The following is a 469169-nucleotide window of genomic DNA, read 5'->3' as shown; positions in this document are numbered from 1 at the left end:
GTAGTGTGTCCTGTGGGGTGTTGGCTGCGTATTTGCACTTGCGTTCCAAGGACTGAGGCAGAGACAACTGAACGCTGCGCTGGTACAAGGATGTGGATGGTGACGGTGATGGTTGCAAGTGTGCAATGACATGTGCAGTACGGGAGGCATATTCTTCTGCGCCATGAGCAGGGGATTGGCGTGCACTCACAAGAGTGGAACAGGCAGTGGTGTCACCCGCAGACACTGTTTCTGGACCCTGGCATTCGGCCCACCCAGTTGGGTGCTTTGCTGTCATGTGCCTAAGCATGCTGGTGGTGGTCAGGCTGGCAGTTTTGCTGCCCCTGCTGATGCTGGCCTGGCAGATGTTGCAAATGGACTTTTTGGGGTTATCTGGACAGTCTTTAAAAAACAACCAGCCTTGGGAAGACCTAACAGTTGTACTGGCAATTTCCGTCGTGTTGGTGTTAGGGGGAACTGTTGCCGCCGTGTGTCTGCGGCCACCACACTGCTTGCTCCTGCCTGTTGTGGTGTTACACCTCCCTCCCCCTGTGTGTTGTTGTCCTCACTCTACATGTCACCTTGCCAGGTTGGGTCAGTGACTTCATCGTCCACCACCTCGTCTTCCACGTACGCACCCTGGGCCTCCTCACTTGGTGGCAATTGTGTCTCATCATCATCATCCACCTCTTGCGACAGTTTCCCACCGGCGTGGGACATGTGATCTCCTCTTGCCCCGCTTGAAGCTGGCTGGGCGAGAGGTCCAAATCTATCAATGGAAAAGTGAACAGCTCTTTGGAGTGTCCAAGTGTGGGATCAGTTGTCTCCGGGCACTCGGCAAGGTGGGAGAAAGGAGGATCAGGGTGAGGAATATGCAGTCCAGACTCACGGCTACTAAGACTTGACCATGTGGAAGATGGGGTGGTGGTGGTGGTTGCAAAGTGACTGGAAGCATTATCTGCTATCCAACCAACAACCTTTTCACACTGCTCTGGCTTCAAGAGTGGAGTTCCGCGGTCCCCTAGCAAGTGGGACAGGAAGGTAGGTCGACATGATGTGGATGCTTGTTGTGCTCCCTCAGCAGGCAGTTTCATCTTGCCCCCGGCCTCGGCCTTTGCGTCACATCCACTTCCTCGTCCCTTGCCGTGTTCCTTTGCCATTTTAAATGGAGTGTAATATTTGGCCGGCTCCACAAAATGTCTGTATTATTGCACAGTAATATGCGATCACATGTGACGACCACGGTTTTAGGCTGTGGCCTTGTAGTAAAGTATTGGTCAGCAGCCAAGTGTGAATAGGTTCAACAAAACACGGATATCTGACTTTAAATGGAGTGGAATATTTGGCATGCTCCACAAAATGTCTGTATTATTACGCAGTAATATGCGATCACATGTGACGACCACAGTTTTAGGCTGTGGCCTTGTAGTATAGTATTGGTCAGCAGCCAAGTATGAATAGGTTCAAAAAAACACAGATGGCTGACTTTAAATGGAGAGGAATATTTGGCACGCTCCAAAAATGTCACGATTATTACCGTAGTAACATGAGATCACGTGTGATGATGGAAACGTTTCTCTGCTTACACAATACAGCAATGTGAATAAAATAAAAAAAAATCTGCCTGTATTCTGCTATCAAGCAAATGGAGCAGTAAGATGAAGTACTGTATTGCTTTTTAAGCAAATAATCAGGATTAAGAGCTAAAAAAAGTAGCCCTGATATGTAGGGCTATGGATATCTGTAACAGTAGTGTAGCACCCTGAGGATTCGGCTGCTACAGGGGTATTGCACCTCAACCCAGAGGTGTGATATTCCACTCCCGGGTAAGGATGGAGTGTGGAACTGAGCTCGGTAGGCTGCATGCACTACATACATCCCATTTCCGAGGAACAGGCCGACGGTACTCCCACTTAGAAATGTGCAGGTACGACCGAGTCTGTTCCTGGCTGGAGTGGGAGGGGGGTGGTACATCCCAAGTAGTGTAGGGGCAGATAGGGGGAGCAGCCTGGGTAAAGATAGGAGCTCATTGGGTGCTGGTCACCTGAGCTCACACATAGAGGGTGTATATAAGGTGGGCACCAACTAAGAACAGGGTCAGTCAGTCAGTCTGTGAGAGAGAAGTCAGCGAGTCAGCCTTTTGCAGAGCAGTGGAGCAGAGCAGAAGAGCAGAGCAGACCTGAGCCCCAGAGAGTGAGAGAGGAGAAGAAAGAGAGACCCAGAGGGGGAAACAGAAGAGAGGACTCTGAGACCCCAAATCCAATCCACGGGTGAAGAGTCGGCATCAGGGTACCGGAACCCAAGCTGGTGGGGGCAAAAACACACCCCAGCCAGAGACCGGAGGCCGTGGGCAGCGTCTGCCACGGCCACCCACCACATCCACCCCGAAGGCATACCACGTGGAGGGTCAGGGAACCCAAGGCCAAGGGTCTCCCAACAGAAGGCCCGAGGGAGCTGGACCTGGGTGGATCACTAGTGGGGACGGCCAGAGAAAGGACAGAAGGGGAGCTCAGGGTCACGCTCCGGACTCGCTTGGGGGTTGGCTGGATCCAGGACCTGGTGGATGCAGCACGGCTCGGGAGGTCACTTGAAGCTGGAGTGACCGGAACATCAGCAGTGAGTAAATACCCTTAACTGCATAACCCGACTCTGTCTTCCTTTAACATCTATGCTGCACCACCACAACCCCCATTCTCTGCACCTGACCCCCTGAGGCTATACCCCACCCGTTGGGGGTTATACCATCAAAAGCTGCACCTACACCATCAGCCTCAGCGGACCCTGCTGCAGCAGCGGCCATAGTGACCGCAATACAACGGGTGGCGTAGTCGACATTAAGAACTTATTAACATCTGTAGGACTGCCACATACAACTGAGTTTGACACCCTGGGCACGGACCGGGTCACAGCCACTCGGAAGACTACAACCCCCATCTGATCCGGCTCCGGATATTCCCCCTAAAGAATATGGCCCAGGGGGCGCGTCAACTTTGGCGTAGTCGGCAGGATTACGTGCCCGCAACACCCGGGTACTGCGTGCCTGAAGAAAAGTGCAAGTTTACCTCAAAAAGAAGTCTCCTGCCGGTTCCGGAGGGTCCCCGCCATCGGACCCCATCACCAGTCGATTCCCGCCGGTTGTCCGCCATAAACAGCTTTTTCCCGCCATCTGCAGAGTTTCCCGCCACTGGGAAGCGGTTCCCGCCATTTCCAAGGATTTCCCGCCTTGCCAGAGCGGACGCCATTATGAGCGTGCCAGAGGATGGCGAGAGGCCGCCTCCCATCGTGGGCCAGGACCGAAAATGGCGCCAAAAGTGGAAACCGCCCCCACCAACAGAGACTGTGATGCTAGAAGTGTCTGTCAGCGTGAAAGAACTCCCCCTGGAGCTGACAGTCACCAAGTGGCCTCGGGACCGCCCTCGAAGGGGGAGGAGACGAAAGGGGAGAACAAAGATGGGTGTCGCTTGGAGCAGTCTAGAGCGAGCGCACCCGGAGGCAAGAAGCCTGGAGAAGAGTATCGGAGGAGCTTACCCGGAGATGGCGAGAAAGCAGAGCAGCACCGGCCCGCTGGCCAGGAGCCTGCTGGAGACGACTGTAGGAGAGCAGAGCAGCACCGACCCGTTGGTCAGGAGCCTGCTGGAAACAACGACCCCACTAGGCCTAGTGGAGGTCCTAGCACAGCTCCCCCGAGACCGGGAGTGTGCACAGACCGCTCTGGAGGGCCTCGCAAGGAGGATGGCCCGGGTGCAGTGAGAGACGTTGGCGGAGTGGAGCCGTGAGATGGCCCAGCAGACCGAGACCTGTGAGCGGAGCACGCCACCCGAGACGAGGAGACAGACCGCCTCTGAGGATGGCGCGGGAGGACTGAAGGCCGGAGACGGCGCCGAGAAGGGAGCCGAACGAGTGGAGGCAGGTAAAGGGGACGTCTATACCCCAGACCGGGAAACCGCGTACCTGCCCCAGCTCCCCGTCGCAGAGCCCGAAGTCTATCCTGCCGTGCCCATCGCTGCAACGTCACCGCCGCAGACTAGGCCTCAAACGGGAGCCGCGACCCCTGTGACGTCACACGCCTCGACCCGAGCGTGACCAAGCAGGAAGTACCACCAGCCTGGTCGCAAGGCCTAGTACCCCCGGGCGCCGCAATACCAACAGCGCCCCCTACCTCCGCGGAGCCCCCGGCCTGGTCGCAGGGCCAAGTAGCCCAGGGCGCCGCCGTCCTTACGGTGCCCTTTACCTTCCAGATACCCCAGGCCTGGCCGCAAGGCCCGGGCAACCCGGGCGCTAACACCACCGCGCCCATAAGACCAAGAGTGCCGCATCTGGGAGAGGACCTGTACGCCCAGCATACGTGCCCGGATGGGCAGCCATTTATATGGCCACCGGAGTTCCACCATCCCCGACTCCGGAGAGAGAGACCCCTGGATGAACCCCTGATCCCGGCTCCAAAGCCCGTAAAGAGGATCTCGCCCCCGCTAGCGGAAGCACAGTTTGAGTGGGACCCCACCGGAGAAGATCTTATGGGGTTCACTCAAGAGACTTGGGCAGCTGCAGCAGAGCGTGCTGAGTGCTGCCGCCAACAGCTCGAGGACTTCGAGAGGGAGCGGAGAGAGAGGCGGGTCCGGGAACAGCTAGCTCAAGTAAAGAGCGCGGAGCAGAAGAGCCGGGCCAGGAGAGACCCCCGTGCAGCGCATAGTCCCCGCACCACCGGGACTGTGATAAAGTTTAACCTGCAGCATGGGTGGGGCTTCATCCGAGACCACCACACCCTAGGCGACGTCTTCGTAACCAGGAGAGACGTTGAGTCCCACCTACCGGAGGGACACAGAGGTCGTGACCTTTACATCGGGGACGAGGTCACCTTCACCCGGCACAAGTGTGCCAAAGGTCCCTACGCCCTCCATGTGCATCGCCTGACGGAGGAAGAGCTGCGGTGTGAGGAGGAAGAGCAAGAGGACCCGGACGGGTCTGAAGCCAAAGGTAACCATAAAGCAAGAGCAGGAGGACGCCGTCGCTAAGGACAGCGAAGCAGAAGCTGTATATAGTTGCCCGTCGGGGCACCGTGAACTGAAACCGTGAACTGAAACTGAAACCGTGAACTGGAACTGAAACTGAAACTGAAACTGTTGCTGTTGCTAATATAGTCCCCGTTGGGACCAGCATGTGTGAACTGTTACCCGTATTTCCCTTAATCCCACTGACCGAGGACTGAGAGCGGTCATTCCTCCCTAATACCTGGCCGAGGACTGAGAGCGGCCATATCCCTGTATATAGTTGCGCGTCCTAAAGCGCCCCCTACCGGTTTTATAGGAAAACCATTTTTCCAGCGAGACTGTCGCACTTTGCCCGGTCACACGTTGCACAGTGACCGGAGGAGGAGCCAGAGGCGTTTTATCTGAAAAGTTTTATGCTAATATATGTTGTTTTATATGTTTTATATGTTTATGCAAAAATTTGTATGTTTTGGTGTTTTGTCTTACAGCCCGAGGACGTGCTGTGATTTACCAGGGGGGAATGTAGCACCCTGAGGATTCGGCTGCTACAGGGGTATTGCACCTCAACCCAGAGGTGTGATATTCCACTCCCGGGTAAGGATGGAGTGTGGAACTGAGCTCGGTAGGCTGCATGCACTACATACATCCCATTTCCGAGGAACAGGCCGACGGTACTCTCACTTAGAAATGTGCAGGTACGACCGAGTCTGTTCCTGGCTGGAGTGGGAGGGGGGTGGTACATCCCAAGTAGTGTAGGGGCAGATAGGGGGAGCAGCCTGGGTAAAGATAGGAGCTCATTGGGTGCTGGTCACCTGAGCTCACACATAGAGGGTGTATATAAGGTGGGCACCAACTAAGAACAGGGTCAGTCAGTCAGTCTGTGAGAGAGAAGTCAGCGAGTCAGCCTTTTGCAGAGCAGTGGAGCAGAGCAGAAGAGCAGAGCAGACCTGAGCCCCAGAGAGTGAGAGAGGAGAAGAAAGAGAGACCCAGAGGGGGAAACAGAAGAGAGGACTCTGAGACCCCAAATCCAATCCACGGGTGAAGAGTCGGCATCAGGGTACCGGAACCCAAGCTGGTGGGGGCAAAAACACACCCCAGCCAGAGACCGGAGGCCGTGGGCAGCGTCTGCCACGGCCACCCACCACATCCACCCCGAAGGCATACCACGTGGAGGGTCAGGGAACCCAAGGCCAAGGGTCTCCCAACAGAAGGCCCGAGGGAGCTGGACCTGGGTGGATCACTAGTGGGGACGGCCAGAGAAAGGACAGAAGGGGAGCTCAGGGTCACGCTCCGGACTCGCTTGGGGGTTGGCTGGATCCAGGACCTGGTGGATGCAGCACGGCTCGGGAGGTCACTTGAAGCTGGAGTGACCGGAACATCAGCAGTGAGTAAATACCCTTAACTGCATAACCCGACTCTGTCTTCCTTTAACATCTATGCTGCACCACCACAACCCCCATTCTCTGCACCTGACCCCCTGAGGCTATACCCCACCCGTTGGGGGTTATACCATCAAAAGCTGCACCTACACCATCAGCCTCAGCGGACCCTGCTGCAGCGGCGGCCATAGTGACCGCAATACAACGGGTGGCGTAGTCGACATTAAGAACTTATTAACATCTGTAGGACTGCCACATACAACTGAGTTTGACACCCTGGGCACGGACCGGGTCACAGCCACTCGGAAGACTACAACCCCCATCTGATCCGGCTCCGGATATTCCCCCTAAAGAATATGGCCCAGGGGGCGCGTCAGTAGCAGCAGACAGAACGTGCACAGAATGTGCAATGGACCCTATTGTGCTGTATACATAGCCCACCAACCCTGCCTAACTCCTGCTATCACCAGTAATACAGTACAGACCATAAGTTTGGACACACCTTCTCATTTAAAGATTTTTCTGTATTTTCATGACTATGAAAATGGTACATTCACACTGGAGGCATCAAAACCATGAATTAACACATGTGGAATTATATACTTAACAAAAAAGTGTGAAACAACTGAAAATATGTCTTATATTCTAGGTTCTTCAAAGTAGCCACATTTTGCTTTGATGACAGCTTTGCACACTCTTGGCATTCTCTTGATGTGCTTCAAGAGGTAGTCACCGGAAATGGTCTTCCAACAATCTTGAAGGAGTTCCCAGAGATGCTTAGCACTTGTTGGCCCTTTTGCCTTCACTCTGCGGTCCAGCTCACCCCAAACCATCTCAATTGGGTTCAGGTCTGGTGACTGTGGAGGCCAGGTCATCTGGCGTAGCACCCCATCACTCTCCTTCTTGGTCAAATAGCCCTTACACAGCCTGGAGGTGTGTTTGGGGTCATTGTCCTGTTGAAAAATAAATGATGGTCCAACTAAACGCAAACCGGATGGAATAGCATGCCGCTGCAAGATGCTGTGGCAGCCATGCTTGTCCAGTATGCCTTCAATTTTGAATAAATCCCCAACAGTGTCACCAGCAAAGCACCACCACACCATCACACCTCCTCCTCCATGCTTTACGGTGGGAACCAGGCATGTAGAGTCCATCCGTTCACCTTTTCTGCGTCGCACAAAGACACGGTGGTTGGAACAAAGATCTCAAATTTGGACTCATCAGACCAAAGCACAGATTTCCACTGGTCTAATGTCCATTACTTGTGTTCTTTAGCCCAAACAAGTCTCTTCTGCTTGTTGCCTGTCATGAGCAGTGGTTTCCTAGCAGCTATTTTGGCATGAAGGCCTGCTGCACAAAGTCTCCTCTTAACAGTTGTTGTAGAGATGTGTCTGCTGCTAGAACTCTGTGTGGCATTGACCTGGTCTCTAATCTGAGCTGCTGTTAACCTGTGATTTCTGAGGCTGGTGACTCGGATAAACTTATCCTCAGAAGCGGAGGTGACTCTTGGTCTTCCTTTTCTGGGGCGGTCCTCATGTGAGCAAGTTCCTTTGTAGCGCTTGATTGTTTTTGCAACTGTACTTGGGGACACTTTCAAAGTTTTCCCAATTTTTCTGACTGACTGACCTTCATTTCTTAAAGTATGGATGGCCACTCGTTTTTCTTTACTTAGCTGCTTTTTTCTTGCCATAATACAAATTCTAACAGTCTATTCAGTAGGACTATCAGCTGTGTATCCACCAGACTTCTGCACAACACAACTGATGGTCCCAACCCCATTTAAAAGGCAAGAAATCCCACTTATTAAACCTGACGGGGCACACCTGTGAAGTGAAAACCATTTCCGGTGACTACCTCTTGACGCTCATCAAGAGAATGCCAAGAGTGTGCAAATCAGTCATCAAAGCAAAAGGTGGCTACTTTGAAGAACCTAGAATATAAGACATATGTTCAGTTGTTTCACACTTTTTTGCTAAACATATAATTCCACATGTGTTAATTCATAGTTTTGATAACTTCAGTGTGAATGTACAATTTTCATAGTCATGAAAATACAGAAAAATCTTTAAATGAGAAGGTGTGTCCAAACTTTTGGTCTGTACTGTATATGCAGTTGGATTAGACCTCAGAAGGACTGTTAGTTTAGATGTATATATTGCTGTGGAATACCTGTCACGGGTGTGTCAGGTGTGACAGACAGTCACTCTGGAGCCAGCTGCAGAAGATTACTGCACTTGGCATTGCAGACGTCTTCTTGATCCTTTCATCTCTTTAGTATTATTATCTCCTTCTTCCTTTAGGAGACAGCAGCTACCTCCACCTTCTGGTGCTGATTGACACACCCTTGCTTGGTAGTTAAAAACTCGCAGTTTCTCCAGAGAGGCACCGGTGATAGTTCTATGTACCTCTGTGTTGGCTTGGAACACTAGCAGTAGGCTAGTTTCTTCTCTGGTGACCTTAGAGGACAGTTGGCGTTATCTCTCTGGTGTCTGCTCAAGCTAAGTGTATCCCCTTTGTTTGTCTACCTTGTTGTCTTTAGTTTCTAGTGAGGCTTGACTAGTGCTCACCCTGCCCCCTCTCTATCTAGGGCCAAGCTCTAGGGACATTCAGGGCTTAGATTCCTGCTCGGCGATAAGTGTGGAACATATATAGGGACGATAGGGTAGGCAGGGTGATATTAGATCTGCCTAGGGGTCTCCACTCCCCCTTTCTCTAGTGTTTGGGCTTCCTTTCCCTCTTCCATTCGTGTTGCACTTAGTCTTTCCCTCAGCTTGCATGACAATACCTCACTAAAACAACCACCAATTGTATCCCTCACTCAGCAGCACCTCTCCCTACTCTGCCTGTTTCAGGGGTAGATTGTGACAAGCATAGTGTCACCAGGTCTTATATAGACCTGATAACGCTATGCGGCCAGCCAATAGTGATCACAAAATAATACGTTTTCATGTAACCTTTAATAAGATGTGTAGTAGAGGGGTTACAAGGACACTAAACTTCAGGAAGGCAAATTTCCAACGGTTAAGAGATGATCTTAGTGCAATAAACTGGGACGATATCCTGAGACATAAAACTACACAAAGCAAATGGGAGACATTTATTAACATCCTGAATAGGACCTGTGTACAATATATACCCTATGGGAATAAACATGCTAGAAATAGGAGGAAACCACTATGGCTAAATAGAGCTGTAAGGGGCGCAATAAGTGACAAAAAGAAAGCATTTAGAGAACTAAAGCAAGTAGGTAGTGATGAGGAATTAAATAAATATAGAAAATTAAATAAATTATGTAAAAACCAAATCAAGGCAGCAAAGATTGAGGCAGAGAGAATCATTGGCAGAGAAAGTAAAAATAACCCCAAAATATTCTTTAACTACATAAATAGTAAAAAACTAAAGAATGATAGTGTTGGCCCCCTTAAAAATAGTCTGGGTGAAATGGTGGATGAGGATGAGGAAAAAGCCAATATGCTAAATGATTTTTTTTCAACCGTATTTACACAAGAAAATCGCATGACAGAAAACATGATTAGTGATAACAAAAATTCTCCAGTAAATGTCACTTGCTTAACCCAGCAGGAAGTACGGCGGCGTCTAAAAATCACTAAAGTTGACAAATCCCCGGGCCCGGATGGGATCCACCCGCGAGTACTGCAGGAATTAAGTAACGTCATAGATAGACCATTATTTTTAATCTTTAAAGATTCCATAATAACAGGGTCTGTACCACAGGACTGGCGTATAGCAAATGTGGTGCCAATATTCAAAAAGGGGACAAAAACTGAACTTGGAAATTATAGGCCGGTAAGCTTAACCTCTACTGTGGGTAAAATCCTGGAGGGTTTCCTAAGAGATGCTATACTAGAGTATCTGAAGAAGAATAACCTCATAACCCAATATCAACATGGGTTTACGAGGGACCGTTCCTGTCAAACTAATCTGATCAGTTTTTATGAGGAGGCAAGTTCTGGACTGGACCAAGGAAATGCAGTGAATGTTGTGTATATGGACTTTTCAAAAGCTTTTGATACGGTTCCACACAAAAGGTTGATACATAAAATGAGAACAATGGGGATAGGGGAAAATATATGTATGTGGGTTAAGAATTGGCTCAGTGATAGGAAACAAAGGGTGGTTATTAATGGAAAACACTCAGACTGGGTCTCAGTTAACAGTGGGGTACCACAGGGGTCAGTATTGGGCCCCCTTCTTTTTAACATATTTATTAATGACCTTGTAGGGGGCATACAGAGTAATATTTCAATATTTGCAGATGACACTAAACTCTGCAGGGTAATCAATACAGAGGAGGACAATTTTATATTACAGGAGGATCTATGTAAACTAGAAGTTTGGGCTGATAAATGGCAAATGAGCTTTAATGGGGATAAATGTAAGGTAATGCACTTGGGCAGAGGAAATAAAATGTATAATTATATGCTTAATTGTAAAACACTGGGCAAAACTGTAACTGAAAAAGACCTGGGTGTATTGGCGGACGACAAGCTCACGTTTAGTGGCCAGTGTCAGGCTGCTGCTGCAAAGGCAAATAAAATAATGGGATGCATTAAAAGAGGCATAGATGCTCATGAGGAGAACATAATTTTACCTCTATACAAGTCATTAGCACGACCACACTTAGAATACTGTGTACAGTTCTGGTCTCCGGTGTATAAGAAAGACATAGCTGAACTAGAGAGGGTGCAGAGAAGAGCGACCAAGGTTATTAGAGGATTGGGGGGTCTGCAATACCAAGACAGGTTATTACACTTGGGGTTATTTACTGTGGAAAAAAGAAGGCTTAGGGGTTTTCTTATTACTATGTACAAGCATATGAGGGGACAGTACAAAGACCTTTCTACTGATCTTTTTACTCTGAGGCCTGAGACGGGGACAAGGGGGCATCTTCTACGCCTGGAGGAAAGAAGGTTTAAATATAATCACAGACGGGGATTCTTTACTGTAAGAGCAGTGAGACTATGGAACTCTCTGCCGCATGATGTTGTAATGAGTGATTCACTGTTAAAATTTAAGAAGGGCATGGATGCCTTTCTTGAAAAGTATAATATTACAGGTTATAAATACTAGATCCCTTGATAGGGCATTGATCCAGGGAACTAGTCTGATTGTCGTATGGAGTCGGGAAGGAATTTTTTTCCCCAGTGTGGAGCTTAGTGTTTGCCACATGGTTTTTTTTTGCCTTCCTCTGGATCAACAAGTTAGGCTATGGGTTGAACTAGATGGACTTAGTCTTCCTTCAACCTTAAAAACTATGTTACTATGTTACAATAAATCACTGTAATGCCACAAGCAACATGGCTACAGAATTATAATGAGTGACAGGCAATCCATGCATGTTAATTGGCTCTCTAAAGAGTGCTAAACATGAGTGGAGAGGACCCGAGTTCTAGCTCGAGCATCCCGGAAACACTCGAGGAGTGCCGAGCATCTCGAGCAGTGAGATGCTTGGGCGAGTACTGAGCAGTGACGAGCACGCTCGCTCATCACTAACTGCTACCATTCCAATTAATTACCCTTATTCCTCTCTTGTTATGTATATCACTGTCCCTTATTACAGTGTCCTCTCTTGTTATGTATAGCTTTGTTCCTTACTACATAATATCCTCTCCTGTAATGTATAATAATTTTAGCTGCCACTGTGCCCTTTAATAAAAAAGACAAAAAAAAAATCAAAACTTCACCTTACCTCCCATTAGAAGTTCCCTCATGGCACTATCTTTGATCCACTTTTCTGTGAATGATGCCAGTGACATTACATCTTTGTCCTGGGGGAGTCGCAGAAAAGGCACTGAGTGACTAAGTAGGAAGCATTTATGGCTTCCTGCACAACTGCAATTTTACTTAATTACATTCATGTCTTAAGGAGCCATGATCAGCTCACGTTTTGTCTTGAAAAAAACGACTGACATCTGATGAGTTGATGGGTTGTTAGTGAATGGGCAGTTAGCTGGCAGTGTCACAAGGGAGTTGCGCTCAATGTACATGCTGGCTGCATATAGTGGGATGCTGCTCAAGGGTGCCTACATTGGATAAGGTGTGCCATGTAGTTTTTAAGAAGAACTCAAACTTCACTGCCAGGTGAACAGGTATTTGTCCCATTGCTAAACTGGGTTTGCTCCTTCTACAGCAGTTTGGAGACAGAACTTTCCCAGTTCTTACAAGCGAAGAAAGGGAGGCTTTATGTCAATTATTTCACTGGCTGATATGAAACTTTTCCTTTGTGCCCATCTGCTACAGAATCCTTTAATTATACACATTAACTACCGCAGACCCAAGTTTATGAAGCGAAAGACATTTTTATAAAAATTAGTTTAGAAATTATAAAAAGGAACATAACATAAATATGTGTAATATACTTTTGATACAATTTTGTATACTTTAGATATAATTCATATGTATATGTCATGGGTGTGTCAGGTGTGACAGACAGTCGTCCTGGAACCAGCTGTAGAATGTCATTGCGCTTGGCTCTGCAGGCACTTTCTTGATATTCTCTTCTTTGTAGTGTAGTAGTAATATTCTTCTCCCTCTAGGACCTAGCAGTGACCTCCACCTTCAGCTGCTAATTGACACACCCTTGCTGGATTTTTAAATCCCTTCAGTTTCTCCAGAGAGTTGCCGGTGATAGCTCTATTTTCCTCTGTCAAGGCTTGAAGTACTAGTAGTCGGCTAGTGTCTTGTTGGAGCTCCCTTGGAGGATAGTTAGCTTGAGAAGACACCAGAGAGATCACGCTAAGTGTTTTCCCTTTTCTGTTTACCTGTTTGACTTTATTTGCAGTGGGGGCTGACTAGTGCTCATCCTGTTCCCTCTCTATCTAGGGCCTATCGCTAGGGGCAGTCAGGGATTAGGTTTCCTGCTTGGCGATAGGTGCGGAATCTCTTTAGGGACATTAGGGGAGTCAGGATGTTGTCAGTTCTGCCTAGGGGTCTCCACTCCCCCTTTCCTTAGTGTTTGGGCTTCCTCTCCCTCTTTCCGTTGTTGTTCACTTAGTCTTTCCCTCACCTTACGTGACAGTATAAGGACTAATGACTGGTAATAAATTTAAAAGATATAATCATTAAAATATTAATTTATTTTATCTCTATTATAAAATACATAACGTGGTAGTGACACATTATTCAATATATTGTATAAGAGCGCCTTAATTATTGGGGTCTTTGCTTTATATCCCATTTTAATAAAATCTTAACATTAGTTGTCTTAAAAATTTCTCCTTGATATTTCCATTCTTAATTCAATCAGAATTTTAAGTTTAAGAATAGTTTGCACTATTTTCCTTCTTGACCATCTTGAGCCCAAATTAATTTCCATCTATACCAATGAGATTTTGGCTCTCAGTAGGTAGTTGGCTACTGTACATCTTTATGAATATTATATACGATATTATTTGATGTCTTTCTGCAGTGTATATAGGGGAACCCCTTGCTTTACTTATTTGCACTTTAGAGCTTTGGAAATAAAGAGTATATTGCTGATCATCCAGTCTAGTAAGATATATGCAACCAACAATTACAGTAATTAGAAGAAAATTCTGCTAAACTATATTGAATCCCAGTTATTCACTTCTAATAAGCAATACTGAAAATATCAGGTACAATGTAATCGGCATGAGTTCCATCAATCAAGCCTTCTCCATTGAAATGCACAAACCAGCAAGGAACTTTATTGCCATTCTTGTGGTCTTTTCGGTAGTCTCTTTGTGCACCCCTAAAAAATAATACACAACAACAAAATTAATAATCACTATATGAGTCAGAACACTTATCTGATTTTATTAGTCACATTGTCCATGCCAAAGGACAGTAATGGGAATCTCACACTTTGTATGGTTGAACATCTTTGATGTTTCATCCAGTTAATTTTTTATTTTAATTAAGGATATTTAGTGTAAAAAGCACCTTGGATATTTGCATTGAAAAATTCATGGCCTGGTATGTTCTAACATTCTATTTGTTTCCATTTTTAATAATTATTAAAAACGGAAACAAATAGAATGTTAGAACATAAGGATGAGTTTTTATTTTGTTGCCAAGAATTAGAAACAAAAAGGTTGCCTTGCTTTCTAGAAACAGCAGCATTCTCCCCAAGGGCGATGGCAAGTTTTGCAGCTACATCTTGCTCAATTGAATAGAGCTGTACCAATTTCAGATAGATGCTAAAGTTAGATGAACAGTTACTCTATTAAATATTGTACATTATGCAAATAATTTAATTTCAACGTATAACAAGTCACACAATCTTATTTTTTACCTTGTCACTGTCAGCAACTTGTTCTTCACTTTCATTGTTGCATCGGGTTTGTCAGGATCATCAGTATTATGAATATTGGAAATTTCATAATTGATTCCATGAAAAAATTGGCCTTGAAAGTAACACAGATAAATATTTTATTCTTGAATGGGAAAACACATAACAATTAGAGATGAATTGATCACGCAAAATTCGATTTCACCTGTTCAGGAAATTCGATTTGCGGACAAGTTATTTTCCTCAAATTTGATATCTCTCTTATTATGATGTTGGATATCTCCAGACCCAATAGCATAATAAACATAATATGGAAAAAATATAAGAAATTCTTATGCTCCTACTTTTTTTGTATGAGTTCAGCCCCCTCATCACCCACATACCTAGGATAATGCCTTTTACAACTCTTCTGCGCCATTTGTTAACAGGCTCTGAGTGGACTCCTCTGTGCCCACAATCACCTCCACTCCTTCCTTGATTGACATGGATGATATTTTCTATCATCCACACAGCCTGTTCAACTCTTGTGCCTGCACAGTAGGGATCAAGATCTGTGCAGGCACAATACTCTGTGTGTATGATATAAAAGACATCATCCATGTCAATCAATATATATAAAGAAATATCAAATTTTATTTAATCCGTTATCACCAGGACTAAGAACGCTGTAGGGTTCGGAACTCATTGGTTTTTATAGCGGGTATTCACTTTAACCTTTTGCAAAATATGTACATTTTTTTGATGGATTACCGTAAATTAAATTTGGTATTTTTATATACCGTACACTGGAAGCTGGACCCTTTACCTTTCTTGGACATATCTACCCAATACATCATGCAGTGGGGGTGCTTTCCGGCCTTCCCCATCAATTGGATTCATTTTGGAAAGGGTGAGCTGGATCATTTCATTTATTTGCATGTCAATCAATGCAGGAGAAGCAATGATTGTGGGCATACAGAAGAAACAGAGCACAGTCCGGAGACTCTTATTCGACCGCTCGACACTGATTAGCATACTGTGTGATGCAATTCTAAAAGGAATTTTCCTAGGTACAGTACAGACCAAAAGTTTGGACACACCTTCTCATTTAAAGATTTTTCTGTATTTTCTTGACTATGAAAATTGTACATTCACACTGAAGGAATCAAAACTATGAATTAACACATGTGGAATTATATACTTAACAAAAAAGAGTGAAACAACTGAAAATATGTCTTATATTCTAGGTTCTTCAAAGTAGCCACCTTTTGCTTTGATGACTGCTTTGCACACTCTTGGCATTCTCTTGATGAGCTTCAAGAGGTAGTCACCGGAAATGGTCTTCCAACAATCTTGAAGGAGTTCCCAGAGATGCTTAGCACCTGTTGGCCCTTTTGCCTTCACTCTGCGGTCCAGCTCACCCCAAACCATCTCGATTGGGTTCAGGTCTGGTGACTGTGGAGGCCAGGTCATCTGGTGTAGCACCCCATCACTCTCCTTCTTGGTCAAATAGCCCTTACACAGCCTGGAGGTGTGTTTGGGGTCATTGTCCTGTTGAAAAATAAATGATGGTCCAACTAAATGCAAACCGGATGGAATAGCATGACGCTGCAAGGTGCTGTGGTAGCGACGCTGGTTCAGTATGCCTTCAATTTTGAATAAATCCCCAACAGTGTCACCAGCAAAGCACCCCCACACCATCACACCTCCTCCTCCATGCTTCACGGTGGGAACCAGCCATATAGAGTCCATCCGTTCACCTTTTCTGCGTCGCACAAAGACACAGTGGTTGGAACCAAACATCTCAAATTTGGACTCATCAGACCAAAGCACAGATTTCCACTGGTCTAATGTTCATTCCTTGTGTTCTTTAGCCCAAACAAGTCTCTTCTGCTTGTTGCCTGTCCTTAGCCGTGGTTTCCTAGCAGCTATTTTACCATGAAGGCCTGCTGCACAAAGTCTCCTCTTAACAGTTGTTGAAGAAATGTGTCTGCTGCTAGAACTCTGTGTGGCATTGACCTGGTCTCTAATCTGAGTGCTTCTGTTAACCTGCGATTTCTGAGGCTGGTGACTCGGATAAACTTATCCTCAGAAGCAGAGGTGACCCTTGGTCTTCCTTTCCTGGGGCGGTCTTCATGTGAGCCACTTTCTTTGAAGCACTTGATGGTTTTTGCAACTGCACTTGGGGACATTTTCAAAGTTTTCCCAATTTTTCGCACTGACTGACCTTCATTTCTTAAAGTAATGATGGCCACTCGTTTTTCTTTACTTAGCTGCTTTTTTCGTGCCATTATACAAATTCTAACAGTCTATTCAGTAGGACTATCAGCTGTGTATCCACCAGACTTCTGCACAACACAACTGATGGTCCCAACCCCATTTATAAGGCAAGAAATCCCACTTATTAAACCTGACAGGGCACACCTGTGAAGTGAAAACCATTTCCGGTGACTACCTCTTGAAGCTCATCAAGAGAATGCCAAAAGTGTGCAAAGCAGTCATCAAAGCAAAAGGTGGCTACTTTGAAGAACCTAGAATATAAGACATATTTTCAGTTGTTTCACACTTTTTTGTTAAGTATATAATTCCACATGTGTTAATTCATAGTTTTGATGCCTTCAGTGCGAATGTACAATTTTCATAGTCATGAAAATACAGAAAAATCTTTAAATGAGAAGGTGTGTCCAAACTTTTGGTCTGTACTGTATGTTGGACAGCTGGACTCATGTGAAAGGGTTGCGTAAGTGCTATTTAGGGCTCTTGCAGATGACTGTATTTTCGAGTGCGATCTGACAAAACATTGGATCGCACTCGGGCCAATGTGATTCTATTGAGCTGTGCACATTTCTGATTCTTTCCACGGACAAGAAAAAAATTGCAACATGCTCGATTTTCATCCACTATTTAGATGGCACTTGGCCATACAAGTCAATGAGTCTATGCAAAAAATCGGATTGCACTCCAATAACATCCGAGTGCTGTCCGATTTCCACAAACTGAGAGAATGGAGAAGATGGAGAATTTTGTTTCTATTTATTCCTCATCCAAGAAAATCAGGTCACACTGTTATCAAACTCTGATCAGAATGTGATCGGCATAATCAGCCCGATTCCTTTGGATGGGAGGAAATACAGTGGTGTGACCCTAGCCTAAAGACAATTAAAAGGTGGTGTATACAGTTTACGTAGGGAAAGCCAAGTGACAGATTCATGGACAGCATGAATCAGAGCTTGGCTACACAATTGAAGCCAGGTATGTTTTTCTCAAAAATTCCCTGGCATTTCAGAAAAATTATAGTTAGAAGATCTGCTACTGCAGGTGATTGGCAGGTCGGTCCCTGTGTACACATGAGGGACAGGCCTCTCAATCATCGGCAGCAGCTCTGGGAAGAGCTGGTCAAGGGTGGTGCCGAACTAGTCTGGTGTCTGGCTATTTTCCCTAGATCTTCTAACTATATTTTCTCTAAAATGTTGGAGTGCTTCATTGAAAAATATACCTGGTTGCAATCGTGGCTTGGCCAGTATCAATCAGGTGACAGGTTCCCTTTAACAGAGTAAATAAAAACACAAATGTAAGTGTAGCACCCTGAGGATTCGGCTGCTACAGGGGTATTGCACCTCAACCCAGAGGTGTGATATTCCACTCCCGGGTAAGGATGGAGTGTGGATCTGAGCTCGGTAGGCTGCATGCACTACACACATCCCATTTCCGAGGAGCAGACCGACGGTACTCCCACTTAGAAATGTGCAGGTACGACCGAGTCTGTTCCTGGCTGGAGTGGGAGGGGGGTGGTACATCCCAAGTAGTGTAGGGGCAGATAGGGGGAGCAGCCTGGGTAAAGATAGGAGCTCATTGGGTGCTGGTCACCTGAGCTCACACATAGAGGGTGTATATAAGGTGGGCACCAACTAAGAACAGGGTCAGATGCAGAGAACAAGTCAGCGAGCAGAGGAGAAGAAAGACCCAGAGTGAGAGAGGAGAAGAGAAAGAGAGACCCAGAGGGGGAAACAGCAGAAAAGGACTCCAAGATCCCAACTAAAATCCCCGGGTGAAGAGTCGGCACAGGGTACCGGAACCCAAGCTGGTGGGGGCAAAACACACCCCAGCCAGAGACCGGAGACCGTGGGCAGCGTTTGTCACGGTCACCCATCACATCCACCCCGAAGGCACACCACATGAAGGGTCAGGGAACCCAAGGCCAAGGGTGTCCCAACAGAAGGCCCGAGGGAGCTGGACCTAGGTGGATCACTGGTGGGGACGGCCAGAGAACGGGACAGAAGGAGAGCTCAGGGCCACGCTCCGGACTTGTTTGGGGGTTGGCTGGATCCAGGACCTGGTGGACGCAGCACGGCTCGGGTGGTCACTCGAAGCTGGAGTGACCAGTACAACATCTGCAGTAAGTAAACACCCTTAACTGCACAACCCGACTCTGTCTTCATTGCCGTCTGCACTGCACCACCACAACCCCCATCCTCTGCACCTGTCCCCCCTGGGGCTATACCCCTCCCGTTGGGGGTTATCTCACCAAGCTGCGCACCCACCATCAGCCTCAGCGGACCCTGCTGCAGCGGCGGCCACAGTGACCGCATCACAACGGGTGGCGTAGTCGACACAAAAGAACTCTTAATAACATCTGTAGGACTGCCACATAACACTGAGTTTGACGCCCTGGGCACGGGCCGGGTCACAGCCACTCGGAAGACTACAACTCCCATCTGATCCGGCTCCGGATATTCCCCCTAAAGAATATGGCCCAGGGGGCGCGTCAACTTTGGCGTAGTCGGCAGGATTTCGTGCCCACAACACCCGGGTACTGCGTGCCTGAAGAAAAGTGCAAGTTTACCTCAGAAAGAAGTCTCCCGCCGGTTCCGGAGGGTCCACGCCATCGGACCCCATCACAGGTCGTTTCCCGCCGATTGTCCGCCATTTCCAGCTTGTTCCCGCCATCTGCAGAGTTTCCCGCCTTGGAAGAGCAGCGGACGCCATTATGGGCGTGCCAAAGGAGGGCAAGAGGCCGCCTCCCATCGTGGGCCAGGACAGAAAATGGCGCCAAAAGTGGAAACCGCCCCCACCAACAGAGACTGTGATGCTGGAGGTGTCTGTCAGCGTGAAAGAACTGCCCCTGGAGCTGACAGTCACTGAGTTGCCCCGGGACCGCCCTCGAAGTGGGAGGAGACGAAAGAAAAGAACGAAGATGGGTGCCGCCTGGAGCAGTCTAGAGCGAGCGCACCCGGAGGCAAGAAGTCTAACGAGGAGTAGCGGAGGAGCTTACCCGGAGATGGAGAGAAAGCAGAACAGCACCGGCCCGCTGGCCAGGAGTCTGCTAGAGACCGAGGAAGGAGAGCAGAGCAGCACCGGCCCGCTGGCCAGGAGCCTGCTGGAAGAAGAGCAGAGCAGCACCGACCCGTTGGTCAGGAGCCTGCTAGAAACCACGACCCCACTAGGCCTAGTGGAGGTCCTTGCACAGCTCCCCCGAGACCGGGAGTGTGCACAGACTGCCCTGGAGGGCCTCGCACGGAGGATGGCCCGGGTGCAGCGAGAGACATTGGCGGAATGGAGCCGGGAGATGGCCCAGCAAGCTGAGACCAGTCAACGGAGCACGCTACCCTGGAAGAGGAAACAGACCGCCTCTGAGGATGGCGCGGGAGGACCCAAGGCCGGAGACGGCGCCGAGAAGGGAGCCGAACGCATGGAGGCAGGTAAAGGGGACGCCTATACCCCAAGCCGGGAAACCGCCCACCTGCCCCCGCTCCCCGTCGCAGAGCCCGAGAGTCCCCCTGCTGTGCCCGTAGCCGCCATGTCACCGCTATGGACTAGGCCCCGACTGGAAGCCGCCACAGCGACCCCTGTGACGTCACGCGCCTCGACCCGGAGCGTGACAAAGCAGGAAATACCACCAGCCTGGTCGCAAGGCCTAGTACCCCCGGGCGCCGCATCACCAACAGCGCCCCCTACCTCCGCGGAGCCTCCGGCCTGGCCGCAAGGCCAGGTAGCCCAGGGCGCCGCCGTCCTAACGGTGCCCTTCACCTTCCAGGTGCCCCAGGCCTGGCCGCAAGGCCTGGGCAACCCGGGCGCCACCACCACCGCGCCCGTAAAACCAAGGGTGCCACACCTGGGGGAGGACTTGTTCAGCCAGCTCACATGGCCGGACGGGCGGCCCTTCATCTGGCCCGAAGAATTCCATGAGCTGGAACGGCAGCAGAGACTAGGGCCCTTGTGTGAGCCCCTGATTCCGGCTCCGACGCCCGTGGCACGGATCTAGCCCCCGCCTGAAGAGGCCCAATTTGAGTGGGACCCCACCGGAGAAGACCCAATGGGGTTCACTCAGGAAACCAGGGCAGCTGCAGTGGAGCGTGCTGAGTGTTGCCGACAGCAGCTCGAAGAGTTTGCGAGGGAGCGGAGAGAGAGGCGGGTCCGGGAACAGCAGGCCCAAGTACGGAGTGCCGAGCAGAAGAGCCGGACCAGGAGGGACCCCCGTGCAGCGCATTGTCCCCGCACCATCGGGACAGTGATCAAGTTCAATCAGCAGCATGGGTGGGGCTTCATCCGAGACAACAACACCCCCGGCGACGTCTTTGTCACGCGCAGAGACGTGGAGTCCCATCTGCCGGAGGGGCACAGAGGTCGTGACCTCTACATCGGAGACGAGGTCACCTTCACCCGGCACAAGTGTGCCAAAGGACCTTACGCCCTCCACGTACACCGCCTGACGGAGGAGGAGGAGCAAGAGGACCCGGACGGGTCTGAAGTTACAACCAGCTACAAGCAAAGAGCAGGAGGAAGACGCCGTTGAGTGCGGCAGAGCAGTAGATGTAAATAGTTACCCGACCGGGTACTAAAGAAACTGTTGCTACATATATATAGTCCCCGTTGGGACCAGCATGAGTGAACTTTTTACCCGTTATTCCGTAATCCATACCAGGCTGAGGACTGTGAGCAGCCATTCCCTTCCCTTTACCTGGCCGAGGACTGAGAGCGGCCAACTTCCCCTGTATATAGTTGCGCTTCCTAAAGCGCCCCCTACCGGTTTTATAGGAAAACCAGTTTTCTAGAGAGACTGTCGCACTTTACCCGGTCACACGTTGCACAGTGACCGGAGGAGGAGCCAGAGGCGACGAGAATGTTTTATTTGCTAATATATGTTGTTTTATATGTTTATGAAAAAAAAAAAAATGTATGTTTGGTGTTTTATGTCTTACAGCCCGAGGACGTGCTGTGATTTACCAGGGGGGAATGTAGCACCCTGAGGATTCGGCTGCTACAGGGGTATTGCACCTCAACCCAGAGGTGTGATATTCCACTCCCGGGTAAGGATGGAGTGTGGATCTGAGCTCGGTAGGCTGCATGCACTACACACATCCCATTTCCGAGGAGCAGACCGACGGTACTCCCACTTAGAAATGTGCAGGTACGACCGAGTCTGTTCCTGGCTGGAGTGGGAGGGGGGTGGTACATCCCAAGTAGTGTAGGGGCAGATAGGGGGAGCAGCCTGGGTAAAGATAGGAGCTCATTGGGTGCTGGTCACCTGAGCTCACACATAGAGGGTGTATATAAGGTGGGCACCAACTAAGAACAGGGTCAGATGCAGAGAACAAGTCAGCGAGCAGAGGAGAAGAAAGACCCAGAGTGAGAGAGGAGAAGAGAAAGAGAGACCCAGAGGGGGAAACAGCAGAAAAGGACTCCAAGATCCCAACTAAAATCCCCGGGTGAAGAGTCGGCACAGGGTACCGGAACCCAAGCTGGTGGGGGGCAAAACACACCCCAGCCAGAGACCGGAGACCGTGGGCAGCGTTTGTCACGGTCACCCATCACATCCACCCCGAAGGCACACCACATGAAGGGTCAGGGAACCCAAGGCCAAGGGTGTCCCAACAGAAGGCCCGAGGGAGCTGGACCTAGGTGGATCACTGGTGGGGACGGCCAGAGAACGGGACAGAAGGAGAGCTCAGGGCCACGCTCCGGACTTGTTTGGGGGTTGGCTGGATCCAGGACCTGGTGGACGCAGCACGGCTCGGGTGGTCACTCGAAGCTGGAGTGACCAGTACAACATCTGCAGTAAGTAAACACCCTTAACTGCACAACCCGACTCTGTCTTCATTGCCGTCTGCACTGCACCACCACAACCCCCATCCTCTGCACCTGTCCCCCCTGGGGCTATACCCCTCCCGTTGGGGGTTATCTCACCAAGCTGCGCACCCACCATCAGCCTCAGCGGACCCTGCTGCAGCGGCGGCCACAGTGACCGCATCACAACGGGTGGCGTAGTCGACACAAAAGAACTCTTAATAACATCTGTAGGACTGCCACATAACACTGAGTTTGACGCCCTGGGCACGGGCCGGGTCACAGCCACTCGGAAGACTACAACTCCCATCTGATCCGGCTCCGGATATTCCCCCTAAAGAATATGGCCCAGGGGGCGCGTCATAAGCACTAAGGTTTATATATAATACAGAAGTGAGTGTTACCCAGCAGTCCATGGACTCCTTCAGAGAATTTATGATTATCCAATGTGTAAAAACCTAAGAAATCCCTGTGTACAGGATGACCTTTCCACACTTCGTGCAGAATAATAACAAATGTTGCCCCTTCTCCAAATGAAATGGTCACATTACTTCTTTTGTTGACTACTAGATTAAACCTGGAAGAGTATAAAGAAAGTAATAAATAATATATGATAATGTACGGGTATACAGAAATAATAACTATACATTTATTGGACTATATGCATCAGTTTTCAGGCCCCAATTATTGGGGCAGATTTATCAAAGCTGTCCAAAAGACAAACTGTCTTTATTGCCCATAGCAATCAATCACAGCGCAGTTTTCATTTTTCCAGAACTGTTTAAAAAATTAAAGCTGAGCTCTGATTGGTTGCTATGGGTCATAAATAATTTTTTTTTAGCCATGTTCAATAAATGAGGCCCTATGCTTCCAAGGGAAACTTAAAATGTGTGCAGGGAAGTTCTGATGTTTTAAAAGTCAAATTATGATCTGTGTTGGGAGGGAGGATGCAGAAGGTCATCTCATCTTGCCTCATGTAGAAGTGAACGTGGCTGACCAGTGAAATAGATGACTTAGCATTGAAGGCCCCAAGTATAAGATGGTCAAAACATTTTGGAGACGGACCTGCACCGATCATCTGATCACTGGGGCATCTTATTTATCAAAGCGGGCTGTAGTCTAAGGACGGTTCATAGCAATAGTGACCGGTGTGGGAAATGTCTTACCCTTCCTTGCTTATAGAGACTGTTTTCTTCCATGACAACTTTCTGTTGTTGTTGTTAGGGTTCAGGATTGTGATTTTCTCAGTGGTCACCTCAATTCCCATCTTCATTTCTATGTTTATAATCCCAATTCTTCCAAAATAAGTTTCACTTGATGTGACGTCATTGTCCGTATTCTTGTTTCCAATAAGTTCTCCATTAACTGCCATTCCTAGAAATACAAAAATAAATGTTTTCAGGATCGTTTAATTTTAATAAATGAGGCAATCTCTTGTTTGGAAGTAGTAGGCCTATGGGTACATGGAGTTTTTCTAGCAGTTTTTGGATCAGAATGCTGAGGGGACCTTTTCAAATCCCCCTCTAAATCTTAACACCTTACCAACATATAATGTGCTAGTACGTCATATGCCGGCTCCCTGACTTTGGTGCGGGCTCACACGCTGAACCTGCATCTTTCCCAGCACATAATTTAATCAGCCATCATGTGCCTCTAACAGCTGCGGGGTGGAGCTGAAATTCGCCCATGGCTGTCAACCTGTTAAATCCCGGCATTTAACACGCGCTGGCAGGAGGACACTTCATTCCATCCGCTCATTAGCACGCCCTTGACATGATTGAGGGGAAACTATATGTTGTCATGACAGCCTAAGGTTTGCTGAAGACTCCCATGCCTGTCCTTACGATCCTCCTGTGAAAGCCAGCTTTTGGCGGTGCCCATAGGAGATTGTGATTTTCCCTATACGTAGCAGTGCTGATGCCCTGCTATGTATAGTACAAGCTATCAGATGATCACAGCATCAGGTCCCCTAAGGGGACTATTGAATACAGTAAAAAAAAAAATTAAAATATGAAAAAAAACAAAAAAAAACACAAAAGTTCAAATCTCCTCCCTTTTAAAAATAAAACAATTATAAAAATATACAAGTATATTTGGTATAACTGCCTTCATAAAAGTCCGATCAATCAAAATATAAAATAAATTAATCTGATTGGTAAATTGAGTGATGAGAAAACAATAAATTAATAAAACCTGCAGGTATAGGGTTAATTTGCAGGTTAATAGCCTTAGTAAGGTGCACGGCAGCAGTACTGAAAGTGTTGCACCAGGGGGAAAATTATTTTTATTCCACCTGGGAGCCGCCAGTTTTCAGTCATGCAGGCTTGACCACAGCAATTACAGTCAATGCTTGACAGTCGGCTCTATAGTGCATCAGTGCATAGCTGGCTGTCAGTCACTGCCGGAGCATGTTTACATCAGCCACTCTCAGTGCTGTAAGCAGTGACTGTAGTTGCTTTGGGTGCACCGGAGTGTCTGAAAGCCGGCGACTCCCACAGCACTGTGAGCGACGGCTGCAAGCATGCCCTATCGCTTTGACTGACAGCCAGCAAAGTGTGGGGGCGGGCTTCCAACAGTTGCTTACTGTATGGTAAGCAATGACTGAAGCCACGCCGGCACGCCTGTATGACTGATAGCTTTCATCACCTGGGAGAAATAAAGTTAATTTTCTCCTGGGTACCATACTTTCAGTACTGCAGTTGGCCACCTTCATAATGCTATTAACCTGCAGATCAACCCTATATTAGCAGGTTAAAGGCATTAACAGACTTGAAAGGTTCTCTTTAAATAATATTATATTTTGATAGATTGTAATTTTGCAAATATGGCAATACAGATGTGCTTTTTTTATTACTACTCCTGCACCCTAATAGTACATCATGTAGCGGGAAAATGTAAATAGTGCTGATGGTGATAATTTGCACTAAAAATTGAGACATTTTCTGGTGTTAAGCTAAATAAACTTGTCTAAAAGTTGTTGACCTCGTCTCTCCCAATGCTGTATGAAACAAGTGACCTGTCAGACAGAGACAGGAGGCAGGCAGTAGGCGGGGAAAAGCTAGAGAAGCAGGAGAGCTATAAGTGCAGGGCAAACCCCAATGCACTTGCAGCTCATTAGCATATAATTTCTACTATGGATTTCTGTAAAACATAAAATAGATTTCTACCAGAAAGGTAAGGATTTATTCAGAATTAAAGTGCCTTTATATAAATGCAATTAATTGGGGTTATAAAATCCTGATGACAGATTCTCTTTAAATGGCATGCACCATGTTGAGTAATTCAGAGTACTCTGCATTCTGATTACATACTGGTGCACTGTAACTTTTACCTATAAATCAGAAAATTGAAGACTAATATGGTGAGTTCCATAACATACCTAGCTGTATATCCTCAATAAGATTCAGGATCACACCCGGCTTCTCCTGAATATTGAAGCACAGTGCGTCATTCTGTTTTGGAACATTTATCACAAAATGAGGGTCAGAATCCACTGTAAATAGAAAAAAATAACATAAAAAATGAAAATCTATTTATACAAGTCAATGGTGGGAAATGAATTGTCTTATCCATAGGCTCTAGTTACTCTGTAATTCAATCATGTGATTGTACAGAGCGATTATAAAAGATACATCGGGCTTCAACGAGATATATAATGTATTACATGCACAATAGTGCATGGCACATGATAACAAACAAACCCTCCAAGTTTAGCATATAATGTTTACAAATGTTTTTTGCGTCCTCCTTTTGTCACACAACACACATTTATGCCAAGCAAAGGTCTCTCGAACACTCTCCACTACTTTGCCTGTCCGGGGGTTTTACGTTAAAACAAGCATCCTGTGTCCTTAAATGGTCGATACCACTGCAGAATTCTCTGGTGAACAGGTGTCTTCGGAACACTTGCTGCACGGGAACAATTGATTTACACTTCTCATACTCTAAAACAAAACACTTTCTCTTGCACAGTCGCCATTTTGGGATCTGATGCTGCCCTGCCACCTGGTGAGTCACAAATGAGTCTGCACGCGCGAGTTACTAACTCTGAAATGTGACCTTTCGATACGTTATTATTCCAAACGGGTAAAATTTATATTTTTGCACACTCTATTATAAGAGGGAATAGCTGGTGTACACACAGTACTTAAGCCAGTTCCATATTATTTATATTCAAGCTTCAGTACTGACACCTTTGAGATTTAATCTTCTAGCAGATCATTTGGGAGGAGGGTCAGTGCAGCTGAGTTTATCTGTGTCACATTACAAACCGTTGTATCTGCTTTCCTCCTCTCAAAGCACTGTTACCTTTGCTATTCTGTTCCTCCCCTCACCCAGACTACCAGAACATGAGAGCTCAAAGGTTTCAGTAATGACACTCAGGTATGCTGTGCTCACAGCAACTTGGAATGGTTCTGCAGTGGAATCAGGCTGTCTGTCATTATATGTTTCACTCAGAAGTAGCCTGTTCTAAGCTATGGTGGGGCATGTTCTTCTTTCTCCTGAGTGTTGCTGCCTGCTAATGATTGGTCAACGTCACACAGGGGAAAAATGTACACACTCTCCAGTAAAACCTCTCTGCTAACGCACCCTTGGACTTAATAAAAATTAACTCATTAGGTGGCAAATACTTGAATTGCTAATATCTCTGCAATGGAAAGGTGAAATAAAAAACAAAACAAGCAAAAAATTTTTATTTCTCCCTGTAGTCACTATTATATCGTGTATCCAGTTCAACATGAAAAATGTGGCGACAGGTTCTCTTAAACCCCTTACTGACATATGACGTACTGGTATATCATGCCGGCTCCGTGACTGTGATGTGGGCTTGCAAGCAGAGCCCACATCTTTTCCGGCAGGTAGCTGTAATGATCAGCCGTTATCTGCCTCTAACAGCTGCGGGTGGAGTGAAACTCAAATGGCCTCACACAGCTATAAAACAAAAAACATATGGCTCTTGGAAGAAGGGGAGGAAAAAACGAAAGCTCAAAAATGGAAAACCATCTGGCCAGGAAATACAATTCTATGATCAAGTATGAAAAATACTTACAGTATAATAGCATCTCAATCTGAAGTGTTTCATGCTCATTCGGAAGCACTTAATCACAGCATAAAGTACGAAAACAGGATATATCATGATCATGGGTAGGGATGAGCGGACCCGTGGATTTTCGGGTTCAGTCAAACTGTAGCCCAAAAGTTCGGCTCAGGTACCAGAACTTGACCCGAATTTGGCCCTGAATTTGAAACCCATAGAAGCCAATGGGGATCAACCATTTGTGCTGTAAAATGATGGTACTAAGGGCTAGATGGCTGCAAAAGAAAGCAATATGGGTGTAAGAGCAGGAGAATTGACCTGCAAACAAATGTGGATAGGGAAATGACTTAAAATAACATAGAATAAAAAAAATTAAAAATAATAATCTTGAACCATGAGGTTCAGGTCCAAGTTGAGTAGAAGGTGCAGGAGGAAGGTGGAAGAGGCAGAGGAGGAGGTAGCCAAAACTGTTTTTGTGTTTTTTTTGCTTTTATTTAGAGAATGGACTTAAAATAATATAGAATAAAAAAAATGAAAAATAAAAATCTTGAACCAGGAGGTGGAGTTCCAAGTGGAGAAAGAGGTTGAGGAGGAGGTGCAGTTGGACGTGGTGGTCTAGGTGGAAGATGCGGAAGAGGAGGTAACCAACACTGTTTTTGGTTTTTATATTTTTTTCATTTTTATTTTTTGTTTGCTTTTTTATTTGAGGAGGCCTCAAAACATTGGGAATGGCAAATAGAATGAACAAACTGCAGTGGAGTATAACAGTGACAGAGTGCGGCAGGGTATACTTCTGTAGTCAGCCAAAGGTATGGACAAGTCCTGTGAGATCCACGCCTGGTTCATTTTATGTGAGCTTGGCAATGTTGGCTGTGGACAGGCGGATGCGTCTGTCTGTTATCACACCCCCTGGCATGCTAAACACATGTTCCGACAGTACGCTTGCCACAGGGCAGGCCAGAACCTCCGAGGTGTAGAGGCCATGTGTCCAATTTGGAGATACAGAAGTTAAATGGGGCAGACCAATCACTCAGTACGTGGAGACATGTGGACACATACATACTCTACCACCATGTTGTTGAAACGCTGCCTCCTGCTAATACGGACTGTATCAGATGGTGGTACTGGATGTTTGTGGGTGCTGAGGAAGATTTTCCACATTGCGGCCAGGCTAATGTGCGCCCCTGCGGGTTCAGTCGCCACAGAGGTACTGCATCTCACCCAGAGGTGTGGTATCTCACTCTCAGGTAAGGATAGAGTGCTGCCCGGGACCCGAACACCTGCATCTAACACTACACTACTCCAGACCAGCAGGAGGGGCAAGATGCGTCTCACTCCTGCTGAGCCCTGTCCCTGGCTGGAGTGGGGGGAACCAAGGTGAGGGGGAACCATGTAGTGGGTGTGGGTGGAGGAAGAAGATTAGGGGAGCACTTGAAAGGAAGATATAAAAAGGGAAAGCCATCTTGGGAGTTCAGTTCAGTCTGAGAGGAGAAGTAGTGGGAGCAGGAGCTCTGCAGGAGCTCTGCTCAGGGAAGGAGCAGGGCCCAGAGAGAGGCCCAGGAGAAGGAAAGAGAGAAGAGAGGAGAGGAGCAGGAGGCAGGCTCCAGGAAAGTAGAGGGGATCCCAGGGGTACGGGCAGTGCTGGAGGCCACCCGTACGCCCGAATCTGTCAGGCGGTGGAGGGATTCAGTCGCAAAGAGGACCGGCCCCTAACTAGTGAGAATTACAAAATTTAACTAGAAACTGAGGTTTCTGTACTTTCAGGGTGCAGTTGCCACATCCGCACTCAAGTCGAAAAAAAGGTAACCACATAGGATCAAGGGAACTCCAGGTTGCCCAGAAAGATCTGAGGATACCGGCTTGGGACATTGTTTTGCCAGGGCAAGAAGGGTGAGGGCCAGCGCAGGAAGACGGCTGAGAAGGACATATAGAACGGGGTCCTGGCAGGCACTCTTGAAATACCTGAGGGATTGCTGAACCCCTGCCCGGTGAACGCAGCATGATGTGGGAGGTTGTAATCAAGAAAGTGTAACCTGAGGAACTTAACAACTGTGAGTAAACCCTGAAGACTGCACCCTACTGTCTCTGTGAACTTATTGCTGCGCCATCACCCCCTGCACTACACTGCAACACAACTGCAACAGCAATATCTATAACATCTCAGCACAGTCCTGGAGCTAAGCTCTACCTGTGGAGAGCTAAACCAATTCTGCTGCATTAACAACAGCTCCAGAGGACCTGCTCCGCAGTGGCGGCTCCCTTTAGCCGCATACCACAGGAGGCTCACGAACTTTATATAAAAACTATAAATCCCTTGTAAATAACCCCTTTTATTGACCGCCTTGGGTCACCGCCACTGTGACATCTCCCCTAGCAACGACCAGCCCGGCACTGAGTACCCCACAGCCCAAGGGGCGCGTCACCTTTGGCGTCACGAACAGGACATGAAGCCACCCATTATCACCGGGTATTGTGCGCCTAGAGACTGTGTTTGATACTGAATGTGGCGCCCGCCCCAGAAGAATGGGCACCATTATGTGCGTTATCAATAGTGTTGAGCCACCCCCGTAGTGTTCGAGTTCGGTTCGGTTCGTCGAACACCCGTGTGTTCGCCGAACTGTTTGTCGAACTGTTCGTCGAACACCTTCGAACACCGTTAAAACCAATGGCAGGCAAACAAAAACACATAGAAACACATAGAAAACACCTTCAAAGGTGTCCAAAAGCTGACAAACTGCTCAGAAGACATAACTAACACATGGAAAAGTGACAAGTACATATAGTCATGCGAAAATAAAAGAGGTGGAGGAGTAAAAGGAGGGGGAGACACAGATATAGGCATGTCATGCCCTTCTAAAATCCAAAAAGTGAGAAGCCGACACGGCCAGTCCGCTCCTGCCCGTGCCACCTCCGTGTCGCCGGGTTTGTGCCAGAGCCGCGGTGAACCCTGATGGCCAGCCCCCCTCTCCCAATACTGGTGCCTGTCCGCTGGTGGGTCGAGCGAGCCCCCCTGTGGTGGAGGCAGCTCTAAGCTTTTTAATTTAAATTGTCTCTCTAATTTGAATGAATACACTTTAAATCCATTTACAAGGATCTATTGGAGGGCAAGTCTCATGCCAGCAGCCGCGTAATTCCAGCTCCAGTAGCGTCCACTAAAGCTGCTGCAGTTAAAAAGCTTTTATAAGGATCGAGCTCGGCTGTCCACCGCAAGGCATCCTACTGCCAGTCCCAGCCCCTATGCCTTGGGGTGCCTCCTGATGTTCTTCACTGAGTATCCCATGGTCCCGAAGCATTTCCTTTGAAAAAATTAAGTGTCTAAACTACAGGTGGTGTAGCTTGCTTAACAGCCGGGATAATCCGCTGACTAGCAGACACTGCTACTAGGCACAAAGTATTTCCTGGGCTAGATGCAGTTAAAAATGTGTAATTAGATACTCTCGTTGGATGCTGAGAAAGCATTCCATAGAGTCTCCTGGCACGCCATATATGATTCTCTTAAAAAGCTTGGGGTAGGGGTCTAGGGGACCCTTTTATAGCCAAAATCACGGCCCTGTATCACAATACGTCACCTAGGCTGAAGATAAATGGAACTGTAGCACCCTGAGGGCTCGGTTGCTACAGAGGTATTGCACCTCACCCAGAGGTGTGATATCTCACTCTCAGGTAAGGATGGAGTGTGGATCAGGACCCGACACCTGCATGCATTACACCACATTGCCGTGGGGCAGGGCGACCAATATGCCTCTGAGATGGGCACGACAGTCCCTGTCCCTGGCTTGAGTGGGGGGAGGGAACACTGAGGAAGGGGAACCCTGTAGTGCAGGAGCAGGGAGGAAGCAGTTCCTGGGTGCATTGAGAAGGGAGTATAAAAGGTGGGCACCATCTTAGTTCAGTGCAGAGAAGTCTGAGCAGAAGTGGCAGGGAGCAGGGGCTCTGCATGAGCTCTGCTCCGGAGGCGGGCCTAGTAACAGAGGCCCAGGCGTGGAAGAGGGAGAAGGAAGGAAGAGGAGCGGAGAAGGCTCCAGGAACGAGGAATGAAGGGATCCCAGGGGTGCGGACGGGCGAGTCGCCACCGCACGCCCGAATCCACCTGCGTGGAGGGGTCAGGCCAAAGGGGGAGACCGGTCCCCGAAACTAGTGGAGGCAGGAAACGACCCTCAGCTAGAAACCGGAGGCTGTGACATTTTATGTGGCGCAGCCCCTCGCTACACCCGCTAGGAAGGCACCACATAGGGTCAGGGAAACTGGCGCCAAGTTTACCAAGAGGAGGCCCGAGGCAGCCGGACAGAAGGGTTGGTAAGAAAGGCCAGACAAAGGACACACAAAGGGGGTCCTGTGAAGCGCTCCAAAGTTATCTGGGAGTTGTCTGAGCCCCTCACCTGGTGAGCACAGTACGACGTGGGCAGCCGTTACCTGCAGACGTGGTCTGGATAATAAGAACTGTGAGTAAAGGCCCTGGACTGCATCACTGACTCCGTGTCGTTACTGCTGCTGCCCTGCACCATCACCCCCATCCTCCGCATACACTGCCCTGAGGCTATACTCCTCCCGTGGGGAGTTATGCTACGCTCTGCTGCACCCACAACACCAGCCTCAGCGGTCTGCCCTGCAGCGGCGGTTCACTCTGACCGCAATCCACGGGTGGCGTAGTCGGACATTTAAACATCAAAACCACATAAATAGTTCCGCCACTGGTTTGACCACCCTGAGCCACGGAACCGGGTCGCCGCCACGAAGACTACAACCACCAGCATCCACCAAAAAGGGTCCGGCTCCGGGTGTCCCAAGGCCCAGGGGGTGCATCAGAACATTTTCATCACCTTTCACAATCACCAATGGGACAAGGCAGGGATGTCCTCTGTCCCCTCTCTTATACATCCTAGTGACGGAGCACCTGCTCTCATCAATTCGCCATAACCTCAATATTAGGTGGATTGAGGTGGGAGGCATCGAGTACAAGTGCTCTCTATTTGCTGATGATGTCCTAGTATATATCACTCAATCACATATATCCATCCATGCTGTTATGGCTGAAATAGATCACTTTGTTACATGGTCAAATTTTAAAATCAATGCAGCGAAGTCTGAGGCCCTTGATGTCTCCCTCCCCAAATCCATATAGGATTCCATCCAGTCCAACTTTCCCTTTGCCTGGCCCTCACAGGGTATCAAATACTTAGGAATTCCTATTCATAGAGACCTCTCCCATCTATGTTATCTTAATTTTGGGCCCTTTATTGAACAACTCCATACAGACCACGGTTGGCAAGTTAGAACTGTAAGATTCACTACGTGAACCACTGGTGTTTTGTGGAAAAGCACATGTACACTGCGTTCCAAATTATTATGCAAAAAGTGTTTAGGAGTGATAAGGGAAGAATTTGTTTGTTTGTCAGTTAAACTCATTGATGGTGATGTGTGTCAGGGCTCTTTATATCACTGTAAGCAATTGCAGACACCTGTGCTAATTAGTTTGGCAGGTGTGTCCAATGAAAGGCAAGACTACTTAAGAAGGTTGTCTCACATTATTAAGCAGCCTACATTTTCTGCCAAAATGGGAAAGAAAAAGGATGTGTCGGCTGCTGAGAAGCAACAAATTGTGGAGTGTTTAGGTCAAGGCATGACTACAATCAACATTGTGCGATGATCAGGATGAAGTGTCTTGGCAATCAAGAAGTATGTAGCTGATTCACAGTACACACGTGTGCGTGCTGATAAGGGCAAATTGAGGACTCTTTCCTACAGGCAATTACGTCAGGTTGAAAGAGCAGCGGCAAAAAAGCCTTGTCATAGCAGCAGACAAGTTTTTGAAGCTGCTTGTGCCTCCAACGTCCCCCGAACAACAAGATGCAGGGTCCTTCAGAGGTTTGCAGCTGTGCATACGCCATCCTGTCGACCTCCTCTATCCACTTCACACAAGCAGAAACGGCTCCAGTGGGCCAAACATTACATGAAGACTGATTTCAAAACTGTTTTGTTCACGGATGAGTGCCGTGCAGCGCTCGATGGTCCAGATGGATGGAGTGGAGGATGGCTGGTTGATGGACACCCCACGCAAACACGGCTACAGCGCCAACAAGGAGGAGGTGGAGTAATGTTTTGGGCTGGAATCATGGGGAGAGAGATTGTCGGCCCCTTTAGGATCCCTGAAGGCGCTAAAGATGAACTCCATAATGTATGTGGATTTTCTCAAACAGCACTTCCTGCCATGGTTCAAGAAGAAGAACCGTGTATTTCACAGCAAGATCATTTTTCTGCATGATAATGCACCATCTCATGCTGCACATAAAACATCTGCATCTCTGGCTGATATGGGCATAAAAGGGGACAAACTTATGGTGTGACCCCCATGCTCCCCTGACCTGTACCCCATTCAGAACCTTTGGAGCATCATTAAAAGGAGTGTCTATGATGGCGGGAGGCAGTTCACATCTAAGCAACAGCTCTGGGAGGGTATTCTGTCCTCATGCAAAACAATTGAAGCAGAAACCATCCAAAACCTGACAAATTCAATGGACGAGAGAGTTCAGAAGCTCCTTTCGAACAAGGGGTCCTATGTGAAAATGTAACATCACCTAGAATAAAGTTTTGAGTTGAAAACTGTTTGATTTCAGTTTCTAACAACCTGCTAATGCTTATAATTTCAAAAATGACCATTTTTTTGGTCTTTATTAAAATGAAAAGGTTGATCGAAAAGTTTGGGGGATCTAAGAGTGTGGCAACCCAGTAGTCATGATTACTTCGAATTCTGACAATATGAGGGTCATGCTGCAGGTAGTGCAGCAAGAAGGCACTTATGTGTCTTGCGCATCTCGGAGCCCCAAAATTATTTTCCGGGCTAGATGCAGCTAAAAATTATTATTAATTTTAAATCTGGTGAAGCTTTAGTATAGATGGCCTAATAGGATCAGTGCTGCACACTGCTACAAAGCCCAAATTATTTTCCAGTCAAGATACAGATAAACATGATTAGTAATTTTAAATCTGGTGGAGCTTATTATAGATGGCCTAATAGAATCAGTGCTGCACACTGCTACAAAGCCCAAATTATTTTCCAGCCAAGATACAGATAAACATGATTAGTAATTTGAAAGCTTAAAACGGTTGGTAGGGTGATTTTAACCAATCATCAAGCTTTTACTCTCCCCAGGATGACACAGGGGTAGAAAAGTCGTTTCGGATCCATGATTTGTTCATCTTTATGAACGTGAGTCTGTCTACATTATCAGTGGAGAGCCGCGTGCGCTTATCTGTCAGCACACCACCAGCAGCGCTGAACACACGTTCAGACAGAACGCTGGCTGCGGGGCATGACAAGATCTCCAAGGCGTAAGTGGCTAGCTCCGGCCATTTATCCAGATTGGAAGCCCAAAAAGAGCAAGGGTCCAGTGACACAGTCGTGGCTTCAATGTTTACTTGGAGATACTCCTGTACCATCGTCTCTAGGCGTTGACTATGTGTCAGACTTCTTGTCTCCTGTGGCCTTGCAAAGGATGGGCTAAAAAAGTGGTGAAATGATTCCGCAAAATTGATGTTACCAGCAGATACTGTGGTTCTGTTACGGTTTGAGTGCTGAACACTTGACGGTCCCACGGTTGGCAAGTTGGAACTGTGAGATTCACTACGTGCACCACTGGTATTTTGTGGAAAAGCACATATAAGATTCTGCAACAGTCTCTGCTGATACTCCTGCATGCGTGCATCCCTTTCTATGGCAGGAATAATTTCTGCAAATTTACTTTTGTACCGGGGATCTAACAGTGTGGCAACCCAGTAGTCAGGATTATTTCTAATTCTCACAATTCGAGGGTCATGTTGCAGGTAGTGCAGCAAGAAGGCACTCATGTGTGTTGCGCATCCAGGAGCACCAAGTCCCTGTTGTGTTGGTGGCGAGGTAACAATCATGCTTCCTTCCTCTGTCCTCTCCCCCCAACCTCGCACAACAGAAATGTGATCAAGGTCTCCCTCATCTGATGAGTCTTCCATCAGTTCGTCCTCCACTTCTTCCTGGGCTCCTGCACCTTCCTCACTAGTTTGGCTGCTACCATGCTCCCTGGTAAAACCATCTCCCCCACCCTCACATGCCTGCCGCCTTGGTGCTGCCGACCGTCTGGACCTTGCAGATGTTAGCCCTTCCGCATACAACTCCTCCTCCTCTACTTCCTCCACCTCCTCTTGTGCCACCACCTGACTCCGAATTCTGTTTAACATGTGCTCCAGCATGTAAATCACCAGAATAGTCATGCTGATAATGGCATCGTCAGCACTAAACATCTTCGTCGCCATTTCAAAACTGTGCAGAAGGGTGCATAGGTCCCTGATCTGAGACCACTCCTCCAGCGTGATTTGCCCCACCTCTGGATCTCGTTGGCCCAGGCTATACGTCAGAACGTATTGCACCAGGGCTTGTCGGTGCTGCCACAGTCGCTGCAACATGTGCAGAGTTGAATTCCACCGGGTAGGCACATCGCATTTTAGCCGGTGAAGTGGCAGGCCCAACGACTTCTGTAGAGATGTAAGTCGCTGAGCTGCGGGATGCGAACGGCGAAAGTGAGCACACAGCGACCGTGCCCTCTGCAGAAGGCCATCTAGTCTGGGATAGTGGGCTAAAAATTGCTGGACAACCAGGTTCAACACGTGAGCCATACAAGGCACGTGTGTGACATTGCCCCGGCGAAGGGCCGCACCCAGGTTTGCAGCATTGTCGCACACGGCCTTCCCTGATTTCAGGTCCAGTGGAGACAACCATTCATGAAATTGGTTCTCCAGAGCTGACCACAACTCCTCAGCTGTGTGACTCACATTTCCCAGACATTTCAATGTAAAAACCGCCTGATGACGTTGAGCCCTACTGCCAGCATAGTAAGGAGGTGTGCAGGATCCCTTCTGCGCAGTTAGAAAGCTTGTGGCATGACCAGACAGGCTTTGGGTGCAGGTGGAAGACCGAGAGGAGGTTGAGGAGGCAGAAGCAGTGGAGGAACTTTGACATAAAGAGGATTGACGCACAACTCGTGGGGACGGCAAGACTTGGACAGCAGCCCCTTGTCCTGCTGTCACCATAGTTACCCAGTGCCCAGTCAGCGACATGTAACGCCCCTGTCCATGCCTACTCGTCCAAGTGTCTGTGGTGAAATGCACCCTGTCACACACAGAGTTTCTCAAAGAAGCGGTGATGTTGTGTGCGACATGCTGGTGGAGCGCAGGCACACCTTTCTTTCAGAAGTAGTGCCGACTGGGCATCTGGTACTGGGGCACTGCGACGGACATAAGGTCTCGAAAATCCTCTGTGTCCACCAGGCGGAAAGGCAGCATTTCTGTAGCCAAGAGCTTGCAGATGGTGAAATTCAACCTCTTAGCTTTCTCATGGCTAGGAGGAAATGGTCTTTTACTTGTCCACATCTGAGGGACCGAGGGCTGGCTATTGTGCTTAGACGGGGTTGATAAGGGTGTCCCCGGCAAACTGCCGGTCTGTGAGGAAGATGCAGGCGGACATGTTAGGTTGCCTTGATCCAAAAGTGGTGCTATCGATGTCGGACAGCGCTCAACACCAGCTGGTGTTACCACCTCCAAAGAAAATGATGACCTGCCAATCACGCTGGCTGTTGCGGGTAAAGAGGTGGCAGGTCTGCGCCCCAAAACAGGTGTGACTGCTGTCCCCCCAGTCACAGAGGATGAAGAGGCCGCGGATGCACAAGATATGGCAGACGGTGGTTGGCCCGGCCGGCTAGGCCGCATTGTAGCACACTGAGCTTCCCACTGCAACTTATGCTTCATGTCCATGTGCCGGTTCATGCATGAAGTACTCAAACTATGTATTTTTTGGCCTCTACTTAGCTTTTGCTGACAAATGTTACAGATAACACGAGTTGGGTCATCTTTATCGATCTGAAAAAATGCCCAGGCTATGCAAGGCTTAGCACCCATGCGACCTGAAGAGCCACCACGACTTGTGGTGAGAGGCAGAGTTGTGTTTGAGGATGCAGTTGTTGACGTGCTTCCAGTACTACGTCTCTGTCCAGGAAGGCGCAACCTGACCTCGTCGTCACTAGCATCTTCCTCCACCTCCTCTGCTGACCTCATCTCTTGGCTGACTGTGGGTTGACAGTAAGTGGGATCTCCAACCTCATCATCATCACCCTGTGCGTTATCACACCCGTCGTCCTCAGAGCCAACCTGTTCCTGCCCTGACAAAAAACTAAAGTTGTCGCTCCAATCAGGTATTTGAGTCTTATCATCGTCTTCCTCATTGTCTCCACCAACAGGAGTTACAGTTTGGGAATGAGGGTCTACATTATGGTCAGAACCTTCTGCGTCTGGTCCTGGATCCGACTCATAAAGATTCTGGGCATCAGTGCAGATCATTTCCTCGTCTGGATTCACAGAAGCGCTGGAGTCGACCTCTGATTCCCAGGCTATAGTATGAGTAAACAGCTCTGCAGACTCAACCATCTGTTCTACCTCATACTCAGACGGGCAGCTGGAGATTTGGGAGCTGTGAGGAAGCAAGTGCGATTGGGGTGACACCTTTGAGGACTGGAGTATTTGTGATGTTGAAGTTGATGTGGAGGAGAGCCCACTTAAAGGAGCACTTGATATCCGTTGAAGCACCTGCTGTTTTTGTGCCTCATCTGGAATTTGTAGCGATTGGCGTGGCCGTAAGAAAGGGATCTTATCACATTGTCCGCTAAAAGAAGTAGACATTTTAGTTTGGCTGGAAGATGGTCTTTCTTCTGCAGATGTTACTGTTGCTTTAACACCTACCCCACGGACACAACCTTTTTTCCCCTTCCCAACACGCCTATTCCCCTTTCCACCAGCAGCAGGCCTTTTTCCACTCATTTTGGTGGTTAACTAATTCACAACTCTGGAGTTGTTTGCACAAAAAAACAATGGATGGGAACCGAGCAGAGCTGAGTGGCCAAACTGTGGTATTAGGCCAAAACTATTGGCTGGGTTAGATGCAGAAAAAAATTATATTCAATTTGCAACCTGATGGAGGTCTGTATAGATGGATTAATAGAACAAGTCCCACACACAGCTAGAAGCCCAATATTTTTTCAGAGGTAGATGCAGAAAAAAATATATTCAGTTTGCAACCTGATGGAGGTCAGTATAGATGGACTAATACAACAAGTCCCACACACAGCTAGAAGCCCAATATTTTTTCAGAGGTAGATGCAGAAAAAAAATATATTCAGTTTGCAACCTGATGGAGGTCTGTATAGATGGATTAATAGAATAAGTCCCACACACAGCTAGAAGCCCAATAATTTTTCAGAGGTAGATGCAGAAAAAAATATATTCAGTTTGCAACCTGATGGAGGTCAGTATAGATGGACTAATACAACAAGTCCCACACACAGCTAGAAGCCCAATATTTTTTCAGAGGTAGATGCAGAAAAAAATATATTCAGTTTGCAACCTGATGGAGGTCTGTATAGATGGATTAATAGAACAAGTCCCACACACAGCTAGAAGCCCAATATTTTTTCAGAGGTAGATGCAGAAAAAAATATATTCAGTTTGCAACCTGATGGAGGTCTGTATAGATGGATTAATAGAACAAGTCCCACACACAGCTAGAAGCCCAATATTTTTTTAGAGCTAGATGCAGAAAAAAATTATATTCAATTTGCAACCTGATGGAGGTCAGTATAGATGGACTAATAGAATTATGCTATGCCCAAAAGATTTTACTTCACTAGGTGCAGTAAAAAAATTGGTATTCTATACACAGGTGGTATATCTTGCAACACAGATAGGCTACTCCACTGACTAACACACTCTGCAATAGGCCAAAAAGGATTAGCTTTGCTAGATTCAGCCAAATGCTGTGAAAAAAACTTGCACAGCACTGGCACAGACCTGCCTGGCAAAAACTGATAGGAACTGATGTAACCTAGTCCTGAAAAGGACTCCAATTACAATTAGTCTTTACTCCCACAATCTATCTATTTAAGAGCACAGACCTGCCTGATAAAAGTCGTAGGAAATGCTGTAACCTAGTCCTTAAAAGGACTGCAATCACAACTATTCCCTACTCCCAAGCTATCTGTAGATTTGTGCGAAAATTGGCTTGAAATTAACAAGGTATAGCGCACACAGCAACAGCGGTGCCGTCTAACACGCAGCTGCAGCAGTGAGAAAATGGTGGCGACGGGGAAAATGGCTTGGTCTTATAGGGCAAGGACATGTGACATACACTGCCAATGACACATGCTCTTGCTTGTGTGAAAAAAAGCACTTCGCTCCGTGTGTGCGCTGCTGATAGGCTGACAGATTGCACCTCCCCACTGCAAATGCGGGAAAGAGAAAAAAAAATGGAGATCTTCATTGTTCCTGCAGAGATCCATCCCCTGCCCCTCCCCCCACCCCGCTGTACACTCAAACTGCGTATTAACATTAATTTTCATCATTACTGAGAAAAAATCCAGTTATGATTTTGGTGCACGAACAGTTATCGAACATAACCTCGAACAGCCGAATTTTTCTCAAATTGTTCGTGTTCGCCGAACGGCACGAACACCGCCCAAAACAGCTCGAATTTGAGATTGACGAACAGTTCGAGTAGAACAACGCTCATCTCTAGTTATCAAGGACAACAAAGAGCCTCCCATCATGGGCCGGGTCCCAGAATGGCGCCAAAAGCGCAACCCGCCCCATGTGCCTGTGGCCATATACCTGGATCTGTCCATCAGTCTGGGGAAGCCGCCTCCGGGTGTGGCTGACAGCAAGCAGCTATGGGACAGCCCCAGAAAGGGGAGAGGAGAGAAGAAACCAGAGAGACAGGGTGTGGTCTCCAGCAGTCTAGACAGACCGCACCTGGCAGGCAACATGGAGGGGAGTCAGGACCGATCTCCCGCCCGTGGCCTGCAGCAACCAGAAACACCCCTCACCCTGGAGGGGGTGGTCTCCAAGTTATCCCTGGAGGATGCGGAGTTCCTCCACGCCAAGATGCAAGAACTAGGTCGGCGGATGGAGAAGGCCCAGCAGGCTGCCATCACCGGCTGGAAGGAGGAGCTACTGGGAAAGCTTGTCACCCGGCAGCAGCCAGCGCTTAAAGGGACCGGCAACGCCCCAGCCCTGGCGGAGCCTGACTAGAACCAGGAGGCAGCATGCAGCACAGGAGCGGCCACGGGAGCAGGTAAGAAGAGTCTCCCTGTCCCGGGCGCTGAAAGCGTTGACCTGCTCCTGGGCCCCCTGGTGGAACACCCTGTTCCGGGCGCTGAAAGCGCTGAGCTGCCCCTGGGCCCGGAACCATCAACCCCGGGCGCTGCTGACGAAGACCTGCTCCTGCGCCCCCTGCAAAAACCACCTGCCCCTACTCCTGAGTGGGTGTACGGACGCACGGCCTGGGACTGGTCCGCGGAGGTGGAAGATCAGAGCCTCCTGTTGTTGCCCGCTCCTGTGCCCTCAGTCACCTATGGGAATGAGGAGGATCAGTTCCTGTGAGATGACCCGGGGGGGGACCTCATGAGTTTTCCCCGGGAGACCCGAAGGGAAGCTGCCCGATGGGAGGAGCACTGTCGGAGGGAGCTCCTGCAGTTAGAGAAGGAGCGGCGCATCCGGCGGGTGCGCTGGGAGCAAATGGAGGCCCGTAACCTAGAGGAGAAGACTCGGGCCCACAAGACAAAAACAGCCAAACCTGGTCCCCGTGCAGAAGGGACTGTTGTAAAATTCAACCTGGAAGCCGGTTGGGGCTTCATCAGGGAGCCACAGGCCGAGACCGATCTCTTCGTCAACAGGAGGGACGTGGAGTCCCACCTCAAGGAAGGACATCCGGACAGAGGCCTATACCCTTGTGATCGCGTCACCTACACCAGGCACAGAGGTGAGCGGGGATGGTATGCCCTGAACGTCCACAGGGTAGTGGAGGAGGACATGCCCCTCCAATTGGAGGCTGATGACCCGGCTGGGTCAGCCTGCTGCAACCAGGTGTTTCCCAGGAGGGAGCACCACTACTAAGTGAGTGAAACTGAACTGTACTGTATATAGTTACCCGGAAGGGTACATCCTTGTTTGAATTTTGGTGAGCATAATTACCCGGTAAGGGTATAAGAAACTGACAGGCTGAGGACTGTGAGCAGCCAAAAACTTTACTTGTAAATAGTTTGCACTTCTTAAAGTGCCTCTTATTGGTTTTATACAAAAAGACTGACCTCAGAACAAAAACCCGTTTGGCGTGGCCGAAAACGTGGTCCAACAGCTGGATCACCTACGCCCTGCAGCCATGCCCAGGGCCTACATTGAGGGTTTTCAGACGGGTCCCTCATGTTCAACAGATTGCACCTTGTTCAGTGGAATGGACACCCGGTTACAGATCGCGTTGTAGCCTGCTAAAAGTGTTTTATGAGAAAAAGTGTTTTATAAATATGAAGAAAATTGTATTGAAAAAGTTTTATAATGTTTGATAGAAATTAATAAGCAACCTGTAACGTTTAAGGAATGTGTCTCCCATAAAGGGAAGAAAAGTTGTTTGAAAATTCTTCTAAGTGATGCATCTAAAAATTTTGCATGTCTAAAACCTTGTTTTACTCTGTTCCAGCCCGCGGACGTGCTGTGTTTTACCAGGGTGGGTACGTGGTGCCCCTGCGGGTTCAGTCGCCACAGAGGTACTGCATCTCACCCAGAGGTGTGGTATCTCACTCTCAGGTAAGGATAGAGTGCTGCCCGGGACCCGAACACCTGCATCCAACACTACACTACTCCAGACCAGCAGGAGGGGCAAGATGCGTCGTGCTTCTGCTGAGCCCTGTCCCTGGCTGGAGTGGGGGGAACCAAAGTGAGGGGGAACCATGTAGTGGGTGTGGGTGGAGGAAGAAGATTAGGGGAGCACTTGAAAGGAAGATATAAAAAGGGAAAGCCATCTTGGGAGTTCAGTTCAGTCTGAGAGGAGAAGTAGTGGGAGCAGGAGCTCTGCTCAGGGATGGAGCAGGGCCCAGAGAGAGGCCCAGGAGAAGGAAAGAGAGAAGAGAGGAGAGGAGCAGGAGGAAGGCTCCAGGAAAGAAGAAGGGATTCCAGGGGTACGGGCAGTGCTGGAGGCCACCCGTACGCCAGAATCTGCCAGGCGGTGGAGGGATTCAGCCGCAAAGGGGACCGGCCCCTAACTAGTGAGAATTGCAAAGTTCAACTAGAAACCGGAGGTTTCTGTACTTTCAGGGTGCAGTTGCCACATCCGCACTCAAGTCGCCAAAAAGGTAACCACATAGGATCCAGGGAACTCCAGGTTGCCCACAAAGATCTGAGGATACCGGCTTAGGACATTGTTTGGCGAGGCGCAGGGCAAGAAGGGTGAGGGCCAGCGCAGGAAGACGGCTGAGAAGGACATATAGAACGGGGTCCTGTCAGGCACTCTTGAAATACCTGAGGGATTGCTGAACCCCTGCCCGGTGAACGCAGCACGACGTGGGAAGTTGTAATCCGGAAAGTGTAACCTGAGGAATTTAACAACTGTGAGTAAACCCTGAAGACTGCACCCCTACTGTCTCTGTGAACTTATTGCTGCGCCATCACCCCCTGCACTACACTGCACCACAACTGCAACAGCAATATCTATAACATCTCAGCACAGTCCTGGAGCTAAGCTCTACCTGTGGAGAGCTAAACCAACTCTGCTGCATTAACAACAGCTCCAGAGGACCTGCTCCGCAGCGGCGGCTCCCTTTAGCCGCATACCACAGGTGGGGTCACGAACTTTGTATAAAAACTATAAATCCCCTGTAAATAACCCCTTTTATTGACCGCCCTGGGTCATAGACCGGGTCACCGAGCTAAACCAACTCTGCTGCATTAACAACAGCTCCAGAGGACCTGCTCCGCAGCGGCGGCTCCCTTTAGCCGCATACCACAGGTGGCGTCACGAACTTTGTATAAAAACTATAAATCCCCTGTAAATAACCCCTTTTATTGACCGCCCTGGGTCATAGACCGGGTCACCGCCACTGTGACATCTCCCCTAGCTACGACCGGCCCGGCACAGAGTACCCCATGGCCCAGGGGGCGCGTCACTAACCCTCCCTTCTAAGGTGGTGCCGATGCCTCAGCTGTGTTGGTGGTTGTGTTGCTCTGTTAGGGCACTCTGCACCAGCCTCTATTAGGACACTCTGCACCAGGTTCTGTTAGGGTACTCTGCACCAGGCTCTGTTAGGGCACTCTGTTAGGGTACCAGGCTCAGAATAGAATGGCAGCGCAACCCATGATCTGTAGTTTATACAGGCCAGGTCACGTGATATGCCAGCCATTCATACCCATACCAATTCTTGGCATGGCTGTGATGGCTCCTGAAGTGCCCACAGCCTAAAAGCTTGCTAATTGGCTGCTCTGCCTTTTAACAAACTTTATTTGGCAGCACCACACACTAGGTGTCTAGTACGAACACTGAACTTTACAGTTTGGGTTCGCTGATCCCTAATCATGGGCCACCCCTTTAACACCTTTGTTCAGTAAGGGTAACTTATTCAAATATTGAAAGAGACAATTACTAGACTATTTGACTTAGGCCACTGCCCCACTATCAGTATTTGGTCAGTATTCGGTCAGTATTTTTTCTCAGGAGTGGGAGCCAAAACCAGGAGTGGGTGATAAATGCAGAATTGGTGACTTGTTTCTATTATACCTTTTCTCTGACTGTTCCTCACCTGGTTTTGGCTCCCACTCCTGAGAAAAAATACTGACTGAATACTGACCAAATACTGATAGTGGGGCTGTGGCCTAATTCCTAAAATTTCCAGGTTTAAGTGTGACCTGAATATTTATAACCTGTCTGAGTTATTAAAAATATCTCCATTATCACGAATTACTCTTGTTGCATCAGTCTGCCCTCTATTTACATTACAGCTCAAATATTTTCTGTGCAACAAATTTATATATAAATTGGGATATTTCACTTTAGATACTTCATTTGAGGAATACATACATACATTTATACAGTAATTTAATATATAAACCTATTAATATTAATATTTTGGAGGTTTTATATCTCCTCCAGGACCTGCTCCTCTGACGTCTGCTTCTATCACTGGGCATAATCATTCTGTGACCAGTGATGGAGGAAAAAATCGATACCATAACCTCTGGGTGCCACAGGCTCTGTGCAGCTGAATCGCCCAGGGGGATATGGGGGGGACTCGGTACCCGGCCCTTGACCTTCTGTGGGATGTCACGGCAGTCGGCTTCCGAGCCCGTACCCTGGAGTCTCTCTTTAAAAGGGGTTTTGTTAACAGTTTTGTCTCGTGACGCCACCTGTGGTTCCCGGTAATGAGTACCGGCCCTGCTGTAGACCTCTGGGGGTGATGGGATGGCAGCTGGGATGTTTCTGCTCCCCACAGGTGGAGTGGGCCCCCGGGGCAGGGTTGATGAAAGGGAGGCAGGTGAGAGGTGGCCTGGTCGGGTCAGGGGGAATGACGGACACGCACACAGGGGGTTCGCTTCAGTACCTTTACTGGTGTAGACGGCAGGTACAGTCCAGGGTACTTTGATAGGAAGGGTGCACTTCTGGACTCTCCCCAGTGAGCGGGTATAAGGCCTCCTGATCTGTTTCTTCCTTTCTCTAAAGCTTCTGTCCAGCCTGGAACTAGGCCTAGCTTTTATGCTGTTTCCTCTCTCACCTGTCTGCTTGAAGTAGAACTTTTCTTTGGCTACCACTATCCCTGGATGCTGGGGCCTTCATGGTTCCTAGTTCTGTAAAATGATGGTAGCTTCAGGTGAACCAAGGGTCTGGAATCCTCCAGGTATGCCGGTTGTCCCTACTAGGTATAGAGGACCCTGTAGGCGTGGACCCGGTGTCCGGCTTGTGTACTGGGGTGAGCTTCAGATGCTCCTCTGCCCCCTTAACTCCTCTCTCCTTGCCTCGGCCACACTCGGGGCCCTCAACACAGCAGCAGACGTGCTGCTTCTTCACTGCTCTACAGTGTCAGCACACTCTCTCTACCTAACTCCACCCTCCCGTATATATATCCCTAACAGGACTCCCTCTGGTGGTATGAGGTGGAAGGGTGGAGGTGTCTGTGTGTAATAAGGGCCTCTTGTTGAGAAGTCCGTCCATGCACCCTTTTGGGTCCTGTGGTACCTGTGGTAGCAGGGTGCCACACAGCCATTGAGGCTCTGATTGCTGGGACCTGTAGTGCCGTCCAATCTACCAGTATGGATGTGTGTGCTGTACAGCTGGACTAATCAGCTACCTGCTATAGCCAACAGAACAGTACCACACCCTTCTAATACCCCCAGCTTACTGCTGAGAGCTGCCAGATATAGCTGATTTAGTCTGGTTTAGTCCCTTTCAGAGCCTTCTTAGGACTCTTTCACATGTCCTGATATTTCCGGGACTGAAAAAAAACAGTATGGGAGATATCCGTGTCTATGTGTCTGTGTGTTCCTGTGTGGCATATGTGGCGCCCCTGCGGGTCCAGTTGCCACAGAGGTACTGCATCTCAGCCAGAGGAGTGGTACCCCACTCTCAGGTAAGGAAGGAGCACTACCCGGGACCCAACCACTCACATCCAACACTACACCACCTCATAAGGGAAGGTCCAGATAGCTCCTAAGGGAGAGCACAGGCCTGGTCCCTGTCAGGAGGGTGGAACTAAGTAGAGGAGGTGGGTGGAGGAAGTAGTTTAGGAGAGCACTGAGAGAAGCATATAAAAAGAAGGGTGGAAACATCTAGAAGCAGTTCAATTCTGAGAGGTGAATTCAGTTGATTCCTGCTTCCAGTCCTTGAAGCAGGAGTTCTGTCAGTTCTGACGGCGAGGGGCCCAGCAAAAGGGGCCCAGGAGAAGAGTGAGGAGAGAACACCGGAGCAGTGAGATACAGAAGGGATCCTAGGGGCACGGCGAGTGCGGGATGACACCTGTGCGCCCGCGTTCACGCTGACCATGGAGGGATCAAGGCCGCAGGAGGGGACTGGCCCCAGACTAGTGGAGTACTTTAAGGCTCAGCTAGCAAACCGGAGATAGCGGTATCTTCATGTGCCGTAGCCACAATCCACACACATTTGCTTAAAAGGTGGCCATATAGGACCAAGGGGACAGACCGGACGTCGCCCAACAGGGCCCGCGGCCACTGGCTCGGGACACTGTGTGTGAGGCGCAGGGCAGGAGGGAGAGAGCCAGCAGCGCAGAGAGACGACCTGGAGAGGTACACAGAAAGGGGTCCCGTTCAAGTGCACCCAAGTTATCTGAGAGTTGGCTGGATCACTTCCCCGGAGGATACAGGACGACGTGGGCAGTTATAATCTGGCCATTGTAATCTGGAGCATCTTGATAACTGTGAGTAAATACTTGAAGACTGCACCCCACTGTGTCCTTGACTAATTGCTGCGCCACCTGCCTTGCACTACAACACCAACATCCTAAATCCTCTATATACTGCCCTGGGGCTTAGCTCTGCCCGTGGAGAGCTGCACTATCTTCTGCTGCGTCACCATCAGCCCCAGTGGATTTGCACCGCAGCGGCGGCCACCTACAGCCGCATACCACGGGTGGCGTCACGAACTTTATCCCCAAACACTTTATTCCTCAATTGACTCTTTACTCTTTAATTAATTGACCGCCCTGGGCCACGGACCGGGTCACTGCCACCGTGATTACCCCAATAGAAAAGGACCGGCCCGGCTACCGAGTACCCCATGGCCCAGGGGGCACGTCACATTCGTGTGGCAAAAGTGTGCTGCCCGTGTGCTTCATCAGGATCACATGTACCAGCTCCTGGGAATCAGCGATACAGTTCGTGCTGTTCTGAAGGCTTCGGTCATCATTGTCCCCTGCCGGCGCTGAGATCAGCGTGAGCAAGGGACAATGTTGAGAATTGTATTCTGCCCCCGCTGTGTCCAGCAAGTGTAAAAATAAGAATAAAATAAAAAATATTATACTCACCTTTACACCTAATTCCCTGAAACCATTGTCCCCTGTAAAAAAAATAAATAAAAATCAATCATAATAATCACCTGTCCGACATACTGTCCCACACTGTAATCCATCTGAGCGACAATTCTGCATCAGCGTCTGCAGTGGCTTGAGGCAACCAAACACGCTGAGGAGCAGAGGAGAATGCCTCATTGCAGCGAGCTGGCCCGTGAACTGCACTGTGCTCACTGAGTGACAGGACACTGCTCAGTGAGCATAGCACAGGTCAGGGGCTCGTTCGCTGGAGTGAGGCATTCTCCTCTGCTCCTCAGCATGTGCAGTCACCTCCAGTCACCGCAGACGCTGAAGCAAAATTGTCGCTCAGATGGATTACAGCGTGGGACAGTATGTCGGACAGGTGGGTATTATGTTTTTTTTTTTTTTTTTACAGGGAACAATGGATTCAGGGAATTAAGTGTAAAGGAGAGTATAATATTTTTATTTTATTCTTATTTTTACACTTGCTGGACACAGCGGGGGCAGAATACAACTGTCAACATTGTCCCTTGCTGGGGCTGATCGCAGCACCAGCAAGGGACAATGATGAGACTTCCCTCCAGCACTTGGCGCTTGGGAACAGCGCAAACTGTACCGCTGGTTCCCAGGTGCCGGTTTGTGTCATGCTGATGACACACAGATGTCATCCGTGTGTCATCAGTGTCCACGTGTGGGGGACATATTGCGGCCCATGCTGCTGGTAAAAAATAGACGTCAGCATATTTTGCCCATGGACACGCGGTCCGTAAAAGCACACTAACATGTGCGCAGACCCATTCATCTGAATGTGTCTAAGTGTAAGTGTCTCCAGTACTTGTGAAAACGGTCACCACAAGTGTCAAGGTAAAACATATATATTATAGAAAATCAATTAGTTTCTTTTAATAGATTATCTAATCAGTGTGAATCAATATAGAGATGATGGAATAATCTATGTGTATGTATGTATGCAAATGTGTATATGCACAAGGATTATGTTAATAGTTAATGAATATATAACTAACAGCTTCTGTTCTAATTTGTAGACATGAACAACTAAATGATTTCCTGGGAATGACGTATGCATGTGCATGGCTGATAACAGAGAGATTCATGTCGAGTTGGCAAAGATGGCGCTGAGAGACGAACTCATCCCCTTCCATCGGAACTCCTAAGGTGTTACTCAGAACAAGAGATACATAGATGAACAAATTACAGTGTGACAGTGTGCTGAGTTATCAGAAAAGAGCAATAAATTTTACTAATCCCACCTAGAAAGAGAATACTATTTAACCCCATGTCTACATAATAAAGTATGCCATTTGCGTGGTTCAGGCTCTGAGTGAAGTTTTTCAACCAGATAAGCAGATTTGGTTAATTAGCTTCTCTGCATGCACTCGGACATCTTTAATTTGGAGGAGAGCAGTTACCTAGTGTATCTTAAATTGGTGAAACCTTCACAAATGGTGCAGTGACTCGGATCACACTCGAGGGGAACTCTAGGTCTCGGGGTGCCCATCACTGGACCACCTATGGACTAGCCGGGACTGCTCAAAGCGAGAGCCTGATCAACTCTCATCACTGAATACGGTAAGTCTGCAGATTTAATGAATCCATAGTACTTACTCGTATTTTGAGCAGTCTCTGGTGAGTTTGTGGTGTCTAGATTGGCCCTTAGGGACAGCCCCATGCGACTGGGCGAGTCCCCGCTGTGTGATTCCAAGAACTCTGGTGTGTAGTCGCTCCTGGCTAACTGCTGCTCTGTGGTATATCAGGGGTCCCTCCCATTAGAACGATCTTTGTATGCAGGGGCGTATACGTATACACTTGAGAATTTGGGAAAATTTCTTTGTTTATAACGTGGGCACGCGGGGAGTGATGTTGTTGCTGATAAGTCGTGTATTAAGTTGTCATTAGGACGCGGGCGGTCAGGGCAGACCAATCCTCTATTAAGTCGTTTATTAAGTTGTGGGACTCGCGGGGAGTGAAGTTACTGATAAGTCGTGTATTAAGACGTCATTAGGATGCGGGCACGCGGGGTTAACCAATCCTCTATTAAGACGTGGAATATGCAGGGAGCCAACTGCATCGCTAAGTCGTATATTAAGACGTCACTAGGACGCGGGTGCGCGGGGTGTTCAGTGCTTCATTAAGTCGTAAAAGAATCAATTCAGTGCTTGTTAGGGAGTGTAGGGACTTGTTACAATTCTACTTGTGTTTCAGCTGCCTGGTCTGATCATAGGTCTAAGGGGACGCGACGCTTGGAGCCAAAATCATGAAAAAACTAAAGACATTGTTTGTGTCGCAGGGGTCGCTCGATCAGGAACAACAGGACCCCAAAGACATAGTTGCTAGAAGTGAAGGAAGGAAAAATATAGAGAAAACCAAAAAAAGTAATGTCATTGCGTGGGTTGTACCCGGGGGGGGGGTAGATCACAGTACGAGATGTTGAATGCAGCAATTTGTGAAAACAGGAAAAAATTGGAAGATAACTGGTCGTTGCAAAGTGCATACATGTGGAAAAAGGCTGCGCTGAGTTTATCGAAAGAAGGGAAAAAGTATGTGCAGAAACTTAAACAGTTAACTAAAATATGCGAGCTACCAGATAAGGGCTAGAATGGCAAAAGAAAAAGGGCAAGCTAGAAGATAAAGGATTGTTACAAACAGCCTTGGCTTGGTATAGAACAGCAGAGAATTTGTGGGGGTTGAGGAAGAAAATACAGACAAAAAGGGAAAGACGCCATGTTATGTGTATCACAAAGATACTGCTCTCCAGCCACCGCCCGATAATGGCGGACGGGGGGGATGGACTTGTACAAATTGCAGTCAGCAGAATCCTGATAATAGAGATACTTCTCGTGCATGCGGGGCACCACGTCCCAGACCTCACACTATTCCTCCCCTCCCCACCATTCCTCCACCACCGCCCTATAATGGCGGCACAATGAATTGCTGGGGGTGTTCTAATTGTGGCCAGCAGAATCCATTGTCAGCAGATTATTGTGTTGCATGTCACGTGCCCTGTCCAGGAGGCCCACCCCTTGCTACTACCCAAGCCACTCCTAGTGCCCCATCCTCATCTGTTATACCTATGTCCGCCCAAAGTTTCAACCCTTCCTGCAGCGGCCATGTTGCTACACCCATTGCATCACCTTCGGCCTCTGACCAGATGTCCCTTTTGGTGGCAGCCATCTTGACGCACCCTTCCTGTAGTGTGCTTCCTTCTGGTGACGGCCATCTTAGCACACCCGGAATACAGACCGCAATACACACTACACCCGGAATGTGTATGATGAAGATCATCATGATCAGTGCGTGTCACAACTTAGAGCTAAAATCAACAATATTCTGAACTATGTTGGAACAAGGAACCTTACTTCTATTGCTCTTCCTGCTATAAGTTCTGGAATGTATGGATTTCCTATGCAAGCCTGTGCCCAAGCAATAGTCCAAGCTATACGGGAGTATAGAGGACTAACTACGTTGGAGGAGATAAGACTAATCAGCAATGACTATCATAAATCTCAAGTTCTCACCCCAGCGATGGAAAGTGCCATCAGCCGCCAGATGACCTCAGAAGATAACCCAAATAAACTATTTCCTAGACAAACAAGCCCACCTCCTGTTGCTGTGTTGCCAGTATCTCCCTCAACATCTTCTCAGTCAGAATGTCCAGTGCCAGATTACCATAACAGATATGTGGCATTCACACCTTCGCAAGTTTATCGAGTGATTAGACAACTACCTGACCCAGACAGACACCCTATGGCATTCTACAGAAGAATCAGACAAATTCAACAAACATATTCAGCCACTTGGAAAGATCTTCATGAAATCTAGCATTAAAGCGAGAGATGCCTTCTGGCCAATAATTCAAGTAGCTCTAAATGACAGCCAAGTGACAGACAAGGAGATTTACCAATCAGGAGGAGCTTTTCGTCAACAACTTCAGCAATGGGCCAAGGAGCAGCTCACAGACTCATCTACCAGTGTATCGGACTGTACTCAAGAATCATGGGAGAATGTAAAAAAAAAAAAAATTTTTTTACACCAGAATCTATACTCTGTTCAAGGATCAAGGGTTCGATGACGGTCAGATGATCCAACAGAATCTGCTAGTCACTTCATTTGTTAGGGGACTCAAAGGGGAAATCTCAGCGAAGCTTGCAGACTCCAGGCCAGAATACGTGGACATGTCCCCGCGAAAGGTACTCCTCATTGCTAAAGCTATAGAGAAACAATTGGATGCTGTACCAAGGCCTGCTCCAAGGCCTGCTCCAGAGCCTACTCCAGCACCTGCACCAACTCCTGTTCCTGCTCCTGCTCCAGCTGCTCTAGCAGTCTATCAACCTAATAGTTAACAATATGGAACATTTGGGGTAGTTTAATCGTGAAAGTAAATAAAACCCCATACTATGACTTATTTGTCAATGAAAAAGGACTACCGAAGTGTATATATGCCAAGGATTAAACAAAAAGAGAAAGACTTCGAAACACGTCCTAATTAGAAAACATGTAATCTTTTATTTAGCAAAATATAGAATTTAGGAAAAAACACTCTGGGCAAAGCAGGAGCAAGTGGCGTGACTCCCCAGTTGCTGTAAGTATGTGATCTCCTTTGATCACACTATGCATATTTATGGTGCACAACTCCTTTACTATTCTTTACAGTGACTGGGTATACGTACAAGTTTAAATATCCTCTGCAATTATGTATTTCTATGGGCACATATGGTGCAACTATGACACCTCCATATACAGAGTACTATTGTGGTGACTAATCTAAGGCAATTTAATGTCTAAGATATGGGAATTCCTATGATATCTACTGTTGTCTTAGAGTATTAATATTGAGCAGTCATATATGTGACATGATACTCAATGAGTTTGAGAATTTAAATTAATTATCCAGCATAGACATGCACACTGTCCCCTATGATCTGCCGTATTTGTGTCCCCAGTGTATTCTTATTTGATTTATCTCTATACAATAATGAAGAGAACGCCAGTTTTGTCTCCAAGCTCTTTTTTCATTGTTTTTATATATCTGTGTGTGATCCATATGTGTTTTTTCCTAAATTCTATATTTTGCTAAATAAAAGTTTACATGTTTTCTAATTAGGACGTGTTTCGAAGTCTTTCTCTTTTTGTTTTATTCTCAGTCTATCAACCTGCAAATAATCAACAAGAACAGACGTCATATCCCCCAGGATACCCACAACAACTATACCGCTCAACCCCACAGAGGACCGAGTTTAAGACTAAGGGAACCAATCTGTCACCATTGTAATCAACCAGGGCATTTCAGAAGAGGATGTCCGGAGAATAGAGGGGATCCTTTCTATGGCTCAATGCCACTCACCTACAACCTGCAATTTGAAAGAAGAGATTCTCCACGCTACCAAGGGAATCCACGATACTCCCACCAAGAGTATAGACAGCCATCACGGCAGCCACCACAGAGAGAGCATGAGACAATGCTAAGAGAACCTGTGCAGAATTACAGAGACCAGCCACCGCAACAGATGTACCAAAATAACAGGGACCCACCATGCCGGTTTGCGGGGGAAGACCAGAACTACCCCGCATAGGACAGTGGCAAACCCGTTCTCACCTTGACCTCAGTTGAAAACGACCCCACTAAATCTGGACTGATTTCTACTGTCAAAATTGATGTAAAGGACAGAACTTTACCTTTCCTAGTAGACCTGGGTGCAGCCAGATCAGTAATACAGTCAAGAGATTTTCCCCATGAATCGCTTATATCTGATGATTTCCTTTCATGTGTGGGATTGGATGGAAAACCACACTCAACCCGACTAACATTTCCATTGTCTATTGGGAAAGAACAGAAGCTGCTGGCCAGATTGCTCATTTCAGACACCTTCCCGCTTAATTTGTTGGGAGCAGATCTACTCCAGTAGTTAAATGCTCAGATATCATATGATGAGAATGGAATGCATCTAGATGTCTCTACTCCGTTATCATTAGAGGAACAAACAAAGGTACATGCCCTCCCATTGTGTGTCATCCAATTTGCAACAACAACCGCCATACCACAGCATTGTCTTGACTGCATACCACCTGAACTCTGATCTCAAGGTCCTGATGATATAGGCCGGCTGCCTGTCCCACCAGTCCAAGTTTTCCTGAAAGAAGGTGCATGGATTCCCAGACTCCCATAGTACCCACTGAAAGCAGCCCAAGAAGCGTCATTAGATGCCCAGATCCAAGAATTACTCAAGAAAGGAGCATTAATTCCCTGTGTTTCTCCTGCTAATACTCCATTGTTTCCAGTGAAGAAAAAAACTGCAAGAGGAGAACCGGATAAATTCAGGATGGTGCAATATTTGAGAGCTGTGAATGCAGTTACAATCCTGGAGAACCCAGTGGTGCCAAATCCACATACATTACTCAGTGACATTCTCCCTGAGGCAACGTATTTTACAGTAATCGACTTGGCAAACGCCTTCTTCAGTGCGCCTCTGTATCCAGACTGTCAGTATCTTTTTGCTTTTACACATAGAGGAGTACAGTACACTTGGACCGTTATGCCTCAAGGAGCTCAGAACTCTCCTCATCACTTCACACTGGCCTAAACTACCTGTCTCCAACCCTGGAAGAGTGAAAACCCTGAAGTCACATTGATACAATATGTCGATGATCTACTCCTCTGTTGTCCTGACCAAACTTGCCACAGGTTCAGCTATTCTTTGCTCCAATTTCTGGCCACCATCGGATGCAAAGTTACTCTGCGAAAGCTACAATGGTGTTGTACCAAAGTTGTGTTTTTGGGTCATTGCATATCCCAAGGTACCAAGCATCTCACTGAAGAGCGGAAAACTGCCAAACTGTCAAACAACTCCAAGCTTTCCTGGGAATGGTCACATACTGCAGGCAGTGGATCCCTAATGCGTCAGTTCTCATGCAACCTCTATATGACGGGTCCACTCTTCTGAGCTTGACCTGCATTTTGACCAAGAAGCTGAAGATGCAATGGACCAGTTGAAAGAACTCATCATTTCAGCCCCTGCACTGGGGATTCCCAACTATGAATTTCCATTCTTTCTATTTGTCTCTGAAGCGTCTGGCACAAAAACATGGAGGCCACATGAGACCCATCAGATATTATTCCAGTAAATTGGATCCAGTGGCGCAAACGGCTCCAACATGTCTCAAAGCAGTGTTGACAGCTTCAGAACTCCTCCACAGAACAGCAGATGTTGTACTTGGCCATCCTACAACTATACTGGCCCCTCATGATTTGAATGCTATCCTTGCACAAACCCAGCACAACCATCTATTTATTTAACGTCGTGTCAGAATCCAATGTGAGCTCCTTTTACCAGAAAATATAGCTCTTCGGTGATGCACTGTCTTGAAACCCTCCACTCTGCTTCCTCTGTCAAGGGGGGACTGCTCTGAAGACTTAGGGGGGTCCTCAGAAGACCATGAATACCCTGATTCAAGTCACCAAGAGTCACCACGGTTGTTTCTGCTGGACCACGGCCATCTTATATGTCAGCTCAAGAAGCCAAACTGTATGCTCTGACCGAAGCCTGCAAGTGCGCAGAGAGTCAAGTGGCCAATATCTACATGGACTCGAGGTACGGATTCGGGATTGCCCACGACTTTGGTCTGATATGGGCCCTGAGGGGCTACAAGACAGCCAGTGGGGATGAGGAAGAAACGGGAATAAGAAATTTGGGGTGGAAGAAGAGGAGGAAGATGAAGAGGAGCAAAGACTGGAAGAGAATCCGACACACAGGACTTAAGTTTACCGGCAGAATGCAGTAATGGAAAAGGAAAACAAGGATGGATCGGACGGGGAGGAACGTTTTGTAATGACGGAATCTGGAGCGTGGGAAGAAGAATATGTCTGCCAAGAGCACTGTATCCTGCAGTGGTTCAGTGGGCTCATGGAAAGGTACATAGAGGGAAGAATCAGATGATTTCAGCTATCAATAAACTCTATATTGCACCTAAGATCTCAGTTCTTGCTATAAACTATACTAGGAGCTGTGAGATTTGTAACACTTGTAATCCCGGAAGAACAGAACATGTGCCAAAGAAGAAACTGGCAAAGTCACAGTATCCTTTCCAGAGAATCCAAATTGATCATATGCAATTACCCAAGGGTGGAAGATATGAATATGTTCTGGTGGTGGCGGATATGTTTTCCGGCTGGACAGAAGCGCACCTAGTAGCCAACATGACTGCTAGAACTGCAGTGAAAAGGCTTCTGGCAGAACTTATCTGCAGATTTGGGATTCCAGAAGTGATTGAAAGTCATCAAGGACCCGCCTTCACTGCAGAAGTTACCAAATCAATCTGGGAGATGATTGGGGCGGATGTGTGCCTGCATACTCCTTATCATCCTCAAAGTAACGGCAAAGTTGAAAGGATGAATGGCACTTTAAAAAACAAAATTCTTAAAGCCAGTAAAGAATTGTCACTTCCATGGCCGGAGGTGCTGCCTATTTCCCTATACTCAGTTCGAAATACCCCGAGACAACCCAACAACCCACAAGGCTCACACCAAATGAGATCTTGTTTGGGGGGGCACCTAGAATGGGTCGATATTACCCACAGCAGCTTAGTTCAGGGAATGATAAGCTTGTGAATTTTGTTGTCGGACTTGCTAAAGAGTTAAAACTAACACATGCTCCAGTGTTCTCTTCTATTCCAGACTCAGATCTTGAACCAGGTACTCACAGCATCCAGCCTGGAGATTTTGTCTGGATAAAGAATCATGTGCAAGGCACACTGGATGCCAAATTTGAAGGGCCCTACCAAGTGTTGCTTACATAACCTACGGCTGTGAAGGTCGAAGGCCGAACATCATGGGTCCACACATCCCATTGCAAGAAGGAGGTCTCAGACCCACAAACCTGATGTTCCTTTGTCTGATGACAGTAGCTGGGGGGGGGGAGCCTTTGTTACGGTAACACATGCATTCCAAACAATTATTACTAAAGAGAATGATATTCCAGTTTTCTGGTACAACACTTCCTTGAATGTGATGACATGAAGATTAGGATTAGATTGGAGGATAGGAGGGCAAATAGACTGGGGAATGTGCCTTAACTAAAGCAATAATGTCTGTTTACCTTATATCTGAGTCCCAGGAATCCAAAAAGGAAATAAAGGCTGCGTTTGCAGGTACATACAGGGCCAAGGGAGAAGTTAACCCCAAAGGCAGTTTTGACCCACATATATATATTGATGTTCTCGGAGAGCTTAGGGGAGTGCCAGACGAATTCAAGGCCTGAGACCAAGTAAAGGCGGGATTTGAGTCCATAATACCCATAATAACCGTTAACAAGAACGTAGATTGGATAAATTACATATATTATAACCAACAAAGATTTGTCAATTACACCAAAGATGCCTTGCAAGGGATAGCTGACCAACTAGAACCCAACATCTACCATGGCTTTCCAAAACAGAATAGCTCTGGATATGTTACTTGCAGAAAAAGGAGGGGTATGCAAAATGATAGGTGAGCATTGTTGTACTTATATCCCAGACAATACCGGCCCCACAAGGAAAGTTACTAAGGCTCTCAAAATCTATGAACAGACAGTTCCCCTTAGAACAAAAGTGTTGTACCAGAGAGATTACCGGAAGTAAATGAGTTTGTAAAGTTAATATCCATATTTCTGTGTTAGGGGTGGCCCTCGATTACCCAGTCACTAGATCTTTTAGGGTCTCCATCCCTTTCCTGTTGGTCTTCGTATGAGTTAGATTTAGGAACGTCGGTGGGTCTGTCTAAAAGGGACGGGGCGCCCGTCACATCGTAGGGTTCCAGAATAGCCTTAACATAGGGTCAATTCTTCTCCCCCTCTGATTTTTAGCATATGGATATTAAAAGTAAATAATTGATTTTAGGGGGGTCGGTCAAGGTAAAATATATATATTATAGAAAATCAATTAGTTTCTTTTAATAGATTACCTAATCATTGTGAATCAATATAGAGATGATGGAATAATCTATGTGTATGTATGTATGCAAATGTGTATATGCACATGGATTATGTTAATAGTTAATGAATATATAACTAACAGCTTCAGTTCTAATTTGTAGACATGAACAACTAAATGATTTCCTGGGAATGACGTATGCATGTGCATGGCTGATAACAGAGAGATTCATGTCGAGTTGGCATACATGGCGCTGAGAGACGAACTCATCCCTTTCCATCGGAATTCCTAAGGCGTTACTCAGAACAAGAGATACAGTTATATGAAAAAGTTTGGGCACCCCTATTAATCTTAAGCTTAATGTTTTCTTAAAATTGGTGTTTTTGCAACAGCTATTTCATTTTGATATATGTAATAACTGTTGGACACAGTAATGTTTCTGCCTTGAAATGAGGTTTATTGTACTAACAGAAAATGTGCAATCTGCATTCAAACAAAATTTGACAGGTGCATAAGTATGGGCACCTCACCAGAAAAGTGACATTAATATTTAGTAGATCCTCCTTTTGCAAAAATAACAGCCTCTAGTCGCTTCCTGTAGCTTTTAATGAGTTCCTGGATCCTGGATGAAGGTATTTTTGACCATTCCTCTTTACAAAACAATTCCAGTTCAGTTAAGTTTGATGGTCGCTGAGCATGGACAGCCCTCTTCAAATGATCCCACAGATGTTCAATGATATTCAGGTCTGGGGACTGGGATGGCCATTCCAGAACATTGTAATTGTTCCTCTGCATGAATGCCTGAGTAGATTTGGAGCGGTGTTTTGGATCATTGTCTTGCTGAAAGATCCATCCCCTGCGTAACTTCAACTTTATCACTAATTCTTGAACATTATTGTCAAGAATCTGCTGATACTGAGTGGAATCCATGCATCCCTCAACTTTAACAAGATTCCCGGTGCCGGCATTGGCCACACAGCCCCAAAGCATGATGGAACCTCCACCAAATTTTACTGTGGGTAGCAAGTGTTTTTCTTGGAATGCTGTGTTTTTTTGCCGCCATGCATAACGCCTTTTTGTATGACCAAACAACTCAATCTTGGTTTCATCAGTCCACAGGACCTTCTTCCAAAAAGAAATTGGCTTCTCCAAATGTGCATTTGCATACCTCAGCCGACTCTGTTTGTGGCGTGCTTGCAGAAACGGCTTCTTTGGCATCACTCTCCCATACAGCTTCTCCTTGTGCAAAGTGCGTTGTATAGTTGACCGATGCACAGTGACACCATCTGCAGCAAGTTGATGCTGCAGCTCTCTGGAGGTGGTCTGAGGATTGTCCTTGACTGATCTCACCATTCTTCTTCTCTGCCTTTCTGATGTTTTTCTTGGCCTGCCACTTCTGGCCTTAACAAGAACTGTCCCTGTGTTCTTCCATTTCCTTACTATGTTCCTCACAGTAGAAACTGACAGGTTAAATCTCTGAGACAGCTTTTTGTATCCTTCCCCTGAACAACTATGTTGAATAATCTTTGTTTTCAGATCATTTGACAGTTGTTTTGAGGAGCCCATGATGCCACTCTTCAGAGGAGATTCAAACAGGAGAACAACTTGCAAGTGGCCACTTTAAGTAGCTTTTCTCATGATTGCATACACCTGGCTCTGAGGTTCAAAGCTCAATGAGGTTACAAAATCAAAAAAAGTGCTTTAGTAAGTCAGTAAAAAGTAGGTAGGAGTATTTAAAACAAGAAAATGATAAGGGTGCCCATACTTATGCACCTGTCAAATTTTTTTTGATTGCAGATTGCACATTTTCTGTTAGTACAATAAACCTCATTTCAAGGCAGAAACATTACTGTGTCCAACAGTTATTACATATATCAAACTGAAATAGCTGTTGCAAAAACACCAATTTTTATAAAACATTAAGCTTAAGATTAATAGGGGTGCCCAAACTTTTTCATATAACTCTACATAGATGAACAAATTACAGTGTGCTGAGTTATCAGAAAACAGCAATAAATTTTACTAATCCCACCTAGAAAGAGAATACTATTTAACCCCATGTCTACTTAATAAAGTATGCCATTTGCGTGGTTCAGTCTCTGAGTGAAGTTTTTCAACCAGATTAGCAGATTTGGTTAATTAGCTTCTCTGCATGCACTTGGACATCTTTAATTTGGAGGAGAGCAGTTACCTAGTGTATCTTAAATTGGTGAAACCTTCACACAAGTACTGGAAACACTGACGTGTGAAAGAGGCCTTAGTTTGTTTGTATTCCTGTTGTCTGACGATGGCCCACTTCCTGACCATTCTTTCATTTTTTGATTTTGTACTTTGATTGCCCTCCTGGTTCTGACTCAGCTACCTGAGCACTCTTGCCACAATGCTCCATCCACCAGCAGCTGACTCAGGAGCCCCTGTCCAGATGTCTGTACATAGGTTAAAGGGTGAAGGCCAGGGCAATGCCTGGAATTTGGTAAAGGTGAACGGAGTGGCTTGAACTAAGCCTGTTTATGATAGCCATTTTTAGAGCTGCCAGGCGACCACTCACAGAGCCCTGTTGTACGATGTTGCATAGAGCTGTAATACGGCCATGTGCATGATGCTTAATATTGTTATTTTTTCTTAAATCATAGAATTCCTTACCAAAAACTGGAGGTTGATATGAAACTGTCTGATCTAGGGAAAAAAGAAAAAAGCACATTAAACCTATTACTTACAGCAAAGCTTCATCACTAAAAAGCATTGGCTATTAGATCTCCAAATTTAAAATCTATTTTCAGTTCTTTCAGTGCCCTACTTATCCTAATGATCTATTATTGCTGTCCCTCTTTTTCTGGTACATTTTATTGGAATGCTCGGTACTTTTCCCAGCTCCATGGTTTCCGGAGAAGTGATTGCCCACCTTCACTTCCTAGTAGGGTAATAATTAATAATAAGTTCTAGATGCCTACCTGCTTTCTGGACGCCTTGCGCTCCTGTTTATAGACAGTTGGACTAGTGGCATGGTTGAATCACTGGATTGAACTGTGTGATCTCTGATGCAGCAATTGGAGGCAGCTTTGCCGCAGCAGCATAGAAGGGCAGGGGCACTGAAGCTAGCTAAATCCAGCAAGCTTAAGAGCAGTACTTGCAAGCTTTATAGCAAAGAGACTGTAATCACAATATTCTATGTCTTAGAGAACATCCACTGCTGATAGACTGCAGAGGTGATCAGTAACCAAAACAATGAGCAGTAAACAAAATTAAAAATCCCTTGGTTTGTGAAAATAGAGAGAAAAGTTGCAAAGTTGCTTGTTCTTACAAGCACTTTGCAATTTTACTAATTTAAAGAGGACCTTTCACAAAATGTTTCATGCTCCATTGGACACAGGATGTAACAGTTGACGTGCCCCCTGGGCCGTGGGGTACTCAGTAGCCGGGCCGGTCGATGCTGGGGGATGTAAAAGTGGCAGTGACCCGGTCCGTGGCCTCGGGCGGTCAATTATAGGGAAAGCAAAAGGGGAAATAAAGTTTTTAGAGATAATGTTCGTGGCGCCACCTGTGGCATGCGGCTATATGGGGCCGTTGCGGTGGTTCAGATCCTCTGGAGCTGATGTTAATGCAGCAGAGTTGGTTCAGCTCTCCACAGGCAGAGCTTAGCCCCAGGGCAGTAGATGGTGATTTTATGAGGTAGATGTTGTTGGTGCGGTGTAACGCAGGTGATGGAGCAGATAATGACCAGTCCACAGCTTAATGGCGGTTTCCTATTATCTTTACTTGCGGTTTTTAAGCAGACCGGGGCACGGGTACTAGCTGGTAGTAGAGGTCCGGGCGGCCTGGGAGCAAGTTGGGGATCCACCTCGCCAGGTAGAGTTGTAGGCCTTCCCACTGCGCTATTCTCTTTGGCCCTGCTGCTTGAAGCTATGCTGCGGCCCTCGTCCCTGAGTAAAACGTGTTTTTCCTCACCCGTATGGCAGGCAGCTTGTGCCTTCCTGGAGTGTCGCTCCCATGTGGGACCTATGGTGCTGCTGTGTCGCCGGGCGTCTGGTGGGGCCAGGAGACCTGCAGTCTCCTGCCCTCCGGATTCTGCTGCTGCGCCTTCCGTGCCCTACCACCATGGACTCCGGTGTCCGGTTCCTTAGCGCTTCTCTCCTCTGGGGCGAGCTTGTATACAGCTCCCTTCCCCAGGTCCTTCCTCGTCACTCTCCTGTCTCCAACACCTCTCAACTCACTCTAGCTAACCCTGCCTCCAGATTCCAGTTTGAAGGGGAGGAGCTCCCCTTTCTGGTCTGGAGCCAGGAAAGTGTTGTATGCTGGTAAACCTGTACCTGTAGTGGACTTCTTTTATTCAGTGCTGTCTATACGGCCTACTGGGTCCATAGATGAATGTTGCCCAGTGCATATTTGATATGGCCTCATCAGGCTAAAACCATTGTATTATTTTACAGTATTAATGATGCTTTTAATGTGCTTTCTAATGCATGGCATTGTTCTTTAGTTCACATTTTTTAATTTTTTTATTGTATATTCACTGTTCACGTGTAATAGATCAGCAGTACAATAGGATTAAATGAAAACTTACGTGATACCCGCGAAGCAGAAACAGGTGATGAATAAGAAGGTTTGTATTGTCCTATAAAAAAAACAAAAAAAAACAAAGTAAAAAAGTTGATTACAGAAAACTTGCTTTAAAGAGTGATTAGAAACGCACTTTCCAGAGCACTTTCCAGACATCCCTATTGCTTCTTGGAGACCTAGACAGATTAAATCAACCATTATGTGCAGAGAAAGATGAGAGCTTGTTGTGCAAGTGATGTGCCCCCTGGGGCTGTGGGGCACTCGGTAGCCAGGCCGGTCCTTTTCTGGGGTAGTCACGGTGGCAGTGACCCGGTTCGTGGCCCCGGGCGGTCAAATAATTGAAGAAAAAGGGGAATGAAGTTTTTGGGATAATGTTCGTCACGCCACCTGTGGTATGCGGCTATAAGGGGCTGCCGCTGCGGTGCGGATCCACTGGAGCTGATGGTGACGCAGCAGAGTTGGTTCAGCTCTCCACAGGCAGCGCTAAGATCCAGGGCAGTATATGATGAATTGTGGAGGTAGATGTTGTTGGTGCAGTGCAATGCAGGGCTGGTGACGCAGTAATTAGTCAAGGAGACAGTGGAGTGCAGTCTTCAGGCTTTACTTACAGTTGTTAAACTGCTCCAGGTTACAATGGCTAGGTTATAACCGCCCACGTCGTTCTGTGTCCTCCGGGGAAGTGATCCAGCTAACTCTCAGGTATCTTGGAAGCACTTGAACGGGACCCCTTTCTGTGTACCTCTCCAGGTCGTCTCAATGCACTGGCTCTCGCCCTCCTGCCCTGCGCCTCACACCCAGTGTCCCAAGCCAGTGGCCGCGGGCCTTGTCAAGCGACGTCCTCTGGGTCCATTTGGTCCTCTATGGCCACCTTTTCGGCAAATAAGTGTGGAGTGTGGCTACAGCACCTGAAAATGCTGCAACCTCCGGTTTGCTAGCTGAGACCTAAAGTACTCCCCTACTGCAGCCTGATCCCTCCACGTCAGCTTGAATTCGGGTGGCATCCTGCACTCGCTGTGCCCCTGGGATCCCTTCTATCTCTGGAGCCTTTCCCACTGCTCCTGTCTTCTCTCCTCACTCTCCTCCTGGGCCTCTCTGACTGGGCCCTACTCCTCTGCTCTCCTGAGCAGGACTGAACTCCTGAGAACTCATGAACTCAACTCCTTCTAGATGTTTGTATCTGCCTTTTATACTCCTACCCTCTGTGCTCCACTGAACTTCTTCCTCCACCCACACCCACTACATGGTTCCCCCTCTCTTGGTTCCCCCCCTTCCAGCCAGGGACAGGGCTCAGCAGTGAACAAGTGCATCTTGCCCCGCCTGCTGATCTGGAGTGGTGTAGTGTTGGATGTAGGTGTGTGGGTCCCGGGTAGTACTCCCTCCTTACCTGAGAGTGGGGTACCACACCTCTGGCTGAGATGCAGTACCTCTGTGGCAACTGAACCCGCAGGGGCGCCACACAAGCCCCCATCAAAGGCAGGGACACAACTTTTGATGTACATGTACAAGTGTTTTCTCAACATTATAAGTGAATACAATTTGCAAACAGCTTGTAAAAACTAAAAACTTTGCAATGTACTTGTTATTAAAAATCCTTTGTTCCCATGAACAGAGGGATTTTTCATTGTACCGTTTACTGCTTGTTGCCTAAGTTAGACGGCAGTGGTGTTCATTCTCCTAGGCAAGGAAAAATGCATTTAAAAGCACTTTTCTATAGAGTTGATAAATGCTGCTCCAAAATTAATTGGATTACTGGATCTGCCTGTTATGATCTGCAACATAAACTAAGGAAAGATAGGGAAAAGCTGTCCCTACAGTAAGACTAAGCTGAATCCCTACGATGTAGCGGGCTGCCTGTTCCTTGTGAACAGACCCGCCTTCGTCCTCGGCTAGTCTGAACGAAGACCTATAGAATTAAGGGAGGGGTCCCTAAATGAACTAAGGACTGGGACAAAAATGGGACACCTCCTAAACAGAAGTTGTTGCAGAGCACAAAAGACAAACTGACAAAAAGTACTAGAGGTCCCAGAGGACCAAGCGAACTAGACAGAGATAGGCACCGAAGCACCTGGCTAGAGAGACAGTCAAACACTGAAGTCCAGCAAAGCCAGAAGGGCGGAGCTGGAATATATAGGCAGATGGTCATGTGACCGCAAACACAAGATAAAAAAACTAACAGGAGGGTTCTAACACTGCCCAGGTTCAGTGCCCCAGTGCTCATCTGAAACTGTAGGGGCAAATCAGAGAGTGCACAGTTGGGGCTAGCGGCACAACTATGCTGCTAGTCCAAATTGTCAGTTAGATTGTGCTTCTGAACAATAATGTGGACACAACCCCTTTAATGCATCTACCATAAATCTTCCAACAGCTGTCGTGGCCAATGAAATGGGACGTGCAAATAGATTAGCACCAGCTCTAGACCTTAATATTGGGCTGCCCACCATAATGTAGAAAAGGCAATGATCATCAATATAACAACCTACAAAGATATTCCACCAATAATAAAAGAGAGGACGGAGCTCCTGAAAAATGCTATTAAGAAAACTGCTCTCATGAAGTCCTTTCTGATGTCTCTATGGTTATAACCTCTTTTAAATCTAGAGGTAAGATCCTCAGCTTGTTTAAAAAAAGTTTGATAATCAGAGCAAATCTTGCTCTAAGAAATTGGCCTATTGGCATAGATAACTTGAGTTGTGGAGGGTGTGAGCAAATTGTATGTAGAAGGGCCTTAGTAGCCGTAGTTTTTTGTTAGATGTCTGTGCCATGCTGTGTCTGTATCATCATGAGATTTCGCAGTCATTACATTCAGAAAAATCTACATTCAATTGACTATATTTCCATGTAAGTTTGAAGTTTAACTCATTCATATTCAGAAGGCTGAGTAAATTGTCCAACTGCGATGTGGAGCCCTGCCAGATGAACAGTATATCATCTATATAACGAGACCACAAGATCACGGCATTATAACCATATGTGTTAAGGACAACCTCTCTCTCCCACAGCCCCAAAAACAGGTTGGCGTATAAGGGCGCGAAAGTTGCCCCCATAGCCATGCCTTGGAGCTGTGGGAAGGCGCGGTCCTTAAATACAAAAAAGTTATGAATAAGAGCAAAATCTAGTAGAGCGAAAATGAAATGAATCAAATCTGAATCCAAATTGGTAATTTTTAAAAAATATTTTGCCGCTCGTATCCTGAGGTCTTGGTGTATAGAGGTGTACAGCAACTCCATATCGCAGGTAACTAGCCACATGTTGTCCTCCAGTTGTATGCCATCCAATCTCCTCAAAATGGCAGTAGTATCCCTAGCAAAAGATAGAAGTGTTTCAACAAATTGTTGTAGGTACAAGTCAATAAATCTAAAAATAGGTTCAAAAAGACCCCCGATTCCCGAAACAGTGGGTTTACTGGAAGAAATGATGGGGTGCTCGTGAAATTAAAGTAATAGGAAGTAGTTGGTATCAACCAGATATTCAGGAATAAGAGCTTCCTCGTCTTTCTTCTTGCCCATCAAGTGCAATTTGTACCAGCTGAGTCATCATTGGGAGGGGGGAGGGGGAGTCGGGCGTAACAAGGGGGCATATACTGATAGGTCACATCTTGTTCTCAATACATATATAATGCACCCATATTTTATGTAAGCCATGCCTCCTGATTAAGTCCAGTGGGGTGAAATTCACGTTGAGGTTCTTGTGCGCCCCCCTCCTTGTGTCTCTCCTGGAATACTATCTGTATTGGCTCATCATGTCCCAAGCTATTAGCTATTTATGATTCTATTATCCTGTGTATTTTTTTGTGACATGATATGCTGTGATGGATCCCATACAGTGGAATTGAGCACCTATAAACTACCATGTAAAGTTAATCTGTCAGCAGGTTTTTACTATGTAATCTGAAGACAGCAGGAGAGAGGCTGAAACACAGAATTCAGGGATGTGTCACTTGTCAAAGTGCATGCTGTTTACTAACTGTGAAGGATTTATCACTAAAAAATTAACATTGCCGGGCTACACTAGTCTGACTCCGCCCCTCCTGTGATGAGCAGCTCACTGTCTATGGACTTTGCACACAGAGAGCCTGATGTGGGCGGGGTTAGCTGTGGTGTGGGTGGAGTTAGCTTTCTCAGCTCTGCTTCATTCAAAATCTAAGAGCTCTGTTTGTGTCAGAACGGCTGCACCCAGTAATCTAAGTGATACATTGTTGGATTCAGCTTCTCTTTACATACATTATGCTGCTCTCATATGAGATAGCAAAAACCTGCTGGCAGATTGCCTTTAAAAAAATGTATACTGTGATTTTACAGGACTCTGGGTAGAACAGTATAGTATATTATGCTACTTTATACCTTTGCTATTACGGTATACTGACTTATTACATCTGACTAATAGACACCTATTAACACATTTACATTGCAATATTTTCTAGCTTGCAAAGTAAATGTAATAAATACAACATGATTTAAGAGATGGAGATCCCTTGAACCAATATCGTCACACATTCTAAAAAAATTGAGTAATTTTTAAAGTGTATGTTAACCTTTATTTAAAGCTGACATTATATACTGTAATTGCCTAGAAATAGTTATTTACAGTATTTTGATTATTCCTCCTACCTTCCACAAGTTTATCAGCTATTAACGTTTCTTCATCTTTGCCTTTTTCCTCTGGTTTTGTAACTACCATCGATGTTAATGGAGTCACAAACTTGAACTTCAGGGACAACTCCAGTGCCTGCGCTGTAAGATTTGCTTTTTCTGATGGGTCCGCGTAAATCCTTAAATTAAGCAAAATAATTTCAGAAACCCAAACAGTTATCAAAATAATTATGTTACTCACCACATATACTATTTTGTGAAAAAAAAACACCTATACTATATATTTAAAAAGACCAAAATAGCTAAAGTAAACCTTTCAAGTTGAGCATACTTTCCCATTGGCAGTCCGTGGATTACAGAGCAGGTTGAGTAGATGGATTTATAGTTTTGTAGCAAATGTTTCTATATAACTTTTATTTGATTTAGTTACATAGATGATCTGAGCTTATGAGTCCAGTGGGAGGTGTTAGTCAATGATTGACAACCTTCATTGTATCAGAGGTCATACAGTGCCCACTAGCTGTCAATCCCCATGTCATTGCACCTATAACAGATAGCAAGTTGTACCGTTTTAAGGGAAAAAAAATCTGTATGTTATTCACTTCCACTTTACTTCCAGTCTTTGTTTTTTCATTTTTGTTTTTCATCCCTGTCGTCGAAAAGTGCTACATTTTTTATTCCTATGTTGGCATAGCCAAATAGGGGCTTGTTTTTTTTTATTAGAATTCTAATGGAACCAATTAGTTTACCATATAATACATAATAAAACAGTAAAAAAATATATCTCTGTGGGACGAAATTGAAAAAACAAAAAAATAAACAACATTGTATTTTTTTTATGGAGTTCACTTTGCTGATAAAAATTACATGTTAGCTTTATTCTACAGGAGCGTACAGTTGTAACAATTCCAAAGTTATATATTTGTGTCTCATTACTTTGTTTTACTACTTTTGAAATAATAAAAAATTAAAACAAAAATTTGACACCATATTCTGTAGCTAATTACTTATTTAGTTTTCCATCAATAGAGCTGTATGCGGGCTTGCTTGTTGTGAAGACAGCTATAGTTCTTATTAGTAATGTTTTGAAGTATCTTTTTAATCACTCTTTATTTCATTATATCTGGGAGTTAAGGTGGCTGAAAATCAGCAACATTAACATTTTTATTTATTTTTTTCATTTTTATTTTTTCATAATTTTAAGACATTTGTCATAGTGGATACATACAGTAATATTATAATAGTTTGGACTTTTATGAAGGCAGCAATATCAAACCTGTTGTATTTTTAAATTTTTTATTTTTTTTTACAGATAAACACAATTTATTGTAAAACTTTGGTTTTCATTTTCCTTAGTCTTGAACTTGTGAATGTTTGACCTCTGGTATAATACACTACAATACTTGGGTACTGCAGTGTATTGTCCTGCAAGAAATCTCCTATTAAACGATGTCAGGTTTGGGTGCGTTCATCTGACCCATCAGCAGAAGTCCTCCTCTTTCTAACTGCTTAGATGCTAGAGCTACTATTGATCACACAATTTAGGGAGGTAATCTACAGCAATAAAAATTGGGAACTGTCACAACAATTGTAGGTGGGTGTCAGCTCGATAGTACTCTACAACTGACTAGGGATGAGAGGAACCGTGAAAGTCCGGGTTCTGGTCCCCGAACTTTATTCCACGGTATGGTTCGGGTACCCAAACTTGAACCAGATCCCGAACCCTATTGAAAATAATGGGGAGCCGAACTTTTGAGTTGGAAAATTCTCTTTCTCTCTCTGCAACGGACGTCCGGGAGAAGTCCATGTTTGGCGTTTAGCACCAGACACTAACTGTCTGGTACGAACCCTAAACTTTTAAGTTCTGGTTCGCTCATCTCTTCAACTGACACCTTCTCAGCTCTAAAAGCTACTCTATAAAACTCCTTCTAAGACCTCATTCAGACGTCCAATTTTTGCATAGAAGTGCTACCCGTGCGGTTCATGGATATCACTCGGACCTGTGATATTCTATGAGACCATTCACATGCCTGATTGTTTCTTCGGACCGAGTGTTCCACAGAAAATGTCTGATTTTGATCTGAGGATAGGATCAAAATCTGCAATAAAAGTCAATGGGTCCGTGGAAAAATCGGACGGCACTTGGATGACATCCGAGTCTGGTCCAATTTTCATGGATTGTCAGAATGAAGAAGGTGGAGACATTTTTTTTAAATTTCTTCATGTATGAGAAAATTGGATGTCACTCATACCACACTCTGATCAAAATAATCGATCAGTTTTTCTCATGCGCAAAAAACTGGACGTCTGAATGAGGTTGAATATTCATTCATCATGCATACATGTGTATGCATGATGAACATGTGTTCAGTTCATTATGTCCTGCTCGTTAACACACTGCCTGTAATCTGATATATTTAACATGACAGGTTATGACACTTTTTTCAAGTGTGTGAAATAAATACAATGATAACTTTATTAGTTCATTTGTTTTTTTCCACTATTTATATTATATTAATTTGATATTAGATATAATATTAGATATAATATTATAATATATATTTTTCAATTAGTTATCTTCAGTATGTTTAATGGCTCACTTTTTCTAAAACATGGTGTAGAGATCAAAGGGGTTGTCCAGTCTTCTGATAAAACTCTGCAGTCACTCTGTGTGACTGCAGACTTCTGAATCCTGACAATGTATGTGGTGCACACGGTTTCAGGCATCACAGGTAATATTGTAGGGGGGTGTCACGTGACAGCAAATATGCAATTTACATACTTCTGGTCATATTCCAACCAGACGTCCTCTCTCAATACAAGTGAATTGATTGAGTACATCTAATCGGCATGTGACTGTGTGTATGCAGATTTTATACTTGTGGATATATGAAAGCTTGTGAATCCTGGCAGCATGCACACTGCACACAGTCGGGATTCAAAACTTTGCAGTCATGTACAGATTAAAAAAAAAAAGTGTTTACATTTTGTGAGACCCGTAATGTTTTCATTTTTCAGTTGATAGAGTTTTATGAGGTCTTTTGTTTTGTGCGGCAAGCTGACGTTTTTATTGATATCATTTTAGGGTAGATACAACATTTTGATATTTCTTTTTGCTTTTTTTTGCAGAGTAGTAACAACTGAAAAACACATTCTGGTATTTAGTTTTTTTTTTACTCTTCACAGTTTTTATTGATCATTTACCAAACATAATCTATATATATAATCGTCTTATCCCGTCTGTCTGTCTGTCTTTCTGTCTGTCTGTCCTGGAAATCCCTCGTCGCTCATTGGTCCGGCAGCGGCCAATCAGCGCCGTGGGATTTCTGAAAAAAGATGGCGGCTGTTAGCGGCTCATCTGCGGGACGGAGCTCAGCGGCGATGCAGCCGGCAGATGAACGGCGCGAGGAGCTCATCTCCCGACCGCCGGCGGCGCTGACCTCCATGCGGCTAGGGTGTGAAGGGAGGACCGGGGAGCGGCGCTGCGGGTTGGAATACTTCTGCTGCGAGCGCCCGCTCATGTCACGGGTTCTCGCAGCGGAAGTAGCCGCACAGGCAGCGGCGCTGACCTCCATGCGGAAAGGAGGACCGGGGAGCGGCGCTGCGGGTCGGGATACTAATGCTGCGAGCGCCCGCTCATGTCCCGGGTTCGGGTTCTCGCAGCGGAAGTAGCCGCACAGACAGCGGCGCTCCCCGGTCCTCACCAATACGATTCGCTGTTTGGTCGCGATCTCTCGCCGCGACCAATCACCGATCTTGGTGCAACATTTAAACACCGCTGTGCTGATTGGTCGCGGACGCTATTTAAATGTGGCGCCCAAATCGGTGATTGGTCGCGGGCGGCGTCGGCGACCAATCAGCACAGCGGTGTTTAAATGTCTCTGCAAGATCGGTGATTGGTCGCGGCCGCTATTTAAATGTGGCACACAAATCCCGCGACCAATCACAGATTTGGCCGCCACATTTAAACACTGCTGTGCTGATTGGTCGCGGACGCTATTTAAATGTGGCGCCCAAATCGGTGATTGGTCGCGGGCGGCGTCGGCGACCATTCAACACAGCGGTGTTTAAATGTCTCTGCAAGATCGGTGATTGGTCGCGGCCGCTATTTAAATGTGGCACACAAATCCCGCGACCAATCACAGATTTGGCCGCCACATTTAAACACTGCTGTGCTGATTGGTCGCGGACGCTGCCCGCGACCAATCACCGATTTGGGCGCCACATTTAAATAGCGTCCGCGACCAATCAGCACAGCGGTGTTTAAATGTGGCGCCAAGATCGGTGATTGGTCGCGGCCGATATTTAAATTTGGCGCCCAAATCGGCGATTTTGAACACAAATGTCCGGACCTTAGTAACACTATGCGGCTACTGTCGGGAGATCAGCGGCTAGCGTGTCAAGGGAGGACCGGGGAGCGGCGCCTCGGGTCAGGATACTTCTGCTGCGAGCAGTCGCTCATCTCCTGACTTCTCGCAGTGGAAGTAGCCGCACAGGCAGCGGTGCTCCCCGGTCCTCACCAATATGATTCCGCTCCCCTGTCATCACCAATACGATTCGCTGATTGGTCGCGGTCTCCGCATCCGACCAATCAGTGATCTTGGCGCAAAGTTTAAACAACGCTCTGCTGATTGGTCGCGGACTCCAGCCGCGACCAATCAGAGAGATTGGCGCCAAATTTAAACAACGCTCTGCTGATTGGTCGCGGCTGCCAGACGAGACCAATTAGCGAGATTGGCGCCAAATTTAAACAACGCTCTGCTGATTGGTTGCGGACGCCAGACGCGAACAATCATCAAGATTGGCGCCAAATTTAAACAACGCTCCGCTGACTGGTCGCGGACGCCAGCCGCGACCAATCAGCGAGATTGGTGCCAAATTTAAAGAACGCTCTGCTGATTGGTCGCGGCTGCCAGCCGCGACCAATCAGCGAGATTGCCGCCAAATTTAAACAACGCTCTGCTGATTGGTCGCGGACTCCAGCCGCGACCAATCAGAGAGATTGGCGTCAAATTTAAACAACGCTCTGCTGATTGGTCGCGGCTGCCAGACGAGACCAATCAGCGAGATTGGCGCCAAATTTAAACAACGCTCTGCTGATTGGTCGTGGACGCCAGACGTGAACAATCATCAAGATTGGCGCCAAATTTAAACAACGCTCCGCTGACTGGTCGCGGACGCCAGCCGCGACCAATCAGCGAGATTGGTGCCAAATTTAAAGAACGCTCTGCTGATTGGTCGCGGCTGCCAGCCGCGACCAATCAGCGAGATTGCCGCCAAATTTAAACAACGCTCTGAAGATTGGTCGCGGACTCCAGCCGCGACCAAACAGCGAGATTGGCGCCAAATTTAAAGAACGCTCTGCTGATTGGTCGCGGCTGCCAGTGGCGACCAATCAGCGAGATTGGCGCCAAATTTAAACAACGCTCTGCTGATTGGTCGCAGACGCCAGGCGCGAACAATCATCGAGATTGGCGCCAAATTTAAACAACGCTCTGCTGATTGGTCGGGGACTCCAGCCGCGACCAATCTGAGAGATTGGCGCCAAATTTAAACAACGCTCTGCTGATTGGTCGCAGCTGGCGTCCGCGACCAATCAGCGAGATTGGCGCCAAATTTAAACAACGCTCTGCTGATTGGTCGCGGACGCCAGGCGCGAACAATCATCGAGATTGGCGCCAAATTTAAACAACGCTCTGCTGATTGGTCGCGGACTCCAGCCGCGACCAATCTGAGAGATTGGCGCCAAATTTAAACAACGCTCTGCTGATTGGTCGCGGACTCCAGCCGCGACCAATCAGAGAGATTGGCGCCAAATTTAAAGAACGCTATGCTGATTGGTCGCGGCTGCCAGACGCGACCAATCAGTGACATTGGCGCCAAATTTAAAGAACGCTCTGCTGATTGGTCGTGGACGCCAGGCGCGAACAATCATCGAGATTGGCGCCAAATTTAAACAACGCTCTGAAGATTGGTCGCGGACTCCAGCCGCAACCAATCAGCGAGATTGGCGCCAAATTTAAACAACGCTCTGAAGATTGGTCGCGGACTCCAGCCGCGACCAATCAGTGACATTGGCGCCAAATTTAAAGAACGCTCTGCTGATTGGTCGCGGACGCCAGGCGCGAACAATCATCGAGATTGGCGCCAAATTTAAACAACGCTCTGAAGATTGGTCGCGGACTCCAGCCGCGACCAATCAGCGAGATTGGCGCCAAATTTAAAGAACGCTCTGCTGATTGGTCGCGGCTGCCAGTCACGACCAATCAGCGAGATTGGCGCCAAATTTAAACAACGCTCTGCTGATTGGTCGCGGACGCCAGGCGCGAACAATCATCGACATTGGCGCCAAATGTAAACAGCCTTCTGCTCATTGGTCGCGGTTGCTAGCCGCGACCAATCAGCGAGATTGGCGTCAAATTTAAACAACGCTCTGCTGATTGGTCGCGGACGCCAACTGCAAACAATCAGCAAGATTGGCGCCAAATTTAAACAACGCTCAGCTGATTGGTCGCGGACGCCAGCCACGACCAATCAGCGAGATTGGCGCCACATTTAAACACCGCTCTGCTGATTGGTCGCGGTTGCCAGCCGCCACCAATCAGCAATATTGGCGCCAAATTTAAACAACTCTCTGCTGATTGGTCGCGGTGGCCGGCCGCAACCAATCAGCGATATTGCCACCAAATTTAAACACCACTCTGCTGATTGGTCGCGGTTAACGGTCACGAATAATCAGCATTATTGGCGCCACATTTAAACACCGCTCTGCTAATTGGTTGCAGCCGTGACCAACCATTATTGCCGCCAAATTTAAATACCGCTCTGCTGATTGGTCGCAACCGCCGGCCGCAACCAATCAGCATTATTGGCGCCAAATTTAAACACCGCTCTGCTGATTACGCCCGGTCGGCCGCATACATATTCTAGAATACCCGATGCGTTAGAATCGGGCCCCCATCTAGTAATTTGATATTTTGACTGACCAGACTTTAATAGATCTGTAGATACCAAATGTTTATTTAATTTTTTTTTTATAAATATATTTTTTAAAACCTTTTATTTCTTTACTTTTTTTTAGTTTCTTTAAAGGACATAAACTTTTGATCATCTGTCTATATTATATACTGCATTTCAACTGTAATGCAATATATAGTAATAATTATGGACTAGTATTCATAGGAGCACCGTCATGACAGGCATGTGGGTCTTCAGTGGACTCTCAGCTGGCAAGGCCACACATTGGCACCCTACAATTATGTTTGAGGTGGTCAATGTGAATCAGTGTGCTCCTATGTAACTTGCTGTAATTGCTAATATCAAAGATTTACCGTGTCATTTAACAGATTTCCAACAGCGGTCAGATCGAAACTCCAGCAAAGGGTGTTAGAGGCAGATGAAGGTTGAATAGCATATCCTTCATTTCCTGGGAATGGGGCACGCTCCATACACTTGCTCCTGACAAATGCTGTACATGCATGGAGCTAGTCATTAAGTAGTTTATGGGAAGTTGTCATCTGACCTAGACCCCCTAAATCGCTATCAAGTATGTACCTGGTTGATCCTGCCAGTAGCATATGCTTGTCTCAAAGATTAAGCCATCCACGTGTAAGTACACACGGACGGTACAGTGAAACTGCGAATGTTCATCGGCCTATCCGTTCTCTACACTCCTCAGGTGATTTTCGACTAACATTCGCACTAATCTGTACCTCCCACTCCCAGCTCCAAGACTTCTCCCGAGTTGCACCTATTCTTTGGAATGCGCTACCCTAAGAAATTAGGATGAACCACAACTTACACAGTTATAGGCGCTCCCTAAAGACACATCTGTTTAGGGCGGCCTATCATGTTCCCTAATCAATGTCCCTCTATATATAGCCCATCCACTAGTTCTCTGAACATAATTCTCCATCAAACTTCACCGCACCCAGAAGCACTATAAATATTGGCTGGTGACTCGCTCATGCAGCCTTTATCTATCCTCCAATCCCTCAAGATGGCTGGACTATCATGGTAAATATGTACCTGTACTTTGTGTCACCCCCACCTCACCGTAGATTGTAAGCTCTTACGAGCAGGGTCATCTTAATTTTTGCTTTACTTATTGTATTATCTTTATTTGTTACTTATGACTGTTGTATATGAACCTCTGAATTGTAAAGCGCTGCAAAATATGTTGGCGCTATATAAATAAAGATTATTATTATTCTCTACATTCTAAGAAACCCCTTTATGTGACATAGCGATCACGGAATTAATGTAAAATTAACTTTGAAGTTGCACTCGCGCTATGCAAATTAGTAGCCGATTAGTCGGGAATGGCGTTGATTACCGTGGGCTAATCCCTGTAACTCAAAAATGTCAGTTTAAATATAGTTATCATTAATGGATTTTGTGTTTTATTAGTGGCATATGGGGGCTGTAAAACCTTTTTTTTGCTGGTAAATGCGGAGCTTCTTTGCGACTATACGAGTCCGGCATTACTGCTGAAACCGGGAATGTACACCTGGCTTCATTGTGCATTCTCCGGAACGGAGAGCATCATGCGCATGTGCGATATCTGCAAAGAGCCGGTGGTGATGTCACTCTTTCAAATCATGTCGCTCATGCCCAGAGAGCATGCTTACATTATTAGAAGTAGCATTAGTATGGGGTAATCAATGCCCCTCCCCCACTCCCCAAATAGTCAATCTGCATAGTGAGAACACAGCTTTAAAGTAAATTTTATATTAATTCAGCAATTGTTAAGCCACATAAATGGGCTCATTAGAATTCAGGGAAAGGTTGCTATATAGTCATGGTGGTGATTTACGGAGGTTAGGGCAGTTGATAGGTTCCCTGTAAAGGGGTGTCACCTTTTCATGCACTTATAAAAAATATCCACAGGATCCCACCAAGTGGACCAGCATCTGTCTGGGGAACATGGCCTTGATTCATGCTGCTGTTAATGCAGAGGTGGTCGCAATTCTCAATCATTTGTATGGAAATTCCGACCATCTCTTCACTGAAAGGAGCACATTGCAAAGCCCTGCTCTTAATAATTATAATAATAATATTTTTATTGATATACAGTACAGACCAAAAGTTTGGACACACCTTCTCATTTAAAGATTTTTCTATATTTTCATGACTTTGAAAATTGTACATTCACACCGAAGGCATCAAAACTATGAATTAACACATGTGGAATTATATACTTAACAAAAAAGTGTGAAACAACTGAAAATATGTCTTATATTCTAGGTTCTTCAAAGTAGCCACCTTTTGCTTTGATGACTGCTTTGCACACTCTTGGCATTCTCTTGATGAGCTTCCAGAGGTAGTCACCGGAAATGGTCTTCACTTCACAGGTGTGCCCTGTCAGGTTTAATAAGTGGGATTTCTTGCCTTATAAATGGGGTTGGGACCATCAGTTGTGTTGTGCAGAAGTCTGGTGGATACACAGCTGATAGTCCTACTGAATAGACTGTTAGAGTTTGTATTATGGCAAGAAAAAAGCAGCTAAGTAAAGAAAAACGAGTGGCCATCACAACTTTAAGAAATAAAGGTCAGTCAGTCCGAAAAATTGGGCAAACTTTGAATGTGTCCCCAAGTACAGTTGCAAAAACCATCAAGCGCTACAAAGAAACTGGCTCACATGAGGACCGCCCCAGGAAAGGAAGACCAAGAGTCACCTCTGCTTCTGAGGATAAGTTTATCCGAGTCACCAGCCTCAGAAATCGCAGGTTAACAGCAGCTCAGATTAGAGACCAGGTCAATGCCACACAGAGTTCTAGCAGCAGACACATCTCTACAACAACTGTTAAGAGGAGACTTTGTGCAGCAGGCCTTCAAGGTAAAATAGCTGCTAGGAAACCACTGCTAAGGACAGGCAACAAGCAGAAGAGACTTGTTTGGGCTAAAGAACACAAGGAATAGACATTAGACCAGTGGAAATCTGTGCTTTGGTCTGATGAGTCCAAATTTGAGATCTTTGGTTCTAACCACCATGTCTTTGTGCGACACAGAAAAGGTGAACGGATGGACTCTACATGTCTGGTTCCCGCCATGAAGCATGGAGGAGGAGGTGTGATGGTGTAGGGGGGCTTTGTTGGTGACACTGTTGGGGATTTATTCAAAATTGAAGGCATACTGAACCAGCATGGCTACCACAGCATCTTTCAGGGGCATGCTATTCCATCCAGTTTGCGTTTAGTTGAACCATCATTTATTTTTCAACAGGACAATGACCCCAAACACACCTCCAGGCTGTGTAAGGGCTATTTGACCAAGAAGGAGAGTGATGGAGTGCTACTCCAGATGACCTGGCCTCCACAGTCACCAGACCTGAACCCAATCGAGATGGTTTGGGGTGAGCTGGACCGCAGAGTGAAGGCAAAAGGGCCAACAAGTGCTAAGCATCTCTGGGAACTCCTTCAAGATTGTTGGAAGACCATTTCCGGTGACTACCTCTTGAAGCTCATCAAGAGAATGCCAAAAGTGTGCAAAGCAGTCATCAAAGCAAAAGGTGGCTACTTTGAAGAACCTAGAATATAAGACATATTTTCAGTTGTTTCACACTTTTTTGTTAAGTATATAATTCCACATATGGTAATCCATAGTTTTGATGCCTTCAGTGTGAATGTACAATTTTCAAAGTCATGAAAATACAGAAAAATCTTTAAATGAGAAGGTGTGTCCAAACTTTTGGTCTGTACTGTAGCGCAAGCGTTTACAATTCAGACAATTTACAGATATTATCGACACTGTCCCCATTGGGGCTCACACAATCTACATTCCCTATCAGTATGTCTTTGGAGTGTGGGAGGAAATCGGAGAACCCAGGAGAAACCCATGCAAACACGAGGAGAACATACAAACTCCTGTTCTTAAGATAGATGAGTTCTGCAAAGAAATTGGTACAATAATTTTGAAGAGCTAATTAAAAAATGCACTTGACCTAAGCACATACCGTTTTTCCAATAGCTGTTGTATAGTGAGATATGCCCAGAGTCTCTCTGTAAAGTCACCAAAGATATATTTCTGCTGCTTGCTCACGTCGTCCTCGCTTTGAAGTTGAACAGTTTCATTGTATTTCTTAGATTCATCAGCCTATTAAAAAAATAACTTTGAGTCACATGTCCAAAGTAGTTAGTAGGAAAGTAAAAATGATATCTAATTATCAGAATTTTCTGAGGCTAAAGAGGGAACAGCCTGAATAATTTTTCACGATAAAGGTTTCCACGCTACATATTTGCTGCAGATTTTGTTGCAGAAAGTTTTTCCCGTTCATCTTAAACAACCCCATTTATGTGAATAAAATCGATTTTCAGTTATATAAGTTTCAGCAATAAAATCTGCAGGGTGGCATTTTACCTTATGGGTATGTGCACACAATGCCTTTTAGATGCTGGTATGGAGTTTTTAAAGTACAGGGTGTCCATTTATATGGATACACCTAAATAAAATGGGAATGGTTGGTGATATCAACTTCCTGTTTGTGACACATTAGTATATGGGAGGGGGAAAACTTTTCCAGATGGGTGGTGACCATGGTGGCCATTGTGAAGTCGGCCATTATGGATCCAACTTTATTTTTTTCAATGGGAAGAGGGTCATGTTACACATCAAACTTATTGAGAATTTCATAAAAAAAACAATGGTGTGCTTGGTTTTAACGTAGCTTTATTCTTTCATGAGTTATTTACAAGTTTCTCTTTGTTTACAGCCATTGACATGTCACAGAGGTTAACACGTGAGGAGCGGATAGAAATTGCCTTGATGTTTGGTGAACGCAGTACCCGGGTCATTGCAGCAGATTTCAATACAAGACACCCTACGAGACCACCCATCTCCCATGCTACAGTTAGCAAACTGCTTGCCAAATTTCGTGAAACAGGTTCAGTGTTGGATTGGCCAAAATGTGGACGCAAGAAAACTGTCACTAATGAAGAAACATCAGTGGCTGTCCTAGCTTCATTCAGCAAGAGCCCACAGCGTAACACTCGCCGCATGTCACTGGAGAGTGGCATCAGTCGAACATCCCTTTGGCGGATATTAGCTACTTACAAATGGCACCCTTACAAAATCCAGCTGCTGCAGCATCTCAACGAGGATGACCCAGATCGGCGCACTGAATTTACAGAATGGGCAAAACAAAAATTGGAACAGGACCCGCAGTTTACACAGAACATTATGTTCAGTGATGAGGCAAACTTTTTTTGCGAATGGTGAAGTTAACAAACAAAACCACCGCTATTGGTCTGACACTAACCCACAGTGGATAGATCCCTCCAAGACTGTTGGAACATAAAAATTAATGGTATGGTGTGGTATATGGGGTACAAAGATAGTGGGGCCATTCTTCATCAATGTAAACCTCAATGCCACTGGATATCTGAAATTGCTACATGATGATGTGTTGTCCTCTTTAAGCACTGAAGATTGCACATTCCCTGAGTTTTTCCAACAAGATAGTGCACCACCACATTATGGGTGTCAGGTCCGAGCATTCCTACATGAACAGTTTCCTGGAAAGTGGATTGGTCGTCGTGGGCCAGTTGAATGGCCACCAAGGTCTCGTGATCTGACCCCCTTAGACTTTTATCTTTGGGGTCATCTGAAGGCAATTGTCAATGCTGTGAAGATACGAGATGTGCAGCATCTGAAACAACGGATACTGGAAGCCTGCGCTAGCATTTCTTCTGCGGTGTTGCTATCAGTGTGTCAAGATTGGGAGAAGAGGGTTGCATTGACAATCCAACACAATGGGCAGCACTTTGAACACATTTTATAAGTGGTCATAAACTTGTAAATAACTCATGAAACAATAAAGTTACGTTAAAACCAAGCACACCATTGTTTTTCTTATGAAATTCTCAATAAGTTTGATGTGTCACATGACCCTCTTCCCATTGAAAAAAATAAAGTTGGATCCAAAATGGCCGACTTCAAAATGGCCGCCATGGTCACCACCCATCTGGAAAAGTTTTCCCCCTCCCATACACTAATGTGCCACAAACAGGAAGTTGATATCACCAACGATTCCCATTTTATTTAGGTGTATCCATATAAATGGCCCACCCTGTAGAAGATGCTTCATGAAAACATTGGCAGCGATTTTCCAGAAGAATGTTCTTAGTCGTCTCTCTGGTCGTGTCAGTAGCAGTTTTGCAGCTGGCGTCTTTTTTTTTTTTTTTTAAAGCACAACTCCACCGTTTTTTTTTATTGCACCGCTGGAGTTGTGCTTTAAATATTAGTCCCGTGCCCCCTGTTTGATACTCACCTGCCAACGCCTTCATCATTTTCCAGCGTCGCTCTGGTCAGTCTCTGGCGAAAAGTGACCTGCCGGCAGCTCCAGTGTTTCATGGAGCTGTGTGGAGGTCACTGTTCAATAGAAGTCAATGAGAACCTCGTTCTAGCTCTCATAGATTTGAAATTGAGAGCTTGTGACATAGTTTCTGACTTCCAGCCAGTGAGAAGCTGCTCTCACAAGATGGTGTCGTGGAACCGGAGCAGTGCTGAAAAATGGGGAAGGTGCCAAAGGGTGAGTATATGACAGGGGGCTTACATTTAAAGCACCACTTCAGCGCTGAAAAACAAAATGCTGGAGTGGTGCTTTAATTGTGTATATGTATGCTTTTGAGGTAGTGAACTAGCGAGCATGGTCAGGCCACGGCTTTGTAAACCTGAAGCAGTTAAAAGAAGCTAAAAAAGACAGAACATTTTCACAGAAATAAATTTTTACATTGCAGAGTACAGTGGCATGTAAAAGTTTGGGCACCCCTTGTCACAGTGACTGTTATTGTGAACAGTTAAGTAAGTTGAAGATGAAATGATTTCTAAAAGGCCTAAAGTTAAAGATGACACATTTCCTTAGTATTTTATTCAAAAAAATATATATACAGTACAGACCAAAAGTCTGGACACACCTTCTCATTTAAAGATTTTTCTGTATTTTCATGACTTTGAAATATACTTAACAAAAAAGTGTGAAACAACTGAAAATATGTCTTATATTCTAGGTTCTTCAAAGTAGCCACCTTTTTGCTTTGATGACTGCTTTGCACACTCTTGGCATTCTCTTGATGAGCTTCAAGAGGTAGTCACCGGAAATGGTTTTCACTTCACAGGTGTGCACTGTCAGGTTTAATAAGTGGGATTTCTTGCCTTATAAATGGGGTTGGGACCATCAGTTGTGTTGTGCAGAAGTCAGGTGGTTACACAGCTGATAGTCCTACTGAATAGACTGTTAGAATTTGTATTATGGCAAGAAAAAAGCAGCTAAGTAAAGAAAAACGAGTGGCCATCATTACTTTAAGAAATGAAGGTCAGGTCAGTCAGTCCGAAAAATTGGGCAAACTTTGAATGTGTCCCCAAGTGCAGTTGCAAAAACCATCAAGCGCTACAAAGAAACTGGCTCACATGAGGACCGCCCCAGGAAAGGAAGACCAAGAGTCACCTCTGCTTCTGAGGATAAGTTTATCCGAGTCACCAGCCTCAGAAATCGCAGGTTAACAGCAGCTCAGATTAGATACCAGGTCAATGCCACACAGAGTTCTAGCAGCAGACACATCTCTTTGTAGCGTCGGCGTCCCTGCCCTCTGCTAGGCAGGGACGCTGTTCCCCTCACCTCTCCGCTCCGAGCCCGGCGTCCTCCTCCCGCTCTGCTGGCAGCGCGCGCTCCTTCCCGGCCACGGTGCTTAGGGCGCGCGCGCGCGCACTCCCCCCCTCCTAAAGGGGCCGCGCGCGCCGTCCTAAGGAGTCCCCGGCCAATGGCCGGAGGACTTCACCATATATAAGGCACCTCCTCCAAAATGGAGGTGCCCGAGCAATGTTGTTGCACTGTTCACTACTCTGCTTCAGCCCTGAGGTCCCGTTTCCAGTTACCTGCGAGTTACCTGCCAGTTTCCTGCCAGATTGCTGTCTGATTGCTGCCTGTTATCCGCTTACCTGCTTGCTAGCCTGAGGTCCGACGGTCTGCCTTCCGACACCTGTCAGTCTGTCTATGGACCAGCTTGCCCGCTCACCTGGGAGCGCCCACCTGCTACCTGCCTGCTAGCCTACCTGGAGGTTCCGCCGTCACGTGCTGTGACCACCTGCCAGTCCAGAGACTCTTGCCCGCTCACCTGGGAGCGCTCATCTGCTACCTGTCTGCTAGCCTATCTGGAGGCTCCGCCGTCACGTGCTGTGACCACCTGCCAGTCCAGAGACTCTTGCCCGCTCACCTGGGAGCGCTCATCTGCTACCTGTCTGCTAGCCTACCTGGAGGCTCCGCCGTCACGTGCTGTGACCACCTGCCAGTCCAGAGACTCTTGCCCACTCACCTGGGAGCGCTCATCTGCTACCTGCCTGTTAGCCTACCTGGAGGCTCCGCCGTCACATGCTGTGACCACCTGCTTATCCAGAGACTCTCGCCTGCTCACCTGGGAGCACACATCTGCCATCTACCTGCTAGCCTACCTGGAGGCTCAGCCGTTACAGGTCGTACCTACCCTTTACTCAGAGACTGTCCCAGTCACTTGCCGTGACCTCCTGCCCGTTCACCCAGAGACTGTCCCGGTCACTAGCCGTGACCTCCTGCCCGTTCACCCAGAGACTGCCCCGGTCACTTGCTGTGACCTCCTGCCCGTTTACCCAGAGACTGTCCCGGTCACCTGCTGTGACTACCTGCCTGTCTTCCCTGGTCGCCACCCGCTTCCTTACAAGGACCGCCCCCTTGTATAAGTTGCTCAGAGGTTCCGCCTCCCAGACCCGTTACACTCTTCAACAACTGTTAAGAGGAGACTTTGTGCAGTTGGCCTTCATGGTAAAATAGCTCCTAGGAAACCACTGCTAAGGACAGGCAACAAGCACAAGAGACTTGTTTGGGCTAAAGAACACAAGGAATGGACATTAGACCAGTGGAAATCTGTGCTTTGGTCTGATGAGTCCAAATTTGAGATCTTTGGTTCCAACCACCGTGTCTTTGTGCGATGCAGAAAAGGTGAACGGATGGACTCTACATGCCTGGTTCCCACCGTGAAGCATGGAGGAGGAGGTGTGATGGTGTGGGGGTGCTTTGCTGGTGACACTGTTGGGGATTTATTCAAAATTGAAGGCATACTGAACCAGCATGGCTACCACAGCATCTTGCAGCGGCATGCTATCCCAGCCGGTTTGAATTGAATGACTGTTAGCTGGCTATAAAAATCGTTTACAAGCTGTGATACTTTCAAAAGGGAGTGCTACTAGGTACTAGCCATGCAGGGTGCCCAAACTTTTCCATTGGCCCATTTTCCTTTTTGTAATTTTTAAAATGTGAAAGATGAAAATATAAATATTTTCTTGCCTAAAATACAAAGGAAATGTGTCATATTTAACTTTAGGCCTTTCAGGGATCATTTCATTTTCAACTTGCTTAAAGGGAACCTGTCATGTCTTATGTACTATGTAAACTGCCCCCATTGCGTTGTTAGTGATGCAATGTGCATGGTGGTGTGATCCTCGCATTCAGTCAGAATTGAAGCAGAAATTTCCTGAGTGTTTCTGCATCTCTTTGGCAGAAAAAAGGTTGGGCGTTTTTTATGCGTTTTTGACGCGTTTTTGTACATCAATGAATGCTTTTTGGAGCTAAATAAAGTTACTTGGTTGGACATTGCTTAAACCTTGGATTACCATCAGAACTAGGGTGAGTATATTGGTTAATTTGAATGATTAAAGAATGTGTCTGTTGTAGTTCAAATAAAGTGTTTACTCTGTGTCTGTGTTTATTTAACTCTTTACTTTACTTTAAATGGGTTTTGTCATGAAAAGGTCTGATTGACACCTTGTCATCACCAAACAAAAGAGCTGGGTGTCAGCTAGCCCCATTCATCCAATCTTCATTATCATTTCTATTCACGTAATTTATGCGGATGCTGTGAGCTGGTATTTTTAGTCTGGGAAGATGCCATTTGCAAACATTTTCCCTGGTCATAATTAACATTTAACAGCTGGTTTGTTAGCCGCTATGTTCCTACGAACAGCAACAAGCAACACTTTGGACGCAGCATATTTTTGTTGTGTCCAAAACACAATGTTCTAATGTCTCACTTTTGTTGTCGGTACTTGTGAATGCACCGCATATAATGACACTTTAATTGGTCAAAATCTGCAGCGGAGACTAGCGTGTCCACTACAGAAATTGGCATGCTGCGGGTGAGTTTGGGTACGTGGCCATGATCAGGAGCTGCTGCAGGTTTGATGCTGCGTGTTTATATGGCATCAAACCCGCAGCGTCCAGATGTTACAGCATAGTGGATGGGATCTCTAGAAATCCCATGTTACCTATGCGTGCATCAGAGGCTGTGAGTCACCCGTGGACACTGACATGCGGCGCTTTTTTCAGGACCTCAGCATGTCAATTTCTCTTGTGGAGTCTCTAGTCTCTGCAACAAAAATTTGACCAATAGAAAGTATAGAATGAGATAAATCCGCATGGTTCAGTGAACATATGTGGATTTACCTGCGTTCAATAGAATGCAACGTTTTGGACGCAGTAAAAAATATGCGTCCAAAGCGCCGCTACGTCCGGATCATGGGCACAGAGCCTAAATTTTTTTTCAAAAAATGGTGTGAGCTCCCGTGTCATTTTTATAACCAGCAGACGGAAAGCCGACCGCTGGGGGCTGATATTAGTAACCAGGGAAGGGGCCATTAGCCAACAATGTTCCCTGGCTATTAATATCAGCCCACAGCTGTTTGTTTAGCCTTTACTGGTAGATTACAGGGGGACTCCAGAAAAAAATTGACGTGGGGTCCCCCTATAAAATCTAACCAGCAAAGGCTAAACTAGACAGCTGCGGGCTGATATTAATAGCCAAGGAAGGGGCCATGGATACTAGCCCCCTCTGCGGCTATTATTATCACCCCTCAGCAGTCCCAGAAATGGTGCATCCATAAGATGTGCCAAATCTGGCGCTTAGCCTCGCTCTTCCCACTGCCCTGTAGCGGTGGCGAGTGGGGTAATGGGGTTGGGGTTCACGTCAGCCTTGCATTGGCGGCTGACGTAAAGCCCAGGTTAGTAATGGAGGGTGTCTATAAGACGCCCCCATTACTAAACGCATAGTAAAATGGTCGCCACTTTTTCAATAAAAGACATGGCCAGAATAGAGTATTTTAATGAAATAAAAAACACACGATTCTACAATTTTTTTTATTACCCTGAATCCTTCGATCTCCTGAAAAAAACGTAAAATACCAAACAACCATATCCCTCACCTGTCCGCCGTCAATGAGTCGACGTACCGCCAACGAGTGTCCCACGACGATCCGTGTCACTTCTACACCAGTGACATCAGCCATCACTGATGTCACTGCTGTAGAAGACAGCAGTGTATACTGACAGGAGTGTAACATCACTCCTATCAGTATACATGTTGCAGGAAGTCACTGGGGTTGATCAGCTGAAGATCAGCTGATCATCCCCGGTGAGCTTACCACTCCGGATTAGCATTGTTATACCTGGCAGACCTATTAACAAGCGTTTTTGCAGCGTTTCCATGGCGGGAAAACTGCCGCGAAAACTCATCAAAAATGCTTTGTGTGAACTTAACCTTACTGAACTTGCGCTGTGACGAGCGGCTCCCTTCGCTTGTGCGCAGGGAAGCTCCCAGCTTCACTGTGTACGGCCGGAGCCGCATGTGCCTGTGCATCAGACTTTAGTCAGGGACTGCTAGGGACAACATGGGCCGAAAATCTCAGGCAGTGGATTGCCAGAGAACCCCTCAGCACAAGTCCCCTTTGCCGGCCTGGGAACCTTAAGATACACATGGGTGCCAGGGGAGACATTCTGTCTGTGAATCTGCCCTGGTTCCAGAAGAGGAATTCCTGGTTCCAGAAGAGGCCTGAAGGTCAGAAGTAAGTGGGAAACACCACATACACTGCAGCACACCCTGATGGGAGCACATTTTGTCTTTGAGGTGCAAAAGAGAGCAGAAGCGACAGCTCGTCCATGACTACCTCGCTTGGGCACCTTACACACAGATGACAAGTGAGAAAAAAATCGTCCCACTTTTCTGGATGAAACTCTGAATGATTTTTATACGATTGTGTGAACCTATCCCAAGGAGGAGCGGTGAGCGCATGTGATTTTTCTTTGTTTATTTTTTCTTTTAAGAACCTCTATTGGCTAATTTTTAAGCTAATAAAAAATAAACAAACTGCCCTTTTCAAATTTGAAATTAATGTTTTATGGTATCCATGACCATTTGAGAACTACTAGTTGGAATGGGGAACTCTAGCTATATATTACCAGCTGCCAAGACAAAGAAAAAAGCAGGTCGTCCTACCACCAATATTTAATTATTCTGTAAGTATATTTCTATAATATGACCATATATCTTATAGTTCTGTATACCTATCAGCTTTAGCAATTCTGGGCTTGTCTTTCCCCCAGATAAGTTTACGGCATAGTCAGAATAGTTAGAGTTGGGACTTTCTCAGTGATTATTACCTGTACTGCTCTCAGTACAGTAGTGATCAAAATAATAGCAGTGTGTTCAAAAACATAATTTAAGCACAAAATCTTTATACTAGTTTTTATTTCCATGCATTTGGAACATCACACACTGTTTTCTAATTTAAAACACAACGAGAAATTTATATCATTTTTAACTACTTTACAAAAAATAACAAAAAATGAACATTGGGCTGTTCTAAAAAATAACAGTGTCTGCATTTGTCTTTACAAACTGACATTATGTACTCTTTTTTTTTCAGCATTTAGCATTCTGGTTAATCACTAACCTAATATTTAGTTGTATACCCACAGTTTTTTAGAACCGCTTCACATCTATGTTGCATAGAGTCAACCAACTTCTGGCACCTGTCAACTGTTATTCCAGCCCAGGATGCTCTGACTACAACCCACAATTTTTTGGCATTTGTCGGCTTTACCTCAGAAATGGCATTTTTGATGTTGCCTCACAAGTGTTCTATCGGATTAAGGTCCAGGGATTGGGCTGGCCACTCCATAACCTCAATTTTGTTGGACTGGAACCAATATTTTGCTCATTTACTGGTGTGTTTAGGGTCATTGTCTTGTTGAAACACCCTTTTCAAGGCCATATCCTCTTCAGCATAAGGCAACATGACCTCTTCAAATATTTTAATATTTGCAAACTGGTCCATGATCCCTGGTATGTGGTAAATAGTAAGAGAAACATGCTCATATCATGATGCTTGCACCACTATGTTCCACTGTCTTCAGAGTGTACTGTGACTCGAATTAGTGTTTGGGGGTTGTCAGATAAACTGTCTGCGGCCGTTGGACCCAAAAAGAACAATTTTACTTTCATCAGTACACAAAATATTTCTCCATTTCTCTTTAGGCCAGTTGATGTGTTCTTTGGCAAATTGTATCCGCTTCAGTACATGTCTATTTTTTAACAGTGAGATTTTGTGGGGACTTTTTGCTAAGAGATTAGCTTCACACAGGCGTCTTCTAACTGTCACAGTACTCACAGGTAACTTGAGACTGTCTTTGATCATCCTGGAGCTGATCATTGCCTGATCCTTTGCCATTCTAGCTATTCTTCTATCGATATGAATGGTAGTCTTCCGTTTTCTTCCACGTCTCTCTGGTTTTGCTTTCCATTTCAATTTTAAAGCATTATAGATCATTTTAGTTGAACAGCCTATCATTGTCTGCACTTCTTTATAAGATTTACCCTCTCCAATCAACTTTTTAATCAAAGTACGCTGTTCTTCTGAACAATGTCTCGAATGACCCATATTTCTCAGGCTTTCAAGGAGAAATGCATGTACAACAAGTGCTGGCTTCATCCTTAAATAAGGGCTGCCTGATTCACACCTCTTCTTCACAGAATGATTGACCTCACTATTGAACTCCACACTGCTATTATTTTGAACACACCCCCTTTCAATTAATTATTCAAATACACAGACTCAAAAACATGCAGATCATAAATGCGGAGTCTGTTGGTTTTCTTAGAATCTACTGCACCAACTGGTAAATTGTTTGACATGTGGTAATATAATTTATACCAAAAACAGTGATTAAACTGGTTACTCATATTGGACTGCTATTATTTTGAACACTACTGTATCTCCCAATTTGTGCTTGACAGCTACATTTTGTTTGTATATTAAAAAAACTGTTGTGATATGTTTTTCAGTGGTATAAAAGCACTGGTTCACTTTTGCCTTTCCAGTAGTAAAACCTGGTTTGAACATATTTACTCCCCCTAAAGTTAATAATTCATAAAAATGTTTGTATAACAAAACATAAGAAACAATTATTGCATTTAAATCTAATTATTATAATTTTCCCAAAATATTTACATCTTTTTTTCATGTGCAACAAGTACGGTATATTTTGCTCACAATAAAGGAAGAAAATAAAAAGGATATTATGTGTTGTCAATGATACTTTCTCTATGAAATGACATTTGGTTGAACAGTAGCATTTATAGCATTAAAGCGTAAAATTTTATTTACCCCATCAGCCTTTACATCCACAGTAAATGAGTTCAGGTCATTATCTGTTACCCGTCCGGCAACAACAATTTCACTCCCTTCAAAGTAATGTCTGAAGTTGTTCTCAGTGAGGTCAGTGATGGCGTTCTCAGGATACTGCATTTCTATGTTAACCAATGTAGGATTTGCAATTTCATTATAAAAGCCCTGAAGTGCAAAAATAAAAAGGGGAAAGAAACAATAAGCATATGTGGTCCACACTTTATATAAAGCTATAAAGAAAAAACTTAGGTTAGAGCAGGTCAGAGTATACAGAAAAATTCTGCAGGTCAGATACAGTCTACATTTCAGCTCTGTAGCGTGCCTCTAAGGCTTCGGTGAGTAAACCACACTTTTTTTAACACTTTGGACTGCTGCACTATCTCTGTTTTTTTTCTCTGGCATCTTAGAGATTTGAACTGATCTTGCTGTTTTTGCTCCGTGTGTTAAGGATTCCTTGCAGTGTTTCACTCTTTCTCTTCATTTCTTCTTTTTTTTCCACCTTTGTTTATCTGTCAGTCTGTTTGTCTATCTTAGCATGTATTAACACAATAAGATAAAAGGAACCTGTCATTTGCTTCATGCTGCCCAATCATGGTTCGTGCAGCATGAACCTAATGACAGTTTCCCTTTACAAATTAGATTTTTGTACTTACCATAAAATCCGTTTCTTGTTGGACTCAACGCAACACCAAGGGCATGCGTCATGCCAATAGGAGAATGATGCTATGTATGAAAAACAGATAGTCCCAGCCTATGTAGGCGATACCACTCCTGCAGGCACAAGGCTAATCACTTTGTGTGTGAAAAGCAATAGGAGAAAAATAAATGCTAAAGAGAATGAAAAACATATGTTCCAATCCGGGGAGAAATATAAAAAAACCATACAGATCCCAGTAACCTGTCAACCCAAACAGCTATGTGCTGAACTCGGCTCCAGGAAGACAACACACGGTTCAGTGATCCCTGTCTTTGTGACAGATTGACCTATCTGTTCCATAGCACCTGTTTGACCTACACTGTGCTCATATTTACCCATTTACTGGAATAGACCCTCCCCTGACTTTCAGAGGACATGTCTCACTGGAGCAGTGCTATCACTGTACTTGCACCCCCCCCCCCCCCCACTTCTGCCAACTTCTCAAGCTTACTCAAACTAATATTCAAAAAACATATATAATTCATAATGGCTGGAGATATAGAATTGTTTAATCTCTCCATAAATAATGTCCCAGAGTAGGGTAAAGTGGATTTTACGAATTACAAACCTATATTTGGGTGCAAAAGCATCCAAAAATACCACTGACAACTGATTTATAAAACTAATTACCTTCATTAATCAATTATACTATAAACAAAGAACACATTAAAATGCAGTAATGTAAAGCAGACTGCACAGAGAAAGAACAAGGAAGGATTTACAAGCAAAAAGTGGCAATTAGCCCAATGCTGGATAAGGAGTCATTAAAGCAGTCTAATTAAAGACACTAGTATATATTCTAGTGCCTGGCAATATACAAACTTCGACAAAGGTGCAACAGTGCATTGGTATGTAGATCTAATCATCAAGGTATAATAGTGATCATATGCCTCTCAGAGCTATCCCAGAAACCTAATCATACAATCAGAGCCATGCACCAACTGTTAAGACAAACTTACCCATGTCAGAAAGAAATAAGGCGGGCCACCATCAAGCACCCCGATGCGCGTTTCGCACATATAGCTTTCTCAATCTTGTTGGGGTGTGCCAGATCGGAACTAATCTCTGTAACACTTTTCCCTCTACCTCACCTTCTAATTGTCACCAAGCTAGCTGCCTCACTGTCCGGAAGCTCCATACTATGATCCTCTCTCACATCTACCCCACCTAGCACCTGCTCAGTGAGCAGCAAACTCCTTTTCATATTGTCAATGAATCTCATTGTTGCCAGCTGTTCATTTAGATCCAGTATCTGGGCTTCAAAATGTACAGCATGCTCACATCATGCACAGCAATTTTTACCCTGAAATGGCTGTTCAAGGATTTCATACTTGTGACAACATGTACAGTGGTAATGGAGCACATATTCCTAATGAACATTACACAAGACAGAAATATTAATAAGTAAATAAACAAGTAAATACAAATAGTGATTCAGTACAGGTTACTACCTTCTAAATTCCCGGAATCCAAAGTCACTGAATCACAAGTCACACACTTAAGCCAAATCACACTTAAAATAAATCACTCACAAGCTCTTTCCCTCTCACTACAGCAGATGATTTATATACAGTTGCCTTTCCCTTAGCTGCAATACAACCTGAAACTCACTGCAATGTCATTGAGGAACACAATGAAATACTACATCCTAAAGCAGTCCCAGAGGTTGGGAAAAAGACAAGAGAAAGAATATGTGCACAAGTAACATGCTGTACCATGCTGACCAAGCTGGCATCAGAGAAGGATGCTGTGATGAACCTGTAGCCGCCATCTTGGTAATGATAAATCATATCCAGGGATGGCCACACTTCAGCAGCCCCCACCCTTGGGACCTTCTGTTAAAACGTCAACTAGATAGTTTCCCCCCATCCAGGCTCCTGTAAGATAAGAAGCCCCGGGGCCTACTTAACACTTGAATGCTAGGAGCTTCAAAGACTTCGAGAGGAAACACAGCCAGCAGGGGGGGGTGCTTCGTCCATCTGTAACTGACCATTTGTCCCATAGGACTAGTTTCTTTGTCTGTCACAAGCATGGAGGCATAAGATATAGAAACATGAAAAATACACGCATGTTGCGTGGGATGGGCCAATAAAAAAATATCACGGTGTCCCGGAGCCATTGCGCACACAAGCCTCCGCGGTAGACGTTTGTACGTGCTCTGGAAGCCAAGATATAGCGCTGAGCCATTCCTGAGGACCGTATGGTATCATAATTGATATCAAAAGGTCGGTTACGGCGGCCCGAATCCGTGGGAACCCCTGTGGGTATCCTGAGACCATCCCAGAAGAAGTTATTGGGTTCCTTAGAATTTGGGCTTCTGATCGAAGTTAGACCTGAGGGTGGAGACTGAGTCAGCTGACCTCACCAGCAGTGGGCGGGACAGGGCAGGTAAGATAGCAGGACAGACAAGAGACAAGTCAGTCTTGACCCAAGAGTGGTGTGCTGAACATCTGAGCACCAGCTGAGGCCACCAAGGGGAGGAGCAGTTTGACCATGCGGTGGTAGGCCTCAGCCTGTAACAAAGAACCGTGCCTGCGATCGCAGAATCCTCTCCCTGCGTCACAAGAAAATCAAGAAACCGGTAACTGATATGCTGTGGTGATTCTGTGTGTTGTATTCCATTGTTGTATAGTTTAGCCTGACCTTATACCTGTGTATATTTAGTTGTATATCGTGTATCTAGTGTATTATTATAATCAATTACCTCAAGTAATTGTGGGCCTGCCTTTTATTCTGCATAACGAACGCACGTCCGTGTGAGCTCGGCTCAAGCCAAAAACGCTACCCAGGGTTGGTTCCTGACCCGATATAGGCCCATTCACGGACTGGGCGTATATCTAAAATAGGGACTGGTGGCAGCATACCAACTGGGGATTGGGGAAGGCTGGTAGTGACGGTCGGAGGTTCAGATATATATATTCCTGGCGCGGCCAAGGAAGATATATATACCGCCCTCACTACAGAGGGCCCCGATACCCAGTAGGTTACAGGACAGTCTCTCTGGCGACCGCTTATCCTAGGTGCAGTTCCTTGACTGACCTGAGGCTAAGAGGGCGCTAGCGAGTTGTGCTGTGTAGTGACGTTGAAGGGATAACACACTACCGTGTTCCCTGCGCTGGTTGCAACTACCTGGCACTACTTTCTCTAGGTGCAGTACCTTGACTGACCTGAGAGGTAAGGGGGCGCCAGAGAGCTGCACCCACCGGCCGGCTTTCATCACATTGGTGGCAGCGGTGGGATTGCAGAATAATAGTGTTGTGGGACCCCTACTCCCAGGCACTAAAGACTGCCAGTGGTAACTTCCACTGCTGGAGTCTTAAGGTCAGCCCAACGTTAGACGGTCAGGCTAAAAGTATAACAAGGTGTGTGCAAACTCAGGGTTGCAGCGGTGTCGGTTACCAAGATGGCAGACGGCACCAGGAGCAAGACCCTGCAAGAGGCTAATGCTACGGTCCGTGTGGCAGGAGGGGAGGACATTGTTACTCATGGCGAGGAGGAGTCCAGCCCGGGCACCTCAGGGAGCCAGTCCCCAGTATACGGTCCCGCAGTGGGCTGCCCACCACCTACCCAGCCCAGCCTGTCCAGATCACAAGCCCTTTTACAAGCGGCTATGGCAAGTCTCCAGTCTCATGGCGATGCCGTCTACAAAACCCTCCTGGCAGCATCAGAGAAGGCAGCGGAGGAGGAGCGTGCAGAGCGGGCTGCGGAGCGGGCTGCGGAGCGGGCTGCGGAGCGTGAAGCTGCAGAGCGCCGGGAGGCTGCGGAGCGTGAAGCTGCAGAGCGCCGGGAGGCTGCGGAGCGTGCAGAGCGAGCTGCGGAGCGCCAGCACCAACTGGACCTGGCCCAGCGGGGGCTTCCGCTAGAGCAACCAACCCATCAGGAGACCAAGTCGTCCAAAGTCCGAGCTGAGGACTTCCCTCTACTGGAGAAGGATGGGGACCTGGACTCCTTTCTGGTGGCATTTGAACGGACCTGTCTTCAGCACCATCTGGCCCGGGATCAGTGGGCCAGATACCTGACCCCCCGTTTGAGGGGTAAGTCCCTGGATGCCTTGGGGGACTTACCTGCCGGGGAGGTACAGAACTACGACTGCATCAAGCGGGCCCTGATCCGGCAGTACAACCTCACTCCCGAGTCGTACCGCCAGAAGTTCCGGAGCCTGCTGCGTGGCCCCAAGGACACCTGGACCGATCATATGCGGGCGCTGTTGAGAGCCGCAGAGCACTGGACCTCGGGTCTAGCGCTTACTACCCGCCAGGAGGTCCAGGAACTGTTCGTCACGGAGCAGTTCTTGTGGAACTGCCCAGAGGACCTCCGACAGTTCCTCCGTGACCGAAAACCAACAGGGGCTTCTGCTACAGCCGCCCTGGCAGACGAGTATGCCAATAACAGGGCGCCTGAGCTGAAGAAGTCTGCCAGCAGCACCTGGAGAGGGGGTAAGCCCAGTCATGCCCCTGTTTCCCCGGCCCCTAGAACACAAGGGGTGTATCCCCCTGTTGCCCTCTCCAGGCAAGGACCAGACGTAAGACGTTGTCATCTATGCAACAAACCAGGACACTTTAGGGCTGAGTGTCCCCAGCGCCAAAAGACCCCATCCCAGTCCCAGAGAGCGCCCAATGTTTTGTGTGTGGGAGGGGGTGGTGGTAGGTCCCTGGACAACATCCAACCCGTCACCATAGGCCGTTCTGCGGTCATGGGACTGCGGGACACTGGCGCTGAACGAACACTGGTACGGCCTGAGGTGGTGTCCCCCCAGGACTTGGTACCAGGAAAGACTCTTTCCGTCTCCGGGGTTGGAGGCGTGGAGCCGGCACTTCCCGTTGCCATGGTGTATTTGGACTGGGGTGCCGGGAGGGGGATGCGGGAGGTGGGAGTAACGCCAAATATTCCCGCAAATGTTTTATTAGGGACCGACTTGGGGCGTCTAGTATCGCAGTATGTACCCTCTGAACCCCCAAGTTCGGCCCCCCAAGAGTGTATTGATTTGTCTGCTGCTAATGCCAACCATGTTGTATGTAGTGTGCGTCCTGCTGAGGAGGAGGGAGTGAAACCTGAGGGTAACACCTGCACAGACACAACACAAACAGGGTTAGTGAAAGCAGGTGGGGAGTGTGGGGATGCCCGCAGAGGTGCTCAGCCAGCGTGCCGTGACCTCTTGTCCTCCGGTGAGGGAGGGGGCGGGCAGGATTCTGTAGAGGGAAGCTCAGGGATGGAGAGGGGGGCAGCTACCGGCAGTGTAGGGCTCCCAGGGGTATCCAGGCTGCTGAGTATAGGCCCACTGCAGGGGGAGGAACAGGCCATGGGGGGTGGGGGTGTCCCAAGAGAGGAGCCGCCAGGTAAGACCCCAGGGCAGGAGTTCCCCACATCCGAGATGTCCAAAGGCCTAGGAAGCCTGCCTGATCGGGCGGCTTGGTCAGAAACAGAGGGGAAGCGGGCACTACCCACGGTCACAGCGGTCATAGCCGCTGTCACCAGGAGTGGGAGCGCCGGAGCCCAAGGAGCCTTGCAGAGGTCCGACGGCTTCCCCACTTCTGACCAAGTGTCTGCCGGGTCAGACAGCGGCCAGGTGACATGCCCGGAGGGGCTGACGGAGGATGTGGCAGTTTCGTCGATTCTGGCCACATCAAGTCAGGAATTTCAGGCTGCGTTGGAAGCAGACGACAGCCTGAAAGCTCTCAAGGAACAGGCGGCACAGCCTCCCATGGAGTCAGACTGCGAGCGTGTGGTCTGGGACCAGGGACGGCTGTACCGGGTAACGGTCCAGCAGGGTTCACCGGAGGCGTGGCCCAGGGACCGACAGTTAGTGGTACCCTATCCGTTCAGGGCGGAATTGTTGCGGATCGCACACGAAATTCCGATGGCCGGACACCTAGGGATCGCTAAAACCAAGGCCAGGATAGCTCAGCATTTCTACTGGCCTGGGATGGGAGCCGCGGTGGGTGCCTACTGCCGTTCGTGTGACACCTGTCAGAGGGTGGGGAAGGCGGGGCCGCGCCCCAAAGCCCCACTGGTAACTCTGCCAATCATCGAAGAGCCTTTCTCGAGGGTTGCTGTGGATCTTATTGGACCTCTGTCCACTCCCAGCCACTCCGGGAAATGCTTCATACTCACGGTAGTGGACTATGCCACCCGGTACCCGGAAGCGGTAGCTTTGTCGTCCATTCGGGCCGACAAGGTGGCTACCGCCTTACTGGAGATCTTCTCCAGAGTGGGTTTCCCCCAAGAAATGCTCACCGACCGAGGGACCCAGTTCATGTCGCGGCTGATGGAGTCCCTCTGTAAGCAAATGCAGGTGCAACATCTGGTGGCCAGCCCGTATCACCCACAGACTAATGGCCTGTGTGAGCGGTTCAATGGCACCTTAAAGCAGATGCTTAAGATGTTGGTCGACTCCCACGGGAGAGACTGGGAGCGTTACCTCCCACACCTCCTATTTGCTTACCGGGAGGTTCCGCAGGCCTCAACGGGGTTCTCCCCCTTTGAGCTCCTGTACGGGCGACGGGTACGGGGCCCCCTGGCTCTGGTGAAGGAAGCATGGGAAGGGGATTTGGCCACCCCCGAGGTGTCGGTCATCGAGTATGTCGTGCGCCACCGGGACAGGATGATGGCCTTGGCAAAGCTGGTGCAGGACAATATGGCCCAGGCCCAGGCCGACCAGAAGCGGTGGTACGACCAGAATGCTTGTGAGAGGACCTACCAGGTGGGTCAAAAGGTGTGGGTACTGGTCCCCGTACCACAGAACAAGCTTCAGGCAGCCTGGGAAGGTCCCTACTTCGTGCACCAGAAACTCAATGCCGTCACCTATCTGGTCACCCTGGATCACGCCCGTGGAAGGAGGAAGGCCTTCCACGTGAACATGATGAAGGCTCATCATGAGCGGGAAGCGACTGCCCACCCAGTGTGCAACCTTCCCGAGGAAGGAGAGGTAGAAACCCTCCTGGATCTGCTCACCCAAGCCAAGGCGGGTGGGTCCATCGAGGATGTGGGGGTTGGCCACCAGCTCACGGAGGACCAACGGTCCCAGCTGGGGACCACCCTGCACCCCTTCCGGGGGCTGTTCAGCAGCCTGCCCGGAAGGACTGAGATGGCTGTCCACGACGTGGACACTGGCGATCACCCGCCGATCCGGCGTTCAGCATATCGGGTCTCTTTCGAGGTGCAGGGAAACATGCGCCAAGAGATAGACGAGATGCTGAAGCTGGGGGTGATCCAGGCATCCAGCAGCGCGTGGGCCTCGCCTGTAGTCCTCGTACCAAAGAAGGACCGAACTACACGGTTCTGCGTGGACTACCGGGGGCTCAACGCTGTAACGGCCACCGATGCGTTCCCCATACCACGCATCGATGACCTGCTCGATCGGATGGCCGGGGCTAAGTACCTGACCATCATGGATCTGAGCCGGGGGTACTGGCAGATTCCTCTGACCCCCGCGGCAAGGGAACGCTCTGCCTTTATCACCCCTTTTGGACTGTACGAGTCCACAGTGATGCCATTCGGCATGAAGAATGCCCCTGCCACTTTTCAGCGGATGGTCAATACGCTGCTTGAGGGACTTGAAGGGTACGCGGCTGCGTACTTGGACGATATTGCAGTCTTCAGTCCCACTTGGGAGGATCACCTAGAGCACCTGCGGCAGGTGCTCGGTCGGATCCACCGGGCAGGCTTGACCATCAAGCCGGAAAAGTGCCAGCTGGGCATGAGTGAGGTCCTCTACCTGGGTCACCGGGTAGGCGGGGGGGTTCTGAAGCCAGAACCTGGGAAAGTGGATGCCATCGCATCCTGGCCCACTCCTAGGACCAAAAAGCAGGTGATGTCCTTCTTGGGGACCGCCGGGTACTATAGGAGGTTCGTCCCACACTATAGCACCCTGGCCAAGCCCCTGACGGACCTCACCAAGAAGAAGCTGCCCGTCGCAGTCGACTGGACAGTCGCCTGCGAGACAGCTTTCGGGGCACTCAAAGCCGCCCTAAGTAGCTCCCCTGTACTGCAAGCTGCCGACTTCGACCGGCCGTTTGTGGTACAGACCGACGCCAGTGACTTTGGCCTCGGTGCTGTGCTAAGTCAGGTCAACACGACAGGCCAGGAACATCCTGTCTTGTACCTGAGCAGGAAGCTACTGCCCCGGGAGGTGGCTTACTCCACGGTGGAAAAAGAATGCCTGGCAATTGTATGGGCCCTGCAGCGTCTGCAGCCCTACTTGTACGGGAGCCATTTCACCGTGGAGACGGACCACAACCCCCTCAGCTGGTTACACACGGTCTCTGGGTCGAATGGCAGGTTGCTACGCTGGAGCCTCGCTCTCCAGCAGTACCACTTCTCCATTCGCCACAGAAGAGGCCGTGACCACGGTAACGCTGACGGGTTATCCCGGCAAGGGGAGGGTGCAGAAGGACGCACGGGGGAACACAGGAATGTGCTACCCCCTCGCGCCCTCGTATAGGGGGAGGTGTGATGAACCTGTAGCCGCCATCTTGGTAATGATAAATCATATCCAGGGATGGCCACACTTCAGCAGCCCCCACCCTTGGGACCTTCTGTTAAAACGTCAACTAGATAGTTTCCCCCCATCCAGGCTCCTGTAAGATAAGAAGCCCCGGGGCCTACTTAACACTTGAATGCTAGGAGCTTCAAAGACTTCGAGAGGAAACACAGCCAGCAGGGGGGGGTGCTTCGTCCATCTGTAACTGACCATTTGTCCCATAGGACTAGTTTCTTTGTCTGTCACAAGCATGGAGGCATAAGATATAGAAACATGAAAAGTACACGCATGTTGCGTGGGATGGGCCAATAAAAAAATATCACGGTGTCCCGGAGCCATTGCGCACACAAGCCTCCGCGGTAGACGTTTGTACGTGCTCTGGAAGCCAAGATATAGCGCTGAGCCATTCCTGAGGACCGTATGGTATCATAATTGATATCAAAAGGTCGGTTACGGCGGCCCGAATCCGTGGGAACCCCTGTGGGTATCCTGAGACCATCCCAGAAGAAGTTATTGGGTTCCTTAGAATTTGGGCTTCTGATCGAAGTTAGACCTGAGGGTGGAGACTGAGTCAGCTGACCTCACCAGCAGTGGGCGGGACAGGGCAGGTAAGATAGCAGGACAGACAAGAGACAAGTCAGTCTTGACCCAAGAGTGGTGTGCTGAACATCTGAGCACCAGCTGAGGCCACCAAGGGGAGGAGCAGTTTGACCATGCGGTGGTAGGCCTCAGCCTGTAACAAAGAACCGTGCCTGCGATCGCAGAATCCTCTCCCTGCGTCACAAGAAAATCAAGAAACCGGTAACTGATATGCTGTGGTGATTCTGTGTGTTGTATTCCATTGTTGTATAGTTTAGCCTGACCTTATACCTGTGTATATTTAGTTGTATATCGTGTATCTAGTGTATTATTATAATCAATTACCTCAAGTAATTGTGGGCCTGCCTTTTATTCTGCATAACGAACGCACGTCCGTGTGAGCTCGGCTCAAGCCAAAAACGCTACCCAGGGTTGGTTCCTGACCCGATATAGGCCCATTCACGGACTGGGCGTATATCTAAAATAGGGACTGGTGGCAGCATACCAACTGGGGATTGGGGAAGGCTGGTAGTGACGGTCGGAGGTTCAGATATATATATTCCTGGCGCGGCCAAGGAAGATATATATACCGCCCTCACTACAGAGGGCCCCGATACCCAGTAGGTTACAGGACAGTCTCTCTGGCGACCGCTTATCCTAGGTGCAGTTCCTTGACTGACCTGAGGCTAAGAGGGCGCTAGCGAGTTGTGCTGTGTAGTGACGTTGAAGGGATAACACACTACCGTGTTCCCTGCGCTGGTTGCAGCTACCTGGCACTACTTTCTCTAGGTGCAGTACCTTGACTGACCTGAGAGGTAAGGGGGCGCCAGAGAGCTGCACCCACCGGCCGGCTTTCATCACAGATGCCATGGTATAAATATGGTGCAATTTGGTGACTGTATGCAAAAAAAACAGGTGAAAGCTTCATAGACTTAATAGGCTAATATTTGATGCAGTACCATCTAGGATGCCCCCACAACCTGTGTGGAAGTCACCCAAAATAAATAAAGCTTACTCTTGGATTGATAGATTTACATAATTAAGGAATTGATAGATTTTGAAGTAGGCGAGCCCTTGATGCAATTTGGGACTCACAGAGTCAGACAGCTGGAAATACTCCGTAACAGACAGGCAATAACACCATTTTAGGATTATACTACAAACATAGAAACAAAGGGAAAGAATGAGGGAACGAAGCCAAAATTTAGCTCCAAACTTTTTTGGATTAAGCTAGAATCTAGGGGGTTGGGCACTGGAAACTGTGCCTTCCAAATGCAATGGTACCAGTTGGCCATTTGGGGTTTGCACATTATCTTAATGACAGACTCTAAAAGATTAACATGCCATTAAATGCAGTTTAGTTGCGGTAAAGTGGAGTAGAACAGTAGATCTTGGGAAAGGAGGTTGGGCTATTGAGAAAGAGTGAGTGCCCCACCTCTGATGGAACTGAAGGAAGACCTCTGGATGAAGTGACCACTCTGCCAGCTTGATTGTTTCTTGACTGAGAATTAGTGATGAGCGAGTATGTTTTGTTAATCCTTCGCCGAGTATGCTCGGCCGAGCACTGAGTAGTTACAGCTGCTCGGTGTTATGTTTGAATCACTCCCGTGTGCATGATTTGCGACTGTTTGACAGATTTAATACATGTGAGGAATGTGTAAGAAATAGACATTCCTCACATGTAATAAAACTGTCAGACAGTCGCAAATCATGCACAGGGGAGCGATTCAACCATATCACCGAGCAGCTGTAAATACTCAATTCTGGCACTTAGCCTCGCTCTTCCCACTGCCCTGTAACGGTGGCAGTGGGGTAATAGGGCTGGGGTTGATGTCAGCTTATAATGCCAGCTGAAATCAAGCCCAGGTTAGTAATGGGGAGGTGTCTATAAGACGCCGGCATTACTAAACCCATAGTGAAAGTTAAAAAAAATCACCAACACCCAGAATAAAGTCCTTTAATTGAAATAAAGACACGATACTTTAATGTTCTAAATTAAACTCTACTTACTGTATCGCCCATTCCAGCTGAAGCCAACAATCTCCTGCAATAAAAGTAAAATAATTAACCAACCTCATCCTTACCTTTCCATGGTTCCCAGGATGACTCCAGCACTGCTACATTGACATGACAGGCTGGTTCGCAGCAGAACACTGCCATCCAGCTTGCCATGCCGCAGACACAGAGAAGCTCCTCAGTGAAGCTCCTCAGTGTCTGGCTGTGACGGCATCCAGATGAGCCGAGTTCATGTCCAATGAACTCAGCTCACCTCATGCACGTCACTGACAGCATGGGAGAATTCTCCTGCGCATGCCGTGCCGGCAAATGACGTCACCGCTTGAGCAGGAGAATTCTTCCACGCTGGGATGGCATTGAGATGGCAGGCTGGATGGTAGCAGAACGCTGCCATCCAGCATACCATCCTTCAGAGACACTTGGTCACACTATATAAATCCATGCAACCAGCATGGATTTATATAGTGTGACCGAAAGAATGGTAAAAAATAAAAAATAAATATATACTTACCTTCTGATGGCCCCCGGTGTCCTTGTCTTGCCTTGCCGGCAGCTCGCTGTAGACTAAAGGACCTGCCGACTAGAGATGAGCGTTGTTCTACTCGAACTGTTCGCCAATCACAAATTCGAGCTGTTTTGGGCGGTGTTCGAGCCGTTCGGCGAACACGAACAATTTGAGAAAAATTCGGCTGTTCGAGGTTATGTTCGATAACTGTTCGTGCACCAAAATCATAACTGGATTTTTTCTCAGTAATGATGAAAATTAATGTTAATACGCAGTTTGAGTGTACAGCGGGGTGGGGGGAGGGGCAGGGGATGGATCTCTGCAGGAACAATGAAGATCTCCATTTTTTTTTCTCTTTCCCGCATTTGCAGTGGGGAGGTGCAATCTGTCAGCCTATCAGCAGCGCACACACGGAGCGAAGTGCTTTTTTTCACACAAGCAAGGGCATGTGTCATTGGCAGTGTGTGGCACCCCAGGGGTCTGGTCTCCACAATAATAGCAATATTATGTCTGAGAGCAGGTGGGAGGTCTCTTGGTCAGGGATCTTATGCATGCCACACCTCCTGCCCAGTCCTGGGAGGGGAAGAACTTCCCCTATAAAAACCTGGGGCTGAGGCAGGGTAGGGGGAGAGAGAACAAGAGTAGAGAAGAGAAGCAGCATAGGAAGAAACAACAGGAGCTCTGTGGGAGCAGTGCTACAAGGAGTCAGGGGCTGGCAGCTGCAGAGCTCGCCCTGACTGAGAAGTTATCACCGGACCCGGAGTCCGAGGCTGTGGGGACTAATCCTTACCCAGCAGCAGAAACCGACCGGCAGGGGATTGCAGGTCCTCTGGCCCAGAAACCCGAAGGCACGGTCGCACGCGTGGGACCAGCACCGCCATCGTGGAGCGGAAGCCATTAGAAGGCCCCGAGTCACCGGCCATACGGGTGAGCACCACACGGTACACTCAGGGACGTGGGCTACTTTTACCCGCCTCTAGCAAGGTAGCCAGAAGAGTACAGTTAGCTGGGAAGGCCTACAACTCCGCCTGGCCAGGGGAGATCCCATCTGCTCAAGGACTGACCAGGCCCCGATCGCTAGCAAGTACTCCGGGAGGGTCTATCTTTGTCACCAGTAAAGACCCTGAACTACACGCATCGTCTCTGAGTGGTTCCTGCTACCCCCATCATTCACTTCGGCTGCCCTGAGGCCATACCCCTCCCGTTGGGGGTTATACCATCCCCGCTGCACCATCCTTCCACCGGCCTCAGCGGTCTGCCCTGCAGCGGCAGCTCCAAAGCTGCATTCAACGGGTGGCGTAGTCATCCAACATCTACTGCTAATAGACTCGCCACTTAGTTTGACTCCCTGGGCACGGACCGGGTCACCGCCACGAGACTACTACCCCCATCTGATCCGGCTCCGGGTAAGCCCCCGTGCACGCGATGCCGCACGACACAGAAGGCCCAGGGGCGCGTCAACTTTTGGCGTAGTCGGCAGGATTTCGTGCCCGCAACCACCGGGTACTGCGTGCCTGAAAAAGACTGTTCAAACTTACCAGTGGTGAAGATTCCCGCCATCCGTGGAGGTTTCCTGCCATCCGGCGCCATCTTCTACCTTCTTCCCGCCATCGGTGAAGTTTCCCGCCATCTGGCGCCATCTTCTGCCTTCTTCCCGCCATCCGTGGAGTTTTCCCGCCGTTGGACGCCATCTTGAAGACGCCGCGCGGGAAGAAGAGGGGCGTGGACTCCGAAGGCGCGCGAGAACTGAAGCCCCGCCTCACGTCCGGACGTTGCGTAAGGTCCTGGAAGGAGCCCAGCAGACGCCGACGTCACAGGAGCGCGACGGAAGGTCCTCAACCCTGACGATCCACTGCGGAGCCGCGGCCTACGGAAGAGGATCATCGCAAGGTAGGCCACGGTCCACTAGGGGGGGGAAGATGTCGGATACGGAGGAGAGCTTCACTGCCTCAACCCCCGCCAGCGCCACCGCTGCTGCAGTCATGCCTTTCACCATGCCCTATATCCCGGGAGCGGCCTGGCTACCCCAGTACTCAGGGGAGTCACATACCCTGCATGACTTTAGAGAAAAGCTGGATAGCCTCTTCCAGGTGTATCCCCTCACAGAAGAGCAAAAAGTGAGCATCCTGGTGGCCCAATTAACTGGGGCAGCCCAAAGGGAGGTAAAGTCCTGGCCACCTGGGGGAAGGACTGTTGCAGGGATACTAACCCGGCTGAGGGACACCTTTGATACCCGCACCTCAGCCGAGATCAAGCTTAGGTTCTACGGGTGCAAGCAGCGAGCACACGAGAGTATAAGGGACTATGCCCTGAACCTACAAGAGGCCCTGAGAGCCATTAAGCAGACCGACCCTGACGGCGTGGGAGACGAGGACAGGCTGTTGACTGAACAATTTATAGAGGGTTTATATTGCAATGCCCACCGAACCCAGTTGCGGGCAATGGCCTTACAGGACCCTCATCTGGGATTTGCACAGTTCAAGGACAGAGCCATCCGGGTGCTCCGAGAACCGGCACCAGGTGGCGTTGTGACCCACAGACGCCCCACTACCACTTACCACCAGGAGGCGGCACCCTTGTCGGCAGGGCCTGTGGGAGCTGATGCGCAGGCTTTGAACAATGACCCGGCTCCAGACCTGCACCATCAGGTCCAAGAGCTAGCTAAAAGCGTTGCCGCGCTAACCCGAACTGTGCAGTCTTTACAGGTTTCCACTCCAGGGAAGATCCAGCTGGCATCCGGACCGGAGGACATCCCGTGGCGTCGACCAAGGAGGACCCCACCGGCCAGAGGAAGACCCAGCGACCGATACAACGAGGACGGACAACCCATCTGCCGCCGCTGCAATCAACCCGGACATATGGCAAGGTACTGTCCTTTAAACTGGCACAACCTGGGGTAGAGGGCCAAACCCCAGGAAAAAGATCATCAGGCCCATCGAACTGGCGCGACAAATATGTGGGAGGACGTCCAGTCTTGCCCGTGGTACTGGATGGCATCCCCATGAGTGCCCTACTGGACACCGGGTCACAGGTTACCACTATCCCGTACGTGCTCTTCAAGCAGTACTGGAATGACTCGGATATCACCCGCTACCCTGACGACGACTTGAGTATCATCGCCAGCAATGGTCAGCCCGTGCCACAGATTGGATTTAAAGAGGTGACCATTATAATCGGTAGAGTCGAATTGGCGGCACAGGGACTGATCATTGTAGACATTGACAAGCGCGAGAGTCACCCAAAGATAACTCTAGGAACTAATGTAATTGAAAATTGTCTTGCAGAGGTGATTTTCCTTTTACAGCAGGTTGCCAAGAACGCCAGCTCCGGCCAGCAGCGAGTGCTCCAGAAAGAGATCCGGGCACTGATGCGACGGCAACAGGTGGAACTCTCCGGCGGTGAGATTGGTAGCGTAAGAATGTGTGACCCTTTCCCTATTGCCATGCCCCCGAAAAGTGAAATGATGATTTGGTGTCGGGCAGCTATTGGTCTGAGAGGTAGAGATTACCAAGCAATGGTAGAACCAGCCTATTCAGACAGTAGGCCCACCATTTTGACAGCCCGGGGGGTGGTTGATGTACGCCATGGGAGGGTGCCCGTTCGCATAATAAATATCGGGAAGAGGGAAGTGTACCTACCCCGGTATGCCACGCTAGCCAAATTATACACCATCAACCAAAATTCTATACAGTCTGTGGAACCCTTGCCTCCATCTCACCCGGAGGAAGGTAACGGCTCTAAGAAAATAATGGAGGATTGGTGTCAGCAACTACATTTGGGTACTGACTCCACTCCCTCCCATCAGAAACAGGGAGTCTATCGGGTGGTTCAAGAGTACGAGAGAGTGTTTAGTAAACACCCGTTAGACTTCGGGCGAGTCAAGGGGGTAGAACACCACATCCCCACGGGAGACCATCCTCCCATAAAAGAGAGGTATCGACCCGTACCCCCTGCACACTACCAACACGCCAAGGGGATGCTTAGAGACATGAAGGAGGCTGGGGTAATCAGGGATAGCTGTAGCCCTTGGGCAGCTCCACTAGTCTTAGTCAAAAAGAAAGACAACACCATGAGAATGTGTGTAGATTACCGGAAAATCAACCGAATCACACACAAGGATGCGTACCCCTTACCAAGGATAGAGGAGTCTTTGGCTGCTTTAAAATCTGCTAACTTCTTCTCTACCTTGGATCTCACTAGCGGGTACTGGCAGGTTCCTGTAGCAGAGGCGGACCGGGAGAAGACCGCATTCACCACCCCGATGGGACTTAGCGAGTTTACTTGTATGCCGTTCGGACTCTGCAATGCACCAGGAACCTTCCAACGATTAATGGAGTGCTGTCTGGGACACAGGAACTTCGAGACGGTCCTGCTGTACCTGGACGATGTCATCGTATATTCCAAGACTTATGAGGACCACCTGAAACACCTGGCGGAAGTGTTCGAAGCCCTGGCAAGTTATGGCCTGAAGGTGAAACCCTCTAAGTGTCACCTCCTGAAGCCAAAGGTGCAGTACCTGGGACACGTGGTGAGTGCTGACGGAGTGGCTCCCGACCCTGATAAGATCACCGCAATTAAGGAATGGCCAAGCCCCTCCAGCGTAAAGGAAGTGAGGCAGTTCCTCGGGTTGGTAGGCTACTACCGAAGGTTCATACCCGGTTTCACCAAGAAGGCGGCTCCTATGCAGGACCTCCTGATAGGCCAGTCCAGGAAGGCCAAGAACCAGAAGCCACCCTTCAGATGGGAGAAGCTGGAAGAAGAGTCCTTCCGCCAGCTGAAGATGGCCCTCACGGGGGATGAAATCCTGGCGTACCCGGATTACAGCCAGCCCTTTATCCTCTACACCGACGCCAGTAACATCGGGCTAGGAGCCGTACTGTCCCAGATCCAGCAGGGGAAAGAACGGGTAATTGCTTACGCCAGCCGAAAACTGCGACCCACCGAAAGAAACCCTGAAAATTACAGCTCATTTAAGCTAGAGTTCCTGGGAGTGGTGTGGGCTGTCACCGAACGCTTTAAGCACTACCTCGCTTCTTCCCGGTTCACCGTGTACACGGATAACAACCCGTTGACACACCTGGACACAGCAAGACTCGGTGCCCTAGAGCAGAGATGGATGGCCCGTTTGTCCAACTGTGAGTTTACAATCAAATACCGGGCAGGACGCTCCAATACCAACGCGGACGCCCTGTCCAGGATGCCAAATCTACCGGACGTAGGGGAAGACTCAGAGGGACTGGAAGAAGTTGAACTCCCCGCATTCCACCGTCATGGGACTATCCAGTATTCCCACCGTGTAAGGAGTAAATCCGCTACGTTCAACCCTTTACCTCATTACAACTGGGCGGAGACGCAAGACAGTGACCCTGCCGTCCGACTGGTAAAGGAGATGCTGACTCGGCCAGATGCACGCCTTGACCCAGACGCTCCGGAGGAAGCCAAGCAACTGTGGGCTGAGAAGAGTCGACTGTTCCTTTACAAGGGGAAGTTGTGCCGCAGAATGGTTAACTCCCGGACGCATGAATTAATCTGGCAAGTAGTGGTGCCAAGAAGAGACGCAGCTATGGTGATGGAGGCATACCACGACGGAGCTGGGCACTTCGGATGGAAGAAGCTGGAGTTCTTGCTGCGCGGGCGGTTCCATTGGGTGGGCATGAGAGGAACCATCGAGAGGTGGTGCAGAGACTGTGGCCCGTGCAACCTAAGAAGGAAGGACCGTGCCAGCCAGAAGACTCCCCTGCAGTCCATCGTCACCCGACAGCCGTTGGAACTGGTAGCCTTGGATCATGTAAAACTGACCCCAAGCAGAAGTGGCTACGTCTACGCACTAACCATCGTGGATCACTACTCCCGGTTCTTGGTTGTCGTCCCCGTCAAGGACTTAACAGCTCGAACAGCAGCTAGAGCCTTCCAGCAGCATTTCTGCCGTCCACACGGGTACCCGGACCAAGTGTTGACGGATCAGGGACCTGCCTTTGAAGCGGAGGTCTTCCAAGAATTCTGCACTCTGTATGGCTGCCGGAAGATAAGGACGACACCCTATCATCCGCAAACTAATGGACTTTGTGAGAAAATGAACCAGGTGGTGATAGATCTTCTAAAAACATTGCCCCTGGAAGAACGCAGTCTGTGGCCCGAGAGGTTGCCCGACCTAGTGGACCTATACAACCACATCCCTGTAGGTTCCACTAACTGTACCCCGGCTTACCTGATGAGGGCAAGACCTGGTAAGCTACCTGTTGACCTGGAGATGGGAGTCCTGACACCCGAGGACACTTCACCAGAAGCAGACTGGGACACAGAGAGGCAGCAGCAGTACCGGAAAGTACAGGAGAGCGTGGAGCGTAGTCTCTGTCAAGCTAGGGAAAGACAAGAGAAAACTTACAACCAGTATGCTCCCGCTGTTCCCCTGGTGCCCGGAGAGCAGGTCTTGAAGAGGAAAAGACGGCTCCATAAGTTGGACGATCAGTGGGAGGACCCGTACACCGTACTGCCCTCAAGCCACGACAACCCGAAGGTCTGTACCATCAGCAAAGACGGAGGGGAAACCACAACCATTGTATCCCGGGATCACCTGAAGAAGTGTCCCGAACAGCTACGGAACCCTGAAGAGGAACAAGAAGACCCTCGACCCGTAGAGGAAAGGGAAGATATGGTTAGTACTGTGCTCGGAGACTTCCCTCGGTCTTGGACTCAAGTCAATGGTGCTGTTGTGGTACCCGTCCTCACGTTCCTCCAACCAGCATCCCAAGTGCCTATGGAGACACAGGTAGAACTGGAAGAACAGCCGGTCCAGGAGGCAGAAGACCCTACACAAGCAGACCCGGAGAATCAACCCTCTGCTTATAGTGAGCCTGCCATACCCCTAGTGAGCCAAAGAGTCCGTAGACGGCTGCCCAGTTTACCCTTGACAGCTCCTATACCCTGTAGCTCAGGACCAGTCAACCAGCTTTGTAAGTCCACTAGGGTCACTAGAGGCCAGCTGCCCGTACGGTGGAGGATCTAAGTGTTTAAGTTATTTTATTAATGTTTATCTGTTATTGTTGCTTGTGTATAATTTTGTGTTTCTAGTTATTTACAGGAGTCTTTGGTGGATTTACCGGGAATCCTTTGTGTATAGTTGGAGCGTAACCCAGGACGGACTAAAGACTGTTAAGGACTCGGGGCAGGACAGACCCCTACCTGGTTACGTCTCCCTGTTTTGGTGAAATGGACACCTTTGTTTTCTTCAAAGACTGCACCCGGTTGCGGACACACCGTGACCATCTTTATGGGTTTCCTTATTGTATTTTATTGTTGTTGTTATACCCTGTTATGTTTTTGTAAAATATGTTTAGTCCCGGAGTACTAAATTTCACTAGGGGGGAATGTGGCACCCCAGGGGTCTGGTCTCCACAATAATAGCAATATTATGTCTGAGAGCAGGTGGGAGGTCTCTTGGTCAGGGATCTTATGCATGCCACACCTCCTGCCCAGTCCTGGGAGGGGAAGAACTTCCCCTATAAAAACCTGGGGCTGAGGCAGGGTAGGGGGAGAGAGAACAAGAGTAGAGAAGAGAAGCAGCATAGGAAGAAACAACAGGAGCTCTGTGGGAGCAGTGCTACAAGGAGTCAGGGGCTGGCAGCTGCAGAGCTCGCCCTGACTGAGAAGTTATCACCGGACCCGGAGTCCGAGGCTGTGGGGACTAATCCTTACCCAGCAGCAGAAACCGACCGGCAGGGGATTGCAGGTCCTCTGGCCCAGAAACCCGAAGGCACGGTCGCACGCGTGGGACCAGCACCGCCATCGTGGAGCGGAAGCCATTAGAAGGCCCCGAGTCACCGGCCATACGGGTGAGCACCACACGGTACACTCAGGGACGTGGGCTACTTTTACCCGCCTCTAGCAAGGTAGCCAGAAGAGTACAGTTAGCTGGGAAGGCCTACAACTCCGCCTGGCCAGGGGAGATCCCATCTGCTCAAGGACTGACCAGGCCCCGATCGCTAGCAAGTACTCCGGGAGGGTCTATCTTTGTCACCAGTAAAGACCCTGAACTACACGCATCGTCTCTGAGTGGTTCCTGCTACCCCCATCATTCACTTCGGCTGCCCTGAGGCCATACCCCTCCCGTTGGGGGTTATACCATCCCCGCTGCACCATCCTTCCACCGGCCTCAGCGGTCTGCCCTGCAGCGGCAGCTCCAAAGCTGCATTCAACGGGTGGCGTAGTCATCCAACATCTACTGCTAATAGACTCGCCACTTAGTTTGACTCCCTGGGCACGGACCGGGTCACCGCCACGAGACTACTACCCCCATCTGATCCGGCTCCGGGTAAGCCCCCGTGCACGCGATGCCGCACGACACAGAAGGCCCAGGGGCGCGTCAACTTTTGGCGTAGTCGGCAGGATTTCGTGCCCGCAACCACCGGGTACTGCGTGCCTGAAAAAGACTGTTCAAACTTACCAGTGGTGAAGATTCCCGCCATCCGTGGAGGTTTCCTGCCATCCGGCGCCATCTTCTACCTTCTTCCCGCCATCGGTGAAGTTTCCCGCCATCTGGCGCCATCTTCTGCCTTCTTCCCGCCATCCGTGGAGTTTTCCCGCCGTTGGACGCCATCTTGAAGACGCCGCGCGGGAAGAAGAGGGGCGTGGACTCCGAAGGCGCGCGAGAACTGAAGCCCCGCCTCACGTCCGGACGTTGCGTAAGGTCCTGGAAGGAGCCCAGCAGACGCCGACGTCACAGGAGCGCGACGGAAGGTCCTCAACCCTGACGATCCACTGCGGAGCCGCGGCCTACGGAAGAGGATCATCGCAAGGTAGGCCACGGTCCACTAGGGGGGGGAAGATGTCGGATACGGAGGAGAGCTTCACTGCCTCAACCCCCGCCAGCGCCACCGCTGCTGCAGTCATGCCTTTCACCATGCCCTATATCCCGGGAGCGGCCTGGCTACCCCAGTACTCAGGGGAGTCACATACCCTGCATGACTTTAGAGAAAAGCTGGATAGCCTCTTCCAGGTGTATCCCCTCACAGAAGAGCAAAAAGTGAGCATCCTGGTGGCCCAATTAACTGGGGCAGCCCAAAGGGAGGTAAAGTCCTGGCCACCTGGGGGAAGGACTGTTGCAGGGATACTAACCCGGCTGAGGGACACCTTTGATACCCGCACCTCAGCCGAGATCAAGCTTAGGTTCTACGGGTGCAAGCAGCGAGCACACGAGAGTATAAGGGACTATGCCCTGAACCTACAAGAGGCCCTGAGAGCCATTAAGCAGACCGACCCTGACGGCGTGGGAGACGAGGACAGGCTGTTGACTGAACAATTTATAGAGGGTTTATATTGCAATGCCCACCGAACCCAGTTGCGGGCAATGGCCTTACAGGACCCTCATCTGGGATTTGCACAGTTCAAGGACAGAGCCATCCGGGTGCTCCGAGAACCGGCACCAGGTGGCGTTGTGACCCACAGACGCCCCACTACCACTTACCACCAGGAGGCGGCACCCTTGTCGGCAGGGCCTGTGGGAGCTAATGCGCAGGCTTTGAACAATGACCCGGCTCCAGACCTGCACCATCAGGTCCAAGAGCTAGCTAAAAGCGTTGCCGCGCTAACCCGAACTGTGCAGTCTTTACAGGTTTCCACTCCAGGGAAGATCCAGCTGGCATCCGGACCGGAGGACATCCCGTGGCGTCGACCAAGGAGGACCCCACCGGCCAGAGGAAGACCCAGCGACCGATACAACGAGGACGGACAACCCATCTGCCGCCGCTGCAATCAACCCGGACATATGGCAAGGTACTGTCCTTTAAACTGGCACAACCTGGGGTAGAGGGCCAAACCCCAGGAAAAAGATCATCAGGCCCATCGAACTGGCGCGACAAATATGTGGGAGGACGTCCAGTCTTGCCCGTGGTACTGGATGGCATCCCCATGAGTGCCCTACTGGACACCGGGTCACAGGTTACCACTATCCCGTACGTGCTCTTCAAGCAGTACTGGAATGACTCGGATATCACCCGCTACCCTGACGACGACTTGAGTATCATCGCCAGCAATGGTCAGCCCGTGCCACAGATTGGATTTAAAGAGGTGACCATTATAATCGGTAGAGTCGAATTGGCGGCACAGGGACTGATCATTGTAGACATTGACAAGCGCGAGAGTCACCCAAAGATAACTCTAGGAACTAATGTAATTGAAAATTGTCTTGCAGAGGTGATTTTCCTTTTACAGCAGGTTGCCAAGAACGCCAGCTCCGGCCAGCAGCGAGTGCTCCAGAAAGAGATCCGGGCACTGATGCGACGGCAACAGGTGGAACTCTCCGGCGGTGAGATTGGTAGCGTAAGAATGTGTGACCCTTTCCCTATTGCCATGCCCCCGAAAAGTGAAATGATGATTTGGTGTCGGGCAGCTATTGGTCTGAGAGGTAGAGATTACCAAGCAATGGTAGAACCAGCCTATTCAGACAGTAGGCCCACCATTTTGACAGCCCGGGGGGTGGTTGATGTACGCCATGGGAGGGTGCCCGTTCGCATAATAAATATCGGGAAGAGGGAAGTGTACCTACCCCGGTATGCCACGCTAGCCAAATTATACACCATCAACCAAAATTCTATACAGTCTGTGGAACCCTTGCCTCCATCTCACCCGGAGGAAGGTAACGGCTCTAAGAAAATAATGGAGGATTGGTGTCAGCAACTACATTTGGGTACTGACTCCACTCCCTCCCATCAGAAACAGGGAGTCTATCGGGTGGTTCAAGAGTACGAGAGAGTGTTTAGTAAACACCCGTTAGACTTCGGGCGAGTCAAGGGGGTAGAACACCACATCCCCACGGGAGACCATCCTCCCATAAAAGAGAGGTATCGACCCGTACCCCCTGCACACTACCAACACGCCAAGGGGATGCTTAGAGACATGAAGGAGGCTGGGGTAATCAGGGATAGCTGTAGCCCTTGGGCAGCTCCACTAGTCTTAGTCAAAAAGAAAGACAACACCATGAGAATGTGTGTAGATTACCGGAAAATCAACCGAATCACACACAAGGATGCGTACCCCTTACCAAGGATAGAGGAGTCTTTGGCTGCTTTAAAATCTGCTAACTTCTTCTCTACCTTGGATCTCACTAGCGGGTACTGGCAGGTTCCTGTAGCAGAGGCGGACCGGGAGAAGACCGCATTCACCACCCCGATGGGACTTAGCGAGTTTACTTGTATGCCGTTCGGACTCTGCAATGCACCAGGAACCTTCCAACGATTAATGGAGTGCTGTCTGGGACACAGGAACTTCGAGACGGTCCTGCTGTACCTGGACGATGTCATCGTATATTCCAAGACTTATGAGGACCACCTGAAACACCTGGCGGAAGTGTTCGAAGCCCTGGCAAGTTATGGCCTGAAGGTGAAACCCTCTAAGTGTCACCTCCTGAAGCCAAAGGTGCAGTACCTGGGACACGTGGTGAGTGCTGACGGAGTGGCTCCCGACCCTGATAAGATCACCGCAATTAAGGAATGGCCAAGCCCCTCCAGCGTAAAGGAAGTGAGGCAGTTCCTCGGGTTGGTAGGCTACTACCGAAGGTTCATACCCGGTTTCACCAAGAAGGCGGCTCCTATGCAGGACCTCCTGATAGGCCAGTCCAGGAAGGCCAAGAACCAGAAGCCACCCTTCAGATGGGAGAAGCTGGAAGAAGAGTCCTTCCGCCAGCTGAAGATGGCCCTCACGGGGGATGAAATCCTGGCGTACCCGGATTACAGCCAGCCCTTTATCCTCTACACCGACGCCAGTAACATCGGGCTAGGAGCCGTACTGTCCCAGATCCAGCAGGGGAAAGAACGGGTAATTGCTTACGCCAGCCGAAAACTGCGACCCACCGAAAGAAACCCTGAAAATTACAGCTCATTTAAGCTAGAGTTCCTGGGAGTGGTGTGGGCTGTCACCGAACGCTTTAAGCACTACCTCGCTTCTTCCCGGTTCACCGTGTACACGGATAACAACCCGTTGACACACCTGGACACAGCAAGACTCGGTGCCCTAGAGCAGAGATGGATGGCCCGTTTGTCCAACTGTGAGTTTACAATCAAATACCGGGCAGGACGCTCCAATACCAACGCGGACGCCCTGTCCAGGATGCCAAATCTACCGGACGTAGGGGAAGACTCAGAGGGACTGGAAGAAGTTGAACTCCCCGCATTCCACCGTCATGGGACTATCCAGTATTCCCACCGTGTAAGGAGTAAATCCGCTACGTTCAACCCTTTACCTCATTACAACTGGGCGGAGACGCAAGACAGTGACCCTGCCGTCCGACTGGTAAAGGAGATGCTGACTCGGCCAGATGCACGCCTTGACCCAGACGCTCCGGAGGAAGCCAAGCAACTGTGGGCTGAGAAGAGTCGACTGTTCCTTTACAAGGGGAAGTTGTGCCGCAGAATGGTTAACTCCCGGACGCATGAATTAATCTGGCAAGTAGTGGTGCCAAGAAGAGACGCAGCTATGGTGATGGAGGCATACCACGACGGAGCTGGGCACTTCGGATGGAAGAAGCTGGAGTTCTTGCTGCGCGGGCGGTTCCATTGGGTGGGCATGAGAGGAACCATCGAGAGGTGGTGCAGAGACTGTGGCCCGTGCAACCTAAGAAGGAAGGACCGTGCCAGCCAGAAGACTCCCCTGCAGTCCATCGTCACCCGACAGCCGTTGGAACTGGTAGCCTTGGATCATGTAAAACTGACCCCAAGCAGAAGTGGCTACGTCTACGCACTAACCATCGTGGATCACTACTCCCGGTTCTTGGTTGTCGTCCCCGTCAAGGACTTAACAGCTCGAACAGCAGCTAGAGCCTTCCAGCAGCATTTCTGCCGTCCACACGGGTACCCGGACCAAGTGTTGACGGATCAGGGACCTGCCTTTGAAGCGGAGGTCTTCCAAGAATTCTGCACTCTGTATGGCTGCCGGAAGATAAGGACGACACCCTATCATCCGCAAACTAATGGACTTTGTGAGAAAATGAACCAGGTGGTGATAGATCTTCTAAAAACATTGCCCCTGGAAGAACGCAGTCTGTGGCCCGAGAGGTTGCCCGACCTAGTGGACCTATACAACCACATCCCTGTAGGTTCCACTAACTGTACCCCGGCTTACCTGATGAGGGCAAGACCTGGTAAGCTACCTGTTGACCTGGAGATGGGAGTCCTGACACCCGAGGACACTTCACCAGAAGCAGACTGGGACACAGAGAGGCAGCAGCAGTACCGGAAAGTACAGGAGAGCGTGGAGCGTAGTCTCTGTCAAGCTAGGGAAAGACAAGAGAAAACTTACAACCAGTATGCTCCCGCTGTTCCCCTGGTGCCCGGAGAGCAGGTCTTGAAGAGGAAAAGACGGCTCCATAAGTTGGACGATCAGTGGGAGGACCCGTACACCGTACTGCCCTCAAGCCACGACAACCCGAAGGTCTGTACCATCAGCAAAGACGGAGGGGAAACCACAACCATTGTATCCCGGGATCACCTGAAGAAGTGTCCCGAACAGCTACGGAACCCTGAAGAGGAACAAGAAGACCCTCGACCCGTAGAGGAAAGGGAAGATATGGTTAGTACTGTGCTCGGAGACTTCCCTCGGTCTTGGACTCAAGTCAATGGTGCTGTTGTGGTACCCGTCCTCACGTTCCTCCAACCAGCATCCCAAGTGCCTATGGAGACACAGGTAGAACTGGAAGAACAGCCGGTCCAGGAGGCAGAAGACCCTACACAAGCAGACCCGGAGAATCAACCCTCTGCTTATAGTGAGCCTGCCATACCCCTAGTGAGCCAAAGAGTCCGTAGACGGCTGCCCAGTTTACCCTTGACAGCTCCTATACCCTGTAGCTCAGGACCAGTCAACCAGCTTTGTAAGTCCACTAGGGTCACTAGAGGCCAGCTGCCCGTACGGTGGAGGATCTAAGTGTTTAAGTTATTTTATTAATGTTTATCTGTTATTGTTGCTTGTGTATAATTTTGTGTTTCTAGTTATTTACAGGAGTCTTTGGTGGATTTACCGGGAATCCTTTGTGTATAGTTGGAGCGTAACCCAGGACGGACTAAAGACTGTTAAGGACTCGGGGCAGGACAGACCCCTACCTGGTTACGTCTCCCTGTTTTGGTGAAATGGACACCTTTGTTTTCTTCAAAGACTGCACCCGGTTGCGGACACACCGTGACCATCTTTATGGGTTTCCTTATTGTATTTTATTGTTGTTGTTATACCCTGTTATGTTTTTGTAAAATATGTTTAGTCCCGGAGTACTAAATTTCACTAGGGGGGAATGTGGCACCCCAGGGGTCTGGTCTCCACAATAATAGCAATATTATGTCTGAGAGCAGGTGGGAGGTCTCTTGGTCAGGGATCTTATGCATGCCACACCTCCTGCCCAGTCCTGGGAGGGGAAGAACTTCCCCTATAAAAACCTGGGGCTGAGGCAGGGTAGGGGGAGAGAGAACAAGAGTAGAGAAGAGAAGCAGCATAGGAAGAAACAACAGGAGCTCTGTGGGAGCAGTGCTACAAGGAGTCAGGGGCTGGCAGCTGCAGAGCTCGCCCTGACTGAGAAGTTATCACCGGACCCGGAGTCCGAGGCTGTGGGGACTAATCCTTACCCAGCAGCAGAAACCGACCGGCAGGGGATTGCAGGTCCTCTGGCCCAGAAACCCGAAGGCACGGTCGCACGCGTGGGACCAGCACCGCCATCGTGGAGCGGAAGCCATTAGAAGGCCCCGAGTCACCGGCCATACGGGTGAGCACCACACGGTACACTCAGGGACGTGGGCTACTTTTACCCGCCTCTAGCAAGGTAGCCAGAAGAGTACAGTTAGCTGGGAAGGCCTACAACTCCGCCTGGCCAGGGGAGATCCCATCTGCTCAAGGACTGACCAGGCCCCGATCGCTAGCAAGTACTCCGGGAGGGTCTATCTTTGTCACCAGTAAAGACCCTGAACTACACGCATCGTCTCTGAGTGGTTCCTGCTACCCCCATCATTCACTTCGGCTGCCCTGAGGCCATACCCCTCCCGTTGGGGGTTATACCATCCCCGCTGCACCATCCTTCCACCGGCCTCAGCGGTCTGCCCTGCAGCGGCAGCTCCAAAGCTGCATTCAACGGGTGGCGTAGTCATCCAACATCTACTGCTAATAGACTCGCCACTTAGTTTGACTCCCTGGGCACGGACCGGGTCACCGCCACGAGACTACTACCCCCACCTGATCCGGCTCCGGGTAAGCCCCCGTGCGCGCGATGCCGCATGACACAGAAGGCCCAGGGGCGCGTCAACTTTTGAAAAAAGTTGACGCGCCCCTGGGCCTTCTGTGTCGTGCGGCATCGCGCGCACGGGGCTTACCCGGAGCCGGATCAGATGGGGGTAGTAGTCTCGTGGCGGTGACCCGGTCCGTGCCCAGGGAGTCAAACTAAGTGGCGAGTCTATTAGCAGTAGATGTTGGATGACTACGCCACCCGTTGAATGCAGCTTTGGAGCTGCCGCTGCAGAGCAGACCGCTGAGGCCGGTGGAAGGATGGTGCAGCGGGGATGGTATAACCCCCAACGGGAGGGGTATGGCCTCAGGGCAGCAGGTGTAGATGATGGGGGTTGTGATGGTGCGGGAAGGAGGCACAGAGACGTGGGATGCAGTTTCAGGGTTTTTACTCACTGGTGTTGCTTCAGTCACTTCGGCCGGGAGTGACCACCCGAGCCGTGCTGCGTCCACCAGGTGCGGGACTCGGCCAACCCCCAGGCAATTCCGGAACGAGGTCCTGAGCTCCCTTCTCTCTCTCTCTCTCCGGCCATCCCCACCAGGGATCCACCTTTGTCCGGTTCCCTTGGGCCTCTATATGGTAAAACCTTTTAAGGCTTTCCTGACCCTACTCGTGGTGTACCTTCCTGGTGAATGTGGTGAGGGTCGTGGCAAAACTTGACCACGACCTCCGGTTCCTGATTAAGGATGTTTTGCCTCCGTCAGTTTGGGATCCGGTGCCCTCTTCTGCCAACCCTTCACCCTTTTTAGCTCACTCGTGGGATCTCAGGGTTCCCTCTTGGTCTTATGCCTCTGGGCCTTTCTTCCTCTTCCTCTCTGCTTCAGGCCTGGCCCTGGAGCTGGGCCCAGCCGGAGCCACAGCTCCCTGTCAGCCCTCCTGGCTGAACTCCTCCTCAGAGCTCTCCTGACAGACTGACCCTATCTCTAGATGGTGCCCACCATATATACTCCCTCTATGTGTGAGCCCAGGTGACTAGCACCCAATGGGCTCCTACCTCTATGCCCAGAGCCCCTCCCCTATCTGCCCCTACACTACTGGGATGTTCCTCCCCCCCTCCCACTCCAGCCAGGGACAGACGCTGTCGTACCTGCACATCTAACTGGTGGGAGTACCGTAGTTCTGTCCCCCGGAAATGGGATGAGTGTAGTGCATGTGACGCGCCCCTGGGCCTGTGTCGCGCTGCGTTGCGCACGCGGGAGCCTACCCGGAGCCGGATCAGTGGAGGGTTGTAGTCTCGTGGCGGTGACCCGGTCCGTGCCCAGGGAGTCAAACTAGACGGCAGTCTATTAGTAGTAAATAGTTGAGGACTACGCCACCCGTTGAGTGCAGCCAGGGAGCTGCTGCTGCAGGGCAGACCGCTGAGGCCGGTGGTAGGATTGTGCAGCGTGATAGTATAACCCCCAACGGGAGGGGTATGGCCTCAGGGCAGCCGACGTGGATGATGGGGGTAGCAGGAACCACTCAGAGACGGTACGGTGTAGTTCAGGGTCTTTACTGGTAACAACGACAGACCCTCCCGGAGTACTTGCTAGCAAACGGGGCCTGGTCAGTCTTTGAGCAGATGGGATCTCCCCTGGCCAGGCGTAGTTGTAGGCCTCCCAAACTGACTGTACTCTTCTGGCTACCTTGCTAGAAGCTGATGTAAGTAGCCCACGTCCCTGAGTGTACCGTGTGGTGCTCACCCGTATGGCCGGTGACTCGGGGCCTTCTAATGGCTTCCGCTCCACGATGGCGGTGCTGGTCCCACGCGTGTGACCGTGCCTTCGGGCTTCTGGGCCAGAGGACCTGAAATCCCCTGCCTGACGGATTCTGCTGCTGGGTAGGAATTAGTCCCCACAGCCTCGGACTCCGGGTCCGGTAAAGAATCTTCTTAGTCAGGGCGAACTCTGCAGCTGCCAGCCCCTGACTCCTTGTAACTCTGCTGTTTCCTATGCTGCTTCTTGTCTCCACTCTCCTTGTCTGACTCTCCCTGCCTCAGCCCCGGGTTTATACAGGGGAAGTTCTTCCCCTCCCAAGACTGGGCAGGAGGTGTGGCATGCACAGGATCCCTGACCAAAGGACCTCCCACCTGCTCTCAGACATAACATTACATTACTGTGGAAAACCAGACCCCTGGGGTGCCACATTCCCCCCTAGTGAAATTTAGTACTCCGGGACTAAACACATTTAGAAAAACATAACAAAGTATAACAATAACGACACAATAAGAAAAACACATAAGATGGTTACGGCGTGTCCGCAACCGGGTGCAGTCTTTGAAGAAAAGCAAAGGTGTCCATTTCACCAACACAGGGAGACGTAACCAGGTAGGGGTCTGTCCTACCCCGAGTCCTTAACACTCTCTAGTCCATCCTGGGTTACGCTCCAACTAGATACAAGGATTCCCGGTAAATCCACCAAGGTTTCCTAAAAACAACTGGAAACACAAAATTATACACAAGCAACAATACACAGATAAACATAAATAAAACAATTTTTACACTTCAAATTCTCCAGCGTGCGGGTAACTGGCCTCTAGTGGCCCTAGTGGACCTACGGAGCTGACTGTCTGGCCCCGAACTACAGGGTGTAGGAGCTGTCAAGGGTAAACTGGACAGCTGTCTACCGACTCTTTGTCTCACTAGGGGTACGGCAGGCTCACTATAAGCAGAGGGTTGATTCTCCTGTTCTACTCGTGTGGAATCTTCTGCCTCCTGGACCGGCTGTTCTTCCAGCTCTACCTGTTGCTCCGTTGGTTCTTGGGATGATGGTTGGAGGAAGGTGAGTACGGGTACCACAACTGCACCATTGACTTGAGTCCAAGACCGAGGGAAGTCCCCGAGCACGGTACTAACCATATCTTCCCTTTCTCCCACGGGTCGATGGTTTTCTTGTTCCTCTTCAGGGTTCCTCAGTTGTTCGGGACACTTCTTCAGGTGGTCCCGGGACACAATGGCTGTGGTTTCCCCTCCGTCTTTACTGATGGTACAGACCTTCGGGTTCTCGTGGCTTGAGGGCAGTACGGTGTACGGGTCCTTCTCCCACTGGTCATCCAACTTGTGGAGCCGTCTTTTCCTCTTCAAGACCTGCTCTCCGGGTACCAGGGGAACAGCGGGAGCATACTGGTTGTAAGTCTTCTCTTGTCTTTCCCTAGCCTGACAGAGACTTCGCTCCACGCTCTCTTGTACTCTCCGGTACTGCTGCTGCCTCTCTGTGTCCCAGTCTGTTTCTGGTGAAGTGTCCTCAGGTGTCAGGACTCCCATTTCCAGGTCAACAGCTAACTTACCAGGTCTCGCCCTCATTAGGTAAGCCGGGGTACAGTTGGTGGAACCTACCGGGATGTGGTTGTATAGGTCCACCAGATCGGGCAACTTCTCAGGCCACAGACTGCGTTCTTCCAGGGGCAATGTTTTTAGAAGATCCATTACCACCTGGTTCATTTTTTCACAAAGTCCATTAGTTTGCGGATGGTAGGGTGTCGTCCTTATCTTCCGGCAGCCATACAGATTGCAGAATTCCTGGAAGACCTCCGCTTCAAAGGCAGGTCCCTGGTCCGTCAGCACTTGGTCCGGGTACCCGTGTGGACGGCAGAAGTGCTGCTGGAAGGCTCTAGCTGCTGTTTGAGCCGTTAAGTCCTTGACGGGGACGACAACCAAGAACCGGGAGTAATGATCCACGATGGTTAACGCGTAGACGTAGCCACTTCTGCTTGGGGTCAGTTTTACATGATCCAAGGCTACCAGTTCCAACGGTTGCCGGGTGACGATGGACTGCAGGGGAGTCTTCTGGCTGGCCCGGTCCTTCCTTCTCAGATTGCACGGGCCACAGTCTCTGCACCACTTCTCGATGGTTCCCCTCATGTCTACCCAGTGGAACCGCTCGCGCAGCAGGAACTCCAGCTTTTTCCACCCGAAGTGTCCAGCTCCGTCGTGGTATGCCTCCATCACCATGGCTGCGTCTCTTCGTGGCACCACTACTTGCCAGAGTAGTTCATGCGTCCGGGAGTTGACCATTCTGCGGCACAACTTCCCCTTGTAAAGGAATAGTCGACTCTTCTCCGCCCATAGTTGTTTGGCGTCCTCCGGAGCGTCTGGTTCAAGGCGAGCCTCCGGCCGAGTCAGCATCTCCTTCACTAGTCGGACGGCAGGGTCGCTGTCTTGCGTTTCCGCCCAGTTGTAGTGGGGTAAGGGGTTCAACGTAGCAGCCTGCTTACCCCTTACCCGGTGGGAATACTGGATAGTCCCATGACGGTGGAACGCAGGGAGTTCAACTTCTTCCAGTCCCTCCGGATCTTCTCCTTCGTCCGGCAGGTTGGGCATCCTGGACAGGGCATCCGCGTTAGTATTGGAGCGTCCTGCCCGGTATTTGATTGTGAACTCGTAGTTAGACAGACGGGCCATCCACCTCTGCTCCAGGGCACCGAGTCTTGACGTGTCCAGGTGTATCAACGGGTTGTTATCCGTGTATACGGTGAACCGGGAAGAAGCGAGGTAATGCCTAAAGCGCTCGGTGACTGCCCATACCACGGCCAGGAACTCTAGCTTAAATGAGCTGTAATTCTCGGGGTTCCTTTCGGTGGGTCGCAGTTTTCGGCTGGCATAGGAGATTACTCGTTCTCTCCCCTGCTGAATCTGGGACAGTACGGCTCCTAGCCCGATGTTACTGGCGTCGGTGTAGAGGATGAAGGGCTGGCTATAGTCCGGGTACGCCAAGATTTCATCCCCCGTGAGGGCCATCTTCAGCTGGCGGAAGGACTCTTCTTCTAGCTCTTCCCATTTGAAGGGCGGCTTCTGGTTCTTGGCCTTCCGGGACTGGCCTATCAGGAGGTCCTGCATAGGCGCTGCCTTTTTGGTGAAACCGGGAATAAACCTTCGGTAGTAGCCTACCAACCCTAGGAACTGCCGCACTTCTTTTACGCTGGAGGGGCTTGGCCATCCCTTAATTGCGGTGATCTTATCGGGGTCGGGAGCCACTCCGTCAGCGCTCACCACGTGTCCCAGGTATTGCACCTTTGGTTTCAGGAGGTGACACTTGGAGGGTTTCACCTTTAGGCCGTAACTCGCCAGAGCTTCGAACACCTCCGCCAGGTGTTTCAGGTGGTCCTCATAAGTTTTGGAGTATACGATGACATCGTCCAGGTACAACAGGACCGTCTCGAAGTTTCTGTGGCCCAGACAGCACTCCATTAATCGTTGGAAGGTTCCTGGGGCGTTGCAGAGTCCGAACGGCATGCAGGTGAACTCGCTAAGTCCCATCGGGGTGGTGAATGCGGTCTTCTCCCGGTCCGCCTCTGCTACAGGAACCTGCCAGTACCCGCTAGTGAGATCCAAGGTAGAGAAGAAGTTAGCAGATCTTAAAGCAGCCAATGACTCCTCTATCCTTGGTAAGGGGTACGCATCCTTGTGTGTGATACGGTTGATTTTCCGGTAATCTACACACATCCTCATGGTGTTGTCTTTCTTTTTGACTAAAACTAGTGGGGCTGCCCAGGGGCTACAGCTATCCCGGATTACCCCAGCCTCCTTCATGTCTCGAAGCATCCCCTTGGCGTGTTGGTAGTGTGCAGGGGGTACGGGTCGATACCTCTCTTTTATGGGAGGATGATCTCCCGTGGGGATGCGGTGTTCTACCCCCTTGACCCGCCCAAAGTCTAACGGGTGTTTACTAAACACTCTCTCATACTCTTGAACCACCCGATAGACTCCTTGTTTCTGATGTGAGGGAGTGGAATCAGTACCCAAATGTAGTTGCTGACACCAGTCCTCCATGTCTTTCTTAGAGCCGTTACCTTCCTCCGGGTGAGATGGAGGCAAGGGTTCCACAGATTGTATAGAATTTTGATTAGTGGTATATAATTTGGCTAGCGTGGCATACCGGGGCAGGTACACTTCCCTCTCCCCGATATTTATTATGCGAATGGGCACCCTCCCATGGCGTACATTGACCACCCCCCGTGCTGTCAAAATGGTGGGCCTACTGTCTGAGTAAACTGGTTCTACCATTGCCTGGTAATCTCTTCCTCTCAGACCAATAGCTGCCCGGCACCAAATCATCATTTCACTTTTTGGGGGCATGGCAATAGGAAAAGGGTCACACATTCTTACGCTACCAATCTCACCGCCGGAGAGTTCCACTTGTTGCCGTTGCATCAGTGCCCGGATCTCTTTCTGGAGCACCCGCTGCTCGCCGGAGCTGGCGTTCTTGGCAACCTGCTGTAAAAGGAAAATCACCTCTGCAAGACAATTTTCAATTACGTTAGTTCCTAGAGTTATTTTTGGGTGACTCTCATGTTTATCAATATCTACAATGATCAGTCCCTGTGCGGCCAGTTCGACTCTACCGATTTTGAGGGCCACCTCTTTAAATCCGATCTGTGGCACGGGCTGGCCATTGCTGGCGATGATACTCAAGTCGTCGTCAGGGTAGTGGGTAATATCCGAGTCATTCCAGTACTGCTTGAAGAGCACGTATGGGATGGTGGTGACCTGTGACCCGGTATCCAGTAGGGCACTCATGGGAATGCCATCCAGTACCACAGGCAAGACTGGACGTCCTCCCACATATCTGTCGCGCCAGTTCGATGGGCCTGGTGATCTTTTTCCTGGGGGTTGGCCCTCTACCCCAGGTTGTGCCCGTTTAAAGAACAGTACCTTTCCATATGTCCGGATTGATTGCAGCGGCGGCAGATAGGTCGTCCGTCCTCGCTGTATCGGTCACTGGGTCTTCCTCTGGCCGGTGGGGTCCTCCTTGGTCGACGCCACGGGATGTCCTCCGGTCCGGATGCCAGCTGGATCTTCCCTGGGGTGGAAACCTGTAAAGACTGCACAGTTCGGGTTAGCGCAGCAACGCTCTTAGCTAGCTCTTGGACCTGATGGCGTAGGTCTGGAGCCGGGTCATTGTCCAAAGCCTGCGCATCAGCTCCCACAGGCCCTGCTGACAAGGGCGCCGCCTCCTGGTAGTAAGTGGTAGTGGGGCGTCTGTGGATCACAACGCCACCTGGTGCCGGTTCTCGGAGCACCCGGATGGCTCTGTCCTTGAACTGTGCAAAGTCCAGATGGGGATCCTGTAAGGCCATTGCCCGCAACTGGGTTCGGTGGGCATTGCAATATAAACCCTCTATAAATTGTTCAGTCAACAGCCTGTCCTCGTTTCCCACCCCATCAGGGTCGGTCTGCTTTATGGCCCTCAGGGCCTCTTGTAGGTTTAGTGCATAGTCCCTTATACTCTCATGCGCTCGCTGCTTGCACCCGTAGAATCTAAGCTTAATCTCGGCTGAGGTGCGGGTATCAAAGGTGTCCTTCAGCCGGGTTAGTATCCCTGCGACAGTCTTCCTCCCAGGTGGCCAGGATTTTACTTCCCTTTTGGCTGCCCCGGTTAGTTGGGCCACCAGGATGCTCACTTTTTGCTCTTCTGTGAGGGTGTACACCTGGAAGAGGCTATCCAGCTTTTCTCTAAAGTCATGCAGGGTATGTGACTCCCCTGAGTACTGGGGTAGCCAAGCTGCTCCCGGGATATAGGGCATGGTGAAGGGCATAACTGCAGCAGCGGTAGCGCTGGCGGGGGTTGGGGCAGTGAAGCTCTCCTCCGTATCCGACATCTTCCTCCCCCCTAGTGGACCGTGGCCTACCTTGCGATGATCCTCTTCCGTAGGCCGCGGCTCCGCAGTGGATCGTCAGGGTTGAGGACCTTCCGTCGCGCTCCTGTGACGTCGGCGTCTGCTGGGCTCCTTCCAGGACCTTACGCAACGTCCGGACGTGAGGCGGGGCTTCAGTTCTCGCGCGCTTTCAGAGTCCACGCCCCTCTTCTTCCCGCGCGGCGTCCCCAAGATGGCGTCCAACGGCGGGAAAACTCCACGGATGGCGGGAAGAAGGCCGAAGATGGCGCCGGATGGCGGGAAACTTCACCGATGGCGGGAAGAAGGTAGAAGATGGCGCCGGATGGCGGGAAACCTCCACGGATAGCGGGAATCTTCACCACTGGTAAGTTTGAACAGTCTTTGCTTTTCAGGCACGCAGTACCCGGTGGTTGCGGGCACGAGATCCTGCCGACTACGCCAAAGTTGACGCGCCCCTGGGCCTGTGTCGCGCTGCGTTGCGCACGCGGGAGCCTACCCGGAGCCGGATCAGTGGAGGGTTGTAGTCTCGTGGCGGTGACCCGGTCCGTGCCCAGGGAGTCAAACTAGACGGCAGTCTATTAGTAGTAAATAGTTGAGGACTACGCCACCCGTTGAGTGCAGCCAGGGAGCTGCTGCTGCAGGGCAGACCGCTGAGGCCGGTGGTAGGATTGTGCAGCGTGATAGTATAACCCCCAACGGGAGGGGTATGGCCTCAGGGCAGCCGACGTGGATGATGGGGGTAGCAGGAACCACTCAGAGACGGTACGGTGTAGTTCAGGGTCTTTACTGGTAACAACGACAGACCCTCCCGGAGTACTTGCTAGCAAACGGGGCCTGGTCAGTCTTTGAGCAGATGGGATCTCCCCTGGCCAGGCGTAGTTGTAGGCCTCCCAAACTGACTGTACTCTTCTGGCTACCTTGCTAGAAGCTGATGTAAGTAGCCCACGTCCCTGAGTGTACCGTGTGGTGCTCACCCGTATGGCCGGTGACTCGGGGCCTTCTAATGGCTTCCGCTCCACGATGGCGGTGCTGGTCCCACGCGTGTGACCGTGCCTTCGGGCTTCTGGGCCAGAGGACCTGAAATCCCCTGCCTGACGGATTCTGCTGCTGGGTAGGAATTAGTCCCCACAGCCTCGGACTCCGGGTCCGGTAAAGAATCTTCTTAGTCAGGGCGAACTCTGCAGCTGCCAGCCCCTGACTCCTTGTAACTCTGCTGTTTCCTATGCTGCTTCTTGTCTCCACTCTCCTTGTCTGACTCTCCCTGCCTCAGCCCCGGGTTTATACAGGGGAAGTTCTTCCCCTCCCAAGACTGGGCAGGAGGTGTGGCATGCACAGGATCCCTGACCAAAGGACCTCCCACCTGCTCTCAGACATAACATTACATTACTGTGGAAAACCAGACCCCTGGGGTGCCACACATGCAGCTATCTGAGCTCAGTCCCACATTCCATCCTTACCCGGGAGTGGAATACCACACCTCTGGTTTGAGGTGCAATACCCCTGTAGCAGCCGAGTCCTCAGGGTGCTACAAGTGTATGTCACATGTCCTTGCCCTATAAGACCAAGCCATTTTCCCCGTCACCACCATTTTCTCACTGCTGCAGCTGCGTGTTAGACGGCACCGCTGTTGCTGTGTGCGCTATACCTTGTTAATTTCAAGCCAATTTTCGCACAAATCTACAGATAGCTTGGGAGTAGGGAATAGTTGTGATTGCAGTCCTTTTAAGGACTAGGTTACAGCATTTCCTACGACTTTTATCAGGGAGGTCTGTGCTCTTAAATAGATAGATTGTGGGAGTAAAGACTAATTGTAATTGGAGTCCTTTTCAGGACTAGGTTACATCAGTTCCTATCAGTTTTTGCCAGGCAGGTCTGTGCCAGTGCTGTGCAAGTTTTTTTCACAGCATTTGGCTGAATCTAGCAAAGCTAATCCATTTTGGCCTATTGCAGAGTGTGTTAGTCAGTGGAGTAGCCTATCTGTGTTGCAAGATATACCACCTGTGTATAGAATACCAATTTTTTTACTGCACCTAGTGAAGTAAAATCTTTTGGGCATAGCATCATTCTATTAGTCCATCTATACTGACCTCCATCAGGTTGCAAACTGAATATAATTTTTTTCTGCATCTAGCTCTGAAAAAATATTTGGCCTTCTAGCAGTGTGTCGGACTTTCTCTATTAGTCCATCTATACTGACCTCCATCAGGTTGCAAATTAAAAATAATTTTTATCTGCATCTACAGTACCTCTGAAAAAATATTTGGGCTTCTAGCTGTGTGTGGGACTTGTTGTATTAGTCCATCTATACTGACCTCCATCAGGTTGCAAACTGAATATATTTTTTTCTGCATCTACCTCTGAAAAAATATTGGGCTTCTAGCTGTGTGTGGGACTTGTTGTATTAGTCCATCTATACTGACCTCCATCAGGTTGCAAACTGAATATATTTTTTTCTGCATCTAGCTCTGAAAAAATATTGGGCTTCTAGCTGTGTGTGGATCTTGTTCTATTAATCCATCTATACAGACCTCCATCAGGTTGCAAACTGAATATAATTTTTTTCTGCATCTAGCTCTGAAAAAATATTTGGCCTTCTAGCAGTGTGTCGGACTTTCTCTATTAGTCCATCTATACTGACCTCCATCAGGTTGCAAATTAAAAATAATTTTTATCTGCATCTACAGTACCTCTGAAAAAATATTTGGGCTTCTAGCTGTGTGTGGGACTTGTTGTATTAGTCCATCTATACTGACCTCCATCAGGTTGCAAACTGAATATATTTTTTTCTGCATCTACCTCTGAAAAAATATTGGGCTTCTAGCTGTGTGTGGGACTTGTTGTATTAGTCCATCTATACTGACCTCCATCAGGTTGCAAAGTGAATATATTTTTTTCTGCATCTACCTCTGAAAAAATATTGGGCTTCTAGCTGTGTGTGGGACTTGTTGTATTAGTCCATCTATACTGACCTCCATCAGGTTGCAAACTGAATATATTTTTTTCTGCATCTACCTCTGAAAAAATATTGGGCTTCTAGCTGTGTGTGGGACTTGTTGTATTAGTCCATCTATACTGACCTCCATCAGGTTGCAAACTGAATATATTTTTTTCTGCATCTACCTCTGAAAAAATATTGGGCTTCTAGCTGTGTGTGGGACTTGTTGTATTAGTCCATCTATACTGACCTCCATCAGGTTGCAAACTGAATATATTTTTTTCTGCATCTACCTCTGAAAAAATATTGGGCTTCTAGCTGTGTGTGGGACTTGTTGTATTAGTCCATCTATACTGACCTCCATCAGGTTGCAAACTGAATATATTTTTTTCTGCATCTACCTCTGAAAAAATATTGGGCTTCTAGCTGTGTGTGGGACTTTCTCTGTTAGTCCATCTATACTGACCTCCATCAGGTTGCAAACTGAATATAATTTTTTTCTGCATCTAGCTCTGAAAAAATATTTGGCCTTCTAGCAGTGTGTGGGACTTTCTCTGTTAGTCCATCTATACTGACCTCCATCAGGTTGCAAACTGAATATAATTTTTTTCTGCATCTAGCTCTGAAAAAATATTTGGCCTTCTAGCAGTGTGTCGGACTTTCTCTATTAGTCCATCTATACTGACCTCCATCAGGTTGCAAATTAAAAATAATTTTTATCTGCATCTACAGTACCTCTGAAAAAATATTTGGGCTTCTAGCTGTGTGTGGGACTTGTTGTATTAGTCCATCTATACTGACCTCCATCAGGTTGCAAACTGAATATATTTTTTTCTGCATCTACCTCTGAAAAAATATTGGGCTTCTAGCTGTGTGTGGGTCTTGTTCTATTAATCCATCTATACAGACCTCCATCAGGTTGCAAACTGAATATAATTTTTTTCTGCATCTAGCTCTGAAAAAATATTTGGCCTTCTAGCAATGTGTGGGACTTTCTCTGTTAGTCCATCTATACTGACCTCCATCAGGTTGCAAACTGAATATAATTTTTTTCTGCATCTAGCTCTGAAAAAATATTTGGCCTTCTAGCAGTGTGTCGGACTTTCTCTATTAGTCCATCTATACTGACCTCCATCAGGTTGCAAATTAAAAATAATTTTTATCTGCATCTACAGTACCTCTGAAAAAATATTTGGGCTTCTAGCTGTGTGTGGGACTTGTTGTATTAGTCCATCTATACTAACCTCCATCAGGTTGCAAACTGAATATATTTTTTTCTGCATCTACCTCTGAAAAAATATTGGGCTTCTAGCTGTGTGTGGGTCTTGTTCTATTAATCCATCTATACAGACCTCCATCAGGTTGCAAACTGAATATAATTTTTTTCTGCATCTACCTCTGAAAAAATATTGGGCTTCTAGCAATGTGTGGGACTTGTTGTATTAGTCCATCTATACTGACCTCCATCAGGTTGCAAATTGAATATAATTTTTTTCTGCATCTAACCCAGCCAATAGTTTTGGCCTAATACCACAGTTTGGCCACTCAGCTCTGCTCGGTTACCATCCATTGTTTTTTTGTGCAAACAACTCCAGAGTTGTGAATTAGTTAACCACCAAAATGAGTGGAAAAAGGCCTGCTGCTGGTGGAAAGGGGAATAGGCGTGTTGGGAAGGGGAAAAAAGGTTGTGTCCGTGGGGTAGGTGTTAAAGCAACAGTAACATCTGCAGAAGAAAGACCATCTTCCAGCCAAACTAAAATGTCTACTTCTTTTAGCGGACAATGTGATAAGATCCCTTTCTTACGGCCACGCCAATCGCTACAAATTCCAGATGAGGCACAAAAACAGCAGGTGCTTCAACGGATATCAAGTGCTCCTTTAAGTGGGCTCTCCTCCACATCAACTTCAACATCACAAATACTCCAGTCCTCAAAGGTGTCACCCCAATCGCACTTGCTTCCTCACAGCTCCCAAATCTCCAGCTGCCCGTCTGAGTATGAGGTAGAACAGATGGTTGAGTCTGCAGAGCTGTTTACACATACTATAGCCTGGGAATCAGAGGTCGACTCCAGCGCTTCTGTGAATCCAGACGAGGAAATGATCTGCACTGATGCCCAGAATCATTATGAGTCGGATCCAGGACCAGACGCAGAAGGTTCTGACCATAATGTAGACCCTCATTCCCAAACTGTAACTCCTGTTGGTGGAGACAATGAGGAAGACGATGATAAGACTCAAATACCTGATTGGAGCGACAACTTTAGTTTTTTGTCAGGGCAGGAACAGGTTGGCTCTGAGGACGACGGGTGTGATAACGCACAGGGTGATGATGATGAGGTTGGAGATCCCACTTACTGTCAACCCACAGTCAGCCAAGAGATGAGGTCAGCAGAGGAGGTGGAGGAAGATGCTAGTGACGACGAGGTCAGGTTGCGCCTTCCTGGACAGAGACGTAGTACTGGAAGCACGTCAACAACTGCATCCTCAAACACAACTCTGCCTCTCACCACAAGTCGTGGTGGCTCTTCAGGTCGCATGGGTGCTAAGCCTTGCATAGCCTGGGCATTTTTTCAGATCGATAAAGATGACCCAACTCGTGTTATCTGTAACATTTGTCAGCAAAAGCTAAGTAGAGGCCAAAAAATACATAGTTTGAGTACTTCATGCATGAACCGGCACATGGACATGAAGCATAAGTTGCAGTGGGAAGCTCAGTGTGCTACAATGCGGCCTAGCCGGCCGGGCCAACCACCGTCTGCCATATCTTGTGCATCCGCGGCCTCTTCATCCTCTGTGACTGGGGGGACAGCAGTCACACCTGTTTTGGGGCGCAGACCTGCCACCTCTTTACCCGCAACAGCCAGCGTGATTGGCAGGTCATCATTTTCTTTGGAGGTGGGAACACCAGCTGGTGTTGAGCGCTGTCCGACATCGATAGCACCACCTTTGGATCAAGGCAACCTAACATGTCCGCCTGCATCTTCCTCACAGACCGGCAGTTTGCCGGGGACACCCTTATCAACCCCGTCTAAGCACAATAGCCAGCCCTCGGTCCCTCAGATGTGGACAAGTAAAAGACCATTTCCTCCTAGCCATGAGAAAGCTAAGAGGTTGAATTTCACCATCTGCAAGCTCTTGGCTACAGAAATGCTGCCTTTCCGCCTGGTGGACACAGAGGATTTTCGAGACCTTATGTCCGTCGCAGTGCCCCAGTACCAGATGCCCAGTCGGCACTACTTCTCAAAGAAAGGTGTGCCTGCGCTCCACCAGCATGTCGCACACAACATCACCGCTTCTTTGAGAAACTCTGTGTGTGACAGGGTGCATTTCACCACAGATGTGGCACCCCAGGGGTCTGGTTTCCACAGTAATAGCAATATTACGTCTGTGAGCAGGTGGGAGGTCTCCTGGGTAGGAATCCTAAGCATGCCACACCTCCTGCCCAGTCCTGGGAGGGGAAGAACTTCCCCTACATAAACTGGGGCTGAGGCAGGTTAGGAGAGAGGAGTTCCAGACAGAGAAGGAGTCTGGTCTGGACACGCAGAAACAGGGACAGATAGACATCAGGAGCTCTGTAGGAGCCAAGGAGAAGCACCAGGGGCTGGAGCTGTGCAGAGCTCGCCCTGGGAGAAGGTACTAAAACCGGACACAGGAGTCCGAGGCTGTGGGGACTAAGATATACCCAGCAGCAGAATCCATCCGCCAGGGGATTCCAGGTCCTCTGGCCATAAAAGCACGGAGGCTCAGTCACAACGAAGGGACCAGCACCGCCATCCCAGAGCGGAGGCTAACAGGAGGCCCCAGGTCACCAGCCATACGGGTGAGCACCACACGGTATACCCAGGGACGTGGGCTACTTGTAACCGCCGAAAGCGGGGTAGCCTGGAAGGGTGCAGACTAACGGGAAGGCCTACAACTCCACCTGGCCAGGGGAACTCCGGCTTACTCGCAGACTAACCAGGCCCCAACTACTAGCCAGTACTCCCGGGGGAATTTGCCTTGTACCATCAGTAAAGGCCCTGAACTGTACCCTCGCGTTTCCGTGCTTCCTTGTCGCACCGTTAGTGCTGGGACATCCACACCATCACTCCCAACATCATCCACATCCGCTGCCCTGAGGCCATACCTCTCCCGTTGGGGGTTATATCAACATTGCTGCACACCTATACCACCGGCCTCGGCGGTCTGCCCTGCAGCGGCGGTTTCATGACCGCGTTCAACGGGTGGCGTAGTCGGACACTAATACCATCATACCAATAACCGCCACTTAGTTTGACCACCCTGGGCGCGGACCGGGTCACCGCCACACGAAGACTACTACCCCCATCGGATCCGGCTCCGGGTATCCCCCGCGCGCACGCGCGCCGCACTACAGCACTGGCCCAGGGGGTGAGTCAACTTTGGCGTAGCCGGCAGGATTACGTGCCCGCAACCACCGGGTACTGCGTGCCTGAAGAAAGAGACTTTTATACTTACCTGTGGTGAAGTTTCCCGCCGTCCGGAGTCGTTTTCCGCCATCTGGAGCCGATTCCCGCCATCCGACGCCATCTTCTGCCTTCTTCCCGCCATCCGTGGAGTTTTCCCGCCATTGGACGCCATCTTGAGGGCGCCGCGCGGGAAGAAGAGGGGCGTGGACTCCGAAAGCCCGCGAGAACTGAAGCCCCGCCTCACGTCCGGACGTTGCGTAAGGTCCTGGAAGGAGCCCAGCAGACGCCGACGTCACAGGAGCGCGACGGAAGGTCCTCAACCCTGACGATCCACTGCGGAGCCGTGGCCTACGGAAGAGGATCATCGCAAGGTAGGCCACGGTCCACTAGGGGGGAGGAGAATGTCGGATACGGAGGAGAGCTTCACCGCCACAGCCGCCGCCAGCGCCACCGCTGCTGTGGTCATGCCTTTCACCATGCCCTATATCCCGGGGGCAGCCTGGCTACCCCAGTACTCAGGGGAGTCACATACCCTAAATGACTTCAGAGAAAGGCTGGATAGCCTCTTCCAGGTGTATCCCCTCACGGAGGCGCAAAAAGTGAGCATCCTGGTGGCCCAATTAATCGGGGCAGCCCAAAGGGAGGTAAAGTCCTGGCCACCTGGGAGGAAGAGGACTGTCAGAGACATACTAACCCGGCTGAAAGACACATTTGACACCCGCACCTCAGCCGAAATAAAACTAAGATTTTATGGGTGCAAACAACGGGCACATGAGAGTATAAGAGACTATGCTCTAAACCTACAAGAGGCCCTGAGAGCCATTAAGCAGGCAGACCCTGACAGCGTGGGAAATGAAGATAAGCTGTTGACTGAACAATTTATTGAGGGTCTACTGTGCAATGCCCACCGGACCCAGTTGCGGGCAATGGCCTTACAGGACCCTGACCTGGACTTTGCACAATTCAAGGACAGAGCCATCCGGGTGCTCCGAGAACCGGCACCAGGTGGCGCTGTGACCCACAGGCGCCCTGCTATCACTTACCACCAGGGGACGGCGCCCTTGTCTGCAGAGCCTGTGGGAGCTGATGCGCAGGCTTTAAACAGTGACCCGGCTACAGACCTGCACCATCAGGTCCAAGAGCTAACTAAAAGCGTTGCCGCGCTAACCCGAACTGTGCAGTCTTTACAGGTCTCTTCTCCAGGAAAGATCCAGCTGGCATCCGGACCGGAGGACGTCCCGTGGCGCCGACTGAGGAGGACCCCACCGGCCAGAGGAAGACCCAGCGACAGATACAACGAGGACGGACGACCCATCTGCCGCCGCTGCAATCAACCCGGACATGTGGCAAGGTACTGTCATTTAAACGGGCACAACCTGGGGTAGAGGGCCAACCCCCAGGCACAAGACCATCAGGCCCATCAAACTGGCGTGATAAATACGTAGGGGAACGTCCAATCTTGCCTGTGGTACTGGATGGCATTCCTATGAGTGCCCTACTAGACACTGGGTCACAGGTGACCACCATCCCGTACGTGCTCTTTAAACAGTACTGGAATGACTCGGGCATAACCCGCTACCCAGATGACGACCTGAGTATCGTCGCCAGCAATGGTCAGCCCGTGCCGCAGGTGGGATTCAAGGAGGTGACCATTAAAATCGGTAAAGTCGAACTAGCGGCACAAGGACTGATTATAGTGGACATCGACCGTCATGAGAGTCACCCTAGAATCACCCTGGGAACCAATGTAATTGAAAATTGTCTTGCAGAGGTGATTCTCATTTTACAGCAGGTTGCCAAGAACGCCAGTTCCGGCCAGCAGCGTGTGCTCCAAAAAGAGATCCGGGCACTGATGAAGCGGCAACAGGTGGAACTATCTGGTGGTGAGATAGGTAGCGTGAGAATGTGTGACCCGTTCCCTATTGCCATGCCCCCAAAAAGTGAGATGATGATTTGGTGCCGGGCAGCTATTGGTCTAAGAGGTAGAGACTACCAAGCAATGGTAGAACCCGTCTACTCAGACAGTAGGCCCACCATTTTGACAGCACGGGGGGTGGTCGATGTACGCCATGGGAGGGTGCCCGTTCGCATCATAAATATCGGTGAGAGAGAAGTACACCTGCCCCGGTATGCCACGCTAGCTAAATTGTTCACCATAAACCAGAATTCTGTACAGGCCGTGGAACCCTTGCCTCCATCTCAACCAGAGGAAGGTAACGGCTCTAAGAAACCAATGGAGGACTGGTGTCAGCAACTACATCTGGGTACTGACTCCACTTCCTCACACCAGAAACAAGGAGTCTATCGGGTGGTTCAAGAGTACGAGAGAGTGTTTAGTAAACACCCGTTAGACTTCGGGCGAGTAAAGGGGGTAGAACACCACATCCCCACGGGAGACCATCCTCCCATAAAGGAGAGATACCGACCCGTACCCCCTGCACACTACCAACACGCCAAGGGGATGCTTAGAGACATGAAGGAGGCTGGGGTAATCAGGGACAGCTGTAGCCCCTGGACAGCTCCACTAGTCTTTGTGAAAAAGAAGGACAACACTATGAGAATGTGTGTAGACTACAGGAAGGTCAACCGTATCACACACAAAGATGAGTACCCGTTACCAAGGATAGAAGAGTCCGTAGCTGCATTAAAATCTGCTAACTTCTTCTCTACTTTGGATCTCACTAGCGGGTACTGGCAGGTTCCTGTAGCAGAGGCAGACCAGGAGAAGACCGCATTCACCACCCCGATGGGTCTCAGCGAATTTAGCTGCATGCCGTTCGGGCTCTGCAACGCACCAGGAACCTTCCAACGGTTGATGGAATGCTGTCTGGGACACCGGAACTTCGAGACGGTCCTGTTATACCTGGACGATGTCATCGTCTATTCCAAGACCTACGAGGACCACCTGAAACACCTGGCAGAAGTGTTCGAAGCTCTGGCAAACTACGGCCTAAAGGTGAAACCCTCCAAGTGTCACCTCCTGAAACCAAAGGTGCAATACCTGGGACACGTGGTGAGTGCTGACGGAGTGGCTCCTGACCCTGATAAGATCACCGTGATTAAGGACTGGCCAAGACCCTCCAGCATAAAGGAAGTGCGGCAGTTCCTCGGGTTGGTAGGCTACTACCGAAGATTCATTCCCGGTTTCACCAAAATGGCAGCCCCTATGCAGGACCTCCTGATAGGTCAATCTCGAAAAGCCAAAAACCAGAAGCCGCCCTTCAGGTGGGAAAAGCTGGAAGAGGAGTCCTTTTGCCAGCTGAAGATGGCCCTCCAGGGGGATGAAATCCTGGCATATCCAGACTACAGCCAGCCCTTTATCCTCCACACGGACGCAAGTAACATCGGGCTAGGAGCCGTGCTGTCCCAGATCCAGCAAGGAAAAGAACGGGTAATCGCTTACGCTAGCCGAAAGCTACGACCCACCGAGAGGAACCCTGAGAATTATAGCTCATTCAAGCTGGAGTTCCTGGCAGTAGTGTGGGCAGTGACCGAACGTTTCAAGCATTACCTTGCCTCCTCCAAATTCATCGTGTACACGGATAACAACCCGTTGACACACCTGGACACTGCAAGGCTCGGTGCTCTGGAACAGAGATGGATGGCTCGCCTGTCCAACTTTGAATTCACCATCAAATACCGGGCAGGACGCTCAAATGCCAACGCGGATGCCCTGTCTAGAATGCCGAACTTACCGGACGTAGGGGAAGATCCAGAAGATCTGGAAGAAGTTGAGCTCCCTGCGTTCCACCGTCATGGGATTACCCTGTATTCCCACCGTGTGAAGGACAGGCGCTCCGCGACGTTCAATCCCTTGCCCCACTACAACTGGGCGGAGACGCAAGACAGTGATCCTGCAGTCCGTCTGGTGAAGGAAATGCTGACCCAAGCCGATGCCAGTCTGGACCCAGACGCCCCAGAGGAGACTAAGCAACTGTGGAAGGAGAAAAGTAGGCTGTTCCTCTACAGGGAGAAGTTGTGCCGGAGAATGGTTAACTCTCGAACACATGAGTTGACCTGGCAGGTAGTGGTCCCCAGACGAGACGCGGCTATGATTCTGGAGGCGTACCACAACGGAGCAGGACATTTCGGGTGGAAGAAGCTGGAGTTCTTGTTGCGTGAACGGTTCTACTGGGTAGGCATGAGAGGAGCCATCGAGAGGTGGTGCAGAGACTGTGGACCGTGCCACCTAAGAAGGAAGGACCGTGCCAGCCAGAAGACCCCCTTGCAGCCCATCATCACCCGACAGCCACTGGAATTGGTAGCCCTGGACCATGTGAAACTGGCTCCAAGCAGATCTGGGTATGTCTACGCCCTCACAATCGTAGATCATTACTCCCGGTTCCTGGTGGTGGTCCCGGTCAAGGACTTAACGGCTCAAACAGCAGCTAGAGCCTTCCAGCAGCACTTCTGCCGTCCACACGGGTACCCGGACCAAGTGCTGACAGACCAAGGGCCAGCCTTCGAAGCGGAAGTCTTCCAGGAGTTCTGCAACCTGTATGGCTGCACGAAGATAAGAACAACGCCCTATCACCCTCAAACCAATGGACTCTGCGAGAAGATGAACCAGGTGGTGATAGACCTCCTGAAAACATTGCCCCTGGAAGAACGCAGTATGTGGCCTGAGAAGCTGCCTGATCTGGTGGACCTATACAACCACATCCCTGTAGGTTCTACCAACTGTACCCCGGCTTACCTAATGAGAGCGAGACCTGGTAAGCTGCCGATCGACCTGGATATGGGAGTCCTGACGCCCGAGGACACCTCGCCAGAGGCAGACTGGGATACAGAACGGCAGCAGCAGTATCGGAAAGTACAGGAGAGCGTCGAGCGAAGTCTGTCTCAAGCTAGAGAAAGGCAAGAGAGGGCTTATAATCAGTATGCTCCCGCTGTTCCCCTGGTACCTGGAGAGCAGGTCTTGAAGAGGAAAAGACGGCTCCACAAGTTGGACGACCAGTGGGAGAAGGACCCGTACACCGTACTGCCATCAAGCCATGAGAACCCAAAGATTTGCGTGATCAGTAAGGATGGAGGAGAAACCACAGCCGTTGTCTCCAGAGACCACCTGAAGAAGTGTCCCGAGCAGCTGCAAAACCCTGAAGAAGAAGATCAAGAAAACCCTCGACCCGCAGAGGAAAGGGAAGAAATGATCAGGACTGTACTCGGAGACTTCCCCCGGTCTTGGACACAAGTAAACGGTGCTGTCGTGGTACCCGTCCTCACCTTTCTCCAGCCAGCCCCACAAGTGCCTACAGAAGAACCAGTAGAGCTGGAAGAGCAGCCGGCCCAAGAGGCAGAAGAGTCCACACCAGCAGTACAGGAGGATCAACTCTCTGCTAGTAGTGAGCCTGCCGTGCCCCTAGTGAGCCAAAGAGTGCGCAGAAAGCTGCCCAGCCTGCCCATAACACCTCCTACACCCTGTAGTGCAGGACCAGTTAGTGAGCTCCGTAGGTCCACTAGGGTTACCAGAGGCCAGATGCCCGTACGTTGGAGAATCTAAGTTGGCTAGTTGCTTTAACTATTTTATGTTTACCTGTTTTGTTGTAGCCGTTGCTAATTATGTTTTTCAGTTACAGATTTCTTTATATGGACTGACAGGTTATGGACAGTGAGTAACCGGAACTCTGTTGTAAATATGTTTGGAGCGTAACCCAGGAATGGACTACAGACTGTTAAAGACTCGGGGCAGGACAGACCCCTACCTGGTTACGGCTCCCTGTTCTTTGGTGAAATGGACACCCTTATTGCTTCCCGGTTACGGACACGCCGTGACCATCTCATGTATTTAATTGTTCCTGTTTATACCCTGTTATGTTTTTGAAAAAAAAAAAATATATATATGTTTAGTCCGGGAGTACTAAATTTCACTAGGGGGGAATGTGGCACCCCAGGGGTCTGGTTTCCACAGTAATAGCAATATTACGTCTGTGAGCGGGTGGGAGGTCTCCTGGGCAGGAATCCTAAGCATGCCACACCTCCTGCCCAGTCCTGGGAGGGGAAGAACTTCCCCTACATAAACTGGGGCTGAGGCAGGGTTAGGAGAGAGGAGTTCCAGACAGAGACGGAGTCTGGTCTGGACACGCAGAAACAGGGACAGATAGACACCAGGAGCTCTGTAGGAGCCAAGGAGAAGCGCCAGGGGCTGGAGCTGTGTAGAGCTCGCCCTGGGAGAAGGTACTAAAACCGGACACAGGAGTCCGAGGCTGTGGGGACTAAGATATACCCAGCAGCAGAATCCATCCGGCAGGGGATTCCAGGTCCTCTGGCCATAAAAGCACGGAGGCTCAGTCACAACGAAGGGACCAGCACCGCCATCCCAGAGCGGAGGCTAACAGGAGGCCCCAGGTCACCAGCCATACGGGTGAGCACCACACGGTATACCCAGGGACGTGGGCTACTTGTAACCGCCGAAAGCGGGGTAGCCGGGAAGGGTGCAGACTAACGGGAAGGCCTACAACTCCACCTGGCCAGGGGAACTCCGGCTTACTCGCAGACTAACCAGGCCCCAACTACTAGCCAGTACTCCCAGGGGAATTTGCCTTGTACCATCAGTAAAGGCCCTGAACTGTACCCTCGCGTTTCCGTGCTTCCTTGTCGCACCGTTAGTGCTGGGACATCCACACCATCACTCCCAACATCATCCACATCCGCTGCCCTGAGGCCATACCTCTCCCGTTGGGGGTTATATCAACATTGCTGCACACCTATACCACCGGCCTCGGCGGTCTGCCCTGCAGCGGCGGTTTCATGACCGCGTTCAACGGGTGGCGTAGTCGGACACTAATACCATCATACCAATAACCGCCACTTAGTTTGACCACCCTGGGCGCGGACCGGGTCACCGCCACACGAAGACTACTACCCCCATCGGATCCGGGTATCCCCCGCGCGCACGCGCGCCGCACTACAGCACTGGCCCAGGGGGTGAGTCACAGACACTTGGACGAGTAGGCATGGACAGGGGCGTTACATGTCGCTGACTGGGCACTGGGTAACTATGGTGACAGCAGGACAAGGGGCTGCTGTCCAAGTCTTGCCGTCCCCACGAGTTGTGCGTCAATCCTCTTTATGTCAAAGTTCCTCCACTGCTTCTGCCTCCTCAACCTCCTCTCGGTCTTCCACCTGCACCCAAAGCCTGTCTGGTCATGCCACAAGCTTTCTAACTGCGCAGAAGGGATCCTGCACACCTCCTTACTATGCTGGCAGTAGGGCTCAACGTCATCAGGCGGTTTTTACATTGAAATGTCTGGGAAATGTGAGTCACACAGCTGAGGAGTTGTGGTCAGCTCTGGAGAACCAATTTCATGAATGGTTGTCTCCACTGGACCTGAAACCAGGGAAGGCCGTGTGCGACAATGCTGCAAACCTGGGTGCGGCCCTTCGCCGGGGCAATGTCACACACGTGCCTTGTATGGCTCACGTGTTGAACCTGGTTGTCCAGCAATTTTTAGCCCACTATCCCAGACTAGATGGCCTTCTGCAGAGGGCACGGTCGCTGTGTGCTCACTTCTGCCGTTCGCATCCCGCAGCTCAGCGACTTACATCTCTACAGAAGTCGTTGGGCCTGCCACTTCACCGGCTAAAATGCGATGTGCCTACCCGGTGGAATTCAACTCTGCACATGTTGCAGCGACTGTGGCAGCACCGACAAGCCCTGGTGCAATACGTTCTGACGTATAGCCTGGGCCAACGAGATTCAGAGGTGGGGCAAATCACGCTGGAGGAGTGGTCTCAGATCAGGGACCTATGCACCCTTCTGCACAGTTTTGAAATGGCGACGAAGATGTTTAGTGCTGACGATGCCATTATCAGCATGACTATTCCGGTGATTTACATGCTGGAGCACATGTTAAACAGAATTCGGAGTCAGGTGGTGGCACAAGAGGAGGTGGAGGAAGTAGAGGAGGAGGAGTTGTATGCGGAAGGGCTAACATCTGCAAGGTCCAGACGGTCGGCAGCACCAAGGTGGCAGGCATGTGAGGGTGGGGGAGATGGTTTTACCAGGGCGCATGGTAGCAGCCAAACTAGTGAGGAAGGTGCAGGAGCCCAGGAAGAAGTGGAGGACGAACTGATGGAAGACTCATCAGATGAGGGAGACCTTGATCACATTTCTGTTGTGCGAGGTTGGGGGGAGAGGACAGAGGAAGGAAGCATGATTGTTACCTCACCACCAACACAACAGGGACTTGGTGCTCCTGGATGCGCAACACACATGAGTGCCTTCTTGCTGCACTACCTGCAACATGACCCTCGAATTGTGAGAATTAGAAATAATCCTGACTACTGGGTTGCCACACTGTTAGATCCCCGGTACAAAAGTAAATTTGCAGAAATTATTCCTGCCATAGAAAGGGATGCACGCATGCAGGAGTATCAGCAGAGACTGTTGCAGAATCTTACATGTGCTTTTCCACAAAATACCAGTGGTGCACGTAGTGAATCTCACAGTTCCAACTTGCCAACCGTGGGACCGTCAAGTGTTCAGCACTCAAACCGTAACAGAACCACAGTATCAGCTGGTAACATCAATTTTGCGGAATCATTTCACCACTTTTTTAGCCCATCCTTTGCAAGGCCACAAGAGACAAGAAGTCTGACACATAGTCAACGCCTAGAGACGATGGTACAGGAGTATCTCCAAGTAAACATTGAAGCCACGACTGTGTCACTGGACCCTTGCTCTTTTTGGGCTTCCAATCTGGATAAATGGCCGGAGCTAGCCACTTACGCCTTGGAGATCTTGTCATGCCCCGCAGCCAGCGTTCTGTCTGAACGTGTGTTCAGCGCTGCTGGTGGTGTGCTGACAGATAAGCGCACGCGGCTCTCCACTGATAATGTAGACAGACTCACGTTCATAAAGATGAACAAATCATGGATCCGAAACGACTTTTCTACCCCTGTGTCATCCTGGGGAGAGTAAAAGCTTGATGATTGGTTAAAATCACCCTACCAACCGTTTTAAGCTTTCAAATTACTAATCATGTTTATCTGTATCTTGGCTGGAAAATAATTTGGGCTTTGTAGCAGTGTGCAGCACTGATCCTATTAGGCCATCTATACTAAAGCTTCACCAGATTTAAAATTAAAAATAATTTTTAGCTGCATCTAGCCCGGAAAATAATTTTGGGGCTCCGAGATGCGCAAGACACATAAGTGCCTTCTTGCTGCACTACCTGCAGCATGACCCTCATATTGTCAGAATTCGAAGTAATCATGACTACTGGGTTGCCACACTCTTAGATCCCCCAAACTTTTCGATCAACCTTTTCATTTTAAAAAAGACCAAAAAAATGGTCATTTTTGAAATTATAAGCATTAGCAGGTTGTTAGAAACTGAAATCAAACAGTTTTCAACTCAAAACTTTATTCTAGGTGATGTTACATTTTCACATAGGACCCCTTGTTCGAAAGGAGCTTCTGAACTCTCTCGTCCATTGAATTTGACAGGTTTTGGATGGTTTCTGCTTCAATTGTTTTGCATGAGGACAGAATACCCTCCCAGAGCCGTTGCTTAGATGTGAACTGCCTCCCGCCATCATAGACACTCCTTTTAATGATGCTCCAAAGGTTCTGAATGGGGTAGAGGTCAGGGGAGCATGGGGGTCACACCATAAGTTTGTCCCCTTTTATGCCCATATCAGCCAGAGATGCAGATGTTTTATGTGCAGCATGAGATGGTGCATTATCATGCAGAAAAATGATCTTGCTGTGAAATACACGGTTCTTCTTCTTGAACCATGGCAGGAAGTGCTGTTTGAGAAAATCCACATACATTATGGAGTTCATCTTTAGCGCCTTCAGGGATCCTAAAGGGGCCGACAATCTCTCTCCCCATGATTCCAGCCAAAAACATTACTCCACCTCCTCCTTGTTGGCGCTGTAGCCGTGTTTGCGTGGGTTATCCATCAACCAGCCATCCTCCACTCCATCCATCTGGACCATCGAGCGCTGCACGGCACTCATCCGTGAACAAAACTGTTTTGAAATCAGTCTTCATGTAATGTTTGGCCCACTGGAGCCGTTTCTGCTTGTGTGAAGTGGATAGAGGAGGTCGACAGGATGGCGTATGCACAGCTGCAAACCTCTGAAGGACCCTGCATCTTGTTGTTCGGGGGACGTTGGAGGCACACGCAGCTTCAAAAACTTGTCTGCTGCTATGACAAGGCTTTTTTGCCGCTGCTGTTTCAACCTGACGTAATTGCCTGTAGGAAAGAGTCCTCAATTTGCCCTTATCAGCACGCACACGTGTGTACTGCGAATCAGCTACATACTTCTTGATTGCCAAGACACTTCATCCTGATCATCGCACAATGTTGATTGTAGTCATGCCTTGACCTAAACACTCCACAATTTGTTGCTTCTCAGCAGCCGACACATCCTTTTTCTTTCCCATTTTGTCAGAAAATGTAGGCTGCTTAATAATGTGAGAGAGCCTTCTTAAGTAGTCTTGCCTTTCATTGGACACACCTGCCAAACTAATTAGCACAGGTGTCTGCAATTGCTTACAGTGATATAAAGAGCGTTGACACACATCACCATCAATGAGTTTAACTGACAAACAAACAAATTCTTCCCTTATCACTCCTAAACACTTTTTGCATAATAATTTGGAACGCAGTGTACATGTGCTTTTCCACAAAACACCAGCGGTTCACGTAGTGAATCTTACAGTTCTAACTTGCCAACCGTGGTCTGTATGGAGTTGTTCAATAAAGGGCCCAAAATTAAGATAACATAGATGGGAGAGGTCTCTATGAATAGGAATTCCTAAGTATTTGATACCCTGTGAGGGCCAGGCAAAGGGAAAGTTGGACTGGATGGAATCCTATATGGATTTGGGGAGGGAGACATCGAGGGCCTCAGACTTCGCTGCATTGATTTTAAAATTTGACCATGTAACAAAGTGATCTATTTCAGCCATAACAGCATGGATGGATATATGTGATTGAGTGATATATACTAGGACATCATCAGCAAATAGAGAGCACTTGTACTCGGTGCCTCCCACCTCAATCCACCTAATATTGGGGTTATGGCGAATTGATGAGAGCAGGTGCTCCGTCACTAGGATGTATAAGAGAGGGGACAGAGGACATCCCTGCCTTGTCCAATTGGTGATTGTGAAAGGTGATGAAAATGTTCTGACGCACCCCCTGGGCCTTGGGACACCCGGAGCCGGACCCTTTTTGGTGGATGCTGGTGGTTGTAGTCTTCGTGGCGGCGACCCGGTTCCGTGGCTCAGGGCGGTCAAACCAGTGGCGGAACTATTTATGTGGTTTTGATGTTTAAATGTACGACTACGCCACCCGTGGATTGCGGTCAGAGTGAACCGCCGCTACAGGGCAGACCGCTGAGGCTGGTGTTGTGGGTGCAGCAGAGCGTAGCATAACTCCCCACGGGAGGAGTATAGCCTCAGGGCAGTGTATGCGGAGGATGGGGGTGATGGTGCAGGGCAGCAGCAGTAACGACACGGAGTCAGTGATGCAGTTCAGGGCCTTTACTCACAGTTCTTATTATCCAGACCACGTCTGCAGGTAACGGCTGCCCACGTCGTACTGTGCTCACCAGGTGAGGGGCTCAGACAACTCCCAGATAACTTTGGAGCACTTCACAGGACCCCCTTTGTGTGTCCTTTGTATGGCCTTTCTTACCAACACTTCTGTCCGGCTGCCTCGGGCCTCCTCTTGGTAAACTTGGCGCCAGTTTCCCTGACCCTATGTGGTGCCTTCCTAGCGGGTGTAGCGAGGGGCTGCGCCACATAAAATGTCAGAGCCTCCGGTTTCTAGCTGAGGGTCGTTTCCTGCCTCCACTAGTTCGGGGACCGGTCTCCCCCTTTGGCCTGACCCCTCCACGCAGGTGGATTCGGGCGTGCGGTGGCGACTCGCCCGTCCGCACCCCTGGGATCCCTTCATTCCTCGTTCCTGGAGCCTTCTCCGCTCCTCTTCCTTCCTTCTCCCTCTTCCAGGCCTGGGCCTCTGTTACTAGGCCCGCCTCCGGAGCAGAGCTCATGCAGAGCCCCTGCTCCCTGCCACTTCTGCTCAGACTTCTCTGCACTGAACTAAGATGGTGCCCACCTTTTATACTCCCTTCTCAATGCACCCAGGAACTGCTTCCTCCCTGCTCCTGCACTACAGGGTTCCCCTTCCTCAGTGTTCCCTCCCCCCACTCCAGCCAGGGACAGGGACTGTCGAGCCCATCTCAGGGGCATATTGGTCGCCCTGCCCCACGGCAATGTGGTGTAATGCATGCAGGTGTCGGGTCCTGATCCACACTACATCCTTACCTGAGAGTGAGATATCACACCTCTGGGTGAGGTGCAATACCTCTGTAGCAACCGAGCCCTCAGGGTGCTACAGTTCCATTTATCTTCAGCCTAGGTGACGTATTGCGATACAGGGCCGTGATTTTGGCTATAAAAGGGTCCCCTAGACCCCTACCCCAAGCTTTTTAAGAGAATCATATATGGCGTGCCAGGAGACTCTATGGAATGCTTTCTCAGCATCCAACGAGAGTATCTAATTACAAATTTTTAACTGCATCTAGCCCAGGAAATACTTTGTGCCTAGTAGCAGTGTCTGCTAGTCAGCGGATTATCCCGGCTGTTAAGCAAGCTACACCACCTGTAGTTTGGACACTTAATTTTTTCAAAGGAAATGCTTCGGGACCACGGGATACTCAGTGAAGAGCATCAGGAGGCACCCCAAGGCATAGGGGCTCGGACTGGCAGTAGGATGCCTTGCGGTGGACAGCCGAGCTCGATCCTTATAAAAGCTTTTTAACTGCAGCAGCTTTAGTGGACGCTACTGGAGCTGGAATTACGCGGCTGCTGGCATGAGACTTGCCCTCCAATAGATCCTTGTAAATGGATTTAAAGTGTATTCATTCAAATTAGAGAGACAATTTAAATTAAAAAGCTTAGAGCTGCCTCCACCACAGGGGGGCTCGCTCGACCCACCAGCGGACAGGCACCAGTATTGGGAGAGGGGGGCTGGCCATCAGGGTTCACCGCGGCTCTGGCACAAACCCGGCGACACGGAGGTGGCACGGGCAGGAGCGGACTGGCCGTGTCGGCTTCTCACTTTTTGGATTTTAGAAGGGCATGACATGCCTCTATCTGTGTCTCCCCCTCCTTTTACTCCTCCACCTCTTTTATTTTCGCATGACTATATGTACTTGTCACTTTTCCATGTGTTAATTATGTCTTCTGAGCAGTTTGTCAGCTTTTGGACACCTTTGAAGGTGTTTTCTATGTGTTTCTATGTGTTTTTGTTTGCCTGCCATTGGTTTTAACGGTGTTTGAAGGTGTTCGACGAACAGTTCGACGAACAGTTCGGCGAACACACGGGTGTTCGACGAACCGAACCGAACTCGAACACTACGGGGGTGGCTCAACACTACTGCCGACTTCAGCGGTCGTGTGACCCGTCACATGACTAAATGACGTCACCGCAGGTCTTTTAGTCTACCACGAGCTGCCGGCAAGCCGAGACAAGGACACCGGGGCCATGAGAAGGTAAATATAATACTTGTTTTTATTCTTTTTTTTACAGGTACCATGGTACCCGGGTCCGGAGGAGAGTCTCCTCTTCTCCAAACCCGGGTACCATCCGCACATTGAAACGCATGTTATCCGCATGTACAAAACCAGTGATGCGGATGACATGCGATCCAATGCAAGTCAATGGTGGCAAAAACGCCACGTTTCCGCAAAATAATTGGTAGTGCTGGGTATTTTTCCGCAATGATAATCCGCAGCGGAAATTTCCGCAGCATGTGCACAGCACATACGGATTATCATTGGGGAACATGGCAGACCTTCTACCAAGTATTTTTTAAGCGTTTCTGCAGCGGAATTGCCGCTGCGGAAACACTTAAAAAACGCATAGTGGGCACACAGCCTTATAGCTATTATCTCTGAGTTGTAGCCAGGCAATATCCTGTCCCTACCCTGTGAGACTTGTGTTAAAAGTCATCTTCAGAAACTCCATCTGCTGAGATGAGGATAAAAAAGTCTTTATTTCAAGCTCAGCTAAACATCTTTAAGGATTCCAGCATAAATCTTCTATAGTTGTAGTTTTGAATGACACCATCTATTTTTCCATACAATATACTGAAAAACAAGAACAAAAAAATCCAAGTGGGATTGGAGAGTGAAAAAAATATAATTCCATCATGGTTTTTGGGTTCTGTTTTTACAGTTTTCATTATTTGGAAAAAAAATGACTTGGTAACACAATTCTAATTCTCCAAGATGGTAAAACTCAGTTGATACCAAAATTACTTACATTTTTTTTCATATTTAAGAATTGAAAAAAAAAAAATCTGAATTTTGTTAAAGAAAACAAATTTGGATGGTGTCACCGTTTTCTGAGACACATTGCATTTTTTTCTCATTTGTGGCATGTTGCTATGAAAACTGGGCACTCAGAAAACATATCACCAGACTTGCGGCTTATTTAATTATGGAGAGAACGCCTGGCCCTTCTCTTAATATTGGTTGCCTCCTTGGTTGAAGCCTCTTGTTTATGTTGTATTTTTAAGTCTGCTTATGTTTTGACTCTGTGATTTGTGTCCAGACTTTGCCTATTACCTCGAATTTTCTTACCATCACCATTTTTCTGATTTGACTATCTGCTTAGACTTCTGTTTCAGCCTCTTCTTCTTTCTTTGGATTTATATTGGCCTACAGACCTCTAATCTTTGACACGTGTCTGCTGCCTGATGATTCAATGATTCAGCGCTTCATTTCTGAATTTACAGCTGGAGTCTATGACGCGCCCCCTGGGCCAGTGCTGTAGTGCGGCGCGCGTGCGCGCGGGGAATACCCGGAGCCGGATCCGATGGGGGTAGTAGTCTTCGTGTGGCGGTGACCCGGTCCGTGCCCAGGGTGGTCAAACTAAGTGGCAGTTACTGGTATGATGGTATTAGTGTCCGACTACGCCACCCGTTGAATGCGGCTATGAAGCCGCCGCTGCAGGGCAGTCCGCTGAGGCCGGTGGTACGGATGTGCAGCGTGGATGGTATAACCCCCAACGGGAGGGGTATGGCCTCAGGGCAGCTGGTGCTGGTGAAGGGAGTGATAGTAAGAGTGTCCCAGTACCTATGGTGCTGGTGGTGCGATGGAACACAGATACTGATTGCAGTTTTCATTGCTTTACTCACAGTTGTTATTAACGTCAGTCCTGCAGGTGATGACGACCCGAGCCATGCTGCGTCCACCAGGTACGGGGCTCGGTCAACTCCCAGGCAATTCCGGAGTGTGGTTCAGAGCTCCCTTCTCTTTCCTTTCTCTGGCCGTCCCCACTAGGGACCCACCCATGTCCAGCTTCCTCGGGCCTTCTGGTGGCAAAACCTTTCTCGGTTCTCCCTGACCCTATGTGGCATGCCTTCGTGGTGAGTGTAGTGAGTGGTCGCGCCAAGACGTGGCCACGTCCTCCGGTTCCTGGCTGAGGATAAGTGGCCTCCACCAGTTTGGGATCCGGTACCCTGATCTGCCAACCCTTCACCCGCTGACTCCTAGCGTGTTCGGGTTCCTTCTTGCTTCATGTCTCTGGGCCTTTTCTTATGTTTCATTCTTTCCTTGCTTCTTGTTCCTTTCTTCTTCACTCTTGCTCCCTCCAGGGGCAGCACCCAGACAGGGCTGCTGCTCCCTGTCACTCCTCTTCTCACTCTTCTTCTGTCTGACTGAACTGAACTCACTCCTAAGATGGTGCCCACCTTTTATACTCCCTCTGACACCCGAGCCCAGGTGATTAGCAACCAATGGGCTCCTTCCTATGCCCAGAAACCCACCCCTATCTGCTCCTACACCACTGGGTTTTCCTCCCCCTCCCCACTCCAGCCAGGAACAGAAGCTGTCGTACCTGCACATCTTTCTAGTGGGAGTACCGTCGGTCTGTTCCTCGGAAATGGGGTGTGTGTGGTGCATACAGCTAACTGAGTTCTAGTCCACACTCCATCCTTACCCGGGAGTGGAATACCACACCTCTGGTTCGAGGTGCAATACCCCTGTAGCAGCCGAGCCCTCGGGGTGCTACATTCCCCCCTGGTAAATCACAGCACGTCCTCGGGCTGAAACAGAGCAAAACAATTACAAACTTACAAAAATTTTAAAGTGTACACTCATAAATAAGACATTAACTTTCAAATCATCCCTTTATGGGAGGTACTCTTTTCACTTTAACGTTACTGATATCAACACTTTTGCTAATGCCACGGGAACTCTTTTGTAGAAAACACGATATATAAAACTTCAGCATCGTTACTTTTAGCAGCATTATGAAACTTTCACATTTAGACATTTTTCATATAAAACATTTTCAACATTCTTGACTTCTTGGGATCTGGCCGCTGTGCAACCCACGACCTGATAAAGTGCAACAGTCACTGTATCTTGAGGTTGGGAAGGGTTCTTACAAAACCAATAGGGGGCGCTTTAGGAAGCGCAACTAAGTACAGGGTCGGCCGCTCTCAGTCCTCAGCCAGGTAGAGGGAAAGGATGACCGCTCTCAGTCCTCGGTCAGGTTAGGGATTAGGGCAAAGCAGGCAACAGTTCTCTTTCTGTCCCAACGGGGACCACACTCTTTGTGGAAACAGTCTCACAACAGTCCTTATACCCGATCGGGTAACTATTTACATCTCCTCTTTTACCGTTTACGATTTACGGTGTCCTCCACACGCTCCTTCCTCTTCCTCAGGTTCAGACCCGTCCGGGCCCTCTTTCTTCTCCTCCTGGTACGATAACTCCTCCTCCTCCTTGACCCGGTGGACATGAAGGGCGTACCACCCCTTCACTCCCTTATGCCTGGTATAGGTGACGGTATCTCCAGGCACCAGGTCCCGTCCACTGTGCCCCTCCGGTAGGTGGGACTCTACGTCGCTCCTGTTTACAAACACCTGGCTCATGGTCTTCGGGTCTTAGATGATGCCCCAGCCACATGCCATGTGAAACTTAACAACAGTCCCGGTGACTCGGGGACCGTGAGCTGTACGGGGGGTCCTGGCGGGCCCTTGTCTTCTGCTCCACGTTTTTAATGTGGAGCCACTCCTCCTTCACTTTCCTCTCTCTCCGCTCCCGCTCAACCGTTGCCCGTTGTTGGCGGCAGGTCCCATAGCGCCGGGCGGCGCCCGCCCGGGTCTCCTGAGTGAACCCCATCAGGTCTTCTCCAGTGGGGTCCCCCTCGAATTGAGCGTCTTTCAGCGGGGGTGAAGAGAGGTCCACGGGCTCCGGAGCTGGGATTAGCGGTTCATCTGGGGCCCTTGCTCCCTCGGGGTGACTCTTCCTGGAGCGGGGGTTGGTGTATTCAGGCGGCCAGACGAATGGTGTCCCATCCGGGCAGGTGTGCTGCTCATACAGGTCTTTCCCCAATGGTGGCACAACTGGGGGCCCCGGCTGGGGTGCAGTGCCCGCGGGCACTCGGCCTTTCAACCAGGCCGGTGACTTTCTGATCGTGCCCGATGTTGGGGAGCACGGTCCTGGGCGAGGCTCCGTTGCAGAGCTTGCTGCTGGAGGGCTAACTGCTGGTGATGGAGGCACGGCGGGCGGTGCGGCACCCAGAGCTTCGGGTTCCGCGGCGGGAGGTAGGGGCAGGTCCGCGGCCTCAGGGCCCGGAGTAACGGCGTTCCCCTTACTTGTCGTTGCGGCCTCCGATCCGCTTCTGCTGCCTCTCGGGATGGACGCGGTGCTGGATGGTGGCTGCGGTGGTGAAGCTCTCCTCCGTATCCGACATCCTCCTCCCCCCTAGTGGACCGCGGCCTACCTTGCGATGATCCTCTTCCGTAGGCCGCGGCTCCGCAGTGGATCGTCAGGGTTGAGGACCTTCCGTCGCGCTCCTGTGACGTCGGCGTCGCTGGGCTCCCTCCAGGACCTTACGCAACGTCCAGACGTGAGGCGGGGCTTCAGTTCTCGCGGGCTTTCAGAGTCCACGCCCCTCTTCTTCCCGCGCGGCGCCCTCAAGATGGCGTCCAATGGCGGGAAAACTCCACGGATGGCGGGAAGAAGGCAGAAGATGGCGTCGGATGGCGGGAATCGGCTCCAGATGGCGGGAAACGACTCCGGACGGCGGGAAACTTCACCACAGGTAAGTATAAAAGTCTCTTTTTCAGGCACGCAGTACCCGGTGGTTGCGGGCACGTAATCCTGCCGACTACGCCAAAGTTGACGCACCCCCTGGGCCAGTGCTGTAGTGCGGCGCGCGTGCGCGCGGGGAATACCCGGAGCCGGATCCGATGGGGGTAGTAGTCTTCGTGTGGCGGTGACCCGGTCCGTGCCCAGGGTGGTCAAACTAAGTGGCAGTTACTGGTATGATGGTATTAGTGTCCGACTACGCCACCCGTTGAATTCGGCTATGAAGCCGCCGCTGCAGGGCAGTCCGCTGAGGCCGGTGGTACGGATGTGCAGCGTGGATGGTATAACCCCCAACGGGAGGGGTATGGCCTCAGGGCAGCTGGTGCGGGTGAAGGGAGTGATAGTAAGAGCGTCCCGGTACCTATGGTGCTGGTGGTGCGATGGAACACAGAGACTGATTGCAGTTTTCATTGCTTTACTCACAGTTGTTATTAACGTCAGTCCTGCAGGTGATGACGACCCGAGCCATGCTGCGTCCACCAGGTACGGGGCTCGGTCAACTCCCAGGCAATTCCGGAGTGTGGTTCAGAGCTCCCTTCTCTTTCCTTTCTCTGGCCGTCCCCACTAGGGACCCACCCATGTCCAGCTTCCTCGGGCCTTCTGGTGGCGAAACCTTTCTCGGTTCTCCCTGACCCTATGTGGCATGCCTTCGTGGTGAGTGTAGTGAGTGGTCGCGCCAAGACGTGGCCACGTCCTCCGGTTCCTGGCTGAGGATAAGTGGCCTCCACCAGTTTGGGATCCGGTACCCTGATCTGCCAACCCTTCACCCGCTGACTCCTAGCGTGTTCGGGTTCCTTCTTGCTTCATGTCTCTGGGCCTTTTCTTATGTTTCATTCTTTCCTTGCTTCTTGTTCCTTTCTTCTTCACTCTTGCTCCCTCCAGGGGCAGCACCCAGACAGGGCTGCTGCTCCCTGTCACTCCTCTTCTCACTCTTCTTCTGTCTGACTGAACTGAACTCACTCCTAAGATGGTGCCCACCTTTTATACTCCCTCTGACACCCGAGCCCAGGTGATTAGCAACCAATGGGCTCCTTCCTATGCCCAGAAACCCGCCCCTATCTGCTCCTACACCACTGGGTTTTCCTCCCCCCCTCCCCACTCCAGCCAGGAGCAGAAGCTGTCGTACCTGCACATCTTTCTAGTGGGAGTACCGTCGGTCTGTTCCTCGGAAATGGGGTGTGTGTGGTGCATACAGCTAACTGAGTTCTAGTCCACACTCCATCCTTACCCGGGAGTGGAATACCACACCTCTGGTTCGAGGTGCAATACCCCTGTAGCAGCCGAGCCCTCGGGCTGCTACATCTATCCATAGGACTGCAACTTGGGTGTTCAACTGGTTATGTCCAAACCATCTTGTGGGGGCTCATTGGTAAAGAACTTGTCTCAAGCTAAACATCATGAAACATTACCTGTAGTTGCAAGTCTGCATCCGAGTCTTCATATATGCGACGGGCGACTCCTGAATTTTCTAAAGCTAACTTCTCCAGAAAAGGATAATCAACACCATGGCCAAAACCAAGACTGTACAATGTGTATTTCCCTTGATTAGCTTGCTTTACATTAGCTTGGATTTTTGAAGGATTCGATTCACCTAAGAGTAAATAAATATTCAAACATTTCCCCTGTATTTCTGAAAGATATATGATGTTTTACAATGCAGAAAAGTTGTAAATGATGAAAAATAGTTAGTTTATCAATAGTGTATTTTCACCTAAAGGAAGTCCATAAACATAAAAAATCTTCATATATCTTGTTATACCATGTCTGAGGAAGAGACCTAAGTTCTCTTGAAAACTTGTCTTGTAACATCATTTATTTTATTTTTGTTAGCCTGTAAAAGGTATCATAACTACAAGATTATCTTGTTTTTCCCACTGAGAGCAATCTAAAAAATCTTAGACATGGAAAACCTCTTGAAATAAGGATTAACCTTTTTTTCTTTAAAAAAAAACAACCAAACAAACAAATAAAACACAATATTACTTACTGTTCATTGTTTTACCTACCTCCATTGGCTTGACCATCTGTGAGGAGGACGATTAAGGAAACACTTCTCTCAGGAACAGTTTTATTCTCATGTGCTTTATTCAATAAATCAACAGCCTTCATCACAGGGTCATTGATGTTTGTCCCTGTGAAAAGAAGCCAATGTATTCTAACATTAATTTTAATAAGTTTGTTTGTTCAATGTATGCAATCCTCATTCACAATGGAACACAAAGCATACTAAATGTAAACGGCAAAGAAAATCAAAGACATGTCAGGGAAAATATAGTTATTTGGGAATCAAGCATTTGTAAGCTCAAGCAACCCAAGGGGAATAATGAGCCCAATCAGTCTGTCACTGTCAGTTATTCAGTACTAAAATTTGGTTTATTCAAATCAAAGAAAAAAATCATCTACAAATTGTAGTCTTCTGCTGGACCTTGTCAAGCTAAGCCGACTCAATGATCATCTATTATTCTAGTATTCTGGTTTCTAGTATGTTCCTGCAGTTGTGAATGACAACCATTAATGTATCGAGGAGTAAAATGAGATAGACGTTTCTGGTTGACTACACCAATATGGAAAAGTAGTCATTCCACATTGTGGTAGTATTTAATAGTAGCTTTATTATGTATTTCAAGTTTGTACTGAACTCCCTTTTAAAAAAATATACTGCATTGCTGTAGTTGATAGTTGTTAGTTAATTGTTGTTATAGTTTGGGCTAGCTGTGTCCCCTACATGGCATGTGGAAGAAGGTGCTGTGTTCAGATGAGACCAACATAGCATTTTACATTTAGTTCAAAAAGTTCTATGTGTGGCAGAAAACTAACTGCACGTCCCCTTGAAAACACCATCCTTACCATAAAACATGGTGGTAGCAGCATCATGCTGTGGGGTTGCTTTTCTTCAGCAGAGACAAGGAAGCTGGTCAGAGTTGATGGCAAAACGGATGGTGCTAAATACAGGGCAATCCTGGAGGAAAACCTGTTAATGGCTGTGAAAGACTTGAGCCTGGGGCACAGGTTCACCTTACGGCAGGACAGCGACTCTAAACATACTGCCAGAGCTACAATGAAATGGGTTAGATCAAAGCATATTCATGTGTGTGAATTGCCCAGTCACAGTTCAGACCTAAATCCTTGGCAAGACGTGAAAATTGCTGTTCACAGATGTTCTCCATGCAATCTCAGTGAGCTGAGCTGGAGCTAGTTTGCAAAGTACAATAGGCAAAAATTTCAGCCTCTAGGTGTGCAAAGCTGATAGAGACGTACCCCGAAAGACTTGCAGCAGTAAATGCAGTGAAATGTGGTCCTACAAAGTATTGACTCAGGGGGGCTGAGTGCAAATGTATATTACAATTTTCAGATTTATATTTTTAAAATATTTAGAAAACCATGTATCATTTCCTTTACGCTTCACAAATACTTACAACTTAATGTTGATATATCACATAAAATCTCAATAAAATAAATTCAAGTTGGGAAGAGGGACCTGTCAGGGATGCCCCTTGTCCCCGGCTTTGTTTGTCCTGGCTATTGAATCATTAGCAATAAGAATAAGATCATCTGAACGGGTTAAAGGTATTATGATTGCAGATAGGATTGATAAAATCCGTCTATATGCGGATGACATGATAATCTTTATGGATCATGTTAAAGACACTACCATATATTATATCTACAATTGACAAATTTAGTGCATACTTTGGTCTGTATATAAATTGGGGAAAATCCTCACTCCTACCTCTAGCATCTGTCCCAGCCCCTGTTTTGGAAAAAACTACCCCCCCTACCTGTAGTGTCTTATTTTAAATAGGTGGGAATTATAATTCAAAAAGATGATATAAATGATTTTTTTAGCCAATGTATATCCTTTATTAGAAAATGCTAAAGGTATATTTTCTTTATGGGGAAAGTTACCACTATCAGTACCTGGACGGATAAATTTAATTAAAATGATCATACTCCCCAAATTTAGCTATATCTTGTAACATAGCGCAGTACCAATCCCTAAAACATTTTTCACATCTCTTAATTCGCTGATATCTACATTTATCTGGGGAAACTCTAGACCCAAACATAAATTGTCTAACCCCCAGAGACCAAAAGACATGGGAGGAGTGTAAGAGAATGAGAAGTCCTAATATTCTGAACAGCCATGTTAAACCTAGCAGCCACCTTGTTCAGAAGTTTGAGCTAAGTAAGTTTTGCAGCTAATGAGATGCATGTCCTGTGCCGTCCTAATCACAATAGAGCCATAAAATGATGTCAGTGCCATTAGCAGGTATGGTTAGTATACACAAAGGTTAATAGCAGCAGCTGCAAGTCAATGTGAGAGTAAATAAGTGGTGTTATAGGGTAGTAAATAGTGTCCTTGTAATTGTGGTATGGAAATTAGGATAATACAGTTTTAATATGTCGAGAATTATTAGGAAATTGTCATTACTAAAGTAAAGACATGGGGATTTATAGATTCTAATGGAGTTTGGTATAAATACTCATAAATATTGTCATGTTGAATTATCACATTGTTGTTCTAAAATGCATGTCTTTCCCTGCAGCATGATGTTATCATGTATACGCCTTTTGCTGTAGGTCCATTGTTTAAGTTATGTAGAAAAAGACTCTGATACTGTTGTTCGGGGCCATTCTATCGTCAGTCTACAGGCAGTCCATGCCAGTCCATCGCCAAGGCCACACCATCACTTGACCGAAGCCGCACCATGGCCAGACCATCGTCAGATATCCCAATGCTGTGTCGCTTTTCTAGACACTTGCGGGTGTCAAGTGTATTTTCCCTGCCTGCTTTCTGAACTGTTCTGCCGCGTAACTCTGAATAAACTTCATTCTCTGCTTTTAAAGAAGAAATCGTCTACACTGTTTTCCAGGCTCTTCCAGCTTTCAGTAAGGACTTTTTTACAATTGGCATAGCAAGCCAAGAGGAGCGGCTCAGGAGAGCTGCCTCCAGAAGAACCAATGGGGAGGATTGTAGATGAGGAGCTAGAGACTGGAAGGGTGAAAAGGCGTGGATCCACATGTAATTCGCTCAAAGTAAGCCAGCCGGATAGAGGACTTGTCCTGAGCACTCCAAGTCTGCCAGATTTTATAAGAAAACTACAAAAGCAAAGGACTATAAAAATATATATGCACAACCAAGAAGAAACCTCTACGTGAGTTATCTACAAGGACGTGAAGAAGCCTTGTGAGCCTGGTAGAAAGAGGCTTTAAAAGGTGGAGGGAGATGCCTGGCAAGTGTAAGGAGAAGGGCTCGAAACGCAGCCACACCTCTTTTGGTCGACACAGGCCAGCAAAGGGTCTTCCACACAGAGAGGTGTGAGTATCTAACTTTTGCTTAAATTGCACTTGTTAATACCAAAACCGAGAAAACGCATTCTTGTAGTCCTCCAGTATGGAGTGGTTACGAAAGCAGGCAGATAAGCATACTGGCACACCCTAGCTGGAGGGGGTTAACGTTAAATCCACTTGGCTAAATTGTATGCAGTGGCTAACAAAAGAAAGCAGGGAACTAGATGAGAAAAGGGCATTATGGAAAGATAGTAGCCAAACAGTAGCTTTGTGTAAGAGAGTTATTGCTTTCGATCAGTCCATTGATAGATTTCCTGCAAGACAGCATGTTAATGTGATCACCCAGGGAGGGGCAGTGTTCAGAGAGAGTAGAAAAGCTGGATGAAACTCTAAAGCACAGATAGTACGGAAAGATGGGTATGAATACTAGGCTTTGCAAATAGTCATTGTTGAGATGGGAGGGGTAGCAGAGGAGTAGAGGCAGACGGGGATAAGATTGAGGACTGGAGACATAGAATAGAAGAATGGACATTTAGAGAAACAGAATGTGCTAATAAGACATCTTGAAAGCGTTGAGAATCAGTTTAGAAAAGAGTTTATGTAATTTTTATAGAAAATACCCTTAAGGCCCCTTCACACATAACGAGATCGCTAGCGAGATCGTTATTACGTCACGGTTTTGGGATCGTTGGAGAGTCGTTTCGTGATCGCTGGGGAGCTGTCAAACATGCAGAACTTCCCAACGATTTTGGCCGCCCCAGCGATCTAACTAACGATCTCGGCGGTTGTTGGGACGCTTTCAGACAGCAGCTATTTCAACGATCCACACCTTGATAGGGACTGTACTGTGTCACAAAGGCGTGCATAAAATTACTTTTCCGCGTCCCCTCATCTCCGATTGGTGGACGCTACTGCATAAAATATACACATTTTTGTTTGCGTTTTTTTTATGTATCCCCACCACACCATTTATTTTAATGGGTGAAAATGCTGTAAAAACACCGAAAGAATTGCCATGGCCCAGATTAGAAACTGCTTCATATATGCATATCATGCTTCAGTTGGGAGACCTGCGGCTAGTCCATGCATTGTGATCCATGATCGGACTGAGAACTTTGGACGTCTTCACTGACCCTTAAAGTCCAATTTATGCACGCCTACGTGTCTCAGTTCTGAATCGCTAACGAGGTCATTGATAAGGTGTCAAATACAGCGATGCACACTGCCCAGCGGGAGTGCAACAACAGGAATGGTCCAGGAAGCTTTGTAACGATCAGCGATCTCACAGCAGGGGCCTGATCATTGCTACCTGTCAGACATAACGAGATCGCTAGCGAAATCGCTATTGCGTCACAAAAACCGTGACGTATCAACGATCTCGCTAGCGATCTCGTTATGTGTGACGGTGCCTTTAGATGGGGATTGCAAGTCAGGAGTCTTGCAGAATGCTTAATCTATTCATGATGTTGTAGAGACTTAGTTAACCAATGATCTCCTTATCCTGCTGTGAATGATCCTAGGCAATATCAGCAGTATAATGGTCTTCAAATGGATAACCCTTTCTCTGAGGAGCCTTCTGCTCCTGCTTTCTCTCCAGTAGCCCCCAGCTGTCCAGTTGTTATTCAGGGAGGAGCCACCCCTCCTCATCCCCATGCTTATTTAATGAGGACGGGTTTCTTACTGAAGATCTCTTTGGGGCGGAGTTCGGAGCTGTAGGATGGAAAAATTTCCCAGATGGGGATGATGGATTTTTTCGGGCTTCCACCACAGGTAACAATGACAGATAGGGTGCTCTCCCTGTTCCCTTTGTCCTCCTCTCCCCTCTTTCCCTGGGCAAGGACGGAAGACCTTATGTCAGAGAGAGAATAGAGGGGCTGCCGGATGAAGACATCCTCATCGATACAGGACCCTCAGTTTCAGTAACAGGACACAAATTGCTGTCACCCCCTGGACTGCCTGAGACTACCACTTTGGTAGGATTTGAGGGTTCCTGTATTCAAGTAGTAAAAAGCAATCCAGTGAATCTGAGATTTCAGGATACAGAGAAATCGAAGAAAAGGGGTCTCCGATGCACTTTTTGGCTGAATCCGCAGTTAGATTCCACTATTTTAGGTACCGATGTTTGGGAGCAATGGGGATTGTTGTTGATTTGTGTAACAAAGTTCTGTGGCGGAACAAAGAAGCAAATATTTGTTCTGTAATTGTACCTGTGGAGGAGGAGTCACAAATTACCCATTGCCAGTCTAGTTTCATGTACTGACAAAAATGATGACAATGTTGACAATGATGTTTTGAAAAATGAGTTGAATCAAAAGTTCCCTGAATTGTGGATTTCAAAGAAAACTGATTGTGGATTAATGCAAACTCAAGTTAAAATTGATGGTGAAAAGCTACCACCTTTCCAGCGTCAGTATAGAATTAAGGGTTGTGGTCAGTGAATTAGAAAAACAAGGTGTTGTTGTAAAATGTAATTCCCCATGTAACAGTCCAATTTTACCTATAAAAAAAGGAAGATAGTAGTTTTTGCATGGTTGTAGACTGGTAAGTACACTCCCTCAGCTGCTCACCTTGTTGCATTTGTCCCTGAAGTCATGTCACAGCTGAGGAGTGATTGTAAAGTATTTTCTTGTTTGGATATTGCAAATGGCTTTTTCTCAGTACCCCTAACATTTGAATCTGCCCTCCCCTTTGTATTTACCTTTGAGAATGTGCAGTACTTGTTCATGCGGTTGCCCATGGGATTCCACAGTTACCCTGTATATTTCCATCAGGCATTGTGTTAGGTGTCAGATATTTGCTGGATCCAAAATAGGTTCAGAACCATAAGTGGATTCTGTGGTCTCCCATTCCATTCCAGCCAAGGAAGATGCTGCTCAGCATCAGTCCCAACACCTAGCTGGTGCACAAGATGCACAAGTTGTCTCTTGGGTCTTTGTTCCTAGCAACATGAAGCATAGGTTGCGGAGGGAAACAGGGCTACTACAGCCTAAGTCCAGGATGCACTGCACTGAGCATGCCCGTGACATGGCGGACCGTGATTGGTGGTTTGGGAGTCAGCTGATCCGGTGACCTAGCACCGCCTGATTGGTCGCGGGTGACGTCACCAATAATGCGACGGTGGGCAGGGCTTAATCTTTAAATAGGCCACCCACAAACATGGCGGCGCGCTCTGACCATTGAGCTGAGATGGTGTTACTGTGTGGACGCTTGGTTGCTTGAGCTCCACGTGTGCTATTGCTGTTATAGCTTCGGACAGGCAGGTTTAGCGGGGGATAGGCAGCCTTAGATGGAGGGAGGCAGGTAGCTTCGTCTGACAGTCTGGCTCCGACAAGGGGGTCGCTATACACCCCGAGCAGACTGCGGACTCCGTATTCCCGGCACCGCCTGCTAGCCACGTAGAGAGATACTCCGCAGTCTGGCAGCACGCCGGCTGGGAGCACGTATACGCCGGCGTGAATCACGCACACATCCTAGCGCCTGCTGCGTAGTCCCTGTGGAGTAAACAGGGCTACGGATACATTATTTGTCGCACATCTCTCGTGCATTTAATGAAGATAGTGCGAATCCCTCTTCCCGTTCCGGTGTGCAGTAACACGGAGGGGATTGTTATATCAGTTGGTTGTTTTACATTCTTACCCGGAAGGTGTTCGGCCGCAGTCTTCCAGGCTGCATCGCGGACCCCGGGTTCGGTTGCTTTCCATTATTAATAAAGTTGTTTGCAACCGTCCCCTTAACAGTATCAGAGTGCCAGGGTCTAGCCGAAGATGGCCGACAACCAGCAACTGCAGCGCTATATACAGCAACTTGAGGCCAGACTTAGGACTCTGGAACAAACTGCCCCGGTCGCTGATATCCCTGCAGTAGCTACCCAGGCAGCTTCACAGGCAGCTAATCTAGTGAATGCGGTGAATGCTGCGGCAGCTGCTATTGCTCCATTACCCCATTTTGCTCTCTCGGAAAAATTTTCTGGTGACAGCAGATCCTGCAGAGGTTTTATTAATCTGTGCTCCATTCAGTTAGAGATGATGGAGGCACGGTTCCCCTACGAAAGGGCCAAAGTGGGTTTTGTCATCTCGCTACTCTCCCACAGGGCTTTGGAGTGGGCTACCCCTCTGTGGGAGCGGAATGACCCGGTAGTGGCTAATGTGGGCCTCTTTCTTAGTGCCCTAAAGAGTGTTTTCCTAGGTCCTCAGGTCACGCATGATACGGCTCTTAAGCTTCTTGCGTTGGTCCAGGGTTCGGTCACCGCCAGCCACTATGCCTTCCAGTTCAGAACCTTAGCGGCTGAACTGGATTGGTCTGAGCGGTTGCTAATCCCGGTGTTCTGGAGGGGGATGGCTGGGCATATTAAGGATGTTCTAGCTACCAGAGAGATCCCAACCTCTCTAGAAGAGTTAATCACTCTTGCTAACCGAATAGATTTGCGTCATGCAGAACGCAAGTTAGAGCTGGAGGTCTTCAGACCTTGGTTTCGGTTGGCACCTTAATTCTCTAGGCCTATCTCCAAACCCGCAGCTCCCGACCCGGAGTCTAAGGCTATGGATATATCCCGGACTAAGTCTAAGTCCCCTCGTTCCCGACCTGCACATCCCTTGGAGTACCCCATTAATAAGGGTTCCAAGCGACCGGGAAACAAAGGTGTCTAACCACCATTGGAGGAGGTGTGTTAGATTCCGGGGCTTCTTCCTCCAAATTATTGTATGAGGTGACGTTGTTCTTCGGAACAAGCACGGTTACTGCCAGGGCGTGGGTGGATTCTGGCGCCGATGGCAATTTTTTGTCATCAACGTTTGCCCAGAAGCACTCCATTCCTATGCAGTTACTGCCAAAACCAATGAACATTAGGGTGGTCAACGGTTCACTGCTGGACACGCAAATCACTCACCAGTCGATCCCCCTCACCATGTCGTTTCCTCAGGGTCACCGGGAGGTTATCTCCTTCCTTATTATTCCCGGGAGATTAGATGAGGTGCTATTGGGTCTTCCATGGCTACGTTGTCACACTCCACACATTGACTGGAATACGGGGAGAATTTCTTCCTGGGGTGAGAATTGTGTTTCTCAATGTATGGTTACAGCCGCCCGGAGGGTAATCTCAGAGCCTTCTACTGACTTATCCGCTCTGCCTGTGCAATATCAGAGTTTTGCGGACGTCTTTTCCAAAAAGGCTGCAGAGACTTTACCTCCCCACCGATCGTATGACTGTCCTATTGATTTGGTCCCTGGCACAGAGCCTCCTCGCGGTAGGGTTTACCCCCTGTCTGTCCCCGAGACCCAGGCCATGTCTGATTATATCAAAGAGAACCTGGCCCGGGGGGGTTATCAGAAAATTGGTCTCTCCTGCTGGAGCGGGGTTTTTCTTCGTCCAGAAGAAAGAGGGTGATTTACGTCCCTGTATTGATTACAGAGGACTAAATGCCATCACCATCAAAAATAAATACCCTCTTCCCCTTATTTCTGAACTATTTGACAGGTTGCGAGGGGCTAACATCTTCACTAAATTGGACCTGCGAGGGGCATATAATCTTGTGCGAATCCGTGAAGGTGACGAGTGGAAAACAGCGTTTAACACTCGTTATGGTCATTACGAGTATCTCGTCATGCCTTTCGGGTTATGCAATGCCCCTGCTGCTTTTCAGGATTTTGTCAATGATATCTTTCGGGATTTGCTGCTATCATCCGTGGTAGTCTATCTTGATGATATCCTTATTTTTTCCCCAGACCTCTCCACACACAGAGAGGATGTTCGCAGAGTTTTTGAACGATTGCGTGCAAATTCTCTGTATTGTAAGCTGGAGAAATGCCAGTTCGAACGAGAGTCTTTACTGTTCCTGGGCTACATCATATCCAGTAAGGGATTAGCCATGGACCCTCAAAAATTGGTGGCGGTACAGAACTGGCAGGAGCCCCATTCCCTTAAAGCAGTACAACGCTTCATGGGCTTTATCAACTACTACCGGCAGTTCATACCACATTTTTCCACACTGGTAGCTTCTTTAGCCGCTTTAACCAGGAAGGGTGCCAATCCCAAGAATTGGTCTAAGGAGACATCCGAGGTGTTCCGGGAGATTAAATCCTATTTTTCTAGAGCTCCCATTCTCCGTCGCCCGGATGTGGACAAGCCATTCTTCCTGGAGGTCAACGCTTCTTCTGTCGGAGCAGGAGCTGTTCTCTCTCAAAAGAATGAACAGGGTCGGACAAGACCATGTTGTTTCTTCTCCAAGACCTTCTCTCCAGCAGAGAGGAATTATACAATTGGGGACAAAGAATTACTTGCTATTAAGATGGCTTTTTCGGAGGTGAAGGTACCTCTTGGAGGGAGCTAAACATCCTTTCGTGGTATATTCCGATCATAAAAATCTCTCTTACGTACAGAAGTCGCAGCGTCTTAACCCGATGCAGGCCAGGTGGTCTCTTTTCTTTCCCTGATTCAATTTTTCCATTCACTTTTTAAAAGGGGAAAAGAACCCTCGGGCGGACGCTTTGTCCCGGTCCATGGATACGGCTGAGGACGATGACGAGCCCAGGCTTATCGTTCCTCCGGAATGTATGCGGACAGTGGCTCCAGTGTCCCTAAACCAGGTTCCCCCCGGGAGGACGTTCGTTCCCCCTAATTTACAAAATGAGGTGCTCTCCTGGGCACATGCCTCTAAGATCGGAGATCATTTTGGGGCCAAACGTACCACGGAGTTTCTCCAACGGTTGTATTGGTGGCCTTGGTTACCCCAGGACATTAAGGAATATGTTCAAGCGTGTGTCTCCTGTGCGAGAAATAAATCGTCCCATCAGAGGCCGGCTGGTCTTCTTCATCCATTACCCGTGGCGGATAGACCTTGGGAGCTAGTTGGGATGGATTTCATTGTCGAGTTACCTAAGTCCTGGGGAAACACGACAATATGGGTGGTTTCTGACCATTTTTCTAAGATGGTTCACCTGGTTCCTCTTCCTAGGGTTCCTTCCTCCCGGGTTCTGGCATCACTATTCATTCGTCACGTTTTCCGTCTCCACGGAATGCCTGATAGGATTGTCTGTGACCGGGGTCCACAGTTTTCCTCCCGGTTCTGGAAAGAATTGTGTAATTTGCTTAGCATTGAACTAAATCTTTTTACTGCCTATCACCCGGAGACCAATGGTCTGGTGGAACGCACTAACCAGACGCTTGTGACATACTTGCGCCATTTCGTTTCGGCCAACCATAATGATTGGGCAATATTGCTTCTTTGGGCAGAGTTTGCTCTAAACAACGCAGTGGCGGATTCCACAGGTCAGACCCCGTTTCTCCTAAATAATGGCCAACATCCACGAGTCCCAGTTCCTATGCCAGTTTCCTCTGTGGAACCTGGGGTCAGAGATTGGGCTCTGGAGGCGCGGGAGGTTTGGGACCATACCCAGGATGCTATATTGGCCTTCAAGAATCGGATGAGAGAGTCGGCTGACACTCATTGCCTTCCAGCCCCCGTATTCTCTCCGGGTGACAGGGTGTGGCTCGAGGCTCGCAATATTAGAGTACGCGGGGAATCTGCTAAGTTTGCCCCCGTTTTATTGGTCCTTTCAAAATTTTGGCCCAAATAAACCCCATAGTGTACCGGTAACATTTACTACGACACATGAAGATTCACGACACTTTTCACGTGTCGCTCCTTAAGCCGGTTCGCCTGACAAAATTCTTGGAACCCCAACCTGCTTCTGACACCAGGGATGATGATCTTGAGGTACAGGCGATCGTGGGCTCTAAGATGGTTCGTGGGAAAAAATTCTACCTAGTACACTGGAGGGGCCATGGATCTGAGGATCGTTCCTGGGAACCGGTGGACCACATTCATGCTCCCCTGCTCATTGAGGAATATGAGCGTCAAGTGGAGACGGATGTTAGAAGGGGGGATAATGTTAGGCGTCGGGCGTTTGCTGGATCCGAAATGGGTTCACAATCATCAGTGGATTCTGTGGTCTTCTATTCCAGTCCAGCCGGGGCTGATGCTTCTCAGCATCGTTGTCGGTCCCAACACCTAGCTGGAGCACGAGATGTACAAGTTGTCTCTCAGGTCTTTGTTCCTAGCAACATGAAGCATAGGTTGCGGAGGGAAACAGGGCTAATACAGCCTAAGTCCAGGATGCACTGCACTGAGCATGCCCGTGACATGGCGGACCGTGATTGGTGGTTTGGGAGTCAGCTGATCCGGTGACCTGGCACCGCCTGATTGGTCGCGGGTGACGTCACCAATAATGCGACGGTGGGCAGGGCTTAATCTTTAAATAGGCCGCTCACAAACATGGTGGCGTGCTCTGACCATTGAGCTGAGATGGTGTTACTGTGTGGACGCTTGGTTGTTTGGGCTCCACGTGTGCTATTGCTGTTATAGCTTCGGACAGGCAGGTTTAGCGGGGGATAGGCAGCCTTAAATGGAGGGAGGCAGGTAGCTTCGTCTGATAGTCTGGCTCCGACGAGGTGGTCGCTATACACCCCGAGCAGACTGCGGACTCCGTATTCCCGGCACCGCCTGTTAGCCACGTGGAGAGATACTCCGCAGTCCGGCAGCACGCCGGCTGGGAGCACGTATACGCCGGCGTGAATCACACACACATCCTAGCGCCTGCTGCGTAGTCCCTGTGCAGTAAACAGGGCTACGGATACATTATTTGTCGCACATCTCTTGTGCATTTAACGGAGATAGTGCGAATCCCTCTTCCCGTTCCGGTGTGCAGTAACACGGAGGGGATTGTTATATCAGTTGGTTGTTTTACCTTCTTACCCGGAAGGTGTTTGGCCGCAGTCTTCCAGGCTGCATCGCGGACCCCGGGTTAGGTTGCTTTCCATTATTAATAAAGTTGTTTGCAACCGTCCCTTTAACACATTCGCTCAGGTTTTAGAACCCCTTGGTTAAGGAGACAAAGTCTTACAGTATGTGGATAATTTGTTGATTCAAACTGTTGATGAATATGAACACAAAGAGACCCTTGAAACTTGACGTGGGACTCCAAATGAGCCTTGACAAAGTATAATTGATGAAGTAAGAGGTTACATTTTTGGGTGTGTCAATTTCAGCAGAAAAAACAAAGCAAAGACAAAACAATGCATGACAGAATTAATGCTATTGAAGCTGTTCCCATACCAACTAATATTATTGAGCTTAGAAAATTTTTGGGTCTTATTAGTTTTTTTTCAGATAATTTCACTTTGCTCATCTGGCTAAACCATTGTATGCTTTGTTAAAAGAAGTTGATAATGATCACACCCCTGTCATTGTAGAGGGAGAAGCCCTACAAGCTTTTGAAAGTATGAAGCATGCCCTTACGACAGCCACTGCGTTAATCAGTCCTGACCCGTCCCAGCCCTTTTATATTCAAGCCCACACCTGTGATTTATCTATTCCTCAGAGCTTTTCCAAAAATGGCCCAAAGATGGTCCTGAGGTGTCCAGTCAGTTGTATGCCTTACACTACTACTCTAGGTTGCTTACCCCCGTGGAGAAAGGTTTTACATGAAGCACTTACTGGGTGTGCACTGGACGATGAATCAAGTAAGACACATAGTGGGATTTGCTCCGTTAATTCTACAAACTCCACATGTTTCTCTAAGAACACTGTTGAAAGGGAAAGCCTGGGGGGTAAATTCACAGAGAATGCCTCAATGGATCATTGATTTTGAGACCAGAGACTTACAAGTTGAAGTGGGTGAAAAATATAATTTAGCCCAGGTGATGCAGTATGCATGAAAATTTCACGATTGTCAAGTTGAACAGGCTAATGTCACTCCCTTCCCCTTCTGAGCTGACTTTCAGGAAGGCGTCCCTTGTGCCTATATCGACGAAGCAACAGGTTATGCTCTATGGTTTCCCGAGAAACAGTTGTTGTTGTGTAGCACCCTGAGGATTCGGCTGCTACAGGGGTATTGCACCTCAACCCAGAGGTGTGATATTCCACTCCCGGGTAAGGATGGAGTGTGGATCTGAGCTCGGTAGGCTGCATGCACTACACACATCCCATTTCCGAGGAACAGACCGACGGTACTCCCACTTAGAAATGTGCAGGTACGACCGAGTCTGTTCCTGGCTGGAGTGGGAGGGGGGTGGAACATCCCAAGTAGTGTAGGGGCAGATAGGGGGAGCAGCCTGGGTAAAGATAGGAGCTCATTGGGTGCTGGTCACCTGAGCTCACACATAGAGGGTGTATATAAGGTGGGCACCATCAAAGAACAGGGTCAGTCAGTCAGTCTGTCAGCCTTTGCAGAGGAGTCACAGGAAGAGGAGCAGAGCAGATCCAGAGAGAGAGAGGAGAAAGAAAGAGAGACCCAGAGGGGGAAGCAGAAGAAAGGACTCTAAGATCCCAAATTAAAACAAAGGGTGAAGAGCCGGCATCAGGGTACCGGAACCCAAGCTGGTGGGGGCAAAAACACACCCCAGCCAGAGACCGGAGGCCGTGGGCAGCGTCTGCCACGGCCACCCACCACATCCACCACGAAGGCATACCACGTGGAGGGTCAGGGAACCCAAGGCCAAGGGTCACCCAACAGAAGGCCCGAGGGAGCTGGACCTGGGTGGATCAATAGTGGGGACGGCCAGAGAAAGGACAGAAGGAGAGCTCAGGGTCACGCTCCGGACTCGCTTGGGGGTTGGCTGGATCCAGGACCTGGTGGACGCAGCACGGCTCGGGAGGTCACTTGAAGCTGGAGTGACCGGGACATCAGCAGTGAGTAAATACCCTAAACTGCACAACCCGACTCTGTCTTCCTTTAACATCTATGCTGCACCACCACAACCCCCATCCTCTGCACCTGACCCCCTGAGGCTATACCCCACCCGTTGGGGGTTATACCACCAAAAGCTGCACCAACACCATCAGCCTCAGCGGACCCTGCTGCAGCGGCGGCCATAGTGACCGCAATACAACGGGTGGCGTAGTCGACATTAAGAACTTAATAACATCTGTAGGACTGCCACATACAACTGAGTTTGACACCCTGGGCACGGACCGGGTCACAGCCACTCGGAAGACTACAACCCCCATCTGATCCGGCTCCGGATATTCCCACTAAAGAATATGGCCCAGGGGGCGCGTCAACTTTGGCGTAGTCGGCAGGATTACGTGCCCACAACAACCGGGTACTGCGTGCCTGAAGAAAAGTGCAAGTTTACCTCAAAAAGAAGTCTCCTGCCGGTTCCGGAGGGTCCCCGCCATCGGACTCCATCACAGGTCGATTCCAGCCGGTTGTCCGCCATTAACAGCTTTTTCCCGCCACCTGCAGAGTTTCCCGCCACTGGGAAGCGATTCCCGCCATTTCCAAAGGTTTCCCGCCTTGGAAGAGCGGACGCCATTATGGGCGTGCCAGAGGGTGGCGAGAGGCCACCTCCCATCGTGGGCCAGGACCGAAAATGGCGCCAAAAGTGGAAACCGCCCCCACCAACAGAGACTGTGATGCTAGAGGTGTCTGTCAGCGTGAAAGAACAGCCCCTGGAGCTGACAGTCACCAAGTGGCCCCGGGACCGCCCTCGAGGTGGGAGGAGACGAAAGGAAAGAACAAAGATGGGTGCCGCCTGGAGCAGTCTAGAGCGAGCGCACCCGGAGGCAAGAAGCCTGGAGAAGAGTTTCGGAGGAGCTTACCCGGAGATGGCGAGAAAGCAGAGCAGCACCGGCCCGTTGGCCAGGAGCCTGCTAGAAACAGAGGAGGGAGAGCAGAGCAGCACCGGCCCGCTGGCCAGGAGCCTGCTGGAGACAACTGAAGGAGAGCAGAGCAGCACCGACCCGTTGGTCAGGAGCCTGCTGGAAACAACGACCCCACTAGGCCTAGTGGAGGTCCTAGCACAGCTCCCCCGAGACCGGGAGTGTGCACAGACCGCTCTGGAGGGCCTCGCAAGGAGGATGGCCCGGGTGCAGCGAGAGACGTTGGCGGAGTGGAGCCGTGAGATGGCCCAGCAGACCGAGACCCGTCAGCGGAGCACGCCACCCAAGACGAGGAGACCGACCGCCTCTGAGGATGGCGCGGGAGGATTGAAGGCCGGAGACGGCGCCGAGAAGGGAGCCGAACGAGTGGAGGCAGGTAAAGGGGACGTCTATACCCCAAACCGGGAAACCGCGTACCTGCCCCAGCTCCCCGTCGCAGAGCCCGAAGTCTATCCTGCCGTGCCCGTCGCTGCAACGTCACCGCCGCAGACTAGGCCTCAAACGGGAGCCGCGACCCCTGTGACGTCACACGCCTCGACCCCGAGCGTGACCAAGCAGGAAGTACCACCAGCCTGGTCGCAAGGCCTAGTACCCCCGGGCGTTGCAATACCAACAGCGCCCCCTACCTCCGCGGAGCCCCCGGCCTGGTCGCAGGGCCAAGTAGCCCAGGGCGCCGCTGTCCTTACGGTGCCCTTCACCTTCCAGATACCCCAGGCCTGGCCGCAAGGCCCGGGCATCCCGGGCGCTAACACCACCGCGCCCATAAGACCTAAAGTGCCGCATCTGGGAGAGGACCTGTACGCCCAGCATACGTGCCCGGATGGGCAGCCATTTATATGGCCACCGGAGTTCCACCATCCCCGACTCCGGAGAGAGAGACCCCTGGATGAACCCCTGATCCCGGCTCCAAAGCCCGTAAAGAGGATCTCGCCCCCGCTAGCGGAAGCGCAGTTCGAGTGGGACCCCACCGGAGAAGATCTCATGGGGTTCACTCAAGAGACTCGGGCAGCTGCAGCGGAGCGTGCTGAGTGCTGCCGCCAACAGCTCGAGGACTTTGAGAGGGAGCGGAGAGAGAGGCGGGTCCGGAAACAGCAAGCTCAAATAAGGAGCGCGGAGCAGAAGAGCCGGGCCAGGAGAGACCCCCGTGCAGCGCATAGTCCCCGCACCACCGGGACTGTGATAAAGTTTAATATGCAGCATGGGTGGGGCTTCATCCGAGACCACCGCACCCTAGGCGACGTCTTCGTGACCAGGAGAGACGTTGAGTCCCACCTACCGAAGGGACACAGAGGTCGTGACCTTTACATCGGGGACGAGGTCACCTTCACCCGGCACAAGTGTGCCAAAGGACCCTACGCCCTCCATGTGCATCGTCTGACGGAGGAAGAGCTGCGGTGTGAGGAGGAAGAACAAGAGGACCCGGACGGGTCTGAAACTAGAGCCAAAGGTAACCATAAAGCAAGAGCAGGAGGACGCCGTTGTTAAGTACAGCGAAGCAGGAGCTGTATATAGTTGCCCGTCGGGGCACCATAAACTGAAACTGAAACTGAAACTGAAACTGTTACTGCTGCTAATATAGTCCCCGTTGGGACCAGCATCTGTGAACTGTTTACCCTATTCCCATTACCTGGCCGAGGACTGAGAGCGGCCATATCCCTGTAAATAGTTGCGCGTCCTAAAGCGCCCCCTACCGGTTTTATAGGGAAAACCAGTTTTTCCAGAGAGACTGTCGCACTTTACCCGGTCACACGTTGCACAGTGACCGGAGGAGGAGCCAGAGGCGACGAGAATGTTTTATATATATATATAATGTTGTTTTATATGTTTTATGTTGTTTATGAAAAAATTTTGTATGTTTTGGTGTTTATGTCTTACAGCCCGAGGACGTGCTGTGATTTACCAGGGGGGAATGTAGCACCCTGAGGATTCGGCTGCTACAGGGGTATTGCACCTCAACCCAGAGGTGTGATATTCCACTCCCGGGTAAGGATGGAGTGTGGACCTGAGCTCGGTAGGCTGCATGCACTACACACATCCCATTTCCGAGGAGCAGGCCGACGGTACTCCCACTTAGAAATGTGCAGGTACGACCGAGTCTGTTCCTGGCTGGAGTGGGAGGGGGGTGGAACATCCCAAGTAGTGTAGGGGCAGATAGGGGGAGCAGCCTGGGTAAAGATAGGAGCTCATTGGGTGCTGGTCACCTGAGCTCACACATAGAGGGAGTATATAAGGTGGGCACCATCTTAGATCAGGGTCAGTCAGTCAGTCAGTCAGTCAGTCTGTCAGCCTTTGCAGAGGAGTCACAGGAAGAGGAGCAGAGCAGATCCAGAGAGAGAGAGGAGAAAGAAAGAGAGACCCAGAGGGGGAAGCAGAAGAAAGGACTCTAAGATCCCAAATTAAAACAAAGGGTGAAGAGCCGGCATCAGGGTACCGGAACCCAAGCTGGTGGGGGCAAAAACACACCCCAGCCAGAGACCGGAGGCCGTGGGCAGCGTCTGCCACGGCCACCCACCACATCCACCACGAAGGCATACCACGTGGAGGGTCAGGGAACCCAAGGCCAAGGGTCACCCAACAGAAGGCCCGAGGGAGCTGGACCTGGGTGGATCAATAGTGGGGACGGCCAGAGGAAAGGACAGAAGGAGAGCTCAGGGTCACGCTCCGGACTCGCTTGGGGGTTGGCTGGATCCAGGACCTGGTGGACGCAGCACGGCTCGGGAGGTCACTTGAAGCTGGAGTGACCGGAACATCAGCAGTGAGTAAATACCCTAAACTGCACAACCCGACTCTGTCTTCCTTTAACATCTATGCTGCACCACCACAACCCCCATCCTCTGCACCTGACCCCCTGAGGCTATACCCCACCCGTTGGGGGTTATACCACCAAAAGCTGCACCAACACCATCAGCCTCAGCGGACCCTGCTGCAGCGGCGGCCATAGTGACCGCAATACAACGGGTGGCGTAGTCGACATTAAGAACTTAATAACATCTGTAGGACTGCCACATACAACTGAGTTTGACACCCTGGGCACGGACCGGGTCACAGCCACTCGGAAGACTACAACCCCCATCTGATCCGGCTCCGGATATTCCCACTAAAGAATATGGCCCAGGGGGCGCGTCACATACAGTGCTAAAAAGACATGGGAACAGCATGGGGAAGACCCCTGGAAGCATCTCTGACACCCAGGTCACTGCCTAAAAGTGTTCCCATCAGAAGTGATCCTTGCCGCATCAGAAAATGCAGACTTGCAACTATCCCCGTGCAAGTCCTTGTCCCAGGGCAGTGTTCAATTGTACCTCCCCCATAACTTGCAATACAAGCGCAAGTATGCAGCCTGCCACCCACCCACCCCCCAGGCTGCAATACCATACTGCTAGCTTGCTTGCACTTGAAATTGGGCCTTTTAGGCATGTGGAGGTGGAATCTGGCCACCACGTCATGGCTGCGTCAGTAGCCTGGTATTCATACTCAGTCCCCAGCCACCCGGCGGCCGGGTGTCCACGCTTGGTCCCCAGCCGCCAGGGGGCGGCCGGGTGTCCATACTCAGTCCCCAGCCGCCCCGCGGCCGGGTGCCCACACACAGTCCCCAGCCGCGTGCGGGTGGCCGGGTGTCCATAAACGGTCCCCAGTCGCCCCTATTTGTCCCGGTGCACCTTATACACAAGCGCGCATACCAAAACATTACCTGTGCCCTCCCCAGTGCATTTAGTGGGAAGGACAGCCTAACCACAAACACGTGGACAAGTGAATGTGACCAGGAATGGTCCATCTCACTGACGCCTTCACTATGGGTTAATATTGTGGAAGCCGGGGCACCGTTGGACACTGGGATGCAACACGTCCTCCAGACATAGAGGATTGCGGGTCCTGGGTCAATCAGGCTTCAACACAAAGTTCAGAAGGTAGACAGCAGCAGTGGTCGGCCTCCTACACAACGAGTAAATTATTCATGATCGTGAGGCCATCCACCTCCTTAGCTTTCTGTTCCTTGGAATGCAAGCGCATGTATGTAGTAGCAGCTAGGCCTGAGGTGGTCAGCGTTTTGGCGCATATTCTACCTCCTTCGAGGATTGCTGGATGTTTTCCTGCTACTATCCCAGTTCTATGACTCCCGTTAAAACAAAGCTTCAGGTGATGAATGATGGATGAGGTGGTGGCAAAGGAGAAAGAGCAGGAGGAACAGGGACCATTCACATCAATATCAGGCCAGCCAACCACACATGTCTTGTAGGATATGTTTCCGTACCAAAAGGAGCGGTTCAGCTACACAGTTATAAGGCATACAGTGAATGCAATGCCTACCAAAAATTTCGAGGCACTCCAATGCCCCTTGGAAGTGACATGGAGGTCAGAGGGCCTTAACTAAACCGTTTTTTCCATTTATAGCAACTGGGTCTCCTGTACACTGTTGGCCTAAGCAGGGAATGGAAGGCTTTCCAAAAATTATTAGGCACTGCAATGCCCCTTGAAACAGACGTGGATTACAGCGTATTAAAAACCTTCTACCCATTATTGGGGAGTGGGTCTCCCTTAGTGTTCGCCTATGCATTGAAAAGCAAAAGCTGACAAAAATTAGGAGGAAATGCAATGCCCGTTGCAAGAGTCGTGGAGGTTAGAGGTAATTAAAAACAACATGTCAATGCCCCTTGGAAGAGCTGTGGAGTTCAGAGTGGTTTAACAAGACGGTTTTAATGCCCCTTAGAAGAGACGTGGAGTTCAGAGTGGTTTAACAAGACAGTTTTAATGCCCCTTGGAAGAGATGTGGAGGTCACAGTAGCTTAACAAGATGGTTTTAATGCCCCTTGGAAGAGACGTGGAGTTCAGAGTGGTTTAACAAGACAGTTTTAATGCCCCTTGGAAGAGTGGTGGAGGTTACAGTGGAATAAAAAGACAATATCAATGCCCCGTGGAAGAGACGTGGAGGTCACAGTAGCTTAACAAGACGCTTTTAATGCCCCTTGGAAGAGTGGTGGAGGTCGCAGTGGAATAAAAAGACAATATTAACGACCCTTGGAAGAGACGTGGAGGTCACAGTAGCTTAACAAGACGATTTTAATGCCCCTTACAAGAGCCATGCAGTACAGCATATTAAAAACATTATTCCCATTATTGGGGAGTGGGTCTCCCATAGTCTTTGCCTATGCCTTCCAAGCAAAAGCTGCCAAAAATGAGGACAGAGGAACTTGCAATGCTGGCAACATGGACCACGGTCACCCTGGTGGTATAGTGGTCGTGGAGGCTGAGGATAAGGAGAAGAGCAAAAATCAGCCAAAATGAGGAAGCGTATACCCATGTGTGGGTGTGAAGCGATGCATGGGAATACACCTCCCGAAATAACACAGTGGATTTGACTTTATGTTACTCTGCTGTCATTTGGTGGTGATGAGAAGTCTGGCCCAATCCAGCCCTTGTTCATTTTGATAAGGGTCAGCTTGTCAGCATTGTCAGTTGACAGGCGAGTGCGCTTATCAGTTATAATTCCCCCAGCGGCACTAAAAACACGCTCCGATAACATGCTAGCGGCAGGGCAGGCCAGGACCTCCAAGGCATACAGAGTGAGTTCATTCCAAGCGTCCAGCTTGGATACCCAATAATTAAAAGGCACAGAGGAATCACGGAGGATGCTGGTACTCCCTCACCATCTTTTGAAACTTTCCACTCCTTGTGAGAGTACCCTGCGCCTCAGGGCCTGTAAGCTGGGCAGGTCTCAGAAAACTGTCCTAGAACATTGACAGTGTTCCCCTGCCTCTGCTGGATTGGAGTTGCGTCTCTCTCGCCTGTATGCCTTAGTTGGGCAGCGAACTGTGACCTCTGCCGCTACCGTGTTCAGATGGGAATTTTTTTAATAGTTCTGCAGCAAGGGCCTTCTGGTACTGCCCCATTTTTGTAGACCTCTCCAACTCAGGAATAAGAGAGTGAAAGTTCTCCTTGTAGAGGGGGTCTAAAAGTGTCATCAACCAGTAATGACTGTCACTAAACATTTTGACAATGCGAGGGTCACGGTTAAGGCAGCGTAACATAAAGTCAGCCAAGGGTGCCAGACTGGTAACGGGCAAGACTTCCGTGTCCTCACCAAGATGACGACTGATAGTGTTGAGCGATCACTAAAATGCTCGGGTGCTCGAAGCTCGGGCCGAGCTTACCGTGATACTGGGGTGCTCGACCCAAGCAACGAGCCCAATGTTAGTCTATGAGAGACCCGAGCATTTTTGCGGCAGCACCCCCGGCAGTCTGTAGAAAGCCTAAAAAGTGCCCAAAACGATAGTGACAGTGCTCAAAAGACATGGGGGCAGCATGGGGATCGCCCCTGGAAGCATTTCTGACCCCCAGGTCACTGCTGTCAACAACGTGGTCAGAGGTATTAAGCCACTTTTGCGGGCTCACAATAAAACGTTCAAAAACGAAACTGAAATGGTTTTCCTGTGAAATATGTTAATGAATTTCCTTTCCAGGGTAAAAACTTGTGTATAAGGTAAAATAAATAACCAAAAACAAAAATACTCCTTCACACCTTGGGCTATGTTCACAAGTAGCATTTTTCATGCGTTTTTGCACTTTTGTATTGCTTTCAACCGTGACAAATGCGTTCACCGGGAAATGTCATTTTAACATTTTACAACCTTATCTGGCCATGTGCTGTGTGACACATGCATACAGTGCTGAAAAGACAAGGGATCAGCATGGGGAAGACCCCTGGAAGCATCTCTGACCCCCAGATCACTGTCTAAAAGTGTGCCCATCAGAAGTGATCCTTGCCGCATCAGAAGATGCAGACTTGCAACTATCCCCGTGCAAGTCCTTGTCCCAGGGCAGTGTTCAATTGTACCTCCCCCATTCCTTGCAATGCAAGCGAAAATATTCAGCCAACCACCCACCCACCCGCAGGCTGCAATACCATACTGCTAGCTTTCACTTGAAATGGGGCCTTTTAGTTTGGAGGAGGCCGAAGCTGGCCACTACCTCATGGCCGCTTCGGCAGCGAGGTATCCATACTCTGTCCCCAGCCTCCCGGCGGCCGGGTGTCCACGCTCGGTCCCCAGCCGCCAGGTGGCGGCCAGGTGTCCATACTCGGTCCCCAGCCGCCCTGATTTCTCCTGTCACCTTACCCCACACTTTTCTTAGCCTGGCCTGCTTTAGGGCAGCATTGGACGAGCCCACCAGAGAACCAGACTCCTCCGGTGGGCCCTGGCTTCTCCATCAGGGGAGTTGAGAGTGCCTAGGTGAGGAGCATGATGATGATGATAGAAGTTAGCATATGCTTTGTTTTCTTGGAATGCAAGCGCATGTATGTAGTAGCGGCTAGGCCTGAGGTGGTCCGCGTTTTGGCGCATATCCTACCTCCTCCGAGGATTGCTGGATGTTTTCCTGCTACTATCCCAGTTCTATGACTCCCGTTAAAACAAAGCTTCAGGTGATAAATGATGGATGAGGTGGTGGCAAAGGAGAAAGAGCAGGAGGAACAGGGACCATTCACATCAATATCAGGCCAGTCAACCAGATATGTCTTGTAGGATATGTTTCTGTAACAAAAGGAGCGGTTCGGCTACACAGTTATAGGGCATACAGTGAGTGCAATGCCTACCAAAAATTTCGAGCCACTCCAATGCCCCTTGGAAATGACATGGAGGTCAGAGGGCGTTAACTAAACCTTTTTTTCGATTTATAGCAACTGGGTCTCCCGTGCACTGTTGGCCTAAGCAGTGAATGGAAGGCTTTCCAAGAATTATGAGGAACTGCAATGCCCCTTACAAGAGCCATGTGTGGCACCCCAGGGGTCTGGTCACCACAGTAATAGAGATATTACGTCGGAGAGCAAGTGGGAGGTTTCCTGGTCAGGATCCCTTAAACATGCAACATCCTCCTGCCCCAGTCCTGGGAGGGGAGAATTCTGCCCTTATAAACTGGATCTGGGGCGGGGTTGAGTGAGTCAGAGAACAGTCAGAGTCAGAGTGAGAGCAAGGGAAAGTAACAGCAAGGAGCTCTGTAGGAGCTAGGAGCTAAAGACCAGGGGCTGGAAGCTGAGCAGAGCTCGCCCTGGCAGAAGACAATAGGAACCGGACACAGGAGTCCGAAGCTGTGAGGACTTATATATCCAGCAGCAGAAACCAGCCGGCAGGGGATTTCAGGTCCTCTGGCCATAGAAGCCCGGAGGCTCAGTCACAAGCAAGGGACCAGCACTGCCGTCGTGGAGCGGAGGCTAGCAGAAGGCCCCAAGTCAACAGCCATACGGGTGAGCACTACACGGTACACTCAGGGACGTGGGCTACTTCTACCCGCTTACAGCAAGGTAGCCAGGAAGAGTGCAGACAGACGGGGAGGCCTACAACTCCACCTGGCCAGGGGAACTCCTGCTTGCTCACAGACTGACCAGGCCTCTTATGCTAGCCAGTACTCCCGGGAGGGTCTACCTTATAATCATCAGTAAAGACCCTGAACTGCACTGCAAAGACTCTGATTCGTTCCTGCTGCGCTCGTGCACCATCACCCCCATCATGCACACTCACTGCCCTGAGGCTATACTCCTCCCGAGGGGAGTTATCCCATTCTATGCTGCGCACACAACACCAGCCTCAGCGGTCTGCCTCGCAGCGGTGGTACTCCCTGACCTCAATCCACGGGTGGCGCAGTTGGACAATTAACCTCAAAACCTAAGAAAGACTGCCACTGGTTTGACCAGCCTGAGCCACGGGACCGGGTCACCGCCACGGAGACTACAGACCCCCGAGACCCGGCACCGGGTATCACACACACGTGTACACACGGCCCAGGGGGCGCATCACATGCAGTACAGCATATTACAAACATAAGTCCCATTATTGGGGAGTGGGTGTCCCATAGTATTTGCTTATGCCTTGCAAGCAAAAGCTGCCAAAAATTAGGACGGAGCAACTTGCAATGCCCCTTACAAGAGCCATGCAGTACAGCATATTACAAACATAAGTCCCATTATTGGGGAGTGGGTCTCCCATAGTATTTGCTTATGCTTTCCCAGCAAAAGCTGCCAAAAATTAGGACGGAGCAACTTGCAATGACCCTTACAAGAGCCATGCAGTACAGCATATTACAAACATAAGTCCCATTATTGGGGAGTGGGTGTCCCATAGTATTTGCTTATGCCTTGCAAGCAAAAGCTGCCAAAAATTAGGACGGAGCAACTTGCAATGCCCCTTACAAGAGCCATGCAGTACAGCATATTACAAACATAAGTCCCATTATTGGGGAGTGGGTCTCCCATAGTATTTGCTTATGCTTTCCCAGCAAAAGCTGCCAAAAATTAGGACGGAGCAACTTGCAATGCCCCTTACAAGAGCCATGCAGTACAGCATATTACAAATATAAGTCCCATTATTGGGGAGTGGGTCTCACATAGTATTTGCTTATGCTTTCCCAGCAAAAGCTGCCAAAAATTAGGACGGAGCAACTTGCAATGCCCCTTACAAGAGCCATGCAGTACAGCATATTACAAACATAAGTCCCATTATTGGGGAGTGGGTGTCCCATAGTATTTGCTTATGCCTTGCAAGCAAAAGCTGCCAAAAATTAGGACGGAGCAACTTGCAATGCCCCTTACAAGAGCCATGCAGTACAGCATATTACAAACATAAGTCCCATTATTGGGGAGTGGGTCTCCCATAGTATTTGCTTATGCTTTCCCAACAAAAGCTGCCAAAAATTAGGACGGAGCAACTTGCAATGACCCTTACAAGATCCATGCAGTACAGCATATTACAAACATAAGTCCCATTATTGGGGAGTGGGTGTCCCATAGTATTTGCTTATGCCTTGCAAGCAAAAGCTGCCAAAAATTAGGACGGAGCAACTTGCAATGCCCCTTACAAGAGCCATGCAGTACAGCATATTACAAACATAAGTCCCATTATTGGGGAGTGGGTCTCCCATAGTATTTGCTTATGCTTTCCCAGCAAAAGCTGCCAAAAATTAGGACGAAGCAACTTGCAATGCCCCTTACAAGAGCCATGCAGTACAGCATATTACAAACATGAGTCCCATTATTGGGGAGTGGGTCTCCCATTGTATATGCTTATGCTTTCCCAGCAAAAGCTTCCAAAAATTAGGACGGAGCAACTTGCAATGCCCCTTACAAGAGCCATGCAGTACAGCATATTACAAACATAAGTCCCATTATTGGGGAGTGGGTGTACCATAGTATTTGCTTATGCCTTGCAAGCAAAAGCTGCCAAAAATTAGGACGGAGCAACTTGCAATGCCCCTTACAAGAGCCATGCAGTACAGCATATTACAAACATAAGTCCCATTATAGGGGAGTGGGTCTCCCATAGTATTTGCTTATGCTTTCCCAGCAAAAGCTGCCAAAAATTAGGACGGAGGAACTTGCAATGCTGGTACCCTGGTGGTATAGTGGTGGTGGAGGCTGAGGATAAGGAGAAGAAGATTAAACAGCCGAAACGAGGAAGCGTATACCCATGTGTGGGTGTGAAGCGGTGCATGTGAATACACCTCCCGAAATAACACAGTGGATTTGACTTTATGTTACTCTGCTGTCATTTGGTGGTGATGAGAAGTCTGGCCCAATCCAGCCCTTGTTCATTTTGATAAGGGTCAGCTTGTCAGCATTGTCAGTTGACAGGCGAGTGCGCTTATCAGTTATAATTCCCCCAGCGGCACTAAAAACACGCTCCGATAGCACGCTAGCGGCAGGGCAGGCCAGGACCTCCAAGGCGTACAGAGCGAGTTCATTCCAAGTGTCCAGCTTGGATACCCAATAATTAAAAGGCACAGAGGAATCACGGAGGATGCTGGTACGATCTGCAAGGTACTCCCTCACCATCTTTTGAAACTTTCCACTCCTTGTGAGAGTACCCTGCGCCTCAGGGCCTGTAAGCTGGGCGGGTGTCAGAAAACTGTCCCAGAACGTTGACAGTGTTCCCCTGCCTCTGCTGGATTGGAGTTGCATCTCTCTCGCCTGTACGCCTTGGTTGGGCAACGAACTGTGACCTCTGCCGCTAGCGTGTTCAGATGGGAATTTTTTTAAGAGTTCTGCAGCAAGGGCCTTCTGGTATTGCCCCATTTTTGTAGACCTCTCCACCTCAGGAATAAGAGAGTGAAAGTTCTCCTTGTAGCGGGGGTCTACAAGTGTCACCAACCAGTAATGACTGTCACCCAACATTTTGACAACGCGAGGGTCACGGTTAAGGCAGCGTAACATAAAGTCAGCCATGCGTGCCAGACTGGTAACGGGCAAGATTTCCGTGTCCTCACCAAGATGACGGCTGACCATGCTCTCCTCCTCCTCCTCCTCTTCCTCCTCCCTTCTGTCCTCAGGCCACCCACGCTGAACCGACGGTATGACACTTGTACAGGTACTACCGTCTACAACGCATGATAGCAGCTCCTGTTCTTCCTCCTCCTCCTCCTCCTCTCCCTCATTGTCCCCCAATGCACGTTGGGATGAGATGAGGCTGGGCTGTGTGTAATCGCCCGCTACGGCTTCTTGATCCATCTCATCATACTCTGGCTGCAATGACTCCTCTTTAATTCTCTGCAGAGAGCGTTGCAAAAGACAGACAAGTGGGATGCTGACACTAATGATGGCGTCATCGCCACTCACCATCTTGGTGGCCTCCTCAAAGTTTGTCAGGATGGTACATATGTCAGACATCCAGGTCCACTCCTGAGGTCTTATGTGTGGAGTCTGACCTGAATATCGACGGCCTTGTTGCAGCTGGTACTCCACAACTGCTCTCTTCTGCTCACAAATCCTTTGCAACATGTGGAGGGTAGAGTTCCAATGTGTGGGGACATCACACACCAGTCGGTGTGCCGGAAGCTGCAAACGCTGCTGCAACACAGCAAGGGCGGCGGAAGCTGTAGCCGACTTGCGAAAATGAGCTGACAGGCGGTGTACTTTCACGAGCAGATCTGGCAACTCGGGGTACGATTTAAGAAACCGCTGAACCACGAGGTTAAGCACATGAGCCAGGCATGGTACGTGTGTGATCTCACCTCGCCTCAGAGCCGCCACCAGTTTACGGCCATTGTCACACACGACCATGCCGGGATGTAGGTTCAGCGGTCTCAGCCACAGATCTGCCTGCTCTTTCACAGCTGTCCACAACTCACAAGCAGTGTGAGGTTTATCACCTAAGCTTATGAGTTTCAGCACAGCCTGTTGCCGCTTGCCGGAGGCAGTACTGCAATGCTTCCAGCTTGTAACTGATGTGGTGATATCTGAGATGGAGGCTGAACATGAGGATTAGGAGGAGGAGGAGGATGCGCAGGAGCTGTACACTGTGGGGGCAACTCTGACTGACATAGGGCCCGCAATCCTCGGTGTGGGGAGGATGTGTTCTGTCCCAAGGTCCGACTGGGTCCCGGCTTCCACTATGTTTACCCAGTGTGCCGTCAGAGAGATGTACCCTCCCTGGCCACAAGCACTTGTCCACGTGTCCGTTGTCAGGTGGACTCTCCCAATAACTGCGTTGTTGAGGGCACGGCAGATGCTTTGGGACACGTGCTTGTGTAGTGCAGGGATGGCACACCGGGCAAAATAGTGTCGGCTGGGGACCGAGTACCGAGGGACGGCCACCGCCATAAGATTGCGGAAGGATTCCGTCTCCACCAGCCTAAAAGGCAGCATTTCCAATGCAAGCAGTCGTGAAATGTGCGAATTTAGGACTGTGGCCTGTGGGGCGTTGGCTGCGAATTTCCGCTTTCGTTCAAAGGTCTGGGATATGGACAATTGAACACTGCGGTGGGACGTGGACGTGAACGTTGATGCTGTTTCTTGAGAAACTGCCATAACAAGTGAAGACTGAGAGGAGGGGGCATCTTTACATGCAGTATGGACAGGGGATTGCCTTGCACACACAACAGGGGGTTCTATTGCACGCACAACAGTGGAAGAAGCAGTGGTGACACCCGCTGACACTGGTCGTGGACCCTGGGTTTCGCCCCACAAAGTCGGGTGCTTTGCTGCCATGTGCCTGATCATGCTGGTGGTGGTCAGGCTGGTAGTTTTGTCACCCCTGCTGATGCTGGCATGGCAGGTGGAACATATGGCCTTTTTGGGGTTATCAGCAGAGTCTTTAAAAAAATTCCAGACTCTGGAAGACCTAACGCTTGTACTGGCAACGTCCCTCGTGTTGGTGTTACGGGGAACGGTTGCCTGCCTTCTGTCTGCGGCCACCACACTGCTTCTTCCTGCCTGTTGGGGTACTCTGCCTCCCTCCCCCTGTGTGCTGCTGGCCTCACTCTGCATGTCCTCCACTGATCAGTTCTCAATACTGGTGTTGTTCTGTGCTTCCCTAGTAATTCGGTCAAGAAGTGGGAGCGAGAAGATGTGGCTGTTGGTTGTGGCACATTTTCACCTTGGCCACGGCCCCGTCCTCTGCACGAACCATCACCAGAACGTCCACTTCCACGTCCTTTGCCACGCGCCTTGCCCATTGTAAATGAAGTAAAATAGCTTACACTTGCACTATCAATGGAAAAAGGGTAATAAAGAGTAGATTAGAACCGTGGAAGAGGAAAACCACAGTTATTATTTACTGGGGTATACCACACTTTTTTAAATAGAGATATTTGCGGCTGAACAGTGAGCGACACACTCAAACTGCTTTTTTTTTAGATACCAAAGGCCCAAAACTGGATAGTACAGCGATTTGACCCGTGGAACTGCGAAACCACACTGGGATGTCGGGCCTACACAAGACTATTTTCAACAGATATATTTTTGTGTCACAACAGTCAGGAGACACTACTGTTTTTCTTTACGGAAAAAACTACCAAAACCTGAATAATAGAGATTTTTTACCGTGGAACATCAAAACCACAGTTATAATTTACTGGTGTATACCAGGCTTTTTAAAATATATATATATTTGCGGCTGAACAGTGAGCGACACACTCAAACTGTTTTTTTTAGATACAAATGGCCCAAAAGTGGATAATACAGAGGTTTGTACTGTGGAACTGCAAAACCACACTTGTATTTCTCGGGCCTACACCAGACTATTTTCAACAGATATATTTGTGTCTGAAAAATCAGGGAGACACTATTTTTTATTTTTTTTTTACAGCAAAAAATGCAAAAAGCAGGATAATAGAGATTTTTTACCGGGGAACAGCAAAAGCGCACTTCTGTCTCTCTGGCCTACACCAGACTATTCTCAACAGATATATTTGTGTCTGAATAATCAGGGAGACACTATTTTTATTTTTTTTTTACAGCAAAAAATGCAAAAAGCAGGATAATAGAGATTTTTTACCGTGGAACAGCAAAAGCACACTTCTGTCTCTCTGGCCTACACCAGACTATTTTCAACAGATATATTTGTGTCTGAAAAATCAGGGAGACACTATTTTTTTTTTTTTTTTACAGCAAAAAATGCAAAAAGCAGGATAATAGAGATTTTTTACCGTGGAACAGCAAAAGCACACTTCTGTCTCTCTGGCCTACACCAGACTATTTTCAACAGATATATTTGTGTCTGAAAAATCAGGGAGATACTATTATTATTTTTATACAGCAAAAAATGCCAAAAACAGGATAATAGAGATGTTTTACCGTGGAACATCAAAACCACAGTAATAATTTACTGGTTTATACCAGGCTTTTTAAAATATATATATATTTGCGGCTGAACAGTGAGCGACACACTCAAACTGTTTTTTTTAGATACAAATGGCCCAAAAGTGGATAATACAGAGGTTTGTACCGTGGAACTGCAAAACCACACTTGTATTTCTCGGGCCTACACCAGACTATTTTCAACAGATATATTTGTGTCTGAAATATCAGGGAGACGCTATTTTTTTTTTTTTTTTACAGCAAAAAATGCAAAAAGCAGGATAATAGAGATTTTTTACCGTGGAACAGCAAAAGCACACTTCTGTCTCTCTGGCCTACACCAGACTATTTTCAACAGATATATTTGTGTCTGAAAAATCAGGGAGACACTATTATTATTTTTATACAGCAAAAAATGCCAAAAACAGGATAATAGAGATGTTTTACCGTGGAACATCAAAACCACAGTAATAATTTACTGGTGTATACCAGGCTTTTTAAAATATATATATATATTTGCGGCTGAACAGTGAGCGACACACTCAAACTGTTTTTTTTTAGATACAAATGGCCCAAAAGTGGATAATACAGAGGTTTGTACCGTGGAACTGCAAAACCACACTTGTATTTCTCGGGCCTACACCAGACTATTTTCAACAGATATATTTGTGTCTGAAAAATCAGGGAGACACTATTTATTTATTTTTTTTACAGCAAAAAATGCAAAAAGCAGGATAATAGAGATTTTTTACCGTGGAACAGCAAAAGCACACTTCTATCTCTCTGGCCTACACCAGACTATTTTCAACAGATATATTTGTGTCTGAAAAATCAGGGAGACACTATTATTATTTTTATACAGCAAAAAATGCCAAAAACAGGATAATAGAGATGTTTTACCGTGGAACATCAAAACCACAGTAATAATTTACTGGTGTATACCAGGCTTTTTAAAATATATATATATTTGCGGCTGAACAGTGAGCGACACACTCAAACTGTTTTTTTTAGATACAAATGGCCCAAAAGTGGATAATACAGAGGTTTGTACCGTGGAACTGCAAAACCACACTTGTATTTCTCGGGCCTACACCAGACTATTTTCAACAGATATATTTGTGTCTGAAAAATCAGGGAGACACTATTTTTTTTTTTTTACAGCAAAAAATGCAAAAAGCAGAATAATAGAGATTTTTACCGTGGAACAGCAAAAGCACACTTCTGTCTCTCTGGCCTACACCAGACTATTTTCAACAGATATATTTGAGTCTGAAAAATCAGGGAGACACTATTATTATTTTTATACAGCAAGAAATGCCAAAAACAGGATAATAGAGATGTTTTACTGTGGAACATCAAAACCACAGTAATAATTTACTGGTGTATACCAGGCGTTTTAAAATATATATATATTTGCGGCTGAACAGTGAGCGACACACTCAAACTGTTTTTTTTAGATACAAATGGCCCAAAAGTGGATAATACAGAGGTTTGTACCGTGGAACTGCAAAACCACACTTGTATTTCTCGGGCCTACACCAGACTATTTTCAACAGATATATTTGTGTCTGAAAAATCAGGGAGACACAATTTTTTTTTTTTTACAGCAAAAAATGCAAAAAGCAGGATAATAGAGATTTTTTACCGTGGAACAGCAAAAGCACACTTCTGTCTCTCTGGCCTACACCAGACTATTTTCAACAGATATATTTGTGTCTGAAAAATCAGGGAGACACTATTATTATTTTTATACAGCAAAAAATGCCAAAAACAGGATAATAGAGATGTTTTACTGTGGAACATCAAAACCACAGTAATAATTTACTGGTGTATACCAGGCTTTTTAAAATATATATATATTTGCGGCTGAACAGTGAGCGACACACTCAAACTGTTTTTTTTAGATACAAATGGCCCAAAAGTGGATAATACAGAGGTTTGTACCGTGGAACTGCAAAACCACACTTGTATTTCTCGGGCCTACACCAGACTATTTTCAACAGATATATTTGTGTCTGAAAAATCAGGGAGACACTATTTTTTTTTTTTTTTACAGCAAAAAATGCAAAAAGCAGGATAATAGAGATTTTTTACCGTGGAACAGCAAAAGCAAACTTCTGTCTCTCTGGCCTACACCAGACTATTTTCAACAGATATATTTGTGTCTGAAAAATCAGAGGCACACTTTTTTTTTTTTGGGAGGGGGGGGCACAAAAAGGTTAATAAGATGGGTATTTGTACATTGTGAAGGAGGAAAAAAAAAGAGGATTTAGATAAAAAAAAGGATTTTTCCTGGCCCCCGGGACCTGGAGCTAAGTCCAGCAATTTCAGCAACAGGAGCAGCACACAGGACTGTAATGCAGCGTTTGCTGGTATAACCACTGCGTCTCCTATACAGCCTGCCTGCCTGCCTGCCTGATATACCTGGGATGGATATTAGTCCTGAGAAGGACTGTTTGTTTGATCTGGCAGCCTTTACAGACCCTACACTAACTATTTTGCAGGATATATCTCTCCCTAAATCAGCAGCGCTGTCCCTACACTGTCTGATCCGGAGCGACTGTGTCCAAGATGGCGGCGCCCGGTTTTAAATACTCGAGGTGACGGTGTGCGGCCAGCCAATCACTGTAATGCCCACAAACAACATGGCTGTGGCATTACAGTGACTGGCTGGCAATCCCTGCATGTTCATTGGCTCTGTAAAGAGCGCCAAACATGCAGGGCGGAGACCCGAGCTCCCGCCCCAAGTAACCCGGAAATGCTCGGTGCTCGCGGAATATCCCGAGTAGCGTGATGCTCGGGCGAGTACCGAGCAGTGTCAAGCATGTTCGCTCAACACTAGTGGTTACAACAAATACAACAGCAAATGAAGCACCTTCAGCAGAATGCTGCTTTTCAGATGGCAAAGAGTTGTGCAGATCCTACTGAAAAATTCTATGGGTCTAAATTTATTAAATGAGCTCAGGGGATGATTAAGAATTTCAGAAAAACGGAACTCTGGGAAGCTAATTGAGAAGGTCCCTTTGTTGTCACTTGCATAATTGGCCCCACGGTTTTAGGAGTGAGCAGGGTTAACAAACCAAGGGACAAAGGTGTTCAAATTGTTAATATTGATCAGTGTAAACTTCTTAACCCCTTTACAACCTATGACGTCTTAGTACGTCATAGGCTACCTCCCCCGGTTCAGTGAGGGCTCCGGCGGTGAGCCCACACTGAACCGAGCACATGTCAGCTGATTCTTACAGCTGATATGTGCCCGCAACAGCCGTGGGTGGAATCGCGATCCACCCGCGGCTGTTAACATGTTAAATGCCGCTGTCAATCTCCGACAGCGGCATTTAACGCGCGCTTCCGGAAAGCGCGTCCTAAGCACCGCCCATCGGCGACCCCGTCACTTGATCGCGGGTCACCGATGGGTGGGCATGACAACGCAGGGTCGGCAGCAGATGCCTGCAGTTGTCATGAGCTGGTCGCTATGAGCGCCACCTAGTGGTCAGCGCTCATAGCACAGGACCAATTCTGCTATATGCAGATGATCTGCTGATCCCCAGTATGTAGCAGAGGCGATCGGATAGTTGCTGCTTCTAGTCTCCTATGGAGACTATAGAAGCATGCAAAAAGTGAAAAAAAAAAGTTTTTAAAAATATAAAAAAAATTAAAAAAATAAAAAAGTTTAAATCACCCCCCTTTCGCCCCATTCAAAATAAAATATTTAAAAAAAAACCTACATACACATATTTGGTATCGCCGCGTTCAGAATCGCCCGATCTATCAATATAAAAAAAGAATTAATCCGAAAGGTAAATGGCGTAACTAGAAAAAAATTCTGAACGCCAGAATTACGTTTTTTGGTCGCCGCAAAATTGCAATAAAATGCAATAACGGGCGATCAAAACATCGGATCTACCCCAAAATGTTATCAATAAAAACGTCAGCCAGACGCACAAAAAATAAGCCCTCACCCAGCCCCAGATCCCGAAAAATGGAGACGCTACAGGTCTTAGAAAATGGCGCTATTTTTTTTTTTTTACCAAATTTTGGAATTTTTTTTCACCACTTAAATATAAAAGAACCTATACATGTTTGGTGTCTACGAACTCGTAATGACCTGGAAAATAATAATGGTAGATCAGTTTTAGCATTCAGTGAACGTGGTAAAAAAAAAAAAAAAAAAAAACAACTGTGGTATTGCACTTTTTTGCAATTTCACCGCACTTGGAATTTTTTTCCTGTTTTCCCATACACGATATGGTAAAACTAGTAATGGCGTTGAAAAGTACAACTCGTCCTGCAAAAAAGAAGCCCTCACACGGCCATATTGACCAAAAAATAAAAACGCTATGGCTCTGGGAACAAGGGGAGCAAAAAACGAAAATGCAAAAACGACAAAACCCAAGGTTTGATACTCCACCTTTTTTTCTCCCTAGGTCAGTTGAAGATTTTCATATTCGACTCCTGTGACCATGAACCTACCAGATGATCAGGAGAAGGTGTTTCAGACTATACAGTGGGAATCTGATAGTGTGAGAGGGGGAGAAAACCAGAAAATCTGAAATCCAAAGCATAAGAAGAAAAAGAGAAGACAGGGATCAAAAGAATTAACTATTAAAGGACTTCTTATTTTGGGACTAATACTTTAATGACTTTGTATTTTTTTTTTAGGGATTTTTGCCGCTCAAGGCACAAGTTTATAAAATGATGAATTACAGCAATAATCCTGTTTACAATAATTCACCTTTGCATATTGCATCAATGTAAAGTTGTACTCTGGAAAGAGTACAAGAGGGGGACTTTTAAGAGAATGAGAAGTCCTAATATTCTGAACAGCCATGTTCAACCTAACAGCCATCTTGTTCAGAAGTTTGAGCTAAGTAAGTTTTTCAGCTAATGAGATGCATGCCCTGCGTGTCCTAGTCACAATGGAGCGATAAAATGATGTCAGTGCCATTAGCAGGTATGGTTAGTATACACAAAGGTTAATAGCAGCAGCTGCAGGTCAATGTGAGAGGAAATAAGTGGTGTTGTAGGGTAGTAAATAGTGTCCTTGTAACTGTGGTATGGATATTAGGACAATACAGTTGTCAATATGTCGAGAATTATTAGGAAATTGTCATTACTAAAGTAAGGACATGGGGATTTATAGATTCGAATGGAGTTTGGTAAAAATACTCATAAATATTGTCATGTTGCATTATCACATTGTTGTTCTAAAATGCATGTTTTTCCCTGCAGTATGATGTTTTAATGTATATGCCTTTTGTCGCAAAATGTAGTTCCTTTGCTTAAGCTATGTATAAAAAGACTCTGATACTGTTGTTCGGGGCCATTCTATCGCCAGTCTACAGGCAGTCCATGCCAGTCCATCGCCAAGGCCACACCATGGCCAGACCAAAGCCACACCATGGCCAGACCATCGCCAGATATCCCAGTGTCACTGGTCTAGACACCTGCGCGTGCCAAGTGTATTTTCCCTGCCTGCATTCTGACCTGTTCTGCCGCATACCTCTGAATAAACTTCATTCTCTGCTTTTAAAGAAGAAATCATCTACACTGCTTTCCTAGCTCTTCCAGTTCTCAGTAAGGACTTTCTTACAAAGAGCAGCTTTGCCGGATTTATACTTGTACTATCTAGTGGCCAGCTTAAAGCGATTTGCAGCTGGATGCCCAACTCTCAGATACCAAATTCAGAGCACCATCTGATATAAGTGTCTGGATCCAGCTGTCTATTAGGTTTTTTGAAACTAGATAAATCAACTGCAGTAAAAATGATCCCCTTACTTAAGTTGGCACGCTCACTGTAGAAGCAAGCTAAAAGAAGGGTGGATTTCACTCATATTATAGCTGAAATGCCAATATGGGGAAACCAGTACTTTAAGTCACTCATGGAACATCCATCTGCCCTTTTGTGGTCCACTAGAGCAGTTCGTTCGTTGTAAGACAACCATATGGAGAACATATTGATGTCATTTGAACAGGTGCGAAATAAATTCCAAATCCCGAGGTCTCAATTCATTAGATACCTCAAGCTCAGAACAGGAATTCAATGTCATCTATCAGGTGTACATACAAATAAAGCCATCTCCGCATTCCCTTTAATAGGTATACTTAAATCTCAGGGTCCACAAGGTTTTACCTACCTGCTATTGACAGGTGTGAACTTGAACCCATTGACAGTAAAAGATAAATGGAAACTCTTAATTCCAAATATAGGGGAGGAGGAGTGGGAGGAAATTTTAGAGTCTTCATCATTGGTTTCCCCGTCAGCCAATAATAAGATGATTCAAATATATATTATCCATCAATCATACCTTACCCCCTAAGACTGTTCCGTATGGGACGATCTCACACCTCGGATTGTTTAGGATGTCAGTCTTCCGATGCGGACTTTAATCATCTAATCTGGTCCTGTCTAAATACTCTGACCTTCTGGCAGGAAGTGATTTCACTATTGTCCAACCTAATATCTATCCCAATCCCATGTGATCACTTGATATGCTTATTCGGAGTACTGGAGGAAGATACTTGGAGTCACTACATTAAAATTTTCTTGAGGGAAACCTTGTTTTTGGCCAGAAAACTTTTGGCCCTGAAATGGATGGGTGACTCATAACCTACACTGAGATCATGGATAGCACTGGTTAACTCAGTAATCCCATATGAGAAAATAGAATACCAAAATAGAGGTTGTCCATTAAAATTCTCCAAAATATGGGACTATTGGAATTCCTTGTGGCTTACAGTGTCTCCCCAGCCTTAAAACCTAGATTAAGAAAAGGTCTTGAAGGAGGAGTGTAGACATATGATAATGATCACCAAACAGAGTGAGAGATATCAAAAGGCACGTGTGTGTGTGTGTGTGTGTGTGTGTGTGTGTGTGTGTGTGTGTGTGTGTGTGTGTATATATAGATCTAAGACAATAGAATAAGTACATGACATGAATCTCAGACAGCAAGAGTTTAAAATGTTATATAATGAGAGTTCAGAGTTGGAAATGGACTCGAGTTTATTAATATTCTCCTACAATTGTTGTTGAATGGTTATATATACATGCAGTAGCTGTAATGGATAAGGCAAGGAGAACACACATACAATAGATTAATTTCTTCTAAATAGTTTATGCTCATGTGTTACTTTGACAACAAATAACAGTGGATATACTGGTACAGTACATGAAGGTATTGTAGCCTGGACATTTCATTCTGTTAATGTTATATTGTTACTGTTTGAAAAATGTTTAATAAAACAAATAAAAAAATAATAATTAAAGTTTGTAGGTGTAACATGATAACAACATGGAAAAGTTCACAGGGTATGAATACTTTTTCAAGGCACTGTATACAGGTGAAGACTTCCTTCTATCCACAGGCATGACTGCAGTGACTGTGTATTTTATAAACATGAAGTAGGGTTGTGACATGCACAACTTGGTCAGGTGAGCACCCCCTTATCTCCCAATAACTCCCTCTGCCTTGTACCATGTCACCTTATGTGTGCTTCTCTCTCTCTTTTTTCTCTTCTACAATCCTTAATGTATAATAGAATGGACCCTAAAGGGTTCCTCCTACCTCAGCCTTTCATGGTTGGAACATTAATAACACCATTTAGGCTCTGATCCCTGGAGGAGGAGCAACTGAAGCCACCAAGAGCAGCCAAACCACTTTGGTTCCATAACTTACCGTACGTAGAAATGAACAGGTATTTTTCCTGAGGATTGTTATTCATTAGAGATAATCAAAATGATTTGCATGGCCCTTGTACAGCTGCCACATTGTTAGTCCATAGGTGTCGAGTAGAGCCCTGCAAACCTTCTTCTGCGCAAAGTCATCATTACAACACATCGCATTGTACCCACTAATTAGAAGAGCAGTTGGAGATGGCAGGTAGAAGGAAGTTTGCAGGACTCTGGTTGGTAGCTTTGTACTACCCACATGGCCAATGCACCTGCAATTCTTTTTGATCATCTTTATTATTCATATGTCAAAACTGTCAGAAACATGACCACTAACCTTGAAAAAAAGTTATATAAAATTTTAGTTCCATGACAAAAAACAAATAAAATCAACTTGACTTACAGCCACTAGTTGTAATCGACTTGACAAATTTTCTAGCTTCTTTTAAGTTTTCTGGTGTAGCCTTGAGTAAAGATTCTTTCCACAGAATAATGGTATGGTCAAACAGTATGAAATTAAAGTGATCCTGCTCTGAAGTGTCATTCAGAATTCGGAGAAGGGCTTCTTTTGTCTATGTACAGATACACAATGTTAAGACTATGCGCAATACATAAATTGCAGAAATGGAGACTTTTTAAAGGTCTCAGTTTATCGAGTCACAATCACACATATTTGATAAATTATGGTGCATTACATAATATAATGGTACATTTACATTAGGCGACCTGCAGTAGAAAACGACCACCAACCAGCTACATGTTTGCTGAACAATGGTTGTTTAATAGCCTCTTTAGACCGGTAATAGAGATGAGCGTTGTTCTACTCGAACTGTTCGCCAATCTCAAATTCGAGCTGTTTTGGGCGGTGTTCGAGCCGTTCGGCGAACACGAACAATTTGAGAAAAATTCGGCTGCTCGAGGTTATGTTCGATAACTGTTCGTGCACCAAAATCATAACTGGATTTTTTCTCAGTAATGATGAAAATTAATGTTAATACGCAGTTTGAGTGTACAGCGGGGTGGGGGGAGGGGCAGGGGATGGATCTCTGCAGGAATAATGAAGATCTCCATTTTTTTTTCTCTTTCCCGCATTTACAGTGGGGAGGTGCAATCTGTCAGCCTATCAGCAGCGCACACACGGAGCGAAGTGCTTTTTTTCACACAAGCAAGAGCATGTGTCATTGGCAGTGTATGTCACATGTCCTTGCCCTATAAGACCAAGCCATTTTCCCCGTTGCCACCATTTTCTCACTGCTGCAGCTGCGTGTTAGACGGCACCGCTGTTGCTGTGTGCGCTATACCTTGTTAATTTCAAGCCAATTTTCGCACAAATCTACAGATAGCTTGGGAGTAGGGAATAGTTGTGATTGCAGTCCTTTTAAGGACTAGGTTACAGCATTTCCTACGACTTTTATCAGGCAGGTCTGTGCTCTTAAATAGATAGATTGTGGGAGTAAAGACTAATTGTAATTGCAGTCCTTTTCAGGACTAGGTTACATCAGTTCCTATCAGTTTTTGCCAGGCAGGTCTGTGCCAGTGCTGTGCAAGTTTTTTTCACAGCATTTGGCTGAATCTAGCAAAGCTAATCCTTTTTGGCCTATTGCAGAGTGTGTTAGTCAGTGGAGTAGCCTATCTGTGTTGCAAGATATACCACCTGTGTATAGAATACCAATTTTTTTACTGCACCTAGTGAAGTAAAATCTTTTGGGCATAGCATCATTCTATTAGTCCATCTATACTGACCTCCATCAGGTTGCAAATTGAATATAATTTTTTTCTGCATCTAGCTCTGAAAAAATATTGGGCTTCTAGCTGTGTGTGGGACTTGTTGTATTAGTCCATCTATACTGACCTCCATCAGGTTGCAAACTGAATATATTTTTTTCTGCATCTACCTCTGAAAAAATATTGGGCTTCTAGCTGTGTGTGGGACTTGTTCTATTAATCCATCTATACAGACCTCCATCAGGTTGCAAACTGAATATATTTTTTTCTGCATCTACCTCTGAAAAAATATTGGGCTTCTAGCTGTGTGTGGGACTTGTTGTATTAGTCCATCTATACTGACCTCCATCAGGTTGCAAACTGAATATATTTTTTTCTGCATCTACCTCTGAAAAAATATTGGGCTTCTAGCTGTGTGTGGGACTTGTTCTATTAATCCATCTATACAGACCTCCATCAGGTTGCAAACTGAATATATTTTTTTCTGCATCTACCTCTGAAAAAATATGTGGCCTTCTAGCAGTGTGTGGGACTTTCTCTATTAGTCCATCTATACTGACCTCCATCAGGTTGCAAACTGAATATAATTTTTTTCTGCATCTAGCTCTGAAAAAATATTTGGCCTTCTAGCAGTGTGTGGGACTTTCTCTATTAGTCCATCTATACTGACCTCCATCAGGTTGCAAATTAAAAATAATTTTTATCTGCATCTACAGTACCTCTGAAAAAATATTTGGGCTTCTAGCTGTGTGTGGGACTTGTTCTATTAGTCCATCTATACTGACCTCCATCAGGTTGCAAATTGAATATAATTTTTATCTGCATCTAGCTCTGAAAAAATATTTGGCCTTCTAGCAGTGTGTGGGACTTTCTCTATTAGTCCATCTATACTGACCTCCATCAGGTTGCAAATTGAATATAATTTTTATCTGCATCTAGCTCTGAAAAAATATTTGGCCTTCTAGCAGTGTGTGGGACTTTCTCTATTAGTCCATCTATACTGACCTCCATCAGGTTGCAAATTAAAAATAATTTTTATCTGCATCTACCTCTGAAAAAATATTTGGGCTTCTAGCTGTGTGTGGGACTTGTTCTATTACTCCATCTATACTGACCTCCATCAGGTTGCAAACTGAATATATTTTTTTCTGCATCTACCTCTGAAAAAATATTGGGCTTCTAGCTGTGTGTGGGACTTGTTGTATTAGTCCATCTATACTGACCTCCATCAGGTTGCAAATTAAAAATAATTTTTATCTGCATCTACAGTACCTCTGAAAAAATATTTGGGCTTCTAGCTGTGTGTGGGACTTGTTCTATTAGTCCATCTATACTGACCTCCATCAGGTTGCAAATTGAATATAATTTTTATCTGCATCTAGCTCTGAAAAAATATTTGGCCTTCTAGCAGTGTGTGGGACTTTCTCTTTTAGTCCATCTATACTGACCTCCATCAGGTTGCAAATTAAAAATAATTTTTATCTGCATCTACCTCTGAAAAAATATTTGGGCTTCTAGCTGTGTGTGGGACTTGTTCTATTAATCCATCTATACAGACCTCCATCAGGTTGCAAACTGAATATAATTTTTTTCTGCATCTAGCTCTGAAAAAATATTTGGCCTTCTAGCAGTGTGTGGGACTTGTTCTATTAGTCCACCTATACTGACCTCCATCAGGTTGCAAATTCAAAATAATTTTTTGTCTGCATCTAGCTCTGAAAAAATATTTGGCCTTCTAGCAGTGTGTGGGACTTTCTCTATTAGTCCATCTATACTGACCTCCATCAGGTTGCAAATTGAATATAATTTTTATCTGCATCTAGCTCTGAAAAAATATTTGGCCTTCTAGCAGTGTGTGGGACTTTCTCTATTACTCCATCTATACTGACCTCCATCAGGTTGCAAACTGAATATATTTTTTTCTGCATCTACCTCTGAAAAAATATTGGACTTCTAGCTGTGTGTGGGACTTGTTGTATTAGTCCATCTATACTGACCTCCATCAGGTTGCAAATTAAAAATAATTTTTATCTGCATCTACAGTACCTCTGAAAAAATATTTGGGCTTCTAGCTGTGTGTGGGACTTGTTCTATTAGTCCATCTATACTGACCTCCATCAGGTTGCAAATTGAATATAATTTTTATCTACATCTAGCTCTGAAAAAATATTTGGCCTTCTAGCAGTGTGTGGGACTTTCTCTTTTAGTCCATCTATACTGACCTCCATCAGGTTGCAAATTAGAAATAATTTTTATCTGCATCTAGCTCTGAAAAAATATTTGGCCTTCTAGCAGTGTGTGGGACTTTCTCTATTAGTCCATCTATACTGACCTCCATCAGGTTGCAAATTAAAAATAATTTTTATCTGCATCTACCTCTGAAAAAATATTTGGGCTTCTAGCTGTGTGTGGGACTTGTTCTATTAATCCATCTATACAGACCTCCATCAGGTTGCAAACTGAATACAATTTTTTTCTGCATCTAGCTCTGAAAAAATATTTGGCCTTCTAGCAGTGTGTGGGACTTGTTCTATTAGTCCACCTATACTGACCTCCATCAGGTTGCAAATTCAAAATAATTTTTTGTCTGCATCTACCTCTGAAAAAGTATTTGGGCTTCTAGCTGTGTGTGGGACTTGTTCTATTACTCCATCTATACTGACCTCCATCAGGTTGCAAACTGAATATATTTTTTTCTGCGTCTACCTCTGAAAAAATATTGGGCTTCTAGCTGTGTGTGGGACTTGTTGTATTAGTCCATCTATACTGACCTCCATCAGGTTGCAAATTAAAAATAATTTTTATCTGCATCTACAGTACCTCTGAAAAAATATTTGGGCTTCTAGCTGTGTGTGGGACTTGTTGTATTAGTCCATCTATACTGACCTCCATCAGGTTGCAAATTGAATATAATTTTTATCTGCATCTAGCTCTGAAAAAATATTTGGCCTTCTAGCAGTGTGTGGGACTTTCTCTATTAGTCCATCTATACTGACCTCCATCAGGTTGCAAATTGAATATAATTTTTATCTGCATCTAGCTCTGAAAAAATATTTGGCCTTCTAGCAGTGTGTGGGACTTTCTCTATTAGTCCATCTATACTGACCTCCATCAGGTTGCAAATTGAATATAATTTTTATCTGCATCTAGCTCTGAAAAAATATTTGGCCTTCTAGCAGTGTGTGGGACTTTCTCTATTAGTCCATCTATACTGACCTCCATCAGGTTGCAAATTAAAAATAATTTTTATCTGCATCTACCTCTGAAAAAATATTTGGGCTTCTAGCTGTGTGTGGGACTTGTTCTATTAATCCATCTATACAGACCTCCATCAGGTTGCAAACTGAATATAATTTTTTTCTGCATCTAGCTCTGAAAAAATATTTGGCCTTCTAGCAGTGTGTGGGACTTGTTCTATTAGTCCACCTATACTGACCTCCATCAGGTTGCAAATTCAAAATAATTTTTTGTCTGCATCTAGCTCTGAAAAAATATTTGGCCTTCTAGCAGTGTGTGGGACTTTCTCTATTAGTCCATCTATACTGACCTCCATCAGGTTGCAAACTGAATATATTTTTTTTGCTGCATCTACCTCTGAAAAAATATTGGGCTTGTAGCTGTGTGTGGGACTTGTTCTATTAATCCATCTATACAGACCTCCATCAGGTTGCAAACTGAATAAAAAAATTTTCTGCATCTACCTCTGAAAAAATATTTGGGCTTCTAGCTGTGTGTGGGACTTGTTCTATTAGTCCATCTATACTGACCTCCATCAGGTTGCAAATTGAATATAATTTTTTTCTGCATCTAACCCAGCCAATAGTTTTGGCCTAATACCACAGTTTGGCCACTCAGCTCTGCTCGGTTCCCATCCATTGTTTTTTTGTGCAAACAACTCCAGAGTTGTGAATTAGTTAACCACCAAAATGAGTGGAAAAAGGCCTGCTGCTGGTGGAAAGGGGAATAGGCGTGTTGGGAAGGGGAAAAAAGGTTGTGTCCGTGGGGTAGGTGTTAAAGCAACAGTAACATCTGCAGAAGAAAGACCATCTTCCAGCCAAACTAAAATGTCTACTTCTTTTAGCGGACAATGTGATAAGATCCCTTTCTTACGGCCATGCCAATCGCTACAAATTCCAGATGAGGCACAAAAACAGCAGGTGCTTCAACGGATATCAAGTGCTCCTTTAAGTGGGCTCTCCTCCACATCAACTTCAACATCACAAATACTCCAGTCCTCAAAGGTGTCACCCCAATCGCACTTGCTTCCTCACAGCTCCCAAATCTCCAGCTGCCCGTCTGAGTATGAGGTAGAACAGATGGTTGAGTCTGCAGAGCTGTTTACTCATACTATAGCCTGGGAATCAGAGGTCGACTCCAGCGCTTCTGTGAATCCAGACGAGGAAATGATCTGCACTGATGCCCAGAATCTTTATGAGTCGGATCCAGGACCAGACGCAGAAGGTTCTGACCATAATGTAGACCCTCATTCCCAAACTGTAACTCCTGTTGGTGGAGACAATGAGGAAGACGATGATAAGACTCAAATACCTGATTGGAGCGACAACTTTAGTTTTTTGTCAGGGCAGGAACAGGTTGGCTCTGAGGACGACGGGTGTGATAACGCACAGGGTGATGATGATGAGGTTGGAGATCCCACTTACTGTCAACCCACAGTCAGCCAAGAGATGAGGTCAGCAGAGGAGGTGGAGGAAGATGCTAGTGACGACGAGGTCAGGTTGCGCCTTCCTGGACAGAGACGTAGTACTGGAAGCACGTCAACAACTGCATCCTCAAACACAACTCTGCCTCTCACCACAAGTCGTGGTGGCTCTTCAGGTCGCATGGGTGCTAAGCCTTGCATAGCCTGGGCATTTTTTCAGATCGATAAAGATGACCCAACTCGTGTTATCTGTAACATTTGTCAGCAAAAGCTAAGTAGAGGCCAAAAAATACATAGTTTGAGTACTTCATGCATGAACCGGCACATGGACATGAAGCATAAGTTGCAGTGGGAAGCTCAGTGTGCTACAATGCGGCCTAGCCGGCCGGGCCAACCACCGTCTGCCATATCTTGTGCATCCGCGGCCTCTTCATCCTCTGTGACTGGGGGGACAGCAGTCACACCTGTTTTGGGGCGCAGACCTGCCACCTCTTTACCCGCAACAGCCAGCGTGATTGGCAGGTCATCATTTTCTTTGGAGGTGGTAACACCAGCTGGTGTTGAGCGCTGTCCGACATCGATAGCACCACCTTTGGATCAAGGCAACCTAACATGTCTGCCTGCATCTTCCTCACAGACCGGCAGTTTGCCGGGGACACCCTTATCAACCCCGTCTAAGCACAATAGCCAGCCCTCGGTCCCTCAGATGTGGACAAGTAAAAGACCATTTCCTCCTAGCCATGAGAAAGCTAAGAGGTTGAATTTCACCATCTGCAAGCTCTTGGCTACAGAAATGCTGCCTTTCCGCCTGGTGGACACAGAGGATTTTCGAGACCTTATGTCCGTCGCAGTGCCCCAGTACCAGATGCCCAGTCGGCACTACTTCTCAAAGAAAGGTGTGCCTGCGCTCCACCAGCATGTCGCACACAACATCACCGCTTCTTTGAGAAACTCTGTGTGTGACAGGGTGCATTTCACCACAGACACTTGGACGAGTAGGCATGGACAGGGGCGTTACATGTCGCTGACTGGGCACTGGGTAACTATGGTGACAGCAGGACAAGGGGCTGCTGTCCAAGTCTTGCCGTCCCCACGAGTTGTGCGTCAATCCTCTTTATGTCAAAGTTCCTCCACTGCTTCTGCCTCCTCAACCTCCTCTCGGTCTTCCACCTGCACCCAAAGCCTGTCTGGTCATGCCACAAGCTTTCTAACTGCGCAGAAGGGATCCTGCACACCTCCTTACTATGCTGGCAGTAGGGCTCAACGTCATCAGGCGGTTTTTACATTGAAATGTCTGGGAAATGTGAGTCACACAGCTGAGGAGTTGTGGTCAGCTCTGGAGAACCAATTTCATGAATGGTTGTCTCCACTGGACCTGAAACCAGGGAAGGCCGTGTGCGACAATGCTGCAAACCTGGGTGCGGCCCTTCGCCGGGGCAATGTCACACACGTGCCTTGTATGGCTCACGTGTTGAACCTGGTTGTCCAGCAATTTTTAGCCCACTATCCCAGACTAGATGGCCTTCTGCAGAGGGCACGGTCGCTGTGTGCTCACTTCCGCCGTTCGCATCCCGCAGCTCAGCGACTTACATCTCTACAGAAGTCGTTGGGCCTGCCACTTCACCGGCTAAAATGCGATGTGCCTACCCGGTGAAATTCAACTCTGCACATGTTGCAGCGACTGTGGCAGCACCGACAAGCCCTGGTGCAATACGTTCTGACGTATACCCTGGGCCAACGAGATCCAGAGGTGGGGCAAATCACGCTGGAGGAGTGGTCTCAGATCAGGGACCTATGCACCCTTCTGCACAGTTTTGAAATGGCAACGAAGATGTTTAGTGCTGACGATGCCATTATCAGCATGACTATTCCGGTGATTTACATGCTGGAGCACATGTTAAACAGAATTCGGAGTCAGGTGGTGGCACAAGAGGAGGTGGAGGAAGTAGAGGAGGAGGAGTTGTATGCGGAAGGGCTAACATCTGCAAGGTCCAGACGGTCGGCAGCACCAAGGCGGCAGGCATGTGAGGGTGGGGGAGATGGTTTTACCAGGGAGCATGGTAGCAGCCAAACTAGTGAGGAAGGTGCAGGAGCCCAGGAAGAAGTGGAGGACGAACTGATGGAAGACTCATCAGATGAGGGAGACCTTGATCACATTTCTGTTGTGCGAGGTTGGGGGGAGAGGACAGAGGAAGGAAGCATGATTGTTACCTCGCCACCAACACAACAGGGACTTGGTGCTCCTGGATGCGCAACACACATGAGTGCCTTCTTGCTGCACTACCTGCAACATGACCCTCGAATTGTGAGAATTAGAAATAATCCTGACTACTGGGTTGCCACACTGTTAGATCCCCGGTACAAAAGTAAATTTGCAGAAATTATTCCTGCCATAGAAAGGGATGCACGCATGCAGGAGTATCAGCAGAGACTGTTGCAGAATCTTACATGTGCTTTTCCACAAAATACCAGTGGTGCACGTAGTGAATCTCACAGTTCCAACTTGCCAACCGTGGGACCGTCAAGTGTTCAGCACTCAAACCGTAACAGAACCACAGTATCTGCTGGTAACATCAATTTTGCGGAATCATTTCACCACTTTTTTAGCCCATCCTTTGCAAGGCCACAGGAGACAAGAAGTCTGACACATAGTCAACGCCTAGAGACGATGGTACAGGAGTATCTCCAAGTAAACATTGAAGCCACGACTGTGTCACTGGACCCTTGCTCTTTTTGGGCTTCCAATCTGGATAAATGGCCAGAGCTAGCCACTTACGCCTTGGAGATCTTGTCATGCCCCGCAGCCAGCGTTCTGTCTGAACGTGTGTTCAGCGCTGCTGGTGGTGTGCTGACAGATAAGCGCACGCGGCTCTCCACTGATAATGTAGACAGACTCACGTTCATAAAGATGAACAAATCATGGATCGGAAACGACTTTTCTACCCCTGTGTCATCCTGGGGAGAGTAAAAGCTTGATGATTGGTTAAAATCACCCTACCAACCGTTTTAAGCTTTCAAATTACTAATCATGTTTATCTGTATCTTGGCTGGAAAATAATTTGGGCTTTGTAGCAGTGTGCAGCACTGATTCTATTAGGCCATCTATAATAAGCTCCACCAGATTTAAAATTACTAATCATGTTTATCTGTATCTTGACTGGAAAATAATTTGGGCTTTGTAGCAGTGTGCAGCACTGATCCTATTAGGCCATCTATACTAAAGCTTCACCAGATTTAAAATTAATAATAATTTTTAGCTGCATCTAGCCCGGAAAATAATTTTGGGGCTCCGAGATGCGCAAGACACATAAGTGCCTTCTTGCTGCACTACCTGCAGCATGACCCTCATATTGTCAGAATTCGAAGTAATCATGACTACTGGGTTGCCACACTCTTAGATCCCCCAAACTTTTCGATCAACCTTTTCATTTTAATAAAGACCAAAAAAATGGTCATTTTTGAAATTATAAGCATTAGCAGGTTGTTAGAAACTGAAATCAAACAGTTTTCAACTCAAAACTTTATTCTAGGTGATGTTACATTTTCACATAGGACCCCTTATTTGAAAGGAGCTTCTGAACTCTCTCGTCCATTGAATTTGTCAGGTTTTGGATGGTTTCTGCTTCAATTGTTTTGCATGAGGACAGAATACCCTCCCAGAGCTGTTGCTTAGATGTGAACTGCCTCCCGCCATCATAGACACTCCTTTTAATGATGCTCCAAAGGTTCTGAATGGGGTAGAGGTCAGGGGAGCATGGGGGTCACACCATAAGTTTGTCCCCTTTTATGCCCATATCAGCCAGAGATGCAGATGTTTTATGTGCAGCATGAGATGGTGCATTATCATGCAAAAAAATGATCTTGCTGTGAAATACACGGTTCTTCTTCTTGAACCATGGCAGGAAGTGCTGTTTGAGAAAATCCACATACATTATGGAGTTCATCTTTAGCGCCTTCAGGGATCCTAAAGGGGCCGACAATCTCTCTCCCCATGATTCCAGCCCAAAACATTACTCCACCTCCTCCTTGTTGGCGCTGTAGCCGTGTTTGCGTGGGGTGTCCATCAACCAGCCATCCTCCACTCCATCCATCTGGACCATCGAGCGCTGCACGGCACTCATCCGTGAACAAAACAGTTTTGAAATCAGTCTTCATGTAATGTTTGGCCCACTGGAGCCGTTTCTGCTTGTGTGAAGTGGATAGAGGAGGTCGACAGGATGGCGTATGCACAGCTGCAAACCTCTGAAGGACCCTGCATCTTGTTATTCGGGGGACGTTGGAGGCACCAGCAGCTTCAAAAACTTGTCTGCTGCTATGACAAGGCTTTTTTGCCGCTGCTCTTTCAACCTGACGTAATTGCCTGTAGGAAAGAGTCCTCAATTTGCCCTTATCAGCACGCACACGTGTGTACTGTGAATCAGCTACATACTTCTTGATTGCCAAGACACTTCATCCTGATCATCGCACAATGTTGATTGTAGTCATGCCTTGACCTAAATGACTCACCCCCTGGGCCAGTGCTGTAGTGCGGCGCGCGTGCGCGCGGGGGATACCCGGAGCCGGATCCGATGGGGGTAGTAGTCTTCGTGTGGCGGTGACCCGGTCCGCGCCCAGGGTGGTCAAACTAAGTGGCAGTTATTGGTATGATGGTATTAGTGTCCGACTACGCCACCCGCTGAATGCGGCCATGAAACCGCCGCTGCAGGGCAGACCGCTGAGGCCGGTGGTATAGGTGCGCAGCAATGTTGGTACAACCCCCAACGGGAGAGGCACGGCCCCAGGGCAGCGGATGTGGGTGATGCTGGGAGTGACGGTGTGGATGTCCCAGCACTAGCGGTGCGACAAGGAAGCACGGAGACACGAGGGTACAGTTCAGGGCCCCCACTGATGGTACAAGGCAAATTCCCCCGGGAGCACTGGCCAGCAGCTGGGGCCCGGTCAGTCTGCGAGCAAGCCGGAGTCCCCCTGGCCAGGTGGAGCTGCAGGCCCCCCCGCCAGCCCGCACCCCCCCCGGCCACCCCGCCTTCGGCGGCTACAAGTAGCCCACGTCCCCGGGTACACCATGCGGCGCTCACCCGCACGGCCGGCGACCCGGGGCCTCCCGTTAGCCTCCGCTCCGGGACGGCGGCGCTGGTCCCTCCGCTGCGACCGAGCCTCTGGGCCCCCACGGCCAGAGGACCCGGAATCCCCCGCCGGATGGACTCCGCCGCTGGGCATATCTTAGTCCCCACAGCCTCGGACTCCCGCGTCCGGTTCTAGTACCCTCTCCCAGGGCGAGCCCCGCACAGCTCCAGCCCCCGGCGCCTCTCCTCAGCTCCCACAGAGCTCCTGATGTCTATCTGTCCCTGTTTCTGCGTGTCCAGACCAGACTCCGTCTCTGTCTGGAACTCCTCTCACTAACCCTGCCTCAGCCCCAGTTTATGTAGGGGAAGTTCTTCCCCTCCCAGGACTGGGCAGGAGGTGTGGCATGCTTAGGATTCCTGCCCAGGAGACCTCCCACCTGCTCACAGACGTAATACTGCTATTACCGTGGAAACCAGACCCCTGGGGTGCCACATAAACACTCCACAATTTGTTGCTTCTCAGCAGCCGACACATCCTTTTTCTTTCCCATTTTGGCAGAAAATGTAGGCTGCTTAATAATGTGAGACAGCCTTCTTAAGTAGTCTTGCCTTTCATTGGACACACCTGCCAAACTAATTAGCACAGGTGTCTGCAATTGCTTACAGTGATATAAAGAGCCCTGACACACATCACCATCAATGAGTTTAACTGACAAACAAACAAATTCTTCCCTTATCACTCCTAAACACTTTTTGCATAATAATTTGGAACACAGTGTACATGTGCTTTTCCACAAAACACCAGTGGTTCACGTAGTGAATCTTACAGTTCTAACTTGCCAACCGTGGTCTGTATGGAGTTGTTCAATAAAGGGCCCAAAATTAAGATAACATAGATGGGAGAGGTCTCTATGAATAGGAATTCCTAAGTATTTGATACCCTGTGAGGGCCAGGCAAAGGGAAAGTTGGACTGGATGGAATCCTATATGGATTTGGGGAGGGAGACATCGAGGGCCTCAGACTTCGCTGCATTGATTTTAAAATTTGACCATGTAACAAAGTGATCTATTTCAGCCATAACAGCATGGATGGATATATGTGATTGAGTGATATATACTAGGACATCATCAGCAAATAGAGAGCACTTGTACTCGGTGCCTCCCACCTCAATCCACCTAATATTGGGGTTATGGCGAATTGATGAGAGCAGGTGCTCCGTCACTAGGATGTATAAGAGAGGGGACAGAGAACATCCCTGCCTTGTCCCATTGGTGATTGTGAAAGGTGATGAAAATGTTCTGACGCACCCCCTGGGCCTTGGGACACCCGGAGCCGGACCCTTTTTGGTGGATGCTGGTGGTTGTAGTCTTCGTGGCGGCGACCCAGTTCCGTGGCTCAGGGCGGTCAAACCAGTGGCGGAACTATTTATGTGGTTTTGATGTTTAAATGTCCGACTACGCCACCCGTGGATTGCGGTCAGAGTGAACCGCTGCTCCAGGGCAGACCGCTGAGGCTGGTGTTGTGGGTGCAGCAGAGCGTAGCATAACTCCCCACGGGAGGAGTATAGCCTCAGGGCAGTGTATGCGGAGGATGGGGGTGATGGTGCAGGGCAGCAGCAGTAATGACACGGAGTCAGTGATGCAGTCCAGGGCCTTTACTCACAGTTCTTATTATCCAGACCACGTCTGCAGGTAACAGCTGCCCACGTCGTACTGTGCTCACCTGGTGAGGGGCTCAGACAACTCCCAGATAACTTTGGAGCGCTTCACAGGACCCCCTTTGTGTGTCCTTTGTCTGGCCTTTCTTACCAACCCTTCTGTCCGGCTGCCTCGGGCCTCCTCTTGGTAAACTTGGCGCCAGTTTCCCTGACCCTATGTGGTGCCTTCCTAGCGGGTGTAGCGAGGGGCTGCGCCACATAAAATGTCACAGCCTCCTGTTTCTAGCTGAGGGTCGTTTCCTGCCTCCACTAGTTTCGGGGACCGGACTCCCCCTTTGGCCTGACCCCTCCACGCAGGTGGATTCGGGCGTGCGGTGGCGACTCGCCTGTCCGCACCCCTGGGATCCCTTCGTTCCTCGTTCCTGGAGCCTTCTCCGCTCCTCTTCCTTCCTTCTCCCTCTTCCAGGCCTGGGCCTCTGTTACTAGGCCCGCCTCCGGAGCAGAGCTCATGCAGAGCCCCTGCTCCCTGCCACTTCTGCTCAGACTTCTCTGCACTGAACTAAGATGGTGCCCACCTTTTATACTCCCTTCTCAATGCACCCAGGAACTGCTTCCTCCCTGCTCCTGCACTACAGGGTTCCCCTTCCTCAGTGTTCCCTCCCCCCACTCCAGCCAGGGACAGGGACTGTCGTGCCCATCTCAGGGGCATATTGGTCGCCCTGCCCCACGGCAATGTGGTGTAATGCATGCAGGTGTCGGGTCCTGATCCACACTACATCCTTACCTGAGAGTGAGATATCACACCTCTGGGTGAGGTGCAATACCTCTGTAGCAACCGAGCCCTCAGGGTGCTACAGTTCCATTTATCTTCAGCCTAGGTGACGTATTGCGATACAGGACCGTGATTTTGGCTATAAAAGGGTCCCCTAGACCCCTACCCCAAGCTTTTTAAGAGAATCATATATGGCGTGCCAGGAGACTCTATGGATTGCTTTCTCAGCATCCTACGAGAGTATCTAATTACAAATTTTTAACTGCATCTAGCCCAGGAAATACTTTGTGCCTAGTAGCAGTGTCTGCTAGTCAGCGGATTATCCCGGCTGTTAAGCAAGCTACACCACCTGTAGTTTGGACACTTAATTTTTTCAAAGGAAATGCTTCGGGACCACGGGATACTCAGTGAAGAGCATCAGGAGGCACCCCAAGGCATAGGGGCTGGGACTGGCAGTAGGATGCCTTGCGGTGGACAGCCGAGCTCGATCCTTATAAAAGCTTTTTAACTGCAGCAGCTTTAGTGGACGCTACTGGAGCTGGAATTACGCGGCTGCTGGCATGAGACTTGCCCTCCAATAGATCCTTGTAAATGGATTTAAAGTGTATTCATTCAAATTAGAGAGACAATTTAAATTAAAAAGCTTAGAGCTGCCTCCACCACAGGGGGGCTCGCTCGACCCACCAGCGGACAGGCACCAGTATTGGGAGAGGGGGGCTGGCCGTCAGGGTTCACCGCGGCTCTGGCACAAACCCGGCGACGCGGAGGTGGCACGGGCAGGAGCGGACTGAACGTGTCGGCTTCTCACTTTTTGGATTTTAGAAGGGCATGACATGCCTATATCTGTGTCTCCCCCTCCTTTTACTCCTCCACCTCTTTTCTTTTCGCATGACTATATGTACTTGTCACTTTTCCATGTGTTAGTTGTGTCTTCTGAGCAGTTTGTCAGCTTTTGGACACCTTTGAAGGTGTTTTCTATGTGTTTCTATGTGTTTTTGTTTGCCTGCCATTGGTTTTAACGGTGTTCGAAGGTGTTCGACGAACAGTTCGACGAACAGTTCGGCGAACACACGGGTGTTCGACGAACCGAACCGAACTCGAACACTACGGGGGTGGCTCAACACTAACCGGTAAACTGCGTTTCTGATATGCTTAGAGTGATCATTAATATAGGATAATAAGCTGCGATTGTTCTCGGCAGCAGATACACTGTTTACACAAGACGACGTGCTGCCAAGAGCGATGATCATTTAGCTCAACGAAACTAGCGTTTTGCTTTTTTCATAGGGTGAGCGGCAACCTAATTACACTGCACGATTACTGGAAACTAGGGTTCCTAGGAACTCTCATTGTGAATAATTATTAGTGTAATGCACCTTAAAAGGGTACACTCAAGTTTTCTCTGGAGCAACACACAGCTCCATAGTCTCCTTATTTCCTGGATTTGGGGCTTGGGGTTGGGCAGCTACTCCTCCCTAAGTGATCGTTCTAGTCAGTGGCAGTGCTGTACCATCAGCAGAACTTGTGCTGAGCTTTATAGTTCTACTGTAAGGGTCCTTTCATATTGCATTTAGCCATACGCTTGGTGGCCCCGTTGTGGCATGCATCCAAACCCCCCCGCAAAATGGGATTCAGGCTTATGGGGGGCCATAGACTATATTGATGCTGACAGAACGAACGGTCGCTCTGCCATGCATCATTTTCGGGCGTGTACGCCTAATGGAGGTGGACACTCAGATATGTTAGACTGCACCGAGCGTGTGCCTAAACGCAATGTGAAAGCACCCAAACACATTCAGCTATCAGTGACTTGTTTTCAGTCTACACTGTTATCACTATATTTGCATATAGAGATAACAGTAAATTTCAATGGCTCTGGAAGCTGCCGATGGTGGGGGATTGTGATTTTGCTAAATTTATAACAGCAGCTTGTGAGGAGCGGGGGGGGGGGGGGAGCGAGGTAATTAGCTAATTGCTGTCTAGAAATCAATGGGCGGAAGGGATGTGTTTGATATGTCAGCAGTTAACTCCTCTCCTGAAATGTAGCTACTAAGCATACTCAGTCAAACATTCGTAGCCAAGCCCCTTCAGAAACATGCTGTACACTATTAAAATAAAAGCTTTCAGATCAGGAGAATCCCTTGCAGATAAAAAAAAATGCAAGTTAATAATAAGCTTGCTTATTTTCATGCTGTCTAACTAACTAAAGCAATTTTTTTAATTAATTTCCTAAAAATCGCTGTAAAATGATGCATTTTTGCCTCAACATATGCTATGTAGGTGTAATGTGTAAATACAGCCTTACAGTTCTACAGTGTCTTATGGATTTTTCTAGCTCTATTGTTAAGCTGATGATATAGAATGATTAATATTTTCCTCCTTTTCTATATTTTGTTTAGTATTAACTAGTCTCATAGTGTTATATTTTGTTTAAGAGTTTTTAAGGTTTTATATTTGGTCCAATATTTTCTTATCTCATATGCAATGCCCTGAGAAGCTGTGCATTATGGGTAATACACTGGGAAAGACATGATAGCTAAAAATTCTCATAACATCTCTGAGAGGGGTGCGACTGGCAGAACTTCCAATGGGAACTTTCCATGCAGCGTTACATTTATCTGTAAATGGCATAAGAAAATTGCTCATAGGGGAATAAACAGAATTGCTCATGCTCATGATTGGTGTGCATTCTTTTCTCCGAGCGCTCGTGACTAAGAGGGCTTATTTTCACAATTAGGTCTTACTGGTGATCATGTAATCTTACTTTGGGTTAGAACAAAACAGCTACAACACTGTGAACTGTGATGTCCTCTATTGAGATCCAACAAAAAAATGGATGCTGCATTTCCTGATTCAGCTTATATATTGGCTATGATGGTCCTTCCTGATTGGGTGAGCTAAAATATGTGAGGTGCAAGTGACTTGCCCCCTGGGCCGTGGGGCACTCGGAACGCGGCTTCTGCGCAATGATGGGGGTAGTAGTGGCGACCCGATCCCGTGGCTCAGGGTGGTCAGACCAAATGCTGTGGCAGTCTATTAGTATAGTTATGAATGTCCGACTACGCCACCCGTGGATTGCGGTCAGAGTGAACCGCCGCTGCAGGGCAGAACGCTGAGGCTGGTGTTGTGGGTGCAGCAGAGAATAGTATAACTCCCCACGGTAGGAGTGTAGCCTCAGGGCAGTGAGCGTAGATGGTGGGGGTTGTGGTGCAGGGCGTCCCAGTACAGTTAGTGCTGGCGCGGTAAGGAACACAAAGACAACGTGTTGCAGTCCAGGGTCTTTTACTCACAGTTCGTATACTCCAAGCCACTTCTGTAAAGGTAATGACTGCCCAAGTCATGCTGCGTCCACCAGGTGAGGGGCTCGGTCAACCATCAGGCAATTCAGGAGTATGGCACAGGACTCCCTTCTGTCCTCTCTCTGGCTCATGCCCCACCAGTGACCAAACTTCTGTCCAGCTGCCGCGGATCTATGCGGGCAAACGTGGGCTCCGTTTCTCGCTATCCTATATGGTGCCTTCCTAGCGGGTTTGGCGGGGGGTCGCACCAATAAATGATCACGACCTCCGGTTCTTAGCTGAGGGATGATTTACCTCCACCAATTTGGGATCCGGTACCCTTGTTCTACCTGACCCTTCACCCGATATCTCGTGGGTTCTTAGGGTCCCTTCTGCCTTCTTGTTTCTGAGCCTTTCTACTTCTCTGTCTCTTCTCCTTCTTTCCTGTTCCTTCTTCTCCCCCTTCACTCGGCCTCTTCTCCAGGCCTACTTCTCCTTCCTTTCTCATCTCTGGCCCCGGCCTTCTCTCCAGGCCTGCCTCTGAGCAGAGCTCCTACAGAGCCTCTGCTCCCTGTCACTTCTCCACTGAACTTCTCTCTTCTTCTCCCAGAACTAAGATGGTGCCCAACTTTTATACCTCCTCTTCTGTGTGTCAGCTCAGGTGACCTGCACCCAATAAGCTCCTTCCTATGCTCAGAACCCAACCCCTATCTGCTCCTACACCACTGTGTTTTCCTCCCCCCTCCCCACTCCAGCCAGGGACATAGTCAGATGTGCCTGCATAAATATATAAATGGGAGCACCGTAGAGCAGTCCCCCGGAAATGGGGTGTGTGTGGTGTATGCAGCTAACTGAGCCCTGGTCCATACTCCATCCTTACCTGGGAGTGGAATACCACACCTCTGATTGAGGTGCAATACCCCTGTAGCGGATGAACCCTCGGGGTGCTACACAAGGCATTATGGGGAAGCCAGTTCAGCCACACCTGAGATCACATGAGCTTTCCCTAGCTGAAGCAAAATTCTGCATTGTATAAAATTGTAATGGCCATTTCAGTCAACTTGCACAAAGTGAAATGCCCAAACTGACATGAATTCATCAATTGAATTTGCATTGAATTGATTCAATCATTTCTAGTAATGTTGCACTTCTTTAGATATACCATATGCCTAAATGATCACTGTCATTTCAGCAAGCTTAGGCATAAATCAATAGTATTATCAACTATAAGAAAATCCCAAACTCATCTCTCAAAAATGTATTTAGCAATATTTGAAAGTGAATGATAAGATGGACTGAGGGACCAGGTTACATGCTGCCCATAGAAGTTTATAACAGTGGAGAAGGTTGGATAAGTTCAGAGTATGATGGTCATAATTTTTCATCAGGCGGTGTGTTGCAACAGTTCTCTACACAACAACTACACTTTCATTTTTATAAGATAAAGACAAATTTGACAATCCCTTTTTATTTCTTGTCTTTGTAATTAACTCCTTTGTGACAGTGTCACGGGTGTAGAAAAACAACCACTGCACTACTGGACAGAGGTGCTCGAGTAGGGTCCAACCCCGTACCGCAAATGAGAATAACCTCGGCACTCAACAGTTCAAATAAAAAGAATTTTAATGCAGTTCAAAAATCAAAATAAACGTTTCGGTCAATCTGAACTTCATCAGTAAATTGTTGGACAGAAAGCAGAGAACAAAAAATAAAACAAACATAAAAATAAAAAACGTAAAAAAGAATAAATAATAAAAGTAGTACAATGCAACAGAAAATGAAATTATGTACAGATAGCTATCATGATGTCAAACAGTGTTTAGACATAAAGTATCTTTCATTTAAACAGATGTGTTCTGATAAAATCTAATGAAAGTGATCAAACAGCAAAGTAGTTACTACCTACCTGACTGCTTGTGAGTAATCAAGGATGGGTGATGGGGGGAAGAGGACACAGTGTCTCTAGTTGCTAGGGTTTGTGTGGGAAGAAAAAGTGAAATACGGAGTGCCCAAGGCATGGAGGCTGTGGATGTCAGAATGAGAGGTGTAAGAGCAGTGTACCTGAAACCCCAAGGTGGTGCATGTGGAAAAGCTGTACACATGGCTAGTAGGGGAACGTGGTATCCACCGCATGCTCTTGGTGTTGTGCAGGTGGTTGGGGGCAGGTCACTATCTAAAGGCAGAGGGTGGGACTAGTGATGCGGCTGACCAATCGCCGCTAACCGGCAAACCCTGGAATGGGAACAGCGACACCTGACCAACATAGAGCTGTATTGTGCAACTCTAACGGAGTATTTGCGGGTCCAACGGATCCCAAGGTGGTTGATGGTACCCATGCGTCCCACCTTGTTTTCAGACCAACCCGATTACTGTACTAAGTTTGAACAGATTCTGAATAAGTGTTCATTCGATTTGATGAGGCTAACAGTTGATTTTTTACATAAGGCCATCATCTCCACAAAGGAACAAATCAAGAACATTGAGTCACAACTTTCCTCAACAATCAGTCCAGAAGAACTGAGTACCCTCCAGAGCAAGATCAAGGGCAATATTGACTATCACCGGAAAGACACCGAGGCCAGGAAAAGAAACAAGTTCCTAAGATACACCAAAGATTATGACCATAATAGAGTCTATCAGTGGCAGGACAGATATTCCTCAGGTAGAAATTCCTACTGATTCGACAAATCATCCACTGAATTCTCCTCCTCCTTGTCAGAGCCAGACAGGAGAGATCCATTTGTTCCTTCTTCTAATTTTTTATGACAACAAAGGAGACGCTAAAGAAGAAGAAAACGAGAAGAGGCGGGCAACACCAGAGGCAGCACAGACTTCATCCGATTGACCCACTCCCAGGCACAGCCCCCCTGGTGGTAAATACCTCCTCTAAAACCCTTAGTATTGTCCAATTATCAGTGCTATAAAAAGGTTTTTCCTTTTCCCCGGTTAATAGATACTACACTTTTAATCTTGACATGGAACTCCAGCGGTTTTACCGCTCTCTACGTCTAAAAACACATTTCGCCAAACCTGAAGAAGACAGACACTAGCAATCCCACGAGTGCTCCTCCCAACTTAAATATAGCCATCGCATCTAATAGCCTGGGTCTTCGGATGAAGAGCTCCTACAGTCCTCCCCATGGCTCTCATGCCTTAGAAACCTTTATTGACTTAGTAGACACCCCTTTTCAGGAACTGCATTCTAAGGTAGATAGCGGGAAACTTCACTTTGAGCCCAATTTATCCCCCCTTGACCAGCAGGTCTTAAGGAGTCTCAAAGAGGACAACAATTTGATCATTAAGCCGGTCAACAAGGGTGGAGCAATTGTGGTTATGAATAGATTACATCAGAGAAATAGAGTGACAACTTAGTGACTGTACTACCTACCGACGGTTGCCCCATGAACCTTTGTCTCAATTCAGTACTCTAATATCTTCTGTCATAAACTGTTTTGTCACGGCTGGCGTCATAGACATCAAGACTGGGGAATTGCTTACTAAGAAACACCCGATCACACCCATCTTCTACTTTTTACCTAAAATTCACAAGAGTCTAATGGAACCACCGTTCTAATGGAACTGCCGATTGTGGCCTCTACGGAGTCACTCTTGTCCCCTTTATCCATTTTCCTTGAGAAAATTCTCACACCTCTCACACAACAGAGTCCGTCTTCTCTACTTGATACTGGAGCCTTCTTAGCGACTTTCACTGAACTCAAACAGGTCCCTGTAGGAGCCATCTTAGTTTCCTTCAACGTAAAAAATCTTTATACGTCCATCCCACGTGACCATGGGATTAGAACAGTACAAAACCTTCTTATTCACTTACTGATCCACGGGTTATAGATCTTTGCATTGAGATACTTACCTTGGTACTCACCAAAAATTACTTTTTATTTCAAGATTTATAGTACTTACAAGTGAAGGGCACTGCGATGGGCTCTAATGTAGCCCTCCCCATATGCAAACTGCTACATGACTGCCTTCAAAAGCCAAGTCGTCTATTCTAATCCACTGTTCCAGGAGCATTCCATTATTTGGAAACGCTTTAAAGACAATATTTTTTGCATATGGGGGGGTTCCCTGGAATCCTTGGAGGAGTTCTTTTCCGTGCTTAATTCCGCATGGTCTGACTTAGGCTTTACCATGACCCACGATAGACATAGGGTGAATTTCTTGGACATGGAATGGTCATATGAAAGATGCACAAGATTACCTGACAACAGATCTTTACATAAAGCCAACAGACCGTAATGGTCTATTACATTTTTTCTAGTAACCACCCGTTGTCCATGAAAAAATCAATACCCACATCACAATTCCAAAGAGTCAAAAGGATTGTTACTGGTGAACCTATTCGTGATCAGAGATTACGAGAAATAAGCTCAAAATTTAGAGAATGTAGTTATCTGCCAAGTACCTTGCAACAACAGGTGACTAATTCCAGGGCAGTTCGTCCCAACAACAAAGGCAGGATTTCCTTTGTTCACACATTTCACCTGTTTGCTTACATTTTGCACAAGACCATACGAAAACACTGGAATATCTTACAAAGAGGCTATCCCACAATCATTGCCTTTCAACAACCTTTCTTGCCATGTTTTAAGAGAGCACCAAACCTCGGGGACTCCCTGGTACATGCTGACATTGGCATGACACACCAGAGATCAAAACAACGATTCCTACAGAATCACAAAATGGGAACTTTTCCATGTCTTCAAGGCCGACAGTGCAATAAAGTCCTTAAGGGGAGTATTGTCCATCATCCACAAACCGGCAAGAAATATAACATCAAAAATTACTTCACTTGTGACAGCTCATTTGTAGTATACCTTATAAAATGTCCGTGCGTCTTGATCTATGTGGACGAAACAACACAGCCCGAGAAAGACAGAATCTCTTAACACAAGTCCATAATCCAGTGCAGAAACCTATTGCTACCCATCCCCCAACATTTTACTTCAGCGGGTCATAAAATATCCCAACTTAAATACCAAGTTCTTAAACAGGTCTTACCACCACGCCTGGGGGGGCGAGCGGGTACGCCTCCTGAAATGCAGAGAGTCATATTGGATACATGAATTGCAGTCCCTGTCACCTAAGGGTTTGAACAGGGACTATGACTTACTTGCCTTCTTATAGGTGTTCGTATTCCTACCCAGAAAAATGTACATTGGGACTTGTTACCCATGGATCAGGTATCACTTAATTATTCATTTGTTTCCTTTGCCGCATTCATGCCATATTATATAGTACTAGTGATTGACAGATGCTATCATTTATTCCACCTATGTACTTATATATTGTTCTCTTCTGTGGCGCCCTGCTACGCACTGGTGCCACAGAACCCAGAAGGGTGCATGGATGGACTTATCCACAAGAGGACCTCACACATTCACACACCTCCACCTTCCACCTCATACCAGCAGAGGGAGCCCGTTAGGGATATATATAGGGAAGGTGGAGCCAGGCAGCTCAGTTAGTTAGTCTGTGAGAGAGTGCAGTGTGCTCAGTGAGAGAGCAGCACGCAGGCTGCTGTGTGAGGCAAGTTTAGGCCTCCAGCAAGCACTGAAGCCTAGTGAGGGACCAGAGCGTGGCCGAAGGCGAGAGGAGAAGGAAGGATAACAAGGGGGCAGAGGAGCGTACCAGGCTCACCCTGAAAGATACACCGGACACCGGGTCCGTGCATACAGGGCCCTTCATACCCAGTAGGATTCACCGGATACCTGGAGGACTATGTGGGAAGAAAAAGGGAAATACTGAGTGCCCAAGGCATGGAGGCTGTGGATGTCAGAATGAGAGGTGTAAGAGCAGTGTACCTGAAATCCCAAGCTGGTGCATGTGGAAAAGCTGTACACATGGCTAGTAGGGGAACGTGGTATCCACCGCTTGTTCTTGGTGTTGTGCAGGTGGTTGGGGGCAGGTCACTATCTAAAGGCAGAGGGTGGGACTTGTGATGCGGCTGACCAAACGCCGCTAACCAGAGATACCCTGGAATGAGAACAGCGACACCTGACCAACATAGAGCAGCATTGCGCACCTCTAATGGAGTATTTGCGGGTCCAACGGATCCCAAGGGGGTTGATGGTACCCATACGTCCCACCTTGTTTTCAGACCAACCCGATTACTGTACTAAGTTTGAACAGATTCTGAATAAGTGTTCGTTCGATTTGATGAGGCTAACAGTTGATTTTTTACATAAGGCCATCATCTCCACGAAGGAACAAATCAAGAACATTGAGTCACAACTTTCCTCAACAATCAGTCCAGAAGAACTGAGTACCCTCCAGAGCAAGATCAAGGGCAATATCGACTATCACCGGAAAGACACCGAGGCCAGGAAAAGGAACAAGTTCCTAAGATACACGAAAGATTATGAACATAATAGAGTCTATCGATGGCAGGACAGATATTCCTCAGGTAGAAATTCCTACTGATTCGACAAATCATCCACTGAATTCTCCTCCTCCTTGTCAGAGCCAGACAGGAGAGATCCATTTGTTCCTTCTTCTAATTTTTTAGGACAACAAAGGAGACGCCAACCAAGAAGAAGACGAGAAGAGGCGAGCAACACCAGAGGCAGCACAGACTTCATCCGAGTGACCCACTCCCAGGCACAGCCCCCCTGGTGGTAAATACCTCCTCTAAAACCCTTAGTGTTGCCCAATTATCAGTGCTATAGAAAGGTTTTTCCTTTTGCCCGGTTAATAGATACTACACTTTTAATCTTGACATGGAACTCCAGCGGTTTTACCGCTCTCTACGTCTAAAAACACATTTCGCCAAACCTGAAGAAGACAAACAGTAGCAATCCCACGAGTGCTCCTCCCAACTTAAATATAGCCATCGCATCTAATAGCCCAGGTCTTCGGATGAAGAGCTCCTACAGTCCTCCCCATGACTCTCATGCCTTAGAAACCTTTATTGGCTTAGTAGACACCCCTTTTCAGGAACTGCGTTCTAAGGTAGATAGCGGGAAACTTCACTTTGAGCCCAATTTATCCCCCCTTGACCAGCAGGTCTTAAGGAGTCTCAAAGAGGACAACAATTTGATCATTAAGCCGGTCAACAAGGGTGGAGCAATTGTGGTTATGAATAGATTACATCAGAGAAATAGAGTGACAACTTAGTGACTGTACTACCTACCGACGGTTGCCCCATGAACCTTTGTCTCAATTCAGTACTCTAATATCTTCTGTCATAAACTGTTTTGTCACGGCTGGCGTCATAGACATCAAGACTGGGGAATTCCTTACTAAGAAACACCCGATCACACCCATCTTCTACTTTTTACCTAAAATTCACAAGAGTCTAATGGAACCACCGTTCTAATGGAACTGCGATTGTAGCCTCTACGGAGTCACTCTTGTCCCCTTTATCCATTTTCCTTGAGAAAATTCTCACACCTCTCACACAACAGAGTCCGTCTTTTCTACTTGATACTGGAGCCTTCCTAGCGACTTTCACTGAACTCAAACAGGTCCCTGTAGGAGCCATCTTAGTTTCCTTCAACGTAAAAAATCTTTATACGTCCATCCCCCGTGACCATGGGATTAGAACAGTACAAAACCTTCTTATTCACTTACTGATCCATGGGTTATAGATCTTTGCATTGAGATACTTACCTTGGTACTCACCAAAAATTACTTTTTATTTCAAGATTTATAGTACTTACAAGTGAAGGGCACTGCGATAGGCTCTAATGTAGCCCCCCCCATATGCAAACTGCTACATGACGGCCTTCGAAAGCCAAGTCATCTATTCTAATCCACTGTTCCAGGAGCATTCCATTATTTGGAAACGCTTTAAAGACAATATTTTTTTCATATGGGGGGGTTCTCTGGAATCCTTGGAGGAGTTCTTTTCCATGCTTAATTCCGCATGGTCTGACTTAGGCTTTACCATGACCCACGATAGACATAAGGTGAATTTCTTGGACATGGAATGGTCCAATGAAAGATGCACAAGATTACCTGACAACAGATCTTTACATAAAGCCAACAGACCGTAATGGTCTATTACATTTTTTCTAGTAACCACCCGTTGTCCATGAAAAAATCAATACCCACATCACAATTCCAAAGAGTCAAAAGGATTGTTACTGGTGAACCTATTCGTGATCAGAGATTACAAGAAATAAGCTCAAAATTTAGGGAATGTAGTTATCTGCCAAGTACCTTGCAACAACAGGTGACTAATTCCAGGGCAGTTCGTCCCAACAACAAAGGCAGGATTTTCTTTGTTCACACATTTCACCTGTTTGCTTACATTTTGCACAAGACCATACGAAAACACCGGAATATCTTACAAAGAGGCTATCCCACAATCACTGCCTTTCAACAACCTTTCTTGCCATGTTTTAAGAGAGCACCAAACCTCGGGGACTCCCTGGTACATGCTGACATTGGCATGACACACCAGAGATCAAAACAACGATTCCTACAGAATCACAAAATGGGAACTTTTCCATGTCTTCAAGGCCGACAGTGCAATAAAGTCCTTAAGGGGAGTATTGTCCATCATCCACAAACCGGCAAGAAATATAACATCAAAAATTACTTCACTTGTGACAGCTCATTTGTAGTATACCTTATAAAATGTCCATGCATCTTGATCTATGTGGACGAAACAACACAGCCCGTGAAAGACAGAATCTCTTAACACAAGTCCATAATCCAGTGCAGAAACCTATTGCTACCCAACATTTTACTTCAGCGGGTCATAAAATATCCCAACCTAAATACCAAGTTCTTAAACAGGTCTTACCACCACGCCTGGGGGGGGCGAGCGGGTACGCCTCCTGAAATGCAGAGAGTCATATTGGATACATGAATTGCAGTCCCTGTCACATAAGGGTTTGAACAGGGACTATGACTTACTTGCCTTCTTAAAGGTGTTCGTATTCTTACCCTGAAAAATGTACATTGGGACTTGTTACCCATGGATCAGGTATCACTTAATCATTCATTTGTTTCCTTTGCCGCATTCATGCCATATTATATAGTACTAGTGATTGACAGATGCTATCATTTATTCCACCTATGTACTTATATATTGTTCTCTTCTGTGGCGCCCTGCTACGCACTGGTGCCACAGAACCCAGAAGGGTGCATGGATGGACTTATCCACAAGAGGACCTCACACATTAACACACCTCCACCTTCCACCTCATACCAGCAGAGGGAGCCCGTTAGGGATATATATAGGGAAGGTGGAGCCAGGCAGCTCAGTTAGTTAGTCTGTGAGAGAGTGCAGTGTGCTCAGTGAGAGAGCAGCACGCAGGCTGCTGTGTGAGGCAAGTTTAGGCCTCCAGCAAGCACTGAAGCCTAGTGAGGGACCCGAGCGCGGCCGAAGGCGAGAGGAGAAGGAAGGATAACAAGGGGGCAGAGGAGCGTACCAGGCTCACCCCGAAAGATACACCGGACACCGGGTCCGTGCCTACAGGGCCCTTCATACCCAGTAGGATTCACCGGATACCTGGAGGACTACAGGTCCCAGGTTTACCAAACGCTGACTACAGCACCAGGGCTAGGAGTCACGGAGGTCCCAGTGTCCAGGGAGAGTGATCTCCAAAAGAAAGCCCTACCACCAGGTCAGCAGGTGCAAGAGGGAGAGACAGTAGTCAAGCCAGGCCTAGCTCCAGGCAGGTCAGAGCTTAGCAAGTGGAAGCAAAGGATCAGGAGGCCCTATACCCGCTCACTGGGGAGAGGTCCAGAAGTGCACCCTGCCACCGAGTACCCTGGACCATACCTGCACCGACACCAGTAAAGATACCGAAGTGCACCCCCGTGTGAGTGTCTGTCCTTTCTTCCGGAACCGTCCCGGCCGTCTCTCCCCTGCACTACCATCAATTACATCAACGCTGCCCTGAGGCCCGCTCCACCTGTGGGGAGCCGTTCCATCATAAGCTGCCCTAACATCTGCCTCAGAGGACTGCCCCGCAGCGGCGGCTCCCTTTAGCCGCAACCCACAGGTGGCGTCACAAACTTTTTTAATCCCCTGTAAATATTCCCCTTTTGGGTTGACCGCCCTGGGCCACGGACCGGGCCAGCCACCGTGATATCCCCCGCCGGCATCCATAGGCCTGGCTGCAGAGCACCCCACAGCCCTGGGGGCGAGTCACTTCTATTTCAGATAAACTACCCTATGGTATCCTCATGTTCCTTCTCCGGTGTCCACTTCCATCCTTCTACAAGTCTCACATCATGTCCCTGGAGAGACATGCTTCCTTCATGTGGAACGCATGTCTTCCCTAGCTGACACACATGCTTCCGGCCTCCTGGAACGCATGCTCACCCTCTTGTGGAAATCACAGCATCTTACTGGTCAGCATGCGGCGCCTCACTTCCGGTGACGTCAAATGCGCACTTTCAGTAGTTGCGGCCAGGGTATCGCTGGTTAGCGGCGATTGGTAAGCCGCATCACTAGTCCCGCCCTCTGCCTTTAGATAGGGACCTGCCGCGGTCCACCCGTACAGTACCAGGAACAAACAGTGGATACTGCGTTCCCCTACCAGCCACGTGTACAGCTTTTCCACATGCACCAGCTTGGGGTTTCAGGTACACTGCTCTTACACCTCTCATTCTGACATCCACAGCCTCTATGCCTTGGGCACTTAGTGTTTCACTTTTTCTTCCCACACAGACCCAAGCAACTAGAGACACTGTGTCCTCTTCCCCCCATCACCCATTCTTGTTTACACTAAGCAGCCAAATAGGTGGTAACTAGTGTTGAGCGACTATGTTCTGTTCCGAGTATGCCCGGGCCGAGCTCCGAGTATTTACAGCTGCTCGGTGATATGTTTGAATCACTCCCGTGTGCATGATTTGCAACTGTTTGACAGCTTTAATACATGTGAGGAATGTGTAAGAAATAGACATTCCTCACATGTAATAAAGCTGTCAAACAGTCACAAATCCTGCACACGGGAGCGATTCAAACATATCACCGAGCAGCTGTAAATACTCGGAACTCGGCCCGAGTATACTCAGCGAAAGGGTTAACAGAACATACTCGCTCAATACTAGTGGTAACCACTTTGATGTCTGATCACTGTCATTAATTTTTATCAGGATACCTCCGTTTAAATGAAGGATACTTTATCACTAAACACTGTTTGACATCATAATAACTACCTGTATATAATTTCATTTTCTGTTGCATTGTACTACCTTTATTATTTACATTTATTTTTATTTTTATGTTTAATTTTTTGTTCTCTGTTTTCTGTCAAACAGTTTACTGATGTAGTTCAGATTGACCAAAATGTTTATTTCGATTTTTGGACTGCATTAAAATTCTTCTTATTTGAACTGTTAAGAGCTGAGATTATTCTCATTAGTGTCACGGGTGTGTCAGATGCAACAGACAGTCACTCTGCATCTGGCTGCAGAAGTTCTCTGTGTTTTGCATTGCAGACGCCTTCTTAATTCTTCTGACTTTTGGACCCAGTGGCAACCTCCCTCCTGCTCTGATTGACACATCTTGGCCGGGGTGTTTATAAACTCTCTGTCTGCTTCAGGGAGTGCCAGTGATATTCACATTTTCCCTTGTGAAGGCTTGGAGCTATAGCAGTTGGCTTACATCCTCTCTGGTGCCCTTGGAGGACGTTTGGTGTTATCTCTCTGGAGTCTGCTCAAGCTAAGTTTCTCCCCCTTTGTTTGTTTCCCTTGTTGTCTTTAGTTTATAGTGGGGACTGATCAGTTCTCATCCCCCCTCGCCCTATCCAGGGCCTAGCTCTAGGGATATACAGGGCTTAGGTTTCCTGCCCGGCGATTGGTGTGGAACCAATATAGGGACAGTAGGGGAGGCAGGGTGTTATTAGATATGCCTAGGGGTCTCCACTCCCCCTTTCCCTAGTGTCTGGGTTTCCTGCCTCTCATCCATTCGTGTTGCACTTAGTCTTTCCCATACTGTGCGTGACAGAGAAGAGCTGTTTTTTTTTGCACCATTTTACTTGCGATGATCCCTATTATTATTATTATTTTTTTTTTCTTTTGCACCCATGGACTTGAATGAGTGTATCTCATCCAAAAAAATACAGACGCGACCAATGCATGCTACAATTTTTTTTCACATGGACAATTGGCCTTTGTAAAAAAAAGTCAGCTCATTTGAATAACATTGGCCATTGTGCTATCCGATTTTAACACGGACAGCACATGGAAGTATAATACGCTCATCTGGAGCCCTTATGCCGATAATTTTGCCGCATCTTTAGACTATCAAGTCTGACTTGACACCATATATTAGTTACCTTACATATGTCAGAAATATGCATCAAAATATTGCATATTAGGACACCTTTGTCAATAAGCCCTTTGTCAGACAAACCACAGAAAGCTGTACTTGACAAGTTCGTTTTTAGGCTCAAATTGTATCAGAAGTCTGGCACATTTAGAATAATAAATCTCCACAAATAAGCTATTTGAAACCTAATAGTGAACATATTGTGATTATTTATTATGTAATTACAAATGATATTTTAATTGCTAAAGTGGTAACTTATAAATGGAATGTATTGTAACTCATGCAACTGAAACCTCAAAATGTTGTTTAAGGTATGGTGAATAATTCAATATTTTATTTCAAACTCATTATTAAGAAATGTATGTCAACCCTCAAAGCACAAAACTATGTGTACAATATCTTACCTGTTCCAGTTTTCTACCAGCCATTGATCCACTTCTGTCAATGACGTAAATGACATTTTTTGGTACACTTGACAGTTTAGGGGGAGCAAAGAAGTGAACAAAATATCCATTTACAACCTAAAAAGCAAAAATAGTGATGTCATTTAAAAAGCAAAAGCAAATATACATCTCTTAGAGAACAACAGTTAGTCCAACATGGTTGAGGTATATATCCCTCTTTAAAATCCGTAGAAAATGTAGTTAATATGATTTATTTTTTAAAATTAAAGATTTACTAAGCAAAAAAAGAACCCTACCCAAGGAACGCCACCAAAATGACCATTTTTAAATTTTGGCATTCCTAACGCCACTTCTTCTCCTGTTCGGTTTGCATGATTGTCACATTATGATTGTAATAGCAAAATGGGGACTGTTGGCAATTGTGTTCATAAAATATCACAATCACTTGACATAGGATTTTAGCCTCACCTGCATAGGAAACTAAACGCTCTAATGATATTACCATTCGGAAACCACTTCTATAATATACTTACCTTGTAATGTCTTCACATCCTGTTCCGTCCAGATGTGTCCGGATCCCAGAACTCCAAGCAACGGAAGTTCGTCGACCGCCATATTAGGACACCCAAGTGATGAGTGCCTCAATTTGAAAACCGCTGGTGGTACCAGCCTCTTGTACCACCAGCGAACACGCCGTACACGCTGCGGCTGGGATCAGCCGAATGATTCACTGACTGCCGCCATCTTTGTACAGGAGGAGCGCATGCGCAGTTTTAATGTGACCGCCGCTATCTGCCTGCACAAAGATGGCGGCAGTCTGATTTACTGCGCGGGGAGACAGCTCAAACGAGAGAACACATGAGGGAAGAAGACAGCATGGGGTGGAGAGAGAGAGTAGACAAGGGGGAGAGCACATGGGGTACACAGGTCAAAGAAGAGATCACATGAGAGGAGACAACAACAGATGGGTGAGAGCGAAAGCGCACAGGGGGAGAGAGACAGAGCACAGGAAGGAGACAGCTCAAACGGAACAGCACATGAGGGGCGAACACAGCACAGGATGGAGAGAGACAGCAGACAAGGGGGTTAGCACATGGGGTAGACAGGTCAAAGAAGAGAGCACAGACGGGAGAAGTCAGCACATGGGGGGAAAGAGAGAGTGGATAGGTGGGTGATATTCTCAACGCTGCAAAGCCTGCCCCCATCGTGACATTACCGCCCTCCCGATGCAATAGCATTGGACCTCCATCTAGAAGTAAAATATGCGGCAGTGCTGGGTTAGTGCAAAGAACAAGATCTCTTTCACAGCAAAGAGGGCTGCGAAAGATTTTGGGGTCCCACTCTGCATGCTGGGATGCCATGATCCGGAAGTTCAGACCCGACTTTTGCTAGAAGGTCAAGTCTTTTAGGTGAGCATTATAGTAAAACTCTTGTGACCATTTTTAATAAAAGGCAATATTAAGAAAAATCACCAGTTTGAGGCTGTCCACTCTCTTCTTAAATAAAAAGGGCAGCCCCAGACTGGTAATGGGTACCTTTAAAGAAGTCATTAATCCCTTACTGCAAATGATGGACATGGTTCAGGAGTTGAGCTCTGTCCACAGCTGGTAGATTCTTCTTAAACCTCTGTGTCAAACCGCATTGGAGAGAACTGAGCTCCAATCATTGCTGATAGCAATTTAAATACCTTTGTCAATCTCTGACATCAGTCTTTAAATGAAACAGTTGCCTGTGTACACAGTGGTATTCATAGGCCCTCGCATTGTGATTTCAAAGTACCAATGGGTTATTATCACTAAAGTTGGGCGGATTTGTTGAAATTTGAATTAGTGGGGTACGTCGATTTTTACCACAAAATCTGGCTAGATGGAAATGGTAAGTGGTGGTAACTAGCAGCTTATTTAACCAAACACTGCCATTTCAGACTTGTTAGACTATGTTAATAGTACAAACAGTCCAAAAATGATCCCTTTTGGAGAGGCAGATGACTGTCTTGCTGTTGTTTATACACAGGTGGTGCAAATGGAAGAAGCCATGGCTTTTTCACACAAGGAGTGCAAAACTGATCCCTGTTTAGGGAGTATCAAGAGTTTTGCTCTTTGCAAAATGAAGAAGTGATAGCTTTTTCACAAGCTATCCAGCAATCATCCCTGTATTTACAGAGATGAAACAGGTGTACAGTTTTGAATGTGAAGTAATGAGTTCTTAACTAGAAGTGAAAAAATGATCCATTTTTTAAGAATTTGCAACAGGTATGATATTTAGAAAATGATTAAGCAATTACAAATGTTTTTTATCAAGCTATCCCTCCAAAAAAACCTTTTTTTGAAGGAGCAGGAACAAGCTAGCTGTTTTCAAACTGAAAAAGGTAAGGCTCATACCTAAGCCTTTCCAAAAACTAGCCATGTTTGGGATCTATTTCCTGTTTGTGTACCCTCAGGAGAGTACATTTCCCAGCATCAGTACTGTCTAGCACTATAAAACACCGTGAGCAGCCAACCAATAGATGTGTGGCTGGCATGGCTCTGCAGTGGAAGCAGCAGAAGCCACATGGTAAAACATTAGGACAAGGCAAATAAGGAGATGTGCAGCAGTGTAGAACCAGCAATGGAAACCCTCGCAACAGCAGTATGGTCTAGCTCACTATGAAACAAAATGGGAAGCCAGGAGATGTGTTGCTCGTGTGACTGGCCTGGCTCTGTAGTAGCAGCAGTAGAAGTTGCATGGTAGAGAATTAGGATGGGTAGGCAAGGAGATATTCAGAAGTGTAGGGTCAGAAATGGCAGCTTTAGCATCAGTATTATGGTCTAGAACAGAAAACGCAGTTGGCAGACAGGAGATGTGTGGCTCTGCAGTGGCACTGTAGAAAATTATTATGTGGCAGGCAAGGAGATGACTGGTAGTTTAGGGCCAACAATGTCATCAAAGCTATACTGTAGAGAATTAGGATGGGGCAGGCAAAGAGATGTGTGGCAGTGTTGAGCCAGCACTGGTAGCCCTGGCAGAAGTACTTCAGTATAGATAACATGATGACAGGATAGTAGTTGCCCGGCTGAGTGTGGGCCATTGGCACTGGTGGCAGCAGAATGATGTAGGATAAAGTCCATGGACAATCAGTCAAGCAGGCAGATGATGTGGTTGAATTAATCATTGGCATCATCTGTATGTAAATGAAAGTCATGACCTTTCTGATTTTACTCTGAAGGCTTAATATGACAAAACGCTTATACCAAATGGGGCCTTTTTTGCCACTAGTTTAATCTGTAGACACAGAAGTCCATAAGTTTGTGGCTCAGGGTATTTACTTGACAATGGATACAGTCTAGGTACGAGTGAACCTGGTTGTTCAGTTGGTGCGTCTGTTTGCTGAGCACTAACTTTGGCAGGCGCCGGGGGAGCGTTGTGTCTCCAGGGTCACAGTGGGGTCTGTGGGCCAGTTTTGCGGGCAACATATGTCTACTCAATAAAAGCTTTGCACTGCAGGTAACACAGCTAATCCTGATATTAAGCCAATTTAGACTCCCTTTTAGAAGCCGGCATAAAAAACCATTTTGCTTTTATATCAAGTGTCTAAAAGCATGGCTTATCATTCAATAGTCATCTCTTTGCTTCTGGTAAAAAATACACCTGTCATCCCATAAGCACTCCAGCATTCAGCTTGTCCCGCACGCAGCATGAATGGGAGCTCCATTGTTTAACTTTCATCAACCCACTGTGACTGTTATTTATCATGGCCAACATCATTGCCATCACCATTCTTACTCTGATTGTCAGTCTTGTCTCTGCCTGTGCCAAGTCTTTGTCCCCCCTTCATATCCACCAGATGCTGTTGTTACTCCTGCAAATCCTGCCGAATGTAAGATGTACCTTGAGGATCATCAATAGAAACAGGGCGTAGATGAGCAGGTGTAAATTGCTGCTTTTTCTCCATCCCCTCTGGAATTCTGTTGTGTATTTTTCCAGGATAAACATAAAGGGGATGACATTGTTGAGTCCTCATGTGTGCCTACTGACACATTTTTTTTACTTCTTTAGAAGGCAACACGCATTTCTCATCAGCTACCAATGTCAGATCTCAATGTAAACCATGCTTCAGTATGCCTGCTGCATGATGTAGTCCATCACCATGTTAGACCTCCTTCACACGTCCGTTTTTTATATCCGTATGCAGCCCATTTTTAAAGGACCACAAATACGGACATACGCACACCATATGTATTCAGTCGGTGTGCACACATGTCAAGTTCTTTACACGGACCTTGTGTAAGTGTGAAAAACCCGCAGACATGTCAGTTTTTTTGTGCAGCACAAAATGCGTGCTGCACACGTGCACACTGATGACACACAGATGACATCCGTGTGTCATCAGCGTGACACGTACCAACGCCTGGGAATCAGTGGTACTGTTCACGCTGATCCCGGCGGCTGCTGTAATCAGCTCTCATCATTGTCCCTTGCTTGCGCTGAGATCAACGCAGGCAAGAGACAATGTTGAGAGTTGTAGGCAGCCCCCGCTGTCTACAACAGGTGTAAAATTAAAAAAAACACTCGATGTGACTCGATGCAGCGAGCGGGCCCCTGAACTGCGTTGAGCTCAGTGAACATCAGTGAACAAAAGTGAAAAGTTCAGGGGCCCACTCGCTGCCTCGAGTCATATTCCCCTATGCTCCTCAGCGTGTGCTTTCGCCTCAAGCCACCTCACCCACTGATGAAAAATGTCGCCCAGATGGATTACAGCGTGGGATACTGGATTATTTAAACTTCGGACAGGTGTGGGATATTGATGTTTTTTATTTTTGGTTTGTTTACAGGGGACAATGGCTTCAGGGAATTAGGTGTAAAGATGATTATAATGTGTTTTTAATTTTATTCTTATTTTTACACTTGTTGGAGACAGCGGTGGCAGAATACTACTCTCAACATTGTCACTTGCTTGCGCTAATATCAGCGCAATCAGGGGACAATGATGAGAGCTGCCTTCAGCACCTGGTGCTTGGGAACAGCACTAACTGTACCGCTGATTCCCAGATGCCGGTACGTGTGATTCTGATACAGCACACGGGCGGCCACATATATGCCACACAAGGACACACGGACATACAAGACACAGATATCTCCGGTAATGGTTTTTCCAGTACTGGAAATATCAGGACTAGTGTTGAGCGAGTATGTTCTGTTCCGAGTATGCTCGGGCCGAGCTCCGAGTATTTACAGCTGCTCGGTGATATGTTTGAATCGCTCCAGTGTGCATGATTTGCAACTGTTTGACAGCTTTATTACATGTGAGGAATGTGTAAGAAATAGACATTCCTCACATGTAATAAAACTGTCAAAAAGTCGCAAATCCTGCACACGGGAGCGATTTAACCATATCACCGAGCAGCTGTAAATACTTGGAGCTCGCCCGAGCATACTCAGAGAAAGGGTTAACAGAACATACTTGCTCAACACTAATAAGGACGTGTGAAAGAGGCCTAAAAACGTGCTCCAGCTACACACACAGTGAACAGGAACTTCTTGTTTTGTTTTTTTTCACAATGTATTATTTGCAATATAACACTATTGCTGGAGACAAAAACCCATGCACTATTAAACAGTAGTAAATAGTAGTTGATGCAATATGCACAATAATAAGCATTATTCAACATGAACAGCTCAGATTATTACATCTCACCTCTATGTTTCCAGGAGTTTCTCTATTAACATCATAGGTGACAGTAAAATCTCCATCCAGTAAAGTGGTTGTACAGTTGGCACATGAGCGCTGCTGATCTATTGTTGGTTTAAAAGAGACGTGACCCTGAAGTCAACAAAGATATAAAGCCAAAATTATTTATGTCCTAAATGTAGCTGTATGCCAACACAAATAAACAATTCTTAAAGGGAATCTGTCAGTAGGATCAACTCTCCTAAGCCGTCTATATGGGCAAGCAGGACTTAGGAAGTTGTATAAAATAATACCTTGATATCTGCAATCCAATGTCTTAAAACAATGAAATCCATGTTTTTATATGCAAATGAGCTGTTAAGATCTATGAGCAGGACACAGATCTCCCTGAACATCTACCTCCAAAGCTAATTTTAAATAACTAATACAGTGCAACAGAAGTGAACCTTGTATCATTGTAAGAGTATGGTGCACGAAGAAACACACCTTATGGTGATTATTGTAATGCATAATGTAAATCTGAAAAAGGATGATTGTAATATTGATTCAATTTATATACAGGTATGTGATGATTTATGTAATCACGGTATTATTATGCTCTACTAAAGCAAGATTAATTCACTTGTCTTCGGAATATGAAGGAATAGTGTGGATGCAGAGCACAGAAGAGTTAAAGGGGTTCTCCGATCTAAAATAAAAAGTCTGCTGTTACTCTGTGTGACTGTATACTCTTAAATCCCCCCAACGCATGCACTGTGCGCTGCTAGGATTTGCCAGTTTCTGATCCAGGAATGGTAGTGATGTATGCGATATGCATGCTCCCGATCAGAAGCCAGCCTCGCTCCGTACAAGTGTATTGCGCGAGGCTGCGCCCACTAGACAGCCACGCCCACTGGATGGCGACACACAGTAGATGACCATGTCCGGGAGTATGCATATCACATACATCACCGTGGTTCCCAAAGTAGACACCAGCAAATCCTCGCAGTGCACAGTGCATGTGCTGGGGGGATTCAAAAGTCTGCAGACACACAGAGTGTCCGCAGACTTTTAATTCTAGACCAGACAATCCTTTAACATTCAGCCACCGCTGCAGAAGGGAGTATTTTGGAATAAAAAGAGAGTTACTTCCTGGTTAAAGTGAGTCAGCAGTCAGTGAGTAGTTTTGAGAGAAGCAGGACAATGGGTCATAATATTGGGGTGTGTGTGTAATACGAAGATGACTAAGGTAGCAAGTCCTGAAAGTAACTGTACTGGATAAGAAGTGGCAGAAATATCCAGACACAGCTGGAAGATCCTTGACACTCAGAAGTGAGCCTGACCGGAGAAAGCCAGCTGTAGAGAGTATGGCCTGAAGCCCAAATAGAGCTGTGTATTTTGGGCCCAAGACAGATAGAATGAATGATGCTGAAGAGTAGTGTTGAGCCACCCCCGTAGTGTTCGAGTTCGGTTCGGTTCGTCGAACACCCGTGTGTTCGCCGAACTGTTCGTCGAACTGTTCGTCGAACACCTTCGAACACCGTTAAAACCAATGGCAGGCAAACAAAAACACATAGAAACACATAGAAAACACCTTCAAAGGTGTCCAAAGGCTGACAAACTGCTCAGAAGACACAACTAACACATGGAAAAGTGACAAGTACATATAGTCATGCGAAAAGAAAAGAGGTGGAAGAGTAAAAGGAGGGGGAGACACAGATATAGGCATGTCATGCCCTTCTAAAATCCAAAAAGTGAGAAGCCGACACGTTCAGTCCGCTCCTGCCCGTGCCACCTCCGTGTCGCCGGGTTTGTGCCAGAGCTGCGGTGAACCCTGATGGCCAGCCCCCCTCTCCCAATACTGGTGCCTGTCCGCTGGTGGGTTGAGCGAGCCCCCCTATGGTGGAGGCAGCTCTAAGCTTTTTAATTTAAATTGTCTCTCTAATTTGAATGAATACACTTTAAATCCATTTACAAGGATCTATTGGAGGGCAAGTCTCATGCCAGCAGCCGCGTAATTCCAGCTCCAGTAGCGTCCACTAAAGCTGCTGCAGTTAAAAAGCTTTTATAAGGATCGAGCTCGGCTGTCCACCGCAAGGCATCCTACTGCCAGTCCCAGCCCCTATGCCTTGGGGTGCCTCCTGATGCTCTTCACTGAGTATCCCGTGGTCCCGAAGCATTTCCTTTGAAAAAATTAAGTGTCCAAACTACAGGTGGTGTAGCTTGCTTAACAGCCGGGATAATCCGCTGACTAGCAGACACTGCTACTAGGCACAAAGTATTTCCTGGGCTAGATGCAGTTAAAAATTTGTAATTAGATACTCTCGTTGGATGCTGAGAAAGCATTCCATAGAGTCTCCTGGCACGCCATATATGATTCTCTTAAAAAGCTTGGGGTAGGGGTCTAGGGGACCCTTTTATAGCCAAAATCACGGCCCTGTATCACAATACGTCACCTAGGCTGAAGATAAATGGAACTGTAGCACCCTGAGGGCTCGGTTGCTACAGAGGTATTGCACCTCACCCAGAGGTGTGATATCTCACTCTCAGGTAAGGATGGAGTGTGGATCAGGACCCGACACCTGCATGCATTACACCACATTGCCGTGGGGCAGGGTGACCAATATGCCTCTGAGATGGGCACGACAGTGCCTGTCCCTGGCTGGAGTGGGGGGAGGGAACACTGAGGAAGGGGAACCCTGTAGTGCAGGAGCAGGGAGGAAGCAGTTCCTGGGTGCATTGAGAAGGGAGTATAAAAGGTGGGCACCATCTTAGTTCAGTGCAGAGAAGTCTGAGCAGAAGTGGCAGGGAGCAGGGGCTCTGCATGAGCTCTGCTCCGGAGGCGGGCCTAGTAACAGAGGCCCAGGCCTGGAAGAGGGAGAAGGAAGGAAGAGGAGCGGAGAAGGCTCCAGGAACGAGGAATGAAGGGATCCCAGGGGTGCGGACGGGCGAGTCGCCACTGCACGCCCGAATCCACCTGCGTGGAGGGGTCAGGCCAAAGGGGGGAGACCGGTCCCCGAAACTAGTGGAGGCAGGAAACGACCCTCAGCTAGAAACCGGAGGCTGTGACATTTTATGTGGCGCAGCCCCTCGCTACACCCGCTAGGAAGGCACCACATAGGGTCAGGGAAACTGGCGCCAAGTTTACCAAGAGGAGGCCCGAGGCAGCCGGACAGAAGGGTTGGTAAGAAAGGCCAGACAAAGGACACACAAAGGGGGTCCTGTGAAGCGCTCCAAAGTTATCTGGGAGTTGTCTGAACCCCTCACCTGGTGAGCACAGTACGACGTGGGCAGCCGTTACCTGCAGACATGGTCTGGATAATAAGAACTGTGAGTAAAGGCCCTGGACTGCATCACTGACTCCGTGTCGTTACTGCTGCTGCCCTGCACCATCACCCCCATCCTCCGCATACACTGCCCTGAGGCTATACTCCTCCCGTGGGGAGTTATGCTACGCTCTGCTGCACCCACAACACCAGCCTCAGCGGTCTGCCCTGCAGCGGCTGTTCACTCTGACCGCAATCCACGGGTGGCGTAGTCGGACATTTAAACATCAAAACCACATAAATAGTTCCGCCACTGGTTTGACCACCCTGAGCCACGGAACCGGGTCGCCGCCACGAAGACTACAACCACCAGCATCCATCAAAAAGGGTCCGGCTCCGGGTGTCCCAAGGTCCAGGGGGTGCATCAGAACATTTTCATCATCTTTCACAATCACCAATGGGACAAGGCAGGGATGTCCTCTGTCCCCTCTCTTATACATCCTAGTGACGGAGCACCTGCTCTCATCAATTCGCCATAACCCCAATATTAGGTGGATTGAGGTGGGAGGCACCGAGTACAAGTGCTCTCTATTTGCTGATGATGTCCTAGTATATATCACTCAATCACATATATCCATCCATGCTGTTATGGCTGAAATCAATGCAGCGAAGTCTGAGGCCCTCGATGTCTCCCTCCCCAAATCCATATAGGATTCCATCCAGTCCAACTTTCCCTTTGCCTGGCCCTCACAGGGTATCAAATACTTAGGAATTCGTATTCATAGAGACCTCTCCCGTCTATGTTATCTTAATTTTGAGCCCTTTATTGAACAACTCCATACAGACCACGGTTGGCAAGTTAGAACTGTAAGATTCACTACGTGAACCACTGGTGTTTTGTGGAAAAGCACATGTACACTGTGTTCCAAATTATTATGCAAAAAGTGTTTAGGAGTGATAAGGGAAGAATTTGTTTGTTTGTCAGTTAAACTCATTGATGCTGATGTGTGTCAGGGCTCTTTATATCACTGTAAGCAATTGCAGACACCTGTGCTAATTAGTTTGGCAGGTGTGTTCAATGAAAGGCAAGACTACTTAAGAAGGCTGTCTCACATTATTAAGCAGCCTACATTTTCTGCCAAAATGGGAAAGAAAAAGGATGTGTCGGCTGCTGAGAAGCAACAAATTGTGGAGTGTTTAGGTCAAGGCATGACTACAATCAACATTGTGCGATGATCAGGATGAAGTGTCTTGGCAATCAAGAAGTATGTAGCTGATTCACAGTACACACGTGTGCGTGCTGATAAGGGCAAATTGAGGACTCTTTCCTACAGGCAATTAAGACAGGTTAAAAGAGCAGCGGCAAAAAAGCCTTGTCATAGCAGCAGACAAGTTTTTGAAGCTGCTGGTGCCTCCAACGTCCCCCGAACAACAAGATACAGGGTCCTTCAGAGGTTTGCAGCTGTGCATACGCCATCCTGTCGACCTCCTCTATCCACTTCACACAAGCAGAAACGGCTCCAGTGGGCCAAACATTACATGAAGACTGATTTCAAAACTGTTTTGTTCACGGATGAGTGCCGTGCAGCGCTCGATGGTCCAGATGGATGGAGTGGAAGATGGCTGGTTGATGGACACCCCACGCAAACACGGCTACAGCGCCAACAAGGAGGAGGTGGAGTAATGTTTTGGGCTGGAATCATGGGGAGAGAGATTGTTGGCCCCTTTAGGATCCCTGAAGGCGCTAAAGATGAACTCCATAATGTATGTGGATTTTCTCAAACAGCACTTCCTGCCATGGTTCAAGAAGAAGAACCGTGTATTTCACAGCAAGATCATTTTTTTGCATGATAATGCACCATCTCATGCTGCACATAAAACATCTGCATCTCTGGCTGATATGGGCATAAAAGGGGACAAACTTATGGTGTGACCCCCATGCTCCCCTGACCTCTACCCCATTCAGAACCTCTGGAGCATCATCAAAAGGAGTGTCTATGATGGCGGGAGGCAGTTCACATCTAAGCAACAGCTCTGGGAGGGTATTCTGTCCTCATGCAAAACAATTGAAGCAGAAACCATCCAAAACCTGACAAAGTCAATGGACGAGAGAGTTCAGAAGCTCCTTTCGAACAAGGGGTCCTATGTGAAAATGTAACATCACCTAGAATAAAGTTTTGAGTTGAAAACTGTTTGATTTCAGTTTCTAATAACCTGCTAATGCTTATAATTTCAAAAATGACCATTTTTTTGGTCTTTATTAAAATGAAAAGGTTGATCGAAAAGTTTGGGGGATCTAAGAGTGTGGCAACCCAGTAGTCATGATTACTTCGAATTCTGACAATATGAGGGTCATGTTGCAGGTAGTGCAGCAAGAAGGCACTTATGTGTCTTGCGCATCTCGGAGCCCCAAAATTATTTTCCGGGCTAGATGCAGCTAAAAATTATTATTAATTTTAAATCTGGTGGAGCTTAGTATAGATGGCCTAATAGGATCAGTGCTGCACACTGCTACAAAGCCCAAATTATTTTCCAGTCAAGATACAGATAAACATGATTAGTAATTTTAAATCTGGTGGAGCTTATTATAGATGGCCTAATAGAATCAGTGCTGCACACTGCTACAAAGCCCAAATTATTTTCCAGCCAAGATACAGATAAACATGATTAGTAATTTGAAAGCTTAAAACGGTTGGTAGGGTGATTTTAACCAATCATCAAGCTTTTACTCTCCCCAGGATGACACAGGGGTAGAAAAGTCGTTTCGGATCCATGATTTGTTCATCTTTATGAACGTGAGTCTGTCTACATTATCAGTGGAGAGCCGCGTGCGCTTATCTGTCAGCACACCACCAGCAGCGCTGAACACACGTTCAGACAGAACGCTGGCTGCGGGGCATGACAAGATCTCCAAGGCGTAAGTGGCTAGCTCCGGCCATTTATCCAGATTGGAAGCCCAAAAAGAGCAAGGGTCCAGTGACACAGTCATGGCTTCAATGTTTACTTGGAGATACTCCTGTACCATCGTCTCTAGGCGTTGACTATGTGTCAGACTTCTTGTCTCCTGTGGCCTTGCAAAGGATGGGCTAAAAAAGTGGTGAAATGATTCCGCAAAATTGATGTTACCAGCAGATACTGTGGTTCTGTTACGGTTTGAGCGCTGAACACTTGACGGTCCCACGGTTGGCAAGTTGGAACTGTGAGATTCACTACGTGCACCACTGGTATTTTGTGGAAAAGCACATGTAAGATTCTGCAACAGTCTCTGCTGATACTCCTGCATGCGTGCATCCCTTTCTATGGCAGGAATAATTTCTGCAAATTTACTTTTGTACCGGGGATCTAACAGTGTGGCAACCCAGTAGTCAGGATTATTTCTAATTCTCACAATTCGAGGGTCATGTTGCAGGTAGTGCAGCAAGAAGGCACTCATGTGTGTTGCGCATCCAGGAGCACCAAGTCCCTGTTGTGTTGGTGGCGAGGTAACAATCATGCTTCCTTCCTCTGTCCTCTCCCCCCAACCTCGCACAACAGAAATGTGATCAAGGTCTCCCTCATCTGATGAGTCTTCCATCAGTTCGTCCTCCACTTCTTCCTGGGCTCCTGCACCTTCCTCACTAGTTTGGCTGCTACCATGCGCCCTGGTAAAACCATCTCCCCCACCCTCACATGCCTGCCGCCTTGGTGCTGCCGACCGTCTGGACCTTGCAGATGTTAGCCCTTCCGCATACAACTCCTCCTCCTCTACTTCCTCCACCTCCTCTTGTGCCACCACCTGACTCCGAATTCTGTTTAACATGTGCTCCAGCATGTAAATCACCGGAATAGTCATGCTGATAATGGCATCGTCAGCACTAAACATCTTCGTCGCCATTTCAAAACTGTGCAGAAGGGTGCATAGGTCCCTGATCTGAGACCACTCCTCCAGCGTGATTTGCCCCACCTCTGGATCTCGTTGGCCCAGGCTATACGTCAGAACGTATTGCACGAGGGCTTGTCGGTGCTGCCACAGTCGCTGCAACATGTGCAGAGTTGAATTCCACCGGGTAGGCACATCGCATTTTAGCCGGTGAAGTGGCAGGCCCAACGACTTCTGTAGAGATGTAAGTCGCTGAGCTGCGGGATGCGAACGGCGGAAGTGAGCACACAGCGACCGTGCCCTCTGCAGAAGGCCATCTAGTCTGGGATAGTGGGCTAAAAATTGCTGGACAACCAGGTTCAACACGTGAGCCATACAAGGCACGTGTGTGACATTGCCCCGGCGAAGGGCCGCACCCAGGTTTGCAGCATTGTCGCACACGGCCTTCCCTGGTTTCAGGTCCAGTGGAGACAACCATTCATGAAATTGGTTCTCCAGAGCTGACCACAACTCCTCAGCTGTGTGACTCACATTTCCCAGACATTTCAAAGTAAAAACCGCCTGATGACGTTGAGCCCTACTGCCAGCATAGTAAGGAGGTGTGCAGGATCCCTTCTGCGCAGTTAGAAAGCTTGTGGCATGACCAGACAGGCTTTGGGTGCAGGTGGAAGACCGAGAGGAGGTTGAGGAGGCAGAAGCAGTGGAGGAACTTTGACATAAAGAGGATTGACGCACAACTCGTGGGGACGGCAAGACTTGGACAGCAGCCCCTTGTCCTGCTGTCACCATAGTTACCCAGTGCCCAGTCAGCGACATGTAACGCCCCTGTCCATGCCTACTCGTCCAAGTGTCTGTGGTGAAATGCACCCTGTCACACACAGAGTTTCTCAAAGAAGCGGTGATGTTGTGTGCGACATGCTGGTGGAGCGCAGGCACACCTTTCTTTCAGAAGTAGTGCCGACTGGGCATCTGGTACTGGGGCACTGCGACGGACATAAGGTCTCGAAAATCCTCTGTGTCCACCAGGCGGAAAGGCAGCATTTCTGTAGCCAAGAGCTTGCAGATGGTGAAATTCAACCTCTTAGCTTTCTCATGGCTAGGAGGAAATGGTCTTTTACTTGTCCACATCTGAGGGACCGAGGGCTGGCTATTGTGCTTAGACGGGGTTGATAAGGGTGTCCCCGGCAAACTGCCGGTCTGTGAGGAAGATGCAGGCGGACATGTTAGGTTGCCTTGATCCAAAGGTGGTGCTATCGATGTCGGACAGCGCTCAACACCAGCTGGTGTTACCACCTCCAAAGAAAATGATGACCTGCCAATCACGCTGGCTGTTGCGGGTAAAGAGGTGGCAGGTCTGCGCCCCAAAACAGGTGTGACTGCTGTCCCCCCAGTCACAGAGGATGAAGAGGCCGCGGATGCACAAGATATGGCAGACGGTGGTTGGCCCGGCCGGCTAGGCCGCATTGTAGCACACTGAGCTTCCCACTGCAACTTATGCTTCATGTCCATGTGCCGGTTCATGCATGAAGTACTCAAACTATGTATTTTTTGGCCTCTACTTAGCTTTTGCTGACAAATGTTACAGATAACACGAGTTGGGTCATCTTTATCGATCTGAAAAAATGCCCAGGCTATGCAAGGCTTAGCACCCATGCGACCTGAAGAGCCACCACGACTTGTGGTGAGAGGCAGAGTTGTGTTTGAGGATGCAGTTGTTGACGTGCTTCCAGTACTACGTCTCTGTCCAGGAAGGCGCAACCTGACCTCGTCGTCACTAGCATCTTCCTCCACCTCCTCTGCTGACCTCATCTCTTGGCTGACTGTGGGTTGACAGTAAGTGGGATCTCCAACCTCATCATCATCACCCTGTGCGTTATCACACCCGTCGTCCTCAGAGCCAACCTGTTCCTGCCCTGACAAAAAACTAAAGTTGTCACTCCAATCAGGTATTTGAGTCTCATCATCGTCTTCCTCATTGTCTCCACCAACAGGAGTTACAGTTTGGGAATGAGGGTCTACATTATGGTCAGAACCTTTTGCGTCTGGTCCTGGATCCGACTCATAAAGATTCTGGGCATCAGTGCAGATCATTTCCTCGTCTGGATTCACAGAAGCGCTGGAGTCGACCTCTGATTCCCAGGCTATAGTATGAGTAAACAGCTCTGTAGACTCAACCATCTGTTCTACCTCATACTCAGACGGGCAGCTGGAGATTTGGGAGCTGTGAGGAAGCAAGTGCGATTGGGGTGACACCTTTGAGGACTGGAGTATTTGTGATGTTGAAGTTGATGTGGAGGAGAGCCCACTTAAAGGAGCACTTGATATCCGTTGAAGCACCTGCTGTTTTTGTGCCTCATCTGGAATTTGAAGCGATTGGCGTGGCCGTAAGAAAGGGATCTTATCACATTGTCCGCCAAAAGAAGTAGACATTTTAGTTTGGCTGGAAGATGGTCTTTCTTCTGCAGATGTTACTGTTGCTTTAACACCTACCCCACGGACACAACCTTTTTTCCCCTTCCCAACACGCCTATTCCCCTTTCCACCAGCAGCAGGCCTTTTTCCACTCATTTTGGTGGTTAACTAATTCACAACTCTGGAGTTGTTTGCACAAAAAAACAATGGATGGGAACCGAGCAGAGCTGAGTGGCCAAACTGTGGTATTAGGCCAAAACTATTGGCTGGGTTAGATGCAGAAAAAAATTATATTCAATTTGCAACCTGATGGAGGTCAGTATAGATGGACTAATAGAACAAGTCCCACACACAGCTAGAAGCCAAAATATTTTCTCAGAGGTAGATGCAGAAAAAAATTGTATTCAGTTTGCAACCTGATGGAGGTCAGTATAGATGGACTAATAGAACAAGTCCTACACACAGCTAGAAGCCCAAATATTTTTTCAGAGGTAGATGCAGAAAAAAAATATATTCAGTTTGCAACCTGATGGAGGTCAGTATAGATGGACTAATAGAGAAAGTCCCACACACTGCTAGAAGGCCAAATATTTTTTCAGAGCTAGATGCAGACAAAAAATTATTTTTAATTTGCAACCTGATGGAGGTCAGTATAGATGGACTAATAGAGAAAGTCCCACACACTGCTAGAAGGCCAAATATTTTTTCAGAGCTAGATGCAGACAAAAAATTATTTTTAATTTGCAACCTGATGAAGGTCAGTATAGATGGACTAATAGAACAAGTCCTACACACAGCTAGAAGCCCAAATATATTTTCAGAGCTAGATGCAGAAAAAAAATATTTTTAATTTGCAACCTGATGGAGGTCAGTATAGATGGACTAATAGACCAAGTCCCACACACTGCTAGAAGCCCAAATATTTTTTCAGAGCTAGATGCAGAAAAAAATTATATTCAATTTGCAACCTGATGGAGGTCAGTATAGATGGACTAATAGAACAAGTCCCACACACAGCTAGAAGGCCAAATATTTTTTCAGAGGTAGATGCAGATAAAAATTATTTTTAATTTGCAGCCTGATGGAGGTCAGTATAGATGGACTAATAGAGAAAGTCCCACACACTGCTAGAAGGCCAAATATTTTTTCAGAGCTAGATGCAGACAAAAAAATATTTTGAATTTGCAACCTGATGGAGGTCAGTATAGATGGACTAATAGAGAAAGTCCCATACACTGCTAGAAGGCCAAATATTTTTTCAGAGCTAGATGCAGATAAAAATTATTTTTAATTTGCAACCTGATGGAGGTCAGTATAGATGGACTAATAGAGAAAGTCCCACACACTGCTAGAAGGCCAAATATTTTTTCAGAGCTAGATGCAGAAAAAAATTATATTCAGTTTGCAACCTGATGGAGGTCAGTATAGAAGGACTAATAGAACAAGTCCCACACACCGCTAGAAGCCCAAATATTTTTTCAGAGCTAGATGCAGAAAAAAATTATATTCAGTTTGCAACCTGATGGAGGTCTGTATAGATGGATTAATGTTAGAACCTTGCTCTTAGGTCTTTTTTCCTTTGCTGGTCACATGACCTTGTTGGCCTATTTAATCCTGCTCCGCCCTTCTGGCTTTGCTGGACTTCATTGTATATCTACTTTCTAGCTAGCCTGTGCTCTGTGTCTTGCTCTGTTAGTTTGCTTGGTCTATGGACCTCTATGTTCTATTTATTTTGTTTGTTCGTCTGTCTGCTACTATTTCTGTTAGGAGGTGTCCCATATTCCTCCCAGTCCTTAGTACTTGTAGGGATTCCCTCCCCACATCTATAGGTCTCCGTACAGACTAGCTTAGGACTTTAGCAGGTCTGATCGCAGGATCAGGTCCCCTGTTACATCGTAGGGATTAAGCTGAGTTCTATCGTAGGGACAGATCTCCTCTCTTTCCTTAGCTCTGGTAGCAGAACATAACTGTAAGTCCAGCCAGCAAATTCTCTAAGGAAAGATTTTTCTGTTCCATCATGGTGTCGGTTCAGGATTTGGTTCATTGCCTGCAGGGACTCTCTCTGGAGGTGGCTGAGCTCCGTCAGCACGTGAGTAACTGTCCTGGAGCACATTTCTTGGAGCCTAAGGTATGTTTGCCGGATTTATTTTTTGGTGAACACCGAGAATTTTTTTCATTTAAAAATGCTTGCTTATTGTATTTTCGTTTGAGACCTAAGTCCTCTGGGGATGAATCCCAGCGCGTAGGGTTCATAATGTCACTTTTGCGCAAAGAGCCTCAGGAGTGGGCCTTTTCTTTGCAACCTAGTGATTCATGCTTCAGATCAGTGGATAGTTTTTTTTCTGCTTTGGGACTATTATATGATGATCCTGACCGTGTCGCATCAGCTGAGACTGAGTTGAGACGTTTAAAACAAGGATCAGGTAATGTGGAAAAATATTGTACTCATTTCCGTCGTTGGTCGACTCAAACAGGGTGGAACGATTCTGCTCTGAAAAGTCTATTTCTTGCTGGGCTCAGTGAAAGGGTTAAAGACCTGCTAATTGCTTATCCTACACCTGAAGATTTGCAACAGGCTATGCAATTAGCTATACGGGTGGATAGAAGACTGCGTGCAAGGGTTAATGAGAGCAAATCCTCTGCTATGTCAGTTTCTGGTTATGAGAATGTGTGTGCTAACAGTGGTGAACCGATGGAGATTGGATCGGTGGCACCTCGCTCTCAAGAAAAACATCGTCGATTTTCTGAAGGCTTGTGTTTCTATTGCGGAAAATCTGGTCATTTGATTAAAGGCTGTGAGCTTCGTATGAAGAAAGAAAAAAAAATGGTCAGTCACGCCCGTATTGCCTGTTTAAATTCCAAGGGTATATTTTTAGCTGCTTCCACGATTGCTCAGAAAAAATTAATGGAATTTCGGGTGTTTGTTGATTGCGGGTCTACACTGAATGTAATTGATGGGGGATTCGTGGAAAGACTCAATTTAAAACCTGAACCTTTATCATCCCCCATTGCTGTGGTTTCTGTGGATGGTTCCCCTTTGAAGAATATTACTCTCAAGGTCTGTGAATTTCCTCTCACTATTAATGGTGTTCACCATGAGAAATTGGATTTGGTAGTGTTGAATAACTTGCCTTCTCCAGTAATATTGGGATTGCCCTGGTTAAAATTTCACAATCCTGTACTGGATTGGTCTACCAGTGAAATTAAATCCTGGAGCCATAAATGTTATGACAAGTGTTGTAACGGGCGTATTGCAGCTTTGGATAGGGGAGAATTGCCTGTTCCTATTCAGGATTTTTGGAGAGTTTTTTCTGAGAAAGAATCTCAGGTTTTGCCTCCCCATAGAGACTATGATTGTTCTATTGAATTTGTCCCTGGAGCGACTCTTCCTAAAAGTCGTTTATTTAACCTTACTATTCCTGAGAGGAAGGCTTTGGAGGAATACATACAGACAAGTTTGGCCGCCGGTCACATTAGGCCCTCTAAGTCTCCTGTGGCGGTTGGATTTTTTTTTGTAAAAAAAAAGGACGGCGGTTTACGTCCTTGTCTGGATTTTCGTGAGATTAACAAAATTACGGTACGCAATCCTTACCCACTGCCATTGATTCCTGATCTGTTTAACCAGTTAATGGGGGCCAAGTGGTTCTCTAAAATTGACCTTAAGGGGGCATACAATCTGTTGCGCATGAAGGAGGGTGATGAATGGAAGACTGCTTTTAACACTCCTGTGGGTCATTTTGAGAATCTGGTTATGCCTTTTGGTCTTACTAATGCTCCTGCATTTTTTCAGAATCTGATTAATGACATCCTTAGACCTTTGATCGGTAAAAATGTGGTTGTGTATTTGGATGACATTTTGATTTATTCGTCAGATCTGGAGTCTCATTGGCGGAGCGTGCGTGAGGTATTACAGTTATTAATGGACAATTCGCTTTTTGCTAAGCTGGAGAAATGTGAGTTCGCTGTACAGAGAATTAGTTTTTTGGGCTACATTATCTCCAGCAAAGGTTTTGAGATGGATCCGGTTAAGGTTCAGGCTGTGCAGGAATGGCCTAGGCCTATTGGTTTGAAATCGATACAGAGGTTTTTGGGTTTCGCCAATTACTATAGAAAATTCATAAAAAAATTTTCTAGTATTGTCAAACCTCTGACTGATCTCACCAGGAAAGGTGCTGATGCGGTTCAGTGGTCTTCTGAGGCCATTGAAGCTTTTGTGTATCTCAAGGAGAGGTTCACCTCTGCTCCCATCCTTATGCAGCCTGATGTTACTAGGCCATTTTTGGTTGAGGTTGATGCTTCCTCTGTGGGGGTTGGCGCAGTATTGTCTCAGGATAACGGGGATGGATTACATCCCTGTGCCTTTTTTTCAAAAAAATTTTCGGAGACTGAACTGAATTACGATATTGGTAATCGGGAATTATTGGCTATTAAACTCGCATTTGAACACTGGCGCCACTTCTTGGAAGGTGCGGAATTTCCCGTTCAGGTTCTTACGGATCATAAAAATCTGATATATCTTGATGCTGCCAAGCGCCTGAATGCCCGTCAGGCTAGGTGGGCACTGTTTTTCTCGCGGTTTAATTTCTCCGTTACTTACATCCCTGGTACTAAGAATGTTAAGGCGGATGCCTTGTCTCGCAGTTTTTCTCCCATAGTCGGTGCTGAGAAAGAGGAGAACATTTTACAAGAAGGTGTTGTGATAGCTGCTTTGGACTCCGTTTTGGAAAATGAGATTCTTAAAGCACAGGAGAATGCCCCTTCTAACACTCCTCATGGGAGGTTGTTTGTGCCTGGGACCTTTAGGAGAGATTTGTTCGTTGAGTGTCACGAATCTCGGTTGGCAGGTCATCCCGGAATCTCTGAGACCAAGAGACTGGTGGGTCGCAGTTTTTGGTGGCCTGGATGGCAGAAGGAAGTCATTAAGTGGGTGCGTCAATGTACTATATGTGCTAGATCTAAGTCCTCACATACTCCTGCTGCGGGGTTGCTTTGTCCTTTGGAGGTTCCCAGTGCTCCTTGGACACATTTGGCTATGGACTTTATAACTGACCTTCCCCCCTCTGAGGGTTTTACTGTCATCTGGGTGGTCGTGGACCGTTTTAGCAAGATGTGTCACTTGGTTCCTTTCGTCAAACTGCCCTGCGCTAAAACTCTCGCTAAGGCCTTTGTCAAGGAAATTGTCAGACTTCATGGCGTTCCTACTGACATTGTTTCTGATAGGGGTCCTCAGTTCGTGGCTCGTTTTTGGCGTGCCTTTTGTGATAGGTTGGGAATTCATTTGTCGTTCTCGTCCGGATATCATCCTGAATCTAATGGCCAGACAGAAAGGAAAAACCAGGATGTTGAGCAGTTCTTGCGTTGTTTTGTGGCAGACAATCAAGAGGGGTGGTCTGAGTTTCTGCCACTTGCTGAATTTGCTCTGAACAATCATACATCTTCTTCTGCTGGTTGTTCGCCTTTTTTTTGTTGTTCTGGGAGACATCCGTCGTTTGGGTCGTTCTCCAAGTTGGGATCTGCCGTGCCTGAGGAGGAGAATTTTTCCGGTGATTTGGAGAGAGTTTGGACGGATGTGCGTGGTAATCTTCAGGAGGCCAACAGAAAATCTAAAGACTACTTTGATAGGAAACGACAGGAGGTTTTGTTCGCTGTTGGTGACATGGTTTGGTTGTCCTCTAGGAATCTGCGGTTGAGGATTCCTTCAAAGAAATTGGGTCCCAAGTTTGTAGGGCCCTTTAAGGTGCTTCAGGTTGTCAACCAATCTGCTGTTAGGTTGGAGGTTCCTACCTCCTGGAGAATTAATCCGGTATTTCATGTCTCTCTGTTGAAAAAAGCTGTTGTATCGGATTGTGACGCCTCTGCCTCTGTTCCTCCGGTGGTGGAGGACGGGGAATATGAAATTTCTCGCATCCTTAACTCTAGACGGTATAGAGGTAGTTTGCAGTATCTTGTGGCCTGGAAAGGTTTCGGTCCCGAGGATAACTCTTGGGTGAGGTCGGATGATGTTTCCGCGTCCAGACTTATCAGAGCGTTTCACAGGAGATTTCCTGATAAGCCTGGTCCTAGGGGATCCGGAGGATCCTCTTAGAAGGGGGGGTACTGTTAGAACCTTGCTCTTAGGTCTTTTTTCCTTTGCTGGTCACATGACCTTGTTGGCCTATTTAATCCTGCTCCGCCCTTCTGGCTTTGCTGGACTTCATTGTATATCTACTTTCTAGCTAGCCTGTGCTCTGTGTCTTGCTCTGTTAGTTTGCTTGGTCTACGGACCTCTATGTTCTATTTATTTTGTTTGTTCGTCTGTCTGCTACTATTTCTGTTAGGAGGTGTCCCATATTCCTCCCAGTCCTTAGTACTTGTAGGGATTCCCTCCCCACATCTATAGGTCTCCGTACAGACTAGCTTAGGACTTTAGCAGGTCTGATCGCAGGATCAGGTCCCCTGTTACATCGTAGGGATTAAGCTGAGTTCTATCGTAGGGACAGATCTCCTCTCTTTCCTTAGCTCTGGTAGCAGAACATAACAATTAATAGAACAAGTCCCACACACAGCTAGAAGCCCAAATATTTTTTCAGAGGTAGATGCAGAAAAAAATTATATTCAGTTTGCAACCTGATGGAGGTCTGTATAGATGGATTAATAGAACAAGTTCCACACACAGCTAGAAGCCCAATATTTTTTCAGAGGTAGATGCAGAAAAAAAATATATTCAGTTTGCAACCTGATGGAGGTCAGTATAGATGGACTAATAGAGAAAGTCCCACACACTGCTAGAAGGTCAAATATTTTTTCAGAGCTAGATGCAGACAAAAAATTATTTTTAATTTGCAACCTGATGGAGGTCAGTATAGATGGACTAATAGAGAAAGTCCCACACACTGCTAGAAGGCCAAATATTTTTTCAGAGCTAGATGCAGATATAAATTATTTTTAATTTGGAACCTGATGGAGGTCAGTATAGATGGACTAATAGAGAAAGTCCCACACACTGCTAGAAGGCCAAATATTTTTTCAGAGCTAGATGCAGAAAAAAATTATATTCAGTTTGCAACCTGATGGAGGTCAGTATAGATGGACTAATAGAACAAGTCCCACACACAGCTAGAAGCCCAAATATTTTTTCAGAGGTAGATGCAGATAAAAATTATATTCAGTTTGCAACCTGATGGAGGTCTGTATAGATGGATTAATAGAACAAGTCCCACACACAGCTAGAAGCCCAAATATTTTTTCAGAGGTAGATGCAGAAAAAAATTATATTCAGTTTGCAACCTGATGGAGGTCTGTATAGATGGATTAATAGAACAAGTCCCACACACAGCTAGAAGCCCAATATTTTTTCAGAGGTAGATGCAGAAAAAAAATATATTCAGTTTGCAACCTGATGGAGGTCAGTATAGATGGACTAATAGAGAAAGTCCCACACACTGCTAGAAGGCCAAATATTTTTTCAGAGCTAGATGCAGACAAAAAATTATTTTTAATTTGCAACCTGATGGAGGTCAGTATAGATGGACTAATAGAGAAAGTCCCACACACTGCTAGAAGGCCAAATATTTTTTCAGAGCTAGATGCAGAAAAAAATTATATTCAGTTTGCAACCTGATGGAGGTCAGTATAGATGGACTAATAGAACAAGTCCCACACACAGCTAGAAGCCCAAATATTTTTTCAGAGGTAGATGCAGATAAAAATTATTTTTAATTTGCAGCCTGATGGAGGTCAGTATAGATGGACTAATAGAGAAAGTCCCACACACTGCTAGAAGGCCAAATATTTTTTCAGAGGTAGATGCAGACAAAAAATTATTTTGAATTTGCAGCGTGATGGAGGTCAGTATAGATGGACTAATAGAACAAGTCCCACACACTGCTAGAAGGCCAAATATTTTTTCAGAGCTAGATGCAGAAAAAAATATATTCAGTTTGCAACCTGATGGAGGTCAGTATAGATGGACTAATAGAACAAGTCCCACACACTGCTAGAAGCCCAAATATTTTTTCAGAGCTAGATTCAGAAAAAAATTATATTCAATTTGCAACCTGATGGAGGTCAGTATAGATGGACTAATAGAATGATGCTATGCCCTAAAGATTTTACTTCACTAGGTGCAGTAAAAAAATTGGTATTCTATACACAGGTGGTATATCTTGCAACACAGATAGGCTACTCCACTGACTAACACACTCTGCAATCGGCCAAAAAGGATTAGCTTTGCTAGATTCAGCCAAATGCTGTGAAAAAAACTTGCACAGCACTGGCACAGACCTGCCTGGCAAAAACTGATAGGAACTCATGTAACCTAGTCCTGAAAAGGACTGCAATTACAATTAGTCTTTACTCCCACAATCTGTCTATTTAAGAGCACAGACCTGCCTGATAAAAGTCGTAGGAAATGCTGTAACCTAGTCCTTAAAAGGACTGCAATCACAACTATTCCCTACTCCCAAGCTATCTGTAGATTTGTGCGAAAATTGGCTTGAATTTAACAAGGTATAGCGCACACAGCAACAGCGGTGCCGTCTAACACGCAGCTGCAGCAGTGAGAAAATGGTGGCGACGGGGAAAATGGCTTGGTCTTATAGGGCAAGGACATGTGACATACACTGCCAATGACACATGCCCTTGCTTGTGTGAAAAAAAGCACTTCGCTCCGTGTGTGCGCTGCTGATAGGCTGACAGATTGCACCTCCCCACTGTAAATGCGGGAAAGAGAAAAAAAAATGGAGATCTTCATTATTCCTGCAGAGATCCATCCCCTGCCCCTCCCCCCACCCCGCTGTACACTCAAACTGCGTATTAACATTAATTTTCATCATTACTGAGAAAAAATCCAGTTATGATTTTGGTGCACGAACAGTTATCGAACATAACCTCGAACAGCCGAATTTTTCTCAAATCGTTCGTGTTCGCCGAACGGCTCGAACACCGCCCAAAACAGCTCGAATTTGAGATTGGCGAACAGTTCGAGTCGAACAACGCTCATCTCTAGTTCCTATGTCCTCATCCAGTATGTGACCTGAGTGAGGGATACCAGAGTCAACTCATAACACACATACACACACCCAGGTTCTTGGTGTTAGTCTCACCTGGTGAGGTGGATCCTCTAAACCTCAGGTCTGGGTGAGAATTCTCGACCCCTGGCGTTGGTGTAGCAGGCAGGAAGGCATTTGTGGTGTGAAGACTTGGCACCATGGAGACCACGGGATGACAGGTGTAGAGAGGATGCAGGTAAGTCCAAAGCAACAAAAGCAGCAAGTATCACAAGGGTTACAAGGCAAATGCAGACCACAAACTTATAGAAGACGCTAGAAAGCAAGTAGTACACGGGACTAGGAGTCAACCCCTTAATGACCGCCAATACAACTTAAAACTGACCTGCGATATAAGAGACTAGCATCCTCGGACGGGTGACAATCCAGCAGCTATCAGCTGTAGACTATGGCTGATAATTTGCTGCATCAGCCACGATCAGTGCTGGCACCGACCATAACCTTTTAACCCCTTAAATACTCCTGACAATAGTGACTACAGCATCTAGATGGTTAACAGAGTGTGGGGGATCCCTCTTTAACCCCATCGGCACTCTGAGATCTTGATCATGTGGTCTTGATGTTAGCCATGGCAATTCATAACCAAATAACAGCCTTATAGTCTTTCAGCTATACACTGTGTGCAGAATTATTAGTCAAATGAGTATTTTTCTCACATGATACTTTTTATACATGTTGTCCTACTCCAAGCTGCATAGGCTTGAGAGCCAACTCCCAATTAAGTAAATCTGGTGATGTGCTTCTCTGTAATGAGGAGGGGTGTTGACTAATGACATCAAAACCCTATATAAGGTGTGCTTAATTATTAGGCAACTTCCTTTCCTTTGGCAAAATGGGTCAGAAGAGAGATTTGACTGGCTCTGAAAAGACCAAAATTGTGAGATGTCTTGCAGAGGGATGCAGCAATCTTGAAATTTCCAAACTTTTGAAGCGTGATCACCGAACAATCAAGCGTTTCATGGCAAATAGCCAACAGGGTCGCAAGAAGTGTGTTGGCCAAAAAAGGCGCAAAATAACTGTCCATGAATTGAGGAAAATCAAGCAAGAAGCTGCCAAGATGCCATTCGCCACCAGTTTTGCCATATTTCAGAGCTTCAACGTTACTGGAGTATCAAAAAGCACAAGGTGTGCGATACTCAGGGACATGGCCAAGGTAAGGAAGGCTGAAAAACGACCACCTTTGAACAAGAAACATAAGATAAAGCGTTAAGAATGGGCCAAGAAATATCTTAAGACTGATTTTTCAAAGGTTTTATGGACTGATGAAATGAGAGTGACTCTTGATGGGCCAGATGGGTTGGCCAAAGGCTGGATCAGTAAAGGGCAGAGAGTTCCACTCCGACTCAGACGCCAGCAAGGTGGAGGTGGGGTACTGGTATGGGCTGGTATCATCAAAGATGAACTTGTGGAACATTTTCTGGTTGAGGATGGAGTGGAGCTCAACTCCCAGACCTACTGCGAGTTTCTAGAAGACAACTTCTTCAAGCAGTGGTACAGGAAAAAGTCGGTATCGTTCAAGAAAAACATGATTTTCATGCAGGACAATGCTCCATCACATGCATCCAACTACTCCACAGCATGGCTGGCCAGTAAAGGTCTAAAAGAAGAAAAAATAATGACATGGCCCCCTTGTTCACCTGATCTGAACCCCATAGAGAACCTGTGGTCCATCATAAAATGTGAGATCTACAGGGAGGGAAAACAGTACACCTTTCGGAACAGTGTCTGGGAGGCTGTGGTGGCTGCTGCACGTGTGGCACCCCAGGGGTCTGGTTTTCCACAGTAATGTAATGTTATGTCTGAGAGCAGGTGGGAGGTCCTTTGGTCAGGGATCCTGTGCATGCCACACCTCCTGCCCAGTCTTGGGAGGGGAAGAACTTCCCCTGTATAAACCCGGGGCTGAGGCAGGGTGAGTGAGACAAGGAGAGTGGAGACAAGAAGCAGCATAGGAAACAGCAGAGTTACAAGGAGTCAGGGGCTGGCAGCTGCAGAGTTCGCCCTGACTAAGAAGATTCTTTACCGGACCCGGAGTCCGAGGCTGTGGGGACTAACTCCTACCCAGCAGCAGAATCCGTCAGGCAGGGGATTTCAGGTCCTCTGGCCCAGAAGCCCGAAGGCACGGTCACACGCGTGGGACCAGCACCGCCATCGTGGAGCGGAAGCCATTAGAAGGCCCCGAGTCACCGGCCATACGGGTGAGCACCACACGGTACACTCAGGGACGTGGGCTACTTACATCAGCTTCTAGCAAGGTAGCCAGAAGAGTACAGTCAGTTTGGGAGGCCTACAACTACGCCTGGCCAGGGGAGATCCCATCTGCTCAAAGACTGACCAGGCCCCGTTTGCTAGCAAGTACTCCGGGAGGGTCTGTCGTTGTTACCAGTAAAGACCCTGAACTACACCGTACCGTCTCTGAGTGGTTCCTGCTACCCCCATCATCCACGTCGGCTGCCCTGAGGCCATACCCCTCCCGTTGGGGGTTATACTATCACGCTGCACAATCCTACCACCGGCCTCAGCGGTCTGCCCTGCAGCAGCAGCTCCCTGGCTGCACTCAACGGGTGGCGTAGTCCTCAACTATTTACTACTAATAGACTGCCGTCTAGTTTGACTCCCTGGGCACGGACCGGGTCACCGCCACGAGACTACAACCCTCCACTGATCCGGCTCCGGGTAGGCTCCCGCGTGCGCAACGCAGCGCGACACAGGCCCAGGGGCGCATCAACTTTGGCGTAGTCGGCAGGATCTCGTGCCCGCAACCATCGGGTACTGCGTGCCTGAAAAGCAAAGACTGTTCAAACTTACCAGTGGTGAAGATTCCCGCTATCCGTGGAGGTTTCCCGCCATCCGGCGCCATCTTCTACCTTCTTCCCGCCATCGGTGAAGTTTCCCGCCATCCGGCGCCATCTTCGGCCTTCTTCCCGCCATCCGTGGAGTTTTCCCGCCGTTGGACGCCATCTTGGGGACGCCGCGCGGGAAGAAGAGGGGCGTGGACTCTGAAAGCGCGCGAGAACTGAAGCCCCGCCTCACGTCCGGACGTTGCGTAAGGTCCTGGAAGGAGCCCAGCAGACGCCGACGTCACAGGAGCGCGACGGAAGGTCCTCAACCCTGACGATCCACTGCGGAGCCGCGGCCTACGGAAGAGGATCATCGCAAGGTAGGCCACGGTCCACTAGGGGGGAGGAAGATGTCGGATACGGAGGAGAGCTTCACTGCCCCAACCCCCGCCAGCGCTACCGCTGCTGCAGTTATGCCCTTCACCATGCCCTATATCCCGGGAGCAGCCTGGCTACCCCAGTACTCAGGGGAGTCACATACCCTGCATGACTTTAGAGAAAAGCTGGATAGCCTCTTCCAGGTGTACCCCCTCACAGAAGAGCAAAAAGTGAGCATCCTGGTGGCCCAACTAACCGGGGCAGCCAAAAGGGAAGTAAAATCCTGGCCATCTGGGAGGAAGACTGTCGCAGGGATACTAACCCGGCTGAAGGACACCTTTGATACCCGCACCTCAGCCGAGATTAAGCTTAGATTCTACGGGTGCAAGCAGCGAGCGCATGAGAGTATAAGGGACTATGCACTAAACCTACAAGAGGCCCTGAGGGCCATAAAGCAGACCGACCCTGATGGGGTGGGAAACGAGGACAGGCTGTTGACTGAACAATTTATAGAGGGTTTATATTGCAATGCCCACCGAACCCAGTTGCGGGCAATGGCCTTACAGAATCCCCATCTGGACTTTGCACAGTTCAAGGACAGAGCCATCCGGGTGCTCTGAGAACCGGCACCAGGTGGCGTTGTGACCCACAGACGCCCCACTACCACTTACTACCAGGAGGCGGCGCCCTTGTCAGCAGGGCCTGTGGGAGCTGATGCGCAGGCTTTGGACAATGACCCGGCTCCAGACCTACACCATCAGGTCCAAGAGCTAGCTAAGAGCGTTGCTGCGCTAACCCGAACTGTGCAGTCTTTACAGGTTTCCACCCCAGGGAAGATCCAGCTGGCATCCGGACCGGAGGACATCCCGTGGCGTCGACCAAGGAGGACCCCACCGGCCAGAGGAAGACCCAGTGACCGATACAGCGAGGACGGACGACCCATCTGCCGCCGCTGCAATCAATCCGGACATATGGAAAGGTACTGTTCTTTAAACGGGCACAACCTGGGGTAGAGGGCCAACCCCCAGGAAAAAGATCACCAGGCCCATCGAACTGGCGCGACAGATATGTGGGAGGACGTCCAGTCTTGCCTGTGGTACTGGATGGCATTCCCATGAGTGCCCTACTGGATACCGGGTCACAGGTCACCACCATCCCGTACGTGCTCTTCAAGCAGTACTGGAATGACTCGGATATTACCCACTACCCTGACGACGACTTGAGTATCATCGCCAGCAATGGCCAGCCCGTGCCACAGATCGGATTTAAAGAGGTGGCCCTCAAAATCGGTAGAGTCGAACTGGCCGCACAGGGACTGATCATTGTAGATATTGATAAACATGAGAGTCACCCAAAAATAACTCTGGGAACTAACGTAATTGAAAATTGTCTTGCAGAGGTGATTTTCCTTTTACAGCAGGTTGCCAAGAACGCCAGCTCCGGCGAGCAGCGGGTGCTCCAGAAAGAGATCCGGGCACTGATGCAACGGCAACAAGTGGAACTCTCCGGCGGTGAGATTGGTAGCGTAAGAATGTGTGACCCTTTTCCTATTGCCATGCCCCCAAAAAGTGAAATGATGATTTGGTGCCGGGCAGCTATTGGTCTGAGAGGAAGAGATTACCAGGCAATGGTGGAACCAGTTTACTCAGACAGTAGGCCCACCATTTTGACAGCACGGGGGGTGGTCAATGTACGCCATGGGAGGGTGCCCATTCGCATAATAAATATCGGGGAGAGGGAAGTGTACCTGCCCCGGTATGCCACGCTAGCCAAATTATATACCACTAATCAAAATTCTATACAATCTGTGGAACCCTTGCCTCCATCTCACCCGGAGGAAGGTAACGGCTCTAAGAAAGACATGGAGGACTGGTGTCAGCAACTACATTTGGGTACTGATTCCACTCCCTCACATCAGAAACAAGGAGTCTATCGGGTGGTTCAAGAGTATGAGAGAGTGTTTAGTAAACACCCGTTAGACTTTGGGCGGGTCAAGGGGGTAGAACACCGCATCCCCACGGGAGATCATCCTCCCATAAAAGAGAGGTATCGACCCGTACCCCCTGCACTCTACCAACACGCCAAGGGGATGCTTCGAGACATGAAGGAGGCTGGGGTAATCCGGGATAGCTGTAGCCCCTGGGCAGCCCCACTAGTTTTAGTCAAAAAGAAAGACAACACCATGAGGATGTGTGTAGATTACCGGAAAATCAACCGTATCACACACAAGGATGCGTACCCCTTACCAAGGATAGAGGAGTCATTGGCTGCTTTAAGATCTGCTAACTTCTTCTCTACCTTGGATCTCACTAGCGGGTACTGGCAGGTTCCTGTAGCAGAGGCGGACCGGGAGAAGACCGCATTCACCACCCCGATGGGACTTAGCGAGTTCACCTGCATGCCGTTCGGACTCTGCAACGCCCCAGGAACCTTCCAACGATTAATGGAGTGCTGTCTGGGCCACAGAAACTTTGAGACGGTCCTGTTGTACCTGGACGATGTCATCGTATACTCCAAAACTTATGAGGACCACCTGAAACACCTGGCGGAGGTGTTCGAAGCTCTGGCGAGTTACGGCCTAAAGGTGAAACCCTCCAAGTGTCACCTCCTGAAACCAAAGGTGCAATACCTGGGACACGTGGTGAGCGCTGACGGAGTGGCTCCCGACCCCGATAAGATCACCGCAATTAAGGGATGGCCAAGCCCCTCCAGCGTAAAAGAAGTGCGGCAGTTCCTAGGGTTGGTAGGCTACTACCGAAGGTTTATTCCCGGTTTCACCAAAAAGGCAGCGCCTATGCAGGACCTCCTGATAGGCCAGTCCCGGAAGGCCAAGAACCAGAAGCCGCCCTTCAAATGGGAGGAGCTAGAAGAGGAGTCCTTCCGCCAGCTGAAGATGGCCCTCACGGGGGATGAAATCTTGGCGTACCCGGCCTATAGCCAGCCCTTCATCCTCTACACCGACGCCAGTAACATCGGGCTAGGAGCCGTACTGTCCCAGATTCAGCAGGGGAGAGAACGAGTAATCTCCTATGCCAGCCGAAAACTGCGACCCACCGAAAGGAACCCCGAGAATTACAGCTCATTTAAGTTAGAGTTCCTGGCCGTGGTATGGGCAGTCACCGAGCGCTTTAGGCATTACCTCGCTTCTTCCCGGTTCACCGTATACACGGATAACAACCCGTTGATACACCTGGACACGGCAAGACTCGGTGCCCTGGAGCAGAGGTGGATGGCCCGTCTGTCCAACTACGAGTTCACAATCAAATACCGGGCAGGACGCTCCAATACTAACGCGGATGCCCTGTCCAGGATGCCCAACCTGCCGGACGAAGGAGAAGATCCGGAGGGACTGGAAGAAGTTGAACTCCCTGCGTTCCACCGTCATGGGACTATCCAGTATTCCCACCGGGTAAGGGGTAAGCAGGCTGCTACGTTGAACCCCTTACCCCACTACAACTGGGCGGAAACGCAAGACAGCGACCCTGCCGTCCGACTAGTGAAGGAGATGCTGACTCGGCCGGAGGCTCGCCTTGAACCAGACGCTCCGGAGGAAGCCAAACAACTATGGGCGGAGAAGAGTCGACTATTCCTTTACAAGGGGAAGTTGTGCCGCAGAATGGTCAACTCCCGGACGCATGAACTACTCTGGCAAGTAGTGGTGCCACGAAGAGACGCAGCCATGGTGATGGAGGCATACCACGACGGAGCTGGACACTTCGGGTGGAAAAAGCTGGAGTTCCTGCTGCGCGAGCGGTTCCACTGGGTAGGCATGAGGGGAACCATCGAGAAGTGGTGCAGAGACTGTGGCCCGTGCAATCTGAGAAGGAAGGACCGGGCCAGCCAGAAGACTCCCCTGCAGTCCATCGTCACCCGGCAACCGTTGGAACTGGTAGCCTTGGATCATGTAAAACTGACCCCAAGCAGAAGTGGCTACGTCTACGTGTTAACCATCGTGGATCATTACTCCCGGTTCTTGGTTGTCGTCCCCGTCAAGGACTTAACGGCTCAAACAGCAGCTAGAGCCTTCCAGCAGCACTTCTGCCGTCCACACGGGTACCCGGACCAAGTGCTGACGGACCAGGGACCTGCCTTTGAAGCGGAGGTCTTCCAGGAATTCTGCAATCTGTATGGCTGCCGGAAGATAAGGACGACACCCTACCATCCGCAAACTAATGGACTTTGTGAAAAAATGAACCAGGTGGTAATGGATCTTCTAAAAACATTGCCCCTGGAAGAACGCAGTCTGTGGCCTGAGAAGTTGCCCGATCTGGTGGACCTATACAACCACATCCCGGTAGGTTCCACCAACTGTACCCCGGCTTACCTAATGAGGGCGAGACCTGGTAAGTTACCTGTTGACCTGGAAATGGGAGTCCTGACACCTGAGGACACTTCACCAGAAACAGACTGGGACACAGAGAGGCAGCAGCAGTACCGGAGAGTACAAGAGAGCGTGGAGCGAAGTCTCTGTCAGGCTAGGGAAAGACAAGAGAAGACTTACAACCAGTATGCTCCCGCTGTTCCCCTGGTACCCGGAGAGCAGGTCTTGAAGAGGAAAAGACGGCTCCACAAGTTGGATGACCAGTGGGAGAAGGACCCGTACACCGTACTGCCCTCAAGCCACGAGAACCCGAAGGTCTGTACCATCAGTAAAGACGGAGGGGAAACCACAGCCATTGTGTCCCGGGACCACCTGAAGAAGTGTCCCGAACAACTGAGGAACCCTGAAGAGGAACAAGAAGACCATCGACCCGTGGGAGAAAGGGAAGATATGGTTAGTACCGTGCTCGGGGACTTCCCTCGGTCTTGGACTCAAGTCAATGGTGCAGTTGTGGTACCCGTACTCACCTTCCTCCAACCATCATCCCAAGAACCAACGGAGCAACGGGTAGAGCTGGAAGAACAGCCGGTCCAGGAGGCAGAAGACTCCACACGAGTAGAACAGGAGAATCAACCCTCTGCTTATAGTGAGCCTGCCGTACCCCTAGTGAGACAAAGAGGCGGTAGACAGCTGCCCAGTTTACCCTTGACAGCTCCTACACCCTGTAGTTCAGGGCCAGACAGTCAGCTCCGTAGGTCCACTAGGGCCACTAGAGGCCAGTTACCCGCACGCTGGAGAATTTGAAGTGTAAAAATAGTTTTATTTATGTTTATCTGTGTATTGTTGCTTGTGTATAATTTTGTGTTTCCAGTTGTTTTTAGGAAACCTTGGTGGATTTACCGGGAATCCTTGTACATAGTTGGAGCGTAACCCTGGATGGACTAGAGACTGTTAAGGACTCGGGGTAGGACAGACCCCTACCTGGTTACGTCTCCCTGTGTTGGTGAAATGGACACCTTGCTTCTTTCAGAGACTGCACCCGGTTGCGGACACGCCGTAACCATCTTTATATGTTTTCTTATTGTATTATTAATGTTTTTTGCCTTGTTATGTTTTTCTAAATGTGTTTAGTCCCGGAGTACTAAATTTCACTAGGGGGGAATGTGGCACCCCAGGGGTCTGGTTTTCCACAGTAATGTAATGTTATGTCTGAGAGCAGGTGGGAGGTCCTTTGGTCAGGGATCCTGTGCATGCCACACCTCCTGCCCAGTCTTGGGAGGGGAAGAACTTCCCCTGTATAAACCCGGGGCTGAGGCAGGGTGAGTGAGACAAGGAGAGTGGAGACAAGAAGCAGCATAGGAAACAGCAGAGTTACAAGGAGTCAGGGGCTGGCAGCTGCAGAGTTCGCCCTGACTAAGAAGATTCTTTACCGGACCCGGAGTCCGAGGCTGTGGGGACTAACTCCTACCCAGCAGCAGAATCCGTCAGGCAGGGGATTTCAGGTCCTCTGGCCCAGAAGCCCGAAGGCACGGTCACACGCGTGGGACCAGCACCGCCATCGTGGAGCGGAAGCCATTAGAAGGCCCCGAGTCACCGGCCATACGGGTGAGCACCACACGGTACACTCAGGGACGTGGGCTACTTACATCAGCTTCTAGCAAGGTAGCCAGAAGAGTACAGTCAGTTTGGGAGGCCTACAACTACGCCTGGCCAGGGGAGATCCCATCTGCTCAAAGACTGACCAGGCCCCGTTTGCTAGCAAGTACTCCGGGAGGGTCTGTCGTTGTTACCAGTAAAGACCCTGAACTACACCGTACCGTCTCTGAGTGGTTCCTGCTACCCCCATCATCCACGTCGGCTGCCCTGAGGCCATACCCCTCCCGTTGGGGGTTATACTATCACGCTGCACAATCCTACCACCGGCCTCAGCGGTCTGCCCTGCAGCAGCAGCTCCCTGGCTGCACTCAACGGGTGGCGTAGTCCTCAACTATTTACTACTAATAGATTGCCGTCTAGTTTGACTCCCTGGGCACGGACCGGGTCACCGCCACGAGACTACAACCCTCCACTGATCCGGCTCCGGGTAGGCTCCCGCGTGCGCAACGCAGCGCGACACAGGCCCAGGGGCGCATCACACGCAATGTTGATCGAAAACAGATCAAGCAACTGACAGAATCTATGGCTGTTGAGTGTCATCATAAAGAAAGGTGGCTATATTGATCAGTAATTTTTTTGGTTTTGGTTTTTGCATGTCAGAAATGTTTATTTCTAAATTTTGTGCACTGATATTGGTTTACCTGGTGAAAATAAACAAGTGAGATGGGATTATATTTGGTTTTTATTAAGTTGCCTAATAATTCTGCACAGTAATAGTTACCTGCATAAACAGATATCCTCCTAAGATAGCCAAATCTAAAAAAAAAAAACACTCCAACTTCCAAAAATATTAATCTTGGATAGTTATGAGTCTTTTGGGTTGATTGAGAACATAGTTGTTCATCAATAATAAAAATAATCCTCTAAAATACAATTTGCCTAATAATTCTGCACACAGTGTAGTGGCCTGTTCAGAAGTTAGAAACATTTAGGTGGTAAAAAAAAAACATTTGTTCATTCTTGTCACGACACTTTGCATTAATTCCTGAAAAGCACCTGAAGGGTTAATAAACTACTTGAAAGTCATTTTGAATATGTTGAGGGACACTGTTTTTAAAATGGCATCATTTTTGAGGATTTCCAATATATAGGACCCCAAAGTCATTTCAAAACTTAATAGGTCCCTAAAAAATAAATTTTGTAAATTTCCTTGAAAGAAAAATTAAAAATTATTGCTACATTTTTAAACCTTCTAAAATTTTAACAAAATAAAACAGCATTTTACAAATGGTGCTGATGTAAAACAGACATGAGGGAAATGTTTTTTATTAATGTTTTTGTGTGGTACAACTAGCTGGATTAAAGAGATAATCATTCACAATTTAAAAATTGCAACTTTTTTTAAATTGTTGTCACATTTCTGATATTTTTAAAAATAAATACAAAACATATTAACTTAAATTTACCACTAACATAAAGTATAATAAGTCACGAAAAAACAAACTCAAAATCAATGGGATATGTTGAACCATTCCAGAGTTATTACTACATAAAGTGACACGTCAGATTTAAAAAATTTGGCCTGGTCAATAAGGGGTTAATGCCAAGATACAGGTGTGTGTCTTAATGCGCCTTAAAAGACCTAGTGAGATAATGTCATGGAAACACGTCGAGCCACTTGTAAAACCCAACGTGGAGCACAGCAGTGGGCAGCAGCCATTGGGCAAGGTGGCGAAGCCCTGTCGAGCTGAGGCAGATGTGTAACAGGACCCCCCTTTTTGGGCCCCTTCCAGATGAGTCAGTGATAGATGAAAGAGGATGCTTAGCACAAAATTGCTTAAGCAGGATTGGAGCATTTATGTCATTTTTAGGCACCCAACATCTCTCCTCAGGACCACAAGTCATTTTTGAATTCCAGAACTAGGTTGATCTCATACTCCGTCATTGAAGCAGAAGCAGGAACTGTTTTGACTCTAGAAAAGGACCTGTTGAGGGGCAGAGGACAATCTGCAGATGACAAGTTGGAAAACAAAAAGGCATAAGCAAGCACACATAAAGGCTCAGTCACATCTTTCCTCTATTTGGTCTTATGCCCAGAGAAGACATCTGCAAAGTTTTTATAAGAGGCAGCGGATGCAGAGCAGAGTTTTTGAGAAAGTGGTTGAGGCAGAATTTTGAAGCATTTATGAAAATAAGATGATCCCCACTAGGCGATCTGGTCGGACCACCACTCAACGTCTGGAGTGTGTATCTGCAGCCACGGAAGTCTCAAAAGGGCTGGTGCATTAAAAAATGGCAAAATTAAAAAAGAAATGGCCTCAACATGTAGTGCACCAATCTGAAGAGTTAATTTCACTGTCTGGAATTGTATGACCACCTGAAATTGTTAAGCCATTTACTGAAGTTAGTTTCAGTGATGTCTACATAGTTCAGAAAATTCTCTGCTGCTCCGGAATCAATAAGCGCTTGTTCCGTGAATACAGAGGAACTGTAGAAAACAGACATAGGCACTAGTAAGTTATCTTCAGTGGATAAAAGTGTTAATCCTAGTGCATTACTTCTCTCTTTGCCTAGGGTCTGAAGTTCTCCCCATTTGACCTTTAGTTTGAGTTTGGAACAATTTGTACAATAGTAATGCCGTTCACCACAATACAATAGTCCATCAGTAACGTGACGGGATATTTCAGCTGGAGATAATCTGTGCCAACCGATTTCCATGAGTTACGGCTCAGGCATTCCAGAAAGAGATTTTGAAGACATTTCGGGATATGAGACATGGAAATCAAGAGTTTTTAAATTCTGGTCTTTAAAACACAAGTCCACTCCGATGGCAAGGGAACTCATGGCCAGGGCCATCGTCACCACCCGGTGCACCTGGGCAAATGCCGGGGCCCTGAGCAGGCAGGGGGGCCCACTGGTGGTCGCGCACCCCGCCGGGCTATGGGCGGAGGAGAGCGGTGTCAGCGCCCGCTCCCCCCCGCTTTCTCCAGGCCCCCGGCAGCCGGATACTTACCTCTCCCCGTGCCTCCGCAGATCCTCTGTCTTCCTGCTCTGCGCTCTTTGTGACGTCTCAGGTCAGAGGGCGCAGTGACGTCTTTACACCGCGCCCTCCCCTGAGCCGTCACAGGCAGCGCAGGGCGGGAAGATGCCAGCGACGCTGGAGTCCGGAGCTGAGCAGCGGCAACAGGTGAGAAGGAGGGAGGTGAGTATTTGATTTTTTTTTTAATGTATGGAGGCATGGGTCATTATATGGGGGGGGGTGACATCCTGCATGGGGCATTATAAAGGGGGGGTGACATCCTGCATGGGGCATTAAAAAGAGGGGGGGTGATATCCTGCGTGGGGCATTATAAAGAGGGAGGGTGACATCCTGCATGGGGCATTATAAAGAGGGGGGGTGACATCCTGCATGGGGCATAATAAAGGGAGGGTGACATCTTGCATGGGTCATTATAAAGGGGGGGTGACATCCTGCATGGGGCATTATAAAGAGGGGGGGTGACATCCTGCATGGGGCATTATAAAGAGGGGGGGTGACATCCTGCATGGGGCATTATAAAGAGGGGGGGTGACATCCTGCATGGGGCCTTATAAAGAGGGGGATACATCCTGCATGGGGTATTATAAAGAGGAGGGGTGACAGCCTGCATGAGGCATTATAAGGGGGGGAACAGCCTGCATGGGGCATTATAAGGGGGGGGAACAGCCTGCATAGTGCATTATGTGGGGGGGAACAGCCTGCATGGAGCATTATAAGGGGGGGACAGCCTGTATGGGGCATTATGTGGGGGGTAACAGCCTGCATGGCGCATTATATGGGGGCCAGTATCCTGTATGGAGTGTTATAAGGGGACCAGTATCCTGTATGGAGCGTTATATGGGGGCCAACATCCTGTATGGACCTTTATAAGGGGACCAGTATCCTGTATGGAGCGTTATATGGGGGCCAGTATTCTGGATGGAGTGTTATATGGGGGCCAGTATTCCATATGGAGCGTTATATGGGGGCCAGTATTCCATATGGAGCCTTATATGGGGGCCAGTATTCCGTATGGAGCCTTATATGGGGGCCAGTATTCGGTATGGAGCCTTATATGTGGGCCAGTATTCCGCATGGAGCCTTATATGGGGGCCAGTATTCCGTATGGAGCCTTATATGGGGGCCAGTATTCTGTATGGAGCCTTATATGGGGGCCAGTATTCCGTATGGGGCTTTATATGGGGGCCAGTATTCCGTATGGGGCATTATATGGGGGCCAGTATTCCGTATAGGGCGTTATATGGGGGCCAGTATCCTGTATGGAGCGTTATATGTGGACCAGTATTCTGTATGGAGCGTTATATGGGGCCAGTATTCCGTATGGAGCCTTATATGTGGGCCAGTATTCCGTATGGAGCCTTATATGGGGGCCAGTATTCCGTATGGAGCCTTATATGTGGGCCAGTATTCCGTATGGAGCCTTATATGGGGGCCAGTATTCCGTATGGAGCCTTATATGGGGGCCAGTATTCCGTATGGGGCGTTATATGGGGGCCAGTATTCCGTATGGGGCTTTATATGGGGGCCAGTATTCCGTATGGGGCGTTATATGGGGGCCAGTATTCCGTATGGGGCTTTATATGGGGGCTAGTATACTGTGTGGAGCGTTATATGGGGGCCAGTATCCTGTATGGAGCGTTATATGGGGGCCAGTATCCTGTATGGAGCGTTATATGGGGGTCAGTATACTGTGTGGAGCGATTCGCCGGTTTCTGAGCTATTGTGGAATTTACAATAGATATCACTCATGTAATATAAGAAGTGAAATCTTTGCATTGTACTATATATACAGTATATTTCTCTGCTGTATCTGTGCATCATGAATCGTGGTATGTATTAAAGGGGCCCACTGAGACTCTTTCGCCCGGGGCCCAGAAAAACCTGGAGCCGGCCCTGCTCATGGCATCAATGGAGAACAGCAAATCTCTACCTGTGAGTTCACCTTTCATCCGAATTTAAAAGACGGCATAGAAAACAACCAGGAGAGCAACATTGTTCCAGGTCAGTTCAGCAGACAGGGTGCAGAACTGGATGGCATAGTATCCTACAGAGTTAGTCATTTGTCTGAGCTGTAGTATGGAATTAGCGGTGGAGTGGCCACAACCCAGTTTGTCAAATGCTTTACGGAAAGCAGACAGGAAAGATGGTAGGTAATGCATTAGGTCATTCCACTCCCACAATTACGCAGCCTATGCCAAAATGTCCCCAGACAGCAAAGCAAAAATGTAGCCCACTTTCGACAAGTCAGAAAAAAATTGTTGGGAACATAACTCAAAATGTACAATGCATAGGTTTACAAAGCCCTAGCTGGCCTTAATGTCTTCAATGAAAAGGGCAGGAGTGAGCAAATATGGAGAAGTTCACCAAGCAGAATGTCCAAGGTGAAGATTAGGCAGTAGCAGATGTTCAGAATCCGGTGGTGAAACTGCATGTATCCAAAACAGTGCGTGCTTATGAGCTGTGAGAACCTGCACAGCCTCGACAAGCTCCCATTGACATACAGCAAGTTGCAAAACCAGTGCTGACAAATCTGTATACAACAGTGTTGTAGCCGCTGTACCTTTGGAATCCATGGTCTTAGTATTCTGCTCGGCTCACCTGGTGTGGAGGATCCTTAGGTTTGCATGAGTACATGGATCCCGGGCATTGGTGTAGCAGGCATGATGGCACATGTGGAGTGAAGACTTGTCACTCTGGAGACCACAGGAGGAGAGGTGCAGAGAGGATGGAGGCAAGTCCGAAGCAACAAATGCAACAGGTATGCAGGGTCACAAGGCAGATGCTATCACCTAATGAAGGCTCCAAAAACTGGTTTGTGATTTTGATCCTAAATAAAAGGTACTTAGTTTAATTACCGCATCCTCACCAATGTCTTTGACAGCACACTTACATAACCTTTACTAGGCAGAGGCTGACCAGGAGCTGATAAAAGAGTACAGCAAACAAACAGAGGACAGTACTAGGCAGATAATGTCATGGAAGCATACCGGGCCACTTGTAAAAACCCAACGTGGAGTACAGCAGAAAGCAGCAACCACAGGAGAAGGTGGTGAAGCCTAGCCAAGATGCATAACAGCTGCATTCGCCTCGACCCATGTGACCCTTACACCATTACAAACACATTTACAGCAGCATGTTCTCTCATGGTGATTCAGCTTCCATGTCACAAGCAACCAAGGGACAGGAGTACAGCAGGGCTGGCAGCAGTGTGAGAAGACAACTGCAAATGTATTTGTAAAGAGACAAGATTCAACCGTGCTGTTCTGTATTGGTTATAATCCGGCATAGCTCTGCAGCAGAGCTGACCGAACTATGAGAGAATAACTGGTGCTGCAAATGTGTTTGTAATGAGACAAAGGTCACTCTGCTGTACCTTGTTAGCACTGACCTCACTGCAGAGCAGTGTGTGATTATGAGAAAAAAGTGTCAATTATTACATGGTTCACACTGGTAACAACTTTTATTTAAAATAAGATCTGGAGAGAGATTCTCATTCCAGTCTATGTCCAGCCCATGAAGCTTAACAGACCATTTACGTATAAGAAACAATGTGTATTTCTCTGGAATAAGACATCAAATTGCAGATATCAAGATATCACTTTCTTCAACCATCTATGACCTACATACCCATATAGAAGGTTTAGCAGGGTTTATCCTACTGACAGATTTCCAATAGCTTAAATGAATCTGCAATTCTAACTTATAGACAAGTTATGGAGCTATTTTTCAAGCCTTGTAAATAAATGATGCATGGGTTTAAAAGAAAAGTTAAGGCAACTTGTGATCAATCTGAACCTCCACATTCCCAACAAGAATTACTAATTGAAAAATACTTTTCCAAGCTTATGTATATTACTTTCCCATTATAAAAAGTAGGCAAACTATCTCATGAGCACCATCTAGGAAAGGTAGCTGCTAGCTTATTATTGTCCAATGTTTAACACGTCAGTGCTGAACCCTGGAGGAAGGCACCCCCCCCCCAATGTATACTACAAAAAAGCAAAAAATGGGGCCCACACACATTTAGCTTTAAATTAATGTACAGGTGCACAAATACGCTATATAGCCAATATACACTGCTCAAAAAAATAAAGGGAACACTTAAACAACAGAATATCACTCCAAGTAAATCAAACTTCTGTGAAATCAAACTGTCCACTTAGGAAGCAACACTGATTGACAATCAATTTCACATGCTGTTGTGCAAATGGAATAGACAATAGATGGAAATTATTGGCAATTATCAAGAGACCCTCAATAAAGGAGTGGTTCTGCAGGTGGGGACCACAGACCACATCTCAGTACCAATGCTTTCTGGCTGATGTTTTGGTCACTTTTGAATGTGGGTTGTGCTTTCACACTGGTGGTAGCATGAGACGGACTCTACAACCCAGAGAAGTTGCTCAGGTAGTGCAGCTCATCCTGGCGCTACCAGGAGACAGGCCAGTACACCAGGAGACGTGGAGGGGGCTGTAGGAGGGCAACAACCCAGCAGCAGAACCGCTACCTCCGCCTTTGTGCAAGGAAGAACAGTAGAAGCACTGCCAGAACCCTGCAAAATGGCCTCCAGCAGGCTACAAATGTGCATGTGTCTGCACAAATGGTTAGAAACCGACTCCATGAGGGTGGTTTGAGGGCCCAACGTCCACAGATGGGGGTTGTGCTCACAGCCCAACACCGTGCAGGACGCTTGGCATTTGCCACAGAACACCAGGATTGGCAAAGTCGCCACTGGCGCCCTGTGCTCTTCACAGATGAAAGCAGGTTCACACTGAGCACATGTGACAGACATGACAGAGTCTGGAGACGCCGTTGAGAGCAATCTGCTGCCTGCAACATCCTTCAGCATGACCAGTTTGGCAGTGGGTCAGTAATGGTGTGGGGTGGCATTTCTTTGGAGGGCCGCACAGCCCTTCATGTGCTCTCCAGAGGTAGCCTGACTGCCATTAGGTACCGAGATAAGATCCTCAGACTCCTTGTAAGACCATATGCTGGTGCAGTTGGTCCTGGGTTCCTCCTAATGCAGGACAATGCCAGACCTCATGTGGCTGGAGTGTGTCAGCAGTTCCTGCAAGATGAAGGCATTAAAGCTATGAACTGGCCCGCCCGTTCCCCAGACCTGAATCCGATTGAGCACATCTGGGACATCATGTCTTGCTCCATCCACCATTGACCACAGACTGTCCAGGAGTTGGCGGATGCTTTAGTCCAGATCTGGGAGGAGTTCCCACAGGAGACCATCCGCAACCTCATCAGGAGCATGCCCAGGCGTTGTAGGGAGGTCATACAGGCACGTGGAGGCCACACATAATACTGAGCCGCATTTTGACTTGTTTTAAGGACATTACATCAAAGTTGAATCAGCCTGTAGTGTGTTTTTCCACTTTAATTTTGGGGGTGACTCCAAATCCAGGCCTTCATTGGTTAATAAATTTGATTTCCATTGATGATTTCTGTGTGATTTTGTTGTCAGCACATTCAGCTTTGTACAGAACAAAGTATTCAATGAGAATATTTCATTCATTCAGATCTAGGATGTGTTATTTGAGTGTTCCCTTTATTTTTTTGAGCAGTGTACAAACATATACATGAACTTCAATATTACTATACATGTGAAAAACATAAGGTTAGTTAGTGATGAGCGAGCATGCTTGTTACTCGAGATTTATGAGCGTGCTTTGGTGTTTTTCGAGTATCTTCGGGCATGTTCGGGTGTTATGTTTGCGTCACCCCGTGCGCACAATTTGCGACTGCTTGACAGCTTTACTACATGTGAGGAATGCTTGTTTCTTAGGCATTCCTCACATGTATTAAAGCTGTCAAACAGCCTCAAATCATACACATGGAGTGACTCAAACACCCGACCACGCTGAAGATACTCGGTGAGCACCTGAGCATGCTCGCCGAAAGGGTTAACAGAACATGCTCGCTCATCACTACATATGACACTTTTTGTATTATGCAGTTTTTCAATCAGGCCTTTTGCAATGGCAGAAACTAAAGATATACACAGCTGGGATTTTATTGTGACTTATGAGTGGCCAAGTGTCGGTAGGGATTAGAGATTAGTGTTGAGCCACCCCCGTAGTGTTCGAGTTCGGTTCGGTTCGTCGAACACCCGTGTGTTCGCCGAACTGTTCGTCGAACTGTTCGTCGAACACCTTCGAACACCGTTAAAACCAATGGCAGGCAAACAAAAACACATAGAAACACATAGAAAACACCTTCAAAGGTGTCCAAAAGCTGACAAACTGCTCAGAAGACACAACTAACACATGGAAAAGTGACAAGTACATATAGTCATGCGAAAAGAAAAGAGGTGGAGGAGTAAAAGGAGGGGGAGACACAGATATAGGCATGTCATGCCCTTCTAAAATCCAAAAAGTGAGAAGCCGAGACGGCCAGTCCGCTCCTGCCTGTGCCACCTCCGTGTCGCCGGGTTTGTGCCAGAGCCGCGGTGAACCCTGACGGCCAGCCCCCCTCTCCCAATACTGGTGCCTGTCCGCTGGTGGGTCGAGAGAGCCCCCCTGTGGTGGAGGCAGCTCTAAGCTTTTTAATTTAAATTGTCCCTCTAATTTGAATGAATACACTTTAAATCCATTTACAAGGATCTATTGGAGGGCAAGTCTCATGCCAGCAGCCGCGTAATTCCAGCTCCAGTAGCGTCCACTAAAGCTGCTGCAGTTAAAAAGCTTTTATAAGGATCGAGCTCGGCTGTCCACCGCAAGGCATCCTAGTGCCAGTCCCAGCCCCTATGCCTTGGGGTGCCTCCTGATGCTCTTCACTAAGTATCCCGTGGTCCCGAAGCATTTCCTTTGAAAAAATTAAGTGTCCAAACTACAGGTGGTGTAGCTTGCTTAACAGCCGGGATAATCCGCTGACTAGCAGACACTGCTACTAGGCACAAAGTATTTCCTGGGCTAGATGCAGTTAAAAATTTGTAAGTAGATACTCTCGTTGGATGCTGAGAAAGCATTCCATAGAGTCTCCTGGCACGCCATATATGATTCTCTTAAAAAGCTTGGGGTAGGGGTCTAGGGGACCCTTTTATAGCCCAAATCACGGCCCTGTATCACAATACGTCACCTAGGCTGAAGATAAATGGAACTGTAGCACCGAGGGCTCGGTTGCTACAGACGTATTGCACCTCACCCAGAGGTGTGATATCTCACTCTCAGATAAGGATGGAGTGTGGATCAGGACCCGACACCTGCATGCATTACACCACATTGCCGTGGGGCAGGGCGACCAATATGCCCCTGAGATGGGCACGACAGTCCCTGTCCCTGGCTGGAGTGGGGGGAGGGAACACTGAGGAAGGGGAACCCTGCAGTGCAGGAGCAGGGAGGAAGCAGTTCCTGGGTGCATTGAGAAGGGAGTATAAAAGGTGGGCACCATCTTAGTTCAGTGCAGAGAAGTCTGAGCAGAAGTGGCAGGGAGCAGGGGCTCTGCATGAGCTCTGCTCCGGAGGCGGGCCTAGTAACAGAGGCCCAGGCCTGCAAGAGGGAGAAGGAAGGAAGAGGAGCGGAGAAGGCTCCAGGAACGAGGAATGAAGGGATCCCAGGGGTGCGGACGGGCGAGTCGCCACCGCACGCCCGAATCCACCTGCGTGGAGGGGTCAGGCCAAAGGGGGAGACCGGTCCCCGAACTAGTGGAGGCAGGAAACGACCCTCAGCTAGAAACCGGAGGCTCTGACATTTTATGTGGCGCAGCCCCTTGCTCCACCCGCTAGGAAGGCACCACATAGGGTCAGGGAAACTGGCGCCAAGTTTACCAAGAGGAGGCCCGAGGCAGCCGGACAGAAGTGTTGGTAAGAAAGGCCAGACAAAGGACACACAAAGGGGGTCCTGTGAAGCGCTCCAAAGTTATCTGGGAGTTGTCTGAGCCCCTCACCTGGTGAGCACAGTACGACGTGGGCAGCCGTTACCTGCAGACGTGGTCTGGATAATAAGAACTGTGAGTAAAGGCCCTGAACTGCATCACTGACTCCGTGTCGTTACTGCTGCTGCCCTGCACCATCACCCCCATCCTCCGCATACACTGCCCTGAGGCTATACTCCTCCCGTGGGGAGTTATGCTACGCTCTGCTGCACCCACAACACCAGCCTTAGCGGTCTGCCCTGTAGCGGCGGTTCACTCTGACCGCAATCCACGGGTGGCGTAGTCGGACATTTAAACATCAAAACCACATAAATAGTTCCGCCACTGGTTTGACCGCCCTGAGCCACGGAACCGGATCGCCGCCACGAAGACTACAACCACCAGCATCCACCAAAAAGGGTCCGGCTCCGGGTGTCCCAAGGCCCAGGGGGTGCGTCAGAACATTTTCATCACCTTTCACAATCACCAATGGGACAAGGCAGGGATGTCCTCTGTCCCCTCTCTTATACATCCTAGTGACGGAGCACCTGCTCTCATCAATTCGCCATAACCCCAATATTAGGTGGATTGAGGTGGGAGGCACCGAGTACAAGTGCTCTCTATTTGCTGATGATGTCCTAGTATATATCACTCAATCACATATATCCATCCCTGCTGTTATGGCTGAAATAGATCACTTTGTTACATGGTAAAATTTTAAAATCAATGCAGCGAAGTCTGAGGCCCTCGATGTCTCCCTCCCTAAATCCATATAGGATTCCATCCAGTCCAACTTTCCCTTTGCCTGGCCCTCACAGGGTATCAAATACTTAGGAATTCCTATTCATAGAGACCTCTCCCGTCTATGTTATCTTAATTTTGGGCCCTTTATTGAACAATTCCATACAGACCACGGTTGGCAAGTTAGAACTGTAAGATTCACTACGTGAACCACTGGTGTTTTGTGGAAAAGCACATGTACACCGCGTTCCAAATTATTATGCAAAAAGTGTTTAGGAGTGATAAGGGAAGAATTTGTTTGTTTGTCAGTTAAACTCATTGATGGTGATGTGTGTCAGGGCTCTTTATATCACTGTAAGCAATTGCAGACACCTGTGCTAATTAGTTTGGCAGGTGTGTCCAATGAAAGGCAAGACTACTTAAGAAGGCTCTCTCACATTATTAAGCAGCCTACATTTTCTGCCAAAATGGGAAAGAAAAAGGATGTGTCGGCTGCTGAGAAGCAACAAATTGTGGAGTGTTTAGGTCAAGGCATGACTACAATCAACATTGTGCGATGATCAGGATGAAGTGTCTTGGCAATCAAGAAGTATGTAGCTGATTCACAGTACACACGTGTGCGTGCTGATAAGGGCAAATTGAGGACTCTTTCCTACAGGCAATTACGTCAGGTTGAAACAGCAGCGGCAAAAAAGCCTTGTCATAGCAGCAGACAAGTTTTTGAAGCTGCTTGTGCCTCCAACGTCCCCCGAACAACAAGATGCAGGGTCCTTCAGAGGTTTGCAGCTGTGCATATGCCATCCTGTCGACCTCCTCTATCCACTTCACACAAGCAGAAACGGCTCCAGTGGGCCAAACATTACATGAAGACTGATTTCAAAACTGTTTTGTTCACGGATGAGTGCCGTGCAGCGCTCGATGGTCCAGATGAATGGAGTGGAGGATGGCTGGTTGATGGACACCCCACGCAAACACGGCTACAGCGCCAACAAGGAGGAGGTGGAGTAATGTTTTGGGCTGGAATCATGGGGAGAGAGATTGTCGGCCCCTTTAGGATCCCTGAAGGCGCTAAAGATGAACTCCATAATGTATGTGGATTTTCTCAAACAGCACTTCCTGCCATGGTTCAAGAAGAAGAACCGTGTATTTCACAGCAAGATCATTTTTCTGCATGATAATGCACCATCTCATGCTGCACATAAAACATCTGCATCTCTGGCTGATATGGGCATAAAAGGGGACAAACTTATGGTGTGACCCCCATGCTCCCCTGACCTCTACCCCATTCAGAACCTTTGGAGCATCATTAAAAGGAGTGTCTATGATGGCGGGAGGCAGTTCACATCTAAGCAACAGCTCTGGGAGGGTATTCTGTCCTCATGCAAAACAATTGAAGCAGAAACCATCCAAAACCTGACAAATTCAATGGATGAGAGAGTTCAGAAGCTCCTTTCGAACAAGGGGTCCTATGTGAAAATGTAACATCACCTAGAATAAAGTTTTGAGTTGAAAACTGTTTGATTTCAGTTTCTAACAACCTGCTAATGCTTATAATTTCAAAAATGACCATTTTTTTGGTCTTTATTAAAATGAAAAGGTTGATCGAAAAGTTTGGGGGATCTAAGAGTGTGGCAACCCAGTAGTCATGATTACTTCGAATTCTGACAATATGAGGGTCATGCTGCAGGTAGTGCAGCAAGAAGGCACTTATGTGTCTTGCGCATCTCGGAGCCCCAAAATTATTTTCCGGGCTAGATGCAGCTAAAAATTATTTTTAATTTTAAATCTGGTGAATCTTATTATAGATGGCCTAATAGGATCAGTGCTGCACACTGCTACAAAGCCCAAATTATTTTCCAGTCAAGATACAGATAAACATGATTAGTAATTTGAAAGCTTAAAACGGTTGGTAGGGTGATTTTTAACCAATCATCAAGCTTTTACTCTCCCCAGGATGACACAGGGGTAGAAAAGTCGTTTCGGATCCATGATTTGTTCATCTTTATGAACGTGAGTCTGTCTACATTATCAGTGGAGAGCCGCGTGCGCTTATCTGTCAGCACACCACCAGCAGCGCTGAACACACGTTCAGACAGAACGCTGGCTGCGGGGCATGACAAGATCTCCAAGGCGTAAGTGGCTAGCTCCGGCCATTTATCCAGATTGGAAGCCCAAAAAGAGCAAGGGTCCAGTGACACAGTCGTGGCTTCAATGTTTACTTGGAGATACTCCTGTACCATCGTCTCTAGGCGTTGACTATGTGTCAGACTTCTTGTCTCCTGTGGCCTTGCAAAGGATGGGCTAAAAAAGTGGTGAAATGATTCCGCAAAATTGATGTTACCAGCAGATACTGTGGTTCTGTTACGGTTTGAGTGCTGAACACTTGACGGTCCCACGGTTGGCAAGTTGGAACTGTGAGATTCACTACGTGCACCACTGGTATTTTGTGGAAAAGCACATGTAAGATTCTGCAACAGTCTCTGCTGATACTCCTGCATGCGTGCATCCCTTTCTATGGCAGGAATAATTTCTGCAAATTTACTTTTGTACCGGGGATCTAACAGTGTGGCAACCCAGTAGTCAGGATTATTTCTAATTCTCACAATTCGAGGGTCATGTTGCAGGTAGTGCAGCAAGAAGGCACTCATGTGTGTTGCGCATCCAGGAGCACCAAGTCCCTGTTGTGTTGGTGGCGAGGTAGCAATCATGCTTCCTTCCTCTGTCCTCTCCCCCCAACCTCGCACAACAGAAATGTGATCAAGGTCTCCCTCATCTGATGAGTCTTCCATCAGTTCGTCCTCCACTTCTTCCTGGGCTCCTGCACCTTCCTCACTAGTTTGGCTGCTACCATGCGCCCTGGTAAAATCATCTCCCCCACCCTCACATGCCTGCCGCCTTGGTGCTGCCGACCGTCTGGACCTTGCAGATGTTAGCCCTTCCGCATACAACTCCTCCTCCTCTACTTCCTCCACCTCCTCTTGTGCCACCACCTGACTCCGAATTCTGTTTAACATGTGCTCCAGCATGTAAATCACCGGAATAGTCATGCTGATAATGGCATCGTCAGCACTAAATATCTTCGTCGCCATTTCAAAACTGTGCAGAAGGGTGCATAGGTCCCTGATCTGAGACCACTCCTCCAGCGTGATTTGCCCCACCTCTGAATCTCGTTGGCCCAGGCTATACGTCAGAACGTATTGCACCAGGGCTTGTCGGTGCTGCCACAGTCGCTGCAACATGTGCAGAGTTGAATTCCACCGGGTAGGCACATCGCATTTTAGCCGGTGAAGTGGCAGGCCCAACGACTTCTGTAGAGATGTAAGTCGCTGAGCTGCGGGATGCGAACGGCGGAAGTGAGCACACAGCGACCGTGCCCTCTGCAGAAGGCCATCTAGTCTGGGATAGTGGGCTAAAAATTGCTGGACAACCAGGTTCAACACGTGAGCCATACAAGGCACGTGTGTGACATTGCCCCGGCGAAGGGCCGCACCCAGGTTTGCAGCATTGTCGCACACGGCCTTCCCTGGTTTCAGGTCCAGTGGAGACAACCATTCATGAAATTGGTTCTCCAGAGCTGACCACAACTCCTCAGCTGTGTGACTCACATTTCCCAGACATTTCAATGTAAAAACCGCCTGATGACGTTGAGCCCTACTGCCAGCATAGTAAGGAGGTGTGCAGGATCCCTTCTGCGCAGTTAGAAAGCTTGTGGCATGACCAGACAGGCTTTGGGTGCAGGTGGAAGACCGAGAGGAGGTTGAGGAGGCAGAAGCAGTGGAGGAAAAATGACATAAAGAGGATTGACGCACAACTCGTGGGGACGGCAAGACTTGGACAGCAGCCCCTTGTCCTGCTGTCACCATAGTTACCCAGTGCCCAGTCAGCGACATGTAACGCCCCTGTCCATGCCTACTCGTCCAAGTGTCTGTGGTGAAATGCACCCTGTCACACACAGAGTTTCTCAAAGAAGCGGTGATGTTGTGTGCGACATGCTGGTGGAGCGCAGGCACACCTTTCTTTGAGAAGTAGTGCCGACTGGGCATCTGGTACTGGGGCACTGCGACGGACATAAGGTCTCGAAAATCCTCTGTGTCCACCAGGCGGAAAGGCAGCATTTCTGTAGCCAAGAGCTTGCAGATGGTGAAATTCAACCTCTTAGCTTTCTCATGGCTAGGAGGAAATGGTCTTTTACTTGTCCACATCTGAGGGACCGAGGGCTGGCTATTGTGCTTAGACGGGGTTGATAAGGGTGTCCCCGGCAAACTGCCGGTCTGTGAGGAAGATGCAGGCGGACATGTTAGGTTGCCTTGATCCAAAGGTGGTGCTATCGATGTCGGACAGCGCTCAAGACCAGCTGGTGTTACCACCTCCAAAGAAAATGATGACCTGCCAATCACGCTGGCTGTTGCGGGTAAAGAGGTGGCAGGTCTGCGCCCCAAAACAGGTGTGACTGCTGTCCCCCCAGTCACAGAGGATGAAGAGGCCGCGGATGCACAAGATATGGCAGACGGTGGTTGGCCCGGCCGGCTAGGCCGCATTGTAGCACACTGAGCTTCCCACTGCAACTTATGCTTCATGTCCATGTGCCGGTTCATGCATGAAGTACTCAAACTATGTATTTTTTGGCCTCTACTTAGCTTTTGCTGACAAATGTTACAGATAACACGAGTTGGGTCATCTTTATCGATCTGAAAAAATGCCCAGGCTATGCAAGGTGTTATGCACACGCCCGGGCTAAGCGGCGTGTGCGTGTGATTGGTAGTGATTCCACTGGACCGTGCCGGAGAGTGAATGCCTGGAGGGGCGTGACTAAGTATTCACCCGATCCGACCAGGGTCGCACGACGGCATACGACGCCAGTGCACCAAGGAGGAACCGAGCAGAGGGACCAGGTGCTACTCCAGGACAGACCCCGGACACGGCTGTTGACCCACACAGGGGAATACAGGAACAGGCTGGTAGGCTGGCACACAGACTGGTGGGTATAGGCAGGCACGACTGGTATGCAGGCAGGCGGGTATGCAGGCAGGGGGGTAAAGGCAAGCACAGCTAGAGTGCAGACAGGGAGGCACTAGCAGGTAGGAACACAGGCGGGATAGGACCCAGTACACACCGGGACTCAGGAACAATACAGGCAGAGGGTTACAGGCAAGCACAGCTAGAGTGCAGACAAGGCTGAGCAGGGAGGACAGGGCTCTGTTCACACAGAACAGACAGGAAGGGAAAGACAGAGCCAGATACTCACACAGTACTTGCAGAGACAACAAGCAGGAGTTAGGTACGAGTTCAGACTCTGCAGAAAAAGGAAGGGAACGGACATAGAGGCAAAACAGGTAAAGGACAGGAGAGAGTTCAGACTGGAACTGAGTGTACGGAGGAGACCGACACTGCAGAGGGATACAGGAGCGGGTCTGGGAATACGGCCCCCAGAGAGGCGGAACGAACAGGCAAGGAGCGTGTTCAGACAGGACAGACCAGACACAGGAGCGGGTCTAGGAAATCGGCCACTAGAAGGTGAGAGGAACAGGCTAGGAGCGAGTTCAGACAGGACAGACAAGAGAGCACAGAAAGGACTCAGTTCAGACACGGGAGCTGATACCGCAAAGCAGGAGACATACAGGACTCAGTTCAGACACGGGAGCTGATACCGCAAAGCAGGAGACATACAGGACACAGTTCAGACACGGGAGCTGATACCGCAAAGCAGGAGACATACAGGACTCAGTTCAGACACGGGAACTGATAACGCAAAGCAGGAGACATACAGGACACAGTTCAGACACGGGAGCTGATACCGCAAAGCAGGAGACATACAGGACTCAGTTCAGACACGGGAACTGATACAAAAAGCAGGAGACAAGAGACGGGACCTGGCACCTTCAGAGTGCAAGCACACACTGAAGGAAACACTATGCTCAGGCCGGGATAGAAGGGAGCTGCTGAGCTATATACCAAGTGACAGACAGCAATAGGCTGAGGACGCACAAGGGGTGTGACCCACAGCAGGTACAAAAGGCAGGAAGTGATCGGGCGCCGCCCTTAAGCAGCAGAAACAGACACAAACAGACAGCATGGAGGGAAGCCAGAGAGACATTCTGGACAGGAGATCAAGTGCGCCCTCTTGCACAGTGGGAGATGGACCACCATGCAAGGACGCCGCCAGGTATGTTACACAAGGCTTAGCACCCATGCGACCTGAAGAGCCACCACGACTTGTGGTGAGAGGCAGAGTTGTGTTTGAGGATGCAGTTGTTGACGTGCTTCCAGTACTACTTCTCTGTCCAGGAAGGCGCAACCTGACCTCGTCGTCACTAGCATCTTCCTCCACCTCCTCTGCTGACCTCATCTCTTGGCTGACTGTGGGTTGACAGTAAGTGGGATCTCCGACCTCATCATCATCACCCTGTGCGTTATCACACCCGTCGTCCTCAGAGCCAACCTGTTCCTGCCCTGACAAAAAACTAAAGTTGTCGCTCCAATCAGGTATTTGAGTCTTATCATCGTCTTCCTCATTGTCTCCACCAACAGGAGTTACAGTTTGGGAATGAGGGTCTACATTATGGTCAGAACCTTCTGCGTCTGGTCCTGGATCCGACTCATAAAGATTCTGGGCATCAGTGCAGATCATTTCCTCGTCTGGATTCACAGAAGCGCTGGAGTCGACCTCTGATTCCCAGGCTATAGTATGAGTAAACAGCTCTGCAGACTCAACCATCTGTTCTACCTCATACTCAGACGGGCAGCTGGAGATTTGGGAGCTGTGAGGAAGCAAGTGCGATTTGGGTGACACCTTTGAGGACTGGAGTATTTGTGATGTTGAAGTTGATGTGGAGGAGAGCCCACTTAAAGGAGCACTTGATATCCGTTGAAGCACCTGCTGTTTTTGTGCCTCATCTGGAATTTGTAGCGATTGGCGTGGCCGTAAGAAAGGGATCTTATCACATTGTCCGCTAAAAGAAGTAGACATTTTAGTTTGGCTGGAAGATGGTCTTTCTTCTGCACCTACCCCACGGACACAACCTTTTTTCCCCTTCCCAACACGCCTATTCCCCTTTCCACCAGCAGCAGGCCTTTTTCCGCTCATTTTGGTGGTTAACTAATTCACAACTCTGGAGTTGTTTGCACAAAAAAACAATGGATGGTAACCGAGCAGAGCTGAGTGGCCAAACTGTGGTATTAGGCCAAAACTATTGGCTGGGTTAGATGCAGAAAAAAATTATTTTTAATTTGCAACCTGATGGAGGTCAGTATAGATGGACTAATAGACCAAGTCCCACACACCGCTAGAAGCCCAAATATTTTTTCAGAGCTAGATGCAGAAAAAAATTATATTCAATTTGCAACCTGCTGGACGTCAGTATAGAAGGACTAATAGAACAAGTCCCACACACTGCTAGAAGCCCAAATATTTTTTCAGAGCTAAATGAAGAAAAAAATTATTTTTAATTTGCAACCTGATGGAGGTCAGTATAGATGGACTAATAGACCAAGTCCCACACACTGCTAGAAGCCCAAATATTTTTTCAGAGCTAGATGCAGAAAAAAATTATTTTTAATTTGCAACCTGATGGAGGTCAGTATAGATGGACTAATAGACCAAGTCCCACACACTGCTAGAAGCCCAAATATTTTTTCAGAGCTAGATGCAGAAAAAAATTATTTTTAATTTGCAACCTGATGGAGGTCAGTATAGATGGACTAATAGACCAAGTCCCACACACCGCTAGAAGCCCAAATATTTTTTCAGAGCTAGATGCAGAAAAAAATTATATTCAATTTGCAACCTGCTGGAGGTCAGTATAGAAGGACTAATAGAACAAGTCCCACACACTGCTAGAAGCCCAAATATTTTTTCAGAGCTAAATGAAGAAAAAAATTATTTTTAATTTGCAACCTGATGGAGGTCAGTATAGATGGACTAATAGACCAAGTCCCACACACTGCTAGAAGCCCAAATATTTTTTCAGAGCTAGATGCAGAAAAAAATTATATTCAGTTTGCAACCTGATGGAGGTCAGTATAGATGGACTAATAGAATGATGCTATGCCCAAAAGATTTTACTTCACTAGGTGCAGTAAAAAAATTGGTATTCTATACACAGGTGGTATATCTTGCAACACAGATAGGCTACTCCACTGACTAACACACTCTGCAATAGGCCAAAAAGGATTAGCTTTGCTAGATTCAGCCAAATGCTGTGAAAAAATCTTGCACAGCACTGGCACAGACCTGCCTGGCAAAAACTGATAGGAACTGATGTAACCTAGTCCTGAAAAGGACTCCAATTACAATTAGTCTTTACTCCCACAATCTATCTATTTAAGAGCACAGACCTGCCTGATAAAAGTCGTAGGAAATGCTGTAACCTAGTCCTTAAAAGGACTGCAATCACAACTATTCCCTACTCCCAAGCTATCTGTATATTTGTGCGAAAATTGGCTTGAAATTAACAAGGTATAGCGCACACAGCAACAGCGGTGCCGTCTAACACGCAGCTGCAGCAGTGAGAAAATGGTGGCGACGGGGAAAATGGCTTGGTCTTATAGGGCAAGGACATGTGACATACACTGCCAATCACACATGCCCTTGCTTGTGTGAAAAAAAGCACTTCGCTCCGTGTGTGCGCTGCTGATAGGCTGACAGATTGCACCTCCCCACTGCAAATGCGGGAAAGAGAAAAAAAAATGGAGATCTTCATTGTTCCTGCAGAGATCCATCCCTTGCCCCTCCCCCCACCCCGCTGTACACTCAAACTGCGTATTAACATTAATTTTCATCATTACTGAGAAAAAATCCAGTTATGATTTTGGTGCACGAACAGTTATCGAACATCTCTATTAGAGATGAGCGTTGTTCTACTCGAACTGTTCGCCAATCTCAAATTCGAGCTGTTTTGGGCGGTGTTCGAGCCGGTCGGCGAACACGAACAATTTGAGAAAAATTCGGCTGTTCGAGGTTATGTTCGATAACTGTTCGTGCACCAAAATCATAACTGGATTTTTTCTCAGTAATGATGAAAATTAATGTTAATACGCAGTTTGAGTGTACAGCGGGGTGGGGGGAGGGGCAGGGGATGGATCTCTGCAGGAACAATGAAGATCTCCATTTTTTTTTCTCTTTCCCGCATTTGCAGTGGGGAGGTGCAATCTGTCAGCCTATCAGCAGCGCACACACGGAGCGAAGTGCTTTTTTTCACACAAGCAAGGGCATGTGTGATTGGCAGTGTATGTCACATGTCCTTGCCCTATAAGACCAAGCCATTTTCCCCGTCGCCACCATTTTCTCACTGCTGCTGCTGCGTGTTAGACGGCACCGCTGTTGCTGTGTGTGCTATACCTTGTTAATTTCAAGCCAATTTTCGCACAAATATACAGATAGCTTGGGAGTAGGGAATAGTTGTGATTGCAGTCCTTTTAAGGACTAGGTTACAGCATTTCCTACGACTTTTATCAGGGAGGTCTGTGCTCTTAAATAGATAGGTTGTGGGAGTAAAGACTAATTGTAATTGGAGTCCTTTTCAGGACTAGGTTACATGAGTTCCTATCAGTTTTTGCCAGGCAGGTCTGTGCCAGTGCTGTGCAAGTTTTTTTCACAGCATTTGGCTGAATCTAGCAAAGCTAATCCTTTTTGGCCTATTGCAGAGTGTGTTAGTCAGTGGAGTAGCCTATCTGTGTTGCAAGATATAACACCTGTGTATAGAATACCAATTTTTTTACTCCACCTAGTGAAGTAAAATCTTTTGGGCATAGCATCATTCTATTAGTCCATCTATACTGACCTCCATCAGGTTGCAAACTGAATATAATTTTTTTCTGCATCTAGCTCTGAAAAAATATTTGGGCTTCTAGCGGTGTGTGGGACTTGGTCTATTAGTCCATCTATACTGACCTCCATCAGGTTGCAAATTAAAAATAATTTTTTTCTGCATCTACCTCTGAAAAAATATTTGGGCTTCTAGCAGTGTGTGGGACTTGGTCTATTAGTCCATCTATACTGACCTACATCAGGTTGCAAATTAAAAATAATTTTTTTCTGCATCTAGCTCTGAAAAAATATTTGGGCTTCTAGCAGTGTGTGGGACTTGGTCTATTAGTCCATCTATACTGACCTCCATCAGGTTGCAAATTAAAAATAATTTTTTTCTGCATCTAGCTCTGAAAAAATATTTGGGCTTCTAGCAGTGTGTGGGACTTGGTCTATTAGTCCATCTATACTGACCTCCATCAGGTTGCAAATTAAAAATAATTTTTTTCTTCATTTAGCTCTGAAAAAATATTTGGGCTTCTAGCAGTGTGTGGGACTTGTTCTATTAGTCCTTCTATACTGACCTCCAGCAGGTTGCAAATTGAATATAATTTTTTTCTGCATCTAGCTCTGAAAAAATATTTGGGCTTCTAGCGGTGTGTGGGACTTGGTCTATTAGTCCATCTATACTGACCTCCATCAGGTTGCAAATTAAAAATAATTTTTTTCTGCATCTAGCTCTGAAAAAATATTTGGGCTTCTAGCAGTGTGTGGGACTTGGTCTATTAGTCCATCTATACTGACCTCCATCAGGTTGCAAATTAAAAATAATTTTTTTCTGCATCTAGCTCTGAAAAAATATTTGGGCTTCTAGCAGTGTGTGGGACTTGGTCTATTAGTCCATCTATACTGACCTCCATCAGGTTGCAAATTAAAAATAATTTTTTTCTGCATCTAGCTCTGAAAAAATATTTGGGCTTCTAGCAGTGTGTGGGACTTGGTCTATTAGTCCATCTATACTGACCTCCATCAGGTTGCAAATTAAAAATAATTTTTTTCTGCATCTAGCTCTGAAAAAATATTTGGGCTTCTAGCAGTGTGTGGGACTTGGTCTATTAGTCCATCTATACTGACCTCCATCAGGTTGCAAATTGAATAAAAAAAATTTTCTGCATCTAGCTCTGAAAAAATATTTGGGCTTCTAGCGGTGTGTGGGACTTGGTCTATTAGTCCATCTATACTGACCTCCATCAGGTTGCAAATTAAAAATAATTTTTTTCTGCATCTAGCTCTGAAAAAATATTTGGGCTTCTAGCAGTGTGTGGGACTTGGTCTATTAGTCCATCTATACTGACCTCCATCAGGTTGCAAATTAAAAATAATTTTTTTCTTCATTTAGCTCTGAAAAAATATTTGGGCTTCTAGCAGTGTGTGGGACTTGTTCTATTAGTCCTTCTATACTGACGTCCAGCAGGTTGCAAATTGAATATAATTTTTTTCTGCATCTAGCTCTGAAAAAATATTTGGGCTTCTAGCGGTGTGTGGGACTTGGTCTATTAGTCCATCTATACTGACCTCCATCAGGTTGCAAATTAAAAATAATTTTTTTCTGCATCTAGCTCTGAAAAAATATTTGGGCTTCTAGCAGTGTGTGGGACTTGGTCTATTAGTCCATCTATACTGACCTCCATCAGGTTGCAAATTAAAAATATTTTTTTTCTGCATCTAGCTCTGAAAAAATATTTGGGCTTCTAGCAGTGTGTGGGACTTGGTCTATTAGTCCATCTATACTGACCTCCATCAGGTTGCAAATTGAATAAAAAAATTTTCTGCATCTAGCTCTGAAAAAATATTTGGGCTTCTAGCGGTGTGTGGGACTTGGTCTATTAGTCCATCTATACTGACCTCCATCAGGTTGCAAATTAAAAATAATTTTTTTCTGCATCTAACCCAGCCAATAGTTTTGGCCTAATACCACAGTTTGGCCACTCAGCTCTGCTCGGTTACCATCCATTGTTTTTTTGTGCAAACAACTCCAGAGTTGTGAATTAGTTAACCACCAAAATGAGTGGAAAAAGGCCTGCTGCTGGTGGAAAGGGGAATAGGCGTGTTGGGAAGGGGAAAAAAGGTTGTGTCCGTGGGGTAGGTGCAGAAGAAAGACCATCTTCCAGCCAAACTAAAATGTCTACTTCTTTTAGCGGACAATGTGATAAGATCCCTTTCTTACGGCCACGCCAATCGCTACAAATTCCAGATGAGGCACAAAAACAGCAGGTGCTTCAACGGATATCAAGTGCTCCTTTAAGTGGGCTCTCCTCCACATCAACTTCAACATCACAAATACTCCAGTCCTCAAAGGTGTCACCCAAATCGCACTTGCTTCCTCACAGCTCCCAAATCTCCAGCTGCCCGTCTGAGTATGAGGTAGAACAGATGGTTGAGTCTGCAGAGCTGTTTACTCATACTATAGCCTGGGAATCAGAGGTCGACTCCAGCGCTTCTGTGAATCCAGACGAGGAAATGATCTGCACTGATGCCCAGAATCTTTATGAGTCGGATCCAGGACCAGACGCAGAAGGTTCTGACCATAATGTAGACCCTCATTCCCAAACTGTAACTCCTGTTGGTGGAGACAATGAGGAAGACGATGATAAGACTCAAATACCTGATTGGAGCGACAACTTTAGTTTTTTGTCAGGGCAGGAACAGGTTGGCTCTGAGGACGACGGGTGTGATAACGCACAGGGTGATGATGATGAGGTCGGAGATCCCACTTACTGTCAACCCACAGTCAGCCAAGAGATGAGGTCAGCAGAGGAGGTGGAGGAAGATGCTAGTGACGACGAGGTCAGGTTGCGCCTTCCTGGACAGAGACGTAGTACTGGAAGCACGTCAACAACTGCATCCTCAAACACAACTCTGCCTCTCACCACAAGTCGTGGTGGCTCTTCAGGTCGCATGGGTGCTAAGCCTTGCATAGCCTGGGCATTTTTTCAGATCGATAAAGATGACCCAACTCGTGTTATCTGTAACATTTGTCAGCAAAAGCTAAGTAGAGGCCAAAAAATACATAGTTTGAGTACTTCATGCATGAACCGGCACATGGACATGAAGCATAAGTTGCAGTGGGAAGCTCAGTGTGCTACAATGCGGTCTAGCCGGCCGGGCCAACCACCGTCTGCCATATCTTGTGCATCCGCGGCCTCTTCATCCTCTGTGACTGGGGGGACAGCAGTCACACCTGTTTTGGGGCGCAGACCTGCCACCTCTTTACCCGCAACAGCCAGAGTGATTGGCAGGTCATCATTTTCTTTGGAGGTGGTAACACCAGCTGGTCTTGAGCGCTGTCCGACATCGATAGCACCACCTTTGGATCAAGGCAACCTAACATGTCCGCCTGCATCTTCCTCACAGACCGGCAGTTTGCCGGGGACACCCTTATCAACCCCGTCTAAGCACAATAGCCAGCCCTCGGTCCCTCAGATGTGGACAAGTAAAAGACCATTTCCTCCTAGCCATGAGAAAGCTAAGAGGTTGAATTTCACCATCTGCAAGCTCTTGGCTACAGAAATGCTGCCTTTCCGCCTGGTGGACACAGAGGATTTTCGAGACCTTATGTCCGTCGCAGTGCCCCAGTACCAGATGCCCAGTCGGCACTACTTCTCAAAGAAAGGTGTGCCTGCGCTCCACCAGCATGTCGCACACAACATCACCGCTTCTTTGAGAAACTCTGTGTGTGACAGGGTGCATTTCACCACAGACACTTGGACGAGTAGGCATGGACAGGGGCGTTACATGTCGCTGACTGGGCACTGGGTAACTATGGTGACAGCAGGACAAGGGGCTGCTGTCCAAGTCTTGCCGTCCCCACGAGTTGTGCGTCAATCCTCTTTATGTCATTTTTCCTCCACTGCTTCTGCCTCCTCAACCTCCTCTCGGTCTTCCACCTGCACCCAAAGCCTGTCTGGTCATGCCACAAGCTTTCTAACTGCGCAGAAGGGATCCTGCACACCTCCTTACTATGCTGGCAGTAGGGCTCAACGTCATCAGGCGGTTTTTACATTGAAATGTCTGGGAAATGTGAGTCACACAGCTGAGGAGTTGTGGTCAGCTCTGGAGAACCAATTTCATGAATGGTTGTCTCCACTGGACCTGAAACCAGGGAAGGCCGTGTGCGACAATGCTGCAAACCTGGGTGCGGCCCTTCGCCGGGGCAATGTCACACACGTGCCTTGTATGGCTCACGTGTTGAACCTGGTTGTCCAGCAATTTTTAGCCCACTATCCCAGACTAGATGGCCTTCTGCAGAGGGCACGGTCGCTGTGTGCTCACTTCCGCCGTTCGCATCCCGCAGCTCAGCGACTTACATCTCTACAGAAGTCGTTGGGCCTGCCACTTCACCGGCTAAAATGCGATGTGCCTACCCGGTGGAATTCAACTCTGCACATGTTGCAGCGACTGTGGCAGCACCGACAAGCCCTGGTGCAATACGTTCTGACGTATAGCCTGGGCCAACGAGATTCAGAGGTGGGGCAAATCACGCTGGAGGAGTGGTCTCAGATCAGGGACCTATGCACCCTTCTGCACAGTTTTGAAATGGCGACGAAGATGTTTAGTGCTGACGATGCCATTATCAGCATGACTATTCCGGTGATTTACATGCTGGAGCACATGTTAAACAGAATTCGGAGTCAGGTGGTGGCACAAGAGGAGGTGGAGGAAGTAGAGGAGGAGGAGTTGTATGCGGAAGGGCTAACATCTGCAAGGTCCAGACGGTCGGCAGCACCAGGGCGGCAGGCATGTGAGGGTGGGGGAGATGATTTTACCAGGGCGCATGGTAGCAGCCAAACTAGTGAGGAAGGTGCAGGAGCCCAGGAAGAAGTGGAGGACGAACTGATGGAAGACTCATCAGATGAGGGAGACCTTGATCACATTTCTGTTGTGCGAGGTTGGGGGGAGAGGACAGAGGAAGGAAGCATGATTGTTACCTCGCCACCAACACAACAGGGACTTGGTGCTCCTGGATGCGCAACACACATGAGTGCCTTCTTGCTGCACTACCTGCAACATGACCCTCGAATTGTGAGAATTAGAAATAATCCTGACTACTGGGTTGCCACACTGTTAGATCCCCGGTACAAAAGTAAATTTGCAGAAATTATTCCTGCCATAGAAAGGGATGCACGCATGCAGGAGTATCAGCAGAGACTGTTGCAGAATCTTACATGTGCTTTTCCACAAAATACCAGTGGTGCACGTAGTGAATCTCACAGTTCCAACTTGCCAACCGTGGTCTGTATGGAATTGTTCAATAAAGGGCCCAAAATTAAGATAACATAGATGGGAGAGGTCTCTATGAATAGGAATTCCTAAGTATTTGATACCCTGTGAGGGCCAGGCAAAGGGAAAGTTGGACTGGATGGAATCCTATATGGATTTAGGGAGGGAGACATCGAGGGCCTCAGACTTCGCTGCATTGATTTTAAAATTTTACCATGTAACAAAGTGATCTATTTCAGCCATAACAGCAGGGATGGATATATGTGATTGAGTGATATATACTAGGACATCATCAGCAAATAGAGAGCACTTGTACTCGGTGCCTCCCACCTCATTCCACCTAATATTGGGGTTATGGCGAATTGATGAGAGCAGGTGCTCCGTCACTAGGATGTATAAGAGAGGGGACAGAGGACATCACTGCCTTGTCCCATTGGTGATTGTGAAAGGTGATGAAAATGTTCTGACGCACCCCCTGGGCCTTGGGACACCCGGAGCCGGACCCTTTTTGGTGGATGCTGGTGGTTGTAGTCTTCGTGGCGGCGATCCGGTTCCGTGGCTCAGGGCGGTCAAACCAGTGGCGGAACTATTTATGTGGTTTTGATGTTTAAATGTCCGACTACGCCACCCGTGGATTGCGGTCAGAGTGAACCGCCGCTACAGGGCAGACCGCTAAGGCTGGTGTTGTGGGTGCAGCAGAGCGTAGCATAACTCCCCACGGGAGGAGTATAGCCTCAGGGCAGTGTATGCGGAGGATGGGGGTGATGGTGCAGGGCAGCAGCAGTAACGACACGGAGTCAGTGATGCAGTTCAGGGCCTTTACTCACAGTTCTTATTATCCAGACCACGTCTGCAGGTAACGGCTGCCCACGTCGTACTGTGCTCACCAGGTGAGGGGCTCAGACAACTCCCAGATAACTTTGGAGCGCTTCACAGGACCCCCTTTGTGTGTCCTTTGTCTGGCCTTTCTTACCAACACTTCTGTCCGGCTGCCTCGGGCCTCCTCTTGGTAAACTTGGCGCCAGTTTCCCTGACCCTATGTGGTGCCTTCCTAGCGGGTGGAGCAAGGGGCTGCGCCACATAAAATGTCAGAGCCTCCGGTTTCTAGCTGAGGGTCGTTTCCTGCCTCCACTAGTTCGGGGACCGGTCTCCCCCTTTGGCCTGACCCCTCCACGCAGGTGGATTCGGGCGTGCGGTGGCGACTCGCCCGTCCGCACCCCTGGGATCCCTTCATTCCTCGTTCCTGGAGCCTTCTCCGCTCCTCTTCCTTCCTTCTCCCTCTTGCAGGCCTGGGCCTCTGTTACTAGGCCCGCCTCCGGAGCAGAGCTCATGCAGAGCCCCTGCTCCCTGCCACTTCTGCTCAGACTTCTCTGCACTGAACTAAGATGGTGCCCACCTTTTATACTCCCTTCTCAATGCACCCAGGAACTGCTTCCTCCCTGCTCCTGCACTGCAGGGTTCCCCTTCCTCAGTGTTCCCTCCCCCCACTCCAGCCAGGGACAGGGACTGTCGTGCCCATCTCAGGGGCATATTGGTCGCCCTGCCCCACGGCAATGTGGTGTAATGCATGCAGGTGTCGGGTCCTGATCCACACTCCATCCTTATCTGAAAGTGAGATATCACACCTCTGGGTGAGGTGCAATACGTCTGTAGCAACCGAGCCCTCGGTGCTACAGTTCCATTTATCTTCAGCCTAGGTGACGTATTGTGATACAGGGCCGTGATTTGGGCTATAAAAGGGTCCCCTAGACCCCTACCCCAAGCTTTTTAAGAGAATCATATATGGCGTGCCAGGAGACTCTATGGAATGCTTTCTCAGCATCCAACGAGAGTATCTACTTACAAATTTTTAACTGCATCTAGCCCAGGAAATACTTTGTGCCTAGTAGCAGTGTCTGCTAGTCAGCGGATTATCCCGGCTGTTAAGCAAGCTACACCACCTGTAGTTTGGACACTTAATTTTTTCAAAGGAAATGCTTCGGGACCACGGGATACTTAGTGAAGAGCATCAGGAGGCACCCCAAGGCATAGGGGCTGGGACTGGCACTAGGATGCCTTGCGGTGGACAGCCGAGCTCGATCCTTATAAAAGCTTTTTAACTGCAGCAGCTTTAGTGGACGCTACTGGAGCTGGAATTACGCGGCTGCTGGCATGAGACTTGCCCTCCAATAGATCCTTGTAAATGGATTTAAAGTGTATTCATTCAAATTAGAGGGACAATTTAAATTAAAAAGCTTAGAGCTGCCTCCACCACAGGGGGGCTCTCTCGACCCACCAGCGGACAGGCACCAGTATTGGGAGAGGGGGGCTGGCCGTCAGGGTTCACCGCGGCTCTGGCACAAACCCGGCGACACGGAGGTGGCACGGGCAGGAGCGGACTGGCCGTCTCGGCTTCTCACTTTTTGGATTTTAGAAGGGCATGACATGCCTATATCTGTGTCTCCCCCTCCTTTTACTCCTCCACCTCTTTTCTTTTCGCATGACTATATGTACTTGTCACTTTTCCATGTGTTAGTTGTGTCTTCTGAGCAGTTTGTCAGCTTTTGGACACCTTTGAAGGTGTTTTCTATGTGTTTCTATGTGTTTTTGTTTGCCTGCCATTGGTTTTAACGGTGTTCGAAGGTGTTCGACGAACAGTTCGACGAACAGTTCGGCGAACACACGGGTGTTCGACGAACCGAACCGAACTCGAACACTACGGGGGTGGCTCAACACTAGTAGGGATCTCTAACTTAAATGCACTGTGTCAAGTGAAAACATTTATTTGTGGGGAATCAGGGTGGATATACATAATTTTTGTATCATAGGATGAAAAAAGTGATGTTTATAATGGTCACACCGGTCCTGACCATTGTACCGTATGGAGCTCAACATTTTCTAATGGCTGCCCTGACAATGTCGAAAATATTACCTTTTCTCCAGAGAAAGATTTTTTTATAACAGGTAGTAAATCATTTGTTAGAAAAGAAGCTTGAGCATCCAGAAAGCTGATTCCTTGAGGTTCATGTATGTCTACTTCAATCTAAAACACAAAGAATAAAAAATGTTATGGTTTGAAGAACTTATATTTGGTTGTATTGTTTCTCTCAAAGTCACTATTTTTTTCATATATTTTAACCTAAAAGCAAAATTGGCTAAATAAGAATAGTTCATATTAAAAAACTGTAACTGATCAAAGCATAACTAGCAATACTGTATATGAGTCGTTGTCTTCCAGGAATCCTACAAAACACTTAAAGAGCTTGACTCATTAAATGGAATCAGTCATCAGGTTTTTGCTACCCTATCTGAGAGCAACATGATGTAGGGGCAGAGACCCTGATTCCAGTGATGGGTCACTTACTTGGCAGCTTCCTCCAGTTTTGATAAAATTTCAGTTTTAGCTTCTGCAGATCTAGCAGCTCTCTAAATGCTGAGCTCTGTATAACCCTGCTCACACCACTGATTGGCAGCTTTCTGTGTACACTGTGGATAGGCAGAAAAGTGCCAATCAAAGGTGTTGGCAGGATTATGCAAAGCTCATGAATATGGAGGACTACATGAAGTGTCGTAACTAGAGTCTGATGCAAAATTTGGAATGAGACCCTCATCCTGATTATATATATGTCCTCCATCCTGGTATATATCCCCATCCTGGTATATATGTCCCTTATCCTGGGCCCCATCCTGGTATATATCCCCATCCTGGTATATATGTCCCTTATCCTGGGCCCCATCCTGGTATATGTCCCCTGTTCTGCTGCTCTTCTTTATTGTATAGATAGAAATAAACCATTATACTCACCAGGGCGTACATAGAAGTCATGGGGCACCATAGCATAAGTATAATGCACTCCCATAGTCTTTCCTATAGTATTATGCACAGCCCATAGTCCTCCATATAGTGTAATGTGACCCCCATAGTTCTCTATATAGTATAATGTGCCCCCATAGTCCATACGTGTAGTATAATGCATAGCCCATAGTACTCCATATAGTATTATGCAAAGCCTATAGTCCTCCCTACAGTATAATGCTCCCTCCATAGCCGTCTATATAGTATAATGCACAGCCCATAGTAATACATGTAGTATAATGCACAGCCCATAGTCATCCATGTAGTATAATGCACAGCCCAAAGTCATCCATGTAGTATAATGCACAGCCCATAGTCATCCATGTAGTATAATGCACAGCCCATAGTCATCCATGTAGTATAATGCACAGCCCATAGTCATCCATGTAGTATAATGCACAGCCCATAGTCATCCATGTAGTATAATGCACAGCCCATAGTCATCCATGTAGTATAATGCACAGCCCATAGTACACCATATAGTATAATGCACAGCCGATAGTCATTCATGTAGTATAATGCACAGCCCATAGTCATCCATGTAGTATAATGCACAGCCCATAGTCATCCATGTAGTATAATGCACAGCCCATAGTCATCCATGTAGTATAATGCACAGCCCATAGTCATCCATGTAGTATAATGCACAGCCCATAGTCATCCATGTAGTATAATGCACAGCCCATAGTACACCATATAGTATAATGCACAGCCCATAGTCATCCATGTAGTATAATGCACAGCCCATAGTCATCCATGTAGTATAATGCACAGCCCATAGTCATTTATGTAGTAGTATGACCACGGTCACTGTGTACTCACTGATTTAAAAATAAATAAATTCTCACCTTCCCTCCGCTCCCAGCCACGCGGCGACCTCTTCTGAAGCTGGCACATGACTTCAGCGTGCAAGCAACAGGAGCACATGACGTCACTGTCATGCTCCCCCGGACACGTGCACGCCGACATCAGCTGCTGGACCCGATGGGTCTGTGTGCTGCAATACACTTCAGCAGAATGTGCATCTGATAAAGTATTTGCTGGTGTCAGTGGGCCCCTCCCCCACCGAGCCCGGTCACTGCGGTGACCCCTGCGACCGCAGTCATTACACCCCTGACAACATGGCAGCAGTTTACTAGTCTTCTAGTGTCAATCTCCTGCTGCTAAAATATGAAACTATAGCAAGTAGCCCATCACTGGAATCAGGGTCTCTGTCTCCACATTAAGCTGCTCTCGGATTAATTAACAAAAAACTGGTGACAGATTCCTTTTAAAGACAATGCCCTTAAGGCCTCATTCACACATCAGTATTTTGCATCTGTATTTTGTATGCCAGAACCCAAAGTGGAACTTATAGAGAAAAACTATCATTGAAAATGACACGTGTTCTGTGTTTTGGAGGCACTCCTGGTTTTGGCATACAAATACTGATGCAAAATATTGACGTGCGAATGAGGCCTTATACAGGAGCCAAGATAATAAACAAACTGCTGATTGTGCAGGGTGAAATTTCTTTTGACAGCTACGGTAATTCCCTTGTATTGTTGCATTGGCTACTATAGGGGAAATGTAATTTTACATGCGGCCATTTAAATGAATGGCTGTCATAAAATACCTGCATTTAAAGAGGTTAAAAAATACAGAAATGCATTAATGAATGAAATAAAAATTTTCATGCATATATATTAAGACCAACTAATTTCCTATAGCCAATGTGACAAACTTAGTATTAATAGCACCAAAAAGAGTGCATACATCCCTTAGGGTACAAAATTAGTCAAAACACCAAATTGCTCCGGGGAGCAAATAGATCCCAAACATTAAGGGACGTTAAAACTTCACTTTTATTCAAAATTAATCATTAAAGAAGGTCAAAAGGCTAAATATTAAAACTATTGCAGCATAGGTCACATCTTTTTACTTGTCATTCACACCTAAATCAGGTGTCAGATTTTTTAGCAACAAATCTCCCTATACCTGTCAGTATACCCAATGCCGCAGCTGCAGCCTGCGTTAACACTGTATTCATTGGGTATCCTTATTGTCGCCAGCTACAAAGACCTATGCTACTTATTAAAAGAACTGCATGGCCACCCCAACAAGTTTCACCCTCACAGGCTTCCTCAGGGAACAGTGGTAGCCAGTATTGCTGTATATACAGTACAGAGCAAAAGTTTGGACACACCTTCTCATTTAAAGATTTTTCTGTATTTTTTTGACTATGAAAATTGTACATTCACATTGAAGGCATCAAAACTATGAATTACCACATGTGGAATTATATACTTAACAAAAAAGTGTGAAACAACTGAAAATATGTCTTATATTCTAGGTTCTTCAAAGTAGCCACCTTTGGCTTTGATGACTGCTTTGCACACTCTTGGCATTCTCTTGATGAGCTTCAAGAGGTAGTCACCGGAAATGGTCTTCCAACAATCTTGAAGGAGTTCCCAGAGATGCTTAGCACTTGTTGGCCCTTTTGCCTTCACTCTGCGGTCCAGCTCACCCCAAACCATCTCGATTGGGTTCAGGTCTGGTGACTGTGGGGGCCAGTTCATCTGGCGTAGCACCCCATCACTCTCCTTCTTGGTCAAATAGCCCTTAAACAGCCTGGAGGTGTGTTTGGGGTCATTGTCCTGTTGAAAAATAAATGATGGTCCAACTAAACGCAAACCGGATGGAATAGCATGCCGCTGCAAGATGCTGTGGTAGCCATGCTGGTTCAGTATGCCTTCAATTTTTAATAAATCCCCAACAGTGTCACCAGCAAAGCACCCCCACACCATCACACCTCCTCCTCCATGCTTCACGGTGGGAACCAGGCATGTCGAGTCCATCCGTTCACCTTTTCTGCGTCGCACAAAGACACGGTGGTTGGAACAAAAGATCTCAAATTTGGACTCATCAGACCAAAGCACAGATTTCCACTGGTCTAATGTCCATTCCTTGTGTTCTTTAGCCCAAACAAGTCCCTTCTGCTTGTTGCCTGTCCTTACCAGTGGTTTCCTAGCAGCTATTTTACCATGAAGGCCTGCTGCACAAAGTCTCCTCTTAACAGTTGTTGTAGAGATGTGTGAGGCATTGACCTGGTCTCTAATCTGCGCTGCTGTTAACCTGCAATTTCTGAGGCTGGTGACTCGGATAAACTTATCCTCAGAAGCAGAGGTGACTCTTGGTCTTCCTTTCCTGGGGCGATCCTCATGTGAGCCAGTTTCTTTGTAGCGCTTGATGGTTTTTGCAACTGCACTTGGGGACACTTTCAAAGTTTTCCCAACTTTTCGGACTGACTGACCTTCATTTCTTAAAGTAATGATGGCCACTCGTTTTTCTTTACTTAGCTGCTTTTTTCTTGCCATAATACAAATTCTAACTGTCTATTCAGTAGGACTATCAGCTGTGTATCCACCTGACTTCTGCACAACACATCTGATGGTCCCAACCCCATTTATAAGGCAAGAAATCCCACTTATTAAACCTGACAGGGCACACCTGTGAAGTGAAAACCATTTCCGGTGACTACCTCTTGAAGCTCATCAAGAGAATGCCAAGAGTGTGCAAAGCAGTCATCAAAGCAAAAGGAGGCTACTTTGAAGAACCTAGAATAAAAGACATATTTTCAGTTGTTTCACACTTTTTTGTTAAGTATATAATTCCACATGTGTTAATTCATATTTTTGATGCCTTCAGTGTGAATGTACAATTTTTATAGTCATGAAAATCTAGAAAAATCTTTAAATGAGAAGGTGTGTCCAAACTTTTGGTCTGTACTGTAGTCAAAAATACAATATCCTTTGGAGTCCCACCACAGCCTGTGTTTCAACGGAGCTTTGTGATGACATAGCAATCCGTTAGCATTCTGTGATCATGTCTCAGGGAGGCCAAAGGTCGCATGGAATGATATACCCGCATGCTAGCGCTCTGTTAATGCTGCTGTCAGAGATTGACCGAGGAATTTAACTGACACGGGCAAAGCTCAGTAGGAGCCCGGACTGCTCCCCTTAACAAGGGGCTAAAAGGAAGGGCCGCATGACTTAGTTGGGCAGCTAGGCCTGAATAGTTGGCAGGTAGGGGTTAAAGTGTTCATTAGTGGGGTTTGTGGGGGAGTAATTGGGGGAGGAGCAGTAGGTAGCTATTTTGAATAAGCTTACCTGATAGGCTGGTGGGTGGTTCTGCGGGGATCCAGATAAAAGTGGGGGCGTTTGGTGGATGGTCATTCTGTTGTGGAGCTGAGAGGTGAAACGTCCCGCCCTCCCGCCCCTATCATATGTTTTGGTTAATGTAATTGCATTTTAATTGTCACAGCAATCGGCATAAAAGGAGGGGGGTTTTGAAGGTGGTGGCTGCACTGAAGGACGGTGGGAGTCCAGTGCCGGGATTGATTCATGAGATGTTTGAAGATTTAAAGTAGAGGCGGGTCCCTACTGGGCTAGGTCCCAGCGAGACTACTTGGTTCGGGCAGCAGACAGCTGGGTGCCCCCGAGCCAGTGCGGTGCAGCTGGGGGCAGTGGGGAATAGCTGTTCTTGCACCACATTTTAAATGGGGTTCAACCTTCACCTCCCCCCTCCTTTTGCTGGTTATTTAAGAATGTTGTTATTATAGTTTATTGAATAAAAGAGGCTGCTGTGGCCTTAATATTCCAACGTCATGCAGTGTGTTGTGTTTTTATTTAATAGATAAGTTGAAGGGTTTCAATGGGCACAATGGGCCCATAGTCACACATTACGAAGTCATGCTCCCTCGCAGCTGTTAGAGGCATTTTCTGGCTGTACCTCGCAGCCATTATCTGACGGTATGGCGCTGGCTCAGCCTGCTTCATCTACCTGATCCAGACTTGCCCCGTACATGTATGACAGATGTCGAGAAGGGGTTAAGAATGAATGGAGTGGCAGTGCGCACGATCGACCACTGCCTAATTCACACACGGAAGAGCCCCGTTCTCAAAAGTCCTAATGGTTTGTACCCCCAACAATCGGAAAACTATCAAAATTTGAGAATACCCCTTTAATTATATTACTACATTTGAACTACTACTACTACTACTGCAGGAACTGTACCTCATATTTTCTGATAAGAGTTTTTGGTTGAACTTTGATGAACATTTCATATTTTCCAAGGTGACGTTTCAGCATTTCTTCATAGACCAACTCAAATGTTACTTTACTCTCTGAAGCCACATTGACCGACACAGTAAATTTCTCCGTCTTTCTGCCAGAGGCCCTGTAAAACCAGTGATCATTACTTTATATAACAATCCCAAATCCGAAAAAGTTAAGACACTCTATAAAATGTAAAGAAAAAAAGAATGGAATGATTTGGAAATACCTTGTGGTCAGATTTTATTCATAACAGAACATAGAACACAGAAGGTGAAAATTAGACATTTTTTTCATTTTATGTTAAAAAAATTAACAAATTTAGAAATTGATGGGCAGCAACATCTCAAAACATTCAACACATCGCAACACATTCTATTCAAAGGTATCCAATCCTGAGGATGCGGATACCACTGACCTTATCAAGACAGGCTTTGGGCTGGTGGTGGGCTGGTCCCATGAGGTACATAGTGGCTGTGTGGTCTGCCAGTATAGACAGTACACCCCAGCACTAGATGACTCCCCTTATGAGTCTTCTCCAGCAGGAGACGATCCACATGGGTAGGCTCTTATAGTGAATATACGCTAGCAATAAATCAAATAGTTAAAATATAACCTTTAATGTTCTATATTAAAAAGTACCAAGTACCCATAGTTCTGTCCTTGTGTCCAAACAACATGTCCAGATGCTTTTGCGCAGTATTGGACCAAGCACCTCTTTTTACATCAACACATGAGCTTGTCCATCGTGTCCGTACATATATTTCCTATGGCTGGGGGTTATGGCCTCTCCCCCATAATTGATATAGGGTGTTTTGATTTTTACTATAAACATCATCTCATTAAATGTATTGGCCTAAAGGCTTTTTGATTGGTGTTTAAGCACTATTTGGCCTGCTTGTCTTGAGGGAGAACTCCCTCTGTATGCTGCCCATTTCTCTGTTTGAAAGACAGCATCAATCAGGGATTCCTGAACATGCCTCTGCTGGCTTTGGGGCTAGCTTTTGCTGTCCACCATCAGTTTGTGCCTCCCCCGTTCTGAAGGGGTTCATTTCCCTGGGAATGGAATAATTTTAATTCTTTGGTGCTGATATTGTTCTCCATACAGGGATACACATTAGTGATGAGCGAGCAGTAAATGTGGTTCAGTGGTTTCTCAAAACCTACCCAGATCTGCCAGAGATGCTTGTGAAAGTACGCTGCGTGTGTGCACATTTCAGAAAGTCAGCTACAGCTATGCCACCATGGCAGTGCTTCAGCAGTGTTTGCAGCTTCCAGCTCACTGACTGGTGTGTGATGTCACCACATGTTGGAAACCAATGTTGCAGATGTTGGGCAGGATTTGTGAGCAGCAGAGGGCTGTTATTGAGTACCAGCTTCAACACGACCTTTGGAATTCAGGTCAGTCTCCAAACATAAGAGCTCATGAGTGGGCATGGATGTCTGACCTCTATGCCATCCTCCAAAACTTTGAGGACTCCACCAAGATAGTAAACGGCAATGATAATAAGCTTCACCATCCCGCTTCTCTGTCTACTGAAATGCTCGTTGCTCAAAATCAAACAGGAGGCATTGCAGGCGGAGCAAAGAACTATACAGGGTGATGCTACACAGCCCAGCCTCATCTCAATGCAGATTGAGTGATAATGAGGAGGATGAGGAGGAGAACATGGACAGTCATCCTCTTGGTGAGGACAGGGAAGTCTTGGCTGTCTTGGAAGTCTTGAACCTCTCAGTCTGTGGGAAAGCTGTATGAGTTTTGCTTAATGATGATGTAGCACCCCGAGGGTTCGGCTGCTACAGGGGTATTGCACCTCGAACCAGAGGTGTGGTATTCCACTCCCGGGTAAGGATGGAGTGTGGACTAGGGCTCAGTAAGCTGCATGCACCACACACACCCCATTTCCGAGGGACAGCTCAACGGTGCTCCCACTAGACAGAAGTGCAGGCACGACAGCATCTGTCCCTGGCTGGAGTGGGGCGGGGGGTGGAATACCCAGTGGTGTAGGAGCAGATAGGGGTGGGTCTCTGGGCATAGGTAGGAGCCCATTGGTTGCAAGTCACCTGGGCTCGGGTGTTAGAAGGAGGTATATAAGGTGGGCACCATCTTAGATCAGTGTGCAGTCTGAGGAGAAGTCACAGGAAGCAGAGCCTCTGCATGGGCTCTGCTCCCCAGGCAGGCCTTGTCAGGAGGCTGAAGCCTGAGAGAGAGAGTGAAAGGAGAAGGAACAGAAAGGAAAGTAAGAAAGGAAGCAAGGAACAGGAACACAGAGAAAGGCCCAGAGACACGAGTGAAGAAGGAACCCTAAGAACCCACGAGATAACGGGTGAAGGGTTGGCAGAGCAGGGTACCGGAACCCAAATTGGTGGAGGCGACTAATCCTCAGCCAAAACCGGAGGTTGTGACCACATCTTGGTGCGACCCCTCACTACATCCACCAGGAAAGCATACCACATAGGGTCAGGGAAACCGGAGAGAGGTTTCGCCAACAGAAGGCCCGAGGAAGCTGGACAAAGGTGGGTCACTGGTGGGGACGGCCAGAGAAAGGAAAGGAAGGGAGTCCTGTGCCACGCTCTGTAATTGCCTGGGAGTTGGTCGAGCCCATTGCCTGGTGGACGCAGCACGGCTTGGGCAGTCACCGCCGGTACCGAGGTGACTAGGACCAGTAAAGAACTGTGAGTAAAGCATTGGAAACTGCAACCACACGTCTCTGTGTTTCATCGCCGCACCAGCACCATTAGTACTGGGACGCTCCCACCATCACTACCATCATCTACTCTAGCTGCCCTGAGGCAATACTTCTCCCGTGGGGAGTTATCCCATTCTGGGTTGCGCATATAACATCAGCCTCAGCGGTCTGCAGTGCAGCGGCGGTCCCCACTGACCGCAATCCACGGGTGGCGTAGTCGGACAATTACAATACAAATAGACTGCCACTGGTTTGACCGCCCTGGGCACGGACCGGGTCAGCGCCACGGAGACTACAACCCCCAGCATCTTACAGAAGGCCCGGCTCCGGGTTCCCCAGCACAGGCCCAGGGGGCGCGTCAATGACCTTCAGTGGCCTAAACCATGGCTTTGCTTATGCATGTTATTTCTCAAAATGCATTACAGATCAGGCCATTGCCAAGAATATGGCAGTGGTGAAATACAACCCTCACCAAGAAGCAGGCCTGGCTAAGAAAAGTCTGCGTGAAGGTTCTCGGACACTCTATGGCTGTATTTTTACTGTGGACTGGCTCCAGCAATCTATAAGACTTAAGATCTGCAATCTGGCACCTTGGCAAAGCCAAGTTCTGTTCTCCCTCTGATATCTAACTGTCACAGGTATGTCAGGTTTTACAGACAGTCATATGGGATCCGGCTGTAGAAGGTTGCTGCATTTGGCCTTGCAAACAACTTCCTGATCTTTTCATTATCTCTAGGACCCAATGGTGATCTTCACCTTGCTTGGGGATTATACTTTTAGGACTAAGCGGGTATCCTCAAAGTCTGCTGCTAATTACCACACCCTTGCTGGATCCTTAAATACACTCAGTTTCGCCAGAGAGTTTCTGGTCATAGTTTCCTCTTCTATTCAAGCCTGAAAATCTAGTAGTCAGCTAGAATTTCCTTGGAGTTCCTTTGTGGGTTGTAGCCATGTTCTCTTCGGTTTCATCTTAAAGCTAAGTGTATTCCCTTGTATGTTTCCCTGGTTTGTACTTTTGTTTGCAGTGGGGCTGACAAGTGCTCACCCCTTCCCCTCCCTACCTACGGCCTAGCTCTAGGGCCAGCTAGGACTAAGATATCCTGCTCAGGGATAGGTGCGGAACCTACATAGGGTCAATAGGGATGTCAGGGTGTCGTTAGATCTGCTTAGGGGTCTCCACTCTCCCTTTCCTTAGTTGTAGGGCTCCCTCCTCTGTTTCCGTCGTTATACAGTGGGTTCTCCCCATACCTAGCTTGACACTAACAAACAGGTCATGCTGGAGAAACTTGCACCTACTGCCACTCAGTGTCTTCATCTCCTTTGAGAGAAACTGATCTTTGGGCAGCCAGTCTACCAAATAAAATTCCTGAGATGGAAATTGTGGATGGCTTTGCTTCTGGTACTGGGTGCTAATACCAAACCACGGTGTGCCATAATTCACTGGATATTCCTGTCTGGTTGGAGACAAGCTCTTCCACGGAAAAGTACCAGTGTCAAGAAATGACAAGGGGATGTCTGGCGGATGACACAACACACGGATGCAGCGGGAGATAGAGGGGGAAGAAGGGCCCCAGTGGTAGGGAACAAGGGAAGGGACACCTCCTGATACCAACTTGTGTCTGTCCCTAGGCTCCCCTATCATCCCTAGATGGGCCCTCCCCCTCCATTGCACGATCACATGCCTAAGCCCTCGCTGGCCCTAGACTTAACCTGGCTAGTGAGCAGGCCAGGGAGACACTAGTCTCACCACTACAACAGGACAACACAAGGAAGGGAAGACAAACAATGGGAAGATAACAGCATAAAATACACTTATCTCTCCAACAGAAATCTTCACTGCTGCAATAGCAATGAACACCACAGCTTCTCCAGAGACTGGCTCCTTCAAAGAGGTCAGCATAGAATGAACTATAACCTGCCATCAGGATCATGTGGCTATTTAAAGGGAGGTGGGAGTGGCACCAACCAACATCCACTGACCACTAACAAAAGGCTGCCAGCAAGAGACTAACATTAACCCTAACTGAACCAAAAGGAAAAAACTACATTTAAATTACAGCATAGCCAGAGCTGCCATGAATCTTCAAATTATTCGTGACAACCAGCAAGCTAAGGAAATGGTGGCCTCCATCATCATGAAGGAGTTTGCTCGTTGTCTTGAAGACTGACCACTGCTGCTGTCAACCTTGTGAACATTGTGTTTAAGCTTGATTGACCCAGGGCCCGCAATCCGCTACATTGAGAGAATGTGTTCCGTTCCAGGGTCCGACTGGGTCCCGGCTTCCACAATATTAACCCAGTGTGCCGTCAGTGAGATGTACCATCCCTGGCCACAAGAACTTGTCCACGTGTCTGTGGTTAGGTGGTCCTTCCCAATAACTGAGTTGGTGAGGGTACGAGTAATGTTCTGGGATCCGTGCTGGTATAAGGCGGGGACAGCACATCGGGAGAAATTGTGAAGGCTGGGGACCGAGTACTGAGGGACAGCCACCGCCATGGGGTTGCTGAAAGCTTCCACCTCCACGAGCCTAAAAGGCAAAATTTCTAGTGCAAGCAGTCGAGAAATGTGGCAGTATACTATTGTGGCTTGTGGGTGGCTACGTATTTGCACTTACGTTCCAAGGACTGGGGTGGGGACAACTGAACGCTGAGGGACATCTGAGGAATATGCCGACTCCAAGTAAAAAAAATCTCGATCCACACATTCCTCAAACAAGAATCTGCAAAAACAATTGTGCATGTCCGCAATCATCTCCCACCTTGACTACTGCAAGCTCCTACTCTGTGGCCTCCCTTCTACCACTCTCGCACCTCTCTAATCTATCCTAAACTGTACTGACCGACTAATCCACCTGTCACCCCGCTATTCCCCAGTTTCTCCCCTCTGTCAATCCCTGCATTGGCTCCCCATTGCCCAGAAACTCCAGTTGAAAAGCATAACTTTGGCATACCAAGCCATCGAAAACCTGTCTCCTCCATACATCTGTGACCTAGTCTCCCTGTACTTACCTGGGCGCAACCTCCCATCCTTACAAGATCTCCCTCTCTACTTCCCTCTTATCTCTTCTTGCCACAATCGTATACAAGACTTGGCCCGTGCATCTCCTCTACTGTGGAACTCTGTACCCCAACACATCAGACTCTCGTCTACTGTGGAAACCTTCAAAAGGAAGCTGAAGACCCACTTCTTCTGCCAAGCGTACAAACTGCAGTAACCCTCGATCCACCATACCGCTGCATGTCCAGCTGTACCCTCACCTACTGTATCCTCACTCATCCCTTGTAGATTGCTTGTGCTCCCTCATGGGCAGGGTCCTCTCTCCTTTTGTGTCAGTCGGTGACCTCTTTTCAAATGTAAAGTGCCATGGAATAAATGGCGCGATAATAATAAATAATAATTATACTACTTGTACTCTGGGCCAATTGATGGCACTTTCGTGGTGTCTGACCCTAATTTGATGTGTTTTGGCAGCTTTTGGGCCCATTTGAAGGTTTTCTGTATGCGTTCGGTTTTGCCCCCATTGAATCCAATGGGGTTTGGATATGTTCGGCTAATGTTCAACGAATTAATCGGCGAATGATGCAAAATCGGCGATCATAATCCGAACCGAATATTGAAATATTCGCTCATCACTGTTAGCGATAAGCAAGTGTGCTTGCGACTGCTCGATACTCGATCGAGCATCGAGGTGCTCGGGCACGCTCATTACTTTATCTAGTATTGCGGGTGCTCAAGCTCCATGCCCGAGTACCCAACCCGTATGTTTTGTGGCTGTTAGACAGCCAATAAACATGCGGGGATCGCCTGCCATACACAGTAATGCCGTAGCCATGTTGGCTACTTGCATAACTGTGATTGGCCGGCCGCATTGCATCATGTGGTCATATGAGACCCGGTGACGCGAAGCTAGGCACACTGTGTTCAGGAAGCAGTTCAGGGAGAGTTGTTATAGGAGGGAGAGCTTATGTTTAACATAATAAATAAATAATTTAAAAGATTATGTGGGTTCCCCGTAATTTTTGATAACCAGCTTAAGGCAAAGCAGATCCATTGTTATTTGGCTCTTCCCAGCCTAAAAATACAAGCCCGCAGCAGCCCCAAAATTGGCGCTTCATATTAGATGTGCCAATTCTGACGCTTTGCTCGGCTCTTTCCGATTGCCCTGGTGTGGTGGCAATCGGGGTAATTCTTTTTGGGGTTGTGTAATGTCAGCTGCCATCAAGTCCAGGGGTTAGTAATGGAGGGGTGTCTATCAGACTCCGGCATTACTAACCCAGTATTAAAAAATAAAAACACAGAAAAAATACTTTATTTGAATAAAGACTCCCCCACACTATCCATCGTTCACCACTTCATTATCAAAAATATTCCCACAAAGATCCTTCGTCACAGTCCACATTCCCCGATGTCTCCTGCGTCTGTGAATAGCAGTAAAGCACTGCTATTCACAGGCATTGGGTAGTGACAACAACTCTCATCATCATCGCTGGCTCAATGCTGCGCTCAGCGAAAGCCAACAGCTCTAATTAGAGTTGTCCTCACTGCCCAGCGCCTGTGAATAGCTATACTTTACTGCTATTCACAGACGCTGGAGCTGCATTGGGGGAACGTGGACTACATGGGAGGAGCTTCATGGGAACATTTTTGATAATAAATTGGTGAATGAGGAATAGTGTGGGGGAATCTTTATTCAAATAAAGTATTTTTTCCTGTTTTTTTTTTTGATTAGTGAGCTAGTAATGGGGTTGGCATATTGGACAATTCTCCATTCTTAACCCCTGGGCTTGATGCCAGATGACATTACATAGCTGACATCAATCCCCAAAAATATTACACTGATTGCCACCGCACCAGGACAATAGGAAAGACCCGGGCAAATTTCCAGAATTGGCGCATCTAATGGATGCGCCAATTCTGAAGTGGCTGTGGGCTTGTATTTTTAGGCTGGGAAAGGGCCAGTATCCATGGAGCTGTCTGCTGTCTGCTTTACCTTGGCTGGTTATCAAAAATACAGGGGACCCATGTCATTTTTTTTCATTTATTTATTTATTTATTTATTAACATTGTTAAAACATGTCAAATGATGACATTGGGTGCTGGGGAACAAGCCAAACTGCTCCAGGCCCTGGCTACTCTTAAACCAGCCCAGCCCTACATGTTCTGCTGCTCCTTGGTGGGGTGTCAAGCTGGTCTGAGCTTTCCTAATGCCAAAAATAGGCAACAAAAGGCTTATAGCATTCCAATACTAGTTGCATTTTTTAACAGTGTTAACTCAATCAATGGTCCCCAGGAAAGTGTAACGGCTTACCCTCAGGGCTCGTGCACATGATCGTATTTTGGTTGGAGTGCAATCAGACAAAACTTCGGATCACACTCAGACCAATGTTATTCTACGAGACTGTGCACATATCCAATTTTTTCCTTGGACAGAGCAGTCTGAGGAAAAAAAATTGCGGCATGCCCAAGTTTGATCCAAAATTCGGATGACAATGCGCCATGTAAGTGAGTCCTTGGAAAACATCAGATGACATCTGAGTGTGGTCCGATTTTTACAGACTGACAGAATAGAGAAGATGGAAAATGTTTTTTAACATCTTCTCCACGCCTGAGAAAATTGGATCACACTATGCTGACACTTAGATCAAACTGTGATCAGAGTTTAATCAGAGTGTGACCAACATAATTAGCCCGATTGTCTCAGGTGAGAGAATATATACTGGTGTGAACCTAGCCTTATTTCCAGTAATTAGAATTCAATATTCTCACTTTTCCCCTATGAATACATTCAAAATTTATTTAGGAGGATTAGGATTTACCTGACCAGTCCGGCTGTTTGGCCCTTAGATACAGCTTGATCATACTGTTTCTTTGCAGCTTCCTTTTCTTTAATTACTCCCGGATATGGTACTCCGTCTATTATCCTGTAATATCCAATTGCAAATGATATATAAATGTATGGAATACAAATTACTAGCACATCAATGGCGATGCATTCGCCAATTTCGATTAATATTACCCTAGATTAAAATGCACAAACTTCATTAAGAGTCATGAGCCTATTGGGCATATCTTTTTTATCACCATGAGGTTGCATAAAAAATTGTAGGCCGTTTTTGCCAAAAGTTTTATGAAAACTGCTTGATGAATTGGGCTTAATATGAATATTTTTAAATCAATTATTTTTCTTGAAGGGTCCCCATAAAAATAACATTAATGATATATCAAATTCAGTAGTGGACATACTATTGATGCAACCTGTGCAGGTGTAAAGAGGACCAATTGATTAGGAGGCCCACCGTCATCTTTAAGCTAATAAAGGCCATACTTTAGAATTGCTAGTGAATTTTAAGAGTGAAAGAGTTAAGTTCTTTATGATGAGCTATGGGATAAGAGAGGCCTGTATACAGCTGTTGCGCAGGGGCCTTCTGTTGTTTTGTGCTTGCTCATGGTCAAATCAGAGGTGTCTGGTAGTTGAATCATCTAGCGTTGAAGAAAAATAAGAAGTTTCCCAAAGAGACAAATACTTTTGCAATGAATACAAGCCCCAAGAATTGTCCCTTTCTCATTAGTAAGGGACTACTAGCGGGAAAGCCACACCAATGATTGCTATATCTAAAAATTGAAAACTGTTTTGAAAGCAACTGTGCAAAATAAATAAGGTATCAGAAACATAAGTCGGGAGCACTTTTCTTAACAACATCCAATGTCCTACATGATTTAATCTGGGGGTCCTAAAATCCAATGGCGACTACATTTGCATGATACCCAAGTATTGATATTTTAACCCTAAGTCAATGGTATTGCAAAAAAAATGTTGTACAGTACTTACATGGTGAAATTTGTAATGAAAGCTGTTTTGGGCAGATCCACATTAAAGTTGGCTTCTTTCGATACATTGGCTCGATTAACAGCTCTGCTTGTGATGACATTATGGGCAAAGCGAGATGTCACCTGACTGTTGATAAGTACACTGTAGACTTCGATATCATCCAACGGCTGCAGGGTACAAAATACATGGATGTGACTAAGTTATTATTGCATCCAGAAATTCAGGTATAAAACTTTTGGGCTTTTTTCTTAATCTGTTACTATAACAAAATAAGTAGTATATTTCTGTCAACCATATATATGGAAAACCTTTACATTACCTGTAAAACAAGCCCATCTATACAATGTTCATAACCAGGAATGACAACACCGATCTGTTTTATTTTTTTGAATGTCCACGAAAATGTTGGAGAATAAAATTAGACATCAGGAAATGAATTATTTGACATTTTTTAAATACTATGATAAAAAGAACTCAGCACTCTTTTCTAAATTGCAAAGTATAATTCTGTTTATTGTGCAACAATCCAAAAACGTGATGTTTCGGTCAGACTACGGCCTTTTTCAACCATCGTATTGCAGTAGCTGATTACATTGGAGAAAAAAAGCTGAATGAGTGGTGGTACAATCATTCTGGTGAGAGGCGCTGGATTTCTACTAAGGGAAATCACAAAACTTTAAAAAAGAGAGGCAGCTGTATGTCACAAGTTTTGTAATTCAATCCTTTTACTTATGAGAATTTTGGTACTGCACTTGGGAAAAGTATTTTTTTCATCTTCCCACATTACTAGCAATGACAGCTGGAGCTTTTCTTATTTTTAAGCAAATATCACTATATGAGGTCATGTTTTTTTGCGCAATGAGTTGTACGTTTTTTAGGTGCCATTTTTCCACACACAAAGGTAAGCACTAGTGATGAGCGAGCACTAAAATGCTCGGGTGCTCGAAGCTCGGGTCAAGCACATTGGAATACTCGGGTGCTCGACCCAAGCAACGAGCCCAATGTAAGTCTATGGGAAATGCGAGCATTTTTCTGGCGGTCCCCGCTGGCGGTCTGCAGAAGGTCAAAAATTGCCCAAATCGATGGGAACAGTGCTCAATTAAACGTCAGGCAGGCAGAATATATAGGCAGACAGGCAGGCAGGGTACATAGGAGGGTGCATGAAAAACATAGCAGGGCACTTGGAACACACTAGTGCCCTCCGATTTTCATGCACCCTTCTCTTTAAAAAAGCCGGCCGGCAATTCAGCAGCGGCATACACCGGTACCCGACAATTTAGAACAGAAAGAATAGAGCATCACACATAGATTAGATAGATAGAAACATGTCAGTCACATATATAATAAGTACAGTGATAGTGCTGATTACTGTACTTGTCATTTAGTGTTAAAATAAAGGATTTATTAAAAAAAAAATTGTCGTAGGGTTCCCCATAATTTTAGTCTCTAGCGGAGGTTAAGCAGACGGCTGGGGCAGATGCTTGAAGCCTGGGAAGGGGGTAATACCCACGGAGCTTCCCAGGCTACTGACATCAGCCCCCAGCTGAATACCTAGCCTTTACTAGCTATTAAAATGGGGGACCCAAAAAAAAATGACGTGGGGTCCCACCTATTTCAATAGCTAGCAAAGGCTAGGCAGACAGCTGGGGGCTGATATTAATAGCCCAGGAAGGGTGCCATGAATATTGGCCCCCTCCTAGGCTAGAAACACCAGCCGTCAGCCACCCCAGAAATGGCGCATCCATAGGATGCGCCAATTCTGGCACTTAGCCTCGCTCTTCCCACTGCCCTGTAGCGGTGGCAGTGGGGTAATAGGGCTGGGGTTGATGTCAGCTTATAATGCCAGCTGACATCAAGCCCATGTTAGTAATGGAGAGGCGTCTATAAGACACCCCCATTACTAACCCCATAGTCAAACTTAAAAAAAACACAAACACCCAGAATAAAGTCCTTTAATTGAAATAAACACACAATTCTTTAATACTCTAAATTAAACCATACTTACCGTATCGCCCATTCCAGCTGAAGCCAATGTCTTCTGCAATAAAAGTAAAATAATAAACCAACCTCATCCTTACCTTTCCATGGTTCCCAGGACGGCTTCGGCTCTGCTACATTCACATGACAGGCTGGATCGCAGCCGATAGCTGCCATCCAGCTTGCCATGCCGCAGACACTGAGAAGCGCAGGCATGCTTGCGCTCCTCAGTGTCTCGCTGTGACGGCATCCAGATGAGCCGAGTTCATGTCCAATGAACTCAGCTCACCTCATGCACGTCACTGACAGCGTGGGAGAATTCTCCTGGGAATACGGCGTCTGCAGACTGCTCAGGATGTATGGCGACCACTTTGTCGGAGCCAGACTGTCAAACGAAGCTACCTGCCTCCCTCCATCTAAGGCTGCCTATCCCCCGCTAAACCTGCCTGACAGAAGCTAAAGCACACGTGGAGCCCAAACGACCAAGCGTCCACACAACACCATCACAGCTCAATGATCAGAGCGCGCCGCCATGTTTGTGGGCGAGCTGTTTAAAGATTAAGTCCTGTGCACCTTCGCACTATTGGTGACGTCACCCACTACCAATCAGGCGGTGCCAGGTCACTGGATCAGCTGACTCCCAAACCACCAATAACGGTCCGCCATGTCACGGGCATGCTCAGTGCAGAGAATCCTGGACTTAGGCTATAGCAGCTCTGTTTCCCTCCGCAACCTACGCTTCATGTTGCTAGGAACAAAGACCCGAGAGACAACTTGTACATCTCATGCACCAGCTAGGCGTTGGGACTGACGACGATGCTGAGCAGCATCAGCACCAGCTGGACTGCCATGGGAGACCACAGGATCCACTGATGGTTCTGAACCCATTTCGAATCCAGCAAACACCCGACGCCTAACACTTCCGCTGTTGTGCGTGTAAGAGAACCCCCTGTTGTGCATGCAAGGCAATCCCCTGTCCATACTGCATGCAAAGATGCCCCCTCCTCTCAGTCTTCACTTGTTATGGCAGTTTCTCAAGAAACAGCATCAACGTCCATGTCCCACCGCAGCGTTCAATTGTCCATATCCCAGACCTTTGAACGAAAGTGCAAATTCGCAGCCAACGCCCCACAGGCCACAGTCCTAAATTTGCACATTTTACGACTGCTTGCATTGGAAATGCTGCATTTTAGGCTGGTGGAGACGGAATCCTTCCGCAACCTTATGGTGGTGGCCGTCCCTCAGTACTCGGTCCCCAGCCGACACTATTTTGCCCGGTGTGCCATCCCCGCACTACACAAGCACGTGTCCCAAAACATCTGCCGTGCCCTCAACAACGCAGTTACTGGGAGAGTCCACCTGACAACGGACACGTGGACAAGTGCTTGTGGCCAGGGGCGGTACATCTCCCTGATGGCACACTGGGTAAACATAGTGGAAGCCGGGACCCAGTCGGACCTTGGGACGGAACACATCCTCCCCACACCGAGGATTGCGGGCCCTATGTCAGTCAGAGTTGCCCCCACAGTGTACAACTCCTGTGCATCATCCTCCTCCTCATGTTCAGCCTCCATCTCAAATATCACCACATCAGTTACAAGCTGGAAGCACTGCAGTACTGCCTCAGCCAAGCGGAAACAGGCTGTGCTGAAACTCATAAGCTTAGGTGATAAACCTCACACTGCTTGTGAGTTGTGGACAGCTGTGAAAGAGCAGGCAGATCTGTGGCTGAGACCGCTGAACCTACATCCAGGCATGGTCGTGTGTGACAATGGCCGTAAACTGGTGGCGGCTCTGAGGCGAGGCGAGATCACACACGTACCATGCCTGGCGCATGTGCTTAACCTCGTGGTTCAGCAGTTTCTTAAATTGTACCCCGAGTTGCCAGAACTGCTCGTCAAAGTACGCTGCCTGTCAGCTCATTTTTGGAAGTCGGCTACAGCTTCCGGCGCCCTTGCTGTGTTGCAGCAGCGTTTACAGCTTCCGGCACACCGAATGGTGTGTTATGTTCCCACACATTGGAACTCTACCCTTCACATGTTGCAAAGGATTTGTGAGCAGAAGAGAGCAGTCGTGGAGTACCAGCTGCAACAAGGCAGTCGATATTCAGGTCAGACTCCACACATAAGACCTCAGGAGTGGACCTGGATGTCAGACATATGTACCATCCTGACAAACTTTGAGGAGTCCACCAAGATGGTGAGTGGCGATGACGCCATCATTAGCGTCAGCATCCCACTTGTCTGTCTTTTTCAACGCTTTCTGCAGAGAATTAACGAGGAGGCATTGCAGCCAGAGTATGATGAGATGGAACAAGAAGCCGTAGCGGGCGATTACACACAGCCCAGCCTCATCTCGTCCCAACGTGCATTGGGGGACAATGAGGGAGAGGAGGAGGAGGAGGAAGAACAGGAGCTGGTATCATGCGCTTTAGACGGTAGTACCTGTACAACTGTCATACCGTCGGTTCAGCATGGGTGGCCTGAGGACAGGGGGGAGGAGGAGGAGAGCATGGTCAGTGGTCATCTTGGTGAGGACACGGAAGTCTTGCCCATTACCAGTCTGGCACCCATGGCTGACTTTATGTTACGCTGCCTTAACCGTGACCCTCGCGTTGTCAAAATGTTGGGTGACAGTCATTACTGGTTGGTGACACTTTTAGACCCCCACTACAAGGAGAACTTTCACTCTCTTATTCCTGAGGTGGAGAGGTCTACAAAATGGGGCAGTACCAGAAGGCCCTTGCTGCAGAACTGTTAAAAAAATTCCCATCTGAACACACTAGCGTCAGAGGTCACAGTTTGTTGCCCAACCAAGGCATACAGGCGAGAAAGACGCAACTCCAATCCAGCAGAGGCAGGGGAACACTGTCAACATTCTGGGACAGTTTTCTGAGACCCGCCCAGCTTACAGGCCCTGAGGTGCGGGGTACTCTCACAAGGAGTGGAAAGTTTCAAAAATGGTGAGGGAGTACCTTGCCGACCGTACCAGCGTCCTCCGTGATTCATCTGTGCCTTTTAATTATTGGGTATCCAAGCTGGACACTTGGAATGAACTCGCTCTGTATGCCTTGGAGGTCCTGGCCTGCCTTGCCGCTAGCGTGTTATCGGAGCGTGTTTTTAGTGCCGCTGGGGGAATTATAACTGATAAGCGCACTCGCCTGTCAACTGACAATGCTGACAAGCTGACCCTTATCAAAATGAACAAGGGCTGGATTGGGCCAGACTTCTCATCACCACCAAATGACAGCAGAGTAACATAAAGTCAAATCCACTGTGTTATTTCGGGAGGTGTATTCCCATGCACCGCTTCACACCCACACATGGGTATACGCATCCTCATTTCGACTGTTTTTTGCTCTTCTCCTTATCCTCAGCCTCCACCACCACTATACCACCAGGGTGACCGTGGTCCGTGTTGCCAGCATTGCAAGTTCCTCCATCCTAATTTTTGGCAGCTTTTGCTTGGAAGGCATAGGCAAAGACTATGGTAGACCCACTCCCCAATAATGAGAATAATGTTTTTAATATGCTGTACTGCATGGCTTTTGTAAGGGGCATTGCAAGTTCCTCCGTACTAATTTTTGGCAGCTTTTGCTAGGAAGGCATAGGCAAAGACTATGGGAGACCCACTCCCCAATAATGGGAATAATGTTTTTAATATGCTGCACTGCATGGCTCTTGTAAGGGGCATTGCAAGTTCTTCCGTCCTAATTTTTGGCAGCTTTTGCTTGGAAGGCATAGGCAAAGACTATGGGAGACCCACTCCCCAATAATGGGAATAATGTTTTTAATATGCTGTACTGCATGGCTCTTGTAAGGGGCATTAAAATCGTCTTGTTAAGCTACTATGACCTCCACGTCTCTTCCAAGGGTCATTGATATTGTCTTTTTATTCCACTGGGACCTCCACGTCTCTTCCAAGGGGCATTGATATTGCCTTTGTATTCCACTGCGACCTCCACCACTCTTCCAAGGGGCATTAAAACCGTCTTGTTAAGCTACTGTGACCTCCACGTCTCTTCCAAGGGGCATTGATATTGTCTTTTTATTCCACTGTAACCTCCACCATTCTTCCAAGGGGCATTGATATTGTCTTTTTATTCCACTGCAACCTCCACCACTCTTCCACAGGGCATTAAAACCGTCTTGTTAAGCTACTGTGACCTCCACGTCTCTTCCACGGGGCATTGATATTGTCTTTTTATTCAACTGTAACCTCCATCACTCTTCCAAGGGGCATTGAAACTGTCTTGTTAAGCTACTGTGACCTCCACATCTCTTCCAAGGGGCATTAAAACCGCCCTCTTAAACCACTCTGAACTCCACAGCTCTTCCAAGGGGCATTGAAATGTTGTTTTTAATTACCTCTAACCTCCAGGACTCTTCCAACGGGCATTGCATTTTCTCCTAATTTTAGTCAGCTTTTGCTTTTCAATGCATAGGCGAACACTAAGGGAGACCCACTCCCCAACAATGGGTAGAAGGTTTTTAGTACGCTGTAATCCACGTCTGTTTCAAGGGGCATTGCAGTTCCTCATAAATTTTGGAAAGCCTTCCATTCACTGCTTAGGCCAACAGTGTACAGGAGACCCAGTTGCTATAAATGGAAAAAACGGTTTAGTTAAGGCCCTCTGACCTCCATGTCACTTCCAAGGGGCATTGGATTGCCTCAAAATTTTTGGTAGGCATTGCACTCACTGTATGCCCTATAACTGTGTAGCCGAACCGCTCCTTTTGGTACAGAAACATATCCTACAAGACGTGTGGTTGACTGGCCTGATATTGATGTGAATGGTCCCTGTTCCTCCTGCTCTTTGTCCTTTGCCACCACCTCATCCATCATTCATCACCTGAAGCTTTGTTTTAACGTGAGTCATAGAACTGGGATAGTAGCAGGAAAACATCCAGCAATCCTTGGAGGAGGTAGGATATACGCCAAAATGCTGACCACCTCAGGCCTAGCCGCTACTACATACATGCGCTTGCATTCCAAGGAACAGAAAGCTAAGGAGATGGATGGCCTCATGATCATGAATAATTTACTCGTTGTGTAGGAGGCCGACCACTGCTGCTGTCTACCTTCTGAACTTTGTGTTGAAGCCTTATTGACCCAGGACCCGCAATCCCCTATGTCTGGAGGACGTGTTGCATCCCAGTGTCCAACTGTGTCCCGGCTTCCACAATATTAACCCAGTGTGAAGGCGTCAGTGAGATGGACCATCCCTGGCCACATTAACTTGTCCACGTGTTTGTGGTTAGGCTGTCCTTCCCACTAAATGCACTGGGGAGGGCACAGGTAATGTTTTGGTATGCGCGCTTGTGTATAAGGCGCACTGGGACAAATAGGGGCGGCTGGGGACCGTTTATGGACACCCGACCGGGAACCGTGTGTGGGCACCCGGCCGTGGGGCGGCTGGGGACCGAGTATAGACACCCGGCCGCCCCCTGGCGGCTGGGGACCAAGCGTGGACCCCCGGCCACCGGGCGGCTGAGGACTGAGTATGGATACCAGGCCGCCAACGCAGCCATGACATGGTGGCCAGATTCCGCCTCCACATGCCTAAAAGGCCCAATTTCAAGTGCAAGCAAGCAGTATGGTATTGCAGCCTGGGGGTGGGTGGGTGACAGGCTGCATAATTGCACTTGCATTGCAAGGAATGGGGGAGGTACAATTGAACACTGCCCTGGGACAAGGACTTGAACGGGGATAGTTGCAAGTCTGCAACGACAGTTGCAGGGCAGGAGGCATCTTCGCATGTGCCATGAACAGCAGGTTGGCGTGCAGACACTACAGCGGAATAGGCTGTCCTTCCCACTAAATGCACTGGGGAGGGCACAGGTAATGTTTTGGTATGCGCGCTTGTGTATAATGCACACGGGGACAAATAGGGGCGGCTGGGGACCGAGTGTGGACACCCGGCCGACGGACGGCAGGGGACTGAGTATGGATACCAGGCCGCCGACGCAGCCATGACATGGTGGCCAGCGTTTGCCTCCACAAGCCTAAAAGGCCTCATTTCAAGTGCAAGCAAGCTAGCAGTATGGTATTGCAGCCTGGGGGTGGGTGGGTGGCAGGCAGCATACTTACGCTTGCATTCCAAGAAAAGAAAGCACATGCTAACTTCTATCATCATCATCATGCTCCTCACCTTGGCACTCTCAACTCCCCTGATGGAGAAGCCAGGGCCCACCGGAGGAGTCTGGTTGTCTGGTGGGCTTGTCCGATGCTGCCCAGGCCAGGCTAAGAAAAGTGTGGGGAAGGTTACCGGGACAAATAGTGGCGGCTGGGGACTGAGTATGGAGACCTCGCTGCCGAAGCGGCCATGAGGTAGTGGCCAGCTTCGGCCTCCTCCAAACTAAAAGGCCCCATTTCAAGTGCAAGCTGGCAGTATAGTATTGCAGCCTGCGGGTGGGTGGGTGGTTGGCTGCATATTTGCGCTTGCATTGCAAGGAATGGGGGAGGTACAATTGAACACTGCCCTGGGACAAGGACTTGCACGGGGATAGTTGCAAGTCTGCATCTTCTGATGCAGCAAGGATCACTTCTGATGGGCACACTTTTAGGCAGTGACCTCGGTATCAGAGATGTTTCCAGGGGTCTTCCCCATGCTGTTCCCGTGTCTTTTCAGCACTTTATGCATGTGTCACACAGCACATGGCCAGATAAGATTGTAAAATGTTAAAATTTCATTTCCCGGTGAATGCATTTGTCACGGTTGAAAGCAATACAAACGTGCAAAAACGCATAAAAAATGCTACTTGTGAACATAACCCAAGGTGTGGAGGAGTATTTCTGTTTTTGGTTATTTATTTTACCTAATACACAAGTCTTTACCCTGGAAAGGATGTTCCTTAACATATTTCACAGGAAAACAGTTGCAGTTTCATTTTTGAACGTTTTATTGTGAGCCCGTAAAAGTGGCTTAATACCTCTGACCACGTTGTTGACAGCAGTGACCTGGGGGTCAGAAATGCTTCCTGGGGCGATCCCCATGCTGTCCCCATGTCATTTGAGCACTGTCACTATCGTTTTGGGCACTTTTTAGGCTTTCTACAGAATGCCAGGGGTGCCGCCGCAAAAATGCTCGGGTCTCCCATAGACTAACATTGGGCTCGTTGCTCGGGTCGAGCACCCGAGTATCACGGTGAGCTCGGCCTGAGCTTCGAGCACCCGAGCATTTTAGCGCTCGCTCAACACTAGTAAGTGTGGCGCCCTGCTACGCCTAGGTGCCACAGAACCCAGTAGGGTGCATGGTTGGACTTCACCACAAGAGGCCCTCACACATTCACACACCTCCACCCTACCACCTCAGACCACTAGAGGGAGCCCGATAGGGACATATATAATGGAGGGTGGAGCCAGGCAGCTCAGTTAGTTAGTCAGTTAGTTGTTAGTTGTCAGAGAGTGTGCTGGCACTTAGACCAGTGAAGAGGCAGCACGCTGGCTGCTGTGCTTAGGCGAGCCAAGGCCTACAGCACGAGTGAGGAGTGAGGGCCCCGAGTGTGGCCGAAGGCAAAGAGGAAGGGAGAGAGGAGTTGAGGGGGCAGAGGAGCGTACCAGGCTCATCCTGAAATATACACCGGACAGAGGGTCCGCGCCTACCGGGTCCCTTATACCCAGTAGGGACCACCGGACACCTGGAGGACTACAAGTCCCAGGTCGACCAACACTGAATACAGTACCAGGGCTAGGAGTCACGGAGGCCCCAGCGTCCCGGGAGCGTGATCTCCAAAAGAAAGCCCTACCACCAGGTCAGCAGGTACAAGAGAGAGAGACATTTATTAAGCCAGGCCTAGCTCCAGGCAGGTCAGAAGCTTAGCAAGTGGAAGCAACAGATCAGGAGGCCCTATACCCGCTCACTGGGGAGAGTCCGGAAGTGCACCTTGCCTACCGTGTACCCTGGACCATACCTGCACCTACACCAGTAAAGGTACCGCAGCGCACCACCGTGTGAGTGTCTGTCATTTCTTCCTAAACCGTTCTGGCCGTCTCTCCCCTGCACCACCATCCATTACCCACACGCTGCCCTGAGGCCCGCTCCACCTGTGGGGAGCCGTTCCACCGTAAGCTGCCCTAACATCTGCCTCAGAGGACTGCTCCGCAGCAGCGGCTCCCTTTGGCCGCATTCCACAGGTGGCGTCACGAACACTTCACAAATCGACTGTAAATAACCTCCCTTTTTGGTGTCAGCCGTGGGCCACGGACCGGGCCAGCCACTGTGATATTCCCCCCACCGGCATCCATAGGCCCGGCTGCCGAGCACCCCACGGCCCTGGGGGCGCGTCATAAGCACTACAGTCATATTAAGTTTTATCATGAGTTAAATGCACAAAAAAACAATTGTGACTTCTTTTATTTACTCCATTTACCGATCACCATAAATTACAGAGGGTTCTTCATTAGATCAGAATGGGACAGTTTTTTCTCTTATCTTATTCCTTCTGCTCTCTTAAATATATATATATACATATATTTTATCTGTCATACAGTTCCAGAGATAATGACTATTATTGAGCGAGTATGTTCTGTTCCGAGTATGCTCGGACCGAGCTCCGAGTATTTACAGCTGCTCGGTGATATGTTTGAATCGCTCCCATGTGCATGATTTGCAACTGTTTGACAGCTTTATTACATGTGAGGAATGTGTAAGAAATAGACATTCCTCACTTGTATTAAAACTGTCAAATAGTTGCAAATCATGCACACTGGAGCGATTCAAACATATCACCGAGCAGTTGTAAATACTCGGAGCTCGGCCCGAGCATACTCGGCGAAAGGGTTAATAGAACATACTCGCTCAACACTAATAATGGCCTTTTAAATGAATGCTAATTTTTATTTTTACCAAGAAGGCAATGTTTATAAGGTAATTATGCAGTGCAGCATGAAGACACACCACAAGAGAATACAATGCCCCCCGCTCCCTTATCAAAGACCATAAAAATTAGCACTAAATAAAATACCCAAACCTCTGGAAAAGTGTAGCACATTTAAAAAAAAGCTACAAGAAATGGTTAACAAACATTCCTTATTCTACAACCAATATTGGCAAATTAGGCACAATTGCAGTAATGTAATGTACTTTGAACAACAAGCTGATACTCTTAGAGAGTGATTTACTAGCCAATGTTACCTAAAAGCTTACTCAAGTGTGCCTATAAAATTAAAAGGGGGTTCACACAGCAATATTTGGAACCCACATCCCAGGACAATAGAAAGGAAACAAATGAGTTTGCAAGTAACTTTATAACTACTTTCAACTTACCTCAATCCCCTTTAAGGAAAGTGCTACAAAAACATTGGCACCTTTTACAAAAAGACCCTATACTTGGCCCCCTCATCCCTGACAAACCGCCAGTTACTTTCAGACCGGTTTCCACTTTGAGAAACAAAGTAGCTCAGCGTTGCCAGAAGTCCTTGGAAAGTAACTTGACACAGCAGACCTTGAAATGCAAAGTAAAAAAATGACCTGTCAAACCCAAATCATAATCTACCTTATTGAGTGTAAGTGCGGACTGCAGTACGTTGGTAGGACAAAGCAAACATAACATAAAAGGCTGAATTCACACTGAGCTAATATAGACAAATGCTTTACGTATAGTGGTCTCTCCAGATATTGTACATGGCAAACACACTGTATGCATTTCTATTGTCCCAATTGTGTCTATCCATCCTGAATCTCCCAATCAGATGGAGATCCTCAAAGTGAAGGAAATTTAATGGATCAATAGGTTCAATAATGTAAAGCCTTATGGACTTAATGAGATCACAGAATTTTTAATATGAGTTTGGCAAGTTTATGGATTATTTTTACTAGAGCATCTTTATATGTATTTTTATCTTTTTACAAATAATATTCTCATATTTTATTATTATGTTTTATATTTCAATTGTTATTTTTATTTTCATTTAAACATACCAGTGCAATTTCTCTTTTGATTTGTGAGGGTACCCAACCCATCACAAAAAATGTTTTAATTCACACAAATCTTTCTGAAATAGCATGGCCATATTTTTATATATTTTATTTTTATATATCTTACATTGCTGTTTTATATGTTACTTCTGTATGCCTTTTTGATATTGGGCTCTTTTGTCTCAATTTTTACCATATACACTACCGTTCAAAAGTTTGGGGTCACCCAGACAATTTTGTGTTTTCCATGAAAACTCATACTTTTATTTATCAAATGAGTTGCAAAATGATTAGAAAATATAGTCCAGACATTGACAAGGTTAGAAATAATGATTTTTATTTGAAAGGATAATTTTCTCCTTCAAACTTTGCTTTCGTCACAGAATGCTCCCTTTGCAGCAATTCCAGCATTGCAGACCTTTGGCATTCTAGCTGTTAATTTGCTGAGGTCATCTTGAGAAATTTCACCCCACGCTTCCTGAAGCCCCTCCCACAAGTTGGATTGGCTTGATGGCCACTTTTTGCGTACCATACGGTCAAGCTGCTCCCACAACAGCTCAATGGGGTTGAGATCTGGTGACTGCGCTGGCCACTCCATTACAGATAGAATGCCAGCTGCCTGCTTCTTCCCTAAATAGGTCATGCATAATTTGGAGGGGTGCTTTGGGTCATTGTCCTGTTGTAGGATGAAATTGGCTCCAATCAAGCGATGTCCACAGGGTATGTATGGCATTGCAAAATGGAGTGATAGCCTTTCTTATTCAAAATCCATTTACCTTGTACAAATCCCCCACTTTACCAGCACCAAAGCAACCCCAGACCATCACATTACCTCCACCATGCTTGACAGATGGCGTCAGGCACTCTTTCAGCATCTTTTCAGTTGTTCTGCGTCTCACAAATGTTCTTCTGTGTGATCCAAATACCTCAAACTTTGATTCGCCTGTCCATAAAACTTTTTTCCAATCTTCCTCTGTCCAATGTCTGTGTTCTTTTGCCCATATTAATCTTTTCCTTTTATTAGCCAGTTTCAGATATGGCTTTTTCTTTGACACTTTGCCCTGAAGGCCAACATCCCGCTGGAGTCATCTCTTCACTGTAGACGTTGACACTGGCGTTTTGCGTGTACTATTTAATGAAGCTGCCAGTTGAGGAACTGTGAGGCGTCGATTTCTCAAACTAGAAACTCTAATGTACTTGTCTTGTTGCTCAGTTGTGCAGCGGGGCCTCCCACTTCTCTTTCTACTCTGGTTAGAGCCTGTTTGTGCTTTCCTCTGAAGGGAGTAGTTCACACCGTTGTAGGAAATCTTCAGTTTCTTGGCAATTTCTCGCATGGAATAGCCTTCATTTCTAAGAACAAAAATAGACTGTCGAGTTTCAGATGAAAGTTCTCTTTTTCTGGCCATTTTGAGAGTTTCATAAAACAAACAAATGTAATGCTCCAGATTCTCAACTAGCTCAAAGGAAGGTCGATTTTATAGCTTCTCAAATCAGCCAAACCAGTTTTCAGCTGGGCTAACATACTTGTGCAAGGGTTTTCTAGGGTTTTCTAAACATCCATTAGCCTTCTTACACAGCAAACACAATGTACCATTAAAACACTGGAGTGGTGGTTGTTAGAAATGGGCCTCTATACACCTATGTAGATATTGCAATAGAAACAAGACGTTTGCAACTAGAATAGTCATTTACCACATTAACAATGTATAGAGTGTATTTCTGATTCATGTAATGTTAGCTTCATTGAAAAAAAATGTGCTTTTCTTTCAAAAATAATGAAATTTCTAAATGACCCCAAACTTTTGAACGGTCGTGTATATCTTACTGTACTTTTACTATGTCTTTATATCTTCACTTTTTTTTTTAATTACCTTCACCACTTTTCGCACTAATTCTATCTTTGCATACAGTCTCCACTATATATACCCCTATTCTAAAACTCTGGAGCACTTCCTTTGAACACAAAGTTGTTGTTTTTTTTCTTATTTATTTACTTTTTGCCTTAACTCCACTATTTGTACACTATCTAACCTTGTTTCTCTTAGTTTGTCTACAGAAATAAAAAAAATTGATGAGGTGAGCCGAGTTCATTGTCGGCTCATCTGGATGCCGTCACAGCCAGACACTGAGGAGTGGAAGTATGCCTGCGCTTCTCAGTGTCTGAGGGATGACAGGCTGGATGGCAGCGTTCTGCTGCGGTCCAGCCTGTCATCTCGATGTAGCAGAGCTGGAGCCGTCGTGGGAGCCATGGAAAGGTAAGGATGAGGTTGCTTTATTATTTTTCTTTTATTGCAGGAGATCGTTGGCTTCAGCTGGAATGGGCGTGACTGTAAGTATGGTTTAATTTAGAACAATAAAGAATTGTGTCTTTATTTCAATTAAAGGACTTTTTTCTGGGTGTTTGTGTTTTTTTTAAATACTTTACTAGAAATTCATGGCGGTCATGTCTAATATTGGCGTGACCCCATGAATTTCGGGCTTAGGGCCAGCTGATAATGCCAAGCTGGCCTTAACCCCTTTATTACCCAGTGAGCCACCGCACCAGGGCCCTGGATGAGTTGGGTACAGCGCCAGAAGATGGCGCTTCTATGAACGCGCCATTTTCCGGGGCGGCTGCTGACTGCAATTTTCAGCGGGGGGCAGAAAGCTTGGGCCTCCCTGCGCTGCGGATTCCAGCCCCCAGCTGCCTTGTTGTACCTGGCTGGACACAAAAATAGGGCGAAGCCCCACGTATTTTTTTTTTTAATTATTTCATGAAATTCATGGAATAATTAAGAAAAAAAGGGCTTCCCTATATTGTTGTGTCCGGCTAGGTACAAATAGGCAGCTGGTGGTTGGGGGCAGCCCGTTCCTGCCTGCTGTACCTGACTGGACACAAATATAGGGCGAAGCCCCACATAATTTTTTTTTAATTATTTCATGAATTTCCTGAAATAATTAAAAAAAAATTGACGTGGGGCTTTGCACTATATTTGGGTCCAGCCAGGTACAGCAGGCAGGAACGGGCTGCCCCCAACCACCAGCTGCCTATTTGTACCTGGTTGGACACAACAATATAGGGAAGCCCTTTTTTTCTTAATTATTCCATGAATTTCATGAAATAATTAAAAAAAAAAAAACGTGGAGCTTCTCCCTATTTTTGTGTCCAGCCAGGTACAACTAGGCAGCTGGGGGATGGAATCTGCAGCGCAGGGAGGCCCAAGCTTTCTGCCCCCCGCTGAAAATTGCAGTCCGCAGCCGCCCCGGAAAATGGCGCGTTCATAGAAGCTGGATGCTGTACCTGGCTGGCATACAAAAATATGGCGAAGCCCACGTCAAAAGTTTTGGGAAAAATTAATTAAAAAATAAATAATAATTTAGGGACTGCATCTTTATTAACTCCTCAAATGTCATTTAGTGTTAAAATAATGGATTTATTTAAAAAAAAAAATAGTGTGGGATCCCCCATAATTTTAGTCTCTAGCGGAGGTTAAGCAGACGGCTGGGGCAGATGTTTGAAGCCTGGGAAGGGGGTAAAACCCACGGAGCTTCCCAGGCTACTAATATCAGCCCCCAGCTGAATACCTAGCCTTTACTAGCTATTAAAATGGGGGACCCCCCCCAAAAAAATGACGTGGGGTCCCCCCTATTTTAATAGCTAGCAAAGGCTAGGCAGACAGCTGGGGGCTGATATTAATAGCCCAGGAAGGGTGCCATGAATATTGGCCCCCTCCCAGGCTAGAAACACCAGTCGTCAGCCGCCCCAGAAATGGCGCATCCATAGGATGCGCCAACTCTGGCACTTAGCCTCGCTCTTCCACGCTGCCCTGGTGCGGTGGCAGGGGGTAATAGTGGTGGGGTTCATGTCAGCGCCAGCTGCCATGAAGCCCAGGTTAGTAATGATGGGCGTCTATAAGACACCCCCATTACTAACCTACAAAGTGTTAAAAAGAAAAAACACACTACACCCAGAAAAAAATAATTTATTTGAAATAAAACACACAATTTTATTTAATTCTTAGTTTACTAAAAATAATAGTTACCTGTCCACGTTCCTGCGCTGATCTCCCATGCACAGCTGTCACATCTGGAGATGGTGACAGCTGTGCATGGCTGCTGTAAGCTCACGCTGCCGGGAACACGTCCGCTCCCGGCAGCGGGAGCCACTGACTGAGGTCACCGGAGTGCATTCAGGCAGCGCAGCTCCGGAGACCTCCTTTACGGCACTGCTGTACCGTGGGAATTTCTCACGATACAGCAGGGCCGTAAAGGAGCTAACCGGAGCAGCGCTGCCTGAACTCCGGTGAACCCTTACGGCCCCGTCATTCTAGCGGCGGCAGCGGTTCAGAGCGGTCACATTCTATGTGGCTGCTCTGAACTGGAGATCTTCGTGGGACACTCGTGGACTGCTACGGAGGGGTAAGGATAAGGTTGTGGTTTATTATTTTATATTTTATTACAGGAGATCGATGGCTTCGGGGAATTAGGTGTCTAGGTGAGTATAGGTGTAGTTTTTTATTTTTTACTTTATTTTAGGTGGCGATCGGCGGGGACAGGTAATGTATGAACTAATTTATTGTAGGTAACCACTGGCCACCAATGACATGTATTTAACATTTATTGGGGACACAGTAGGGCAATTTAAATAGCAGGATCAGTCTGATGGGAACTACTGCTCCCATCGAGCTGATCCTGCTGGCACGAGTGGACGGGGGACAGACATAGGCCGATGGGAGTAGTAGTGTCACATCGGCCTATGTCTGCCTGCACGCACACACCCGCACACATCGCACAGACACCGCGCACACAGACACCCCGCACACAGACACCGCACACACCCGCACACATCGCACAGACACCGCGCACACCCGCACAAACATCGCGCACACACCCCGCACACACACCCCGCACACACACTAATCATGATGGGTCTGGGAGGTGAGGCTGACCTGTGCGACCATGGGAAAGTTCATGTGAGTTCATGCAGTCAAGCATGAACTCACATGAACCCTCTGAGGGCACCGCGGCTACTTCAAATGAACAGCTGATCGGCATCACCTGATACCTCAGCTGTTCATTTGAAATAACCGGCGGGAAAGCGCAGCACAGAACGGGAAAGCCGGCAGTGAAGTCTTTTCACTGCCGGCTTCCCCGCCCGGGTCCTTCACTCCCCGCTCCTTGGAGCTGCGCTCCCCGCCCGGTCCTAACTTACGATCGGGATGGGAGGTGGCGAGGGGAGCGGAGGATCGGGGTGGGAGGCTGCGGGGAAGCAGTATGGGGCTGTGTGATTGTTTAAAAGCCGGCGGCTTTTTACCGCGCGCCGGCTTTTAAACAATCAGGAGAATTCTCCCCCGCTGGGATGGCATTCTGATGACAGGCTGGATCGCGCTGCCATCCAACTTGTCATCCTTCACAGACACTGCAGAGCGCAGGCATTATGGGAACTTCCGATTCCGGTATCCGATATTGTAAAAGTATCGGAATTAAGTATCGGAATTCCGATACCGCGAATATCGGCCGATACCCGATATTACAGTATCGGAATGCTCAACACTACTCATCACACATTTGTGTTCTGTTAAAAACTAGTTACAAAAATAGAGAAAAACAAATAATGTATTATATTTATAAAGGTATCAAATGAGCACAGTCCATAGAGTTGTCAAGTATAGTGGACCCTTTTTTTCTATCTATATATAAGGGGTTACTCGCTTTTCCTAGTCTCATAATCACTAATAGATTGGTAGATCAGGAAGGGATTGCCTGAAGATTCATGAATGAGATGGTCAATGTGACGCGCCCCCTGGGCCATATTCTTTAGGGGGAATATCCGGAGCCGGATCAGATGGGAGTTGTAGTCTTCCGAGTGGCTGTGACCCGGTCCGTGCCCAGGGTGTCAAACTCAGTTGTATGTGGCAGTCCTACAGATGTTAATAAGTTCTTAATGTCGACTACGCCACCCGTTGTATTGCGGTCACTATGGCCGCCGCTGCAGCAGGGTCCGCTGAGGCTGATGGTGTAGGTGCAGCTTTTGATGGTATAACCCCCAACGGGTGGGGTATAGCCTCAGGGGGTCAGGTGCAGAGGATGGGGGTTGTGGTGGTGCAGCATAGATGTTAAAGGAAGACAGAGTCGGGTTATGCAGTTAAGGGTATTTACTCACTGCTGATGTTCCGGTCACTCCAGCTTCAAGTGACCTCCCGAGCCGTGCTGCATCCACCAGGTCCTGGATCCAGCCAACCCCCAAGCGAGTCCGGAGCGTGACCCTGAGCTCTCCTTCTGTCCTTTCTCTGGCCGTCCCCACTAGTGATCCACCCAGGTCCAGCTCCCTCGGGCCTTCTGTTGGGAGACCCTTGGCCTTGGGTTCCCTGACCCTCCACGTGGTATGCCTTCGGGGTGGATGTGGTGGGTGGCCGTGGCAGACGCTGCCCACGGCCTCCGGTCTCTGGCTGGGGTGTGTTTTTGCCCCCACCAGCTTGGGTTCCGGTACCCTGATGCCGACTCTTCACCCGTGGATTGGATTTGGGGTCTCAGAGTCCTCTCTTCTCTTTCCCCCTCTGGGTCTCTCTTGCTTTCTCCTCTCTCTCTCTCTGGGGCTGCTCTGCTCCTCTGCTTCTTACTCTGACAGACTGACCCTGTTCTTTGATGGTGCCCACCTTATATACACCCTCTATGTGTGAGCTCAGGTGACCAGCACCCAATGAGCTCCTATCTTTACCCAGGCTGCTCCCCCTATCTGCCCCTACACTACTTGGGATGTACCACCCCCCTCCCACTCCAGCCAGGAACAGACTCGGTCGTACCTGCACATTTCTAAGTGGGAGTACCGTCGGCCTGTTCCTCGGAAATGGGATGTATGTAGTGCATGCAGCCTACCGAGCTCAGTTCCACACTCCATCCTTACCCGGGAGTGGAATATCACACCTCTGGGTTGAGGTGCAATACCCCTGTAGCAGCCGAATCCTCAGGGTGCTACATTCCCCCCTGGTAAATCACAGCACGTCCTCGGGCTGTAAGACATAACACCAAAAACATACAAATTTTTGCATAAACATATAAAACATATAAAACATTATATATATATATATATATATATAAAACATTCTCGTCGCCTCTGGCTCCTCCTCCGGTCACTGTGCAACGTGTGACCGGGTAAAGTGCGACAGTCTCTCTAGAAAACTGGTTTTCCTATAAAACCGGTAGGGGGCGCTTTAGGACGCGCAACTATATACAAGGATATGGCCGCTCTCAGTCCTCGGCCAGGTATTAGAGAGGAATGACCGCTCTCAGTCCTCGGTCAGTGGAATTAAGGGAAATACGGGTAACAGTTCACACATGCTGGTCCCAACGGGGACTATATTAGCAACAGCAACAGTTTCAGTTTCAGTTTCAGTTCCAGTTCACGGTGCCCCGACGGGCAACTATATACAGCTTCTGCTTCGCTGTCCTTAGCGACGGCGTCCTCCTGCTCTTGCTTTATGGTTACCTTTGGCTTCAGACCCGTCCGGGTCCTCTTGCTCTTCCTCCTCACACCGCAGCTCTTCTTCCGTCAGACGATGCACATGGAGGGCGTAGGGACCTTTGGCACACTTGTGCCGGGTGAAGGTGACCTCGTCCCCGATGTAAAGGTCACGACCTCTGTGTCCCTCCGGTAGGTGGGACTCAACGTCTCTCCTGGTTACGAAGACGTCGCCTAGGGTGTGGTGGTCTCGGATGAAGCCCCACCCATGCTGCAGGTTAAACTTTATCACAGTCCCGGTGGTGCGGGGGCTATGCGCTGCACGGGGGTCTCTCCTGGCCCGGCTCTTCTGCTCCGCGCTCTTTACTTGAGCTTGCTGTTCCCGGACCCGCCTCTCTCTCCGCTCCCTCTCGAAGTCCTCGAGCTGTTGGCGGCAGCACTCAGCACGCTCCGCTGCAGCTGCCCGAGTCTCTTGAGTGAACCCCATAAGATCTTCTCCGGTGGGGTCCCACTCAAACTGTGCTTCCGCTAGCGGGGGCGAGATCCTCTTTACGGGCTTTGGAGCCGGGATCAGGGGTTCATCCAGGGGTCTCTCTCTCCGGAGTCGAGGATGGTGAAACTCCGGTGGCCATATAAATGGCTGCCCATCCGGGCACGTATGCTGGGCGTACAGGTCCTCTCCCAGATGCGGCACTCTTGGTCTTATGGGCGCGGTGGTGGTGGCGCCCGGGTTGCCCGGGCCTTGCGGCCAGGCCTGGGGTATCTGGAAGGTAAAGGGCACCGTAAGGACGGCGGCGCCCTGGGCTACTTGGCCCTGCGACCAGGCCGGGGGCTCCGCGGAGGTAGGGGGCGCTGTTGGTATTGCGGCGCCCGGGGGTACTAGGCCTTGCGACCAGGCTGGTGGTACTTCCTGCTTGGTCACGCTCGGGGTCGAGGCGTGTGACGTCACAGGGGTCGCGGCTCCCGTTTGAGGCCTAGTCTGCGGCGGTGACGTTGCAGCGACGGGCACGGCAGGATAGACTTCGGGCTCTGCGACGGGGAGCTGGGGCAGGTACGCGGTTTCCCGGTCTGGGGTATAGACGTCCCCTTTACCTGCCTCCACTCGTTCGGCTCCCTTCTCGGCGCCGTCTCCGGCCTTCAGTCCTCCCGCGCCATCCTCAGAGGCGGTCTGTCTCCTCGTCTCGGGTGGCGTGCTCCGCTGACAGGTCTCGGTCTGCTGGGCCATCTCACGGCTCCACTCCGCCAACGTCTCTCGCTGCACCCGGGCCATCCTCCTTGCGAGGCCCTCCAGAGCGGTCTGTGCACACTCCCGGTCTCGGGGGAGCTGTGCTAGGACCTCCACTAGGCCTAGTGGGGTCGTTGTTTCCAGCAGGCTCCTGACCAACGGGTCGGTGCTGCTCTGCTCTCCTACAGTCGTCTCCAGCAGGCTCCTGGCCAGCGGGCCGGTGCTGCTCTGCTTTCTCGCCATCTCCGGGTAAGCTCCTCCGATACTCTTCTCCAGGCTTCTTGCCTCCGGGTGCGCTCGCTCTAGACTGCTCCAGGCGGCACCCATCTTTGTTCTCTCCTTTCGTCTCTTCCCACCTCGAGGGCGGTCCCGGGGCCACTTGGTGACTGTCAGCTCCAGGGGCAGTTCTTTCACGCTGACAGACACCTCTAGCATCACAGTCTCTGTTGGTGGGGGCGGTTTCCACTTTTGGCGCCATTTTCGGTCCTGGCCCACGATGGGAGGTGGCCCCTCGCCACCCTCTGGCACGCCCATAATGGCGTCCGCTCTTCCAAGGCGGGAAACCTTTGGAAATGGCGGGAATCGCTTCCCAGTGGCGGGAAACTCTGCAGATGGCGGGAAAACGCGGTTAATGGCGGACAACCGGCTGGAATCGACTGGTGATGGGGTCCGATAGCGGGGACCCTCCGGAACCGGCAGGAGACTTCTTTTTGAGGTAAACTCATTCTTTAGGGGGAATATCCGGAGCCGGATCAGATGGGAGTTGTAGTCTTCCGAGTGGCTGTGACCCGGTCCGTGCCCAGGGTGTCAAACTCAGTTGTATGTGGCAGTCCTACAGATGTTAATAAGTTCTTAATGTCGACTACGCCACCCGTTGTATTGCGGTCACTATGGCCGCCGCTGCAGCAGGGTCCGCTGAGGCTGATGGTGTAGGTGCAGCTTTTGATGGTATAACCCCCAACGGGTGGGGTATAGCCTCAGGGGGTCAGGTGCAGAGGATGGGGGTTGTGGTGGTGCAGCATAGATGTTAAAGGAAGACAGAGTCGGGTTATGCAGTTAAGGGTATTTACTCACTGCTGATGTTCCGGTCACTCCAGCTTCAAGTGACCTCCCGAGCCGTGCTGCATCCACCAGGTCCTGGATCCAGCCAACCCCCAAGCGAGTCCAGAGCGTGACCCTGAGCTCTCCTTCTGTCCTTTCTCTGGCCGTCCCCACTAGTGATCCACCCAGGTCCAGCTCCCTCGGGCCTTCTGTTGGGAGACCCTTGGCCTTGGGTTCCCTGACCCTCCACGTGGTATGCCTTCGGGGTGGATGTGGTGGGTGGCCGTGGCAGACGCTGCCCACGGCCTCCGGTCTCTGGCTGGGGTGTGTTTTTGCCCCCACCAGCTTGGGTTCCGGTACCCTGATGCCGACTCTTCACCCGTGGATTGGATTTGGGGTCTCAGAGTCCTCTCTTCTCTTTCCCCCTCTGGGTCTCTCTTGCTTTCTCCTCTCTCTCTCTCTGGGGCTGCTCTGCTCCTCTGCTTCTTACTCTGACAGACTGACCCTGTTCTTTGATGGTGCCCACCTTATATACACCCTCTATGTGTGAGCTCAGGTGACCAGCACCCAATGAGCTCCTATCTTTACCCAGGCTGCTCCCCCTATCTGCCCCTACACTACTTGGGATGTACCACCCCCCTCCCACTCCAGCCAGGAACAGACTCGGTCGTACCTGCACATTTCTAAGTGGGAGTACCGTCGGCCTGTTCCTCGGAAATGGGATGTATGTAGTGCATGCAGCCTACCGAGCTCAGTTCCACACTCCATCCTTACCCGGGAGTGGAATATCACACCTCTGGGTTGAGGTGCAATACCCCTGTAGCAGCCGAATCCTCAGGGTGCTACATTTGCCTAATTTCCTACAAATTGTCTCTTCAGAGAGGAAGAGGATTTGAATTTTACTGCCATCTATTGGAGGTAGTGATCCTAAAATTAATTATTGACAATTTAACGAGCCTTACTACATGACTAAGTATAAAAGTTAAATATTATCTTAAGTCATGTGGCAAGGCTCGTTAAAGGGTCGATATAAACTTTTAGTATTGCTACTTCCAATAGGTGGCACCAGAGTTCAAATCCTCTTCCTCTCTGAAGAGACAATTTGCGTATTTAAGTTCCCAGAGGAGCATTGCATGGCCCATAAGTCTCCTTACACTGGCATATCACTCTTCACAAGGAGAAACGTTACTCCATAGATCCTAGCTTCCTGCAGTCATTAAATTAGACTGTATATTATTTTTTTGTACTAGGACCCTCCTTTGTTGACATCTTTTCCCTTTGTACTCCACTGTGATATCACAAATGTTTCTGTCAGGTAAGTTGCTGTACTATCAAAGCAAATTTTTGTAAGGAGACTTAATGTGACATCAAACATAGTTTTAGCCCTATAAACTTCACATCTAGATTTATTCAGACAAGATTGGGGGCAACCATACAGTGTGCCATATCAAATAAGCAGCAGCGAATCAAGAGAACCATAGAAGAGACAGTATTCTTGTTCTTGTTTGGTTAATGGTGTTCACCAGGGAGTCAAAAGTTACTTTTTTAAATGCCCTGGAATATTGTACTCGGATAGAATGTTCTTCCACATTGTATGTCTGTAGTGCTAAAAAAAGTCTTACCTTCCCGATGCTTCTTTTCTGTAAAGCAAAAAGAGGAAAAAATTATTAAACTTGGCAATGTATTTTTCATTATATCAAAAGCAATATCAATAGTTTACTCGGCAAACGTTTCTGAACTCAATATACAGTATATCCTATTGGATGATGAATGGACGCAATAGGAGAGTAACAAGTTGCAGGTAAAAAAGGTACAGTAAAATAACAGGAATTCAGAAACGACTTCATAGTACATAAATAATAATCAAATAGTGTGCAAAAAATACTACACCAAAGTTCAGTACATTACAGTCTCCACATAAAAGTGCCTTCAGTTGCCCAAACAATATTACCACAATCTGCACAAATAATACCCCAATACAATGGTTGAAAACAGTTGATCCTTAGGTGCCACTACTGACCACCATTTTTCCCATTTAACAGTACACTATGTGGCAGAATGAATTGTGTCATTCAAAAGAACAATTTGTCCTGCAAAAAATAAGCCCCAATAAGGCTATATGGCTGGAAAAATTAAAAAGTTATGGCTTTTGGCAGAAGGGGAGGAAAAAACAAATCCGAAAAACAGAAAATCGCCCAAGGGTGATGGGGATAAAAAGGGATGTATCAGCAGAAAATGACCTGTTGTTTTGTTCAATGTATTTTTTGCTATGTTGTATGATATATTGTTTTGCGTTTTTATTTTCTATTTCACAATCTGTATTTTAAAAAAGAAATAATAATCTAATATTTTCCATACTGACCACTGGGGATATTTTAGACTCCTACTTCTTGTTCTTTACAAAATACTTTTCAGAAGTCTCATTATCATCACAGGCAGGACTATGACAGGTAACATCTCTATACATTGCTGATAATACAGGATCCACCGTTTATAATAGGTGATGTCTCCGCTAACCCTTCTCCTCTTCCCTTCACAATGACTTTTACACAGGTTCATTAGATGCTTCAATGCAAAAGAAAGGTCTGAGTCAGTTTGCAGTTGCTAATGTACATGTGGAATTCCAGGAAAAATGTGAAGAGTAAGACTAGAATAGCCCCAGTAGCCAGTGTGTAAATTGAAAGATTTCTAATTTTTTTTATTAGAAATCATGATAGGAAAAATAACAAAAAATATATCAAAACATTTAATAAAATACCTGATTTAAATAGTAGGTTATTTATTGATGACACACAATCTTAGGCAGGTGGTTTTAATGTTATTGATAAACAGTGTGTACTAATGCATCAACTTTTAAAAAATATTTGCAGCTATCTAGAATATATGAATATAACACGTTGCCCCAATAGAATATAAATAATAGTATATTTTAACCTATACCTGGACAGCATAAAATTCTAAGCCTAAGATATAACCCATTATTTATACAAACCTGTATATTTCTTATTCCTTCAATCACAAAGTCGCAGATTATTGGAGATAAAGCACAAAAGAGCAAAGTAAAAGTCAGTAGAAGGCGACCCATTTTGCAAATGAACTTCATCTGATTGTCGGAAAACGTTATCAGACTGCGTGATAAACTATGTTAATGAGTAACAGCAAAGTTTTGGACATGACCATCTTGGCAATATTGTATTTTATTACTTGCTTATATATATATATATATATATATATATATATATATATATTTATATATATATATACTACTCACAAAATATTAGGGATATTTGGCTTTCAGGTGAAATTTTTAGGATGATCCTAAAATGCCCTCTAACCTTTTCAGGTGAACTTAATGGGACCTTCTATAATCTTTTGAATGCACATATCCAACTGTTCAACATTTCAGTTCTTTCTTCTGCACAACTTGCAACTTGGATTGGCTGATCCATGAATCGGCCAATACATTTCGAGGTTCAATAAGAACTTGTATTTAAACAGTCCTCCTCATCATGCTGTTCACATTTTACCATCATGAGACCAAGACGACACCTAACAATTAGTGATGAGTGAGTGTATTCTTTACTATTCGCTATTCGCACTGATAGTACAGTATTCGGGTTACTCATTATATTGCGAGTATTTGTGTACTCGCCTCGCTATATTCGGATGACCCACCCTGCAATTTTGGCACTTCCTTTGCAGCCACTAAACATGCTGGGCTTCTTAACCAATCACAGTAATGCCGCAGACATCTTGCTTGTGGCATTACTGTGATTGGCTGGCCGCCCAGCGTCATAGGGTCTATTTAAGCCCCACGCCACCATTTTGTGCACATTGCGTCTGGAGCCTGCGTTCTATAAGCATAGGGAGAGATCGCTGAGCTGCTAGGGAGAGTGTTTAGGCCTCTTGATAAAACAGAAGCCCTTTTAAGGGCTACCTGCAGTGTGTACTAGCTCAGTGTTTAAAGGAGCCACTCATACTACCACCAAAAAATAGCTCTTTTCAGAGCTGAAGACACAACAAAGTCAGAGTACAGGGAGGGAGAGATTGTGTATTAGGTAGGGAGTGTATTAGATAGTGTTCTTCCAGTGTCCATCTTAAAACAGCTCTTGTCAGAGGCAAAGCAATATTTTTCCAGCACACACAGAAGTAGCATTTTGTGCTGCCTATTTTTTTTAGCACCGGTCTATTTTCCCTGCTGTTTTAGGGGTCAGAGTCTGCCTTCTATCCATATTAGTCCACTTAAAAAATCATTGAGTGCCCTACACAAAGCAGTAGTCTAAACATTTCCTACTGCCTGCTACAAAGCACACACCAGGCCATTTTAACCACTATTTTGGGGTGCCAGCCTGCCTTCTGTCCATATTAGTCCACTTAAAAAATCATTGAGTGCCCTGCACAAAGCAGTAGTCCAAACATATCCTACTGCCTGCTACAAAGAACACACCAGGCCATTTTAACCACTATTTTGGGGTGCCAGCCTGCCTTCTGTCCATATTAGTCCACTTAAAAAATCATTGAGTGCCCTACACAAAGCAGTAGTCCAAACATATCCTACTGCCTGCTACAAAGCACGCACCAGGCCATTTTACCCATTATTTTGGCTGTGACAGCTAGCTTGGCTTGTGCCATCAACATCTGAAAATCTGTCAACAAAATGCCAAAAAAAGCCTGTTGTTAGGGGAAGTGGACGTGGTGTTGTTAGTGGTGCACGAGAAGGCACTCAGTCTTTGTCAGGTCAGAAGAAGCTTGATGCATCCACTATGTTCCTGAAAAAATTTCCCGGTCTAGAACATAAACGTGTGTGGAAGCCAGAAGAGCGAGAGCAGATTCTGTCTTGGATAGCTGACAAGGCCTATACGCATTTGTCAAGCAGCAACAAATCTTCCACGACCACACAGTCTACTGTGGATACACAGAAGGCTGGCCCATCCAATCCTGAAGCTGGTTCTCCTTCCTCCAGCCATTATCAGTCACAGGAGACATATGACCCCAAGCTTAGCCACTCCGAGGATCTGATTGATATGTATCATTTGGTTGGCTCTGGCCCATCACCGTGCAGCATTGAAGAGGGACAAGAGGAGGTGGCGTACATTGATGCTCAAGTATTTGAGGACCTACGGCCAGAAGAAAGGCACTTGGCGGAATGTCATTTTCTGTCTCCAGAGGTGGAGGCTGATGATGATGAGACACAGCTGCCATCAGGTCAGCCTACAATGTCAACTAGGAAGGAGGATGAGATGGAAGATGAGGTGGTCGATGATCCGACCTGGACTGTTGGCATGCATAGCCATGACAGCAACACAGAGGAAGATGGATATGTAGCACCAACACAGGCACCAAGGGGTCATGGTTTGCCCAGAGTGAGAACTGGGTCAACTGTTCCCCAAATCACCCCCACGGTGTGCCAAGTCAGGGCAAGGGGGCATTCGGCTGCTGTGTGGAAATTTTTTTATGAAAGTCCTTCACATAAAAACATTGCAGTCTGTAGCATCTGCCATGCCAAGTTGAGCAGAGGCCAGGGCAAAGGCAACCTAAGCACCACCAGTATGCGAAACCACATGGCAGCCAAGCACCCCAGTAGGTGGGCAGAACACCAGGGTACCAAATCTGCATCTGTGGGTCAAACCAATGCCATGTCACCTGGGCTATGTCCTTCAGAATCTGCTGTTCAGGAGCAGGCGCTCATACCTTCTTCCCACAAGCTGCGGTTGCTCACACACAAAAAACATCAACCAAATCCACTTCCTTGTCCCAGCAAAGCGTCCAATTGTCCTTGCCTGAGAGCTTGGAAAGAAAGCGTAAATACCCATCCACGCACCCACAGGCACAAATACTAAACTCGCAGATTGCCAAATTACTAGCTGTGGAGATGTTGCCGTTTAGGCTTGTGGGAACACAGTCTTTCCGTGATCTCTTTGCTGTGGCTGCCCCACGATACAGTGTTCCCAGACGCCACTATTTTGACCGGTGTGCTGTTCCTGCGTTATATAATCACTTGTTAAACAATCTGAACTGTGCTCTCACCAACGCCGTAACCGGGAAGGTCCACCTAACAACAGACACCTGGACAAGTTGTCATGGACAGGGACGATACATTTCTGTCACAGCACACAGGGTGAACCTGGTGGAGTGTGGGACAAAGGCGCAAACTGGAACATCTCACATCCCACACACGCCAAGAATAGCAGGCCCAACTTCTGTCAGGGTTTCCGCCTCTTCATATTCCACTTCCTCTCTCCCCTCCTCCTGCTCCTCATCCTCTGCTGAATTACCCTCCCAATCACTGCCAAGCTGGGACCTGTGCAGCTGCGCATCGGCAAAGCGGCAACACGCTCTGCTGAGCTGATCTGTTTAGGTCAGAAACCACACACTGCAGCAGAGCTGTGGCATGCTTTAAAACAACAGACCAATCAGTGGCTCTCCCTGCTACACCTCCAACCCGGTCTGGTCGTCTGTGATAATGGGCGTAACCTGGTGGCGGCTTTAAAGGTCGGCAAGCTGGTACACGTGCCATGCATGGCTCACGTGCTGAACCTAGTTGTTCAGAAATTTCTGAAAACTTACCGTAACTTGCCGTACCTACTTGAGAAGGTGCGCCGTATTAGCGCCCATTTCCGCCATTCCTCTACCGCTTTTGCTGCTCTTACAGCCATAGGCGGATTATAATGAGGGCAATCCGGGCTACCGCCCGGCGCCTCGGGGCTGCAGGGGGCCCGAGGCTCCAGGGTGTCTATGGCCGGATTGCCCTCATTATATGTGCGGCGCCGCGGCACATACTGGCAGACAGTGGCGGGGGGGCCCCCGACCGCTCCCCCAGCAGCAGCGCACGGACGCTGCTTCTTCTCCGGCCAGGCCAGCACTGCAGCAGTTAACGTCCCTGTGTGCTGGCCCGGCCGCGTCACTGCTAGGAGACACGACCCTGTGCACGGCCGTGTCTCCTAGCTGTGACGTCAAGCAGTTCGCGCACTGCACTGCTACTTACCACTGGAGAGGACTGAAGTCAAGCTGGGGGATGGTGAGTCTGTGTGTCTGTGTGTGTGTGTGAGAGAGAGTGTGTATGTGTGAGAGTGAGTGTGTGTGTATGTGTGATTGAGTGAGTGTGTGTGCAGGCAGATATCATTGCGTGATGTCTGTTTATATGTATTTTTGTGTTTCAAATGTGTTTATGCGTGTATGTATATGTCTGTATATGTTTTTGTGTGCGTGACTGCGTGCGGCCTCCCGCTGTTTCTGGGGGGGTCGCCGTGCGGCCTCCCGCTGTGTATAGATGGCGCTGTGCGGCCTCCTGCTGTGTATAGATGGCGCTGTGCGGCCTCCCGCTGTGTATAGATGGCGCTGTGTGGCCTCCCTCTGTGTATAGATGGCTACGTGCGGCCTCTCGCTGTGCATAGATGGCTACATGCGGCCTCCCGCTGTGTATAGATGTCTACGTGCGGCCTCCCGCTGTGTATAGATGGCTACGTGCGGCCTCCCGCTGTGTATAGATGGCACTGTGCGGCCTCCTGCTGTGTATAGATGGCTACGTGCGGCCTCCTGCTTTGTAAAGATGGCTACGTGCGGCCTCCTGCTGTGTATAGATGGCTACGTGCGGCCTCCTGCTGGGTATAGATGGCTACATGCGGCCTCCTGCTGTGTATAGATGGCTACGTGCGGCCTCCCGCTGTGTATAGATGGCTACTTGTGGCCTCCTGCTGTGTATAGATGGCTACGTGCGGCCTCCCGCTGTGTATAGATGGCTACGTGCGGCCTCCTGCTGTGTATAGATGGCTACATGCGGCCTCCCGCTGTGTATTGATGGCACCGTGTGGCCTCCCGCTGTGTTTAGATGGCTACGTGTGCTCAATATTGAGTCATACAATTAATGTAAGGCTATGTACCCACAATGTAGAAATGCTCCGGATTTTTTTTGAGCGTTTCTGCATCTCCCTGGCAGAAAAAACGCATGCGGATTTTACATACGTTTTTCCTGCCAGGGACATGCGGATGTGAAGCGTTCTTCACATGCATTTCTGCATGAGGGTTATCAAGCGCTTTTCCAAGCGATTTTAGCATCACTTGGAAAGTGCTTGACAACTTGGTCACACTATATAAATCCATGCAACCGGCAGGGATTTATATAGTGTGACCGTAAAAGAATGGAAAAAAATAAATATATACTTACCTTCTGATGGCCTGCCAACGTCAGCGGTCACGTGACCCATCACATGACTAAATGACGTCACGGCAGGTCCTTTTCAGACCATCGTGAGCTGCTGGCAAGCCAGGACGCATCGGATAAAGACACCGGCGGCCATCAGAAGGTAAGTATAATATTTATTTTTTATTTTATTATTTTTTTTACAGGTGCTATGGTACCCGGGTCCAGAGGAGAGTCTCCTCTTCTCCAAACCCGGGTACCATCTGCACATTGAAATGGATGGAATCCGCATGTACAGATGCAGTGATGCGGATTCCATGCGTTCCAATGCAAGTCAATGGCGGCGAAAACGCCGAGCTTCCGCAAAATAATTGGTAATGCTGTGGATTTTTCCGCAATGATAATCCGCAGCGGAAATTTCCGCAGCATGTGCACAGCACATGCCGATTATCATTGGGGAACATGACAGACCTTCTACCAAGCGTTTTTTAAGCGTTTCTGCAGCGGAATTGCTTAAAAAACGCATAGTGGGCACACAGCCTAAAAAAAATTATTAGAATTAATATTGTGCCAAATTTCACGTGAACTATCACATGATCTATCACAGGGGATCATGTGATATGTGATACATCAGGTGTGTGTGTGTGTTGGGGGGGGGGGGGCGCCCGCGCGCGCCTTCTAAGCTGCCCGGGGCCCTTGCTACTCTTAATCCACCCCTGCTTACAGCACTGCAAAAGCGCTTGAATTTGCCAAGTCACTGACTCATTTGCGACCTGGCCACTTGGTGGAACTCTATCTATCATATGTTGGCGAGGATTAGTGAACAGCAGAGGGCAGTAGCTGAATACTAGCTTCAGCATGCCCGTCAGACTGAGAGTCAGCCACCACACATAACAACTGTCAAGTGGGTGTGGATTGCTAACATTTCTGAGGTTCTTGAGAACTTTGAGTACTGCATCAACCTTGTAAGCGGTGGTCAGGCTATGAAACAATCACTGCATAATCTCAAAGAAGAAGCTTTGAGTGCCCAGCATGCTGGTATGGAGCCAGATTTCCCAATGGGTGTTAATACCCAGCCCAGCCAATATTCTGTGGCGATAATGGGTGATGAGGAGGAAGATGAGGAGGATGAGGAGGGAGAGGACTTGTTTTTCTGTGCTACCGAGGGGACTCGTAATGCTACAGAGGGGACACCCAACCCAAGCTTCATGTCTGTCCAGGCTGGATGGGCTTGAGAGGAGGACGAGGAGGTGGAGGAGTAGGAGGCGAGTCAGCGTGAGGAGAGGATGGGTACTTTTTCTACTGTCGGGGACATAGAACATTTGCCTTTTTCCAGATTGGCCCTCATGGCACAGTTCATGTGTAAGTGTCTGTGTCAAGACCCTTGTGTGATACACATTTTATCCAACAACCTACACTGGTTGGCCACCTTTCTCGATCCATGGTACAGGGAGAAATTTCCTTCTCTCCTTTTGGAGTCACCAAAGAGTTTTACAATGGAATCGTTCAAGAGGGCCGTTGAAGATCAGTTGCTGAAAACATCACCCTCAGACAATGCTGGTGGCAGAGGTACCGGCTCTTTTCAACACCAAGGAATAATGGGAAGAGACACGAACACCAGCTCCAACAGAGGTTGGGGAAAAATGTGCACAAATTGGGCAATTTTCAATAAACCAGCACAACAGCAAGGGCTATCTGTGTTTGTAACAATGCCAAGGAGGGATAAGTTGCAGAACATGGTCAAGGGGTACTTAAGTGACCATACGCGTGTCCTTTCTGACGCTTCAGTTCCCTTTAATTATTGGGTGTCTAAGCTGAACACTTGGCCCGACCTCACCTTATATGCCTTGGAGGTGCACCCGCCTCTTCATGGAAAATGCAGACAGACTTACTCTGATTAAATTCAAGAAGGACTGGATATCTCCACAGTTTGTAATCCCTCCAGATGACAGCAATCCAACCTAAATTCACCAAAAATGCAGATTCATGCTACTGCTGTTAACGTCACCCCCTTCCCATGAAAACCCGTTTCCTTCCTTCGTCAACCTTCATACTTTGTGATTGGAGGCCCTTGGGATTGTGGCTACCTATGTCAACCATGACTCAGCCCATAGGGCTAATTTTTACAAACCCTATGCATATTGTGCAGTGGATAAATCTGGAATGTACAATGGTCCTACCAAACTAATATTTGTCATTGGAGGCCCTTGTCACAGGTTGTGCCACATTGTGACTGAGATAGGAGATACATATTCAATAGAAATGTACTGTCAGTCACCCTATTTGGCAAAAAACATGCCTGGCTTGTGCCACATTGTGACTGAGATAGGGGATACATATTCAATAGAAATTTACACTGACTGTTGATGACCGACTGTTGGCCCTCTGAAAACTTGAATTGAGGGCCACAACTACTACAGTACTCCATCATAGATAATGTTTGACAAGGGAGGCCCTTGTCATGGAATCTCCCTGCCTGCACCTATGACACAGCTCCCAGGAGTAATTTTTGGAAATACAATGCACATTCTGCACTGGACCAAGTAGTACAGTATCAAAAAGTCTTCTTTTCCTATATAATCTGGGGAATATTGACAATCCAATTCTCTGAGTCATTTGGAGAAGCTTCTCCAACCCATCCTGGAGGGGGGCACCATATATCTTTTGTCCATTGACTTGCACAAGTGATATATTTGAGCTCGTCATCCAGTTGACTAGTGCAGCTTTATTTTTCCGGTCCACAGAGTTCAGCCATACCTAAGGATCACAGGCCACACTCACTGCTACCTTCTAGTTCTCCATGTCTCTTGGCCTTTTTCTCTGTAGTCTCTGCCATTAAATGAGTTAAATAATAGAGTGAGGACCCTACAATATGAATAAGTGAGGGCACACTCAAATGTACACAAGAGGCACCTCCAAAATTTCTAGAGGAGGGCACTTCAAAATGTATATTACATGGCCACACGAGGTCCCTCACAAAACTCAGCTTTCCTGCCTACTGCAGGGCCTCTGAACATTTGAATTTAGGGCCGCAGTATCACATGGTGGTGGAGGAGAAAAAAAGGAGGAGGGTCAAGCCCAACGCTACAATAGGCACATTGTAAACTGCTATTGAATATGTATTCTACTATCTGAGTGTGAATGATGGTGGGACTCCCCAAATGTCTAAGTAACAGCTGTCCCTCCAAAACGCATGTTACAGAGCCACCTGAGGCCTCTCAGGTCAAAGATCACCATACCTACTAGTACGTTCTAGCTGTGCTTGTAAAGTGCTGGGGAATAGTGAACTAAAAATGATGTATGACAGAGGGACCTACAAAATGTATAAGTCAGGGCCATCCCAATTGTAAAAGGCAAAAAAAGCCACAACAGTATGTGTGAACAAAGGCTAAAAGGGATATTTTTTTGGTTTCTCTGGTTTATTTAGCCTTATATACAAGTGATTTTGCAGGAAAAACTGTTTCTTAACCTTTTTGGTCTGCTAAATGCAATTTAGGTTATCTTTGGCAGTTGTTCTTGTGTGTCTGTAAAAGTGGCGTAATACTGCGACAAACTTATTCCTAGAAACAATATGTGAGTCAGAAATGCATGCAGGCATATTCTCCAGGCTCTTCCCATTCTGTTTCATCACTTTCCCATCCATTTCCGCCTTTTCCTCAGGCCCCCAGATCCCTTTGTAGGGTCCAGCAGAAAATTACTCGCATTTCCCATTGACTTACATTGTACTCGCTATTCGGAATGAATACGTGATTATTACTAAGTACTCGTTACGAGTATAGCGATTACGAATATTACGGTACTTGCTCATCACTACTAACAATTGATCAACAGTACCTCGCCGTTGCAAAGCTTCAAGCAGGATGTTCTCAGATGGACGTGGCCACTGAGCTTAGAGTGTCACAGAGTCATCACCAGGGTGCAACAGAGATACAGAGAAACTGGAAGAGTCACAGAAAGGCAGAGAAGTGGACGTTCTTTGGCCACATCCCACACTGATGACCACTTCATTGTGAACAATGACCCTCGGAAACGGATGATGATGAATACCCCACAACTTCAGACACATTTAAGGGAAGTGAGAGGCACCCAAGTGTAACGTCAGAGCATTCTAAACAGTTTATATCAGCGTGGTCTGCATGCTAGAAGACCTGCAAGGGTATTTGACCACACCACCAGGCACAGGGAGAATCTACGCTGGATGAAGGATGACTTTTAATGTAAGTCGATTCACGCTGAGCAGAAATGATAGCCACTAATGATGTTGGAGACGTCAAGGAGATCGCTATGCATCAGCCACTGTTGTCACCGAACCCGCCTTTGGTGGTGGTGCTGTTACAGTGTGGGCATGTGTCTAGTCAATTCAGAACTGCCCTACATTTTGTGAATGGTACAATGACAAGCCCCTACTAATTGAATAACATCATTAATCCAGTCATTGTGCCTCTGCATGAGCAACACAGGCCTAATTTCATCTTAATGGATGACAATGCTCAAGCTCATCGAGGTCACATCATTAGCGAGTGGCTTCTGGAGACAGGGGCACCTCAAATGAAGCGGCCTGCACTGTCTCCAGACCTGAGTCCCATAGAATACCTATGGGATCAGCTGAGTCTCTGTGTAGAGTCTCGTAACTCTGTACCCTAGTGTGACGCCCTGCGGCTTCAGGCTGTCACAGAACTCCTTGGTGTTGCACAGATGGGATTCTCCCCTGTGGCCTCAATACATGCAGACACCTCCACCCAAGTCCACTAGATGGAGCCCTGTCAGGTATATATATACTAGGGGGTGGAGTTCAGGAAGTCAGTCAGTGGGAAGCAGTGAGTGTGACACGATGCTGCAGCTCCAGACAAGCTGAAGTCTGAGTGGCTGAAAGATAGGCTGGGCCAAGCTGCGGGCTAGTCTCGCCAGTGAGAGCCTAGAGTGAGCTAGAAGGAAAGGAGAAGAGAAGAGCCATGAGGGACAGAGGAACCACAGAGGGTTCGTCCCCTGATACAAGCCGGGCACCGGGCCCGAGCCTATTGGAATCTCTATGCCCAGTAGAAAATCTGGCATTCTGAGGAGGATTTCATATCCCTCAGTCCACCCGTGAATAGCGCACACTCAGAGGACTAGGTACCACGAAGGCCCCAGGTCCAGGGATCGTGGTAACCAGTGGGAAAGCCCTCGCCGCTAAGCATATGTGTCACCCTACCTGGATGCCACCAGTGTAATTAAAGCTGTGTCTGAGAGCAAGGGGGAGGTTCTCTGGTTAGGGGAACATTAGCATGCAATGCCTTCTGTCTCAGGCCAGTAGGGGGAGCTGGCTGCCCCTATAAAAGCTGGTACTGAGGGCAGGGTTAGGGAGAACTGGATTGCCTGTCTCAGCTTTGAGACGTGTCCCAGAGTGGAGCAGGGACAGACAGTTTATTGCACCTAAGAGGAAGTGTGGCGGTAGGAGAGAGCCACCAGCCAGAGACAAGAGGCGAAGAGAGCCTGTCTTGGCAGATAAAGACTTAACTTTACCAGACTTTGGTGTTTGAGGCTGGAAGGATTCTACATCCCCCAGCAGAGAACCAGTCCGCAAGGGACTGTACATTCCTTGGCCTAAGAAGCCTGGAGGCCCTGCAACAACCGAAGGGACCAGTGAAGCCGTACAAGGCTGGGAGCAGAAAGGAACCCACGTCGCAGGCCATACAGGCGAGAAAGCACGGAAGCTCGGAAACGTGGGCTGTTACTCTATAAGGAGGGGATAGCCAGAAGGAGCGCAGAAAGCACGGTAGGCCTACACCTCACCCTGACCAGGGCCAATTTCCCCGTTGCTCTCAGACATCCAGGTCCCCTCCTAGCTGGGACTGTTTATGGGTCAGTTTGCCTGTTTCAGTAAAGACCCTGGACTGCAACCTGTTGTCTGTGTGCTCCTTGCTCCTCCAGCACTATCATCACTGGGACTCTCACTACCATCACTCCCACCATCCACTATACTGCCCTGGGGCCGCACTCTTCCCGTGGGGAGTCACACTACCATAGCTGCACACCTCGTCAGCCCCAGCGGTCTGCAAGCAGCGGCGGTTCCTAATAACCGCAATCCACGGGTGGCGTAGTCGGACATAATTAATAACACATAACGGACTACCACTGGCCTGACCACCCTGAGCCACGGAACCGGGTTGCCACTACTACTCCCACCGTTTCCCTATTGCCCGGATCCGAGTGCCCCACGGCCCAGGGGGCGAGTCAGCTTTGGCGTAGTCGGCAGGATTTCGTGCCCGCAACCACCGGGTACTGCGTGCCTGAAAAAGACTTTTGTAACTTACCTGTGGCGAAGTTTCCCGCCGTCCGGAGTCGTTTCCCGCCATCCGGAGCCGATTCCCGCCATCAGACGCCATCTTGGACCTTTTCCCGCCGTCTTCTGCCGTCTTCCCGCCATCTGCAGCTGTTTCCCGCCATCGGACGCCAACTTCAGGACCCCGCGCGGGAAGAAGAGGGGCGTGGACGTCAAAACCGTGCGAGATCCGAAGCTCCGCCCCACGCACCGACGCTGCGCAAGGTCCTGGAAGGGAGAGGGAGCGACGCTGACGTCATCAGGACGCGACGCCAGGTCCTCGTCCATAGCAGCAGCAGCGGAGCCGCGGCCTACAGAAGAGGATCGTCGGAAGGTAGGCCACGCTTAACTAGGGGGGAGGAAGATGTCGGACACAGAGGCGCCCACTACCACCAACGCAGCTGCAGCAGCGGTGATGCCCTTTTCCTTGCCCTACATCCCTGGAGCGGCCTGGCTGCCCAAATACTCAGGGGAGCCCCATGCCCTAACTGACTTCAAGGAAAGACTGTATAGTTTGTTCCAAGTTTACCCCCTGACAGAGGAACAGAAGGTCAGCATATTGACAGGGCAGTTAACTGGCGCAGCCCAAAGGGAGGTAAAATCATGGCCCATTGAGGAGAAAGGGACTGTGAAGGGTATTCTGACCCGGCTGCGGGGTACCTTTGATACACGTACCTCCGCTGAAATTAAAATGAGGTTCTATGGATGTAAGCAGCGGGCACAGGACAGCATCAGAGACTATGCCCTAAATCTGCAGGAAGCCTTGAGGGCTATTCAACAAACTGACCCTGGCAGTGTGCAGGAAACCGATAAGCTGCTAACAGAACAATTCATAGAGGGTCTGCTGTCCAGCGCCCACAGGGCCCAGCTGCGCCTCATGTTCTTCCAGAACCCCGACCTGACCTTTGCCCAATTTAAGGACAGGGCCATAAGGGTGCTCCGTGAATCTGCAACCAGTGGCGCTATAAACCCCCGGCGCCCTGCTATCACCTACCACCAGGAGGCGGCGCCCTCCTCTATGGACTCCGTGGAGGCTGATGCACAGGCCCTGAACCAAGCCCCGTCGAAAGGCCTGCACCACCAAGTCCAGGAGCTGACCAGGAGCGTCGCGGCGTTGACCAGGACCGTCCAGGCGTTGCAAGTGGACCCGTCAAGACCCATCAAGCTGGCTTCAAGTCCGGAGGATGTCCCGTGGCGTCGACAGAGGAGGATCCCGTCGTTCCGAGGGAGGCCCACAGACCGCTACGCAGAGGATGGACAGCCCATTTGCCGTCGATGCAACCAGCCCGGACACATTTCCAGGTACTGTAATTTAAACGGGTCCAACCTGGGGCAGAGGGCCGACCCCCAGGCATAAGATCACCAGGCCCTTATAATTGGCGTGATAAGTACGTTGGGGGGCGCCCGGTTTTACCCGTGGTGCTGGACGGTATCCCCATGAGCGCCTTGCTGGATACTGGGTCGCAAGTAACCACAATCCCTTATGTCCTTTTTAAGCGGTATTGGACTGATGCTGATATCACACGGTATCCAGACAGTAACTTGAGCATCATCGCCAGTAATGGCTTACCCGTGCCGCAGATGGGGTTCAAGGAGATAGCCATTAAAATTGGTAAAGTTGAACTGCCGGCACAGGGAGTGATTGTTGTGGACATTGACCGTCATGAAAGTCACCCTAAAATAACTGTGGGTACTAACATAATTGAAAATTGTCTTTCAGAAGTAATTGTAATTCTACAACAGGTGGCGGTGAATGCTAGTTCCAGCCAACAGAGAGTCCTCAACAAGGAGATAAAAGCCCTGATGAGACGGCAGCAGGTAGAACTGTCTGGTGGTGAGATCGGTAGCGTAAGACTCAGTGATCCATTCCCCATTTCCATGCCTCCCAAAAGTGAAATGATGATCTGGTGTCGGACTGCAATCGGGTTGAGAGGTAGAGACTACCAAGCCATGGTAGAACCCGTGTACTCAGACAGCAGGCCCACCATTTTGACAGCCCGGGGGGTGGTTGATGTCCGTCATGGGAGGGTGCCCGTCCGCATCCTCAACATTGGGGAGAGGGAAGTACACTTACCCAGGTACGCTACACTCGCCAAACTGTTTGTCGTCGAACACCAAGCTATCAGGGCCGTGGAACCCTTGCCTCCATCTCCACAGGCGGAGGGTAATGGCTCCCAGAAACAAAAGGAGGACTGGTGCCAGAAACTCCACGTGGGTGCTGACTCCACTCCCCTGCACCAAAAACAGGGAGTCTACCGGGTGGTACGGGAGTACGAGAGAGTCTTTAGTAAGCACCCGCTAGACTTCGGCAGAGTAAAAGGGATAGAACACCACATCCCCACAGGGAGCCACCCACCAATAAAAGAGAGGCACAGACCTGTACCCCCTGCACATTATCAGAACGCCAAGGGTATGCTAAGGGAGATGAAAGAAGCTGGGGTCATTAGAGACAGCTGTAGCACCTGGGCAGCCCCCTTGGTTCTGGTCAAAAAGAAAGACGGCACCATGAGAATGTGCGTGGACTATAGACAAATCAACCGTATCACCCACAAAGACGCATATCCGCTGCCTAGAATAGAAGAGTCTTTAGCCGCACTAAAATCTGCTAACTTCTTTTCTACTTTGGACCTTACTAGCGGGTACTGGCAGGTTCCTGTGGCAGAGGCTGACAAGGAGAAGACCGCCTTCACCACCCCGATGGGACTGAGCGAATTCAACTGTATGCCTTTCGGGCTCTGCAACGCACCAGGGACCTTCCAGCGGCTGATGGAATGCTGTCTAGGGCACCGAAACTTCGAGACGGTCCTCCTTTACCTGGACGACGTGATCGTCTATTCGAAGACCTACGAGGACCATCTCAAGCACCTGGCTGAGGTGTTCGAAGCCCTGGCAGGCTATGGCCTGAAGGTGAAACCATCGAAGTGCCACCTGCTGAAACCAAAGGTCCAGTACCTAGGGCACGTGGTAAGCGCGGAAGCAGTGGCCCCCGACCCTGACAAGGTCACGGCAATCAAGAGCTGGCCAAGCCCCTCGAACATCAAAGAGGTGAGACAGTTTCTCGGGTTGGTAGGCTACTACCGAAGGTTCATCCCCGGGTTCACTAAGATGGCAGCTCCTATGCAGGACCTCCTGATCGGACAGTCCAAGTCCAGAAGTCAAAAGCCACCCTTCAAGTGGGATAAACCGGAAGAGGAGTCCTTCCGCCAGCTAAAGTTGGCCCTCACTGGCGATGAGATCCTGGCCTACCCTGATTATGGCCAGCCTTTCATTCTCCACACAGATGCCAGTAATGTGGGACTGGGAGCCGTACTGTCCCAAAACCAACAGGGCAGAGAACGGGTGATCGCATACGCCAGCTGGAAGCTGAGGCCCACCGAAAGGAACCCGGAGAATTACAGCTCCTTCAAGCTAGAATTCTTGGCGGTGGTGTGGGCCGTGATGGAACGCTTCAAGCATTACCTGGCCTCCGCAAAGTTCACCGTGTACACGGACAACAACCCGTTGACACACCTGGACAATGCAAGACTGGGTGCCCTGGAACAGCGGTGGATGGCCCGTCTCTCCAACTATGACTTCGTGATCAAGTACCGGGCAGGCAAAACCAACGCCAACGCAGACGCCCTATCAAGAATGCCTCACTTACCTGAAGGTGACGAAGACCCAGAAGAGCTGGAAGAGGTAGAACTCCCCGCGTTTCACCGGTATGGAGCCGCTCAACACTCTCACCGCGTGAAGGAGGAGGATCTAACAACTGTGATGATGAATCCCCTACCTCACCACAGCTGGGCCGAAACCCAAGATAGTGACCCTGCTGTCCGCCTGGTGAAAGATCTGCTGACCCGGGAAGACGCCCGCCTAGATCCAGATGCCCCAGAGGAAGCCAAGCAGCTATGGAAGGAGAAGAGCAAGCTGGTCCTCTACGAAGGCAAGTTGTGCAGAAGGATTGTCAACCACCGGACGCACGAGCTGACCTGGCAAGTCGTGGTCCCAAGGCGAGATGCAGCTATGGTCCTGGGAGCTTACCACGACAGAGCGGGACACTTCGGTTGGAAGAAACTGGAGTTCCTACTAAGAGGAAGGTTCTTTTGGGTCGGCATGAGAGGAGCTGTGGAAAAATGGTGCAGAGACTGTGGCCCTTGTCACCTAAGGTGGAAGGACCGTACCAGCCAGAAGACACCCTTGAGGCCCATCGTCACCACGCAGCCTCTTGAGCTGGTAGCTCTGGACCACGTCAAATTGGCTCCAAGCCGGTCCGGATACATCTACGCCCTGACAATCGTGGACCACTATTCCCGTTTTCTAGTGGTGGTCCCGGTAAAGGACTTGACAGCCCAAACAGCGGCCAGAGCCTTCCAGCAATACTTCTGCCGTCCACACGGGTATCCGGAACAGGTCCTGACAGACCAGGGTCCAGCGTTTGAAGCTGAAATCTTCCAGGAGTTCTGCAACCTCTATGGCTGTAAGAAGATTCGTACAACGCCTTACCACCCCCAAACCAATGGGATGTGTGAGAAGATGAACAATATAGTCATTGATCTCCTGAAGACGTTGTCCCTGTAGGAACGCGGCCTGTGGCCAGAAAAACTGCCGGACCTGGTAGACATGTACAACAATATCCCGGTGAACGCTACAAACTGCATCCCGGCTTACCTGATGCGAGCCAGACCGGGTAAGCTGCCCGTAGACCTGGAGATGGGAGTCCTAATACCTGAGGACACCTCCCCGGATGCGGACTGGGATACGGAAAGGCAACTGCAGTACAAGAAGGTACAGGAGAGTGTGGAGAAGAGCCTGGCCCAGGTGAGAGAGAAGCAAGAAAGACTCTTCAATCAACACGCCCCTGCTAGTCCCCTAGAACCTGGTGAGCAAGTCCTAAAGCGGAAGAGAAGGCTACATAAGTTGGACGACCAGTGGGAAAGGGAACCCTACACTGTACTGCAGTCTGACCACGACAACCCAAAGGTGTGCGTAATCACCAAGGACGGAGGAGAAACCACTAGTGTCGTCTCCAGAAACCACCTCAAAAGGTGCCCCGAGCAACTCCGTAGTGCAGAAGAGGATCAGAGTGACCTTGAACCCGCAGAGGACAAGGAAGAAATGATCAGCACCGTTCTCGGAGAGTTCCCTCAGTCCTGGACTCGCATAAATGATGCTATAGTGGTACCTGTCCTGCATTTCCTGCAACCGGCACAGCAACAACCAACACCAGTGCCGGAAGGTGAAGAGGAGCAAGCGGTTCCAGAGGCAGAAGAGCCTGTACCAGCAGCCCAAGAGAGTCAACCCTCTGCTGACAGTGAGCCTGCCATGCCTGCGGTAAGCCAAAGGACCCGCAGACAGCTGCCTTCCCTACCTGTACACCCAGCTGGTAGCTGTACCCCTAATGCTAGTGGGGAAAGCCAAGTCAGTCCACCACCAGACAGTGGGCTAAGGAGGTCAACCAGGAGCACAAAGGGACAGATACCCGCTCGCTGGAGAATATAGAGCGTACTAAGATTGTAAATAACCCTGTTGCCAAATGTTGAATTGTTTGCCAGAGTTACCTGCATGTTTATTAATAGTGTGTTTCAGTCTCTTGCAGCAACCGTAAGGACTCACAGGTTATGGACTTTTTTAACCGGGACCTTGTGTGGACTGCATTCTGAGCCTAACCCAGGAATGAACTAAGACTGTGAAGGACTTGGGGTAGGACAGACCCCCACCTGGTTAAGGCTCCCCGTTGTTTTGGTGATATGGACACCCGGTCACAGACCACACTGTGACCTTAAGAACTCAATCTGTGCATCATTTGTGTATTCATGTTTTATTGTTATGTATATTATCTTTGTTTGCTGTTTAGTCCCGGAGTACTAAATTTCACTAGGGGGGAATGTGTCACCCTACCTGGATGCCACAAGTGTAATTAAAGCTGTGTCTGAGAGCAAGGGGGAGGTTCTCTGGTTAGGGGAACATTAGCATGCAATGCCTCCTGTCTCAGGCCAGTAGGGGGAGCTGGCTGCCCCTATAAAAGCTGGTACTGAGGGCAGGGTTAGGGAGAACTGGATTGCCTGTCTCAGCTTTGAGACGTGTCCCAGAGTGGAGCAGGGACAGACAGTTGATTGCACCTAAGAGGAAGTGTGGCGGTAGGAGAGAGCCACCAGCCAGAGACAAGAGGCGAAGAGAGCCTGTCTTGACAGATAAAGACTTAACTTTACCAGACTTTGGTGTTTGAGGCTGGAAGGATTCTACATCCCCCAGCAGAGAACCAGTCCGCAGGGGACTGTACATTCCTTGGCCTAAGAAGCCTGGAGGCCCTGCCACAACCGAAGGGACCAGTGAAGCCGTACAAGGCTGGGAGCAGAAAGGAACCCACGTCGCAGGCCATACAGGCGAGAAAGCACGGAAGCTCGGAAACGTGGGCTGTTACTCTATAAGGAGGGGATAGCCAGAAGGAGCGCAGAAAGCACGGTAGGCCTACACCCTCTCCCTGACCAGGGTCAATTTCCCCGTTGCTCTCAGACATCCAGGTCCCCTCCTAGCTGGGACTGTTTATGGGTCAGTTTGCCTGTTTCAGTAAAGACCCTGGACTGCAACCTGTTGTCTGTGTGCTCCTTGCTCCTCCAGCACTATCATCACTGGGACTCTCACTACCATCACTCCCACCATCCACTATACTGCCCTGGGGCCGCACTCTTCCCGTGGGGAGTCACACTACCATAGCTGCACACCTCGTCAGCCCCAGCGGTCTGCAAGCAGCGGCGGTTCCTAATAACCGCAATCCACGGGTGGCGTAGTCGGACATAATTAATAACACATAACGGACTACCACTGGCCTGACCACCCTGAGCCACGGAACCGGGTTGCCACTACTACTCCCACCGTTTCCCTATTGCCCGGATCCGAGTGCCCCACGGCCCAGGGGGCGAGTCACATACGGGTGAGAGAAACATCAAGGGAGCTAGGCCTAGTTCCAGGCAGGCCAGAAGCTCCAGGGAGAGAGCCAGGAAGATACAGAAAGGAGGCCTTACACCCGCTCACTGGGGAGCAAGACCAGAAGTGCACACCACCTAGAAGTACCCCGGACCGTACCTGACCACCATCCATTACCCCCCCACGCTGCCCTGAGGCCCGCTCCGCCTGTGGGGAGCCATTCCATCACAAGCTGCCCTAACATCTGCCTCAGAGGACTGGTCCGCAGTGGAGGCTCCCTTTAGCCGCATACCACAGGTGGTGTCACGAATTTTCCAAATCCCCATATAAATAGAAACCCCCCCTTTTTACTGACCGCTCTGGGTCACGGACCGGGCCAGCTACCGTGATATCCCCCAGCAACCAGAGGCCCGGCTGCCGAGTACCCGACGGCCCAGGGGGCGCGTCACTAGAACCTCAATGACCTGAGAGCCGCACTTCATAAAGAGTGGGATGCCATGCCTCAGCAGACAATAACTTGAATTGTGAACAGCATGAGATGTTGTCAACTGTAATTGATGCTCAAGGCCACATGATAATTTATTGAGACATTGACATTTTTTATTGGGGTATACCCACCTCTGTTGTTGGCTTTTGTTTAAAAAAAATTGTTTGAGATGAGGAAATCACCATTGCATGCTTCTACTTACATGACCTACTTTCATGGTAAAGTATTACTGTAGCATGAACTTTTTACATTTTTCATAAATTTTGTCCAAAAGCCAAATATCCCTAACTTTTGTGAGTAGCGTATATATTCTAGGAACTCAAGCATGACACACAGACGTACATTAAAGTAAATTTTCAGAAGAACATAAATTAACAGTGCATTAAGCATCGATAAGCAATGCTTCATGCATTGATATATAGCGGTTGAAATAAGTATTGAACGCCTCACCAATTTTCTAAAGTAAATATATTTCTAAAGGTGCTATTAAATTAAATTCTCACTAGATGTTGGTAACAACCCATCCAATCCACACAGGCAAGTAAATCAAACCATAGATGTCAACAGAGTAAGTTATGTGTAATAATGTGCTTTGTGTGGAAGATTCATACTATGTCATTCACAGAATGTCCTTCATTGCGCTCCTGCACAGATGCACTTCTCTCTGCCCTGCTGAGGGCAGAGCAAAGTATTGTGGTGCACATTCATGGACACCGCTGAGTAGAGACCAGACAGTCTCCAGAGTAACTCTGCCTGCATCATTAGAGTGAATTGATCCATCAGGAGTTCTGTTTCAATCACATATTTCAAAGATTGAGATGGAAACCCTGATGTAAGTGCTCAGCGTAGAGAAGAGGATAAATATCAACTGATCCTTAAAAGTAATCCATTAGGAGCTCTGCAAAGGGAGTCAGCAAGCTATTCTAGGAAAAGCTGCACTCCAAAAGTCAAATAGTGCTTCTTTCCTTTTCGAGCCCTGCCATGTCTTTGGTGTCTTTGCCTTTGGTGACTACCTACATATGTTAAAGTGCCTAAAGCCAGACCTGAGCAGCTTGGGAGTAAATAGATACAGATGTGACGCCCTGCGGCTGCAGGCTGTCACAGAACTCCTGGGTGGTGAACAGACGGATTCTCCCCAGTGGCCTCAATACATGCAGACACCTCCACCCAAGTCCACTAGATGGAGCCCTGTCAGGTATATATATACTGGGGGGTGGAGTTCAGGAAGTCAGTCAGTGGGAAGCAGTGAGTGTGACACGAGGCTGCAGCTCCAGACAAGCTGAAGTCTGTGTGGCTGAAAGCCAAGCTAGGCCCAAGCTGCGGGCTAGTCTGGCTAGTGGAGAGCCTAGAGTGGGCTAGAAGGCAAGGAGAAGAGAAGAGCCATGAGGGACAGAGGAACCACAGAGGGTTCGTCCCCTGATGCAAGCCGGGCACCGGGTCCGAGCCTATTGGGACCTCCATGCCCAGTAGGGAATCCGGCATACTGAGGAGGATTTCATATCCCTCAGTCCACCCGTGAATACCGCACATTTAGAGGACTAGGTACCACGAAGGTCCCAGGGTCCAGGGATAGTGGTGACCAGGGGAAAGCCCTCGCCGCCAAGCATACGGGTGAGAGAAACATCAAGGGAGCTAGACCCTGTTCCAGGCAGGTCAGAAGCTCCAGGGAGAGAGACAGGAAGATACAGAAAGGAGGCCTTACAACCGCTCACTGGGGAGCAAGTCCAGAAGTGCACACCCCTCTAGCAAGTACCCTGGACCGTACCTGACTACCATCTGCAGTAAAGGTAATGAAACTAGCCCCGGTGTGTGAGTCTGTTCTTCCTCTGACCCGACTGGGTCCCCTCTCTCCTGCATCCCTTCGCACCATCCCTGCCCCAGGGGCCCGCTCCACCTGTGGGGAGAAGAAACACCTCAGCTGCCATCCCAACACCCCCGGAGGCCTGAAGCAGCGCTGGTAATCATTACCAGGAACCACAGGTGGCGTCACAAACTACTTACTTTATTTTTATTTCTATCCAAGCTCCAATCCCCTTTTTGGTTGACCGCCCTGGACCACGGACCTGGCCAGCCACTGTGACATACCCCCCCAGCATCCATAGGCCCGGCTGCCAAGTACCCCATTGCTCCGGGGGCGCGTCACAGATACATTTAATACATCTAAAGAAAAGGCAGCAAGAAGAGTGTTTGACGTGCCCCCTGGGCCTTGAGGTACCCGGTGCCGGGCCGGTAGATGCTGGGGGTTGTAGTCACAGAGCCGATGACCTGGTCCGTGACCTAGGGCAGTCAATCCAAGGGAAATTATATGTATAGGTTTCATTAAAGAGTCCGACTACGCCACCTGTGGAATGCGGCTAAAGGGGGCCGCCGCTGCGGAACAGTCCTCTGAAGCTGGTGGTATTGCAGCAAAGATGTTATGACTCCCCACAGGAAGAGTTAGCTTCAGGGCAGTGTGTGGATGTTGGTGGTTGTGCTGGGCATTGTAGTGCAGTGAGGGATGGCGCAGCAAGGAACACAGAGACAAGATAGTGCAGTCCCAGGGTCTTTACTCACAGTTGTTGCAGTCCAGATTACTGAGCTCAATGTAACTGCCCACGCCGTTCTGTGCTTACTCAGTGAGGGGCTCAGTCCACCCCCAGATAGCTCCGGAGTACTTATCAGGACCCCCTTCTGTGTCCTTTCTCTGGCCTCTTCTCTGCACCTCACACCTAGTGACTCCAATCCAGTACCCGCAGGCCTTGGCGGGCGACGTATGTTCCTTCCCCTGGGTCCTATATGGCTACCTTCTCGATGAGACTGGCGTGGACTTGTGGCTACAGGACTTGAAATACTGCAGCCTCCGGTTTCTAGTTAAGACGTACAGTCTTTTGCTAGTTGAGGGACCCGGTTCCCTTCTGATGGCCTGACCCCTCCACCTCCCAGTAGATTCGGGCGTACGGGTGGCCTCCAGCACTGCCTGTACCCCTGGGATCCCTTCTGTTTCTGGAGCCTTCCTGCTCCCTCTCCTCTCCTTCTCCCAGACTTGGGCCTCACTGGCTAGGCCCGCCTCTGGAGCAGAGCTCATACAGAGCCTCTGCTCCTGTCACTTCTCCTCCTCTGCATAACTGAACACTGATCTAAGATGGTCTCCTATTTTATACAGCTTCCTGTTAAGTGCTCCCCTGATCTACATCCTACACCTACACCCACTACATGGTTCCCCCTTACTGTGGTCCCCCCCCACTCCAGCCAGGGACCAAGGACTGTGCTCTCCCGTAGGAGCAATCTTGCCCTGCCCTCTGAAATGTGGTGTAGTGAATGCAGATGTTAGGGTCCTGAGCCGTACTCCTTCCTTACCTTAGGGTGAGATACCACACCTCTAGATGAGATGCAGTACCTCTGTGGCGACTGAACCCTCAGGGGCGCCACACACCCCCCTGGTAAAACACAGCACGTCCGCGGGCTGGAACAGAGTAAAAGACAGGGTAGATTAAAGACATGCAAAATTTTAGATGCATCACATAGAAGATCACAAACACAACATTTCTTCCCTTTATGGGAGGCTCTTTTTCTTTAACGTTACTGGTTACGTTTTCTCTTTCAAAAATGTTATAAAATTCTCTTCACATATATAAAACATTATAAAACTCTTTTCACTGGTGTAAACACATCTTTTGCATATAAAACATTTTTCTTTATAAACATTCTTCATATTAAGCATTTGTCATATCAAAACATTTTCCATATAAAACTTTTTCCAACTGGTCACAGTGCGGTCTGCAACCAGGTGTCCATTTTTTCAGTAGGGTGCAAACTAGCAAACTTGAGTATGAGGGACCCATCCGCAAACCCTCAACATAGGCCCTGGGCGTGGCTGCAGGGCGTAGGTGATCCGGCGTTGGACCACGTCTTCGGCCACGCCAAACGGGTTTTTGTTCTGAGGTCATTTGTTGTAAGTTTATAAAACCAATAAGGGGCACTTTAAGAAGTGCAATTATTTACAAAGGAAAGTTTTTCGGGAGATCACTGTCCTCTTCCCTATTGTCTTTATACCCACACGGGTAACTGGTTAAACTTACACAAAACTGGTCAAACTTGCAAAGTTTCCTGCACCCTTACGGGTAACTATTTACAGTTTCTGCAGACACATATTAATAGTGGGGTTCCCGCTGGGGGAACTCCTCATTATTACCGACTGACCCAGCCGGGTATTCAGCCTGGTACTGCGGGGGCACGTCCCTTGCCACCTTGTGGACTTGGAGGGCATACCACCCACGCTCTCCGTTATGACGGGTGAAAGAGACATAGTCAACGGGATAGAGGTCTCGGCTGGGATGCCCCTGCTGGAGGTGGGGTTCCACGTCCCGCCGGTTGACGAAGACATCTCTATCGGTCTGTGGCTCCCGGATGAATCCCCACCCAGCGTCCAAGTCAAATTTTACGTTTATCCCCTCCAGACTGGGACTGGGCTTGGTAGACATTGCTTGGCGGACCCGTGTTTTGGCCGCCATGTTTCTGGCCTCCATGCGCTCCCACTGTACCTGCCGGTTGTATCGCTCATTGTCCAGCTGCAGGAGTTCCCTCCTGCAGTACTCTTCTCGCCGGAGGGCCTGGGCCTGAGTCTCCTGCGGGAACCCGATAAGATTCCCCTCCCGGTTGTCCCATCTGAACTCCTCTCTCTCTGCACAGGTAATCGGGGGCGCAGGTCTGGGAGAGAGGGGGGCTCTCTGCTGACCTTCATTCCAGTCGAAGGGGGGGTCCCATATCCCCACTCGGGGGCGGAGGTAGGCAGCTCTGGTAACGGGCCCAGGAGCAGGTCTTCCAAGCAGGCACCCGGGTAGTGCGAGGATTCCGCCAGGGGATCGAGTAGCGGATCGGTGGAGCTGGCCAGGTGGGATGGAGATTCCGCCGGAGTATCACGGGACTGGTCAGCAGAGTAGGCGCTCGGTGCCGTGGTAGATTCTGGGCCTGGGGGTGAGTCTGGAGCGTGCGCGCCCGGGTATGGAGGCGCCACCAGGGGACCCAGGAGCAGGTCGCGCGGACTGTGCCCGGGACAGGGAAGCTCTTCCTACCTGCTCCCGCGGCCGCTCCTGGGCTGCTCTCTGCCTCCTGGTCCTGGTCTGGCTCCGCCGGGGCTGGGGCACTGTCAGTGGATTCGGGTGCTGGCTGCCACCTCGCACTTATCTTCTCCAGCACTTCCCTCTTCCAGCTGGCGATGGCGGTTCTCTCGGCTTCTCCTACCCGCCGGCTGAGCTCACGCATCTCTGCCTGGAGGAACACTGCATCCTCCAGGGTCAGCTTATAGATCACCTCCGTCAGGGTAAGGAGTGTCTCGCTTAGCTGCAGGCCGCGGGCCGAAGTCTCAGGCTCACCTCCCTCCATCTTGCCTGCCGGGGGTGTTCTCTCTGGTCTGCTCGAGACCACACCCGGTTTCCCAGTTTTTGTTTCTCCTCTCCCCTTTCTGGAGCGGTCCCATGGCTGCTTGCTGTCGGTCACACCTAGGGGCGTCTTCCCCACTTGATGGACACATCTATGTGTATGGCCACAGTTGCAGGGGGCTGGTTGCGCTTTTGGTGCCATTCTGGGATTCGGCCCACGATGGGAGGTTCTGTATTGTTGTTTTTGGTCACTCACATAATGGCACCCGTTCTTCAGGGGTGGGCGCCACATTCAGTAGGAAACACAGTCTTTTAGGCACACAATACCCGATGATAATGGGTGGGTTACGTATCCTGCCAACTACGCCAAAGTTGACGCGCCCCTTGGGCCGTGGGGTACCCGGTGCCGGGCCAGTAGATGCTGGGGGTTGTAGTCACAGAGCCGATGACCCTGTCTGTGACCCAGGGCGGTCAATCCAAGGGAAATTATATGGATAGGTTTTATTAAAGAGTCCGACTACGCCACCTGTGGAATGCGGCTAAAGGGGGCCGCCGCTGCGGAACAGTCCTCTGAAGCTGGTGGTATTGCAGCAAGGATGTTATGACTCCCCACAGGAAGAGTTAGCTTCAGGTCAGTGTGCGGATGTTGGTGGTTGTGCTGGGCGTTGTAGTGCAGTGAGGGATGGCGCAACAAGGAACACAGAGACAAGATAGTGCAGTCCCAGGGTCTTTACTCACAGTTGTTGCAGTTCAGATTACAGAGCTCAATGTTACTGCCCACGTCGTTATGTGCTTACTCAGTGAGGGGCTCAGTCCACCCCCAGATAGCTCCGGAGTACTTATCAGGACCCCCTTCTGTGTCCTTTCTCTGGCCTCTTCTCTGCACCTCACACCTAGTGACTCCAATCCAGTACCCGCGGGCCTTGGCGGGCGACGTATGTTCCGTCCCCTGGGTCCTATATGGCTACCTTCTCGGTGAGACTGGCGTGGACTTGTGGATATAGGACTTGAAATACTGCAGCCTCCAGTTTCTAGTTAAGGCGTACAGTCTTTTGCTAGTTGAGGGACCCGGTTCCCTTCTGATGGCCTGACCCCTCCACCTCCCGGTAGATTCGGGCGTACGGGTGGCCTCCAGCACTGCCCGTACCCCTGGGAGCCCTTCTGTTCCTGGAGCCTTCCTGCTCCCTCTCCTCTCTTCTCTCCTTCTCCCAGACTTGGGCCTCACTGTCTAGGCTCGCCTCTGGAGCAGAGCTCATACAGAGCCTCTGCTCCTGTCACTTCTCCTCCTCTGACTGACTGAACACTGATCTAAGATGGTCTCTTATTTTATACAGCTTCCTGTTAAGTGCTCCCCTGATCTACGTCATACACCTACACCCACTACATGGTTCCCTGTTGGAATAATACATATTAATCTGTATGTGTATTGCAACAACTACTGTTCTGTTTCATATGTTGTGCATATTGTGAGGTTGTTAACAAAGTTTAGTTAAAAAAAAAAAAAAAAACTCCCACAGACAGGATGCCCCTTCCTTCTCTTCCTGTGTTGTTGTTATATATGTCTTTTATTTCCTCATGCTGCAGTAACACCAGACTCCATGCTGTGCCTATGCTGGATATGAATAAACCTACATTCTGTGTTCTAAACTCTGGATGTCACGCGGATTAATCCTCTGCTAACAGGTTATGGGCCCAGATGTCCCAGATGTACCAGATGTACCACTGTCCCAGAGTCACAGATCCCCAGAACACAGAGGAAAGAAAAGAAAGAAAGACAGCAAACTGAGAAGAAGCAAAGATGGCCACCAGCAGCAGCTCCATGAAATTTACAGTGCCAAGTCTCACTAACCAGAATTATCAATCCTGGAAATTCAAAGTGAAAATGCTGCTGATAAGAGAAGGTACGTGGAAATACACACAGGAGCCTAAACCTGACCCAGTGCCACAGGAGTGGACAGAGATGGATCAGAAAGCACAAAGTACCATATCACTCAGTATAGATGATGACCAGATTGTGCATGTGTGTAAATGTAATACTGCAAAGGAAATGTGGGAGCAGTTGCAAAAGGTACATGAGAGGATAAATTTAAGCAATAAGCTCTATCTCATGAGAAAGTTGTACCAGTCTAAGCTACAGAAAGGCCAGGATATGCAGGATTACATAAGAAGTGTTCTGGAAGTTGTAGAACGCCTGAGAGGCATTGGGGAAGATCTAAAGGACTTTCATGTGGCCGCATTACTGCTTAGTGGCCTTCCAGAGAGCTATGATACGCTTGTAGCCGCACTAGATGCGCGTCCAGATGATGAGCTTACACTGGAGTATGTCAGGGGGAAGCTCATAGATGAATATAAGCAAAAGGCAGAAGGTGTAAACAGTAGGACATGCAACACAGAATCTGATTTACAGACACAAAACCTAACTGATAACAGGAAGCACATAAAAGAAACACGTGAATGTTTTGTTTGCAAGAAATCAGGACATTTGAAAGCTGACTGCAGAGTCTGGAAAGCTAGAATGAATCAGCTGAAAAAGCAAAGCAGTCATCAAAGGGTTAAAAGTGCTGTATCTGGAGAAAATTATTCTGTGAATGCTGAAACTGCATTTACTGTCAGTGCAAATACATCAAAGCATGCATGGTGTACAGACTCTGGAGCAACTAGTCACATGACTAATAACAGAGACTTCTTTTCTAAGCTTGACCAAAGTAAATCAGAGAAAGTGATTATGGCTAATGGTCAGTACATGACTTCAGAAGGCATAGGAGATGGTTATATTGATTGTCAAATCTGACCAACACAAAGCAGGAAGATCCCAGTAAAGGATGTGATGTATGTGCCTAGTCTTGAAAGTAATCTACTATCTGTGAAGAAACTCACAAAACAAGGAAATGAAGTTACATTTAAGCATGATAGCTGCATCATTTCAAAGGAAGGTCACACACTAGCAGAGGGAAACATCACAGATGAACTTTATCAGCTGAAATGCAAAGAGTGTGTGTATACAGCGCAACAAGAAGAGCATAAAAACTGTATTCATGTGTGGCATAGGCGTCTGGCACACAGAGACCCAGAAGCAATAAGAAAGTTAGTCCAAAAGCAACTAGCTGAGGATATTACAATTGATCTATGTAACCAGACAATGAAGTGTACTAGCTGCATCAAAGGGAAAATGTCTAGGAAAGCTTTTCCTAAGAGAATTAGTACAACAACAGCACAGCCACTAGATTTAATACACACAGATGTCTGTGGTCCAATGAGCATTCTGACCCCAGGGAAGAAGAGATATTTTCTCACATTTATTGATGATCATTCAAGATATACAGTTGTCCACCTGCTTCACAGCAAGAAGGAAGTTCCAGAGAAACTTGAAATATACCTAGCTGAAGTATATAATACATTTGGAAGAATGCCAAAGATTCTACGTGCAGATAATGGGACTGAATATACAAGTAATGAGACACAGAGCATTTTAAAGAAAAATGGAATCCTATTTCAGACCACTGTACCGTACAACCCAGAGCAAAATGGTGTCGCGGAAAGAAGGAACCGAACACTATGTGAAAGTGGAAGAAGCATGTTATTTGATGCAAATCTGCCCACAGCATATTGGGGTGAAGCAATCATGACAGATTGCTATCTTCAGAACAGACTACCAGGTAAAGCTACAGAGAAAACTCCATTTGAGCAATGGAATAGCAGAAAGCCAAATCTACATCACATAAGAATATTCGGAAGTAAAGCATTTGTACATGTTCCCAAAGAAAAGCGAACTAAGTGGGAATCTCACGCTAAGGAAGGTATCCTGGTAGGCTACAGCGAAACCCAGAAAGGTTATAGGATTCTACACCCAGAAACAAACAAGATCACAATAAGTAGAGATGTAGTGATTGATGAGAACTTTGTATCACCCAAGTTTTGTGACATCACGCCAGTAGTCCAGCTGAAGTCACAATTACAAGACAGCAACAAGGAGGATGTAGAGGTCTGGCTGGATTCTTCAACTAATGAAGGAACAACAGAAAAATCAGGTGAATCTGAAATCAGGAGATCGTCAAGATCAAACAAAGGTATACCAGCTAAACGTCTATCCTACATTGTCAAGACACTACCTGAATCAGAGCCGCAGTCATGGGATGAAATGCAAGCACTACCTGTCCATGAAAGAACAAAGTGGATCGATGCCGCTAATGAGGAAATCAAATCGCTTCATCAACTCCAAACTTGGAAACTCACCAAGCTACCACAGGGCAAAAAGGCAATCAAGTGCAAGTGGGTCTTCAAAACCAAATATGACTCTGAAGGTAAAGTCCACAGATTCTAAGCAAGGTTGGTCGCAAAAGGATATTCTCAAAAGTATGGCGAAGATTACGATGCTACATTTGCTCCAGTCGCTAAACAGACCACGTTCAGAGCTTTGTTAGCTGTAGCTGCTGTACAAAAGATGTATGTCAGACATTTGGATATAAAAACTGCCTTTTTAAATGGTGACATTGTGGAGGACTTATACATGACTCAACCTGAAGGTTATGTAAAAAGAGGTGAAGAGAATCTTGTTTGCAAACTACAAAAATCTCTCTATGGTCTTAAGCAATCAGCAAGAGCATGGAACACCAAGATGAATAAAGTCTTGTTGGAAGAAGGATTTAAAAGAGGTCAAGCAGATCCGTGCTTATACACAAAATATACAGATGGAAAGTGGATGTATATTCTCTTATATGTGGACGACGTGATTGTTGTTCATCAAGACGACGCAGAAATTGGAAAAATGACTGAAATTCTGAATCAGCACTTTGAAACAAAAGACCTTAGAAGTGTGACATATTATCTAGAAATCCAAATCCAGAGAGAGGAAGATGGAAGTTTTCTTCTAAACCAAAGTGCAAAAATTAATTTGATTCTGAATCAGTTTAAAATGTCAGAGGCCAAAGGTATATCAACCCCAATGGAACCATCCTACCTGAAGCTGGAAGGAGAAGATGACCTGTTGCCTAACAATGAGAAATATCGTCAGGCAGTGGGGGCACTTCTATACATATCAACTATGACTCGACCGGATATCACAACAACAGTTGGAATCCTTTGCAGATATGTGGAAAAACCGCGCCAAAGAGACTGGAATGCTGTTAAGAGACTTCTCCGATATTTGAAAGAAACGCAAGATGTAAATTTAAAACTATCTGCAGCAGGAGATCTAGAACTTACCGGCTATGTAGATGCGGATTGGGCTGGTGATTCGCGTGATCGTAAATCCACAAGTGGATACTTGTTTAAAGTTGGAGAAAGTTCAATCTCCTGGTCTAGTAGGAAACAAGTGTCTGTTGCCTTGTCATCTACAGAAGCGGAGTATGTGTCCGCAGCCTATGCAAGCCAGGAGGTTGTTTGGCTAAGACAATAGATGGACGATCTTGGCAAACCTACAACTCAGCCGACGGTGATTTATGAGGACAACCAAGGATGCATTAAACTTGCATGCAGTGAAAAGATCAGTGCTAGAACCAAGCACATTGACGTCAGACATCATCATCTACGTGATTTGATACATCGTGGGATAATTCAGTTTGTCTATTGTGAAACTGATAAGATGGTAGCTGACATTATGACAAAGCCATTGCCACGAGCTAGGTTCCAAGAATTGAGAACCACAATGGGACTAAGAGGATAAGTAGTTGTTGAGTGGGGGTGTTGGAATAATACATATTAATCTGTATGTGTATTGCAACAACTACTGTGCTGTTTCATATGTTGTGCATATTGTGAGGTTGTTAACAAAGTTTAGTTAAAAAAAAAAAAACAACTCCCACAGACAGGATGCCCCTTCCTTCTCTTCCTGTGTTGTTGTTATATATGTCTTTGATTTCCTCATGCTGCAGTAACACCAGACTCCATGCAGTGCCTATGCTGGATATGAATAAACCTACATTCTGTGTTCTAAACTCTGGATGCCACGCGGATTAATCCTCTGATAACATTCCCCCTTACTGTGGTCCCCCCCCACTCCAGCCAGGGACCAGGGACTGTGCTCTCCCGTAGGAGCAATCTCACCCTGCCCTATGAAATGTGGTGTAGTGAATGCAGATGTTAGGGTCCTGAGCTGTACTCCTTCCTTACCTGAGGGTGAGATACCACACCTCTGGGTGAGATGCAGTACCTCTGTGGCGACTGAACCCTCAGGGGCGCCACATGTTCACATAACATAAAGGCAAGAATGTCATGATAGGTTGTAAAAGAATGTTGTAAAAGGCTGAAATTCCCCCACGGGTGGTGAGGGGTCTGGTCTGCATGTGTTCAAGGAGATAGCTGTTCATGAAAGCAGTGTGGTCAAGACAATGGTTGAAGTTGAGCAGTGAAAGAATGTGGCTGAGGAAGTGAGATGTCAAGATTTCTCCTTTTTAGTGTGCTGAGCTGTCAGTATCGTGATAGACAGATCAGCCATCCAATCTAAGGCTTAGATGTGCTGAGCTGTCAGTGTGGTGAGTGACAGTCCAGTCACCTAATCAGGGCCGAGACGTGCTAGGTTCCCTACAGGTGTCTCCTGTTCGGAATGATTCTCAGGCTATTTAGCTGTCTGTCTGTTTCTTATCTCTGCCAGCTGTAGCTGTGCTCAGTTTGGTTTGTAAAAAAACAAAAAGACATTCCCAAGTCTATATCATGCACTGGTGATACGTCATTATAATGTTGTATTGGAGACTAACGGGAATCAAAAAAAAACTGTGGAGTCAGTTTTATACAAAAGTAATAAATTTTATTCAAAGTAATACAAATATAGAACATGAAAACAAATCATCTAAAAGGTTTGGTAGTGAAAGCAGATTAATCAAAGTAGTTGATCCGATAAATATGGGCAAACCATATGACTTGTATTCTCCTGATAGCTGTGCAGCAGAAAATCATGGCAAGAAGAATTCTAACACTAGAGAAAAAGTGAATAGACAAAATCAATATCAAAAACAGACACAATTAAACATAAAAACATGATAGCTCCTGCGGTTAAAACAAAAAGCCCCTGCTTTTAAATCACAACCACGCCTCCTGACGAAGCCGGAAGGTGAAACGCGCGTCGAGGCTACTGCACGGGTCCCACAGATGCTTTGCTCCACTTGAGAACATGGCACAAGGTAATTCCCTTACTCTGCACCTCTTTTAGTCGGTTATTCGAACATACAGAGGATTATTATTGTTAGAACCTTGCTCTTAGGTTTTTTTTCCTTTGCTGGTCACATGACCTTGTTGGCCTATTTAATCCTGCTCCGCCCTTCTGGCTTTGCTGGACTTCATTGTATATCTACTTTCTAGCTAGCCTGTGCTCTGTGTCTTGCTCTGTTAGTTTGCTTGGTCTACTGACCTCTATGTTCTATGTATTTTGTTTGTTCGTCTGTCTGCTACTATTTCTGTTAGGAGGTGTCCCATATTCCTCCCAGTCCTTAGTACTTGTAGGGATTCCTTCCCCACATCTATAGGTCTCCGTACAGACTAGCTTAGGACTTTAGCAGGTCTGATCGCAGGATCAGGTCCCCTGTTACATCATAGGGATTAAGCTGAGTTCTATCGTAGGGACAGATCTCCTCTCTTTCCTTAGCTCTGGTAGCAGAACATAACAGTAAGTCCAGCCAGCAAATTCTCTAAGGAAAGATTTTTCTGTTCCATCATGGTGTCGGTTCAGGATTTGGTTCATCGCCTGCAGGGACTCTCTCTGGAGGTGGCCGAGCTCCGTCAGCACGTGAGTAACTGTCCTGGAGCACATTTCTTGGAGCCTAAGGTATGTTTGCCGGATTTATTTTTTGGTGAACACCGAGAATTTTTTTCATTCAAAAATGCTTGCTTATTGTATTTTCGTTTGAGACCTAAGTCCTCTGGGGATGAATCCCAGCGCGTAGGGTTCATAATGTCACTTTTGCGCAAAGAGCCTCAGGAGTGGGCCTTTTCTTTGCAACCTAGTGATACATGCTTCAGATCAGTGGATAGTTTTTTTTCTGCTTTGGGACTATTATATGATGATCCTGATCGTGTCGCATCAGCTGAGACTGAGTTGAGACGTTTAAAACAGGGATCAGGTAATGTGGAAAAATATTGTACTCATTTCCGTCGTTGGTCTACTCAAACAGGGTGGAACGATTCTGCTCTGAAAAGTCTATTTCTTGCTGGGCTCAGTGAAAGGGTTAAAGACCTGCTAATTGCTTATCCTACACCTGAAGATTTGCAACAGGCTATGCAATTAGCTATACGGGTGGATAGGAGACTGCGTGCTAGGGTTAATGAGAGCAAATCCTCTGCTATGTCAGTTTCTGGTTATGAGAATGTGTGTACTAACAGTGGTGAACCGATGGAGATTGGATCGGTGGCACCTCGCTCTCAAGAAAAAGACCGTCGATTTTCTGAAGGCTTGTGTTTCTATTGCGGAAAATCTGGTCATTTGATTAAAGGCTGTGAGCTTCGTATGAAGAAAGAAAAAAAAATGGTCAGTCACGCCCGTATTGCCTGTTTAAATTCCAAGGGTATATTTTTAGCTGCTTCCACGATTGCTCAGAAAAAATTAATGGAATTTCGGGTGTTTGTTGATTGCGGGTCTACTCTGAATGTAATTGATGGGGGATTCGTGGAAAGACTCAATTTAGAACCTGAACCTTTATCATCCCCCATTGCTGTGGTTTCTGTGGATGGTTCCCCTTTGAAGAATATTACTCTCAAGGTCTGTGAATTTCCTCTCACTATTAATGGTGTTCACCATGAGAAATTGGATTTGGTAGTGTTGAATAACTTGCCTTCTCCAGTAATATTGGGATTGCCCTGGTTAAAATTTCACAATCCTGTACTGGATTGGTCTACCAGTGAAATTAAATCCTGGAGCCATAAATGTTATGACAAGTGTTGTAACGGGCGTATTGCAGCTTTGGATAGGGGAGAATTGCCTGTTCCTATTCAGGATTTTTGGAGAGTTTTTTCTGAGAAGGAATCGCAGGTTTTGCCTCCCCATAGAGACTATGATTGTTCTATTGAATTTGTCCCTGGAGCGACTCTTCCTAAAAGTCGTTTATTTAACCTTACTATTCCTGAGAGGAAGGCTTTGGAGGAATACATACAGACAAGTTTGGCCGCCGGTCACATTAGGCCCTCTAAGTCTCCTGTGGCGGTTGGATTTTTTTTTGTAAAAAAAAAGGACGGCGGTTTACGTCCTTGTCTGGATTTTCGTGAGATTAACAAAATTACTGTACGCAATCCTTACCCACTGCCATTGATTCCTGATCTGTTTAACCAGTTAATGGGGGCCAAGTGGTTCTCTAAAATTGACCTTAAGGGGGCATACAATCTGTTGCGCATGAAGGAGGGTGACGAATGGAAGACTGCTTTTAACACTCCTGTGGGTCATTTTGAGAATCTGGTTATGCCTTTTGGTCTTACTAATGCTCCTGCATTTTTTCAGAATCTGATTAATGACATCCTTAGACCTTTGATCGGCAAAAATGTGGTTGTGTATTTGGATGACATTTTGATTTATTCGCCGGATCTGGAGTCTCATTGGCGGAGCGTGCGTGAGGTATTACAGTTATTAATGGACAATTCGCTTTTTGCTAAGCTGGAGAAATGTGAGTTCGCTGTACAGAGAATTAGTTTTTTGGCCTACATTATCTTCAGCAAAGGTTTTGAGATGGATCCGGTTAAGGTTCAGGCTGTGCAGGAATGGCCTAGGCCTATTGGTTTGAAATCGATACAGAGGTTTTTGGGTTTCGCCAATTACTACAGAAAATTCATAAAAAATTTTTCTAGTATTGTCAAACCTCTGACTGATCTCACCAGGAAAGGTGCTGATGCGGTTCAGTGGTCTTCTGAGGCCATTGAAGCTTTTGTGTATCTCAAGGAGAGGTTCACCTCTGCTCCCATCCTTATGCAGCCTGATGTGACTAGGCCGTTTTTGGTTGAGGTTGATGCTTCCTCTGTGGGGGTTGGCGCAGTATTGTCTCAGGATAACGGGGATGGATTACATCCCTGTGCCTTTTTTTCAAAAAAATTTTCGGAGACTGAACTGAATTACGATATTGGTAATCGGGAATTATTGGCTATTAAACTCGCATTTGAACACTGGCGCCACTTCTTGGAAGGTGCGGAATTTCCCGTTCAGGTTCTTACGGATCATAAAAATCTGATATATCTTGATGCTGCCAAGCGCCTGAATGCCCGTCAGGCTAGGTGGGCACTGTTTTTCTCGCGGTTTAATTTCTCCGTTACTTACATCCCTGGTACTAAGAATGTTAAGGCGGATGCCTTGTCTCGCAGTTTTTCTCCCATAGTCGGTGCTGAGAAAGAGGAGAACATTTTACAAAAATGTGTTGTGATAGCTGCTTTGGAAAATGAGATTCTTAAAGCACAGGAGAATGCCCCTTCTAACACTCCTCATGGGAGGTTGTTTGTGCCTGGGACCTTTAGGAGAGATTTGTTTGTTGAGTGTCACGAATCTCGGTTGGCAGGTCATCCCGGAATCTCTGAGACCAAGAGACTGGTGGGTCGCAGTTTTTGGTGGCCTGGATGGCAGAAGGAAGTCATTAAGTGGGTGCGTCAATGTACTATATGTGCTAGATCTAAGTCCTCACATACTCCTGCTGCGGGCTTGCTTTGTCCTTTGGAGGTTCCCAGTGCTCCTTGGACACATTTGGCTATGGACTTTATAACTGACCTTCCCCCCTCTGAGGGTTTTACTGTCATCTGGGTGGTCGTGGACCGTTTTAGCAAGATGTGTCACTTGGTTCCTTTCGTCAAACTGCCCTGCGCTAAAACTCTCGCTAAGGCCTTTGTCAAGGAAATTGTCAGACTTCATGGCGTTCCTACTGACATTGTTTCTGATAGGGGTCCTCAGTTCGTGGCTCGTTTTTGGTGTGCCTTTTGTGATATGTTGGGAGTTCATTTGTCGTTCTCGTCCGGATATCATCCTGAATCTAATGGCCAGACAGAAAGGAAAAACCAGGATGTTGAGCAGTTCTTGCGTTGTTTTGTGGCAGACAATCAAGAGGGGTGGTCTGAGTTTCTGCCACTTGCTGAATTTGCTCTGAACAATCATACATCTTCTTCTGCTGGTTGTTCGCCTTTTTTTTGTTGTTCTGGGAGACATCCGTCGTTTGGGTCGTTCTCCAAGTTGGGATCTGCCGTGCCTGAGGAGGAGAATTTTTCCGGTGATTTGGAGAGAGTTTGGACGGATGTGCGTGGTAATCTTCAGGAGGCCAACAGAAAATCTAAAGACTACTTTGATAGGAAACGACAGGAGGTTTTGTTCGCTGTTGGTGACATGGTTTGGTTGTCCTCTAGGAATCTGCGGTTGAGGATTCCTTCTAAGAAATTGGGTCCCAAGTTTGTAGGGCCCTTTAATGTGCTTCAGGTTGTCAACCAATCTGCTGTTAGGTTGGAGGTTCCTACCTCCTGGAAAATTAATCCGGTATTTCATGTCTCTCTGTTGAAAAAAGCTGTTGTATCGGATTGTGACGCCTCTGCCTCTGTTCCTCCGGTGGTGGAGGACGGGGAATATGAAATTTCTCGCATCCTTAACTCTAGACGGTATAGAGGTAGTTTGCAGTATCTTGTGGCCTGGAAAGGTTTCGGTCCCGAGGATAACTCTTGGGTGAGGTCGGATGATGTTTCCGCGTCCAGACTTATCAGAGCGTTTCACAGGGGATTTCCTGATAAGCCTGGTCCTAGGGGATCCGGAGGATCCTCTTAGAAGGGGGGGTACTGTTAGAACCTTGCTCTTAGGTTTTTTTTCCTTTGCTGGTCACATGACCTTGTTGGCCTATTTAATTCTGCTCCGCCCTTCTGGCTTTGCTGGACTTCATTGTATATCTACTTTCTAGCTAGCCTGTGCTCTGTGTCTTGCTCTGTTAGTTTGCTTGGTCTACTGACCTCTATGTTCTATGTATTTTGTTTGTTCGTCTGTCTGCTACTATTTCTGTTAGGAGGTGTCCCATATTCCTCCCAGTCCTTAGTACTTGTAGGGATTCCTTCCCCACATCTATAGGTCTCCGTACAGACTAGCTTAGGACTTTAGCAGGTCTGATCGCAGGATCAGGTCCCCTGTTACATCGTAGGGATTAAGCTGAGTTCTATCGTAGGGACAGATCTCCTCTCTTTCCTTAGCTCTGGTAGCAGAACATAACAATTATGGCTTTATACAATGCTTTTGACTAATTGCTGGCATTTAATCCAGCTGCCATTCAATAACTTAGCATAGTTAGTGACTCACCTTAATGTTTATATGCCTTGTTCTGGTTGAATGGGACCCAATGTGTCTCTATGATTCTTGTAGTGTGATGGATATTCCATCACGCTTTCCATAGGTCCCCAGCAGCACTTTCTTCCAAACCTTTTACATGATTTGTTTTCATGTTCTATATTTGTATTACTTTGAATAAAATGTATTACTTTTGTATAAAACTGACTCCACAGTTTGTTTTTGATTCCCGTTATTCTCCAATGCAACATTATAATGACATATCACCAGTGCATGATATAGACTTGGGAATGTCTTTTTGTTTTTTTACCAACTTTGGGACTGATTTCACTTCTTAGTGATTTCTTTATAGGTTTATATATCAGTTTGGTTTGTGTTTGCTCTGTGCTTTGAATTCTAGCATTCTGATCTTTGTTGACCGACCTTGGATTTGCCTTTGATCATCCGTTTGTCTAGCCCCTTCGTCTTGATCTGCTACCTTCTTGGAATTCTGACCCAGGACTGAGAACTGACTATGCTTTTGCCTCACCCCTCTGTTTATAATAATAATAATAATTTTTATTTTTATAGCACCAACATATTCCACAGCACTTTACAATTTTAGGGGCGACTTGTGCAAACAATAAAGATGTTACAGAATAAGCATAACTCAGATATCAAAAGGAGTGAGGGCCCTGCTCGCAAGCTTACAATCTATGGGGACATAGGGGAGACACAAAAGGTAAATGGTAAAATGTACTTATATTGTTCAATACATCCATAATATACTTGAGTATAATATGCTATGTTTATGAGGTATCATCCTGGCTTTTGACCTCAAACTCCTTGACTTCCGGACCTCACGGCGTGTCCATAAGTTGTGACTAGCATCACATGGAGGTGTGGAAAAAACTATTAGTAAAATAACATTGTGTGAATGTTTTGACTATGGACTGAACGGATTTAATCACACAGAATAATCAATACCTACTCCCTATAATGGACCAGGACAGTGGACATGTACAGCATGTTGATTACAGAATACAAGATGGAGAGATAGTTTTTTAAATTGTGAGGCAAACACAGACCTAAGCCCAATTCTCCAAACGCTCCTATTATGCCTGTTGTAACCAAAACTACTATAGTAGCTGGAGTAGACAACACACCACCTCCTCCACAGCTAGTGACATCGAGTGGGGATGAAAGTAACACAATAGGTGGCGGATGACTGAGAGCAACTTCAACAACTGACTATGAGAAGTTTAATAGATTTGTTAATTATGCTCAAACAGTTAAGTAAAATTATAAGTAGCCTGTTCTTCAGACATCCAACACATATAACTGTAGAGGTTGAAAACCTTGAAGAATTGGTAAATGTAAAAGAGAAAGACGTGACTGCACATAATAATGAAGTAGTAAATGGGACAGTCAAAATAATATCTAATTTGTAGATATGGGACAGAATATGAACAAAAATTAAACTGAAGCTAAGAGTACTAAAATGTCCTGCAACATTGAGGTCTGACAAAACAGAGGGAACAATCTATAAATCTTAAATGACATACCACAGAAAATGATGAGATAAAAGGAAAATATTTTTCCCGTTTGTAGATGAATTGAATGGACTTGAAAGATGCATATGAAATAAAGGAGTTCATTAGGGAGGGACTTGTTACCATGTGCCCCGAAGAGGATTTAAAAGACCTTTTGACATTGGCTAAAGGAAAGGAGCAGGAGTTGATTCAAACTTGTATAAAAAAGGGAGAGGAAGCAGCAGCCCCCACCTATTCACATGGCAGGAAGTGTGGTTGTACAGCACCTCACAAGCAGCCCCCACCCCCTCAGGTAACAGTTCACAGTGAATTATTTTTTACTTACCCTAGGATATTGGCTAAAATAGTTAGCAATAGTTTTTCATTTTACTGGTCCTACCCCAATGATTAAAATTAACTCTGGATAGAAGTTTATATTTCTTAATAGATACTGGGGCAGACAAGTCTGCTATGCATGCAAGTAATGTCTGTCTTTGGGAAATTGGGAAGACACAGGGGTCAGTGGGTGCTCTTGTCCGCTGGCCCCACTGTCTTTAGAAAGATCGCATGGACCAGGGCTCATACCACTTAACGCCCGCTCTCTTTTACCATGGGCAGAACATTACTCAGACAACACAGGGTGATGGTAAACAGTGTGGCAATAATATATTGAACAACCACCAATCACTAACATATAGAACAATCCCAGCAAATACACAAGATGGTACAAATTACAGAGTTGCACCCTTCTGCTGGCCCGCTGGGTTTAGAGCAGTGAGATATGTGGCCAGGTGACATGAGTGTCCCAACATGGATTCTTCAAATTGTCTCTGAGAGTTCAGCAATGGTTAATGGAGCAGATCTGTATTTTTCCCAGCCAGGACTATGGTCTCTTAGGCTGACATCTTGTAGAATCTCTCTGAACAGACACAGAGACCCCCTTTTTATAGTTCACATTTGTCCTTTCAAGCCATCATTCACAGATCATGGATAAGGGATCATAATATTAATTCACAATGCTCGAATATCTACAGCTCATCCCCCCAATGTTGGCTGGCAAACACCCTACAATGGTTTTTAACATATCTAGCAACCATCCATTGGTCAGAGTCCCTGTATTGCAAAACTGACAGACGATACGTTGTAGGAGCTAATATAAGATGTGAACAGCAGCCATTCATCAATTACCAATATCACCTCAAGTGATCAGCATTCAGGTTTATATGAACAATAGTCTGTGTTGAGCAACCAAAGAAGAACACAAGTTCAAAAGTCAACAAGACAATAAAGGTGTATGGTTGAGAAGCTATGGAAAGTATGTCTGGCATAATTAAGAAGGAAAGCTATGTCGTCACAGAAGTCATTAAAGCATTTTATGGTGATTTACTTGGAAAATGCATTATTTTCCGTATCTCTGCACCCAGACTGCCAGTATTTGTTTTTTTTCATTGATATAAACAATTTACATGGATGGTGTTGCCACAAGGTGCCCAAATTCTACTGTTACAATGTACTTCATTCTGCAAAAATGAACTTCATATCTGGAGGTTGTGTAGCTTTAGTTTATAGTATGTGGATAATTTATTGCTTGCTTCCCTGATCAAATGTAATGTGAAGAGTCATGTATATCCTTTTGTGTTTTCTAGCCTCGGCAGACGGTAGTCATTTTAGGACACTGCCTGTCACTATGCACCAAATAACTCACAGAGGAAAGGAAGGTCACAATACAGCAGCTTAAAATTGGCTTAAAAATATGGTCTACAGCAGAGACCTATGGCTGATTATTTAGCCAGACTGGACCCCATCGACATTGGTGCCTCCTCTTTTGTCAGAGCCATTTCTGCATAGAAAGGCCACAGAAATGGTTCTTGATCACAAAGTTACACTTTACACAATATTTATATTATATTATATCTGAGTCAGGTACAACCTAAACACATTACAATGTTCCCTTTCTGATGCCCCAAATGTAGAACTTAAGTGATACACAGTGTAGCGTCGGCGTCTCTGCCTCCTGCCCGGCAGAGATGCCGATCCCCTCACCACCGTGGCTCAGGTCCGGCGTCCTCCGCTCCTTCCTCTGGTTCTCTCGCAGCATCCGCCCGGGGTGCGCTCACCGCATGCAGATCCCCGGGCACTGGCTCGAGGACTGCCCGTATTTAAGGCACCTCCTTCAAAATGGATGTGCCTATGCAAAGTTGTTGTTTGTGTGCTAAACACTCTCTCCAGCCCTCAGGTCTCAGTGCTGCCCACCAGTCTGTCTATCAGCCATGCCCGCCAGCCTGTCTATCATCCGTGCCCACCAGCCTGTCTATCTGCCGTGTCCGCTAACCTGTCTATCAGCCGTGCCCGCCAGCCTATCAGCAAAGCCCGCTAGCCTGTCTATCAGCCGTGCCCGCCAGCCTGTCCATCAGGCATGTCCACTTGTCAGTCTGTGCCAGCCAAGTCTGCCTGTCTACCTGTTTTGCCTGCCTGCCTTCCAGCTGTGGTCATCTGCCGCGCTGGTTGGCTTCGGCCTTCAGTTCTGTGGAACTCGCCTGCTCTCTCACGAAGTCGGTCCCAGAGTGGCACCTGGTCTACCTTCCCGGTCCCTCCTTGGTTCACGTAGTCGACTAAGCCGCAGTGCAGCCAGGGTCAGTCCGGGTAGGCTCTTATTTACACCCCTCTGGTCCCTCTTTGTATCACAGCACAGAGGTTCCACCACCCGGACCCGTAACAGTTTGCAAAGGTCATGGAATCCGGTGCCTCCCAGGCTCCTTCGCTATCTGACCTGTACCAAGAGGTTTCCCGCCAGAGATCTCAACAGGATACGATCCTGTCCTATCTGCGGACTGTTAACTTCCGCCTGGATGCACTGCCCACCTTAGCTGTGTCTGCCTCTAACCAAGCGGCATCCGCTTCGGCGGCACCTCAACCCAGTGGCGCTGTGGTACCTGGCTTAGGAACCCGGCAATCTGCTCCACCACGTTTTGGCGGTGATCCCGCTCTATGTCGGGGCTTCATCAACCAGTGCACACTGCACTTCGAGCTCTTGGCTCATCAGTTCGCTTCTGACTGGGCTAAAGTGGCATTTATCATGTCTCATCCCACAGAGAGGTGTTGGTGTGGCTCAACCCCCTATGGGAGAGAGAGGGGATCCCCTGGTGTCAAATCTTCAGTCTTTTCTTGCGGCCTTCCACAGGGTTTTTGATGAACCCGGACGCACATCCTCGACTGCCTCCTCTCTTATTCATCTACGCCAAGGGAGTCTCACTGTGGGCCAGTATGCGGTGCGGTTTCGGACCCTCGCGTCTGAACTGGCCTGGAATATCGAGGCCCTGGTGTCTACCTTTTGGGAGGGCCTTTCTGGACGGATCAAGGACGAGCTAGCCGGTCGTGACATACCCTCCTCTCTGGACGACCCGGTGTCTTTGGCCACATGGATCGACATCCCTTTTCAGGAGCATTCTAAGGATGTGATCCGTGAGAAGAAATCTCTATGCCTTGCACCAGCCTTCCAAAGGCAGTCTCCCTACAGGCCTCTACCTCGGTATCCACTCCTGAAGCTATGTAGGTAGACCAGGTTAAGATGGGCAAGTCGCGCTGAGGGCAGATGTTTTTACTGTAGCAGCTCGGAACACCTAATCCGCTCTTGTCCCGAGAGACCGGGAAACTCCAGTGCCTAGGATCGCTTGGAGAGGTCATCCAGGGCAAACATTTTTCCTCTCCATCCCTGACTCTGTCGATATCGATAACCTGCGGGAAGATACACTTCTTCGAGACTGCCTATCTGCATTCCGGTGCCGGTGGGAAACTCATCCAATAGGGTCTTGTGGAACGGTTTCAGATCCCTATTCAACGTCTTTCGGATCCATTAACAGTTTCCTCCGTGGATGGGAAGCTTCTTTCAGAGTCCATCTTGTTTGTCACCGAGCCTGTAGTTCTTCAGGTGGGAATGCTACACTCGGAGAAAATCTTCTTCTACATGCCGGCCTCTCCCATCCTTTGCTGCTAGGACTGCCTTGGCTACAGAGACACGAGCCAGTCATGAATTGGAGCTCGGGTGAGATGTCCCGCTGGGGTCAGGAGTGTCATAAGACCTACTTGGTTCCTGTCCATCCTGCTCGACCTCCGTCCACACCAGTTAACCTATCTGGCTTGCCGGCACCTTACTGGTCATATGCAGATGGCTTTGACAAGAAGAAGGCTGAGATACTACCTCCTTATCGGCCGTATGACTGTTCCATCAACCTCATCACTGGTGCTTCACCTCCTCGTGGTCGAATCTACCCCTTGTTCCTGGCTGAGACCCGTGCCATGTCTGAGTACAGTGAAGAAAATCTTGCTAGGGGATTTATCCAGAAATCCACCTCATCGGCTGGAGCAGGATTCTTCTTCTTCAAGAAGAAGGACGGCTCTCTTCACCCTTGTATCAACTATAGGGGCCTAAATCAGATTACGATCTAAAATAAGTATCCCTTGCCTCTCATTTTGGAGTTGTTTGACCGCCTAAAAGGCGTGAAGATGTTCACTAAACTCTATCTTCGTGGTGCGTAAAATCTGATTTGTATTCACCAGGCAGACGAGTGGAAGACAGCATTCAACAATGGAGATGGCCACTATGAGTACCGCGTGATGCCCTTCGGACTCTGCAACGCGCCAGCTGTCTTTCAAGAGTTGGTGAACGACATCTTACGAGACCTCCTATACTCATGCGTGGTGGTGTACCTGGACGATATCCTGGTGTTCTCCCCTGATTTGCTTTTACATCGGAGAGACATTCGACAGGTATTGCAGAGGCTCAGGAAGAATCGTCTGTATGCCAAGTTTGAGAAATGCGTCTATGAACAGACTTCTCTTTCATTTCTGGGATACATAATCTCGGAGACCGGACTTAGGATGGATCCTGAAAAAGTATCTGCCGTCCTAAAATGGCCCCGACCTGAGGGGCTGAAGGTATTCAGCGGTTTCTGGGGTTCGCTAATTATTATCGCCTCTTCATTCCTCATTTCTCTTCCTGGACTGCTCCAATTTCTGCCCTGACCCACAAAGGGGCTAATCCCAAGGAATGGACTTCCTAGGTGGGAAGTGCCTTTGTGTCCTTGAAGCAAGCTTTCCCTTCTGCTCCGGTGTTACACCGTCCTGACTGTAACAAACAATTTTTCCTGGAGGTTGATGCCTCTTCCTCAGGGGCCGAAACCGTACTCACCCAGAAATCCTCGTCCAGACGAATGGTGAACTGCGGTTTCTTTTCTAAGCTCTTCTCTCCTTCTGAGCACAATTACTCCATTGGAGATCGGGAACTGCTTGCCATCAAACTAGCGCTGGAGGAGTGGCAGTTCTTACTAGAAGGGGCTCTGCATTCGGTGGTCATCTACACGGATCATAAGAATCTCGCCTACTTGCAGTCTGCTCAAAGATTGAATCCTCATCAGGCCAGATGGTCTCTGTTCTTTGCTCGCTTCAACTTCACTCTCCATTACCGCCTGACAGACAAAAATATTAAGGGTGACGCACTCTCACGCTCATTCCTGTCTACCGATAAAGAGGAGGAGACTCTACACATCATTGACCTCTCCAGAATAATGACTGTTGCCCCTTTTCACCTATCTCTTCTTCCTCCTGGTAAGACCTTTGTGGTGGCTCTGGATAGGAGGAGGGTCTTACTCTGGGGTCATTTGTCCAAACTGGCTGGACATGTTGGTCAAAGGAAGACGCTTCTGCTAATTTCCCGACATTTTTAGTGGCCGACTCTGCGCAAAGATGTTGCGGATTTTATCTCTGCTTGCTCTTCCTGTGCCTGTAACAAGACACCTAGGCAATTTCTGACTGGTCGACTTCTTCCTCTACCCGTGCCTTCTGCTCCGTGGCAGCACATCATTATGGATTTCATCACGGATCTCCCTGTATCAGCGGGTTGTACTGTCATTTGGGTGGTCACTGACCGCTTCTTCAAGATGGCTCACTTCATTTCCCTGCCAGGTCTTCCCTCTGTGCCTGTGCTGGCTAAAGACTTCATCCGTCATATCTTCCGTCTCCACAGCCTACCTCTTCATATTGTCTCAGATAGAGGACTTCAGTTTACTTCACGCTTCTGGAGAGCCACGTGCAAACTGCTGGATGTCACATTGGATTTCTCTTCAGCCTATCATCCTCAGTCCAATGACCAGGTGGAACGTATCAATCAGATCCTCACTAGTTTCCTTCGGCACTTTGTCTACGCTCACCATAGCGACTGGGTAGAACTTCTGCCTTGGGCCGAATTTTCTTACAGCAACCATGTGAGTGAGTCCTCAGCCAAGTCTCCGTTCTTTGTGGTGTACAGTCAGCATCCCAATATTCCGTTTCCTGTTTCTTCTTCTGTGGACAATCCTGCTGCGAAGTCTCTTGTCAGAGACTTTTTGGTGATTTGGGAGGACACGAAATCTGCACTGCTACAGTCCTCGGAGCGGGTGTAAAAAAGCATGCTGATAAGAGACGTCTGGATCCGCCTCTATTCCGTCCAGGAGACAAGCTCTGGCTTTCCTCCAAATACAGTTAGGTCCATATATATTTGGACAGAGACAACATTTTTCTAATTTTGATTCTAGACATTACCACAATGAATTTTAAACAAAACAATTCAGATGCAGTTGAAGTTCAGACTTTCAGCTTTCATTTGAGGGTATCCACATTAAAATTGGATGAAGGGTTTAGGAGTTTCAGCTCCTTAACATGTGCCACCCTGTTTTTAAAGGGGCCAAAAGTAATTGGACAATTGACTTTATGGCTATTTCATGGACAGGTGTGGGCAATCCCTTCGTTATGTCATTCTCAATTAAGCAGATAATAGGCCTGGAGTTGAACCAAAATTAGAAAAATGTTGTCTCTCTCCAAATATATATGGACCTAACTGTATATCCGTCACAAGATACCATCATACAAGTTGGGTCTGCAGTTCACCGGTCCTTTTGAGATTCTGAGCCAAATAAATCCAGTGGCGTACAAGTTGAAACTCCCTGCCTCCTTACGGTTCCCCAATTCCTTTCATGTGTCTCTCATCAAGCCTGTCGTCCTCAATTCTTTCTCTGACGATCCAGGTACCACTCCAGCTCCAGTCTCCACTGAGGACGTCTTTGAGATAGAGAACATTTTGGCCATCAAGAGGGTAAGAGGAAAGACTTTCTTTCTTGTGGATTGGAAGGGGTTTGGTCCTGAGGAGAGGTCATGGCAGCCCAGGGAGAACATAAATGCTCGTCTTTTTCTAGAAAAATTTCTTCCGGCTTGAAGAAGAAGGGGCGTAAAGGTGGGTACTGTAGCTCAAATCCCCAGACACTGTACTTAGGGTGCGCACGCGCTCCCTCCATCCCTCTTAAAGGGGCCGCGCGAGCCGTCCTTAAAAGTCCCCAGCCAATGGCTGGAGGACTGCCCCTATTTAAGGCACCTCCTTCAAAATGGATGTGCCTGTGCAAAGTTGCTGTTTGTGTGCTAAACACTCTCTCCAGCCCTCAGGTCCCAGTGCTGCCCGCCAGCCTTTCTACCAGGCGTGCCCACCAGCCTGTCTATCAGTCGTGCCCGCCAGCCTGTCTATCTGCCGTGCCCACCAGCTTGTCTATCAGCCGTGCCCGCCAACCTGTCTATCTGCCATGCCCACCAGCCTGTCTATCAGGTGTGTCCACTTGTCAGTCTGCCAGTCAAGTCTGTCTGTCTACCTGTATTGCCTGCCTGCCTTCCCGCCATGCTCATCTGCTGTGCCGGTTTGCTTCAGCCATCAGTCCCGTGGGAGTCGCCTGCTCTCAAAGGAGGTCGGTCCCAGAGTGGCACCTGGTCTGCCTTCCCGGTCCCTCCTTGGTTCACGGAGTCGACTAAGCCGCCGTGGAGCCAGGGTCAGTCTGGGTAGGCACTTAGTTACGCTCCTCCGGTCCCTCCTTGTATCACAGCACAGAGGTTCCACCACCCGGACCCGTAACACACAGTTTTGAAACCAGCTACTTTCTGGGATATAAAGGGAAAGTGATAGATTTTTACATTCTCTAGCAGAGGAGGAAATAGCAGACATACATACACCTCATGATTACATTACTTTGATGCAACAAGAAATGTGAGGGTGTGACCATGTATCACGTGAGCCCATTTTTAATGAAGATTTTAAATTTCTTTTAAATGGATCCAAATACCAAGATGTTGGTCATTTCTGCACTGGATAAGAAGTGGTTATGACTCGCCCCCTGGGCCTTGGGGCACTCGGAACCGGGCTTCAGTGTAACGATGTGGTAGTAGTGGCGACACGGTCCCGTGGCTCAGGGTGGTCAGACCAGTGGCAGTCTTTTATATGTTTTAGGTAATGTCCAACTACGCCACCCGTGGATTGCGGTCAGGGTGTACCGCCACTGTGAGGCAGACCGCTGAGGCTGATGGTGTGTGCAGCTGAGGTAGTGTAACTCTCCACGGGAAGAGTGCAGCCCTAGGGCAGTGAGCGTGGATGGTGGGGATTGTAATGCAGGGCGTCCCAGTACCGTTAGTGCCGGCGAAGTAAAAAGCACAAAGACAACGTGTTGCAGTCCAGGGTCTTTTACTCACAGTTTGTATACTCCAAGCCACTTCGGTACCGGTAGTGAATGCCCGAGCCGTGCTGCGTCCACCAGGAGAGGGGCTCGGTCAACCCCCAGGCAGTTCAGGAGTATGGCACAGGACGCCCTTCTATCCTTCCTCTGGCTCGTACCCCACCAGTGACCAAGCTTTTGTCCAGCTGCCGCGGATCTATGCGGGTAAACGTGGGCCCCGTTTCCCGCTATCCTATATGGTGCCTTCCTAGCAAGGTTTAGCAGGGGGTCGCACCAAGTGATGATCACGACCTCCGGTTCTTGGCTGAGGATTATTTGCCTCCACCAACTTGGGATCCGGTACCCTTTTCTTGCCTGACCCGTCACCCGATTTCACATTGGTCCTTAGGGTCCCTTCTGCCTTCTTGTCTCTGAGCCCTCCTACACCTTGGGTACTTCTCTTCTTTTTCTATTCCTTTCTGTTTCTGTTCCTTTCTGCTTCTGTTCCTTTCTTCTGGCTCCGGCCTTCACCCTAGGCCTGCCTCGTGGAGCTGGGCCCAGACTGAGCCACAGCTCCCTGTCAGCCCTCTCTGGCTGAACTCCCTCTCTCACTCCACTGACTGAACTGACCCAGAACTAAGATGGTGTCCACCTTATATACCTTCCCCCAGAGTGTGACCTCAGATGACCAGCAACCAATGAGCTCCTACCTATGCTACAGAAACCGTCCCTTTCTGCTCCTACATCACTGGCTTTTCCTCCCCCCTCCCCACTCCAGCCAGGGACATGGTCTGTCGTGCCTGCATTACTATATAAATGGGAGCACCATTGAGCTGTCCCCCGGAAATAGGGTGTGTGTGATGCATGCAGCTAACTGAGCCCTGGTCCACACTCCATCCTTACCCGGAAGTGGAATATCACACCTCTCGCAGAGGTGCAATACCCCTGTAGCGGCCGAACCCTCGGGGCGCTACAGTTGCACAATATGAGGTAATAAAAACTGAACCACTCCCTCCTCCCCTGTCGGCACAGGAGGCAGAGTTAAAGGCACTCGCTGAAACATAGCAAAAAAGAAGCAAGACAAAAATATATCTCATACCCTATCATAATTATATATAAATGTAAAGCAAAATTGCATAATAAATATAGGGTACTTAGTGAACCATTTTTGATCAAAAAAAGTATACAAGCCGTCCCACCAGCGGCAAGGTGACCCTAAATTGGGACGGTACCTATACTGCCTATATTAAAAACCTTACTGTATATCAAAGTTGAAGTAATGCATATAAAAGGGTAGACAAATAGGACCGGGTCCCAACTCCAGACCACCCAGGCCCGTGGTAAGCTACATATATACCAATCAGCTCAACAAAGGGCATGCCACACCCTTAAATTGCACAGAATGCAAACAAGTCAAAAAACCAGACAATGTGAACTGAGGTCTAAGATGGCAGACATACAAGAAACAGAGGCATGTTCACACTAGCAAAAAAGAAGCAAGACAAAAATATATCTCATACCCTATCATAATTATATATAAATGTAAAGCAAAATTGCATAATAAATATAGGGTACTTAGTGAACCATTTTTGATCAAAAAAAGTATACAAGCCGTCCCACCAGCGGCAAGGTGACCCTAAATTGGGACGGTACCTATACTGCCTATATTAAAAACCTTACTGTATATCAAAGTTGAAGTAATGCATATAAAAGGGTAGACAAATAGGACCGGGTCCCAACTCCAGACCACCCAGGCCCGTGGTAAGCTACATATATACCAATCAGCTCAACAAAGGGCATGCCACACCCTTAAATTGCACAGAATGCAAACAAGTCAAAAAACCAGACAATGTGAACTGAGGTCTAAGATGGCAGACATACAAGAAACAGAGGCATGTTCACACTAGCAAAAAAGAAGCAAGACAAAAATATATCTCATACCCTATCATAATTATATATAAATGTAAAGCAAAATTGCATAATAAATATAGGGTACTTAGTGAACCATTTTTGATCAAAAAAAGTATACAAGCCGTCCCACCAGCGGCAAGGTGACCCTAAATTGGGACGGTACCTATACTGCCTATATTAAAAACCTTACTGTATATCAAAGTTGAAGTAATGCATATAAAAGGGTAGACAAATAGGACCGGGTCCCAACTCCAGACCACCCAGGCCCGTGGTAAGCTACATATATACCAATCAGCTCAACAAAGGGCATGCCACACCCTTAAATTGCACAGAATGCAAACAAGTCAAAAAACCAGACAATGTGAACTGAGGTCTAAGATGGCAGACATACAAGAAACAGAGGCATGTTCACACTAGCAAAAAAGAAGCAAGACAAAAATATATCTCATACCCTATCATAATTATATATAAATGTAAAGCAAAATTGCATAATAAATATAGGGTACTTAGTGAACCATTTTTGATCAAAAAAAGTATACAAGCCGTCCCACCAGCGGCAAGGTGACCCTAAATTGGGACGGTACCTATACTGCCTATATTAAAAACCTTACTGTATATCAAAGTTGAAGTAATGCATATAAAAGGGTAGACAAATAGGACCGGGTCCCAACTCCAGACCACCCAGGCCCGTGGTAAGCTACATATATACCAATCAGCTCAACAAAGGGCATGCCACACCCTTAAATTGCACAGAATGCAAACAAGTCAAAAAAACAGACAATGTGAACTGAGGTCTAAGATGGCAGACATACAAGAAACAGAGGCATGTTCACACTAGCAAAAAAGAAGCAAGACAAAAATATATCTCATACCCTATCATAATTATATATAAATGTAAAGCAAAATTGCATAATAAATATAGGGTACTTAGTGAACCATTTTTGATCAAATAAAGTATACAAGCCGTCCCACCAGCGGCAAGGTGACCCTAAATTGGGACGGTACCTATACTGCCTATATTAAAAACCTTACTGTATATCAAAGTTGAAGTAATGCATATAAAAGGGTAGACAAATAGGACCGGGTCCCAACTCCAGACCACCCAGGCCCGTGGTAAGCTACATATATACCAATCAGCTCAACAAAGGGCATGCCACACCCTTAAATTGCACAGAATGCAAACAAGTCAAAAAACCAGACAATGTGAACTGAGGTCTAAGATGGCAGACATACAAGAAACAGAGGCATGCTCACACTAGCAAAAAAGAAGCAAGACAAAAATATATCTCATACCCTATCATAATTATATATAAATGTAAAGCAAAATTGCATAATAAATATAGGGTACTTAGTGAACCATTTTTGATCAAAAAAAGTATACAAGCCGTCCCACCAGCGGCAAGGTGACCCTAAATTGGGACGGTACCTATACTGCCTATATTAAAAACCTTACTGTATATCAAAGTTGAAGTAATGCATATAAAAGGGTAGACAAATAGGACCGGGTCCCAACTCCAGACCACCCAGGCCCGTGGTAAGCTACATATATACCAATCAGCTCAACAAAGGGCATGCCACACCCTTAAATTGCACAGAATGCAAACAAGTCAAAAAACCAGACAATGTGAACTGAGGTCTAAGATGGCAGACATACAAGAAACAGAGGCATGTTCACACTAGCAAAAAAGAAGCAAGACAAAAATATATCTCATACCCTATCATAATTATATATAAATGTAAAGCAAAATTGCATAATAAATATAGGGTACTTAGTGAACCATTTTTGATCAAAAAAAGTATACAAGCCGTCCCACCAGCGGCAAGGTGACCCTAAATTGGGACGGTACCTATACTGCCTATATTAAAAACCTTACTGTATATCAAAGTTGAAGTAATGCATATAAAAGGGTAGACAAATAGGACCGGGTCCCAACTCCAGACCACCCAGGCCCGTGGTAAGCTACATATATACCAATCAGCTCAACAAAGGGCATGCCACACCCTTAAATTGCACAGAATGCAAACAAGTCAAAAAACCAGACAATGTGAACTGAGGTCTAAGATGGCAGACATACAAGAAACAGAGGCATGTTCACACTAGCAAAAAAGAAGCAAGACAAAAATATATCTCATACCCTATCATAATTATATATAAATGTAAAGCAAAATTGCACAATAAATATAGGGTACTTAGTGAACCATTTTTGATCAAAAAAAGTATACAAGCCGTCCCACCAGCGGCAAGGTGACCCTAAATTGGGACGGTACCTATACTGCCTATATTAAAAACCTTACTGTATATCAAAGTTGAAGTAATGCATATAAAAGGGTAGACAAATAGGACCGGGTCCCAACTCCAGACCACCCAGGCCCGTGGTAAGCTACATATATACCAATCAGCTCAACAAAGGGCATGCCACACCCTTAAATTGCACAGAATGCAAACAAGTCAAAAAACCAGACAATGTGAACTGAGGTCTAAGATGGCAGACATACAAGAAACAGAGGCATGTTCACACTAGCAAAAAAGAAGCAAGACAAAAATATATCTCATACCCTATCATAATTATATATAAATGTAAAGCAAAATTGCATAATAAATATAGGGTACTTAGTGAACCATTTTTGATCAAAAAAAGTATACAAGCCGTCCCACCAGCGGCAAGGTGACCCTAAATTGGGACGGTACCTATACTGCCTATATTAAAAACCTTACTGTATATCAAAGTTGAAGTAATGCATATAAAAGGGTAGACAAATAGGACCGGGTCCCAACTCCAGACCACCCAGGCCCGTGGTAAGCTACATATATACCAATCAGCTCAACAAAGGGCATGCCACACCCTTAAATTGCACAGAATGCAAACAAGTCAAAAAACCAGACAATGTGAACTGAGGTCTAAGATGGCAGACATACAAGAAACAGAGGCATGTTCACACTAGCAAAAAAGAAGCAAGACAAAAATATATCTCATACCCTATCATAATTATATATAAATGTAAAGCAAAATTGCATAATAAATATAGGGTACTTAGTGAACCATTTTTGATCAAAAAAAGTATACAAGCCGTCCCACCAGCGGCAAGGTGACCCTAAATTGGGACGGTACCTATACTGCCTATATTAAAAACCTTACTGTATATCAAAGTTGAAGTAATGCATATAAAAGGGTAGACAAATAGGACCGGGTCCCAACTCCAGACCACCCAGGCCCGTGGTAAGCTACATATATACCAATCAGCTCAACAAAGGGCATGCCACACCCTTAAATTGCACAGAATGCAAACAAGTCAAAAAACCAGACAATGTGAACTGAGGTCTAAGATGGCAGACATACAAGAAACAGAGGCATGTTCACACTAGCAAAAAAGAAGCAAGACAAAAATATATCTCATACCCTATCATAATTATATATAAATGTAAAGCAAAATTGCACAATAAATATAGGGTACTTAGTGAACCATTTTTGATCAAAAAAAGTATACAAGCCGTCCCACCAGCGGCAAGGTGACCCTAAATTGGGACGGTACCTATACTGCCTATATTAAAAACCTTACTGTATATCAAAGTTGAAGTAATGCATATAAAAGGGTAGACAAATAGGACCGGGTCCCAACTCCAGACCACCCAGGCCCGTGGTAAGCTACATATATACCAATCAGCTCAACAAAGGGCATGCCACACCCTTAAATTGCACAGAATGCAAACAAGTCAAAAAACCAGACAATGTGAACTGAGGTCTAAGATGGCAGACATACAAGAAACAGAGGCATGTTCACACTAGCAAAAAAGAAGCAAGACAAAAATATATCTCATACCCTATCATAATTATATATAAATGTAAAGCAAAATTGCATAATAAATATAGGGTACTTAGTGAACCATTTTTGATCAAAAAAAGTATACAAGCCGTCCCACCAGCGGCAAGGTGACCCTAAATTGGGACGGTACCTATACTGCCTATATTAAAAACCTTACTGTATATCAAAGTTGAAGTAATGCATATAAAAGGGTAGACAAATAGGACCGGGTCCCAACTCCAGACCACCCAGGCCCGTGGTAAGCTACATATATACCAATCAGCTCAACAAAGGGCATGCCACACCCTTAAATTGCACAGAATGCAAACAAGTCAAAAAACCAGACAATGTGAACTGAGGTCTAAGATGGCAGACATACAAGAAACAGAGGCATGTTCACACTAGCAAAAAAGAAGCAAGACAAAAATATATCTCATACCCTATCATAATTATATATAAATGTAAAGCAAAATTGCATAATAAATATAGGGTACTTAGTGAACCATTTTTGATCAAAAAAAGTATACAAGCCGTCCCACCAGCGGCAAGGTGACCCTAAATTGGGACGGTACCTATACTGCCTATATTAAAAACCTTACTGTATATCAAAGTTGAAGTAATGCATATAAAAGGGTAGACAAATAGGACCGGGTCCCAACTCCAGACCACCCAGGCCCGTGGTAAGCTACATATATACCAATCAGCTCAACAAAGGGCATGCCACACCCTTAAATTGAACAGAATGCAAACAAGTCAAAAAACCAGACAATGTGAACTGAGGTCTAAGATGGCAGACATACAAGAAACAGAGGCATGTTCACACTAGCAAAAAAGAAGCAAGACAAAAATATATCTCATACCCTATCATAATTATATATAAATGTAAAGCAAAATTGCATAATAAATATAGGGTACTTAGTGAACCATTTTTGATCAAAAAAAGTATACAAGCCGTCCCACCAGCGGCAAGGTGACCCTAAATTGGGACGGTACCTATACTGCCTATATTAAAAACCTTACTGTATATCAAAGTTGAAGTAATGCATATAAAAGGGTAGACAAGTAGAACCGGGTCCCAACTCCAGACCACCCAGGCCCGTGGTAAGCTACATATATACCAATCAGCTCAACAAAGGGCATGCCACACCCTTAAATTGCACAGAATGCAAACAAGTCAAAAAACCAGACAATGTGAACTGAGGTCTAAGATGGCAGACATACAAGAAACAGAGGCATGTTCACACTAGCAAAAAAGAAGCAAGACAAAAATATATCTCATACCCTATCATAATTATATATAAATGTAAAGCAAAATTGCATAATAAATATAGGGTACTTAGTGAACCATTTTTGATCAAAAAAAGTATACAAGCCGTCCCACCAGCGGCAAGGTGACCCTAAATTGGGACGGTACCTATACTGCCTATATTAAAAACCTTACTGTATATCAAAGTTGAAGTAATGCATATAAAAGGGTAGACAAATAGGACCGGGTCCCAACTCCAGACCACCCAGGCCCGTGGTAAGCTACATATATACCAATCAGCTCAACAAATGGCATGCCACACCCTTAAATTGCACAGAATGCAAACAAGTCAAAAAACCAGACAATGTGAACTGAGGTCTAAGATGGCAGACATACAAGAAACAGAGGCATGTTCACACTAGCAAAAAAGAAGCAAGACAAAAATATATCTCATACCCTATCATAATTATATATAAATGTAAAGCAAAATTGCATAATAAATATAGGGTACTTAGTGAACCATTTTTGATCAAAAAAAGTATACAAGCCGTCCCACCAGCGGCAAGGTGACCCTAAATTGGGACGGTACCTATACTGCCTATATTAAAAACCTTACTGTATATCAAAGTTGAAGTAATGCATATAAAAGGGTAGACAAATAGGACCGGGTCCCAACTCCAGACCACCCAGGCCCGTGGTAAGCTACATATATACCAATCAGCTCAACAAAGGGCATGCCACACCCTTAAATTGCACAGAATGCAAACAAGTCAAAAAACCAGACAATGTGAACTGAGGTCTAAGATGGCAGACATACAAGAAACAGAGGCATGTTCACACTAGCAAAAAAGAAGCAAGACAAAAATATATCTCATACCCTATCATAATTATATATAAATGTAAAGCAAAATTGCATAATAAATATAGGGTACTTAGTGAACCATTTTTGATCAAAAAAAGTATACAAGCCGTCCCACCAGCGGCAAGGTGACCCTAAATTGGGACGGTACCTATACTGCCTATATTAAAAACCTTACTGTATATCAAAGTTGAAGTAATGCATATAAAAGGGTAGACAAATAGGACCGGGTCCCAACTCCAGACCACCCAGGCCCGTGGTAAGCTACATATATACCAATCAGCTCAACAAAGGGCATGCCACACCCTTAAATTGCACAGAATGCAAACAAGTCAAAAAACCAGACAATGTGAACTGAGGTCTAAGATGGCAGACATACAAGAAACAGAGGCATGTTCACACTAGCAAAAAAGAAGCAAGACAAAAATATATCTCATACCCTATCATAATTATATATAAATGTAAAGCAAAATTGCATAATAAATATAGGGTACTTAGTGAACCATTTTTGATCAAAAAAAGTATACAAGCCGTCCCACCAGCGGCAAGGTGACCCTAAATTGGGACGGTACCTATACTGCCTATATTAAAAACCTTACTGTATATCAAAGTTGAAGTAATGCATATAAAAGGGTAGACAAATAGGACCAGGTCCCAACTCCAGACCACCCAGGCCCGTGGTAAGCTACATATATACCAATCAGCTCAACAAAGGGCATGCCACACCCTTAAATTGCACAGAATGCAAACAAGTCAAAAAACCAGACAATGTGAACTGAGGTCTAAGATGGCAGATATACAAGAAACAGAGGCATGTTCACACTAGCAAAAAAGAAGCAAGACAAAAATATATCTCATACCCTATCGTAATTATATATAAATGTAAAGCAAAATTGCATAATAAATATAGGGTACTTAGTGAACCATTTTTGATCAAAAAAAGTATACAAGCCGTCCCACCAGCGGCAAGGTGACCCTAAATTGGGACGGTACCTATACTGCCTATATTAAAAACCTTACTGTATATCAAAGTTGAAGTAATGCATATAAAAGGGTAGACAAATAGGACCGGGTCCCAACTCCAGACCACCCAGGCCCGTGGTAAGCTACATATATACCAATCAGCTCAACAAAGGGCATGCCACACCCTTAAATTGCACAGAATGCAAACAAGTCAAAAAAACAGACAATGTGAACTGAGGTCTAAGATGGCAGACATACAAGAAACAGAGGCATGTTCACACTAGCAAAAAAGAAGCAAGACAAAAATATATCTCATACCCTATCATAATTATATATAAATGTAAAGCAAAATTGCATAATAAATATAGGGTACTTAGTGAACCATTTTTGATCAAAAAAAGTATACAAGCCGTCCCACCAGCGGCAAGGTGACCCTAAATTGGGACGGTACCTATACTGCCTATATTAAAAACCTTACTGTATATCAAAGTTGAAGTAATGCATATAAAAGGGTAGACAAATAGGACCGGGTCCCAACTCCAGACCACCCAGGCCCGTGGTAAGCTACATATATACCAATCAGCTCAACAAAGGGCATGCCACACCCTTAAATTGCACAGAATGCAAACAAGTCAAAAAACCAGACAATGTGAACTGAGGTCTAAGATGGCAGACATACAAGAAACAGAGGCATGTTCACACTAGCAAAAAAGAAGCAAGACAAAAATATATCTCATACCCTATCATAATTATATATAAATGTAAAGCAAAATTGCATAATAAATATAGGGTACTTAGTGAACCATTTTTGATCAAAAAAAGTATACAAGCCGTCCCACCAGCGGCAAGGTGACCCTAAATTGGGACGGTACCTATACTGCCTATATTAAAAACCTTACTGTATATCAAAGTTGAAGTAATGCATATAAAAGGGTAGACAAATAGGACCGGGTCCCAACTCCAGACCACCCAGGCCCGTGGTAAGCTACATATATACCAATCAGCTCGACAAAGGGCATACCACACCCTTAAATTGCACAGAATGCAAACAAGTCAAAAAACCAGACAATGTGAACTGAGGTCTAAGATGGCAGACATACAAGAAACAGAGGCATGTTCACACTAGCAAAAAAGAAGCAAGACAAAAATATATCTCATACCCTATCATAATTATATATAAATGTAAAGCAAAATTGCATAATAAATATAGGGTACTTAGTGAACCATTTTTGATCAAAAAAAGTATACAAGCCGTCCCACCAGCGGCAAGGTGACTCTAAATTGGGACGGTACCTATACTGCCTATATTAAAAACCTTACTGTATATCAAAGTTGAAGTAATGCATATAAAAGGGTAGACAAATAGGACCGGGTCCCAACTCCAGACCACCCAGGCCCGTGGTAAGCTACATATATACCAATCAGCTCAACAAAGGGCATGCCACACCCTTAAATTGCACAGAATGCAAACAAGTCAAAAAACCAGACAATGTGAACTGAGGTCTAAGATGGCAGACATACAAGAAACAGAGGCATGTTCACACTAGCAAAAAAGAAGCAAGACAAAAATATATCTCATACCCTATCATAATTATATATAAATGTAAAGCAAAATTGCATAATAAATATAGGGTACTTAGTGAACCATTTTTGATCAAAAAAAGTATACAAGCCGTCCCACCAGCGGCAAGGTGACCCTAAATTGGGACGGTACCTATACTGCCTATATTAAAAACCTTACTGTATATCAAAGTTGAAGTAATGCATATAAAAGGGTAGACAAATAGGACCGGGTCCCAACTCCAGACCACCCAGGCCCGTGGTAAGCTACATATATACCAATCAGCTCAACAAAGGGCATGCCACACCCTTAAATTGCACAGAATGCAAACAAGTCAAAAAACCAGACAATGTGAACTGAGGTCTAAGATGGCAGACATACAAGAAACAGAGGCATGTTCACACTAGCAAAAAAGAAGCAAGACAAAAATATATCTCATACCCTATCATAATTATATATAAATGTAAAGCAAAATTGCATAATAAATATAGGGTACTTAGTGAACTCGCTGAAACATGTAGCTTGGCAAAGTGGGTGCTCTCATAAGAAAGTGCTGTGAGCTAATATTTGATGTAATTCCAGGTTCTCCTAACCACAGCAACTTCAGTGAAGCTTGAGGTAACATCCACTTAGATACACGCCAGCCACTGTTAAGAGTTACACCACCAGCAGAATGATGTTCTTTTTGGCTGTTCTAATGGGGCTAGCAGTGTGATTGCCTGTAAAAAGGGCATTAAATGAGGTTCTGAATTATGACTGGGATAACAAGTTCATCAGATATCACCAGATGCTATTAAAAGACATGGACACAAGCACGTCACCTAGGAACTGATGGACTTGCACTCACAGTCCTGTGAGTTCGAATACTTCAAGGTTGTAAGCCGGTGGCTCTCAGGGATCTTACATACAGTACAGACCAAAAGTTTGGACACACCTTCTCATTTAAAGATTTTTCTGTATTTTCATGACTATGAAAATTGTACATTCACACTGAAGGCATCAAAACTATGAATTAACACATGTGGAATTATATACTTAACAAAAAAGTGTGAAACAACTGAAAATATGTCTTATATTCTAGGTTCTTCAAAGTAGCCACCTTTTGCTTTGATGACTGCTTTGCACACTCTTGGCATTCTCTTGATGAGCTTCAAGAGGTAGTCACCGGAAATGGTTTTCACTTCACAGGTGTGCCCTGTCAGGTTTAATAAGTGGGATTTCTTGCCTTATAAATGGGGTTGGGACCATCAGTTGTGTTGTGCAGAAGTCAGGTGGATACACAGCTGATAGTCCTACTGAATAGACTGTTAGAATTTGTATTATGGCAAGAAAAAAGCAGCTAAGTAAAGAAAAACGAGTAGCCATCATTACTTTAAGAAATGAAGGTCAGTCAGTCCGAAAAATTGGGCAAACTTTGAAAGTGTCCCCAAGTGCAGTTGCAAAAACCATCAAGCGCTACAAAGAAACTGGCTCAAATGAGGATCGCCCCAGGAAAGGAAGACCAAGAGTCACCTCTGCTTCTGAGGATAAGTTTATCCGAGTCACCAGCCTCAGAAATCGCAGGTTAACAGCAGCTAAGAGTAGAGACCAGGTCAATGTCACACAGAGTTCTAGCAGCAGACACATCTCTACAACAACTGTTAAGAGGAGACTTTGTGCAGCAGGCCTTCATGGTAAAATAGCTGCTAGGAAACCATTGCTAAGGACAGGCAACAAGCAGAAGATACTTGTTTGGGCTAAAGAACACAAGGAATGGACATTAGACCAGTGGAAATATGTGCTTTGGTCTGATGAGTCCAAATTTGAGATCTTTGGTTCCAACCACCGTGTCTTTGTGCGACGCAGAAAAGGTGAACGGATGGACTCTACATGCCTGGTTTCCACCGTGAAGCATGGAGGAGGAAGTGTGATGGTGTGGGGGTGCTTTGCTGGTGACACTGTTTGTGATTTATTCAAAATTGAAGGCATACTGAACCAGCATGGCTACCACAGCATCTTGCAGTGGCATGCTATTCCATCCGGTTTGCGTTTAGTTGGACCATCATTTATTTTTCAAGAGGACAATGACCCCAAACACACCTCCAGGCTGTGTAAGGGCTATTTGACCAAGAAGGAGAGTGATGGGGTCTACGCCAGATGACCTGGCCTCCACAGTCACCAGACCTGAACCCAATCGAGATGGCTTGGGGTGAGCTGGACCGCAGAGTGAAGGCAAAAGGGCCAACAAGTGCTAAGCATCTCTGGGAACTCCTTCAAGATTGTTGGAAGACCATTTCAGGTGACTACCTCTTGAAGCTCATCAAGAGAATGCCAAGAGTGTGCAAAGCAGTCATCAAAGCAAAAGGTGGCTACTTTGAAGAACCTAGAATATAAGACATATTTTCAGTTGTTTCACACTTTTTTGTTAAGTATATAATTCCACATGTGTTAATTCATAGTTTTGATGCCTTCAGTGTGAATGTACAATTTTCATAGTCATGAAAATATAGAAAAATCTTTAAATGAGAACGTGTGTCCAAACTTTTGGTCTGTACTGTACATGTATGCAACTAGTATTATTTTATTTATTGGTATATATAGCTGTAAAACAGCTAATCTGTGTTATTCCCAAAGTAATCGAGTCCATGTGTAAGGGAAACTTTGTGAAAAAAAACCCGATTGTATGTTGCAGATCCAGTGTTGTGATAGAGTTAGAGGTGTTCAGGTAGGGAACTGAGGTGAAGCAAGTAGAAAAGTTCTGAGGACAGAAATAGCGCTCTCCTATATACCTACTGAAATACCCATAATTAGTCACAAAAGGGGGGAATGTGAGAGAACATAATCCATTTTTTGACTGTGGTATCCATCTTGATCTGTAACCCCTGCGTCATGGTGATCAAATAACATTGATGGGTGGGAAAGTTTCACATTTATTTTCAAACCCCTAAAGTTCCTATTGGCTCATGGTTTGGAGAGAACTTTTCTTTTGTCTGTGACCCTATTTAAGTGCCACCATGTGCTAATAAAAAAGAAGTCCTGAGTACACAATAGAAGGTTGTGCTGTATTGATTTTCCGAGTGCTCGTAAAACAAATATTATAATTTTGAGTTCAAAATGCATAGAAGAGAGTGCATTCGCTCACATTCTGGTTAGACAGTAAAGGTATCACTCTTAGAATACTTTTGTACTTTTGGGCATAAAAGTATTTACATTGAAAAAATCAAAAATTCCTGCTAAACTTTTAACCCTTCTAACATCCTAACAAAATGTTGTTGATGTAAGAAGACATGTGGTAAATGTTATTTATTAACTATTTTGTGTAGTATGACTGTCTGTTTTAAGATTATGAAAATTAAAAGTTCAAAAATTGCAAATTTTTAAATTTTTATGTCAATTTTTTTTATATTTATATAGATGAACGCAAATCATATTGACCTAAATTTACTACGTTCATGAAGTACAATGTGTCACAAAAAACATTCTCAGAATCACTGGGGTATATGGAAGTATTGCAGAGTTATTACCACTGTAGTTACACTGGCCAGATTTGAAAAATTTGGCCTGGTCAGGAAGGTGAAAACAGGCTTCAGTATTAAGGGGTTAAAATATTTTCAGAGGGACATTATATTTTTATATTTAAATTGGACTGTTACAGACACGACAAAAAAGGTTCATTATTTTAATGTCTTTATTTTAAAAAGGAAAAGGGAGCACTTTGAAAAAAAAATCACTTTTTATTAATTCAGTTCTCCCAGGGGACTTGAACTTGTGACATCTCATCACATGTTCTATATATTACAATACAGCTGCTTTTATATGGGTAAAATAATGGTCTTTTAAGAAGCCCAGCCTATATATAACACCAACATGGCAGCTATGGTGGCCTTCATCAGGTCCACACCCATAATGGCAACCTATCAGCACCCAGCTATAACATCATTAGTGATCGATGGATGTCAAGAAAGGCATGGCCCCATGGACCTGAAGATTGCCAGGAGCATTCAATTCATTTTTACATTAATAATAGAGAATAAAGCTAAGCTGTAGCATGCAGATGCTGGCTGTGTTGTACACCTAACATCTGCGTGATATAGTGCAGTCTCAGCTTCAGGGCCCCCTCCATACACCCATACCCATATGTTAGGAAGGGATTTAGATGCAGTGCCTTCTTCTTCCGAATGCCATGTATCCATATAGTGGTCATGCTCTAGAGCTAATGTCCACCCTTGAATACAATTATTTTATTACATAATTCTAGAATTATTGTTCGAAAGACCATACAGGTAGAAATAGAGCATTTTTGGCTATGCAACTATTTTATTTCTTCTGCAGCATATCTATAAAGCTTCTTTGCATACATAAACTATTTTACCATTTTGAGTATACAGCTCCTAATCAAACCTATTTGTTTTTAGTATACATCTGTTAACAGTTACAACAGCTTGTTGATCTATTTAGTAGTTCCTCTCTTGATTTATAACATTTCTGTGATTTGTTTGCATTAGTCTCTTCCTGTAATCTTCCATCACACCCAGACCAATTAAGCCTCATTTGCATATTGAATAAAACATTGTTTTTTTTTCAGTAATTGAGCAGCGGATTTCTTAAAGAAGCACTCACAAGAAATCTTTTATTTCCTACACTTGTCCAAATATGAATGTAATGCAGTGCAAGTACTACTACTTACTGATTTCCACCTTCCAGTTCCGCTCAGGTACTATGACTCACATACCTTCAATTCTTACTCACTGATCATACAGGGGTTTATGTGTGAAGCAGAAGTTGCTTCTTTGATGTATGTTTATGGAGCCATGTTGTGACGCTCCATAGATTACATAGTGAAAGTGAATTGTGATTCACACATAAAACACCTCTGTGATCTGGCAAGTTGGAATTGTACTCCTGTGAGTCAGAACAGGACTGGAAACCTGGGAAGATGGAAAAATTGGTAAGTATTTTTTTGTACTCACACTACATTACATACACAGTTTGACTGGTTTAAGCAATAAAAAAAAATTCTTGGGAGTGCTTCAAGTACAGTTTGTCTTACGCTTCTAAGACCTTCATGCTCATGTAAGAAGATTGCGGGGGTGAATTCTACTGACTGATTCTTTTTAAAGAGTGACTAAATGTTTAGGACAAAATTTTGTATTTTAGTGTCCCGTCAATTGTCTGCAGATCGGTGGTGGTCCAGATCTTGATACCCCTACTGATTGCTTAAAAAGCCTTAAAGAACTGCACAGCTGAGGAGAGACTAAGGGTATGTGCACACGATCCGGAGCCGCTGCGGGTTTGACGCTGCAGGTCTATGCAGTGTCAAACCTGCAGCGCCCAGATGTTACAGCATAGTGGATGGGATTTATAGAAATCCCATGTCCACTATGCGTCTCTGTGCACCTGCGTATCACCCGCGGAAACTGACATATGGCGCGTCTTTCCAGACCGCAGCATGTCAATTTCTCCGGCGCGTCCGCATGTGGGCTTTCCCCATAGACCTAACCTCTATAAGGAAAGTCCACAGGTGAAAAAAAAAATGGCACTGTCATTTGCATAAAATGAGCGGAAGCCGCCGGCAGTATTCTGTCGTGTCGGGGCCACAGGCGTCTCCGGACAGTGTGTACATACCCTAACACACAGCTTCTGTCTGAGTGCACAGACAGAGCAGTCTATGAATTCAGTAAAAGTCTATGCTTCTAAGGAATCTTTGGAGCAATCTGTGAGGGGTCTTAGGTCCTGACCTTCCCCACTGATCTGCAGACAACTAAAGGTCACAAAAATAAAAAATGTCCCAAACATTTAAATAGGGTGCTTTCAAACCCATGCACTTTGCGCTTTATCCCATGTTCAGTGGTCCCTACGGGACTTATATCCGAACCCCCCTGCAAAATGGGATTCAGGCAGATGCGCCAATGGAGCTATTGATTATATTGGTACCAACAGAGTCAACGTCTGCTCTGTTGTGCATTATTTTCGCTCGTATATGTCTACTGGAGGAAGACACTCAGATACTATCTACCATGTCTGAGTGTCGACCTCCAGTAGGCGCATACACCCGAAAATGATGTATGACACAGCTTACGTTGACTGTCAGCACCATTTTAGTCAATGGCCCCGCTGGTGCATATGCCCGAATCCCGTTTTGCGGGGGAGTTCGGACATAAGCCAAACGGGACCACTGAGCATAGGGAAGAACACAGTGTTAAAGGGCCTTTACTCTTTAAAGTGCAGAAAGAGTACATTGTGTGACAGTCACTGGTGTTATATGTGAGGGGAGGTATGTTTCTCTGGCTTCTAGCATTAGTGACCTGAACCTACAACTTTTTTCCAGCATGTTATATGTTGGGAGTTAAATCACCATTGTGAATGGAGTGGTTTTATGTGATTGACATAGAGATGGGAGGGAAGTCATTCACCATACCTCCCCTTCAGGGTGTGGCTAAGCAAGGTTAAATGCTCAGTCCCTGTTTTTTTTCTTGTATTGTGAGTTTGGAGAGAAGTCTCCAGGCTGTGGAATTTCAGCTCAGGAGGAGCTGAAGGGTGCTGCAAATTGGTGCAGGCGAACCCGCACACATATGGACTGTGTTACCATTTCTCTTTTGTTTCACCATTATGCCAGCAAGGCTGAGTTTATTCCGCTGAAGTCTGCAGTGCCTTATGCTGATATAATAAACCTGCAGACAAAACCATTCCTGTGTCTACTTCCGACTGCAGCTGGGTGAGTCGTCTTGCCAAAATTGATAAAACCTATTGGTATCTTGGTCTTGTGAAATGTGAATTTTCCACCCACATGATGTCACTTTCAGTGCCCGTTCTATCAATATTTAAACAAGTTCTTTTTTTTAGTTTGGTTTCTACATTTTCTGAAGGTTTCTGGTGAAAACAAACAAACCTTTATAACTTAGAGCGGGATGAATGACATCCAAATGGCATTACAAAACCACTTTCCTGTAAACTTGTTATTCTACTACATATCACAGATCATTATAACACAAAGTATTTTCTCCTGTGCTGTTAAAACAAAGACAATGGAATGTGGACAAGATATGATTTTTTTTTTCTGAGAAGGATGAAGGAGGCTTTGGCTGACACTATTTGAAGATCACAGAGGACCAGTGGGGTACACTGGCTGGCGACTCCTGTATAGGTCACAGTTTGGGGTACCCTGTGGTTGACATTTTTGGGGTCTCTGAAAAATGATTTAGCAATGCTCCATCAACAGTAGTAGAGGCTTATTACTGTTCAATCCAAACCAAAGCTTCTACACAAAAAGTACAAATAAAAGGTTGTTTTATGCCAGATGCTTTACTAATTGAGTAATGTGAAGTCCCCCTTTTAGGTAGTATGCTTTACATGAGTAAGTGTTTGCAACCTGTACAAAACTTAAGTAATTTACAATAAAACCCAAAGAGGATCTGCAGCAGCTGCAGTGTATATTATATTAGTTGCAACTGTTGCAGAACCTTTCGATGCACTCATTAAAGGAAATCTATCACCAGGTTTTTGCTACCGCATCTGAGAGCAGTGTAATGTATGGAAAGAGAGCCTGATTGCAGGGATGTGTCACCTAGTTACTGGGTGTCGTAGTTGTGATCGAATCAGCGTTTTTAGATGTAGCGTGCAGAAAGCTAACCCCACATACATCAGGCTCCCTATATACATTGTATATTGATAGTAAGCTGCTAATCAGTGCTGGCTGCGTGGTTGGACTAGGAGGCACTTGGCAGCTAGTCTGGCAGTGATAATCTACTGATAAAACACTCATTGTATTGAAAACAACCTCACACAGTCTAATAAGTGATACATACCTGAAATCCCTGTCTCAGCCCCTATCTCATACTGGCATCAGATTACATAGCAAAAACCCACTGACAGATTCCCTTTAACTATTACAGACCACATTATGTTTTTTTCAGCATTTTTGATGCGTTTTTTATGAAAATTTTCAGCTGCGTTTTGCAGTATCAGCAAAGTCTATGAGATTCCAGAAATCTCATGGACACATCATGGTTTTTTTCATTCAGGGTATTGTGCTTTGCAGGTTTTTTGGGAAAATAGAGCATGTCACTTCTTTCAGCGTTTTTCACTCATTGAAAGCAATGGGTAGTGAAAAAACGCTGAAAAAAATGCCTAGTGTGAACATAGCGATCAGGTTTTGCTGCATTTTTAGTGAAAATAAGCAAGTACAGCAGTATGTAAAACACATTTATTTTTGTGATTTTACCATCTTGTCTTGGTAACTGAGATGGTAGTTTGTATAAGGAGAGTTTAATTAAATTAGTGATGTGTACAGTGTAAACATTGGCTGAGCTATGTGTGAGATTGAACAATACCTGTTGCCCAGGGAGGTGTGAAATTGAACAATGACTATGCAACTGAATAGTGTGAAAGTATATAGTGTCATACAAACTCAATGCACTACCAGTGTCGTAGCTAAACTATTCCTGTACAATTCACCTCCCCCACTGCTATGCCAAAATCAGAATTAGATGTTTTTTCACTGAAGTTTATGTACATGCATAAAGAGACAAAGGGACAGTGAAAAGCACTCTGAAAAAACACACCAAAAACGCACCTAAAAATAAGCAAAAAAGCAAGTAAACAGCAACAAAAGTCCTGAACAACCTCCTGGCAAGAGATTAGGTTTTGCTGCAAAAAATGGATACAGAAAAAAACATGATTTGTGAACATAGCCTTACTGAAGATGAAGAAAAGTTTCTCAGATCACTCAAGACATAGACTCCACAATACAAGTGCAGTATGTAATATAAAAAGTGGAACGTAATAGGTGTAATTTTTGTTTTCTTTTTTTGTTAACATTCACAATTATGTCATGACTGATGATGAAGTGAAAGAGGTCTAATCATTAAAATATAGCTATTTAATCTCAATTTAAAAATAAGTGAGGCTTAAATTAATTTTAGGGGGTTTCTGCATTATATTTGCCAACATCTACTTGTAATAAAACCTCAAAAACATTTTTTATTCCTTTAATATTTCCTGTCTCCATTGAATTAGAATTTTAAACTAGATGGATTATCATAAAATAACTTAAATGAGTTTAAATTGCTTAAATGTTTTTATTCTAAAACATTTTTTACATAAAGAAAAATTCAAAAACTAGAGGAAACTGAGTACATGGCATCAAATAGAAAAAACTTTATTAAGAAAAAGAGTCACATTAAAAAATACATATCTCAAGTATATGTGAGTTGCAGAACATGTCAAAGTAGAGAGACATATGAAGAAATGGCCAGAGTCATGCTTCAGCCATGGGGGAAAACATACCTATACACATAAGTAGTCAGGAGACAATCCTGATATATACACTAAATGAAAAGGTCTTCCCAAAGCACCGGGTTAGCCAAGTCTCCATACATGGTAAGACATTGGGGTGGGAGCAAAGAGTGGGTTATTTAAAGAGTCAATAACATTCTGGAAGTACAAAGTATATATATATATATATAAGCTGCTACAAGCATCAAACATTAAAAGGAATAACCCAGATATGTATTGCTTCAGACATAAGTAACTCACCCGTATAAATGTCAATAATAATTAAAGAAGAGGGGAAGAGAGAAATAAGGAAATGGACCAACGGAGCAGGAGCGAGCAGATGTAGGGCCCGCAAGCCTCGACGCGCGTTTCGCGTGATATGCTTTCTCAAGAGGCGTCGCTGGTCCAAATACCGGCACCTTTTTAAATATAGCGCTAAAATGGTCACATGTTCGGTCATGTGACCGGAAGAAGATGGCCGCCGACCGGAAGGCATATCCGGCGCATGCGCGGGGACCACCACAACGTCCCACCCCCCGCCGTGTCCGTCAAGACAACGGCGACGCCCCGGAAGCGCTGACAAAACAACACCCGAAGCGTCGCCGACGCCATGGAGACAGACACGCGGGACCGTAGGAGGGTAAGTAGCCCCGCGCATGCGCACCGCCCACCTTATAAGGCCACATCATACCAGCAATACATCAAAGTCTTAAATAAGCACAGATCTATAACATATATATTAAGCATAAGAGTCAATATAAATATGATAAAAATCCATATAATAAGATGCAAGGATTCACAGGCTTGGGTCTCATGGCAAAAAGTGGGCAGTCAGTTAAATCCATCAGGGCTGGTCAGTCATTCATCTGTATATTAATTCACAGGCGCTTTCAACAAGTGAGGACATCAGAGCCGGGATAGGGACCATAGTTATAAAGACTAAAATCAAAAAAGTGAAAGAAAAAGAAGTAAGAACAATTAAAAGAAATTTAAAAATGGGAAATCCACATAAGCACGCCCTGCCATTATAGGTATATATTATATAGCAGGGACCACAAGAGAGCAAAAAGACTTATATGTAAAGCAACTAAACTGTTAAGTCAAATGTGACAGGGGGAAGATATCAAGCACCCCTAAGTCAGTGTCACTCATCCCAATATCAATTAAATCATTAAAAAAATATATAATAGTACATCTGAGACGCAGAACAGCACCATGAAGGACCATAGAAATGATGAAAAGCCTAGATTTTCGGTTAGACCCCGCGGTGCCAAGGTGTCAACATGTGACCATTTTAGTGCTATATTTAAAAAGGTGGCGGTATTTGGACCAGCGACGCCTCTTGAGAAAGCATATCACGCGAAACGCGCGTCGGGGCTTGCGGGCCCTACATCTGCTCGCTCCTGCTCCGTTGGTCCATTTCCTTACCTCTCTCTTCCCCTCTTCTTTAATTATTATTGATATTTATACGGGTGAGTTACTTATGTCTGAAGCAATACATATCTGGGTTATTCCTCTTAATGTTTGATGCTTGTAGCAGCTTATATATATATATACTTTGTACTTCCAGAATGTTATTGACTCTTTAAATAACCCACTCTTTGCTCCCACCCCAATGTCTTACCATGTATGGAGACTTGGCTAACCCGGTGCTTTGGGAAGACCTTTTCATTTAGTGTATATATCAGGATTGTCTCCTGACTACTTATGTGTATAGGTATGTTTTCCCCCATGGCTGAAGCATGACTATGGCCATTTCTTCATATGTCTCTCTACTTTGACATGTTTTGCAACTCACATATACTTGAGATATGTATTTTTTAATGTGACTCTTTTTCTTAATAAAGTTTTTTTCTATTTGATGCCATGTACTCAGTTTCCTCTAGCTTTTGTATTTACTTTTGAGTAGGCTATTTTCCATGGTTATGGAGTATAAGTTGTTTTTCTCCTATATCTCATATCCATGATGCTATGTATGTTGGTCGATGTGTATTTAATAGTGTTGAGCGAACATGCTCGACACTGCTCGGTACTCGCCCGAGCATCACGCTACTCGGGATGTTCGGCGAGCACCGAGCATTTCCGGGTTACTCGGGCGGGAGCTCGGGTCTCCGCCCTGCATGTTTGGCGCTCTTTACAGAGCCAATGAACATGCAGGGATTGCCAGCCAGTCACTGTAATGCCGCAGTCATGTTGTTTGTGGGCATTGCAGTGATTGGCTGGCCGCACAGCGTCACCTCGAGTATTTAAAACCGGGCGCCGCCATCTTGGACACAGTCGCTCTGGATCAGACAGTGTAGGGACAGCGCTGCTGATTTAGGGAGAGATATATCCTGCAAAATAGTTAGTGTAGGGTCTGTAAAGGCTGCCAGATCAAACAAACAGTCCTTCTCAGGACTAATATCCATCCCAGGTATATCAGGCAGGCAGGCAGGCTGTATAGGAGACGCAGTGGTTATACCAGCAAACGCTGCATTACAGTCCTGTGTGCTGCTCCTGTTGCTGAAATTGCTGGACTTAGCTCCAGGTCCCGGGGGCCAGGAAAAATCCTTTTTTTTATCTAAATCCTCTTCTTTTTTTTTCCTCCTTCACAATGTACAAATACCCATCTTATTAACCTTTTGGTGTCCCCCCCCCCCCAAAAAAAAAAAGTGTGCCTCTGATTTTTCAGACACAAATATATCTGTTGAAAATAGTCTGGTGTAGGCCAGAGAAATAGAAGTGTGGTTTTGCAGTTCTATTGGCCATTTGTATCTAAAAAAAACAGTTTGAGTGTGTCGCTAACTGTTCAGCCGCAAATATATATATTTAAAAAAGTCTGGTATACACCAGTAAATTATTACTGTGGTTTTGATGTTCCACGGTAAAACATCTCTATTATCCTGTTTTTGGCATTTTTTGCTGTATAAAAATAATAATAGTGTCTCCCTGATTTTTCAGACACAAATATATCTGTTGAAAATAGTCTGGTGTAGGCCAGAGAAATAGAAGTGTGGTTTTGCAGTTCTATGGGCCATTTGTATCTAAAAAAAACAGTTTGAGTGTGTCGCTAACTGTTCAGCCGCAAATATATATATTTAAAAAAGTCTGGTATACACCAGTAAATTATTACTGTGGTTTTGATGTTCCACGGTAAAACATCTCTATTATCCTGTTTTTGGCATTTTTTGCTGTATAAAAATAATAATAGTGTCTCCCTGATTTTTCAGACACAAATATATCTGTTGAAAATAGTCTGGTGTAGGCCAGAGAGACAGAAGTGTGCTTTTGCTGTTCCACGGTAAAAAATCTCTATTATCCTGCTTTTTGCATTTTTTGCTGTAAAAAAAATAAATAATAGTGTCTCCCTGATTTTTCAGACACAAATATATCTGTTGAAAATAGTCTGGTGTAGGCCCGAGAAATACAAGTGTGGTTTTGCAGTTCCACGGTACAAACCTCTGTATTATCCACTTTTGGGCCATTTGTATCTAAAAAAACAGTTTGAGTGTGTCGCTCACTGTTCAGCCGCAAATATATATATATTTTAAAAAGCCTGGTATACACCAGTAAATTATAACTGTGGTTTTGCTGTTCCACAGTAAAACATCTCTATTATCCTGCTTTTGGCATTTTTTGCCGTAAAAAATAAATAGTGTCTCCTGATTGTTCAGACACAAATATATCTGTTGAAAATAGTCTGGTGTAGGCCCGAGAAATACAAGTGTGGTTTTGCAGTTTCACGGTTCAAGCCTCTGTATTATCCACTTTTGGGCCATTTGTATCTAAAAAAAACAGTTTGAGTGTGTCGCTCACTGTTCAGCCGCAAATATATATATATTCAAAAAAGTCTGGTATACACCAGTAAATTATAACTGTGGTTTTGCTGTTCTACGGTAAAACATCTCTATTATCCTGCTTTTGGCATTTTTTGCCGTAAAAAATAAATAGTGTCTCCTGATTGTTCAGACACAAATATATCTGTTGAAAATAGTCTGGTGTAGGCCCGAGAAATACAAGTGTGGTTTTGCAGTTCCACGGTTCAAACCTCTGTATTATCCACTTTTGGGCCATATGTATCTAAAAAAAACAGTTTGAGTGTGTCGCTCACTGTTCAGCTGCAAATATCTCTATTTAAAAAAGTGTGGTATACCCCAGTAAACAATAACTGTGGTTTTGCCATCCCACGGTAAAAAATCTCTATTATTCAGGATTTGGTAGTTTTTTCCGTAAAGAAAAACAGTAGTGTCTCCTGACTGTTGTGACACAAAAATATATCTGTTGAAAATAGTCTTGTGTAGGCCCGACATCCCAGTGTGGTTTCGCAGTTCCACGAGTCAAATCGCTGTACTATCCAGTTTTGGGCCTTTGGTATCTAAAAAAAAAGCAGTTTGAGTGTGTCGCTCACTGTTCAGCCGCAAATATCTCTATTTAAAAAAGTGTGGTATACCCCAGTAAACAATAACTGTTGTTTTGCCATCCCACGGTAAAAAATCTCTATTATTCAGGTTTTGGTAGTTTTTTCCGTAAAGAAAAACAGTAGTGTCTCCTGACTGTTGTGACACAAAAATATATCTGTTGAAAATAGTCTTGTGTAGGCCCGACATCCCAGTGTGGTTTCGCAGTTCCAAGGGTCAAATTGCTGTACTATCCAGTTTTGGGCCTTTGGTATCTAAAAAAAAAGCAGTTTGAGTGTGTCGCTCACTGTTCAGCCGCAAATATCTCTATTTAAAAAAGTGTGGTATACCCCAGTAAACAATAACTGTGGTTTTCCTCTTCCACGGTTCTAATCTACTCTTTATTACCCTTTTTCCATTGATAGTGCAAGTGTAAGCTATTTTACTTCATTTACAATGGGCAAGGCGTGTGGCAAGGGACGTGGAAGTGGACGTTCTGGTGATGGTTCGTGCAGAGGACGGGGCCGTGGCCAAGGTGAAAATGTGCCACAACCAACAGCCACATCTTCTCGCTCCCACTTCTTGACTGAATTACTAGGGAAGCACAGAACAACACCAGTATTGAGAACTGATCAGTGTGAACAGGTTATTAATTGGATAGCAGACAATACTTCCAGTTACCTGGGCACCACCACCTCCGGTCTGTCTTCCACACGGTCAACTCTTAGTAGCCGTGAGTCTCGACCACATACTCCTCCTCACCCTGATGCTCCTTCCTCCCACCACGCCGAGTGTCGTCAGACAGCAAGTGATCCCACACTTGGACACTCTGAAGAGCTGTTCACTGGTCCATTTCCATATTTGGGCCCCTCGCCTGATACGCTTGAAGTGGTGGAAGAGGAGATCCCATGTTGCGATGCCCAAATATTTGAACAGCCACGGCCACAGGAAGTCGACTTTGGCAATCTGTCACAAGAGGTGGACGATGACGAGACACAATTGCCAGGAAGTGAGGAGGAGGATCGTGGTGCGCAAGTGGAAGAGGAGGAGGTGGTGGATGATCTAGTAACTGACCCAACGTGGAAGGAGGACATGCAGAGTGAGGCCAGCAGCACACAGGGGGAGGGAGGCAGAGTACCCCAACAGGCAGGAAGAAGCAGTGTGGTGGCCGCAGACAGAAGGCAGGCAACCGTTCCCCGTGACACCAACACGAGGGACGTTGCCAGTACAAGCGGTAGGTCTTCCAGAGTCTGGAATTTTTTTAAAGACTCTGCTGATAACCCCAAAAAGGCCATATGTTCCACCTGCCATGCCAGCATCAGCAGGGGTGACAAAACTACCAGCCTGACCACCACCAGCATGATCAGGCACATGGCAGCAAAGCACCCGACTTTGTGGGGCGAAACCCAGGGTCCACGACCAGTGTCAGCGGGTGTCACCACTGCTTCTTCCACTGTTGTGCGTGCAATAGAACCCCCTGTTGTGTGTGCAAGGCAATCCCCTGTCCATACTGCATGTAAAGATGCCCCCTCCTCTCAGTCTTCACTTGTTATGGCAGTTTCTCAAGAAACAGCATCAACGTCCACGTCCCACCGCAGCGTTCAATTGTCCATATCCCAGACCTTTGAACGAAAGCGGAAATTCGCAGCTAACGCCCCACAGGCCACAGTCCTAAATTCGCACATTTCACGACTGCTTGCATTGGAAATGCTGCCTTTTAGGCTGGTGGAGACGGAATCCTTCCGCAATCTTATGGCGGTGGCCGTCCCTCGGTACTCGGTCCCCAGCCGACACTATTTTGCCCGGTGTGCCATCCCCGCACTACACAAGCACGTGTCCCAAAGCATCTGCCGTGCCCTCAACAACGCAGTTACTGGGAGAGTCCACCTGACAAAGGACACGTGGACAAGTGCTTGTGGCCAGGGAGGGTACATCTCTCTGACGGCACACTGGGTAAACATAGTGGAAGCCGGGACCCAGTCGGACCTTGGGACGGAACACATCCTCCCCACACCGAGGATTGCGGGCCCTATGTCAGTCAGAGTTGCCCCCACAGTGTACAGCTCCTGCGCATCCTCCTCCTCCTCCTCCTCATGTTCAGCCTCCATCTCAGATATCACCACATCAGTTACAAGCTGGAAGCATTGCAGTACTGCCTCCGCCAAGCGGCAACAGGCTGTGCTGAAACTCATAAGCTTAGGTGATAAACCTCATACTGCTTGTGAGTTGTGGACAGCTGTGAAAGAGCAGGCAGATCTGTGGCTGAGACCGCTGAACCTACATCCCGGCATGGTCGTGTGTGACAATGGCCGTAACCTGGTGGCGGCTCTGAGGCGAGGTGAGATCACACACGTACCATGCCTGGCTCATGTGCTTAACCTCGTGGTTCAGCGGTTTCTTAAATCGTACCCCGAGTTGCCAGATCTGCTCGTGAAAGTACGCCGCCTGTCAGCTCATTTTCGCAAGTCGGCTACAGCTTCCACCGCCCTTGCTGTGTTGCAGCAGCGTTTGCAGCTTCCGGCACACCGACTGGTGTGTGATGTCCCCACACGTTGGAACTCTACCCTCCACATGTTGCAAAGGATTTGTGAGCAGAAGAGAGCAGTTGTGGAGTACCAGCTGCAACAATGCCGTCGATATTCAGGTCAGACTCCACACATAAGACCTCAGGAGTGGACCTGGATGTCTGACATATGTACCATCCTGACAAACTTTGAGGAGGCCACCAAGATGATGAGTGGCGATGACGCCATCATTAGTGTCAGCATCCCACTAGTCTGTCTTTTGCAACGCTCTCTGCAGAGAATTAAAGAGGATGCATTGCAGCCAGAGTATGATGAGATGGATCAAGAAGCCGTAGCGGGCGATTACACACAGCCCAGCCTCATCTCATCCCAACGTGCATTGGGGGACAATGAGGGAGAGGAGGAGGAGGAGGAAGAACAGGAGCTGCTATCATGCGTTGTAGACGGTAGTACCTGTACAAGTGTCATACCGTCGGTTCAGCGTGGGTGGCCTGAGGACAGGGGGGAGGAGGAAGAGGAGGAGGAGGAGAGCATGGTCAGTCGTCATCTTGGTGAGGACACGGAAATCTTGCCCTTTACCAGTCTGGCACGCATGGCTGACTTTATGTTACGCTGCCTTAACCGTGACCCTCGCGTTGTCAAAATGTTGGGTGACAGTCATTACTGGTTGGTGACACTTGTAGACCCCCACTACAAGGAGAACTTTCACTCTCTTATTCCTGAGGTGGAGAGGTCTACAAAAATGGGGCAATACCAGAAGGCCCTTGCTGCAGAACTCTTAAAAAAATTCCCATCTGAACACGGTAGCGGCAGAGGTCACAGTTCGTTGCCCAACCAAGGCGTACAGGCGAGAGAGATGCAACTCCAATCCAGCAGAGGCAGGGGAACACTGTCAACATTCTGGGACAGTTTTCTGACACCCGCCCAGCTTACAGGCCCTGAGGCGCGGGGTACTCTCACAAGGAGTGGAAAGTTTCAAAAGATGGTGAGGGAGTACCAGCATCCTCCGTGATTCCTCTGTGCCTTTTAATTATTGGGTATCCAAGCTGGACACTTGGAATGAACTCGCTCTGTACGCCGTGGAGGTCCTGGCCTGCCCTGCCACTAGCGTGTTATCGGAGCGTGTTTTTAGTGCCGCTGGGGGAATTATAACTGATAAGCGCACTCGCCTGTCAACTGACAATGCTGACAAGCTGACCCTTATCAAAATGAACAAGGGCTGGATTGGGCCAGACTTCTCATCACCACCAAATGACAGCAGAGTAACATAAAGTCAAATCCACTGTGTTATTTCGGGAGGTGTATTCACATGCACCGCTTCACACCCACACATGGGTATATGCTTCCTCGTTTCGGCTGTTTAATCTTCTTCTCCTTATCCTCAGCCTCCACCACCACTATACCACCAGGGTGCCAGCATTGCAAGTTCCTCCGTCCTAATTTTTGGCAGCTTTTGCTGGGAAAGCATAAGCAAATACCATGGGACACCCACTCCCCAATAATGGGACTTATGTTTGTAATATGCTGTACTGCATGGCTCTTGTAAGGGGCATTGCAAGTTGCTCCGTCCTAATTTTTGGCAGCTTTTGCTGGGAAAGCATAAGCAAATACTATGGGAGACCCACTCCCCAATAATGGGACTTATGTTTGTAATATGCAGTACTGCATGGCTCTTGTAAGGGGCATTGCAAGTTGCTCCGTCCTAATTTTTGGCAGCTTTTGCTTGAAAGGCATAAGCGCATACTATGGGACACCCACTCCCCAATAATGGGACTTATGTTTGTAATATGCTGTACTGCATGGCTCTTGTAAGGGGCATTGCAAGTTGCACCGTCCTAATTTTTGGCAGCTTTTGCTGGGAAAGCATAAGCAAATACTATGGGAGACCCACTCCCCAATAATGGGACTTATGTTTGTAATATGCTGTACTGCATGACTCTTGTAAGGGGCATTCCAAGTTGCTCCGTCCTAATTTTTGGCAGCTTTTGCTTGCAAGGCATAAGCAAATACTATGGGACACCCACTCCCCAATAATGGGACTTATGTTTGTAATATGCTGTACTGCATGTGACGCGCCCCCTGGGCCGTGTGTACACGTGTGTGGGATACCCGGTGCCGGGTCTCTGGGGTCTGTAGTCTCCGTGGCGGTGACCCGGTCCCGTGGCTCAGGCTGGTCAAACCAGTGGCAGTCTTTCTTAGGTTTTGCGGCAGAGGTCACAGTTCGCTGCCTAACTAAGGCATACAGGCGAGAGAGACGCAACTCCAATCCAGCAGAGGCAGGGGAACACTGTCAATGTTCTAGGACAGTTTTCTGAGACCTGCCCAGCTTACAGGCCCTGAGGTACAGGGTACTCTCACAAGGAGTGGAAAGTTTCAAAAGATGGTGAGGGAGTACCAGCATCCTCCGTGATTCCTCTGTGCCTTTTAATTATTGGGTATCCAAGCTGGACACTTGGAATGAACTCACTCTGTATGCCTTGGAGGTCCTGGCCTGCCCTGCTGCTAGCGTGTTATCGGAGCGTGTTTTTAGTGCCGCTCGGGGAATTATAACTGATAAGCGCACTCGCCTGTCAACTGACAATGCTGACAAGCTGACCCTTATCAAAATGAACAAGGGCTGGATTGGGCCAGACTTCTCATCACCACCAAATGACAGCAGAGTAACATAAAGTCAAATCCACTGTGTTATTTCGGGAGGTGTATTCCCATGCATCGCTTCACACCCACACATGGGTATACGCTTCCTCATTTTGGCTGTTTTTTGCTCTTCTCCTTATCCTCAGCCTCCACGACCACTATACCACCAGGGTGACCATGGTCCATGTTGCCAGCATTGCAAGTTCCTCTGTCCTAATTTTTGGCAGCTTTTGCTTGGAAGGCATAGGCAAAGACTATGGGAGACCCACTCCCCAATAATGGGAGTAATGTTTTTAATATGCTGTACTGCATGGCTCTTGTAAGGGACATTGCAAGTTCCCCCTTCCTAATTTTTGGCAGCTTTTGCTTGGAAGGCATAGGCAAAGACTATAGGAGACCCACTCCCCAATAATGGGAATAATGTTTTTAATATGCTGTACTGCATGGGTCTTGTAAGGGGCATTAAAATCGTCTTGTTAAGCTACTGTGACCTCCACGTCTCTTCCAAGGGTCGTTAATATTGTCTTTTTATTCCACTTCGACCTCCACCACTCTTCCAAGGGGCATTAAAAGCATCTTGTTAAGCTACTGTGACCTCCACGTCTCTTCCACAGGGCGTTGATATTGTCTTTTTATTCCACTGTAACCTCCACCACTCTTTCAAGGGGCATTGATATTGTCTTTTTATTCCACTGCGACCTCCACCACTCTTCCAAGGGGCATTAAAACCGTCTTGTTAAGCTACTGTGACCTCAACGTCTCTTCCACAGGGCATTGATATTGTCTTTTTATTCCACTGTAACCTCCACCACTCTTCCAAGGGGCATTAAAACCATCTTGTTAAGCTACTGTGACCTCCACATCTCTTCCAAGGGGCATTAAAACTGTCTTGTTAAACCACTCTGAACTCCACGTCTCTTCTAAGGGGCATTAAAACCGTCTTGTTAAACCACTCTGAACTCCACAGCTCTTCCAAGGGGCATTGACATGTTGTTTTTAATTACCTCTAACCTCCACGACTCTTGCAACGGGCTTTGCATTTCCTCCTAATTTTTGTCTGCTTTTGCTTTTCAATGCATAGGCGAACACTAAGGGAGACCCACTCCCCAATAATGGGTAGAAGGTTTTTAATACGCTGTAATCCACGTCTGTTTCAAGGGGCATTGCAGTGCCTAATTATTTTTGGAAAGCCTTCCATTCCCTGCTTAGGCCAACAGTGTACAGGAGACCCAGTTGCTATAAATGGAAAAAACGGTTTAGTTAAGGCCCTCTGACCTCCATGTCACTTCCAAGGGGCATTGGAGTGCCTCGAAATTTTTGGTAGGCATTGCATTCACTGTATGCCTTATAACTGTGTAGCTGAACCGCTCCTTTTGGTACAGAAACATATCCTACAAGACATGTGTGGTTGGCTGGCCTGATATTGATGTGAATGGTCCCTGTTCCTCCTGCTCTTTCTCCTTTGCCACCACCTCATCCATCATTCATCACCTGAAGCTTTGTTTTAATGGGAGTCATAGAACTGGGATAGTAGCAGGAAAACATCCAGCAATCCTCGAAGGAGGTAGAATATACGCCAAAACGCTGACCACCTCAGGCCTAGCTGCTACTACATACATGCGCTTGCATTCCAAGGAACAGAAAGCTAAGGAGGTGGATGGCCTCATGATCATGAATAATTTACTCGTTGTGTAGGAGTCCGACCACTGCTGCTGTCTACCTTCTGAACTTTGTGTTGAAGCCTGATTGACCCAGGACCCGCAATCCTCTATGCCTGGAGGACGTGTTGCATCCCAGTGTCCAACTGTGTCCCGGCTTCCACAATATTAACCCAGTGTGAAGGCGTCAGTGAGATGGACCATTCCTGGCCACATTCACTTGTCCACGTGTTTGTGGTTAGGCTGTCCTTCCCACTAAATGCACTGGGGAGGGCACAGGTAATGTTTTGGTATGCGCACTTGTGTATAAGGCGCACCGGGACAAATAGGGGCGGCTGGGGACCATTTATGGACACCCGGCCACCCCCACGCGGCTGGGGACTGTGTGTGGGCACCCGGCCGCGGGGCGGCTGGGGACCAAGCGTGGACACCCGGCCGCCGGGCGGCCGTTGACTGAGTATGAATACCAAGCTACCGACGCAGCCATGACGTGGTGGCCAGATTCCACCTCCACATGCCTAAAAGGCCCAATTTCAAGTGCAAGCAAGCTAGCAGTATGGTATTGCAGCCTGGGGGTGGGTGGGTGGCAGGCTGCATACTTGTTCTTGTATTGCAAGTTATGGGGGAGGTACAATTGAACACTGCCCTGGGACAAGGACTTGCACGGGGATAGTTGCAAGTCTGCATCTTCTGATGCGGCAAGGATCACTTCTGATGGGCACACTTTTAGGCAGTGACCTGGGTGTCAGAGATGCTTCCAGGGGTCTTCCCCATGCTGTTCCCATGTCTTTTTAGCACTGTATGCATGTGTCACACAGCACATGGCCAGATAAGGTTGTAAAATGTTAAAATGACATTTCCCGGTGAATGCATTTGTCACGGTTGAAAGCAATACAAACGTGCAAAAACGCATAAAAAATGCTACTTGTGAACATAGCCCAAGGTGTGGAGGAGTATTTTTGTTTTTGGTTATTTATTTTACCTTATACACAAGTCTTTACCCTGGAAAGGATGTTCCTTAACCCCTTTCCGACCTGGTCAGTAATAGTACGCACCAGGTCGGGAAGGCCGGTTCAGCGGGGGCTGCGGCGGTGAGCCCGCACTGAAGCGAGCACATGTCAGCTGATTATTGGAATCGCAATCCACCCGCGGCTGTTAACATGTTAAATCTCTGACAGTGGCATTTAACTCGCGCTTCCGGGAGTCCTAAGCCCCGCCCATCAGTGACCCCGTCACGTGATCGCGGGTCACCAATGGGTGGGCATGACAACTCAGGGTCTGCAGCAGACGCCTGTGGTTGTCATGTCTCAATTGCTATGAGCGCCACCTAGTGGTCAGCGCTCATAGCAAGTGAGCATTTCTCCTGCATACAAGCGATCTGCTCATCGCTTGTATGCAGTAGAAGCAATCAGACAACTGCTGCTTCTAGTTTCCTCTGGAGACTATAGAAGCAAGCAGAAAGTGTAAAAAAAAAGTTTTTAAAAAAATAAAAAATATATAAAAGTTTAAGTCACCCCCCTTTCCCCCCATTCAAAATAAAATATATATATATATATAAAAAAAAAAACACATACACATATTTGGTATCGCCGCATTCAGAATCGCCCGATCTATCAATATAAAAGAAGAATTAATACAATCAGTAAACGGCGTAATGAGAAAAAAAATTTAAACGCCAGAATTAAGTTTTTTTGGTCGCTACAACTTTGCAATAAAATGCAATAACGGGCGATCAAAACATCGGATCTACCCCAAAATGGTATCAATAAAAATGTCAGCCCGGCGCGCAAAAAATAAGCCCTCACCTGGCCCCAGATCCCGAAAAATGGAGAAGCTAAGGGTCTCGGAAAATGGCGTCATTTTTTTTGTTTTTTTTAGCAAGCTTTGGATTTTTTTTTTCACCACTTAAATAAAAAAGAACCTATACATGTTTGGTGTCTATGAACTCGTAACGACCTGCAAAATAATGATGGCAGGTCAGTTTTAGCAATCTGTGAACATGGTAAAAAAAGGACCCAAAAAACAACTGTGGAATTGCAGTTTCACTGCACTTGGAATTTTTTTCCCATTTTCCAGCACGCGATATGGTAAAACCAGTGATGGTGTTTAAAAGTACAACTCGTCCCGCAAAAAATAAGCCCTCACATGGCCATATTGAATGAAAATTAAAAAAGTTCTGGCTCTGGGAAGAAGGGGCGCAAAAAAGGAAAACACAAAAACAGAAAGACCCATGGTCGTTAAGGGGTTAACATATTTCACAGGAAAGCACTTTCACTTTCGTTTTTGAACGTTTTATTGTGTGCCTGTAAAAGTGGCTTAATACCTCTGACCACGTTGTTGACAGCAGTGACCTGGGGGTCAGAAATGCTTCCAGGGGCAATCCCCATGCTGTCCCCATGTCATTGGAGCACTGTCACTATCGTTTTGGGCACTTTTTAGGCTTTCTACAGACTGCCGGGGGAGCCGCCGCAAAAATGTTCGGGTCTCCCATAGACTAACATTGGGCTCGTTGCTCGGGTCAAGTATCACGGTGAGCTCGGCCCGAACTTCGAGCACCCGAGCATTTTAGTGCTCGCTCAACACTAGTATTTAACGATTTATTTCTGTGTTCTCACAGTTTGCTATAGACCGAAAATGGACTTTCGAGCCCGGGATGATACCTGGCTCGCTCAACTCAATCAGATATCCGGTGATGTTGCGGATCAAGTCGATGGGGGCTCTGGGACTCAGCAGGCACTAGAGGAGAGCATCACTAAATTTAAGTCACTTCTGAGGCGCAGAACACGCACGTGGTGGAATAGAGCCTTTCTGATGAAATATATCGAGAAGGCCCTCATCCCTCGTGGTCTGCGGGTGCAGATTTTTCCTTTGATGTATTGCTGGTATGATGTGGCCTTATAAGGTGGACGGTGCGCATGCGCGGGGCTACTTACCCTCCTACGGTCCCGCGTGTCTGTCTCCATGGCGTCGGCGACGCTCCGGGTGTTGTTTTGTCAGCGCTTCCGGGGCGTCGCCGTTGTCTTGACGGACACGGCGGGGGGTGGGACGTTGTGGTGGTACCCGCGCATGCGCCGGATATGCCTTCCGGTCGGCGGCCATCTTCTTCCGGTCACATGACGAACATGTGACCATTTTAGCGCTATATTTAAAAAGGAGCCGGTATTTGGACCAGCGACGCCTCTTGAGAAAGCATATCACGCGAAACGCGCGTCGAGGCTTGCGGGCCCTACATCTGCTCGCTCCTGCTCCGTTGGTCCATTTCCTTACCTCTCTCTTCCCCTCCTCTTTAATTATTATTGACATTTATACGGGTGAGTTACTTACAGTACAGACCAAAAGTTTGGACGCACCTTCTCATTTAAATTTTTTTCTGTATTTTCATGAATATGAAAATTGTATATTCACACTGAAGGCATCAAAACTATGAATTACCACATGTGGAATTATATACTTAACAAAAAAGTGTGAAACAACTGAAAATATGTCTTATATTCTGGGTTCTTCAAAGTAGCCACCTTTTGCTTTGATGACTGCTTTGCACACTCTTGGCATTCTCTTGATGAGCTTTAAGAGGTAGTCACCGGAAATGGTCTTCCAACAATCTTGAAGGAGCTCCCAGAGATGCTTAGCACTTGTTGGACCTTTTGCCTTCACTCTGCGGTCCAGCTCACCCCAAACCATCTCGATTGGGTTCAGGTCTGGTGACTGTGGAGGCCAGGTCATCTGGCGTAGCCCGCCATCATTCTCCTTCTTGGTCAAATAGCCCTTACACAGCCTGGAGGTGTGTTTGGGGTCATTGTCCTGTTGAAAAATAAATGATGGTCCAACTAAACGCAAACCGGATGGAATAGCATGCCGCTGCAAGATGCTGTGGTAGCCATGCTGGTTCAGTATGCCTTCAATTTTGAATAAATCCCCAACAGTGTCACCAGCAAAGCCCCCCACACCATCACACCTCCTCCTCCATGCTTCACGGTGAGAACCAAGCATGTAGAGTCCATCCGTTCACCTTTTCTGCGTCGCACAAAGACACGGTGGTTGGAACCAAAGATCTCAAATTTGGACTCATCAGACCAAAGCACAGATTTCCACTGGGGTCTAATGTCCATTCCTTGTGTTCTTTAGCCCAAACAAGTCTCTCCTGCTTGTTGCTTGTCCTTAGCAGTGGTTTCCTAGCAGCTATTTTACCATGAAGGCCTGCTGCACAAAGATTCCTCTTAACAGTTGTTGAAGAGATGTGTCTGCTGCTAGAACTCTGTGTGGCATTGACCTGGTCTCTAATCTGAGCTGCTGTTAACCTGCAATTTCTGAGGCTGGTGACTGGGATAAACTTATCCTCAGAAGCAGAGGTGACTCTTGGTCTTCCTTTCCTGGGGCGGTCCTCATGTGAGCAAGTTTCTTTGTAGCGCTTGATGGTTTTTGCAACTGCACTTGGGGACACTTTCAAAGTTTGCCCAATTTTTCGCACTGACTGACCTTCATTTCTTAAAGTAATGATGGCCACTCGTTTTTCTTTACTTAGCTGCTTTTTTCTTGCCAGAATACAAATTCTAACAGTCTATTCAGTAGGACTATCAGCTGTGTATCCACCTGACTTCTGCACAACACAACTGATGGTCCCAACTTCATTTATAAGGCAAGAAATCCCACTTATTAAACTTGACAGGGCACACCTGTGAAGTGAAAACCATTTCCGGTGACTACCTCTTGAAGCTCATCAAGAGAATGCCAAGAGTGTGCAAAGCAGTCATCAAAGCAAAAGGTGGCTACTTTGAAGAACCTAGAATATAAGACATATTTTCAGTTGTTTCACACTTTTTGGTTAAGTATATAATTCCACATGTGTTAATTCATAGTTTTGATGCCTTCAGTGTGAATGTACAATTTTCATAGTCATGAAAATACAGAAAAATCTTTAAATGAGAAGGTGTGTCCAAACTTTTGGTCTGTACTGTATGTCTGAAGCAATACATATCTGGGTTATTCCTCTTAATGTTTGATGCTTGTAGCAGCTTATATATATACTAGATGGTGGCCCGATTCTAACGCATCGGGTATTCTAGAATATGTATGCGGCAGACCGGGCGCAATCAGCAGAGCGGTGTTTAAATTTGGCGCCAAAATCGCTGATTGGTCGCGGCCGGCAACCGCGACCAATCAGCAAAGCGGTGTTGAAATTTGGCGACTATATCGCTGATTGGTCACGGCCGGCGGTCGCGACTAATCAGCAGAGGGGGGTTTAAATTTTGCGCCAATATTGCTGATTGGTCGCGGCCAGCGAACGTGACCAATCAGCAGAGCGGGGTTTAACTTTTGCGCCAATAATGGTGATTGGTTGCGGCCGGCGGTCGCGACCAATCAGCAAAGCGGTGTTTAAATTTGGCGCCAATAATGGTGATTGGTCACGGCCGCGACCATTCAGCAGAGAGGTGTTTAAATTTGGCGGCAATAATGCTGATTAGTCGCGGCCGGCAATTTGGCACCAACAATGCTGATTAGTCGCGGCCGGCAACCGTGACCAATCAGCAAAGCGGTGTTTAAATTTGGCGCCAACACTGCTGATTGGTCGCGGCCGGCAACTGCGACCAATCAGCAGAGCGGGGTCTAAATTTGGCGCCAATACAGCTGATTGGTCACGACCGGCAAACGCGACCAATCAGCAGAGCGGGGTTTAAATTTGGCACCAATACTGCTGATTGGTCGCGGTCAGCGACCACGATCAATCAGCAGAGCGGTGTTTATATTTGGCGCCAATAATGCTGATTAGTCGCGGCTGGAGTCCGCGACCAATCAGCAGAGCATTGTTTAAATTTGGCGCCAATCTCGCTGATTGGACGCGTCTGGCGTCCGCGACCAATCAGCAGAGCGTTGTTTAAAATTGGCGCCAAGCTCGCTGATTGGTCGCGTCTGGCGTCCGCGACCAATCAGCACAGCAGTGTTTAAATGTAGCGGCAAGATCGGTGATTGGTTGCGGCCGCTATTTAAATGTGGCGCCCAAATCGGTGATTGGTCGCGGGCAGCGGCCGCGACCAATCAGCATAGCGGTGTTTAACTTTAGCGCCAAGATCACTGATTGGTCGCGTGCGGAGAGCGCGACCAATCAGCGAATCGTATTGTTGAGGACCGGGGAGCGAAATCGTATTAGTGAGGACCGGGAAGCGCCGCTGCCTGTGCGGCTACTTCTGCTGCGAGAAGCCGGGAGATGAGCGACTGCTCACAGCAGAAGTATCCCGACCCGCAGCGCCGCTCCCCGGTCCTCCCTTCACACCCTAGCCGCTGATGTCCCCACAGTATCCGCATGGTTTTACTAAGGTCCGGACATTTATGTTAAAAATCGGTGATTGGTCGCGGGCAGCGTCCGTGACCAATCAGCACAGTAGTGTTTAACTTTTGCTGCAAAATCAGTGATTGGTCGCGGGCCAAGACCGCGACCAATCACCGATTTGTGCGGCACATTTAAATAGCGGCCGCGACCAATTGGATGTCAGCGCCGCTCCCCGGTCCTCCCTTCACACCCTAGCACCCTAGGCGCATGGATGTCAGCGCCGCTCCCCGGTCCTCCCTTCACACCCTAGCGCTGATGTCCCCACAGTATCCGCATGGTGTTACAAAGGTCCGAACATTTGTGTTAAAAATCGCTGCTTGGTCGCCGACGCTGGGCGCGACCAATCACCGATTTTGGCGCCACATTTAAATAGCGTCGGCGACCAATCAGCGATTTTTAACACAAATGTCCGGACCTTTGTAACACCATGCGGATACTGTGGGGACATCAGCGGCTAGGGTGTGAAGGGAGGACCGGGGAGCGGTGCTGCGGGTCGGGAGACTTCTGCTGCGAGCGCCCGCTCATGTCCCGGGTTCTCGCAGCGGAAGTATCCGCACAGGCAGCGCCGCTGACATCCATGCGGCTAAGGTGTGAAGGGAGGACCGGGGAGCGGCGCTGACATCCAATTGGTCGCGGCCGCTATTTAAATGTGCCGCACAAATCGGTGATTGGTCGCGGTCTTGGCTCGCGACCAATCACTGATCTTGCCGCAAAAGTTAAACACTACTGTGCTGATTGGTCGCGGACGCTGCCCGCGACCAATCACCGATTTGAGCGCCAAATTTAAATATCGGCCGCGACCAATCACCGATCTTGGCTCCACATTTAAACACCGCTGTGCTGATTGGTCACGGACGCTATTTAAATGTGGCACCAAAATCGGTGATTGGTCGTGCCCAGTGTCGGCGACCAATCAGCACAGCGGTGTTTAAATGTGAAGCCAAGATCGGTGATTGGTCAAGGCCGATATTTAAATTTGGCGCCCAGATCGGTGATTGGTCGCGGGCAGCGTCCGCGACCAATCAGCACAGTGGTGTTTAACTTTTGCGGCAAGATCAGTGATTGGTCGCGGGCCAAGACCGCGACCAATCACCGATTTGTGCGGCACATTTAAATAGCGACCAATTGGATGTCAGCGCCGCTCCCCGGTCCTCCCTTCACACCCTAGCCGCAAGGATGTCAGTGGCGCTGCCTGTGCGGATACTTCCGCTGCGAGAACCCGGGACATGAGCGGGCACTCGCAGCAGAAGTATCCCGACCCGCAGCGCCGCTCCCCGATCCTCCCTTCACACCCTAGCCGCATGGATGTCAGCGCCGCTGCCTGTGCGGATACTTCCGCTGCGAGAACCCGGGACATGAGCGGGCGCTCGCAGCAGAAGTATCCCGACCCGCAGAGCCGCTCCCCGGTCCTCCCTTCCGCATGGAGGTCAGCGACGCCGGCGGTACTTCCGCTGCTACCGGCCGGGAGATGAGCTCCTCGCGCCGGTCATCTCCCGGCTGTATCTCCGTCCCTCAGATGTGTCCGGCGGTCGAGGTCCTTCTGCTGGTACCGGCCGGAAGATGAGAGCCTCGCGGCGCTCATCTCCCGGCTGCATCGCCGCTGAGCTCCGTCCCGCAGATGAGCCTCTAACGGCCGCCATCTTTTTTCAGAAATCCCGCGGCGCTGATTGGCCGCTGCCGGACCAATGAGCGACGCGGGATTTCCAGGACAGACAGACAGACAGACAGACGGGATAAGACAATTATATAGTAGATATACTTTGTACTTCCAGAATGTTATTGACTCTTTAAATAACCCACTCTTTGCTCCCACCCCAATGTCTTACCATGTATGGAGACTTGGCTAACCCGGTGCTTTGGGAAGACCTTTTCATTTAGTGTATATATCAGGATTGTCTCCTGACTACTTATGTGTATAGGTATGTTTTCCCCCATGGCTGAAGCATGACTATGGCCATTTCTTCATATGTCTCTCTACTTTGACATGTTCTGCAACTCACATATACTTGAGATATGTATTTTTTAATGTGACTCTTTTTCTTAATAAAGTTTTTTCTATTTTATGCCATGTACTCAGTTTCCTCTAGTTTTTATATTTACTTTTGAGTAGGCTATTTTCCATGGTTATGGAGTATACGTTGTTTCTCTCCTATATCTCCTATCCATGATGCTATGTATGTTGGTCGATGTGTATTTAACAATTTATTTCTGTGTTCTCACAGTTTGCTATAGACCGAAAATGGACTTTCGAGCCCGGGATGATACCTGGCTCGCTCAACTCAATCAGATATCCGGTGATGTTGCGGATCAAGTCGATGGGGGCTCTGGGACTCAGCAGGCACTACAGGAGAGCATCACTAAATTTAAGTCACTTCTGAGGCGCAGAACACGCACCTGGTGGAATAGAGCCTTTCTGATGAAATATATCGAGAAGGCCCTCATCCCTCGTGGTCTGCGGGTGCAGATTTTTCCTTCTTTTCCAGTCGACAGTGAGGATTTTAAAGATAAATGGGAAAGTTTGGCAAACACATTCTCTCTCGGATTTCTTCATTTATTGAAAGAACTAAATGATTCATCGCTTGATACTATTGAAAAGGAAATTGAAGCCATTCAAGTACAGCTCCATAAAGAGTTGGACTCTGGGAAACCGAAACAACTCAATGACGAGGTGGACCTGGAGTGTCAGAGATGGGTGAAAGAGATCCATACAATAAGCTAAAAAAGCTACATCGGGATATAAATGATAAACAATCAAAAAGCATATATAGATGGCGTAATCCCCAGGAGGGATCACGATTTAGATCCTCTCACGCCCGTCCCTCGCGCTCCAGGTCCACCTCTGTTGCCTCAACAGCCTCTACGAGTGAAGTACCGTCTTCTGAGAGTCTGACTGGTCGACAAATGTCTGAGACCCAATGCACGCCACGAATCCAAACTAGACCATTCAATAGGAGAAAAGCAATAACACCTTATCAGGTTGGTACCCCTTCTGCGGGGGGGCTCCGTGTTGTTAACCTCTCTTCCCATGTTCTTACCCGGGCATAGATGGAGGTCCTGAGTTTGGGCCTATCCTTTTCACCTACTAACTCATTTAGTTATTTCACTGCCCTCAAGGACCTCCATCTGTTCGCCCGGAAATTAATTCTACACAAATTACATTCCAGAGCACGTGGTGAGGGGTGCCCTTTGACGGCGGCAGAGAGGGAGGCCTTGCAAAATCTGGAGGACCTAATCTCGGAGCAGGAGACGCCACCTGGTACAGGTATGCGACTCGAACCACGATATCCGAGATCTACGAGGTTCCATCCCCTGTCTCTAAGTTCGGCAATTGAGATCTTTGTCAGGTTGGTGGCGGAGGATTTAAGACGCCTCCCCACGCGGAGACGTCGTGATAACCTCACCCACCAACAACGCATTGCAATAGATCAACTTCGATCTCTATCGAATATCGTCATTAAACCCGCGGACAAGGGAGGGAACATCGTTTTATGGCCCTGTACCATGTACGAGAAAGAAGCAATACGTCAACTCAAAGACACCCATACCTACACTAAATTATCGTACAACCCAACGGCCTCTTTCTCTGTCGCACTTCAGGGTATCCTTGGCCGTGCCTGTGATCATGACATCATTGATCGACGGACCGTTGAGGCGCTAATGGTCCATTTCCCTAGGACGGCTACTTTTTACCTTCTACCTAAAATTCACAAGGACGCCCTCAAACCGCCGGGACGTCCGATTGTGTCAGGACTGGAGCGACTCTGTGGCCCGATATGTCAATATATTGACTGCCACCTCCGTCCTCTAGTAAGTACCCTTCCGTCATACGTCAAAGACACGACGGATGTCCTTACGCGGGTTGACGGCGCCCTTGTGACAGACGGTACTCTCCTGGTCACGGCCGACGTCGAGAGCCTGTACACCTGCATTAGCCACGATCTGGGTCTGTCTGCGGTTCACCTCTTCCTGGGGGGCTCCGACCTCGACGGCCCATCTAGGGAATTCATCCTTGAGCTCCTCCAATTCGTCCTCTGCCATAACTATTTTCTTTTCAAAGATACTGTATATCTCCAAAGGCGTGGCACGGCAATGGGTGCGGCCTGTGCCCCCTCGTACACCAACCTCTTCCTTGGTGCATGGGAGAGGGAGATTTTTGGTGACGAGGGGGTACCGGGCGCTGACCATGTCGTGTCATGGATGAGATATATAGATGATATTCTATTCTTTTGGCAGGGGACGGTGGAGGAGCTGGACGATTTTATGTTACGACTGAATTCTAACACATACGCGATCAAGCTTACCTATGCCCATCACTCTAATCGGATCGACTTTCTGGATATCACCCTCGAGGTGGACCATGATTGTCGAATCCAGACTGATGTGTGTAGGAAACCGACCGCCGTGAATTCCCTAATACACGCAACTTCGGCTCATGATCATTCCACTATTAGAGCTGTCCCGGTTGGCCAGTTCCTCAGGATGAGGCGAATCTGCTCCACCAACTCTAATTTTGAGAAAAAGGCCGCAGATCTGGCTGAGCGTTTTCATCAACGGGGGTACAGTAACCGATGTATTGGTCGTGGCTACAGGAGAGCCCAAAACACCCCTAGGGATCATCTCATTTATCCTTCTATTGCGCCTAAGCATGGGAAATCGGAGAGGATCCGCTACATATCCACATTCAATCGTGAGTGGGATACTATGCGGCGGATCCTCTCTCGTCATTGGGATATACTCAACACGGAGCCCTCCCTGCGGGAGCGAATAGGTGATTTCCCGCTTATGACACCACGACGTTCTCCTACTCTGAGGGATATTTTGGTTGACAGCCACTATGTCCCCTCCCGGCCTAATCCGTTCGGATCCCGCGGTCCCACGGTGGGGTCATTTCCATGTGGCCATTGCGTCGCCTGCGCCAATGTCCTTCGCTGTACATCATTCCCCAACTCTGATGGCTCCCGTCATTTTGACATCCGCCACTTTATCTCGTGTGGCATCTCACATGTGGTGTATTTCGCCACATGTGGGTGCCAACTGATATATATTGGCTTAACTACTAGGGAGCTTCGAATCAGAGTTTGGGAACATGTGCGGGACATTGGCGCAGCACGGACAACCAAGGATCCCCGGGAGCTGAAGACACTACCCCGGCACTTTAGGGCCGTTCACAACTGCGACCCTCGCTCACTTAAGGTGCGGGGGATTGATAAAGTGTGCCTCGGCTCCCGGGGAGGCAATTCCAAACGCCTCCTGGCACAAAAGGAGGCAAAATGGATTATCACTCTTGATACCTTGGCACCGCGGGGTCTGAACGAAAATCTAGGCTTTTCATCATTTCTATGATCCTTCATGGTGCTGTTCTGCATCTCAGATGTACTATTATATATTTTTTTGATGATTTAATTGATATTGGGATGAGTGACACTGACTTAGGGGTGCTTGATATCTTCCCCGTGTCACATTTGACTTAACAGTTTAGTTGCTTTACATATAAGTCTTTTTGCTCTCTTGTGGTCCCTGCTATATAATATATACCTATAATGGCAGGGCGTGCTTATGTGGATTTCCCATTTTTAAATTTCTTTTAATTGTTCTTACTTCTTTTTCTTTCACTTTTTTGATTTTAGTCTTTATAACTATGGTCCCTATCCCGGCTCTGATGTCCTCACTTGTTGAAAGCGCCTGTGAATTAATATACAGATGAATGACTGACCAGCCCTGATGGATTTAACTGACTGCCCACTTTTTGCCATGAGACCCAAGCCTGTGAATCCTTGCATCTTATTATATGGATTTTTATCATATTTATATTGACTCTTATGCCTAATATATATGATGTTATAGATCTGTGCTTATTTAAGACTTTGATTTATTGCTGGTATGATGTGGCCTTATAAGGTGGGCGGTGCGCATGCGCGGGGCTACTTACCCTCCTACTGTCCCGCGTGTCTGTCTCCATGGCGTCGGCGACGCTCCGGGTGTTGTTTTGTCAGCGCTTCCGGGGCGTCGCCGTTGTCTTGACGGACACGGCGGGGGGTGGGACGTTGAGGTGGTCCCCGCGCATGCGCCGGATATGACTTCCGGTCGGCGGCCATCTTCTTCCGGTCACATGACCGAACATGTGACCATTTTAGCGCTATATTTAAAAAGGTGCCGGTATTTGGACCAGCGACGCCTCTTGAGAAAGCATATCACGCGAAACGCGCGTCGAGGCTAGTGGGCCCTACATCTGCTCGCTCCTGCTCCGTTGGTCCATTTCCTTACCTCTCTCTTCCCCTCTTCTTTAATTATTATTGACATTTATACGGGTGAGTTACTTATGTCTGAAGCAATACATATCTGGGTTATTCCTCTTAATGTTTGATGCTTGTAGCAGCTTATATATATATATACTTTGTACTTCCAGAATGTTATTGACTCTTTAAATAACCCACTCTTTGCTCCCACCCCAATGTCTTACCATGTATGGAGACTTGGCTAACCCGGTGCTTTGGGAAGACCTTTTCATTTAGTGCATATGACTCGCCCCCTGGGCCGCGTGGGGAACCCGGAACTGGGCCTCTTGTGGGATGCTGGGGGTTGTAGTCTCCGTGTGGCGGCGACCCGGTCCGTGGCTCAGGGTGGTCAAACCAGTGACAGTCTTAGTGTAATAACAAGTGTCCGAATACGCCACCCGTGGATTGCGGTCAGTGGGGACCGCCGCTGCGCTGCAGACCGCTGAGACTGATGTTGTATGCGCAGCCAAGAATGGGATAACTCCCCACGGGAGAAGTATTGCCTCAGTGCAGCTAGTGTGGATGATGGGAGTGATGGTGTGAGCGTCCCAGTACTAATGGTGCGGCGATGAAACACAGAGACGTGTGGTTGCAGTTTCCAATGCTTTACTCACAGTTCTTTACTGGTCCTAGTCACCTCGGTACCGGCGGTGACTACCCAAGCCGTGCTGTGTCCACCAGGCAAGGGGCTCGACCAACTCCCAGGCAATTCCAGAGCGTGGCACAGGGCTCCCTTCTCTTCCTTTCTCTGGCCGTCCCCACCAGTGACCCACCTTTGTCCAGCTTCCTCGGGCCTTCTCTTGGCGAAACCTATCTCCGGTTTCCCTGACCCTATGTGGTATGCTTTCCTGGTGGATGTAGTGAGGGGTCGCATCAAGATGTGGTCACAACCTCTGGTCTTTGGCTGAGGAATCTGTTGCCTCCACCAATTTGGGTTCCGGTACCCTGCTCTGCCAACCCGTCACCCGCAATCTCCTGGGCCTTTTGGGTTCCTTCTGCCTTCGTGTCTCTGGGCCTCTCTTGGTGTTCTGTTCCTCTCTTCCTTTCCTTTCTGTTCCTTTCTGTAGCTGTCCTTTCTGTTCCTTCTCCTATCTCTCTCTCAGGCCCCGGCCTCCTGACAAGGCCTGCCCGTGTAGCAGCACCCAGCCTGAGCTGCTGCTCCCTGTCTGCTCTCCTCACAGACTGCACTGAACCGGACCCTGTTCTAAGATGGTGCCCACCTTATATACCTCCTTCTAACACCCAAGCCCAGGTGACTAGCAACCAATGGGCTCCTACCTATGCCCAGAGACCCACCCCTATCTGCTCCTACACCACTGGGTTTTCCTCCCCCTCCCCACTCCAGCCAGGGACAGATGCTGTCGTGCCTGCACTTCTATCTTGTGGGAGCACCGTTGAGCTGTCCCTCGGAAATGGGGTGTGTGTGGTGCATGCAGCCTACCGAGTCCTGGTCCACACTCCATCCTTACCCGGGAGTGGAATATCACACCTCTGGTTTGAGGTGCAATACCCCTGTAGCAGCCGAGCCCTCGGGGTGTTACATATATATCAGGATTGTCTCCTGACTACTTATGTGTATAGGTATGTTTTCCCCCATGGCTGAAGCATGACTATGGCCATTTCTTCATATGTCTCTCTACTTTGACATGTTCTGCAACTCACATATACTTGAGATATGTATTTTTTAATGTGACTCTTTTTCTTAATAAAGTTTTTTGTATTTGATGCCATGTACTCAGTTTCCTCTAGTTTTTGTATTTACTTTTGAGTAGGTTATTTTCCATGGTTATGGAGTATAAGTTGTCTTTCTCCTATATCTCCTATCCATGATGCTATGTATGTTGGTCGATGTGTATATAAAGAAAAATTGTTTGTGTTCGCTATGTTTCATAAAAAAAATCTTAAAAAAATAAAATTTTTCATAGTAGCCAATAGAGCAGTCAAAATTTGCAGCTACTGTATGTCCTACATTCTTTCTTCAAGAGTTTAATTACCGTGAGTAGAAGATATACTAAGGTCAAATTCCCACAATCAGTTTTTGGTGAGTTTTTGACGCTCTATATTTTCCCTCAAATAACACAGCGTCTTACAGTTCCACTAAAGTGGATTCAATTTATAGAAATATCATGTCCGCTGTGCTTTTTTATGCAGTCTAACCAGACCTGTGTGCAGTGCGTGTTTCAAATCCACAACATGTCAGTATCTCTTGCAAATATGCTGAGTTTTATGTGAAGATTTTCCCCATGGAATTGCATTAAAAGTTGAGAATCCTCAGGTAAAACAATATATGTAGTCTGCACATGTTGCGGGATTTGAAATAAGCAATGCAGGTTAGTTTACGCAGTGTAAAAAAGAAGCACAGTGAGCAGGAGATTTCTAGAAATCCCATCCACTTTGCTTGAACTGTAAGATGCGGCATTTTTGATGCAGGGAAAATTTATAGCATCAAAATCTCATCAAAACCCTGTGGGCACACAGCCTAAAGAAGCCCTTCAGCTACTTTTGTTTCCTTACTTATTATCAGTATAGTCGTTTAATTAATTTGATCCTACCTTTGTTACAAGTATACTGTTTTTTCCCCTTCAATGAAGGAAGTTGAGTCATATGATGTCAAGTAAGACAAACAGTTCAATTTATGAGTTAAAATATACCCCCCGAAGTCACCACCTATCAAAACCCCCCTGACAGCTGTCAGGCTCCTATCCACTGTATTGCTCCACCTTCCCTGTTCTTTTGTACCTCCTCCCATGCAGCTAATGATGTTGGAGCTGTTTTTAAAAAAATCCCTGTATTTGTTGCTTATAGTAACCAATCACAGCACAGCTTTCTCATGAAAAACAAAAGCTGCTCTCTGATTGGCTGATATTGGCACAATTCTTTACTATCCGAACAAAGCCTATACTGCACTAATTAAATTGCTGGACTGCATCTTTAAAGGGAATCTGTCACCAGGTTTTTGCTACCTCAACTGAGAGCAGCATAATGAAGGAAAAGAGACCCTGATTCCAGCGATGTGTCTCTTAGATTACTGGGTACAGTAGTTGTGACACAATCAGAATTTTTGCATGTATCAGAGCTCAAAAGCTAACCGACAGCTTTTTGTGCACATTGTCTAATGACAGTGAGCTGCTTATCAGAGGAGGGGGTGTGGTCGGACCAGGGCTCATGTGAGCTGTAATCCAGGCAGTGATAATCTCCTGGTGATAAAGCATTCATTGTATGAAAACAATAGCACACTGGCTAATAAGTGACCTATCCCTGAAATCTGTGTCTCAGCCCCTAAATCATGCTGTCCTTGGATTAAATAGCAAAAGCCTGCTGACAGATTCTAGTTAACTACAAAGTTCACTGTATTTTTAATTAAGAGATGAAAACTCTGAGATTCAATGCAATTCAGTACAATCTCTTCTAACAATCAAAGCTAAAAATATCGGGTACAATGTAATCAGTATGGTTTCCATCAATCAGGCCTTCTCCATGGAAATGCATAAACCAGCAGGGAACTTTGATGCCATTCTTGTGGTCTTTTCGGTAGTCTTTTTGTACACCCCAAAAATCGGAACACATTAATAATAAATCAATATGCATAATAATGTCAGTAATAATAGTGAACAAAATATACATAGGAAATTAGACATATACTATTTATTTATGGTTAAATGAATACTATCATTTCAATAAACTTAGCCTCTTGTGATACAAAATTGCAAAGTACTTTATTTACCCAAGAGTACGTTTGCATCCCGAAAAATACGTTTTTTCTTAACTTGTACCTAACTTTTTGCTTTCCTCATCCTTCTTTAGCAGCAGAGATACTAAGACTGATTACAGGCAGTGGTGGGAGAGACTTTATTCATAGTGTTCTTAGGCAAAATTGTGAGCCCAATAACTTAAATGAAAATTTTCCCCATACAGGAACCCAGTAGGCATGCGTCAGTGCATCTGCACACACAGTGGGGAGAAGGTTTTTGGAGGCTGGGCTGTTGCCAAGAAGGGCAGCAGAGAAACCACTTTTCTCCGAGAAATACATTAACCCTACAATGGGTATCGGGGGCCTTTTAGGCCCCGCTGCTTACTTTTTTCCTATTATCTGCAAATTACTTTAGTTAGAATTTTGAAACTGTAGGTATTCCTCAAGTATGTCATTGTTGGTAAAATCCAGTTGTTCATATAATTTTTTTTATAGGCATGTTGGTGTACCAATGCTTTTTTGGGGAAAACCACATCTGTACGGAACGGGGACCTTTTAGGCCCCTGCTATTTTTATCATGTACTCAGCAGTGTTTGTGTCTCAAGTTACTTTATTTGTAGTCAGGGTTGCTGGTGGAGGGGCCAGGGGTTGGATCATGCCATGTGAGGATGTCATGTGATTTTGGGAGGGAGTGATAAGGCATAGAAGGAAGACGTATCGCTTCTGCGAAAAATAAGTCCTTGAAAAATATCTCAAAAGAGGAACTTTATGCATATATTGGACTTTTACTGCTGGCAGGGAGCCAAAAATCGTATGATGTTCCAATCAGAGAATTATTTCTGGACCTACTTTCTGATCCACACTATAAAGAAACAATGGCAGTGGACAGATATAAGGAAATTAGAAGAAACATTCAATTTGATAATAAGCGAACTCGTGCAGTGAGATTCCAAACAGACAAATTAGCCTCTATCAGTTATATCTGGAACATATTTATAACAAATTGCACCAAACTTTACAATCCTAGTACTAATGTTATAGTAGATGAGCAACTTGTACCATTCAGAAAACGTTGCAAGTTCATACAATACATGCCCAGTAAGCCAGCCAAGTATGGAATAAAAATCTTCTGGATGTGTGATTCTGCAAATTATTATGGCATAAATGGGCCTATCTACTGTGGCAAAGAAGTTGATGCACCAGTACAGAAAGATCTAGGGTCTGAGATGGTGAAAACACTTGCTGTGCCAATATACAATTCAGGTAGAAACATGACCATGGACAATTATTTTACCAATTTTGCACTGGGCAATTTTCTGCTTGTAAAAAACCTGTTACACTAGTTGGTACTATGAAGCCAAACCGACGAGAAATTCCTCAAGCAATGAAACACAATCCAAATTGAACACTATGAGAGTGTCTTTGGTTTCAACAACAAAGCGACACTGGTATCTTACAAAGCGAAGAAGGAAAAATCTGTTATATTACTCAGTACCATGCATTATGATTGCAGTATTGACAGCAATGACGAGAAATTGAAACCAGAAATCATCCTGTATTACAAAAAACTAAAGGAGGTGTAGACAAAATGGATGAAATGGTGGGGAATATTCATGCAAGAGGCAAACAAGACATTGGCCTGTAGTAATTTTTTCAAATATGCTTAATGTAGCAGCCCTGAATTCATTCATTATTTATACAGAAACTCATCCAGAATTCCATGCAAGGAGGAAGGACAAGAGACTTGAAGGACCTTTGCCATGAACTTGTAATGCCTCACATGATGGAGCGAAGCAACATGAAATGCTTGCCAAAGCAAACTAAAGAAGCAATGAAACGGTGTGGCGTACAGTTTCAGGATATTCCAGGGCCAGGAGAAAGAAAACAAAAGCATTGTTTCATTTGTCCAAGAAACTTAGAGAGGAAAGCTGAGCGATATTGTACCACTTGTGGGGAAAATGTCTGTAAAGAACATTCTTCAGAAAAGACAACATGTGAAAATTGTTTGTAAGACCAATAAAATTGAAAAGAAAAAGTTAGAAAAGAAATGTAGCTGCAGCTAGTTTACTCTAGATTTATATACCTTTGTGTGTTTTTCATATCTTTGTTTGAAATTTGGAAAAAAAATGTTTTTTGGTGTTTTCTGCAAAAAATTCTAATTAAAATGTGCATTATTCCTATCTTATTTTTCAATTTTGAAATAAAGTTGTAAAAGTTATTTATGTGATTTGCACGGGGGCCTAAAAGCCCCTCGTTACGTAAAAGTGTAGATTTGTGACGTCACGCATGCTAGGGTTAAGGACAGACTGACAAGCTGCAGTAAAGTACAGGGATTGGACTGCAGAGGACTGGGGTAAAGTTACTTTCTCTGATGAAGCTGTGGCGTCCTGCTACGTACAGATGCCACAGAACCCAGTAGGGTGCATGGATGGACTTCTCCACAAGAGGCCCTCATTACATTCACACACCTCCACCCTACCACCTCAGACCACCAGAGGGAGCCCTGATAGGGATATAAATAGGGAGGGTGGAGCCAGGCAGGTCAGTTAGTTGAGTGTTCAGTCTGAGAATGTGCTGACGCTGAGAGCAGCGAAGACGCAGCTCATCTGCTGCTGCCGTAGTGAGGGCCCTGAGTGCGGCCGACGGCAAGGAGGAAAGGAGAGAGGAGTTGAGTGGGCAGAGGAGCATACCAGGCTCACCCCGAAATATACACCGGACACCGGGTCCACGCCTACAGGGACCCTTTATACCTAGTAGGGACCACCGGATACCTGGAACTACAAGTCCCAGGCCGACCAACGCTGACTACTGTACCAGTGCTAGGAGTCACGGAGGCCCCAGCGACCAGGGAGAGTGATCGCCAGGAGAAGGCCCTACCACCAGGTCAGCAGGTGCAAGAGAGAGACAGTAAATAAGCCAGGCATAGCTCCAGGCAGGTCAGAAGCTTAGCAAGTGGAAGCAACGGATCAGGAGGCCCTATACCCACTCACTGGGGAGAGTCCCGAAGTACACCCTGCCTACCGAGTACCCTGGACCATACCTGCATCTACACCAGTAAAGGTACCGGAGCGAACCCCCGTGTGAGTGTCCGTTATTTCTTCCTGAACCGCCCTTGCTGTCTCTCCCCTGCACCACCATCCATTACCCCACGCTGCCCTGAGGCCCGCTCCACCTGTGGGGAGCCGTTCCATCATAAGCTGCCCTAACATCTGCCTCAGAGGACTGCTCCGCAGCGTCGGCTCCCTTTAGCCGCATTCCACAGGTGGCGTCACAAACACTTTACAAATCCCCTATAAATAATTCCCCTTTTTGGGGAATGCCAAGAGTGTGCAAAGCAGTCATCAAAGCAAAAGGTGGCTACTTTGAAGAACCTAGAATATAAGACATATTTTCAGTTGTTTCACACTTTTTTGTTATGTATATAATTCCATGTGTTAATTCATAGTTTTGATGCCTTCAGTGTGAATGTACAATTTTCAAAGTCATGAAAATACAGAAAAATCTTTAAATGAGAATGTGTTCAAACTTTTGGTCTGTGCTGTATATATATATATATGTATATATACACTGCTAAGAAAAATAAAGGGAACACTTAACAGAATATAACTCCAAGTAAATCAAATTTCTGTGAAATTAAACTGTCCACTTAGAAAGCAACACTGATTGACAATCAATTTCACATGCTGTTGTGCAAATGGAATAGACAATAGATGGAAATTATTTGCAGTTATCAAGACACCCTCAATAAAAGAGTGGTTCTGCAGGTGGGGACCACAGACCACATCTCAGTACCAATGCTTTCTGGCTGATGTTTTGGTCACTTTTGACTGTTGGTCGTGATTGAACACTCGTGGTAGCATGAGACGAACTCTACAACCCACAGAAGTTGCTGAGGTAGTGCAGCTCATCCAGGATGGCACATCAATGCGAGCTGTGGCAAGAAGGTTTGCTGTGTCTGTCAGCTTAGTGTCCAGAGGCTGGAGGCGCTACCAGGAGACATGCCAGTACACCAGGAGACATGGAGGGGGCAACAACCCAGCAGCAGGACTGCTACCTCCTCCTTTGTGCAAGGAGGAACAGGAGGAGCACTGCCAGAGCCCTGCAAAATGACCTCCAGCAGGCCACAAATGTGCATGTGTCTGCACAAACGTTTAGAAACCAACTCCATGAGGGTGGTATGAGGGCCCGACGTTCACAGATGGGGGTTGTTGCACCGTGCAAGACGCTTGGCATTTGCCACAGAACACCAGGATTGGCTAAGTCGCCACTGGCGCCCTGTGCTCTTCACAGATGAAAGCAGGTTCACACTGAGCACGTGACAGACATGACAGAGTCTGGAGATGCCGTGGAGAGCGATCTGCTGCCTGCAACATCCTTCAGCATGACCGGTTTGGCAGTGGGTCAGTAATGGTGTGGGGTGGCATTTCTTTGGAGGGCCGCACAGCCCTCCATGTGCTTGCCAGAGGTAACCTGACTGCCATTAGGTACCGAGATGAGATCCTCAGACCCCTTGTGAGACCATATGCTGGTGCGGTTGGCCCTGGGTTCCTCCTAATGCAGGACAATGCCAGACCTCATGTGGCTGGAGTGTGTCAGCTGTTTCTGCAAGATGAAGGCATTGAAGCTATGGACTGGTCCGCCCATTCCCCTAGACCTGAATCCGATTGAGCACATCTGGGACATCATGTCTCGCTCCATCCACCAACAGACTGTCCAGGAGTTGGCGGATGCTTTAGTCCAGGTCTGGGAGGAGATCCCACAGGAGACCATCTGCAATATCATCAGGAGCATGCCCAGGCATTGTAGGGAGGTCATACAGCCACACACAATACTGAGCCTCATTTTGAGTCTTATGTTAATGACGCACCCCTGGGCCTTCGTCGCGCGGCATCGCGCGCACGGGAGCTTACCCGGAGCCGGATCTGTTGAGGGTTAGTAGTCTCGTGGCGATGACCCGGTCCGTGCCCAGGGAGTCAGACTAAGTGGCAGTATATTAGCAGTAGATGTTGGACGACTACGCCACCCGTTGAATGCAGCTATGGAGCTGCCGCTGCAGGGCAGACCGCTGAGGCCGGTGGTAGGATTGTGCAGCGTGATAGTATAACCCCCAACGGGAGGGGTATGGCCTCAGGGCAGCCGACGTGGATGATGGGGGTAGCAGGAACCACTCGGAGACGGTACGGTGTAGTTCAGGGTCTTTACTGGTGACAAAGATAGACCCTCCCGGAGTACTGGCTAGCGATTGGGGCCTGGTCAGTCCTTGAGCAGATGGGATCTCCCCTGGCCAGGCGGAGTTGTAGGCCTCCCAAACTAACGATACTCTTCTGGCTACCTTGCTAGAGGCGGGTATAAGTAGCCCACGTCCCTGAGTGTACCGTGTGGTGCTCACCCGTATGGCCGGTGACTCGGGGCCTTCTAGTAGCTTCTGCTCCACGACGGCGGTGCTGGTCCCATGCGTGTGACCGTGCCTTCGGGTTTCTTGGCCAGAGGACCTGAAATCCCCTGCCTGACGGATTCTGCTGTCTGGGTAGGAGTTAGTCCCCACAGCCTCGGACTCCGGGTCCGGTAAGAAATCTTCTCAGTCAGGGCGAGCTCTGCAGCTGCCAGCCCCTGACTCCTTGTAACACTGCTCCCACAGAGCTCCTGTTGTTTCTTCCCATAGCTGCTTCTCTTCTCTGTCTCTACTTCTGGCATGGCCCAGGAGCTGGGCCCAGCCGGAGCCACAGCTCCCTGTCAGCCCTCCTGGCTGAACTCTCCCTCTGAACTCCCCAACCCTGCCTCAGCCCCAGGTTTATATAGGGGAAGTTCTTCCCCTCCCAGGACTGGGCAGGAGGTGTGGCATGCATAGGATTCCTGACCAAGAGACCTCCCACCTGCTCTCAGACATAACATTGCTGTTACTGTGGAAACCAGACCCCTGGGGTGCCACATTCCCCCCTAGTGAAATTTAGTACTCCGGGACTAAACATATTTTTAGAAAAACATAACAAGGTATAAACAATAATAATACAATAAGAAAAACACATAAAGATGGTTACGGCGTGTCCGCAACCGGGTGCAGTCTTTGAAGAAAACAAAGGTGTCCATTTCACCAAAACAGGGAGACGTAACCAGGTAGGGGTCTGTCCTGCCCCGAGTCCTTAACAGTCTTTAGTCCATTCCTAGGTTACGCTCCAACCATGTACAAAGGATTCCCGGTAAATCCACCAAAGACTCCCATAAATTACTAGAAACACATAATTATTTACAGGATATGGCCGCTCTCAGTCCTCGGCCAGTGGGGATAAGGAATGGCTGCTCACAGTACTCAGCCTGGTTTAAGATAGGGGCACATGGGGAACAATTCACTAATCCCAACGGGGACCATATTTTAATTAGCAGCAGTCCTTGTACCCTTACGGGTAACTATTTACAGCTCTTTATTCACGCTACTTCCCTTCAGTAGCAATGTCCTCTTTGTGCTCCATCCTGAGGGTAGTCCTCAGACCCGTCCGGGTCCTCTTGGCTTTCCTCGTATTGGTAGTACTGCAGCTCCTCCTCGGTTAGCTGGGTTAGTATCTCTGCGACAGTCCTCCTCCCAGGTGGCCAGGACTTTACCTCCCTTTGGGCTGCCCCGGTTAATTGGGCCACCAGGATGCTCACTTTTTGCTCCTCTGTGAGGGGGTACACCTGGAAGAGGCTATCCAGCTTTTCTCTAGAGTCATGCAGGGTATGTGACTCCCCTGAGTACTGGGGTAGCCAGGCTGCCCCCGGGATATAGGGCATGGTGAAAGGCATGACCGCAACAGCGGTGGCGCTGGCGGGGGTTGAAGCGGTGAAGCTCTCCGGCGTATCCGGCATCCTTCTCCCCCCTAGTGGACCGTGGCCTACCTTGCGATGATCCTCTTCCGTAGGCCGCGGCTCCGCAGTGGATCGTCAGGGTTGAGGACCTTCCGTCGCGCTCCTGTGACGTCGGCGTCTGCTGGGCTCCTTCCAGGACCTTACGCAACGTCCGGACGTGAGGCGGGGCTTCAGTTCTCGCGCGCTTTCGGAGTCCACGCCCCTCTTCTTCCCGCGCGGCGTCCTCAAGATGGCGTCCAATGGCGGGAAAACTCCACGTATGGCGGGAAGAAGGCTGAAGATGGCGCCGGATGGCGGGAAAACTCCACCGATGGCGGGAAGGAAGCGGAAGATGGCGCCGGATGGCGGGAATCTTCACCACAGGTAAGTTTGAACAGTCTTTTTCAGGCACGCAGTACCCGGTGGTTGCGGGCACGAAATCCTGCCGACTACGCCAAAAGTTGACGCACCCCTGGGCCTTCGTCGCGCGGCATCGCGCGCACGGGAGCTTACCCGGAGCCGGATCTGTTGAGGGTTAGTAGTCTCGTGGCGATGACCCGGTCCGTGCCCAGGGAGTCAGACTAAGTGGCGGTATATTAGCAGTAGATGTTGGACGACTACGCCACCCGTTGAATGCAGCTATGGAGCTGCCGCTGCAGGGCAGACCGCTGAGGCCGGTGGTAGGATTGTGCAGCGTGATAGTATAACCCCCAACGGGAGGGGTATGGTCTCAGGGCAGCCGACGTGGATGATGGGGGTAGCAGGAACCACTCGGAGACGGTACGGTGTAGTTCAGGGTCTTTACTGGTGACAAAGATAGACCCTCCCGGAGTACTGGCTAGCGATTGGGGCCTGGTCAGTCCTTGAGCAGATGGGATCTCCCCTGGCCAGGCGGAGTTGTAGGCCTCCCAAACTAACGATACTCTTCTGGCTACCTTGCTAGAGGCGGGTATAAGTAGCCCACGTCCCTGAGTGTACCGCGTGGTGCTCACCCGTATGGCCGGTGACTCGGGGCCTTCTAGTAGCTTCCGCTCCACGACGGCGGTGCTGGTCCCATGCGTGTGACCGTGCCTTCGGGTTTCTTGGCCAGAGGACCTGAAATCCCCTGCCTGACGGATTCTGCTGCTGGGTAGGAGTTAGTCCCCACAGCCTCGGACTCCGGGTCCGGTAAGAAATCTTCTCAGTCAGGGCGAGCTCTGCAGCTGCCAGCCCCTGACTCCTTGTAACACTGCTCCCACAGAGCTCCTGTTGTTTCTTCCCATAGCTGCTTCTCTTCTCTGTCTCTACTTCTGGCATGGCCCAGGAGCTGGGCCCAGCCGGAGCCACAGCTCCCTGTCAGCCCTCCTGGCTGAACTCTCCCTCTGAACTCCCCAACCCTGCCTCAGCCCCAGGTTTATATAGGGGAAGTTCTTCCCCTCCCAGGACTGGGCAGGAGGTGTGGCATGCATAGGATTCCTGACCAAGAGACCTCCCACCTGCTCTCAGACATAACATTGCTGTTACTGTGGAAACCAGACCCCTGGGGTGCCACATTAACTTCTATATTAAACCTGGAAGAATATAAATCCACAAATATTTATACAGATTCTTTATTATAGAAAACCGATGCACAAAAATGGTAAATGATATATTATATTTTGTGCATGTATATATATATACTGTATTTATGTATTATTTATGTTATTCTTTTCTTTTGTCTAACTAAAGGACTTCTTTTGATTATTTTTTGTTTTGTTTTGGACAATGCTTTGAAACACTGTGATGTTTTAATTTTGCATTTTTGCCAATAATCGCTGATTGATTAAAGGATGTCATAACTTCAACAAAAGTTCATGCTGATACAACCTCAGGGCTAAACAAGGACAGGATTATGCTCACATATCCAAAGTTTCTGCACTTGCCCAACCATAATCATATGTTTTCTAATTTTTGTATTCAGTAAACCAACTTTCAATGTTTTACTTTTTAAGGCCATTTTTTTCATAGAATCAATTATGAAATTTACAACATTGATGAAACTAATAATCCAGACAAACGGGATGCAACAATGAAGGTGAAGGACAAGTTGCTGAAAGTGACAAGGTAAGGAATATTTACAGTTAAACACAGCCAAAGTGGGCAATCAGTTGATCCAGATCTGGTAAATTTCTGACTGGACTTCAGATTCTCAACAATGAAGACTCTTCAGTCCATGGTCTTTAAAGGAACATTACCCATGCGCAAGCAATGGTGGTGGTGTTGGATAGGTCAGTGAAAAGCATTATAAAAGATACCTGTTCCAGCATTATCCATATCACCTAAATTCAGCATGTATTGATATACAAATTAGGTCCACAAGTGCGCTGGTGCTGCCACCCGCTTCCTAAGGGCTCTTTCACACGTCAGTGTGTCCGGTACATGTGGTGACAGTTTCCACACGTTCTTGAGACACTAACACATGTAGACCCATTCAAATCTATGGGTCTGTGCACATGTCAGTATGTTTCCACGAACCGTTAGTCCGTGGGCAAAACACACTGATATGTCCATTTTTACACGCTGCACAGACCACCAAATGTCTCACGCTGAACACACATGGATGACGTCCCTGTGCCATCAGTGTGACACGTACCGGCGTTTGGGAATCAGCGGTACAGTTAGTGCTGTTCCCAAGCATCGAGTGCTAAACCCTGCACTCATCATTATTCCTTGCTCGCGCTGTGAACAGCAAGAGCAAGGGATAATATTTCTCATTCCTCATTCTAGATTAGTAATTAAGTAAAGAGATCAAAATACTCAGTAAATCTGCTTATTCAAACATTATTTTTATTATTATTATCACAAAACATACAGACATCTCATAAAATTATAGAACTCGGGCATGATCCCTATCAGTGGTGATGTGCACCAAAGTTTAATGTATTGTGCAATGTTTTATATATAAGTTGTAACTGATGCAATAAGTGTGATAATTATACTGGCTTGTATATGGGATATATCCCCCGGATTATGAGGCTTTGTATTCTATCTACATATGCTATGTGACAATTTAATGGCTTGTACATGGGGTATATTCCCTGAATTATGAGGTTCTGAATTCTAATCATATATGCTAAATTTTTACAACTTTACATCTTGATTCTCTAAACTTTAATCATCTTTGGTGTAAAAAGTGATACCTTTGACCACACTGCCTCAATTTTAATGGGGTTTTCTTTGTTTTAGGGGCTTTTGATATAATTTTATGGGATGTCTGTATGTTTTGTGATAATAATAATAAAAATAATGTTTGAATAAGCAGATTTACTGAGTATTTTGATCTCTTTACTTAATTACTAATCTAGAATGATGAATGAGAAATAGTGTATTGTATTTGGGGTTTCCTCATCTTTTTTCAAGGATATAGATATATTATATGGGAAATGAACGTCTGTATCGTTTTTTGTTTACAAAAAGAGCAAGGGATAATGTTGGGAGTAGTAGTCTGCTCTTGCAGAGTCCATGTGTAAAAATAAAACTAAAATAATAAAATCTTTATACTCACCTGTTTGGAGAAGTCCCCTGCTGTAATCCTCTGACCGCTGACGCCGGGGAGAATGAGCTGCTCCAGCGAGCGGAACCCAGAGCTGCACTGAGCTCAGTGAGTGACCGGACACCACTCCTGAGCTCAGCTCTGGGCCCCACTTGCTGGAGGAGCTCCTCGGCATCAGCAGTCAGAGGATTACAGTGAGGAACATCTCTGGACAGGTGAGTATAAGGGGGGCAACACCAGATCAAGAAGGGCAAAGAGATGCCACAGACTACAAATGCACTGATATATCCACTAATGCATTTGCACACCTAATTTGCAAAACCCAAACTTCTGCATAACGCTGCAGCAGATGACATTGAAATAGGTATCTTTCATATGTGGTGGGCGTTGCCACTTCGCCATGGCAGTGACAAAAAAGTGGACGTTCATGACGACAGAGTGCACATAATTAACCTCTCCTTCCTGGTAGTGTGGTATAATGTGGTGCACTCCAACTAGTCCGTAAAATAGATATGTCACAGCGTCAATTGCAAATAATTACTTGTTGTAAGAATACACAGGCATATCTAGGTTAAAATGGTTCTCCGGGCCTCGGATACAAGTCTGCAGTCAAACTACATGACTGCAGACTTGTGAATCCGCATAGCACGGCCACTACATGCTGTCAGGATTCTCCGATGCCTGTGCCGGGAGTGGGCAGGCTTGTTACAGAAGGTATGTGATTTGCATACTTGCGGTCATGTGCTGACTAGACATAGCCGGATATGCCAAGTCAGAATGTGGCAGATCTCATGCTTGTGTTCTCATGACCGTCTGCTCCTTTTTCCAAAGAATCCTGACAGCACGCATTGTGCGCTCTGTGAGGTTTCACAAGTCTGCAGTTACATAGACTGACTGGGTAAAAGAGAGTAATTGTCAGGGAGTGCTTTTTACAATTAAATGACTTTTCTTTATGTGTGTTCATTTCTTTTGACTACGGGGTTAGTAATGAGTTTGCCTGATAGATGCTTCTCCATTACTAACCACTGGGCTTGATGTTAGCAGACATTACACAGCTGATACCAACCCCAAAACCATTACCCTGATTGCTACTGCACCAGGGCAGTTGGGAAGAGCCAAGGCTAAGCGTCAGAATTGGGGCATCTAATGGATGCACCATTTCTGGGATGGCTGGGGGCTTTTGTTATTAGTCTGGGAAGGGGCCACATCCCAGCCTATTAATATCAGACCGCAGCTGTCTGCTTAGCCTTTGCTGGTTATTAAAAATAAGGGGGACCCCAAGTCATTTTTTGTAGGGTACCCCCTTTTTTAAAACCATTAAAGGCTAAGCAAGCAGACAGCTGTGAGCTGATATTAATAGGCTGGCAAGGTTCATGGATATTGGCCCCTTCCCAGAATAATAACACCAGCTCACAGCTGTCTGCTTTCCCTTAGCTGGTTGGATCAAAATCGGCAATGCAAGTCAATACGTCAATGAAAAAATCTGACCTCACTGGGATGACATTCGAGTGTGGTCCCATTTTCACAGACTGTCAGGATGGAGAAGGTGGAGAAGATTTGTTTTTTTTTATTTTAGTTTCCAGAGAAATGTGAGAGAGAAACTGATGACACTCAGACCACACCCAGATCAAAGTCGAATCAGAATAATCGGACGGTACATGGAAAAATTGGACGTGTGAATGAGTCCTTAAAATGATGGTAGGAGTTCTCACTACCCAGTCAGCTAAAAAGTCAGTCAGCACTGCCATATATATGTACATATATATATATATATATATATATATATATATACAGTACAGACCAAAAGTTTGGACACACCTTCCCATTTAAAGATTTTTCTGTATTTTCATGACTATGAAAATTGTACATTCACACTGAAGGCATCAAAACTATGAATTAACACATATGAAATTATTTACTTAACAAAAAAGTGTGAAACAACTGAAAATATGTCTTATATTCTAGGTTCTTCAAAGTAGCCACCTTTTGCTTTGATGACTGCTTTGCACACTCTTGGCATTCTCTTGATGAGCTTCAAGAGGTAGTCACCGGAAATGGTCTTCCAATAATCTTGAAGGAGTTCCCAGAGATGCTTAGCACTTGTTGGCCCTTTTGCCTTCACTCTGCGGTCCAGCTCACCCCAAACCATCTCGATTGGGTTCAGGTCTGGTGACTGTGGAGGCCAGGTCATCTGGCGTAACACCCCATCACTCATTGATGTCATTGAGGTCATTGTCCTGTTGAAAAATAAATGATGGTCTAACTAAGCGCAAACCGAATGGAATATCATGCCGCTGCAAGATGCTGTGGTAGCCATGCTGGTTCAGTATGCCTTCAATTTTGAATAAATCCCCAACAGTATCACCAGCAAAGCACCCCCACACCATCACACCTCCTCCTCCATGCTTCACTGTGGGAACCAGGTATGTAGAATCCATCCGTTCACCTTTTCTGCATCGCACAAAGACGCAGTGGTTGGAACCAAAGATCTCAAATTTGGACTCATCAGACCAAAGCACAGATTTCCACTGGTCTAATGTCCATTCCTTGTGTTCTTTAGCCCAAACTTGTCTCTTCTGCTTGTTGCCTGTCCTTAGCAGTGGTTTCCTAGCAGCTATTTTACCATGAAGGCCTGCTGCACAAAGTCTCCTCTTAACAGTTGTTGAAGAGATGTGTCTGCTGCAAGAACTCTGTGTGGTATTGACCTGGTCTCTAATCTGAGCTGCTGTTGACCTGCGATTTCTGAGGCTGGTGACTCGGATAAACTTATCCTCAGAAGCAGAGGTGACTCTTGGTCTTCCTTTACTGGGGCGGTCCTCATGTGAGCCAGTTTCTTTGAGGAAGCTTGATGGTTTTTGCAACTGCACTTGGGGACACTTTCAAAGTTTTCCCAATTTTTCGGACTGACTGACCTTCATTTCTTAAAGTAGTGATGGCCACTCGTTTTTCTTTACTTAGCTGCTTTTTTCTTGCCATAATACAAATTCTAACAGTCTATTCAGTAGGACTATCAGCTGTGTATCCACCAGACTTCTGCACAACACAACTTATGGTCCCAACCCCATTTATAAGCCAAGAAATCCCACTTATTAAACCTGACAGGGCACACCTGTGAAGTGAAAACCATTTCCGGTGACTACCTCTTGAAGCTCATCAAGAGAATGCCAAGAATGTGCAAAGAAGTCATCAAAGCAAAAGGTGGCTACTTTGAAGAACCTAGAATATAAGACATATTTTCAGTTGTTTCACACTTTTTTGTTAAGTATATAATTCCACGTGTTAATTCATAGTTTTGAAGACTTCAGTGTGAATGTACAATTTTCATAGTCATGAAAATACAGAAAAATCTTAAAATGAGAAGGTGTGTCCAAACTTTTGGTCTGTACTGTATAAGTATATATATTTATACATACACTGTCAGGTATTCCACAGAGATGACACCGGGGAGATCACGCAATATCTCACCGTGCTGTCACTATGTCACGGATTTCGTCCGGAATCACGAGCACACAATCCAGACTACTCACTACTTAGGTATCGGCAAGTGACCAGTGAGAGTATGGCTTCACACCTCTGGATTCCAATGCATGGAATATATGAAGACACCCCGTTCTGTCACTGACTGCTTCACGGTAGCCCAATTATTATTATTCTCTGCCACCACCGGCCAGATTTGAAACATAACACAGGCCTGGTTGGACACCTGTGTCCTGGTAGCGTATATGGCTTCGGGGGAGGGAGCGATTACATGACAAAAGAAACAACTATTAAATTATATATTTAATCCAAAAGGGAGGCAGTGTTTTAGAAAAATATACAAGATTTTACAAAGGAGACATACAATACATAAGCAGTTACACAAAACAATAAGGATTAAAGAAGAAATTTACTCTATAAAGATCGCTGCGACGATTCAATATAGCCGGAGGGGAGCTCTCCTTATGACCATTCGGCGGAACATGACCCCTTGCTTGTGTTAGATAGGCTCTCTGCAATGAGTATGGATCAATCTTCCGTCAGATCTTTTATGCTGAAAGGGGAGATCTGCCCACACACCCCTGTGATGACATAATGTGGGCTCGGCTCCACCCTTCATGTTTAAAAATGCTAACTTCTGCGCTAACTTATCGCTCGTTGATCGCAGAAGCTTGTAAACGACACCATTTTTTCCGTCATGATTTTACCTTCATTTAGAGACCAGATTTTGCGCCATTACGGTCTGCTATTCTGATGCTTTTGCACTACAGCTCCACGGAGGGGTTTACGGCTAGGAAAAATTGAGCATATCGCTCCTTGGCTGACCCTGCCACTAAAAATATAGGTCCCATTATTATCGGAATTATGAAACTTACTATATTCCATATTCCGTACCAGTGTCGGCGAGACTATAGACTTCCTTTTGAAGCTCAGGAAGCAAGATTCAACAGTTGCAGGTAAATTATTGCAAGCCATGAGTCTAATCACCCCCTGTGTCTGCCAGGTAGAAAGATGCTCGCATTTTAATTAGGTTGTAATACTTCTTGGCTGGCATTTGTTTGTGTAAGGTATTTTGGCTGTGGGTGATAATTTGCAGAGAGACACTGTAGATTGTCATCGCTGTGCAAATACTATAGGGGAGGGGTGAGGGGGGCTTCAGGGGAAGCAAGAAAGAATACTTCAACATTTCTCAATATTTTCCTGACACACACCAAGGAAATATCAAACACATGAGCGGTCATATGGGGATAGGGGTAAAGTAAGAAATGGTATCATATCAATAAATAGTTAATTCATAAAAACATTCATAGTTAATAAAAATGTCTGTGCCCCAAATCACGTTTTGTACGCTGCTTTCTCAGGAATACAAGATTCTTTATTATGTGCGCTGATTTTAAAGAACTACTCAATTTATTTATATAATGTTTCTGAGAGTCACCTGATATATATGAAACATTTCTAATTTTTCTTATACATAAAATGGTTAATTCTTGTTTTGACTTGCATTGGGAAAAAGGATGCAGTAAGTCATCCTAATACACCTCAAATATAAGTGGACACACACTTTGAGCAGGCTGACCATTCCAGTGGACTAGATAACTTTACAATGAAGCCCCCAAGTATAAGGTAAGTTTTGAGTGGGTGCATTGATCATTTGATCCCTGGGGTAGTTTACTTATCAGTTCATAATCATAAGGAATAGTACAGTATTGGAAGTTTCTTACCCTTCCTTGTTTCTGCCATGAGAACGTTTTCTTTTTCTATTGGTTTACCACAGTGATTCTCTCAGTGGTCACCTCAATTCTTATCTGCATTTCTCTGTTCACAATCACAATTCTTCCAAAATAGATTTCATTTGTTACAAACTTGGGGTTTGTTTTCTTGTTTCCAATAAGTTCTCCATTGACTGCAATATCTAAAGAAAACAATAATGACCGGCTTCAGGATCATTCTTAACAAATGATACAAGTGTTGTCAATTAGATGTTAGTAAACTGTCTAGTACAATGGTAGTCAAGAACCTGCCATAACATACGGAACTGTGATATGACATTAAACTGTCTAGTACAATGGTAGTCAAGAACCTGCCATAACATACGGAACTCTGATATGACTCTTGACTGCATCTGAGAGGCTTATATGACATACAATGACTTGCATCCTATGTCAGAAGTAGAGAGGAGATTGCATATTTTCTGTCACTTCCATATACAATCTTTGAAAGATCTAGACATTGGGTCCTGGATTGGTCAGAGTCCCAGGGTCAACATCAGGGCAATACAACCAGGACTATTCCAATGGACCCCGCTCTTCTTTCTAAAACATAGGGTTCAGACATCATTTTGCTGCTTTACATGGCATATAAACCCCCTTTAAAATAAATCTGTTAGTGGAATCAACTCCCATAAGCCATCTACATGGGTACACAGGTGAAAGAACGTTAAATAAAATGATACCTTGATGTCTGCAATCCGATGTGTTATTCCAGAGAAATCCACTTTTTTCTTAATATGTAAATGGACTGTTAAGATCTATGGGCCGGACATACAGTACAGACCAAAAGTTTGGACACACCTTCTCATTTAAAGATTTTTCTGTATTTTCATGACTATGAGAATTGTACATTCACACTGAAGGCATCAAAACTATGAATTAACACGTGGAATTATATACTTAACAAAAAAGTGTGAAACAACTGAAAATATGTCTTATATTCTAGGTTCTTCAAAGTAGCCACCTTTTGCTTTGATGACTGCTTTGCACACTCTTGGTATTCTCTTGATGAGCTTCAAGCGGTAGTCACCGGAAATGGTTTTCACTTCACAGGTGTGCCCTGTCAGGTTTAATAAGTGGGATTTCTTGGCTTATAAATGGGGTTGGTACCATAAGTTGTGTTGTGCAGAAGTCTGGTGGATACACAGCTGATACTGAACAGACTGTTAGAATTTGTATTATGGCAAGAAAAAAGCAGCTAAGTAAAGAAAAACGAGTGGCCATCACTACTTTAAGAAATGAAGGTCAGTCAGTCCGAAAAATTGGGAAAACTTTGAAAGTACAGTTGCAAAAAACATCAAGCTTCCTCAAAGAAACTGGCTCACATGAGGACCGCCCCAGGAAAGGAAGACCAAGAGTCACCTCTGCTTCTGAGGATAAGTTTATCTGAGTCACCAGCCTCAGAAATCGCAGGTTAACAGCAGCTCAGATTAGAGACCAGGTCAATGCCACACAGAGTTCTAGCAGCAGACACATCTCTTCAACAACTGTTAAGAGGAGACTTTGTGCAGCAGGCCTTCATGGTAAAATAGCTGCTAGAAAGCCACTGCTAAAGACATGCAACAAGCAGAAGAGACTTGTTTGGGCTAAAGAACACAAGGAATGGACATTAGACCAGTGGAAATCTGTGCTTTGGTCTGATGAGTCTAAATTTGAGATCTTTTTTTCCAACCACCGTGTCCTTGTGCGACACAGAAAAGGTCAACGGATGGACTCTACATGCCTGGTTCCCACCGTGAAGCATGCAGGAGGAGGTGTGATGGTGTGGAGGTGCTTTGCTGGTGACACTGTTGGGGATTTATTAAAAATTGAAGGCATACTGAACCAGCATGGCTACCACTGTTAGAACCTTGCTCTTAGGTTTTTTTTCCTTTGCTGGTCACATGACCTTGTTGGCCTATTTAATCCTGCTCCGCCCTTCTGGCTTTGCTGGACTTCATTGTATATCTACTTTCTAGCTAGCCTGTGCTCTGTGTCTTGCTCTGTTAGTTTGCTTGGTCTACTGACCTCTATGTTCTTTATATTTTGTTTGTTCGTCTGTCTGCTACTATTTCTGTTAGGAGGTGTCCCATATTCCTCCCAGTCCTTAGTACTTGTAGGGATTCCTTCCCCACATCTATAGGTCTCCGTACAGACTAGCTTAGGACTTTAGCAGGTCTGATCGCAGGATCAGGTTCCCTGTTACATCGTAGGGATTAAGCTGAGTTCTATCGTAGGGACAGATCTCCTCTCTTTCCTTAGCTCTGGTAGCAGAACATAACAGTAAGTCCAGCCAGCAAATTCTCTAAGGAAAGATTTTTCTGTTCCATCATGGTGTCGGTTCAGGATTTGGTTCATCGCCTGCAGGGACTCTCTCTGGAGGTGGCCGAGCTCCGTCAGCACGTGAGTAACTGTCCTGGAGCACATTTCTTGGAGCCTAAGGTATGTTTGCCGGATTTATTTTTTGGTGAACACCGAGAATTTTTTTCATTCAAAAATGCTTGCTTATTGTATTTTCGTTTGAGACCTAAGTCCTCTGGGGATGAATCCCAGCGCGTAGGGTTCATAATGTCACTTTTGCGCAAAGAGCCTCAGGAGTGGGCCTTTTCTTTGCAACCTAGTGATACATGCTTCAGATCAGTGGATAGTTTTTTTTCTGCTTTGGGACTATTATATGATGATCCTGACCGTGTCGCATCAGCTGAGACTGAGTTGAGACGTTTAAAACAAGGATCAGGTAATGTGGAAAAATATTGTACTCATTTCCGTCGTTGGTCTACTCAAACAGGGTGGAACGATTCTGCTCTGAAAAGTCTATTTCTTGCTGGGCTCAGTGAAAGGGTTAAAGACCTGCTAATTGCTTATCCTACACCTGAAGATTTGCAACAGGCTATGCAATTAGCTATACGGGTGGATAGAAGACTGCGTGCAAGGGTTAATGAGAGCAAATCCTCTGCTATGTCAGTTTCTGGTTATGAGAATGTGTGTACTAACAGTGGTGAACCGATGGAGATTGGATCGGTGGCACCTCGCTCTCAAGAAAAAGACCGTCGATTTTTTGAAGGCTTGTGTTTCTATTGCGGAAAATCTGGTCATTTGATTAAAGGCTGTGAGCTTCGTATGAAGAAAGAAAAAAAAATGGTCAGTCACGCCCGTATTGCCTGTTTAAATTCCAAGGGTGTATTTTTAGCTGCTTCCACGATTGCTCAGGAAAAATTAATGGAATTTCGGGTGTTTGTCGATTGTGGGTCTACTCTGAATGTTATTGATGGGGGATTCGTGGAAAGACTCAATTTAAAACCTGAACCTTTATCATCCCCCATTGCTGTGGTTTCTGTGGATGGTTCCCCTTTGAAGAATATTACTCTCAAGGTCTGTGAATTTCCTCTCACTATTAATGGTGTTCACCATGAGAAATTGGATTTGGTAGTGTTGAATAACTTGCCTTCTCCAGTAATATTGGGATTGCCCTGGTTAAAATTTCACAATCCTGTACTGGATTGGTCTACCAGTGAAATTAAATCCTGGAGCCATAAATGTTATGACAAGTGTTGTAATGGGCGTATTGCAGCTTTGGATAGGGGAGAATTGCCTGTTCCTATTCAGGATTTTTGGAGAGTTTTTTCTGAGAAAGAATCGCAGGTTTTGCCTCCCCATAGAGACTATGATTGTTCTATTGAATTTGTCCCTGGAGCGACTCTTCCTAAAAGTCGTTTATTTAACCTTACTATTCCTGAGAGGAAGGCTTTGGAGGAATACATACAGACAAGTTTGGCCGCCGGTCACATTAGGCCCTCTAAGTCTCCTGTGGCGGTTGGATTTTTTTTTGTAAAAAAAAAGGACGGCGGTTTACGTCCTTGTCTGGATTTTCGTGAGATTAACAAAATTACTGTACGCAATCCTTACCCACTGCCATTGATTCCTGACCTGTTTAACCAGTTAATGGGGGCCAAGTGGTTCTCTAAAATTGACCTTAAGGGGGCATACAATCTGTTGCGCATGAAGGAGGGTGACGAATGGAAGACTGCTTTTAACACTCCTGTGGGTCATTTTGAGAATCTGGTTATGCCTTTTGGTCTTACTAATGCTCCTGCATTTTTTCAGAATCTGATTAATGACATCCTTAGACCTTTGATCGGTAAAAATGTGGTTGTGTTTTTGGATGACATTTTGATTTATTCGCCGGATCTGGAGTCTCATTGGCGGAGCGTGCGTGAGGTATTACAGTTATTAATGGACAATTCGCTTTTTGCTAAGCTGGAGAAATGTGAGTTCGCTGTACAGAGAATTAGTTTTTTGGGCTACATTATCTCCAGCAAAGGTTTTGAGATGGATCCGGTTAAGGTTCAGGCTGTGCAGGAATGGCCTAGGCCTATTGGTTTGAAATCGATACAGAAGTTTTTGGGTTTCGCCAATTACTATAGAAAATTCATAAAAAATTTTTCTAGTATTGTCAAACCTCTGACTGATCTCACCAGGAAAGGTGCTGATGCGGTTCAGTGGTCTTCTGAGGCCATTGAAGCTTTTGTGTATCTCAAGGAGAGGTTCACCTCTGCTCCCATCCTTATGCAGCCTGATGTTACTAGGCCGTTTTTGGTTGAGGTTGATGCTTCCTCTGTGGGGGTTGGCGCAGTATTGTCTCAGGATAACGGGGATGGATTACATCCCTGTGCCTTTTTTTCAAAAAAAATTTCGGAGACTGAACTGAATTACGATATTGGTAATCGGGAATTATTGGCTATTAAACTCGCATTTGAACACTGGCGCCACTTCTTGGAAGGTGCGGAATTTCCCGTTCAGGTTCTTACGGATCATAAAAATCTGATATATCTTGATGCTGCCAAGCGCCTGAATGCCCGTCAGGCTAGGTGGGCACTGTTTTTCTCACGGTTTAATTTCTCCGTTACTTACATCCCTGGTACTAAGAATGTTAAGGCGGATGCCTTGTCTCGCAGTTTTTCTCCCATAGTCGGTGCTGAGAAAGAGGAGAACATTTTACAAGAAGGTGTTGTGATAGCTGCTTTGGACTCCGTTTTGGAAAATGAGATTCTTAAAGCACAGGAGAATGCCCCTTCTAACACTCCTCATGGGAGGTTGTTTGTGCCTGGGACCTTTAGGAGAGATTTGTTTGTTGAGTGTCACGAATCTCGGTTGGCAGGTCATCCCGGAATCTCTGAGACCAAGAGACTGGTGGGTCGCAGTTTTTGGTGGCCTGGATGGCAGAAGGAAGTCATTAAGTGGGTGCGTCAATGTACTATATGTGCTAGATCTAAGTCCTCACATACTCCTGCTGCGGGGTTGCTTTGTCCTTTGGAGGTTCCCAGTGCTCCTTGGACACATTTGGCTATGGACTTTATAACTGACCTTCCCCCCTCTGAGGGTTTTACTGTCATCTGGGTGGTCGTGGACCGTTTTAGCAAGATGTGTCACTTGGTTCCTTTCGTCAAACTGCCCTGCGCTAAAACTCTCGCTAAGGCCTTTGTCAAGGAAATTGTCAGACTTCATGGCGTTCCTACTGACATTGTTTCTGATAGGGGTCCTCAGTTCATGGCTCGTTTTTGGCGTGCCTTTTGTGATAGGTTGGGAGTTCATTTGTCGTTCTCGTCCGGATATCATCCTGAATCTAATGGCCAGACAGAAAGGAAAAACCAGGATGTTGAGCAGTTCTTGCGTTGTTTTGTGGCAGACAATCAAGAGGGGTGGTCTGAGTTTCTGCCACTTGCTGAATTTGCTCTGAACAATCATACATCTTCTTCTGCTGGTTGTTCGCCTTTTTTTTGTTGTTCTGGGAGACATCCGTCGTTTGGGTCGTTCTCCAAGTTGGGATCTGCCGTACCTGAGGAGGAGAATTTTTCCGGTGATTTGGAGAGAGTTTGGACGGATGTGCGTGGTAATCTTCAGGAGGCCAACAGAAAATCTAAAGACTACTTTGATAGGAAACGACAGGAGGTTTTGTTCGCTGTTGGTGACATGGTTTGGTTTTCCTCTAGGAATCTGCGGTTGAGGATTCCTTCAAAGAAATTGGGTCCCAAGTTTGTAGGGCCCTTTAAGGTGCTTCAGGTTGTCAACCAATCTGCTGTTAGGTTGGAGGTTCCTACCTCCTGGAGAATTAATCCGGTATTTCATGTCTCTCTGTTGAAAAAAGCTGTTGTATCGGATTGTGACGCCTCTGCCTCTGTTCCTCCGGTGGTGGAGGACGGGGAATATGAAATTTCTCGCATCCTTAACTCTAGACGGTATAGAGGTAGTTTGCAGTATCTTGTGGCCTGGAAAGGTTTCGGTCCCGAGGATAACTCTTGGGTGAGGTCGGATGATGTTTCCGCGTCCAGACTTATCAGAGCGTTTCACAGGAGATTTCCTGATAAGCCTGGTCCTAGGGGATCCGGAGGATCCTCTTAGAAGGGGGGGTACTGTTAGAACCTTGCTCTTAGGTTTTTTTTCCTTTGCTGGTCACATGACCTTGTTGGCCTATTTAATCCTGCTCCGCCCTTCTGGCTTTGCTGGACTTCATTGTATATCTACTTTCTAGCTAGCCTGTGCTCTGTGTCTTGCTCTGTTAGTTTGCTTGGTCTACTGACCTCTATGTTCTATATATTTTGTTTGTTCATCTGTCTGCTACTATTTCTGTTAGGAGGTGTCCCATATTCCTCCCAGTCCTTAGTACTTGTAGGGATTCCTTCCCCACATCTATAGGTCTCCGTACAGACTAGCTTAGGACTTTAGCAGGTCTGATCGCAGGATCAGGTTCCCTGTTACATCGTAGGGATTAAGCTGAGTTCTATCGTAGGGACAGATCTCCTCTCTTTCCTTAGCTCTGGTAGCAGAACATAACAACCACAGCATCTCGCAGCGGCATGCTATTCCATCCGGTTTGCGTTTAGTTGGACCATCATTTATTTTTCAACAGGACAATGACCCCTAACACACCTCCAGACTGTGTAAGGGCTATTTGACCAAGAAGAAGAGTGATGGGGTGCTTCGCCAGATGACCTGGTCTCCACAGTCACCAGACCTGAACCCAATCGAGATGGTTTGGGGTGAGCTGGACCGCAGAGTGAAGGCAAAAGGGCCAACAAGTGCTAAGCATTACTGTTGAGCGAGCACTAAAATGCTCGGGTGCTCGAAGCTCGGGCCGAGCTCACTGTGATACTCGGGTGCTCGACCCGAGCAACGAGCCCAATGTTAGTCTATGGGAGACCCGAACATTTTTGCGGCGGCTCCCCCGGCAGTCTGTAGAAAGCCTAAAAAGTGCCCAAAACGATAGTGACAGTGCTCAAATGACATGGGGACAGTATGGGGATCGCCCCTGGAAGCATTTCAGACCCCCAGGTCACTGCTGTCAACAACGTGGTCAGAGGTATTAAGCCACTTTTACAGGCTCACAATAAAACGTTCAAAAACGAAAGTGAAAGTGCTTTCCTGTGAAATATGTTAACCCCTTAACGACCATGGGTCTTTCTGTTTTTGTGTTTTTCTTTTTTGCTCCCCTTCTTCCCAGAGCCAGAACTTTTTTCATTTTCGTTCAATATGGCCATGTGAGGGCTTATTTTTTGCGGGACGAGTTGTACTTTTAAACACCATCACTGGTTTTACCATATCGTGTGCTGGAAAATGGGAAAAAAATTCCAAGTGCAGTGAAACTGCAAAAAAAATGCAATTCCACTGTTGTTTTTTGGGTCCTTTTTTACCACGTTCACAGATTGCTAAAACTGACCTGCCATCATTATTTTCCAGGTCGTTACGAGTTCATAGACACCAAACATGTATAGGTTCTTTTTTATTTAAGTGGTGAAAAAAAAATCCAAAGCTTGCTAAAAAAACAAAAAAAAATGACGCCATTTTCCGAGACCCTTAGCTTCTCCATTTTTCGGGATCTGGGGCCAGGTGAGGGCTTATTTTTTGCGTGCCGGGCTGACATTTTTATTGATACCATTTTGGGGTAGATCCGATGTTTTGATCACCCGTTATTGCATTTTATTGCAAAGTTGTAGCGACCAAAAAACGTAAATCTGGCGTTTAAAATTTTTTTCTCGTTACGCCGTTTACTGATTGTATTAATTCTTCTTTTATATTGATAGATCGGGCGATTGTGAACGCGGCGATACCAAATATGTGTATGTGTTTTTTTTTATATATATATATATATTTTATTTTGAATGGGGCGAAAGGGGGGTGACTTAAACTTTTATATATTTTTTATTTTTTTTATTTTTTTAAAAACTTTTTTTTTACACTTTCTGCTTGCTTCTATAGTCTCCAGAGGAGACAAGAAGCAGCAATTGTTTGATTGCTTCTACTGCATACAAGCGATGAGCAGATCGCTTGTATGCAGGAGAAATGCTCACTTGCTATGAGCGCTGACCACTAGGTGGCGCTCATAGCAATTGAGACATGACAACCACAGGCGTCTGCTGCAGACCCTGAGTTGTCATGCCCACCCATTGGTGACCCGCGATCACGTGACGGGGTCACTGATGGGCGGGGCTTAGGACTCCCGGAAGCACGAGTTAAATGCCACTGTCAGAGATTTAACATGTTAACAGCCGCGGGTGGATTGCGATTCCAATAATCAGCTGACATGTGCTCGCTTCAGTGCGGGCTCACCGCCGGAGCCCCCGCTGAACCGGCCTTCCCGACCTGGTGCGTACTATTACTGACCAGGTCGGAAAGGGGTTAAGGAACATCCTTTCCAGGGTAAAGACTTGTGTATAAGGTAAAATAAATAACCAAAAACAAAAATACTCCGCCACACCTTGGGCTATGTTCACAAGTAGCATTTTTTATGCGTTTTTGCACGTTTGTATTGCTTTCAACCGTGACAAATGCATTCACCGGGAAATGTCATTTTAACATTTTACAACCTTATCTGGCCATGTGCTGTGTGACACATGCATACAGTGCTAAAGAGACATGGGAACAGCATGGGGAAGACCCCTGGAAGCATCTCTGACACCCAGGTCACTGCCTAAAAGTGTGCCCATCAGAAGTGATCCTTGCCGCATCAGAAGATGCAGACTTGCAACTAACCCCTGTGCAAGTCCTTGTCCCAGGGCAGTGTTCAATTGTACCTCCCCCATAACTTGCAATACAAGCGCAAGTATGCAGCCTGCCACCCACCCACCCCCAGGCTGCAATACCATACTGCTAGCTTGCTTGCACTTGAAATTGGGCCTTTTAGGCATGTGGAGGTGGAATCTGGCCACCACGTCATGGCTGCGTCGGTAGCCTGGTATTCATACTCAGTCCCCAGCCGCCCGGCGGCCGGGTGTCCACGCTTGGTCCCCAGCCGCCAGGGGGCGGCCGGGTGTCCATACTCAGTCCCCAGCCGCGTGGGGGTGGCCGGGTGTCCATAAACGGTCCCCAGCCGCCCCTATTTGTCCCGGTGCGCCTTATACACAAGCGCGCATACCAAAACATTACCTGTGCCCTCCCCAGTGCATTTAGTGGGAAGGACAGCCTAACCACAAACACGTGGACAAGTGAATGTGGCCAGGAATGGTCCATCTCACTGACGCCTTCACACTGGGTTAATATTGTGGAAGCCGGGACACAGTTGGACACTGGGATGCAACACGTTCTCCAGACATAGAGGATTGCGGGTCCTGGGTCAATCAGGCTTCAACACAAAGTTCAGAAGGTAGACAGAAGCAGTGGTCGGCCTCCTACACAACGAGTAAATTATTCATGATCATGAGGCCATCCACCTCCTTAGCTTTCTGTTCCTTGGAATGCAAGCGCATGTATGTAGTAGCAGCTAGGCCTGAGGTGGTCAGCGTTTTGGCGCATATTCTACCTCCTTCGAGGATTGCTGGGTGTTTTCCTGCTACTATCCCAGTTCTATGACTCCCGTTAAAATAAAGCTTCAGGTGATGAATGATGGATGAGGTGGTGGCAAAGGAGAAAGAGCAGGAGGAACAGGGACCATTCACATCAATATCAGGCCAGCCAACCACACATGTCTTGTAGGATATGTTTCTGTACCAAAAGGAGCGGTTCAGCTACACAGTTATAAGGCATACAGTGAATGCAATGCCTACCAAAAATTTCGAGGCACTCCAATGCCCCTTGGAAGTGACATGGAGGTCAGAGGGCCTTAACTAAACCGTTTTTTTCCATTTATAGCAACTGGGTCTCCTGTACACTGTTGGCCTAAGCAGGGAATGGAAGGCTTTCCAAAAATTATTAGGCACTGCAATGCCCCTTGAAACAGACGTGGATTACAGCGTATTAAAAACCTTCTACCCATTATTGGGGAGTGGGTCTCCCTTAGTGTTCGCCTATGCATTGAAAAGCAAAAGCTGACAAAAATTAGGAGGAAATGCAATGCCCGTTGCAAGAGTCGTGGAGGTTAGAGGTAATTAAAAACAACATGTCAATGCCCCTTGGAAGAGACGTGGAGTTCAGAGTGGTTTAACAAGACAGTTTTAATGCCCCTTGGAAGAGATGTGGAGGTCACAGTAGCTTAACAAGATGGTTTTAATGCCCCTTGGAAGAGACGTGGAGTTCAAAGTGGTTTAACAAGACAGTTTTAATGCCCCTTGGAAGAGTGGTGGAGGTTACAGTGGAATAAAAAGACAATATCAATGCCCCGTGGAAGAGACGTGGAGGTCACAGTAGCTTAACAAGACAGTTTTAATGCCCCTTGGAAGTGTGGTGGAGGTCGCAGTGGAATAAAAAGACAATATCAATGCCCCTTGGAAGAGTGGTGGAGGTTACAGTGGAATAAAAAGACAATATCAACGCCCTGTGGAAGAGACGTGGAGGTCACAGTAGCTTAACAAGACGCTTTTAATGCCCCTTGGAAGAGTGGTGGAGGTCGCAGTGGAATAAAAAGACAATATTAACGACCCTTGGAAGAGACGTGGAGGTCACAGTAGCTTAACAAGACGATTTTAATGCCCCTTACAAGAGCCATGCAGGACAGCATATTAAAAACATTATTCCCATTATTGGGGAGTGGGTCTCCCATAGTCTTTGCCTATGCCTTTCAAGCAAAAGCTGCCAAAAATTAGGAAGGGGGAACTTGCAATGTCCCTTACAAGAGCCATGCAGTACAGCATATTAAAAACATTATTCCCATTATTGGGGAGTGGGTCTCCCATAGTCTTTGCCTGTGCCTTCCAAGCAAAAACTGCCAAAAATGAGGACAGAGGAACTTGCAATGCTGGCAACATGGACCACGGTCACCCTGGTGGTATAGTGGTCGTGGAGGCTGAGGATAAGGAGAAGAGCAAAAAGCAGCCGAAATGAGGAAGCGTATACCCATGTGTGGGTGTGAAGCGATGCATGGGAATACACCTCCCGAAATTACACAGTGGATTTGACTTTATGTTACTCTGCTGTCATTTGGTGGTGATGAGAAGTCTGGCCCAATCCAGCCCTTGTTCATTTTGATAAGGGTCAGCTTGTCAGCATTGTCAGTTGACAGGCGAGTGCGCTTATCAGTTATAATTCCCCCAGTGGCACTAAAAACACGCTCCGATAACACGCTAGCGGCAGGGCAGGCCAGGACCTCCAAGGCATACAGAGTGAGTTCATTCCAAGTATCCAGCTTGGATACCCAATAATTAAAAGGCACAGAGGAATCACGGAGGACGCTGGTACTCCCTCACCATCTTTTGAAACTTTCCACTCCTTGTGAGAGTACGCTGCGCCTCAGGGCCTGTAAGCTGGGCAGGTCTCAGAAAACTGTCCTAGAACATTGACAGTGTTCCCCTGCCTCTGCTGGATTGGAGTTGCGTCTCTCTCGCCTGTATGCCTTAGTTGGGCAGCGAACTGTGACCTCTGCCGCTACCGTGTTCAGATGGGAATTTTTTTAATAGTTCTGCAGCAAGGGCCTTCTGGTACTGCCCCATTTTTGCAGACCTCTCCAACTCAGGAATAAGAGAGTGAAAGTTCTCCTTGTAGAGGGGGTCTAAAAGTGTCATCAACCAGTAATGATTGTCACCCAACATTTTGACAATGCGAGGGTCACGGTTAAGGCAGCGTAACATAAAGTCAGCCATGGGTGCCAGACTGGTAACGGGCAAGACTTCCGTGTCCTCACCAAGATGACGACTGATAGTGTTGAGCGATCACTAAAATGCTCGGGTGCTCGAAGCTCGGGCCGAGCTTACCGTGATACTCGGGTGCTCGACCCGAGCAACGAGCCCAATGTTAGTCTATGAGAGACCCGAGCATTTTTGCGGCAGCACCCCCGGCAGTCTGTAGAAAGCCTAAAAAGTGCCCAAAACGATAGTGACAGTGCTAAAAAGACATGGGGGCAGCATGGGGATCGCCCCTGGAAGCATTTCTGACCCCCAGGTCACTGCTGTCAACAACGTGGTCAGAGGTATTAAGCCACTTTTGCGGGCTCACAATAAAACGTTCAAAAACGAAACTGAAACGGTTTTCCTGTGAAATATGTTAAGGAATTTCATTTCCAGGGTAAAAACTTGTGTATAAGGTAAAATAAATAACCAAAAACAAAAATACTCCTCCACACCTTGGGCTATGTTCACAAGTAGCATTTTTCATGCGTTTTTGCACTTTTGTATTGCTTTCAACCGTGACAAATGCTTTCACCGGGAAATGTCATTTTAACATTTTACAACCTTATCTGGCCATGTGCTGTGTGACACATGCATACAGTGCTAAAAAGACAAGGGATCAGCATGGGGAAGACCCCTGGAAGCATCTCTGACCCCCAGGTCACTGTCTAAAAGTGTGCCCATCAGAAGTGATCCTTGCCGCATCAGAAGATGCAGACTTGCAACTATCCCGGTGCAAGTCCTTGTCCCAGGGCAGTGTTCAATTGTACCTTCCCCATTCCTTGCAATGCAAGCGAAAATATGCAGCCAACCACCCACCCACCCACAGGCTGCAATACCATACTGCTAGCCTTCACTTGAAATGGGGCCTTTTAGTTTGGAGGAGGCCGAAGCTGGCCACTACCTCATGGCCGCTTCGGCAGCGAGGTATCCATACTCTGTCCCCAGCCGCCCGGCGGCCGGGTGTCCACGCTCGGTCCCCAGCCGCCAGGTGGCGGCCAGGTGTCCATACTTGGTCCCCAGCCGTCCTGATTTCTCCTGTCACCTTCCCCCACACTTTTCTTAGCCTGGCCTGCTTTAGGGCAGCATTGGACGAGCCCACCAGAGAACCAGACTCCTCCGGTGGGCCCTGGCTTCTCCATCAGGGGAGTTGAGAGTGCCTAGGTGAGGAGCATGATGATGATGATAGAAGTTAGCATCTGCTTTGTTTTCTTGGAATGCAAGCGCATGTATGTAGTAGCGGCTAGGCCTGAGGTGGTCCGCGTTTTGGCGCATATCCTACCTCCTCCGAGGATTGCTGGATGTTTTCCTGCTACTATCCCAGTTCTATGACTCCCGTTAAAACAAAGCTTCAGGTGATAAATGATGGATGAGGTGGTGGCAAAGGAGAAAGAGCAGGAGGAACAGGGACCATTCACATCAATATCAGGCCAGTCAACCAGATATGTCTTGTAGGATATGTTTCTGTAACAAAAGGAGCGGTTCGGCTACACAGTTATAGGGCATACAGTGAGTGCAATGCCTACCAAAAATTTCGAGCCACTCCAATGCCCCTTGGAAATGACATGGAGGTCAGAGGGCGTTAACTAAACCTTTTTTTCGATTTATAGCAACTGGGTCTCCCGTGCACTGTTGGCCTAAACAGTGAATGGAAGGCTTTCCAAAAATTATGAGGAACTGCAATGCCCCTTACAAGAGCCATGTGTGGCACCCCAGGGGTCTGGTCACCACAGTAATAGAGATATTACGTCGGAGAGCAAGTGGGAGGTTTCCTGGTCAGGATCCCTTAAACATGCAACATCCTCCTGCCCCAGTCCTGGGAGGGGAGAATTCTGCCCTTATAAACTGGATCTGGGGCGGGGTTGAGTGAGTCAGAGAACAGTCAGAGTCAGAGTGAGAGCAAGGGAAAGTAACAGCAAGGAGCTCTGTAGGAGCTAGGAGCTAAAGACCAAGGGCTGGAAGCTGAGCAGAGCTCGCCCTGGCAGAAGACAATAGGAACCGGACACAGGAGTCCGAAGCTGTGAGGACTTATATATCCAGCAGCAGAAACCAGCCAGCAGGGGATTTCAGGTCCTCTGGCCATAGAAGCCCGGAGGCTCAGTCACAAGCAAGGGACCAGCACCGCCGTCGTGGAGTGGAGGCTAACAGAAGGCCCCAAGTCACCAGCCATACGGGTGAGCACTACACGGTAGACTCAGGGACATGGGCTACTTCTACCCGCTTACAGCAAGGTAGCCAGGAAGAGTGCAGACAGACGGGGAGGCCTACATCTCCACCTGGCCAGGGGAACTCCTGCTTGCTCACAGACTGACCAGGCCTCTTATGCTAGCCAGTACTCCCGGGAGGGTCTACCTTATAATCATCAGTAAAGACCCTGAACTGCACTGCAAAGACTCTGAGTCATTCCTGCTGCGCTCGTGCACCATCACCCCCATCATCCACACTCATTGCCCTGAGGCTATACTCCTCCCGAGGGGAGTTATCCCATTCTATGCTGCGCACACAACACCAGCCTCAGCGGTCTGCCTCGCAGCGGTGGTACTCCCTGACCGCAATCCACGGGTGGCGCAGTCGGACAATTAACCTCAAAACCTAAGAAAGACTGCCACTGGTTTGACCAGCCTGAGCCACGGGACCGGGTCACCGCCATGGAGACTACAGACCCCAGAGACCCGGCACCGGGTATCCCACACACGTGTACATATGGCCCAGGGGGCGCGTCACATGCAGTACAGCATATTACAAACATAAGTCCCATTATTGGGGAGTGGGTGTCCCATAGTATTTGCTTATGCTTTCCCAGCAAAAGCTGCCAAAAATTAGGACGGAGCAACTTGCAATGCCCCTTACAAGAGCCATGCAGTACAGCATATTACAAACATAAGTCCCATTATTGGGGAGTGGGTGTCCCATAGTATTTGCTTATGCCTTGCAAGCAAAAGCTGCCAAAAATTAGGACGGAGCAACTTGCAATGCCCCTTAAAGGAGCCATGCAGTACAGCATATTACAAACATAAGTCCCATTATTGGGGAGTGGGTGTCCCATAGTATTTGCTTATGCCTTGCAAGCAAAAGCTGCCAAAAATTAGGACGGAGCAACTTGCAATGCCCCTTACAAGAGCCATGCAGTACAGCATATTACAAACATAAGTCCCATTATTGGGAAGTGGGTCTCCCATAGTATTTGCTTATGCCTTGCAAGCAAAAGCTGCCAAAAATTAGGACGGAGCAACTTGCAATGCCCCTTACAAGAGCCATGCAGTACAGCATATTACAAACATAAGTCCCATTATTGGGGAGTAGGTGTCCCATAGTATTTGCTTATGCTTTCCCAGCAAAAGCTGCCAAAAATTAGGACGGAGCAACTTGCAATGCCCCTTACAAGAGCCAGGCAGTACAGCATATTACAAACATAAGTCCCATTATTGGGGAGTGGGTCTCCCATAGTATTTGCTTATGCTTTCCCAGCAAAAGCTGCCAAAAATTAGGATGGAGCCACTTGCAATGCCCCTTACAAGAGCCATGCAGTACAGCATATTACAAACATAAGTCCCATTATTGGGGAGTGGATGTCCCATGGTATTTGCTTATGCTTTCCCAGCAAAAGCTGCCAAAAATTAGGACGGAGCAACTTGCAATGCCCCTTACAAGAGCCATGCAGTACAGCATATTACAAACATAAGTCCCATTATTGGGGAGTGGGTCTCCCATAGTATTTGCTTATGCCTTGCCAGCAAAAGCTGCCAAAAATTAGGATGGAGCAACTTGCAATGCCCCTTACAAGAGCCATGCAGTACAGCATATTAGAAACATAAGTCCCATTATTGGGGAGTGGGTCTCCCATAGTATTTGCTTATGCTTTCCCAGCAAAAGCTGCCAAAAATTAGGACGGAGCAACTTGCAATGCCCCTTACAAGAGCCATGCAGTGCAGCATATTACAAACATAAGTCCCATTATTGGGGAGTAGGTGTCCCATAGTATTTGCTTATGCTTTCCCAGCAAAAGCTGCCAAAGATTAGGACGGAGCAACTTGCAATGCCCCTTACAAGAGCCATGCAGTACAGCATATTACAAACATAAGTCCCATTATTGGGGAGTGGGTGTCCCATGGTATTTGCTTATGCTTTCCCAGCAAAAGCTGCCAAAAATTAGGACGGAGCAACTTGCAATGCCCCTTACAAGAGCCATGCAGTACAGCATATTACAAACATAAGTCCCATTATTGGGGAGTGGGTCTCCCATAGTATTTGCTTATGCCTTGCCAGCAAAAGCTGCCAAAAATTAGGATGGAGCAACTTGCAATGCCCCTTACAAGAGCCATGCAGTACAGCATATTAGAAACATAAGTCCCATTATTGGGGAGTGGGTCTCCCATAGTATTTGCTTATGCTTTCCCAGCAAAAGCTGCCAAAAATTAGGACGGAGCAACTTGCAATGCCCCTTACAAGAGCCATGCAGTGCAGCATATTACAAACATAAGTCCCATTATTGGGGAGTAGGTGTCCCATAGTATTTGCTTATGCTTTCCCAGCAAAAGCTGCCAAAAATTAGGACGGAGCAACTTGCAATGCCGTTTACAAGAGCCATGCAGTACAGCATATTACAAACATAAGTCCCATTATTGGGGAGAGGGTGTCCCATGGTATTTGCTTATGCTTTCCCAGCAGAAGCTGCCAAAAATTAGGACGGAGCAACTTGCAATGCCCCTTACAAGAGCCATGCAGTACAGCACATTACAAACATAAGTCCCATTATTGGGGAGTGGGTGTCCCATGGTATTTGCTTATGCTTTCCCAGCAAAAGCTGCCAAAAATTAGGACGGAGGAACTTGCAATGCTGGCACCCTGGTGGTATAGTGGTGGTGGAGGCTGAGGATAAGGAGAAGAAGATTAAACAGCCGAAACGAGGAAGCGTATACCCATGTGTGGGTGTGAAGCCGTGCATGGGAATACACCTCCCGAAATAACACAGTGGATTTGACTTTATGTTACTCTGCTGTCATTTGGTGGTGATGAGAAGTCTGGCCCAATCCAGCCCTTGTTCATTTTCATAAGGGTCAGCTTGTCAGCATTGTCAGTTGACAGGCGAGTGCGCTTATCAGTTATAATTCCCCCAGCGGCACTAAAAACACGCTCCGATAACACGCTAGCGGCAGGGCAGGCCAGGACCTCCAAGGCGTACAGAGCGAGTTCATTCCAAGTGTCCAGCTTGGATACCCAATAATTAAAAGGCACAGAAGATTCACGGAGGACGCTGGTACGATCAGCAATGTACTCCCTCACCATCTTTTGAAACTTTCCACTCCTTGTGAGAGTACCCCGCGCCTCAGGGCCTGTAAGCTGGGCGGGTGTCAGAAAACTGTCCCAGAATGTTGATAGTGTTCCCCTGCCTCTGCTGGATTGGAGTTGCATCTCTCTCGCCTGTACGCCTTGGTTGGGCAACGAACTGTGACCTCTGCCGCTAGCGTGTTCAGATGGGAATTTTTTTAAGAGTTCTGCAGCAAGGGCCTTCTGGTACTGCCCCATTTTTGTAGACCTCTCCACCTCAGGAATAAGAGAGTGAAAGTTCTCCTTGTAGTGGGAGTCTACAAGTGTCACCAACCAGTAATGACTGTCACCCAACATTTTGACAACACGAGGGTCACGGTTAAGGCAGCGTAACATAAAGTCAGCCATGCGTGCCAGACTGGTAACGGGCAAGATTTCCGTGTCCTCACCAAGATGACGACTGACCATGCTCTCCTCCTCCTCCTCTTCCTCCTCCCCCCTGTCCTCAGGCCACCCACGCTGAACCGACGGTATGACACTTGTACAGGTACTACCGTCTACAACGCATGATAGCAGCTCCTGTTCTTCCTCCTCCTCTTCCTCTCCCTCATTGTCCCCCAATGCACGTTGGGATGAGATGAGGCTGGGCTGTGTGTAATCGCCCGCTACGGCTTCTTGATCCATCTCCTCATACTCTGGCTGCAATGCCTCCTCTTTAATTCTCTGCAGAGAGCGTTGCAAAAGACAGACAAGTGGGATGCTGACACTAATGATGGCGTCATCGCCACTCACCATCTTGGTGGCCTCCTCAAAGTTTGTCAGGATGGTACATATGTCAGACATCCAGGTCCTCTCCTGAGGTCTTATGTGTGGAGTCTGACCTGAATATCGACGGCCTTGTTGCAGCTGGTACTCCACAACTGCTCTCTTCTGCTCACAAATCCTTTGCAACATGTGGAGGGTAGAGTTCCAACGTGTGGGGACATCACACACCAGTCGGTGTGCCGGAAGCTGCAAACGCTGCTGCAACACAGCAAGGGCGGCGGAAGCTGTAGCCGACTTGCGAAAATGAGCTGACAGGCGGCGTACTTTCATGAGCAGATCTGGCAACTCAGGGTACGATTTAAGAAACCGCTGAACCACGAGGTTAAGCACATGAGCCAGGCATGGTACGTGTGTGATCTCACCTCGCCTCAGAGCCGCCACCAGGTTACGGCCATTGTCACACACGACTATGACGGGATGTAGGTTCAGCGGTCTCAGCCACAGATCTGCCTGCTCTTTCACAGCTGTCCACAACTCACAAGCAGTGTGAGGTTTATCACCTAAGCTTATGAGTTTCAGCACAGCCTGTTGCCGCTTGGCGGAGGCAGTACTGCAATGCTTCCAGCTTGTAACTGATGTGGTGATATCTGAGATGGAGGCTGAACATGAGGAGGAGGAGGAGGAGGATGTGCAGGAGCTTTACACTGTGGGGGCAACTCTGACTGACATAGGGCCCGCAATCCTCGGTGTGGGAAGGATGTGTTCTGTCCCAAGGTCCGACTGGGTCCCGGCTTCCACTATGCTTACCCAGTGTGCCGTCAGAGAGATGTACCGTCCCTGGCCACAAGCACTTGTCCACGTGTCCGTTGTCAGGTGGACTCTCCCAGTAACTGTGTTGTTGAGGGCACGGCAGATGCTTTGGGACACGTGCTTGTGTAGTGCGGGGATGGCACACCGGGCAAAATAGTGTCGGCTGGGGACCGAGTACCGAGGGACGGCCACCGCCATAAGATTGCGGAAGGATTCCGTCTCCACCAGCCTAAAAGGCAGCATTTCCAATGCAAGCAGTCGTGAAATGTGCGAATTTAGGACTGTGGCCTGTGGGGCATTAGCTGCGAATTTCCGCTTTCGTTTAAAGGTCTGAGATATGGACAATTGAACGCTGCGGTGGGACGTGGACGTGGACGTTGATGCTGTTTCTTGAGAAACTGCCATAACAAGTGAAGACTGAGAGGAGGGGGCATCTTTACATGCAGTATGGACAGGGGATTGCCTTGCACACACAACAGGGGGTTCTATTGCACGCACAACAGTGGAAGAAGCAGTGGTGACACCCGCTGACACTGGTCGTGGACCCTGAGTTTTGCCCCACAAAGTCGGGGTTTTGGGGTTATCAGCAGAGTCTTTAAAAAAATTCCAGACTCTGGAAGACCTACCGCTTGTACTGGCAACGTCCCTCGTGTTGGTGTTACGGAGAACGGTTGCCTACCTTCTGTCTGCGGCCACCGCACTGCTTCTTCCTGCCTGTTGGGGTACTCTGCCTCCCTCCCCCTGTGTGCTGCTGGCCTCACTCTGCATGTCCTCCTTCCACGTTGGGTCAGTTACTAGATCATCCACCACCTCCTCCTCTTCCACTTGCGCACCACGATCCTCCTCCTCACTTCCTGGCAATTGTGTCTCGTCATCGTCCACCTCTTGTGACAGATTGCCAACGTCGACTTCCTGTGGCCGTGGGTGTTCAAATATTTGGGCATCGCAACATGGGATCTCCTCTTCCACCACTTCAAGCGTATCAGGCGAGGGGCCCAAATATGGAAATGGACCAGTGAACAGCTCTTCGGAGTGTCCAAGTGTGGTATCACTTGCTGTCTGACGACACTTGGCATGGTGGGAGGAAGGAGCATCAGGGTGAGGAGGAGTATGCGGTCGAGACTCACGGCTACTAAGAGTTGACCGTGTGGAAGACAGACCGGAGGTGGTGGTGCCCAGGTAACTGGAAGTATTGTCTGCTATCCAATTAATAACCTGTTCACACTGATCAGTTCTTAATACTGGTGTTGTTCTGTGCTTCCCTAGTAATTCGGTCAAGAAGTGGGAGTGAGAAGATGTGGCTGTTGGTTGTGGCACATTTTCACCTTGGCCACGGCCCCGTTCTCTGCACGAACCATCACCAGAACGTCCACTTCCACGTCCCTTGCCACGCGCCTTGCCCATTGTAAATGAAGTAAAATAGCTTACACTTGCACTATCAATGGAAAAAGGGTAATAAAGAGTAGATTAGAACCGTGGAAGAGGAAAACCACAGTTATTGTTTACTGGGGGATACCACACTTTTTTAAATAGAGATATTTGCGGCTGAACAGTGAGCGACACACTCAAACAGTTTTTTTTAGATACAAATGGCCCAAAAGTGGATAATACAGAGGTTTGAACCGTGAAACTGCAAAGTCACACTTGTATTTCTTGGGCCTACACCAGACTATTTTCAACAGATATATTTGTGTCTGAACAATCAGGAGACACTATTTATTTTTTACGGCAAAAAATGCCAAAAGCAGGATAATAGAGATTTTTTACTGTGGAACAGCAAAACCACAGTTATAATTTACTGGTGTATACCAGGCTTTTTAAAATATATATATATTTGCGGCTGAACAGTGAGCGACACACTCAAACTGTTTTTTTTAGATACAAATGGCCCAAAAGTGGATAATACAGAGGTTTGTACCGTGGAACTGCAAAACCACACTTGTATTTCTCGGGCCTACACCAGACTATTTCAACAGATATATTTGTGTCTGAAAAATCAGGGAGACACTATTATTTTTTTTTTTTACAGCAAAAAATGCAAAAAGCAGGATAATAGAGATTTTTTTACCGTGGAACAGCAAAAGCACACTTCTGTCTCTCTTGCCTACACCAGACTATTTTCAACAGATATATTTGTGTCTGAAAAATCAGGGAGACACTATTATTATTTTTATACAGCAAAAAATGACAAAAACAGGATAATAGAGATGTTTTACCGTGGAACATCAAAACCACAGTAATAATTTACTGATGTATACCAGACTTTTTTAAATATATATATTTGCGGCTGAACAGTGAGCGACACACTCAAACTGTTTTTTTTAGATACAAATGGCCCATAGAACTGCAAAACCACACTTCTATTTCTCTGGCCTGCACCAGACTATTTTCAACAGATATATTTGTGTCTAAAAAATCAGAGGCACACTTTTTTTTTTTGGGGGGGGGGGACACCAAAAGGTTAATAAGATGGGTATTTGTACATTGTGAAGGAGGAAAAAAAAAAGAGGATTTAGATGAAAAAAAAGGATTTTTCCTGGCCCCCGGGACCTGGAGCTAAGTCCAGCAATTTCAGCAACTGGAGCAGCACACAGGACTGTAATGCATCGTTTGCTGGTATAACCACTGCGTCTCCTATACAGCCTGCCTGCCTGCCTGATATACCTGGGATGGATATTAGTCCTGAGAAGGACTGTTTGTTTGATCTGGCAGCCTTTACAGACCCTACACTAACTATTTTGCAGGATATATCTCTCCCTAAATCAGCAGCGCTGTCCCTACACTGTCTGATCCGGAGCGACTGTGTCCAAGATGGCGGCGCCTGGTTTTAAATACTCGAGGTGACGCTGTGCGACCAGCCAATCACTGTAATGCCCACAAACAACATGGCTGCGGCATTACAGTGACTGGCTGGCAATCCCTGCATGTTCATTGGCTCTGTAAAGACTCAAGAGCGCCGGAAATGCTCGGTGCTCGCCGAACATCCCGAGTAGCATGATGCTCGGGCGAGTACCGAGCAGTGTCGAGCATGTTCGCTCAACACTACTAAGCATCTCTGGGAGCTCCTTCAAGATTGTTGGAAGACCATTTTCGGTGACTACCTCTTGAAGCTCATCAAGAGAATGCCAAGAGTGTGCAAAGCAGTCATCAAAGCAAAAGGTGGCTACTTTGAAGAACCTAGAATATAAGACATATTTTCAGTTGTTTCACACTTTTTTGTTAAGTATATAATTCCACATGTGTTAATTCATAGTTTTGATGCCTTCAGTGTGAATGTACAATTTTCATAGTCATGTAAATACAGAAAAATCTTTAAATGAGAAGGTGTGTCCAAACTTTTGGTCTGTACTGTAGATCTCACTAAGAATCTTCCTCTAGAACAAATTTTAAATTAAAGGGGGGGTTACCACTGTGAGACATGTAATGACTGACAGTCTGCTCTCCTTATTTACATGTCTCATACTGTTAAAAAAAATAATAAACTCTGGAAGCAGATTCTCAGTGAGATCTTTGTCCGGCCCATAGATCTTAAAAGCTTATTTACATATTAAGAAAAAAATGGATTTCTCAGGAATAAGATATCGGATCTCAGATATCAAGGTATGATTTTAAACAATTTCCTGTGACCTACATGCCCATATAGATGGCTTAGGAGGGTTCATCCTACTGACAGATTACCTTTAAAATCTGCTGTGTGTCCAATGCTAATAAAAGGGAATTTGTCTCCAGGGTTTTGCTACCTACCGTAATCTGGGAATGGCATAATGTAGGGGGAGAGACTCTGATTCCAGCTATGTGTCATTTACTGGGCTGGTTTCTGTAGTTTTTATAAAATCATTGTTTAATTAGCAAGAAATCGTCACTATAGGACTACTTGTCCTGTTGCTAGGTAGTCCAACCGCATTCTTACCATTGATTCACTGCCTTCTGCCTATGCACAGTGAACACAAAAAGCTGCCAATTAGTGATGGGGGTGGGGTTATACAAAGCTTTCAGAGAACAGGTAGATCTAGGGCAGGTAAAATAGTTTTTAATCAAAGCTGCAGTAGCGGGTAAAGTAAATGATACATCACTGGAATCAGGGTCTCTGCTGCTCTCAGATTACATAACAAAAACCTAGTAACATATTCCTTTTAAATATGCAAATAACAATCTTCAGAGAAGAAAAGGACTGGATTGCCACATCCTCTGAAGAGGCTTTTTACATATTGGTAGAGGACCATCACTTGGCCTAGAAGTCTCCTTATACTGACTTGACGGTCTCCACAAGGGGAAACTTTACCCCTTAGGCCTCTCGTGCTATATAGCAGTCTTTCAGCAGCATAGAAGGATGAAAGGAGGGAAGATCAACGTTTTGCAGATTTTGTCATGAATTGTGCAGAAAATTTAGCTACAGAACGTCTCCTGAAAAGTATGAAATCTAGAGAAAATCCCTAAAATTCCCAAGAATGAGCATACCACAAATTTGAAAGTCTGTAGAATGGTCATAATTATTTTTATTATTTTCTTTACATGTAGATGGGATTTTGAAAACCTCATTCATATGTATTGAATGAGGTTCAGGTTCTCAGAGTGGCAAAAAGTCATTGCCAACAAAGGGTTTTCAACCAAGTACTAGAAATGAACATTTTATTTACAATTATTTAATCTGTCCAATTACTTTTGGTCCCTTTAAAAACAGGGTGGCACATGTTAAGGAGCTGAAACTCCTAAACCCTTCATCCAATTTTAATGTGGATACCCTCAAATGAAAGCTGAAAGTCTGAACTTCAACTGCATCTGAATTGTTTTGTTTAAAATTCATTGAGGTAATGTCTAGTACCAAAATTAGAAAAATGTTGTCTCTGTCCAAATATATATGGACCTAACTGTATGTCTTGTCAAGAATTCATTTGTGGAATCACCGACCATCAGAAAGTGTTTGCTACCATAAGTTGTGTTTTAAGAGGCAGTGTTGGTATACATTTCCATACAGTGCTGAGACCTATTCTACAACAGTTCTAAGCCAAAATATGTCAAGATCCACTCAACTAAGTAAAGAAAAACTACAGTCCATCATTACTTTAAGACGTGAAGGACAGTCATTTTGGAAAATTCTTAGAACCTTGAAGGCATCCTCAAGTACCATCGTGTAAGCCAATAATTGCTATGATGAAACTAGCTCGCATGAAAACTACCCAAAGAAAGTAAGACTAAGAATTACATCTGCTGCAGAGGATAAGTTAATCAGTGTTAACAGCCTCAGAACATTCAAATTGGCAGCATCTCAGATAATAGCCTCCAGAAATGATGCACAGACATCAAGGAGCAAACACAAATCAACATCAACTGTCCAAAGGAAACTGTGCGTATCATGCCTTTATGGTCGAATTGCCGCCAGAGAAAGAAAGAAAAAGAAGCCACTACTGACAACCGCAAGTAAGCAGAAGAGAATTGTTTGGGCTAAGCAATACATGGACTGGACATTAGATCAGAGGAAATCTGTACTGTAGTCTTATGAGTCAAAGTTAGAGATTTTTAGTACCAGCCACAATGTCTGTATGAGGTGCAGAAAAAGTGAGTGGATGATTTTTAAATATTTGATGTCTACTGAGAAGCATGGATGGGGTGTAAGGCTATGTGCCCACTATGCAGAAATGCTCCGGATTTTTCTCGAGCATTTCTGCATCTCCCTGGCAGAAATAAACGCATGCGGATTAAATATGCGTTTTTTCCTGCCAGGGACAAGCGGAAGTGAAGCGTTCTTCACTTGCATTTCCGTATGTGGGTTGTCAAGCGATTTTAGCATCACTTGGAAAGTGCTTGACAACTTGGTCACACTATATAAATCCATGCAACCGGCATGGATTTATATAGTGTGACCGAAAGAATGGTAAAAAATAAAAAAATAAATATTATACTTACCTTCTGATGGCCCCTGGTGTCCTTGTCTTGGCTTGCCGGCAGCTCGCGGTAGATTAAAGGACCTGCCGACGTCAGCGGTCACGTGACCCGTCACATGATTAAATGACGTCAGCGCAGGTCCTTTATGTCTACCGTGAGCTGCCGGCAAGCCGAGACAAGGACACCGGGGGCCATCAGAAGGTAAGTATAATATTTATTTTTTATTTTATTCTTTTTTTTGCAGGTACTATGGTACCCGGGTCTGGAGGAGAGTCTCCTCTTCTCCAAACCCGGGTACCATCCGCACATTGAAACGCATGGAATCCGCATGTACAGATTCAGTGATGCGGATGACATGCGGTCCAATGCAAGTCAATGGTGGCGAAAACGTCGCGCTTCCGCAAAATAATTGGTATTGTTGAGGATTTTTCCGCAATGATAATCCGCAGTGGAAATTTCCGCAGCATGTGCACAGCACATGCGGATTATCATTGGGGAACATGGCAGACCTTCTACCAGGCATTTTTCAAGAGTTTCTGCAGCGGAATTGCCGCTGCGGAAACGCTTAAAAACACATAGTGGGCACACAGCCTAATGGTCTGAGGATGCTTTGGTGGTGACACTATTGGTGATTTATTACAAATTTCAGTCACCCTTACCCAGCATAACTATCACAGCATTCTTCAACAGCATGCTATTCAATTTGAAGTGAACTTATTGGGACCATATGTGTTGAACAGGACAATGACCCATAGCTCCATACTATGTAAGGGAAGGGATGGAGGCTGCACCAGATGACATGGCCAATCACCTGACCTCAACTCAATTGGGATGTTTGGCCTAAGTTAGACCACAGAGTTAAGGCAAAGCAGCCAACAAATGCTCAATACCTCTGTCAACTCCTTCAAGACTGTTGGAAAGACATTCCAGGTGACTACCTGATTATTATGCATGAGAGACAAAGCAGGTGTAAAGTTGTCATCAGAGTAAAAGGGGCATACTTTGAGGAATCTAAAGTTTTTATATATTATGGTTTGTTTCTTTACTCTTAGTTTCTATGTTTGTTCCTTTGTGGTTGTCCTTCCTTTTAGTCTGAATCTAAAATGTGCACATTCCAATAAGAACATGGAAAACCATTGCATAAGCAGGTGTGTCTAAACTTTTAACTGATACTGTAAATGCAGAGCAAATTTGTTTTTTGTATTTCATATCACAATCCTTATTAAATATATATATATACAGTATATTCTAAACTCCTACTTTCTGTTCCTCTGGAAATCCACATTTACATTAGCAGCAATAGACTGAATAGACCATATCTTTTTTATTGAGTATATGCAAAAGATGTTGTGTAGGGAGTAGAGATGAATGAATGTTTCAATATTCGGTTCGGATTACGATCGTCGAATTTGCAATATTCGCCGATTTATTCGTGGTATATTCGCTGAACATTACCGAACGCCATTGGATGCAATGGGGGGCAAAAACAAACACATACACAACACCTTCAAATGGGCCCAAAAGCTGTCAAAACATATTAAATTAGGGGCAGACACCAGGAAAGTGCCATCAATTGACCCAGAGTACAAGTAGTATAATTATTATTTTTATTATTATAGCGACATTTATTTTGTGGTGCATTACATGTGAAAAGGGGTCACCGACTAGCACAAGAGGAGAGAGGACCCTGCCGTGAGGGCGCACAAACAATCTACAAGGGATGGGTGAGGATACAGTAGGTCAGGGTACAGCTAGTCGTGCGGCAGTATGCTGGAGAGAGGCTTACCGCAGATTGTAGGCTTGTCACAAGAAGTGGGTCTTCTTCAGCTTCCTTTTCAAGGTTTTCACGGTAGGCGACAGTCTGATGTGTTGGGGTACAGAGTTACACAGTAGGGGAGATGCACGGAACAAAACTTATATGCGATTGTGGCAAGAAGAGATAAGAGGGAAGTAGAGAAGGAGATCTTGGAAGGATGGGAGGTTGCGTGCAGGTAAGTACTAGGTCACAAATGTATGGAAGAGACAGGTTTTGGATGGCTTGGTATGCCAAAGTTAGGCATTTCAACTGGAGTCTCTGGTCAACGGGGAGCCAGTGCAGGGATTAACAGAGGGGAGAAGCTGGGGAATAGCGGGGTGGCAGGTGGATTAGTTGGCCAGCACATTTTAGAATAGATTGGAGGAGTGCGAGAGTGGCAGAAGGGAGGCCACAGAGCAAGAGTTTGCCGTAGTCGAGGTGGGAGATGATGAGGGCGTGCACTGGTGTTCTAGTAGATTCATGGTTGAGGAATGTATGGATACCGGAGATATTTTGGAGTTGGAGTCAGAAGCAAATGGAACTGACATTTGAAAGACAGATCAGAGTGAGCAGCCATTGACTTTGATGGATGGGTTAGTTGGGGGTGGGGGGTGAATGAGATGGTGGAAAGATGATGAATTCGGTTTTATCCATGTTAAGTTTTACAAATCTAGCAGAGAAGAACGATAAAATAGCGGATACGCATTGTGGAATTCTGGTTAGTAAGGAGGTGATATCAGGTCCTGAGAGGTAGATCTGTGTGTCATCAGCATACAGGTGATACTAAAAGCTGTGAGACTCTACAAGCTGTCCCAGGTCAAAGATGTAGATGGAGAAAAACAGGGGTCCTAAAACTAAATCTTGCGGGACACCAACACATAGGGGGCGAGATGAGGAGGTGGTGTGTGAGCAGTAGACTCTGAATGTCCAGTCGGTTAGGTATGAAGAGATCCAAGATAGGGCCAAGTCAGTGATGCCGAGACAGCGGTACGCTTTGTAGATGAGGGCCAGAAAGAACATGTGCTTCAGTAGATGACAAGAGCTATATAAAGTGGCCTCTGCTCCTCTTACTCTACCTTAACTTCACACACAGTACAGTCCTCAGAGGTGGCACCCCAATTACCCTTGTTTTCTCCCGTGTCACTGATGCGCCCCCTGGGCCATATTCTCTAGGGGGAATATCCGGAGCCGGATCAGATGGGAGTTGTAGTCTTCCGAGTGGCTGTGACCCGGTCCGTGCCCAGGGTGTCAAACTCAGTTGTATGTGGCAGTCCTACAGATGTTATTAAGTTCTTAATGTCGACTACGCCACCCGTTGTGTTGCGGTCACTATGGCCGCCGCTGCAGCAGGGTCCGCTGAGGCTGATGGTGTAGGTGCAGCTTGTGATGGTATAACCCCCAACGGGTGGGGTATAGCCTCAGGGGGTCAGGTGCAGAGGATGGGGGTTGTGGTGGTGCAGCATAGATGTGAAAGGAAGACAGAGTCGGGTTGTGCAGTTTAGGGTATTTACTCACTGCTGATGTTCCGGTCACTCCAGCTTCAAGTGACCACCCGAGCCGTGCTGCGTCCACCAGGTCCTGGATCCAGCCAACCCCCAAGCGAGTCCGGAGCGTGACCCTGAGCTCTCCTTCTGTCCTTTCTCTGGCCGTCCCCACTATTGATCCACCCAGGTCCAGCTCCCTCGGGCCTTCTGTTGGGTGACCCTTGGCCTTGGGTTCCCTGACCCTCCACGTGGTATGCCTTCGTGGTGGATGTGGTGGGTGGCCGTGGCAGACGCTGCCCACGGCCTCCGGTCTCTGGCTGGGGTGTGTTTTTGCCCCCACCAGCTTGGGTTCCGGTACCCTGATGCCGACTCTTCACCCGTTGTTTGAATTTGGGGTCTTAGAGTCCTCTCTTCTGCTTCCCCCTCTGGGTCTTTCCTTCTTTCTCCTCTCTCTCTCTCTAGGGCTTCTCTGCTCCTCTTCCTCTGCTCCTCTCTGACAGACTGACTGACCCTGTTCTTAGTTGGTGCCCACCTTATATACACCCTCTATGTGTGAGCTCAGGTGACCAGCACCCAATGAGCTCCTATCTTTACCCAGGCTGCTCCCCCTATCTGCCCCTACACTACTGGGATGTACCACCCCCCTCCCACTCCAGCCAGGAACAGACTCGGTCGTACCTGCACATCTCTAAGTGGGAGTACCGTCGGCCTGTTCCTCGGAAATGGGATGTATGTAGTGCATGCAGCCTACCGAGCTCAGTTCCACACTCCATCCTTACCCGGGAGTGGAATATCACACCTCTGGGTTGAGGTGCAATACCCCTGTAGCAGCCGAATCCTCAGGGTGCTACATTCCCCCCTGGTAAATCACAGCACGTCCTCGGGCTGTAAGACAAAACATCCACAAACATACATTTTTTTTCATAAACATATAAAACATTTAAAACAACATTATATATATATATATCAATATAAAACATTCTCGTCGCCTCTGGCTCCTCCTCCGGTCACTGTGCAACGTGTGACCGGGTAAAGTGCGACAGTTTCTCTAAAAAACTGGTTTTCCCTATAAAACCGGTAGGGGGCGCTTTAGGACGCGCAACTATATATAAAGGGGTAGTGGCCGCTCTCAGTCCTCGGCCAGGTAATGGGAATAGGGATGACCGCTCTCAGTCCTCGGTCAGTGGGATTAAAGGGATAAACGGGTAAACAGTTCACAGATGCTGGTCCCAACGGGGACTATTTTTAGCAACAGCAACAGTTTCAGTTTCAGTTTCAGTTTATGATGCCCCGACGGGCAACTATATACAGCTCCTGCTTCGCTGTACTTAACGACGGCGTCCTCCTGCTCTTTCTTTATTGTTACCTTTGGCTCTAGTTTCAGACCCGTCCGGGTCCTCTTGTTCTTCCTCCTCACACCGCAGCTCTTCCTCCGTCAGGCGATGCACATGGAGGGCGTAGGGTCCTTTGGCACACTTGTGCCGGGTGAAGGTGACCTCGTCCCCGATGTAAAGGTCACGACCTCTGTGTCCCTCCGGTAGGTGGGACTCAACGTCTCTCCTCGTCACGAAGACGTCGCCTAGGGTGCGGTGGTCTCGGATGAAGCCCCACCCATGCTGCATATTAAACTTTATCACAGTCCCGGTGGTGCGGGGACTATGCGCTGCACGGGGGTCTCTCCTGGCCCGGCTCTTCTGCTCCGCGCTCCTTACTTGAGCTTGCTGTTCCCGGACCCGCCTCTCTCTCCGGAGTCGGGGATGGTGGAACTCCGGTGGCCATATAAATGGCTGCCCATCCGGGCACGTATGCTGGGCGTACAGGTCCTCTCCCAGATGCGGCACTTTAGGTCTTATGGGCGCGGTGGTGTTAGCGCCCGGGTTGCCCGGGCCTTGCGGCCAGGCCTGGGGTATCTGGAAGGTGAAGGGCACCGTAAGGACGGCGGCGCCCTGGGCTACTTGGCCCTGCGACCAGGCCGGGGGCTCCGCGGAGGTAGGGGGCGCTGTTGGTATTGCGGCGCCCGGGGGTACTAGGCCTTGCGACCAGGCTGGTGGTACTTCCTGCTTGGTCACGCTCGAGGTCGAGGCGTGTGACGTCACAGGGGTCGCGGCTCCCGTTTGAGGCCTAGTCTGCGGCGGTGACGTTGCAGCGACGGGCACGGCAGGATAGACTTCGGGCTCTGCGACGGGGAGCTGGGGCAGGTACGCGGTTTCCCGGTTTGGGGTATAGACGTCCCCTTTACCTGCCTCCACTCGTTCGGCTCCCTTCTCGGCGCCGTCTCCGGCCTTCAGTCCTCCCGCGCCATCCTCAGAGGCGGTCTGTTTCCTCGTCTCGGGTGGCGTGCTCCGCTGACAGGTCTCGGTCTGCTGGGCCATCTCACGGCTCCACTCCGCCAACGTCTCTCGCTGCACCCGGGCCATCCTCCTTGCGAGGCCCTCCAGAGCGGTCTGTGCACACTCCCGGTCTCGGGGGAGCTGTGCTAGGACCTCCACTAGGCCTAGTGGGGTCGTTGTTTCCAGCAGGCTCCTGACCAACGGGTCGGTGCTGCTCTGCTCTCCTTCTGTTGTTTCCAGCAGGCTCCTGGCCAGCGGGCCGGTGCTGCTCTGCTCTCCCTCTTCTGTTTCTAGCAGGCTCCTGGCCAACGGGCCGGTGCTGCTCTGCTTTCTCGCCATCTCCGGGTAAGCTCCTCCGATATTCTTCTCCCGGCTTCTTGCCTCCGGGTGCGCTCGCTCTAGACTGCTCCAGGCGGCACCCATCTTTGTTCTCTCCTTTCGTCTCCTCCCACCTCGAGGGCGGTCCCAGGGCCACTTGGTGACTGTCAGCTCCAGGGGCTGTTCTTTCACGCTGACAGACACCTCTAGCATCACAGTCTCTGTTGGTGGGGGCGGTTTCCACTTTTGGCGCCATTTTCGGCCCTGGCCCACGATGGGAGGTGGCCTCTTGCCATCCTCTGGCACGCCCATAATGGCGTCCGCTCTGACAAGGCGGGAAACCTTTGGAAATGGCGGGAATCGTCTCCCAGTGGCGGGAAACGCTGCAGATGGCGGGAAAAAGCTGTTAATGGCGGACAACCGGCGGGAATCGACTGGTGATGGGGTCCGATGGCGGGGACCCTCCGGAACCGGCAGGAGACTTCTTTTTGAGGTAAACTCGTTCTTTTCTTCAGGCACGCAGTACCCGGGTGTTGCGGGCACGTAATCCTGCCGACTACGCCAAAGTTGACGCGCCCCCTGGGCCATATTCTCTAGGGGGAATATCCGGAGCCGGATCAGATGGGAGTTGTAGTCTTCCGAGTGGCTGTGACCCGGTCCGTGCCCAGGGTGTCAAACTCAGTTGTATGTGGCAGTCCTACAGATGTTATTAAGTTCTTAATGTCGACTACGCCACCCGTTGTGTTGCGGTCACTATGGCCGCCGCTGCAGCAGGGTCCGCTGAGGCTGATGGTGTAGGTGCAGCTTGTGATGGTATAACCCCCAACGGGTGGGGTATAGCCTCAGGGGGTCAGGTGCAGAGGATGGGGGTTGTGGTGGTGCAGCATAGATGTGAAAGGAAGACAGAGTCGGGTTGTGCAGTTTAGGGTATTTACTCACTGCTGATGTTCCGGTCACTCCAGCTTCAAGTGACCACCCGAGCCGTGCTGCGTCCACCAGGTCCTGGATCCAGCCAACCCCCAAGCGAGTCCGGAGCGTGACCCTGAGCTCTCCTTCTGTCCTTTCTCTGGCCGTCCCCACTATTGATCCACCCAGGTCCAGCTCCCTCGGGCCTTCTGTTGGGTGACCCTTGGCCTTGGGTTCCCTGACCCTCCACGTGGTATGCCTTCGTGGTGGATGTGGTGGGTGGCCGTGGCAGACGCTGCCCACGGCCTCCGGTCTCTGGCTGGGGTGTGTTTTTGCCCCCACCAGCTTGGGTTCCGGTACCCTGATGCCGACTCTTCACCCGTTGTTTGAATTTGGGGTCTTAGAGTCCTCTCTTCTGCTTCCCCCTCTGGGTCTTTCCTTCTTTCTCCTCTCTCTCTCTCTCTAGGGCTTCTCTGCTCCTCTTCCTCTGCTCCTCTCTGACAGACTGACTGACCCTGTTCTTAGTTGGTGCCCACCTTATATACACCCTCTATGTGTGAGCTCAGGTGACCAGCACCCAATGAGCTCCTATCTTTACCCAGGCTGCTCCCCCTATCTGCCCCTACACTACTGGGATGTACCACCCCCCTCCCACTCCAGCCAGGAACAGACTCGGTCGTACCTGCACATCTCTAAGTGGGAGTACCGTCGGCCTGTTCCTCGGAAATGGGATGTATGTAGTGCATGCAGCCTACCGAGCTCAGTTCCACACTCCATCCTTACCCGGGAGTGGAATATCACACCTCTGGGTTGAGGTGCAATACCCCTGTAGCAGCCGAATCCTCAGGGTGCTACATCACAACTCTACAACTGCCCAACTGACTGTAGGGAACCATAGATGAGCAAGTCTGCAGAGCTGTACACATATTCTATTCTATTCTGGGGCTTCACAGACTCAAGAGGGGGAAAGGATGTGTAGCGATGCCCAAATTTTTTTTCAGTTGATCCGGGCCCAGATGAGATATGGTCCGAACAGAAACCAAACCCTCTTCACCAGACGTTAACCCTTGGGGTAGGAATTGGTGGGTTGGAGAATGAAATAAATACACACCAGAACATGGATAACTAAACTACTATACAACAGGGGTTGGAAAATTAAACTAATAAACAGCTAGGGTTGGAGAACTAAACTACTACACACCAGAGGATGGAGAACCAAACTAATAGCCAACAAGGGTTGGAGAACTAAACTACTAAACAGCTAGGGTTGGAAAAGTAAACTACTACACACCAGGGATGGAGAACTAAACCACTAAACACCAAGGTATCACTAGATACTGCACAGATGCCAGCCATCCATGCCCACTCATCAGCTCTTATGTGTGGAGGATGACCTGAATACCGATGGACGTGTTGAAGCTGGTATTCAACAACTGCCCTCTGCTGCTCACAAATCCTTCCCAACATCTGCAACGTTGAGTTCCAACACGTGGTGACATCACACACCAGTCGGTGAACTGGAATCTGCAAACGCTGCTGAATCACAGCGAGGGGGGCGGAAGCTGTAGGTGACTTTCTGAAATGGGCACACACGCTGTGTACTTTTACAAGCAGATAAGGCAGATCCCGGTAGGTTTTGAGAAACCGCTGAAAACCACTAGGTTGAGCACATGGGTCAAGCATGGTACGTGTGCGAGCTTGCTTAGCTTCAGAGCCACCACCAGGTTCCGGCCATTGTCACAGATGACCATGCCTGCCCTGTTACTGCTGTCAACAACTCTGCAGCGGTGTGCAGTTTGTCCCCTAAGCATATTAGCCTCAGCACAGCCTGTTGCTGCTTGGCCGAGGCAGTGATTCCAGTTTCTGACTGTTGTGGTCATTTCGAAGATGGAGGTTGAAGGGGAGGAGGAGGTGCAGGAGCTGTAGAATGTTGGGGCAACCCTGATTAACCCAGGGCCCACAATCCTCGGTGTCGGGAGGACGTCTTCCGTCCCAGAGTCCGACTGGGTCCCAGCTTCTACTATATTAACCCAGTGTGCCATCAGCGAGATGTACCGTCCCTGGCCACAAACACTTGTCCATGTGTCCGTGGTTAGGTGGACCTTCCCAGTAACTGCGTTGTTGAGGGCATGGGTAATGTTCTGGGACATGTGTTTGTGTAAAGCGGGGACAGCACACCGGGAGAAATAGTGGCGGCTGGGGATCGAGTACTGAGGGATGGCCACTGCCATGAGGTTGCGGAAAAATTCCGTCTCCACAAGCCCAAAAGGCAACATTTCAAGTGCAAGCAGTCTAGAAATATGTCAATTAAGTGCTGTGGACAGTGGGTGGTTGGCTGTGTATTTGTGCTTGCGTTCAAAGGACTGGAGTAGGGAAAACTGAATGCTGCGCTGGGACAAGGATGTTGACGTGGTTGCTGATAGTGGTGGTTGCAAATCTGCAACGACAGGTGCAGGGTGGGGGGCATCTTCGCCTGCGCTATGGACAGGGGATTTGCGTGCACACACAACAGTGGAACAGGCAGTGGTGTCACCCGTAGACACTGTTTCTGGACCCTGGTGTTCGGCCCAGCTAGTCGGGTGCTTTGCGGTCATGTGCCTGAGCATGCTGGTGGTGGTCAGGCTAGTAGTTTTGCTGCCCCTGCTGATGCTGGCATAGCAGATGTTGCAAATGGCGTTTTTGGGGTTATCTGGACAGTCTTTAAAAAAGAGCCGGACTCTGGAAGGCTCATTTGTGATTCACTATATTCAGAAGAGACTTGCGGCCTAGCGGGAAGAACCGGTGACCCCTGCTAGGGCCATATACATAGAGAAAGAACTCACGTGGTGACTCCCACGACTGGGTGCATCACATTTTTGCAAAGAACTTTACTGTTATTTACTGAAAAGACCTTTTATTATTATTCATAGTTACTGTTGATTCCCATTGTTACTAACCATTTAAAATAATTGTTGGCAACATTGAGTTTCAGCTCCCTCCAAAGATTTTCTATTCAGTTCAGGTCTGGAGACTGGCTAGGCCACTCCAGGACCTTGAAATGCTTTTTACGGAGCCACTCTTTAGTTGCCCTGGCTGTGTGTTTTGGGTCATTCTCATGCTGGAAGACCCAGCCACGACCCATCTTCAATGCTCTTACTGAGGGAAGGAGGTTATTGGCCAAAATCTCGCGATACATGACCCCATCCATCCTCCCCTCAATACGGTGCAGTCGTCTTGTCCTCTTTGCAGAAAATAACTCACAAAGTATGATGCTTCCCCCACGGTTAGGACGGTGTTCTTGGGGTTGTACTCATCCTTCTTCTTCCTCAAAACTTGGTGAGTGGAGTTGATACCAAAAACTGCTATTTTGGTCTCATCTGATCATCCAGATGGTCATTGGCGAACTTCAAATGGGCCTGGACATGTGCTGGCGTGCGCAGGGAGACCTTGCGTGCCCCACAGGATTTTAATCCATGACAGCGAAGTGTGTTACTAACGGTAATGTTTGAGACTATGGTCCCAGCTCTCTTCAGGTCATTGACCAGGTCCTCCCATGTAGTCCTGGGCAGATTCCTGACCCTTCTCAGAATCATCCTTACCCCACGAGGCGAGATCTTGCATGGAGCCCCAGACCGAGGAAGATTGACAGTCTTGTTATGTTTCTTCAATTTTCTAACAAATGCACCAACAGTTGTTGCCTTTTCAACAAGGTGCTTGTCTATTGTCCTGAAGCCAATCCCAGCCTTGTGCCAGTCTAACATTTTGTCCCTGGTGTCCTTAGACAGCTCCTTGGTCTTGGCCATGGTGGAGCAGTTGAAGTGTGATTGAGTGTGCGGACAGGTGTCTTTTATACAGGTAACGAGTTCAAACAGGTGCAATTAATACAGGTAATGAGTGCAGAGTGGGAGGGCTTCTTAAAGAAAAACTAACAGGTCTGTAAGAGCCAGAATTCTTGTTGGTTGGTAGGTGATCAAATACTTCTTATTTCATGCAATAAAATGCAATTTAATTATTTAAAAATCCTACAATGCGATTTTCTGTTTTTTATTTTTAGATTCTGTCTCTCACAGTTGAAGTATACCTACAATAAAAATTACAGACCTCTCCATTCATTGTAGATGGGAAAACTTGCAAAATCAGCAGTATATCAAATACTTATTTTCCCAACTATACCAATATCTTTAAACCTTTAAACCAATTATCGATGGGGAAGCTATTCGTTTTTCAGACATTCCTGTTTAAATATGAAGGATATTTACTGTTTTACCTATTTGGCTTATTATTATCCATCTAAGCTAGTTCTACCATGAACTGTGTATGCGTGTGATGTCTGACACGGTGGTATTTTAGCGTCTCTCCATTTTATCAGTACAAATGTGCAATCTTGCCTGAGATCATCCGTGGTAGTGCGCATGTTCATTTTGCAAAAACACTTCACCACAATTTCTAGTGAGAATACAGGAGTGCACATGAGCTATATCATGCTTTAATTGAATTGGGTGCATGCACTGTTATGTTGGTGAGGACAACTGTGTGAGGTTAGTTCTCTAGCATCTGGGAATGTCTGACAACAACAGTATGGATATTTTTATACCAGAAACAAGCATAAAGATGCAGATCAACTTCTAGGCATCCATTTCTTATAGTGAACACCATTTTCTCAATGTGCCTCCTGATGAACCGTTATTCAAAGAGGAAATATGTTGAGGTGCAGTATGTGGATCGATAATAGACATAAACTACTAAAGGGATTGTCCACTACTAGGACAACCCCTTCTCAATCTGAATGCTTGCCGATGTTAAAATAAGAACACTTATGCTAACCTCCCGTAACAATGTCGTTCCAGTGGTGTCAGCACTCGCGTTCCAGAGGCTCACGCGTAGAGATGAGTGAATATTTCAATATTCGGTTTGGATCACGGTAGTTGAATTTGCAATATTGGCCTATTTATTCGTCGAATATTCGCCGAACATTACCGAACACCATTGGATTCAATGGGGGCAAAATCAAACGCATACACGATGCCTTCAAACGGACCCAAAAACTGCCAAAACACATGAAATAGGGGCAGACACAAGGAAAGTGCCATCAATTGACCCAGAATACAAGTAGTATAATTATTATTTATTATTATAGCGACATTTATTCCGTGGCACTTTACATGTGAAAAGGGGTCACCCACTGGTACAAGAGGAGAGAGGACCCTGCCCGCGAGGGTGCACAAACTATCTACAAGGGATGGGTGAGGATACAGTAGGTGACGGTAAAGCTGGTCGTGCAGCGGTATGGTGGAGCGAGGGTCCTGCAGATTGTATGCTTATCAGAAGAAATGGGTCTACTTCAGCTTCCTTTTCAAGGTTTTCAGTCTGAAGTGTTGGGGTAGAGAGTTCCACAGTAGGGGAGATGCACGGGACAAATCTTGTATGCGATTGTGGCAAGAAGAGATAATAGGGAAATAGAGAACGAGATCTTGTAAGGATGGGAAGTTGCGGGCAGGTAAGTACAGGGAGACTAGGTCACAGATATATGGAGGAGACAGATTTTGGATGGCTTTGTATGCCAAAATTAGGCTTTTCAACTGAAGTCTCTGGGCAACGGGGAGTCAGCCAGCAGGGATTGACAGAGGGGAGAAGACAGGGAATAGAGGGGTTACAGATGGATTAGTCGGCTAGCACAGTTTAGGATGGATTGGAGGGGTGCGAGAGTGGTAGAAGGGAGGCCACAGAGCAGGAGCTTGCATTAGTCCAGATGGGAGATGATGAGGGTGTGGACTGGTGTTTTTGTAGATTCATGGTTGAGGAATGGTTGTGGATTCCGGAGATATTTTGAAGTTGGAGTCAGCAGCAAGTGGAAAGGGCTTGGATCTGACACTTGAAGGACAGATCAGAGCCAAGCTTGAGGGACTGGGGAGAGTGGGCAGCCATTGACTTTGATGGATAGGTCAGTTGGGGGGGATGAATGAGATGGTGGAAAGATGATGAATTTAGTTTTATCCATGTAAAGTTTTAGAAATCTAGCAGAGAAGAAAGATGAAATAGCAAACACACATTGTGGGATTCTGGTTAGTAAGGAGGTGATATCAGATCCAGAGTGGTAGATCTGTGTGTCATCAGCATACAGGTGATACTGAAAGCCGTGAGACTCTATCAGCTGTCCCAGGTGATGGTGTAGATGGAGAAGAGCAGGGGTCCTAGAACTGAACCATGGGGGACACCGACACATAGACCATTGACTTTGATGGATAGGTCTGTTGGGGGAATGAATGAGATGGTGGAAAGATGATGAATTCAGTTTTATGCATGTAAAGTTTTAGAAATCTAGTGTGGCGCCCCTGAGGATTCGACCGCCACAGGGATGCTGCACTTCTCTAATGGAGTGTAGTGTTCCTCCTCTGAGGTAAGAACAGTGTGATAGTCGTGACCCAACCTTGCATCCAACACCACATTTCTCCCACCAGAGGGGGCTAGAATGCACTAGGTGCTGCGCTCCTGGTTACATGGAGACTGGGGAACCAAGAGTTAGGGGAACCAGTTAGTGGGTGAGGGTGGAGGACTCACAAGTTAGTTACACTTAAATTTCATATTTAATAGAAAGCCATTTTTGGCTCTTGGTCTTTTGATGGTTCTTTGACTGTCTTTATGCTGTCAATTGCTGAGTGGACTGTGATCTCCCACCCCAACGTGGATCCTGTGTGGGCCCGCATCGGATGGAGACACAGCCCTCGTGCCCTGGCCTTGAGACGAGGGGTAGGTTGTAGACAAGGAATGTCTCGACCCGGTCAAGGACCAGGACCAAGAAGGTCCGGCAGCAAGAGGGGTACCGGCCCCCGACACCCGACCTTGCTACTCCATGTCCTGGTCGGGAAAGCCCGGTAGGCCCTGAGGATCCCACCGGGTATCGGACGGAGCGGAGCAACCACCCGTGCCCTTGTTCTGAGAGGAGCTCAGCGGGAGACCCGGCCTATTCGCACACGGACAGGAAAGGTTACGGCCTGTAGTTTAGGAACACTCTGGTGTAGGGTCCTGATTGAACGCTGGATTTACTCGGAGGTTGTTGGACCCCCGTCCCTGGTGACCGCAGGACTCCGCGGGGAGCAGGGAGTCGCCTTCCTTTTGCCATCTATGTGAGTAAAGCCTTGGAAGTTCACCCCTATGGCCTCCGGACTCTTTATTCTGCGCTGCACCGCACGACGGGACACCCGTATTCCTCTACTACTACGCCCTCCATCCTGTCCTTCTGCCCTGAGGCCTTGCTCCGCCTGTGGGGAGTAGTAATAACTTTGGCCGCTATACCACCATGCCTCAGCGGACTGCAGCGGCACTGGTGGCCTTCACCAGGTGCCACAGGTGGCGTAGTCGTAAATCAGCCACTCAACCCGGATAAGTCCACACCATCCTTTTAATGTGACGGCCCTGAGCACGGGTCGGGTCCGGGCCATGGCTGCACCCCATCTCTCCATCACAGGACCCGACTCCGAGTCCCCCATCTCCCAGGGTAAACAAAGGGCTTTTTGAGTAGAGGCGTCACACTAGCAGAGAAGAAAAATGAAATAATGGACACACATTGTGGGATTCTGGTTAGTAAGGAGGTGATATCAGATCCAGAGCGGTAGATCTGTGTGTCATCAGCAAAGAGGTGACATTGAAAGTCGTGAGACTCTATCAGCTGTCCCAGGCCGAAGGTGTAGATGGAGAAGAGCAGGGGTCCTAGAACTGAACCATGGGGGACACCGACACATAGGGGGCGAGATGAGGAGGTAGTGTGTGAGTGGGAGACACTGAAAGTCAGGTCAGTTAGGTTTGAAGAGATCCAAG

General features: G+C 47.4%; 1 protein-coding gene across 1 annotated transcript; it reads right to left on the bottom strand.

Annotated features, from left to right (window-relative positions):
• Positions 1-12646: 12646 nt before the first annotated feature.
• LOC141157341 (inter-alpha-trypsin inhibitor heavy chain H3-like) lies at positions 12647-320880 on the bottom strand. Its single transcript, XM_073644460.1, has 21 exons — positions 320731-320880; positions 319361-319378; positions 296139-296305; positions 295126-295230; positions 286580-286742; positions 280601-280711; positions 223395-223520; positions 217721-217837; positions 188314-188482; positions 150742-150867; positions 150145-150326; positions 88106-88291; positions 77598-77737; positions 66662-66822; positions 62059-62109; positions 60141-60173; positions 26041-26154; positions 23828-24035; positions 23066-23238; positions 14622-14733; positions 12647-14078 (listed from the first exon to the last, which is right to left on the bottom strand). Exons 1-21 carry the CDS (start codon positions 320839-320841, stop codon positions 13937-13939), a joined length of 2715 nt encoding a protein of 904 aa, XP_073500561.1. The 5' UTR covers positions 320842-320880; the 3' UTR covers positions 12647-13936.
• Positions 320881-469169: the final 148289 nt, after the last annotated feature.

Source organism: Phyllobates terribilis, unplaced genomic scaffold, assembly GCF_046119375.1.
Source record: "Phyllobates terribilis strain yellow unplaced genomic scaffold, ASM4611937v1 Scaffold_8__6_contigs__length_399053987, whole genome shotgun sequence".
NCBI classification, from domain to species: Eukaryota; Metazoa; Chordata; class Amphibia; order Anura; family Dendrobatidae; genus Phyllobates; species Phyllobates terribilis.
This window is presented reverse-complemented; position numbering and strand designations above follow the sequence as displayed.

Bases quoted from the DNA above. Each gene is read 5' to 3' on its own strand.
- LOC141157341 (XM_073644460.1), bottom strand. From the start codon at position 320,841: ATGAAGTTCATTTGCAAAATGGGTCGCCTTCTACTGACTTTTACTTTG. The intron at 286,743-295,125 runs GTAAATCCTAAT...CTGGTTTTACAG, and splicing joins CAAACAGCCGGACTGGTCAG to GGCCTCTGGCAGAAAGACGG. The intron at 24,036-26,040 runs GTATGTTATGGA...TTGTATTTCTAG, and splicing joins TATTGAGGATATACAGCTAG to GAATGGCAGTTAATGGAGAA.